This window comes from Python bivittatus, unplaced genomic scaffold (assembly GCF_059951505.1).
Source record: "Python bivittatus isolate LINGU-HERP-01145 unplaced genomic scaffold, Pbiv_v1 ctg000590_np1212, whole genome shotgun sequence".
In the NCBI taxonomy this organism is placed as follows: Eukaryota; Metazoa; Chordata; class Lepidosauria; order Squamata; family Pythonidae; genus Python; species Python bivittatus.
This window is the reverse complement of record NW_028277086.1, coordinates 27,393,444-27,970,159: the sequence shown is the minus strand read 5'-3', so window position 1 is coordinate 27,970,159 and position 576,716 is coordinate 27,393,444. Positions and strand designations below refer to the sequence as shown.

At 36.2% G+C, this 576,716-nt stretch overlaps 2 protein-coding genes, 2 long non-coding RNA genes and 1 pseudogene across 11 annotated transcripts in view; 2 read left to right on the top strand and 3 right to left on the bottom strand.

Moving 5' to 3' along the window:
* The window catches only part of LOC148214769 (uncharacterized), a 10,124-nt gene extending 1,914 nt beyond the window's left edge, over positions 1-8,210 (top strand). The window contains exon 3 of the long non-coding RNA XR_015797610.1: positions 8,141-8,210. This is a non-coding gene — a long non-coding RNA (uncharacterized LOC148214769). The remainder of the gene's footprint in view (positions 1-8,140) is intronic.
* A 145,643-nt stretch (positions 8,211-153,853) lies between these two features.
* LOC112541858 (U6 spliceosomal RNA) lies at positions 153,854-153,950 on the bottom strand (annotated as a pseudogene).
* Positions 153,951-192,989: 39,039 nt separating this feature from the next.
* Positions 192,990-314,754, bottom strand: LOC148214768 (uncharacterized). Its single transcript, XR_015797597.1, has 3 exons — positions 314,613-314,754; positions 247,939-248,081; positions 192,990-193,581 (listed from the first exon to the last, which is right to left on the bottom strand). It is a non-coding gene; the product is annotated as an uncharacterized LOC148214768 (long non-coding RNA).
* RALYL (RALY RNA binding protein like) lies at positions 314,602-546,845 on the top strand. 8 transcript variants are annotated; one of them, XM_088149161.1, is made up of 12 exons: positions 314,848-314,986; positions 315,842-315,935; positions 369,733-369,825; positions 408,465-408,553; positions 422,685-422,963; positions 501,101-501,176; positions 505,147-505,179; positions 520,180-520,227; positions 521,424-521,587; positions 526,923-527,036; positions 532,778-532,950; positions 543,588-546,845. In XM_088149161.1, exons 5-12 carry the CDS (start codon positions 422,708-422,710, stop codon positions 543,603-543,605), a joined length of 882 nt encoding a protein of 293 aa, XP_088005287.1. In that variant the 5' UTR covers positions 314,848-314,986; positions 315,842-315,935; positions 369,733-369,825; positions 408,465-408,553; positions 422,685-422,707; the 3' UTR covers positions 543,606-546,845. The 8 variants fall into 8 exon arrangements, with proteins under 8 accessions (XP_088005291.1, XP_088005286.1, XP_088005288.1 ...); XM_088149160.1 differs by lacking the exon at positions 369,733-369,825 and adding an exon at positions 356,114-356,185 and having other exon boundaries at positions 314,844-315,935; XM_088149158.1 differs by lacking the exon at positions 369,733-369,825.
* Positions 546,846-567,907: 21,062 nt separating this feature from the next.
* The window catches only part of SLC7A13 (solute carrier family 7 member 13), a 12,967-nt gene continuing 4,158 nt past the window's right edge, over positions 567,908-576,716 (bottom strand). The window contains exons 2-4 of the mRNA XM_007432738.4: positions 576,581-576,712; positions 574,099-574,463; positions 567,908-570,006 (exon numbers count right to left, since the gene is read on the bottom strand). Of these exons, the coding sequence (XP_007432800.2) occupies positions 569,773-570,006; positions 574,099-574,463; positions 576,581-576,712 (731 nt within the window). The 3' untranslated portion in view covers positions 567,908-569,772. The remainder of the gene's footprint in view (positions 570,007-574,098; positions 574,464-576,580; positions 576,713-576,716) is intronic.

Below are 576,716 nucleotides of genomic sequence, written 5' to 3'. Positions count from 1 at the left end.
TCAGTGTTTCAAAAAGTCAGTTGTTGAACAAAAAAAAATTAGGTTGTGTGCCAAGCAAAACACTTTGTCTTTTGACTGCTGCAAGCTTTTAAAAAAGTAAAACTATTTATAAAATAAAAAAATAATGTCTCTAATACTTTTTTTTAACAAAAGCTTTAGTCATGCGAATCTCAATATAATCAATATCATCATCTAATTACTGCAAATTAATGTAGTTTTATCATTGCAGTGTGATATATTTATACAGAATAAGCAGTTTGTCTCATAAAAACATTAACAGTTTAATAAGGAAAAAGTAGATAGCTATATATAATTGCAAAAGAGTTTCATAAACTATTTAGGTCATTATAATATTCCTCACAGAAAGTAAATGAAATCAAGTTATTCAGGAATTTGCAACCTGATAGAAAAAAATGCAGAGCTGCCAAACTGTCATTGAATCCAAACTATAATGTTAGCTTTATATTTTAGCTCTGTATGTATTAGAAACAGTAATGAAATGAAGCATCTGCAACAATATTCAAGGGCAATAAAATGATTGATCAGCATTTCCAGCTTGCGTTCCTCCTGGTAGGTGGGCCTCAACTCTCAGCATTCTGTAGATAACACAAGCATTGCTGAAATGAATGTAGCTTGGATTTAACACATGTGTATCTACCCCATCCAAAATCTTAGCTCAATTATGGTTAAGCATACTCACTGGGCAAGTAATGGTGATTACTGTGGAAGAATATACACAAACAGGGAAAAAAAATTAAAGTAAATGAGAGGAAGGAAGGAAGGAAGGAAGGAAGGAAGGAAGGAAGGAAGGAAGGAAGGAAGGAAGGGAGGGAGGGAGGGAGGGAGGGAGGGAGGGAGGGAGGGAGGGAGGGAGGGAGGGAGGGAAAGATAAGCATTCCATACTACAATACTTTGTTTCAAGACCCCACTTGGGTATAATAATCTCTTCCACATTTCTTTGGTTGTAGTGCTCAGATTAGCACAGACAGGGTTCTCAGACAATTTCCCATGAAATGTCCCTGTTTAGGAGAGAGGTTTCTTCATTCATTTTGACGTACACTTCTGTCCATAGTACATGTTATACAATATTTGATTCCTAATACTAATTTGAATACTACAGTGCCACATGGTTCTATTAGTAACCAGTGACTGCTGATAAGTTTAATATGTAAGATAGGTTTTTCTTTCTTTTTTTTCTTTGTTCATTTGGTTTTTTTTTTATTGTTCCCCCTTTTTTTTTGGTTTCTGTTTTTTTTTTTTTTTAAGTTTAAAGATTGTTCCATTTAATTGTGTTTTTCAAGTGTATATTGCCTAAATTTTGTATTTTTTCCTAAATGTAAGTAAAAAAACCCAATACTAATTTAGAAAAGGAGTGATTAAAAGCTTGGCTGTGGCACAATCTCATAAGAACATATTGTACAATAGAAAAGCTGACAGAACCCTGTAATCTTGTTACACATTTCGAATGTATTAAGCAAATACCTTTAATCAACAGATGAATTATATCATGCTGGGTTAATTATTTCAAGTAGATAATGAGAATACTGATTGCAATTTCCTAATCAATTGGTTCAGTAAGTAACTTGTCATTTGCATATTTCATTCTTGGGACAATTATTATGCTTTAGTTCTCCTTCGGTGGTTTTAGGTCATGAAAGTCGTGAAATTGTTAAATGGCATTTAAGGAATAAGAGCGATGATTCAGAAGAGCAATGTGTAGTAGGGATGTGGCAGATCAGTAGCATCCATTCCATTTGATGGTCCACTAATTAAGATGGTATTCACTCCCATAGATATCTATTAGATGTAATAAAAAGAAACCATGGAACAAAGCACAGGCAGTTACTATACTGAGCTTAAACTTCATATGATTTGTGGAGCAAACTTCTAATTTCCTATTTTGCAATGATTGTTTGATAGATCATGTGCATCAAGTTGGTGCTGACTTTTAGTGACCACAAAGACAGATCTTCTCCAAGATGATCCATCCCTAACCTGGCCCTTCACCTCAAGTCCATCCATCTTGCTCATGGTCATCCTGTTCTCTTTATTTCCACCTTAGGGACATCTCAAGAGAGCTGAGTCTTTGCATAATAATTCCAAACTATGATAATTTGAGCCTGGTCATTGGTGCCTGGTGTGAAAACTCTGGATTGATTCTTCTTTTTTTTTTTAATAATATTTTATTGAAATTTTAAAGTTAGAAATGAAAAAGAAAATTGAAAATACAAATTATAGAGAAAAGGAAAAGAAAAAGTGAGATAAAGTAAAAGAAAAAGAAAAAAGATATGAAAAATAGATAACTTCCAATCTATCTCTGGTCTTAGGATTAGTAAGACTATCATAAGTGCTAGTTTTTAATACATTAAGTAGGAGTAATTCTTTGTCAAAACATATCCCATTACATTTATAATCTAATCTCCAAATCCCCATATAAGCTTCACCCCACCTGCATTTTGCAAATAGTCCATCAATGGTTTCCATTCTTTAAGGTAATAGTTATTTGAGTTTTCCTTTAATAAGCAAGTCAACTTATCATTTTCTGCCATTTCCATCAGTTTTAACAACCCTTCTTATATTGTTGGTAGTATCTGGATTCTTCTTTAAAAATAACTAAGTGAAAATGTATGAACATTTATCCTGAGGATTATTTATAACAGAAGCCAAAAGAATAATTACGAATTCTATACTGAAAGCTTTTCTCCAATTTCCTATTTTTTTCTTACACAGGAAAAGAGGTATCTATTTCTCTTCCTCATGTTTTTAATTTGGGTGTGTGTTGTATATATTCTGTTTTAAGAAGGTGGTGTTGGGGTTCTTGATTCTTATTCCAGCAATAAATGGGACTCCTTAAGAGGCAAAATAAGCCCCATTCAGGCAATATAAACAAGCACAAAATTCACCATGAATTTTGAAAGCCAGGTCAGTGAAGAGCTGGTTACGAAACCCTTAAGTTTATAGCAAGTCTTCCATTCTGTACCCTCTTACCCTAAAACTTCATGTTATTATTATTTTTTTTTTACAATACAAAATATTGACAAAATACCTAAATATACAAAAAAACACACCCCATAATTAAGCAATCCTTAACTTTTTTCCTTTAACTTTAAAAAAATAAGAGAAAAGGATAAAAAACTCCAAACAAACTAAAAAAGAAAGAAAAAATCTACCATACATTAAACTAATCAATAGTCATTAATAAGTACCACAGCCTACTATAATATAATCAATACAAAACATTATTGTAAGATAACACAAAGTCTCTGCCAAAGTAGTACAGATTGCTTCATCCTTTGATTAGCAGAAAATACTGCCTTTTCCAAAACAGATAGGTCACACATTGCCAAAAGCCATTCCTTAACATCTGAAATAATATATAACTTTTCCAATTTCTCAATATAATTCTTTTAACTCCCCTTCCCTCTCCCCCAGCTTGATACAACCACAATTCCTGATAAATAATCACATTCCAAAGCTTTGGTATATAATTCAATTTCACAGCGACATCTTTAACATTTAAAGATTCTCCTATAAATCTATTTATATACATTAAAATACCATTCCAAAAAGATACGATATGATCAGATGACCATATCATATGGGTCAATGAACCCCCAAAGTTTTTATACCTCTAACAAAGAAAAGCTGTTGTCCATCATTTTGAGTACATTCTTTAGGGAGTTCAATATACCCTGAATACAATTTTTTGATGAATCAATTTTAATTTCAAATCTGTTGAAATATAAAGACATGAAGCCATTGATAGGGCATTATCAAAGATTCTAGTTCTTTAGTCTATATTTGGACCCTCCCAGAAGTGTCCACTTTAAAAATATTGCTGAGCATTTGATAATAATATGTTACGGGTTTTACTTCTATCATGGATTCCTTCCAATAAAAGAAAATCTCAGGTGTCTTTGAAGCAGCCAAAGCTGCTGGCCCATATTGGTCCATTAAAACATGCTCAAGTTGAAGATACCACTGCTGGGGAAGCCAAATTCAATTTGAAGTCAGCAGAAATTCTTAAAGCAGTCATTACATAATAATTGAAGTCATAATCATGGCTTCTGCCCAGTAGAACATTTTGCCACCTATTTTCAAAGTAGAATTATTCCAAACAGTTAAATATTCATGAGTGTCATTATCAAATCCCAATCTACACCCCAATATGGCCCAAAGATTTCTCACTGCACACACTCCTGGAAATAAAACACCATTTGTACTATATGTTAGTCAAAGAACTTGCCATGATCACAAGGGAAATAGATAAAATTTTCCAACATAGCCTATAAAGGATAATATTCCACTATATTTTCATTCCACATTCTGGTGGCTGATAAAAATAAGCCCAATGATATTTTTGCAGATCAGATAGATTAAGACCACCCTCTTCAAATGTTAATCTCAATTTTGACTAAGGAAAACCTTGATGGTTTACTATCCCAAATTAGTAACCTATCGATCTGAAGAAAATATTTATTTGGTATTAATGTAGGAATACTCTACAGCTTCATTTTATAACCTCTTATGACTGTTGATGGCATTTTAAAGTGGAATAAATATTTTATTGAAATGTTAATAGGTACAATAAAAAATTAAATGAACCAGCATAAAAATAGGATTAGTAGCCACAAACATTCCACCCGTGACTACAGAGAGGTCATTAATTTTGAGAACAAGGTTCATTCAGACTGTCTAACAAAATCAGAAACTTTTTCTAACAAATCAGGTATTTACTAATGCTAGTTGTTTTGTGATATAAGAAGGCTTGCAAATAGCACTGCTTGGTTTTTATGCTCAGTAAGTATATTCATCCACTGAATATGTGTCATATAAATAAGTCAACACAACTTTATAGTTTTCTTTATGGTTCAGAAATTCCTTCATAGCTCTAATTATCACAGAGATGAAATATTTTAGCTTTGTTAAAATAGATTTTAGATTGCACAGTATAATGAGATCGCAGCTGAAAGAATGAGGCTGTGAAAAGTATTTTCTGTACTTCAGGAAGTGGAGAATCATATACACTTTGTACTTTCTTCCAGTAATACATTAGCATTGTCTCTTACCACAATGAGACAATACAATTCAATTCATAAGTCTCATATCTAAGGTTTAGACCTAAATCCTTCTAGGAATGAGCAAGGTCCATTTTAAATCCCTGTTGAAGGCTAAACTCAGTGGTAAGCAGGGGCATTCAGAGGGAGTCAAAAGAGTCAAGATAAGAGTCATGACTTTTTTGACCCCCTGGTGGGTGCCTCTGATGGTTAGGAAACAGATATTTTGATTTACAACTCCTAATAGCTTTAGACAGCATAACACTTTTAAGAATGTGAATGGCAGCTTCACATATGAGTAGCAGCAGAATTGTGGAAAGAAGGTTTAACCATTTTCCTTTCAGAATCCTGAAGAAAAATTGCTTATAGAACTTTGCATGCTAAATGTATTATTATTATTATTATTATTATTATTATTAATAATAATAATAATAATAATAATAATAATAATAATAATAATTTTATTATGTAACTAAATGCATTTCCTGAACTGCTGCAGTCCTACAATTAGTTATAATAGGTAATAGTAACTGGTAATTTTTGTGTGTGTATATATAATTTATAATTCTGTTTTTCACAGTCATTCAGAATCTGTTGTGGCTAATTTTGCTCTACTCACAGCATGACCCATTTCAAATCAAAACTAAATCTGCTATTGCCACCCCAGAGAACAATGACAAATCTGTCTTGTTTAGGTACTTTAAACTGTTTTTATTAAATCTCAGACACCAGAAAACCCCCATCAATTCACAATTCAATTAAATTCATTCCCTACTGCTTATGATCTTCAAATAAAATCATAACATATTTAAAACTCCAATTTATAAGCCCAATCAGTTGCAGTCGAATGACTAAATATCTGTAGGGCATAAAGCCATATTTTTGAGCAGAGGCTGGTGCCTAATAAAGTGAGTTATTTTAAGCAAAAATGCTACCGACTGGTTGTTTTAGGATGATAGATGAGTTGTTGCTCCAAGATATCAGAAGTCTCAAAATAATCATGCTCCTTGGGGAACAGACTCTTTTGTTAGGCCATTCCTCAGTGATGAAATGAAGCATGCAACACCTCTTCTTTTTCTGAATTAGAAGAAAAATAAGAATTCTCCATGACTCTGTGCATTATGTTCTAGTGCACATAAGAATATATGCTCTAAGTGGCTTTTCCGCATGCTGAATAATTGAATATTTTTACTGTTTATTGGATAATGGAAAATTATTTATTTATTGGATTGACTGGTACACTGCTTTTGTTCCGTAGTCATTACTCAAAGCAGTTTCGCAAACCAATATTTTTTTGTATTTTTGAGATATTTGTATTTGTTTCGTTTTTTTCATATATACCACTTTTCTATTGCAGAACACAAAGACTGACAATAGATTCCTATGAAAATAAAGTTTACTCCAAATGTTCTATAGAACAGAATAACCCAAATCTATGTAAGATGACTTTTCTATTTGTAATTTTATGGACAGCAACATTAAGGACTGGATGCTAGTGGAAGAGTCTTCGTACCAATAAAAGTAAAATGTTAATGAAGAAGAATAAAACTAAATCTAAAGATGATTTTTATCACCCTTCTTCAAAATATGAAACATGCAGCCATGAGTTGCAAAGGTTAAGTGTAGCTGTTTTGTGGGCTTTCCCACGTTGTTTTTGTCTGCATGTGTCTGCATGGTTGTTGCTTGTGTTGATACTGTCAGAGAAGCAGAAGAGCAGGGCATGTACAGATGTATGGAGTCCATCTGTGAAAGCCCTCAAAACAGCCATGCTGACTCTTCTGAAAGACATGGCTATCTCAAGACTTCAAGGAAGGTGCTTGCACCAACATGCTTCATAAGATACCCCTTCAACGTCTTTTCCCAATCCTAATATTGACCCAGTAGAAGACTATGTGCTGGAGCAAACTATTTTTGAAGCATTTGTGGATCAGCACCAGTGGTTACTTTCTTCTTATATGCCTTGGTCTAAGTCATGAACTGGATCCAAAGTGGTACAGACCAAAATTGTGCAAGTTGGATGTTGCTATGGGCAAAAGGGTGATTGTTGCCTCTTCTTACATCCCCTTCAACCTCCTATTCTTCCTATAATCTGCTTGATGGAGTTTGGCTTTTTTGGAACAAAGATAGCATTGGGAACCACAGGAAAGTAGGAAATCAGCAAAAAATGATTTTTCTCTAAAATTTGGAATTTCTATTGTATCCAACTTAGTTTGGAGATGGAAAGAGCCTTTTGATTCTCATATGTATCTAAAATATATGTATGAAAGTTTATGTAACAGTTTCAATAAATGATGACTATATTTCATAGTAATCATCAGAAGTACAGGATCCAACCAATTGTGCATTTTTTAAAAAATGTCCATAAAAAGCTTGGAACAGATGAAAATCTGATCACACAGTTATTATATTGGAATTAACTTTAATACTGTTAATTATGTTAATAGTAAAAATCATTGCAAATGGCATGGAACATAGTGGCCTCAGTGCAATGGAGCACATTATACCCATTAATTTCAAAGGATTGAGCAGACCTATCTCAGTTGTTAGATTATGTTCAGTAAATATTACTGATTGTTATTTCTAAAATAAGATGATATACACATTCTTTTGAACTACATACTTACTACATGGAAATTGATGGACAATGGAAATGGATTCTTTATGCCTTGTTCATTGCCAAGAGATTAGTACTTCAACATTGGAAAGACAAATTTATGACCTTAATTACCTAGTGGACCAAAGACCTGATGTTACTTGTGACTTATGAACAAGTTGCCTATACATGAAGTTTATACAGTATATGGATGATTACTATGAAATACAGTCATCATTTATTGAAAACTGTTACATAAACTTTCATACATATATTTTAGATACATATGAGAATTCCTTATATATACAATTTATGTTATTTCATTTTTTTCTCTTTTTCTCTTTTTCTTTTTTTCTCTAGTTCTATTTTATTAAATAAATATAGCAAAATATTCAAAAAGATGATATAAGAAATTATGAAATAATAAATCACAGATTCAGTTATGGTGCCTGAATCATTAAAAGCCTCTTTTAATGATTTTGTTTCACAGGTTCATCTGCACTGATTCTCCAACCAACCTCAGTATGATTTTTTCCAATAGCTGGCACAACTTATAAACTAAACAGTGAGTCCCAAGAACCATATTAAAACTGAGGAAAGTGGGATATAATTCTTGGTTCATATGTAACAAGGCTTCATTGCATCATCAGCCATTGTATTATGGTTTAATTACCTTACAACCAACTAAATCTGAAGTCTGACATCTATAAATGTATTGTGCTTGTCTTAAGAAAGATGGAAGTTAGGTCAGAGAGTCTTTAAATATACTGTACGTTCTATGTAGAAACCATCATATTAATCTGTCAGTTCATATAACCAATACTTATACATTCCAGATGAAAATATTTGTTAATGATACCTGAAAGTTTCTTTTTCTTTTTTTTTCTTTTTTTTACATAGCCAATATGTGCTAAGAAGAATTAGACATGGGATAGAGACTCTCTAAAAATCACCATTGTAAACTGCATTCTGGTTCTATACTAAGTGCTGGATGGCTGTGCTATGTTTCACAATATACGGACTCTGCCATAAAGGACTGCTTGCTTCATTTCTGCAGAGACACAATAAGTGGGAACCAATATTATTCCAGCAGATGGGGGCTGCAGAACTTTTCTCCTGCTATAATTTATCATGAGTAATTACTTTGGACAACAAAAAAGTAGAAATAATATGACACTATCCAAACTTTGAAAAGCAGCTTTAGCAAAAATTTTCTAAAATTGTCCATTTCGTTTCATTTAATAAAATTACATCTACTATTGCATTAGAGATATATTAATCTCCAAAGAGCACTTACTTGCTTTAATGATCAGCCAGTGACTATAATAAACAATGAATCAATTTATCATTGTACCTGTACTTTATTTTATTTTATTACTCATTCCCAGATGAAACAAATCTAATTTATATTTACAAATTATTTCGCAATACAAAAAGAAACCTGGCTGAATGCCCACATTTAGTAATAGTCAGAGTTACATAAGAAGTTCATTTCAGGGCCAGATTAAAAATCACACCCAATACATATGGCATGGTAATTCCAGATAAGATGTGAATGTATATCTAGGCCTCATCCATATGATTTTTTTTTTATCTGAGCATCCTGATTAACACTACCATTCTGCACAGACCTAAATAGTGAAACACGCTTATGATACAGTTAGCATAGTATATTTCCTTTTTGAACTTTGAATACCATAGTATACCATTCTTAAATAACCTATTACACTTGATGACTGGAGCTACAACCATTCAATTTTTTCTAGTCAGGGCCAAACTAAATATTACTTTAAAAATACCCAGAGAAAGCCTTACTATAAAGGTTAGAGATTTTTAGTATATATTTCTTTGCCATGCCCCAATCTGAATCTCCCTCTAACTTTATAGATAGGGGAACAATAAAAATTCTAAGTGCAGGAAGCTTAATACCCGTTAAAATATCCTATTCTGTTCTTATTTTGAAAAGGGAAAAAATAGCTTCTAGTGCCATCTTTAAAACAACATAGGTTGCCTTCATTCGGCCACATTTCATATCTCATCCAGTTTATATGACCATGGTGGGTTCACACATAAGAATTGGCTGTGTCTTTTCTCCATATACATAGGAGGTTTGTGGGCAAAACAATCCTTCAATATGATTAATGTATCTATGGCGATTACCTAAAAGCATTTTCTAAAACTGTAGCCTATGGGCTTCCATTCAGTCCCCCTCTCCATAAGTAATATGCCTATCTTAAATTGTTGAGAGTTCCTGAAGTTCCTTAAAGTCTTGAAATGTGCCGTGGAAATTATTATGAAATAAATCAGAGATAAACTTAGAGGAACTGCAATTCAGTGACTTCTTGGGAGATCAGCAATTACATAGCTATGATCAAGACTGTAACATGACTTTAGCTTTCTTTAAAACAAAAGAATGGATTCAATGATAGAAGTTGTTGGACTGCTAGGTACCTTAAATTTATGCTTTAGAATTCAGCAAGGCTTTTGATGCTAAAGAAAAGTGCTACTAAACTTCCAAAAGATTGAAGGGCTGCACAGTAGGAACTCTTACTTTATCACAAGGAACAACAATACACTACTGATTATACAGATTGTGTCATAGTATATCATCAGCAGTGTTAATGAATGCACTGCCCTACAACTAATTCTTGCCTGTCTGAAATTACACAGGATTATTATGTAACTTTGTAATATTCTCTATGACCAGGCAAATAACAATTTATTTTTGTTCAAAATTTTACAAGAATGGATGTAGTTATACTTTACTGAAAGGAAGATTTTGGTTCTTCAGAACCAATTTAAAAACTTTTGGACATTGATATCAATCAGAAAACTTACAAATGTCATTACTGAATTGTTCATGTTTTGCATAATCTATCATATCAAGAGAAGAACCAGATAAGACCTTTTGGCATAATGTTGTCAATTTGTGGAGGTCTTCACTGCACTTTCCAATGCTAGTCTCATCTTACTGGATATTTTTTATTCATTTTATTGGATAGTCTCAGTCAGTGTGGAGTCAAATCGTGGATCAGATATTTGATTATATTTGATTATATCTGTGCATTAGATCCTGGTCCACTATGGCTAAATACAACTAGCAATGATAGGGTAACCAACTGAACCCAGGACATTTTGATTACTACATTGCTTAGAGGGCTAAGTTAATAAACTGACCAGCATTGAATATAAAGATAACTGATCATCAGTGTCTCAGAAGAGATAACAGTAGTGTTAATGTTATGAAGATACCTTTAATTAAATATTTCTTTATAGGACACCATCTTTCCAAACAGTTTTGCTCAAATGAGAACAAAAATCGATCATCCTAAAAAAAACTATAATAACAAATATAGCACTATTCACATGGCTAAATAAAATAAAGCAAAAGAAAACATAGCTTACTAATCATTGCCATCAGCCTCTCCTTAGGGAGTGCTAGTTAAAATATGGCAGTCTAGGAAGTATATACATACCCTGTATTTTAGTAATGTATCCTAGCGTAGGACCTGGTCATTCTGAATATATGATAGTTTGCAAGCCATATATGACCCAGAATTTAACATGAGAACTTGATATAACAGAATTGTGAGAAATTTGTATATATTTAAATGATTTGAATAATATTAAGATAAATCCAGTGACTATGCCTATGTATAATTTTGATTAACAAGATTTCTGTTAGCTTGCATGCATACACACAAAAATCACATTTGTCCTGAACAATCAATTAATCATTGCATTTGTTGACACAATACACAGCCGCTTATCTGCACAGGATGAAGCAGAGGGAATTAAGCAATAAATAAATATGGTTTTCATCTCACTTAAACAAAGCATGTTGTCCTGCTATTTCTCTCATTTAATTTATCATGTTTGATTTCAGTTAATATTTGCATCACATGCTCTAAAGAAATACTTCTGGAAGAACGTTAAAAACATTTGACCCACATAAAATGTTTTTTAGAAAAATGAAAAAGATTTAAAAATAACGTGGGCTACTTTATTCAGAGCAGAGCTGTACAAATGCTTTGAAAGAGGTGTTGTGTAAATGTGAAAGAACTGATAAAGCAGATCTTTTTTAATCATTAAGGGAATCATGTCTTTTTTTATGCTGTTGTGGGATCTTCAGAAGCTGCTCCTGGCTGCCTCTGCATGCATGTGCGTGCACAATAATTTCACTTCATTTGAAAGAAAGCGATTGTGCATACACATACATGCAGAAACAGTGAGGAATAGCTGCACAAGAAATAAAGCAAACTGGCTGTGAGTGTACATACATATGGAAACAGCTGGAAACAGCTTATGAAGCACCTGCATGAGCCTGAAAAAAGATGCAGCTGCTTTAATGATTCAAAGAAAGACATTTCACAAGTGTTCCTGTGCATTGCGAAACAGGTCTTCTGAATCAGTTGCACAATCCAAATACAAAGCAAGCAAGATCTGACTTCTAGGTCACCTTATAAAATTTGAGAAAAAAGAGCAATATAAAGCCTGTGCAGTATATATAACATAAATTGCACAGAGTTTTCAGATAAGTATCACAATTTTCTCCTATTACATGAAGAGCAAAAGATCACAGGAGAGGTCTGTGGGGAGTTTGTAATATGGCAAGGATAATTAATTGATTGTAGAAGTAGAGAAATAACACTAAAAAGAATTAATTTGTTTTTCTTTCCCAGCCCCTAGAGGACTAAGAAAGAGCAGACACCAAAGCACTCTGCTAAAGAGCCTGTTTTAAGGGGAAAAAGAATGAGGTTGGTAATGAGAATCATGGAGATGATTAATGAATAAGGTAGCTGAAGAGCAAAGCCTACTTTTTAAAGAACAGAATGATGGCCACAAGACATGGCATATCCCCTCTGTATCATCTCTGTTCTCTGCCTCCTTCAGGTAGCATATGCATTTTAATGCAGAATGTCTGGGAGGAAAATGTGCTTCAGGGAAGAACGGATGATTGGGTCATTAATTGGGGGCTAGTGCTTTGGCCCGGTTCCTCCCAGAAGACAGGCTGTCTGTCGCTAGTCTATACATCTGGCTCAGAAATTAGCATGGCTGCCGAACAGGAGCCCAATTTTGGTATAGAGAGATGAACACCCCACTGAGATTCTTGAGTGGAAAAGCAGAGCCAAGATTTAGTAGCCTTAGTGTTGATTAAAAATCAAAAAGGAAAATATCACCTCACACTTTGAACATGATTTAAGCAAAGGGAGCAAAATGAATGGGAACAGAGGAATACCAATAAGTCAGGCATATGTGTGACTGTGGAATGGAAGAGAAAAGGCAGAATGAAACAGGAGAAATGAAAGGCAGTAAGACAAAAGATCATAAAAGAGGAAAATGGCCATTTAATGCCACTTTTTAAAGTTCTACTGTACTGAGAATAGTCCTAATAATTCAGTTTGCTTGCTGAACAACCCAGATGGGGACAGTCTCTATTCAGGAAACCTCACTTATGCCTCCCAGACACTCTACAGATATAAATGTACCACTGATAGTTCATGACAATGATAGGAACAGTGATAGCTCCTCAAATAATGACAGGTCTTCCCCCAAAAAACTTTCTATAGATGTCTGTTGAATTCAGGTTTCTTTATGCCTCTGGAAAGTCCTTTGCCTGCAGCACATTCAGGGCATATTAATATTTTCCATTCCTTTGGAAACAATTGAAAGGAAAGAGGGTAAAAATAGAAATACTTTTCAAAACAACTAATAGAAAGTAATATAGGGAAAGAGATGGAGATGAGACATTGCTGTAACCAGGACACTCATTCTAGCATATGGACAGATTCAATCTCCTAATTGTGTTTGGTTTGACTCTGCAATGACAATCCTGAACACATTTATGTGGAACTAAACTCTACTGAATTCAATGGAATTTATTTTGCTGAAACATGCAGGTTACTAATAATGTAGGTTACTAAAATTCTGCTTTTTTTTTTTTCCTAATCAGTTTCAAAACTGAATCTCAAAGAAGGCAACAGACTGATTTCCAATGTTGTCTCAGAGAATGAAAAGCAGTCCCCATAAAACAAGACTCAGGTTGGGTTGAATGAGAACATCTGGCCCAAAGACAGTCAGTGAATTTTATGGGTCTGGGTCTCTCAGTCCAAGTCCAACACCTTAATCAAGTCTAACACCTTACAGCACACTAGCTTATTACCACAGAGTTTCCTATAAAGGTTTAATTTCTGATGACTTACTAAAACCTTATTCAGCTGTTGTATTGAAAAGGAGCTTACTAGAGCTTGGATGTATGGATGTGGTTCTGCTTAGAAGGGCTAACCTGACAAAGTGCATGTGATACCATTTTCCATTGTTATAGGTGTTGTAAACACAAAGAATGGAGGAAAGTCAAGGTCAACCGTAGAACAATTTTGCTCACAAACAGGCTCATCAGAATGATCAGATGATAAGAAGGGCCCAAAAACAGAGGGCCAGTAGCTCAGTGCAGTCCCATTTTTGCTGGTATCATATAATAGATCCATTTAAAAATAATATGAGAAGAGGGTTCAGATCACCTATGGAGTATTTTCTCCTACACTCAACAGTGGAGAAAGTTTGTGAACTTTAAAAGAGCTGTTTTTCTGCTAAACCATTCTTACTGTCTAAACTCTCTGGAATGTTTTCATGGACACAGCCTGTTTAGGATTCAGTTGATCAAATGAGTGTCTTGTCTATATTGTTTGGAGTATTGGCTGATTAAATGCTTGAGACCTTGCATAAATGACAAGAAAGTCAAACTCCTATTGCATGGCAAAAAGGCTGGTTTTGATATATCTATAGTCATTCCCAAATTATCTCCATCTTACTTCATTTTGATTCTTTGACCTCATAATTCATCAGAAGACCTGGTGGAATCTCTTTTAAGACAGACCCGATCCTGCTCTCAGAAAGGGCATTTGAAAAATTTTATAGTTCCTGAAATGCCTAGGGATAGGGGAAAATGTTATTTGTTTCTCTTTTTTTAAAGCATATATCAACATTTATGTTGTTTTCATAAATGGGAAATTTGAAAACTGATATCATTTTTTTAAGGAATGTGGTTGAAAGAGAAATTAACAGAAACATCTCTCTAGGCAGATGGCTTTGAGGGCCTAACTCAAAGTTCTGAATCTGAAACTCTAGCACATAGTAGCATGAGTTACAGGCCTTTTAAGGACTGTGTTAAAAACTCAACTATGGAATTGAGACTTTCAAGACATGATATCTAACTTCCATTCCTCCTATGGCTGAAGGTTACCTTATATTAGCTCATAGATTATACACCCACTCTTTTATGCCAAGCTCATATCTACAAGATACGTATTCCCTAAATGTTATGTTTATTTCCATTTTTCTAGCATTTAGCAGCAAGCACCTAAATGAATTAGGAATGCACAAACTCTAGAAAAGACTTAGTCTAAATATCAGCAATACCACAGAATTTTAATTTCCAAGGTAAAAATAGGAAAGTGGGTGAATGTAATATTCATGTCACGCTGGATTTGACATTTATATAGCTCATAGGCAACTGCAGTGGTGTGTATTCTTATCTGAAGCTTATATTACTTACTGAGAGCATAACTATAGCCTTTGCTGAAATAATAGGTATGGTTAGCCAAGTATGGCTTCAAAAAATGGGATTAAATCAAACCTGACATTTTGCCCACAACAATAAGGGGCATTTTTTGGTCTTTGATTACAAAATAATGAATCTAAGACCTATAAATTTGTAAAGCAGAAGGATATTAAATGTTCAGAAAAAAATTGAGTGAGGCATATCAGATCTTTCCATCACCTTGAACTATTGCAGTTCAGCATTCAGCATTTCCCATTGCAGCAAAGCCAGTCATAATGTAAAAGCTGGATTCCATATGCAGGAAGCTTTTGTATGTATGATCCTTACATTGCTCATTGAAAAATCCTTTGTGCAGGACCTGGAGAGGTTCAGGCTCTGGGTCCATGCCATGACTGTAATACATGATTGGCATTATCAGATTTTACACCAATTATTGCTAGTTCTTCTGTATTTTTCCCCTGACTTTGTCCCTTAATTTCATGGAAAAGAAGTGAAGGTGAGATCTGTACATGGAAAAGGTGTGGGGTGTGTGGGGTGTGGGGGGATTCAACAGCAGCACTCTGCTACCTCATAACAATAAGGTAAGCATAAAAGGCAGCACCACTGAGTGAGACAGAAAAACAGAAGCCTATTTTATAGGGGAAGAAAACTTCAGGAAAATTGTAGGCTTTTATATGCTACTACTTATATGTATTGAGCTTAATGATTGATTTTACACAGCTCCATCTATCAAAGATAACCAGAGATGCTAAAGCCAATTACACAGACCAAAGAGACAGACCAAGGCTAGTGTCATGTCTTCTCTTAATTCATTCTAAGCATTGCCCTAAATAACTAAAATATATAAAAAACAGATTTGTTACAAAATGTCCTTGTGTGTATGTATGACTCTTGCTGCCTCTAATTTGAAACACATAAATCCCACTATATTTTATGACCTCCTGTTCCAATACCTTTTATTATCATCAGAAGGGTGCTCAACCACACACCAACTTTTAATTAGCATTCCATCATGAGAAAAGAATTTCCATCTTAGAATGTGATCTCATATAATGTGCTCAGAAAGAAAAAAAATAGTTCATCTAAATGGGCAACTTTGTTGCTTAGCAGATTACTTCTATTGCCATAGCCAGCCTTCTCTGTTACTGTTGAAATTGAGATTGAAGAATGTGTATCAAGCTGGCATATTTACCTTGTATAAGGCCTTGAACACAGTTTGGTTTCTCTTTTGCAAGATCTCTCTGTCTGCAAATTTGGTGCAGAACGTAGAAGGCCATTTGGGTCCATTTCAGATGTTCTGGACTAGAGAAGGGTAGATTGCTTATCTTGACAAGATGATTTAGCTCATCCTCACTCTGCCTCAAAGAAGTGTTACACTTCAGTAAAAAAGTAAAGGTGGAATCAAGTCAGCCTCAACCAGCCATTTTGCTTCTCTAATAGAGTTTTTGTGCATGTGAGATGCTGCTATTCCTATGTGAAGAGAAGCAGCTTTGGCAAAGAGAAGCAGGATTCTACTTCATGACTTTTCATTCTAGGGATCAAAGCTTCATGTTGTGGAAAAAATGACCCATTATAATATGAACTAAAGCAATGGAGATCCAAAACCAAGTTTCTTTATTGAAGTACCCTCAAACAATGATCACAGGTTCCCAGCCAATCAGACCAGGAGCCGCAAATACTGATCTGTAAAAGATATATCAATCGTGAATAATTAATTACCTTTACATAGGCAGGAAAAGCCCCTAACTCTATGTCAACAATTGAAGTAATAATCTAAGACCAGTCCTTGAGGCTGATGCTGCAGTCTTGCTTTCACCCATGATCTACATTCCTTCCCCATTATTAGTATTATAAAATGACTCCTTTTACACTACATTTTTACATCTTATTGTCTGGCTTCTGTTCCCTTCTTCTGGGTCACACCAAATCAAAGTATAGTGCCAAAGGCTACCTGGGGTCCTCATAGCTTCCTTATTTTTTACATAGTTATATTTCTACTGGTAGCACAGGAATATGATTTTAAACAGAAAAATAAATTCTTAACTAAAAAAACTAAAATCTGCCCTTACAAATATTTTTTTCAACTTTCAAACAGCACACCTTCAAAGTGAATACCCCTTTAAACATCTGCACAGGGCAGATGCTGGATTTTAATGCTGAGATAATGTGATCATATTTCTCTCATTCATGACACTTAGTATATCCTATTTAACTTAGAGGAGTTAGTTGAAAGTTAAAATCATCCCATTCTCCTCTCAACTGATTTGTTTCCATCTGTGGGCAGCATATGAGCTAGGATAACTCCATGGTCATGTATCAGTCCATTTTTTAGACCTCTGAACTGGCATAAAACTGGCTTAGGTTTTTTTTAAAAAAGTTTTTGCCAGATAATTTAAAATGTCAATTAAACTTAATGCCATGCATTTATGCTCTTCTTCTGATGTTGTTATGGAAGATGAAAATCAAAGCAGAGTGAACTTATGTAATCATTTGCTACATTTCCTACCTTAAATACTATAATCTGTAATCTTCTGTGATCTCTGGCCTTATCCAAGGTTTTTAGGGGATGTATGCAATCCTCAGGCCTCAGACTGTACATCATTTTAAGAATTTGCATTGGTTAGTTGCTCTTCAGTAAAATATTTAGCCAACTTTAATGCTACAATTGATTTATTAAGTGTGACTTCAAATACAAATGCGTGAAGCATGAAAACCCATGATGTCTTGTAATTTCAATGTAATGCACCAGGATTTCACATATGTGCATAACAACAAGGATTCAAATTTGAGTGAGCAATGAAAAAACTAATAGATGAGAGAAGTTCTGCACAGCCAAGTTACAAATTTAGGGGCTGTGAATGTAGGAAATGGATTTTCAAAGGAAACCATAAAAGGGATATTTGTAGAGAAGGAAGGCAGAAAGAGAAAAATCAGTTCTATGGAAATCTTCAAGAAGTTTTGCTCATCCATAAGTAGAGTCCTACTGTACCAAATAGCCACAAGCTAGTTAATGTTGATAAAGAAATGAGGGCTTCCCTGTCTTTAGGTAAAAGATAGCTGTTGGTTTAGATGATTAATTTTACAAAGTCTCAAAAATGTAATTAAATACAAGAAACTTGGGTATACAAATTAAGATGGGCATTCATGCACATCAGCATTTGCTAATATACAGTTTTACAGAGTAACGCATCTGCTGATTTTTCTGTCAAATGAACTGAAAACTGTTTAATTAAAATAATGTCCTTTATCTTTCATAATTGTTATTTCCAATAAAGAAACATCTTTTTTTTTTTTTTTTATAATGAAGACCACCTCATCTGCAGTACCAGCTGGACAGTCTTGATTTTCATTTGGGGCTTCATTTCTCATTTCCTTGGTGCAGAATTTTAGATTCAAAGATAAAAAAGACAGCACAGGGACACAGGCGTGGCACCTATCTGCAACTTTTTAAAGCAGCTGCATTTTTTCTCAGATTGTGTGGCTGCCTGTATGGGAATGTGGGAATGAGCTTGGGAGAGGGGGGAAGAGCCACAGCCAGGGGAACAGTTGGATAAGAGGCAGCTGAGCTCATAGAAGCAATGTTGGTGGGACAAACATCTCAGAAGGGACCCTTCCTAATTTCCTGGGCTGTAAAGGCAATGGAGGAGGAATGTACTTTCAGACTTGCAAGATTCTGTTAATATAACCTTACAATAAAGTAGAATTAATTCATCTGGGCCTGCTTCCTGTCTGGACTACCTCACAAGGCTAACATCAATCTTGCAATCTGACCATTCCCTTGGCTGTGGCTCTTCCCCCTGTCTCCCGAGCTCATTCCCACATACCATTACACTGCTTTTGCAGTTGCAATTAAATTCTGGGAAAATACACATTTGGTTAAGAAATTGCAGACAGATTCTGCATCCATGTCCCTGTACACTCCAAAGCACCTTTTTGCCCTTGAATCCAAAGTACTGCATGGCCCTAGTATTTTATTGATTTTATTCCATACGTTAATGACTCCCCAAGCACAGATCTTGAGATCTTTCATATAATTGACTACCCCATTCTTCTGATTGAAGACACCAGGATTGAATCTACCATCAAGTTATTGTAGCCAACATAAAGTATCTGCCAGCTCAGTTTATTGATTTTTTAAAAATGCATTTGCTGCTATATTAATCTGCATCTTTTAGTTGATTAAAAATGTATAGTCTAAAATTGTGTACAGACTTTGCTAAGTCACAAGGCTGACTGAATACAATGGTATAAATTTCTGTTTCAAGTGAATATACACAGGATTGTGTTGTACTGCATTTAATCTGATGAACGAATTAATAAATTATTGCTGGCCTTGTTGGAAGTCCCTCTTAAGTTAACACTTTTGTAACATTGCTGCTAAGGAATATATTTCCTCCCAGACAAGCCATCACCAAAAAAAAAAAAAAAAAGAGTCATCTAATGCTCATTCTCAATTTTCAGCTCTACAAGTTAATGCACACAATAATGAGCATAATGGCAGCATGCTAGATTACTTTTGAAAGAACTCTTTGATGCCACTTCCCAGGGAAATTATGGGTTTCTTACTCAGTAGATGCCTGTTACAGATTTCACAGGCACTATTAGAATCAAACTAGCAAGTGTGGTTTATCCCAAATGCTGTTGGAAATCTCTTTTCACCTGACAAAATTAAACAGCTGCAAATTGGTCTGCAAAGCTTCTGCTGAACTTTTGCTACTCCTAAGAAACATGAACAATGTACAGCCATGAACAATTTGCATACCTTTGCCTGCATGTAGTGTTTTGATTCCACATCAGTGATCAAAACATCCTGGACTGACGTTGCTCAGTTGGACTTACCTTGGTAAGATGCCAAATAGATCAAAAATGTAATTCATTCATTCATTCATTCATTCATTCATTCATTCATTCATTCATATTTATAAACTGCTTTCAGTCTTAACAAGTCCTACAATGTGATCTACAAAGGTGGGTATGTATGCCTTCTGGTCAGTCTTGACTCCTGGCAACTGCCTGGACAAGTCCATGCAGTTTTCTTAGCACCATTTTGAGAAGTGGTTTGCCTGCCTTCTTCCTAGAGCTGAGAGAGAGAGCAATCGGTCCAAAGTCATCCAGCTGGCTTTGTGCATATAGCAGAACTGGAATTCACAGTCTTCTAGTTTCTGGTCTGGTGCCTTTAACGGCTACATCAAACTAGCTCTAAAATATAAGGTAGAACACTTAATTTCAAGGAATAATAAATATCAGAGTTTTGTTTATATACCAAAAGAGTCGAATCAAATCAATCATGTCTAAAAACTGTTATAAAGTAAAAGGTTTAATTCCTTACCTAAAGCTAAGCAATGACGGATTTAGTCTAACCGCATCAAAGGAGGGAATTTCACTACTATGGACTACCTCACAAAATATCCTGTCTTCAGTCACACCAACATAACCTGTTCTGATGGTAGCACATAGAACAAGGTATCAACTTTGCAAGCTGTGGAAAGATTTATGTCATTTAAATAACCTGACTCTTTGTCATTTAGGGTGTTATACGTTAAAACTAAAATTTGCAGTTGGGCCAGATCAAATGAGACACCAATGGATTTGAGGTAAGGTTAGTATAATGTGCTAAATTAACATTATACTAATCTTACATGAACAGCAGCTGCTATTTAAAAGCATCCTTCAGGTGCCATGATAAATAATCATCTGTAAAAAAAAATGAACATGTTCTTGAGCTAAACAAAACTCCTGTGACTACTTGAGTAAGTCTGTGTAGTTTTCTTTGGCAACCGTATGGAAGTGGTTTGTCAGTACCTTCTTCCAGGATGTTGTGGGAATTTTTTTCTTCCCTGTCTAACCAACAGTTCTGGGATCTCCTGGAACTCTCCATTCTAATACTAATCAGAACCAACCTTGCTTAATTTTTTTGAGATTAGCCAAGGACAGCTAGATACTGTGATGGTAGAACCTGGTGTACCCATCCTCTATTCTTGATGAAAGTGACTGTCCACATGAGTCCATTGAATAGCAAAAAGAAAGAAGAGCAGAATAACTCATGGCTTACGTAAGACTCATATACTTTCCAGGACTCCAGTAGCTATATATTTTACATCAGGGAGAATATTTGGAATGTGCAGATCCATCACAGTAAATGTGCAGCTGTTCAGCAGTGCATTTGTGTGGCAGTAATTCTCCTGGAAGCAGAAATAGCAAAGTACACTAACCCAAGAGTTTGTGGCTCAGGGGCACATTGCTGCTTCCATGTTTACATATAACACTACTTATAGATATGACTTGAGTAAATTAGAACAGAGTTGGAATCCATTTCAATGTCTGTAATCTTGTAATGAGTTTTTCAGTGTTACCCATTTTCAGTCTGCTAAACAGTTGAATGGTAAGGCTACTTGTGTCCTTGCTGCTTCCCAATCCACAGCTGGATGGCAGCATAGTGCATTTTGGAATTATTGAAGGCAAGAGTCAAATCCCTGAGTCTTTTTGTTCAAAGGTTGTGCCTAACATACGTTTCTGATCGTTGTGAATACTTAAAAAAGATAAAGTGGTTGCAATATGCTATTCTGCCAACATATATCAAGGATAATAACATTCTACTAGAAGAAGAATATGGTTCTTATTCTAGATAATAGAAGAGATGGATGGATGGATGGATGGACAGACAGACAGACTTCAACAAGACATGCATACCCATCCCGTTAATTTAAAGTTTCCCCCACTCAAAATGCCAAAGGAAACGTTGCAAAATAACCAGAATATCAGTACAGATATTATTTTTAATTACTTAAGGTTTGCAGATACCCTAAATATCAAAGTATCTTGGCAGAGCAAATCTATGCTAACTTTATAACAGAATGAAAGATTGGCTGCATCTTTCCTGGCAGAATATATGTTGATTCCAATAGATACCCAACCTGGAAAGAAAAAGGGTGGCTGGTTCTTTGACACATTGCAAGGTTTTTGTTTGTGTGTTTTTAAAGCCTAACAATGTCTCTGGAGGTACTGCAAGTGCACTTCAACTAGAAATTTTGCCGCTTTGTGGTGACAGCTTGTTCTGTTCCATGAACTAAGAAGCATGTCAAGACTCCGGGCCAACTGGTCTTCTTACACTGACACAAAATGACATGCAAAGTTACCAGGAAGCCATCAGCAAATACATTAGAAGCATCTCTCTTGGAAGTCATTGTTGGGGAATGTAGAAAGCAAATGCTGTCAACCACAGAAAAAAGAAGTGATGGACCTTAGGATCCATGGCCTTGGAGTTTTGGCTGCCTGAGTTCCAGCCAAGCTACGTGCATCAGTAGTGAAAGTATTGTAGCCAGCACAGACTGAATTAATGTGGAAAATCTCTTCAGGATGTTGGGTTTTTTTTTTTTTTTTGGTTCTTTTACAAAAAAGAGGGCTTTAAAAAAAAATAAATTAAGTTTGTTGAAAGGAAATTTGCTTTGAAATTTCTTTCACAGAAGAAGAGAATTTTGGTGAAATTCTCATGGATATTGTATGGTGTTCTTGTACTTACTAAATTATATGGTGATCAAGGTGTCTGTGTGTGTAAGTTTATGTATGTGAGCATTGTACAATCATCTAGTATATCCCAAGGGCAAACATTATAAAGAAACTCCTCCCATGAGACCTTTCCAGATTGGTAAGTGTGAGCAACCAGGGAGGCTATCATAGAAAACAACATCTGCAGTAGCAATCTTTGTCACCACCAGTAATAAAATAAGCTCAGATATACAACCAAGAGAAAATTGAAATAAATTCTCAGGCACCCTGAGTGTAAGTGAGAATAAGGTAAAAAAAAACCCAAGTCCTCTATTACAAGAGGGAAAAAATATAAATAAAACTCTTAGATTTTCACACATTGTACTGAAGATAATGTGAATGGACCACAACAACAGCTTCATTGCATCAGGTCACAAAAGTCAACAGTGACTGGATAGGTCACTGAAAAGTTCACAGTTCAGTTTAAAAACCACTGAAATCAAGGGTCCAGTCCTACTTGCACAAGATTGTTCACAATAATGCATAGTGGGGCATATAATTATTGAGAATCTATATAGCAATGGATGGCTTTTTAACCATGTTTCATTATAGTTGCCTTTGCAGGATTCTGAGCTCAACTTTAAGTGCATCATTTGTTAAAATACCATTCCTTGTTCTCATCAGATACTGATATATTGTGCATCATGGTAAGACATTACTACAATACCTTTGACAAATATTGAAACATATTTTCCTGGAGGAAACATCTAATATACAGAAAATATCATTGAACGCTTTCTATCCTTAAAGGTGCATTTGGACAAGTAATAAATATACCTAGTGGTGGTGGAGAGCATAAATCACTTGAAAAAATAAAGTAAGCCAACATATAGTAAAACAATCTCTATTAACCTAATGTTTTATTATTTGTATATCTTCATTGTATATAAATGAATTGCTTGATTCCTATATGTAGGAGTGAGGGTGTTTTTTCAGATAGCAGGTGTACTATGGAACATGCTTACCTAGCCTATGCTCACCAACATTTAACCTGATACTACTTAAAGTTGATGGGTCGGATCCTGACTTGGTTGTGTCTAGAGTATATTCATTTAAAGCATTTGGATAAGGTAGTCATGGCTATCTTAATTATCACTGATTTCGGTGAGAGTATTCAAAGCATAATTAAATCAGGATCCAACCTTACAATTACAAGCTTTTATCAGAAATGGAATATCTCCATTAACAGAAATATCTTTAGGAGCTTCCATCAGCATAATGAGAAAGAAGGCAGTTTTTAGCAATTCCTTTTCTGTTTGCTCATGGTAACTCATGCCTTAGTCACCTCCCGTTTTGATTACTGCAATGCCCTGTATATGGGGCTGCACTTGAATACCATCCAGAAGCTGCAACTGCTCCAGAATGCAGTGATACATGCAGTTTTGGGTGCTCCAAGGTTCCCCTGAGTTACATCACTGCTGCGTGAGCTGCACTGGCTCCCAGTTGCTTTCCAGGTGCAATTCAAGGTGCTAGTTATCATCTTTAAAGCCCTACATGGCACAGGGACAGGTTATTTGCAGGCCTATCTCTCCCTGAGGGTATCTGCACATCCTACTAGGTTAGATAATGTGGGCATGCTCCAGGTCTCCTCTCTTAAATGTTGTCACCTGATGGGACCTCAAAGATGAGTCTACTTGGTGGCCACCCCAGCCCTTTGAAATAGTCTCCCTTATGAGATATGAGCAATCCCTACCCTGGGATTCCCTACTTCTGGAAGGCCATGAAGATCTGGCTGTTCCCCCAAGCATTGGGCTAGGATGGGGGTTGAGCTGGGATGCTGTTGGTCTGGGGTCTGGGTGGTTTTGTTTTTATCCTGTTTTTAACTGCTTGTTGTGTGTCACCTAGAATCATTGTATAAGATGGGTGGCCATATAAGTTCCGTAAATAAGTAAAGACTCTGCAAAGCAAGTTTGGAGATGGGAGCATTGTTAGAGCCAATCATTCAAAGTAATCTTCCCCAATGTTCTGCTGAGGGAAACCAAATTCCAAAGGACTTTTTGTCAAGGATTAAGAATGGTAGTTTCACAGGTTAGCCATCTATGATAAGATGCCCTGGAAGACTGAAATATTCTGATTCTGACCACTGCTTTTTCTGATTTTCTATTTGTGTCCATTTGTTGTTTTGCAGAATACAGAAGAACTGCTGCCATGTTACTATATATCAGGAAATTCAATTCTGTTGAATAAGAAGGGATTATTGTTCCCTTGGATGAAGGTGATAAGGCTCTAGCAACCCTATGATATTTTGATTTCTGTGAATGAATGGAGCAATTAAAAGGTTGACTAACATATTACAGTGATTATGGATGCTGATCTGAATGCATTTTACTACCAGCTTTGCACTGTAGATTTCAGGTCTTAAGAAAGATCCCAAAATAAAGCTAGCCAGTTCTTTCAAGTATGTCCTAAGGCTAACCTCCACATGGTCAACATAAAGTTATATGCAAAGGTTCTGTAACCACAGTCAGGAATCTTGACTGCTCTCTAATCATACATACAGAGCCATTCTTCAGGGCTTCTTTGAGTGGGGACAATTCTTTCATTCATCCCCCCAACATATTTCAGCAAATAGGAACAAATCAGGATGAATTCTAGTTCTTTTCAACTGCAGACAGGAATATGGCATGGAAAGAGGCAAGAAGTGAAACCTCTGCAATCTTATTTATGCACACTGAGAAAGCATTTCAATAGAGCTTTCTCTGCTCCATGCTGCAGAAAAGGAAGTTTAAATGAAGCAAAATATGTTGAGATAGACATTGAGCTGGCAGTGCAGAAGGGACTTATAATCAGTGACAAGCCCTGAAAGAATTCTGTGCAAAGTGCCAGATTATAAATGGACCAAGAATAACTTCATACGCTGCTAGTAAATGAAGATGCCATTCTAGCTAAGCCAGTGCACTATATACGTATTAGGTTCTGATCAGAATGTAAAAAAAGAATTGCATCAGCAGTTTCCAATGCATATTTTCTCTTCCTGGTCCATGTTCCTCCAAAGAACTATTTCTGTTGTCCATTTGTTTCCACTGCCATCAAATGTCACCTGATTTAGAAATCTGAGTCATTCTGTTTGTACTAGGCTGCTTATATCAGGTTGGCCCTTCTTCAGATAGACATCTTTCTTTTAAAAATATTTGTTATGTATCCATGATTCATAGTGACTTTTTTTTTTGACGTCTTTACCTCTAACAATATTTGGGAAATCAATCTTCCTTCAAGTTATTATTTTAGCCAAAATTTGCCATTTCCAGATGTTCTCATTGGACAGTTACAGATTGAGGAAGGGGGGCTGGGGAGAAAATTGTTCTGAGGACATTCGAGACGGCCATCAGGAAAAAGGAGTAAGTCCACAATTTCTTGGAAGCTGGCCAGTGATTCATCTATAATTTTTTTGTTTCCCTAACTGCTGAGGTTGCTGTGCATAAAACAAAATTAGAGAAATATTACAAATAGACCCGCAAATAGAAGTAGGATGACTGTGGCAAAAGGAAGCAAAGATAATACCAGTAGCAATAGGCACTTTAGGTGCAATCCCAAAACGTCTGGAGCACCACTTGAAGACCATTGGCATTGACAAAATCAGCATCAGTCAATTGCAAAAGGCAGCTTTACTTGGAACAGCTTATATCCTGCTGTTTAACACCATCAAACAACATCTGCCTATCCCAGGTCCTTGGGAAGGACTTGATAGGTGGATAAAAATGCCAAATTCAGTCTAAACAACAAGCATGGAAAAAGGGGATAACTAATCTATGCCAGCCTTCCTCATTTAGATGCCTCCAACTGGGCTGAACTACAGTTCCTATCATCCCCCCAGCCAACATAAATTACAGATGAATAAAGAGAATGTATTTATTTAGCCTTACTGCTTAATGATTGAGGAAGCCTTGAAAAAGGCAGATCTGTCTCATGCTGCATGTCTAACCCTATTAACGCTGGGAGATGGCTAGGGCAAGGGATGGGGCAGCCTTTTCATCTGAGATTGGGGTCAGCTGCTTGCAAAGAGGAGGCGTGGGTGTGATTTAGAGCCTTCATCAGCCTGGTAATCCTTCCCTCAGTCAGTGGGTGGCCAGTGATCTTGCTGGCCAACGACTCCTGATATTTATCATTAATTCTGTGAACCTTCTTGGCAATAGTTCAGTGTAAAATGCAGTAAACAAATAGTGGTACATTATAAGCAGGATCCATTCAAATTTCATCAGATTTAAGTTAAATGTATTTTAACAACAATGCTTAACTTGCTTCTTTTTATGCACAAATGCTGGGATGATGTCACCCGTAATATTATTGTCCTTGTTATTTATGAAAAGCAGAAATTCAGTGTTTCCTCAAAACAGAAATCTCAAGGTACTGGATTATTTAAATTCTTTTCATAAGGATTCTTCAGTATTGTACTTCCAACACACAACAACCTGACCTGCAATGAGGTGTTGATCTGTCAACATAACAATAAACTTATTCCCCAAAGAGACAAGGAAGCACTTCTGTTTGACAGAGGATTTAAAAATGAAGCTGATATTGTGGACACTTCACTTTGTTTTAGTGGAGTGTGATTAACTCATTCATAGGAGGAGACACATAACACTGGACGTTTTTATTCATTTTGGTTCTCAGTGTATATCTTAAAAGCAGGATATATTCATAAGGAGCCCAATCCTAAATCACTTGGAACTTTAAGAATTATATAATCTTTTGAAGTGAACTCAGAAACAATTTGAAAACCCAGTGCAGATGTAAGACTGATATGGTTTACAATAAAGTGTGCCAGATAGCACATGTTCTTCTGGCTGCAATTCTGAAATCTCTGTAAATTCTGCACCTTAAAAAGGAACAATATTTTAAGTAACTCTCAAGCCATGTTTACCTGGTATGTTATTATTATTTTTAATGGAAAGGTTATGGAGAAGAGAGAATAAAGCAATTGTATATTCCCATCTAAGCATAAAATATATTTGGAATATTGCTTTACTGCATTATTGAAAAGATTTCTAACTTTTTAAAAACTATCCACTATTTTTTTTATTTTTTTAAATCTTTATTTACTTATTTATAGTCAAGGCCCAAACAGCAAGTTACAAATATAATCTAAAATTTGGAATTAGATAAAACAGTTTAACAAGTAAAACATTTGATAAATATTATTTAAAACACTCATCCACAATTAAGCCTATAAAAAGTGCTTTACATCTGAAAAAAAATATCAAGAAACAAGTACATCAGGGCTATAATTTATAGTCACTTAACTGGGAATAAGTCACACTAAATTTACTGGTACGCATTCTGAATAGATACCATTAATAAGATACCATCTGTTAGGACTAGCAAATCTGGGCTGCAAAATCCTGGATGAGCCCTAGAAGCAGCAAAGAATTTTCTGGATCTGTTTGCTGTGGTCAAGTGTCCACCAGGACTTTTGCATCTGAGATCTGGTAGTCCTAATTATGTGCAGTGACAAGATTTGTTTCATAGGCTGAGATGGAGAAGCTGCTGAACATAAAAATGTGTCCAGAGAGTGGCAGAAATAAACCTCCTCTCCACTTTTTTTTTTTTTTATTGTAGGTTTTAAAATTATTGAATCTATCTAATTCTGGAAACAGCAGACTTCACTGGGTAAAGATGGCAAGTTTCTCCTGTTTTTCAACTTCTTCTTTAAAAGGGCTACAATAATTTCAGTCCAAAGTGACCCTCCTACAAGGTTTCAGCTGCCATCCACCTGCCTTGTTTTTATGGAACAGAGGAGAAAAGAGCCTCAAGCAGGAAATCTCAAATCAGTCCTGAGGATGAAGTAATCTCAATCTAGAAGAAAAGCAGGCAAACTGGTATCTTCCAGATGTTCGGCCTTCTTCTCCAAACTGGAGTTCACCCATTGAGTAAACAGGTTTGGCAGAGAAGTTCAACTGAGGGGAGGGAAGGGCAGAAGATAGTGGAAGAAAGGATTGGAAGGCCAATGAAATGGAAACTCCTGACTTGTTGCTGCGGGCTATTTCCTGACTGCTGCTGATTGCCAGTTGTGTGTGCCTGGACTATTGCTTTCTACTGATTTACTTGAGGCAGTACAGGGGGCATATAAGGAGGCCAGTTCTCCAGAGAGCAGGCTCATTCAGCAAACTGACAGAGAAAATTTAGAGAAATATGTCTTTAGAGGCACATGGAGATGGAGAGAACTCTTCTTCTGACCTGCAGGGGATGTGTCATGTTTGTTTTTGTCAAGAACTATAAAGGTGAAGGGTCTAAAAGAAAAACTGCCTATCAGGGAAGTTGGGGTATTCTTACATCAGAGATAGGAAGACTTTACAGTGAGACAGCAGCACCAAGAATTTTGCCAGGAGCCAGAAGAGAGCCAAGAGGAGATGTTGTGGAATGTCTGGGAATGTGAAAGAGGAAAAGGGATCATTGCAAAAAAGACACTTTAGCCCAGGGGAAAGGGGAAGTATGAGAAATACACTCAGATCAACTCTGACTTAATCATGCTAGGTATAAGTTGAGCAAGATAATTGTTCTGACAGGCTTTCAAATTTCTGTTACATTACCCCCCCCCCCCCCCCACTAGCAAAACATCTTTCCAGAAATCCAAGGAACTCTTGTTTCCTGAGCTGCCAGCCTTGGATGAAGACCAGTTGCAACTAACCTCAAGGACTGAGGAAGATCATAGAGGCAAAGGGAAGAATTCCTGCTTGTGCAATGAAGAAAAGGAAGCAATGGTGGGGGGGTAATGATTGGATGCTCCCTACTGAGTGGGATTCATGAGCAATCTATCATCCATAGAGCCTATTAAGAGAAATGCACTGCCTTCCTGAAGAAAATTTTAAGAAGAGACTTCCAGAACTCCTTAAGTCCACTGGCAAATACTTCTGCCTACCAATTCACATGAGAACAAACAACACAGAGAGGGCCTTGAACACTGTAAGGGACTATGAAGTGTAGGGCAAGAGTGTCATTGAGCTGGTGAACAGATAGTGTTTCTTCACTCCTTCCTGTCAAAGGTTGTGGCCCAAAAATAGAGAGAATACTATTGGAACTGAACAACTGGCTATACAGATTGTGCCAAATGGAGGACAATATCAAGATTCCAGAGGATCTTGAATATCTGGCAAAACCAGCAAAATGAATTTCAACAGAGACAAATACAAAGTCTTATTTAAAAAGTCATGTAAGTAAGCAATAGTATGGGCAGAAGTAGATGTGAAAAGAATGTGAGCATCTTGCAGGAGCTCAGGCTGAACATAAGCCAACAATTTAATGATGCAACTGCAAAAACACACATGTAGTCTTAGGCTGTACCAACAAAAGTATAATGTCAGGATGAAAATAAGTCTTTATTCTTCTCTCCAGTATTGTTCAGCCTGCATCTAAAATATTGTGCCCCATTCTAGGCACATTTTAGGAAGGACATTGACCAACTGGCACATATCCAGTAACCAAGATGATAAGAGGCCTGGAGGGAAAAACTTAGGAGGAACAGTTGGAGATGTTCAGAGAAAGAGAAGACTGCAAAGAGATAAGATAGTTATATTCCAGTATATGAGAGCTATCATGGGGCAGAATTTTTCTTTGTCCTTCCAGAAGACAGGAAAAGAAATAATTGGTTTAAATTATAAGGAAGTAGATTTTGGTTGAACATCATAACAAATACTAAAGGTAAATGCTGCTAACTATTGCTGCTGGATATTAATCTGTCTGGAATGCCCACTGTAGCCAGAGGGCAGGCTAAATGTTCTCCAAGGTCACTTTCAACCCTTTCATTTTATTAGTCTCACTTAGCATGGACTTCATCAAGAGACTGTTGGACTTTTAAAGGAAAACTATTTGAGGGCATTAGGCTATCTTTCCCTCTATTATTTTAATATGGCAAATAATGTATGGCTTAGCATTTCCTTTTTCAATGAGGTTAAATGCTGATTGCTCCTCATTATTCTTTATATCATGAGTACTAAACAGTCACTCAAACAGTGATGTGGCATTGTATGAAAGGGAAATAGAGGCTAATAAATTCTAATCCTGGTATCAAAGATGGATTACCTCCTCACAGGAGCTTCTGGTTTGCCATTGCGAAAACAGTATAATCAATTAGATCAAACTTTATTTCACTGTGGAACAGGAACTCTTTTATGTTCTTACATTCATAACTGGTGCAAGAAACTCCTGAAATATCTCAGTCTAATGTGATTTTATAAATTTTCTAAGTGAGATCAGGATAGAGAGTTCATCCTTTTTCAGCTTTTTTTTTGCTGGCAAATTAATGCTTTACTTATCTGTGTCATGGGAAGATAGCTTTAGAGTAAGTCCATGTTGTCAGTTTACACTATTAACAACATCTAGTTTGAATAGCTATGATTGTATTTTTAAAGATTCTATGTGTGGGCTCAGGAACAAATACCTTTCAAGTGACAGAAGACGTATTTGAAATGGAATTCACAAAAGGTTCCTAAAGTTTCTACCTGCTCAGCAACCAGTTACGATACAGAAAAAAGAATTTAAGATTTTAGACAATATTACTAATGTATTTCTTCCTATTCATTTGTTATTCAACTGATAAGTCTTTGTCAGTGTGCATTTCTGTCTGTCTGTCAATCTATATGCATACGATATATCTGCTTTTCACATCTTTTCTTGAATTCTGAATCTTTGAAATATTTCATACAATTCCTAATCCCACCTCAGATTTTTACTATGGTGCCCTGTAACTGAGAATAAATCTTTTGGTATTAATCCTGTCTTTGCTCTGGCATCAAATTCAAGTCTGACTGTTAATGTAAGCTTTTAGCTCTTGTTGAGTATAGTTTAGCAGTGATTTTGTTTATCAGTATTGATTTTATATTGATGATTATGTTGGTTGTGGATTTTCCTGTGTGTTGTTGTTCTGAATCATGTCATTGATTGGAACCCCTACTGAGATGTATTGATATAAGGCTGGTCAGAAATATTTTAACAAATAACATTAGTTCAGAACATATCTTCTTGTGTGGGAAATATCCATAGAAATGCATTCTGAACACAATTCAATAGGCCTGTCCAAATCAGCCCTAATTAAAATTCATATGGAGGTTTGAGGTGCAAAGAGAGTATTATTTGATCAAAGTCTGTGACTTGAAATTCAAGGGCAAACCTATTTGATTTATCTCAAAATTCAAGATGAAGAATTAAGATGCCTGTAGCTGCTTCATTTTTGTTTTTCAACAAAATGGGATGAAAATCTCAGGGTTGTAGGTCCATTAGAGGTCATTAACTCTTCAAAAGTTCAGCTGAATATCAAGTTTCCACAAATACACACACATTCAAATTTTTGAAATATTCCGTCTGTACTTTTTTAAAAAGAAAACCTAGATCAGGGATGTGGAAAGGATGGCAGAGCAGCTTCTAAGTGTCCAGCAAAAAGCTAATTTCTGCTGCTTATCCAAGGCAAGAGGTAGTCTATTCCAACGTAAAATTGCATTTTCTGAGGTGCCAGGAATATTGGCATTGTTGGATGTCAAGCTAGACGTTTTATCTATGGGGAAATGTGGTTGTGTCAGGGTTGTGAATTACCAGCTATATTCTAGGCTAGTTAATTATTTAGCAGAGGCACAGAAACTGGCTGGCATACTGAGATACAGTATCTCAGAAATAGACAGGAAATAGAGAAAGAAGCAGACCCATAAAAATGGCATTCGTAACCTTGTTGTCCTGTTCTTAAAAACAGAAATGTTTCAGTCAGAAGCTGCAGGTATTTGTCTGGTACCCATTCACTTCGGTGAATGACCTGTCCCAGTCATGTACAGTGTAAAAGTAAGGTTTGACCCAGGAGTTGTTGAGCCTTGAGCCTACATTCAGAGCCCAAAGAACTAAGTGGAAGTTTCAGCTGATCTCCTGGAACAAGTTCAAAGAAGTGTATCATTCCATTAGCAGGAGGGACAACCAAGTTAAAATTTGTGGCTGGCTATGTTAAAGAAGCTGAGAAACCAAATAAAGTCAGACCAATGTTAGTTTTGCTTTTCTAAAAGAACACTAACGGGAATTGACTTTAACAAGATGATCAAACTCATTGGGCAGCTTCTCAACTGATCAAAGTAGCCCTTCAAAATTTTGCACAACCCTAAATTTCAGCACTGAAGTGATATAAAAGTATTTTTCGGAGATAATTTTCCTAGTGTGACCTACTAATGCATAAACTGGAATCCATAAATACTGCAAGTGTGTTTTCTTTACAGCTCTAGAAATACATTAAATTGGAAACCTAGGCTGGTATGTTAGTCTGATCTTTCCCATATACTGAAGCAACTAATTACTGGGACAATAATAAGTCAATATCTGAATTATCTAGGATTTGAGACAACCCTACTTGGAGATGCTGGGAATGAATTCTTAGAGCATGTTCTCCACAATAGTTATAAGGTAAAATCAAAGGAATTTGAATTTGGCAGCCTTAGAGCAAGATAGGCCACTTCTGTCAAACACGGTTCAAAGAGCCCAAAAGACCTCTCTTTTCAACAGGATCTCATTTACACTTCCTTGTTTCAATTCAGACTTTCTCATGTTTACCATAGACTCACCCAATGGGATTTCAGTTAGTACTAGTTTAGGTTTCATTGGCTTTAAAAATTTGACTGAGTTTGGATCCATCCACTTATGTGTAATATTCCCTTGAGTAACTGGGCAGACAATATGTAGCTGCTGGAAGCCTGAAGCATTCCTTCTTTCAGCAAAGTAATATGATTTACATAATATCATCCTATACATATGTACTCTGAAAGAAGCTCACTCAGTTTAATCATTTTATTTCTAAAATAGTATTGGTTTTCGCTTGAGCCAAGGAAACATATGTTAGACTGTGGGGACATTAAATCCTAATCTCATGGCATTCATTGTTTACATCTTTATTTTCTGAGATCACCTTTTCATGAATATGGCAATCTTGACAACAGATACATTTTCCTCTTGTGTATAATGTGTTAAATCAAACACACTATCTGTGAGTTTCAAATGGAGGCATTGTGTAAATACAAGATATGCCATCTGTCCCATGCTATAAATAAAAGCTACATTTTTAGCATGCTGTGCAGATGACTCATTTCTTATTACTTCTATGGAATAACACTGCATAACTTCATAAGTATGGTACACAGGCATCTGTTTTGTGTATACAAGTCAATATTATGTGCTCGGGTTGGAAGAGGAGAGTATAGATAAGGTTTATCATACCTCAGCTAATGAAGTCATAATCCTTGTGGCCCATTTTAAAAAGTCTGCTGGACTTAAAGATGGAGATCAGTTTTCTAATCCTACTTCAGCTCTGCCATCTGTAATAGCCTTGGTGAGTTATTAGCTTACTTTTCATTTCTCTACATGACCTATCTGACAGGGTGTCTGTGCAGATTGTAAAGGCATTCACATAATAAAACAATTTAATAAGCCTTATCAGTAATAAATCTTATCAAAGAAAAGGTAATTAACTAAAGTAGCTGCACCTAGGAAAACCAAGATTAGAATAGAAGTAGGGGGGAAAATCGGCAGTTGTCATAAATAGGCTGTCCTTACAAGGGAAGTGGGAGAGAAATTAATGGTTGAGATAAAATTAGTTTGATAAAAGGTTTGACATTGTCCTTTTAAAATGTCTGGGAAGTTACTATGCAAAGTAGTTGTGTTCCAACCAATTATTTCCAAACAACATTTTAATTTATGTAACCGATTACGTTACTTGTTCTCCATTAAAGGATAACAAATAAACAGAAACAATAGGGAGAACGGGTAGAAAGTCTAAGAAATTTCTTGGAATTTGTAAGTATTGTTCACTAACCATTTATCAAGGTAGGAGCACAAGATTAATCATCTTAATCATCTCAGCAACCTCTTCCTATTTCTTCCTTTTCTGCATAAAAAGTAGAGTTTTCTGTCATGTGCTGCTCTCCAGTTCATTTGCTGCACTTCATTTTATTATAAGCAAGTCCCTCTACTCCAGTTGGCTACTGTGTGCTGTAGCAGGATCACACACATACACACAGACACACCCATCCCAAATGCAGTCACTGCCCTCCATGACCTGGACTGCTGGACTAGTGAAATGCTTTTTTTTTTTTTATAAACAGGAATTGTGAAGGGAATAGGCTACAAGTTCACTGTAGCAGTGAAATACTGCATTAAAAAGGGAGGAAAGGACCAGGTTCACTGGTGGAATAGTAAAATGGTGGTACTTTCTTTTTTAACCCAGGTAAAACTGGCTAGAATCCTGCCAGCTTCTCCTTCAAACCCAAGTGAGAGGAATAATGAGAACATTTTGTTTTCTTTCTTTTGTCATTTTCTGTCCACTGGTGGATGGGGAAGATGTCAAATTACAAGTGAGATTCAATAGGGAAGGGAGGGAATGCATACAAAAGGTATGGAATCAGGAACCATATGTCCTTAAAGACCCAGCCATGGAAAGGAAAGCAAATTGCTTTTCCAGCATGTTGGGAAGAGTAAAGCAGCAGGAGAATCCACAGATTTGGCCCCTGGTAAGCCTAGTCTGGATAAAACATCAGTCCATCTACATGGACAAAGCAGAGGAAATCAGGAAAAGGATTTCTTAAGCCACCTTCATTTCCAGCCAGTTTATGCATGGGAATCAAGCAGCTTAAGGTTGCAGTATGGAAAAGATCTGAGGCCTGGCCTGCACCTAGCTTCAGAGTTTCAGGTCGTACATAATCCTTACATTGCATAGCATCTGTACAAGGGCCATTGAATAGAAAAATGGTTATTTTCTCCATGGACAGATGTTAGGTCTCCCTAGAGACCTTTTCTGTGCCAACGCTTTACTTTTTTTTTTTTTTTTTTAAAGGCCAGTCTGCCACTCTGAAGGAATAACAAGTATGGAATTTGACAGCTTTTGGATTCTTCAGTGATTTTTCTAAAGGAGAATTCAGTACTGTGGAGTCCACTGAAAAATGCAAGAGATATGATTTGTTGCACAGTTCTGCATAAACCATTCATTTCAGTAGAAAGCCTGTCTATATCAAGCATACCTTCAGTAAATATACCATGAATAAATCAATCCAAGCCAGAAAGGCTGATCATCTATCTGTAATAGTTTACTAGGTCTGTGGAATCTGAGCAACATGGAAAGGGAGTGATTAAGGTATTAGAGTGGAACCAAGGAAAGACAGCTTCAAATTCCCGGCATCACTGAGCTTTCTGGGAGACTTTGGATCAGATACTACTTTGGTGAGTTACTTCAGTGAGGGAAGATCCCCATATACTATTCAAGATGGATAGACAGAGTTTATTATGGTCACAGATCAGAGTCACTGTTCAAGAACCTATGTATGTGAGAATATGAAAATGTTGTCAATGTGCTATGTGGAACGGAGCACAAATTGCCTTTCAAAATTTTCCATCTTATTTGTACACAGCAAAATTCCTTTAGGGGGGAAAATCTTTCCAAATTCCATGGGCAAATTGGGTAAAATTATCTATCTATCTATCTATCTATCTATCTATCTATCTATCTATCTATCTATCTATCTATCTATCTATCATTTATTTGAATTTATAAGTTGCCCACCTCCAATTACTATTACTAGCACGACTTCTTTTTTCCTCCCTCTGTTTAATTTGTTGTTTTTGTTGTTTTATTGCTGCTTCATGTGGCAGGGATATTACAGATTAACCACCATTTTGTAATATCTATGTCACCAGGAAAGACAGTAAAGGTAAATAAAAGAAAGAAAAATAGATACATTGTGCATTAATGAAGCTAAGAAGAAGGATGTTACAGTTCTATATGAGCTAATGAATGCATGCATGGAAGTGAATTTATAGGTTTAATTATCATTCAAAGATCTATTGTGTATCTCAGAAAGTGAATTGGTGTCATCTAGGTTGTTGTGGCTGAAAGCAAAAGTAGAAATCCATAGATTGGTGATAGTTGCATGTAACAGTCGAATGAATGGTGATAAGGGATAACCAGGGTTTGCCAAAAATTATGCAACATTATGAATGAGAAAAAAATATGTTAGATAACAGAAATGGATGGATGGGAACATGATAAGACAGTACAAAAAGTCATTAGGACATTCCAAGACTCTAGAATAAATAAGAATGGGTAACTGTTTAGTTAGCATCTACTTACAAAAAGTCTGTTTCAAACAAGTGGTTTAAACATAAGTCTATTCGTATATACACTTGTGAAAGGAATAGATAAAAAAAATGGTTGATTGGATTTTTTATCATAAAAGGGTGAGAGGTTCTGAATATTAGATAGACCATTATTTGGTAGTATTAAAAATGGATCTTATGTTAAAATGCGGATGGAAGAAAAGAAAAGAAGTGACAAAAATCTATAGTAAAAATACAAGAAATGCAGGAAGATGGACTAGTTTCTGTCTCTCTCTCTTGCATAATTTTTATTAAAGATTTTAATTATAGCAGTAAAATGAATATAAACTAAACTCAGAAAAAAAAATAAAAAGAAATAGAAAGAAAGAATAAAAAGCACAAAGAAAGAAAAAGGAGAAAGTTAGACAAAGAAAAGAAAGAATATAAAGATGTGACTTCCAATCTTCATCACAACAAGTAAAAACAAATCTGATAACACTTCACCCTCTATAAGGTTACAAACAAATACCTCTTCTTCCCATAGCCCATCCCTTATCTATATGCAAATCCATAAATCATCAACTTTTCAGTCCTGGTGTCAGCAGGAAATCCGTAAAGGGCTACCAGAGCTTTATAAAAGACATGTCTTACTTTAATCTTGATCAAACAAACCAACTCTGTATTCTTTCCTTTTACTTCTAATAATCTTGATCTTTACTTCATTCAGAAGTTGTCATAGGATTTGGTCTTTGAAAATTTCCTGAAATATTTCTAATGTTATAGCATTTTGTGTCATTTTGTAAATCCCCACAATAACCAAAATCCAAAGGCATTTACACTTTTTTCCCTTTCCCTTTCCCTTTTCTGCCTGGAAACTTTAGTCCCCTCTAGTGTCCAATTTCTGACTTCATAAAGTCTCCAATTTCTGTTTTGATATAAAATAGACAAAAATGCTGTTTATTTTATTTAATTATTTCCAAAATCATATAGTAAAAGTCTTAATGTTCCAAAGTTGTCTGGATTCTTAATTCATTTATAACTTTCTTAGATCAAAATCTTATTTAGCTTTTTCCATTTATTTCCAATTCTTTAAATTCTTAAAACTTATAGTTAATTTCTTTTGTTCAAGAAGAAAGGTAAACTCACCAGGTGACTTTTCAAACTTGTTGTTCCAAAGATCTCTAATAGCCTTAGAATAGTAAATAAAAGAGCCAGTTTGGTTTAGTGGTTAAGGCTCCAGGCTAGAAACCAGGAGACTGTGAGTTCTAATCCCACCTTGGGCATAAAAGCTGGCTGGGTGACTTTGGGCCAGTCACTCTCTCAGCCTAACTCACCTCACAGGGTTGTTGTTGTGAGGAAAATAGGAGAAGGAAGGAGTATTATATATGTTCACTGCCTTATGTTATTTATAAAAATAATAAAGGCAGAATTAAAAAATCTAAAAAAAATAAGCAATTTCCAAAAGTGATTAAAAAGTGATATTGGTGAACTCAGTGTCCTTTGAAAGGCTCTTCTGTGGCTATGAGCATGATGGCTGATACCTATCTCCTGGCTCTCAGACCCGATACTGCTGTCTTGTGTCTCCTGTTCAGAGGCAGCCATCCAGAGCACATGTAGGTGATCTCCTGTCCATTCCTTATTCAGAGTGGTCCAAAGAGCTGGTCTACTCACCAGTTATTTGGACTTTGTTGCAGTCATCATCCTCATCTTTGTCGGAGACGTATTTTGTTTGCTATTCCACTGGAAATCTAAGCTGGATTAATTTCTCAACAAAATTAATGGGAACTATATATAGGGAAAGAGAATAGGGCAGCTCTTTGGAACAAAGTAAAAGAATTATGTTAGAATGCCAGGGATGTGTTTGAAGTTACAGTATGCTTATAGGAAGTATGAAAAGTAATATAATTTTTCATTAAAATTAACATAATTTTTAGAATAACTACTGTTAAAAAGAAAGATGAGAGAAACATCATGTATAAAGTATATACAGTATAAGGAAAATAGTTGCAAAGAATGCAGTCAATGAGAGAAAGGAATAGTTAACATTCAAAGAGTCAGAGGAAATGCAATGGAATTTCAATGATTTCTTTTTTAAATGATTTTTTAAGTGGGTAAAAACTGCTAAAGAACTTCCAGCAGAGTGACAGAAATTAAAAAGAAATGTGATGAAATGATTTGGGATGAAACTGAAGTGAAAGAATGCTGGAAGGAGTATTTCAGAGATTCTGTGGGAAAACTAGTGATTCACTAACTAGTTGTCTATTATTTTCTTATCACTGATCCCATATGGGCAGGGACATTGTTCCATTGTATTCTGATATCTGCCCATCATTAGGACCAAGGGCAGGGCATTAAACTGAGCTATCATAATAAATTCTATGATGTTTCAGCACCACGATATGGAAAGCTAGGTTACACAGGCAAGGCTGTTAATAATATATAGTACATTCAATTTCCAGCAACTGGAAATCGAACTTCTATCCCTTTATAAATCTGAGTTCTTTGGCTGATAATTCTTTTAGCCTTTTGAAAACCCAATTGTGGTAACAAATCCAGAACAAAAATCATAGTACTGGAGTTTTAGCTCCAGGATTGCTTTTCAAGTAGATTGAAACTATATTCTAGAATTAATGAAGTCAAGCTGGCTACTACAAAGTCAGGTTTTAACCAAAGATTAAAGATTTTGCTTCCACCAAAATTGGTCCTCTGTTTAAGCACAACTCTGCATTTGACACACCTCTGGAAATAGAATAGAATGCAGGGATTTCCAGTTACTCACACTATCTTCAAGAATATATTTGGACTTCTGAAATTTTGCCAAGAAAACTGCAGGGACTTGTCCAGGCAGTTGCCAGGAGTCAAAAACTGACTTGAAGGCTCTCTCTCACACACACAAAATAGAATGATTCTTTTCCAGGTACTCACACTATCTTCAAGAATATATCTGGATTCAGTAGAGCAACTGAGAAAGCATCTTTGTATGTACAGGGACACAGTAACCTCCTCAAAATAAATAAATAAATACATACATACATATCTAACAGCAGCCTTGTTTCTCTGGGTCTATCCTCTGCCTGTTGATGATTGGAAAACCAGTCCAAGTTTTTGATCAAGGCCAATACAAAACCAATCCAAGTATTTCAAGCAGTTTGTTTAATTTGATTCTATCTAATTACCACTTAGAGGGATTCGTCTTCTTCTTCTTCTTCTTCTTCTTCTTCTTTTTTTTTGCCAAAATCATAATTTTGGTTGGCTAAGTAATTTATACCTTGCTGTTCAGTTTTGCAATAGTTGGCTAAATCATATAGTGTTCTTCTCATGTCTACTAGTATCATAGAAGGAATGGCTGTAATATCTGCTTATAATAAAAAAGCATACAGTTCTCATGGCCAGCATGAGGGCGTGGTGAGCAGGATATGCGAAAATTTTAACCAATGAGTTAATGCAAAATATATAAAATATGAGTGCTAAAATACACCCTCTGTATCACCCTTTCTATGTGGTAACTGCTTCTCTGAAACGTTCTCCTGAAGGTTGCATGTGATTTTGAAGTACCAGTTTTCCTTCAGCCAATGAATGAGCAGTAATAGGTGGCTCTTAACAGAAGTTTTTTCCAGAGCTTATGTCTATGAATCATACTGAAAGCTGATTTTAAATCTACAAAAGCCAGAAAAAACTCCCACATGAGAAAGGAGGATACTCTTCAGCAAGATAGTGCAGAATTAATCATTGATTGAAGGTCATTCAACCTACCTGAAGACATTCTTTCTGTCCACTAAAATGTTTTTACTATTTTGGCAATAAAGAACTGACAATAAAGATGCTGGGATAACACCAATAATTACCATTAAGTCATCAACATGTGTAATATATAGCCAGAGGAATCTTGCTGTTCATTGTTTTTAAGTTATTCTTCTTACAGAAAGACTGCCTTTAAAAGGTAACAAAGTTTATGGGTTGAATCCAGACAATCATAAGTCCTAATTATTTCAGTGGGTCTCTTCTGACTATGATCAAGTCTGGTTCCAAACCATTGCTAACTGAGGTCCAAAGCATTGCCGCACTGACCATGTGTCTAAACAAAATGTATTCAGATATTCCTGAATAGTAAACTAATTTATACCATTATAAATAATAGCAACATCAGCCACTTCTGGCTACTCCAGTAAAAATCACAAAACACCACAGCAAGTTTGCTTTCAGTTAACAAAGGAGTAAGAAGTGTCTGTTTGTAGAATTTTAATTGAAAATGGTATTTTGTTTCTCCTATCCATTCTGAAAGTTGCAATTACTATGCAGGTTAATATGGGGTTATGGTGACCCTTAAGAAATAATGACCTGCTTTGCAGCTCTATATTTAATCATTAAAAAGAGGTCACTAGAAACCTGTCATTATGCTACAGTCTCGGTTACTCACTTCATGTTTTGCTTGCTTTGCCCCACTAATATGCATGAACAAAAGGCTGAACTGACTTACTAGTCAGAAGGTGGCAATATTATTACTAAAGCACTCAGAAAGCTAGAGGAACTTCATGCAAAAAAGGTTTTAGATTATATCAGAAGCTAATCTACTTGTACTCAGTAGTGTAATCTGACCTTCATTTTAATGCCAGTGCTGCTGAAATTTACTAAAGTAGTACTAATGAAGCCAGTGATGTCTGCAGGTTGAGGTTAAAATTGATAAGAGGGTGTGGAACATTGAAGCGAGTCCCGCCCCTTTTAAACATGGTTGCAACACCAAAGCTTGTACAAAAGTGCTTGTATCAACATTCCATCCATCATTTTGCCGATTTTGAAAAACCCCTGACACACCCACTTAAAGGCTGCTGGATGAAGCTGGGTGTAGCCTCCACACCCCCTCAAATGCATTAGGTGTGGAATTTTGAGAATTTGTTATGGGTGCTCTTGCAGAAAGGCTGCTGCAAAGTTTGGCTATACACAAAATGATTCCAATGAAGAACATAAGCAATTACAAAGTACTGATTCATCAAAATACCAGGCCATCTAACTTCCCCTTGCAGAGTGTTCCTTCTAACCCTTCTTACATGGGCACAAACAAAGCACGGGGCTGCTGCTATTTTTCTTTTTTGTTTTCTAGTTTAACTCAAATGCCCCACAGAAACTAAAGGAACTCTCTCTAGGTAAGCTGGCTGGGGAATTCTGGGAGTTGAATTCCACTCATCTTAAAGTGGCCAAGTTTGGTTAACACTGCTCTAGGTAGAGGAACTCTCTCTAGTATAAAGGAACTCTCTCTAGGTATACTGGAGAGTCCTGATGTAGCAAAAATGTAGAGATGTATATCCATGGCTGTATGTGCTATGCGTGGGATTCTCAAGCTCAACAGAGGTCATATCATTAGGAATAGCTGTGATTAATTTTAGTCTGCTTCAAAGGAAAGAAATGTTTCTGTTATAATCTTCACTGGACAGATACTCACCTTAAATATTGTACGTATGTACTGACAATTACTAGGCATCACATTTTAAGAAAAATCAAGATAAATTAAAAGAGGTAGAGATCAAGCATACTCAACCAAGATGATCATGGGAGTGGAATTTCTATTTTCTGTTGCAAAATTGAGGGACCATATATGTTTAGCCTTGAGAAAAATAGCCAAGATTGGGGGGAAAGGGATATAGAATAGCCCTCTTCAAATTCCTTAAGAATATTAGAAAAACAAATTAAACAAATTGTGTTCTGTATTGTTCTAGAATTCAGGATATGGAATAATTGTCTTAAATTACAAGAAAGAAGATTTCGGGGGGGGGGGAATATTAGGAAACATTTCCTAATAACAGAACAAATTGACAATGACCAAGAATATTGATGAACTAGATGTGCTCAGGCAGAAGCTGTTGAGGATGCTTTAATTTTAATCTCTTGTTAAACAGGGGCATGGGCTAGGGTAACCTCTATGATTCTATGAAAACATCCAAATTCATAAATTTCTTGAAAAACAGAATATCGTACAATTGAGTTTTTAAAAATGTTAGAAAGCAAAACTGATTTTTTTTTCTAATCATGCACTGTATATTGTCCAAAATATATGTTACATTCTGCTTCATGATACTCATTTATGAATTCCTGTGTAAATAAAGGAAATAAATATATTGCTGGGCTCAAGTGTATTTTCTTTCATCATCACATGTGTTCTCTAGTGAAACATCCTAATGTTCAAACATAAATATAAATTATTAGTAGTTTCCATTGTTGCAACAGGAAAAGAAAAACAGGCTTTCCAATGGATTCTTTGAAAATGTAATCAGGTATTAAATCTGTTTCGAACGGCTTACTATAGCTCTTGGATTAATTCCTACACACACAACCCACACTGTAACCTTTTTCTTCTGATTCTCTCTGTATGTCTAATTATCTAAATAGCTATGGGTTATTAATTATATGTTTGGGATAATTTAATTTTTAAAAAGATATTGCATATTCTGAAGGACATTTTCCATACGGCTCTGCAGCAGAGTTTATACCACTGTGTATGCATCTAACAAGAATGTTAGCTAAATGTTAGCACTCTTGAAAGATGTGGAACAACACTTATGAGAACTGTTTCTCATTGTCAGCTCTACGAGGTTCTCCAGATCAGGAAACAGTCCATAAGAAGACTAGAACTAAGCTTTATTTAGATAGACCATAGCAACAGAATCTTGCATATCTGATTGTGCTTCCCCTCCCCTCCCTCTTATACCCCTATGAGTCAGCCAATCTGAATTCCTTCCTAATACTATCTCCTTTCTCAGGACTCAGGGACTGCTTCTACGCTTTTTCTTTTTGTAATGGCTTCTGAATATTTCCTTCAAGGCCATCTCTGCGGCTCTCTACACTCATAGTTTCTCAGGGCTTTTATCATTCCTTCATTCCTTCATTCATTTTCCCAAGCTAATTGCCTTGTGTTCAGAATGGACAGGAAAGCATTTCTAGAGGCAACTCCAATACAGATTGGAGTAATAATAACTGATGGAAGTAACTAGATTCTGAAGTAGAATACCAGTTGCTGGGAAGAGGCATGGCCTTAACTTGATGGCTCAGTTTCCAGCTTCTCCAAAACATCTGGCTGGCCACTTCTGAAAACAGAGTTCAAGACAGAATGGAACTTTTGTGTGGTAGAACAGGTATCTCGTGATTTTTAAAAATATTCTATTTCAGAAGAACTAGTTTATTTCTATACCCAGTTCCTCAGCACTCATTTCAAAAATCAATGTTTACACATGGTGGTGTTGAAGGAGGAGCCAACAGTCAACAGTTGGTTGACTTTTTCTGTAGCAATGAGTAAAACAGAACAATAAGTGAGAATCCAGCAACCAGAATGGCGCACATAAACATCCCATACAAAAAATGCACTCTAAGCATTGTTTCTATGATATGATTGTAGAGGGAGCAAAATAGTGGACTTAATATCTTACTTCTAAGCATTATCTCCATGTACAAAAAGTTCAGTTTAAACCTGGTATTCTACAAACCTCGTAAAAGAAGTTTTGCTAACCTTCTCAAAATTAAGTTCTTTAAAAAATTAGATGCTTCTCCCAAGAAGGAATCTCCAAAAGAAGAAAACAATGCTGCAGATTGACAACAAAGAGCTGTCTTATATTAACAAGGCAGATTTACTTGTTTTCTTCAAAAACAGACAGACTGTTAAATTCATACCATGCAAAGCTGTGACATGTGTTGAAGCAGGAGCAAACCAGCAAATCATATTTGTGGTTTTATCCATATTTCAGCGCCTGCTGATCCCCTCACAAAATATAAGGAGTTGAAATTAAGACCAAAGCTGGAATTATAAACCATTCTTGTGGGTTTCTATAGGCTCTTCTATATAACCTTGACCAATTTTGCCAAATAGAGGATCCTTTATCATATAAATCCTCAGAGGAGTAGCAAGAGTACCATGATATCATGGCACAAATACACATTTACATCAGACATGCAAATACTTCCCTTTGCAAGTATGCCAAGGCAGGATTTGCACCACAAGATCACTGTGCACAAGTCATCATTTTTGAAACATCATGATTTGCTGCAGATCCCCTCCTGTCTTGAATATGTCCTTGCTTCAAAGGTTAAACAATGTCTGGCAACCTTTTGTTTTTGTATTTTGTATCCATTAGTTTTTTAAAGGTTTAGAAAAAGATGCCAACGGACTGGAACTGTGCTCTCCCAAAATGGTCAGATAAATGATTGTCACATGATGCACTCATTCTTAACACTGAGGATAATTTAATGAAAGATTGGCTAATGTAATTAAAAAATGTATCTTGAAATGAACAAGCTTTCAGGCTATGCATATTTTATAAAAGGTAAGTATGAAGTATTGCTACATTCCCTTAATATTCCTAACATGCTCATCATACTTTTGAGGATGAAATTAATTGTACACTACACAAATGTGCATCTAATTAGAATTGCTAACTGCATTATAATTCAACTCCCTTCTAGGTGAATTGCTGACATGAACCAAATCTATTTATTTGAAATATGAATATTCCAAAAATTATCTGGTACAGTAATGCTTGCATCTAACTTTATTTTTTTTTTAATCACCTATACAGAGTAATTAAGCTTCACTTTATTAATTTGTTATTTTCCCAGTTGGAAATGGAACAAATGATAGGAGTAGTTTTGCACTGAATGCATCTCCTAATTTGAGTCCATAAAGCAGGGACTGGCTAAAGAGCACTCAAAGCATCCTCTGGCTCAGTTGCCGAGGAATGTTAAAGCTATCTTAATATTTCATTTAGTTCCATCAGAGAAAGAAATCCCATTTGCTATTCTATCTCAGCAAAAAGAATCCTAAAACTGGTTAGGTCAATAAGCAAATAAAATATATTCCAAGTTAATTTTGTATTAACTTTGTGATTTAAACACAACTTTGTGATTTTTTAAAAAGCATTGTCTTAACTGTTTCAAATAATATACACACTTTTCTGAAAGAAAATTCCACTGTTCAAGCTTTGCATATCTATGTCCAAATAGAATATCATTTTAAGCAATTGGTTAAAAATACCTATGGGACTGGTGCCTTAACTCCACAAAATGCTCAAATCCAACTGCATATTCAGGCCTGACATATTGCACAATATACATAAAATAAAAATATAGAAAGAAAAATAGTCTCCTGTTTCCTAATATACTACCTCATTACAGAAACATTTTGAGGACTATCAATAAGCCAGGCATTGGTATGATATCTACAGGTACAATGGCACATCTTCTTTCACTGACACCTACAGGCGCCCTAATCTAAAATAGCCAAAAATCTCATGACATAAGCAAATTTCTTGAGATTTTGGTATTTCTATTCAATAGAATGTGATTTCATGATCTCCCAGGATTCAAGCATTTAAAAAAAAAGTATTTTGATATCCATATCATGAACTTTTGTGATATATAGTGATATGATGAGAATTACTGTGCTAAGCCATGGTTTATTTAACAATTGTTTATTGACTCAACCACAGTTGGGTGTTTACACATTACACATAGCCATAAAGAATGGTTCACAAATGACTCATATACAAAAAGGAACAATGCTTTGTGTGATTACAGCTGCTGTCTTGATTTTTTTGGCACCCTCCCTGTGGTCACCACTGAAACATCCAAGCATAATACTGTAGTTTGCCATCTTAGATTTATCAGTGACCTTGTGATTTAGATTCTCTGTAATTTTCTGGACACAGTGACTTCTAATAAGCTTCTTGGCTTATGCCAATGACCTTAGTAGGTTCCAAGTTTCTGGAAGGTATTAAACTCACTTGTTTACTCTTGATTAGAAAAGATATCACCTGGCAGATTAAAAAATGATTGCAATATGATACAAATCAAAATATAATAATCTCTAGTTTCCATCATTAAGGCTGTCTATTGAGGATTGAAAATCCCCTACAAAGTTCAGCAAGAAATGCTTCTCAGATAAAGAATGAGACTTTAGTTAATGTGCAAAATCAACAGATGGATCACGGTAATGTTCCACTCCAAGCCAAACATGATTAGTGTCTGAGGTATTGCTCTTTTAAAATCCAATAAACTATCAAATGAAAGTAACATGATAAATATACCATTCTTATGCTGAAGCTTCTTCTAGACTGGGTCTGATATGACAGCAAGCCCTAGCTTTTATTTTAGTACAGGAAACTGGTATTATTTGTGGCCAAGAGTCACTGCCATATTCCAAAGAATAAACACTAAATTGCACAAATGCAATTCCCACTCTCAATTAATTGCAGATTTTCTTTAAAAAAGAACTCTAAATGTTAACATTTCAATCAATCATGATAATAATAGCCAAATACACTGATGGAAAGTCAAATTAAAGAATCACAATGGTGATTAATGACCAAGCTGAAAATTGCTCTTGGTTGATTCTTGAGTCTGCCAGGCCATCAAGGGAAATTCTGTGGGTTAGCCTGACTGCATTTTAGCTTTTCATTAATTAACTAATATGATATGCCTTGCTGTGTGTCTGTGTTGGAGAAAAGAAATGCAAATAACTCCAAAGCAAACATTTTAGCTAAAAGTTGAAATGTTACTAATTTCTAGCAATTTCTTGCTAGTAATTAGCTGATGGGAATGATACATCTTTGGAAGGAAATTGATTTCATTAATACACATGTGCTTCTCCAGCAATACCAACATAGGAAAGCATATCACATAAGGAATTCATACTGAATCCAAGAAGTGGAAATTGGGCTTCTGTGCATCCTATGCTCCACTATGCAACCTCACATCAAAGAAATATACTGACATTCTCATGAGCCAGACCAGTCAGAAGTTAGGTGTATTCATTTATTTATTCAATTTCTATGCATTGCAATTAAAAGACAGTTGGGATCTACTGTATGACCCTGTTAGAATTTTGGAGAGTTTTGCAGGAGTTCTGAATTTCAGAATTTACTTGGTTCACACCAAGGTAAACTGACCCAAAGGGGAGGGGAGGGGAGGGGAGGGGAGGAGAGGAGAGGAGAGGAGAGGAGAGGAGAGGAGAGGAGAGGAGAGGAGAGGAGAGGAGAGGAAAGGAAAGGAAAGGAAAGGAAAGGAAAGGAAAGGAAAGGAAAGGAAAGGAAAGGAAAGGAAAGGAAAGGAAAGGAAAGGAAAGGAAAGGAAAGGAAAGGAAAGGAAAGGAAAGGAAAGGAAAGGAAAGCTGATTCAGTTTATAGGTGAATCTCAGCTTGCAGATTCTGTAATACCATGTGAAAACAAACTGCATTAGTGTAATAGCTGCAATGTAAAATCCTTAAATCTCTGAAAATGGAAAATCTGATATGTGTTGAAATATGACATTTTCTATGAACTTGTAACAGTGAGACAGTGTTTCTGTAATGAAAGAACCTCCCTTTCTAACATTCAGTGTGTATTCCTCCATGGAGAAAAGAAATTCCATCTGCCATCCTGTCATGTAACTTTCCCGTATACCAGCTATACTTGTGGGTGATAACTTGATTTTGGTAAAACAACAAAGTAGACAGTTTTCAGAGAGGGATAAAGTTTAATGGAGGGTTAGAGAGTTGAGAATGGACTAAGAAGCTAACAGAAGGTTGATTATAGAAAAAGTTGCAGACAAAGAGAAAGATGGCTAGCAAGAAAACTAGGAATAAGTAGATTGTTGAAAGGATGTAGGTATCAGGATCACTCAAGACGACAGATGAGGAATTGCTTTGAGGTTGCGATGCAAGAAGGATGACACAGCATGGAATCTCTCTCTCTCCTGCACAGATATTCAGATGGAAAAGAAGTTTAAATCTTGTCTTCTGTTTACCAGAGGTAAAAGAAGATACAAAGGAACAAGAAAGAAGTTTCAGGTTTTGCTAGCCATGAGAAGCAGCCACCTAAGTTTTAACTAGGGACCTTGATTAGCTCTTTTGGGAATTTAGGATGGGCATGCAGTTCATTTTAGCAGAGATATAACTGTTGTCAGCAGGAAGATAATCACAAAATGATAGAGCAATTACACCATAAAGTAACTGGCTATACTTCATCCTCCTTTAAAGGCATATACTAGAGGGAAATGAAGAGTGGTTGATGGTGGAAACTATAGGTCTTCCTGTATTCATTAGTTGTATTCTGCTTTCTTAGTTAGCTGACTGGAAAACTTGATCTTTCAAAGAAATAGATGTCTTTGTATGCTTGTTATGCAAACAATAAAGGAAAAATAAAGGAAAAAGTTGATATGCTCTTTTGAGAGACCTCAAAATAGTGGATTGCCTTAAGGAAGAGATGTCCAGAAATAGATCTTAGTCTATTGATGTATGTGTGTGTGTACCTTCAAAACCATTTTTGACTCCTGGCAAGGTGGTTTTCAGAAGTGGTTTGCCCTTGCCTCCTTCCTAGGGCTGAGAGAAAGCGATTGGCCCAGGTTCACCCAGCTGGCTTTGTGCCTAAGGAGGGACTAGAACTCATGGTCTCTTGGTTTCTAGCTTGATGCCTTAACCACTACACCATACTGGCTCTCTCCAGTCTATTGATATATCTATGAATAATTTACTGTGTCAGCATAGTGGTGCTTGAAAAAGTTATTTTATATAGTTATGAAACTATTAAATACATCCTCAGCCTTGGGAGTGCTATTGTAGAAGCACTAAGAAACCCTCTGAGAAGGACTTGCCAAATTTTTAAAATAAACTTGTTTGAATAACAATTTTGACTTAATGTCAAGTTATATTATGTGTCCAACATGCAGATCCTCTGTTTTATTATTATTATTATTATTATTATTATTATTATTATTATTATTATTATTTTAATGGGGGAATGTGAAATCTTGATTCGTATTAGAACTACTGCATGGTAGAAAATTAAATCTTTTTTATCCCACTTGCTTGAAATTGATCCATGAATAATTGTACATAAGTCTTCAGGCATATTCTGATAAAACAACAAAACAAGAAAGGAGGTCAACTCACAATAAAAATCTTGTTGAACATTCACAAAATATGTAATTGTGAAATATTTATTAATGGTTAACTTTGAAACCAAACTATTTGTACATTTTTAACTTAGAATATTTTAAAGTTATAGGCTTTATTCAACATGTTCTCTTATTTTCATTTTTAAAATATTAGAAATAAATTCAAGTTCTATTTTTAAACTAAACTATGAAATCAATAAATTGTTTTTTATAAAAATGTATTACTCATTAACAGGTTTATTAGTTTATTATTATTATTGATTAGCCATTAGGCCATATCAGGATACAGAATATAAAACATAAGACATTAATAAGACCATATATTAAAAATAAGATAACAAATAAATTAAAATTTAAAAAGAAAGAAAAAAGGTGAAAATCATATTTTTGTATATTCCATAGAATTTACTCCAATCAGATCCACATAAGCAGATCTCAACTGTACTCTTTTGTTCAAATAAAAGGCCATATTACATATAATTTTTGAATTCTGACTGCACATGAAATATGTTGTCTTAATATAAGGATCCCAATAGGTCATTCGTCTAATGTGTGGTCCAAGATACTGATCCCTCTCTTTTCTTATACAACTGACATTCACATAATATATGTGTTATGTCTTCTATCTCTGGAGCTCCATAAATACAAAGTGTGTTCATTATAAGCGACTTGGTTAAATCTGCCATATTTAACCATTGTGTCCAACTGCTCAAATCTTGCTTGAGTAAATACAGCGCTAAGATCTTTGGGCATTTCTGTGTTTAAATGCTTGGCAATTTGGAAGGTATGTTTGTAACGGCTCGTCCATTTCAGTGTGCCTACCTTACTAAGGGTGGCTATATCTTTCTGGGCTTCTACAGTATATCCAAGATTCTTTGTGTGGCAATCTTTTTAGCTTGTTCTCCAGAAACAATTGGACATGTGACAGGGAGACCACAGCTCCTAACATAATTTGTCAACTGTATTATCCAAGAAGTCTGTAATTGAGATTTTGTCTGTTCTAACAGACACAATTTTGGGAGTCTGACAGTTTCCATAGCATTACTTTTGCACCAATAATCATAAGCTCTGATTTTAGACAAAGAACAAATTGTATGGATTCCCAGTTTGGCTCTAGCTGCAGTAGCTGAAGTTCTTTTATCCACACCCAAGATACTTCTCAGATGCTGTGATTGCATTTGTTCTAATAGTGATACATGTTTTAACCCCCAAACTTCAGCGCCATGTAAGAGCGTAGGAGTAACCTTGGCCTTGTATACTTTGATAATTGGGGCTAAGGAGCCTGGATAGCTATGATTTATTTGAGCAGTACGTTCATACATACCCTAGCTTTAAGTGAGCTCCTTTGATAATGAGGAAGCCAAGATCCAGTCTCAGAGAAGATTACCCCTAGATAAGGGAAAGTATTAACCTGCTCTACTGTCTCACCTTCTAATAGTCATTTATAGTTATGATGTCATTTTCCAAAGACCATAATCTTTGACTTTGATTTTTTAATGATTAGAGAATTATTATGACAGTAGGAGCCAAGTCTTCTTAACAACCTACACAACCCAACTTGCAAATATAATAGTAAAATCATATTGTCAGCATATAGCAAGGTGTTACAATACATGTTTAACACCTTGGGCATATGTACCTCAGGATCCTGGTAAATTGTTAATGTATAGGCTAAATAACAATGGTGCAAATATGCATTCTTGTCTTACCCCTTTGTAAATATCAATCCTTCTTGTCATGGCTCCGTTAATACCAAACCGCACTCTTAAACTAGTGCTTGCATAAAGGGCTTTGATCAATGCCAGCAGTCTGGGTTCCATTTTGAGGACAATTTCCTCCATAATATTTCTCTATTTACTGTGTCAAATGCTGCACTACAGTCTATAAAGGCAACAAACAGTTGTTTCCCCTTACTGACGTATTTTGTAACTAGACGGTTCAAGACAAAGCAGTTATCAATAGCGGATTGACTCTGTCTAAAACTGGCTTGTTCTTCCGTGAGAATACACTTTTCATCTACACAACTTTTGACTCTACTCAAAAGGAACCTAGTATATATTAATAGGTATTTATGTATATGTATATGTATATGTATATGTATATGTATATGTATATGTATATGTATATGTATATGTATATGTATATGTATATATATGCACACACACACATATATATTAACACACACACACACACACACATATATTATATTTATATTTATATTTATATATATATATATATATATATATATATATATATATATATAAAATCTGTATCAGATTATCAGCACTGAACATATGCCTACTTGAATTAATACATTTGGCTGAATCACATGTTTTGCTATCAGTATCAAACACAATATTTTAATATTCAGAGTGAACTGCATCATTATTTTAAAGTAATAGGTTTTAAAGTATGCCAGTGTTCATGATTTTAACTAGGCACCTTTACTGAATTTAAATTTTGCAAGATTAATTTTATATGAAAGTATGCAAATAAATAACTAGATGAAAGTTGTAAAAGGGAAATTAGAAGATACACTGCAGTGCAGTATCATGACAATATTTATGGTTATCCTGATGAGTTTACTTAAAATCTTTTTGAGCTTTTAAAATATAAACCTATTCATATATTAGCTGCAGAACATGAAGGACTAGATCAAATGTTATTCAAGGAGATTTTTATGTGCACAATAGAACTTCCTGTAACCTTCTTCTTTCTGTGAGCCATGTTCCTAGTGTGCATCCCCTTTCTCTCCTTAAGAACCAGAAAAGCACCTGCATGGTCCACACCCTCTGGTACCTGGGTTAGAGATTCCACAGGTAAGACGTAATTGCCAGAATCCTCATGAGTGGCCGTGCTGGCTAGAAAATTTGAGGAGGTTGCAGAATGTTATATCTCATTTAGGTAGGAAAAGGAATTCAAACTTTTGAACCAATATTTGAACTAAAATTCAGTCATCCTTTGCATTTTTCAGGTTTATTCCATCATCTATCCTGTGTAAGCTATTCACAGAGCTTTTTATTTGGTGTGTTTATTACTGAATGCAGAATTCCATTTCTTTAGTCACACATTGAACCTTTCTAACTTTCCACAAGGCCTTGGGCACAGATATCATACACAAACACCTATTTGGATATTGGCTTCATTTCTTATCTAGGTTGCTTTAAAAATAGATCAGCACTTTGTATGGCTTCAAGTCTCAAACCTTAAATCATTGTTCTCCCTTCTCTTCCTTTTTTCACTCCTTCTTCATTATGCTTACAGTTTCATCCAGTGTAATAATACCTATCTTCCACAGCTCTTGGTCATTGTTCATCAGTTGCACACAACAGTGGCCTTATCTCACAGGCCACCACTAATATCTCTTAATATCTTTTTTAAAATCCAGTATGTTTATTCAGATAATTTATCAGGTGGTTACACAATCAATGGTTACTTTGTTCAATAATTTATCCAAGAAGGTATATCTATAAATGTATTTCAATAAATCTGAAATCTTTTTAATTGTATTGTCTTTCAGCTTGACTTAGAATGATTTCAGTGTTAAGGCATACTTGCAACCATACCCAATTTATATAAGAGACATGGCTTAGATCTAGGAGCATCCACAGGGGGGTGGTGTCAAACAAGTCAGGAAGGTGTCTGCAACTTCACAATTGAAGCCCCACAGCTTTTTATGTGTGATGCATGTAAAAAAGGAGCAGAGCTTCAACTGCAACATCATGGATATGATTTTGACTTTTTTGATCCCACCATGGATGCTCCAGCTCACATCCTAAAATAACTGAGCAGAAGGAAAAACACAACACAGTCTTCCAACTTCAATATTCATTTATTCCTTTCTCTGCTTATTTTAAAGTACATGCCTCAGTTATGCTACCAAGTTTATTTTCCATAATTTCTAAGCAGATATAAATCTTGCTTTAGTTCTCTTTGAACAACATATATCTTCAAATTACCCTGTACCAGTCCTGGGAATTTTCCCACCAGGTTACTGTTATACCTATTACATCATGTTTGCCCTAAGCTCATAGTGTTTATTTTCTATACTCTGAGTCTTATCCAGAGTTGTGATGCAGTTTAGCTGCTTTGGTGGAAAGAAAGGATACATGGCAGTGGATGTGATATGCTGTGTCTGCTCTATTTATCATTCAGAAATATTTTTTGTGAGTGGTTCCTCTCAACTGCTTATGTCCCAACCAGTCCAGTTGTGTGGGATCTTTTGAAAATTGGAAATTGTTTTAGGAGTTGTTACTGAAGCACCCAAGCGTCCATTATTCAGCACAAAGATGAAAAGAGGCTTCGTCTGTCAATTTGCTTGCTTGAACTTCTCTCTCTCTCTCTTTCATTTTTCACACTTATAATACTTGGAGAAGGATACAATTTTCACATATGTGTAACCACAAACTGTCCCTCTTCATATGAACCTTTACATCTTATATTACATATTAACAACTTGTCAGTGCCAGCAACTTTCAGGGCTCAGCTAGTATTTGGAATATTTCAGCTAACTTAATAGACTTATCTGAACAGGATAGCAAGAACACAGATAATGTAAACAAGCATCTATCATCAACAGACACCATGAGGGCTAGAGATAAGACGAAATCCAAATCTTTCTTTGTGAGAGGACATGGCTGCAAGAGAGCACAAAGGATTTACGATCTGACCCAGCTTAAATTCTTAACTACCTTTCCCACTTGCTCAAGTAACTATCAGCTATCTGATATGGTTATAATAAAGAGATAGTTTCTAGCCATGTTCATTCTTGTCTCTGTGGGAGCTTGACAGCGACTCCTGTTTGTTCAGAATATGAGATCATTTCATTGCATTGTCTCCGGAGTCATGAATTTTAGAATGATTGCAAGTTTTCTGATAAAACCAAACAAATCCGCATTCTTCCTATGAGAAACAAATACTTTTCTAAGGTTGAGTCGTGGTTGCTAGGATTTGTGTCAGTGATTGCTTTGTAAAGATTCACTATCAGAGCTTAAATGTCTACCTTGAGCTGAAAAGCTTCACCCTGAGTGCAATTCAGAAGGAAAAAAAAAGTCATGATTGTGTGAAAACAGGGAGATATAGTCTACAACTTGGAGGAAAATTCATTCAGTTCATTTTTGAATGCAAAATGTATGTCATTTCACATTTTAAAATCAATACATAAAGCAGAATTCAGTTATGTTTAGAAGTTTATATTTTTAAAAAATTTAACATGCTGTTCATAAAAAAATACTCTACATTACACAAAATTCTGTACAAAAATGCTCATATTCGTGATAATGTAGAAAAGCATTATATCAGGAGAAATTATTTGCAGAAATTGCATATTAGGCAACATTACAAACAAAATTCTTATATTTGCAGAAATTTATGCATGTCTATATACATTTTGATGTGTACTTTTCTAAAAAATAAACCCATAGTACTATGGAGATATGACAAGCTAAAAATTGTGAATGGAACATAAGAAACTAAGAAACAAAATTAGTGAATCCTGCATATACTTCTCAGGACTTGTACTGAACTATTTCAGGTGTTTGTGTTTTTATAAACATTTTTGGTTCAAGAAAAAGAGATCCATTCTGCTAAAGGATTTTCATAGTAGGTAGAGATGTCACTGGAACAGTTGAATTTGTAGATGCAGTAACAGTATATACTGTATTCTAGAGCAGAAAGAAGGTAAACTCTACATAATATGGAGTTTCTATTAGGAAGCTACTGTATGTAACATCCCTTTGTCTATAATTTTCTGTTTCACTTGGGTTTTTTTATATTTTTTAATGTATTTATTGTTTTTTTTTAACCTTGTACACTGCCTAGAGTTGCTTGGAGAAAGGGAGATGGGTGGTTAATAAATCGAGTAAATAAATAAATAAACCTAAATAATTGAAATACAATAAAAACAGACAAAGCAAACATATAAAAATACAAAATTCAAAACAATATTAAATACTAAATATCTAATTTTTATTATTACTAAATTATTACTACATTATTATGGTGGGTCACACAGTCAACCAGATGTTTAGACTGGATTTGGCATTTTTATCCACCTATCGAGTCTTTCCCAAGGACCTGGGATGGGCAGATGTTTTTGTTTGATGGTGTTAAAGGTATCATTGCAGGATGCAAGCTGTTGCAAGTAAAGCTGCCTTTTGCAATTGACTGATGGTGATTTTGTCAGTGCCGATGGTCTTCAAGTGGTGCTCCAGATGTTTTGGGATTGCACCCAAAGCACCTATTGCTAATGGCACTATCTTTGGTTTCTTTTGCCACAGTTGTTCTACTTCTATTTGCAGTGTTTTGTGTTTTCTCCAGTTCTTTCTCTTCTCTTCTCTTCTGCTATCTCCAGGTATTGCAATGTCCACTTTCCAGACTTTTTTGTCTTTCTTATCAACAATTGTTAAGTCTGGGGTGTCGTGCTGTTGTTGTTGTTGTTATGTTAATTTAGTAATACTATTAAATGTGAAATGTCTCTTCCAGCTCTTTAACTCTGAAACAAATTGATGAAAAGGTTTAATAATACTAAGTGAGAGAGAACTGGATGATCCAATCAGCAATGAGGTTCCTCACCTCTAGGACAGAAACAAAGATTTATAGAATGGAAAAGGACCTTTGAAATGATCTAGTTATTCCCATTCTCCATGCATGATCTGAGGTACAGGATGCAGCTACTGCATTTGTGATAGTTACTTGTCCAGATACCATTTAAATATGTTGAGCAAGAAAAAAAAATTATTTCAATAGTATATTCCATTGCAACAGGCCTTATTTAGGTTGTCTATTCTAATGTTTTGCTAAATTCTGCTTCCCTACCATTTTCATATATTGGTTCTAGATCAATAAAGAACAACCCTGAACTGTATTTTGCCTTTGCTTGGTAAAACAAATCCATATCTTTCAAGTATTTTTTAGAAAACGTTGTTTTAAGATCTGTCACTGTGTTTGTACCTTTAGATGTACTCAGTTTGTCCAGGTTATGACCAGGGAACTTCCCTCTCAATTCAATGTACCACAGGGTTGATGTTATAGAGATAAAATTAAGGAAGATATTGATATAAACCACTGTAAGCTCTGGAAGAAAAGGCCATATATAAATCTAAGAAATAAACAAATACATTTTACAGCTACCAGTTTAAGTGTAAAATCTGTAAAAATATTCAGTTTAAGGTGAACATAAGGAGCAAGAACTATAGCAGAATACTCTGTCAAGTTCTAATGGTATAACACATATATGCTGATAAAATAAATATTATCATGCATAACTTTCTTCTTTTGACAGTTATGATGCATTTCTTGAATGGAAATAAAAATGTGTTGCATAGTCCTCCGGTGATTATTGTTAAGTGTTTCTCTGGTAAAGATTAAATCTAAGTAACCATATTGATCTTATTTTAAAATGAAAGAAGTGCTTTTGATATCGCCACAATATTCTGCCATCACATCTTTCCCAAAAATTAACATATATTAAAAATGACAAAGACTTGAATTTTAAATATACTTTTTTATTTGTTTTCAGTAATGCTAAAACATAAAACAATAGTTTTTATATATATAATAGATGGGTAAATTTGTGTCTAAAACTATTCTCACAATTATTGTTAGATCAGCAACTGATGAATGACATAAATTATCATACACTATTGAGGGACTACTTATTTTTTAAAGATTTTAGACAGGATAGGAAGCAGGTACGTAAGCTTAAGTTGGCCAAGTGGTATCGATCTTTGAAAGATGGACAAGGAATGTCATATTATTTATAGCCTCTTACATCCCATTCCCCGAGACAAGCTTTCACAGAACTCCATTTTCAAACAATGCCAACAGCCTATTTATATGGAAGATATAAAGGATTACCAACTACGTACCATTTATGTATTTGCAATAACTCACAGGTGGAAGATCTGATCCATTACTTATTACATTGCAAATTATATCAGGAACCTAGAACTAGATTTATCATGTCTCTGTTAACCCAACTGAATCAGTCTAGTTTAGAAGTAAAAATCTATTTTCTGTTGACTGATGTAGATGAACATGTAACAAAACAAGTTGCATTGTTTGCAACAGCTTCAAGGAAGATACAAAGCAAATGTTGACAAATAGTGCTCTTAATATTAGAAGGGATGTATTGAACTGATACAGATTGTTGTAATTTTAAACAAATTTTGTTAAAACGTACGGTTGCATCTAAATGTATGTATGTGTCTGTATATATATGCTTTTATTGAAAACTTTAAACACAAGAATAAGACTAATACAAACTAAAATAGAGCAAAAGAGAAAAAGGAAAAAAAAACAACAATAAAACTATAGTGTTCAAATGTAAAGTAAAATATAGCAGGGCTGTCCCAAGTTTGGTAGTTTTTAATAGACTCAATTCCAAGCATCAAGACTATTAAAAGGAGTTTGGTGGGACTGGGAGTTTACTTGAAAAATGCTGAATGTTGAGGTCTGTTTGATGGATAGTTAATTGACTAATGAAATGTCTCCACACAAAATAGGTTTGCCTCAAAACATTTATGTGTGTGAGCATTTGTGTTATAAGTTAAACATTGCAAATAAGTGTTGGCATGTACATATGGTGTATGCATGCATGTTTTCTGTTAAAATTTGCCAAATTATATGTCTTAAACTTTTACAACTTTTAGAAAAGATAAAGCAGATTGTGGTTTAAAAAGTTATTTTTTCCCACAATACACCCAAGGGAATGATTTTAAAAATTCCACAAAAATAAAACCTTTTAGAAAAGACAAAAACCAGACTGTGGCTTTAAAAGAGTTTTGTTTTTGTTTTTCTGGATTTAAGGTGCTGATTTAAAAAATTCCCCCCAAATTTAAACATCATTAGGCTTTTATTTATTTCATAATGCACAAAATAGGGTTTGCTTCCAAACCTCAATGAAGCCTAGGATTCTGTTAATTATTTACTTTAGTTACTATTTATTTGAATCCATATAGGAGTAGGGCTAGAGTTACAGTAGGTTAATGGGGTTGATTAGCAGCTTTTTTTCTTCTTGAAGGGATTAGTTTGCGATCTCTGGTAGGAAACATGATCTGGTGGGTCTTGTTTGTTTAGTGGAGTCCTTGGGGTTCTCTGAGCTTGGTTTTTTTCTTGCAGACGTTTCATTACCCAGCTAGGTGACATCTGAAAAGAACAACCAAGATCAGAGAACCCCAAGGACTCCACAATGCAACCCTGAGCTACATATATTCTCTAGTCTTGTTTATTTACTTTGATGTCACTGATTAAACAAACAGATAAGCCCCTGTTAACATTAGTATACAACATAACTATTTATTTATTTATTTATTTATTTATTTATTTATTTTGGTTCCTTCAAGTCAGTTTTTTTTAATTCCTGTTAACTGCTTGGACAAGTCCCTGCAGTTTTCTTGGCAAGGTTTTTCAGAAGTGGTTTGTCATGGCCTGCTTCCTAGGGCTGAGAGGAAGTGACTGGCCCAAGATCACTCAGCTGATTTCATGCCTAAGGCAGGGCTAGATCTCACAGTCTCCAGGCTTCTAGCCTGATGCCTTAACCAAACTGGCTCTCATAACTACTAATGCTATGGGTTTATTTTATAGGACCTCTATATTTGGAGACATATACAAATTTTAACTTTGCAATGGGTGGAAAATGTGTATCACATCAGGAATGCAAATCTTCATGGACGTTTGGCCTGTTACTTTTCTATGTAAGAATGCAGGTATCCCAGAATGGATTTATGAGTATACGATACAGTATATACTTTAAAATGTAAAAACAAACAAAGAAAGCTGGATTAAGGATGTCAGCAATGTTCACTTATTCAGAGTAAATATAGTTCTATATTTATTTTGTAGCCCAGAACAATAGTATATAGTTAATTTGTACCTCAGAAAAACATGAGATGTGGCAAAGTTCTAAACATTCATATTCATGAGTTAAAGTACATTATTGTTCACTGCTTGTACCACTGCTTAGCACTGTGAGATATTATCAAGCTTCCTTTATCATTTCCAAGCAAGCTTTACCAGGGAGAGATATTTATGCAAAATAAACCATCCTGTGCAGTCTCTCTCTCTTTTTTTTCTCTCTCTGAAAAAATCAGGAAATTAATAGCATTAGATTGTTGAATATCCAATCACAGCCAGGATTACTCAGGTCTTTAAAAGAATGACATTTCATTATAACATAGGAGAAAAATATGTTAAATTTTATTTATTTACTTATGCAATTTCGGTAGCTGCCCATCTCAGTCCAGGTGACTCTGGGTGGCAAACAATTTCAATAATTAAAACCATTAAAACAATTACAAATTATACATATAGGCAGCCAACAGTTATAAAAATTACATAAAAATCAACAGTGCAACCAGGTAACAGGGCCCTTAACACATTTGGGACCCAAGGCTCCATAGTTCCATAAAATAAGATCTTGAAATGAATTTTATTTTTTTTAATCTCATCTACTCCGCATCACCCATGAAATATTGCATCACCCATGAAATAAATGTCTGCAGTTTTAACTTTTTGTCATTAAAAGTTATTTTATTTTATCATTTTCTCTATTTACTAAAGACTATACATATCTGCATAACTGTCACTAAAAATATGCTAAACTATTGTGTCTTTATATAAAATACAGGAAGTCCTCACTTAACGACTGTCCTGTTTAGCAACCATTCAAAGTTACAGTGGTGCTGAAAAAGTAACTTTGCTACTGGTCTTCACACTTAGGATTGTTGCAGCATCCCCGTGGTCCCATGATCAAGATTAAGGCACTTTGCAGCCAGTGGGCATTTAGAACTGTCACAGGGTCCTGCAGTCATGCGATCACCATTTGCATGCTTCACAGCCGGCTTCCGAGAAACAGAGTGAATGGAGAACCCAGCAGTAAAATCGCAAGTCATGGTCATACGATGTCTTACCTGATATCAGCCTTCCCAGGTAGACCAGACAGAAATCACAACCAGAAGAGCTAATTCTACTTTATTGTATGGCTACATTAACAGAATCTTGTAAGTCTGAAAGTACAAATCTCCCGCTATCTCCTTTACAGCCTGAAAAGACACGGAGGGTCCCTTCTGAGCCTCTTACTCTGCCAATTGTGCAGCTGTGGGCTATGCCCTCTCATATCTATCTGTTCCCTAGGCAGCATCTCTTCACCTGATCTCTCAAGGTCTTTTTCATATACCATTCCATTTAACAACCATGGACATATGACCACAGTGGAAGTGAGGTTGTTTGTCTGTTGCAGTCATGCGATGTCTCGGTTAATGACCACATCGCTTAGCAATGGAGTTGCTGATCCCAATTTTGGTCATTTAAGTGAGGATTACCTGTATAAACTGTTCAATGCAATTACAGGTAGTTCTCAGTTAACAATAGCAATTGGAACTGGAACTGTCATCGCTAAGCAATGCAGTCATAAAGTGCAACATCATATGACTGCGCTGCTTAGCAATGGCAATTCTGGTTACTGTTGTTAAGTGAATCACCATGGGTCATTAAGCGAGGACATCACATGATCACCATTTGTGACTTCCTGCCAGCTTCTCCATTGACTTTGCTTGTTGAAAGCTGGCAAAGAAGGTCACAAATGGTGACCATGTGACTGCAGGATGCTTCAATGTCATAATCACATGCCAGGTGCCAAGCACCCAGATCATGATCACATGGCCACAAGGACACTGCAACAGCCAGAACTCTGAGGACCAGTCATAAGTACCACTTGTTCAGCACCATTGCAAGTTTGAACAGTCACTGAATGAGTGGTTGTTAAGCAAGGACCACCTGTATACTGCATTATGAATATTATGAGTAAAAGATGCAATAAATCTAGCTTGATGGCACAAAGACTTGTGCAAAACAACAGCAACCTTCTACTTTATTTAACTTTGAGGTGTCTTGAATAGCTAAACCTTGACAGTTTCCCAAAACAGTAACAAAAATTAATAAATTATTAAAAAATTAATAAGACATCTCCATCAGTTTGGTTTCTTTTAAAGAAAACAAAAGACTATAGACAAATTAGGAAGAGTGCATAATCAAATGACAGCCACTAGGAAGAAAAGAATACAGACAGTGTCCAGATAAAATTGGGCCTGTGGCTGATTTATTTCTTTCTAAAGATATGTGCTTGGAATCACAGACATCCAATAAATCAACTCCAGACACATATATAAAGAACTTATATCTTAGGTTGGATGAGGGAGGAGAGAAAAGAATAGAACATTTTTCTTGATTCAGGAAACTCTGTGTAGGCAATTTAAAACAGTATTTCTATATACTTTTCAATCAAGACTGTAGGTCTGTTTATGCTTGCACTTAAATGTAAAAAAAAAAAAAGTAGCATTATAAAGGAACGTCTAACCTGCACAGTTGTCCTTCAGCCAAACAAGTAATATTATAGAATTAACTATACTTTAAAAATGTACTTAATTACTCTAATAGAACAAGCTTTGTGACTTCTAAAAGAGGTCCATGTTTAACTTCAACGTAAAAATAAAAATTGCTTAATCCAAGAAAAAAAGAAACACAACAAATTTCTGCAAAAGTATTGAAAAACTTGGCATATAAGGACCATTGTAAATCCCCATCAGCTTCTTCACCATTTTCATTCCTACAATTAAGAGATTTTCATCTTTGTGTATTGTTTTTAACAAAAGAGTGGCATAGAATCTCATTGTAGAACAAGGCCAAGACTAATCAAAACCCCATAACATTTGAAGGCTTTCTGGCCATCAATATATCATCAGGAGAAATATTTTCCTTCCTGAAAAAATTGTTTCATTACTCTTAAAAATAGTGATGAGAAAATAATACAATTTTCAAACATTTTCTAGGACCATTACTCTTAGCTCTGTGTTGTAGTTATGCCACTGTTCTGTCATCCAACCCAACTGAAATTTGTCCTTCTATGGAAGCGTCTCCCAATTGTTTGCCATTTTCCTTTTTTAAAATTCCCTTCAAAACCATTGATTTTGAATCAATGAGGCATGTTATGAAATATTACTTAGTCAGATTTAGATTGGGTGATATGATGGTGGAATAGTGTTGATCACACTTCATAATGAGTTTTTTTTTTATTGCTTTCTACCATCTGCTATCTTGATTTGGCTAGACATATCCTCTCCCTTTTAAGATTACTGAGCATGGCTTTCTGTAATAGCTTCTTTTAAACATATGGTCATATTGACAGGAGCAGTATTTTAGCAGCTTATTTTGTTTTCATTTGTGAGCTCAGATGGTTGCTGCAACTCACAGTGTTCTCCAGTCTTAGAGTTTGATTAGAGAAACCATTTGCTTTAGTACCTATCTGACATAGTTAACTAGCTTGGTTCATCACCATAGTTAGAATTACAACACTATGGTTATGAATAACTTATATTTGAACAAAGGAGGTCTGATAGTCAAGGCTCTAGCGGACAAATACGAACTTGGGCATTTTAGCAAACATGCTGAATTTTTTTGGCATGACACAAAACCTGCTTGATTAAAACAGTGCATCGCATGGGGTGTGCATTTATGAACCCTGCTTACTGCTTTTCTATGGCAAAATAAAATATGAGGAGGCAATTTTCAAGGAAGAATAATATTAGCACAGATGCATGCACTTTTCATATTTGTTGATTCTATGTTAAAAGTTCTGTTCTAAATTTTCCTCTTGATCTTTTTTGACTCTCCAGTTCCATTTTCATATTGCAAATATAATTAATAATAATAACAACAACAACAATTGTATAGATAATGGACACTGCAGTAACTAGGTTTAGAGGGGTCAATAAGAGAGAGAGAGATTGAGCAGATGTGGAAAAGGAAAGTAGTGGTGGTACCAGTAGTAGATGGTACACTTGGCAAAAGATCTGGAAAAGCAATAGGAATAGACAGAATCTCAGTTCAGTTACAAAAAATTGGGACAGATTCAACAGTCAAAAGTACCAAATTCAAACAGAATTATCTGGTACACTGTGTGCAAATAACAATCATCATCATCATCATCACAGTAACAACAGAAAGTAAGCGTCCTTTTTTAGTAACAGATTTTAGTAAGTTTGCTAAACTTCCGGCTTACCAGTCTATTTTTAATTATGTGGATTTAGAATATGTCACTATTTTTATCACTAATATATATTCAAGTATATCCTAAGTAAATACATTGAAATATTTATTTTTCCCAGCAGAAATTTTGAACAAGCTACTGTGGTTTTGGAAGTTTTCAGCGACATCATTAAATGTTATCTGTATATTCAGTTAGTTGGTTCTAGGCTAAGTAAGTCTTTCTTTAATGTTGTTGAATTAATTATCAGGGCTAAGGAAAATGTTTGAAAAGAGCTTCTCCCTGAAGTGTTGAAGCAGCCTTTCTTTCTTCTGGGACTGTCAGGGAAAGGAAGTTGCTGTACATGCTCTTGCAAGTGAAGACCTTGGAAAGCCTTCAGATCAGAATTGCTGAACTTTCCAGAGGACATGGCTGCTTCAGCACATCAAAGAGAGCACTTTCTGAAGTGTAGTGACATGAGCAAAATTGAGTGAAGGTAGTTAAAATTAATGGTTGTATACTATTGGTCATAAGTAATATGGCTGGGCAAAGCATTCATAGGGACATTTTGTGGAAGTGCATTGACACAAATGAAGCACCCTTTGGGCAGCTGTATTAATAGAATCCAATCAAGTCCAAGGTATAGAGGTCAAAATCTGCAAGATGGCAGGGTTACTTTTCTTTCAGTAAAACAGATTTTAGTAAATTTGCTTAGGGCTAAAGCCTTAACTAACTGACTGGTGGGCCAATGTATTATTCCTTGCTAGGGCAAGATTTAGCTATATTGATTTAAAAGCAGATTTCTTATTTAAGAAGAGTAGACCTGAACTGAAGCCTCCTCCCCTGCTCCTTACATGTCACACTCATCATCTTGAAGTTCTTGAGCCTCCTGCCTCTGCATTCAAACTCAAATTTTCATATTGTCACTAGAAATATTAGCGTTAGCATTTCTGTTTGCCAAAATCATCATTAAGATCCCAATGCTCAAATTCCAACATCTGTAGGAAATCTGAAGATGTCTACCATCATATGAAATGGTATTATTATGAAACTGTTTCTTTTTTTCAAGAGGCCTTTGATACTTGCATTAAATTCCATTCAATGTTAGGTCATAGGAGCACCAAACAGTGAAGTCATGACTGATGAAAAATTGTAACAAGCTTAGACAGAGGTATGAAGAGATGCATGCGTCCTTTTAAAATATAGCTATAAATTGCTAAAATAACATGTCAGAGAATTGGGAGAGTTGTGACACACACCCCTCCCAAGTCCTGTTGCCCTGTCTCATTGTAGCAGAGGGGCAGGGAACTGGAGAACTACACAGTGGCCAATAGATTGGAAAAGCTCAGTTTATATATCAATACCAAAGAAAGGAGACTTAATGAAGTGTGCAAACTATTGCAGAATATCTTTAATTTCACATATTAGCAAAATAATGCTTAGGATCATCCAAAGCAAATTAGAACTCTACATGGAAAGGCAAATGTCAAATATTTAAGGTCATTTTAGAAAAGTCCAAGGAGCAAGAGGCTGATGCAGGCTGCATAATTGAGAAAGCTAAAGAATACATACCAAAAAGAAGCCAATATGTGCTTCACGATTATAGAAAAGCCTTCAATTGTATTGATCATATCGAGCTGTAGAATGTCCTTAGGAAAGTGGGAATCCCAAAATATATCAATATCCTCATGCAATATCTACATATGCAACAGGAAACCACAGTCTGGACAGAATATGGCAGAACAGACTGGCTCCAGGTTGGAAAGACGCCATGTATGGTCACTAAGAGGTAATAACCACTTGATGGCATATAATATTTTTAAAAATCAAATCACTTTCTAGTTATAAAGTGTTTCTCTTAACCCTTGTGCTCTGCCTTTTTCACGGACATGATGGCACATAATTATAACCAAAGAACTGTGAACACAGTTATGATCATAATAATGCCAAGTTTCCACCCAATATTCAGTTTTCAAGAGAGATATTTCAGGCCATGTGTTTTATAGCTTTCCTTAGACTTTGAAAATGTCTTTATGTTCCACCTGTGTTTAAACTCAGAATTATATCAAGAATATACACATCATTTTCATCACAAGTTTTGTTTTAGCTTTTAGTCATTTAGAAAATAATGAATTATACATACATACAATATGTATGTACTTGTATACAGAGATGGACAGAGCTTGGAAATTAAAACACAGATATTACAAAAGGGTATGAAAGGGAAACTGCCAACTAAGTATACCTTGCTTCATTCCAACATTACTGAAGCCAGGTAACTGCTAGATAGAATGCTAATTTTCATTTAATGCCTTTGGACATTCAAAATCTCTCTGTAGGTTGAGCCATTCAGGTGATTGAGCCATAATGATGTCAGAGAGTGCCATTTAAATCCTAGTAGTATCTCCATTCATGCTTAATATTAAACAAAAGCTATCCTTTTGTCTCACTTGACTGAAAAGATTATTCAGCACAAAGACTTCACTAAAGCATACTGCTTCTGATTGTGGTCATATATATTTCACTACATGAATGTATGTTTATTTCTTGTGAAGTAAAACTTCACACGCGTGTGCACACACACGCACCGTTACTGGGCAGAGTTACAGCTGAGCATGGTAGTTCATACATCTTAATTTATTGCTAGAGAGTGCCTGCCAAGAAGATTTGCAATTAGGGAATGATAAGTTTAATTAAAAAAAACCACAAGAACAAAATAATTATCTTCTGATAAAACATCCAGCTTGAGAAATGAAAAAAAATGGGAAAGTTGTTCATGCTCAACAGTCTTTAGTTTCAATATCTTAATTCCAAAAATGACTGAATTTCCTTAGGCTATGATGTGAAGAATATGGTCTGGTGAGGAAATTGATCATAATATTCATGGTCCAGGACAGACTTACCCATGGCCTACCCAGTTTCTCAACCTTGGGAACTTTAAGATGTGTGGACTTCAACTCCCAGAATTCCCCAGCCAGCCATGCTGGCTGGGGAATTCTGGGAGTTGAAGTCCACATATTTTTAAAGTTGTCAAGGTTGAGAAACACTGAAACAGCTTGTTTCGCCTTCTGAGTTAATCAACAGGAGCTGCAGAAAGACACAAGAGAGTAAGCAGGATTTAAGTCATTCTGTCTGCCATGAAGAAATATTTATTTTCTTTAAGAAATAAGGACAATAAAATAACCAATAATTTTTTTTTAAATCACATTCAGAAAACTGGAGGGATTGGCAATTCTGCTCTTCCCAGAATTACCTAATCAGATTGGCTTTTCCACTGTCCACAGTTGTCTTTCATCCATATGAATATGATTAAGGCCAGATAAAAGTTAAATTTTATGGCTCATAACTTCCTGGGCTCTCTGCATAATTTGGGAGACTGTGAACTGTATCAGGAGTGGATTTACCCCTTCTAAAAAAAAATCACATTACGTTCTAGTAAGAAGATTAATTTTATATCTGGCCAGTGAAAATGAATAGGTGATTTAGAAGGTTGCTCTTTCTGCCATTTCTACTAATTCTATTAGATTCAAATAGAAAATAATTAACCCTGAAGCATATGGTGAAATAAGATTTTTTAAACTCTTAACTGGTTTTAAAGTTGTATAAAGTCTGTTACATTCCACTAATGCTTTAGATGACATCTTGCGTTAGATTGTTAATACACAAAGGGCAAGTAAATCATCACTAGATGAGATATTGTACAATTTGCATTTTAGTGCAAACATATACTTCATTATCAAACCTATATGGAAACAAGAATGTATCTGTCTGTCTGTCTGTCTCTGTCTCTGTCTCTCTCTGTCTATCATCTATCTATTATACACACACACATAGCAAAACATATATATGTGCAAATTTTGCTATGCAGTGTGCAATTCATAAAATGTGTACAAAAATATGAATATTAGGGAAAGTGTTTGTAAAATGCAGATAAGATATGTAAGCTGATAAGAACTTGGGTAAAATAAATTAAAATATGATTACATTTGGAAAAAATAAGGAACTGAATCAAATGAAATATGATATATTTACTCATTCCTAATCCTATTTTCTAGTTTATATAAATTACATATTTTGTCTTCCTTCTGGTGGTGAAGATTTTGGCACTTATAAGACAAGTAGCTAAAGTGGCGTAAAAAAACAGATTTACAGCCATTCTTAACCAGGGGCCTTTTAGGTAGCTTTAGTCCACCCTCTGTAGATTGTTTTGTGGGAATAAAATTATGGAAGATCCATATGTGCGACACCTTGAGTCCTCCAAGAAAAGGCAGGATAAACCTAGAATAAATAATTTATATGTTTGTGGGTGGATGGGTGGATAGAGAGAGAGAGAGATAAATAGAATGTTAGCATGAAATGTATTGATTTGAAAATTCAGTTTGAATTTAAGATTCAAGATTTTAAAGCAAAAAAATATTTTTTTTTTCTAAACCAATTTGAGATTCAAGATTTTTAAGTTTGGTAAAAGTGGCAGGGGTGGGGGAAGCTGAGGAGAAGGAAGGAGAATGAGGTGGAAGAAGAGAAACATGGAGGGTAAAAAAAATGGAGGAAATACAGACAAACAGAACACAAATAGAAAATTAAGAAAGGATACGGATAAAGAAATGTGGGGAAAGATAGAGGCTCACATCAAGCAAGCTAAATCAGAATCTCTAACTTTCTCTCCTCCTCTCTTCTCTAGCTCACGCTTTTTAATGAAAGCTGCTTAAATTCCAGCAGAAGAGTGCATCCCAAACAGCAGAGCGCCACTCTCCCATGGGCTGTGATACTTTTCATAAGTGAAAACTTACTGGCCAGTTACTTGTGTCAATATCAGAAAGCATCAGACTACTCAATCCCACCCAACATCTGAAATGCCGTAATGCCAGTAAATCCATCCAATCTCCAAACTGCATACAGATCTCTCCAAAATGACTCAGAGGCACCTGATTTGATTTGACACTTTAAATCACTTTGGCAGTTGAATCTGAGGATGCAATTCAAAGGGGTGATTTGATTAAGTCTCATTAGAATTAAACCAGCACTTCAAGGCTACCTATAATGCTATTATATCTTGAATAAAAAAATTAATTTTCTGTATTAACGGGATGAAACTATTTTGCATCTTGCTCTGTGTAAATTTTGAATGAAGGCCTATAAACAAAAGAAGCAATATGTGTATCTGAATCTTCAGGATTCCAAATGAAATCACTATTATGCAAAGAAAGAAATGTAACTGGCTGAACAAGAATCAGAATAGATTACAAAAGAATTGGGAGGAAAAAAAATAAAAAGGGCAGCATTACTAAGGAGGCCCATGTGGAAAATATAAGATAATATTGGTCAGAGTAATAAGGCATATTAAAAGGTCAGAAGTTATTTAATATCGACAGAATATGAAGGCAAATAGCAAAAAATATATAATTATGTAAATCAGTTCTGTGACTATGGGATATTGAAAGAAAGGTCAAACAGGTGGAATAGAAATGTTTAGAATTACTACTACATGTCTTAACCCAATCATGTTCTCACCTTAAAAGAAGCTTAAGATGTACAAGATTTTCAAATACTTGTATGTTAAATGTTCATGTAACTAAAATAATCCTTTAAGGAGATGACATATTCACTGAATGATTGTATTGCCCAGGTTTAATTTTAACAAAATGTCAATGTTTGACTGAAAGTTTTGGGGGCATCTTTCAGGACTCACAATATTTTCTTATTCTCTGCCAATGATGAGCATTTTGTCTTAACGATGAATTAGGTTTGCATGGTTATATAGACAAAACCAAAAAGCAGGTTCAGTTTTGTATTTGCTTGAAAGTCTAAACATCATGTTTGTGATGCACAGCTTGTGCTTGGCACATTTGCTCAGAAGGAGCAGGCCATTGCTATTTAGTTTTCCCACCCCATGTCTCCCAAGGACTCCGTCTGAGTTGTTGCTGTCTGTCCCCACCCCAGTGTTGAAGTCACCCAGAATGAGTTTGTCACTGGTGGGAGTTGCTCAAATAATGTGGTCCAGGTCCTTGTAGGTTCACTTTCCTTGTCGGGACTCATGAGAGTTGGTGTGTAGGCTCTGACAGTGGTGATATACCGGGACGTGCTGAGAGGAAAGCAGAATGTCATAATAAGTTTATTTGTTCCAGTGGGTAGAGTAGAGATGTTCTTCAGCAAAGCAATTTTGATTGCAAAACCTACTCTGTGAGTCCTGTTGTCAGTCTGTGGTTTCCCTTTCCAAAAGAATGTATATCCACTTGCTGGTTCCTGTAATGAACCCTTGTCTGCCAGCCTGGTCTCACTCAGTGCTATAACGGTCAATGCTATAATGGTAAAGTTCAGCTGCTATGAGTGTTGCTCATCTTTCAGACCTTGACACCTTGTTTCTATCCATTAAAGTGTGGACATTCCAGGCTTCAAAAATTATTATTTCAGAATACTTTTTTGTACAGTATACTGAAATAATCCAGGTGGTACGTGGTCACAACAAGGGCACAAGTCACTGTAGCAAGGTCCTCCTGCTCCAGGTGAGGCTGCAGCTGGCAAACCAGCAGGGCAAGACCATCCTGGACACAGCCTCCACCTGCATTTCTAGCAGGAGCTGGGAGTCCAGAAGGACCCCCAAGTCATGAATTGACTTCCTCAGTGGCAGTGCTGCTCACTTAAGAGACACCATTGGAGTTTGCAGAGAGCCATGATGGACAAAGAGAAATCCTATTCATCTAGGGTTCAATTTAACCTGGTTTTTCCAACCACATTGTGACAGTCTCCAGGGACTAAGGCAAGACATCCATAGTATCTCCAGCAAGGCCTGAGGTGGTGATATACTATTATCATCAGCATACTGGGATTAAGTTTCAGTATACACATCACCCTAAACTTCTGGAGGGAAAAAAGGACTGATCTCTGTGACATTCTACATAGGAATGTCCAATAACAACTGGAATCACCCAATGAGAAAAGGATGGGAGCACTGTAAAACAGTGGCTTTGACCTCCAATTGCTGGAGAAGGATACCTGTGTGAGTGGGATCAAAGGCCACTGAGAAGTCTACAAGGAAGAGTTCAACTATACCCATTGAGGCTCTGACAAACATCATCAAGTGAAATGACCGATGCCATCTCAGTCATGCGCTCTGGTCCAAAGACCAGACTTGAAAGGGGTCCAATAACCTGTGTCCTCTAGGGTGCTTTGCAATTAAAATCCCACCATGGGCTAAAAAGGGAAGACAGGAGACTGGGCAATAATTATGAAATACTATTAAATGCTAGAGAGTACCATATCTGCTCTCTCACAGTCTACAGGTCCAGCCACCCCCATGATTCCACTCAGGAAGATTCAAGACCTTGGCAAATCTGGGCATTTATAAATTTATAATCAAAGTATTATCCAAAATGGTAACATTCACCAGATGGGAAATCTATTAATTACTTCTCTAAAAGGGTGAAAACCCATCAGTGCAGTGAAGAAGGAGAAATAATGACAGTTTCCCTCCCTTTTTACCACTGTGTAGGTGACAAGCTGAGTTCATATCCATGTTCAGTATATGCTGAGCAGATCCATCATCTATGTATCTATCTATCATCTATCTATCATCTATTATCTTGCTCGCTCGCTCACTCTCACTCTTGCTCTCACTCTTGCTCTCACTCCCACTATCTATCCATCCATATATAGATATAGAAATAGAAATACATATTCTCTGATATTTGTATTTTGAGTTGTTTTCTTGAACATCTTATGGTTGGAGAAACAACAACATTGGAAACCTACAAAAGGGAACATAAGTTAATTATAATAATCACTTCCCCACACTTTACCATAATCCTATACACACACACACACTCTCAAGGCTGGTTACATTTTTCTTTTTTTAGAAAAATAAGGTGGAAGTGGAAATTGAGAGGCAGCACCTAGATCTCTTCATTCCTGTCCTGTCCACTGGCAACTGGTAGGGCACTGAAAATAATCTGATATCAGATACTCCGATGGCACATTTGGATTAGACTGCCTTAGTGCTTTAACTAAGGTTTAGATAAGAGCTGTACATAAGCAATGATTTTGTAAATCTGATTACAGCCCATGATTGATAATAGTAACTGTGCTACCAAGAGGGCACAATAGAGGAAAACAAAGGAGAAAAATCAGCGAACAAAAACATCACTTCATCATGGAGATAATTCAGATTCTCTCCCCCGGCCCCCCACCCCCCCGCACTTTTCTTTTCCTTCATTTGTATTAATGCATTTAAAAAAAAAAAGTCCTTGAACAAGAACATTGCAAGGTTCTATTTAGCTAAAAAATTATTCATGCCCAATAGAAATGACATTTTCGTTTCAGACTGCCAAAGTGAGCTTTATTAGTATGTCATTAATCATTGTCTTGGAGGTGACACCTGGGAAAAATGATTTAGTAGAGATTAGAGCACTCAAATGTAGCACTGAAAATATCACATTTATTTCCAGCATCAGTCAAGGAAATACATTTTAGCCGAGAATGACATTTATGTACGTTCAAATCTGTGGACAATACAAAGACTGACTTTCTCTTTGGGATCTTTTTTCTGCACTTCGGTTTACTGCTTAATAAGCAGCAGAATGCCCAGTTTAGAAAACCTCATTTGCAGTGAAAGTGAGTTCAGGGTCAGAAAGGTTAAATAAAGTATTTGAAAGGGGATTAAAAAAAAAAGTGATTATTCGAATAACAACAAAACAGCAACCTGTTTTGGATTTTCATTAAACACAATCTACAACTTTTTTCTTATTGCCAAGGATTTTAAATACATTTATTCCTAAATATATCAATATCTAGCTTACATTTTGCACAAACTGGTTCCACTTAAACAAATAACTCCAATTAGAAATCATTTAGTAGAACAATAGCTACCAACATTTCAGAAGGTGGATGTCTGTGATAAATGAAACTACAACATGGTTATAGAAAGCCAGTTGACTCGTTCTCTAGCAGTTAAGAATCATTGTCAAATAAACCAGCAGAGAAGCTTAATTAAAAATAACTTTGAAAAATCATAAATGATTAAGAAATATATGACACCAAGTATAAAAAATCAGTAGACTTTTCTCTCAGGAACCCTTCCCACTTTTAAAAATTATGGAGGACCCCAAAAGAACTTTTGTTTCTATGGATTATATTTCTTAATATTTACCATATTAAAAAATTAAAAATTTAAATTGATGCTTTTGCTGCTGCTACCACTTCTCACAATTGTGTGATGGGGTTTTAATATTGTATTATTTTTCAGTATAGGCTGGCAAATAATTTTGATTTTGCAGATCCCTAAGACGGTCTTGGGAGACCCCCAGGGGTCCTAAGACCACACTTTAAGAAACACTGTCCTAGAAATTAAATATATATATATATTTAAAATGTACAGAGAAGGGAAAAAATAACGAACACTTTTTCCAGGAAATAAAAATAATCCAAAGCAATATAATTTTAAAAAGATTTTTAAAAACTATTTCTGCATCATTCTTCATTCAGGATTTGTTGTTGTTGGCTTCAGTTATCCTTCTCCAATCCTACCAAATCTATCAAACTACAATTCTTGTCATTCTCTTGGCTCACTTTTTTTTTTTTGTTTTTGCACCTCTACTCTAAAATTTCCACTTCAGTACTTTAAGCCCTAATTATTAGGCAAGAAAAGAACCAATTTACTCTCTAGGGAGAAAATCATTTGGACAATTCATATGTCAAGAGCTTCAGGTATTTGATATAATTGCGGATCCCAAGTTGAAAGAAAATAACCTTAAAATACAGGATGGCCCTATTTTTCCTAGCAGCAGGACTGATCATTAGGCTCAGACAATAACACTGGATGAGAAGTAACCACAGTCAAGTAATAGATTTCATCCGTTTTGCTTCTGCTAATTTGTGTTGCTGTTGTATGATTAAGGATGGCTGACCTGAGATAGCCAGTCAATAAAAACAGGTCCCCCAAAGTGATGATATCCTGGGCATTCATATGCTTTTACTTAACTGAATAGCAAGATAGGGCTTTAAAAAAGTCAAGGAAAGCATGCCAAAATGCAGAATTTAAAGAATTGTGGCAATAATTGCCTAAAAATGCACTTTCAGTTCTGGAAACTTTGGCCTTCCATCTCAGCATGCTATCCTCGTTGGCATTCAGCAGGCTTGGCATAAATTGAATGTACTCTTTATATAGATGGGAGGGAAAATAGTTCTCTGGATGAGCCAGATAACACAACATTGTAATATCCATTGGAGAGTAAGACCCTGCATTTTGGGCTTTATGAAAGGTAAAACCAGTGCAATACTTTGGTTTCTGAAAGCAAAAGCAACAATTTTAAATTCCAGTGAAAAATCTTGAAACCAGGAGTTTAATATTTTGTTGAAGAGAAACAAGTTATAGCAACCCTCTAGAACAAATATCATCTCTATTAAAAAGGATATATCAAGTTCTGCCATTCTGAATATTGCTCAGAACCTATTTTGCTTGAGATAAAGGTCAGGAGTCCATTTACCATGGCATTATCTCACAAATGTGAAAACTTACTTGGGGCAGGCTCAAACGTCAGATGGCTGCTACAGGTTGCTACAGCAACCTGAAAAGGTTGCCAGTGAGGTAGGCAAAAAAAAAAAAAAAATTAGACTGAAATTAAATTGCCTAGCTTGCTCAAAATGGCAAGATATCTGTAGAATCTTTAAAAACCCAAACATTTGTGCATTGCATTCATGTCATATCTGAAGTAAGTACATCCTTGTCTAAGACTGAAGAAGCAAAGAAAAAAAACCTTCCTATTTCCGGTAAAACTGGCTTTGATTGCACAATATACTAACCTGGGTTTAACTGAGCCAAGGTCTATTACAATAACCCTATTGCCTACATTTGCCTGACAATTGAGCAAGCAAGCAGAGGGGCTGGGTTCACATGCCATAGAGACCCACAGCCACATTTTCTTGCTTTTGTGTTGTGTGAGCTTGATGACTGAAAGACTGGGCTCCCTCCAGATAAAATAAAGAAAATTGAGGGTCACAAATGTGAAAATAAGCATAATAGTGCTCTCCTTGCAGACCTACTCAGAGGTTCTTCCCAGAAAATAATCCCAAATAAACGTGTATAGTTTACTTGGGATTGTTATGTTTAGAACAACTTAATTTGGGGATAGGGATGAATTAATATAATAGAAGAATGTGCCACATCTGGGGGCTGCATATAGATGCAAAGGAAATTGAGCAAGTCACTCACATGGGGTTCTGGGATGTAAGTTTTAAGGTATTAGATATTTCCTGCTTTTTAAAAGGTACGATACTAAGGTTTACACAACCAGTCAGAGGATGCTCCAGGAGCCACCAAATAGAAACTCAGGGGTCCCCTGTATCCCAAGGTCCGTGCATTGCCAGCTTCTGGCTTATATATAAGCATGTATGTATGCCTGTATGTATGTATGTAATTTGTGTCATTGTTTCCGACCACTGATTATCATAGTCTAATGTGACTACAAGAAAGACAGGGAGGGAGGGAGCTAAATAAATTTTTAAAAAATGAAATATTTATTGCATGCCTCCTCCTCCTCAGGCTGGGCAGTCATCCATTCTCCACCAGTTTTACAGTGGTCTGAACAATTCACCTCTCTTTCTATATTTAAACAAATACGGAATAAAATGATAGGAGATCTCTTAATTTGAATTTGCATATAATATCTTACATGTTTCCCATCTTTCCCTACTATTAAATAACCTTAAAGGTTACTAATTTAATTCTATAATGTGACATGTATTTATATATACTTTTGATTTGCATATCATATGTTTTGTGGGCTAATCCAGGTTTATGATGTGACATTCTCATATACTTTGGAAATTCTTTTTAAAGTTTGTTAGCGCTACCAGAACCAGGTTGTAAAAATCCTGAAGATGAATAGATGGCAGCAAAGATATAGAATTATTTGTCCAGATCCAGTAATCCTAATATTTGTGATCTTTCTGTAATATAACAGGCAGGGGAGAATAAGGATTCTTTCTAATTCTTACACGTTAAATTGACTCCTTTGAATGAGACTTTCCAGGAGTAGCTCAATTTGGACACTCTTGAAGCTTGTTATACATAAATAAACTGTTTTCTCCTTATAGGAAGTGAAACCCTTGCTGAGACATGTGAGTCATCCTAGCTACTTCCTTAAGGGCATTCATCATTCCATCCTATTTCCCTCATGTTTTAGGTAAAAAATGGATGGATTGGCAGGCATTTTTTTTACTGATTTATTAATTAGACATCTCTTTGAACCCACCTAGTAGGGGTAAAGAATCAAAATTAACATTTCTCTTTTTTCAATTATTTTTGGCCCCTCTCCTCACCTACTTTTAAATTGTTATTAGTACTATGTCATGTTCTTTTGCTACCCCATGTCAAATGGCAGAATCTGATTTTAAGGATTAGCTTCACTTTACTCTACCTTAGAAATAGTGGGATGAATTCTTCTCCCACTGAAATATTGGTAGACTGTGTCCTGATTTCAGTGGCTTGAAAAATATTCCCTTTGTTCCTTGGAAACTGAATAGCTAAAAGTTCACATGGAACACTATGATCATTGTTCTGTAGCAAGAACTATTGTGATAGAAACTTTTAAGATATTAGGTATTAGAGCTATAAAAGTCCTCAGATGTACAGATTGGCTCCTATTATACAAAATTGTTATAATATACAGTATGAAACCCTTTGTCTTTATTAAGTAAAATCTCCATTGAGTCAGGGAGTCTTTGTTACTCATGGCGTTTATGGGGGAGAGTCAAAAAAGTCAAGATGGCCATTGTCGAAGCTTCACCCTTTATTTGTCCATATAATGATACCGCTGTGGTCTAAGCTACATCCACTGTATTCCTTGGTGGTCTCCCATCCAAGTTCTAACCAGTTTCAACCATGCTTACTGTCTGAGCCCAAACAAGCTTGGCCAGGAGCTTCCACTTACTGATTTCACAGGATCCCTCAGGAAGGACCTTCAGGTAGAACCATAAGACTGTTAGCATTTGTAAGATAAATTACTTATGCCATATTTGGTATAAAATTACCGGTATTACCTGATACTATACTCACTTTACTTACTAATATACTCTAATGTCCTATTTTTATTCTAATAGGGCTATCCACATTTACTCATAAGTCACTGTCCTATTAATAGGAATATATATCAATCATACATGAAGTATCAGTTATTAAACACAAGTCATATTCATAAAATGTTAGTACCAGAACATCTGCTTATATTTTTATGGCACATTTGAAAAATTAAATGAGTATGTTGTTTACATTTTCATACTGAAATTTAACAAGCCAATCTGCAGCCTTATTAATGCAATGAACTTATGATGACTTAGTCCAGCTTAATACCTTTGGGTGTAATTGGGATAAACATTTTCTAAATCATACTGGTTATTACAATTGTACTAATTGTTCAGCACACTCTGAATTTAAAAGTAAATCCACTTGGTTTCACTTTTAGATCAGAGGAAGAAATGTGGCCCATTCTGCAGCACAGAAAAACTGGCATAAAACAATGACATTTGTTTCAAAAGTACAGAAGACTGGAGGTGGATCTATCTGTTAACATAATTCTGGAATTTTATCCATGATCAATCTTTCTTCTAGGTGGGTCAGAACAGTATACACAGGATCCTGCATTTTATTTATTATGGATTCATGTTACTCTTTATCCTTAAAAGGTAAAATCTTAGACCATGATACAGTAACTTGCCAATGTCAGTCAATAACCTTCCCTGTCCAGAGGAGATTTCAATCCAAATTTCACTAATCTGAGGCCAAGATTCTCCCATTCTCAACTTTCCCTTTCTCATCAGTGGAGTTTGGCCCAATATCAAGAAAAGAATGCAAACTATTGATTCACACTGAATGAAAGCAGAATTTCAGAACTTAATTTTACTTTATAGTTCACTGATGGAAAAAGAACTGTGCAAATATTTAAGGAGTCTAGAATGGAAAGCTGTATTTGCCTTGTTAAAAAGAATGATATGGCATGTTGAAATTCATGCTTAATGATTGATTAAAAGGTTCCTAAAACAGAATTTCCTGCTCTCTTGAACGCCAGTAAAAATCTGAACTCCTTGTATATAAAAGTATCAGTTTTGAAGGGGGGAACTTGTCCAGAATGTGGGATCAAAAATTAGTCTCCTGGAATTCTCCACTCTGCTTGCATGTAGAGAAACTGAGGCACATTTCATAAATTTTTTACTGGCGAGGAAAAAAAGTTCTCCAACACTTTCTTGGAAGAGGATTTCTTTTGGAGTACAGTTTCTCCTTTCCTAAATGGTTACTTTTGGGGAAGGGTTCCTTCATCAGCAGTTGCCAACATTTCATATTCCAATGCATTTTGAAGTGTGTGTGTGTGTGTGAGAGAGAGAGAGAGAGAGAGAGAGAGAGAGGATGAGGAGTAGAAGTAGCAGTAGTAATCAGAACAAAAATCTACTGGGGAAGTTTTAGAGAACATTCTGCAAAATGCATTTCTTTTTGCAGTAGAGTAGAACATTATTAAGAAAAATATCAGATCCTCCCTCTCCCCCCAATATCTCTGGTAGATTTTGTCTGCTTTTCTTAAAAAATTAAACAACCCAACCAATCTCAAGTTGGAATATTGTTCCTAGGGGGGAATATTTTATGTAAAGATAGTAACCAGAAGCAATTCGAGTATTTATAAATAATTTTATGTAATCCCCAGTTGGGTACAATGGAAGGGAATCCAGAAAATAATGTTTTTTAATTGATTTTAGTATTGATTTTTCTTTTTTTCTTCATAAGATCATGTGCATTTATTTTAGATAATGATAAATAGTGGTGTAATTAATATAAATATTAATGTTTAGAATTCTGCATGATTTACAATTATTTCTCAGGATGATATAATGAATCTATTTTATATATTCAATTATTAATCAATGAAATAATGAATTTTAAATTTTATGACAATTGTAAATTCTCTGGTTATTTACTGATATTTTATTTTCCATCCACTGTGTTCTTTCTCACTTTCTTCTTGGTTTTTTTATGTAGTTATTTATTTTATTCCTTAAATGTTTTAAAATAAAATTTTAAAAAATATTTGTTAAATGGAATATTGTTCTTGATTCTCATATTTACTTTGTACAACACAGAAGCTTAAATAACACTTTGTCCATCCATACAATAACTTTTCAGAACAAAATACAGAAAAAGGTTATAAATTATTTCAGTTTTCTGAGCAAAAACCTCTCCCACCACTTCAACCATTTGGTCAACCTAGTCTTAAATGTTTTAAATGGTTTTTTAAAAAAATCACTGTACCTATATCATTTTCAGCCAACCAGGCTTACAGTAGTTCGGTGTCTTTTGAAGCTATTTGCTTAGATGCATAATTCCTTTTCATCACACATTTTCAGTTCCGCTAACTTTGGAATGCTAGAGAGTAGGCAGATAAAGGGTGTGCTGAAGGAGAGTACAAAAAAGAATAAAAGAGGGGGGAAAGTGGCCTGCAGTAGAAAGATAACAGGACAGAAAGAATCCAAATGAATATAGCAATAGAAATATTTCCTAACTATCTGCTACATACTTTTTAAAGACCAGAACAAAGAAAGCCAAGGTCAGCCTGTAGGAGACAATTTACAAATCCTTTCATAGATTACAGTAACTGATTCTTTGAGTGAAGTTGGTTAATAGAGAAATATCAAGCCAGAGAATATAACAGAAGGTGGAATTACTAACAGCAGATGGGAAATGAATTTATGGAAGATCAATGAATCAGTGATAGGTGGGATAGAAAGAAGAGCTGAGAAGCATGAAGAAAATACTTATTTAAAAGCTCCAAAAACTTTTAGATTAGGCAGAGATGTTATTACATTTTAGTGAAGAAAGTAAGGAGTCCCTTCCTGTTTTTTCAAACCCGTGACATGGTGATTCCACAGTATCTTAATCTATGTCTGGTTAAATACACAGCTTTTGAAACAAAATCACTTTGAATATATTCAAGAGTAGGCTGTTGAACCTTTTTGTACAACTCAGTTTGAAATTACGTCCCTGAAAAATAAGGCCAAACTTCTACAATCTGAACACCTAAAAATATCTGATACTGATTCTCCATCTCACAAAAATGTTGGGAGTTACTCCAGTGAGTGGAATCACTGAAGATGATGGAAGGATGTATTTGGTGTAAGGTGTTGAAAGTTCATCTGAAGACATGTCCTTACAAGATATCGCTTCCCAGTCAGCATCAAAGTGGAAAGAAAGAGCCAGTGGGTCCAGTTCAGATTGTGTAATAATAGTGCTAGAAGGATTCATTCTGAAGGTTGACCTTTACTATCAGCAAGCCCCTGAATCCATCCACATATATTTTGCCTTGGTAACAGAGACAATATGGAACCTGGACCATAATATCAGCAACAAGTTACCAGAAGATAATGCATATACATGAGTATCTATTATACTGTTATATACTGTTATGCAAATATGCATGTGCTATGCATATGCACACACACACACACACACACACACACAAACACACACACATATATGATGAGGAGGCAAGGAAGGCAGCAACATCCAAGTATCACCAAAGGATAAGACAGGTCCTGAAGATCCAACTCAATGGGAAGAACAAGATCCATGCCATCAACATGTACACCCTGACAGTCATCAGATACCTGCCGGTATAGTGAGCTGGCCAAACGAGGACATGGAGGCTGCCGATGTGAAGACCTGGAGGCTCCTCACAATGTACAGAGGTTTCCACCCCAAGTCCAACACCCAGAGACTATACACCAGCCGGAAAGAGGATGACCAGGGTCTTGTGAATGTCAAAGCCACTATCTTGTGCAAAACCCAGAGCATCCAGGAAGTACATCAGTAAGATGGCACCCAAAGATGACCTGCTGAGAAAATGCCTGAGGCAGCAGCAGACATGGGAGGAAGTGAGCAGAGGAAGTGCTATGGCCAGAGAAGACTCTGCATGGGATGTACCAACCAGCTGAGGTGGCTGACATTGGGAAATCTTTCCAGTGGCTGAAAAGGGCTATACTAAAACACAGCACTGAGGTACTGATCATAGCAGCACAAGAACAGGCACTAAGCACCAGATCCATAGAAGCAGGCCTCCACCACACTAGACAGGACCCAAGGTGCAGACTGCAGAGAGATCTCAGAGACAATTCAACACATAGTGGCAGGGTATAAGATGCAGGCAGGAACAGCATACACTGAATGGCATAATCAAGTAGCTGGCATTGTGTACAAGAACATCTGTACAATGTATGGGCTGGACCCTCCCAGGTCCAGAAGGTCATGGAGAATAACAGGGCTAAGGTCCTGTGGGACTTCCAGATCCAGATGGACAGGCAGATACTGGCCAATCAACCAGACATCGTGGTAGTAAACAAGGACCAGAAGACAGTGGTGGTGATAGATGTAGTGGTGCCAAGTGACAAGAGCATCAGGAATGTATGAGAAGCTGGAGAAGTACCAGGGCCTGAAGGAAGAACTAGAGAAGATGTGGAAAGTAAAGGCCAAAGTGGTCCTAGTCATGGTTGGAGCACGCGGGGCTGTGACTCCTAAGCTGGGAAAGTGGCTCTAACAGATCCCAGGAACAACATCAGAGCTCTCTGTCCAGAAGAGTGCAGTGGTAGGAACAGCTAAGATACTGTGCAGAACCCTCAAACTCCCAGGCTTCTGGTAGAAGACTCGAGATTGAGGAAGACATCTATCACCCATAGGGGCGACAGGGGATTTTTATCTATCTATGTATCTATGTATCTATGTATCTATGTATCTATGTATCTATGTATCTATGTATCTATGTATCTATGTATCTATGTATCTATCTATCTATCTATCTATCTATCTATCTATCTATCTATCTATCTATCTATCTATCATCTATCTATCTAATGTGCTAGATAGCAGTGCTATCTATACTGTGCTATTTGATGTTTTACAGCTGAAACTGATGAGTGAGGTATATATACTGGGATGGTTTCAGAGGTTATCTACTTTGAATAGAAGGTTTCTATAAACATAAAACAAGTTCCTTTCATGAGAAAACTGAGTGGTGTTCTTCTGTTAGCAGAAGGCATTGTTCGCTCTTATATACAAGATATTGAAAATCATGTCAATATATTCAGAAGTGTTATACAAATTCTTTTACAAGCTGTTTCCATTATGGAAGCAAAGAAATATATAGGCTGGCATATTCACTTTAATTATTTCTACCTCACTTTTGGACTGCATGGTCCCTAAGACCACTCAGTAACCAACCTTGAACACATCTACACAAGATAGCCAAGAACTTTATATAGTTTTCTGCAATGAAAATAGACAGCCTGCCCAAGAAGACAGAAGAAAAAGTCTGTAGTTCTCTATCTGTATGTAGATTAGGTTGAAATTACTAGGTGCTTTATTCAGTTATCAGAACTGTTTCACTCAGAAAGCATGAAAGGGTGATCCCTGAACAGTTCTGAATCTGATTAGCCTGGGCACTTGAAGGGGAAAAAATCTCCACAATTTAACTTTCAGATTAAAATCCATCTGCCTCTCTCTATTGTTTCAAGGTCAACAACATTATGCAATGTACTATAGTCAGCTGAGAACCAACAACTGGTTTTCTTTTGAGGTTATTTTTTACATTTTTCATTTTTTCCCCTCTTCCAATATTGCAAAAACATAGAAATCATTATTAATATCTATAAATTACCCAGAGTCACTTCCAGTGAGATGAGTGGTGACAAATGTGAAAAGGAAAGAAGAAAGAAAGAAAGAAAGAAAGAAAGAAAGAAAGAAAGAAAGAAAGAAAGAAAGAAAGAGGGAGGGAGGGAGGGAGGGAGGGAGGACATGAAGGGCACCCCAAATATCAGAATCATTATGCATTTAAACCTGAATAGTAATTTTGACACTTCCACAAGGCAATATGAAATATAATCAGAAAGCACAGCAACAGTATCAGACTATCCATTGACTTCATGCATAACACCCTTTTGTCAATGCAATCTGCCTCTCCCAATTATTTTCCCTAGTTCTATCTTTATTCCAAATTCATAGTTCACTGAATCAGGCCAATATAGCTTGATTCCCATGTAAGAAAAGGAAATTTCACACAAATAATTGAGATCAATAGAATTTACTTTCAGATAAATGCTTGTAACACTAATTTGGACTCCTATTATATTGAATAATGAAGATCCAGGGGGAAACAGCAAGAAAAAAATCTTTCCCAAACCAAAAACATGTAACCAAAACATGTTTTTAAACTGTTTCTTTACTGAACCCACTAAGAATGTCAACCCACTAAGACAATATTCTGTCTTCCAGAATATTCTTCGGCACTATGAAGATAAGGGCAGGTTTGAATAAACTGAGTAGCAGAAACAGAACCACAGAAGTAATATCATTTTTATAATAAGGAATCTTACAGAAAAGATTTTTGTAAGATGATTACTCTCAAACAAATGATTAATAGTTGTTAAATAAAGTAGCTACAAACTTGACATCTACGTAGGAATTAAGCTGTATTACCGTTTTTCTGCCATGATCACTGTACGGATGAAAACTTACAGATATTTATATGGGAATCTTTTATCTCATGTTCAAATTTTCATTAACAGGAATTTAATGAAAGTTTGTGATGTTCACTAACCAACCTAATGATAATTTGACTATAATTAGTTATTAGCATGTGGTGTATGATGTGTCATTTCATTTCTTTAAGATGAAACTGGGCAGTCTTGCCAGAAACTTGGCCAGCATTTCATTTCTTTCTAAAAGAGAATCTCACTGAAACAAAACTGAATTTGCAACAGCAGCAATGGATTCATTTGTAATTTCTGCTCACCCTTCATAAAACACTACATCAGAGCAATAAGAAGTATGGAACTGTTATTTTAATATTTTACCAGTGTAGTCAAAATGGAATGTAAATACATCACTTTCCTTTCAGTGAAGCTTTCTTCAAAGAAAGCCAAGATGACACATGATTATATTAATGCCCTTGTACCTCAGCACATCATCAATGTATTATTCCCAGGACTGACATAACCCTTTATGATAGCCTTTTCTGCTACAATGTTGAAAAAAATGGGTACGTGAGCTATCACAGCAAGAAAATAATGGAAAAAAGGCAACCATACAGCTGTCCGAAAAGCAGAAAGGAACAAATATTTTAAATTCAGCTTGAGTTTCTAATTTTAAAAAGCCAATATGAAAGTTTATCTTAATGCATAAGTCTATCGCATTTTACCCGATGTGCATATCTTTACAAGCAATTGTCTATAATATTATTGTTTTTGTGTATTTCTTTCACAAATACATTTTGTGCATGTGCTCTCTCTCTTTCTCAGTTTTCACAATAGCAATTCTGAAGGAAGAAGACATCACAAAATTGAAAAAGAACATGACTGACAAAATATGGCCGTATTTTGGTTTGTGCATTAATTCAAGTCGATGCAAATTATATGAATTTACATTAAAATCCAATCTGATGGAGTTCTTACTCATCCCTCCTGTAATGGCACATAATTTCCCCATGACAATAGCTCCTTGTCAAAGAGCATCCTTCAGTCAGGGAGCAAAAAAGCCAGAATTTATTAAAGTTGAACCCCATACTAATACATCAAAGCTAAATGTATATTAAAAATATTGCTTTACTCATCACCCTTTAAATGTTGAGTACACCTATATAATATATACAATATGTACTGATGCCACTGATTTGGGGCATTGATACAGAGTTAATATTTCAAATTTCTGTATAACTCTGATCAAAGTGCATTTGTATTACAATGTACAATGGATGCTCCTTACAGCTCCTGAAGGAAAGGATGGAAACACATGTGGCAACTAAGTATAATTTTGGGTTGTGATTTTGATTTCTACAAGCTTTACCAAGGGATTTTAAACTGTTAAACTGTAGAGTGCCAGTTTGGTGTAGTGGTTAAGGCATCAGGCTAGAAACCGGGAGACTGTGAATTCCACTCCTGCCTTAGGCACAAAGCCAGCTGGGTGACCTTGGGCCAGTCACTCTCTCAGCCCTAGAAAAAGAAAGGGTGAGCCACTTCTGGAAATCTTGCCAAGAAAACTGCAGAGACTTGGCCAGGCAGTCACCAGGCAGTCACCAACACTGATTTAAAAGCACGAAATATATAAAAATATAATAAAAGGCATTATGATTTGGTTTTCTAACTGGGGATCAAATGAAGCTGTTAGTTCCACGTTTTGTACCCTAAGCTATTGTTGTGGGGAAATGCCCACTTATATTAGGAACCAAAGTGATTGGAGATAGCTGCAACATAATATATTTTATTGTCATGCACAAATTACAGTGATCACCAGGCTCCTGCAGAAAGCTCTGAACAAAACAAGGTTATAGATTATATATGTTTGGTTTATTATGCTACATAAGAAAGATAAAGAAAATATTGTAAATCACAGTCCAGCCCTTACACTGGAATGCCTTTGATAAGAGATTGGGAGGTGACCTTACTATGACTCTCCAGCATTCCTTCACTTTATAAACATTCTGTCCACCAGATACCATCAACATGTCCTATAAACAATAGAGTTTCTTGTATCTGCATACTTCTTCCTTTCAAACCATTCCATTCCCACTCTAAGGAAGGGCGGTGGTCTGATTTCCGTTATCTGCCTTCACTCTAGGTCACAGCACTAGCCTTTATTTCAAAATACAATCCCAGTGCCGTTCTCCTTGAAATCATGAATGGCTTGTTTCTAAAATAGAATAAATGAAGTATAAATGATTTAAACCTTCACACTATAAGAAGACTAAGTAAGGTGTGGATGTATATCAGCGAACAGCTCTGGATACAGTCAGAGAATCCTTCCCACTGCTATTTTTAGGAAAGAAAATGGCTTCGTGTACTGAGTGATCTCACCCTCCAATTGCTGGCAGTTGAAACAGACCAACTCTCCTGGGTTCTGGATTATGGATTAATAATGGTGACTAGTATTTGAAATTGTAAGACTCAGCACACCATCTTATAAGAAAACTGCTGGAACAGCTGCACCATCCGTTAACGGGGTGAAATAAACACACACTTTCAAAATAATGGATCCAGAAAGAATTACAATTTAGTTTTGTAAACTTATACACTGATCCTAAAAGGATTATTATGCCTGCTGAACCTGATGTCATTTGCCTCATCTGTGAGAGCAGATGCTTTATTTCAGTGTGAATATTAAATCCAGGCTGAGAGCAATTTCCATAATTGTAAGGAGCAGTCATGAATAGAAAGGGAGAAGATACACTTTTTTGTTTAGTTTTTTTAGAGGATTGTAGTATGACAGCCTACTAGAAAGAACTAAAATGCATTACACAAAAATCAAATCATTTTTAACATTACACGTTGTTGTAGGGACTAAAGGTTCTGGGCTAGAACCCAAGAGACCAGGAGTTCTAATTCTGCATGGGGCCTGCTGGATACGCTGGGTCAGTATCTCTGTCTCGGTCCTAGGAAGAAAGCAAGAACAAACCATTTCTGAACATACTGACAAAGAAAACTGCAAGGATAAGTCCACGTAGTTACCAAGAGCCAAGACTGATTCGAAAGCATGCATGCACACGCCCACACCCACAACCATAGGTAATATAAAAGATGATTATTGCCATTGCTACAGGTCTACAATTACATTATGCATAAGTAAACTAAATAAACGTAAGTGAAGCAGGAGCTGTGGTGTGATTATTCTGCATAATTTATAGTAAGATTTTATTGCTACAAGCTCATGTTTTTCAGCATGGTATTTCAGCATGGCCTAAATTACACCAATGCGCCCCCCCCCCATTCCAATCCAAAGGTAGATAGGAACCCAAATGGTCACTTAAGGGAGCGCACAGAGTCTTCTTAGTTATGTTACAAATGTATCATGTTAGCTTTGCCTATCAAGATACAGAGAGCCAGTTTGGTGTAGCAGTTGAGGCATCAGGCTGGAAACCAGGAGACCATAAGTTCTAGTCCTGCCTAAGCACAAAGACAGCTGGGTGATCTTGGGCCAGTCCCTGTCTCTCAGCCCCAGGAATGAGGCAATGGCAAGTCACTTCTGAAATTTTGCCGAGAAAACTGCAGGGACTAGTCCAGGCAGTTGCAAGGAGTCAAGACTGACGTGAAGGCACCAAAAATCGATCCGTCAGTCAATCCCTCAATCAAGATACAGTAGGGCTATAAGAAAATAAGCTATTCCAAGTAAAGGTATAAATGTAAGCTGACATATATTTCTATGGGAGCAGCTTTGTGAGATCAGCTGAAAACATTTTCCATTGTAAGGTACCATTCAGCAGCATGGAGGGTGGGGGTGGCAAGGGAGGGGCTCAGTCTGACAAAAGCAATTTGCAGTGAAAGCCCTCCCCCTTTTCAATATACATGTAAAGGATTATGGAGATAGTCTTGAGAAAGTATTCAATAGATGTTACATAAACATCAGCTGAGCCCTGGAAGGAAGGATTGAGTGAAAAAGAAACTCAAGAAACTCAAGATTGATTCTCTTGGGTATCAGAATGGGGAAAGAGAAACTACCAGGCTTTCAAGATCTGTTATTATACCCTGCAACAATAAGTTCTAGTAGTCCTTGGGGAGTCTGTTGATCTGATCTGGCTTGAAGGGGTGACAGTTGCAACATCACACACACACACGCACATGAAAGGGGTTACAGCAATTTATGCATGAAAGCTGTACTTGAAAAAGAATATATGTTTCTGAAAATTAAATATAAAATGTGTAGGAGCATTAAAAAAAATAAACATATTCTAGGAAGAGTTATATTCAAAAATCTGCATTGGAGAAAGTTACATAATTTAAAAAATGACATTAGGGAAACTTGCGTTAGAAAGTTGGGTGGGATTTATTTTGATGTCTGCATATAATAGAGGAAGTTCAAGGCAAATATTATGGGAAGTTGTAAAATGAATCTTTTAAATTGCTTTTTTAAAACAAAATTGTAACTGATTTTTTTAAAAAAGAAAACAAGTATACTAAATAAAAATCCATGGGACTTAAATACTGTGTTGATAACCTAATCATTCAAATGGGCTAGATTCATTGTATTCATTCATAGTTCTATATGTTTCCAGAGTAGATGTGGAACAGATACTTATTCCTGGGTACTCAGTGGCCTTGCCCAACAAGATAGCTCCACCTAGTCAACATGGCTGAATTTGAAAAGTTAACATAGCTGGAGCTGGTTAGGAGAGCTGTACACACCTATACAAAGATGTGGACCTTGGATTACACCGCTACAGCCATCATCTTGCTTCTTTAATAACATCTCCTTACACAATGTTGCTGCTATGAATTGTGATACTGGAGAAACTTCTTGAAAATACTTTGGACCTCAAGAAGAAGAAAGTCAAACAGTAATGAAGAAGATAAAACTGAAATATTTTGGATGCAAAGTGTGAAAGCAGATTCTGATGCTTGGAAAAATCAAATGCAATTAAAAAAAAATACAAGGCCAATTTTCACTGATCGTAAGCATGAGTTACAAGAATAAGAAACAGTTTCTGACAGACAACCCTTTGAAATAGGTGTATTGGGTCATGAAGAATTGGAAACAACTGAATGACTGATAACAATAACAAATCTATGAATATGGAACTATACAAACATCAGGAAAACTTTAAGACTGATTTAGATAAACCCATGAAGGATGATGATGATGATGATGATGATGATGATGATGATGATGATGATAGAAGAAGAAGAGGAAGAGGAAGGAGAAGGAGAAGGAGAAGGAGAAGGAGAAGGAGAAGGAGAAGGAGAAGGAGAAGGAGAAGGAGAAGGAGAGGAAGGAGAATTATTATTTATTAGCTGCCCAACTCCAATGGACTCTGGGTGGCATACAAAATTAGAAAAACATAAAAACAGCTAATAGCATCAAATCAGACAGACAGCCCAGACTAAAATAAACAGCAAAACCAACAAAACAAAACAAAATTATAGAGCAATCTATGATAACTAGTAACACTAGCTATATATTACTGCAGCTTTCCACACATAAGCTCCTTCCAGTTGTGCAGAGATAGAATTTTCACTAATGTTCATATTAGTCAGAGAATGTGACTAGCTGAACTCCACATATCGGAATGGTTCCCAAACTGGAGAAAGCTGTATTGAAGGGACAATAGTTAAAACAGCAGCAAAATCCTACATTTGGGCTTCCCATAACCATCTTTTGACCCCCAAAGGAAACAAGTTGTCTTTCTTATCAGAACCAGTGCAGCTTTTCAGCAGATACACATTTTCTCAGTTTCACAGTGCAATATTAAAAGTTCTTGTAGCATCTGTCTGGTTTTTCTTTTTTAAGAAAAGGTAATTTTCAGGCCTACATTTCTATAATCTCTGAAGATCTTCCTAATTTTCATAGTTCTGCTTATCTTTGAACTATGGAACTAACCTGGAAAATAAATAATCTAAAATATACGGGAAACTAACCTGGAAAATAAACAAATCTCTAAAATATAAAAAACACTGCTTTCTTCTCATATTTTCCAAAACAAATATTTTGCAGAAGCAGCCCCCTTTAAAAAAAAAAAAAATCTCTTTGCATTCTTCCATCCAATGTTCTTGCTTTTCTCTTAACTGCAGATTCTTAAAAGGATTAGATAACTGAAACAAGGGGTGTGGGGAGAGTTTGCCAATATGTACACTTTTCCAGTTGTCTTTAATTGCTTTTTGACATCCCAATTTACAGATAATATGTGTATCTTCTATCTAAATAACCCAATCTTTTAATTCACAGGGTAAGAAAATGAGCCAGTGCTATTTGCACTGAAAAGGAAGAATTATCAGTAATTAGAGCCACTTGTTTGGGTTCATCTGAAGCCAGTTGGTTTGTGGAATTCAGTGGAATTCAGCCATAAAAGGAGATGCACCATATACTTCTCTTAGATCACCAGAAGTCCTTTGTAGTCAACTGATGGTTCTTTAAATCAGTGTTTCTCAACCTCAGCAACTTTAAGATGTATGGACTTCAACTTCCTGGCTGGCAAATTCTGGGAGTTGAAGTCCACCCATCTTAAAGTTGACAAGGTTGAGAAACACTGCTTTAAGTGAAGTCTATTTAAGGGAGTGTAAGAAGCAGCTAACACCATTAATATTTACATTCATTAATTTTTCCTTTCATATCTATTCAACCCAGGGTTGTGTTTAGAACCCTTGGAAGATTTAGAGGAACAATATTATTTTTAAGCTATAGATATGTAATTGTTTTCATTTAACTTTTAATCTTTATGCAAATTCTGGAGACAAATCCTGTCACATAAAAATATGAGCAACAGCTAAGGCAGTGTTTCTCAACCTTATCACTGGCTGGCTGGGACGTTCTGGGAGTTGAAGTCCAGAAATCTTAAAGTTGTTGAGGTTGAGAAACATTGAGCTAAGGTATTGTGATTCCCTCCTCTCAACTACCTAATTCCACATCAAGCTCTTTCAGACTTAAGAGAAATCTTGAGCTCCATTTGTTTACTGCTCACCTTGCAGGGGAGTAGATTAAATATACCTGTGCTAGTTAGTTTACAAAGAACAAAACAAACCTGAACTATGATGAAGGTACTTTCCTGTGATATTTATATAGATGTTTATGTGATGGTGTGTATATGTTTGTACACACATATATATACATGCATATACATACACACACACAGACAAGGACAGAAGACAGCAGTGGTAATAGATGTAGCAGTGCCAAGTGACAGCAGCATCAGGAAGAGGGAGTATGAGAAGCTGGAGAAGTACCAGGGCCTGAAGAAGGAACTAGAGAGGATGTGGAAAGTCAAGGCCAAAGTGGTCCCAGTGGTTGTAGGAGCACTCGGGGCCATGACTCCTAAGCTGGGAGAATGGCTACCACAGATCCCAGGAACAACATCAGAGCTCTCTGTCCAGAAGGGTGCAGTGCTAGGAACAGCTAAGATACTGTGCAGAACCCTCAAACTCCCAGGCCTCTGGCAGCGGACCCAAGATTGAGGAAGACACATATCACCCATAGGGGTGAGAGGTTTTTTTTTTTTTTTTTTTATGGCTAACTGTACCATATTTGGGGCATGAAAGTTTGGGGGATGAAAGCTAAGGCTGCAAAAATCTGGGCTGTGAAAATCTACTCCCATCTAGTAGTCTCTAGTTTTTTGCAGCCTACAGTACAAGTAATGAAGATAAGCCAGCTAAAGGCATCTTGTAGTTGATTTGTTTATTTATCTATGTCCACCAAGGGCCACAGGACATAGAGCAATGACCTGATCACATCACCTGAGGCAGTGCTAAACATTTTGACCTCCTTGGGGTGGAACTGAAGGGAGTGTTACTCAAAACAGCTACATTAAACATACCAGATATTTAATACACTTATTTTAGGGTATACTTAAGAAAAAAAAAATCAATGGGATGTTCTGGAAAGTTCCAGGGACTGCAAAAATAGGCTTGAGAGGTCAAGCAATTGGATTGTGTGTGTGTGTGTCTATTCACATGCACAATACATCGTTTACTACTTCATATCCTCTGGCAATGATTACCAACTGTTCCCAAACCATGGTTACAACCATTAGGCGGTGATATTTTAGTGCAAGTTTATGATTTAGCTTGGAAGAAATTCTAGATTAACATTGGGAAGAGTAATCATTATGCACATCTGCAGTGTGAACCCTCCAATTAAGTATATCCATAATACTTTCTGATGATTAGCAGAAATAAAACCAAACAAAAAACACTGTAAGACTTGCATCCAAATAATCAAGATGTGCCAGATTCATTGGTGACTCACACTGTTCTCTAAATTGGCAATATAAATGGATTAGGCTGCTGAGAACTCCAAACTGCTTTTGACTCCAAACGAGCTATAAGAGTTTGCCTGAACCCATATTATATCAGCATTTAGGCATATAAAGCCATAATGCTGCAAAGCTATTTGCTCTATGCCATTCCCACGCAAAGATGGGCTTTGACAAGCTTGGCTGTAATTACAATTCTTAGTGCTTAAATATTAATTGTACTGAAAGTTTGATTCTATGTCTTTAAAATAATTAAATTGCTAATTATATGTGTAAGAGCCTGAGGATTTTTGTCTGATTAATACTTGTCTAGATAATGCTATATATATATAGCTCCATTTTAAAATATTATCTAAGCTTATAAGCAAGCCTCTTATGAGAATAGTACAGACGAACAGAACGTCTCATCCCATTCTCATTTAAAAAAAATAGCTTCTTTGTTCTGCATCATCAGAGATAGAATTGCTGTAAAATATCTGTACAGTTTGGAGTAAAGCCCTAATTCTATTATTTCATCTAACCTGAAAAGTGCCGCAAATACTGGAAGAAGAGGATGGGATCACCAAGTGCTACTGCTAAGCTCCAGGCAATTCTATGGGTTAACTTATGGCTCATTTGCAAAATTCTACCATGTTGAAAGCCAGCTATGAAACCCAAGGATGGGAAGCAAGAACCCAGGAGGAAAAGGAAGAATTTTTATTCCTATTTTGTAAAAGGTATGAGGAGCCTGCAAATTTCCAGATGTTGCTGACTTACAGATTCAAGCACACTTCATGGTTCACAATGTTGACTGTGACTAGAATTCAGATATGCTCCTTTTCAGGTCAACAAGAGTAGGACCATCAGTTTATGATTATCCTTTGATATAAAAAGAGAGCTTGGGTCAAGAATGTCATTGATTATTGGCATGTGAAGCCAACAGACAATGAGAAGTTGGCAATCTCAGAATTTCACAGGCATGTTCTTCCTGTTTCAGTAGTCTGCAAAGCAAATGTTCCAGAAATTCTCAGTGTCAGTCCTTATGTAACCAAAATGGTATCCTTCAGAGAGAAAATGGAGATATCAGTTGGTTTGGAGAGAATATAAAAAAAAATTGTTTAGGAAATATCTTGGGATTGCAGAAAACAAAGGATTAGTACAGTTGCTGTGGAATGCTAATTAACTAGTTAATGAGGAATACAATGATGTATTCTAAAAAAGGACTGGGTTCCAGTCACAAATGCAGAATTTGTTACAAATAACCTAATGAAATTGAGTATTCTTGGTGGGTTCCAGTCCTTTATTTTTTTGGAAATGAATGGCTTTTGCCGGCTAAGTACAGGGTGGAAATAGGGGATATGATCAACATAGTTAGACATTTTGCATATATATCATATCTTGTGTTAAATGCAAGTCTGAATCAATTAAAATATAAATTCCTCATTCTAGAAATCTAATAAAGCAGACTATGATACATAAAAGTTTATGTAATAATGAGTTATTCTTCATGGGCCACAAGTCTGTTGATTGTTTTTAATTATCACCAATGTATATAGATTCTTTTATTACTATATAAACACTACTGTATTTTTTTCTGTTGGTGTTATAGCTTCACTATTAAAAGCAATAAAAAAGTTTAAAAGTCTGCTGGTTGTTTTTGCTGCAAAAAATGAACATAACTCCATTTTGGGGAATTAGTTTAGATTGTAAATTTCGAGCATTTCACAAAAGTAGAGAAAATCATCTTGCACTGCAGAGCAGATTGTTCAATTCATACATCTACAAGAGTTTCCAGTTTAAAAAGCAATGTTTCTGTTTCAAATGCTCCTGTGCAAAATAATTTTTGGGCTATATGGCTGTTATGTCTCACCAGAGAAGCTTACTTCCACATAGAAAATCCATATTTTTATACAGTGATGACACGATTCTAACTCAAAAGTACAATATATTATTTGAAACCTCAACAAAATCAGCATATCACTTCAATAAAAACAGAAAACAATATTCTAGCATTAGGTACCTTTAGCTACAAAAGTAGAAAGCAGATACTACACCTATTAAAGACTCACAGTGTGTATGAATTCAATATGTAGAACCTGAAAGCATTAACATCTGGCCCAGCTATACTCCACAAAATTGGCTGACATGTCTATAAAATGAAAAAAAAAAGGCTTATTGTTTTAATTCACATTCAAATAGAAATAGTTACAATTTAATATAACCTCAGATTTATCCTTCTATTGTGTATCTAACCTTTTTAGAGCTTGCATTCTAATTTGCATTAATTTGGTCTATGAGACATAACAGATAATTAGAGTTACAGAAAATGAATAGTCTAATGTTGGTGTATAAGTTGCAGGATGGCTCTAAAACCAAACATTTCAACTGCACTTAAATACTTTCATACCACAAGGCCATTATAAAAATCTGGTGAAAAATGCTATTTCTTCTCCAGCCTCAGTCCACCACTTTCTGACTGCTTGGAGTTAGATATCCTTCAGGCAAATGGTTGTTTTGATAGAAAAAAGATGGGAAACAGAACTCATCTCCTCATCTCATCTCCAAGCCATCCACTGTTCTTTTCAGGGACAGTTGGTCAGGCTCTCACATTTCAAACCACCTTTTTAGACAAAGTAGCCTTGTTTAAAAGCACAATTTAAGACACAGACAGACACAGATAACTTGGTAATGTAGTTTAAAATGCAGATGAAAAATGTTCCAGTATGTAGCGTCCATACTCTTATCCCTTTTTTTCACTTGATCTCCCCCATTTTTTCTATATGTATCCCCTGTTCCTACCACGCCATTTCCTTTTATTTCTGTGCTACCTCCTACTCATTCCTTCAGTCCTTTTCTCCCTTCCCAGCACTCTGTCAAGCAATGGACAGATCATTCTTATCAGAAATTTAAACCAAGCACCAAATCTGCATACTGTATTTGCCAAAATTCCCATCGCGGCAAATATGCAGATCCATCAAGAGGTTCACCACCCTTGACATTGCAAACATCTTTGCTTTGCACAAAGTTCTAGAGTCAGTTTTAATTTAACCTAATTCTGGATCTGAAAGTCCAGCCTCTTTTGCTACTCAAGTGCGGTGACAGAGAAGGCTTCCCATCTTGGATTCTGCAAAGCTGAAAATTGATTGTTTACAGAGAGCTTGTGGATGTTGGGTGAAAAGACTGCCTGTGGGTTACACATAAAACTTTTCCCTTCTGTGTTTTATGTTTTCTTTGGACACTAAATAAGCACTATTATATAGGACAGATATATTTTCCCATTGCACACTGTATATTAATAGGATAACAAATTTCTATCATTTTAACAACAGTTAAAAGTGCAGAGCCCTAAATCTCATTCCATTAAGTAATGCACCTTTATTCTAAGTGGAAATGGGATCTTAATTTGATCATTTGGGAATCTCCTTAAATCTGGATCCATAAAATGGATTAAGAGTCCAATTACGATTTATCTGTATTGATTTTTATTGAATATTTTGGGGACTTTATTTTGTTCCTGATATGAATAAGGAGCCAATAATGATTAAAAGAAATTTATATATTTCAGTGTGACAGTGCATGGGAAGGGGAAATGTTTGCCAAATCGAATTGTAAGTTTTTAATTTCCATTTTAATTGCAGAAAGCTAAGAAAAAGCTAAGAATTAATCAATATTTAATATTGCTGAAAATGAAGTAGCAATTTTTTTGTTCACACATCCATAAAGTTAATTACTCTTAATTGCAATATGTCACTTAAATCTCCTGCAATTCTGATTTTATAGCAATACTAATTAAAACAAAGAAATTGGTGTGGTTTTTTTAAACTAAACTTTTCTATATGAGAATGTTAAAGCTGTAATTTCTGAATCTGTGTCTGTATCTAATTCACTTCCTTCAGCAAGCAGAGAATGATTGTCTCATCCGCCATATTCCATTTGGAATTCACTCTCTAAAATTCAGTATTTACATACCCACTATTGCCTATAACTGACATAGATCTTGCAGATGGCATTGCTACTAGGTAGTTTGCCATTTAGGGGCAATGAGATGGCATTTATTGGGGGGTGGGTTCAATTCATATCCTGCTTTTTTGTGAACAGCACTCAAGATTGTAAAATTGGCAGAAGAGCTTTGGGGACAAAATACTGGGGCTGATAATCAAGGATAATTACTAGTCAAAATGATGTAGCCTGCACAGTAAGATTAAGACATATGTCCTACTGAAGGCCTTGGGAGCCATTTATATCAGCTGATTTCATTCATAAAATTTGGAAGGCTTCTTGTGCACTGTTAAAAAAAAGGTTTACTGATTTTATAGGAAGGCTGTGCACATTTTTGTGATGTGCTATTTTTCCACGAAGTTTTAATACAGCAGACCCTCAGAGCTGCTTCACAAAGCCTCACAGCCCTCTTACTTCTAAGAGCAGAACGTTGCAATGTTTTGTTCACTTTGCTGTTCTTGAAATTTCTTCCACAACCTACTTCTGAACAACCCCTAATGGGTATAAAAGAGATACTGACAATTCCAATTCTTTGCTGCCATTCTATGGTGTCAGGATTTGGGCAGCCAACATCTAATAGTCCAACAATGGAAAGGAGAGAGAACAGAGAAAGAGAAAGAGATATGTGGAAAGCAAAGCCGTGGTAAAGATTTTCATATTGTTGTCATGACAGTAATATGGAACATAGTCCTCAGTAGTATAGCTCAATGTTTCTTATACTACTCAGGAGGAGATATAAGATTGTGGTACTACTATTGTTTATTTACATGTTTTTATTTTCCAAGCATACATACAGTAACTGCATACCTACAGCATGCAGGTCTTTGAAGGAATATGCTTTCTGTTTTTAGACTATTCAAATGCTTACTAATTCTTGATTATATCAGAAACTTCAGAAGCCTAATTTAAGACTTTACTCTGAAAACTTTGCTAGATTTTGCAGAGGGATATAAACTAAAAACTAGTTTATGTAACATGCTCCAAAAGTATTCACTGAAATCATGTTAATTCATAGTGCCTATCTTTATTTACATTTCTAAGAGGTATTTCAAAATTAAATTTTGTGTACATTTAACTGTGAATCTAAAATGTATTACAAAACTTGGAGCTGTGTTACTTTGGATAAAATTGAATAAAATTAGCTATTCGTTATTCAGAGATATGAGAATTGAATGAAAAGTAATCTCTCCAATGTTGTCAGTCATCAACATGTGGCCATATTGATGTACAAGAAGCTCTGATGTGTTCTTTATTAGGTATCCTTTCACTTCAGTTGACAGAAAGTTGCTGTGAGAAAACTCGGTGTTGCTATTGTTCATGAAATGGAAGTCATCAATGCACTTTAAACAAAATGCCAAAATTGAATGTTTGACAGCCAGAGTCCCTCCAGTGAATTCCAGTGAAATTCACCCCTGAATGCAGGTTGTTTGTGGTGATAATTGTGTTGGTATGGGTACTGGGCATCTCTGAGTTAAAAAATGTAAAGATAGTGAACCAGGAAAACCAAAATCAAAGTAGATGACCTGTGGCAGCAACTGCTGAGTCAAATATGAAATGATTAAGGACAATTGGTGGGCCACTCAAAGAGAAATTATTCTTAAGCTTGGTATTTCACAGAAGTGTGTGGGTCTGGGTCAGATTATTGATGTTCTTCAGTATCAGAAGGTTTGTGCAAGATGAGTTCCTCACATGCTAATGACAGAGATGAAAGCTTCAAGAGTTGAAATTTGCCAGCAACGATCACACTATGAGAATAATGGTGAAGAATTTATTTAGGCCATCTTGACAACTGATGATACATGGGGTCATCATTATGACTCAGAAACAGAGCATCAATCCATGGAATATCATCACAAAGCTTCACTGGCAAAACAAACAAGCAAACAAACAAACATCCAGGCTTCAGAAGGAAAAGTCATGGTTACAGATTTTTGTGATACAGATGGTGTTATTCACATGGGTTTCCTTAAACCTGGCACCACTGTCAACTCAGGGTGCTATACTGCAACACTCAAAACTTTGAAACAATGATTAAGCAGAATTTGGAGGCACAAGAAGGAAATATTGCTGCAACCTGACAACACTAGGCCTCACACCTCACAGAACAGCCAAGAGCAATTGTGAAGTTGGATCTCACTGTCTCATCCCATCTACCATGCTGTCCACAACTGGTGTCAAGCAAATTTTTCCAACATCAAAGGACTTTCTTCATGGATATCTGCTTGACTCAAATGGAGAGATGGGCAAGACTGTGAGTACCTGATAGAAGAAACAAAGTATGAAGTTCTTTTGTGATAGTTTTAAATAGCTTGTTTATTCTGATAGAAGCATGTAGCAAATGGTGGTGATTATGTGGAGGAGTAAATATAGTAATGTTAAGGACAAATCTAGACTGAACAGATTTCCAAACCCCTTGCTTTTGGCCAGGATCTGATACCTGTGTCTGGCCAGGAGAGTCAAAGAACCAGACCAAATGGCTACAGCAGAGTTTATTTTCTTAGCGCAAAGAAAATAATATTCTCAGAGGAAGTTCAAAAGAAAAGGAAAAAAAAAAAAACATTGTATATATGTAGTACAGGGAACAAAAGCAACCAACTGGAAATTAACACATTACTTATAGTCTGCTGACTTCAGACTTTTAACAATCCCTGCCCATGTACAGCACATTCCTCAACAACCCCTCCCCCCCACTTTATCACATCCCCTGGCTTTCTTCTCATCACCTGTATCACATCCTAGCCAGAACATCCTTTCATATCCTTCCCTGCCCTTGCATCCCTGATCTTTTAAATTCGCTAACTACGAGGGTCAAGCATAGTAACACGATGGTAGCTGTCTTGCTCCCCTATTCCATACATCACTTACAATTACAAAAGAGGTCATTTCAATGGTTGCTTCATTTATTATTATTTAAACAAAAGTTATGGAGGTGTAAGAACTACTTTTCACTCAACCCTTGTATACTTTCATTTAAAGAACCATGTAAGAACACTGACATAAAATTATATGTAATCACATCTATGTGGGATATGACTCTAATCATATCACTGTCACATATATTTAGTTTTTAGCTTAAGCTTATTCAATCAAAATAGTGGTCATCATATTGTCATTTAACACATAAATACACAACAGTACTGTTTTTATATGCAAACCTTTCTAACATACACATATTTGGGGGGCACGTTTCCTTAAAACATACATACATTTTTAATGTAGTTTTTTTAAATAATGTATGCATTTTTGTATACACATTCCTTAAATACATGTATTTATGTATGGAACTTTGCCAAATACAATCATTTGACATATAGCTTTTTACAATGCCTGTACTGTATGTTGCACAGAATTTATCTAACTTTGTATATTTTATGTGTAATATCTGAGCCAATAAAAATTTCAAGGCAGACACTAATGGATTCTGTAAATTATGTACTTCCTTGTGCTGCAACAGATGCCATTTTCATACTCATTCACTTTAGAAGAAATCTGTGATAGATTTATCTATTTAGTCTTATATCCAGGAATTTGCATTTCCAAACTGAAAACAATCTGAATTCGACAGAGTCATTTTTAGTATCCTGAGCTCAGAAAAAAACACTATTCTCCTGGAGTTTTAACCTGAAGAAAAACCTTAGAAAAAAACTTTCCATTTTCAAATGTTCCAATATCCAGTAATTGGTTTGCTTTTTCTTTTAAATTCATCCTGGCATGGGAACTGTGAGACAACATTAGCCAAGAAAACTGGTTTTTATCCTGCTGCCATTGTCTGGAGCTAGCTGAGAGACAAATGGAGTGTGGGTGAAAGACAATTTAAGCACAGGTACAAAAACAGAGAATCATTTTTGCCATTGGAAAAAAGATACTACCTATCTGATAAGTAAGTTCACTGCTGTTTGAAATTTGTTGCTATTGGAAAGTTAAAGTTTAGTGGCTGTAAGGTAATTATATTGTCTCTTTATATATTGTGCTTTCTGTTTCAGGCAGGTTGACAACTTCAAAAGTGTGGTTAAAGTTGTTTCTTAAGAGCTGGGATTTTATTCTTTTTCTTTGTTTTTGCAGGCAAGTTGTAGGTAGGTTGACAAATCTGCATTAGGAAGATATCCCAAGGCATCATCAGGTCAAATACATTTTTGCTGTTTTTATTTTGTTCAAGGACAGTGTTGTTGAAGTGAATCCATTGCTATTGTTTCTTTGCTGGGCTCAATTCTTTGCGTAACTTGATTTTTTTTTAATTAAATATTCTTTATTAAACTTTTTAAAAACTTTTTTCAACACTTTTTAAAAAAATATCATCTTAGCTAATTTTTTTGTAGATTGGGTAGTAGACAGCACTTACATGGATTTTTTCCCCACATGTTTTTGTTGATAAACTGTAGATAAGGTACTTGTTTTAAATTTCATTTATTCCCTATGGATGAATATTCATTTCTTTTTAAAAGATAATTCTCTTAAGACATAGAAAACTCAAAGGTTTTCTAAGTTTGTCCTGTCAGAATACCAAACTTCTAACCATTGCAGTAGGGAAACAGTGGAGCATGAATAAAACAAAGAAATGCAAGTGACAAACTGAGCAAGCAAAATGGTTATAGAAAAAATAAGTTATACATATTTATGGCAGATAAGTAATTTTTCAACAGGGGTACAGTTTAATACTATATTTAATAGCAGCAATCAAAAGACCATTTTATTTTTATTAATTTAAACCTAACAAGCATTGTGTGTAGTTGAGGAAAAAGATAGTTCACATTCTGAAGATAATAAAAGCTTAATTTCAGAATGAGCATGACATTTTTTATATGACATCCCTGCAAAGGTCAATAAACTCAAAGATCAGCTTCTCATATTAATTTTTTTTCTGCAGGGTATATAACTTGAATTGACTTTCTTCAGTCTTTCATATAATATAGGTGGTCATATACATTTTTCAAATAAATAATGAATAAATAAACTTAAGACCAATGGTTTAGACCTTAGCTTGTAGCTAAGATTTCCATGGAGAAAATCTATCTATGTGTTCACTAGGAGTTGAAAATGATTTAATAGCACATATCAACCAATCAATGCGGCAAGAAATAGGTAAGTATATGGTTTGGATATTTGGCAAATGGAAGACTGGATTTTATTTTCTTATTTAAAACTCTCTAATTTCTGTGTTCGTTCTTAAATTCTGAAGACTTACATGGGCGAGAAGTTGCATGGATAGATGATGGGCTGTGATGGGGGGAATGCTCTATCACATTTACCCTTAGCCTGTGTGAATATCCATGCCTTTAAAGTTATATAATGATGGTATTTGCTTCTGCTTGACATTGCATTAATTTATTAAAGTTTTATCTACAAGGAACTCAGGATGGCACATCTATTTCTTCCTCACTGTAACCTCATAAAACTCTTGAGGGGATTCTGGGTTAGGGTTAGGTTGTGTCTTATTATGGTGCCTCTGGGTATTATTGTGCTCACAGATATCTCCTTTAAGTGCCATCAAGTTCCATGCCCCACCTCATTTTATTTTCTTTAAAACATTATTTTAACTTAAAAAAATAATACAGCAAAGTGCCAATCTCAACCACAATTTTTATTACCAAGAATGTTTATTGGCCATGAATATAACTTAGAGCAGAAGGATGCAATCCAATACTCTGGAAGTGTGCTGACAAGAAGGAAGAGGAGGAGGAAAAGGAAGGATAGAGGTAAGTGTGATAGTAGAGGAGTGTCCCAATTTGCGAGAACATAATAACATGCTCTTAATATTCCAAAAGGGTCCATTATCCAAAAAGATTGCAGAAACTGGTTTACATTGAGACAGTAAAATTTAAAAGGGGTGATGGAAGTAGGCATGGATACAGAAGCTTTATCCTCAAGTGTTTCTTTACAGATGACCTATTCTTCTTGTTCTCAATCTTGCCAGAATGAATTGCTACAGTATGTCTGAAAATAGCAGCTGCCCAGCTTTGCTTAAATGTGAACAGAAGAGAAGGTCCTACTTGTGTTCAGATAGTCATAAACATAAATCCCCTTAAGGGCATGCTGTAGGATCAAGAATTGAGCATATTGGCAATGAAACATGTATGGCTTGTCTTTTCTCCCCTTTTAGGTGGGTCCTGCAGTCATTCGTAACTGTCTTACAGGTAGGCCATGCAAGGTCAAGCATGATCATTATGATTGAACGCAGTTTATCCCTGGAACTTTTTGTTGCATTCATATATTCTAATCACCACAAAACTCCTTGGGGCAAATATGCTGTTTGTGGAGGGAAAGTCCTACTACTTTTAAAAATAAAATGTGATAATACTTAAATACTTAAGTTAACTACATGCTTCATTAATACAGATGTTTGCTTTCCATTATTTTATTGAAGCAAACTTGTTTCATGGTCTTACTTGCTTAGAAACATTTTAGACATGCTTTCATTCTCTATACATTTGAAAGGTGCAAGTGAATAACAATGGGGAATTTATGGCATAATTTCAGATATATGCATATTTTATTCAGCATTCACATTTTATCAAGAAAAAAGTCACTCATTAGAAGCTCATAGAATGTAGTTAGAGACCAGAAATAATGAACTTTTCCACCTAATAATACTGATACTGTTGGGTAGGGCAAATGGCAACTCTTTATCATCTTGGTCAGGACCTGAACTGGCAATTTGCATAAACTGGTTAATAATGTGTGCCAGGAATTACTTGCCAAGAACATGATAGGAAATCCTGGAGGCAAAGCTGTATAAAATATAATTGACTTCATCATTGTTCTGAAAACAGTTGCTTTTTAGTTGATAATAAGTGTACCATCTGAAAATGGCTACAGATTCTCCATCTGTTTTCCTCAAATTATTGAAAAATGGTTTAAGTGAAAGGTATCATGGACTCTTGACACCTGTAAAGAAGTAGACTAGGCAATTGGCTAACCTAATACTCAGTACCAGATAAATGCATCAGCACTCCTTGGTAGTCTTGATATGTTCCAAAATATTGGAGGGAGGGTATTATTTGATAGACTTTCCTGGTGATAGAAGGAGGGAAATTGTTTCGTTGAATTGATTAACCAATAGCTTACATTCATTAATTCAATTCTGCAATCTTATTATAGGTGATAGTTGAAAGCTTGCTACATCAGAGGAGCCACCTGAGATGCATAAAGCTACCTCTGGACTTCTTTAGTGTATTCAAAGTAATTTGTATAAGAGGTAATTTATGGCACTTAGTGCTAGCTTTATTTTGTTTTTCATTTCATTTTAAAAATCAAAATAATAATTTAACATTCAGAACTGGAACCAACCTTCCTTCCTTCCTTCCTTCCTTCCTTCCTTCCTTCCTTCCTTCCTTCCTTCCTTCCTTCCTTCCTTCCTTTGTGTGTATGTGAGAGAGACACAGAGACAGATAAAGTGTAACTGGGAAAACAATAGCATACATATTTCAACAATTTGATATATCTGGCTTTTCAACAAAGCTTATATCCATCCCTTTGAGTATTTTTGATGCTTTTAGTTTTTAATTGAAATCTATTCAATTATTTTTTTCTCTCTTGCTCTCATCTGAATTAATTATTGCACTACCACCAAGCATTGTTCATGAATTGTTGAAAGCAACAGGAAGATCCCAAAGTAGAAACTATGATTACCACCAGAGATTGCCTTCTGAAATTATTCGGCTCAGCAATCATTTCCTTATAAGGTCACTTAGTGATGAGATGGAGAACAGAGTGGGCTGGAAAATATAGTCTGGAGAACATTGTGTGATTGAACCTGAAAAGTGCTGAGCAGTGTTAAGAGCAAGAATGTGTCCTTTAATCCAATTGCAATTGATATGCAATATGATATTTGTAAATTACTCAGTACTATGATTGGTTTAGATCCTGGAAGCCGCAGCCAAGATTTAATTTTCTTTTCATTGCCAGTCTGAAAGTGCCATTGTTTGCTATTCTGTTTTGCAACTTTTGAAAATACCTTAAAGATAATTTAATTCCATTAAGCAAATCACCTTATTTCAAACTAAATGATTCAGTTATCTAAAGAACCTTTCAGAAAATGTAGGAGAGTGATAAAATAGATGAGAATTTGAAACCAAAATGCAAATGTAACTAGTGATTGTCATAATCTTCTGTGGAACAGTCCAGCGTTAGATTCTACTTCAAAATCAAGACAAACCCTTATCTGTTAACAATTGCTAATGTATTTGGGCAAACCAAATTTCCATCTTTGAGCTAAATTAGTATCTGTGATCCATGTCCTAGCCTCTATTATTTTTTTTATAATTTTTATTGAACATTTTAACAGCAATAATAAGAACTAATACAAACTAAAATAGAACAGAGAAAACAAAAAGGAAAGAGAGAGATAAAAGAATAAGCTAAAAGTGCAATAAGAAAAAAAAGTAGAAGAAAATAGAAAAAAAGAGAAAGATATAAGGAAAGATATAAAGATAAAAAGAAGTGACTTCCAATATTCCTCACAGCAGTTATAAGTACAATTATATTTTAACCTCTCTCTCTAAAGTTACATCATGACTCTCTTCTTTCAATAATCTATCCTGTCTAATAATCAAAACCATAAATTACAAGTTCATTTTTTTTTATTTTTACCCAAAAAGTTCATAAGGGATTTCCACTCACCAGTAAATATAGATATTGTCCTTTCTCTATCAAATAAATCAGTCTGTCCATCTCAGCAAGCTCTGTCAATTTCACCAACCATGGTGGGTAATGCTGAATCTTTCCAACTTTGTGTATATAGTAATCTCGCCACAGTAATCATATATTGAAATAATCTTCCATGGCTTTTTTGTAACAGTTTATCCATCAATCCTAAAAGGAAAAGTTCTGACTTCAGTTGAATATTGATCTTTAAAATCCTCTGTATCAATGTATGTACTTGAATCCAAATTGTTTTAGCTTTTTTACATGTCCACCAAGCATGATAAAATGTCCCTTCATGTTGTTCACATTTCCACCATACATTTGAAATGCCTTTATACATTCTAGATAATTTCCCTGGTGTCATCTACCAATACATCATGTTATAAAAATTATCTGTAAGATCATAACATAATGTGAATTTTAACCCTTTTAGCCACATATATTCCCACTGATCCATCTTTATATTGTAACCAAAATTCTTAGACCATTTTATCAAACATTCTTTAACTTGTTCTTCCTCTGTTTCCAATTTCAACAAAAGTTTATACAATTTAGTAATTACATCTCCACATTGGTACACAGTTGTTCTTCAAATTGTCTTACTTTGCTGAATACCTTAAGTCTTTTTATCCATTTTGGATCTTTCTGATAAATGTAAGTGGAAAAACTATGACAACTATATCCTTCTGCCATTAGCTGCTCTCTTGATTTAATTTTATATTCCCCTTGATGATTTTCCAATGATTCCTGGTACATTAACCATTTCTCTTTGCCCGCTGTTTCTTTTTTATAGAATGCTTCTTGTGCTGAGATCCACAGAAGTGTTTTTGGGTACAGCCTATCTATTCCATATTCTAAATATATCACATCTAATCAAATGATTTGTAAAATCCACATTAATTTTAACTCTATCACACCATAAGTATCCATGCCATCCAAACAGGTTGTGGCTTCTAACTCTAAAAGTCTCTTGTTTCGCAGCAACATCCATTCTTTTATCCAGATCAAACAACAAGCTGCAAAATGCAATTTCAAATCTCATAAAACCAAACTTCCTCTTTCCTTTGCATCTTGTAACACTTTGCATTTAACTTGTGGTTTTTTCCCTTGCCATACAAATTTAGATATATCTTTTTGCCATTGCTTGAATGGTACATCAGTTGTCAAAACAGGTATTGTCTGAAACGAAAACATCTTTCTAGGCAAAACATTCATTTTTATCACAAAAATTCTCTCTAACAGTGACAATTTTAATTTCTCTCATCTCAACATGCCTTTCTTAATTTCATTCAGTGACTTAACATAATTATTTTAAAATAACATGCAACTCATATTTGTCATAATACCCAAGTATTTTACTTTTTTCTCAATCTTAAAACCAGTTTTCTCCATCAGTTCTATTTGATCTTCTAATTTCATATTTTTTGTTAACATCCTTGTCTAAAAACTGCTAGCATACCAAACTCCTTTAATTTTTCCATTAATGTTTCTACTCCCTCTAGCAGATCTTTCAAAACTAACACCAAATCATCTGCAAATGCCCTTAACTTATAGGTTTCTTTTTTAATCTTAACTCCTGCAATTGTCTCATCTTGTCTTATGTTTCTATTCAGTACCTCAAGAACTAAAATGAACAAGAGTGGAGACAGCGGGCATCATTGTCTTGCCCCTTTTTTAATCTCACAAGGTTTTGTTAGCTCTCCATTAACAATTATTTGTGCTTTCTGTGAAGTATAAATTGATCATACCCATTTATAAAATTATCTCCAAGATTCATATGTTCCAGAACTCTAAACAAGAAAATCCAACTCATATTGTCAAAGGCTTTTTTGCATCTAAGAAAATCAATGCAGCTTGTTTTTCATTGTGTTGCTCCAAATACTCCTGAATATCCAAAATATTTCTAATATTATCTTGTAATTGTTGTTTAGGTAAAAACCCACATTGATCTTAATGAATAAAGTCCTGTAAAATTATTTTCAACCTTTCAGCCAAAATCATGATAAACAATTTATAATCATTATTCAATAAAGATATTGGTCAATAATTTCTTGTTAAAGTCAGGTGTTGGGCCTCTTTAGTTTAATGCTATATTAGCTTCTTTCCAGCTATCAGGAATCTTTCCATTTTGTAAAATAATATTCATTGTTTGTTGTAAAGGTTGTAAAGGTTCATCCTCAAATCATTTAAGGTAAGAGGCCAGCAGCCCATCTGGACCAGGTACCTTTCCTGTCTTTTTAATAGCTTCACAATTTCTCTTATTGTTATAGGTCCATTCAAAATTTGTCTCTGATTCTCTGTTATCTTTGGTAAATTCTGTTTATGTAATTATTCATCCACTTTTTCTGAGAAAATTTATTGACCTTTATATAAAGTAGAATAGTACTGATGAAACACTTTTTGCATATTTGCATTATGTATTATTACAGTATTTCCTTCTTGTAACTTTAGTATCAGTTTATTTTCTTTTCTCTTTTTTTGCAACTTATATGCCAACCATTTTCCCAGTTTATATGCAAATTCAAAATTTCTTTATTTTGCATAATCCATCTCTATCTCCACCTCTCTCTCAATTAACATAGATAGTCACCTCTGTAGAAGTTTAATTTGGTAGGTAATAGTTGTCATCCCTGGGGACTTTTTAAATTATTCTTCCTTTTTTTTATCTCATCCAAAATCATTTGTATTTTCTCTTGCCTTTTCTTTTTAAGCTCACTATTACATTGTATAAAATATCCTTTTACAAATGCTTTAGTTGCATCCCAAACTGTTCTTACTACTATGCCTTTGTTAAGAACATTCTCAAAAAATTCTTTTAACTTCTTTTATGCAATCCTCCACTATCATTTCATTCCATAACAACATCTCATTCAATCTCCACCTAAAAGAGCCATTTTTCATTTTAAAAGTTAAAGTCACTGGATTGTGATCTGAGAAAATTTTTGGTAATGTCTCAACTTTATGAATATTAATAGCCAATGCCTTAGAGATCCAAACCATATCTATTCTTGAAAAAGTTCTGTCTTTCAGAAAAATAAGTATATTCTTTTGAGTCACCATTTTTATATCTCCATACATCAACAAGTTCCAAATTATCCATTAAATTAAAAACAAATGGTAGTTTATCTTGTGTACTTTTAATATTTCTTTCAGAAGTTCTGCCTTTTTGTGGGGAAAGCACCCTATTCCAATCTCCCAAGAGACACCAGTTTTCATACAGAAAGTCCAACAATTGATCTATAAGTCCTTTATAAAATGCTATTTTATCTTAATTCTGGGCATAAATTCTAAATTCTTCATCCAAATTTTTGTGACTCAAATATTTAATGTCTTTTTTCCCTAATATGTGTTTCTTGTAAGCAAATCACATCTTGTTTTAACTTTTTCAAATAATTAAGTATTATTTTTTTCTCTTTTGAGGAGCATTTGCTCCATTTATATTCCACGTTAAGCATTTGTAATCCATAGCTATGCCAAAATTTTAGAAAAGTCAATGCCTGTAGTGCCCAACATGGTATCATCTTCAGTGTCTTGTTGTGTCTGTTGTGGCATTTGTTTAGTCACATCTGTCTTTGTCACTTCCATTTGCATGTCTTCCAATTCTTCTTTAATTTTTCCTAAAAAATCTCTTGCTTTTTGCACAGAGTTCCATTTGAATCTCTGCTATTTAAAAGTGAAAATCACCCCTTCCAATAATCTTTTTTCTTATGCAGTATTCTAATTGGAATTTCCTTAAGTATAATTATATCTATATTATCAATCCTCAATCTAGTATTAAAATGCTGCTGCAAAACTAGTCTTCTTGACAAAGTACACAAGGACATCCCTTGGAATATTTCTTAAATTTGCAACCATGTATTAATCCTATAAACATTATCAATCTCTGAAGCAGTAACATTTTCATCCCAATCCAGGAAATTAGACAGAGATTTAACAAACTTTTCTCTGTTATCTTCTCCACATTCTTCTGGAATTGCTCCAAATCTTAAACAAAATTCTTTTTCTCTCAGTTCCAGTAATGCCAAATTGTCCAAATCTTTTTCCATCTCTCTATTTATAACTTTTATCTTACTTTCCAAAACTTCCACTTTGTCATTAATTTGACTTAGATCTCCAGCCCATTGTTCTACAGATTCTTCAATCTTCTAAACTTCTTTCATATCCTCTTTATCTCTGCAAATCTTTCTTCCATTTCCTTTTCAAAAGCATCCAAACTATTGGCAACTATTTCAGTCATCTTCTTGCCAAATTCCTCAAACATTTTCTGCAAAAAATCTGGTAAAATGCCCTTATCTGTAAGTTGTTCTAGTGAACTTCTTCCTTCTCCTAATTCAGTTGCTTTTCTTGTGGTTGCCATCATGAGAAAGTGAAAATATATCAGTTACTAGGGTGAAAGTAAAAGGCAGGCTTCTCCTTTTTTTCTGTTTTGCTTTTCTCTATTTTTAACATTTCAGTCCCAATTACCTGTCCATAGATACAGTCACACAGCCTAGCTCACATTATCCTTATCTTCTTATTTTGTAAAATCCACCAATTATCTACTTTTCTTAATAATAAACAATCAGCATTCCCATGAAGGTCTGGTATGTTTGTCTGGTTAATTTTACAATTTTCAAAGGCGCTTTCATCAGGGAAAAAAAAATGTCTGTTTTCTAAAATTACTGTCCCCTTTATCTATTTAAAACTTTATTTAATCACAATCTTGTTAAGCTTTTTGCTTTTAAATTAAAATCCTTTAAGATAGCATTTTTTTTCCTCTTCTTAATTCCAAAAAGAAGGCAACTCATCAAGTGTCTTTGTTCTTTCCTGCCTTTTGGAATCTAACCTTTTCTTAGGTTGTAAATTAATTATATCCAAAGGTATTTGAGAAAGTGAGGATTTTACTGGTCATGTGTCCATAAAGGCTGCACAGCCGTTTTGGGCATGTTGATATTCCCCCAGCTCCCAAGCTGCTCGACTCACGATCGACCACAAGAAACTCAGGTCCTCTAGTCTTCTTATGAGGAGTGGCTATCCAGACCACAAGTGAGCAATCTTCCAATCTCTCCTTCTTCTGGAGAGATTTTCATCAGCCAGAACCTGTCTCCTGGCTGCTAATTTCACCATCGTGCTGTCCCCACTCATGAAGCTACTCGCAAGGATATCTAACCCACCATAGGTCCTCACCTGGAAGCCCATGTCCTAGCCTTTAGAGTGAAAAGGATGATGGGAAAGAGCTAGTAGCTACCAGTGACCCAACCCAGTGTTGAGGCAAAACAGAGAAGGTTTATGATACCCAGCACATTGTCAATAGCATAAGTATCTGTGATAATTGTGTAGGGCCCCCAACACCTTCATTAGACTGTTGTGCTTCTAGGTATAACTGCTTAAATTATTATTCATGAAATTAGCAATTTTGTGAAAAGCTGTTTAAAAAATAAATCAAGGCAGTAGCAAATAAGGACCATAGTCTCTTTTACTTTTACTCTCACAGATTTTTTCCTTAACCTGCAAATAAAAAATAACAATTTTAAATTGGGTGCAAAAGTAGGAATATTGTTCCTATGCAGTTTTCCCAATGCAAACGTACCATGTGTAAAGCATGTTTTTCCTAAAAGTGAGGGGGGAATAAAAGAATACAGAATTGAGATTTTTAGCTCAAACACTGAGAAAGTAGCCAAGTTCCAGTTCTGAGAAACAATGTGTTATTTTAAAACATGTTAATTAAATGATCCAGCAATTTTATATTTTATATAGGCTTTTAATTGTATACTTGTTTATTGTTTTTAATGAGTTGTGAGCCATCCAGAGTCCCCCATTGAGGGAAGATGGGCGGGGACAAGTTAAATAAATAAATAAATTTTAAATAAATTTATTTATTTCTCTATGAAGATATTCCTTCTATTAGATCAGCTAAGTTAGGAAGTAAACTGAAATAAAGTTTCAGTAACTTAGCAGAAAGAAAGTAGCATCAATATAAATATGAATGACAAAATATTAATTTCCTTGTGAATTTCAGTACTATTTGATGAATATTTTACTGACATTGTGCATTATGTCACATGCTTTTTCTTTTGAAAGACTCTTTTCCTCCTTTAGCTCAATAGGCAAAGGTCTGCAAAATAAAAGTAAGTGAACATCTTGCTTCTAGTATCCAAATAATTTACAGCCGTTTTGACAAAGGATTTTATTTTGAATGTATGCTATGACTGCTAGAAATGAAAGAATCATACTTTAACAGTTTTCAGTCATAAAGTCTTCATTTGCAAGTTTTTTTGTTAGAGAAGAGGTTGAGGGAGAAGAGATTTGGGGTGGGTGCCTCTGAGTCAGTCTTGCCCTTGTCTTCTTTCTAGGGCTGAAAGACATCTGGCTTCGTGCCTAAGGTAGGATTACAACTCACAGTCTCCTGGTTTCTAGCCTGTTGCCTTAACCACTACACCAACTGTCTCTCTTAATGTAACTTAGTCCTGTTAAAATGAGAATGAGTGAGTGAATGAGTGACAGAGTGAGAGAGGTGGTGTCCCCATTCCCTTTTAACTCTGACCCATATAGTCATATCTTCATCCCAACCCACATTGTTGCATTTAATAATTTTGAAAAAAGGTTCCCACCCTGCATCAACCTATCCTAAGAGAATTTCCACTATGCCAACATATTGCATGTAGTTGCATACTTAATGCTGTACACTTGCATATTTGAAATGGGTGAGGGAATACAATCTGAAAGGCTTTTCCATGCAAGGAAAAGAAACTAATCTATCAGCCTAAATAAGCAGAAGGAAAGTTATGTGCTTTAGGCAAGAACATCATGAAGAAATATTATGTTCATGATACAGTAAAACAGCAATGGCTTTCTCCCTGGTCAAGGCCATCAGCATCTCTTCTACTGTTGCTTGATAGGAACTACGTTTAATAGGAAAAAATTCTTCAGCCAGTGCAATGGTTCCCTACCCATTTCCATTAAACTCTAATAAAAGGTCAGTCTTCAATCAGTGTCCCCTTCTAAAGGAAATATGGAGTATGGGAAGAAATATTCATGGCTTAAAAGTAATCATATATTTTTATCATATGTTTTCCATTTCTAAGAAAATGACTACTGATCAATCTTTTATAGTAAGATTGAAAAGCAAATGGAATTGCAATACATTGCTTCCAGCATTTACCAGCTAAAACTGAGGAGGTACCCAATAACTTTTATTGAATATATTGTATGACTTTTTTATGAATATGTGATCAATTAGAATTTCTTAGGCAAATTATTAAACAATAGGTGGCATTCTTCCATATTACAACTCTAAATCTTTCATCATTTTATTTTTTATTTTATTTTAGTCTGTTTTATCTTCCAACACAGCTACTTGTCTTCTTGGATTTCCTCCTTTCATAAATAATCTATGATTTCCCCAGCCTTTCCCTCCCTCCCTCCCTCCCTCCCTCCCTCCCTCCCTCCCTCCCTCCCTCCCTCCCTCTTTCTTTCTTTCTTTCTTTCTTTCTTTCTTTCTTTCTTTCTTTCTTTCTTTCTTTCTTTCTTTCTTTCTTTCTCTTTCTTTTCCTAGAATCATCTCTGGAAATCAAAGAATGGCTTTTGTATTGTATAAATATTGCTTCCTTTGTCTTAGAAGTAATTAACATGAAACAAAGAAATTGACATCTCCTAGGAAGAATTTAACAATCTTGTATACAAATGAGATTTGCAATTCAAATCTGGTATTATGCAGAGCTTTTTAAAAAATTTTTAAGTAGGCATATGAGAAACTACCTTTTATTTTGAAGGAGTCCTTAGATAGTTACATTTTTGAAAAATACTTTTCTATTTAGAAAACCATATACATTCTGCATAAAACACTGACCAAAATTAAGTGCATGTTTATAAACTTTGAATAGCAATGCATTAAAAGTAGAAAGACAGGATTCTGAGGTTAGCATTCCTTTATTTAGTAAACTAAGAGTATGTTAGTATATATTGTATAGTCTGTGGATTTTAATTGTTTCATATTGAACTGTTCTAGTGATCTACATAAAACTGTAAATGTTTCCTCTGTATTAATATAGTAATTACTTAAGATACTGTCAGGATTTTCATTCTCATGGGAAAGGATTCATCCCGTTATCTTTACAACAATAACAAATAATATTTTGGCTACAGAGATCATGTGAAAAACACCTGTTATTGTGTGTTGTGTATTGTGCTATTTACTGCCACCTATTGGCGTGTACAGTGGTACCTCGGGTTACGAACGCCTCCGCTTACGAACTTTTCGGGTTACGACCAGCTCTGGCTGCAAAAATTTACCTTGGTTTGCGAACTCCACCTCGGGGTACGAACCGGATCCGCGGCCATTTTCCACCATGACACGTGGTCCGCAGCCATTTTCCGCCCATGCCACGTGGTCTGTGGCCATTTTTCCGCCCGTGACACGTGGTCCGCGGCCATTTTTCCGCCCTGCTGCACGGTCCGCAGCCGTTTTTCCGCCCGTGCCACGTGGCCCGCGGCCGTTTTTCCGCCCTGCCGCGCAGTCCGCGGCCGTTTTTCTGCCCTGCCGCGTGGTCCGCAGCCGTTTTTCCACCCTTAACGCGTGGTCCGCGGACGCCAGAACGGATTAACGGTAATTACATTGAACCTTATGGGAAATTTTGCTTCGGGTTACGAACAAATCGGGTTGCGACCAGAGTCACGGAACGGATTAAATTCGTAACCCGAGGTACCACTGTATATGCTAGTTACCCAGTGGGGGTGGCATAGAGCTATAATACAAGGAGAGAAAAATGTGAAGCCTCTCTGAGTAGTTGTTAGTTGTTTTAGTGTTAGCCACTATGTAGGTTTTATGGGCTACGTAGTTGTAACAAAGTACCAAGTAGTGTACCTCTTCTCTAAGAGTTTGTAGCTAGAGATTTTGTTAAGCTTGTGTTGCTCATAAGTCTTGGATGCTACATTACATGGGAAGATGTGTTTTTCTTTATATTTTGTATATTTGCATTTTATGGATTTTTGCATTTTTATCAATAAACACCAGTTAGTATATATTTTCTGACTGGATTTCTTTGGGAAACAAGAAATTTACATTGCATTGTGTTTGCTTTCATGGCTAATATTTTCCTGGAGTTTTTGCTGCGCTCTGCACAAACAGGAGTGTTTGTGATTATCACTCTGCCCGACAGATACATAATTCTATAATTCTAAGAATGCTATCTTAAATGCCACAAATAGAAAAACAAATTAATTCCTGATACTTTCACAGGGATAGCTAGTATGGGTGAGAAATTATACCAAAGACCCAATTGCTCCATGAAGTGATACACACACACATTCAATCATTTACCCATTCATTCATCATGTTTAACCCATATATTCCTCCTCAACGTTCACCTCTGCGATGAGAGTTAAGCCTGCTTTTTATTAAATGAGCAAAAAGGCCCACAACTTTATTAAAAACCATGGAACTAATCCAGGTAACTTTAATAAATTGTGTATCAGGCTAAGAGAAAACACCAACTTGCTTGAAGAAAACAAAAGAAAATGCTGCAATGCATTGGGGGAAAAGAATTTATAAAGGAGGAATTTAAGTGTTGTGAAGTCTTCCTCAAGAAAATTTAATTTAAAATAGGCCACTGGTAATCAGGATTGCAATTCAAGTCAGAAAGTCTGGTAGGACTGTGGGAAAGGTCTGTCCCCTGGGAAAAAACAAACAAATAAAAACCAGGTGCATTTTTTAACCATTTCATGACACTAAAATTAGTAGTAGAACCTCACTAAAACTTACAGTACTTCACAACACGGAAACAAAACAGGCATCTTTTTCAGTAAATTGCATGATGGATTTCAGCACAGAAAAGCCACGCTAGAGCAGACTAGATCACTATGGTTGAGTCTGTCCATGTGTGGTATGGGATTAAGTAGTTTCAACTGGGAAACTGTGAGCATCCTAAACAGGGACTAACACCAGGCAAACAATCAAGCAGAAAACTATGCCCTAATCAAGGAACTACCAAGGAGAAAACCACTCCCCCACCAACTCTGGCAGGGCAAGATACTGTATATAAACAGGGAGCAAAGCCCACACTCATTAGCACTGATGATGTTACCTAGTTGGGTAATGAAACATCTGCAAGCAAACAACCAAGCTCAGAGAACCCCAAGGACTCTACAGTTCAACCCTGAGCTACATGGGTTCTCTTCTACTGGAATGCAGTATGAGCATAACATTATTCTACATTTTTAAATTATTTAGACTTCTCCAAGCATCAGGCTCCTTTCCTTCAGTTAAAATAATGAAAGTAGTAGCTGGGACTGGAAGTGAAACCCTGCCAAATGAAGGGAAAGCAAACTAATCAAGCAGTCTGAATGGGAAGATAGACTGTAAGAAGATCACTTTCCTTCTACTGTCACCATGAAATGGGCTTGCTATTAGTTACTGAGTGGTTGAAATATGCCTTTCCACATCCTCCAAACAGTAATGAACAAGGCAGGGAAGGCAAATTCATTGATTTTGTCATATCATATGATATTATCATAAAATATATTTTATAAAAACAGAATGATGGTCTCCCTAAGGATTCCTCTGAAGCCAATGAAAACCTCATCACGCTGGCACCAGGCTCTATTACCACTGTCATTTGACCTCTTATTAACTGAATGAAATTATGTATATAGAATCTGACAAGACTCATCAAAGAGATGAGATATGACTCATCAAAGCGATATGTTGGCTTACTGCCAAAAAGAATATGGTTGGTTCAATTTCATGCCAATATTACACATACTGTGTACCTGACTCTACAAGGAGAACACAGACCTACAAAGACAAGGGTTCCTGAACCTTATTTTGGATTAAACTTGAATCAATACGGGGCCCTTGAAATTGATCCCATTCAAATTGGACTGCTTTCTGATCTACTAGATCAAGTCCCAAAACTAAATCTTTTCCTCAGTGAACATTATAGTTTGCAGTGCTTGTTTCAAGACCTGCTTCAAACCTCTCCATTTGAAATGAAATAATTCTCATTGAAGATATTGCACTTAGATATTTGTTCTCAGGATTACAAGAAAATGTATTAGATGAACTGAAAATATTAAAGAAAAAAAGAGGTCATCTACTGTTAGAGAACTACTACTTATTAATCTTGTCCCTACATAGGGAGCATGAACTGTTGTTTAATCTAGTATTTGTGAGCACATGAGTGGAACAGAACTATTAAACAGCAAATCATCCAGATTCTGAAATACAGATTATCCTCAGAGACAGATGTGTTTAAGTATCTCATTTCAATTTATTTAAACTCCAGTACCAGTTAATAAAGAGCAAATAAAATAAGAAATTCCCTCCAAATAAGATGAAATTCAATAAGCATAAAAAGAATATTATTTTCCCATAAGAGAAATATTGAAGCCTGGTAGTATCTACATACTACTAAAACTCTCATGTCTGTAACCTTCAACTGGGTGAAACAGTGAGTCATAAGACAACAATATTTGAACCAAGGAACCTCAAATGGGCTAACTTACAGAATGCATCCAAAATCTGGGACCCATTACTCCTGTGGCATTGAAATTTGGGAAATTTGTGGCCACTTCAGCACTGCTGCACTGCCATGGTCAGCCCAGGTCATGTGATCATCATGGGCATATCCCTAACCTCCCTGCCTCCCTCTGTCCCCTGCACCCTATTGGCTGGTGGCAAGGCCTGATGGACAAGTGGCAATTGGCTGCTTTGGAAACGAGGCAGAAATTTGAAATCTCTCAACAGTGGTGGGCATTGAGGGAAGGACAAGGGAGCAACTCAGATGTCTGCTGGCAAGGTAGGGCTGGCTGGGGGGTTCCAGTGGTCGATGGGTGAGCCCTCTTCCTTCCTCAAGGGAGGGGTCCCTTGGGGACATGCCAGAATGAGTAGCAGGGATGCAGTTTTCATGGTCTGCAACTCCCTTTGTTCCACCTCCCCCCAGCAAAATGGCAAATACAGTGGAACCTTGGGTTACGAATGCTTCTGTTAACTAACTTTTCGGGTTACGACCAGCTCCAGCCGCAAAATTTTGCTTCGGTTTGCAAATTCCGCCTCGGGGTACGAACAGGATACACGGCCATTTTCCCTCCCATGACGTGGTCCGCGACCATTTTCCGCCCCTGACACGTGGTCCGCAGCCATTTTTCCGCCCCTGACACGTGGTCCGCGGCCATTTTTCCGCCCCTGACACGTGGTCCGTGGCCATTTTCCAGCCCTGACACGTGGTCGTAGGGAGGGGGACTCTCCCTCCAAGCAATAGCCGCCTCCCTGTCCTCCACGCCAGAACAGATTAACAGTAATTACATTGAACCTTATGGGGAAATTTGCTTCGGGTTGTGACCAATTCGGGGTGCAACCAGAGTCATGAATGAATTAAGTTCGTAACCCGAGGTACCACTGTAGTTCTGCAGGTCAGCTGAGGAGAAGGAGGCTTCACTGGGCTCTCCTGAGGGTCATAAGGGAGGGCAAACAGTGCGAGCTTATATTATATGTGGGAGGAAGGGAGGGAGGGAAGGAAAGAAGGAAAGAAGGGGAGAGAGGGAGCAAGGGAAGCAGGCGGGAGCAAGGGAGGGAGGGAGGGAGGGAGGAAGGAAGGAAGGAAGGAAGGAAGGAAGGAAGGAAGGAAGGAAGGAAGGAAGGAAGGAAGGAAGGAAGGAAGGAAGGAAGATTTCTGGTTCTCCCTGCCAGCTTCCCACAAGCAAAGTCAGTGGGGAAGCTGGCAGCAAGTCATAAGTCACTCCCACTCCCACTGCTTTTTTGCCCTTGGTCATTCTGTTTCTCTGTTTAGATAAGGAAATATCTCTGAAACAATGACCCAGCGGATCACAGGTTGTCTAGTTTGGGTATAAAATTTCAGCATTACAAAAAAAAAAATGCATAAATGTCATCAATATTGATCATCTGCACAAAACTGAATAAATTATATCTCAATTAAAGTTATACTATCTATATGCTATAGTCTTTCTGAGACGTGATAACAAAAAAGAAAATCATAATCATTTGGCTCAATATTTTCCAAGACATTTTTTCTAATTTTTCAAAAATTTGGTTCTATTTGATATGACAGCAACTCCTTGGAAGTCTGCCAATCTTGAATTGATTATAATTGCTATAATTGGCTATTTCAAACATCAGGAAGTAAGGTCTCGCTTGGGTTTTTGTTTGTGTGACAGATTAAAAGTAGAAGCCATTTTTTTAAATCTGTGCCTAGAGGGCTTTAAAAAAAAAGCAAAATGCCAATATTTGATGCTACTTGTCTTACACCACCAGTTGTTTTCTATTTGCATAAATTAGCATGGTGACACAGACTAAGCCTTGAGATTCTTCCCTTTCCTGTAGAAAGATATAATGCAACAGAAACCCAAAACTTTTAGCAAATCTGCAATTTTCTGGAGAAGTCATGAAACTATTATGAGTGATTTGGAACATTCCCATAGCATTTTAAAATGATTTGACCATCTAAATAAGATCAGTAGGTTTATATATATATATCTGTTGGGAGGATGGCTCCAACAGATCCCAGGAACAACATCCGAGCTCTCTGTCCAGAAGGGTGCAGTGCTAGGAACAGCTAAGATACTGCGCAGAACCCTCAAAATCCAGGCTGAGATTGAGGAAGACACATACCACCCATAGAGGTGAGAGGGGAATTTTTTTATATATATAGTTAATTTTTTATAAATGTATTTTAAGTAACATTTAAAGATGAACAGTTTAACTGTCATCAAACTATTACAGCTGTCTTGGAAGCTGGATTCATTTGCTTCTCACTAGGCAAGAAAAGTTGCTGCAAAAATTTTATGCTCATCCTACTTCTACAGTGGAGGATTCCAGGACAGCTTGATTGACTTTATTAATGGGCATAGTCTCAGTGGTTGTAGCCAACAGAGTCGAGCATGCCTGAACCACAAGTTTCAGTCAGTCCAACTCAGTGTTTTTCAAATTTGGCAACTTTAATATATGTGGACTTCAACTCCCAGAATTCCCCAAGCTGGCTGGCTGGGGAATTCTGGGAGTTGAAGTCCACACATCTTAAAGTTGCCAAGTGTCAAAAGCCCTGGTCTAACTCTCTGTATCAGATTTTAGCTGATTTTGTGATGAAGACAGCAAGCAAGTTCAATGGAACAATGGAGCATGATGGGAACTATAGACCTTGTTAGCAAGCTATGAAAGCAGGAAATAATGGTCTGTTACTTAGTTTGCCATGCCCTTTTTAGGGTTCACCTTTGGTCCCCGCCTGGTGCTCAGCTCTCAACTGTGGCTCCAAATAGCTGTAACACACACAGCAGCCACACCCCAGTAAACTGTCTCAGCAAACAGGCCAATCCAAGTGAGGGTAGCTGACGGGTCTTCAAAATTGACTCTTGGTGAAATAGGGCATTTGCCTATCTCAGCTTGTGGAGTCTGGCCCTGGCAGATTGAGCAAAGGAGACTGAGGGTCCAGTGGTCAAGAAGGCAGGCCCAGCCAGTGTTGTGGAGCATTAAGAGCATGACAAGACACTTAGATATCCTGGTCATCCACTGCAGCAGAAGAGGTCTCCAGCCATAATGGCTGTTTGTGACACTGGATTAAGGTCTCTTCTGCCAAGAGAGTGGGACTGCCCCTGTGCAATGGCTGCTTCATTTAAAACTCCATCATGCACAGGTTTCTGTTGTGCAATTCATCTTCATCTACAATTCATCTGCAATTCATCTCAGCCCAAACCTAATTCGCTGAGCCCAGCGGTGACATGGGAGAGGTGAAGCAACAGGTAGAGATGACTACTGGCAGTTGTAGTCACAAACCTGCACATAGGCAGCCCTTGGACCAGTGGTCATTTGTCTCAGTACCTAGGGCAGCAGAGATGTCCCACAGCATCCAGGGTGACTGGGCAGTCCTATCTAGGGTAGTACTGCCCACCCTCACATGAGGGAGGGGGTTAGAAAAGGTACTCTAAATGTTGCCTGCCCCACAACAACTGGCTAGCTAACTATGGCTGGCAGATCATCTCCTTAGTGGTTGAACATCAAGAAAAACATAAAGAGTCACTTTGTGTTAGATGGCTATATAAATAGGATAAACAAACAAATAAATAAATAAATAAACAAATCAAAGAAAACTTATTTTTTAGAGCCTGGAACATCCTCATCTTGCTGGATAAAGACAAGGTGTCAAGGCTTGAAAGACGAACAGCACTCATAGCAGCTGAACTTCACCATTATAGCATTGATATTGCTGCACTCAGTCAGACCAGGCTAGCAGATAAGGGTTCATTACAGGAACCAGCAAGTGGATATACATTCTTTTCGAAAGGGAAACCACAGACTGATAACAGGACTCACAGAGTAGGTTTTCCAATCAAAACTGCTCTGCTGAAGAACATCTCTACTCTACCCACTGGAATAAATGAACATATTATGAAGTTCCGCTTTCCTTTCAGCAAGTCCCAGTGTATATCACCACTGTCAGTGCCTATGCACCAACTCTCATGAGTCCAGACAAAGACAAGGAAGCTTTCTACTAGGACCTGGACTAGATGTTCAGACAACCCCCACCAATGACAAACTCATCATTCTGGGTGACTTCAACACTAGGATGGGGACAGACAGCAACAACTGGAATGGAGTCCTTGGGAAACATGGAGTAGGAAAACTAAATAATAATGGCCTGCTGCTTCTGAGCAAATGTACCAAGCACAACCTGTGCATCACTAACATTAAGACTTGCAAACAAATAGAAAAATACCTAAATGCATCCAGGTCCAAACACTGGCACCTACTTGACTATGTCATAGTACATCAGTGTGACCTGAAAGACATCACCATCACCTGAGCCATGTGAGGTGCTGAGTGCTGGACAGATCACAGGTGGGTCCAGTCGGACCTCAATGTGCACATAGCCCCTGTACATTGTAAGCAACCAAGGACTGTCAGAAAGTCATTCAACATTGGCAGACTGCAAGACCCAGGCCAAGTCCAACATTTCCAAGATGTACTTAATGAAAAACTCTCTGGCAATTTACTGCTTGTAGGAACCTGTTCTGAAAAGTGGATGCAGTTTAAAGATGTCATCATGCAGGCTGCAACAACTGTACTTGGATTGAAATCCTGGGTGCATCAAGACTGGTTTGATGAAAACCATGACACCATTTCAGCAGCCCTTCAGGTGAAGAACAAGGCCTTGACTGGCAGAATGATCCATCATCTGTCTCAAAGAAAGACAATTTTAAACACCTACAGTCCAAAATACAGGCAGAATTGCGAGAAATGCAAGATGAGTGGTGGCAGAGAAAGGCTGAGCAGGTGGAATGCTATGCAGACCTGCATGCCACCAGGGAGCTCTTCAGTGCCATAAAGTCAGTTTCTGGTCTTTCTAAATCAGGATGCTCCCCCTTGCTGTCATCTGATGGGTCAAGCCTTATCAAAGACCAGGAAGGACTAAAAAACCACTAGGCTGAACACTTTTCCAACCTACTCAATGGGCCACAATGGATCTTGATGCCTTACAGCAGATTCCTCAGCTGCCAGTCTTGGATGCTGTAGACCTGCCTCTCTGTACTGATGAGATCAAGAAAGCAATCTCACAGATGAACTCAAATAAAGCAACAGGGCAGGACTACATTCCTGCTGAGAGATACAAAGCACTAGACCCAAATGCCTTACTGGCATTCCAAGACATCTTGGAAGACATTTGGTGCACAGAGGAGATGCCTGATGACTTCTGCAATGCCCTCATCATAGCTCTCTATAAAAATAAGGGAAGCAAGTCAGACTGCAAAAATTACAGGGGTATTTATTTATTTATTTACTCAATTTATTAGCTGCCTATCTCCCTTTATCAAGACCTTTGCCTGGATTCTCCTGAACAGACTTGTCACCATCTTGGGAGGAACCTCCCAGAGGTGCAGTGTGGCTTTCAGCCAGAACAGAGTACAGCAGACATGATATTTGCCATGAGGCAAATCCAGGAGAAGGGCATTGAGTAGAACAAGCCTCTACTCTGCCTTCATTGACCTAACAAAGGCATTTGACACTGTAAACAGGGAGGCTCTGTGGGCCATCCTGAGACGTTATGGATGCCTGACAAAATTTGTAAAGTTGATTCAGCTACTCCATGACAGTACAACAGGACAGGTCCTTTACAACAGTGATACATCAGCTGCATTTGACATTTCCAATGGGTTAAAACAGGGTTGTGTGTTAACTGAAGTCCTGTCAAATCTGTTCTTCACTTGTATGTTGTCACATGCTGTCAGGGTCTGAAGGAGGGAGTGTACATCAGGTACCAACTGGACAGCTCTCTCTTTGACCTTTGCCACCTGAAACACAGACAAAGTGCCTCCGTACAGTCATTCAAGAAACCCTCTTTGCTGCTGACTGTGTGCTTCTGGTGCACAAAGACAATGATCTACAACTGATGCTGAACAAATTCTCAGATGCTGCTATGTTCTTTGGCCTGACTATCAGCCTGAACAAGACTGGAGTATTTTACCAGCCCATGCCAAATACCAACCCTGTAGAACCAAAAACCTCACCTCACCCAGGCTCTAAGTTTACAAAAGCAAATGCTAAGACAGAGTGGGGAGGTGTGTGTAGGAGGAAAGGTGATAAGCTTATGGCATACAGACAGGGAAGCGGAGGCAACATGTGAAGATTGGCAGCTATTACAAGCAGGCAAGAGGACTATCATTCAACTTTCAGGACCACAAGTTATGGTGAGCAGCATATCCAGGTGGGAGTCCTGCCTGGAGCTTGGAGCTTTTCCTGGAGTTGAGTAGCAACTAGAAGAAGAACAAGCACACTGAAGCAGCTCCTCATTCCAACTAGAGTAGAATGTTTGGAAGGAGGCAAAGGTTGTGTGCCACCTTACAGACTCATAGACTTTTGTTTGAATTAAGTATTAAAGGACTGAGTATTAAAGACATATTTACATGGCAACATCACTTTGCAAATCCTAGATGGTGGAGAGTAGTAGTCTGTTGTTGGGGAAGATGTGTGCTGCAATAAATAAAATAATTCGGTACGGATTTGCTATGCTGAGGCGTACCCAGTCCTTGGAAAGCAAAGAACCCTCAAAACAGTTTCTCCAAGATTCAATTTTTTAAAAAATCATCTTCTTTTTTACTTGACAAGTTCTTATAAAAAATATAATCAAAACTGTTCGACCATAAACCAAATGTTACAGGTATAGCCAGGGCTGGCTCTAGACATTTTGGCGTCCTAGGCAAAGCCATATTCTGGTGCCCCCTATGGCTTGGTCATCTTTCAATTTTGTTAGGAATTTCAAAACGGTGCCTTCTTGTTTCTTTTTTCTTTGAGTTTTTGAGCTTTACACTATGATTTTCAGCCCTGGACAATTTTTTTTTTCTTTTCTTGGAAATTTTCACCCCATTTACATAGTAAGTAATTATAATGACATCAGCGCTGATGGTTGTCATGCGGCAACAATTCTGTAAAATTATATTTAACCCTCAAGTAGGTGCGCTAGCTCACAGAATGTATCGTTACTGCTTTTGGTTTTTTTATTGTGTTTTTCAGAAGTCTTTTCAAGTCTTTTGCCCCCCCAAAAGTTGGTACCCCTAGCCCAGTGCCTACTCTGACTTAGCCTAGAGCCAGCCCTGGGTATAGCTGTTCTCAGCTTGGAGAGAACTTGGCTGAACTTGGCTCAAAGTAGCTGCTAAAAAGAAAATCCTGTTAGAAAAAGGGGGTGGTAGTTCTAACACAGCAGCACAAAATATAACTGAGTGTACAGGGATTTCATACTCACATTCAAAAGTGAACCACTCCAAAAAGTCTTTTACTCATATACATTTCTTAAAACAACAGCAACAATTTCTACTTGCTTTTTTTTTTTTTTTAAACTTAAATTCTATGCTTTCAGCATGTGAATAAATTTGCACATTTTGGCAGGAAAATATTTTTTTTGGTTTTTTGTTTTGGTCAACTCTCCACTGATCTGCAGACAATAGTGTTGTGGGAACTGACGTTGCTTGGCTGGTTTGGTTTTTATTTCCTTCTCTGTTTCCTTCATTTTCTCTCCCATCTCCTTCAAGGCTACTGTCAGGTTTCCCTGACCAGGAATCGGCAATAAATCACAGATCTTACTTCTTGGCTAGCTGAGCTCCACTGGTAGAGTAGCAGAAGTGTCACAGGCAGAGTTTGGCTAGATAAAAATATTTTCTGGTGACAAGAATGAAGGCTTACAAACAGTTGATCACCCATTGCAACTGAGATGGTGCAAATGACTTATAACTGGTTTGAATTCATTTATTTCTCCTATCATGCCTGCAAATAAACAGACCCTTGGCACAGTTGGTGGCCTTGAAGCTGAGTGATGGTTCTGTGTTCACATAATTACCATATCTGGCTTAAGAACCATTGGCTCCCACTCAATATTCATTGCTATCTTTTCTTTCTATGCTGCATGTATTTATTTTTAGTTGTTGTGGGAATAATGGGATCTTAGTAGATGATTCCTTCCTATCCATTTATTTCTTATCTTTTTTTTGTACTCTGTATAGTTGCTGTTTGACTAATGTTAATAGACATTTTGCAACCTTCTGCTAGCTGGCAATAAAATATATTATTGTCTAGCTGCTAATAAATATATTAGCAGGTTTTACTGGGAAAATTCTGGTTTTCCAACATGGAAAGATACTGTGCATGCTTGCAAGTAGTCTGTCTCACTGCTGAATTGAAGTTTTTAGTAGCTGATTAAGTGCAAACTTGCTCTCATCATCATATTTCTTTGTAATCAATAAAGTATCATCTGCTTCCAGCTGCCAAAGTGCTTCAGTGATGTCATTGTCTTTAAGTGATGTCATTAAGAATCTGGCTGCATTCCTGTGTATGACAAATATCTCTCATCTTTGAATAGCTGGTCAGATTTCAGTGGTCAGGCACTTTGAGCCCCATCAAGCCATAGAACCTTCTTCTGAATTCCTCACAGTCGTTCTGGCACTGAAATGGTGGCCAACATGACACTAGAACTAGTATTATATACAAAATGTGACAGAAAATGAGTAGGCCTTTGGGGCCTTAATATAACTTTTATTACTTTACTTGGATTCCAAAATTATCATTATTTTGTTCTGCATATATTATTCTTCCCTTATTGTACTGAATTACTGCTATATAGTAGTAGTAGCAGCAGTAGTAGAAATACTGCTGTATATGCTAGGAAGAGACTGTCTGAAGAGAGCTAAGAGGAAAACAACTCATTTTGAGACCAAATAAAACTATCATTGGGTTAAATGTGAAGTGTGACCTAAGAGTTGTGACTGCGGAAAGTCCATTCTCAGGATATACCTTGTTGTTTAGTCGTTAAGTCGTGTCCGACTCTTCGTGACCCCATGAACCATATTGCACCAGGCCTTCCTGTCCTTCACTGCCTCCCTGAGTTTGCTCAGTTTCATGCTCATTGCTTCAGTGATGCTATCTAACTATCTCATCCTCTGCCGTCCTCTTCTCCTTTTGCCTTCAATCTTTCCCAGCATCAGGGTCTTCTCCAAAGAGATCTCTCTTCGCATTAGGTGACCAAAGTATCTGAGCTTGAGCTTGATTACCTACAGTACTATATCTAAACTTAGGTGCATCCATTAGGTACACATTTAGGCCATGGTCTGATGGTGCCAGGAAAAAGAGAGGGAGAGGTAGGGGGAGGGAGGGGGAGGAAGGAAGGAAGGAAGGAAGGAAGGAAGGAAGGAAGGAAGGAAGGAAGGAAGGAAGGAAGGAAGGAAGGAAGGAAGGAAGGAAGGAGGATTTTACACATCCATATCAATCATTAACTGACACTGAATGGCTTTCAATCCTACGATGCATAAACAGGATTAAAACAACTATGAAATCAGATAAATGAACATTACATAATAAAATATTCCTCTAAAAAGAACTGTAAAACTATATCATCATATAAAGTATGTATTTCGTGAGTGCTGGGCCTAATCACACATCAGCCCACATATACTGTATTAATCAGAAACAGGGACATGTTTTGTTCAGTTGATTTATTTCTATTTATTTATTTTTGTTTCACTCAGTATGTGCTCCATCTGTCTCTCAGTCCATAAAGAAATGATTCTAAACTAAACATTAGGAACTGGAGCTCAAACGGTATTTGGGGCTATGAAAACAGTTTCACCCTAAGCCAAACCTATATGTATATGTATATGTATGTGTATGTGTATGTGTATGTGTATGTGTATGTGTATGTGTATGTGTGTGTGTGTGTGTGTGTGTGTGTGTGTCTATCTATCTATCTATCTATCTATCTATCTATCTATCTATCTATCTATCTATCTATCTATCCGTCCAAATCCTGGCTGGGGCTGAAGCATAACTTACAATTAAGTTAAGAACTTGATCAACCTGTTCAAGTTCTTTAGAAAAAGTTTTTTTCCTTGTCTGGGAAAAAAAAATGACTTGTTTTGCCTAACATTTTAAACAGATAACATTTTAAAACTCACCAAATCAATCTTACTTTTCATTCAGTAGGATTTAATATTATGTGTGTGTGTGTGTGTATGTATGTTTGTGTGTGTGTGTACATACACACACACAAACACAAATAAGCAGCTTAAGGGAAAAAGTGCCTTACCATCAGAAAAAGAGAGACCAAGAACCCATATTTGCAGAGAAGCAATGATGGGACCTCACCATACTTTTCCCAGCACCACACCTTGTTGTTTGTATGTTCTAGGAGACTCCCATTAACCAGATCCCTGTATGTCTTTGTAGCCCATCACTTGCTTTATTGAAGCAAGCACCCATATCTTCTATGCAGGTTTAGGCAAAGAAAAACACATGGGACAGAACTGTCTTGAGTGAAAGACTTGTGGCTGCAGGATGTGGGTGTCTTAGGACCATTTAATGAGAAGCTCCATTCTTTTTACACTGTTTTTTCTTTTTAAAGACACCCCCACACTGGTGGGTTTTTTCAGGCCCAAGATAACTGCCTCTGAGCTATGACTGTCCAAACCCATCTAGAACAGTGGTCAGTGTAACAAGGGTGAAAAGAACTTCACCAAATCACATTTTTCTCTAAAATCTTGAAAATTTTATATAATCTCAGGTTTTGTGAGATTTTATCTCTCCACTTTGAAATAACAAGAATGATTTTGATCCCTTTGTCATCCAATAATCTGATACGTTTTGGTTGACCAGAAGCCAGGAACAACCGTGCCTAACAAATCATCCCATTCTGCAGAAAGTGGCTTCTGAATCTGGTCTAATCCACAATGAAAATTCCAGGACTGCATTTCTGGGATACAGTTGATAGAATCATTAACATGTGATATACCATCATAACATTTCCAATTAGAAAATGTTTTCATGTCTTAAAAGCTGCTTTCTTTTGTGGAGTTTTACAGTAATCTTGCTCTTTTTTCTCATATATTCTTTTTTATGGTTAAATTCTCTCTTGGTAAAGGATTCAAAGTCAAGTTATTCTTGCAACTTCAAAGTCTCTGGCTGAAACGAAAAGATATGGTTACATTGTTTGTATACAAATATGCAGCAATTAAGAAGAAATAAAATTGTTCCCAACTTCTTTGGTTACCATGGTAACTTTCCTCTGCTCTACTCATTTAGATAAATAAATTCAGAAGCTAATAAGAATAAACTTTAACTATTTTGTGCCAAACAGAATGCTTAGAGCAGCCAGTGTTTGCTGAATTAGAATTATATAAATGAAATAATGTTATATTATTTCTTCAGTAAAGGAAATCTGTACACTGAATTGTTTTGTGTTAAATTCATATTCATTTACTGACTGATATGCAGTGGGATCCAAAGAGTCAAGCTACTACACTATTTATCTGAAAGGAAGATTAGTTTTTTTCATTCATGTAATTTGTCAGAGACTCGTCTTAGATTCACTGAAATTTAAGGTGGCATTTTTTTCCCTATCTAAACTTTTTTTGGACTGGGTGGTTCAGGGTCACCTTTTCAACAAATCAGAGTAATTTTATTACTCTAAGGGTAGAAAGGCACAGTTAGAGTTGTCCTGGGTTTCTGTTTTACGTGACAAATTTCTGCTAAAAATGAAGACCCCCCCCCCCATTTGTGTTTAGACACAGGGACTTTCTATGTAAAGAAAATAAGGCAAAATTTAGAGATTTGCTGCCATTCATATAACTTTGGTTAGGAGTGAACTCTTGATAACTTTTAATATTACAGAGAGAGTAGAGGTGAGAAAAGGATGACATTAAACAAGTGGGCCCTTTTTTTTTTTCACATTGTCTTCGCCAGCTGCAAATTTCAGATGCTTTCAGAATGATTTTGTCTATATACTTGAGAGTCTAGAGCTTGCAAAGAGCACTTTTGGCTAATTATTGCTCATCTGAGACAGCCAATAAATGAGCATGTCAACTTATCAGTGCTTACTATTTTTATTTCAAAATGCACAGTCACTTAGCATATTTCCCTCCAGAATTTCCATGAATCAACTAACAGGGCTTTTACAGGAGGAGGAGGTGGTGGTGGTGGTGGAGGAGAAGGAATCTGTGATTTGAATCAATATTTAAGGTGGTTCACCAATAATACTATAATAAGGAAATCTACTATTTCAATTTTGCAGTAATAGTCTCCGAAATTGTCGAAATAGCACAAAGTTATTAAATTTTGTCTGATTTAATTCTCTTTTCAGTGTTTATGGAAAGCAATATTGTTTTAGTGGATAAACACTTCATCAATATTTCCTTATATGCATCTCAGATGGAGATAGCAACAAAAAAGCTACAAGGAAGGTTGCTGTTTGACTATTATTGCCTAGATAGTTCGCTCTTGTATGGAATATAGCTGTGTCAAAGAAGTTGACAGACAACTTCAAGAAGCTTAAGGGTCTAGAACAGTGCAAACATATCTGCAGAAATCAGATTCCCTTATCTTATGCTTCCTGTGAACCAAGCATATCCTTTTGGCCGCCAAGGGTCAGTTGCCTTCTGAACAGATACATTCTAGGAGTGAAGTGTTGTAAAAAGAGCGATACCAGAATGATTCATTATTTAAGCAAAGATGCTTTATGCAAAAGCAGATGTAATAAACACACAAAGTAATTGGATGAAAAATAACATCAAGATTAGTGTTCATTGTCTGGTTGCTATGTTATGCTTTTGAATAATAAAGATACTAATTTTTCCTACATTTCTACATCAATTTTAGATACTTCCATTGGATGCAAAAAAAAAAAAAAAAAAATTAGGTGTGCCCAAAATGTGCCTTTGCATCTGATCACATGTCAAAATCACTTATTCTTTATTTGATTGCTTGTTAATGTTTATGTTTGATCTGTTTTACTCTATTCGAACAACTCTAGGAAATGCCTCAAGAATTTTGCTAGTACTTCAACTGCTCATTTAGCATTCTAGATTAAGATCATGATATTAATGAATAAGAAGCCTGTCATTGGCTACAAATATTGGCAGATCACATTCTATTTAATAAAACCTATGCATTATAGGATCACTGGGTACAGTTAAATTAATAACCATAGCATGTAACAATTCCAGATGCCAAGTGTTTATATATACATTCATTTATCATTCTTTCTAGGCACAAGGAAGGATCAGTAGAGAATCCATGTAACTGATTTCCAAAACATAGCTGCCTAATTTTTATACTAAGAAGAGAAATGGCAGGTTATGTGCTGCAGAGTAGACTTTATTTTAATTATCTTGAATGCTGGCACACACAACCATCTGTCTTTGACTAAAGAAGAAACAACATTTTTTTTTCCCTGTGTACCAAATGCAAATGGACAAGAACATTCTGATGACAAGATAACTTAATAGGAATTTCATGAGGTTATCAGCAGCTAATTGAGTCTTCTAAATAGAAAACTGCAGTCTCTGTGAAATGGGAAAAAAAACGTAGATGTAAAAGCAATTTGGCTCCAAGAAGACCAGCTTCAAGCTCTGATGCTGACATGTTGTAGCATTATTTTCTCTTTTTTCACTTCCATGTGAACTGCACAAAAAATTACAGTAGGTGCAGAACAAGTGAAAATGAAAACAGGGATTGCTGGCCACAGCAACCACTGGGGAATGCTCTAACAAACTGAGAAGTACCTCAAGCTATAGGTGTATTCATTCAAGGGTATATAATTACATCTTTTTTTTAAAAAAAACAAGCATCAAATACTGCGCCCTTATGTTGTTGGACTGGATTTCAAGTACTATCTTCCCGGGCAGGGGGATTCCATTGGCTTGATGGGACTGAAGAATTAGGAATGATATAATTGAATAGTATCATCCTACTAATGCCACTGAGCTTCACATCCTCTGATCATGTAGATATTACAAAGAACAGGATGCAAGACAGGTGCACATCTCTATCAGCTGCAGCAAGCCAAATCAGATGTTGATGAATAAAGTTGGGTTGTCATGCAACCTCAGGACAGTGAAACAAAAAGGGGAAAGAGCAATCCTTCACTTCCATCACTCGCTCTCCCTTGTGCTTCAGTTCTCACATTGCCACAGTAATAGTGTTCAGAGGATGATGTCTGCCTTGAACATCCAAGCATTTAAAAAAAAAAACTCAGCACCATTAGGAAATAGAAGGACATTGCCATTCCTGGCATTTGGGCATTTCACATTTTGTGTCTTCTTTCCTCAATGAGAATGTAGCTGAATGTTGTGGACATAGGTACTATGTACAGAGCTAGATCTGATGCATGCTTCTAGCACAGCATCTGAGCTAGATCTCACCTAGGAAAACAACAATTTTGTGTACTGGCTGTGGGCTGAGGCAGGAGTGACGCTTAGTCTGTGATTGCCCCTTGTACACTTGGGTGGTGTTGTTCCCCTTTCTTTCTAAATGTTGGATGTTGTTGTTCCCCTTTCTTTCTAAATGTTAGGCAAAGTTAAGGATGCAGATTAGGACCATGGCCAGGACAGGTGGGTAAGACATCTGTGCCCATAAGAATGGACATTACAAAAACAAGCCAGAATGGTCCCAATATTCATTCTTATAATATATGTTTCAGTCTAGACTATATTATCTCTGGTCAGATATTTTGGCAGGATTTTTTTTTCTTGCAATAACTTAAGCTCTTATAATTAGTTTTCCCAGGATGTTATGGTATTCTATTATTTTCAGTTACAAAATGAAAAAGCAGCCATTTCAGCTGTGTAGCACATGAATACTTAATTCATGGCTGATGACAGCAAAATCCCCTGAAGACTGGTTTAAAAAAAAGAAGGTTTATTTCTTTTAATACATTAAAAAGGTCTGGATTTACAGTGAGAAAGAACAGTGCCAGATGACTAACTGCTGCTAAAGTAGGTAAAATTGCTAATGTATCTTTCTCTAATCAAAGATCTACTAAAGATATTTGCGATATCTGTAACACTCCAGAACACCACCAGATTTGTCCACTTATGAGAATAAAGACAAGGAACCTATTTCACATTCTGGATCAATTTCAGTAGACTGAAAATGATCTCAATTCTCTAATGTATCAAAAAAGATCAATAGCTATGACAACAAATCTTCACAGAGTAAAGAGGCATATATCAGCACTATTCCTCACAGTACATAACCCATGTAAGCATGCAGAAAATATAAATTAATTTGGCTTCAGGAATCATTTTATAGGCATATTTTTAAATAGGGATACACATCTGTGGCCACATCCCAGCGCTGTCTTCAACACCTTCAAGCCTTGAATATGGCCCCACTCAGTAAAGGTTTAATGAGACAGAAGGGAAAAATTATTAAATTTATGATAAGTAGCTATACTGGCTGATTAACTTAATGAGATATTAATTAAATTAAAAATAAGTATTTTTTTTAATCCTCACCCCAAACATTTTTAAGTATAATTCCAGTCTACTAAATGAGAACCTGAATATGGCCTATTGGATGCAAAGGTCATGCATTAATGGTTCAGAGCTTAAGACACTTATGAAATTAATGATAACAATTTTTTAAACATGATAAGCCCTAATTTCTTGTCTTGTTTCAGTTCAGTACAAGCTTATATCTGTGGTCATGTGATAAAAAGTCAAGCACAACAACAGAGGAAGATTTCACAATGCATAAAGAAGTTATCTTGTGGACATCTCCCTCACAAAGTATAGGAGGCATAAAAAACCTGGGAGGTTGATCTTCCAGCTGCTAGATGCAAAAACTGATGTGATGATCTCAGATGGACTGAGGTGGACTACACAGAGGTTAATATTCCTATAGTTTTCATAATGGTAGAATATGAGTGGAACTATTATTTAGAAAGGGATTTTTGGTGACATTTTAAATCAAGTACCTTCTCAAGATCAAGTTTCTTTTTTACACTGAGTAACTTATCAGTATGATCCATGATCAATGCTGTATAAGCTGAAATTATTTCCAGTCGAAACAAATAGGTCATAACATAACCATGATAACATGCTCTAGTAAATTCTATGGGACCCAAATTCATTTTAGTTGGAGCCTTATCCATTGCAGCTTAATTGGTATAAAATTATTTGGGCTTTTGCATAGGCAGAGTGGCACAAAGAACCCTGCCCAAAAGATTTCAGTGCTGTCATAGTCAAACAGCCAGTTGGCTCTCTGATAAGGTGTTTGAATATAGATTACTCCTTCCTTGTTTGTATTCAAGCAGAAAGAAAAAAGGAGGCTAATACAGAACTGCTTTCCATCCAAAACTGATCATCTTTAGTATACGCCTCCACTAACTGAAAGCCTCCAAAACGATGAACTTTAACATACAGACTTCTCTGTCAGCATGACTGGGAATTCTATGTAAAATGCCTTTTTCCAAGAATACACCTACTGATCCATGTCAGGAATGTACATTGTTTCTATGCATGTGTTCACGGGTTGGGGCCAAATGATATTGGATGCTTTCTGCTTATATTCTGGTGGTTTTAAAAGTGTGTGTGTGTGTGTTTAATGGTTTAAAACAAAGTAGGAAAGAAACTTAAAGCAATCAGATTAAGTGATGTGGTCTATGGGCATTCCACGTTGAGCCCTTAAGTTGCTTCTGTGCCATGTTCACGCCAGCCTGAATCTAAGCCAGCTTAAGAAAATCCCATCTGGACTGAGACAGTGTGGCAATAGTTTGCAAGAGATTCAATCCAGATAACAGGCTATCATGTCCTTCCACTGGAAAACAGCTCTGCTGCTGTGCTGTGCTACCTTTCTCTTCTCGGAATGGAATGGCTAATCACTTTCTTTTCTGTGGTCAAGTCCTGCTACATAGACAGACAGATAGATAGACAGACAGACACTTCTGTGTCTCTCTGTGTGGTATCTGTATATGTGTATACAGCATGGATACATGTTATATACATGCACAAACACACATTATATATACACATACATGCAAATTAAATTGAATTTATATATACACTAGTTAAAGCATCAAAATGCTTTAATTTTAATTTTAATTTTTTAATTTTAACCTGTACATGCAGGTACAACAAGCATTTGTAAAATAAAAAAAAATCTTATTTTTTTTTTTAAAAAAAGCCTTGAGCCTTGGTCATAATCAATGGATGGAAACCAGAAACTCTATGAACAAGTATAAAAGAATGCAGTGTGAAGTCCTTGGTGCTCCCTGAGCTTGGTGGTTTGCTTGCAGATGTTTCATTACCCAACTAGGTAACATTATCAGTGCTAGTGAGTGTGGGGTTTGCTGCCTGTTTATATGCAGTGGCTTGCCCTGCCAGTGTTGGTGGAAATGTGGTTTTCTCCTTGGTAGTTCCTTGATTAGAGTAGAGTTTTCTGCTTGATGGTTTGCCTGGTGTTAATCCCTGTTTAGGATGGTTTTCCAGTTGAAACTATGTTTGAGTCTGTCCATGTGTGATGTGGTGTGTGATGTGAGATTAAGTAGTTTCTTAATTTTTCTTTTTTTCTTTTTCCCCTCCATTGGACTCTAATGTCTTCTTTTCCTGACCTACTATTCTACCTCAAGTGACTGGAAAAATGATGAAATGGTGTACTCTGGACTTATTAAAATAAACGTTAGAACAAGCCCAAGGAAAAGTAGGTAACTCAGGAAAAAAAAGTAATTAAAAATGTTTCTGCCAGGTTTCCAACCAGCAACCTTCTATTTACAAACAAGTGTTATAAACATTGTGTTATTATAGTACTTCTGGTAAAAGTAGACACTGGAGACCATTTCTGCCTCTGCAAAGTAGCCAATGAACTGCTGAGGTTAGTCTGTTATGAAATAAGGCACATAGTACAAAATGGACCAAGAAGGGGGAAAAATACTTCAAAACTACAGCAGAAAAACACACCTGGAAGTCACATTTGTACTGGGGTAAGTAAAAAATGATGCTGTCTATTCCTGCTGTTCAAAAATGATTGCCCAAGTGTTCTTACAACAGGGCAACTGAATAGTATGGATGAATTTTATATTCAAAAAACGGATGCACCTGCAGATTTCTCTGTAGTCGATGCACTCCTAAAAGATATGGAAGAGGAAGACTTGGGGCTGCAGAGGAGGGGAATCAGGTTTTATTAAAGCTACTATTATAGCTACTTTCCCAGTTGGTGAGTCAAGCTGTATAGTAAACTGTTTGCCTCTTCAGCAATATAAGCAGCTGAGATGAAAAGTTCAAAGAAAACCATTAACCCAAAAATTGATCTTGTTTATTCGGACCAAATTATATCTTAAAACAACATAAACTAAAGAAAAGCTATAAATGCAATACGTGAGCAGAAGGGAATCAGTTAACCTCAATGTATTCTGGAAAGCAAAATTCTCCAAGGCCATCAGAATATGTAAAAGTGAACTTCATGGTTCAGTCATTACAGAATCCGAAAATTTATTCTTACCAGTTATCAATGACCATCAAGAGAGACTTCACATTCCAAAACATGTTGGGCTTCAATAAATTTTGGCTTCAATAAATATTCTAACATACTGAACTTGAAAAAATATTTTTCTTTGTAAATTTGTCAAAGTTCACTTAGTCTGCTGCAGCCAAGCTAGTCAACCTTATCGAGGGCTTACTGTATAAGCCTATCACTTTGGGGAGTCTATTCTCTCTCTCAAAGGAAGAATAATTAAATAGTGAGTATTTTATTAATTCTAAATATTGCCATGTACAAACCATAAACACAGATATAAGCAATATAAGCAGATATCCAACTTAAAGTATCACCAACAGCTAGTTCTCCAACTCCTTGAACACAGCCATGAAAGAGGAGCCTACCACCTTCTTCAGTAATGGGAATTCAATATGATTTTACATCCTTGCTTAGCTTAACTGAGATCAGCTAGGTACTGCTATCTGCCACTATAGAAATCTTAATTCTTCTCTTTTCCTTACATACCTTGAAACAGCTACTCAGTACTGTATGTTTAGTTAAAAGAATCCTTTGGGAGCTCTATCTAGGGGCCCTCTACTATTAATTCTTTAAATAGATAATATAAAGGTTCTGTGAGATAATACATTCTAATTCTGCTAGATAGCATGATATCAATTAATCAATAAGCTCACAGCCCTTCAGACATTAAATCGAGCCATTTTATCTAAATAAATTGTTATTAGCTCTGTACCACCACAGTATATCTAGAGAATGTTATGCTATGTAAATGGATAGAAAAACAGGATAGAAAAAAAATTTCATTCTTTCCTTCCCATCTCCATCATCACTGATGTCTCCATCTAGAAATTCTTTCTGAAGGATCACTGACTTCCTCATGAACAATATGACATAGAGTGTTGGAAGAAGGGAAGAGTGGACATGATAGTTCTGTGAACTAACTAAAATAGCTTACCTTAGAATAAAACCTCAATGATGTGGATTTTTTTCACCCTGTTCAAGGAAACTGTCCCCCTAACTAGCTAGAGGCCACTTAAAGGGCTCTCAATTGCTTGTAGGATGGATGAAAAGACAGAAAAGAATCATGCCAAACATTTAATTTGATGTATCTTAGGGGCTAAACTAGATTCAGGAAAACTAATTTTTTTGAGCTTACATATATTATAATGCATTTATATAATTTTATAGAGTTTATATTGGTTAATTCTGTAAACCTCAAACAGCATCTTGACAACTGGGGCTTAAAGTGGCAATAGAATGGGGTTTAAAGTGGCAATATATTAGACTTCAGTATGTGTCAGTCTAATATATTGAAAAACTATATTGTATTTGGTCTGTGCTATACTAAAACTGAAGGTTGGTGTTTTTCCCCAAGATTATCAATTACCTTTTTATGGCAGTTGATTGAAAAAGCAAAGAGAACACAAAATCTAATAGATGTCATTTTATAGACATAATTAGAGTTCTCAGACTTTGAGAATTTCCCAACACTTGGAAAAGGAACAACTGAGATAACTCACTACAATCTAATTAGAGTTCTCTGAAAGACATGAAACAAAATGAACAGAGTATACTGACATTTAAAGTTCATAGCCTAAATACATAGGTTCAGATATATAAGAATATAAAAGCAGTTCCCAAACTGAGGAGGGCAAATGTAATAGTTTAGCAAGGAAAAGGCTTTTTTTAAGACTATAGATCTGTTTGGTGGCATCTAATCCATTTGAAATTATGTTTCCCTCACTCTGAATGGCCATGCAGAATTGTGGATTGTCCTAAGCAGTATTCAGGTTTTCAGACAATAACTATGTACACATCTTCACAAATTTATATACAGTTTACCTCCCAAGACTTTGAGTGGTTTGCAATAATATGATTTAAAAACATAATAAGACGACCGATTCAAAGGCATAAAGGAATCCCGAAAAAAGCAGCCGTGCTTGTCACCGTAAAATCTGATATAAACAGTGCACAAATCAAACAGGACAGACAAATCAAATTCCAGACACCTGTTTAAATAAAACAATCTTCACAGCTCCTCCAAAAATTAATAAGGAAGGTAACAGACAAGCCTCCAGCAACAAGGTATTCCAGAGTGTATAGTCCATCATCAAGGACTGACTTCAGGCCCTTGAATTCTGACAGGGATAGTACCTTAAGCATCCACTTCCTGCAGGCAGATTCCATATGGAGGGGGCAATGTCTCTAACATGCTGGCTGGGGAATTTAGACAGTTGAAGTCCACACATCTTAAAGTTGCTGAGATTGAGAAACACTGGTCTCTAAGATATCCTAGAGGCAAACCTTACAGGGTTAACAATTCAGTGGGTGATTCTAGCCAGTATTAGTGGGGGAAGAGCAATCAAGGTTGTGCTATTGTGGGTGCCACAGGGTTCAGCTTTGTCTCCACTGCTATTTAACAACTATATGAAGTTACTAGAAGAGGCCATCCACTGGTCTGGACACAGGTATCGTAAGTATCCTACAGAATGACCGCAGCAAGAAATCTAAAAGGAAAGGAGGGGGACTCTCCCACCTTCCAGGTCCCAACAAATATCATTTACCAAAATGACCAATGTTGTTTTGGTGTGATGTCTGGCCTTGAATCCTAACTGGGAGGGATCTAGATAATCTCCATCTAGGATCCTCTGTAGCTCATTCCATATCACCTTCTCCAAAACCTTTCCCAGAAAGAAGAAACCTAGAGACAAGGAGGAGTTATCTTATGCACTGAAATTTCTATGTTTTTAGCTATTCCAATTTGTTTTTAGCATGATTTTTTTTTCCAAAGCAGCTGAAGAATGTGGATAAATTTCCATGGATAATGTATACAAAATACAAAGGATTTTTAATTATGAGGTGGCTAAGGGGAACGTATGAACATCCTGTATTTCTGGTTCTGTAACATAAATTGGGAAACAAGTCCTCTTCTCTCTGAGAGGATTCTCCTTGTATCATTTATTATTAATATTATGGTTGGTCACACAGTTAGCCAGATGTTTAGACTGGTTTTGGCATTTTTATCCACCTATTGAGTCCTTCCCAAGGATCTGGGATAGGAAGATGTTGTTGTTTGATGGTGTTAAAAGTATTGTCACAGGATATAAGCTGTTCCATGTAAAGCTGCCTTTTGCAATTGACTGATGGTCTTCAAGTGGTGCTCCAGATGTTCTGCTATCGCACCGAAGGTGCCTATTACCATTGCTGCTATCTTTGCTTTCTTTTGCCATAATCGTTCTACTTCTATTTGCAGGTCTTTATATTTTGTGATTTTTCTCCAGTTCTTTCTCTTCTATTCTGCTGTCTCCAGGTATTGCAGTGTCCACTATCCAGATTTTTTGTTTTTCTTATCAACAATTGTTAAGTCTGGGGTGTTGTGTGGTGCTTGTCTGTGTGAATTCTAAAGTTCCAGAGCACTTTAGCTTCTTCGTTTTCTATTACTTTGTCTATTTTGTGGTCCCACCAGTTCTTGCTTGCAGGCAAGTGGCATTTTTGTAGATATTCCAATGCATCATTGTTACTACTTTGTCATGCTGTTGTTTGTACTCAGTCTGTGTGATCTTCTTGCAGCAGCCAACTAGGTAGTCCACTGTTTCTTCAGCTTCTTTGCAGAGGTGGCATTTCTTGTCTGTTGCTGTCTTCTCAATTCTGGATTTATATGCATTTGTTCTTAAGGCTTGGTCTTGTGCAGCCAGAATTAGCTCCTCTGTCTCTTTTTTCAGCTGTCCTGCTGTTAGCCATTGCCAGGTCTTGTTGTTATCTGCTTTTCCTGCTAGTATTTTTGTATACTGGCCATATAATACTTTGCTTTGCCATGTCTCTTTTCCATTCTTCTTTTGGTCTTTCTTATAGGCCAGTTTGGTTTCTTTGGTATTCAGTAAGCCTTCATGGTGTACTATTTCAGTGCATCTTCTTCACTGTCCTTCAGATATTCTTCCAATGCCCTTTTTCCTTCTTCAACTGCCTGGTGTACTTGCAGCATTCCATGCCCACCTAAGTAGTAGGTAAGTAGAGTCTGTCAATGTCACTGTGTGGATGAAGGGCTTTTAGTTCAGCTTGAGTCCAGTCCACTATTCCAGCTGTATATCTAATGACTGAAATTGCCCAGATGTTAATTGCCTTGATCGTATGTCCACCACTGAGTTTGGACTTTAATATTTTCTTCACTCTTCTGATGTATTCACTACTAACCTTGCTCTTGACTTCAGTGCACTTGATGTGTCAGCCTGAAGGATGCCCAGGTATTTGTAGTGATCTTATTCATCCAGATTCTTGATGTTATTTCTACAGGGCATCTTGATTCCTTCAGTTTTCACTATTTTTCCCTGTTGATGGTAAGGGTGGCACATTTGTCCAGTCCAAACTCCATTGCAATATCTTAGTTGTATATTTGGACAGTGTTGAGCAGCAATTCCATTTCAGGTGGTGTTTTTCCATACAGCTTCAGATCATCCATGTAAAGGAGGTGGGATAGCCTGGCTGATATTTTTGATGTTTGATAGCCCTGGCCTGACTTGTTCAGTATTGCTGACAGAGGAATCAATGCAAAGACAAACAGTAGTGATGATAATGAGTCTCCTTGAAAGATTCCTCTCTTGATGTTAACCTCTTCCAGTCTATCACCATTGACCAGCAACTGTGTCTTCCATTGTGCCACTGATCTTTGCACAACGCTTCTGATGTTTCTATTGACTCCTGTTATTTCTAGGCGCTTGATTATCCAGTCATGTGGCAGGGAGTCAAATGCCTTCTTTTAATCAATCCAAGCTACATTCAAGTTGGTTTTCCTTCTCTTACAGTTTTCCAAAATCATCTTGTCAGTTAGGAGCTGATCTTTTGTCCTTCTGCTGTTTGGGCATTTTCCTTTCTGCTCAGATGGAAAGAGCTTGTTTTCAACTAGGTGCTGTTGGACTGCATCAGCTACTACACCACTTAGCAATCTGAAAGTTGTGGGCAAGTGGGTAATTGGCCTGTAGTTGCCTGGTTATTATTATTCCTCTTCAGTGGTGTGTTTATTTTTAATTTTAATACTTTGAGCATAGAACCACCATCCTATCAGGACTGAGTTCACTATATTGGGCCAGATTCTTCATTGCTTTACCTGAATATGATGGAAAAGATTGAGAAAGGATGCTGAGTGCATTTATACCAAGATCTGATATGAACTTTCTATCTTTCTGATTAACAGAAGCTGCACCAATTTCATGAGAATAATCATAAAAAGGGCAAACTTTTTTTTGCATTCTCCCCCCCCCCCGCAAAAAAAGGAGGGGAGGAGAGTTCCAGTGAAATGTTCATGACTGCAGGTGTTTAAAGTGCTACTTATTTATCAATGTTTTGAGTTGACTTAAAAAATTCTATGTTCCATCATTACATTTTAAAATTTAAAATATTTGTTTGTTGCTCCATGGCATTTCCCAGAATGTATTGGCTAGGGAAGGACCACTGAAGGGCTGGAGAGGCTATTTTCAAAGCTGTAGAGAGCCACCACCACCACTATCAACAAAATAACACAGTTCTCCCACCTAGATACTCTTACTAACAAGCAATGTACAGGATTATTTCTCTGATATAGAATGGTGCTTCACCAGTAAAACTTTTAACTATTGCTACTAAAATAATTCTTCCATTACTTGGAAAAAGTTATTCAGTTGGTTCATATAATATAGCTATTGGGATAAAACTGCCACTAGGGACAAGTCTATTGGATGAACGAAAGTGTTACTTTTATGGTGCAATAAAATTGCTGAAAAAATGCATTTCTTAGTTATCCAGTTTTAAGAATACTTAGCTGCTATTTTTCATATTTAAGAAACTATGCCCCAGATCAAGAAACCATGAATTCTTCCCCAAGAGGAGATTTCATTATCCTTCGGTGCAGCCAAGCACTGTTATTGAACCTGACCAAACAGCAAACAGATGTGAACTGGCACTAAAAAGGCAGAGCTTGGAGTATCGTGAACCTTGGAATGTCCATTTTATCAGCCAAAAAATTCTTTTAGCAATTGGCCGAGTCATAATTTTATTTCAAAAGTACTGTAGTGACTTTTACTGTACTACTGTACAGTAGTACAGTAAACAAAACATTAATAAACTGGTTTTCAGTTTATTAGACTGATCTTCCTATGTTCTTTTAGTAATCACAGAGACTACCCCTGGGCTAGATATAAAGTCTTCCTTCTGAAATCTCACATTCTCTTTTTAAATAAAATAACCTGGAAACTAATGCCTTTTTATGTGTATTTCTTTTTTCCAGCAAGTAGAGTAATTTTGTTCCATGAGTCTTATTTGCCAAAGGACATAAATGACTCAAGAATAGTATTACTTGAGCTATTTAAAAACCTCTGGAAAAAAAATTGGAAAATTAATGCACTAATAAGTCAGATTTGACCTAATAGCTACAAATCTTTATCATGAAATCCATTTAGTGCTGTTAGTTTGGCTATTCCTACAGCTTTGCTATGAAAAAAGACAAAAATATAATTCAAGTTCTGTCAATGTATAATTAGATGAGATTTATTAATCATAAATATGACCCTTTGATTTTTTTTTTCTTTTTAACCCGGCCACAATTAAATTAGTTAGCATGACATCTTTAAATTTAACAGCTCTTATCTGTTGTTACAGTAATGTTCTGTTCCTAAATGGGAGGATAAGAATCATGTAATTCAGGGAAAAATGGTGAATATACATACTGCCATTATCCTACTATTAGTGCAAAATACCAGCTGGGAAGTAGAAGGGCAAATATGCAGGTGTTCTTCATGTTTCATAGTGCCATTATTAATATACAAACACATTTAATCTGTTGTTAATTACAAGTTGCAAAGAAAGTTTTCATTGTTCAGAATCTGAAGTGGAGAACCTCTGGACCATAAACAGGATCTGGCCTATTACTCAATTACATGAAACTGGCTAATTAAAAAACAAAACAAAACCTAGACTTATAAAAGGGCCAACTAGTATCAGAACCTTTGATTTCCTGGTACTGAAATATTTGGGGCTGGGCAGACTGTCCCCTCATCTCCCTGATCTCCCTGAGTAACACTGGAATTACTGAAAGGTGCCATATTTCAGATCACAAACTTGATCACCCCAGAAGCTGGTTCACAGGAAGTGAGATGTAGCAAAGAAGAATGGAACGACTTCTCTTCTTTTTGTTGCCTCAACAAATATCCACCCTCCAATCCTACGTACTTCAATTGTTGGGAAATTGGAACTAACTCCACTGGCACTAACAATAGCTAACCCTGAAATGCAGATAGAAGCTGAGGAAGCTCTTCAGAATAAAGCAAAGGAAAAAAGATGACATTTTTGGCTCTTCTGTGGCAGAAATAGACAATGTTTGAAGGATTAGGTGCCAGAAATCTCTGTGTCTTGACCTTCAAAGGGCTGAAGATGGCTATCTGGTAATGTGATGATATCACTAGAATGACAAAGTTGATGTTGGGTGGGAGGTGTTTTCATGTGCTTTGGAGGAAACGGCTTTCATTCCTGCCCGTAAAGCCTTTAAACCCACAATCCTTAAGCCCTAAATCTTTTGGCCCTCCAAGTTTCAGGGCCAAAATGGTGCACTGCAATTTGGGGCAGATTAGTGGAAATGATTGCCCACAGCAACTTCCTATTTCCTTTTCTACCTTAATTTGCAAAAGCAAGAAACAGCTCCCTCTCCCACTGAAAATCTGGCATTCTCTAGTCAAACTTTCTTGGTGCATAGTCTCATGTGGCTGGAATTCAAGGAGCTATGTGCAATTTCCCACTCCTGCTCTGTGATTTCTGAAGTTGGTCAGCTAATATTTACCTCAGCAGAAACATTCTTCCCATGCAATTAATTTCCTATGTTATTCACTTAGGGAAGGCACACTCCTTTATTTAACTAATCTTGCTCCCACACAACACGGTTGTTCCCCTACTTTAGGATTAATAGAAATGGATTTTGTGCACGCCACAATGTTAAAATATAATACAGCTTGATTTTATTGTTATAAGATGTTGGGAAGATGGTTTAATACAAATTATTACTTAATATAAGTGCAATACTGATGTTGCAGAGATAATTTGAGATAGATTTATTACTGTAGTTATGTTCCTTATTCATACTTAGATGACTTTAGAAGAAGGAGAAAGTGGGATCCTTGCTATGCCCAGCTGCCTCAAGATTATATTCCCTTATGTTGGCCAGATCCAAAAGCTGTTGTTTACCTGTCTTTTTTGTACTCTTACACCATTACAGCTACAAAGATGCTGTTATGGCTGTACTGGTTACCTGAAACAAATTATTACTTTTATGAGAACTCTGCCAGCTTGAGCATCACTGTTGCCTTCTCCCACAATATGCTAAAACAGTGGAATATTGCTTATTTTTCATTCCATTGTGATATTTTGCCCACTTTTTAGGATGGCATCTTGTTAACAAGGCCATTCATACTACATCCATTAAGGCTTTCTTATTCTGATATATTCCTTTTGCTTGCCTTTAATTGGTTGGCATATTTCTAAATAGTGTTCATTTCAGCAGCTTTCCACAATAGTTTACATTTCAAATGGCTTCTCATTCATAATGATAGGCTTCTCTTAGCTTTTGCCTAACATTTTGGTCCTTGCTGTTGTTATTTGCATGTGTTATTTTGTATATTTTCAGCATTTTCCCAATTTCTCAATTTCACTTTGGCCATCTTAAAATTTCCACTTATTTCTTATTTGTACATAAAATAGCTGCCTATAGCTTAGTGCTATAGTGCTGTAGACAGCTAACATATAGCCTGAATTTATGCATGCCAGTAAAGCTGTGAGGAGCATTTGAAAAAGGCACTTCATAAAGTATGTTGACATGAGCAAAAGACCACTTTTCAAAACATTAAAGCAGCCACAATTTTAATCTACTTCAAATAAACATGATGACTCTGCATGATCTCTGGAAATACTAACATTGGCACATCAAAAGATGAAAACAATACATTAGATTTATAGTTTTGATGATCGTTAGATGCTGAAGCATTGTTCCAGTCTCACATTAATTTGGTGATCTAATAGATTAATCCAATACCTTCAAACATTTTATTCTTTATATATGGCCCATTTAAAGTGCACTGTCTATTCCTTACAATGATTAATAGCAGAGGATAAAATGGGTTAAACATTATTCTTGGTCTTTTCCTTCATCTTTATGCATTAAAAGGGTACTTCTTTGCACAAAGATTTACACACAGTGTCAGTATTTATAACTATGAGTATTCAAAACTTTTGTAGATCGTTAAATTTTAAAAATGGGAATAATTATATCAAAAGTAAACCTTCATGGTATTCAAGTTATCTTTTCTTTAAGAAAACTGTCAAAATATTTTAAGTATACATGCAACCATTATATTTTATCTCAGATGTTTTGTAGTTTTTGAATTCTTTGTTATCACTAATGATAGCTGATATATCAATTAGCAAAAGAGTTTGATCATCTGCCTCACTTTACTGAAACAGTAACAAAGTAATCTAATGAATGATAAATGAATTGGTAAAAGTATTTTACCCTAACTTCAAACAGCATGAAGGTAATAAATATACTAATTCAGATGTCCAAAATGTAAGCTGAATATAATTTTCTTTTCTTTTCTTTTCTTTTCTTTTCTTTTCTTTTCTTTTCTGATTTATTCTGTGCGCACACTTCATCTGCAGAGACAGTATGAAGCTCAAAGGAATGGATGAACAGATCTGGGAAATAAGATCTCTATATGTGCTGAAAGAGGTAAAATCTATGGGACATGTATTATTTTAATGTCTTATTCTAATCAGTATTTTGACCAATTCATATACAGTAGTTCCTTTTAAAAAGAACTTGGAAGAATAGACAAACCATATTAGCAATCTCCTAGGAGATCATTGTGGCTAGGTTTTGTCTACTGGATCTACATATGCAGCCTCAAAATGCATTAGAAGTATAAATATTGTTCTATTGTTTAAATTAACCTACATATTTCTATCTAATATTTTATTGTAATAATTTTAATCTTTCTATCTACACCCACCCAGCCACACAGCACAACACAACACAAATTGGAGTATCAGCCTATCTATCCTACAATTGTCTTTCTCAAATCTGCTGTTCAAGGTAATGGATTATTTATGTCCTCACCTGCACAGATACATTGAAATGAAAAAAACGAAGTGTGGAGGTGAAGGATTTCCAATTAGGAAACATTTATTCAGTCGAAACTTCTGATTCATCCAAACAAATGTTGTTCAGTGAAAGGTACCTGACCTTTATTTTTGTTCTTTTCCTTTTTGGAACAATAGATTAGTTGAATAATAGAGAAGCTTAATAAGAAAAGAACTGTCCAAAATACCGTATGCTTAAAAGTGCACTAGGTTCTGAGATTTTGGAAACAGAGTCAACACAGTGGAATTCTTTCCATGTTAGAAGAAAAAAAAACCTGACATTCTCTGGAACATGTAACCTGGTAAAGATATCTAGAATCACATTAATGTCTAGAATTTCATTATATTTCATGAGCAGAATAATGAAAGACATATCTGATATTAAATAACCCTTAATATAAACCTATACATTAGTGGTTATATAACTCCTGTGATTAAAAAGATAGCTTTCCTGCACTTCTCTTACATACGCCAGCAGATCTTAATTTATCAGTATAAATTGGCTAAGCATACCAGCCTGTAGCATTTGTTGCTATCATGTGGAACAAGCAGTAATTGTGCACATTTATAAGCAGCAAATTTGGTTTTTCATATAGTTTAGGATTCAACATTTCATGAAATCTTGCAACAATCAGATTTTTTTTTTTAAGTAGAAGGAGCATGCTCAAAAATATACAATTATACCCATATCACATATGTCATAATCATGCCATTAAAAAAAACCATCCTTGTGCAGATAGACATCTTAAACATCATGTATCAAAAGCCTGATGTACATGTATTCAATCAATAAATAGGATTGATATCTGTAACTATATGTATGTGTATGTTTTCAAAATTAGCAAAATTTTACAATCTTCCTTCTGCTGATAGTTGAATGGACATGGATGAAATAAAATATTGGCAAATCAATCTCTTCTCAGTTTTTCAACTAGTGCTTATTTATACAGTAAGTCCAACCCCTTTATATATTAATCTATTTTAAGTCATTTAATGTATCTGTAGGTTACTGTTAAGACAGAAAACTGTCCCAATACCTATTTTAAGTAAGTATTCTTCCATTTTATTATTTTATACTATTATTGACCAAAATCAAAATTTCAACTAATTTCAACTTCCCATTTTTGTATGAATATAGCTGCCCAAAAAGCTGGAATTGTAGGTAATCCTGACTTACCAGTAATGAGCAATTCTTTCTTTGTCTTCTAACAAGCCAAGATATGGAAGCCAACCATGAACCTGGCTTCAATTTCTGGCTGCTTAGAGGGTTTCCAAGATGCCAGGTTTCGTCACTAAGCTTTTTAAGCCCATTACATTCTTGACAGGAGGTGCAAAGCAAGACCAACTGGAAAGTGCACAAGCATACATGCAGTCATTGTTGATAAGCCAGAATTTTCATCAGTTCTGGCTTACTATCTTACGCAGACTTGGCTGGTGCAGAAATAAATCCTGATCCACACATTAGTCTGAGACCCACACATAGCCGCCTCTTATGGGATTGAGTGCTGGGAGATGAAGGGATCAATCATCAAGCCATGATGGAGCCTTTTAAAGGACACTAAGTTTGCTAGCCTTGCTTCTAATCACTATAGTAAATTGTTTATCTAACCATCTTAAAGCTATTAGAGATCTTCAGAATGATAAGTTTTAAAAGTCACCTGGCTTCAATTTCTGGCTGCTTAGAGGGTTTCCAAGATGCCACGTTTCATCACTAAGCTTTTTGTGTGACTCTATCTTCATTTCTGAACAAAAGAAAAATTAACTCTAAGTTTAAGAACTTAAAGAATTTGAACTAAATGGCAAAAAGCTAAATAAGATTTTGAACCAAGAAAGCTATAAACAAATTAAGGGTCCAGATAAATTTGGAATATTGAAACTTTTACTATAAGATTTTGGAACTAACTATATAAAATAAACAGCTTTCCATTAACCAGAATTATTTTGTCTACTGTAAGTCATAAACAAGATTAGAAACCTTATGATTTAAACTGGACACTAGAGGACACTAAAGATTCCAGGCAAAAACAAAAAAAACTGCCATTGTTTTTGATTAGGATTGGGATTTACAAAGTGAAACAAAACATCATAACATTTGAAATATTAAAGGAGATCTTCGAAGAATGGGCCCAGAAAATGGTAGCCAAAATATTAACAGTATTAGTAACGATTTCCACTTCTATGGATAGATTATGTTTAAGGGATGTTAATGAAGGAATGACAGGTGTAAAACAAATCTTGCTTGATGAAGAAATAATGGTATTGGAAATATTAGATTAAAAAAAAGTGTGGATTACAAGATAGAGAAGGTATTTATATTTAAAGCCGAAATAAAGTGACAGGAGACAAGAGAATGTCCCAGATAAGGACTTTTTACTGGATATGCAAAAGAAATTGGCTGATGTCTTAATAATTAAAAGGGAAATGCAAATGATAAAGCAAGAGAATGACATGGATAATGTCTTCTCACTGGATTTACAAAAGAAGAAGCCTATGCAATGGGACAAACAAGAATTGAAGAGAAATCAAATCCTACGACAATATTTGAATGAATTAAAGATTAAGATTTTCAGAGGTAAAAGGAAGGAATATAAAGTTGGTTTATTTGATCAAGGTTAAAATAAGGCACATTTTAATGAAATTCTGGCAAATCTTTATGCACTTTTTGCTGACCCCAGGATTGAAAAGTTTTTTTTTATATAATATTTTATTGAGATTTTAAAAATACATATTTAAAAGTTAGAAATGAAAAGGAAAATTTGAAATGCAAAATATAAAGAAAAGGAAAAGAAAAAGTGAGGTAAAGTAAAAAAAGAAAAGATATGAAAAATAGAGAACTTCCAATCTATCTCTGGTCTTAGAAATAATAAGGCTATCATAAGTGCTAGTTTTTAATACATTAAATAGGAATAATTCTTTGTCTAAACATATCCCATTACATTTATAATCTAATCTTCAAATCCTCATGTAGCTTCACCCCACCTGCATTTTGCAAATAGTCCATCAATGGTTTCCATTCTTTAAGGGAGTAGTTGTTTGAGTTTTCTTTTAATAGGCAAGTCAGTTTATCATTTTCTGCCATATCCATCAGTCAGGATTAAAAAGTTAATGTCTTATGGGTTTACTTATAGATAAGGGTTGGGTTATAGGAAGAAGAGATATCTTTTTGTAGTCTTATACTGTAGGGGATTTGTATACTTTTTTATACTTCCTGTGATGAGGATTAGAAATCACTTCTTTACAGTCACTCATACCCTAGTCACCTCCAGATTGGACTGCTGTAATGTGCTCTATATGGGGCTGCCTTTGAAGAGAATCCAGAAGCTTCAACTGGTACAGAATGCAATGGCGTGGGCAGTTATATGTGCTCAGAGAACAGCACATGTTACACCCCTGCTCTGCGAGCTGCATTAGCTGCCAGTTGGCTTCCAGGTCCAATTCAAGGTGCTAGTTTTAACCTTTAATGTCTTTCATGTCATGGGACCAGGTTATCTTCAAGACCACCACTCCCCAATTACATCAGCCAGTCCCATTAGATCTGGCAGAGAAGGCATGCTGCAAGTACTTTCTGCCAGGTACTTACATTTGGTGGGTCCCAGGAGGCAGACCTTCTCCACTGTGGCACCAGCCTTAGGGAACAATCTCCCCCCCCCCCCATGTCAGGTTAGCTCCATCCCTGTTAATGTTCCAGAAGTCCCTCAAGACCTGGTTATGTCACCAGGCTTAGGGGTCCCAGGGAAGCAATAACATCTTAAGATGGCTCCACTATTGATATATTCACTCTCTCCATGCCTCTGTTTTGTATATTTTACTTTTTAATATTTTAATTTTTAATAATGATTGTTTTATATTTTATAATGATTGTATTTATATAATTATTGTTTTTATTTGATTGATGTATGCCGCCCAGAATTATTTCTTGTGAGATAGGCAGCTATATAAATTTGATCAATAAATAAATAAACTATTTTCCTTTTTCTTTATTTCATTCTTTCCTTTTTCTTTCCTTTTTCTTTCTTTGTACCTTTTATTCTCCCTTTTTACTTTCTTTTCTTTCTCTGAGTTTAGTGTGTATTATTTTTTATTACTGCAATTAAAATCTTCAATAAAAATTATATACACATATAAAAGAGATCAGTGAAATTTGCAAAATGGATAACCTCTGTCTTTCCTTCTGTCTCTCTTTCTCACTCTCTCAGTGTGGATGTAATCTGTTATAACAAGAAAGTCCTTTAATTCTGAGAACTGGGCTCCTTGGTGTCCTGATTCAAATGATCAACTGGTATGTGAGTAAATGGACTTGATAAGTACATTATTAATATCAGTGAAATATATTGCTATGTTTTAGATAGGGTCAGTGTTTAAATTATTATAAAAAATGAGAAGTTAGATTTCCAAATATGCCCAGTTTGGTAACAAAGAAGTAATAGCATTTCTTTATACAAATGTGAAATGTGAAAGGTGGTTCACGTTTAATATTAATTGTCATGTTAACTGCTCCAGGATGTTATAGAATATTTTTTTATGGTTTGGCAGCGTTAGATCAAAATCCATTTCTAGAATTCTGATGGTTTTCTTATATTTTAAGTTATTTCTATCTGTTATATGATGTAATACACATTCTGCTCCTTCCAAGGGTAATTTGTAATGTATGAAAATCTACTTATTATTCTAAAGACATGCAGTTATGGGACTTTTAATCTAAATGTATTAAATGCCCATTTTTTGTTAGCAGAGTTAAGTTAAATAAAGGCTGCTGAAGTTGCAGACAAAACGTTCTGCATGTATCTCATAACTTCAAGCAAAAATGGGCATTTAATACATTTAGATTAAAAGTCCTGTACTTGGGAAGATTCCCAGTGAACTCAGTGGAGTTTATTTCTGATTTGATATGCGTATGAATGATTTGCAGAGCAGGACTGAATTCTTTCCATTTATATGGCACTGAGTCCCATATACCAGTACAGATTACATTGAGCAGAATTTTCAGTTTGGCTCTAGGGCCTAACTCCAAACTCAACTTCTAATGGTTCTAAATCTCTCTCTTCTTTTCATACTATGTACAAACCATTGCCTTAATGCCTTAATAATAACACTGTAACAGGGAAACTGGCTTTTGAAAAACAGCTAGCTTATGATTAGGAAGGCTGAGTCAAATAGGAAAGAATGAAGATAGAGATACATTTGCCCTCTCCCCACCATGTTGACCTTGTTCACTTTGGCTGCTCAAGAGTCTTGTTAAAGAGAGCATAAAGATTTGAAATAGCAAAAAATCCCAAACCAAACCAAAACAAAGCCAGCCTCTGGCTAAACCTTTCAGGACCCCATTGGAAAGAGCAGAGAGAAGAGAACTCTTGGGTTTAAACTATCAGAGCAGCACTTTCTGGCAGGTATAAATATTTAATTCTCCACATTTAGTTATGAAATGCTAATGGTAAAACACCCAGAGGCAATTAACATATATTCGAACCTTTCAGAATGACGAGTACAATAATTATGTTAAGGTTGATTTTGCTAAGCCTTTTCTCATTTTACAGTTGCATGTAAAAGTTTTGGCACCCCTGGTTAAATTGTATTTTCAATAAAACCCTAAGTGAACAGAAGCTCATAACCTTTACATTCAACATGATGTCTTTATGCAAATTTGAATCCATACTTATTATTTATGTTTAGTCATTTACAGATTCAAAATAAAACAGTATATATGCCTACAAATTTGCCACGTACTCAGTAGAGAAAAGGTAAATTACTAGTGGTGACTTGAAGAAACAAGAATTTGATTGGGAACATCTGATGAACCAATAATCTCTTTTTATTCTTTTCTTTTTAAATCACCTACTGTTAGCCAAAAACTCTCACAGCTAGAATAAATATTGTTTCTATTTATTTGTATTTAACATACTGTCCTGGATTATATGGATGAATATGTGCAGTTCTTGGGTCAAATAAAAGAGTGATAAAGGCCATCTAAAGAGGAATGTATTGTTTGTCATTAGCTGGGTAGGTAAAAAGTAAGAGGAGGTGAGCATAATACCTTCAGTTTTCCTTACTCTTTGCTGTTTTGAAAGTTTCTTCTGACATTATTTTTTTACAAAATGGTGGCAGGAATTATATCCCAATGGGACTGCTATATCTGGCTGCAAATATCTGGACAGCTGGCAAATGGAAGCAAAGCAATTCAGAAGTCTAATTATCTGTCCTTCCAGTGGTCATCTGGATTTTTGCCGTTTGGATATGGTAGTCTCTATCTTTCCATGGTACTTATGTAGTGGAAGATTCAGAAGGAAGGAAAGAAGGAATTTGTTTCTACAAAAGGTGATGATATAGTCATGATCACCCACTTGAATAATTCTAAAAGGGATCAGGCAAATCCACAGTGATTAGGCTGTTAATTGCCCATTTGATGGCCATATTTTATATCTAGTTTTGGAGGCAATAAGCTTCTCAGTGGCCATGTTCACACAACATGCTGAAAAAGAAAGTACAGGTATAGATGCTATGTATGCTCAGTGATACTGTGGTTTGTTTGGTTTTAACTTAGTTTGTTGCATCAACCCAGACACATCAAATAAACTATTAAATAAACTATGGTTAAACATCTGTCATATTGCTTTCTTATTGTGAATCTGTCAACAACTGCATGTAAATATTAAATATACATTTAAATTTACTTTGTACCATGTAGAGATTTTATCAGCTTCTCTTCACTTAGGGTTGCTTTGAAACATACAATTTGACCAGGAATGTCTAAAATCTGTGCAATTGTGCATGGAAGAATTCCAAAACCTTTTGTTTGCTACTATGTACTTTGTAAAGATTGCATGTAAAATGTGAACTTTCCTGACACTTCCTTGAAAATCATTTTTTTCTGAACATAGCCGTTACAGTTTGAAAACTATAGTTTTTGATATAAAACACTATATGAATCTAACCAATCATGGCTTACTCATTTGTGCATGATTAAGCACATCATCGTTTAGCACTACATAAGTACACATAAGTGGAGATACACAGCCACCTTGCCAACTGGGATATTTCACGTTCATTGGTAGTACCCAGTCAGGAGTAGTCTGGTGCTAAAGCCAAGATTAGGCTTATATTTCTAAAGATCTCAAGGAAGCCTGTTAAGGTGACCAGTTTATTGATTGATTGGTTATAATTTCATATTATAATTGATCATAATCATTATAACTGATTATAATTTCAGAAATTTATCTCAAAGCTGCATTCCTATTTCACTAGCCAAAGATAGGACACCATAACAGAATATAACACTGAATTATCATAACTCATTAGTAGCATTCTCTTCTTTTGTGGATAACATTGGCTAGATGAGGTCAAAGGAATTATAGATAATCCTCTAGTCCCTAGGCAGTGCAAAGCATCTGATTCTAATTGTAAATTTGAAGTGCTCAAGTGAGACAACTTTATTTTCATGATCCTGAACTGAGCCTAAGGCTTTTCATCCTGAGCATGTAACATAATTGAACAGTAAGGTGCTAACAAGACTTACACCTTAAAATGTTGTAAGTTCCCCATTTCCTTTGACTGCATTTGTTATGTCTGAGTGATAATGAAGTCAGTAATTATAACAAGCTTCTTTACATTAGCACTCCAGTAGATTGCCTTAGTTGCTGAGAAAGTCACTTCTAATATTCCCAATTCCAGGGTGGGAGTTTGATAGAGAATGTAATATAACATTTGTTATTTTATATGATACACAGTCAGTGCCAACCTTTCTTTAATCCTATATCTGGGAGCTGTTATATTATGAAAATGGACAGGGCAAGCCAAGGAAGAAGAAAAGTCTGAATAGAGAGAATTGTTCTCCTTATGGACATATGAACAGTTTTATACACAGACTGTTTTGTCTAAATCATTTAGTCTTCAAAAGACAGTTCAAACATTTATCCCACCTTTGCACCCTGGAACTCAAGCAGCATCCATTCAAGTTATAACTTGGCAAACACCTGCTTAGCATTGATGCATTGCCCAATGATAATAAAATGCTAAAAACAAAATAACCATGAATTATGAATAATATCACAGAATTCCTAGTGTTGCAGGAGCAGAGTTAACCATAATAAATTAATACAGATTGAAGTGATACAGTAACCTAATCCATGGCATAGTATGTCATTGTGAATTTAGTCACAAAGGTACATAAACCAGTCGGACCTAGTCTCAGAGCGCAGTCAAAATTTAGAACAGTCCTGATATTAGTGAATTCAAAAGTGAAATTTAAGTCTGGGGAAATCAAAATACTTTGATTTAGCACAAAAAAGACTACAAAGCTGCCAAATAAGCTTCCCTAAGGAAAGGCCTCCAGAACAGAGAGATCATTAATGAAGCCCTTTCCCCAGTTCTTACTTGCTGTGCTTCATTTGAATGATATCCCCCTAGAACGTTGTGTGGCTCCTACCCCAATACATCACAGAGGTCTTTAAAAACATGGAGGTTCTCCTGGGCTTCGAGATAAGGTGAGTGTGAAGCCCTTCCAGTGTTTTTTGTTAATTTGTTTGTTTGTTTTTCAGTGGGATATTGTTGCCCATTTTCTTTATGATTCTTCTTTATTGGTTTTTTTTTTCTGTTTTCAAACTGTAATCTGCCCAGATTCATTTTGGAATCAGGTGGCCTCCAAATCAAATCAAATCAAATCAATGGGACACTTGAAGATAATGCTTTACTGCTTCTCTGTGTCATGATATGGACATGTTGAAAGTAAGTGATATTTCACCTCTCAAACCATTTATTGGTTAAAGTTTACAACTAATCCATTAAATTATACTTAGAAATGGATCAAAACCAGTGATCCATCTAAGCTCTGGTGTAATATAGCCAAACTGTCTATACTCCAGTAACAGTCTCAACTACTCTACTACTGGGCCGTTTTCAAACTCCATCCCATAGACAATATTTTGTTTGCTTGCTTGTTTTTGAATTTCTAGGTTGCCCAATTTCAAAATTATTCCAGGGGGCTTCACAAGTTAAAAGGAAAACAATATATAATTACAACCATCATCTAAGAGAAAACATACCATTCAAACACATCAATATATTGCAGAAAACCAACTGAATAGTCTGAAATAAGACTATTCACTAGGTTTATGACTCACATCACAATCAGCTACTGGACTAAATATTGGGATCAACTAACAGATGGCAATGGGCAGGAAAATAAAATTGACTTCTTGATTTCTTAATCATGAGATTTGTTCTAGCAGTAACTAGAAAGGTTTCCTACATAAATAGCCAAGGACATGGACTTCTGTTGGGGATGAGGGCAAGTGACATGTGTATATGATATCGTCATGCAAATGATGTGAATTACATCCTGTATGTCTTTTGTGTCCTGCTCTCATGATGCATAATTTTCACAATGTCATCATGAAGCACATGATGTCATCATGGCTTCTACTGTATATGGAGGAGGAGATAGGAAACATACAGTTCTGGAGGTACAGAACAACATGAGAAATTAACATGCATCATTACCTTTAAGAAACAGCGAGGGTCACATGATACAACAGACTAATTGGAAAACCTGAATCCATACTATCCAATGAGCACTGATATACATTATTTTGTATAAGACAAATTTAATTCCTGGTGATTGCATCTTATTTATTTATTTGGATTTATATGGCCCCTTTCTTACCACAGTGGCTCATAGTGAATAAAATTTAAAAATAAAAATACCAATATAAACAACTCTTAAAACATAATATGGAAGGAAGGAAGGAAGGAAGGAAGGAAGGAAGGAAGGAAGGAAGGAAGGAAGGAAGGAAGGAAGGAAGGCAGGCAGGCAGGCAGGCAGGCAGGCAGGCAGGCAGGGCAGGTGAGAACAAAAACACCCACATATAATTCCCCATTCCCCCCCAAAATGTCATGAATTTGCATGTTATCCTTATGCCGGGGCCATGCTAACCTTCTTTGTATTTTTCCAGTTTCAGTACATGTGTTGCCAAAGCTAGCATCCGTGTAGTTTTCTTGTCACTATTATGCAAGGAGTTTACCATTTTGTATGTAAGAATGTCTTGGGAGACAGGAGGAAGAGCCACATAAGCAGCACATAAAAGCAGCACATAAAAGATATCTCAGTCCACAGAAAGAGGGAGGGTGTGGGAAGCATTTCAGAAGGGACCTTCCCTAGTTTTCTGGAGAGTAAAAGGGGAGGAGGGGAGAAATACTTTTAGACTTGCAAGATTCTATAATCTTACAATAAAGATAGAGCTAGTATTCATTGTTGTGCTTCTTGTCTGGACTACCATGAAGGGCTGACACATTTCCATTTTCTATGATATGTTGGTTATGTATTTATTAATATTTCCAGCCAACAGATCTGGAAAACTTACATTGTCACTCATTCATGTACTAACCATGACCAAACCTGCTTTGTTTCTAAGATCACCCAGGGCCTACTAGCTGTTCCACCTATTGAGGCATATTTAAAATGGTAACTCTTAGCAACTTGTGTAGTTGCTAAGAAGAATTAGTTCCTTTAGATCAAATTTGTGTATGTGTCTATATGTATATGTATGTATATATACATGTATGTATGCATATATACATATATATACAGTATGTACATGCACACAGAGAGACTTGCTGAAAGTGTAAACAGGAAAATTTAGAATCCTTTCCCAATTCTAAGAACATTTTTTTCTAAATACTATACTTCATAAATTAACTTCATTTTAATTTACATTCCTATCCTTTTTGGGAAAAAGGAACAATTAAATTAAATGTGTTGATTATAGCATCCTTCAAATGATATTGCTGTTCTAAGTATACACAGTTTATTCAACTGGCCTTGAATAAAAACAGAAAAATTACATTTTGTATATGTTGCAATCAAAAATAAATAATATTAAAACAAAAATGTTAGAGTTTTACAACTCAGAGGATTTCCTTTGTTTTTGCAGAAATAAAAATAAGCATAATTTAAAAGGTTTGGAAGGGGACATTATGATCAAAATATTTTCTTTGAAATCAATAACTCTGCCTCCTTTGCTCTGGCAAGGCTTGGTTATGGGAGAAATTAGTCTGGGTTGGGAGGAAAACAAGATTATTTGGTAGAACGTTCTGTTAATCCCTGCCTCATTTGGCTACGTGTCCAAAACCAAAATTCAGAACCAGTCTGAGTTGACTAAAATGCACTATTTTCGATTGTAAAGAATTACACAAAGGAATGCGTACATAATTTCCCTCGACCCTATCATTCAGTAAGGATCTCCAAAAAGTGACTTTCAACAAAGATGTCTTCAGGGTTTCCATAAAACTCAACTAATCTTATAAAAGCAAAGCAGCAGAACGGTTTGTTTTACAGAACTTTCACGAAAGGAGATATTATCAACCTTTCCAGTTTGAGCACTGCTCACTTTCCTTAAATGTTGCAGCCCAGCATAATGCCTCAGCCAACCACAGAGACAAGGATAAAGTCTGAAAGCATTTGAAAGAACAAGCAGAATCATTTTCCTTATATTTCCATTTAACATTCATTGACATTGAAGGTTAAGACAGGTACAGTAAAAACCAATTCCATAGTCAGTTCAACCCCGGTACTTGATTTTCAGCTAATTCAGTTCCATTGCCTCTAATGCCTCCACCATTGGATATCTAAATCTTTTTAAAAATAATTTATTTTATTTTTAAATACAAAAAGGGGGGGGGGACACATAAAAAGTGCTTTAACAATACAATACGATAAAGAGAAAAAAGTGTTAATATGTCATTATAACAATAAACAATTACAATTCTATATATGCTTATCTGGTGTAAATATTATTCAAGTACATATATATTTCTAATAGATTTATAAGACTATCATTTTTTTCACCTACTGTATTTTGTATAAATGAGTCCCATATTTCATTATATTTGTCCATACAAAGTCTACATATATAGGCAATCCGCTCATAGGTGGCAAGAATAGTCAGGTCTTCAATCCATTGAGCGAAGGGGGCCATACATTTATTTTTCCAGTGCTCCAGGAACAGTCTTTTGGACATAGTAAGGGCACAGAGAATCCATTTACACTGTCCATTTGTCAATTTCCATGTAATAGGTATGTAATTCAAAAGAATATTATCCTCTGAAAATTTTAATTTTTGTCACACAGTCATTTATACAGTCCACTGATTTCTCCCAAAATTTAGTAAGTATAGGTCATTGTAAATACATGGGTTTTAAAGAGGCATTATCTTTATTACATCTCCAACAAAATGCTGTTTTTGATCATCCTTTTGTATACAGACGTAGTGGAGTCCAATACTAAATATTATTTTTTGTTGTATAAGTCGTAGTTTAAGGTCCACTGACACTCTTGCTGTAGAAGTTAAGACAGTCTCCCATTGTCTAGGCAATATAGAATCCTCTAATTTTTTATTCCACTCATGCCTTAACATCTGCATATCAAACTGATGTATTGATAACAAATATCGATACAAACTAATATAGGGTTTTTTTAGTTTTAAAGGATTTAACAAATTGTTCAGTATCTCAGGTGTCTGAAAAGCTGAAAATGCTGCTGGTCCAAACAATGTGGTTAACAAATGTTTTTACTGTAAATATTGCCATTGAGTTACATCTGAGAGATGATATTTATCTCTTAACACAGAGTATGTTAAAAATTTGGGTATCTAAATCTTAATACTGCAGTCAAACTAGGTTAGTGAACAGCTAACACTGTAATCTAACTGGGTTGGACCATGAATTCTAAAAGAACAATGGCAGGATGACTGTGGCATAAGCCTTTAAATGACTATAAATAACAATTTACAAGAAATTGATTTCTTATTTCCCTTTAAAATTAAGTCTGGCTGCAGTTTTTCAGCTGAATTGGCACTCCTGCTTAAAGCAACATTGCTTTCAAGTACATCTTTAAAGAAAATTAATGCTCTTAGTTCTGTGTTCCCTTCTTTTTGAGGACTCAGCACAACTGATGCTGAACTGATCACATCTTATCTACCTGAAGGAGTTGAAATCTGGCACTTAATGAAGGCTTTCTTAATCTCTTGGTAATTGAAAGGGGAGCAAGGAATTTTTCAGCATTACTGATATGAGAAAGCCCCAAAGAGATGCTTATTATCCTCTGCTGAAATCTGTGCAAGTGTTAAGCCTGGCTCTACAGCTCTGCTTGTTTTCAAAGATTTATTACAATTATGAATATTACTTCTAGGCTAAACTTTTCTAAGTACAATGTCAGCCAAGTACACCCTTCTTACTGAACATGTTTCAAAAGCTGAAGTGAGTACCTAGAGGCATTTTCTATCTTCTGCTTCTTCTGGCTGGTTGTAAAGACCAATTCAGTAATCTTTTAAAGAGAAGGAAAAAGAATGGCAGAGAAATAAAAGAAGAAGCCTCATGTAAGAACATAAAATAAGCCCTGAGAAATTGAACAAAAAGGTCCATCTATCTGAAAGTCCTGCTATTTACATTGGCCACCAATGGTTGCCTTCAGACATGTGTTCATCCCATCATTACAGTGATCACAGTGGTTTTTGGAACCACTGGAAAATCAGTGGAAAATCAGACTTTTCATGCAGCAACAGGCTGCTTAAAGCAGCAGAACTGGAAACAAGCTTTGCATGGTGACTTAACCTTACTCCAACAGAAATATATTGTCTTAGTCATGCTGGGACCTATGCAAAATTTCTCTTCCAATCCTACCACTTATTTAATAGTGATACATGGATTCCTGGATCTAGGAACTTCCTTGCTGGAGCAATCCAAATGACCTTTTAATGTAGCCTCTTATTTCTAGTCATTACTGTGCCAACACCATAAGCCAGGCAAGAGATAATGGCTCAAGCACCCTCCTATAGTCAACAGAGATTTGGTGACTGAGATCTCTAAGCATTCAGCTGCCATGGCTTGGCCAACAGACATCCACAAGTCTATCCTCGTGAGTTTAACTTATGCCACTTGAAAGTTATGTCTTTATGCTAGTAGTCATTATAAATTGTTGAAGAATTATCTCTATGCTCAAATGTCCCCTTTCTTTTTTCTACTAGCATTCTTTTTTTAGTTTGGAGAAAAAGAGCTTCTGCTTTTCAAAGGAAAAGAAAAAAAATGATGCAATTCTTATGAGTGCAGTGCTGTGTTTTTCTTATTATAAAATCATCTCTCTAGTGGGCTGCAGTTTCCTCAGCTTTCCGAGGAAATTTCTCCAAGGGAATATATGATGAAGGACCTCCTCCCACTGGCCTCTTTCAGATCAAGAGAAAGGAAAAACATAACAAAAATGATAGGAAAAATTTTCCTCTCATCTCAGCCACCTTGTAACATAAATTCAAATGCCACCTAAAGGAATTCTAAAGCATCCTGAGAAAAAGTAGAAAAACAAAAGCCTCCTACAAAGAGAGTGAAAACATTCAGAAAAGTGGAAGATGAATTTCAGCATAATTTTAGGGCTGAAAGTTGGGCTGTAAGTTGTTTTTCTGAACTTTCTGGTACTTCATTTCAAAGCCTCCCTCTGAGGGCTCAGACCTAAGAATTAAAGTAGTGACAGAGTAAGGGAGAAATCATCCTACGGATACTACTTCCTTGCTACGAATGAACATCAGCCTGCACAGATGTCTTAAAGCTTAGCTTTGGGGCTTTTTTTTTTAATGGATATTTCATTTGGTGTACAGCAGACAAGGAAGAAATGAAGTCCATATGAGGATTTAAAAAAAAAAAAAAAGCATTTGAAATAAAAGTGTCACATTTAATATGAAACCTGATAGAAAAATGCAACTTGATCATGGTATTTTATAAAAACATTACATGTCATATCACATTAAAGTGACATTATGGTTGCTACATATTTCAAAACAAAACAAAAGAGAGAGAAGTAAAGTATATGGTATAGTTTAAAGGTTATATCAAAACCTTTAAAAAGAGAGAGAAATAATTTGGTGAGCAATATATTTTCCTGGTCAGGTTAATTTTTACAGTATTGTATCTTATTATTTTGGGTTGAATTCAAGCCTGTAATCAACTCCCAGACTTTTAAGTGGACTGTTTTTAATTTTGCTGGCATATGCAATGGAGGGGCATGGAATAACAACAACAAAAAGTAATAGAAAATAAAGAAGCTAAAGTGCTCTGGGACCTTAGAATTCACACAGACAAGCATCTGCCACACAACACCCCACACTTAATCATTGTTGATAAGACAGACAAAAAAATCTGGATAGTGGACATTGCAATACCTGGAGACAGCAGAATACAAGAGAAATAAAAATAGGGCCAAAATATAGCTTAGCTGCAAGTTGACCTTGTGGCTCATAGGAGCGTTTCCATTCTTCTCTGGATCCATTCTTCTCTGGATCCATTTTCATCCAGCTATTATGATCACAAGTATAGCATTTTGATTTAAAGGATATTGAATTGTCCCTTCCCATAGCAATCAGAGATTTGACTGATATCAATAAAGGGTTTTTAAAGCTGAATTGTAGTCTGGAAGAGGGATGTGCAATGTTAGAGAGGGGATGGCTCTCTGTCCCACAATTAGGCTCTAAAACCATCTTCATCAATGTCAAGAGAGGATAATTTAAATCTTGACTGAAGATTGGTAGAGATTTTTCAAAGGATAAATAATGCGTTACTCTTTTTTTGGCCCAAACAGTATCTCTTTAAAACACACACACACACATGCTGGACTGTAAAACAGCCTCCACTGATATTATGTGAAGAGTGAAGGTGTTTCCACACTTGTGGAGGTAGGAAAAGCACTTATCTTTGATCCTGAACAAGAATGTTGGTAAAGAGGTTCACCTGTAAAACCCTTGCATTCTTAGGGGGAAACTCCTCTAAGCCATATTTAGCCCATAAGTATTTTGCATCCATTTCTGACTTAAATCCTCATAGGGTGATTGTGATCATCTTAGTTTTGGTACCTTGCTGGAGATTTGGATGGACTACTAGAACCATCTGCCATATTTTTTACTACAGGGCTTAAAATAACTGATATTTTTTAAGATGAAGACTGGTATATCACAAATTTAAAAGCAAATCATGCTCTGCAGTGGTCTAGAACTAGTAATGCATTTACTGGCTGCAACTTGTTACAAGGTGAAGAAGAAGAAATATACTTTCAGAATTGCAAGGTTATGTTAATGTAACCTTACAATAAAGTAAAATTAGTTCATCTGATCCTATTTCCTGTCTGGACTACCTTGTTAGCTGACATCAATCTTGCAAGTCTGAAAGTTTGCCATACCACATTCCTTTTGTGGGCTCAGCTGCTTCTTGTCTGACTGTTCCCCTGGCTGTGGCTCTTCCCTCTGTCTCCCAAGGTCACTCCCACATACCATTACGCACTGGCACACATCCACAGGGGGAGCAATGGCCACAAGAAGGAAAAAGAAAGTGATTAATCTAGTAGGATGCAACCTGGGGACATAGAATATGGAACAAAGCTTTCAAATTAATGGAGAGAAAGACGACTTGTGAATAAGAAGTAAAAGGGAGAAAGCATAAGGCTTTCTTCCCAACAACACCGTATTCTGCTATGACACCAATAATAGACACCATAGAGGGGAGGGGCAGCTTGGAGGCTGCAAGGGATTCAGACTGCTTGGCAGCTCAGTCAACATGAATACAGAGGCTGGGAAGTTTCTCCAATAAGGGAATCGCCCAGAGAATTCTGCTTGGGGAAATATGGCTTACAGAGCCAAAAGAAGAAGACTGGATTCAGACTGACCAAGATGGAGGAGTTTGGGCATCCAAGAGTAAAGTGAAACAAACTGCTACATGAGACTTTTACAAAAGCATCTGCAACTATAACTTTCTCCATGGTGCGGAAGTGGGGAGACTTGGTTTGTTTTAATCTGTGCTGTGATTTTGGAATGTCCTGCACCTTTAAGGAACAGCTCGGTCTGTTGGGTACAAACTTCTAGATCTAAGCAGTCTCCCTGCAGGATTCTGGGAGAATAATTCCATTAAGTTCAATAGCTTACTTTTGTTTAAAGTACCCAGGTAATACTGCCTATAGATCTGCATGGTTATTATTTTGCTAATGCAAGTAATAAAGTCAAACATTTTACTTATTGGATATCTCATGAGGAAGGAAAAAAATGGCCTCTTAGATTCTCTCCTCCCCACACTTATTGGAGACTTGGCAGTGGTTTAATTTAGAATGAATTATATAGGAGATGAAGGAATCCAACAGGGGAGGTTGATTTTAATATTATGCCATCAACACAACCAATGAAGAGCGATATCAAATATCATTTCCTACTATGCTCCTATTTTTATGCCTTTATGCCTTAAGAATTATAATTCCTGCTTTCCACAGCTATAAGAAAAACAAAACATGCATTATGAGAGGACCACTGATAGGAAAAAAAATACAACAGAAGCCTCTGAAAGTTCCACTAAAATCCTTTATCACTAGAACTCTTTCTCAATCTCCTGCTTACACAGTTCTTTTCCTAATAAACACTATATCAGCAGGATTTAAATTTAGTTTTGGCAATTCTATTTTTTCCTTAAGAGATAAGTCCTACTTTTCCCTCCATAGGCAATTTAATAGTAAATCCAGTAGCATCAAGGGAATGAAGGGCACTATAATTATTTACTTCTGAGCAGCAGCTCCTATCATGCAAGTCTTCAGGGCTCAATAGGCTAAGATGCTGGACTCAGAGAACCTGTGACAATAGAACTGTGAGCACGTATAAGGATAAAAGCAACAAAATACTTAACAGAATAGAGATGAAATTGTAGTCAGGCTGCTGTTAGAAGCCTGTACAGCAGACAAGCATTAAGTATTGTCCATATTAGCAGGCTAAGTAATAAGGATGAATAACAAGGGCTCAAGAAAAATTGTCCATGATAGAACTCAGAACCCAGGAAAGTAATCCATCAAGCAAAGGAGCAAAGACTCATTGTTGTTGTTGTTTAGTCGTTAAGTCGTGTCCGACTCTTCGTGACCCCATGAACCATATTGCGCCAGGCCTTCCTGTCCTTCACTGCCTCCCTGAGTTTGCTCAGTTTCATGCTCATTGCTTCAGTGATGCTATCTAACCATCTCATCCTCTGTCGTCCTCTTCTCCTTTTGCCTTCAATCTTTCCCAGCATCAGGGTCTTCTCCAAAGAGATCTCTCTTCGCATTAGGTGGCCAAAATATCTGAGCTTGAGCTTCATTATCGATCCTTCCAATGAGCAATCAGGGTTGATTTCCTTTAAGATTGACTGGTTTGACCTCCTAGCAGTCCAGGGGACTCTCAAGAGTCTTCTCCAGCACCACAGTTCAAAGGCATCAATTCTTCGGCACTCGGCCTTTTTATGGTCCAGCTCTCACAGCCATACATTACTACTGGAAAAACCATAGCTTTGACTATGCGGATCTTTGTCGGCAAGGTGACGTCTCTGCTTTTTAATATGCTATCTAGGCTTGCCATAGCTTTCCTCCCAAGGAGCAAGCGTCTTTTAATTTCATGGCTGCAGTCTCCGTCTGCGGTGATCTTGGAGCCCAAATAAATGAAGTCTGTTACTGCTTCCATTTCTACCCCTTCTATTTGCCAGGAATTGATGGGTCCAGATGCCATGATCTTAGTTTTTTTAATGTTGAGTTTCAAGCCAGCTTTTGCACTCTCCTCTTTCACCCTCATCAAGAGGCTCTTTAGTTCTTCTTCACTTTCTGCCATTAGGGTGGTATCGTCCGCATATCTGAGGTTGTTGATGATTCTCCCTGCAATCTTAATTCCGGCTTGTGATTCTTCCAGCCTGGCATTTCTCATGATGTACTCTGCATATAGGTTAAATAAGCAGGGTGACAGTATACAGCCTTGTCGTACACCTTTCCCTATTTTGAACCAATCGGTTGTTCCATGACCGGTTCTAACTGTTGCTTCTTGGCCCGCATACAGATTTCTCAGGAGACAGGTAAGGTGGTCTGGTATTCCCATCTCTTTAAGAATTTGCCACAGTTTGTTGTGATCCACACAATCAAAGGCTTTTGCATAGTCAATGAAGCAGAAGTAGATATTTTTCTGGAACTCTCGTGCTTTCTCCATGATCCAGCGAATGTTGGCGATTTGATCTCTAGTTCCTCTGCCTCTTCGAAACCCAGCTTGTACATCCGGTAGTTCTCGGTTCATATATTGCTGAAGCCTAGCTTGTAGGATTTTGAGCATAACCTTGCTAGCATGTGAAATGAGTGCAATTGTGCGATAGTTTGAGCATTCTTTGGCGTTGCCCTTCTTTGGAATTGGAACGTAAACTGACCTTTTCCAATCCCGTGGCCACTGTTGCGTTTTCCAAACTTGCTGGCATATTGAGTGCAGCACTTTAACACCATCATCTTTTAGTATTTTAAATAACTCAGCTGGAATCCTGTCATCTCCACTAGTTTTGTTGTTAGCAATGCTTCCTAAGGCCCACTTGACTTCACTCTCTAGGATGTCTGGCTCAAGGTCAGTGATCACACCAGCGTGGACATCAGGGACATTAAGATCTTTCTTGTATAGTTCTTCTGTGTATTCTTGCCACCTCTTCTTAATCTCTTCTGCTTCTGTTAGGTCCCTGCCTTTTTTGTCCTTTATCATGCCCATCTTTGCACTAAATGTTCCTTTCATATCTCCAATTTTCTTGAAGAGATCTCTAGTCTTCCCCATTCTATTGTTTTCCTCAATTTCTTTGCATTGTTCATTTAAGAAGGCCTTCTTATCTCTCCTGGCTATTCTCTGGAAATCTGCATTCAGTTGCTTATATCTATCCCTTTCACCCTTGCTTTTCGCATTCCTTCTTTCCACAGCTATTTGTAAAGCCTCATCAGACAGCCATTTTGCTTTCTTGCATTTCTTTTCTTTGGGATGGTTTTAGTTGCTGCCTCCTGTACAATGTTACGGACCTCCGTCCATAGTTCTTCAGGCACTCTGTCTACCAAATCTAATCCTCTAAATCTATTCATCACCTTCACTGTGTACTCACAAGGAATATGATCTAAGTCATACCTGAGTGGTCTAGTGGTTTTCCTACATTCTTCAATTTAAGCCTAAATTTTGCAGTAAGAAGCTCATGATCTGAGCCACAGTCAGCTCCTGGTCTTGTTTTTGCTGTCTGTATAGAGCTTCTCCATCTTTGGCTGCAAAGTATATAATCAATCTGGTTTCGGTATTGACCATCTGGTGATGTCCATGTGTAGAGTCGTCTCTTGTGTTGTTGGAAAAGAGTGTTTGCTATGACTAGCTTGTTCTCTTGACAGAACTCTATTAGCCTTTGCCCTGCTTCATTTTGTACTCCAAGGCCAAATTTGCCTGTTATTCCGATTACTCCTTGACTTCCTACTTTAGCATTCCAATCCCCTATGATGAAAAGGACATCTTTTTTTGGTGCTAGTTCTAGAAGGTGTTGTAGGTCTTCATAGAAGCGGTCAACTTCAGCTTCTTCAGCATCAGTGGTTGGGGCATAGACTTGCATGACTGTGATATTGAATGGTTTGCCTTGGATACGCATACAACCATGTTACTTCATCACAGGAGAGCAAAACGAGCTCTTAAATACAAGAGCTACCAGTGCGGACATATCCAAAGTATGGAACTTTTGAAATATAACAGGGCCAAACTTTTTCTTTTAAGAGGGCTACCACATCTAAGTTGCAAAAATCCAGATGGCTTTTCTTTATCTCTTTGCATCTAGTGGCTGTCTGCCTTTTTACAGTCTAGCTCTCTAAAAGTTTAGCTTTGATTGCCCTACTTCAAAGGCCACCTTTCCTTTATATTTTGCATGGAATTCCTATAAACATATCTGGAAAATGTTTTCAACAACTCAGTACACTGTTTCATAGATTTCTATGGGGTTCTTCAATTCCCAAGTTATCTTTGAAAAAGATGCAATTGTCAATTAAAGATGGTGGGTTTGGTTTTCCAAATTTTAAGTAACAGATATCCACTATGCATATTTTGCATACATTTTGATGAGTATCTAATTCTGAGCATCTTCACTTAATGTAAATTCTCCTTTCTGGACCCTGTTGGAATATTTGTACATAACAACCTGAGTTAATTAGACCATCTGGGGTTCAGAATATAATAGATTTTCTATATCTCCTATTGCTATTATGTCAATTTGAAAATCAGTTTTATGGAAAAATTGGATGGATGTTGGGATTTTTACATTAGATCAACTAATAAGTGATAACAATGAATTGTTATCATTTCCTATGTTAAAAGATAAGTACCATTTTTGGTAGTATTTACAAATACAACAATTATTGACATCACCATTTGGATCAGTGACATTTTCAGCCACAGAGATGCCTAAGTTATTAAAAGGGATCATTAAATTCTTCAGAATGAAAAAGCCCACAACCAGTCTTTATAAATGTTTATTATCAATAAATCAACTTGACATGCAAATTTTAAAGAATGAATGGAATAAGGAACTGGAGATCCCCCATTTGCCTAAACAACTAGAAAATGTCTTCACCTTAACACCAAAAACCACACTCTATATGCACCTGGAGGACCAGGATAAGGAAGGATGAGCAACTCTGATCTTAAGCTCTTAAGCTCTTAAGCATTTAAGCTTTTAACTATTTTACTTGTTTTATCATCTTCATTTTATTCTCTTTTCACTTTTAATCACTATATTTAAACTGCCTTATGCAGTTTATCTTTTGTTTATTTTTTTAAATTTTGAAATCTTTTCTCCCCTTGCCTCTTATTCTTGTCCACCTGAACTCTCTGCTGCTTTGAGTGACTACTGGAAAGATTCTCACCTACCAACCTTTTTTTGCCTGAAACCCTGAACTAAACTTTCAGGCAAAACAAAAATAAAGAAGCACCAAAAGACAAGCCCTAGATCATCAAAGAGCATCTCAAGTCCTAGCCAGCTGACAACTGAGAATCTGCTATATCTCAATAGTAACAATAACGACAATTTACAAGACCAGTCAATTGCCTACTCCACCAACAATCACACCTTGCTAGATTAGGAGAGTAAGGAGTTGACAATTTTGGAAGATAAATTGCAAATTACAGATGGAGGGCAAGTTAGAACTTGAGCTGAAAAATGAAGCTAGATCCCAAACACCAGATATGGACCTAGTGGCCAAGAACTGCCTCCTAACTGTGCAAAATTTATTAATTTTGTATGTATACATTCTTTTGAATACATACGTACTATGTGCAAATTGGGAGCTAGAAGAGATAAGGCTTCTCTGCCCTTATTACTACAAAATTATTAGTTCTTCGGAAAGGTAAATTTATTTTCCCAATTACCTAGTAGACTGAAGACTTGATCTTACCTGCAACTTATGAACAAGTTGCCTGTAGATGTAGATTAAGCATGGGATATTACAATTAAATATGGTTATCTTTTACTGAAACTGTTAAGTTAAATATATATGTGTGTGTGATGGAATGGAATTATGAAGGCCAGGCTCAGGGAGATAAGCATTTTCTTAGCTCACCGAAAGAGCGTGGGAACCACAAGAGGATGAGGCTGGCACCTCCCTGAGGAATTCACGGTGTTGTGGCTGCCTGGCTTGGGAGCTGGGGTTTGAGTCTGGGAAGATTCTTGCTAGAGGTTGTAGCTAATAAACATAGCTGAACTGATCTTGCACTGTCTCTTGGAGTTCTTTGGGCTAAACCCAACATCAATCTTCCCAGACTCAAACCCCAGCTCCCAAGCCAGGCAGCCACAACACCGTGAATTCCTCAGGGAGGTGCCAGCCTCATCCTTTTGTGGTTCCCATGCTCTTTTGGTGAGCTAAGAAAATGCTTATCTCCCCTGGCCTTCATAATTCCATTCCATCACAGTGTGTGTGTGCATGTGTGCATCTCTATGCATGACAATCACTTATATACAATTTCTCTTGCTATCATTGCATTGTTTATTTCTATTTTTGTTATTTTTTGTATATTCTCTCTCTCCCTCTTGATAGAATCTGAAGACAGAATTTGTTTTCGGCTCCTAATTTCTAGTTTGTTTGGCAACAAATCAAAGATCCTAGTTTCTACATAATTTTGAAGAAACCGGGAACAGGTTTATTGGTTAATTTAGTTGGTTCTGAAGATTTTGAAATGTGTGTGTTCCATCACCAATGAAAATAATTAACTAACAAAAATAGCAACAAAAAAGAATCATGATTTTAATGCAATTTGCTGGCTGGCAGGCAATACCTGTAAACACAAGTCTGGAATTGAAGTTATAAACTAATACATATACAGATGTGAGCAACTCCTGCCACATGAGCAGTATTTTTCCCCCTCTAGAACTCCCACAGTGCATTGCCAAAATGACCAGATTTTGCATCTGTGACTTTGGTACATGTTGGGATTTTCCAGAGTAAGGAGAGAGAAGGGAGCAGTTTGTCACCCAGAATGCTATTGCTTCTATTTTTAACTTAACCCCCTGCAAATTAAAAAAAAAAAAATTATGCTGAACAATTCATCCCTGGACTTTCCTGTGACAGAGGATCACTGGATAACCTCCTGCAGCCCTCCAGAAGGTCAGGAGAATAAGTTGTGGCCCAGCACCTCAAATATTGTCCATCCCTTACATAAAGAATATTCCTACTGGCCCAACTTCCATGGAGTCTGCTTTTACAGTGATTAGCTTGATGCAGCAAACAGAATATAGCATTGTCAACAAATATTGATTCAATCAAAATGACAGCCCTTTTTATCTATCTCCATTCTCAGGATCTAGTAGCACTTCAGATAAAGATACTGCCTACTGTATAATCCTTTGAAGTGTGCTTTATGCCGATCTTAGATTTTGATCATCATTATTGTTATTCTATGCCTTGTTCTGGTCCTGGATTCTTGCAGCACAAGCATGGTAATCTTTTCTTTTTTTATAGCAGCATAAGAGTGTGCATAAATCTTCCTTTTATCACAACCACAGTTATTTCTGTTTTCTCCAAAGGACCAAGTTAACGTCTTCCATATCTCCACGTGTATGTGCTTCCTCCTCTTTAATTTTGCACCTCTCAACATTGCAGGGGGGAGGGGATGCTGAAGATCTGTGTCATGTATCAGGACGACTAATAAGTGTACATAGCTTATAGGAAGGGTCATAGCTCAATGGTGGAGCACATGCTTTGCCTACAAAAGTGACATTTCCAGGCCGTTTAGGATAAACCTCTTGTTGGAAATTCAGGTGAGGTGCTGCCAAGTGACTGGAGACAATACTGAGCTAGAAAAACTAATAGCCTTTTAAAAGATAGAGGGTTTTGTGAGCTTCCCTAATGTAGTTCTTCATCTTGATTGCAAATTATATTGCTTTTTTAAAAGGAACTGGATAAGGACCTTTAGTACAGGTGGGAAACCCATAGCCCTACAGGCACATCCATCCATCCATCCATCCATCCATCCATCCATCCATCCATTCAATTTATATAGCTGCCCATTCCATGGCAATGACTACAAGGATTAAAACCAACAACAACAAAATCAACAATCCAAATAATAGATGTCTGAGATTGCATAACAAATTCCATTTACAGAAAACAATAAAAACCAATTGCTGCCCTCAACTGAATTTCTTGTGGCCATTCAACCTACTTTTTACAAGTGTTTTGCAAGGAATCCAGGTTTGTCACACAGAGCGGCCCCATCTACCATGAGTAAGCAGGTCCCAATCTATTGACCTGAGGGCATGCTATCCTTGACAGAAACACTTATACATGTACAGTCACACACACACACACAGACAAGCACATATATACATATATTCCCCAGCTGTATTATTGGAAGGTATTCTGTAGCCATTGATAGGTTTAAACCCCATTACTGTGACTAAGCCCTTTCCTAAGCCATCTACTTCAGTAGCCACCACTGCATCTTGTGATGCAATGAAGATCTTTAAAGATCATGAAATCATGTAGTTTTAAACAAAATCAGGTATTAGTTTGTTTCATGTTTTTATTTTTAAAAGCTTAAAATTAAAGAAAAAACTAAGAAAAAACTGTCACAGGAAATTACTAAAACATACACACACACCTGAACTTGGCTGATCTGTTTTTCAGCAGCTAAAAGTACAGCATTATCAAAATTATCACTTCAACTCTTCCAAATTGCTCATATAGTCATTAAAAAAAACAACAACACCTCATGTTAAAATTCTTGACGTAGCACTAACAAGGGATTCCAATCTCAGATGTGCATCAATAAATAAACATATGATTTAACCTTCCATAAAACATTTTTTTCTTCCGACAGACTGGAGTGATGGGGGGAAGGGGTTGTCTGAGTTTGTTTTAAATTTACCACTCACAGACTTCTGATTTCCTTGTTGCATTCAAGTGTTAGCTCTAGTCGATAGACTGTACAATTAAATTGTTCTCCTTTAGGTCAAAGGCACCTTGAAACATTAAACAATGAAGAACTGTCAGACTGGAAGCCATGATTTTGTTGCTTACCTGTTATGTGTCTGTTTTGACATCTTGCAGTATGGTGGTTTAAGCCATCATCCCTGCTAATCATGTGTTATGCTATACTAAGAGCACTTAACAACAATTTCCACTAAGATAAACAAGAAGCAATTTCAATGGGTAGCCTAGGCATGTGGGCATTTATTTTCTTTCCTATTTTCCTCTTTCAGTGGATTTGTTCTAGGAATATTAAATTATTGGGCTTAAAACAAATGCATTAAATCGCTTTGCATAGGGGGATTGGCTTAATTGCTTGATTCTTGTTTTCCCTTGTTGCTTCATTATTACATTTAGTCTTAGTTGCTGTAACAACATAGTGTGCTTTATTAATGTTCTATCTTATCCAAAAGATTCAAGCAGGAGGTGTATTGCACCAAATGCATCTCCAGAATCTAACCATTTTGTCAGAATGATGAAGCACATACACAAGGGGTAGGCATGGGGAGCCTGCAATGCAATGTTGTGATGCTCCTCTTAAGAGGAATGCCATTTTTTTTACTCTCTTTTACTTTCTGGTTTGTGCCTTTAAATTTTTATTTTTTAAAAAAAATGAGTTTGTAAGTTGCCTTGTTGACCCCATTGACCAGGCTTGTAAAAGCTTATAAATCTGTTATAAATCCGCTGGGCCACATTAAAAAAAAAAAAAGAATAGATATTGGTGTATTGTTGATCACTTAGTATTTGTCTGATTTCTTACATAATCTGATTTTCCTTCTATTTTGCACAAATGGTGCTTTGTTAAATTGTCACAGTCATAATGGAAAACATAGTAATATTGACAAGACAAAATGTTGCTTTGTGACAATAACATATTATCTTACCTTTATTTCCACTAGTGCAGCCTCTTTTCATAGCATCTAATTTAATTAATTTCTCTACTTACATTTGCAAATTCTAGTGTTTTCCCCAGTACACAATTACCAAGATACAACAAAATTAATATTGATAATGGGAGATTAAGCTGAACTTTGCAATGTATGGTATAAAGTTTTAGGTTCTAATCCTTTACCTGAAAACCTGGAAGCTGTCGTGTTCCATTATTTCTTTGAATAATGTTATGAAATTCTGCAAACAAAATTTCTATTATGGCATTATTCATTTAATTAATTACTTTAATTTTGTAGTTATTCCGAACTAGTTATTATTAACTAGTTTGCACTGTATACAAAATGAAAACAATGGAATTAGTGGAGCACAGCCAATTTGTTCATATTTTTATGTTAAGAGAGAGCTTTGAAGGTCATGATTATTTTAGTTTGTTGAATATATTACAAACCTGTAACGACATGTAGCAGTATGGATTTAGTTTGTGGCAAAAGATTCTCAGACTGGGAATGTGGAGAGTGTAAAAATGCAGCGGTCAACAGTGAATGAGCATGAGAAAAGAAAGGTCAGAACTTTGCTGTAAAGGAGAAGATGTCAAAGAAACAGTATTCTGGATTTGAAATAGGAGGGGCATATATTCCTTATCAACCTCAAGTTACTGACTTACTGTCAACTATTTACAACAGTTCCTTATTGTACCAACCCATTGTCCAAATATTGCATGCATTTATTGGTTTTGATATTTACGCATACAGTTATGACACTTCTTTTTCTTAGTAATGTTAACTGATATCTTAAACTAATAATATAAACTACACTATGTAGGTACACCAGCCCTTAAACTTTTTACTCATAGAGATTCATCACATTTCTCCTACATTCAACAGTTCTTTGCTAGATGGACCAACAGCCAAACTAAGTATAAAGTAACTTTATATGCCACTGTACTCCTAATTATATCTCTATTAATTATCTGACAGTTCTGTGGTTAGTCTCTGGCATCCATGACATCCATGGTGTTTACAAAAAAGGAATGAATGAGAGGAGGAATCTATTCCTGCATTTAGTCTACATAATGTTAACATCTTGCCATTTCCTAGTTCTGTTCAATCCAATATGTATATCCCCAGACAAAGCAAGCAGCTTGAATTGTGATGGTTTCATAGCAATGAACTTAAGCCTTGTGTGTCATCTACACAAAATAAGTAGGGTAGAATATGGCCTCTTACATGCCAGGACACATTACTTTACTGTAAATTTTCCAGATTCCCAAAGAAAGGTGAGGAACTAATAGTTGTTTTTGCAGGAACAAACACTAATATCGACGGATGATATAACATGATCTGGAGTCATTTCACAAAACAAAATATAGCACTAAGCTCAGGGTAGGCAATAGTTGATTTGAAAGAGGTGAAAGTTGGCAGTGCCATCTATATGCATGATTCCCAGCTGAGTGCTAAAGACTTTACAGTCTTGAGTATAGGATTTGAAGTTCTATTACACATGGATCAAAAATTCATTTTGGAGTTAGTACAAATGTTAAAGAAAATTCCTGACTTTGAAAATCAGCTTAGAAAGGTCAGTAATTCTTTACTTATATGTGTTATCATAAGACAAACTGAAGCTACTCTAGTCAAAGACAGTGAGAAAATGGTATTTTAATAGTTTGTTTCTATTTTTCAAGATGTGAAAAAATAATTTTCCTCTCCTGCCTACAAACATTTAATGAAGCTTTCTGTCTGCAAAACTTTTGTTACAAAGATTGCAATAATATACCATCCCTGGGGGAATACAAGCAAGAAAACACAATTAAGGTGCTATTTCCAAAAGTTGGGACTAATAAAAAAAGAAACAAGATGTTTCAGCAGCCAATTACATGACTGTAGCATTTATACTAGGGTTTTTTTTTTTATAATTAACTCAAACCAGAAGTTGAAGTAATTGTATTTTATGTTCTTTTCTATTTGTGGTTTGTGGTTGCCCATATATAACATGCAAAATAGCAGATCTGGAATTAATTATATAAAAAGGTTTCCTTTTACCTTAAAGAGCCCTCATTTACATAGCGGCTTCCTCCATGGCACAGAGGGCAGCCTGCATAGAAGAAGTACACAACTATTTAAGGGATGTTATCCTCCAAATCACACACAACTCTACTTTATTCTTACTCTCCCTTTCTCTACAGTATGTATCATGAATCAACTGGTACAAAATATGGACCATGGCTAAAGTTTAATATGAAATGGTACTCAGTCAAATCATCAACCATACTTGTGTCTTCACATTTTGGAAGCTACCCAAAGTAAAGATGATGCAGGATAGAGAAGATAGTTTGGGATACAATTATCCTCTAGCTAAAAGGATAACATCCTCAAAAGATATTCTTGATCATTTCAGATGGCACCAGTTTCTCATAACAGTTCTTGAGAAAGTGCTCTCATTCTTCCATTAGCCATTTCTGAAAGTTTCTATTAATTCCTTCCTTCCTTCACAAATGCTGCAGCTTATAGATCAGTGCCATTCTTAGTTATAGTGCACACAAGTTGCCTACCAATGTAGGTTGCCTAAATCCTAGCAAAGGGGAAAAGTATATTGGGACTAAACATATATCTTGTAGGTTGATGAAGATTCTCAGTCATCCAGGTGGAATTATCTGGAGGTTGAATCATGGCAACTGGACTTCTTTTCTTTTGGTTTGATATGTTTTGCTGCTTGTCCAAGCAGTTTCTTCAGTCTAGACATGGCAACTGAAGTAGAAGTAGAACTAGAGTGAAGAAGCTGCTTGGACAAGCAGCGAAATGTATCAAACCAAAAGAGAAGAAGTCCAGTTGCCATGACTCAACCTCCACACGCATCTTGTAGAGAAAAGTATCTACATTGCAAAAAGATGTATCTAAATTCCTGATGATAGTATAACACCTACAGGTTTTCCAGATGTTTAAACTGATTCATGGAGAGGGAAGAGAATCATTTATTAGACTACTGAACAGGAAAACATGGTGTTTTCAAGTTCTTAAACCCTTTTTAGCATGATTTCTGTCAAGGGTCTTCTTTAGGGTAATGTCCTTTATCTGATTTCTTTCATTAGCTTGATGTGAGAATAAATAAAATAAAAATTTGGTAAGAAAGAATGATCTAGAAACAACAGAAATCCTTTATAGACTTTTTATAAAACTTTTTTTGTAGCAGGGGACGGGGCAATTGAAGTATTCTGTGTGCAAGTATATATGCATGAGGGCGAGAATTTAACCTGAGCAAAGATGAGTGAAGGCAGTTTTTAAAACTATTAACAGAAAGCAGGTTTATTTAGAGGAAATACATCCTTAACTCTGTATCTACACCACACTGCCCATTTGTGGTCCATAGAACATGACGTGCTGAAGAGTCAATGCTCCTGAATTTTAAAAACTGAATATACTATATTTATACTGTATGATATAATTTTAACGAATGTTTGCATTTGGTATTTTAATCGATTATAAATCATTTGAGAATTGTAATAATGGGAAGTTATTTGCAACTATGTTTAATCAGTCAATCAATGAAAAGGAAATAAATAAGCATGATTAATAGTTAATCTCATTATGACCTATATTAGTAAATTTTGCAGAACACCGCAAAAGATCGAAAAGAAACTTATACAAACTTTAAGGATACTGTTCTCATCAAAACGTGATTCCAGATTTTATATATCAGCAAACTGAACTAAATATATTTAAGCAAATGTAGAAGAAAGCTTTGGATAAGATCAAATGAGAAAAATAACATTGAATGCTAATTCAAAAATAGATTTTTTTCTTCAATTAGGATAGAATAACAAATGGAAAAGTTGTGATTTGTGATGCCTATCTGATATTAATGCAGTATTAGTATGCAAGGAGTATGCTCTTAGTTAAACCATGTGAATGGAAGGTGAATATATTTAGCTGCATATTCTGATTGTTATTTATTGCAGCTGCAAGATCTGTCAGAGGCTTTTAGAGCATGAAACAGCACAGAGATATGACAATAATTATTGATAAAGAAACCGTTCTTAAAATATTCCAAAGCAGAACATTTGTAGAAGGGATTCTATAAGGGGCAACAGTATTTGGTATAGCCACTTTCATTTACCCATCTTGCCTTCTGTACAGGCAGTATATGGGTCCTATAACTTACTTAACTCTGTCTAGAGAATATCAAACTTGAGCCATCCATGAAAAGGAGCGTACAGTGGATTGTAAATATGTAAAATGTGATGGTTTGGTATAAACATTTTGATTATTCCAATCACAAGGTTATACTACCCCATATGAGTTCTATTTAGATTTTGTGCACGTCCAATCTAAAATTAATGTGATGCGTTGCTAATTTAAGGACATTTTCTTTATTTTTGTTGTTGACACCCATGTATTCTCTTAGTACTGTAAGACCTGCTGTTGTTTATGTTTCAGAAGGAAAGAGGCATGATTTATCTGTGTCCTTGTAGCTTTTAGTGCATTTTGAAATCTATTTGGTAGCTGGCACGACTGACTTTAACTGAGCATACCTGAGAATAAATCCCAGTTCAATCAGATTCATTTCTGAAACATGAACTATATCTTAAGACTGGTCCTATCTACAGAATTTGGGACTGCCTATTTTGCCTAATTTTGATTTCCTCACTTTTTAACCTTTTAATTTTACCTTTGGTTATTAGTTTTAGATAATGCTGCAATAATAAAACTGTTACTGCCACAGACTAGTGATAAAAATTGGACAATCATCAGCTCAGTAATGATATTCATATTTTTCCTCTCCTTCTAAATTGCAACATGATCCTGCTCATTTCAACTAATGAAAAGAATAAAATGATTGACAGTTTTATTATGGCACAAACTCGCCATGCTCCCAATCACAAAATTGGGGAAGCAGTCATAGTCCTGTGAAGTGCATGATTAAGATTATAGATATATAATTAATATACTAGTTGGGGTGGGCTTATTCAGGATCCTCAATTCTATGTTCATCTTAGGAAATCAAAATGAAGCATGTTCGTACATATTTTAAAAATCAAGTTTTTAAATACGTTGTCATTTTATCTGGAAAATAGTGGAAGAACAGAAAACAAAGAAGACTGGGCCTGGCGTTGGAAAAATGGAGAAACAAGGACCCTGAAACTTCACCTCTTGATAAAATAATATACTTCATGGTTTATACATTCTAATCTCCTTGCTGGTTTCCAAGCTGATTTTTCCAAAGCACAATTGATGGAATAGCCAGCATGTACTGCCAGTAACAGACATGGCATCTAATTGGACTTAGAAAAAAAATGATTTCAGCAGTTGTGACCAGAGGAAGCTGTCATATACTGTACAATTACATTTATATGTAGCATTAAGAGAAATCTTATTTTTGAGAGTCCTATTGGACAATTATTCTCAAAATACAGCTATTGTGCTCTCCAATGAGAGGCAGGGAGTGGGATTCAGGTGGACAGAAGGGGTCTTATTGTTGTCCTCAGCTGGAGGCTGCTACATGAAGCAAGGACCGGGGCAAAGCAGATTTCAGATGATGGCTTTGAAACACCAAAAGCCTAGAAAATCCTGGGAGAACTAGAACCAATAAGGTACTCAGGGAGCAGTGTTTAGCAGCACTTTATTTCTTAGTGCTGCTGGCTCAATTTTTGGCTAGTTCTATATCTGCTTAAATTCTCTTTCTCTCTGTTTGCTCAGACTATTTACAGGTTACCAAGCACTAGTTTGGGTCTGCAGATCTCAGCCTTGTGTAACTTGTTGCAGTTAAACTATTTGCTCAAATCTTTACTCTGATGACTACTAAAATAAACAACTTTTTTTCCCCTTGAATACTCCAGTGTTCTTATAATCTAGCTACAGCTACCAGAACTGGGCTGCAAAGATCTGTATCTCTTTGCTGCCCTCTAATAGGTGTATGGATTTTGGTAGCCCAAATTTAGCTTCACAGTCCAAAATTGCTTGGGCCTGATTAAAAGTTGCTTCTCACTGTAAGCATTGTAGGAGAGAACTCTTTTAATATGTGGTGGCCAAAATGACAAGTCTGGTAGCATCTTTTCAGGTTAAAAAAAATTATTAAAAGGCATAAGCATTCATGAACTACAGCTTACTTCATCAGACGCATGTCAGTGCTTAACCGTTGAACTATGCTGCCTTTCTAGAGATACTTTCATAGCCAGGAGAGGTGGTAAATTCATTCCTAAACTCACAGAATTCATGATGTGTTTCTAAGAATCAGTTTTACCAAATATTAATGAAAGAAAATAATTGACTTTCTTTCATACATTTGAACAAGGTCAGTATGTCCTTCCACCAAATTCTCTAAGAATTTCCTTTATATTTCAGAGTGTAGTGTTAAAGAAATGTATTTGTTGATTTAGCCTCCTTTTCTTTCCTCATGTTAGTAATACATGTCAGGAGCTGTTGTGTGAACTGTTTTGAATGTTTGTTTTCCTATTACAGTAGTTTTGCCTATTTCACAGATAGCTGTAAATTGTCTTCCTGTCAGGTAAATACTGACAAGTAAATACTGATACACAGATTTGTTGCAGTTAAATTTTCATACACTGGAAATTACTTTTAATGTGTCCAGATTTCACATTAATGTTTAACTATGATTTATTAAATAAACCCTAATTGCCTAACTATTAATCTGCAATGGCTGCTTTCACACAATGTACTAAGCCAAGACCAAGCACACCATATAGATTAGAGTAGGGTTTTTAGACTGGAGGAGTTAAAAGTTTTCTGTATCAATTTGCTGCCATCTAGTGGCTGTCTGGACTTTTGCCCTATATCTGATAGCCCTAAGTCTTTAAACCAGTGTTCCTCAACCTTGACCACTTGAAGATGTGTGAACTTCAACTCCCAGAATTTCCCAACCAGCATGGCTGGCTAGGGAATTCTGGGAGTTGAAGTCCACACATCTTCAAGTGGCCAAGGTTGAGGAACCCTGCTTTAAACAATGCCTGGTGAAAAGTTATACTCCTATCTGGCTACATGCTAAATAGAAAAAGTTGAGTACAAAACTACGGACACAAATGTAAATTGTGGACATTAAAAACCTTTGTATATTAGTGATTTTTACAATACCTAAATCAATTAACTTCTTGAACATGACACTGATATTGAACATTTTACATGACCCCTTCCATCCAGCTTTAATATGCTTCTCCTCCAAATAAAACAAAAACTATTTTGCTTGTAGGTAACCTTAAAATAGAAGAACAAGTGCTTTCATCCCTTTCATTATGCTAATGAGAGGATGAAACAAACAACTCTTGGAGCAAAACCAGCTATTAATATTTATTTACTGAAGTTTTGCTTTAATATTTGTCATTAGATAAAAAGAATGTATTGCAAGAGTTCATTGCAAACAGAAATGCTTATTATCCATTTTTATCCATGTCCAAGATATGTTTGAGGGTCCTACTTACAATATTTAGCAAGTTTATAGGATACATCTCTGTTTATACTTTTCCTGTTAATTAGGTAGTTTGTGACAGTTACAATGAATACAATGGCATCTTTGTGGCTAAATTATTTGTAAAATTGCACTTTGAAACACTTCTGATATATTGGAGGACAATAAATTCTACATACTAAGCATTATTAATCCCAGGATAGATATCACACCATTTGTTAAACCGTTTGATTTTGAAAGTTCTTACTGCTTAATATTTACTAACCCTTTACACAAAAACATGACAGAGCAAAGTGTGTAGGTTATGAAACTGTATCATGCATAAAAGAGCCAAACTGATGGGTGACTTCAATATGATTACTAGATTCAGGATTCAACTTCCAGGCTATCTAGACAGGTGGGCCAATCAATCTGGCAACAGATGTTATGGCCTAAGTTTGGCTCACAGGGTGGTATCTTACATAGCTCTCTGAATCTCCCTTCAAGCCTTTGAAGATTTCCCACTAGAATCTTGCAACACTTGTTAAAAACTCATCAGAGGTAGGGCAATATTTCAGGAGCTCTTACATTAAAAAAAAAAAAAAATGCCAGCAACAGACACCTATGTGCAAGGTGCACCTCCCTTGTTGCCTATCAGGCTCTGTGCCCCAACTATTTTTTTCCCCAGCTTCTTTTAATTAAAAATAAATAAATGGGTTGCAGAGCAAAGTGAAAGCATTCATATCTACAGTTTTTCTGAGAATGCTTCTTGATCCCCTAGAGACGCAAGAATTCCTTAGAAACTAAGAATGGCACATAGTTACAGCCTAATACTTTGTTTGGAAATGTTTCCACCTACACAGAATTCAGTAATCGGAAAAGCTGTAAATCTAGTATGCATTATTTCAGAATCACCTGCCATCCTCATGACACTCTGCTAACCTCAGACTTCCTCAATTGCTATGGTAGTTGCAGTTCAGTGTTAGGGGGTGGAGGGGGAGGAGATTGGAAAATCTAGTTAGATTATTATGAAAACCCTGAAATGTATGCTTTTTAAAAATATAGTTAAAGAACTTTCTAAGTAGCACTACTTTGTGTCACTGAAAGACTTCAACTAATAGATACAAAAGCATGCATGACTAGATTTACTTACTTGCACTAAAGTCAGGATCCTCAATCATGCAAGCATACTATCTGGGATGGAAAATTCAGAAGTATAGAGCACAACGCTGAGGAGAAGAACCATGTTTATTGCAATGATTGTTGGTTGCCTGCTCTACAAGAAAGACGGACCCTGAACAATGAGAAAGCAAAGATTTGTATAGATCTTTGAACTACAAGGTGGGAAATCCTAGGGATCTGATTTGCTGGCTACTTTTGGGGAGGTCCTTGTTGCTGTGCCTGGGGTTATTTCCCTTGTTAGGCAAAGCAACCTTTTCAAGAGGGCAACACAGCTGGGGGAGTCTATCGTTTAAGGAAGGGTTCCTCAACCTTGGCAACTTTTAGACGGGTGGACTTCAACTTCCAGAATTCCCCAGCCAGCAAGGGCTGGGGAATTCTGGGAGTTGAAGTCCACCCATCTTAAAGTTGCCAAGGTTGAGGAACCCTTGTTTAGGGAGACTGAATGTTGAGATGACGAGCCTGATGAATGATGGAAGGTTGGGGTTTCTCAGCTCCTTGTTATGTTGCAAGTCCCTTATTAGGGCTGCCCTCTACTGTGAGCTGGTGAGGAGGCATCTATTCTTTGTCTTAGATGGGATTGTATGGGGGCTTTGTCTGGGGACCTATCAATTTAGTTTGGATAGGATTTAGCAAAAAGAGGAACTGGGTTTGACCCTGGTGATTCTAAAAGACAAGGAAGAAAAGGGTCCAGCTTCCAAATTTATTTTCACTTGCTGCAATCATAGTCAAATAAATGTCTGAATTGGGTAATATTTCCTTGAAATTTATGTCTGTGTGAGTTTGGGATTCATGTCTAGTTTGTCACTTCAACAAAGGACTACCCAAAAAATGATATAGCAGACACTGAAATTAACCCTAATAGTTCATACACTTGTGAATACCACTTAAAAAGTTGTTATTGACAAATTTGTCAATCCCTTGATGTCTCATCGTTTCTTTGGGAATATGTACTCTCTGCCATTTTGTAATTCTTCATCAAATCTAGATATTTTCAGTATCACCAAATAAGTATTAATTTTTATAGGTCACAGGATTCATTAGCCTTATAAAACCTAGGTAACAGAGAAGTGTTCTGATCTCTGTTTCTCTGTCCCGTGGGCATCACGTGGCATTTTACAAATGCTGTATTTCAATTTCTTACAGATCTATTTTCTTATTTCTCATTAATATTTCCCATGCCAATATGTGACCATTTCTCTTTTCTGCCTTTTTTGTTTCATTCTACATCACTTTCACTTCTACTGTTCATTTGTTTTCACACTGCTCCCACCCTTCACAGCTTGCTAATACAGTATGTATTTATTTCATATTTGACTACAAAGGAAACATTTATTTCTAAATCCGTTTCTTTGAAAATGGATGCTTTTTTAAAAAATTAATAAGAAGCATTCCCAGTTCTCTTCAAGTTGTAACCCTCTTTTGGAGAGCTAGATCCTTCTATGTATCATTCTATGATTTAAGAAATGATTATCAGTAGAAATATAATTTTTTAGGGTGGTGTAGGGAGAAACTTTCAGCTGTCTTCAATAAATTGCAACCATGTACCTGTATAGATTTTTAAAATAATATTGAATGTGGGCAAGCAATTTTAATTTCCCTCTGAGAAATAGGGTATCATATTGTTCATTTACTTGAAATAGCAAAATTAAAAATTGTACTCATTAATGTACATTGTACTGAGAGCCAGTTTGCTGTAGTGGTTAAGGCCCTAGGTTAGAAACCCGGAAACCATGAGTTGTAGTTCCGCCTTAGGCACAAAGCCAGCTGGGTGACCTTGGGCCAGTCACTCTCTCTCAGCCCTTCAGAAGAAGGCAAGGACAAGCTACTTTTGAAAATCTTGCCAAGAAAACTGCAGGGACTAGTCCAGACAGTTGCCAGGAGTCAAGACTAACTCAAAGGCACAAAACAGAAACAACCCCCGCCCCCCAAACATGGTATTTCTCAGTAGCCAGCTTTCCACAACATAGTGCCTCCATATGCAATGAACTCATCTTTTTTACTCAGCCAACAAGTCAGGTAGTTGAATGTTCTGTTATCTGCTGTCTTTGTAACAAATCAAGGGATGCAGAGTTTATTCCTCTTGCAGTGGTCACCTTGTTTGCTGCCTTACTTTCCAATTACATCAGCTACCTAAACCAGGGGTTTTCAAACCTTTTCAGGGTGTGAAATCTGTTTAAAAAAACCCCACAGTCTGTAATAAGAGGCAAAGTGATGAGTTGTCAGGAGCACAAACGACCCTTGGAAACCTGGGCTTCTGAATGACAGTGGACAAACCCCACCCTTTCCACTGTATCATAAGAAAATTGTGATGAATATCTCTGGCTGGTTTTGACTGAACCTTTTTTTCACTGTTAGCCTCTCATGGAACCCTGTCCAGTTCTTGCAGAACCCCAGGCTTCTGTGGAACACAGTTTGAAAAACCCTGAGTTGACATCTACAATTTTGAAGGGATATTCTGCTTTCCATACCATATATTGTAGATAGCCATACAGGTAAACCTTCTCTGATTTGGTATCTATTTTGTAGAATTTCTTACTGCCTTCAGGATGCCAGGCCCCAATTCTGGCAAGTTTTAGAGGTCTTTTAAAGATGTTCCTTTATCTCCTGCCCTTTCCCAGCTGAAACTCCTTTTTATACCTTTTTAATAGAGTGGCTTTGTCTTGCAATATTGGTTTTGAACAGTTTGCACCCTCACTGGAATTCACAGAGATCAAATACTTTATACACTACATCTCCATCTAGTACCACCAAATGAGGTTGTCTTCTGCATATGACAATGGCATAAAATAATCTAAAGAATAAGCAAGTGTCAGGCAGACCCGCAATGTGCCAGGACCCAGGATTTTATGTTAAGATAAAAACCTTGTATCTCCTCCCAATAACACTACGATTTCATCTTATTTTGGAGTTGCATGTCCTAGGCTCAGGCAAGGGTACAATAAATTATGGCAGTAATCTTATACTGCAGAAGCAGTACGAAACTGCCAACACAGAATTTTTTAAAAAATAATAGAACATACTAAAAATAAACAAGCAAGCAGAGTCTGATTAATTACACTGCACCAAAGATGGTGTAGGCAGCCATCTTTCCATACTTTTGCTGATAAATAATATGAGCACTTTTGCTGATAAATAATATGATGGAGACCTCTTAATTTAAAAAGGAAACATCCTAATTCCTTCATATTTTGTTTGCTAAGGCAAGATAATCCCTAATTCTTATTTCTGCTTCTTTCACATGTTGACTCAGATGACATGATTTTTTAAAGAATCCTAATTGAGTCTAATGCCAGGACAGTGATACTTATAGAAAAATATATGTTATTACTTACATTTTGTCCTGCCTTTCCTCCAAAAAGCAACAACAAATACTTTCTTCTTGAATTCTTAGAGCAAACCATTGAATCTGAATGCTATTGACTAGTCTATGATTCTCCAGGAATTTCATAGCTGAAAGGGATTTCCCCCTACAACCCAGTTGCCAAGCCCAACATCCAGTCCATTATACTATTGTTAAGTGATCCTAACAAAACTATACGCAGACCCAAATATCAGTATCCGGTGTTTATTGACTGTACTATCGATCATGTTAAAAGGTTATGCTGTAGAACTAGAAATGAAAGGAATTTGAAATTTTCCTAGGCACGCTGTGAAATTTCTAAATTCCATAAAGATGCTTGCAAATTTATAATAGATGAGGATAAATAAGATCCAAATGCTTGAATAACCAAAAGCATTTGGTTTGGTAATGCTTAGGCCTCATCAGCTCAGCTAGTTTTCTGTGAAACAGGTGCTGGAGCAAAAAAAAGTGATGTTCACTAAAATGGCCTTATGTTTGGATTCAAATTCCATCTGTGATTTCTAGCTAAAATCAGACAAATTACTTTTCTCTGGATTGCTTCTGGGAAGCAACCAGTTTGTAATTTTCCACACACATTGTGGCAGCTATTTTGTGAATGAGCAAGCTCTTCCCTAGAAACCATTTTTTGAGAGCTTCCGTGAAGCACTCTCAGTTAGGGGTGGTCTGTATAAACTCCCATGATTTAAAATAATCTTCAAAGGCTCTAACATACTTCTCCCTTAGTAAGATCAGTAAGACATTTAATCTCTTGGCTTTTATCTTAAGGGCCATATTTCTGTGGAATGAGAATTTCTTTGAATATCATCCTTTTTGGGCTAATTTAAGGAACCAATGTGTGATTCCTTTGAAGCATTGGCAAGTCCTAGGATCAATTTATAGAAAATAAGGGCTGTCTTTCCCAGCCTTTTAAGCCATTAGACATATTTGGACATTAATAGGAAAACAGGTAAATTTTGACCCAGAATCACATGAAAAATTGGCATTGTGGAATAACCCCAATTTGAAGATAGCAGGGAAGCCTTATTAGAAGTCTTGGGCTGAGCAAGGGATTAATATCTTGAATCAACTGATTATAAAGGTTATTTATAGTATTTTGAGAGGCTATATGTTTTGAATATAACTTACCAGAATCATCTGCTTGGGAGAATTTACAATCAAAACATGCATTAATAAAACAATATAGCCTGAATACTTTAGCAGTTTCAGAGCTACTCAGAACAACTTGGATGTTTAAGAGATTCTGCATTTGAAGTAAAACCATTTATATTAAACTAAAAAAACAGGATGAATATTAATACTGGTAATATATGTGATATATGGAATGAGGAACTGGAATATCCAGTTTTGAAAAAGCATTGCATCCAAGTTTAAGAAATGTGGAATAAACTTCTTATGATCCTAGGATGAAGACAAACATCAGAAAATATTGTTCCGTGCTTACTAGACTCATCAAAGAATATTTAAAAATAGTTGGAAATCAGATTCCTTGTCTTGGGATTGTAAGTCATTTAAAGGCTGCCTGACTCAAATGATTTGATCATGTGCATCCATGGCTGTTTCTTGGCTTCAGGTTATTGCATATGTTAACATAACTATCGGAGGAACTACAGCAGTTAATATGATGTTGAATTATACTCCAAAAATATCGACTTGGACATTTCGAAAAGAATTCTAGCTCTATTGAGGCTTGGGATTCTGGGTAGGTGTAAATAAATTTACATTCTTGATGTTAAAGAGTAGGTTAAAAAGAAGGGTTCCTCATCCATTTCTGAAATGTCTTTGTGTTGTAAAAATGAGAAGATGGAATTATGTGTCTAGTGGATCTAGATCAGCCTCCTGGCTGGGGAATTCTGGGAGTTGAAGTCCACACATCTTCAGGCTGCCAAGGTTGAGAAACACTGGTCTAGATTTAATAATATGTTGAAGAACTGAACTAGTTCTGTATTAATATTCTATGAGTCTATTTTTCTTTTTTCTTTTCACTTAAATCACTATTATGTATTTTTACTGCATAATCACTGTATGATAGTGATGATGATTTTCTGTTCATTATATTTTGTTTGTTATATTTGACAGAGTTGCTTTGTGTGAGATGGGGAGCTATATAAATTTGATAGATGGGTAGACAGAAAGACAGACAGACAGACAGACAGACAGATAGATAGTTTCACCAAAAATTTAAAAAATAAAGTAAGAAACATTTTTTTGGTGATGACCCCTTCCTATGGAATTCAAGTGGCTATTTTAAAAAAAAAGTAGACTGTGCCTGGTTTTTAATTGTATAATTATCTTGATAATTAATTCTCTCAAATATTTAAAATTACATTTATTTTAGCCAGATAAAATGTTTTTTTCTGTATTGTAACGCACTTTGGGTAAAACACAACCTTGAAAGGTGCCTAAGAATGAACAAATGACTGGCTGAATAAACAAAAAATATATTTATTTAGTAATTAAATGTATTTAATCACTTCCAAAGGAAAACATTCTTTGCTGAATTTGATAGTCAAGCCGAGTGAAAATTAAATAAGATGAATTAAATTGCTGTAACTAATTTGATTTCCAAAATTAGGCTTTATCTCACAGTTTACATGGTAGATCTGAACAATTTAGTTACAGGCTTAAATTGGCTACACATTAACTATATTCACTGTTAATGACATCCTAATGTTAGCCGGAAACTTTTCATACAAGATGATGTCTTACTCCTTCCTCTACTTTATTTCTTTGAATCCTTCTTTTAATACCCAAAAACCCCCACATTTCTTTACTGTCACTGGAAGAGGAGGGCTAATCACACTGCTTTTGACCCTCCCATTAAACAGAGCAGCTCTGTCAGGCAACCAGTGATAAATGGAGACCAAGTCTTGGAAAACCCAACAGGATGTACCTACTTCCTAATTTAATCCCATTATCTGCCTGCTTCCCTCATTTGCGGTGAACCTTTCTGTCCCACTGATCACCCAGAAATAAGACTGATCTACCATTCCATTTTACTTCTGTGCATGAAATGAAGAAACTCCTTTTTATACTTTGGCAGCTACAATATATACAGCTCTGCATATATTTCAAGGATTTCTATTTGTGGTAACAGTGTCCTGTCACCAAAGAGTTTGGAAATGCCACAGTCTGGATCAGATTGTCCTTTTGTGGGGAACTGAATGAGGCAACTGCCTTTTTTTTCTCACTCCAAGAATTGATATGGCAACATCACCATAGAATTATTTTACAAGCTAACAACAACCAAATCGGAGAGTGTTCAGTAGGAAACAGCAGGTTCCTGCTGTTTCAATATTTTGTTAGGATAGTCTGGTGAAAAGCTGCATTAAAGAGATTGATGATCTTAAACAACTCTCTGCCTTTCTTGAAGTAACCATTCATCACCAGGTCTGCTGTCAGTCATTTATTTAATATATAACAAGCAAAACTCAAATATTAATGGAAAATTGTAACAAAATGATCAGTGACCAAACAGAAATCAATAATAAATTACATCAACAAATACAGCCAAAAGGAAATAAAAATAATAGTTTTTAAAAAAATTCTGCTAATTTTCAAACCAGCAACATTCTGTATGCTAGGGAAATATTACAACCACTGTGTTATTGCAGGACTACTGATAATAAGAGTAGCACTTTTACATATTAGAGGCCACGGAAGAGTAAGAATTTTTTTTTTTTAATTTTAAAGTTGGTTGTTGTGCTTTGTATATGCATTTTGTTTCATTAACTTTCCATATATTCATTCAATTTAATTTTGTATATGCTCATGTGTGTACTCATATACACACACAATAAGCCCATATACATATAGATATAAGGGGGGGGGGTGGCTAGCCACTGATGAGGATGGTGTGCTGAGCTCTCAGCTCTTCCCTTGATCTAGATATTTTCTCTAATATAGCTAGTTTACCTTATTAAATATCTTATCAAATAGTAAAACAATTTAAGCAGGATGTTAAGGAAGAAGCCTCTGCACAAAGGAAAGGGGGTCAAAGCTTATTTGGAAGACCTGAAGGAGGCTGAGGAGGTACCCCTTCCCAGCAATGAAGAAGAAGCAATGGAGGAAGAAAGCACTGCCCACAGACACTGACAGACATCTGAAATAGAGGTGATCGGACAATTAATAAAACAGCTTAAAAAAGAATTGAAGACAGAATGGGATAAACATGCTGTGTGAGTAACTGAAGGGCAGGTATGTCTGAGCAAATGAATAAACAATTTAAGGAAATTTCACAGCAAATAGCAGATATAGCTCAGGTATCATGTAGCAAAGCTTATGATGTGGCTACAAACAATACTTTAGAGATAGGCAAGGCTCAGAAGAGTATTTCTGAAATAAAGATTGAGTTGGCAGATGTACAGGATTGTAGCAGGAGAAATAACTTAAGGATCAAAGGAGTGTCAGAGGAAACTGGAGCAACCAATCGGACTACTTATCTCATCTCTAAAATTAATGACCTGAGCTTTGATTTGAACTTAACGCTAAAGATATTGAACATGCTCACTGGGTTTAGTCTCCCAGGAACACACAGAAGCCTAGAGACATTTTGGTCAGATTTGTAAATTCAAGTATGAAAGATAAAATTGTAAGAAAATCATATGAACTGGAGGAGATCAAATGGGATGGTGAGAGAATATTCTTCCAAGAATCAGCATAGGTACATTGCAGCGAAGAAAGGAATTCAAATCACTGACAGAAGAACTTATGCAGAATCAGATTCAATACAAGTGAGGATTCCCTTTCAGGTTAATTGTTTTTATGTCACAAGGACGAAAAGTTATTTCTACTTTGACTGAGATGCACAACTTGTTGGCAGAGCTCTCTAACAAAGGATGAAGGAAGAAATTTATGACTTGTCCTTGGAACTGTGGAAAGCAGGCTCAACCACAAGCTGAAGATTAGATAAGAATGCTATACGGAGCTGCAGAGTAAAGAATATATTCACTGTACTGCTTTTTTTGAATTTTTAGGCTTAGAGGAAGGGGAAAAAGGAGGGAGTTAAATAAATTAGAGTAAAGAATTGAATAAAATAATAATGTAGGTAAAACTATGGCTAAGGAACGATTGTAATTAAATTTGGGAGTTTATTCGCTGGTGAGGGGGAGAAGGAATCTCAGTAGGTCACCCCATCCCCAATCCTCTGTGAATTTTTTCTCTATCAGTCTAAGTGAAATTGGAGGGTAGGGAAGTTGGATATGGAGGTGGGGGGTACAGTGTGTGGGATGGGGTGGGGGGCGAGACAAGGGAGGAGGGTGATTTTTCAAAAGGGGAGGGAGAAGGGGAGGTGGGTATTAATGCAGGCAAAAAAACACTAATGTTATACAGGCTATACATAATATCAGGCAACTTATTGATAGATTTTGTGAGCAATAAGCTTTCAATAAAATTCTGGATGCAAATTAATCTTAACTGCATAGAGAAATTAGACAGAGATGTTCTAAAAATGTACTGTCGGTAATGGGAGAACAGTGTAAAATTATTTCTTTAAATGTTAGAGGTCTGGGAGATCCTATTAAAAGGAAAAGGACTGTTAATTGTGTCAAATCATTTCAACCTCATGTGGTTATGTTAGGGAAACATATACAACAAATAGGTTGAATGATAGGTATCTTGGTAAACAATTTTTTGCACAGTTATTTAATAAATCAACGGGAGTAGCTATTCTTTTCAAAGCTGGCATAAATTTAAACATTAACTCTAACATCTATTTATTTTCCTAATTAGGGTCAGATTGGCTAGTTACAAAAGATTATAAACCGTAAAAAAAAGTAATACAGGTAATTTTATAATAAGAGGGGCTTCAATATTGATGCCTTAAAACCTCAGATTGGAATGCACAAGAAATTTCAAAATTTAATGCATAGTCTTGGACTCACAGATACATGGACAATTATGAACTCTGCAACAAAAGCACATATATTTAAATCTCATTCTAGGATAGACTATATTGTATATGGATATCTAAAACTTTTTCAATTTTTCTGCAGCTAGTTGAAATTGTACCGATATTTATATCACACACACTCCAGTGATTATTACTCTCATATTAAAAATAATAATTCCATTTCCTTATCATTGGTGTTTTAATCCTATAGTGCTATGCAATGTAGCAGCAAAGCAAACTCAAACTTTGAGAAACATTTTTCAAGAAAATCATACAAATGAAACATCAGTAAGAACAAGATGGGATGCTGTGAAGGCAGTATTAAGTGGAGGGTGTATAAACTAGATGAGTGTGATTAAAAAAACATCAGCACAAAAGGCAAGTCGGCTTTATTCAGAAATTAACAATTTATTAGCAAACTATAATAGAACCAGATTAGATAATATTTATGAACAGATAGTAAATAAAAGAAGTATGATTTGTAGACAGATAAAAATCTTCTCTCAGATTATTTTTGCCAAGATACTATGAACATGATAATAAAAATTCTAGAATATTGACAAACAAATTGAAAAAAGCAATTTAATTTAATTTAATTAGTGCAATTAAAAATAGCAATGGTCAAATCGTGAGCAAAACTAAAGGTATAACTGAACAATTCCAACTTTTTTTTTCAACAATCATATTCCTCAAATAATCAAACACAAAAATTAATCAGTATTTAAATAGATTGACATTCCCAGTATTGGCTCCAGAAGATATACAATTTATGGAATCTCCTTTTTCTATTTTAGAAATCACTGAAGTCTTTAATACTATTCAAAGTGGAAAATCTCCTGGCCCTGATAGATTGTCAGAGGAATTTTTAAAAGAATTTAGAGAGAACTTAATACCTGAATTTTTATTATTATGCAATACTTTGCACCAAGGGGAACCTTTACCAGAATCTTGGAAACTGCCTAAGAAAATTTTGATCCTTGAATTGGGTAAAAATTCACAGGATTTGGCATTTTATAGGCCAATCTCATTTCTCAATGCAGATTATAAACTGTACACTAAACTGTTAGCTAACTGATTAAAAGTGATTATAGGTAAAATTATTCATATGGCTCAGTCTGGCTTTATTCCAAACTGAAATACTATCTACTCCATCAGGAAATTATTAAATATTATACAAATTAGTAAAATTAATAAATTTTCTTTAGCCATATGTTCTTTAGTTATATTTAAAGTCTTTGATTCTCTGGAGTTTTTAAAACAAAGATTAACTAAATTTAAATTTGTGGCTAGCTTTTATAAGACGATTGAACATATTTATGGACCAACTAAAGCCCTTCACTTAAAAAATAACTAAAGATAACTTTAATAGTTATGATTCAGATCCCATCATGATTTTAATAGGTATCAAGCAAGGTTGTCCTTTATCACTTTTACTATTTAATCTAGCTATAGAAGCATTGGCACTAGCGTTTAGATCCAATAATTAGATTAATGGAATAAAAATGGGAAATAAGACATATCTTTTAAATCTATTTGCAGATGATATGACTTTCTCAAACACTTCTCATTCAGCTAGCTGTATTAAGAAGGAGTTAGAGGAATTTGCAGAAGGGTCAGGACTGTCAGTTAATTTTCATAAATCACATCTGATGTTTTTTCATACATCCCAAAAATTTCAAAAGGAAATTTCCACAGTTTTAGGGTTTCCAATAGTATATAAATCTTTAAAATATTTAGGCATCACTATTACTAAAAATATTAATAAAATCTTTAGTAATAATTTTGTACCAACATGGAAGAAATTAAACAAGGAAATGAAAAATTAGGCTTTAAAACATTCCAATATTTTAGAGCGAATTGCAGTAGTAAAAATGAAAATTCTGGCACAGCTTAACTTTTCATTTCAATGCCTCCCAGTGGTAATTCCAGAACAGACTTTAAGACATTGGCAAAAAAAAAAAAAAAAAGCTTTTGCTTTCAAGCACAACAAATGAAAGTGAATAAAATGATTTTATGTAGAACTCAGAAACAGGGAGGCTGGGGCATGTCAAATTTGTTAATATACTCTCAAGCAGCACAGTTAGAACACATGATTCCATTTATTTTGGAAGACTCTTCTAAACAATGGATTCAAGTCAAAACTGTTAGAGCCAGATAATTTTATAAATCAATGGTTTTCTTCACCCAAAATATTTTTCTAAAATAAAACAGATTGAAAATGTTTTTATTAAAATAATGCTTCAAATCTGGAAGAGTAAATACACAGTTTTGATAAAGGATACTTCCTCTCTAACCCCTTTAATAACATATATCAAAGGATAATTATTATGGTTTGCTAAAATGAAATCTTTGAGAGCATATAATCTTTATAGACTAAAAGATTTTTATAGTAATAGGGAAGCTCTCAATAAAGATCAGATTGAGCAACGAATAGGTGATAAGCTACCATTGAGCAATGAATAGGTGATAAGCTCTTTTGGTATCAACTAAAATCTCTCTTGGGCGATAGAAATATTAGAGCTTCAACAACACAGCCCTATATCATTTTCAAGAACTTAATACTTCATTATTTAGAACAACTAAAAGGAACAATTTCAAAAACGTATATATTGTTATTGCAATCAGAAATAGGAGATTCACCATGTGGTTTAAAAGAAGCTTGGGATAGAGATCTTGGTAATCCCATACAGGAGACAAATTGGCAGAAGTTATGGAAACCGGGTGGATTCACTTCAGCTTCAATTCAAGAACTGCAGTAGAAGATTATGCATCACTGGCACTTGACTCCTGTTAGATTGGTACATGTATATCAAAATTATTCTTCCAAATGTTGAAGAGGTTGTCAAACAAAAGGGTCATTTTTTCATTTGTGGTGGTCATGCAATAAAATTATACCTTCTTGGCATAAAATCTTTGGGGAGATAAGTACTATCACTAATCAAAGAATTAAATGCTCCCAGAGCTAGGCTTACTGCATTTATTTATAGGACCAAACCATAAGCTTAAAAATAAAGAATGTATTATTTAATCTTAGCAGCCAAAATAATAATTGCGCAACATTGGAAAACTCTAGATAACAATTGAGTTGTGGATTAACAAGCCCTCCTTGAATGCTACATTATAAAAAAAAATCACAAAGTTAAATTAATGAGACATCAGAGGCAGGAACCACAATTCTATCAAATTTGGATGGATTTTATGGTTTATCTCAATAGCAATAAATTATAATCTAGTATTCTTTATATATACAGGTAGTCCCTGGGTTAAGAATGCCCAGTTTAAGGATGACCCATAGTTAAGAATGAAGCCTCTTGTAGCAAACTTTGAGTTAAATACACAATGATTCAAATTAAATACACAATGGTTCAAGTTAATTACACAATGCTACTTGTGTAGTTGTATAATACTACAGTATTATACAACAGTACCATTCTGGATTACATACAAATTCAGTTTAAGGACAGACCTTGGGAATGGAACTTGTTCTTAAACTGGGGACTACCTGTATGGCAAATTTTCACATGTACAGTACCTGTCTCTTTTTTCATATTGCAATAGATCTCTCTTATATTTTCTATACTTTTTCTTTTTTTAACTTTTTTTCTCTATATGTATCTTGGATTTACATTAATGTAGCTACCTAATATTGTTTGTTAAAAAACTAATAAAAATATATTTTAAAAAAATACATATGGATATAGCCAATCCATAGAATTAAATGCTACTGCTTTCCTGGAGCAGAAAGTTGGGAGGGAAATGCAGCAGAGGAATTTTCCAGTAAGAGAATGTGGTAACCTGCAGTATGGACAAAATACTTTGGAAGTTATTGCCAAAGTCTGTAAAATTTGACAGGGTTTTATTAAGCTGGTTTAGAACAGTGTTTTTCAACCTTGACAGCTTTAAGATGCATGGACTTCAACTCCCAGGATTCCTCAGCCAGCTATGCTGGCTGGGGGATCCTGGGAGTTGAAGTCCACACATCTTAAAGTTGCTAAAGTTGAGAAACTCTGATTTAGAATCAGGCCAGCATGAGCAGAGGCCAGGAACAGGTAACAGTGCAGTATGGAGATGCCCTTTAAGTGCAACAGTGTTTAATAACATACAGTTTTATAGTAACAAACAAAACTGTAACAAGATACAGTTATCTACTGGGGCTATTGCAAAGCATTCAAAAGGGTTTGTTTGTTTTTTTTCCAAAATGTAAAATATTAAATATTAAAGACACATTCTTTGGAAAGCTTAAATGTTTGCTTTGAAGGCTGTCCCCAGTTGTCTGTGGGTGCTTATGCACATACAACACTTCCACTTGAAGCACCAGTAAAATACTTGCGCATACATACATACATACATACATATATATATATAGTTGAGGACAGCCTTCAGAGCAGCAGATGAACCTTCTCAAATATATATCTGCTTTACTGCTTCGAGGATGGGTGCTCTGCCTGTGTTAACATGGTTTGCAAAACACTCACTCTTTGCCCAGCACTAGTAGCAATATATGATTGCACATATACTGCAAGTAATGCATGAATAATATCTAAATGTGAATGTGCATTTGGATTGTGTCATCCATTCATACTATATTAATTTCAACAGTAAATTGCATCCATATCCACACTCTGCTCAACTATATAATGTGACAGTAAGCTGCTCTGAATATCTTGTCTAGCATACAGGAGTAAAAATGAAACAAGATAAATATATCAATAATCTTTTTGATATGCATGTTTTCAGTGGGGAATTTCCATATGTTTTCAATGTTATTTGCTTCATACATAAGGAAGTTCATGTGTGTTCCTTACCCTTTTTGAGATAAACCATCTTGGTGTTTAACAGCTTATTTAATATTCACTGTATGTGTTATTTAAGTCACAAATACAGTACTATGGCTTATTAACTTAAAGTAAATTAAAAGGTTTAACTTAATTAAAGAAAATTAGAATATTAGCAAGATGAATATGTTCTTTAATATCTCTTTTTGTCCTGATATTAGTTTTAAATTAGTCTTTTGGTTTTATTCTTCTCCCCAATCAATATACCTTGCATTTCTATAAGCAATGTATCCCTTCTCTTTGTTAAGCCATTGAAAAAATGTCAGTGACAGATTTCACCAGATTCTTGATTATATTTTCCAGTAGTTGGGTTGTCACAGAATCTTCAATAAGAAGTGGTCTGAAATTATTGGAGACCATTGTAAATAGAAGACTGATATTCTTAAATGATTTTAATATCATTCTGTGGCTACTGCAAAGAAACAGCATTAAAAATCCTAACTGAAACACAGATGCTGGCAGAAAAACCTGGTAAGAGGACTTAAGGCAGTCAGATAATAAAACTCTATTTCACTTCAGTACGTTGATTTAAGCTCCTCTTAACTCTGGTTTCAACTCTGGTTTAATAATAGCAATAATACCAAATATTTATACTTATCTGAATAATGTTCTTACATAGCTCCTCTTGTGGGAGGTTGGGTTGTTACTTTGGTAATGGAGCACTTGGTTAGCGTGGGTTGTTTTTCAATAGACTTGCATTTCTAATTTGCTGTTGTTTCCTCTGCTGATGAGGATATCCAGGAAAGGTAGCGTGCTGTTAGAAATTAGAAAAAGGAGCTGTGTAAGAATATTATTCAGATGAGTACAAATACACTACAGCAACCCAGAACACCAGAAAAAGGAAACAGACTGCCTATATAACATATTCCAAAAAAATGGATACCCACACAACTTTATCAAAAAGTGCCTGACCACTTTTTTCTTTCTTGCACTTTTAGCTTTCTCTTTGATTTCTTTCTTTTCTTTTTTCTTGCTTTATATTAGTTTGTATTAGTTTTTATTTTATTTTTAAAATCTTTAATAAAAAATTATATATTAAAAAAAATGCCTGACCATCAACCCACTACAGCACAACTAACACAAGCTATGAAAAGGGTAACACTACCATACATCAAAAACATCTCAGAAACAACCAACAGACTATTACAACCACATGGCACCAACATAGCACACAAACCAACTAAAGCCCTCCAAAACATCTTAAGTGAACCAAAAGACCCAGTAGCCCAAGAAGAAAAAACAGGAGTCATCTACAACATACAGTGTAAGGACTGTAACAACCATTATAAAGGACAGACAGGCAGAAGACTAGCAGAGCACATCTGTGAACATCAACTAGCAGTCAGAAGACATAATGAGAACTCCTTAATCTCACAACACATGGGCTCAAATGGGAAACTGTGAGCATCCAAGCCAAATCCAAAAACACTAGGGAATTCCTGGAAGCTTGGCATTCAGACAAATCAACCATCAATAGACACCATTCAAAGAGACAACAAAAAGCTAAGAAGGAAACAACAAGACCAGAACACATCCCCTCCAGCAGCCAACACCCAGATAAACAGGGATTAATACCAGTCAAACAATCAAGCAGAAAACAATACCCTAATCAAGGTACTACCATGGAGAAAACCACACACCCACCAACACTGGCAGGGAAAGCTACTGTATATAAACAGGGAGCAAACCCCACACTTACTAGCACTGATGATGTTACCTAGTTGGGTAATGAAACATCTGCAAGCAAACAACTAAGCTCAGAGAACACCAAGGACTCCACATTTCATTGTCCATAATCCAGAATGTTAGTTTAGATACAATTGGTGGGTTTTAACATGTATATATTTGGAGGAAATTGTTATAACCAATAAACAAATGACTATACTTAGTCTTCAAAAGTATTCTAGAGGACAATACTGGAGCAACTGGTGAAAAGCTCCCATTAGGGTTAAATAGATGAGCAGGAAAATCATTATTCAGTATGGACTATTTGATCCTGAGCTCAGTACAATTTCATCTGGAATTGTAGAAATTCCAGACAAATGATATATATAATGACATGCATTTTAGAAAGCAGAGACTTATTTAAAGTGATGCTTTGTGACAGCTGATTTCTTGTGAGATATCTAATGACATGGCAGACCTTGAGAAAGTGAATGAAATGAGCTCAGAACAGTTTCAATTTGATACCATCTATTTTCATGCTACCCTTCCATAATGAATGCAAAGTTGTTCTACGTTTCTCAGTCACCGTGCAAAGCTGTTCATGCTTGGAGTAGGGGCTGGGATCTCAGTATCTGCTATTCCCCTGAAAAGCTTGGAAAGGAAAACTTCTGAGAAAAAACTTTAAACTGAACCTGAGAGATACATTCATCCAAATCTAAAATTATTCAGGGACAGATGTAGGAAACCTAGAATTTCCATTTCTAAATTCCTACTCACTATTAGGAATATTTTGCAATTAGTAGACTTGTGCTGGCTATTTTCAATTAGGTTTATGGGAAATAATTTTCATTCATTCATTCATTCATTCATTCATTCATTCATTCATTCATTCATTCATTCATAGGAGAAACACTACCAGGTAACATTTTCAGAGGACAAGGGATACATGGTTTTGCCTTTATCTTAGTTTACAAGATGACCAAAAGATATGTGTGAATGCCTGCCTTTCATTGTACAGTCATTTCCCCTGCAGCCTCCATCACTTTCTATGTTTCAGTTAATTCCCCGGGAAGGACATCATAGGGGACATCCATCCAAGGGGCCTTCTTCAGACTGTGACTAGGAAAGTGAAACTGGCAGCTGAATGTGGAGAGATGCATAACAGAAGAAAAACAACAATAGTGGCTCCTTCACCAAAATGAACTAATAAAATAAGAGGGAACTGTTACCCAAATAAGTTCAAAAGAAATTGAAAGCACTTGAGAATATGGCAGCAAAACAAACAAAAAGCTTCTTTCACTGGGAAACTAAACAGCAATTTCAGGTATGTTATTAGCAGTTTGTGTGCAATGGATTTGCAGTAAAAGTAAATTATATGAAATCCCTTTTAAGATGATAGCATTCTGGCTGAAATTTAGATTATTTTTCAGATCCTGTAACTACCACTATAATATAATTAGCCATTAATCTGCAGGAATGCATGAGAAGGCAAAAATTTAGATTGCATTACAGGTGTTTCAGGAGTTGCTAGCCATATTTATACAACTGTGAATCTAAAGGGCTGAGAGAGCTTTGTTTACCTGTATCTCTTTTACCAGAAAATCTTATTATGTATATGCACAGCAGAAATATCAATTGTTTTATTTCCATGTTCATTTGAAAACTAGTGCACAGCTTCCATTATTTTAGTTTTTAGCCTCTCTCTCGCTCGCTTGCTCGCTTTAATGCATGCATCTGAACTATCTTCCTGCAGCTCCATCAGTGATCTATGAGCCAAGTGATTCTGTCTGTCACTTTACAGAATTTCAGACCCACTAAAAATGAACTCATCCAAGGCTGAGCTTAAACAGCCCACACCTGATTGGTTCCTTTTATGCACCACACTGTTTCTTTTTTCTTAGAGCAGGTAATGACATCATATGACCCAATAAAACTCTATGCCACATTTAAATGTGCTGTTGCTGTATATTATGTAGTGCTGCAAATAAGGAATATAACAGCCAAAATAGCTTCCGTATGGAAGCAATGCTATAGGAAACCAGAAGGTAAGAACCCAGGATAGAGAGAGAGAGAGAGAGAGAGAGATGGACGGATGGACAGACAGACAGACACACATGTATACATATGTACGTACATATATATATACAAAATCATGTTTTGGAAAATTGTCTGGATCCAACCAAAAAATACACAACTAGAACAGTATGCCAAAGAATTAACGATAAGAATATTTAGCATAAGCCTGCAATAAACTACCAATAATTTAAAGACTTTGAGGGATGTATATACTAAATACCTGCTAGTTATTTCCCAGAAAGCAAATGTGGAGGAGAAGTATTACTGGAAAGTGTATGTCCAATCATCCAATAATGACTAAACTACTTTAGTCAGTGAATGATAAATACATCAAGAATGTATGGCAAGCTGTAATACAACTTCTGCTAAATGTCAGTATAAATCTATGTATGGCAATGGATTTTAGTCACCTAACTTAACTCAAACACAAACAGGAAATGAAATCTCTAATTTATAAAATCATCCATGGACAATATTAAAGTATTAAAATGATGTATATTCACATCTGGATTCATCAGTCTGATGTGCTTCCCATCATGTCTTGAAATACTGTTAGCATCCCAGTCTGGAGAAGGCTGCTATAAATATTTGATCCAGTTAGGTAAGTTATTTATTTCAAGGCCCTTGTGATTCTGTTTAGAGATGTCTAGGAAAGGTATGCCATATATGAGCACAGGGCATAACTTCTATGAGCACTAAATTTAAAAAGCTAGTAGGATATAAATGATGTGTTGACAAATTCTAATAGTAAGATAAAATAAAGCTCATTTGCATATTTGAGCAAATGAACACGTGCTAGAGACAATGCCACTGGGTGAGGTCAGGTATCATCAATATGTAATCCCATACTGACCAAGTGATGCTGTTGAAATTTTGTCCCAGTGCCCTAAGGCTATTGGAGTCTGGATGGGGAGGAACAGGCTTAAACTCAACCCTTGACAAGACTAAGTAGCTGTTTGTTTTTGGTTCTCCTACTATCATGGACTTTCCATCTTTAATTCTGAGTGAGAAACACTCCCCTGGACAAAACTAGTGCACAATTTGGGGGTCTTCCTGGACTCACAACTTGAGTTCAAAGACAGGTGGCAGCTGTGGCTGGGGAACTTTTTACAGATTCATCTGGTGTGCCAATTCTGTGCTTTCCTGGGCTGTGATTGCATTCTCAAGCACTCCTGCCTAGTCACCTCACATGTGAACTATTACAATGCAGTCAAAATGAGGCTGTCCTTGAAGGCCAGTCAGAAGCTGTAGCTGGTCCAGAATGCAATGGTACAGGCAAGTGACACCTTGATATGTCAATGTAACATCTGTACTATATTAGCTCTGCTGGTTATCAGTAAGTCTCCATGTACAATTCAAGGTGCTGGTTGTGATCTACAAAGTTCTTCGTGGCATAAGGCCTGGCTATTTGAGGGACTGCTTTTTTCCCATTGTTTCAGTAAGATCTGATAGGGTGGACAACCTCCAGATCCCATCCTTCAAACAGGGTCATCTGTCATAGCATCTGCTATCTGGAATGGCATCCTACTAGAGGTTCAGGTTGCCCTAACTATACCATTCTTGAAATAGGTCTTGGCTGTTTCCCCAGGTGTGGGGTTAGGGAAGTATGTGCCTTCTGTGGGAATTCTGTTAACATGCTGAGTGTATTATTCTCCAGTTATAAATGTATATTTAACTCACACATCACCCAGAGCCATTGGGAGTCTTATAAATCTGATTTATAAATATATAAATGCAAATGTTCAGGTATTTACTATTGCAAAGTAGAAAAGTTGTATTCATTACAGACCAGGTTTTGCTTAACTATTATACTGTATTTAAATTACACAGCTGGATTATAACTGACATTATAGGCTCTAGGGAAATACTTTTAGAAGATTTTGTTTTAAATAAATAAATTGTACAGTCTAGTATATTTTGCCATGATGTATTGATAAGCAATGTATTAAAACAAATTTAATGATGGAGAATGAAAAATAATATAACAATAATCTTCTCAAGATTATAAGATAAATATTGTTGTTCTTCTCAGAACTCCCTATAGTTGAGCTCCAACAGTGAAGAAGGAGCAAGTTCCCACTGCTCACTTCAGCAAACTATTACTGATGAAAAGTGAGGTTCCCTGAGAGTGAACTGAAACGTTCATTTGTGGTCTGATGCCAGTTCATGTTGGCATGTTGCCAGTTCAACATTCTCTGATGGTGGTACCTTAGCCCAATGCCTTAACTAATTCCTTCCCCACATAATTTCCAGACAACTTTCAACATTTGCCAGTGTGATGGGTCTCTGAATCAGTGGAAATAGGATAGTTATATCTGGCCTGCATACAATAAGTGCCTCTGAGGATACACATGTGTAGCCCAGCAGTGAAGCTGCGACTAGGAAAAACAGGGGCAGTGAAAGAAGGAAGCAGATAAAACCCATTCTCCTCTTTTCCTTTTCCCCAAGGTGCTTAGAGATATTTACATTTGATCTCAGACCTCATATTAAGGGTATTCTCCACTTAAATTCATAAATGCTTACTTCAAAACTTTATTAGTCTATGACTTTGGCCTTCCTATATTTTCTTGCATAATTTAATTAATGTTTGAATTTTTTGTAAAAAAGGGAAAAAAAGAACAATTACTATGGCATTTCATGTATAGATAATCTAATGTTCTGTGAATGCTCCTTAATGAGAAATATAATAGATGAGACATGCAAGCTTTAATCATCTTTACACCAGCAACAAGACAGGTGCAAGATGAATTCTTAGAGGAACACAGAGAGTTACTAAAATCTAACCAATTTACACATTTCTTCCAACCTATTCAGTTGAAGATGATGTCTGCTGTAGCCCCTTAATGCCTCTGCTTTTAAAGACTGAAGACTTGGTTTATTTGAATAAGAAATTACAGTATATATTGTCAAGCAACTCTGCTAGCTGTGGTGACAAGATCCAAAGCTCATATGCTTGGGATAGAATAAGGAAGGATATTAAAAGAAAACATTGTTATCTTTAAATTAGATTATATATGCTGCTTGACCTGGATCCTATTCACATAGTGAGGAACTCAGATAGTGATGTTCATGAGCAGAGCTGGGCACAAATGGCCTTTCCAAATTCTCTGCCAAATTTATGGGCCCAGAAATTGAGGAGACAATTTCTCCTGCTTCTTTTGGGGATGAAGATTCACCTTTAGAGGTGCTAGGTGCCACTAATGAAAAAATGTTTCTTATTTTTTTCTTTGGGGATTGCACTGAAACCTAGGAAGCGAGAAGGCCTACAGCCTGGCTTTAGAAATGATTGTGAAACAAAGGACCAGATATTCACTCACACACACACACACACATACATACCATGACCACCTTGTAACCAAATGCAAGAACACCACACTCCAAACAAAATTCTCTTCTCCTTTGAAATAATTTCTGAAGCATATTTTGTTTCACCAAATTAAATGAGAATTGATAAGAGGAAAAAAGCTGGTGAATTTCTCTACCCAGCACTAACAAGGAGCTTCAGAAGATTCACTGCTGCAAGCAATACAGATTTTTCTTTATTTGTGTCACAGAGCAACTGAACTGCATTTCCAGTGCCTTAAAAATGCTTCTTTCTTATGTGCTTTTTTTTTTCTTTGTGGGTACAATTCTCTGAGCATTTCCTTTCCTTTCCTTTCCTTTCCTTTCCTTTCCTTTCCTTTCCTTTCCTTTCCTTTCCTTTCCTTTCCTTTCCTTTCCTTTCCTTTCCTTTCCTTTCCTTTCCTTTCCTTCCCTTCCCTTCCCTTCCCTTCCCTTCCCTTCCCTTCCCCTCCCTTCCCTTCCCTTCCCCTCTAAGTAGGCTTTCTCTTTCCATACACTTTCACAGCTGTGCAATCAGATCAAAAAGTCTGAGCAGCTGAACAAAACAAATTGTGTTTGTGCTGACTTACCTGCTAGGACATTTTTCTGTAAGGACTGAAACTGGTAACATTTATTTTTGTGATGATTACCAGAGTATAAAAAAGAGATGGATTATTTTCCACAGAAAATCACTCAGTAATAATGGGGGCTTTCTGATGTGTGCATATCAGAATACATCCACCAAGAAATCAGTAATTTTTTGTTTCCGGATTTCTAAAAAGCTGTTTCTTATATTCTGTGTTCCAAGTTACCTACCTGAACACCATTTTGAGCTGCAGAGGAATAGCAATTTGCCCTTTAGTTCTCCCTGCTATCCTGAGCTTTCATATTTTGTTTTCACACTTAGGCACAGTGCACTATGTTTATGTCAAAACTGAATATATTTATGAAAATCCCAGTGTTGGCAATTGTATTATTGGATGAGTTGTTCAAAGGAATGAAAGCTTGAAACCTGTAAGAAGTCAATCTGGATAACAGTTTTCATTCCACTCCGATGTAATCTCTAGTCAGGGAGGGGAAAAAAAAATGAAGGCAGACATATTTCAACTCTTTACCCATATTTATAGCTTAATTTTTATTAATCACAATATTGAGGGCTTGGAATTGGATTTAGTTTTTGCTTTATAGGTTGATATATAAATGCAATGCAGAAAGAAAGGAAGGAAGGAAGGAAGGAAGGAAGGAAGGAAGGAAGGAAGGAAGGAAGGAAGGAAGGAAGGAAGGAAGGAAGGAAGAAAGATTGCAGGGGACTATTTTACTATTTGGGAGTAGTAAAAGTAAAGGTCTACACCATAAACCATTTTGAGCACTCTATGAATGGGAAAGTGGAACTTAACAGAAAGAAATAAAAGTAATTTGAAAGAGATCAATTAATCTTCTGGGAAATTTTATGTGTTTTGATATTTTTGCTTGGTTAAAAAGACCACATAGCCAGCCCAGTGTATGTTACTAGATAAGGAGCAGTGTGACTGAAAGACTATATTCTCTCAAACAAATCTGCTTGGGTTCTCAAACATATTAAAGAAGCCCATCTTTTATCCTACTAATATTTGAACCCAAGATAGAGCCTTCTTAATGATGTCCTCAATATGAAGAGATCATTACTATGGAAGGCTCTTTTAGCACTGTTCTTGATAACTTCTCCATCTGGAGTTGAGTGGCCTTAAATTGTATGTATGTATGTATGAATGAATGAATGAATGGCTTTTCTTGCTACAACATGTGTTGCAATTTGATCAACTGTTTTTAACACTTTCATTAATCTTGTTTTCTGAAGGCTATCTGTTAGTGACTATCTTGAGCATCACTTGGTAGAAAGATGTTTAACAAATAAACACTATGTTATCTTCCACATATAGCTGCTTAAATATGAAAATCTTCATTAGAGACGTCCAGCAGCTCTTCTCAAAGTGCCATGTTCAAGGAGGCAGGTGGCATTGGGGGAATAACCTTTTATTGGGCAGCTTCATTCATTCCGTGCTTCCTTCAGGATATTCAACTGTGGCTCTACTGGTATCTTCTGCGTACTAGAACAGCTTTCCAGTTTGATGCCTTCCAGATATGTTAGCATAAAGCTTTGAAAGGCAGTAGGTGTGAAAGGCTGGTATAAGTATTATCTTTTTAGTTATGCTGTGATTGCTTATCATTTGCCTTGTATTATTATCCAATTATGTTTAATTAGTTATTGGAAACTTCTATGTATTTTAATAGAACTGCAATATTGAAATGTTTTAAATGCATTTACATGCCCAAGATACAACATGTATTCTCTAAAGTATATAAAATTCATTGTATCTATCCCATAGATATGTTCATTTAAAACATGTATATACAATCCTTTCATTAAAAACAGCATAAATACAGAATTAAACTTGTTTCAGTCATTGTCTAATAGGTATATGACAGCTGGAATTCAACACAGCAAATTTCAAGATGGATGTCTGGCTTATATAAATGCCAAGTTCTTTAACAGATCATAAAGTTATTGGTATTCACATCTATAGGAAGTTTCTTCATTCAGCAAATCTTTTTTCTGAAAATTACAAGAAAGAACAATAAAAGAATATTGCTGTCAGAAGTATTTGTAATATTATTTCTATCAGAAGGAACCAAAAGTTATGTTTCACTATAGATAAAGATGTGATATAGCAGATAATGAAGATGGATCTCTGTGTATTGGGACACTGGGCAGAAAACTGTTTATTTATCCAGGAAGGACTATGGCTAGGGCAAGAAGAGTTGTGGTAGGTGAGCCATCAGGTAAGACCCACTTTGAGGCCCAAGGGAAAGCTACTGAAAATCAAATTAGACAATCAAGACAAGCGTTTATCTAGGTCACTTTAATTTCTCCGAAGCAAATAAATACAAAATAATGAACTTTTCCATAAATTAAAATTAAGAAGAATATGTAAGTCTAATTTAGGACTTTTATAGTCAGGGTCTTTTTTCCCTATTTGTATGTAAATTTATGCAAGGAAATGATTGTTGCGTTTAGCCAGCACTGATTATTTCAGCAAGACATGGCTATTACTGACTCAAGAAATGTTAATTATATTCTATGATCCATTAGCTTGCATGGGTTTCTAAAGTGCACTTTACAAGAATTGAATTTACCAATATTTCTGATATTGTGCAATATAAAATAAAACACACACAAAGGACTGCAATAACATACAAACAAGTCTAAATATAAAATGTGTTAAATATCAAATGCAGGATAAAATACCATTTCCAATCTTCTTTACAAAATATGTCCAAGACACATGCTTTGGTAGTACTAATTGATTGGGGAGAAGATAAAATGTCGGATGAGATAGAAAAAACTTTCTGTATAAATTCTAAATACGCAATTGCACATGGTAAGCCAAGAGAAGTGTTGGTACAGTTTTCTAGGAGAAAAACAAGGGACAATTTTGCAAGCACATTTTGATTCTAAACTTAATATCGAAAATGTGGATATAATGGTCAAAGAAATACCAGTAAGGATTTTAAGGAAGAGAAAAGAATATGCCTTCTTGACAAATGTTTTGAAAAAGAATAAAATCCCCTTTCATTGGGAAAAACTGGAAGGGATAAGTTTCTCCTATCATCAACAAAGATTTAAATTAACTTCGATCCCTAAGGCTGAGGAATTTTTAGCTAGATTTGGAACTAACTTGGAACAGGACACATCTGGAATTAAGCAAATGGATGTTGTTACATATGGGGAAGAGATGGCTGTCATTTCCAAAGACTGTGGTGAATTATCTGCATAAAGATGACTTTGAAGTGTCTTACATGGAATATAAATGGGGCAAATGCTCCACAGAAAAGAAAAAAAGTTTTTCACTATTTGAACAAATTGAAATATGATGTAATTTACTTACAAGAAACACATATAGAGAAGATAGATATAAAGTATTTGATAAATAAGAATTTGGGACAAGAATTTGTTTCAGCTAATTCAAAGAAGATAAATGGACTTGTATTATATGTTAAAAATTACTTGAAACCATATTTGTTGTTAATAGATGACCATGGTAGATATGTAGCAGTTGAAGTGGAGATATATGGACTTAAAATGATTGTTGTGGGAATATATGCTCCAAACAATGATAAGAACAAATTTTTAATGCAACTTTTAAATGAATTGTCATCTTTCTTGTACCAAAGTTGGTGTCTGATGGGAGGTTGGAATGGAGTTGCTTCACCATTGATTGATAGAACATCTGGAAAGCAAATTAAAACTAAGCAAGGAAAATTACCAAAGTATTTTTTTTATTTAATGGATAATTTGGCATTGGTGGATTCAAGGAGATATAAAAATGGATTGGCAAAAGACTACTTTTTATTCAGAGAGACAAAAATCTTTTCCAAGAATTGATATGGTATGGGTTTCAACAGACTTGGTAAATAAAATTTCTACAGTGGATATTTTACCAAAGACTTTCTGATCATAATCCTGTAAGTATGATAATTAAAAAAATTTCTAGGTCCTTTAGGTAGAGATTAAAGGAATCTATTTTGCAGAAAGAAAAGGTTGCGGAGGACTGTAAAAGGAAACTAAAGGACTTTTTTGAGATTAATTTAGATAAAGATATAGACTTAAAAACAGTGTGGGATACTAGTAAAGTGGTTATGAGGGGAAATTTTATTTACCATAATTGTAATCTTAAGAAAAAATCTCAACCAAAATTACAAATGGTTTTGGGTCAGATTAAGTTAAAGGAGAAGGAGTTGCAGAAAAAACCATCTGATAATATTGTTTACCAACTTAAGTTACTATACCAACAAGTTTCAATGTTGATGGTGAAAGAAATTGAAATGAAATTAAGATATGCTAAACAAAGACATTTTGAATTTGCTAATAAACCAGGAAGATGGCTAGCATACAAATTAAGGAAAGAGAGAGAGAAGAAAATGATTTTTAAAATTCAAGAAGGAAATGTGGAACTATTGGATAATGAAAAGATGAAAAAAGCATTTCATAACCTCTTTTCGAATTTATATAAAAAACAAGAAAGCTCTTTGGAAACAGTTGATGAATATTTGAACAAGCAAAATTTACCAAAACTTTCACAGTCACAGAAATCAATATTGGACAGTCCTATAACTACTTTTGAAATAGCTGAAGTTATAAAGAGAACTAAATTGGAAAAAGCACCAGGACCTGATGGATTACCTGCAATATATTATAAATGTTTTGAAGATGAGATTCTTTTACCTTTTAAAAGATTGATGAACTCTATTTTGCTGGGTGAGGCAATGCCAGATTCATGGAAGGAAGCCAACATTGCACTTTTACCTAAAGGACAGGATCCTCTCCTAATTAAGAATTTTACACCAATTTCATTGTTGAGTAATGATTATAAAATATTTGCTTCAGTGTTGGCAGAAAGGTTAAAAAAAAATATTACAGGAATTTATTCATCATGATCAATGTGGATTTATGCCTAAAAGACAATTAAAAGATAATGTCAGAGTTGTGCTGGATATTATAGAACATTCATAATGAATGTCAGACGGCTTTTATTTTTTTGGATGCAGAGAAAGCTTTTGACAATTTGAATTGGGTGTTTATGTTTAAAGTTTTGGAAAGCATGGAGTTTGGACAACATTTTATACAGGGAATAAAGTCAATTTACAGGCCTCAAAAAGCTAGTATTATTATGAATGAAGAATTAACTGAACCATGTCATATATAAAAAGGAACAAGACAAGGTTGCCCTTTATCACCTTTGCTCTTTATCTTGGTTCTTGAAGTTTTTAACAGAGATATTAGAAGGGACAAACAAATAAAGGGCTTAAAGATCAAACAAGAGGTTTTTAAACTGAGGGCTTTTGCTGATGACTTAGTTTTGATACTACAGGATTATTGCTAAAATGTATAAGATGTTGTTACAGATGAACTAGAAGATGAACAAGTCAAGGAATGTATGATCAAATGGGCTAAAAATTTTGGATACAATATTATGTTGGAACAATGGGAAAATATGTGGAACAAAGGTTTGAAATTTATGTTGAATTATAATTTAAAAGAAAAAATTTATAAAATGATGTATCGTTGGTACTTAACTCCTATCAAAAATGTATGCTGGTGTAACAAATGTTTGTTGGAAATGTTTGCAGGGTGAAGGAACCTTTTATCATCTTTGGTTGACCTGTGAAAAGGACTAAAAAATTGGGATCAGATATGTATTGCTATTCAAAAGATTCTTAAAGTGAGCATTCAAAAAAAATCAGAACTGTTTTTATTGGGTTTGATAGAGAAAGGACTGGAGAAACAACACGGAACTTTGCTTTTGTATATGATCACAGCTGCAAGACTGTTATATGCACAAAGATGGAAGGATCCACAAATACCTACAGTGGAAGAATAGATCATTACATTAATGGACTTGGCTCAAATGGTGAAATTAACAGCGTTAATAAGAGATAATACTGCTTCTAAATTTGTCTTGTCATGGCAACCCTTCTTAGATTACGTGCTTTTGTGGGAAAAAAATGAGGCTTTGATTGTGGGTTTTAATGATTAGATGGTTTGTGTTGATAGAAATAATGTGAATTTGGATTAATTAGTGATAAGAGACTAACTTTGTTTTAATTTGTATCTATATCTGCATTGGAGACAGTCGGAAGTCACTTTCTGTTTCATCTTTCTATCTATTCTCACTATTTTAATTTTTTTCTTTTTTCTTTTAGTTCTATTGCCTTTCTTTGCCATACTCTCTGTTTCGTATTTTAATTGTACTTTCTATATATTATAATAAAAGTTTTATGAAAAAACCAAAATCTGTCCAAAAAGCTCTAGGTTATTATTATCATAATAAATGCCTCCATTATGTAATGTTTGTATGTATATCAGAATTCCTATTCTAAATGTTAATGCATTGTATAAAATGTATGACACAGATGGAATACAATTATTTAAGGAAGTTGTTCAGATACTTCTTTTTTGTATCCTGTGTATATGAAAGCATACTGTAGGTGCTTCCTAACTGATGGGATGCAGGTAATGGTTTGATGGCTTGTGAAGCAGATTAGAGATCCTAGCTTTTATTAAATAGCATGAACATGCTTGGAGGAAACCTTGCTTTGGTTGCACTTGTGTGTAATGGCCAAAGTGTGCCCAAATTGACTGGTATTGTTAGTACTGTTAGTAGGGAATGTGTCATGTGGTGTGAAAACTAAGGATGGTAATCTAGTCTATTCCTTCTGTATCTTCTAAGAACATTATTTGAAAGCCTCAATTAATCAAAGCCAGGATGAGTGGTAGAAGTCAATATGTTCCTTACAATTAGCACTTTACAACTGCCTTTTGCAAAACTGATAAATCACACCTTTCCAACAACAATTCCTTGACATCTGGATAATATCACTTTCCCAATTTCTTAATATAATTCTTCTAGCCATACCCCACCCCCTGTGCTTAATACAACCCTAATTTCTGATAAACAGTCAAATTCTAAAACTTTGGTATATAATTCAACATTACATTAACAACTTTAACATTTAAAGATTTTCCCATTAACCTGTTTATATACTTTAATACACTATCACCCCAAAAACTAAATGATCACATGACCATATCATATGGGTTAGTGAGCTCTCAAATTTTTGACACCTCCATCATAAAAAAACTGATGTCCATCCTTTCAAATTCTCTGGGGAGTCCAATACACCCTAAACACAATTTTTTCATGAATCAACCTTAATCTCAAATCTATAGATACCATTTTAACATTTTAAAGGACATGAAGCCATTGATGGGGGTTTATCAGAAATTCCATTTCTTTAGTCCATGTTTGAAATATCCCAGAAATGCCCACTTTAAAAATATTCTTGAACTTTTGATAGAGATATAGTATAAATAAAGTGACTGCAAAGCTTGTTTAGTATGTGAAAGAAGAGCGTGACTGTGCTTGGAAATTGGAAGAATGCTGTTTTTGTCCCCCTACACAAACGGACAAGTCACAAGAATGAATGCAAAAACCACAGGGGAATTAGTTCCTTAAGCATACCTGGAAAGGTATTCGGCAGAATTCTGTTTGAAGGGTACAAGAGCTGACAACAGGAAGTACAGTATCACTGTGTATCAGGAAGAAAGAGTGTAGACCAGATAGTTGCTCAGCAGCGGTTGACTGAGAAAGGTATGAAACTGAGAAAGTAAGTTTATTATTTATTGATTTAGAGAAAACACATGACAAAGCGAGCAGACTTGAATTATGGAATATTCTGTGTGAACATGAAGTTGAAGGCTGGTGTGGAAGGGGATAGGAGTGATTCACTGGTGTGCTGGAGCCAATTTTTAAATTTTCTGGCATTTTGTGAGCCAGTTGAGAGCAGAGCAGAGCCTCAACACGTAGCACACCAGTCAGCTGTTTGGTGGATGGTGGCACAACGTGGTGGTGGCAATGAAGCTGGCAGAGGCACTCATTCATTCTACATTTATCAGCAGACCACTGGAGTGATACATAATGGAAATAAAGCATACATGAAGGTAAATGGAATGCTTAGTGAACAGTTCAAAATTGAGCAAAGAGGAAGACAACAGTGTGTGATGTCTCCTTGGTTCTTTAAGGTATTTATGGATAAACATATAACAAATGCTTTAGGTAATACTACAGGAGTCTTGGCTGGGATGCTGTATTGTTGACTGAGAAGCCAGATGATTTGCGCTGAATAGCTAGATTGTATGATGCCATGAGAGTATGAATCTGAAAATTAATGTAGAGAAAATGACAAAACACTGCAGCAAGTAGATGAATTTGTGGACCTTGATAGAATGTACATCACACAGAATTAAAGATGGGGAAATGGATGGAAAATTTTAAGATGTGCAAATGCTGGTAGAAATATGTGGCCAGTTGTGAAGAATGAATGTTAAAATAAGCAAACAAGTCTGTGCATAACAGTATGTTTCTGTCCACTCTGTTAAATGGAGATGAGATTTAGGAATGCCAGAAGAAACATAAAACTTGAAAAGTCTTATCATTTTCATGAATTTCACTGACATCCACAATTGTCAGGATGCAGATTAATAGAGTTCTGCCAAGAAAATTCAATGTTAATAGCAAATACCTTTTTTCAACAACCTAAAAGACAACACTATACATGGACATCACAAGATCAAAGGTAGAGAAACTCTATTCAGTCATCAAAAACAAGACTTGGTACATCGGTAGCAAATATTTTTGAACTATTTAATAAGATGTCCACTGCCTACTCCAGTATGTCTCTGTTTCTAGGTACCATATTTTAACAAGATTGAAAGTATGTCAATGATACTTTAATCTGATTCCTACATGGAGCAGTGGCCCCTTCCAATTCTATGGTTCTATGAATAGGAACTGGAATTAAAAAGGAAAATCTATATACACTACTATGACCAATGTATAAAGTATGTTATTATGGTCCCATGCATATTACATGTCTAATTGTTTATGATGTTCAGTTTATACTATTGTATGAGCATGCTTTCTTTGGGTATTTGGAATCTATATTTTTAATCTTAAAAGCAATAAACTTTTCTCAGTAGAGAAAGGAATCTATATACTAGAATCTATAATTATAATCTAAAAAGCAATAAACTTTTCTCAGGAGAAAAAAAAGAACGTGAAAAGTAGAGTATCCACATCAGGAAGATACCTGACTTGCTTTGGTTTAGAATCTTTCGACAAGGTTTATATATCCCACTAAACTATAGGGTGCTTTGTGTGGTGTTAGTCTAGGGTGTTGTGTGAACCAGACATTGTGGTTTGAAAATCATGGTACAAAGCTTGTTATGATATGGAATTCCAGCCATATTCCACAAACTAAAAAAAAAAAAAAAGGCTTACCATGGTATGCAAAACTCTAGCCTTAATCTTTCTATGATTTTCTAGTACAACATAAATGATATTTAGGAAAGCTGCTCCCAAACCAATAATTGATAATTTAAGATGATGCTGTCAATTGTTTCAGCCCAGTTTTGTATTGTCATGCCATTCTTTTGCAGCAGATTTTTCTGGGAGGAAATACTCCCTCCCACATTTTGAATAAATGTTGAAAATGATTATGTAATGCAACCCAATTCTAATTAAGATGTGGCAAAGCTCTCTGAGCCAGAAGAAGGCCAATATTTAATAAGTGGGAACTGTGTTGCCATTGGTAGGCCTGGCAGATGTGGACAGGGGTACTTAACTGTCTGCCAGCTTCACAATTCTTTTTGCAAAGGTCAAGTGAGACTGGAGGGGAAAGGCAACAACATGAAGCCATGGTGGTTACAAGAGTTCCCCCTCCCAAGGTGTCACACTAAACCATTTCAAAAGAAGGATGAAAAGGCACACAACTAGAAAAGGCCAGGTTTGCCTTTTAATATTATTCAGTTTAGGTTTTTATACTTGAATGGATATCTCTCAACCAGCCAAAGCAGGAGAAAACAGACACATCCCACAGCTATTAGGAAAGAATGAACAGACTTGTTAAGGATCTCAGGGTGTTTCAGCTGAAGCCTTTTCAAAGTGTGCATTGTCAATCAAGCTGGCTGCAAAGGCAATTGTGTGCTCAAAGTGTTGAGGGTTTTTTTAAACCTGTATATTTCTGACTTTCTGGGTATAATATCTATCTATATGCATTTGAGTAACTATTGCATGCACACAGAGAGGTTTTTGATATCAAATAAAATGTATGAAACTAGGCAAGCTATGGCAGCTACTATTACTATTAAAACCTTTTGGCCCTCTCAAATGTTACAAGTATACCCATAAGCCCAAAAGGGAAAGTGATGCCCAAATTTTAACAATGCATGGAAACTTATTATCATGATGTTCTAATATGCTTTTTCATTGCTGGAAATTTCATCCGTTACTCAAGTATGCTAAGTATGTGTATAAAGCTGCGGCTGCCTCTTTTGTTCATGGGAAAGCATCTCTTAATGATCATATTTAAGAAAAAGGTATAATCTGTCACTGGATCATGTAGAAACTGCTATTCAGAAGGATTCTCAGAGCTAACCCTTCGGGTTATGTGAGTCCTGGAGTAAGGAGAGGTTCCCAGTCCATAAAGACATTGCTTTTCCATGAACAGAAGAGGCAGCCTCAGCTTTATATGCATACTTAGCACACTTGAGTAATGGATAAAATTTCCAGCAATAAAAAAGCATATTAGAACATCATGATAATAAGTTTCCATTCAGTGGTATATGAAGTAATCAGCACTTTGGGTTTCATTCCAAAATGATGCTTCAAAATGGACAGGAAAGCAATGTAGCCCCCACTGCCTGCAACTTTTCAAAGTAGCTGTGGGATCATGTGGTTGCCCTCTGGTCTCTGATCCTGAGAAAAACTAGACCTTCCCAACTTCAGTCTAATAATATAATCATTACATATACTATTTAGCTCTCTGCATGACTGAGATTTCATCTTCCTGGGAATCTATATGCATAGAGATTGGTGTTTGCAGGCTTTCCTCAACCCCAAGAAAACTATGTTGGTGTGACCCCATTATTTCTCCATCCTTTTATCTTGAAAAATCCTATGAAAGGCCACTGAAACAATGCACTACAATTACATAGTATTCCACCATTTAGTTAAACACTATCATATTCATAATGATTCAGAAGGATTGCATGCTTTATTAATTATATAAAGTTGTATTTCTATGAAAATCTTTAAAACAAAATCTAATTATAGTCTTAAATGCCAGATTAGAAGCTTTCCTGTTGTGAAACTGATTAAGAAAACAAATGATTTTTTTTTTTTACTCTGAATTGTCTTTAAACATATGATTACCCCCTCTGCACTGTTAAATGGCCTAGTATGAACTGTATGATCAGATTTATCCTCTTTGGAATGTTTCTTTCTATAAGGTATACCTTTAGAATTAGGCAATTCATGTTATAGTACTACTACTACTACTACTACTACTACTAACAACAACAATAATAATTTATTACACTTGTATGCCACCCATCTCTCAATGACTTTGGGCAGCTCACAACAATCAAAGAAATTACAATAAAATCAATAAAAGATAAAGATAAAAGATGGGAAACATGATGAAAAGCCAGGTCTTCATGGCTCTTGTAAACAACAGCAGAATGGGGGACATCCAAATTTCAGGGGGAACCTCATTCCAGAGAGCCAGTGCTGCTACAGAGAAGGTGCACTTCTGGGGTCCCGATAGATGACATTGTTTAATTGAAAGAACCCAGACTGTGCCAACCTGCCGGGCAGATGTTATGGGAGACAGGCAGTCCCTCAAGTAACCAGGACCTATGCCATGTAGGGCTTTATAGGCAACAACCAGCACGTTGAATCGCACCTGGAAGCAAGCAGGTAACTAGTGCAGCTTGCGAAGCAGAGGTGTTACACTTTTTTCTTCAGTTTTTGTTTGACATGTACTGTGAAGTTTATTTCTAAATATGGGTTATGCTCCTCTCTTAGAGAAGGGCTGTGCAATGCTTTTGCTGATATGGGGCACAGGAAGCATGCTTAGTCACATGACTGTTTACATTATTAGACTGCACAAGGTCAAATATTCAACCTATTCTTTTTTTATGTGTGTCTGCGTATGGAGGGAGGAGTTAAGTGGAAAATTTTTAGATGCTTTGAGTTTTCACTCCACCATCTTCCCAATACTTTCGTTCTGTGTATTGTTAGATGCTTAGATAAAAATGGGTGCTGATTTGCACACTGCATGAATTGTTCGGATTGTTCTAGAGCAGTCTTAATACAAGTTGCCTAGTAATGTGCCAAAGCAAGCAAACAAACCTATTTCAAATCATGGGGGGAGAGATTTACCAATAAAGTTAGAGGAAAGTATTTTAAAATGTTTTTGCTGGCCGCTTCAAGGAGACCACTATGTTCTGCCCTTGGGCATTGTTGGAACATAGTGCTATGTCATGACATGTTCTGATGTGGAATTCTGTATTATAACACAGAATCATTCCATACTGCTAGTAATGACTATGGTGCCCACCAGGGTTTTTCCAGCAGTGCTTCTGGAACCATGCTACTGTACATCATGATCATTTCCACATTGTTAAAGAAATTGGTGATCTGGATGGCTGGTGATTATTGCTGGTCTGTGTGTAATTATAAAAAAGAGAAAGATGCTGCTTTAATCCTCTGTGCAGGCAATTATTATTTCTTTTATTTGAAGAAGCATTCAGCCATTTACAGTCTGAACTTGAAATGATGCAGCCTAAGAAATTTAGCCTCTTAGCTTCTCTTATGGGAAACTTGAGCTAATAACTGCTTGCATATGAATTCAGTAGGCAATCAAGGGAGATCAGGACCTGGACAAAAACTAGATTTGCACCCTTGAGCAAAGCAGTGTTTCTTTTTGCTATTACAAGTGACATAACTACAGGGATGCAAATAAGGAACAGTCATATATACATATTCTCAATTCTCTTGGTTGTGTGTGCCTGAATAATTTATTCCTATAATCCTTATTCCCATCCCTTAGGGGGCATAATTGGAAAAAGGGTCATTTGGTTTTTTTAGAGGCTAATCGATTTTACCCAACAACCAGAAATAGAAAAAATGCTATGATCAAGCGGGCAGCGGGGAGGGGAATGCATAAATCTCTGCAGTGCACAATATCTTTCTGATTTATTATTTCCTTAAAGAAGTTCACCATGAATTCTTTTCATAAGTCATCAGTTCTTGCAGTATATTTAATGTTGTACTCACAATGCTGGGGAAGCTAAGCCATTACATTGTCATCAATTGATCCTTGCGCTGCGATATGATTTGATCTTCCGTGTAAATTTTTTGTATTTTATATATAATATTATATGTAATATCAGCAGGATTATTCTCACTTTATGTAATAAAGCAAATAAAGAGATGATTGTATCTTCTTTGCCTCCTCCCCTCCCCCCTCTTACTCTGTAAAACTTTCAAACACTGAATTGGAACAAGGCTTTCTAAGACTACTCTGGACTTTGTGATTTCAGAGGAAAATAAATGTATGTTCCTATCACTTTCTTTGACTTTATTAATCATGAAAACAGTTATAACTTTGCAAGTAGACTAAAATATGAGATTTCAAAAGGGATCAGTCTGCACTAAATATATGCAAGGTATAAAACCTGATAATTCCCTGAGTTAGTGGCTTATTCCACTCATAGGACACTTGATATGAATTGGATTTTCCTGAATGGTTAAGACTACCCTCTTCACTTTCATCTTGGGGATAGTTCCCATAAATGTAAATTAGCTCTTATTGGATTAAGATTATATTAGGCATGTTTGTATTTCTCATTTTATTAAGTATGAAAATTGATTCTTTTTTTAAAAAAAGACATAGGCTATAGATAGACTAAATAAGTTCAATTAACACTGTGCAGAAACCCTTCACATTTTCTTCCTGGCAGAACCAACTTATTTTTTCTACTATATCTTGTTTTGCTAGTATGTTTGTGTCTACCAAAAAACAAAACAAAACAAAACACCTTCTGCAAAATGCAAAAGTGCTGTTTTCTACTTCTTTTTCTTCTCTTCCTCTTCTTCCATTACAAATCGTTCTGAAACTTGGCATCCTGAACTTGATATGTAAAAGCTCATGGGAGGACAATATTGTGTTGTTTTTCCTGAGATTTAATTGAAGTATGGGAAGACAGAAAGACTTCAAACCACTAGAGACATGATTTTACACTGATAGACAAGACACTAGTGCAAACCACTGACCACTTTATAACTGAACTTATAGCAAGACTACCACTCTGTAACCATAACATTGTATTGAAACTGATTGCTGCTGACTACATTAACGTATCCATGTAGCTATTTTGGAAACAACACAGAAGCATTTGGAAGTTGATTTTTTTCCCCAAGTTTCTAATGTAGCCTATAGCCCTAGTGGACTCCCATCAAAGTATAACTAAGTTTGATCCTCTTCAGTTTTAAGTAAGATAAGTCAATGTCAACTAAGTGCTACCACTAGAATTGGCATAAACTCATAAAAACTGACATAGCACAATTAATTATTATTAATGCATATATTGTACTCTATGCACAAGTTTAAATTTCACAGCTCAGTTCATCTGAGCAATTATTCTATTGCATATATTTTATATATTCTTAGATTAAAAAGTATACAAAATAGGCTAATAGAAACTGGATCTACCATGGTATAGAATTTAATTAAATTAAATATTAAAACAAGTGCAAAGTATAATCATCATCCATATATACCATAAAGAGTTTAAGAATCAAATAATACACTCCTCTCAACCAGTGGATAGTTGTTAGTTATTAATAGCATGTGATTATCCTTGGGATGTTTAATAATAGCATGTAACTATCCTTGGGATGTTTAATTAAATGTGGGTTGAATGGTTATCAATTTACGAAGAAAGCCCAAAAATTGTGTTTAAAGACTACTCATCAATGGTTTATTATGAAATAGGAAAGAGTCATTGAGGTGCCACATGGATCTGTCCTGGATCCTCTTCTCTTTAATCCTTTTAGTAATGACTTGGATGAAGAGGCAGAGGGAATGCTAACCAACTGTAGATGATACACAATTGGGTGAGATAGCTAATACCATAGAATATGGAAATAAATTCAAAATCATCTAGATAAGTTGGAGAAATGGGCTGGAAGTAACAATCAAATTTAACCAAACCAATTGCAAATGTCCTCAAATTTGAAACAGAAAAAGAATATACAATATATGATTGGAAGTTCATGTTCTGATAATAGTATTTGTCAAAGAGATCTTGAAATAGTAATTCATCCCCTAGTTTACTCATATTAAGTTTGCAAAGGGCTGCACAAAAGCCAAATGAAATTTTGGACTGAATCAACAAAAGCATTATTTTCAAATCACAGAAAGTAATTGTTCCATGTAATTCTGTTTTAACTAAGCATTACTGAGTATAACATGTCCAGTCTGGACACCACATTTTATGAAGGATTCAAAGACAATGAGAATGATCAGGAGACCAAAACCTTGGTTATATGAACAGAGTTTAAACCAATTGGGTATGGTTAGTTTTGAGAAAAATATGAGAGGGTATAGTATAGAATTCTAGAAAGATTCTCACATAGATGGTCAAGACCTGTACTTTTTGTTCTAGAGTGCATAATACAGAATAATGAATGTATGTTATCAGCACCGAACTACCCTTACAGAAGCATCCGTCTGGGATACTTTAATTTGTGTTAATGCACTAAGCTGTGGGTTGGACCTGATGGTCTAAATGATCCCTTCCACAGTTCTATGATTTATACTTGTATTATGCTGAATTATTTTACATAGAATAGACATGTTTTTTATGTCAGTTGACATCTCACCATGGCTAAAAGGACCATTTTGCCCCAGAAAGCCAAACAGAGTAGATGGTTGGAGGCTGCTAAGAATGAGCCCTGAATGCTATAACAATGGCTAGAGAGACAATTGAACAAAAAGAATATAATACCCTAATAATCCACATAAGAGCCTGGTTTTCTTTGTGTGGCTTAGAACTTAGTTCAGGCGCATTTAGTAACTGCATAGTGTAACAAGCTACAAAGGAAACCCTTTCCACCCAGTTTGGATAATTACAAGACTACACATACATTTAAATAAGAGGCAAATCCTTACCTCTTTTGTGTGGCAGGGGAGATCCGGGTTATTTGCCAAAGGGAGCTGCACAGACTTGGTTCTCAACTCTAGAATCCACGCCTTGAGTTTCAGCATCCCATCATTTAAGTTTTAAACATATTAAGTCTACTGTACATGATCCAACACCATTGGTCATTTACATCACCGTTTAGAAGACATGATCATTCATCTTGCACCAGTAAATGCTGTAATGGCCACTCATTCTTTGGGCCAGGATGATTTAATAACTTGCTCCATTCAACCCGGAATTTCCCTATCCTGATAATCCAAGCCCATGTTTAATCCTAAATGGCATCAAAATCACTGCCTGACATTCATGTGACAACGTCTTATGGCAAATTTCCTCAGGGTACAAATGGGACTCTATCAGGAAGTCCCATAAATGTAGGCTAGACCTAGTAGTATCCCTGAAGGCACTAACCATCCACTTCATATTGCTGCCAGAAAATCTACATGGATGCATCCATCAAGTCATCAGGAGTCAAGCTCAACTTGAAAGGAACTTTACCTTTAATACCCATATCCTGTCTGCCTATATTTTAAGACATGTCAGCATAGCAAGGACATGTGGAGTCCTTGGGGTTCTCTGAGCTTGGTTCTTTTCTTGCAAACATTTCATTACCCGGCTAGGTAACATCTTCAGTGCTAAAATGGGATGAGGTTTGCTCTCTATTTATCTGCTGTGGCCTGCTTTGCCAGTGATGGTGGGGGTGGGGGTTCTGTTTTGCTCTTCTGATAGTTCATTGATTAGCATATGTTGACTGCTTGATTGTGTGCCTGGTGGTGACCTTTGCTAATCTGGGTGATGATTGCTGGAGATGATTGCTGGTGATTGAATGCTGGTGAGGCGATCTTCTGGTCTTTTGTCTCTTTTGAATAGTATGTAGATGCTGTTTATCTCTATGTGTCTGTTCATTGCTGCCTTGTCTGAATACCAAACTTCCAAGAATTCTCTTGCATGTTTGGATTTGGCTTGGTCTAAAATGCTGACGGTTTCCCAGTTAAAACTGTGGTTGAGTCTGTCCATGTGTTGTGCAATTAAGGAATTTTCATCATGTCTTCTGACTGCTAGTTGGTGCTCATGGATGCGCTCTGCTAGTCTTCTGCCTGTCTCTCCTACATAGTGTTTGTTACAGTCCTTACACTATATGTTATAGATGACTCCTGTTTTTTCTTCTTGGGCAACTGGGTCTTTTGGTTTACTTAGGATATTTTGGAGTGATTTTGTTGGTTTGTGTGCTACAGAGATGCCACATGGTTGTAATAATCTGTTGGTGGTTTCTGAGATGTTTCTGATGTATGGCAGTGTGATCCTTTTCATGGCTTGTGTAGGTTGTGTTGTAGTAGGTTGAGTGATCAGGCACTTTTTGATAAAATTACATGGGTATCCATTTTGTTGGAAGATGTTGTATACTTTTCCTTTTTCTGCTGTTCTGGGTTGCTGCAATGCGTTTGAGCTCGCTTGAATAATGTTCTTACACAGCTCCTCTTGTGGGAGGTCGGGTTGTTGCTTTGGTAGTGGAGTACTTGATTGGTGTGGGTTGTCTTCCAATAGACTTGGGTTTCTAATTTCCTGTTGTTTGCTGATGAGGATATCCAGGAAGGGTAGTGTGTTGTTTTCTTCTTCTCTGATGAATTTTATTCCTTTAAAGATGTTATTAATGGTTTCATGTGTCTTCTCTAGTTGTTTTTTTTTTATTATAACAAATGTGTCATCTACATACCGGATCCATATTTTAGGCTGTATGTGTGGCAGTGCTATAGCTTCTAGGCGTTGCATTACAATCTCTGCAATGAGTCCTGACAGTGGTGATCCCATGGGTGTGCCTCTGATTTGTTGGTATATTTGTCCATTGAATTGAAAATAGGTAGTGAGGCAGAGGTTGATGAGGTCCATGATTCTGGGTATTTCAATCTGGGTGTATTTGGTTAAGTCGGGTGTGTTGTATAGTACAGCTGATACGGATTCTTTCGCTAGTTCTGGGTTTATGGACGTGAAGAGTGCTGTGACATATTCGCCTCCATTGATAGCAAGAACATGTCAACCCAGCCAGCTTCTGAACCTAAAGGAGGAGTAGAACCTGGGTTTCTCCACTCCAAGTCTAGTACCTTAACCACCATGTGACACTGGGTCTCACTGTGGAAATAACAGGCCTTAAACTAACAATTGTGCAATGCTGTGGCCTAAAAAAAAAATCTTTCTGACACAAACATAACATCCAAGCTTCAGAAGTTGGAAGGCTTTAACTTTAAACTTGTTAAGACTTCAGTTAGACCCATCTCTTTGTCTATTATGCGCTTCATACTGCCAGAGGAACTGCAGGAAGCTGCATAGAATGGTATGCTTTGAGTTTGGACAGGGAATATGATGTTATAGTTCAGCTGCCTCTGTGACTCAGTTCCTTCAAACTTGCACGCCTTGGTCCTGTTGGCACTAGATCACAGCAAATCAGCTACAATTCCTACCTCATAGGGTTCATGTGAGTTAATTACTGGAATGTTTGTACAGCACTTTGAAAATGTAAAGGTCTAGATTAATGCCAAGTTTTATTATTATGAAACCCATTAAAACAAAATGCATTGATCAATGAGCCCAAATCAAAGAACAAGTAACTGCAAAGGACCTAATTAAAATTAGAAAAATAGAATTATTGAGAGCTACTGAAATTCTGCACCACCTCTCATTTCAAATTAGCAGAGATCTATTACCCAGTGCCTTGCCCTATATTTCTCATGTCACAGGCCAAGCAGCTGGAGGTTTGCAGAAAGCCAATATTTTCCTTTATTTGTTTAAGAGCTCATTAAGCTGACTGAAAGAAAGATCTGCAAAATCAAATGGCTTTGATATAAAGTGCTATGCAGTTGCAGCCCAGCGTAAAACAGACAAGTGGGAAGGGCAGGCACATCTAGGTGCAAAGATCTTACCAATCACTAAATGACAGTAAAGAGCTGGAATTTTCAAGATCTGCATGTTGCCCTCTAATGGTCATATGGAGTTTTGCAGCCTAAATCTGGTAGCCCTGCTTCTGCAGTTCATTAAAAAAGATTGCAGCTGATAGTTGCAACTCGTCCCAAGTTTGTTTCAATTAAAATAAACAAGTAAAAGGCAATAGCACACCCATGGAAGATTATGACGTACCAGCAGTAAGCAAATATCCACATTAAATGTGGCTTTAGGTTTATTCAAGACAAGTTTTTTGATACTTGCAAGCTACTTTAAGGACAGCAGCATCTGCGGGGTCCTGCTGCTTTCAGCAGAATGATGAAAGCAGGGACACAGTGTCACACTGCAAGCTCTATCGCTTTGGGGCACCCTTGTGATGTCATAATGCACATAGAAAAGGAGCGGCACTTGCATTACCAGACACCTCCTTCAGTCTGAGCCCCTTGCCCCACCCCTGCTGCTGCCGCTTCTGCTGATGAAGGGTCCTCTAAATTAGGGAGCAGTGCAGAATGAATGCTTTAATTAACTAATGAGGCTGCTTCACTTGTTCTTTACAGGTGGATATACTTTTTTCTCCTTTGGTAAGTAAAGGCCCATCTTTAAACTGTGTGATCTGCTTCTTGTAAGCTTTCCATGAATGTACAGTGGTACCTCTACTTACGAACGCCCCTACTTACGAATTTTTCGAGATACGATCAGCTCCGGCCCCAAAAATTTACCTCTACTTACGAACTCACCTCGACTTACGAACCAGATCCGCGGCCATTTTCCGCTCGTTCCACGTGGTCTGCGGCCATTTTCCGCCTGTTCCACGTGGTCCACGGCAATTTTTCCGCCCGTTCCACGTGGTCCGCGGCCATTTTCTGCCCCTGACCGTGGTCCACGGCCATTTTTCCGCCCCTGACACGTGGTCTGTGGCCATTTTTCCGCCCTGCCGCGTGGTCAGCGGCCGTTTTTCCGCCCCTGACGTGTGGTCCGCGGACGCCGGAATGGATTAACGGTAATTACATTGAACCTTATGGGAAAATTTACTGCGACTTGCGACCAACTCGACTTCCGATCAGAGTCACGGAATGGATTAAGTTTGTAAGTAGAGGTACCACTGTATTACTGTTATACTGAGATACTGTTAGATTCTGTTACTGAATGTCTTTGGTCACTCTTTTTTGTACAACCTGCCTCACAGGGTGGTGGCTGTAGGGAAAAATAGGAGGGGAGGGTGTTTGGTACATTGCCTTGAGCTCTGAAAGGAAAGGTGGGGTATAAATTTAATAAATAAATGTGCCTATCGCTCTATTAAATTCCATAGAATGTCTGTGCATTGAACTGTAGGCCGTATGATGATGTTCCCCCCCCCCCCATATTGTTCAGAATTTTCTCATTTGGTCTGACTGAACCCTATCAAATGGGAAACAACTTAGATATAGCAGAGATGTTACTGGATCACATTTTGTCACAGCAATGCATTAGAAGGTATGGGCGAGCTATTATATCCCACACCAGCCCACACATGTAAAAACATAGGCACATCTGGCTATTGCTATGTGGGTATATTAATTTTTACCTAATTCATGGGGATATTGGAAAAATTATTCCCATAATAAATGGGAAGTTCTTAAACAGTCAAAAAGCACTATATCATGGGTAAATATTATCTAAGCTAGGTGACAGAAATACAATAAGAAATGTGATTTAATTTATAAATAATTCACAAGTAAATCAGGTGATTGCAGCACAGCAGTGAAAGAGACTTTTGAAAAAAACAATCTATTTTCTTCAGTCACTGGGAAATATTCATAACGAATCAGTAAGGCAGAGGAAAGCCTATGACGTCCCAAGGGGGTGGGAGTTGGGGATCAGAAGTTGTCAGGGATTGTAGACTAAAGGTAATATTTATTTATTTATTTATTTATTTATAAATCAAATTCATAATCAAATTTATATGCCACCCATCTCACTATCAGTGACTCTAGGCGGCTCACAAATAAAAAAGATAAAAAGATTTAAAAGCTCCACAGCACATTAAAAAGAATTCAAACAAAGTTAAAAGATGGAGAGGGCATCCTCAAGGCACCAGCCACCCTCAGTGTTGGGAGCCCCCATTAGATCTGCAAGCCAGTCAGCAGAGCCAAGTCTTAAGACTCTTCCGGAAGGCCAGAAGAGTGGGGGCCAGCCTCACCTCAGGGGGCAAGATATTCCACAGGGCGGGGGCAACGGCAGAAAAGGCTCTCCTCCTAGACCCCGTCAGTTGAAATGCTGGGCCAGGTGGGAAGGGCTGATGTGACCGGGTTGAGGTGGTTCCTCAGATAACCTGGGCCCATGCCATGAGGTAATCACACAGCTGTTTCTTCCTCTAGTTACCTCTTTCATCCAGAATATAGCTATGCATTCTCACAGCAGTTAATCTCTCCTCTCAGAAGATCTCCCTTTGCTGCCACCTAGTGGTCAGTCAGAGTTTTGCAGCCTAAGAAAAGAAGAGACACAGAGAAGAGAGAGTGGCCAGCAGTCATCTCAGTGCTCTATTTCCAGTACTTGCTGCAGCTGCTGAGCTGATGGCAAACTCAGCAGCAGACAAGGAGTTGGCAGCAGCGGTAGTGGCTCCTCCCTCATTTGCTTCCTCCTTCCTTCCACACTGCTCTTCCAGTAAGGCTCTTGCTCCAGCATGGTGCTTGAACTACCATCTCTGGGCTGCAAAACTCCAGACAACCACAGTCTGTGAAACTCTAGACAATCACCAGACACTGCAGCCAGTAAGTTCAGAAAACTCTCATTCATTGGTACCACTTAGTGGTCATTTGGATTTTTCCAATCCAGATATAGTGTAATGGTATGTGGGAATGACCTTGGGAGACAGGACGAAAAGCCACAGACTAGACAACTGTCATGCAAAAGGTGTCTCAGCCCACAGAAACAGAGGGACGTGGGAAGTGCTTCAGAAGGTACTCTCCCTAGTTTCCTGTAGAGTAAAAGGAAATGAGGGGAGAAATACTTTCACACTTGCAAGAGTCTGTTAATATTACCTTACAATGAAGATAGAGCTAGTATTGTTGTGCTCCTTGTCTGGACTACCTCGAAGGGCTAACATATAGTAGCCCTCATCATGCAGTCAGGTTTCTAGACAACATGATACAAAGAGTAGAGAGCAAGGGGAAGCCTCAGTGGGTCTCTGTGTGACTGTGGGCCCCAAGCCACCTGTATCCCCTGCCTTCACTAAATTTATACCACTGTTTGTAAGTATTATTGTTTCATAACTTAGGTACTTTTCTTAAATGCAAATTATCCTGCTTTTGTTCTGACACTGTGATGGAATGGAATTATGAAGGCCAGACTCAGGGAGAAAAACATTTCCTTTCATCTCCTGAGGCGTGAGGGAAAGATAAGAGGATGAGACTGGCACCTCCCTGAGGAATTCACAATGTTGTGGCTGGCATTACTTGGGAGCTGGGGTTTCAGTCTGGGAAGATTCTTGCTAGAGGTTGTAGCTAATGAACATTGCTGGACTGAATTTACATGGTCTCTTGGAGTTCCTTGGGCTAGGCCTGACATCAATCTTCCCAGACTGAAACCCCAGCTCCCAAGTAATGCCAGCCACAACATTGTGAATTCCTCAGGGAGGTGCCAGTCTCATCCTCTTATCTTTCCCTCATGCCTCAGGAGATGAAAGGAAACGTTTTTCTCCCTGAGTCTGGCCTTCATAATTCCATTCCATCACAGATACATCTATTTCCTTGATTTTCTCTGATGCAAGCTTTTAATATTACTTTAGGTATTATCCCACCACTACCCCTTTGTTGAATATACATGGTGTTTGGAGCAAACATGGTGGATGCAAGAGGTGAGGATCATCAACGTCACTTCTTCCCTCTTTCATTGATGGAGGCTGTCCACGTACAAAGACAGACACTAATTGGATACGATCAATGTCTCTGAGGTTATTCTTGCTTTCACTTCTTTATTCTTCATATATTATTCTAAATGGTTTTATATGAAACTCTGAACATGAATTTGAACCAAAGAGCAATAGCTACTACTTTGATTTATGTTCTATTTCTCTGCCAGTAAAGCAGAACATTATGTTTTCTTCCTTTTCTACAGCTGCATATACAACTAAAAAATATTGGATACAGTATTTCAGCAATAAATCCATAATCCCTCTTATGCTAGGCATCCTGAAGCTTGCTTTTATTTAACAGTGTGTTTAGTTTAAGATGAACTATTGCACTTACAACTTACATACACTACATTTATCATTTGTTTGCCTTTAAGCTGTTCAACTGTACTTTGTACCTTTATTCCTATTCATGTCTAAATGAAGCCAAGACAGTTGTATTTCTTACCACTGCCAACAAAATGAATGGATCATGTTCATTCTGTATATTTCTATTACATTTGTGCAACCAATCTGCTGAGCCACTTCAACTTTTCAGCAAAACACCTCTCTACATCTGCTCTTAATGCAGCTGCAGCCCATTGAAGATTTGGTAGTTCCTCTGCAGCCCTCCCTAGATATTTTCTGCATCCACAGAGGAAAGTTCCTGCTAGGAAAATAAATGCATATTTATTTGTGTGCATGTTTTATTTTTCCCATTAAAAACTATAACTAATGTATATTTTGGCAGCATATTTACATATGCCTATGTACCTGTTCTTTCTGCTTGCCTAAGAAAAAATAAGTTGTGCTCTCTTACAAACATTTTGTGGGGAGCTTATTTTTAAGTGTAACATTGGTTCATATAAATAAAAGTAATAGCCCTAGCTCAGGAAAGCATTCAGTTCTTTGATTTGCAATAATACTAATTTCACTGATTTTCTTCAACCCAAAAGATGCTACTTTATCACATGATCATCACATAGCACACTCATTCTTCAAAAAGTTGGCAGGCTGTAAACAAAAGGGATAATTTGAAGAATGAATGTGGCACACACACACACACGCATATATATACACACACACATATAGTGTGTATTAGTGCTAGCAATGTAACACCTTCACTGCAGCTCTTGGACAGAGGCAAAAAGGACTCTCCTAATTGCTATAGTGATTGCCATTTTGATTCAACTGTTGGTTTGCCTAAACCAGTATCCAAGCATCTTTTAGACCAATAAAGGGATCTTATTTCTCACTTTGCAATAACAATTATCATTGACTTTATTCCTTTTGGTTGCTCCAAACAATTCAATGTTAATTTATTGAAGATAGTATATGGATAAGAGTTTCTCACTCTTACAAAATACAATGTTAAGCTGGTGCCAGAAGAACAAGGTTAACTGTTCCTGTCATTGTTGAATCTCATATTTCTTATGTGGCCTGGTATTACTATAAAAGTAATTTATCCTATAGAAGTTATAATTCTTGATACTTTTTAATTGAGTTCATCCATATTGATTCTCTATTCAAAAAGGTACTTAGAAGTGCTAAACAGGAGCATTTATCAGTACTGGATACCTTTTTTTCTCAGATATGAACCACTGATAAAGACATTAATTTTGCTTCTTTTTGAAAAAATACTGGGCTGAAAGAGGATATAATTTAGAAAATTATTGGGCTCTGATATACCTCTATGTAAGTCTACTGCTTAGTTAGATCTTTTAATATAAATGGAATCATTGTGCTGCTTGACAATAAATTTTTAAAATTGGGACCCCCAAGCCAATATAAAACTCTCTTATTGATTCTTGATTTCTTAGACTTGAAGCAAAAGCCTTCAATCTTCTTCTGCCATATGATTAACATTTTATCTAGAATTTCCAATAGGAGGAAATGGAGTAAGAAATTAAGGACCTTCATTTTAAGAGCCACCATGCAGCCTAAACTATTCAAATGTCATTTAAGTCTAGCTTTTCATTTCTTTTCTTTTTTTTTCAGTTTTGGTTAAAATTTTTATTAACTTATTTGTTAATATTCTTGGTAATGTTGATTCCTATGTATTTCAAGGATTTGTATGTAACTGGAATTCTTTCAACATTAGGTACATCTTTCTGAGTTGTGGGGGGAATACAGAAAAATGTCAAATGTGATTTTTGAAAATTCACTGTTAGGCCCTATACCTCTGCAAATTCATCAAGTTCCTCAATATATTTGGGTGCAAAAATATAGTTTGCCACTGTAAATACCATGTTATCTGCAAATAAGCTTAGCAGATATGAGTTATCCCCAAATTTAATCGTTTGAATTTGAGTATTGGTAAACAATGCAATTGCTAGAGTAAAAGAGGTGACAGTGGGCATTCTTGTTTGACTGATTACGTGCCATCAGGTTGTTTATTTATTTATTTATCATATTTATATGCCACCCATCTCACAGATATGTGACTCTGGGCAACATACAATAAAACCATAAAAAAACTAATAATTACAAAAATACTCTAAAATTAAAACATAAATATTATTATAAAGTCATTGTCAACTCTTAGCAACCACATGGATAGATTTTCTCCATAATAATCTGTCTGTAACCTGGTCTTTTAGCTCTTCTAATGGTGCCCCCATCGGCACTGTAACTGAGTCTATCTACCTTTGAGCTGGTCATCCTCTTCTCTTTCTTTCTACCTTTCCCAATATTAGAGCCTTCTCCAGAGCCTTTGCTTAATATGTCCAAAGTAGAATAATTTGACCCTCATGATTTGTGCCTCATGCAAGAACTCTGGGTTGACTTGTTTGATGATCCATTTGTTTGTTTGTTAGGTGTTCACAGTATTCTCAGGAGACATCTCCAACACCAAAATTTCAAAGCCATCAATGTTCTTTCTATCTTGCTTCTTCAAAGTCCAACTTTCACTTCCATAGTGTGGCATAGGGAACACCATGTCTTGCACATTTCTGATCTTTGTAGGTATAGACACATCATGGCATTTGAATATCTTTTCCAAGGACTGCATGCCTGTTCTACCAAGTGCTAGTCTGCAGTGTATTTCCTGACTGGTTGTTCCTTTACTGTTGATGGTTGATCCTAAAAGGCAGAAGCTATCCACCACTGTAATATCTTCAGTGTCAATTCTAAAGCTGGTTGTTTTTCCTGTTGTCATTCGTTTGGTTTATTAGTTTAGTCTTTATATTTAATTTTAGTTTAATGACTTTCAAAATAAAAATAGGATCTGAATTATAATTGTTAAAGCTTATATGTGGTTTAGTGGGAGTACAGATCTGTTCAATCATATTGAGAAAGTAGGGCCCAATTTTAAATTTCATTAATACCTGCTTTATAAAGATCCCTTCCAAACAGTTAAATGTCTTAAATATATCAAACAAACATGTAGCTGAAGGAATCATATTAGCCCTGGAAAATGTATAGTAGTTTCCATTCTACTTATAGGAGTAAATATATTTCTTTGAGGAATAAAACCAGATTAATCTAAATGAATAATCATATTTACAGGTGATTCAAAACTGTTTGCCAATATTTTTGTATATAATTTATATCTACATTAAGAAGTGAAATGAGTCAATAAGATGTTAGCTTCTGTAGTGTCCTTGACCATCTTAGGAATTACATCTTGGAACCTTTCCAGGAACTGGGGAGAAAACCTCCATGGTGTGAAGTATTACAAAGTAATGAAAATTAAGCTATAATATCATCTTTAAATCCTTTATAAACATCTTATGTCAGTCCATATGGCTCTGGAGAATTCCCAGTCTTAATGCTTTGAAAGAGTCTATAATATTTAAATTAGAGACAGGAAAGTCCATATATTGAATATCTTCTGGAAATAATTCTGGAAAATTTAAATATTGATTAATTTTACAGAATGTTGGATCCACTGATCTATATAATTGTTTAAAAACTTTGGTTAATTCTTTACTATTATCAATTCTCTTAGTGGCAACCTGACTTTTGTTATTAAAGTGATTAAGTATAACAAAACTCAGGCTGCCACTAAGTCTATCTTTCGCTTTCTTTAGCTTATTTGCCAAGATTCTTCAGTTTTTGTTATCAAAGTTATAGTACTTCTGCTTTAAAAATAACAGGTGAGTAGAGATCTTATCCATCTCTAAGACATCATGTTTTCTCCTTTTACTTTCTGTTTATGAATATGAGGTTATCCAGTTCTATTATATTCCATCAGTAATTTTAATATCTGAATGTAATACATTTATAATTTGTGACAATCTTTTTTTATCCTACTCCTCTGATTTATGTATTCCTCTCTTATGACTGCTTTCATGGTATCACCTTGTTATTTTAGAAGTTTATGTTATGTTATGTTACTTTTGGTGGGGGGGCAATCTTAAATTTTGATCTGTTGCTTTGCTACAAAGCAGTGCAGAGAATATATGCCAATTATAAATAAATTTGGTTTTATTATCTATTTTAAAAGCACAGGTATTTGAGGTAACAGGTAAAGTTGTAATCTCCCCTCATGGCAAAATATTTTTAAAAGCTTTAGATGCCCAAATATAATCTATTATTGAATTATATATAAATAGAAAAGTAAATCCATTTATTAAAAAGTTCATAATTTCCCAAATGTCTGTAAGATCACATCTGTGCATTACATTCTGAAATTTCTTAAAAATTCCAGGTTATTTTTTATTTTTTAAAAGGAGTAGGTTAGTTCCTGTAGATCCTTTACTGTACAATGTTAAAGTCACTTCCCAAAACTATTTTTTCTGTTGCAAATGTATATATTTCGTAACCTTTTGTACAAATCCAGTCTGGTTCTGATTGGGAGCTTATATTGAAGCCAGAGTTATGATTTTGTGATCTGTCTTCTCCTTTATAAAAATGAATCACCCATCTCTATCTTTTAAGATATTTTCAGATATAATTTGCATTACCTTTGAACAAAATAACTACTCCTCTTGATTTACTGGAGCCAGATGCAAAAAAAAAGAAAAAAAGAAAAATGTTTACCAAAGTATTTATTGTTCAGTATATCTAGTGCTTATGTATCTTGCAGCACACCTATGCATGGATTAAAAGATTTTGCATACTTAATAATTCTTGCACGTTTAAGAAGGCCCTACAAGCTTCTAACATTTAAAGAGATAACTATACACTGATTACTTGTTGATTATCTTAACTCTGTAACAATTTTCTACTTACATAGAAAGGATTTCAACAGAGATACAAGAAATGAACAACCAACATAGAGCTATGTAAATTACTCCCTGTGTTAATAAATGCCTCTAAAGTAACATATGAGACTACAGTTCTTTTTCCAAATAAATCACTCCTATTCCTCATCCCTCCCCAGGCCAACCCCCCCACAACAATACCAACCATTTCTAACCTTCTACCGCTCTAATTTACTTAGATTGATATAAAAAGAAACACAGAGGATTCTGTAATAAATCTTCTCCATGGCCTAAGGGAGGAATAACCCACTGAGATCCTTCCCCACCCCCACTTTCCCAGCCCATAAGCTCACAATGTTATTTTCTATCACTGTTACCAAAACCTAGATTTTTTTTCTCGCTCTCTATGGCATGACAATTTATATAGAAAGTTCAAAAATTAAATTCAAAGTCTACTCTTAATAGCCCATTATCAAATTGGAGAGAGGCACTGAGTGGGGCACCACACCAATCTATCCTGTATTCTCTTCTCTTCAATATTTTTAATAATTACTTGGATAAAGAGGAGGAAAGTATGTAGATGATATCCAGTTGGGTGAGATAACTACTACCCTAAAAGATGGAAATAAATTCAAAGAAACCTAAATAAGTTGGAGAAATGCTAACAATCAAATTTAACCAAACTAACTGAAAATGTCCTCAATTTTGAAACAGAAATAAAAATGCACTATATACAATTGTTTTGGTAATAGCATTTGTGAAAAAGATCTTTTAATAGTAATTGATCCCCTAGTTTATTCATATTAAGTTTGGAAAAGGGTTGCACAAAATCCAAATGAAATTTTGGACTGTATCAACAAAAGCATTATTTTCAAATCACCCAAACCAACTAAAGCCCTCCAAAACATCTTAAGCAAACCAAAAGACGCAATAGCTCAAGAAGAAAAAACTTGAGTCATCTACAACATACATTGTAAGTACTGTAACAGCTACTATGTAGGACAGACAAGCAGAAGACTAGCAGAGCGCAGAGTCCGTTATCTGACACTCTCTCTTAGCTCTTTCATGATATTATTTTTTTGTACTTTTTGTATGTTTTTAAAATTGTTTTTATGATCTATCTGCATGCTGCCCGGGGTCACTTCATTTGAGATGGGCAGCCATCTAAATATGACAAACAAACAAACAAATAAATATTATCTCCTTCCTAGCTGCATCATCAGAAAGGACTTCTGGATGAGGGGAGATGCCTGACTGAGCACGTCTTTAGAATTAGACATTAATCGTCCTCTAATTCTACAACCAACATAGGCACTCTTTCATTTCTCACCCTACTCTGGGTGAGCGGTACTGATGTGAACAAACCACTTAGCCAGGATGTTGGACTGTCAGAAGACACACACACGCACACACACACACCACCACCATCATCATCACTGCCTGGGAATGCTTCTCAGAAAGGGAATTTTTCTTTTTCCTAACTTGCTTTTATTTGTCTACCTTGTCTATTTATCCACATACACATTTCTATCTGAAAGTAGAGTACTTCTGTGGTTACTTTAAACTTCCTAATGAATTGTATTAATCAGAGCTCTGAGAGACTTCTTTGTTTCCAGTCCTGGTTGCCGCAAGAAAAGTCTGACAGAATGCTATAAAGCAAGTCTGAGCTTTTTAAATGAAGAGCTTCATCCTTATGCCTGCAAATTAAAGACTGATTTCCCAAGGTCCATACTTAACAAGTGTTGCATTAAGAGACCTCTAGTTGTGTTTAATACAGAATCATCACTGATAGCAGCTACACTGTGTAACCTAATGCAGTATGAAAAGCATATTATTCCTAATGGTTAAAACTTTACAGAGATTTTTCATAGCATTTACAAAATGAAATATTGATAGAAGGTACTAATCTCACTGAAATTGATATAGGCCTACTCAGAAATAGGTCCCACTGCATTAAATAAAACAAATTCCCACTGCTGAATATATGTAAGATTGCAACTAAAATCCCCTATCAGTTTTAATTTTGTAACATATAGTTACTTTCTCACAGTAACATTGGTATTTAACAGCTGAATTAATACAAATATATTTGGACTATTCTGTCATCACATGATTGTTATGTTACCTAGTTTTTTTAAAGAATTACATAGAAAAGAATATGACTGTGGATAGGAAGCAGCAGGACATTTCACTTGGTATTTTGTTTGGTAAATATAAGGTAAACACAGTGGATTGGATTCAGTGGTACTCTCTTTCTCTAGGAGAAGATCTGTTCCTCTGACTTTTTTTTAAGCTTCTTGTCTTTCTTGCTACTGAACCGATATAAGCATGTACAAACATTTATAGATTTGGCAGCTAAAATGAGGGAATAACCAGGAGACTGACTTTTCTGTAGCAATAAAAATAAGGATAAACAGATTATCCTATTTTTCATCTGCATCTTTTCCTCAGGTGATCATTCATAAATCCATTCTCTCCTGTTTCTGAATTGGCCTGCAATTTTTTAAAGTCAAAAAATCTATATCAATATGCATTTTAAATGTAATTTGTTACAAATCATATGTCTATCTGTACAAAATGTATAAATGCATTTATATTTTATGCTTTTTGTTATGCAGCTTAGTCAAAGAGGTACAGATCTTAAAACTTTACTTTGAGATATGTATCCCAAATTAAATCTAAAGTTTTCTATTAGGCTTTTAAAAATGTATTTCATAAGCAAGTTCGAGAAAGATAAACCTTTTCCATTATATTTCTTGCTAGTTTCAAACATACATCGTTATCTCTATTTGTAATATATATGGGACTATTAATAACTGTCCAAAGCAGGTCTTTTGATTATTGAATGATGTCAGAATATGTACATTCCTATTTCCCCAAAATGTATAGAAGTCTAGACTTTGCCTTTTTTTACGTTATATGTTCTAGGACCAAAATCCCCCATGTTATTACAATGCAGTTCCTGTAATTGTTTTTCTTGGCTCCTGTTGATTGATCATGGGAAGAATTTTAAAAGCAAATCTTTTAACATTTTCTTAGAAAACCCATGAAAGAAAGGTAATAAAAACAACTTGGCATGTTACATGCTTTTACACTAATAGGGATATATTTTGCAATGGAGTTTGACATTCCTATAAGCAAACAAAACCAAGGTATAAATTCCAAGTAAACCAAATCTGACTTGAAAATGCTTTAGTTTTATTGGGAAAAATGAAAGCCAGGAGCAAATTTATGTTTAGGATGTTAAATTTATTTGCTGTGTAAAGCTTAGAGATGTAAAAGCATCCACTTGAATCTTTTTGATACCCTTCTTGCCTTCCTCTAATATCTGTGTAAGATATCCACATTTATCAAAGAATTTTGCTTTAGGGCAGGAGACATTCAGTGGTAAAGTTTTCTTGAACTCAAGCACTCTGCAGTTATCCAGCAAGGTGAGTCCTGTGGCAGTATTTTGCCTGTTTTGATATGCAGGACATCACTATAATAAAGTATAATTTCTTACCTTTCGTTTAATTGTTAGATTTATATCCTACTTCTCATTCTGAAGCTCAAAACAGTTTATGGAGATTTCCCTTCATTTTATTCTCACACAAAAACATGTTTGTGAGATAGATTAAGCTAAGAGAATGGCCCAAAGTCACCCAGTGTTTTTCTATTTTAACTTAAGTCTTATTAGTACAACAGCCTAACTACTACACAACATTACTTTTTAAGATGAAAACAAGATATATTTGATTCTGTAGGGAAGAGTCAGAGGCTTATAATAAAACATGTAACTTTCTACAACATGAGGATAAGTATCTAATCTCTCTCCTTACTAATTGGTTCAGCTCATTAAATTTGGTTGTGGAAATTAAAGTGGAGGATTTTGAAAAAGTTCCATCAAATACTTGGCTGATGAGTAAAGAAAGGTGATTTTCTTAAAGATGTAATTGCCAGATTTCACACATTTTCAGTGAAGATGAAAGTACTAAGGGCTGTTCATCAAATTAAACAAAGAAAGGAAAGTTCGTTACTGCTTTTTTCTGTTTTTAATTTTTTGTTTCTTTTCATTTTTGTGTATGTAATTTTTTATTTTTTTTAACTTAACATTTTTTTTTAAAAAAGAGCTCTGCATCCATCCATTTTAGATGAAATCGCTTGCTAAATTTGTATTTGAGATCCTTGATACCTCAACAGAATTCAGCGCAGGAAACTCTTCAAATTGTACATAGAAGCATTCTGAAAAAGAGGAATGTATTAAAACTGGGGCTTCCATTTAAACTCATAATAAATCACATTATTTGATGCACTCAAGTTATTGTGCACACTAAATAACATGTTTAAATATATTCATAGCATATTAAAAAGCAGAGACGTCACCTTGCTGACAAAGATCCGCATAGTCAAAGCTATGGTTTTTCCAGTAGTAATGTATGGCTGTGAGAGCTGGACCATAAAAAAGGCCGAGCGCCGAAGAATTGATGCCTTTGAACTGTGGTGCTGGAGAAGACTCTTGAGAGTCCCCTGGACTGCTAGGAGGTCAAACCAGTCAATCTTAAAGGAAATCAACCCTGATTGCTCATTGGAAGGATCGATAATGAAGCTCAAGCTCAGATATTTTGGTCACCTAATGCGAAGAGAGATCTCTTTGGAGAAGACCCTGATGCTGGGAAAGATTGAAGGCAAAAGGAGAAGAGGACGGCAGAGGATGAGATGGTTAGATAGCATCACTGAAGCAATGAGCATGAAACTGAGCAAACTCAGGGAGGCAGTGAAGGACAGGAAGGCCTGGCGCAATATGGTTCATGGGGTCACGAAGAGTCGGACACGACTTAACGACTAAACAACAACAACAAATATATTCAAGCAATTATAATTAAACCATCCAGCTGATTTATATGAATCCTCAGATAAGATGGAAATGAAGGACAAATACCAGAGAAAAATATACAAGCAAGCTCTAGTATGGAATGTTAAGGCTCAGAGAATGAAGGATGAAAAAGGTCCCAAGAATTGCCCTCCAGATTGAAAAATGCCTTAAAGTAAACACTTCGAAAGCCCTGAAGGTGATTTTTATTTCCTTTCAACCATTATCTATTGCAGTATTTCTCAACCTCAGCAACTCGAAAATGTATGGATTTCAACTCCCAGCTGGGGAATTCTGCGACTTGAAGTCCACACATCTTCAAGTTGCTGAAGCTGAGAAACACTGATCTATTACCTTAGCTTTTAAACATCAAGGTAGTCATAAGTGTTATTACGTCATGGAATGCAAAAAATGGAGCACATCTCTGAGGAGGAAGATAACACATTTTATTTGGACAGCAATCAGGGGATTCCAACATACAGAAGAAAAGGAGCAATAGAAAAGTAAGGTCCTTCATAAGAATTTGAATTCTAGAGGAAGAAATTCTAGAACTCTGGTTTCGGTCAGGGTCTTGGGACCATATAGGCAAAAACAGATAGGTTTGTGGAGTCCTTGGAGTTCTCTAAACTTGGTTGTTTTCTTGCAGATGTTTCATTACCCAGCTGTTCAGTGTTGAAGGTGTTACCTAGCCAGGTAATGAAATGTCTACAAGAAAACAGCCAAGCTCAGAGAACCTCAAGGACTCCACAGTTCAACCCTGAGCTACATATATTCTCTTCTATAAATTTGATTGTGTAAGGAGATCTATACTATTGTTAAGAAAAACTGTGCTTTTTAAAGGTAGCAGCAGTTTTGGAAAACGATCAAAGCAAAGTTTAGATGGGTGACCATAAATGAGGTGGAATGTCTGCACTTTTGCCTCTTCCTTATTAGATTGCCTTAGACCATTTAGATTGGCCTTAAGCAATTGGTCAGGGCTGGATCTCTGCTGCCTTTAGCCAATTTCATTCTGCCTTTGTTAAAGTGAGCTCTACTTTCTCCTTTTCAGCAAGGATTATGCAAATGAGGACATTGGACCTGGTCTCTGTCACATCCACAGGGGCAGAAGGTGATCTTCTAAAAATAAGTTTGCTTTTTATTTCAGCCAATGACAATTAGTTATACTGATAATGATCAGTTTAAATAGACAAGTTATCAGAGGTTTATCTTATTATTGGCTTTATTAATGATATTCAGTAATCTCTAGATATGGTCTTTAAAGAATGGAGGTATAAGCATATACCAACACACACACGCATACGCACGCACACATAAACAAAGTACTTGACAAATTTGGCTTGTGAAATGTTTTTACTTCTTTATTTTTTAAGCCAAGGAGATAGAATCTGAAATCTAAGATCCCGTAGGCTGTTCTCAGTGTAGGGCCTCTCTTTTAATGTTCCTTTTTGCCTGCAAGTTTACCTTTTTGTTCTATTAAAAGTTATGGTAAAATTATTAATTGTAAGGGATGTAAATATACTTTTCTGAAAACCATATCAAATGAAGAGAATAAACTATCACTTAAAGTAATTGACATTAAGCCAAGCATCTGTGATGAGTAATTTGAGAATTGTATCATTAAACATAATGGCTTGGGTAATCCAATTAAGCAATCAAGAGTCTTCACTTATTGTAAGTGAAGCTTGCATTATCTGTCTCCAGGAAACACATCATTCCTGAAAAATAAAAATTTATTTAAGGATTTCTGAATTAGAGATCAATTTTTAGCTCCAGTGCTTCTAACTTTATAGTAACTGTAATATCTGAAAACTTCCAGATTTAATTAATTCCAAAGGACAATATATATTTACTAAAGATATTTCAGGCAGTATATCTCTTACTTTGTGATAAATATATAGTTCTAATGAGTGAAAATTTATTTTTTTTATTTTTGCAATATCTTATAGAAGCTTGAAGAATTTAGAAAAGATGAGGTTATATTAGACGGAGATTGGAACTGGGTTCTTCATGAGCATTAGACCAAAGAAAATGAAAAACCCCTCCTCAAAACAATGCAATTTCTCAAAGTTTATCAGAATATTAATGCTTGGAGGACAAGCAATCCATTATCGAGATTAATTACCCAACTAAACAAACATCTTATTCAAGAACAGACAGCATTCTAATATTATATCATAATAGGTAGCATTCTAAGACTGGATTCATGTATCAATAATTGTAAAAAGGAACAATAACAGTTCTAACTATATTCAAGTTTTCTAGAATTTCATAACCTGATGTCTGCATCTCATTCTAGTTTTAAATGGAAAATGATTCTCTTTTAACTCTGCAACAATTTGGGCTACTGATATAATTTCAAATGAATTACAAAATGATTTTCAAGTTAATAATCAAGTAGAACTTGAGCCTTATATGATATGGGAGACTATAAAACTGTTACCAGAGGGCATTTCACAAGTCTGGCAACTTGTCTTAAAAAGAAGAAAAGATTTAAAAACAAAAAATAATACAGGAAATAAATAAATTGGAGATTATGCATAAATTATGAATCCTGCAGTTTTTGACACTTTAAATATAAAATATAAACAATACATAACACTGGAAAAATATAAAAATGAATTTAATTTATATGAAACACAGATACTATGAATTTGGAAATTGTTCATCAAAATGATTAGCCTTTGCTGTTAGTTCATTTCTAATATTATTGACAACATCCTGGCCCTTTTGACCTGATGATGATCCAGTTAGACAGTTAATTGCAAACAGAAACCCTATGGCTTCTGAATAGATTTTGCAAAAGGAATGGACTTAGTTACCAGCTAGTTTGAAATGAGACAATCAATTCTTCATACAGGCTGCATTAATAAATACCATTTCTACATCCATTTAAATAAGGAATCTTATAAATGTTAAATAAAATTCTTATATTAAGTACAGTAGGTTCTCTTGAAAATCAAAACAAATCTTGGAGGGATGATTTTGGCACTGAACCTGATGAATCTTATTGGAATTCTTTATAGCACAAATTTCCTTTTAAATGTATTTTAGCAAGCCATTAAGAATTGGGTATAAAGATCATTGAAAAATAGCATTATAGTCTAATAATATTATACTGTATCAACTTCAGCTCTTCTAGATTATGTTGGCAGGATGTAAAGAGATGAGTAGATGTTATCCTATTGTTGGAAGCTTCTACAGAGTCAGTATTTTTATTGAAAATTTTGAAGAAATTGAAACAAGTACCCAGCAGTCTTTTATTATGTTTCTTGAAGTTGGATTATTCCATGGTCTGGCACAAGAAATTGCTTCAGTTTTTACTGTTACCTAGTAGGTCAGTTCTTTCAAAACAGTGAAAAACTAAAGAATCTTGTTGGTACTAAAAGAGGGAAATTTCCTTGACTGAAAAACACACACACTACCACCATCATCACCACTACCAATACCACCATAAAGCTTTTTTTAAATGTACAGTGAAGAAGAAATTCAATCAAATTTGGTCATCATATATAACTTAACTAAAAAGTTTTTTTTTTTTTTAATAATAGATCACCTTTCTACAAGTGTTATTGAGGACATAGCGAATGAATATGGATATATAAAATGTCTGTTTTTCTCAAGATTACACTTATTTTCACACACACACACACACAGACACAAATAAAATTATTATTATCATTATCCCAATTGTTTTTTTCCAATATAACCGTGGGGTTTGTTGGTTGTTTTACTTTTTAAATTCAATATTATTATTGATATTTTTTGTTTTAGTTTTTTTTCCTTTTTTCACAAAAGGAAAACTATTTTTTTTAAAAAAAATATATAAAGCTGAATGGTAGGAAGTTCCTCATTATGGATTCCCTTTGGATTTAATTGAAATAAAAAACCAGGAAGGATGAAAATTAATGGAAAATTGTACAATGAAAAGACACACATTCATTGGCCACCTTGGAACTAACTAGTGCAAAAACACTGACATTGTCTTCTCTTCTGAAAGACATTTTGGAATCAGATAAAAAGAACTGGTAGAAAAACAATGAGACAAATTAGTAAAAGGGATGGAATAACCTGGAAGCCTTAGAAATATAGAACAGGCACATTCCAGCAGAATATTTTATACAAGATCCCTTTTTTAGCAGATTATATGATTTTATCTCTACTTTCCCTAAATTATCAGCTGTACTTCTGATTGGTGATTTTGCCCCCTCACACCACTACACAATGAGATATTAATATAATACAATGTACAGAAGAGGAGAAACTTTTGAAAGTTTTGAAAAACTTTGGGAAATGTCTTTGGCCAGGATCTCTAAGAATATAAACATTAGATTTAAACTTGGATAACTTCCCCCTAGACTTCCATCAAAGGATGAAAAGTGGTCAAGAAAATCATTTTGTCAAGGATATACCACATCAGGCTACACATAAAAGTGGATCCTTATCAGGTATTGTAATACCTGCAACAGAAACTGAGGGCATAATGCTAGTTAGAGTATCCATTGTAATCCACTGGATTCTGATAGCGCTTCATGTACATGCTATGGCCTCTCCTGCTGCAATTAGTATGATTAAAGCTTTATATCTCAACCAGGAAGTAAGCCCCACTTAGCTCAAGAAAATGTGTTAAGTGTCCAGATCAAAGCTCTGCCTGCTTTTTATGTGCATTACATGTGTCACGCACATAAAAATGAGCCCAGCTTAATTCTTGGTGGTGGCTGCTTTCTTGACGTTTTTGATCCCACTCTGTGGACACCCCTGTAAGAGGTTAAAGGATTGCAGTTATAAACACAAAATAAAATTATTTTAAACAGCTCTGTTCCTTCTGAGTTAAACGTATAATGCAATTTAAATATTTTGTCTTACTGTGACCTTAAGTGTTTGTTTTCTATTATCTCTTTTCCTGAGACTTTAGGTAATCCTTTCCTTGACAGCTCTATTTAAACTGATTTTACAAATAATTAATGAAGAAATTGTCTTTGCTACATTTAGTAACTTCAAATTCCATTTTCCCTGAAAAGATAGAAACGTATAATTGGAAGATATGGCTCCACTCATTTGTGTCACTCAATACTTTTTCAGCTTTCACTGTGAAACAGTAGAATACTCTGTGTTCCAGGCCATAACATTTAATGGCGTCTGGCTACAGACATAAACCTTTCTCTCATCAGATCAGAGACTTGGCTCAAAATTGATTCTGCTGTTCTGTTCTAAAGTTGTCTACAACTGATGGCCTTGTGAATAGAATCAATTTGTCCACATTATTTCAAAAAATACAAAGATGGCTATTTTTAAAAGAAGCTTTCTGAAAGCATTTCTGCTTTTCCTGATGTTCTCTGAACTATATTTTCAGAAACTGTTAAAAAAAAAAAAACAAGAACACAAAATTGTCAGACAGTTAAAATTCCATCATTTTTAAAAAAATAATGAATTACAGCTTCAATTCTAATATTTCAGCTTTTTTCTCTCTCTCTCTCTCATTCTCTCACAATCCACATTAATCCCATACCCCAAATAAATCACTAGTGATTTCCCATTGATATGAAACCTGGCCCAACTTAGAATGTTACCACATTAGAAGGAAAATTATTGCAGAAAGAAAATCAGCTAAAATAAAATCACACACTACTGAAACCTGTATTTAACAGTGTTTGTAACTATTGTTTTTCTCCTTCCATTTAACAGTTTTGCTAAATGTTATAGTCCTGTTATAATGGTTCAAAAAGTAAGTGAGCCCAGAATATCTGATGTGGCCTTACATTTTTAAAACAAAGAGGGCTACAAGTTTTAATAGTTAATTAATCAAAATGTGTATTGATTGATAAAAGTCAATTAAAGAAATGGAATTAATTTAAGGCATTTTCTGGGAGATAATAGTAAGTTGTGTTACTATTATGGAATTAGATAGGCAATTTTTTTTCTACTAATGAATGATATATTTTGCTTATTTAATAGCAAGTAATGTTACATTCTCTGTATCTTAGTGCAGACAAGGACTTTCTACATCAGATGACCAGTTATTCAAAGAGGCATGTAATAGTGATAATGGAGTCCAAGTCCAAGAAGACTGAAAAACAAATGTGTTCACTATCTTCAAAAGGGAGAAGAAGGAGGATCTGTGAAACTACCTGAGAAATATTCTGAATATATTTTTATACTGGGCAAGATCTTCAAACAGATAAGCATGTTTGTCAGCACTTGAATAGGCAGGCTACAGTTAACAGGAGCCATCATAGGTTTTCTATAAATAAATCAGACCAAATTAATCTTATCTTCTTTTTTAATAGAGTCCCTAGCTTAGTAGTTCAGGAAAATGCCATATAGATAATGCACCTTGATTTCAGCAAAACCTTCAACAGAGTGCCTCCTTCATAAAGATTTGTAAATAGCTTCTAGATTGTGCTATTAGGTAGACTCATAGCTGGCTAAAGGACTGTATTCTAACAATATTCATTATGTTTCTACTACAGGTTGGAGGCAAGTATTGAGGAAGTGCCACATGATTCTGTCATGGGGCCCTGTGCTATTCAACATTTTTATCAATGACTTGGATGAGGGAGTTGATGAAGTTTATTTCTGAAGTTTACAGATGACACAAAAGTAGGAATGGCTAATACAGATAGCTTAGCAATCTTAGTTCTTGCTTAGCAATCACAACTGGGATTGGCAACTCCATTGCTAAACATAAAATCATGTGACCACAATATGCTTACGACATCACTTCCCATTCAGTGGTTAAGCAAATCACCGCAATCATTAAGTGAGACATGACGTGACCACAATTTGCAATTTTACTTCCACATTTTCCATTAACTCTGCTTGTCAGAAGCCAGTTGTGAAGGACGCGAATGAAGATTACGAGACCACAGGACACTGCAATAGTCATAAATGCATGCCAGTTGCAAAGCACCCGAATGGCGATCATGTGACCGTGGGATGCTGTGATTATCGTAAATACAAGGATTGGTCACAAAAGTATCCAAAAGGTTTGGACAGTGGCTGAAATAATTAGAATGGAATGTAACAGAGAGAATTCTGAAGTTCTACATCTGGGTAAGAAAAATGTAAGCACACAACTGTACAATGAGTTGGCAATAGTACATGTTAAAGGGATCAGGTAGTCCTGCTTGTTTATGTGAATTAGGTTACATGTTCATCAGTCTTAAAACACAATGTAATCTTATATATTTATTTGCACATTGTTGACATAGTATTTAGTTATATGTTTCTCACTAATGAAAATTCTTACTATAGCTTACAATAAATATAGGAACATTAAAATATAAGAATGAAAACCATAAAATTTAATCCAGCGTAAAAGCAACAATGAAAAGAAGTCAGATCAGGACTACACACAGCAATAATTTCACAGATCTTAACATTTCAAAATTTCAAGGATCTATAAATTGCTAGCCACACAATTCTACACAGGTTTACTTAAAAATAACTCAGAATATTCAGCAGAGATTACTCTCTAGTCACCTGTCTTTTGGATAACAACCTAAAACCTGTTTAAGAATTAAAGACATGGGAAAAGACCTTAGGGAAGAGAAGAGGTAAAACCCCTAGGACAGTGTTGTCCAAACATGGCCACTTTAAGATGAGTGGACTTCAACTCCCAGAATTCTGCTGGCTGGGGAATTCTGGGAGTTGAAGTCCACTCATCTTAAAGTGGCCAAGTTTGGACAACACTGCCCTAGGAAGAATATTCCATAGGAAGTGTGCCACCACTGAAAAAGTCCCTTCTTCTCTAGCTACTGCTGCACCTCTCCTGATGGGGGACAGTTAGAGAAGACTTGGTGCATCTGCTTCTGATAACCTGCCCCCAGCTAGCATAAAAAATATCATGCAAAAAATATGAGTTATGAGCACAGATTTCTTTTAAGCAGCTGAAAACCCTACTGAAAGTGTATCAAGGTAATTATCAGTAAGCACTCCCTATGTATTGTTTGCTAACACAGCACTTCTTAGATTGAAGTACTTAGTATCCCACTGGCATTAAGATATTAATAAAGACACATAAAATTATAACTATGAGTGAGTGTGGATGATAATATAGCAGAAGCCCCAATTTATACTCACATTTAATTATGCATAAATAAAACATTACCACAGACTTAATAGTCTGTAAAAATTCATCAGGCTACAGTTTACAACTTTTGCCTAGCAATTTGCTTCCTGTCTTGAAAGCTGTTTTCTTTGTTATTCCTTCATTGGTCATGCAGTAACTTTTCTTGCATTTGTTAGGAAAGGTAAATACTACATCATCTAGACAGCAATTTGCATGATTCTACCTGGTGAAGCAATACATGGCCCAGAGGATAATTAAGCTATAAACATGTCAACATAATTTTAGCCATTGCAGCCCCCAGACAAATGGTTAGTTTTCAGAAGAGGAAAGAAAATATTGCACAGAAACAGATATAGATGAAACAAAATAATGCTATTCCTGGGTCAGAAAGGAGCCTACAGCTAGGTAGGAGGAAATACAGTTATTTAATCATGTGACTATATTATAAAATGTTGCCATTATTGGTCATTAGTTGTACTGAAGAGTCACTTTGGGAAAGTCAAATGTTTTTGTATTATTTTATTTGAGAATATTACCCTTGATCTTCTGTTAGATCTAACAGATCCAACCTAAAATGTATAATTTAGTGCAAAAATCAGCCAAAACAAGCATGCATCCTGCATAAGGTAGAAAATCATCAACAATATAACCAAAACTTTTAGGTGAGATGAACCATTTTATTTGCCATCTAAAGTAAAATCAAGGCATGTAAAGAGGGTGGTATTACAGAAATGAAGTGTCACCACAAAAAATTTCTCATCCCTGGTATCTATTGTGACCACCCAAGGTTCATCATTAGCACCCAAGTAATGAATTCCACTTTCTTTTGACTGCTCTAAATCTCCTTCCAGTCAGCTTCACTGAATAATTCTTCATTGGATAACTTTGGGTCTTGAAGTTTTGAGGGGGAAAAAAAATTCTCCCTGTCCATTTGTTCCATGCCATGCACAATTTGATACATCTGAATTGTGTCTTTCCCTCAGTCTAAATCAGTGTTTCCCAACCTTGGCCACTTGAAGATGTGTGGACTTCAATTCCCAGAATTCCCCAGCCAGCTGGCTAGGGAATTCCGGGAGTTGAAGTCCACACATCTTCAAGTGGCCAAGGTTGAAAAACACTGGTCTAAATGAAAGAGTCTCATATATTCTAGTCCTTTCTAATAAGAAAAGCGTTCAAACTGCCTGTTCATTTTTGCTACCTTCATCTACACTTTCTAGCTTTATTACGTCCTTTTTCAATGTGCAAATCAGAACTGAACAAACTATTCCAGAGAAGTATTTGTATAAGATTGTTACAATACTGGCAGTTTTATTTTCATTCTTTTTTCTAATAGATCCCTAGGATTAAATTTGTCTTTTTTTCTCAGCTGTTATCACCAAGTCAACATTTTCATTGAATTATGCACTATGGCTCCAGTGTCTTTTCCTTGAATAATTACAGAAAGCTCAAACCCCATCAGAGCATACTTAGAATTCACTTTACACTTACTTCAATTGAACTGCATTTGCCACTTGGTGCACCTAGTTTAAGGAGACCCTTCTGGAGTTCTTTTGATTTTCATCACCCTGAATATTCTGGTAACATTCCCAAATTGGGCAGCTCACTCCTTACTCCTAAGTCAAGATCAGCTACAAATAGGTTAAAAAAAAAAAAAAAAAAACCACTTGTCCCGGCATAGCTCCTTAAGTGACTTTGTCTCCTACTTCCCTCTACTGAGAGAATTACCCATTTATCTTTAGCCTTTGCTTTCTATTCTTAACCATTTATTTTTCTACAAAAAGGTAGATTCATGTTTGTTAAGCAAATTTTGAATGGGCTTTAACTATTGTAGCCTCAAACTGTGCACCAAATAAATTTAACTTCTTACAATTGTTTGTAAAACTTATAAATATTTCAGAAGGTGACATTATTTCAGAAGGTTATTTGAATTGGATCAATATAAGCACAGGCCAACCAAAAGCATACATTTTAGATAGCAATGTTAGGAAACTGTTAATTTAGTTTTTTTTTGTAGGGAAAAAATGGTAATAATTATAGTGTCACATATTATCAGGTCCATAATGTGTTCTCAGATAAATCATATATAAATCATATATTTCAGCTGGTTTATAGCAAAAAATATCTTGAGTAGATAAATAGAGTAAGTTTAATAAAAATTACAGCTCATACATCACTTAAATATAAGTTTCAGGGGGGACACATTGCACAATGGAAATTTAATGTTGTCTTATTAGCAAATTCATCCAATGGAGATTGAATTGGAAATAAAAATGCTTCATAGTGGATATAGAAACAGGTTCATAGTGGATACAGAAACAGATTCAAAATATCATCCAATATTTGGAGAAAAGGGGATTTAATAGAAATGCATAGGACTATAACTTCATTTTATTCTGAAACAGGGCTTTTATGAATGAAATGCAAAAATTCAAAATGCCTTATTCATAAACAAAAACCTAAGAGATAGAAAAACATACTCATCCTTCCAAAAGACAATGGTGAAATTGCCAGATTCAGTTCAAATAAAGAATTAGTTAATTTTTCTACTGAAGTACATATTACGTCCAAATTAGCAGTTAAGGCTTCGGGCTAGAAACCAAGAGACCCTGAGTTCTAGTCCCACCTTAGGCATGAAGCCAACTGGGTGATCTTGGGCCAGTCACTCTCTCTCAGCCCTAGGAGGCAAGTAACGGCAAACCACTTCTGAAATCTTGCCCAGAAAACTGCAGGGACTTGTCCAGGCAGTTGCCAGGAGTCAAGACTGACAACAACAACAACAACAACAACAATAACAGAAAGTGCATATGGCACAAATGTGGTTGAAACTGCTATCAGCAGAGATACAGTTGGGATGTAATAACCAACAGAGATGGAAGCATCAGGAAGCATCATGCAAACTATGAAATTCTGTAAGTTGCCAAGGCCTGATGATGTCAACACAAAGTTTTATCAATTTTATATAGCCCCACCATATCAAACATGTCAAGATATTGGGAAAGGAGTTATCTTCCAAAGATATGGAGAGAGTCATTATTGATGGTAATCCCAAACTCTCAGTTTGAAAGTGGATTCTTACCATCCAATGCAGATGTTAAGATATTTGGTACTACTATTATAATTAAAGTTAAAACTGTTATTCTGCATATGACACATATGGATGAAGTTGACTTTGTTCCTAAACAGAGTAAATGAAGTAGTTTATAAGTTACTTAATGCTCTATAAAAAAGTAAATGTAAGTTTGTGCATTGGAAATACTGAAGGCATTTGATTAATTTAACTGGACTTTTTAAACCTTTAAAACAATACCAAAGTTTGAAAGATGAATTGATCTGTTAGATCAGCTAACTACAAAAATAATAAGAACATATGATTTGAATTCAAATCCTACTGAGCTGTATTATGGTACAAGACAAGGATGCCCAGTGCCTTTTGTCTCATTAATAAGAAAGGAGTCATAAATTCAGAGAAGGTTTTAAGACAAATTTTGTTAACAAAATTGATACTGTGGAGTCCTTGGGGTTCTCTGAGCTTGGTTGTTTTCTTGCAAAAGTTTTGTTACCCAGCTAGGTAACATCTTTAGTGCTAGAATTTTTTCTTCTTGGGCTGCTGGGTCTTTTGGTTTACTTAAGATGTTTTGGAGGGCTTTAGTGGTCTTTGTGCTACAGAGATGCCATGTGGTTGTAATAATCTGTTGGTTGTTTCTGAGACATTTCTGATGTATGACAGTATTATCCTTTTCATAGCTTGTGTTGGTTGTGTTGTAGTAGGTTGAGTGGTCAGGCACTTTTTGATAAAGTGTGGATATCCAGGAAGGGTAGCGTGTTGTTGTTTTCTTCCTCTCTAGAGAATTTTATTCCTTTGAGGATGTTGTTGATAGTAAAGAGGGCTGTGACATCAAATGAGACCACAATTTCATCTTCGTCTATTTATACATCTTTGATTTTCTGGAGGCACTGTAGTGGGATGCTGATAGAAATTCACTCCTCTCTGTGAGATGTCCAAGCTTTTTTGTCAGTTCTTTTGCTATGTTGTTGCTATGTTGCTATGTTGTTGTTGTTTTTTTTAATCTGCGCTCAGTCGTTACCGACTCTGCAGTGACTGCTTGGATGAGTCCTTTTGCAGTTTTCAAGGCAAGGTGTTTCGGAAGTGGTTTGCCAGAGCCTCCTTCCTAGAGCAGAGCCCAGCTGGCGAGTGCAGGAGGCGGGGTTTCCGTTGCTTCGTGGCCTTTTCGGGTGCGCGCGATTTTTCACGCTTACCGGCAACTGCTCTCAACTCCTTTTTTTTTGCAAGGCGCTGCCAGCATTTTTCCTCCCACCCGAGTGAGAGTACCCATTTATCTACTCACGTGAGTTTTCGAACTGTTGGGTTTACAGGAACTGGGGAGGAAACAGGAGCTCACCCTGCTAACACGAAGGCTGGACTCGAACCGCTGAAGCGTCGACCATTTCTGGCCGGCAACTTTCAGCGTCATTAAGCCGCTGTGCCACCACGTCCCCACTGCTATGTTGTATGTTGATACTAATACAAAAATACTCAAATCCTAGCTTGGATATGACATAAAAGACAATCTTAACTTTCCCCCTTTCTGTATCTTGATTTCAGTATAGAGAGGGACTCAGAAAAAATGGATAGAAGATGTTTATTTCATTCGCAGGGCTTTTACAGAGATAAAAACTCTATGAGACAAAAGGGCTTTTGTCTTTGTTTTGTCCACCCTGAAAGAAATTACTGTTTCTTGCTTGGACAGGTATAGAATCAGAGTCTCTTTGGAGTCAAATGGTATCTACCTCTAATGAAACAAATAAATATATACATATACATATATCTTTTAAAAAGTGAAACAGGAGAAGGAAGAACTTCAACTGAGTTTGAAAGTATAATTAAAAAGGGGCAGACAAGAATCAAAGTGAATGTAATAAAATACCTTGTAAATTGTATTTATTTTTCAGCCCTTGATATTGATATGGATATGGGGAACTTTAATATCTTAAGTGAAACATGGGAGATAGATGTAGTGATAAATTTTAGAAGTGGAGGAGAGGAACAAATTGGGGCAATAATTTCCTTATAAATCTATTTCATCATATCCCAAAGAAATGTTACTGAAAATAATTCATATATAATTTAATACTCCTATGTGCCTTATCTGGCCAAAACCTCCCATTGTCTCTCTTTTTACTAGAGTACTGCCTGGAACTGAGCTATTAATTGAAAGATGCATCTCCACTCATGAGCTCATCACTTAACCAATGCAGCAGCTGCAGTTATAAGCCTCTCCTCTTCAAACTTTGCACTAAGCAAAGAAATATCTGCCCCTCCCCCCAAATAGTAGCCAATCAGCCCACTATCTCTCCTTGAACATAGCCAATCAAAAACTTCCAGCTCCCTTGCAAGATTTCTCTTTTCACTCTGGTCATAAGCTCCCAACTATGTTCTCCTCTTTCTAAAGAGAACAAATTGGGATAAATATCAACAAATATCAAAAGTAAAAATATTAACAAATAACTATTTTATTTTCTGCGTAGGTTTAAAAGCGTGGGGGGGAAAATCCAAATTAATGGATATTTTCTAAATTGCTTTAGTATATTAAGCCTCATAAAACTGAATTCTGTTACCCAACTAAGTCTTAGCAATAGCGTCTACATTTTCAGGATTTACTCCATCTCAATTATTACCAAAAGCAGGAGGTGGCAGGTGAGTGTAAAGATTAATCCATTAGACGGAACATGCTTCTATTTCAAAGTTTGTTATTTTTTCCCCTACTTTGTCAGTTCTAATTTATCACTCCAAACTGAAATACAGTAATTACGTTAGTATTTAAGTTCTGTGATCCAGCCAAGGTTGTATTATAGTTATGAAATCACTCATGAATTCTAGTGACATTTGTTAATATGTTACAAGGAAACACATGTTGAGATCAGGCACCTGACATTTCGAATTAAATCAAAAGAAAAATTAATGAAGACACAGCTCAACAGATTTTCACAATTATATAGTGTAACTGTACACAGGATTTAAAATAACTTTCATTTTTTTTAGTTTTTACCGGGGAGCTTATAATGCTGGTAAAAAAATTAATTCTAACACTATTTGAATTTCATATTTTTAATGATACGCTACTTTGAAAGGTTGTGTTGGATGTACATGTCATGCATATCTTTTGTTCCACTGAAATTACCAAAGTAATTCAGACAAAGTTATTCTAATCTGTCCTGGTAGTTTTCTCCATGATTCATAGGAGCACAAAGGGCTATTCACATTCAACAATTTAGAACAATTAAAGCAAAGCAGGATAGATAAATCAAACTTTGACATTTTCTGGAACAAAAAACTGTAGTACATAATGATACATCTAGCTCTTGCTAGGAGGTCATCAGATAAATCAGATAAATTCAAACACATATGAATAGACATAGCTCCTGCAAAAAAATTATAAAGGATGAAACAATGAATTTTGTTCCACAGCTATAACAGCAAAATTTTCCTAGGCAATATTTCAAGGTGTAAGCTTATGATTCATGCAGTATCACCTACCATTGTCTTCTTCAGGCATTTATCTGAATGTATGGTGGTTGTAGAGAGTCAAAGATGGGGCTCCACATCCAGATTTCCTCCCTCCACTTTCTAGTTTCCACATGTTGAGCTGTAGGTCTGAAGAGGCTCAACATACATCCCACCTGAATGAATAAAGGTTGGAAAGAAATGAGAACAGAACCAGCATGTGCGCCCTGTCCTCTACCCCTTCACCCTTCAGATGAACACCTGAACAGGAGACATGAACAAGGACCTACCCCTGCCATCAGTATTTTAAGCATAACAAGGTGGTTGATTTGATGTGTGAATAACTATATTACAGATAGATATACAATGCCATTCAGTATACACTCTACTCCTATTAATTAAGCCTCCCATAACTGAATAATCTGGCCCTTACTTCTGATAACAATTATATCTTCTAAGGGCTGATCCACAGCTCTGACATGGGATATAATGGAACTTTTTCTCCTAGTTCAGGAGTAGGCAATTATTTGCCACTGAAGGAGGAAAGATCATTTAAATTCAAGCTGAAATATAACACACAATATATCTTTCAACAAAACTTATCCTAGAAAACTCAGTTGATTTTGCTTAGAGGAAGAAAGTACATTTACCCTAATGAGGTCAATAATCTCAACTACAATTAAAATTATCACTATTTTCCAAATGGTTTGTGTCATTGGTTATCATATCCAGAGTCCTCTTTAGAGAAAAAGGAGGAGCGGAAGGGATCAGGTCAAAGGATCAGGTCAAAAACCAGGCCCGCTGTTCCTGGCCTGGACTCAGCAGACTTGACCCAGAGTAGAAGCCTCTTTCATCCCTTCTTTAAGAATGATGGTACATGAAGAGCAAAATCAAATGACAGAGCAATAGGACTGCTCAGCTTCAGCAGGAAACAGCTGGATCAAGCAAGGCTGCTCAAAACTAATCTGCTGAAGGAAGCCAGACCAAATCAGAGTCAGCTTTGTGTGAGGACTGTTAGAGGCTGCTGGTATTTAGTGGACAACTGGGGACAAGAAAGATCACCGGAAGGGTTCCATGGATTCCTGTACTAGAGCTCATTATAATCTTTCTTTGAAATTTGATTCATTTTGTCTTTGAACTTCTCTCCCTCTTGCTTTCTCTTTGGATGCTATCTGCCCAATGAATTTCCTTAGGAAGATACGAAACTTGGAATGATTTCACAACTTTGAGATAAGCTTGAGAGATTTATGATAACCTTGAATGAGTAAGCCCTGCTAGTTCATGAGGCCAGGACATATGCATGGCCAAGATTCTGCACAATGTTATCTAATATTAGGCTAAATTCTATACCTCAATCTGGAGTATTTTAAGGTTCCTTTAACATTTTTTTGACTGACTGTATAGTTGAAAAGTGGCAAAAGATAATGATTTCATTTTATTCTTAATATATCCCACCATCCCTTCTCAGTCACCCTGTTTGCCCATATTTCCTGAAGTGGCTAGACCAGGAGAAGGCGTTCTCTTATAATGTCTTGTGATTTAAAGTGTGAGAAGCCAGGGAGACTGTGCAGTGGAAGATGGGTTTCTCGCACACAATCTTTGGATGGTTTGCAGCTAAGGTAAGTTCAAGAGCTCCTGACCCACCCATGGGAATAGCATTATTTTTTTTTTCCTTGAGGAAGGAAAGCCTGTACTCTTCCATCTAATGAAATGCCTAGAGAAAAAATGGTCAGTAAAGCACCAATGTCACAATAGCACATTTTTCCTTTAATTCCTCCATAGTGAGTCATTTGCTATTTTTTTTTTAACCCAACTTCCTGAATGATTTCAGCTAATATAACTAGCTTCTGAGAAGATAAAACTCATTTGTTGTTTGGCGACATTTTCTTTAACATCACACAGCCCATTATTTCAATTGCATTAGGGAATGAAATAGAAAAACATAACCTGTTTTTCTCTGATAGCAAAAATATTCTGACCTATATGCGTACTGCTGTATCCTCAAACTGCAGAAAACAAAAGGAACAAACTTACAAATTCTATGAAGTCCTTTAATGAAACCATTTAGCTATCTCATACGTTTCCTTTTTTATATATAAATGTTATTAAATTTCAGAAAGATTAAAATACAAAAAAGTCAAAAAGAAAGGAAACATCAGAAAAGAAAAAGCATAGAAAAAGAAAAGTAACTTCCGACTTTCTTTGGTACAGGTATAAACGTAAAATATGTTCACCTCTTACTCTAATATCTGAAGATTTACTTAATAAAAAATAATTTTTAGTCTAACATTCGAAAAGGTCATACAATCAATCTATTTCAACAATACATATGATTGGTACAAGATATTTCTATAGGTATAAAATAAATCAGTCATCAAATCCCAAAATCAAAATTGCATTTTTTTTGAGCATCAGGCAAAGTCCAAGACTGATTTCCAATTAGAAACAAAGCTAGACAGTATCCTTTCTTTAAGCAAAGTAGTCAATTTCACCATCTCAGCCAGTTCCATTAATTTCAATAACCATTCTTTGGCTGTAAGAGCTATCTTATACATTTCAAACCTGTATCATTTCCCCCAGGGAATTCTATATCCTGCTGCAGGGAGATACATTCCTTGCACTACTTTTGTCCTTATTCTTGCAATGTTGTGCCTTGTGTGACTTAACTATAGGTGCTCTTATAACACTCGCGAGTTCCTTTTATTGTCATTGGAAAAGCCCTATTATCACAGTCTGCAAACCAAGTGTAAATTCAGTTAAAATCAATTATATACAAATGGCGAGCTAATTTAGAGTCTGGCAATGTACTGGTTAGAGTGTTGGGCTGGGGAGAATAAGTTTAAGCTTCCCCTTCATCATGCAAGTCACTGGGTGGCTTTAGGACAGTCATTCTCAGCAGGTCGTATCCCATAGTTGCCAAGGAGGCAAAATAGCAATCAACACCTATGTGTGCCACCTTAAGCTCTTAAGAGAAAACTGGATTAAATGGAGCCATTTGGTGTTGGTGATGCTGAGATTCATAAAGTTAAGTGCTGCAAGATAAAGCTTAGTACCAGGACACATAGGCATTCATTACAAGCCACAATGGTGTCATGTGCATCATGACATCATTGCACAAATGATATTACATCACGTATAAGTCCCTTGCTCCCCTTACCCCCTCCCCAGTAGATGCCTATGGCAAGTTATGATTTGTAAAATAAATAAGTTAAAATGGCAAATCAGCTGTCAATATAACTCTACAAACAGCTATTCTGGATTTAATAAACAGTGCTTTCTGGCATCATATTACAAATAATATTATTCATATCATAAAACAGCTGTGTTCTAACATTAAGAATGGGAGAATTAAAATCTGACTTTTGTGATGAAAATTGAAGTGACTAGTAGAAAAGTTTAGAAACAAGTAAACTCTCCCATCCAATGTGTATTCTGAAAACATAATATGGGCATGGCAGATGAGCTGTTTTGATTAAGTTAATATATACTGCAACTTGATAGAAAAACAGGAGGAACATTTAAGAGGTCACTTTTGAAAAGTAACATGACCTAGCATTAAGAAGGCTGTACATACACATACATATCTTGTTTCAAAGATGAGTGCCTAGGTATCTCTAATGTGCACCACTATGTGTGACTTCCTTTTGCGTGGTACTCTTATTTGCCATAAAATTCCCCAAGTAAGAAACTTTTAAAAACTTTTTAAAAAGAAAAATAGAGTGTTGAAAAATTATAGAAGAATAGCAAGAATTTTAAAATCAAGTACTTATGTAACAACTGGATATTACATATAGCAGGAAAAAAAATAAACAAAATGTTTTTCTTTTTTCATTTTCTTCCCTACTCAGAAACCAATTTATTAAGTCAATCGTACTTATTCGCTTACTACTAGAGTTATAGAAGTTGCTGCACTATATACAGTGCTTATCTTAAATGCATGTCAATCTTAAATCAGATAGTTGGTTTTAAAGAATCGTAACTTACATACAAATTAAGGTAATGCCATATTTCCCCTAGGGCCCACTACAGTCTGTTCAGGGACCAAGCAATTGGAAAATGAGAACATTGGAACATTAAACATTCCAGGAAGCAGTGACTAAACTGATTGGTTTTAACAACCTACACTAATTTAAAGCATGCCATCCGGTACAAGCAATCTTGGGCTAATTTTGATTAGAGCCTACACTGGCTCTTTCTAACTACTTGGCAAGTGTGCTGATGTAGAGCTATTTGTTCACCGTGCAGAACACTGTCTTTCATATAGCTGGCTTGTTTAGCTGCTGAAAAGGAAATCATGAGAAACATACTGTGAACTGCCCATTAAACAGTTATCATACAATATTCATTAATGCATGCACTAGATACTAGCCAGGATATTTGAAATGTTTCTAAAAGATTTCCATTTTCTTTCAGACGACTGATGTACGATTAAAGGATGCCAATTGTTGTTCTTAACAACGCACCTCCTTCCTTGTTCATATAATTGTTTATATGATCATATAATTGCTTAAGGTGACTGTAAGAAAAAGCTTCAGCCTGTGTTGTTGCATGGACTGAATGATAGCATCCTTTGGAATACTCATAACCTTTATAAGGGACCATATTCAGGCAAAAATCCATCATAGCAAATCTTGTGTGTGTTTCTTTCCTCTTTTTATCTAGTGTCTCCATAGGAATGGATAATATTTAAGGTTATATTTTCATACACAATTTAGAAGAGAGTGAATTTTGAAACATCTCATTTTCACCCCTGAATGGCCCTTACAAGTTCTGTGCAATCTGATTTGCTAACCCTGTGGAGTAGTGTAACTACGTTCACCCAAGTGTGGTTTCAAGCCTGCTATAAGGTATTCCCATCAATATAGGAAAATTGGAGACTATTCAAAGCTTACTTTGCCATCACCCTCCAGAATATTCTTTTTATGAATATTGAAAGGGGGCTGTGGAGAACCCTGTGTCTATATATGTGTTCTGTAATTAGATCAGGATGACAGATGCAGAAGATAAGGTCAATTTCACACAATTAAGAGACCCAGAATATACTTACTGAACTGCATTTGATTTTAAAATGTATCATTCAATTGAAAACTGTCAGGGCTAATTTTACTGTATTATTTAATAATTCCAAGTCTTTGTAACAAATTGTATAAATAGAATTATAAATAACTTGTCATGCTTGATCATAAAAGCCATAAAGCCCTGTGAAACGCATTGCTATTTTATATTCTTAACACTTAATAGATTTGATTGGATGGAGAAAAATTAATACTTTTTCATGAGGTTATCTATTGGGATGTAAAGATTTAGTGGGATATTCATTTGATAAACTTATCTTGATTGTGTTTTTCATTAAGACAAATTACAAATAAAATGCAATGATCTTATATTTGTGCATAGTTAAAAAAAGTTTTTGCCTTTGAATCAATTAAGTAGCCTACACGGTTAATATACTATATTGTATTGGATATGTTTATTTCCTTCTGACGCTGTGCTTACACTCCAGAGACAGATGATATTCAAGTATCAGCCTTCACTTTCACACTACCATTACAGCCAAATCACCCTAGTGTCAGGGTGATTCATGTGACTTATTTCTCTTACATGTTGCAGCAATATTTGTGATTTCTCCATTATCAGATCAACTGAACTTGAACATGCAAACAGGTATGTGTTTAGCATGCTAGATTATGCCTATGCAGTTTTCTTCTGTACGGTATCACTAATATAGCAGATCTCCAGCAAGGAAAAACACCCTTTTTATACTTTATTCTGATTCAGTCCTGATATTCTCATCAGAAGAACTTCTAAAATTTCAATAGCTACTTTGTATGTACTTTATAATTAGAAGGAATAAAACTAAAATTAAGAGATATATTGAGATAAATAGCCTAAACTGAGAATTAAGTAAGAAATTTAGCAGTAGCTGTTAAGTTGAAATGCCTTTTAAACAGTCATTGAAGTCTATTAATTAGCTGTTCAACAGAGTAAGAAATATAGAGGGATGGATTTAGTACCCTTATCTGTTTTTCCCTAAAAAGCAGCAATTCAGTGGATTAATTTTATTAAAAGGGCAAGGATATATGGATACTTTCATTCAGGATTCAGACCTGGGTATGGGATGGAAATGGCATTGTTTGTGCATTTGGATGATCTCTGGCTGGGGTGGGATGGGGTTTGTACATCCATCCTTGCCCTATTTGACTTCTCTGAGGCTTTCTATACCATTGACCATGGTATCCTTCTGGATCGACTCAGAGGATTGGGGGTGAGTAGCAAAGTGTTATGCTGATTCACCTCCTTTCTCCACGGTCAATTCCAGTCAGTGGTGATTGGGAGGAGAGATCTGCCCTTGGCCCCTACTTTGGGGCGTGCCACTGGGTTTGGTGCTCTCTCTGCTCCTATTCAACATCTACATGAGGCCACTGGGTGAGCTCATCCGGTGCCACGGGGTGAAGTATCATCAGTACACTGATATCCAATTATACATTTTTGCGCCTGGCAAATTAAGTGATGCTGTGGTGTCTTATCTCAGTGCTTGGAGGCTGTGAGAGTCTAGATGGGGAACAACAGGCTTCAACTGAACCCTGGCAAAACTGAGTGGCTTTGGGTTTTGGGGCCTGTCGGTTCTAGGACTATGCCATCCTTGGTGTTGGATGGGGTTGTACTGCCCCAAACAGACCTGTGCACAATCTGGGGGTCCTCCTGGACTCACAACTCCTGCTCAAAGTGCAGGTGGTAATCATGGCTAGGTGGGCCTTTGCACAACTTCATATTGCACACCGGTTGCGCCTGTTTCCAGATCAGAAGGCTCTGCTCATGGTCACTTGTGCCTTCATCACCTCCTGACTGGACTACTGTAAGGCACTGTACATGGGATTGCCCTTGAAGAATATCCGGAAACTTCAGCTGGTACAAAATGTTATGTGTGTCTCTAGAACAACGCGCGTTACACCTTTGCTCCATGAGCTGCACTGGTTACCAGTTTGCTTCCAGATCTAGTTCAGGGTGCTGGTGATAACCTATGAAGCCCTACATGGCATGGGGTCAGGTTATTTGAGGGACCACCTCTCCCCGATTATATCTGCCCATCTTATCAGATCTGGCAGAAGAGGCATGCTATGGGTCCTGTCGGCTAGGGAGCTAAATTATTTGGCGGATGCCAGGAGGCAGGTCTTCTCTGCCATGGTGCCTGCTTTATGGAACATCCTCCCACCTCCAGCCCCAAAGTGAGGCTGACTCCATCCCTGTAGATTTTCTGGAAGTCCCTCAAAACCTGGTTATGTCATCTGAGGTGGCTTCATTGTTAGTAACATCTGCTGTTCTCTCTTAGGCTTGTTTTTTTAATTTTTATTTAACAATAATTGTTTTATTTATTAATTGGTTTTTAAACTTATTGTACACTGCCCAGAATCACTTTTTCATAGATGGGCAGCCATATAAATTTGATGAGTGAATGAATGAATGAATGAATGAATGAATGAATGAATGAATGAATGAATACTTCATATGAACTGAGGATTGAAAAATCAGCAAATTTTAGCTTCTGCTAGTTTCTAGCTATGGCCAAAATAGCCTATTTTTATTTATATAACCTTCCAGCAGTATATTGGGTCCTCCCTATGTATGCATCTATCAGATTCTCCCTATTAGACTCTTTGCACTGCTAGCATAAAAACACATTTACTCTGACATTCCATGACTGTATTTCATTTTTGCCCCATGTCTCTAAAAACATGAAAAACTCAATTAAAAATATAACTAAAAGATATATATTGTCTCTTAGTTTTGCTCAAAGAGACAGTACTTGGTAAATCAGAAGTTATTAATCTACTAGTTGCATTTAGTTCCAGTGCTTTCTATTCCCTCAGTTCAAATAGTTGCCTCAATTATTGTGAAGTAGGAACTGCTTCTCAAATAGTGAGTCAGAAATATCACACCTTTGGAAAAACAAATTATTCTTTAATTGCACTAAATTGAGGCTATAACAAAGTCGGTAGATCAGACTTCCAAAAGTTGGTATCATTCACCTAATTCCCAGCCAATATGGGTCAGAGGGTTCCATTTTTTTTTTTTTAAATCCAGCCTAGGCTTTGCTATAAAACACAATTAAATCACTGCAGTTACTGGTAAACTGTGTTATAAAAACAGATGTAAATTCCTTTTGGGAAGAGGGAGGCTGAGATACTTCAGAGTTAGTTATTTTAGATGGATAGACTTGTTCCTTTATATTATGTATCTGAAGGCCATTTGATGTTGAAAGGTGAATCTACTTAAATGTTTAGTCCCAATAGATCTAGCTTTAAATCATCTAGTGGATAATGCCTGCTTGATCTTTCTTTGGCAGTTGATTAAATGCATTTTTCACTGAGGCTCCTTCCATCATCTCTGCTAATGAGGAGATTGTTGGTTTGGTGCAGGTAGCTTTGCTTTCTCTGTTCAAGGCCTCTTAACATTGCTATGGTTTGCTTCATAATTAACTTCTTTGGGCCCATGCCCAGCTTTCCTTTCAGATAATAATAGTCTTACAAGAAGTTCCTTGAACATTCATCTTAGGCAGATTTCTTAAAACTTCAAATATTCTCTTGCTTTATTTAGCATTAATGGAATAGTTGGGCTATTAAATTTAATTAAAATTCTCTGTCCATCAAAGTTCTTAGGAAGCCACTCAATCTTCCTCGTGTCAATTTGTGACATGGAAATATAAAGTAGTTGGTTTAGTAAGAGAATAGCAGCCTTGTGTGAAAGCCAGCTATATTGTTAATTTTATTATTTATAACTGAAAGCATTATTTGGATTGCTTGAAAAATGTGAATAAAAGGAGAGCCTGTGTGACTGTTTTGAGAGAGAGAAGTACTGACATTTTTTGTTGACTTAAGTTCTCTTTCTGCAACAGTCTGAGATATGATTTTCTTCTTGACTAGTGTCTCAACTTTTTATTTTGATGGGGATTTCATTGCAACATTTGTTGTAACTTATCTATTTTCTCATTAAGCACTGTAAATTCTGGAGTATCAGAACCACTGTATCTGCAGTGAAGAGGCAATGTCTTTCCATAAGCTCTCTTGAAATGTTAGAAGTATTAACTTGTTCATATACATTAATTATCTCCAAACTCTTAGCTAAGATGGAGTTTATGATCGAGGGGTGAGGGCAGCTTCTATTATCCTCCTCCCAAGAATCTAACATCATTAGTGGTTCAAATTGATTACTTAATGAAAATGATTCATCATCACTTACTGTAATATGTTCCTTGGATAAGAGTAAGTCCTCAATTTTCTGTTGCTCTGAAGCTTTTTTCAGGCTTCTCGGAGTTAAGGTCCCCCCCCCCTTCTTCCCATCTGCATTGGAAAGCTTAAAAAACACCAGTTATTAAAATATACTGGTAGCTCAGACTTCCCACAGTCAAGGAAGTTTATTAAGTAGATAGACAGACAAATATGTGAGCCAATGAATCAAAGACTTTGTTGCAGCGTCAGTGCCATAACAGGTAGGTAGGTACAGTAGGTAGGTAGGTAAATAAATAAACAAATAAATAAATAAATAATCCCTTAACATCCTTTACCATCAGAAAATTCCTCCTACTATCTAACATGAATCTACGTCTTTGCAGTTTCAACCCACTGGAACTTATCCTGTCTTCCTCAGAATTTGCTTCAGTTTGTCTATGCTGCTCATTGGCTGCAATGGCCAGAACTGGACTTAGTATTCCAACAGGATCTAAACAAGGCAGATTACTTGGGCCACTTACTTCCAAGGATCTGGACTCTATAATTCTGTGAATATATCCCAAAATTTCATTATGACATTGGCCAATGTTCAAACTTGATCTACTGGAACACTCAGATCCTTCTCATATCTACTGTCAACTCAGGTTCCCATCATTCTACAGTTGCATCTTTCATTTTTTTTCATCCCCAGATGTAGGAATTTACATTTCTTCCTGTTAAATTTGATTCTGTTCATTTGGCTTGTTGTTCAGGGCTATCTAAAACTTTTGAATCTTCTCTCTCTCTCTTTACATTTTTTATCCTGCCTTTATTATTTTTATAAATAACTCAAGGCAGCGAACATACCTAACACTCCTTCCTCCTCTTGTTTCCCCCACAACAACCCTGAGGTGAGTTGGGCTGAGAGACTGCCTAAGGTGGGACTAGAACTCACAGTCTTCTGCTTTCTAGCCTGGGGCCTTAACCACTAGACCAAACTAGCTCTTTTAAATGTTAGCTACTCCCACTAGTCAACCCTAATTGCTCATTGGAAGGATCGATAATGAAGCTCAAGCTCAGATACTTTGGTCACCTAATGCGAAGAGAGATCTCTTTGGAGAAGACCCTGATGCTGGGAAAGATTGAAGGCAAAAGGAGAAGAGGACGGCAGAGGATGAGATGGTTAGATAGCATCACTGAAGCAATGAGCATGAAACTGAGCAAACTCAGGGAGGCAGTGAAGGACCGGAAGGCCTGGCGCAATATGGTTCATGGGGTCACGAAGAGTCGGACACGACTTAACGACTAAACAACAACAACAACTCCCACTAGTTTTGTGCCATATGCAAATCTGATAATCATTTTTTCAACCTCTTCAACCAGGCCATCAATAAAAAATATTGAATAGCACAGGGCTTGGAAAAGCATTCCACATGATACTATTCTCCCAGTGATGTGTAGCTATTTTAAGTATGCTCTGGAATTGGTCATTCAGCCAGTAATGAATCCATATAATTACCATATTTTACCAATTTATTAATGAGAATTTCATGAGTTTGTCAAACGCTTTGGTTAGATCAAAGTATACTATGTCCACTATATTTCCCTGATTTATTAAACTAGGAAGTTCAGATAATTCTGGTATGACTTCTCTGTGACTTGCTGGCTTCTATTAATTATTGCATTCAAACATCCTGTTTAATAATTAGCTTGAGGATCTTACCCAATATATAGATGTCATGCTGACAGGTCTGTAATTCCTCAGTCTGCCTGTCTTTCCCCTTTAAAATGAGAGGAACAACATTTGCTCTCCTCCAGACCTCTGAGATAGTGAGACAAGAGTTCTCAGATTACAGTTAGTGGTTCTAAAATCACCCCTACTGTAACTCATCTAGCCCTGGAGACACATTCATTTAAATTGGCTAAGGGTTCCTTTCTTATCTCTGCTACAGCTGTCTCTTTGCACTAGTGGCACAATAGTGGCAGCCAGAGCTTTGTTTTCCTAATGAGAGGAGAGATGGATGTTCTGCCTTCTTACCATCACATTACCAATTCACCCTTTTCTTTTCACAACAGACCTAAGGTCTTTTTATCTTCCCTTTTGTTTCTGAAATGTTGTTTTGGGTGGCATTTTTGCAAGCCTTGGCTTATTCAGAACTCTCTGACACAATCCGTACAGTTTCTGGCAACTGCCTTGTATCATCCTTTACTTATACCCCCCTTTTTACATTATATTCATATAAGTGTGTGTGTGTTTGTGTGTGTGCACATATTCAGCATTTTACAAATGCTCTATGTGTATTCACACTGGTCTCTTTAGATGTCTCCCATTTTGTTTCTAGTAGGAATAGTTAGCATCTCATTCTGCAGGATTTGTCATCCTTTTTTGCACAATTATCTTCTTCAAGTGTGGGCCTCTGTCGGTTGTTTGTGTATTGGGAGCTGTTTGTGTTTGTGTATTAGGGATTTCCTGTGTCATTCTAGCTTGTTCTGGCTTGATTTGATACGTGACTAGTTAAAAGTTGAATTATAGTTCCCTTTGCCTCATTATAATAGTAAAAAACACATCTTTAAAATGAGATGCTAATGAGCCCCCCTCATGGCTTATTATGGAGTACATAGTTGTAGTATGCATGTACATGATGTAATACACCCATGGATTTCTTTTTGCCAATAAGAATTGTGATGAATGTTACCTGCTTATTGAAATATATAAAAACCTTTGGACAATGCCCCTTTGCACGCTTGATTTGGATTTTGGTCCTGAGTGCGCCTTCTGTACAAAAATAAAATGTGAAACCCTTCCCTCTACTCTGTGCCTAATTTGACTTTCTCTTGCACTGGGTAAAAATGTGCCCCAATCAGTTGGTCACCCCATGGCCAACACAAGATTTCAAGCCATTGGAGCTGACTGTGCATCCGAGTTCATCAAAACACATTATTCTGAAATCCAGCATACAAGCATGACTCTTCTCTATTACTTATCTCCTTGATGTCATGAATTCAAGGATAACATGGTCATTTTTTCTTCAGGTTCCATTCTTCTTCATTTCTTCAATCAGTTCTTCTCTTTTGGTGTGGCTTAAGTTCAGGATAGCATACCTTTTTGTTCCTCCTTCTAGCTTCTGACAAATGAAGTTGTCACACGACATTTCAACAATTGGTTGGATCTCCAACTTTTGACAGGGTTAAATTACCAGCAGATGCCAAGCTGAACTCTCCCATTATCACTATTGCACGCCTCTTTGAAAGTTTAGTTATCTGACAGAGAAAGCCCTAATCCATATCTTCTGCCTGTTCAGGTGGTCTATAATAAGTACCCATTATGATATCACTTTTGTTTCTCTCTCCTTTTATTTTTACTCAAATGCTCTCAACAGGATTTCCATGCCCCCATTTGTGAGTTTCTGTGCAGGCATATGCTTTCTTTATATACAAAGGGGTGTTGTGTTCTGTTTCCTTTTGATTAAGTCATAGCCTTCCAGACCTATAGTTCAATCATGTGTGTCATCCCACCAGGTTTCAGTGATGCCTATAAAGTTATACTTGTGTTAAAATTTCAAATTCTCCCTGGTTGTGTGTTCCTCTACATTCATATAAAGTGGTACATCCTATTGGTTTCACTATTGTAATTCCCAACCCATCTCTTAAGTCACCCTCCACTCTTGCATCTCTCCATTTATCTCCTATAAATAGGGGTTGTTAGGGCATTTGTTGTTTCTTTTGTTGTTACTGCTTATCATTGCATGGTGGCTCATGTGATTGTAGTGCCAGATGAGAGTAAGATGGCTGTATTTAATAGGGGCACATCAAATGAGTTTGCTTACCTCAGCCCTTGGTGATATAATTGGTTCTGGGCTTTTACCACCCTCCCCTCTTTTTTTTTCTAGTTTAACACTTTCATGATTAGATTGGCAAAGTACCTGTCAAACATATCCTGCAATGGGAGATGTAGCCCTTCTCTTGCCAGGAGTGCTTCATGTACATAGCATAGTCCATAACTGAGGAATCTAAACCTTTCTTGATGGCACCATCTCAATACCATGATCCTGTTCTATCTTCTTATGCCATAACTCTCACCTGGAAAGACTGATGAAAAAACTACTTGGGCTCCTAGTTCATTTACCTTCCTGCCCAGGGTCTTATAGTCTCTAGAAAGTCTTCTGGCAGGAGATTCAATAGAGATGGACAATTATCAAGAGTGTCTCCATCACATCCTGGATACAAGCAACTGGAAAACAATACACTTCCTGCAACTTCATATTATATGTATATGTTGAGGCCTCTGTTCCCCTCAGCAGGAAATCGCCCATCAACATTGTCTACCTCTTTTTCCTCAAAAATAGCTCTTAGGTTTCTTTGATCTATTGGCCGAGGAGAGGGGCAGAGTGAATATCTTCTTCTTTTCCATAAAGCTGGAACTGGCTCAGATGGCTATGGATTGTCTGCTAGACAGCCTGATGTCAATTGCTGAGTTGACAGCCTATCAATTGCTGAGTTCCATTGGCATTAAAAAATCCTATTCCTCTTGCTTCTCTGTTTCACATGCTTCCACTTTATGTCCACTGGCATTCACGTTCCTTCCTTCTTTTCCAAGGAACTTCATGTGTTCTGTCTTTTCCCTTCTTTGATGTGTAACAGTGTAGAAAAGCCCTATGGCCTATACCCTTCCATCTTCTGTTCCAGGGTGGCAATCAGCTTGTACTTGCAGCATGTATAGTTCTTGTTATCTTCATGGAGAAAAACCAACATAGTACATCCCTGCTGGTCACAGAAGCGGTCCCCTTTGTCCCCATGTTCCCGATGAACAAGAAAAAGCAGTGTCTCCCCTGCCAACACTAGTTTGCTCTCCCTATACTCCCCACAACTGTTGTAAACATATTTAGTATTTCTTAAGCTATGCATTTTATTGCAAGCTCACACCCTGCAGTTAGCTTCCTTCTATGACTGCTGAAACTGACATTGTGTCATGAATATTGAGGAAACTGATTCCCTGAGTACCGTCTTCACAATTGTATGTAGCCTTAGGTATGTATCTAAAAGAGATAGTGATCAAATCTGCACCCAAAAGCAACTGAAAGCTTTTAACATTGCCCTGAAATAAGAATAAGCTCTTACAAAAGCAGTGAGTTTCTCTTTGTCACCATTGAAGACAAAAATACAAACCCCTCCCTCCAGCTTTATATACAGTGGAACCTCGGTTCACGAACTTAATTCGTTCCGCGACTCTGGCCGCGACCCGAATTGGTCGCGACCCGAAGCAAATTTTCCCATAAGGTTCAATGTAATTACTGTTAATCCGTTCTGGCGTGGAGGACAGGGAGGCGGCTACTGCTTGGAGGGAGAGTCCCCCTCCCTACGACCATGTGTCAGGGGCGGAAAAATGGCGCGGACCACGTGTCAGGGCGGAAAATGGCCACGGACCACATGTCAGGGGCAGAAAATGGCCGCGGACCACGTGTCAGGGGCAGAAAAATGGCTGCGGACGTGTCAGGGGCAGAAAAATGGCCGCGGACCGTGTCACGGGAGGGAAAATGGCCGCGTATCCTGTTCATAACCCGATCCGGCATTCGCGAACGGAGGCAAAATTTTGTGGCCGGAGCTGGTCGTCACCCAAAAAGTTCGTGAACAGAAGCGTTCGTAACCCGAGGTTCCACTGTACTTCACTTTTTATTTGTCTTTCATGAGAAACTATCATACAGAACTTTATCTCCATAGCAGAGGCAGTTGGTTGTTTGGTTGAACTGAACTTTGCCTCTGCTAAAAACTTTTCACGGTTATCTTTGGGTGGAAATCAAAGAATGAGGCCTCTGCCCTTTATTAAGTTCCTATGATCTAGAGTGCGTAGTTGAGAAAATGAAAAGAACGTTCCTATTTGTAAGAGATAGATTTGGTTGTAAATCTTTCTCTTGATACATCTATCTCAGGAAAATAGGGAGAAAGTGATTTTCACACCTCTTGCTGCATTATAATTAAGTACCAAAGGTACACCTAACTTGCAAGTGTTTTTGAAGGTAGAAATAACATTTTCACCAAGTACAGGATAAAGAAGGTGAGCGAGAGTGGACTTTTAATATTCAAAGCAAAACAAGCTTGGTGGCAACATTATAAAGAATACCTTTGAAATCTGCAAAGATGAAAACAAAATGAGAGACTTTCAACATCAACCTTTTCTATGAAAATGTTCACATTTTCTCTTCTACTCCCCACAACTGTTGTAAACATATTTAGTATTTCTTAAGCTATGCATTTTATTTTTTGGATAGATCTCTACATTTATAAAGAAGATGTTAAATATTTTGGCCAACAAGGTATAAAAAAAAATAGTTTAGTTCATTAGCTTACCAAATATATAAGGTTCTAAAATTTTAGTAAATTATTGATAATAGAAAGATTAGACTGGCATTGAAGTAGACCAAGGACCAAAACTACTCTTGAAATTATTTGGTATTGCTTGAAATGAAAATAGGCAGCCAGCTAGACATAGATGGATGATTTCCAATTTTACAGTCTTAAGATTATGTTTTTTATTGATGAAAAGCAGATTAAAAATTTATAAATAAATAATAATTCAAGTCAAGTTATTATACTACCTCGCAGCTAGAAATAGACAAATTACATGTAATATTGAAACATACAGTGTTGGAGTGCTTCAAGTCTTTCCTCACAGAAATGGTGCTGGGGTCTTCTTATTTGCTCCATTTTCCTATAAGATTGACTATGTATATACAACAGTGGAAGACTCCATATTTTTCAACATTTATTTATTTATTTACTTACTTACTTTCTGAATCTACATGGCCACCCATCTTAACTGAATAACCTTGGGTGGCTACAACAGCATAGATAAAACCACAATATAAAACACCATAAGTAAACAACCAGTTTAAAAAGAAATAACCAAGACTCCTTACAAATTATCCACCATAAAACAAAACATATATATACTGGGCTCCACTACCATCCTGGCCTCAGAGCTTATGGGGAAAACATGGTCTTCAAGGCCTTCCAGAAGGCCAGCAGAGTTGGGGCCATCTGAATCTCAGGGGGAGGCTGTTCCATAGGCCAGGTGCTGCTATAGAAAGGCATGCTTCCTGGGACATACTAAATGACATTATTTCACAGAAGGGACCCAAGGTATGCCTACCCTGCCAGATCTGGTGGGATGAACCAAAACCACTGGAGATAGGCAGTCCCACAAGCAACGTGGCCTTGTGCCATGTCTGGCTTTAAAAGTGACAACCAACACACTGAATTGCATCTGAAAGCCTACTGAGAGCCGGTGCAGTTCATGTAGCAGTGGTGTTATGTGAGTATACCATGATGGGTCCAAAATTGCATTTGCCTCTGCATTTTGGACTAGTACAGCTTCTGAATGCTTTTCAAGAACAGCTCCATGTAGAGATGGATTTGTACAAAGGCATCTTGGCCATAGCTGCCACCTGTTCTACGATAGTACAGAGTTAATTATGGAACATCTCAGACCAGGTGGCCCTAAAACTACAACCACTCAAATTTGCTAGAGTTGAGTTTAAGCCTATTCTTCCCCTTCCAGATCCCCACAGCCTCCAGGTGCTGGGAAAGTACCTCAATGACATCACTTGGATGACTCAGGGAAGAGATATATAATTACAGCTTCATGTAGATGTTAAATAGCAGTGGGGAGAGAATTGAGCTCTGTAGCACCCTGCAAAGTACAGGCTTATGGCTAGACCGCTGCTCCCTACCATCCCCAGAAGATTGGCCTCAGAAGGAAAACCTACCCTTGTCTTCCAACCCTCTAAGCCAGTCCAGAAGGGTACCATGGATGATGGTATGGAAGGCTTCCAAAGATCAAGGAAGGATAGGATAGATACATTTGCCCAGTCCTGATTCTTCCAGGGATCATTCACAAGCACAATCTATGCTATCTCAGGCATAGTAGCCACCTGGCATAGTATGGTTTATTGATATATGTTGTTTCCAGTGGCTTCTACGTAAAGTAAATTATTATTCATCCATACATACATCTTATGCTTGCTTAACAAAATAATCTTCTACCTGCAGAGCTAATTTCTGCTTTAAATTCAGAATGAAATCTACATTATACATTATTTGTTTTTTCACATCTGTTCTGTGATTTGAAAATAGAACTAATCCTTTTATGAAAGCATGCTTTAGTTTTGATGCTCTGCCATGGGTTTTTTTCTGAATTATATCACACAGTAGTTTATTTTAATTTAAGGATATAAAGTAGCAAGTCAGAGACCCCAGCTAATGAAGAACAAGTGATACTTAAATATGATAGATTTTGGGGTTTGTTAAGCAATTTAGTTTGCCATAGCTCTATATTGATAGTTACAGGCTTCTGAATAAGCTGTTTAGATGAATACAGAAAAGGTGAAATCTAGTTTTTAAGTTTTGCTTTAGAGCACTACAATTTTTTTAAAGCATAACTACAAGCTGGAGTGGTGTAGTTTAGTTAAATATAAAATTCTGGTGACTAGATTCTTTTTGAGACTCTGGGCTAATATTAAAAAATGCATAGGATTCTACACAGAAAATGAGTATGGTACCGAAAATTGCTGTATTTCATGAATTCCTTCAAATTATGTTCAAAAAATAGAATGATTTCACACATACGTAGTCTCTCTCTCTCTCTCTCTCTTATACACACACACACAATAAAAAGGAGCTATCTTGAGGGATAGCCTAATATTGTTAAAACTTCACTTTTCCTCAGCCACCCAGAATGGAGGAGGGAGATTTTTTTGTGTCATAACCTGCGATATGATAAAAAGCAGACTGGAATGCACAGTACCAGTCTAGTATTCAACCATGGTACAGTATAGAACAATCTCTAGACCCTAGACCTGGGGCCGTGCAGTATTTTTCTTCTTCTAAGATCCAGGTTGTCGGAGAGACCTTTTCACTTTTATAGTGGAAAGGCTAGAACAGAAGTAATGGCACTTTATTTATTTATTTCAAAGATTTATACGGCCGCCATCTTAAACAACTCTGGGAAGCTCACAACGATATAACCAATAAATAAAACAATCATAAACAGTAACAACAATAAAACAATAAAACAAAAACCATGCACCTTAATCATCTTCTTGAGATGCCCACAGCAGGCTCAGTTACTGTCCACCTATGCAGTCCTATCCCAGTGCCTCAGTAAAAACCAGGTCTTAACAGCCTTCTGAAAGGGTACAAGGGTGAGGGCCTGTCGAATCACTGGTGGGAGGGTGTTCCACAAGGTAGGGTCAGCCACGGAAAAGGCACACTTCTGAGGTCCCACTAGATGGCAAGATTTCAGGGAGGGTACCTGCAGCATTCCCACTCTATGGGAATGGGACAGGCAGATATTCTTAGGAGAGTCAGTCCCCCAAAATAATCAGGTCTCGTGCCATGTAGGGCTTTAATTAATTAATTAATTAATATAGGTGATAACCAGCACCTTGAATTGCACCAGAAGAAAACTGGGAGCCAGTGCAGCTCGTGCAATAAAGGTATAAAATGGGCACCCAATACTGTGTGTGCTGCTGCCTTCTAGACCAGTTGTAACTTCTGAGAGGTCTTCAAGAGCAGCCCCATGTAAAGCATATTGCAATAATCCAACCAGGAGGTGATTAAGGTGTGAGTCACCATAAGCAAGGCCTCCCGGTCCAGGAAAGGGTGCAATAAGATGGATCTGTGCAAAGGCCCCCTTAGCCAAAGCTGCCACCTGTCACCTGCTCATCAAGCAGGAGCTGTGAGTCCAGAAGGACTCCCAAAGTGCAACCCCAACCAGAGTAAAAGACAACAAATCACCAGACCCTGGAGGGCCATAAACCCAGAGCCACTCCGTCCTGCCAAGGAGAACCCAAAATTAATCCATCCCTGTCCAGACCTTTATACCCTCAATACACTCAGACAGCACCTCAATAGCATCACCTGCTGGGCCAGGGGTAGAGATGCATAGCTGGGTATCATGAGCATAATTTATTAATTAGGTCATGGTTGGGGTAAGAATATTTTACAAACTCCAAAAGTGAGTCATTTGACTCAGCAATTAACCCAGAGCAATTAGTTTTGTCCTCTAAAAGACCTGAGTTTGTGTGGGACTAAAGTAAATCTTCTAGTCAACAAACTCCCTCCAGGGTCATGCAGCCTATTTATCAGTGGATTAGCCATTGCTTCAAATGTCCGTGACAGAGATGCATTCCTAGAAAGGACTGTGAAAAGGGCACTGTCTCCATCATTGTTTCAGTTTTGACCCTCCTTCCAGGCCAGATGAGGCTGAAGAAGAGACAGGATAGGAATGAAAGGCAGCAACCGTGGCCTTTTTAATTATTTCCCCAGGAAGTAGGTAAGGAACTGGCAGTATATAGCCTGATACAAGTATAAATCTAATCTCTTCAGAATCTCAACTCCTTATTCTAGAATTGGTTTAATTGACAGTAGACTCTCAGACATGACTTGGCTAGTGTAGATTCTGTATTGCAGAAAAGACTGAAGCCAACTATAAGAGATCTAACCACAGTTGTATACAGCAATCAGAGCCACATATATGTCTAGGGATATGCTGTATGATACAAAATGATACAAAACCAAAAATACACGTCAAAACAGATAGGTTGTACAGTATGTGTTGGTGTCTCTTTAAAGAAGTTGTCTCTATTCTGGGGCTTGCGTGGTAGCCATGACATCCCAAATAAAATGTGTTGCAGTTAAGGAGGCACCAATGTGCTATTAGCAGTTAATTTTCCTTTGTTAATTAACTCAAGTATATATTTTCCTGGGATGTACAACTACAATTTGAGCCCAGGTAAGATGCATCTTCTTTAAATAGGCACTAATAGGTGTGGCATATGTGTCCACACCTGGTCTAAAGCATTATTTTATCTTTTGATCTGTTCATACCTTAATGGTAGCGCTGTTAAGTAGGTTAGGTTGAGAGTTAATGACTGCTCAAAGTCAGCCAGGGACCTCTATAGTCATGGGAGTAATTGAAGCTAGATGCCCGCCATCTCTAATCCAACACTAACAGTTGCAACCTCTATAATAGACCTGTCAGTTGGAATATTTTCTCATTCTCTGACCCTGGTTTTTTTTTTTTTACTTGTTGCCAAGACTACCCTGCTGAACTAGAGCCTGTGAAACACCCATGTAAATAGGACAATCATTGCTAAATTAAATTGCTATGATGAGATTACAGTATTTGCGTAATTAATTTGTACCTTAATTATTGAACAATATACATAAAAGAAATATTTACTTCTATTATTATAGCTCTTTGGGGAATTAATGAAGATTAATTAATAACACTTCTATTCTATTGTATTATAAATTAGGATTATTCTTTGATCATTGTCTCCATAGTAATACAAAAGGAAAAATGAATGATATAAAAGTGTCAGGTTCAGCCCATGAAAGCAATGAGGCAATCCAGTACAATTCAGTTTCTTTATTAGCATGCACCTAATAGACAAAATCTCACCAGACTAAACCTATGCTATAGGAACTAGTGGGTATAACCTGTGAGACAAGGGAGGGGCCAATCTCATCCTCTTCTTCCCACACTCTTGTTGTGGGCTGAGGAGGCGCTTGCCCTGGAATGTCTCCGCCCCCTCCTGACAACCTTGAACTTCCATTCCAGAATCTTCCTGGCTCATGCCATCCATTACAAAAAGATATGTATTTATCTGCTAAATGTGCAGCTAGAGTCTTTATACTAATAAGTGTCAGATAATAAGTATTTAAAAAATCCTAAATTCTATCTGTACTAGCGCTTAATTTTAAATCCTGGAATCAATACTGCGAAAGTCAATTGCTTTTGTTTGGAGTATTCATTCTGCATATGTAACATAGCTATGTAAGCACATTATTAATAAATAAGTTCTCTAGGAAACAGAATTATATTTAAATGTATTACATTAATAACAATAAATGCTCAGGTTGACATAGAATACTATCAGAAGTATCTTAAGGGTTATTAGGTGATGATATATACTCCAATCTCCACATGTTCAGAGAAGCATTGGAGGGGAGCATCTTCAGCCATGCATCTGCACAGGAACAGCTTTCCACTGTTCTTGGATGACTAAGGAAGTCCAGCGTCTCCTGTGTGACAGGAAAAATGCCTTCAGGTCTGGTGATGAGGCAAAATACAGTGCTGCTAGAGCCAATCTGAAGAGAGGCATTCGGCAGACCAAGACAGATTATAAGAGGAAGATTGAGGATCATTTTCATAGCAACAACACGAGGCAGGTGTGGCAGGGGATTCAACAAATTACCAACTATAGACCGAATAATGTCATTTCTGCTGACCGGGATGCTTCATTGATAGAGAAGCTGAATCATTTTTTTGCCCCTTTTGAAGTGGAGCCACCAGAGGCAGCTAGAGTACAGCCATTAGTCCAATATAGCCCCTACCTCACCGTGGAGGAGCACGAGGTGAGGAGTATTTTGAGGGCTGTGGACCCTAGAAAGGCTGCCGGACCTGATGGCATCTCTGGCTGAGTGCTTAAAGACTGTGCTGACCAGTTGGCTGGGGTTTTCACCAAGATCTTTAATCAGTCTTTATCCCAGTCCACCATTCCATCCTGTCTGAAGGCTTCCATCATTGTTCTGCTGCCAAAGAAGTTCCCTATTAACAACCTCAGCGACTACAGACCAGTGGCACTCACACCTATCATCATGAAGTGCTTTGAAAAATTGGTCTGCAGGCACATCATTTCCTGCCTTCCGCATACATTTGATAAACATCAGTTTGCATATAGAACTAATAGATCCACAGAGGACGCTATAGCCATCACTCTCCACACTGCTCTGACTCATCTGGAACAGCGGGGGACCTATGTGAGGATGCTTTTCGTAGACTTTAGTTCTGTATTCAATACAATCCTTCCACATAGACTGGTGTCTAAACTTATGGATCTTGAGCTTCCATATTCAATCTGTTCTTGGATTTTGGCCTTCCTGTCTGGCCGCTCCCAGAGGGTTAGATTAGGCAATTATATCTCCTCAGCTCTTACTCTCAACACTGGTTCACCACAGGGCTGCATGTTGAGTCCCTTACTTTACACTCTTTATACATATGACTGTACCCCCACTCACTTCAGCAATATTATCATTAAATTTGCAGATGATACAACAGTGGTGGGGCTTATCTCTGAAGGAGATGAGTCTGCCTACCGGGATGAGGTGGACCGGCTGCTTTCATGGTGCGGAGACAATAATTTGGCTCTTAATATCAATAAGACCGAGGAGCTTATAGTGGACTATAGAAGGAATAGATTAGATGTCCAGCCCCTGGTTATCAATGGAGACCGAGTGGAGCGGGTGGCCAGTTTTAAGTTACCATAAAGGAGGACCTGACCTGGGGTGCTCATATTGCAGCCTTGGTTAAGAGGGCCCAGCAGAGATTATACTACCTGAGACTTCTCAGGAAACAACAACTGAATGAAAAACTGCTGGTGACCTTCTACCGCTGTACTATAGAGAGCATTTTAACCTACTGCACCTGTGTATGGTTTGCTAGCTGCACAGTGGCAGATAGGAAAGCGCTCCTGAGGGTTACCACCACTGCCCAGAGGATCATTGGTTGTCCTCTCCCCTCTTTGGAAGAACTTTATAGTTCCCGCTGCCTTAAGAAGGCTCAAAACATTCTTAAGGATCCATCCTACCGGGGCCTTCTTTTTTTGAACTATTACCATCTGGCAGACGGTACAGGATAATGAAAACAAGGACAAATAGGCTGAAGAATAGCTTTTATCTTAGAGCTGTAACTATACTGAACTCTACTATATAGTGCAGTATTAATGCAGCATCAGGGGTTGTGCAATATGGAATGTGAAAGTTGTGTTTTATGTGTTTTATGTGTATTATGTGTTTTATGCATTCTATGGTTTTTATATTTTTAAAGCTGCACTGGGATGGCATTTAATTTCGTTGTATGAGAAGTACAATGACAATAAAGATGACTTTGACTTTGACTTGGCAGAGGATACTCCAATGTCAATATGGGGCCAGTAGACCCAATCCAATTCAATTCCATATGTTTAGGTATGAAGAAAATATCTGAACAGTATTATACAATCTTTTTTTCAAGTTTCTCAGACCCACATATAAACATTTTGGGAAGATTTTCCTGATGTTGCATTATTTCTGTGCATAACATGTATGCATGTGAATTAACTCAATAACCTAGTAATTGTTCCTAAAAGAAATAAGGGGACCAAAAAAAACAAACAAACAAGAGGAAGATTGCTATCCCCACCTTAGTACATAATTCTATGTGATTATTTAGTTTTCCTCTTGTGGACATTTATTATAAGATACATGCTGCTTAAGAAGAAACCTCCAAATAGTCACAAAGAAATATCAATAATGTGTATTCCACAGTTATGATATAACTCGCCTGATGTGGAGAAACTTAGACCAGGCATTAAAAAAAGCTATTGAAAGTTAAGAATGGTTAATGTGGTTGTATTATCTTCCCTAATCTAAATGCCCTCCAGATGTGTGGAGTTCTTAATAAACATGCCCATTGCTGAGAATAATAGGAATTGAAATATTCACAACTGAATGGCATCGGGGGTGGGGTGGGGGGGTGGCCTATATGTATTTTTGTCCAGCTGTGCTTATCTTCTCAGAAGAGACCAAATGCATTGTAATGATTAAATGCTCAAGCAATGGACTGTTTTAAATTGTTCTTGGTTTAAATTTGGTTCTGTTATAAATTTAGCCACTCTTTATGCACCTTTTACAAGATGGCTTGAATGTTGTTAAAAAGACAAAGGCCATTTATATGTTCCCAATTGTCCTTCCCCATAGACTTTTGTTTCAAGAAATATTTGTTAGAATTTGATACTCCTGTTCATAGTTGAATCTGAAAGTCTGAGTGAAGGCACTCTTTGTCCAGATGGAGGTGCAGCAGAAAAAATCAGGCATCATGGGGCGATCAGTTGGGGAGCAAATGACAAAAGCAACATTGTGCTAAAATAACATAATCACCACCCCTTTGTACATGTGTCATGACATCACATACGCATATAAAAGGTACAAAGCTTGCATAGCAACAGCATGTTTGGATCCTGCAGACACCTGGAAAAGATTCATGAATTTGGAAGATAAGGATTTTACATACAGGGTAAGAGTGGTTTTGTTATTATTGCTTTTAATCATATCCAAATGCAAATAGAAAGTGAGAAAAGTAGTAGTCAAGCTCACGTAGCAATTATGCTCTTCTTATCCTTGAAACATGCAAGTGGGAACAAATTAGACATCTAAGGGCATGTGAGAATATGACACATATGTCTAGTTCTGATTCTGAACACACCTAATGCAGAATATACGAAGGAAACCCAAGAGATGGGATTAAGCTTAACTGAAGGAAAGCAAATAATATGGGACAGATGGTCTTTTTCCTCCTTAAAAAAAGTCTTATTATAATAAGACACACCAGGCACTGTAATTCCTGGCAGTTCCAGCAACATTTCACATGGCAGTTGGAAGGCATCAGGCTGCGGGCCAAGAAAACCTAACCACCCAGGAAGTGAAATAATCATTATAAAATGTATGACTAGAAAGATTTTCTTTCACAGAATACTATAGAGAATGTATACCAAAAAAAAGGGGGGGTTACATATGGGCTTTGCACTCATAGGAACAGATGCTCTGCTGCTGACAATCTTGAGGAATATAAACTAGAATGAATAAGAATTAAAGTCTTCCATTTCAGAAGCAGAAATGCATTGTTGAAAGGAAGCCGAGGTGACTTAGTATAAATGGGTTAACTTCAGTTAGGAAAGGGGGCTTCGTGTAAAGTTTTAATGCTTGCCTCAAACATGCAGTGGTGGTTTGAGCAAATCATGGATTATGTTATATCATTTCAGACTGAGCAACAATTTGTAAAGATGGAGATTTTCCATCTTGAACTCTGAGTGGTGCTGCACTCCTTGACTCAGACTTGGTATGCACTTTGGGAGTCCTCCTGGCAGTGGGGCTAGGAGGCCTTCGTATAGGTTCATCTTGTGCACCAAATTGCGCCTGTTTGGACTAGAGACTTACTCATAGTCACTCATACCTTACTGATCCTTCCTTTGGACTACTGTAATATGTCTTGCCTGAGGGTTGCTCTTGAAGAGCATTTGGAAGTTGCAGCTGGCCAGAATCCACTGATATGGGCAGTATCATGTTATGCTCATGTAGCACAGCTGCACTGGCCCCAGTGGGCTTCTGGGTGTGATTGAAGGTGCTGCTTATTACCTATAAAGCCTTACATGACATAGGGCCAGGCTATTTCAGGGATTTGCTGTCTGTTTCTGCTCTCTCCATCAGATCTAAGAGGGAGGGTATGCTCCAGACCCCTTCTATTAAGCAATGTCATCCTGTTGGACTTGGGAATCATGCTGCCAAGTTGCAGTACCTGCCCTGTGGAACAACATATCCCCCAGAAATTCAGATAGCCCCCCACTCCGTTAGTCTTCCATAAGTGCTTAAAACCTGGCTGTTCCTACAGGCATTTGGGCTGGGATGTTAACAAGCTCTGCCAATTGGTTAGTTGATGAGTTTTATTGCTTCTCTTTGTGGTAAATCAGGAATTTTTTTTTTCTTGATCTCAGACTTTATTTATGTGGACTATTGGTTGAGTATTACTGTTTGGTTTTAACTTTTTGTATGCTGCCCAGAGTCATCACTATAAGATGAGCAGCCATATAAATTGCTTAAATAAACAAACAAACAAACACACACACCCCACATAGTTTCCTATTAGCCTATGTACTTATCTAGAGAACTTCTCAACATTTTGCTTAGCTTTGTGAACTGAGTTCATAATCTCTGCCAATATTTCCTTGAAGTGCTGCAGAAATTTCTTCAATCCCACTAACCTGCTTTCCCTTTCAGTCTTAGCTTTTAGCACACTCTTTTTCTGCTAATGGCTCTCACCTATTCTGTTTCTCTCTCTTGAAGATTCCAGACAGGGAAGGACACTTCACAGCAGTTTCACCTCTGTCTCAAATTATGGCTTCTGCTTTTGTTACTTCTTTCGCAGAAAGAGTGGTTCTTTTTTTCCTGAAGGGTGTTCTGATTTGTTTCAGCTTATCTTCTTTGTCCCAGAATGATTCAGCTGCTCTTCCTGGCTTTCCCATGTCATCGTTCTTCTTTCTGACAAAACTCTAGACAAGAATGCATGCATGCGATATCCAGCAATAATTTCTAATTTCTCCTTCACTTCCCCTCACTACTGTAGGATCCTATTTATCAAAGAAGCTGGCAGGGAGTCAGAGAAAGTTCAGAAATTATTGTCCTTTCTAGAACAGCTGTGAATCTATTGTAGAAGAAAGAACTTGCCTTAGTTCTGCCTAGCTTCCAATCAAAATACTGGGGGGTTGGGACAAAGGATTGCTGTTTCTCAGCTTATCATAGCTATATTTCTCTACAGACATACTGGGGAAAGAAGAGTTCATGTTTTCAAGACTCTTTTATGTGGACTTCCTTCCATATTTTCAATTTAAGAAACAACTGCTCTTGGAGGCTAGTGGAGTTACTGGAGAAGGATTTGATGTTGTACCTCCACCTCCCCAAAGTTAACAACTTATCTACAATTTCAGAGGGCAACTTGAGAAATTATATTAGACGATAATATTGGATTATAAACTACATTAACCGTTATCTATCTCAGTAATTTTTATACAGTGGACTTTAAGTATCTTAGAGTTTAACTGAATTCAGAGGTGGTGTTCCATAATAGAACACTAAAATTAGATCTGAAAGTTCAGTTTCCTTTACTGAAAAGAGGAAAATATTACTTATCATTCTCAGTTTTTTTCTATCGCTGCATGCTCGAAAGAGTAACCTACTTTTTTCAGATATATTTACACATTTTATTTGTTTAATTTGTGAAATTGAAAAACTGTGACAAGTAGCTATTCAAGCATGAGGAAAAAAACAAAGACCATAAAATAATTAGCTTCAGGCTAGTCTAATTAATATATTCACAGTCCAGAGTCATTAAGTGGATCAATATAAAAGTCCATGCTAAATCTCACTAGTTAACTTATATGCTGTTGAAGTGAATATATTTTGGGGGTTTGAAAAGACAGGTGCATCTAAACACAATACACCTAATTATTCCTTCCCTGAACAGCCAGTGAGGTGCAACAGATATTTTCATCTCCCAAACCATGAAGAAACAGTTTGCAAGACAAAGTATAAACATCTAATAAATCAATCACATTAGGCTAAGTGCAGCAAAGACAACAACATAAGGACAAAACAAACAAGAATTGTCTACATCCAGCACAATATGCTAACTAGAGGTTATAATTCTGGAAGTAATTCCCTTCTTGGAAGTATCATGAACATTTAAGTTTAGGGGTTGGCAAAACCCTTGATTCCTGTTATGCTCGGAACTCCTTTATAGATACTCTTTTGTAAATAAGCCATCTTAGAATAAGACAGAGCCCCGATGGATTTCATCTATGGGCCATACAGTCCAACGTTTTGTTCCAACAATGACCAGTCAAATAAATCTGGAAAGTGCACCTGGCAGCAGTCAAGGAGTAGACATACCTTTCAGTCAAGGAATGTACAGACGTTTGGATATGTTGTTTCTCTGGGGAAAAAACAATAACACATATACCCAGAATGGAGAAGGACTGAATTTTCAGATCCATTCCACTCTGATTTCTAGTCTGGCCTCAGTTCTCTCTCTAAATTATAGAAGATCCCTCTAGGGCCTGGCCCTCTCAGCTTTTGTTATAATTGTTCACTCTATATTTCTTGGCAATCTCTTTAGAATATGATATGAAGACACGGTGTTAGGATAGTGCCAGTCCTCCTTAGGAAGATGGACCTAGAAGGTTGTACACAAGGACTCTTTTGTTTCACTTCTCAGCTATTTGCATTGGAAATGTCTCAAGATTTTCTCTTATTGGCTGTGCACCTTTTATGGAAAACATTAGAATAATTATTTTGAGAATCCGATGCTTTGATCTTGTTTTTCCTTACAATCTAATTCCAAGGAGGAGTTGAACTCCAACACAGGTATAGGTAAAGGAAGCAATACTGGATTGGGTAAGGGGCAATGGATAATCTACAGAAGTTTAATCCAGGGGGAAAAAAAAAAAAAAAAAAAGTAATGCGACTTGGTAAATTTGCAGAAGTCCTATTCAGAGAGAGAAATATATCCATGCATTATTTTTCATGGTATCTCTTACATTTCAATTCCAAAGAAACCTCAGCTGTTGCCTAAAAAGAATAAAGTTATTTCTCTCCTTTTGACTTTTTGTTTCACTCTGTTATGTTTCGCCTGTTTCCGACTGGAATATAATTGATCATTATGAAAATCCTATTAAATCTCATGCCCTAAATGACATTTAGCCATCCTTGTCTGGACCAAACAAACAAGGCTTCCTTATCACTATGCTTCACCTAAGTTTGAAGCTCTACTTCATCCCATTAAAGAATGCTGAGCTGAAACTAACAGCGTACTTTTCTCTAGTTGGTCCATTGTTCCTTTAGTTAAATTTCTTCATAGTGAAAATAGTTCTAAAGTGATCCTTAGGAATAAAAACCAGACGTGAATGTTCTAAGAATTGATTGTAACATAGCAAGAAATGTTAGCCTGCTGATAAAACAAAAACAAAAACAAAGAACTACCAAAAAAAGCAACTTGTGGCACCTTATTAAAAAACAGATTTATTATGGCATATGCTTCTGTGCACTAGGACTCATTTCAGGAGCTGCATACGATAACATAGGCTCCAGGCCATAAAACATATGTCACAATAAATCTCTTTCTTCTAAGTTGCTCAAAATACCATATGGTGCAGTTGAAAATGAAAACTCTCCAGTTTTTAATTGGATTTTTATATTTTTTCACATTTTCAAAACTGCCAAAAGTTCCTCAGGTAGGCTCAGATTGTGTTCAATCACAGACAATTTCTCCTTGGTTTTTTGTTATACTGAAAACCATTGAAAGACCTCAGTAGTTAACAGTAGGAGTTGTCATACAATATAAATCATAGAATCATAGAATTAAAAGGGGTTATTTAGGTGAGTCCACCCACCCGACTCATTGCAGGAACCCAAATTAAAGTATACCTGAATAGTAAATATCTAGCCATCAGTTGAAATCAGTCAAAGGGAAGCTTCAAGGTTTTTTCTTTTCTAATAGTAAATACACTTTATGTAACTTAAACCATTGTTCCATGACCTGCAATCTTTATGAGAGCCTCTTGGATATTTGAAGAGTATTATTATATTCCTTCCTACCCACTCTTATTTTCTCAAGGCAAAACATTCCAGTGCGTTCAACTTCAGTTCATAACACCTAGTTTCTAAAGTCTGACCATCCATGCTATCTTTCTCTATCCCAGTTTCTCTGAATTCTTCTTAAATTTTGATACTCAAAATTGGACACAGTGCTTGATATGGAGTCTTTCCAACTGTAGTGTCATTGTACAAGATTGGTGAGGAAATAGTGGGTGGACCCATTTTTTCCCTTTGCGCATATAAGATATACTTCTGGAGAAAGGGTTACTTAGCCAGCCAAGGCAATATTAGTAAGCTTTGCATTGTAACTTCCTCCACATGCTTGCGTAGAGAAAAGCTGGTGATTGTATCACTGTATTGCTAATCATTCTCACCTTTGAGCCTTTTATTTACCTTATTTAAACTGGAACAATATGGATGGCCCTACCACCAGATAGAATTTCAGTTTACTGAACAACCATAGCCAACATATGGTCTTTAATGGGGCTATGTCCAATGGAGGAAGATATGCATGGGGTACCTCAGGATTCTGTCCTGAGTTCAGTATTCTACAACATAAATGACTTAGATGAGGTAGTAGAAGGAATGCTTATAAAAGTTGGAGGGTGATACAAAGATGCAGATGATACAAAGCTGGAGGGAATTGCTAATGTTTCAGAAGACAGGCTCATGGTTCCAAAGAACCTTAACAGACTCGAACCTTGGGCCCTATCCAATGAAATATGTTTCAGTGGTGAGAAATGTAAGGTTCAGCCCTTAAGCAGGAAAACCAGATTCACAGGTACAAGATAGGTGGCACCTGGCTCAGCAGTAGTACTTGCAGGAAGGATCTGGGTGTCCTAATAGATCACAGAGTAAGCATGGTCCAGCAGAGTGCCACAGCCAAAAGAGACAATGCAGTTTGGTGCTGCATCAACAGAGATATAGTGTCAGATCACAGCAGTGATAGTACCGCTCTGTGCTTCACTGGTTAGACTGCACCTGGAATAGTACATCAGTTCTGTAAACCGCAATTCAAAAAGGATGCTGATGAAAGAGCACAAAGATAGTAAGGGTCTTAGCCTTACTGTCTCCTTAGCCTTCTCTTCTTCCGGATAAACATACCTTTAAGTGCTCTTCATGGGATTTAGCCTCTGAGCTCTTAGTATCTTGTCACTTGGAGGCTAAATCCCACAAAGAGCCCTTAACGGACCTTGGTATGTTTAGCCTAAAGAAGAGAAGGCTAAGGACAGACATGATAGCAGGCTTGACAGGAATGTCAAGGGCAGAGGGTGAGGATGTATTCTCCATGGCACCCAAAGGTAAGACAACAACTAGTGGGTGGAAGCTTTACAGAGAGAGATCCAAACTGAAAATAAGGAGGATTTCCCTGACTGTGAAAGCTATTGAGCAGTGAAACAGCCTGCCTCCTGAAGTCACAGGTGCTTCATCAGTGGAGGTTTTCAAAAATGGTTTGGACAGCCATACCTTCCAACCCCACGCTTTTATGATTTGTATTTGTACATGTAACGATTAAAATAAAAAAGACAGCATGTTCTCCCTAATGAGATACCTGCTGAGGGAAGGAGGCACAGTAGCTGCATACTAAAAACAAGGTTTCCCATAAAAATATATTTAGTGAAAGGGCAACTGTCTGAGTTCCAAATTATTGACAAGAGATATCTATGGACCATTCCCAGGTGTTGTCTGCTGGAGACTCTGTTTTCCTTAAAAATATCCTTGACAGTGGTCAGCTGTCTGAGATGTAACTGGTAAGATGTGCTACCAAGCTATTATCATATGTTAATTGCTTATTAGTTAGTTGCTTATTAGGGGGACGCAGTGGCGCAGCGGCTTAATGATGCTGAAAGTTGCTGGCCAGAAATGGTCGACACTTTAGCGGTTTGAGCCCAGCTTTTGTGCAGCAGAGTGAGCTCCTGCCTCCTCCCCCCAGCTCCTGTCAACCCAGCAGATCGAAAATTTACGTGAGTAGATAAATGGGGACTCTCACTCCGGTGAGAGGAAAAATGCTGGCGGCATCTTGGAAAAGGAGTCGGGAGCAGTTGCCGGTAGCGCGGAAGCCACGCTCGCCTGAAAGAGGCGCGAAGCAATGGAAACCCTGCCTCCTGTGCTCGCCAGCTGGGCTCTGCTCTAGGAAGGAGGCACTGGCAAACCACTTCCGAAACACCTTGCCTTGAAAACTGCAAGGACTCGTCCAGGCAGTCACCGCAGAGTCGGTAATGACTGAGTGCGGAAAAAAAAAAAAAATTGCTTATACTGCCTGTGACTTAAAAAGAGTACAAAAAGTGGCAAATGTCCCAGACAATTTGAACCTTAGTATAGATCTGAAGTCCCAGGATGAAAAGGTGTTGCACAATGGCTTGCTCCAGCCCTACCATTTTTGAGGATCCTGATGAGAGAAGGGACATACATTGGTATATATTTCTTTCTCTGTAGCTCTCTTTATTCAATACAATCCTTTTTGGCATTTCACCCTGGTTTGAGTCTATTGCCTCTGAATCCTAAAGAACCAATTGGCTCCTAGCTGGCCACTACGTGGCAACACAGGAAGGCAGGATAAAGTGGTATTACTACTTTCTACAACATGGAAACTATTTCTGTTGACGCAGCCTAAAATTACATTTGCCTTCTTTGCTAGAAATCACACTGCTAATTTCAGTTTGCAATTATTCCAACAATTATTTTGTACTAAGACAGATTACGTCTTTTCCGATACCAGTGCATTTGATTTGTCTCTTCAGTGGAGGGTTTCAAAAATGGTTTCATTCTGTTGTTTTCAGCCCATTTCTCTGACTTATCAATATCATTTGAACTGTGCCATCTGTGAATCTAATAAGCATTCCTTTCATGCCAGCTTTGAAAGCCTACTCCAATATATTCCTTTCATCCCTTTACCCAAGTTAAATACAGGGCCCAGGGCTGGACCTTGTAGCCCCCCTTTCATTAGACAGGTTTAATCAGGAATTAGTCATGGTAATTCTTTGAAGGTGATTTTCAAAGAAGCTACATATCCACTTAATTGTTATGCCATCCAATCCACGCCTAACTAGCTTGCTAATCAGTCAGAGACCTATCTGCTCAGTATTAAGTCTCACTGAATGCAAAAGGACTAACTCTCAAGTAAGTGTATAAATGATTCCAGGCTAAGAATCAATACAAACACCTTGCTGATGCAGACAAAGGCCTATTACCATCCTGCTTTCAAAGGATCCAAAGTTTGAACTAGGACTGAAGGGGTCCAAAATTCATTTACTAGTAAATTCTACATGTTTAGTATAAACATAAAGTATATGGTATTGACTTTGCTCATAGCTACCCATGTTCCCAGCCTGGCACTCACTTAGCTGTTGTATATTCTAGGCATATTTTGCCTCTACTGCACATACAACTGAATCAGGATGCATTTACATCTTTATAGTAGATTGTTAGAACTAAAACATTGTGCTAGTTATCTTATGAGATCACTTCATTTATTTCTAAGCTCTCTGAACAGATACATCATAAATTTCTATTAAAGGAAGGTAAATTATATTGCTCTGTAACCTTGCAGTTTACATTATGCATGCAGTCTCTAGTCATCAGATCAATACCATTACAGAATTCTACACTATGGCTTTTCACACACCAGATAATCAATTAATTATTTTGTTTTACATTTTAGCTACACATATGAAGTACAGAAAGGGAAACACACACACAATGTAAAGTTGTTGCAATTAGCCTCAAGTAATTTGCTGCTTAAGGAGCAGTCATTTATAGGATTACACTTAGAGGATAAAATTTATGTTATCAAGGATTTTAATAGTTACTTTTTACTTTTTTATTTATTTTAACTTATTTATTCAATGTATATCTGCCACAATCATCACACTCTTGGTGGTTTACAGTAATTACACATTTAAAGCAAAACATGTATGGCGTAGTTAAAATAAAATTAAAAACATGAAAACAAAAATCATAAATAACTCAATTAAGCAACCTAATGCTCACCATAGGCCTTCCTGAATAATTTCATTTTAAAAGCTTCTGATAGGTCACAGTAGTGGGGGGAGATCTGATTTCTAGGGGGAGGTTATTCCCATGAGTAGACATTTCTATTCAGAAAGTAGCACTTCAAGCTTCTGTTCCTGTACTTGGCTGAATGGGGGACCACCAACAGTTTTTTCCAGGATATACGAGTTGGACAGGTGAATTCTGTTGGGAGAAAGCAATCCTGCAGGCTTCTTGGCTACAAGCCATAGAGAGCTTTATAGGTGATTATTAGCATTTTGAATTGCACCCAGACACAACTTTCCCAACTTTATGTAGCTAAGCTGGCAATCTCACTTGCTGTCACTGTTCCAGCTGAATCAGTTCACAATACTGATATTTAACAACTGGGCAACTCCTCTGTTGCTCCATCCCAGTGAGCTGTTCCCAGTTAAAACCATCCAACCATCATTCTTTGGGGTCACTTCAAACACTATTTATTTATTTGTTTGTTTGTTCATTCATTCATTCATTCATTTACAGGACTTATATGACCATCCACGAGAGCCAATTGGTCTAGTGGTTAAAGTTCCAGGCTAGAAACCAGGAGACTGTGAATTCTAGTCTGGCCTTAGGCATGAAAGCTGGTTGGGTGACTTTAAGCCAGTCACTCTCTCTCAGCTCCCAATGTCAGGCTCAGGCAACAAGCTGGTCAGTCAATTCCTGTTGCAACCAATGGATCAACATTTGATTGACCTGAAAAAAAAGCAGACCCTGCACATGCAGGAAAAAGGAGAAGAAAGAAGAAAAAAAGAAAAAAAATCTTATATGGCACCCATCTCACAAGGTGACTCTCAGCAGCTCAAAACAATCCATCATTGTAGTTAAAAACAAAAGTACCTTTGCCCTCAGGCACCAGATGAATCGTCCTCACAGCTCAACCCCCATCCTAGCCACATATCCACTAACTTTATCTTCATTTCCTGCCAGCCACAAGATGCTAAAATCAAATTCAAATCACAGACCCACGGGGAAAGCAACTGTCACCAGATGCAATCTTAAAAAATAACTAAATTTAAACTGCATCAGGATGCTGATTATGAAATGAGTACTGCTATAACTCATTAGGGAAAAATAAAAAAAAATACAAAAAGATTACATTTCTATATAATAAACCAACCCTATTATTATTAAATAATGGAAGGATTATATTTTAGAAAAAGTAAAACTGGACCTAGGTGTTTTTTAAATCTATAATTTAGTTTTATAATTCCACGCAACTCAACATTAACTCTGGGCAGTGTACACATTAAAAACAGATTCAATGCCCCCAAACAAAACAAAAAGTAACATAAAAATAAATATAATGAGAGGAATAGACATACTGTAATTGAAACATATATTTGTTCACATATGCTTACGGAAGTATTTTATTACAAAATGTGAGATGACAGCATTCATTTATCTACTTATTTATAATTCACATTTCCACTCTTCCTTTTTATTTATTTCTATTCCTGTTTACTTATTTCTGTTGGGCTTTTCAACTTCAAGCCAAATAATCAAAATGGGTAACTTATTTGGATTTTTTTTAAAAAATGAAGAACTGAAATTAATTTAAAACATCACAAAAACAATTGTACAGAAGTAACTCATAAGACACTTTAACACTTTAACACTTTTCAACTTTATTGATTAGTCTTACAACCATATCAACAACTCATAAAACCAAATCATCCAGAATGTACTGGAATTCTCTGAGCCTGGAAACAACGGTGGATATTTATAAAACATTACAACAAGAACAAATGGACATTGTGTTTGTATCTCATCTAGTTCCCCTTAAAGCAAAGGATAGTTAGAAAGAGAGTTAAAGGTATCACGGAGGACTCACCTTAATATACTTGCTTATAAGAAAAGAGAGGCAAAAGTATACATTTATCCAGTTTCCAAGATTCAGTATCCTATTGCTTTTTTACTTGCAATAAACCTAGCTAATAAGAATCTAGTTTTCTTATGTGCTGTTAGGGGCTTACCACAAAGAGAAAATTCAACAAAGGCCTCTCAAAACTAAAACAGCACAAGGTTTTTTTTCTTCCCCTCCAAGGGAAGTCTACATCTTAGGCAATATAACAGAAAGGCACATCCCTTCTTCCCTTAAACTTCATTTAAGTGAAGTTAGGATAGCCAAAGATTCTCTTCAGTCGCACCAGAGTACAGGAACAATTCAAAAGTCAAGATGATTCTTGATTTATTCTGTTTCCATACTATCCAAAGCTTAAAAGCCCATTGACATAGAAGTTGACTATCCAAATATAGTCATGCTGCCTCAATCCAGGTAGAACATCCCACTAATTTCAGAGTAACTTATTTCCAAATATAGGTATCTAAAATTGTAGGCTTATGTCCAAATCTTAAGTATATTAATTGAAAACTGTGGGACATAATTTGAAGAAAATGTATTTATGACTGGACTGCTTGCAACATATCACAGAAGAACATAATTTCTATTTCAACCACGTATGGATCCACCACCCTTGCATGTGTCCTTTTCTCTTAAAAATAACAACACATTACTATTTTGTGCTCTTTGCATTAACTTTTCTTAGAACACGATGGGTGCAGAAAAGAACAGGAGTATCCAAGGGTTTATTTAAGACCTTCAAAAAAAGAAAATAAGATGAATAGTCATTCTCATCACAGTGAAGCAAAATGGTGGATATGCTGTAAAGCTGTAACTTCGGTGGTAGCTCACCTGTTTTCCCCAAGAGCTCAGCTCTTTATCTTACAGCATAAAATTCTTCTGCATTGAATAGATGGTTGTTCAGGTCAAAAGGATGAATGCAGACAGTAATCGCACTCTGTTGGTGTTCCGATAATTATAGTATCTCTTATGTGTTATCCTTTCATACAGAAATGTCAAAATCCTGACTGGAAAGTTATTGAATTATACTTTGTTCATTAAAACTGAATTTCTGACTGTCAGATGAAAGCCTCCTAAAGTTATTCTGAAATTGATTTTTCTAATAGCTAAAGCATCTCCATATAGCTGGCATTATAAAAGTACAAAATAAAGTTCTCCCTTTACCTTTATTCCAGAGACATTTATAGGGGATGCCATTCCATTTCATTACTCCTTCCTAAAAATGTCACAGCTCAAAACAGAAATTTGCATTTGACCACTAGTAGTCTTGAAATAATAGATTGAAAAATCTAGAATGAACTTAAAATGCCATTCCAAAATGTGGCAGATGTAAGATTGTGTGTGTGTGTATATATAAATATAAATATATACATATATACATATACACACACATGTATATACAGTATATGCAATTTTTGCCTGCAGACCTAAGAAGTCCATTTGCAACCTCCCAGTAAACCAAGATTCTGTAGACTAAATTCAGCAGCGAGATTACTGAAATTGGGTAGCATTATTTCCTTTCACAATCCCAGCAATATAATGGTAGAAATGGGGACAGGCAGCCTCTGAAAGGCAAAATATATTTACTTCCACCACCACCTCCCTGTAAATACTTTCCAGACAAAGAAAAATGAGCCAACTATTTCTGTCCCTATCCTATCTGGTGACGAGATGTTGCCACTAGTCAGCTTCCTCTGGCCTTCCAGCAGGTCAGAAGCTTGAATTGTGGCCATGACGGTTTAGAAGCAATCCTTCTCAACAATACAGCTTGACCATGCTTCCTTAACCCTCCAGAGTTGTCAGACTAACTCCCATAATTCTGAGCCTGAATTGCCATTAGTTGGAGAAGACTAGAATAGCTTCAAGGAACCATGAGGCAACAGAATGAATAATTGATATTGATATTATTGGGACAAATGAACAGACAGAAAAGACATGGCTGCTTTAACAAACTACATAATGAATTGCATGTTCGGAAACACTTCTTTCAAAGGATTTGCATAATCCTAATAAAGAACCTTTTAATTTTATATCGTCATTTGTATGGGATATCAAAACTTACTAGGATGTTTCAGAAGAGTGTGCAAATCTGTGTCCTGCAGAACTCACAACATGGAATTGAGGTCAGAATAACTGCTAGTACCTAAGCAATGCATGAGTTGAGTCATACATTTAAAAGGAGAGAAAAGGTACAGCCTTTTTTTTCTTTCATTGCAAAGTTCAAACCGCTTCAGATTATAAATGGAGCCAAGAATATAATTCCTGAAATCAAGCAATTGTAGGAATGTCCTCTTCACTCATTTTAACCATAAAAGACTGAAAGATTTCCACTGGCATTCATTGGACCCTTTAATGTTTATTTAATAAAGCACTCTGTTGCCATCAATAACGACTCTAGCATCTGGTACTTAGAAAAGGAAGACTAGCTGAGTTTAAAGGAAGACCAAACTGAAAATTGGGAAAATTTTATATGAACCATTTATTTCAATATATGATCTTAGCAATGCTTTGGGCTAAAGATGTTCCTGTTTAAAGTTGTTATAAGTGTTCCTTCAAGTCTATTTTTCAATTCTACTATTTGTTAAAGTATATATGGAAAACCCGTGGGTCTCCATACTTTGCTGAACATGGCCAGTAGTGCTGGGACCTTCTAGAGTCTGCAGGGGAGGGACAAAAAAGAAGATGGAGGTCACAACTGCATAATGGGGGTCCTATTTCTTTGTACATGCATGTGATATCAACACATATACAAAGTGGCAGAGTCTCAACTGTGTAGTCACAAGCATCATCTTGCCTTTTTTTATGCTATCTTGCTGCTCAGAGGTGAAGTTCAGCAATTTTTATGGGGCACAGATTCCCAATCCTTGCATTAGAAGAATTCTACCAGGGTCTCTACTGCCTTTTTATTAAACATAGTCCCAAACTACGATATCCAACTTTAGAAGTATTATTTGTTTAAATGTCTTCACTAACAGCTTTGTTCTATGTTGCTAGCTACTTTTGGAAATATAAATGGTACTGTAGGCAGCAAAGCTTTTCACTCAACAGGGGCCTAGTAAATCAAACAAAATGGTTTTGTTGTAAATAGCCACCTTATTTGCCAACCATCGAAAACTCCAGTAATGCTTTGATTAAACACATAACATAATGGAAGGAAACAAACCAGGTTGAAGATGCTGAGGAAAATGCAGAACTGCATATGGTATAATATCATTACAATTCCAACTTTAATGAAATGTGAAGTCTTACATTTCATATCACAGTTGGTACTGATATGCATTTTACTGTCATTTCTGTTCATTTGCCAAGAGCAGATAATTGATAGCTTTTGTTCGTGAACATCCTCATTTTATCTTCTCTTAAATGCAATGTCTATTCCTTTCTCTGCATGGGTTTCTGCTTTTAGTTTCTCAAATTGTACATGACGTCAAATAATGTCTGATTGGTCCTGAATCATGAAAGCTGCAAAGGTTGGAAAGCCTTTTTTCTCCATTTTAGTTTATAATTAATTATATGCTCTTACTTTCTTTGTTGTCTGTGAAATCAGCTGTAGGAAAGAAGCCTATGACTCTGTGCAAAAAGAGTATCAATTCACTCTCATTTGTCACTGCATTATCTGGCATATTTCAATGGAATAAGAGTACATATTCACCTCAGAAATGGCATGAAGAAAACTGATACTGCAATCAACCGATTACAATTACAAACCTTTAATGTTATTTATTCCTCTTATTTATTTGTTGAGTTTTTTTTCAAGTCTTGTTTTCTCTTATCCATCAATCTGAATCCATCTGTCTTGCAAACCAATATCCTTATGGATACCTCCTATACCGGGAGATGGAAATCCTCAAAACCTTTGTGAAAGGCTTTCCCATCTCTGCTATCCCATCTGAGAACTGTTCAAAAAGTTTCTCTACCCTCTAGACAGCTATTGAGATAGCAAGGATGACTACAGGGAAAACAATAGCTCTAGAAATATTTATTTCATTAACTTTGGATCTTCAAGATGTAAGCAAGTGAATCTGTCAAGGTCATGTATCCTTTTAAATTAAAATGTTAATATCCTTCTATGCTAGGCCCAAATGTATTCATTTATGTAATGCATTTAGAGAAATGCTCCATGTCTGTGTGGATTCCTAGGATTTCTCCTACACCACTACCTCTTTAATTTACGCAAGCTTTGGGCAGTGGGAAGCAGTGGCAAGGGTTGTCCACAATCTCTTTCAAAGGATTGGATCACATATTTTTAAAAAGCAGGTTATCATTTGGCAGGAAGAATGGCTAAAGATGGAATGGAACATAAAAAGTGGGGGCGCACACATTATCTCTGTCCAGGCATTTCAGCTTGCTGAATGAGCAACCAATGTATTTTATATGAATACAATTTTGGACTTTTAAAAGTTCACGGCTCTGATCAATCAACAGCATCATTAGAACTGAGCCTATCAGCAATTGTTGCTATGTCATACCTTTGCTGAAAGCAATTTAGAAAACTGCTCTGGGGAAAAAATAGCTATGAAGGTACTAATTCTTGGGAAATCACAGAAAAGCTGTCAAACATATTTCAGTGAGCAGTAAATGAATCCTGCTTGCACCATAAATCATTAATGTTTAATCACCAGCCACTGCCTCCATAAGCTCACTGGCATGGAAAATCTCAGATACTCAAAGGATAATTCTAGCAAATCTGGCATGCATGGCTGCCTTGTGTGCTTAATTATTGTTTATGCACCAGTAGTATCCAAGCATTTGTACGTAATAAATAGAACACTGTCATAGTGTCCAGATGGTTTTAGATTCAAGGCTCAGGGAGTGTGTTAGAAGATTACAGGCCTGATTTATCAACAGTTCACACCAGCTTGATTGCTAAAAACTCACAGTAATACTGAAATTAAGAATTACAACATTTCTTAACTAAATGTGCCATTAATTGTTATTTTTAGGCTGTAGCCCTATATATGCTTTTCCTGGAAGTAAGCCTAGTTGAGCTGAAGTGTTTTACTTCTAAAAACACGCCCGGGATTGTGCAGTAACACTCTTCAATATTTAGCTTCTACACTTTGAATCAGGTATCAAGATTTCTTCTTGGAATAAATAAAAGGTTGGTGTTAAAATATGTGTTTGTGATGTTGACCTCTGAAACATTTTGACTGCTTTTAAAAAATACTCTGTTTCCTAGGAATTCTGATGAGTTTTATGGATATTTTAATGTTTTATGTATATAGTTGGACCCACAATTGCTTATTCTCCTAGATTTCCTAAATCTGGGCTATTTCAATTCAGATTACAGATGGCTTTGATATGAATAAATGTTCCTCTCTTTATTTTTTTAAAAAATTCTTCTGAACATTTACAACAATATGCTTGTTGCCTAGCTTCTTCACTGTCCATTTTCTAAAGGACTCAAGAGAGTTTACAATCCCATGCAATAAAAACACAAGAATTTAAAATATTAGAAACCTAACTAATTAAGACTGCCCATATATCAGCACCAAAATGCTTTGTGGAATAAAGAAGTTTTAAGGTCTTCTTGAAAAAAAAAGGAGGTTGGGGCATTCCATATCTTGGGAGTCAGGGTGCTCCAACGGGCAAGGACAGTCAATAAGAAAATACATAATTGAGTCCCACCCCTTCACCTCCCAAGGGGTGCGAAATTCCAGAATTCTTTTCTTAAAGATTGCACGAAGTGGACCAGGTCTGAGCAGAACAAACCGTCTTGTAAGTGTCAGCACTTTGAACTGGATTGGAACACAAACCAATAGCCAATGCAACAGCTGCAATGTAGGTACTAAATTGCTAAATCTGTTGCATCTAAGTGCCCCAGTTAGCAGATGAGTTGCCATATTTGGCTGTCTGAAACTTCTGGGACATCTTCCAAGGCAGCCCAAGTAAAGCATGTTACAATAGTTTAATTGCAAAGGAATGGGTCACTCTTGCCAAGGCATTCTGGTCCCCAAAGACTCAGAATTGGTACCAGAAGGAGCTGGACAAAAGCCTGACCTCCACCCCAATATTTTCAATAGGTATAGAATGCAGTAATTTAGTAAGGAAGAATGTTCTAATAGGTGAGTCTTCACTCCATATTTACTCTGGAATATAAAATCTCACCCAAAGGGAATGGAATTCCTGCTGTACTACTGTATACAATTCTTTGGATTTTTGGCATGCTTCCTGAAATACTAGCAATTACTGTTGTACAGAAACTTAACTGGACTTTAGATTTCTACTGTCCTTCTATGCAGGTTCTAAACATAATTAGAAGCACAACCTTTTTTAGAGCTCAATCAGACGTCCCTGTATTATTCATAAGTGCTCATGATGTACCCATAAAAGCAGCATCCCAAAAATATATTTCAAATCTTTGGAAATAAACATATCTTTAGGTTGTCATTCTCTACATTACGGTATTTGCTTTTTTGATAAGGTATATCAGAAGAAGACCAATGTATCTTGTTTTTTTGCATAAGGCTTTTATATTCATATAAAACCTGGAGACAGTTGTAGAAATATTGACAGGAAGATTTATTGGGAAGGAAAAAATAATCTTGTTGTCTGCTTTTTGAATTTTTGTAAGCAGAACTTAAATTATCCACATTGGCATGGGGTTATTTCAATTTTCTATTTGAGTACACAATGTCAGCTTCACCAGGAAGTTATTGAATAATTCTTGGTTTCTATAATAGCAAAGAATAAATGCTTCAACAAAATTAAGCAAAATGTATCTTATTTCACACTTAGGTTCCAACGAAGCTATATAGTAGGAGCATCCAAACAGGTATCAAGCTATGAATGTTACAATAACAAAGTTAATAGAATAATTCTAAACTGCTGTACTGAATACTGCTTTAAAAAATTGTTAAGTTAGAATTGATCTTCTTGCTTATAAACTATGAATCTTCAGACCATTACTAAAAATTGCTTTTCTGCACCAATTCTAAAAATGACAAGAAATTAGAAGGTAGTATGATTATGTACCCGCAGTTAATATAAGTAACCTAATTATTTTTATCAATTCACCACCACTAGTTGTCTATTTTGTTTTTAGTTTTTGCCTGCATGTATGGATGTTTAATATGTCTACATCCCTACAAAAAAGTTTCCATCTTAAGAACTAAATCATATGGTTATAATTACTTTCTGACTGTCACTTATTTGTTCCTGAAGGCACAATATCCAGGAATACTTTCTTGGAAGAAAGATATCAGATACAGTCAAGTTGAAAGAATAATTCTATATTAGCTGAGTAAGTGGTATAAACTAATCAGCTGAGATTAGTCATTAATTAGTAATTAATCTCTTCAGTAATCCTTGAGAGTAATGATTATATCTTATGTTAAAATAATTAACAAAGTACAACAGATAACCCTGGGGTTTAAGAGCGCTGCATTCATTCATTCTTACAAATACAAGAGCCATGCTTTTGGATCGCTCCAGGATCTGTCTCAGTCCTCTAGGGTGCAGGCAGAAGATAGATAGACTTTTCTCCTACCAGTGTTCCCTTGCATATGGTATCTGGAGCCAGGTACTTCCAACCCAGAGGCAATATTGAGTTTTCAAGACTAATAGCCCTTGAGACCTGTCCTCCATGAACTTAACCAATTCCCTTTTAAAGCCATCTAAATTAGGGGTCACCAGTATGTCAGATTAACTGTTCCACAGATTAATTATCCTTTTCAGTTTTGGGGAAGGAGGGGTATTGATGTGCTTTGAATCCTTTGATTTGCAGTTAGGTAGCCTGATTTTTCATTATAGTCAGACATGACAATATCATTTTCATTTATATTATATACAAGTGTTACAAAAAAATAAAGAATGGGTTTAGACCTTATTTCACGTTCCCAAGATCTAAGGTAATTTAAAATAGACTATAGAAATACACTTGTATACATTTGTGCTGCATCCTTGGACTATGTTTGTGCACCTACAGTATATTGTCAGCCTGTCAATTGTATCAACAACTTGGATTTTACTGGTGCTATCACTGATTTTTATGGCAGTTATTTTTATTTCCTTCTGAAAATTACTGCACAGCATTGGCTTCTCTGCCTGTGCTCAATAGTGCCAGCAAGAACTGCAGATCTCTTAGATTTGTAATTCTTCAGAGTTTGTGTATTTTTTTTTTCCTACTGTAAGCTCTAGAGTTTCTTCCTGCACAAATTCTCTGCCTCACTCATGGAGTTTCTAAGGAAGCAGTTTATCTTTCAGGGTTTTGAGGTGTTTTTTTCATCTTCTGATTTTGCTTTTTATTGGTCTAAAAAAAATACTGACAAGAGAAAAAGTCTTGTATAAATCCTCTTGAAGGAGGGGGGGGAAGGCTTGTATAAATGTATTTAAGCATAAGCTGAAATTTGCAGAATTGAGTTTTGTCTTATAGCAATGGAGTCATGTGACCTCCAGACTTTTAGCCCTGCTTTACACCCTTCCTAACCCCTATCCTAACATAAGCACCAAGATCCTTTAACTTATTTCCTAGTGGCTGCATCTCCAGTTGTATAGGGAACTGAAGTTACCCATTATTTGGAACATTATTAAGGAATGTATATTAATTTAAGCGTGATAGTAGGCTTATTCAAACATTCAGATACCTAACACATGAAGACAACCAGCCTTGTCTCTGGATGTCAATATATGCACTTATCACAAAACCCAGCCAAGGTAGACCTGATATCAATCTAAAGATACGTATATATATGCCTGTCTGCTTATGGTGATAGAACTGTAGTCAATCAAAATCCTTTCTTCATGAACCAAATTCTGTACTTCTATTTGCTGTTTTCTTCTAGTTAATGCCATGTATAGGCTAGAAGCATGATCCGCATGCACCTTTGCATATATAAAACAGACTAGCCTATACTGTCTCAATATTTATCACATAAAAACTTGAATCAAAATCAACGTATTAATTCTGCAGTGCAAATAGTCAACAGCAAATCGGCAATGCTTATATATCTGGGTAAAATAGCAAGGTTGAAAAGCCATTAAATATTATGACTTTGGTACACAAGAAGCTATTTAATGCTAAGGAACCATTTTAGTACATATTTCTTCTGCTGACTCAATTTGCTCAAGTAGAATTCAAGAGGAAATAACATATTAGTTAATCATTGTTCAATAATCTGATCTTCTAGGCTGACTGATGCATCCCTCTTCTCCCCCCCCCCCACCCACTTGAATGAACCAGGATTTTCTGGGATTAAGACAAGAACAGAAACACATGGATGCTGACATTTTTTCTGCTTGCCTGTTATGAGGCATTTGCTGATAGGAAAGCCGATCTGTATTCCTGATGCAGAACACAGCAAGAGGTCCTGGTTAGCCACCATTCACTTGCACTTATTTAACTGGAAAAACTAGTATATTTGTACTGTTCTGGATCATGATTGATATGTGATATAAAATATATAACATATATTTCATGTATAAAATATTATATTCTATACAGGTGAAAACTTGATCTTCATATATAATTACATAAAATACTACATGCAGGAATCTAGTAAAGTCCTAGCCATTATTTTATGTACAGATAAAATAGCACAACAAAATGGAGTCCAAGAAAGATGTCATTATAGAAAAGTAAGTTTAATTAGGGAAATCATGAACTGTTAACAGATCAGAGTGCTCAAATTACCAAGAATACAATAATTTATGGTTATTTTCCTGTCTCTATGGCTGAATTTTCAGAATCTATATCAAAGCTGTTTTATGTTTTGCAGAAAAATATTTTATGTTTTGCAGAAAAATATTCATTGAAATGCAAATATCATTTATTTTGAATATTTTCAAACAAGGTAAATAAATTAGCATAATTATTAAATGTTTCAAATTTACAAAAATCTTATAATTACAAACAAGGTAATTATATTCTAAAGCAACATGTTAGCAACACTGTGAAATATGAAAATATAAAGAGGCCAAATGTAAGTATACATTTGGGAGTCTTTTGGTTGGGTAACTATGAGTACAACATCATCAGCATATAATTTCAATTTGTGGTCAGGAGTTATACTGATTTATAATTTTATTTTCTTGGCATATTTTCACTGCCAATGGCTCTAAGACCAATAAGAATAAAGAAGGTCAGAGGGGACAATAATTCATTATAGTGCATTATCATAATGGAGAATCAATTTGTATTAGCTTGGCTTCTTGTTCTTTACAAATATTCTGTATCCATGTGAAAAAATTAGAACCAAAATTTATTTTTCTCAGATCTGCAAGCATAAATGATTATTCCAAATTGTCAAAAGCTTTTTCTGTATCAATAAAAATCATAGCCACTTTTTTGCTTTTCTGATTTATCTTGCTGATAACATTAAAAATATATATAATACTGTCTCTCATGTGCCGCTTTAATCCAATCTGAACAGGGTGTATCATTTCAGTTGAAACAAAACAACATTTATTCTCTTTGCAATTATTGCTGTGAAAAGCTTATAATCTGCATTCAGTAAAGAAATAGATCTATATGACTCTGGGTGAGTTATTTCTTTTTTATAAATCAAAATGATAAAGGCTTCTTTCCATGACCGAGTTCTTCACATTCCTGAATCTAATTCATTACTTGAATTGAAGGTTTAACCATAAAACTCTTATAATATATTGCAGAGATACCATCAGGTTTGTTCAATTTCGAGGTTTTTTTTTTTAATTGCCTCCTTAGTTTTGCATTCATTTATAGGTTGATTAAGGTCTTCTTTTATTGATCTGTAAATTCGTGAGGAATTTTTTATTCAGATATTCTTCAGTCTTTTCCAAATCAGATATCTGTTTACTATATAATCTGGAATAATAAATTAAACAAATTGCTTTTTCATCGCTTTCACTGTAGGAACACATTTGGTTCTATTTCAGATAGGAGTATAGTTCTTTTGTCCTGTTCCTTATGCTAAACAATTAGACCAACAATTTATCTGAATTGTCACCTTTTTCAAAATATTTCTGTTTAACAAAATTGAACTTCTTGTAAGTCTCATTCATTTCCATTAAATTTAGTTGGTACTGGATTGCTGTCATCAATTCTGGTGATCATGGCTCAGTTTATGTCCTGATATTTTGTCAGTTTATGTCCTAAATTTGATATTTATTGTAACAAGTTTTCTGTTGTTAGGGTTTTAAAATAACACAAACTATGTGGATACCATTTCACAAAACAACTTAAAGTTCTTCGTATATGCTATGATACTATTATTAGTGAATGAATGGAGAGGGCTGTAGAGTATGGGCATGACAGTGAATGCCAAAGAGAGCCCAGGCTTCTCAGGTAAGGCTGGAGAAATATCTTGTCTGAAATGTTGGAGGACCACTGCCAACCACAATCAACAGTACTGGACTAAATGGTCCAGTAATGTCATTTAGAATAAGGCAACTTTCTATATGCCTAAGTAATGTGTATTTATCCAACATAATGGTTCTCTTAACAGCTCAGTCCTAAGAATGCTACAGCACTTGGAATTTCCATTGATAAGTGTTTAGAATTACATTCTTACTCCAATCTTCTTTTTATTAGTAAATCCTCTTATTGTTTAACTAATTTGAAGCATAAGATTGTACCAAACCTCCGAAGGAAAAGCAGAACCATTTAGCCAATTAAAGGACATTTAGCCAATTAAAGAATATTCAACCACATTTCAGGAGGGCTTTGATTATCATTTATGCAAACTCAATTTCTGGGAGCTTGCAATGTTCTTGAGAAGTGCTCTATAAAACAAATGAAAATTACTTGTCTTTAGAAAGAAAGATTGAAATTCTCAGTTCTTTGTGAAATCATTAGATAATTGTTGAAGTGTTAAAATACTAAGATGATGAGAAAGATATAGGAAAGACAATTTTGATAAATTAAATATCTAGACATTTTTATCTGTGAAATCATTCCTAGTTCCCAGTTTTTGAGATTCACCTTAATTTCACTAGCAACCAATATATGAACTAAAACAAATTGTTGAGAAAAGTTGAAATAAAATCTATGATCCAATTATGCGGCTTATTATCTTACCGCTATTTTTGAAAATCTATTGGATCCATTAAAAAAATTTTTTTTTGCATACCTGCCTCTATTCTCATGTTTTCTATCTTTTTAAGAAACTTTTTAAAAATTTCATTTCTCATAGCTTATAGTGGAACTGCCTCCACTTAGTTTAAATTGTGCAGTATAATCAACACTTTTATTTTAATACTAAGTCTCCTTCAATTTTGCTTTAAAAATATGTAAGTAGTTTTAAATTTAAGAATAAGATCACTGAAATTTATATGCCAACATAATGTAGTGGTTATGATACTGGATTGAAGTTGGGGAGATCCATGTTAAAATCTCCACCCAGCTATGGAATTTATTCCTTACCTGCCTGATAGTTACTATCTCTCAGCCTGGTGTACCTTAAGAAGTCTACTGAAAGGAGGTGAAATGAAGGGAGATTACTATATATAACAGTCTTTAGTTTGTTTCTTTCATGACTACTATATACTTTATACAAATGTTTTAGAAATGGTCACCAACTGATTCTATAATGAAATAGCTACTAATACATAATTTTTATCTCTATCTTTTGTAACAGTAATAAAGAAATTTTAGTTCTTTTTAGAAGTGTCTTTTTGAACTGCTGTCAGGGTCTTGGTAGCCAAAAGCATGATTTTTACTGTTTATCTCTTAAACAAGATTTATTGAAAGGGTAAGGGATAATGTTACAGAAATTTCAACAACTGGAATGTTACCATTTCAGGTCCCTCTTTATCTGTCAATTCATTAGGGTGGGGACTTCTTCAATTTCTTTCTACTGCCCCTTCTCTGAACTGGTGGGCTGCCTGCCCATTTTCTTTCTTTTTTAATAATATTTTCATTGAAGTTTTACATATATAAAAGATAATATGAAACTAAAGATGTACAAACAAAAAAGAAACACAGAAATATTAGGAGAAAGAAAAAGAAAAAAGAAAGAGAAAGACATATAAAAAGCGACTTTCCCCTCTTTCCAAACAAGTACAGGTATAAGCATTTACAGTAACTTAACACCTTCTCTAATATTACAGAAAAAACCCTCTTCTTCCCATTTCTCATCCCTAAACAATAGCCAAGTTATAAAAAAATATTCATCAATCATTCTTATTCAGAAAAAGCATTGAGAGTACCAGTAATAGTAAGCTGTGTATTTTAAGCTTAGACAAATAAATCTATTTTGCATTTTAACTTATAACTTTTTCTAATAAGTAAAACATAAATGATCTATCCCCATAGGCATAAGGAATATCAATCATAGCAACATGTATATTTTAAACTAAGTCAGATAGATCTCTTTTACATCTGTAAATCAACTTCTTACAAACCTGGTCAGGAAAAAAAAAAGATTCCAATAATAACAACCCAAAATCAGAACTTTTACAGTTTAACCCTGATCCAGTAAATCTACTTTGAACTCTTTTGTCTTCTTTTTAAGAGGCTCAATCTTCAGTCACTTCCTCAAATAAGGTCCCAGATAATAATTTCTTATCATTTTCTCCCTGTCTGTTTTCAGAAAAAAATTCAGAGATTTAGTGTTTCCCTTCTATGGATCCAAAGTAAAATAATTCTCAAAGTCACTCTTCTGATTTATGGTTATCCCCTTTAATTGTTAAAAGATCAACCAGGAAGGTTGTATATCCATTACAGATTACAAGATTTTTCCTTGTAGTCAAGCATTTTTAAATCAATTTTTACATCCACAGCATCTTTTTCATATCTTCCATATCTCTTTTATAGTCTGGCAATTTTTTAAAGTCCATTTTAAAATCCTTATTCAAATCATCATCAGCTTCTGTTTTATCCGGTGGAATCTTTTCTTCTTCAAAAACCTCTGTTAGATCCAGTTTTAGGAATACGTCCTGAACACATTGTTCCCAAACAGACTTAAATTCTTCTGTAGTAAGACAATATTCCTCCATTATGTTAACAAGTATCTTTCTCTTTAATTGCTCTCTGGTTCCCTCTAATTAACCTTTAAAGCCCAGTCTTATCTTTTGCTTTTTTCAGAATGGAGACTTTCCCACCATAAAATTTCTTGCAGTTAGTTCCAAAATCATGAGTTATATTTTTATAAAATTCAGAACAGTCCATAGAAACTATTATTTCAGATCCATCTGGCCCCTTAACTGTCCACAGTCAATATTCTTAGCTCACTTTCATTGTTTTCTAAAAGTTAAAGTTTTTCTTTTTAATCTTAAGACTTACTTAAATCTTCTTTCTTCCAGGATAAAAGGAAGTTCTCCTGGTTTACAGCAACTTGCCTTTCAGAAGGTTTTTAATTTCCAAATAAAGCCCAAATAAGTAGATTACGATAGTAATTACAAGAGGAAGTGAAAGCAAATCTGGTGTCATTTTGAAGGCTCTACACAGCGGCTTGGGCTCGATGTTTCCCACAACTCCCAGAGCACTCAACCCACTGGGGATCACAAATTTGCAATCTCTTCACAGGGAGCTTCTCTAAGGAGTGCTTGTGGGTGATCCAGACATTCCCTTTATCTGGAGATGGTTCCAAAGAGCCAGACATTTTGTCGGCTCCTCTTAACTGCCGTGGCAGTCAGGTCTGCAAAAACGGAGCTGTCCTCAATCTGTTATTACTTCCCTCGGAAGCCTGGCTGCTTGCCCATTTTCCAGACAAGTGAGGAATGTGCAAATGTATTTTCCAAGCCTCTCTTGAATTCTTACCAGGCCAGAAACAGTTCATTACATCACTTCCCCTCTCATGTCTTTTTCCCATCGCATTACTGATGCCTGCAAAGTCTATACCTCTCTTCTCCCTCCTGAGACCCAAAGTTAAATAACATCCAATATTCCTGCCAAAGGGTCTGGAGACAGACAAATCCCCTTCGATCATGTGATGGCCCAGGTTATTCTTCCAAATCAGGACTCCTCTCATCAGAGTATGGTAGGGGTAGCTGGAAGTAGTGTCTCCCACCTCAGTGGAAGGAAGAAGGTGATATTCAACTCAGAGGCAGAGAGCAGCATCCCCTCTCCTCACAGTCCCCTGGTTCAGAAATTACAGACCGGAATGAAAGGAGGTTTTTTTTTTTTTTGTCTGCGCTCAGTCATTGCTGACCCTGCAGTGACTGCTTGGACGAGTCCTTGCAGTTTTCAAGGCAACTGTTTTTCGGAAGTGGTTTCCCAGAGCCTCCTTCCTAGGGCAGAGCCCAGCTGGAGAGCGCAGGAGGCGGGGTTTCTGTTGCTTCGCGCCCTTTTCGGGCGCGCGTGGTTTTTCGCGCTTACCGGCAACTGCTCCCAACTCCTTTTTTTGCAAGGCGCCGCCAGCATTTTTCCTCCCACCGGAGTGAGAGTCCCCATTTATCTACTCACGTAAGTTTTCGAACTGTTGGGTTGACAGGAACTGGGGAGGAAACAGGAGCTCACCCTGTTTAATGGAAGGCTGGACTCGAACCATTTCTGGCCAGCAACTTTCAGCGTCATTAAGCCGCTGCGCCACCGCGTCAACAATCCCTTCCCTCCCTTATCCCTGAATTCCAATTCATTGTCATCCTCCTCAGAATTCAAATGACTTTGTATACACCAATCATACTTAGGGTGGCTTTGGCTTGAATGCATATTGCAATAAGATGGTGCAGAAGTCAGGATGCATGAACATTATCTCCAAATTCCCAGGACATTTCAGGGTCAGAACCACCTTTCCAGTTAATCAAATATTCTGCATCTGGAATCCAAAATCTCTTCCATCTTGAATTTGTCCTCACCTACTAAAAAAAATGCAGAAGGGAGGTTTGCAGAACACAAGGGGTCTAGGAAGCATTCCAAAATCAGTAGAGAGTAATGGAACAATGGGTGTACTGAGGCTGGTAGATGCAAGTAAATTGCCATCAGGCTGTGGGGTTTAGAAGTTTGAATTTTATTCTCAGCTAGCACAGCAAAGCAAAGCAAACAAGAAATTGATCCTTTCTGTTTTAATATTAATATAGTATATTTACCCATGTAACACAAGTAACAAGCAAGGAATGCAGAATGCTTTCTGATGCTACAATTAACTATATTTGACCCTGAGGCAAGAAGCGAGATTAAATCTGCCAAGCTAGGGGAAGCATGAAGCAGGGCCATATTATAAACTGAAATGTTTAGCCAGGAACAAATAGAATGTCCAGCTTCCTTCTCAATGGGGCAGATTAGGGAAACACAAAACCAAGCATCAGCTTCAAGGTTTGGGTTCAAGTATTTGCTTCATTTAGTGAGGTAAGATTGGGGACTATACTATATAAGTAATTACACACTATAGATTAGCACATTTTCTTTCTGTTTCTATACAATTCTCACTGATCTAAACTTGAGGTTCACTTTGGTTGAGGCCCAGTGATTACTGCATAGGTATCTTAATAAAAAAAATCAAACTCAGATCTCCATTACCCTGGTTCTCATTTTACTGGAGCAGGATTTTCCTCATGACAAGGCTGATCTGAATAAAGGGACGAATAAATTCTAAATCCAATTTCTTGAAAGGGGCATGAGGAGAGTAAGATCTTAATAGAAAGCCAAACACAATCCCCAATTGCAATAGGAGACTTTTCCTGTCAATGATCAGCAACATGCTTGTAAGTATTCTTGGAAAGTTCCAATTGTTTTTTGATAATTTGACAATTACTGGCTATAGTTCTTGAAAAAAAAAATTAGAAGCCTCAGGAACAGGAGAGGGATGGATAGTCTCAGGTAAGTGATGGGACTGAAATCCAAAAGAAACCTGAAAGGATGACATACTACAAAAAGAATGCACTGAAAGTTTATAAGCAACTTCAGCCAGAGGCAACTTATCAGCCAGTTGATATAGCAAGAAAGGTATTACCCTAAAGTCACATTTGTCTGGAAATGTCTTTCATCACATGCATTAGCTATTTATTCATCTGAGTGGGTATTGCCTTGTTAATGAAGTTAGCCACTGTTCCTGAGTCCAATAACACAGAAGAGTGTGTATCAGAGCTGGCTTGAGAACATGACATAATAAGCAGGATAAAGTGCTGATCCCTTGCATCATATTACTAAGTTTGGTTGTTGCCTGATGGATCCCCTTCTAAGTTCTTGAAAGGAAGGTTTTCTCATTTCCAAACTCTCAGGCTTGGGATAGTTGAACCACTTAATAACAATGTGACCCTTTATTCCACAGGTATGTCATTTCATAGCTGATACAGGAAGAAAAAATTTAGGAGAGGCAAGTGCAAACTGTCCTGAAGTGCAGCAATAAAGACATAAACCCAGGGTGCTTCTGTGTGGTTTCTGTGCGGCTGATAGAATAGGGATGGTCTAACTGCATAGGTTCAACTCTGAAAGAGTCCAAGGTGTTAGAAAGAAACAGGGACTGGACATTTGATGTAAAATTTCCTCTCTTTCCCATCCCTATTGTGTCTTAGCTCTTCTATCTATAGTCATGCAATGCTGAAGCAACTTCTCTAAAGTATCTAGTATGCCCTAGCAAACTAGCTCATCTTGCAGTTCATTAGATTAGCCTTTTTAAAATTGAGCAATCAGCGCTAATTCATTCCACCCCACATCTCTTAAATGAAATTAAGTCTTCTGTATACTCTTGCACAGTGTGCTTACTTTACATAATGTTATCTGTAACTTTACAACAGAGTTATTAAAGGCAGTTGTCAGTTTCTGCATAAAATTGACATAGCTATCCATAATCTACGGGAAATGCCCATCATACTTGTCCAGAAACCAGCCTGAACAGCAAGGTAATATGATCAGGGGATTAGGAATAGTAGGATTAGCAACCGTGGCAGCCACAGCTAGTTGCTGTGTTTAACCAAATTGCAGCATTAGCAGTTTGGTTAAACACAGTAATGGCATTAGCAATTGATTGATCTGTACCATCTACCAGATTTTGGTGCTGAAATAAGGCACTGGCAACCTATTCAGCTGTCATTGTTTTTCCCTGAGGTCAGTTGCCATAGTCAAAGTTACAAACAAAAAGCCAGGTAACTTTCCTTGTAATGGGAACAAAGAGTTATAGAAATTATTGTTAGGCTCCTTGTAGTCAAAGGCAAGATTTCCGCGGAGATTTTAAAAAGATTTATTGAAAGGATAAAGGAAAAGGTAAAAGATTTACTCAAAGGGTTTTATTGTTTTACTGTTTTATGATTGTTTTATAGTTATTCGTTTTATTGTTGTAAGCCACCCAGAGTTGCTTAAGATGGGCGGCCATATAAATCTTTTAAATACAAAAAATACATAAAGGATAATGTTACAGAAATTTCAACAACTAGACTAGTTGCATTTTGAAGCCAATTTATCTTTCATGTCATGAAGGTAGAAATGTCTTCAATTTCTTTCTTTCACCCCTTCTCTCAACTGGCAGGCTGCCTGTTTCTTAAACAACTGAGGAAAATGCAGGTGTTTTCCCCAAACATCTGTTGAATTAAGACTGGAAGGATCAGGCTGGAAACAGGTAAATGCAACTGCCTTAGCCTACAAAAAGCAACTGGGGGTATAAAACCAATTATTTGTTATAGCATAATTCTAGAAAATATGTTCTATTATAGTGTATGTTTGATATTTTAAACTCATATTTTCTTGGACCGTTTTGGACCAAATATTCTTCTTTTCTCCTGGATTCCTTCTTGACTTCAAAATAGGGAAGACCTGAATTCTTAAGACAGGAGGACAAATAAGATATCATAAACATCATTGAGAACTGGCAGGATGACACAAATGATTGGAAGAGGAGGGGGTGTTATGCTGTACATAAATAAAACCTATATTTGCAGAGAAGTTCATGAATTAGAACATGGAAATCCTGTTGAAAGTGTTTAAGAAAGAATAAAAGGAGAGAAGAAAAAAGTGTTGCCCTTATATATCATTAAAGAGCACCTGAACAGGCAGGAGATATGAATGAGAACTTTCTGTGTCAGATCACCAAACTGTCAAAGAGATATGCAATAGTGACAATGGTAGATTTCAGATATCCTGATATCTGGTGGACAACTAACTTTGCCAAGAGTCAGAGGTCCAACAAAATGACCTCTTTTGACAATTTTATATATCATTGGGTATAGTATGGAACAAGGAGGTCTACTATTCTTAATAGCAGGGAAAAACTGATTGAAGAAATGAGTGACTGGAATATTGGGAGAAAAAGTCCATGTTATCTTTGAGTTTATGATATTAAGGTGAGAAGGAACAGCAAAGACTCAGACTTGTATACTGGATTTCAAAAGAACAGATAGACCCTCCAAGTCTATGATTCTATGAAATTCATTAATCCTGCTTTAAACAGATCATTCTTCAAATAAATATTCCTACTACTTAAAAGCCCAACTGACTATTAGTATGTTTGAGCTCAATGAAATCAATGTACTTAAGCAAACTTAACTTTTTGCAACAGTTTTCACTACAGTTTTTTCCATCAATTATTAAGCACAATCTATATATTTACTGTCAATAAAAGACAACTTTACTTTAGGACAATTATTGGATGATCAATTATCAATCAGTGTACATCCTCAAAATGAAATAAAAATAAAATACAAGTCACATGGGATTAAACCTTGTCAAAATCTCAGTGTTTCCTGTGACAGTAAAAAAACAAACAGTAAAAAACAAACAGTAAAAAAAACAGTAAAAAAGCAACATGCAAATTGCTATTGATTACATAATTGTGAAAAAAGGTTATTATCCTGGTGACACTGAACCTTGAGTGTTGGAGTCAAAATAGGTTTTTTCCATGCTTCCTGAAATTAAAGGCATAACAAAAGTTAGAGCCCTGTCATTCTAGTTGCTTATTTTAGGTCAAAACTGTTCAGAAACACTATACTGATGTCTTACAAACACTGCTCTCTGTATAACCAAGATGGGTTACAAGCATTGAACATGAATAACAGGATGCATAATTTTTGCATTATTTAATCCCAACTATTGATTAGACAGCTTGGTGGTGTACTTCCATTTGGGACTGCAGGATATTTTATATTTTCCTCAGTTTGGCCTCAAAATGAACACATTTTACTTTTTAATCCCTTTCCTGGGGGTGCTCCTGGACTTGCAGCTCCTGCTGGAACAACAGGTAGAAGCGGTGCCCAGGACAGCCTTTGCCCACTTGGAGCAGAAGATACTGGCTACAGTTACTCATGCCCTTGTGATATCATGAGTGGACTACTGCAATGAGCTCTACATGGGATTGCCCTTGAAGACCACCTAGAAACTGCAACCCTTTTGGGGTCATCATTTGGTATGTTTTCTATTCAATTACCTGCCCCTGTCCAAAAAGTAGCTGCAGAGTAGCTTACAAAGAAGAAAAAAGTGGCACGAAATAATGGGAAAAAAAAAATCAGTAACAATTTCAAAAGCAACAAAAAGTCAAAGTAACATTCACACTAAAAAACAAAAACAAAATGTGAGAAGAGACAGACTGGCAAACTAAGCTGAACAAAAATGGAACACTTAATGGAAAAGTTTTTAAATGAGAATGGGACACCAGCTACTTGGGCCTAGTTATTTGAATGGGGATTAGGTGATAATTGAAAAGCTTCCTAAAAATGTGAATTATGGACAGGAAGGTGGCTACATGCTGTGATTCTGAGAGATGTTATCTTCTTTCTCAGCATCTGCAGATTCCAATATATGTGGGGTAGCCATATTTTTAGGCAAAGGTTCAAGAAACTACTAGTAGCAGTAGTTCCCTTTCCACATAAACAACAGAAACTCCAAACCCCGTCACCAAGTCCAATGAGTTTCAAGGTGTAATTCAAGGTGTAATTTTAGGCTAGGGCTCCTGAAGAACCATCTATCCCACATTGTTTCTTCCCACAACTTAGTCTTTGGTAAATTGCATCCTGCAAGGATCTTGCTAAAATGAAGTGTGTGACTTCCAAACAGCTGGTGTTTTCAAATCAGCCAGCCCAAACATGAAATGTTTTCCTGGAAAGATAACCCCGATCTTGTGTTTTTAGTGAAAGCAACACCCTTTTATTTTTATGTTCTCAGTTACCATTTTGATCCTGGTTATTATTTTTAAAGGTCAGCTGCCTTAGGAACACGATTGACTAAATTGTGTTATAAATAAGTATATTTTTGTGTCTATTCCTTGAATCAAAAATATACCAGAGGATAAATGAGCACCCACCCATAATTTCTAATGCAGATTTTCCTTAACTTAATAATATTTTTCAAAGTAGCACCTTACTGCCCTTAAGCAATCTGCCATATGTAAATGCACACCACCAAAGTAGCTTCGGATTTCTCCCTCAGAATCACTTGTTTGTAAGAGCTCAGTGCCCTTTTAATATCACTCTGAGCTAGAGTGAATATCTAGCAGGATGTCTTCCATAAGACCAATGGATGGAGTCTGGAGCGACTATTGAATATACTTAAGATTATTTGAGAAGCTACTGCAGAGGAAGGTAACCAGATTCCAACAGATATCAAACAGCCTGTGAAAACTCCCTTTCGCTGTCAGGATTTTGACTCCAGTTGATGTTTTGCTATTCTTTTAATTACAAACACTGTAACTGGGAAGCTGACATACTGCAAAACAAAGAACCAATCTTCATCTTTATTTGCAAGAATGCTTTTCAGCCCTACGATGACCCAAAAAGCATACTTTAAAAATAAAGGTGAAAAGTATTTTGCTTAACAATCTACATGGAAAATAAAGACAAAGATAATATAGGATGGCACTCAATCTATTGGGCAGTGTTGTCCAAACTTGGCCACTTTAAGATGAGTGGACTTCAATTCCCAGAATTCCCCAGCCAGCCATGCTGGCTGGGGAATTCTGGGAGTTGAAGTCCACTCATCTTAAAGTGGCCAAGTTTGGACAACACTGCTATTGGGGAACTACAGAAGGTAAAAGGAAGCAAGCTCATCTTTTGGAAAATAGGAATGTTGTGATTGGCTACACCCAAAGTACACCCATTCTAGGGAGAAACAGTAATTTAACATCGCTATTTCCACAGTGACCAATTTATGAGCCCATTTAAAAAGCATTCTCTCAAACAGAGACATTGTCTCAAATAGGCTGCCTCTTCTTATATTGAATTTGCCCTATGTTGGTGTCTTTGCCAAGCAGGACTCTATAGGTCGAACAAGAATGAAAATTATTTTGTATTTATAGTCACTGCTCATGGTAGAGACAGAATCTTAAATGGTAATTGAAATTCAAATATTCATTTATTGGTGGTTGTAAAATGTTGCCTGCTAAATAGCTTTTAACTTAATTTTTATCATAAAATTACAGATTGTGATTTTCATTTTATGGTGCACAGGCTTTTCCTATCAACAATTATCCACCTTATATGTGATAATAATGACAGTATCTTGACAAAAGGTGGGAAATATTATCTTCTTATCAATGAGTGTCATATTTACAGGATATCAGTAGGTACAAAGTATACCACAAAGTATGCTCCAGTCAGAGTTTAAGATCTTCAGTAAGTGAATTTCTAACATTTTCAATACTTCTTCCATATCAATGTGCAAAGGCATGTGCGCGTGCACACACACACACACACACACACACACCCATCATGCTATTCCCTTTCAGGGTAAGCACAGAAAAGAATTAAGAAATATCTCAAATAAATTAAGATATTAAGTAAGAATAAATAAAGTAAATATAGCTGAAGCTGATTTTCATCATTCACCTTTCCATATTACTCTAATATTAATAGTATTTAATTAAATCACATATTTGTTTTAATCAAATTTGCCTGCAAATTGATTACCAATTTTACACCCAGAGTCATTGAGAGTTGGGCGTCATACAACTTTAATAATAATTATTAAATTATTATTTACTAAGGGAAAATTACATGTCATATACTTGTTAGTGTAAAATGGATTTGTCAAAAACATTCTTCATTTTATCTTTGTTCCTCTTAGTAAGTTCTTTTTGTACTTATTGTTACCGCTTGTTGTGGGAGCAGAACTGTACAAGGTGATAAACAACACCATGAAATACAGTCCTTCTCCCAGTTTTTAGCAGAAATGTTTTTTTTTTGTCACAGCATTTTTTATTTATTTTTATCATAGCAACCTTCTTGCTGTTCTGTTGATTACCTATGATCCCACCCCTAATTCATCTTCAGAACCATTTCTTTTCTCCTAGTCTCAGTCAAACATTGCTTAAATATCTTCAGAATGCTTGTCTTGAATATTTAAGGTCATGTGTCTTAAATACCTACACTGTGCAAGTTTTGCTGAGATCTAGAGTTTCCCATGGCAGGAATGCTGGTTGTATCAACAACCTGCCACCCAATACCAAGTTTGAAAAATGCAAAACACAAGTCCACTGAGCTGTGGTAAAGATGGAGAAAAGCAGTGCTGCATTAAAACTGACCTGGGTATAAGAAGGAACAGCACTTCATACTGAGAGTGGGCAGTCAACTGCATTCAAGGTTCTTATCTAGCTGTGCTGGGTTGGATAGCTTCTGTCAAGTTTGAGCTGGGGAACCTGACAAATACTGGTTTCCTGTTGATAGTGTGTGATACAAGCTTATCTATCTTTAAACCCTTGCTAGCTGTCAGAAATTGCTGATTAGTGCCCTGTGCAATTAATTGCTGAACTGTAAGTGACACTTTCTTCACAAAGCATCTTCTAGGTTTGCACTGAGTCTGCTTCCAAGAGATCCTTTGGGAAAGAATAACTATCATCAGCTTCTCATACAGTGGAGGCTTTCTTAGCAATTGTTTTACATTCTGGTTTCCCTCTTCTGTTCTAATGTCTAGCTTATTTTTTGGTCCTGCCTTCTTATCCTGTTTTCCAATCTTCAGCTCACTTCTGGTTCCCAGCTCCCGACTATCCCTTATGGCTCACTCTTCAAAATGTCTTGGTCCTTACATCTAGCAATATACCTGCTTTGTTATTTTTCCAACATCTGAAAACTGGGAAATACTTTCTTAAATACTTGAATACTTACCTGAGGAACCATCTTGTCCTGTTCATCCGCCCATCCCACCTGGTCTTTCAGGAAGGGCATGTTGTGGACCCTGTTGGCTAAAGAATTCTGACTGGTGGGGTCGAGGAAAGCCTTCTCCGCCATTGCCCCCGCCCTGTGGAACATCTTGCCCCCTGAGGTGAGACTGGCCCCCACTCTCCTGGCTTTCTGGAAAAGCATGAAGACCTGGCTTTGCCACCTAGCATGAGGATCTAATGAGGGCTCACAGTACTGGGGGTGGTTGGTGGTTTGATGACGCTTCCGTCATCTTTTAACCCTGTATTTTGTAAATATTTTTTATTGTTTTTATCATTTTTATGTGTAAACTGCCTAGTCAACTTGTATAGTGATATGGGCAGTGTATAAATTTGATAAATACATAAATAATAAAGTACAAATACAGAGACTCTATGTTTGTGATTGACACATATGTACAATATACTTACCGCCTCTGTTAAGTGAAATCTTTGATTCCTAGTTCCTATTATAACCTTTCTGCAGTTATTTTGTGATGACTTCATCACAGTGCTTTCCTCTGAAAAACACCCATGAAAAAAATATCCTAAAATCTAAACATTCATGCAGATTTTAAATAAAAAACCTCTTGGTTTTAAAAAAACTTGGAGAGGCATTAATCTGTTTTAGATGTTTCCTGTACAATTCACATGGATTCAGCATCTGTAAAGGGGATACTGATTTGAATTATCATTTCTTATTCACAGAGGTGGGAGGGGGGAGAAATAGCTAAGTTCAACGTGCCCGAAATTTCCTTTAATCAAAAGCCCTGTAAATATTTATGTTGTATTGTCCTATTGCACGTTGAGCTGTTCCACTCTCATACACAAACATCTTTGACTTTCAAGCTCGTCACAATTATAATTAAAACTCATTGTTTTTGATCTCTGCTTAAGCATGATGCTAGCTAATTATTTTGAAAGCTAATCTGAAGGCTAGCAAAGAACATATTTTGAAGCAATTGAGAAAAGGGCATATATCCCTAAATGATGCATAGACGTGATCATCAATATAACTGGCAAATATTTTATTCTATTACTTTTGAACTATACTTTCTGACACAGAAATATTTGGTTCTTTTTTTCATCACACAATGAATAGTTTTTCTTTGCTTCTGCTGGTTTTACATTTCTTCTTAGCCCTCTTCTTCATCTCTACCCTTCCACAAAAGTGTGGACAGTGTGTTCCTTCCTCCTCTATTAGATATGCACATTTCTTCTGCTCATAAAAGAAAGGCAGAGAGTGTTATAAAGGCACGTCTATTGCAAAATATAGAAATAGTGCAAATTCCTTATTAACTTCTGTTTTTTATATTCTTTGGAGGCACATTTGAAAGAATGGTTTGATCATCCCATCTACAAACATAAATTATTATTCTCCTTTAGAAACCAATATACTGAGTGGAAACTTTGAAAGATAAAACCTACTTTCATCAGATGCCCCTACTGAATATGGAAGTATACCAGGAATAAACACATTTCAAGAGTAAGCATTTATTATCTGAAACAAATATAGAAATATATATTTACTGTATTTTTAATATCACATTTCATCCTGGACAAAATCTATGTGGTTGTTAAAAGTATGTGGAACACAAGCCTTTTGGTTGGAAAAGACTATACCAATAGCTAAGTCATTTTGTCTTTTCTGTTTACTGTTATCATTTTGCTGTTTTCACTGAGCAGCTGGTATAGTGACTCTTTTCTTTTCCTCTTATTTTGAACATCATCTTAAAAAGCCCATTATATTGGGTAAGCATCCTTTCCTAACCTCGACTCGTTCTGAGCTTTTTCTGTCTTGACACCAGCTCTACAGTTCTGGGCTACCTTTCTGTACTCTCCCTTTGTGACCTTCCATTTCCTATGTGTTCTTTTTTCTTTTCAGATGTTCACTCAGCTTTTCCTTGAGCCAGAGGGGTATTTTGTGAGAATCCTTTATTTTTTTCTTCACTGAAATTGTTTATATCTATGCTTTTAGTATTTCTTTTTCTCCATCTTGAGCACTTCTTTCATTAGCTTCTTCTGCCATGGGATTTCTCTGAGTTTATTAAAACCTCTTATTTTAAAGTCTAAGGTACATGCTTAACCATACTCAGCTTTCATTTCCTTTAAAATCAAAAACTACAGTATTACATGGTCACTTTCCCCCAATGACCCTACTTCCAGTTTTTTATCTAAGAGTTCCTAATTAATTAATTAATATCAAGTCAAGAAATCCTGATCTTATCCAGTCTCTGCCAGAGAAAATTACTAAAGGCAAGTGAGGAATTTCCTCTAAGAGTTATGACTTGACAACATTTGCTTTCAAAAGCTTTTGGGGTAAAATCTCTTATCGTTGCAACTTTGTGCTTCTTTAAAAGATTTGCAAGTTGCTTTTGGGCATCATCCATATCTTCTTAGTTAGTTGGGCTGTAGTAGACACCAATAATAGCATTGCTTTTATATGTTATTCCACTTATTTTTACCCACAATGTGATACAGTCTAATATTAAACCTATGAAAAGTATTTACGGACACCAATGTTATATTGCAATTATTACACAGTTGGGTCTCCACTTCTTCTTTTACTGACCAACTGCTCTGCCAATGCCTGTTGGTTTATTAGTTTCTTTTATTATTATCCTCGCTTAAGATTTTGGTTCCTCACATAAGCTTTTCATCTAGGTCCAGTCTTGTGCACAGCATTCTTTTAAAGCAGACTTTCTCAAATTTTAACCCTGGAGGAACCCTGGAAATAATTTTCTGATCTCAGGGAACCCCTGCATAAAAATTATTGTATCTACAGCTACAGGATGTTAGCAGGATCAGTAAGTTATAGATATGATATTCCAATAATAATTATCAATGCTCTTTTGAATAATAAATAACTAAATGAGAAAATCGCAAAAAATACAAAAACTTCACAGTAAAATTGACTTCTAACCTGCACAATTTATGTTTTATGAAGTTTACAAAAAACAGCAAAGCACCAGGCCAACAGCTGAACTGCTGCACATAAAACTTCCCACAATGTGTGCGCTAGCATTGCGTGGTGTGCAAAATTAAAAAAAAGATGCTTTTTCAATCATGTTCTCTTGTGGAACCCTAGTTGATAAGGCCTTTTTAGAGGGTGAAATACCTGAAATAGTTCTCTCTGCGTGTATATTTGTGTGTGTGTGTGCACATATATACAAACATACATGGTGTATTAATTTTCTTCATTTCCAGTAACAGAAAACATCCAATAGCATCAGCTTAAAAAAATTGCAGCTGACATTCAAGTAGTAAAACAAGGTCAAAACATAATGCTTCTTGCCGACTTTTCTGTGGCTTTGGAAATAAACTTCTATCAGTAACTTTAGTGATGGTTGTGAAAAACTGAAAATGTTTTTCCTCTTCAAGTAAACATTAGGATCACCTTTATCAGACTTTGTTTGCCATCAGCACAGAACCAGTCCTGATTGGCTATGGAACATAACAATACCAATCTATTTCAGTGTATATGATGGTTAACCCATGACCACAGGACTGTGCAAATTGTTTTAGTGGAAGTTTTTGACATGGCTGCTGCAAGATCCTCTTCTGGGCATGCATATACATACATATACACATACAAACACAGATACAAAATCACATGTACACACACACACACACACAAATATCCATCCAAAAGAGTTTTCCACTAGGATAGCTGGCAAAGCAGACTAACTTCGTTGAATAATTTATACAGCCCAACATGTGCATCTCCAGTAATGATGATGATAATAATGATGTGGTACAGAAATAGTAGCCTATAGATAAAACCATATTAATAAAAGCAAATATTGGAACATGTTACGTCCTGCCAAAGCATTCCTTTCAATATTAAAATATAAATAGATAATATTTGGCTTGCACAAATTTAAATCTTTTTGTCAAACAGCCATAAAAAAAAGAAAATCAATATTAGTGTATTTGTTCACTATTTTTATGCTTGGCAATAATTATGGAGAGGAAATCATATGTGTTCTACAAGTAATGATTTTATACATTGGTTTTCAATATTAGCCATCTTCTTTTTCTTAAGAAATTGTATGCAAGTTTTATAATAGAGCTATAAATTAAGTGCCAAATCTATCAATCATCCATCCATCCATCCATCCATCCATCCATCCATCCATCCATCTATCTATCTCCAGTTGTTAAGATGGAAAAAAAACAAAACAAAACAGAGAGCAATGGGGGTTACTTATTCTATCAACTCTCTGTGAACAGTGATTAAAGTGCAGTGTTAGAACCAGTTTATTGGTAGCATATTCTTCATATGAAAACAAAGCTTTTCTGGCAGGGTTTTGCCATCTACTGTGTTGGTTTTTGTTTTATGTCTATCATTTATACTCCATTGTACATTCTTACTTTGTGGGCCTTCAAAGTCCTGTGATTGCAGAGGATATAAGTTGAATGAATAAATGAATGAATGAATGAATGAATGAATGAATGAATGACACAGAATATTCAGAAATGCCAAAGTATGCCAGAAAATCTGGAGAACGATAGAATGGAAGCAGTCCACCTGCCAATACCAAAGAAAGGAAAGAAGAGTGTGCAAGTTACCACACAATGCCCTCAATTTCACATCCTAGCAAAATAATGTTTAGACTCATGCAACAGAGTTAAGCACCTTACGTAGAAAAGGAAATGTTCCAACGAGTTTTAGATGTTCAAGCTGGTTTTAGAAAAGGCCAGGGAACAAGAGATACATTCTTCATTGACTACAGAAAGGGTTTTGATCACATTGACATTACAGTGTTCAGTGCTCATTAAGGTTTATTTCTTCTGATCTTAAGAAAATATTATTCTTTCCAGCCATTGAAGAGTTTATGACCTAGGAGTTATAATCTATGTTGAACCAACACATAGCACTGAATCTAAACTGTATACTTTACCTTTTGAATAATGAAAAAGCCAAACTACTATCCTTTGTTGGATATATTTTTGATCTCATAACTTTCTCATAATTAATTTCTCATAAGTTCTGAATTCGATCAACTCAACAGAGATTTGAAGATTAAATTCTTCATTGTGCCCAGCCCTCACCAAGTTTCAAAACTGTATACATCTTATTTATTTATTTATTAAATGTGTATTCTTCCCAAATCCCAACAACTCTGGGTGGCTACTTGGATTGGGAACCTTCAAAAAACATTAGTGCAGAACACTAAACTGGGAAGTTGAAAACAACATCTCAGAAGAAGGCACTGGCAAATCCCTTCCATACAGCTATTAAAAAATTACCTGGAATGGTCATTAGGGGTCAAGCTTGATTTGAAAGAGACTTGACTTGATTTTGACTGTTATAAGACCATTTTCTTTAAACACATGCATTTCAAAACAACACAATCCTTTATGCAAATATATGCCATTGCCTCTTTCTTTTTTAAAAAAATAAATTTTAAAATATTTAAATTGATATATTCTTCCACTGATTCAAGCTGTTAACATATTGAAAAGATATAGTCAGTGCTGGCTGAAGGGTATATGGCGCTCCTAGGCCACATGACTGATCATGCCACTTCCCGCCATAAAAGCTTTTTTTAAATAAAAAGAACTATTTTTATTATTATGCATTTTCAACTTTATTCATAAAGAAAGCATTGGGCAACATACACTGTATAGATGAAGTTGATATTATTTACTATAGTTCTCTATAGAGAACTGTGATTTAAAAAATGATGGGAAAACAATAACACTTACGTACAATGCTTACACTCCTGAAGTGTGAGATATAAATTTAATAAATGAATACAATTATAAAAGTCTGCAGTTTATTTGTTAGATTTATAAACCTCCTTTCCTGAGGAGCTCAGGAAGGAGCTCTTTATAAGGACTAAAAAGGCATTAGAATATGATAAAGACAAACTAATCCAGCCATTATTCAGCATCAGTGACTGATTTTTTTGTTTCATAGAAGCTAATTATGTAACACTGTTATTTTATTGAATAATGATTTTAATGGTATGTTTCATGTATAATCATCCTTCTGGAGGCAGCATGTTTATCAATGAAGAAAAGAGGGGTGTAGAATTAACAGACGAGCAAGCTGGCACTATGATTCACCAAAGATCTAATAACCTGAATAGAATTTACTTTCAGGTAAATCCTCTAAAACTGCAGCTTAACAGTTTTACAATTTAACTCTAAGCACAGGTACACATTTAGTTACACAATGACTTCAAAGTGAAATTTACTTTCTAGTAGATTCAAGATACTGCACTAGTTTTTGTCCCCGGGACTGGTGAAACATAGGTAATGAGATCCTGTTACAGAATTTTTACATATTATTTATATGTCATTTCCAAACACCTTCAACTTGTGGACACTAATGAGAAGAAAACTGACAGTCAGGAAAGGAATGCATCTGAATTTTCAACCACACCAATAGTTTCCCAGCTCTGAAAATGACGATCACTCTCAAAACAAAGGTGGAACTGTCAAAGAAAATAGTCTGAATCCCTAGATTTTATAAATATTAATGGGTTGTATAGTTAGAGGAGCCATTTACAGACTAGAATATTCTTTGGTATCCATTTCACTGGAGAGACATGATGAACTAAAGGGTGTTGATTCTTACTACGGTGCAGATCAATCTAAATCTCACCTACATTTTAGAAAACGCTTTCCTTCTATGAGGCTAGATCTGGGTGCTAGTAACAGAGCACCTCCAATTCTGATCCCGCCTAAGACCATTTCTTCTTCAAAACGGGAAGAAAACCTTTCCTTCTGAGAGGGAAACGGAATTAATCTTGGAAAGAGAAGAAGTCCGGGCGGGCAAGGATCCTGACGGCCCAAAGGGACCCCCGGACACCTGAATAGTAACAGAGGCGCTGTGGAAGCAGATTTTCTGGACTGCAGCCGAATTCGTGTCTCGCAGGCAGGAAAGCCCGCACCTAGCGAAGGGGCGCTTTGGTCGACCGAAGCTTTTGCCATCCTAAGTCCGTTAGTCCTGCAGGTGCCAAAGGAGGACTCCTTTTCCTTTGCATTGCAACGCCAAACGCCGTACCGGAATTCGCCACCCGCAGCCAAGCGCAAGGGGAAGGAGTAACTTTGATCCGCGATGGCCATGAAATCGCGGCGTCTGCCCAATCTCTCTCTCTCTCTCACACACACACACACACATGCTGATGCACAGATACGGCAAGCAGCACCAACTTGCGGCCACCGCACCTCGAAATGCGTGCCTTCCATCCGCTCCCCCACGTGCGCGCGCGCACACACACACACACACACACACACAGAGCAGCTGCTCCGACGATGTGAGGGAGCGCGGGAAGGGGCCTCTCCTCTTCTCCCCCCACCGCCCGCCCCGCCACTTCGCGCCCTCCTCGCGCTGGCTTTCGCCCCCGCCTCTCCCCGCTCCTCTTCGCGCGCCCTCCGCCTGGCTGCTCTTCCAGCGAGCGCGCGCGCGCCCGCATTTGTCTAGTGCTGCGCGCGGGGCACCTGCTCGTCTGGCTGCTGCTGTTTGCTGCTGTCGCCAGCGCCACCCATTGCTGCCGAGGCTAAAGTCTGCCGCTGCCGCTGCCGCTGCTGCTTAGAGCGGTTCCAGCCTCCTTCGCCGCTGCCGCCACGGGCGCCACTCTTCCAGCTGCCGCCGCCGAGCTGTTGCGAGCGAGTCGGGCTCCTCCGGTGGGGTTTACCCCTTCCCCGCCTGCTCCTTCCCCCTGCCTGCGAGTCAGCCTGGCTCAGAATCACGTGGCAATTGCCTGAGGCAGAGACTAAAGAGGGGGAAAAAAAAGCGCTTCATTCCTTCTTCCACCGCCATACTGTATTTTATAGTAACTCGCGTTTTTATTCCTCCCTTTTACTCCCGCTCGGTGAGTACCTTTCCGCTGAAATTCTTGTCCTCCTTTTTTTGTCCTGTTTTCTTCTTCCTTTTTTGTTTTTGCTGCTTTTTTATTTTTACCTCTTTGTTTTCATGGATTTGATCCTTTTTCTGATGACAAGTTTTTTTTTTCTTAGCATGCGATGGTTTACTAAACTGGGAGCAAAAGGTGTTGCTGGGACTGGAAGTCACTAGGAATCTAGAGAGCAAAGAAACGGCGAAAAAAACAGACTTGCCAGTCCAGCAACAATGTAAATGCATATACATTATTTACCTATATATACACACATGCAACTGGTTTTGTACTGAGAAAAAAGCGATGTAAATTATTATGCATTTTTTTTAAAGAAAGCAAAGAGATGAGAAGTGGGCATGTTGCTTAACTAACTCTCTTTTGCAGAGATTTTTGACGCTGTTTTCTTTTTTTGGTTTTTGTGTATATATATGGGATTTAAAAATGCATTTTACAGCAACGTTTACAAACAGTTTGTGATCTTGCAATACTAGTGCAAGCCACCGAGCAAGATATTAATTTTGTTAATTTTTTTTATTATTATTGTTTTGTTTCTTTTTCTTTTTTTGGACAACCGGTTGGAATCAACCGTTTTTCTTCTTTTTCTGATTTTATAATGTGAAACTTTTCTTGCAGCTTGGTCCTGTTGAGCATTTTTAAATTCTTCCTCCCCATCCAAAAATGCTGTGTAGTAAAAGAGAGAGAGAGAGAGCCAAAAAATATTTCCTTTCCAGAATTTCACTTTTTAATTTTTTTATACAGAGATAATTTTATTATGATTATCATAATGTTGGTAGCTATGCACATATATACAAATAAATATATTTTCAAAAGATGGCAGTGGAAGGTTTTCCTGGAGAATGAAGTGCCGTTTGGTTTCCTTGTCAACCGAAGATGAAGTGAACAACTGAACATCTCCCCAGTGCAGGTACTTCAGCTCCTTGTAGGCGTTTCCACTCTTTGTAAATTACATTATGAGATACATATTTTCTCTCTCTCAGATAAGTTCTCTTGCGCTTTATCTGCAGAACTGTAAGTGATGAAAGAGATGATACTAGGTGTCTTTCGCTGTTTAGATGGATGCAAAATATTTTACTAATTGTATGCAGGTCACTGAAACAGCATGGGTTGTGTCTATGAAGGAAGTTTACCTGAATAGAGATATATCTCACAGGAACTCTGATGATCTTACGAAATTGACAGTGACAGAACTTAATTGTTGTAAGAAGAAAGATGTTGGGGTTTTGTTATTGCCCACAGTATCAGTACAATAACAGGTGTCTGCGACAGACCCAGCAGCATTTCCCCCAAACCTGTTCCCTTGTGAGCTTGAAATATTTTTTCCTCAAATACACCCCCCACACACTTTTTTCTCTTTATTCCTAAATTCATTTTTTGTTATATTAATTTAGTAAAGAGTAAAGCAATTTATTGACTCCTGCCTTTGTTTCCAATTACAAGGCTGAAGACTGTTAGCAAATTGTTGATTTTTATTTTAATTTTGGTTTTAATAATTGTTAATGCTACTGTCCAGTCATTAAATATGAAAAATAACTTTTTCCATAGTACTTAGTCATTGGACCAGAGATGAATAACTTGCATGTGAAACTCTGCAAATGCTTTGTATTGAAGTTTGAAGGGACAGAACAATTAATAAATGAATGTGAACTATATTGTTCCTCCACATCATATAGCCTTTTTGAGCAAAGAAGTATAGGGTAAGAATTAGAGCACTAAAGTCTGCATATTTGCAGGTTTTGTGGCATTAAGGCAGTAATGTTTGAATTAGTATAATAAAAAAGGAAATTCATAGTTTGTCTAATAGAACAAGTGTGCAGCCAGTAGCATTTTGTAATTTTAACCATATACACAATAATTTGATTTGCACAACTTCATAAATGTCTACAATTTGAAATACTTTGTGCGTGCATTTATAATGATGTAAAAGTTTATACATGTTACCTGCAATAACTGATAATATTGATGGCCATGAGAAGAACATGTAAATTATGTTGGATAGAAAAGCAGAAACTGGCATGACAACATAATAGAAAAGCAGAGGCTTGTATGCTTTTCACAGATTCATGGAATAAACCTGCGTAGCAAACTTGAGGAAATATGTAATTCATATGTCACTGACCCAACAAGACTGCTTGAGAATAAATTATTTGGGGGCTGCAGTTTTAATCCCATTTACCTTCATTACTTCTCAAACATAAAGATATTTAAGTGGGAGAAAGTCCCATTTGTTTATCTTGATCCAGCATTAATAAATTGAAAGATAAAATTGAGAATACAAACTTAGTAGGCAGAGAAAGCCCTACTGAGCTGGTTAAAATCTTTTTCTGTATAAAGATGCTTGCAATCAGGCTGTATGACTGGTACATCAATATAGTAACACATCCTTTACATATTTTAAATAAATACCAAAAGTATTAAGAATATCAGCTCAGTACGAATTCGTTTATTTGCAAATTATTTTCAGGAAATTGAAGATATTGGCTGCATGCTTTGCTGGCTTTGTTAGTCCATTATACATATTTTTAAATACTTAGGTTTCTAAAATAATTAGTCAAAATATGACAAATAGCTATACTATATGTAGTAATCATATTTATAAAATTCTTTCAAGTCATAATATTTTTAAGATGCTATGCTAAAACAAGCAGACTTGCATTCTCTTGTTGCATAGAGTGATGCAGGTGTCATACCTCACTGATTTTATAGAATGACACCTGATTTTATGCCATATTCTATGTATGTTCTGGCACTGAATTGATTGGACAAAGTTTTTGATCCATATGGGTACAAATAAAACTGTATCAAATGTAACTTTTTAAGTAGAAAAACAAAACAAAAAACCCTGAGAGCTTTTATATCAACGGAATTCACTAAAGTACACTGGAATGTTATACATTTAATGAAAGTGCATATATTTGTTTCTTAAAAACTTGGGGCAAATGTTACAGCATTGCAGTTTTGATAAGACATAGTTGTTCAGAAGAGTCTGGCAGATAAAGATACAGCCTGAATCTAACTCTTTTTATGTAGAAACAAATCTCTATCTTTCAAAGAGACACGCTTCTAAGAAACAACTAAATCAAATATAAAGTTAGGTATGGTGTAGCCTAGGATTGGCTTGCAAGTGTATTTCAGAATGCAATCTTGATGTTTATCTTATTTTTCAGTGTACATGTTTTTTTAGTTGAATTTAAACAAAGTTATTAAGAACAGAGTTATGTGTACTAATGAAGTAGAACTTTGAATATTTAAAGGTAGCAGAACTGTGATTAAAATTTGTTACTTTTTAATACAGAAAATGAGAAGTTTGCAGATGTAAATGAATAGCATGTTGTAATTGATGCAGAATTCATATAACATGTTCAGGTTGAAAAATGGAGCATGAGCTATAAAGTCATGAAACTGTTTGTGCGTTTTTGTTTAAAAAAACCTGCAATTGTTCAGTATTACAAATAAATAACTAGAGTGTGTTTGCTGAGAAGTCAGACTTCCCTTCTAAATGGAAATAAATCTGACCACTTGAGGGATAAGATCAACAATATGTTTTCAAGTATACTTCATTTAGTAAGAGCTTTACCACTAATAGGAATTGCACTACATGGATTTATATATCTATCTCAGTACTTTTATATTAAATGGTTATTTTTGGTTATTATTGCAACTTTATATTTGAATTTATATATAATTGCTGCAACTTGCACCAACGTACCTGTCTGAAAATAATACTTCATTGTGAGATTTTCTTCCAAGTACTTAAGTCAGGGTATGTCTGTATGTCAGCAACTTGTATCGGGATGTTGGAATGGTAAAGCTTACCCTCCTAGTGTGGTACAAAGTAGGTTTGCCCTGAAATAAACATGCACATACAAGGAAGTAAACATAAACTGCATCCTTAGTACAAAAGGGCATTAAGTTATACCACTGGAATTTGTTAGAATTTCATGTCACTACTAATACAAGGGATTGTTAATTTTGATTTGGGCAGGTGGGTTTCTTTGTGCATATCTATGAGGAAAAGAAGTAATTTTTTATATTAGAGGTTTCCAGATTTTAATGGTAATGCCTTGTCTCCATATATTTTAATCTATATTTTAGGATATATAAAATATAACAAATATAAATACTATAAATATAATCTATTCATTAACTTGGAACTAGACCAAAACATATTGGCAGGTCACATTGGAATATCAGTATCCATTAATGATACTTATTTGAGGAACTGGGTAGTTTTAGATGTACCCATTAAAGATGCACATTAAAGTTGGATTGGATTCCAAAAAGGTGCTTCAGAGCATACAGGGACATAAATGAAGTTTGTGTTTGCAACTGTTTAAAACAGGTGTATTTTCCCAAGATCATGTGGCTTCTAAAAAAAGAAAAGAAACTGTTTTAAAGAATGGCAGACAGATGTTGTGTTAATCATGCTCATGTACTCCTTTGGAAAAGTACCTTTTCCAAATTATTACATTTACTTAATGTGTATGATCTAAATTGTTCCCTTAATGTCTGCAAAATCAGATATTTAGTAATGGTGTTTATGTATCTAGGCTTTATATGTGTGTACATGCACACACACACACACACACACTAGGGCTATGCAGAAATTTCATTTTGAAAGGGGGAATGTGTTTCAGACTGCACATGGGTGCTAAATGCAACTTTTGGCATGTGGGTGATGAAGGGCAAATGCATATGCCCAGGAAAAGATGTGTTCCTTCAGGGTTTATATTTGTGCCAGTAGTGCCAGAAAGTTTGGCAGATCCTTGTTGACATTTATTTAAGTCAATATCTAAGTTATTTGGAAAAACTTAGAATTTCAAACTATTAGTACCTAGAGGTGCTAAATGTCAACAAGGATCTGCCAAATCACTTTTTGCCTTCCAAATCTACATTTCTACACAAGTCTAATGATTACTATGAAGTAACTAAAAAAATGGCAAAATCTATTTCAGAAACCAAAGTTCATTAGCATTACTTACATACCTGCATCCAAAGGGATACTTACTACTGCACCTAGATAGCTAATATGGTGTAGTGGTTAAGGAGTGGGGAGGCCCAGGCTCTAATTCTCCCTTAGGCATGGTGGCCACCTGGGTGACCTTGGGCCAGTCACTCCCTCTTAGCCTTAATCAATGTTAGCTTTTGCAACAAATCAGCTGAAAAACAAAACACTTTATTGCATCATGCATTGATAAGCTTTACTGTAAGAACTAGGTGAGCGCACTGCAAAACAAGTGGATCCTGCAAGTAGGTGGGACAAATAAGAATGACAATATACGACTGTATTCTAGTCTGGTTACTTACAGTAGTATGTGAAGAGAACTTCCCAGAAAATGTAGAATTAAAAAATGTTCTACTGCTCCAAAGATCTGATTTGCAGTGCATTTAATAAAGAAATTTTTAAAAGTATATCATGTTAAGTTTACATGCTATATAAATAACTGGAAAGTATTCCCTAAAGTCAAAGATAATTGAAAATTTAATTTTCATTTTCAGAACAGCATTATCCAGAGCGTATATGTTCAGTCCTTAACAGAAAAGGAGTAAAATAGAAACAATAAAAAGTAAAATTGAATAAAGGGATAACACTCTTGACAACCAGTGACTGTTATGTGGTCATTAACCTTTGAAGGTAACATTTCTGTCTGCTAACATAAAATACATAAAATTTGTCAGTGCATCCCAGGAGTTCAGCAACTAGGTGGACAGTAAATATGGTGTCATTGTAGTAAGAGCAATGTAGAAAAGCTTAAACTAAACATTTCACCTGATCAAAAGTGCAGAAGCAGGCATGATTTTTCATTTGTATTTTCTGGAATATAGTTAAACTTAAATATTTGATTACAAAAATAGTTCAATAAAACGCACATGGAACACAAACGAATATATATTATTTGGAAAAACTTAGAATTTCAAACTATTAGTACCTAGAAGTGCTAATGTCAACAAGGATCTGCCAAGCTTTCTGGCACACCTGATTTATATATTTATTTGTTTATTTCAATGTGTTTTTTTACATTTATTTATGCAATTTATCCCTGTCACAATCTGGTGGGGTATTTTTTAAATCATAAAAAAACCCAGCAATAAATATAATCAATAACACATAATTTCATTAATTCATTAACATAATATAATTGACAGTGGTTCCACAGCTAATCTCCAAGGCCATCTGGAAAAGCCAGTTTTTCCCACCTTTTAGAAAGCCTCAAGCAAGCTGTTCCATAAAAGGAGAGCTCCCACAAAGAATGCCTGCTGTCTGGTCCTGTCTTGCTGGACCACTAGTAGGGCACTCCATGCCTGTCTGGATCAGGTGTGGAATATATCTGGGAAAAGAAGTCTCTCATATAACCATATAAGGCTTTAAAGGTCTGACCAACATCTTGGATTGCACTCAAGCACACCAGTAATGAATGCTGGTCCTGCAACAACAGTGGCAGCACCTAGATTGATCGGTAAGCATATGGGCTGCTGTATTGTAGACTAGATGAAAGAGCAAATTACAGTAATATAAGTGAGGATGGCAAGGGGATGGGTGACCATCTTAGAGCATCCTATTCCAGATAAGACTGCAATTGGAGCAGAAAGTGAAGCTGGACAAAGACCCTCTTGGCCACAACTTCCACCTGTTCCTTCAATGGGAGCCATGAGTCCAGAAAGATCTCCAAGTTGTCATCCTGCTCTTTATGGGGAAGAACAAGCCATTGAGAGTCAAAGTTAGTGTAATGGGCTTCTGAATTAACAGCTACCCCGTCTTGCTTGGGTTAATCTTGAGCATGTTTTTCCTCATCCGGTCCATGACAGCCTCCAAGTCTGAACTTGTCAGCCCTACAAGGTTGACCAGATCAAGAAACAGATGCCACATAGGTCTAAAACTACTTTGATTGGAATGGCTATATTAACAGAATCTTGCCAGTCTGAATGTACTTAGCCTCCTCCCTCTTTTATCTTCTTGAGAATTTACCCATCTGAGTATGTTTTTTGTAAGTTTCTCTCTTCATATAGGCTTAAGTCACATTTATCTGTTTGTTGCCTTGGTAACAGATCATCCCTCTCTCTGTCAAGTTTATCCTGTATACTGTACAGAACTCATACTGCATCTCCCATCAGCACAAGGGTGAAAAACTGAATATCATGAAGATAGTTAACCTTTCTCAGTGGCTTCATATAGATACAGAACAGGATAGGGAAAAAGACTTTGCCCTTGGAGACTCTATATCAAAACACTCATAGGCCCAACTTTTCCTCCTATACAGTTTGAGCCTACCCACTCAGGTAACAGTGCAACTAGCATAAAGTGATGTTTCCACTCCCAGGTCTCAGAAATTACAGAAGATTTCAGTAATCATCAGTATCAAAGGCCCTGAGAAATCTCCGAAGGCAAGGACAGTTCCCTCTTGATCTAAGTGCCACCACAAGCCATCCATGAGAGTGACCAATGTAGTTTCTGTCCCATGCCCAAGCCTTAAACTGGACTGCCATTCCAGGTAATCCATGTTCTCTAGAGTTGTCTGTAATTGCAGTCCCAACATTTTCTTAACAACCTCCCCTTAAGAAGAGAGGTTGGAGGTTGGACAGAAGTCCAGTTCCATTGGATCCGTACTAGATTTCTTGAGTAGTGGTGGGCCAAGGCCTCTTTCAAGACTCCTGGAATCTCCCCTTCCTTCAGAGAAGTGTTGACTATTGCATGAATCCAACTCCCAGTTTCTTGGCTGCATTAACCAGGTGACAGTGGTGCAACCCACAAGTGTTGGAGTTAAGGTCACAAAGAACTGTGTCCATGTCCTTGAGATCCATGGGCTCAAAAACCTCCCAGGTAATATCACAAGATATCACCTCTCAGTAGATTCTGTCCACTTGACTACTTTACCCACTAATTGCTCAGCCTGCCTATGACATTTCACACTAATTTGTTCTTATGGCCTATCCCTTAAAGTCTAGTACACTAAATAGTGCAGCTGCAATGTTGCAGATGCAATAAGGACAGAGAAGTAGTTATATTTTGCTTATCTGATCAGAATAGAATATGCTCAGATTTGAACTTGAACTCATATCTAGTCACAGTTGCATCTTTTTTTCCCACCAGCATTGTTCCAGGTGTCTCTTTACTCACTTTACTTCCTGGAGTTCCTGGAGAATAAAGAAGTCCAGAATTGCCAGGGGGGAGAGGCCACTGAGAAGCAGTACGAGTTCTCTGGTCACTCATATTCCAGAGGCTAGTGAGGTGTCTGCCAGAGCTACTTTCCAAATTTCTGGGAAAATCCTCAAGCCTTGTCTGGAAACCCACAGAACCTCTCAGGCATCTGGGAGGACATTTTTAACTTACTCCATTTTATTTTAACAGATACTTAAAAGCACAATCAGAGAGAGAGGGAGGAGGAAGGAAAAAAAAAAGACAGGCTGTGTAAAACTGAATAGGAATTTTCAAAGTGATGTTAGATTAACACTATGTATAAAGATTATCTTGTATCAATTTAAATATTGAAATCAAATCAATAATCAGTAATTAGCAAAGTTAACCTATATAATAAGAATAATCAATCAGAATAAAAAATAGAAGTTTTCATCTAATTTAAGAAGATCAATCCTTATAATGAATCAGGCAAGATCTAGTACTTCAAAGCCTTACATAGAGAAAAACCCAGAGCTCAGATGATGTACAAGTTTATGTGCAGAATTATACTTATTTCTGACATTGATTCACAATTTAATCTGTCATTCATCTAAAGAAGGAATTGTGTGTAATATAGTTTGAAATAATAATAGTATTTTATCCCAACTTTTTTGTATGTGTGTGGGATAAATATTTCTTAAAATTAATTTAAGAAATATTAAAAGGATGAAGTAGAATTTCCATCCTGTATAAGAAGTTACTTTTGTTTCCAGTTTTCAGATGGAAAGTTTACACTTTGTAGAGACATACTGTTGTTTTACTTCAGATTAAAATGACAATTTAATTTCTTGAATCTCTTTGAAGCAATTGGACTTTGATGTGGGATTATCTACTGTATCTATGAAGCATTATTATTTTCACAATTGTCTGTGATTTTGTAACTCAGTCACTCATTTACCAACAATTAAAATAAATGATCAAACTTATCTTGTAAAGGCTCAGCAAATTCTAAATGGCTAGGCAAGCACAATTAATTACTTTTATTAGTTAAGGGGTAACTTTTTGTTTAACAACTAGAACAATGTATCTGAATCTTCATGGGATAATTGTTACTTGATTCTATATACCTGCTTCTGCAATTCATTCATTCATTTTTCAGTACTACTTGAAAATTCTGTAGCATTTCTGCGAATGTCTGAAAGGTGGGTTTCTTTTATCTTCCTGTACAGCCCCTCATTTTTTTTTTATTTTTTTGGAATCCCCCCTCACACACCCCTGTTTCCATTGCATGGTGTTGGAAAGTATTTTATTATAATGAGTACAGTACAGGGATTCGTTGGGGAATTGAACATAGAAGTGTTTTTCAGTTTGGATTTTGAATCGTTTATACGTAAATGGGAAGATTATTTTAATTTCTTCAAGTTTGGGAATTACTAAAATAATATGTTAGCACTTGTTGCTTTCTTGCAAAGTATTATTTTTCCATTCTATTCATTTTATTAAGAAGAGTAGTTTAGCTCCTGAATGGATGAATTAATGTAAAACCTTCTTCGTAGAAATTTGAAGCAATGCACGAAATACATTGGTATTTCAAGCAGATTGTTCCTTTACCATCATTAATATGATTAAAGGTAGAGAAATCTTTTCATATGAGAGAGATTCAAATATATATTGGAGAGGGAGAGGGTCTTGTGCAACTCCAAACATCAGAAATGATGGGAGTTGAAATACCACAGCCCACCCTCATTTTGGGGAAAATGCATTAGCTCAGTATTAAAACACAAGAATTGTGTGCAGAAACTCTCAGCTCCAATCCCCAACATTTCCAGAGAGGGCTGGGGAATGTCTTTGTCTAATCATAGAGAGCTGCTGTCGTTCCATATGAATAACAGTGTGTTAAATGGACTAGTGTTTTGACTTGGTAAAGTATTTTCTGTGTTATTCCAGGATTCCCTTCATTGACATCAGTTGTACTTAAGTTCATTGCAATTACCATTAATTTCACTAGAACTAAGATATAACCAACAATCTGGATTCAATTCCACAGTATATCTTTAACCTTACATAAAATATTTCTTTTATTGTGTCCTGCCTTTGTTACAGGATTAGCAGGTAAAATTACGTATGTATGAATTTTAAGTGACCTATATTTTCATATTACTCTGACTTAATTGAGACACAAACAGTAATGTCTGAATTAGATGCCTCCAAATAATAGTTAGAAGGGAACACTTAGAAAACATTTGCACTTTTCTCTCATTGTCTTCTGTATGTGAATATGTCAATTCCTTAGGGATCTGTAGGGCGAAGTTGCACATTTGTAGGGTGAAGTTGCATGTCTTCTTGCACATAATTTTCTCTCACCCTCCCCTTTATTTTTGTGAGTAAAAACCAGATTTTGCAAGTTTAATCCTAAGTGATGGTGTTGCTGCTTCTCTGTTCAATTTTAGCTCTATGGAGATTAAGGTCCCCATATCTTTTTCACTGTGGGGGCAAAAAACACCAAGAGAGACCATACAAACGGCACAGGGGAATTAATTATCCACCTCTTCCTTGTTGCTGGCTCCCTATACCATTTTTTACTTACTCCAGTTACTTTCCTTTAAAACAAAAAACACAGAAGCTGTGTTATATATAACTTCATATAACATGAATGTGGTGCTTATTATATGTAACCTTTCATAGAATAATGTTAACAGATTAAGAAAAATGGATAAATGCTTTAAAAAAAAACCTTTGATATTGTGGATTGAACTAGCCAAGCTAGTTATTTGTTTGTTTATTTATTTACTATTCAGTTTAGGCAAAAATTCTAAACTGACTAGGTAGTTTGATCACAACATAACAATAGAATTCTGTGTATATGACATAACACTTTATATAATAAAGAGTGATACCTTACTGAGAGTATCTTCATATTCAACCAACCAAGTGATGCATTATTATGTGCATTACAGGCTAGCAGTTTGCACCTGAAAGCAAGAGGTAAGATTAATAGACTAACAATAATGTTCACTTTTCATTTGGCAGAGCTACTTTGAATTCCTGTTAATCTAGATGTTTATTATATGTCATGCATTTATGTGGTAATGGGACTATATAGTTTAATCCTATTTAAATTTGCTTTAAAAGAGTCAACAGTGTTAGTTGTAGAACAGACTGTCATGAATGCATTGTCAGTCAAGGCCAGGACTATCTTTGCTATTATCTTTACCAAAATATTAAGCTTTGATAAGCCAAAGAAAACAGAGTTGGAAAATGCCAATATAGTAAAGATGTTATTGCTTATGTTTCTTTAAAGCAATTAAAATGTATTTTTATAGTTGTCATTTCCTTACTACATTGTTTCATGGTAGGACATTTCATATTTATGTTTTACTCTGAATGAATTTACTCATAAGTCAGCTCTCTCTTAAACAAAAAGGACATTACTTTATTGTAAATAAATACAGAATTGCATTCCAGTAGAAGAGAATATATGTAATTCAGGGTTTAACTTTCTTGATGCTCTCTGAGCTTTTCTTGCAGACGTTTCATTACTTGGCTAGATAACATCACCAAAGGAAAGTGGAATTGGCTGGCACCATAAACTAAATAGAATTGCATTGTTAGAATAACAAAAACCCTTTCTGAACATTTTCCTGTTTTATGAATATATATATATAGAGAGAGAATATATTTTGAAAATAAGTTATAATTTGGATATTTATAAATGCCTTTATATTCGAACATGGGTGATCTCTAAGTACACAGTGTCTGTATTTTTTTTTTCAAACTTATTTAGTATTATGGCTAATGATCACTGAAGAAATTACTCTAAAGAAGTGGCAAGGTGCAATTTAAACAGAATGTGTGAGTGATGTAAAAATGCCCAGATTCATACCTAATTAAATTGCCCAATAGCTCACTCTCATTTAAATGGGCTCAAAATATGAGAATGACTACAGTATGGAGGAGAAAATTGCTTGGAGGCACTCTGATTCTATGGTATTCATGTACAGGCCACATTTAATTCTTCATTGGCTTAAGGAAGATGGCTGAATTTTTCCCTCCTATGCATTTAACAATATCTAGGCCAAAGCTTGTCCCATTTAGAATAAACTCATTAAATTCACTGCTCATAATCTGAGTCTCATTGATTATAAAGGGGTTTTCTTAGTATGACTTCTGTCTGGGTCCACCCACTGCCAAAGAAACAAGCAATTTGTTATATTGATTTCCTACATATATTGAGAATCAGAATATCCCCCTCACCCCTCTAAAAATGAAGTTGCCTGGCGCATAATTATGACTTAAAAAAGAAAATAAGGAGTCTTAACTTGTGCCTAGATACTCAAAGGATGTTGTGTTGGTCAAGCTGGTGCCATTATAGGAGGCCTTGGTTCTGCTCCTGTGCACATGCCATAAATGTGCCATGAGTTCAGTGCAGTAAAGTGACCTTGGTAACTGAGCCAAAGTCAGATGTTCTATCAGCACACCCAAATTGTGATAACTGTAAGGTATTTCTGACAGATACTATATGCTGCCCATGTGTGCTCCATAACACATAACTCCATAACTCTCCCTTTGTATGCAAAGCCCTACTAGAACCCCCTATTAGGTGAATGTGTTTGTCTTTGGAAAGCTGGTGGAGAATAAAGGCCAGGTTCTGCTCTGGAGCTCTAAGGAACCATGCTATAAGTGTAACTGAAGATAAAGGTTCCTGATAGATTTAGAGAACTAGCCTGATAAGTTTACTTAATAAATTGTATGTTGTTTTATTTTAAACTACAGCTGATCACTTGTGATTCCTTTCTTCTGGATTCTTTAATAAATGCATAGAAAATGGGAATACAGGTAGCCCCCAATTTAAGAACGAGTTCCATTCCCAAGGTCTGTCCTTAAGCCGAATTTGTATGTAAGCTGGAATAGTATTATTGTATAATTGTATAAGTAGCATTGTGTAATTAACTCAAACCATTGTGTATTTAACTTGAATTTTGCTACAGTAGGCTCTGTTCTTAACTATGGGTCATCTGTAAATTGGATGTTCTTAACCCAGGGACTACCTGTACAGCAAGGCAAATACTGTTGATACATAAAATGTTTTATCATGCTCTGGTTTTTTTGTTTTTGTTTTGTTTTGTTTTGTTTTGTTTTTTAGCAACTATGGATACTTGAAATTACAGATAATGGAATCACAGATTTATTGTATTAATAAAACTATCATTTTATTTTAGCATTAGTTCTATATTGCAAACTTTCTTGCAGTCCTTCAGCTGTATACAATATAAATATAAGCTGGGCAGGGGCACTTCAAGCTACTATTCTACAAGACTGTGTTATATATGATTTAGTATATTTGATGAGCAGGAAGTTAAATTGTGAAAAGTAATGGGCTTTTGTTCATTGATTATATACATAGCACTCTGGGATAGGTGATGTTTAGTTATTGCTTTGTAGGGGGCGGAGCAAGATGGCCACCAAGTGACAGCTTTTTCGTGAGCTCCTAATCCTCTTATTGCTTTGTATGTACTTGCAACATTCTGTACTGATTTATGAAGATGTATTATAGTTTGAGAATAGTTTTATGTATTAGGGAAGTCAAATATATTTTTAAGCCAAAACAAACTACGAGATCTTTTTGACATATGAGATTGGCAGACTTCTCAACTGACAATGCTGCTGTTTAATGTTAAGCTGAAGGTTCATGCTGACCAAAGTGTTTTCAGCAGATATGATAATGAGTGCCAGTAAGATATGGCACAATCTAATGTGTCTAATAGAATGCACTGAATAGAGTGAACTGCTTCTCAATAAAGCACTGTCCGGTTCAGATCCTAAACTAAAATGCAGTCATCATGCTGTAATAACCATATTGAAAGAGCCCACATTAACAGACTAGAAAGTGTAATGATTGAGTAATGTTAAATACTTGAAAGATTTTATAGTGCAAAGCACAGTTAACCGTTGCACAGCTGCAAGCTGATTAGCTGCAATAAATGCATATTTTATTATGCATGTATTAGACTGTTAGCCAGTCCTGAGGAACTGAATTTGACTCTTCTCACAGTTTTTTTCCCCCCACTGTTAAGAAACTTCCAGTGTTATCCAGTTGAGGAGAAGGAGCCAAGTAGGAGAGACTGAATAACTTGCCTCATGATACTGCTTGTTCACAGTTAAACCAACATTCTAAAAAAGTCTACTTTTATTTATTTATTTTATTTATTAATTTTTTTACTGAGAAATCTGTGACATAGTTTTGAAGTTAAAATATAATCGTGATTTTAATAGGGAAATTGTAACAATACTAAAAGTTGAGACTTCCTCAGGTTTGGAAAAAAATAATGTAGATTATAATTAGTAATTAGCAATTATTAATAATTGCCAGATTTTTTACAGGCAAGGCAATAAATCTATCTCACTCCAGAAACTCAGTCCACCTTCGCTAACTAGCTAATAGCAGAAGCTTCACCGACTCAATATGACTAGATAAGTTGCTTTATTACACAGAAAAAAAAAATGCGTAGGAGATAAGTTAACTACTTACACTGGACCTGATCCATTCCAGCTGGTTTTTACAGGACATACTTCTGGATGTGTGTTTGTGTGATGAGTTAACATGTTTCTGGAATGAATGTTATTTTCTTGATGCCTTTGATCCTCAAAATTTCCCACCTCCTCCATTCCTGGATTGACCCTGGGACAAATGAATTCTGATCTGGAAAGCACATCTGTCCAGGAGGTTGTGATATTAGAATCCCTATCCCATGCCTGCTGTCTCTGTTATGAAGGAGATGTAAAATTCCTTGCCCTTCAGCTCTTTGTGAAGGTAGAGAAATTAAGTTTCATCCAGATTTCTTTGGATGAGGGAAGGAAAGATAAGACAAGCTTTATAGGCTCAACAGACACACAAAATGAATCAGTGGAAGTTTCCTGGACTCTTCTTGGACTCTCTCCATGGTGGACTTGTCAGCATGGAGTGAGGGAAGAGATAAGGACCAGGCTCCTCTCAGTATGAGAGAAGAGGCAGAAAAGGTCTTGAAAAAGGAGGTGTGTAAGAAGTACTTTTCATATAATCAAAAGCAAACAGACCGATACCAGAATTGGTGGTTACTAAAAGAAGGAACAGATTGAAACTGTCGCTTTCACCAAAAGATTCACTTCTAGCTTTTTACATAGAGCAGGTGGGAGAAAGAATTAAATATCAATTGTAGTATAAATAGAACTTGCATATGATACATAGCAGTTCCTGGAAATCTTCCTTTATGGCTTCCGTTCTTAGATATCCTACAATAAATGAGAAGTTTTTGTATCCTTGTGCTATCTATCTCTATGGTCCAGCTGCCCCTCCTACATCAGGAGTCTACAATATGAGCATTAATCATCTATTGTTCCTCCTCCCCACCATGATTGTAGAGCGACCGGGAGGATAAGGTGGAAGACCAGATTTATCTTTAGTATGGCAGGAGGTTGCACAGAAAAGGCCATAGGATTGATCTGTTGCAAGTGCAGGAAGTGGCTCTATAAACATGACATACAGCTTCTTAAATGGTCTGGTGGAAGAAGAAATTTTGTAGAAAGTCAGACAAGGTCTCCAGTAGCAGTGGAGAGAGCATTCTGGTGATACCCATCCACACAATCCAGTTGATGCTAACCTTAACCCTTGCAGAGAATCACCTTTTTCAAATTATTGCTGGTAGTTTATGTGGAAGAAAGTTTGATTGGATTGATGGTTGAAAATTGCTTGAGAACTGAAAGATTTTTGTTACTGTTATTGTATTGCTTTTTTTTCTTTTTTACTGTTTTATTCTTTTGCTATTTGTTCTTTTTTAATAATTAAAAAATAAATTTAAAAAGATAGAGGGACTGTGACTTAGTTTTTTGGAGTATCAGCCACTCATTACTATCAATCATGATACCTTTCTTGCTATCTGAGAGATTTTCTGTTATGATATATCAGTTGCAAACTTTTAAAGAATAAATATGGCAAAAAAATCACAAGGACAACAAATGTCATCTCCAAATCACCTCATTTAAAAAAGAGGCAGGGAAATTCTTAATATTATCATTAATTTGGGGGCCACTTATTCCTAATCTCTGTAGTATATAGCAATTTACAATGTTGAGAAAGAGAAGAAAAATTACAAAATAATAAGATTTTTCTAATCTCAGCTATCATATAAACATCTTTCATCTTTCCCCCTAAATACTACTTATTTGTGAAATGGTGACCCAGTATTACTCTCTACTCTTGGGGTAGTTCTCCAGACAGGCATAATCTCTAGTTATTTTATTATTGTGTCAAAATGAAGAGGAAAGGTATATTGTATATCAAAAAGCTAAGTTTTGTTTGCACCATGCTGTTTTAAAATATTATTTTGTTTTCATTTACAGTAGAAGCATCACAAAGAATCCTGCCTATAAAAATAATCCCCAACTTTTTGGTGGGGTTCAGTGGCCTGTTTCATTTGGAGTGAATAAATGTATCTTTGCCAAATGACAGCTGTAAATTGATAAAAAGTTGAAGATTTCTTAGGGTATAATTCCAAATTTCAACCCAAAATCAATACTGCAAATCAATGCAATATATGTGCAGTACTTACATAGTTATATTTTTTTCTTAGATTATTGCAATGACACACAGTTATCCTTAGAGGCAATCATTGTGTTCACATCAATGGGTATGCAAAATTACACCCTCTATTGGTCTTGCTGGGATGTTCACTGATACTATAATGAAATAAAATATAACTTCCATTGTGGATATAATTTATTGGCACTCAGTGTTATTCTGATCTGTAATGCTCAAACATGGTGAGTTTTAATTTAAACTGAATCCTGTGGGTGTTGAAAATTAAAAAAAGACCTTGAGTAAAGACCTCAAATAAAGAGTGTTGCTCTGAGGGTGCCTGTTAATCCACTCAATGAAAAATCAAAAAGAAAATTGGCTAATAAAGTTCATGGCCTTTCCTATACACTAATTAATGCTTAAAATATGGAAAATAAGATGAACAAGTTGAAAAAGAAGGATCCCCTCAAATCTAGCTGGACTTTTGGTGAGTAGTTGGATGCAACCTTCTGTAACCAACCTACAGCTTTGGTTTTTGCTGTTATTCTCCCAGCTGCTGCCGCCTTCTGAGATTAACCTCTTAGCATGGAAACACAAATATGATATAATAGAGGTAATAGAGACCTAGTAGGTTGAGCGAGGTATGGATTCTCTTTTATTGATGTCTTGAAGCAACAACTTCAGTTTTGCCTTAATTTGGATTCCTGCACTGAGTAGCAGGTTGGACTTAATGGCCAAAATGGTCCTGTACAGCTCTGTGACCCTGAGAAAGCAGAACAATAAAAACTTCTAATAATTGTGCCATTGAATTTTGTGCTGTACAAATTATTACCTCATTTATTGTTGCAGAAATTCTATGAAGTATTTTGAAGAAGATGTTATATGGTCTATTCAGATCAAGGAAAATATTTTAGGCAAAAAAAAAATGTCCAGTTGTGCAAAGAAATAAGGTTTTATTTTGTACATCTTGTAAAGGAAAATGAATACATTGTCTTCAATGATGAAGGAATAAACATTAGGTTGACCAAAGTAATATGGGGATATATATATGCCACATATAAAGAGATAGAAAATGTTCTACTATGCCAACACTTCAGTCTACACTTTCTAAGGGGAGTTAGGAAAATAACCACATAAACAGAAATTCAGTACAGTGATTGCAACAAATTTAATACAGTATTTGAAATTTTATTTTCTGAGCTGCCAAGTTCAGTTGTTTGAAATACTTCACTAGTGTACTCTTTAACAGAAATAAAGTTTAAATTGCCTCTTTAATATTATTCAAGGGAAATCCTCATTAAAATTAATGCTAGTTTTGACTTTGTCAAAGGGCAGAATTTTAATAAGTGGTAATACTGAATGCACTAAAATTATGTGAATTAAGCAAAGTGGTTTGCTAGAATTTTAATCATTTTTATTTGCATTAAATAACTGCTTTGCATTATTTAAATAATTGAAAATGTTCAGTATATACACTTGCTACAGTTTTTTGTCAGTTGTTAGATGGAATAAACTGATTTTTCACCTCTGGGTGAAAAAAGTAACATCATTAGTAAAATTTGGGGGACTTCCATAAAACAAACATAGGTTCACTTTAAGTGTATATGCTGCAAATCTTTGTGAGCATTCACAAAGTTTACCACGTTTCAAAGGCATTCCAGGGGTAGGTTTAGGGTGGCCCTGGGACTTGCTGAATATCTTTTCCTATTAGAAATCAGTATTTCTAATGGAAAGCTGATGTTCATCATGAGCTAGCTGAGAAGCAGCTTAGTGTCCCTTTTTCATTTTAAAGGTTTTCATTGTATTAACAATTAACAAAATAAAATTAATCAGAGTCTTCAAATAATTACCATATTTTTCCGACTATAAGATGATACTTTTTTCTAAAATCCTTACGCTAAAAATTGAAGGGCGTCTTATTCAAGGAGAGAACCGCGCGGTTGCAAAACTGCCCATACTTTGTCTCTGCAAAGAGGCTTCCTCCTATTGCTAGCCTCCAATCACAAGTGAAATAGCTTGAGTCTGCAAACAGACTTCCTCCAATAATGAGCCTTATGTAACTGACATCAGCTGATGCTGAACAAACTAATTGGAGGAAGTCTGTTTGCAGAGACAAGCTATTGGCAGTTTCACTCGTGATTGAATGTAATCAGTTATGCAAAAGAGCGTGGAAATAGAGCTGCAGAGAGACCTTCTCCCACCGAGTGTATCAGGTAAATGGTAACTAATTACTAAATAAAAATGTGTTCTGCACTATCCTTAAAATATTGATTTCTTAATTTTGGGTTGGAAAAGTGGAGGTCGTCTTGTACATGGGGGCGTCTTATTGACGGAAAAATATGGTATATATGATTTGAGACACCCTTTTTAATTGATTATTCATCTTCATCTTCAACATGTATGCCCTGCCAGTCATCAGATACCCTGCCTGTATAGTGAGCAGACCAAAGGAGGACATGGAGGCTGCCAACGTGAAGACCTGGAAGCTGCTCACAATGCATGGAGGCTTCCACCCCAAGTCTAACACCCAGAGACTGTACACCAGCTGGAAAGAGGGTGGGTGGGGTCTGGTGAGGGTCAAAGCCACTATCCTGGATCCAGGAGTATATCAGTAAGATGGCACCCAGAGATGAGCTGCTGAGAGAATGCCTGAGGCAACAGCAGACATGGACAGAGTTCAAGCAGAGGAAATGCCACGGCAATACAAGATCCTGCATGGGATGTAACATGGACAGCTGAAGGGGCTGACATTGGGAAATCCTGCCAGTGGCTGGAAAGGGCTGGACTAAAAGACACCACTGAGGCACTGATCATAGCAGCACAAGAACAGGCACTAAGCACCAGATCCATAGAAGCAGGGGTCTACCACATTAGACAGGACCCAAGGTGCAGACTGTGCAGTGGCCTCAGAGACAGTCCAACACATAATGGAAGGGTGTACGATGCAGGCATGAACAGCATATACTGAACGTCACAGCCAAGTACCTGGCATTGTGTACAGGAACATCTGCACAGTGTATGGGCTAGACCCTCCCAAGTCCAGATGGGAGATTCCACAGAAGATCATAGAGAATAACAGGGCTCAGATCCTGTGGGACTTCCAGATCTGGAAGGACAGGCAGGTACTGGCCAGTCATCCAGACATTGTGGTAGTAGACAAGGACCAGAAGACAGTGGTGGTGATAGATGTAAAGTGACAGCAACATCAGGAAAGAGTTTGAGAAGCTGGAGAAGTACCAGGGCGTGAAGGAGGAACTAGAGAGGATGTGGAAAGTCAAAGCCAAAGTGGTCCCAGTGGTGGTAGGAGCACTTGGGGCCGTGACTCCTAAGCTGGGAGGATGGCTCCCACAGATCCCAGGAACAACAACAGAGCTGTCTGTCCAGAAGGGTGCAGTGCTAGGAACAGCTAAGATACTGCGCAGAACCCTGAAACTCCCAGGCTTCTGATAGAGGACCCGAGATTGAGGAAGACACATAGCACACTTATGGGTGAGAGGAGATTTATATATATGATTTGAGACACCCTTTTTAACTCATTTATTCATCATCACACCAATTCAGAAATACTCCTAATTTCAACTGCTCTGATGAACGACCTGCAGTTACTCTGCACATTGGCCTAGCTAGTCACTTCATATGTAGTGACTTATGTAGCTTAGAGCACGTAGGTGGATCCTTCTCTGTGAAGAAATTCCATACTGTCTAAGTTAAGATTTTAGTAAAATGTATTAAGGAGGTCTAAAGTAACAGCACAATAATTCCAGAAAGTATTCTACTTTTCACTGTAATACAGTAGGTTCACAAATGAGGGCTGGAGGTTCTGCTTTATTTTTTCCTCATATTTTTTTGGTAAAAGGAAGAGGCTTGTTGGATTTGTGAAGGAGGAAGAGTTTGTGCCCGTTGATTGCTTTGGAAATCTTCTAGACTTTTTATCAGGCCTGAGGCCTGGCTCTCACGTTAATGCTACAGTCTGCCGGTCATGATGCCAGCCTTCAGTGTATTTTTCTGTATCTTTTTGCTGCCATCTGGTAATCATCTGGATTACTGCAGCCTAAATATAGCAGTTGCTGGACAGGCCTTTAACTTACAATTCTCCAGTAGATGAAAAGTGTTGAACCTGAAATGTTTTTCTGGGGTACTTGGGAAGTAATCTCGTAGGTGCATGTTTAGAGAGCTAGCAATCTTTCCTTCCCCCAGGACAACAGAGGCTTTTAAAAGAAAACAGGACCTTTTTCCAAATGGGAAATAGGACGCACTAAAAATGTTTCCAGTTGGGATCTGAGCAATGTATTCAGCTGCATGTAACTATAATATATTTTACATAAGCAACCTGTATTGTGAAACTGACAAAGATTCCAGTGGTTGTCTTTGCAGGTGGATGAACAGAAGGAAGAAAGTTCCAATTCCAGAGAATGAGATGCTGCCTATCAACCTTAAACACCAACCTACTGTTGCTATGTTGTCGTTTTGTTGTATTGTTTATCAGTCCCCAAAATCTCAGCCCCACAGAAGTACATGTATAGAGGTTCTTTTGAAAATGGCTTTGTTGTATAAGGTCATTTTTATTGATAAGAGGGCTAGTTAATTAGTATATATTTTATACTAGCTTGTTGCGATATTTTAATTTCCGACCACAATAATGGAAATCTTTAATTTAATGGACAAAATTCTATTCTACTGTGTATTATTAGGTAAAGTTTTCTAGTTCCAGTAGTTCTAAAGATTACTGTTGACCTGTCTTTTTGTTTTTGTTTTTGTTTTAATAATATAAACGCTATCTTCAGTATTTCAGAACTAGTGGTGTTTTTTTTTTTATTTGCTTACAAACATTAAAAGCAGGTTCATAGTCACATCAGTTATACAAAGATATACAAGTTAAAATTGAATTGTCACTTTTTTCTGAATCCCTAATATTTGTTATGTATTATTTTTCAGGTTATATTTTAAAGTGTGTTTGAAACAAACTTAAGTTCAAGATCAACCAATATGTGTAACAGTAAAATAAAAAAAGTCAGAAAAATACAATTGCATACATCGTTCCACTAAAATTAATTTGTAAAAGCTAGTCCCAGCATACTTCTCTCTTTCTCACTCACGCGTACACCTACAGACACCCCCCCCCACACACACATATAGAACTCACTGTTGTTGTTTTTAATGCTCCAGTAGATGTTGCTTCAAGCCTAGGACTTCACTTCTGGAATATGATCTATATGTACTTCTTCATCCACATGATTCCCATTTCTGCTTCATTAAAATTATTCATATGGTAATCTTTCTAGATAAAAGTGAAATTTCTTTTGACATAACATTTTGGTTTCCATTTTAAACAAGTTCACACATATGACCCTTAAAAGGTATGGCATTGGTTTTTTTTGGTTTTTTTGGGGTGATGTACTTTTTAATGTTTAACTATAATCTACCTTTCTTGATAGTGTATCTGATAAGTAAGGTTTGAATTCACTAAATACTTTAGCTTTGCTTCAGCTATTAATCTCAGCAATCATTTATTGGTTTGTGTGCTTGGAAGCAAAGGAGATTATCCTTTAAATCTCTGAGGGGTTCAGCTGCTGTCATCAAGCACAGTATAGTTTCATGAATTAATGTTGCATAGAAATGCCTAATAAAATTTAAGTTACAATTCTAACACTAAAAACAATAAGCAAGAAATTTGGATATGTCATATAAAATGCACCAAACATAATTATTAAAGAATATGGACACAATTTTTGTAAGTACTTAAAAACTCTTTAAAATAATTTTAATTGTAAAGATGTTGAGAATATCAAAATAGGATTTATTCTGAACTGCAGTTGGAAATGAGGCAATGTTTATAATACTAAAACAGCAGTTCAATGACAAGGAACATTTCCATACTTTCTGTCCAGTTACTGAATGGCAATGCTATGATGAATTATATGAAACAATTATTGTAATATTCATTATGAAAAAAATGAGGTTCTGCGTGTACCAAAATGAGGAACATCTTTGCCATTCAGTCTGTTTAGTTGGTACTTACTCCAACTTGGGCACTTGAAAGAAAGACACATACTAGGAGATCATTATTGGGTAAAGTACCCTTTAATTTTCTTTGGCTGTTGATTTTAAATGCTATTTGGAGTAAATTAGGACAGTGCACAGAAGGACACATCAAGCTTTTATTTTTTACACAATAATACACCTATTTTGTCAATAGTACCAGTCTTTCTCAGTATTTAGTCCAATAGTTCAATTAACAGCAAACTTTTCATTCATAAGATAATGGTTTATGATTTTTCATTGCAGATTTTTCGTTGCTTAGCTAATATATGTATAATCAAAGAAGGTTATACTAGATCTCTGCTACAAAAATCTGGATGACCACTAAATGGCAGCAAAATAGTATAGACCATTATAATCTTATGTGCCATACAGTGGTCATCTGGTAGATCAGACTGAAGTATTTCTTTAAAGAGCTAATCTGTTAAATCAGTTTCATTCATTACTGTTATCAGACAGCAGAGATAATTAGCTCAGGTGAAACTAGTACCATTTGATTGAGGATTCCTAATTCAAACTCTTAGCAGGTCTTGGAGATAAGGACAGAAAATGTCCTATCAACAGTTTTCTTAATGAAAGTCTCAGATGCAACTTCAGATATTTATTCTATTATCAAATTATACTTTTTGTAAATTCTGGGTTTTGATTGAAGAACTCCTAAAATGGGTATCTATCTATTTATCTATCTATCTATCTATCTATCTATCTATCTATCTATCTATCTATCTATCTATCTATCTATCTATCTATCTATGTATCTATCTGTCCGTCCGTCCGTCCATCCATCCATCCATCCATCCCCCTCCCTCCCTCCCTCCCTCCCTCCCCTCTCACCCCTATGGGTGGTATGTGTTTTCCTCAATCTCAGGTCCTCCAGCAGAGGCCTGGGAGTTTGAGGGTTCTGCACAGTATCTTAGCTGTTCCTAGCACTGCACTCTTCTGGAAGAGAGCTCTGATGTTGTTCCTGGGATCTGTGGGAGCCACTCTCCCAGCTTAGGAGTCACGGCCCTGAGTGCTCCTACCACCACTGGGACCACTTTGGCCTTGACTTTCCACAGTCTCTCTAGTTCCTTCTTCAGGCCCTGGTACTTCTCCAGCTTCTCATACTCCTTGTTCCTGATGCTGCTGTCACTTGGCACTGATATGTCTATCACCACTGCTATCTTCTGGTCCTTGTCTACTACCACAATGTCTGGTTGATTGGCTGGTACCTGCCTATCCATCTGGATCTGGAAGTCCCACAGGATCTTAGCCCTGTTATTCTCCACAACCTTCTGTGGAATCTCCCATCTGGACTTGGGAGGGTCTAGCCCATACACTGCAGATGTTCCTGTACACAATGCCAGGTACTTGGTTGTACCATTCAGTGTATGCTGTTCATGCCTACATCTTACACCCTGCCACTATGTGTTGCACGTTCTCTGAGGCCTCTGCATAGTCTGCACCTTAGATCCTGTCTAGTGTGGTAGACTGTGCATCTAGTGCTTACCGCCTGTTCTTGTGCTGCTATGATCAGTGCCTCAGGGCTGTCTTTCAGTCCAGCTGTTTTTAGGACACTGGTAGGATTTCCCAGTGTTAGTCCCCTCAGCTATCTGTCAGTGGTACATATTGTCTTACTATGGCACTTCCTGTGCTTGAACTTCCTCCCATGTCTGCTGCTGCCTCGGGCATTTTCTCAGCAGTTCATCTTTGGGTGCCTTCTTACTGATGTACTCCTTGATGCTCTGGGTTTTGCCAGGATAGTGGCTTTGAGACTCACCAGGCACTGCCCACCCCCTTTCCAGCTGGTGTACAGTTTCTGGTTGTTGGACTTGGGGTGGAAACCTCCATACATTGTGAGCAGCTTCCAGGTCTTCACATAGGCAGCCTCCATGTCCTCCTTTGGCCAGCTCATTATCCTGGCAGGATATCTGATGATTGACAGGGTGTACATGTTGATGGTGTAGATCTTGTTCTTCCCATTGAGCTGGCTCTTCAGGACCTGTCTTATCCTTTGGTGGTACTTGGATGTTGCTGTCTTCTTTGCCTCCTCATTGTGGTTCCCATGTGACTGGGATACCAAAGTACTTGTAGCTGGTCTGTATGTCTGCTATGTGGCCTGCTGGTAGTTCAGCCCCATCAGTCTTAACTTTGTTCCCTCTCTTTACTACCATCCAGCCACACTTCTCCAGTCCAAATGACATCCCAATATCCTCACTGTAGATCTGTGTCAGTGGTGTATGCTGCACTTGATGGTCACTTGTGTGAGCTGTCTTGAGTTGACTTCCAGTGTTGTTTTCCATACTCCCATTGAGTTCTTGAGGAAGATCCTTAGTGTCCTGTTGACTTTGTATGGTGCCAGGCATTCATAGATCCATGTGTGTGGCATTGAGTTATCGGCTTTCCTGTAGTCAAGCCAGGCTGTGCTCAAATTGGTCTGTCTAGACCTTGAGTCTTGGGTGACTGCTCTATCTATGAGCAACTGGAGTTTTGAGCCTGTGGTGTTGTTCCCAATCCCCTTCTGAGCTGCGCTCATGTACTGGAGCATATGGTCCTGTAGCTTGGCAGCTGTGATGCCTGATAGGACTTTCCATGTTGTGGGAAGGCAGGTTATTGGCTGGTAGTTGGATGATGCTGTTCCCTTGTGGGGGTCTTTCATGATGAGCACTGTCCTTCCTTGTGTTAGCCAGTTTGGGAGCCTGCTGGTAGCAGCTGGTTCATCTATGCTGCTAGGCGTTCATGCACTGCAGTTAGTTTCTTTAGGCAGAAGGTGTGGATCATATCCAGACCAGTTGCTGTCCAGCTGTTCATGTTCTTGACCTGCTGTTGGATGTCTGCTAATGTTATGGTGACTGGTTCCTGTTCTGGGAGATTGCTGTGGTCTGCTCTCAGGTCCTGCAGCCACTTTGCACTAGTGTTATGTGTCTTCTCTTTTTCCCATATGTTCTTCCAGTACTGTTCAGTTTCTGCTGTTGGTGGCTCTGCTGTTACTGTGTTGTTGCACTGCAGTTGGGAGTACACCTTGGATGGGTCTTTGGAGAACAGGGCATTTATCTTCTTGGCCTCTACTTCTCTAGTGTATCTCCTCAGCCTGGTAGCCAGTGCTATGAGCCTTTGTTTAGCAGTCTCTAGGGCTTCAGATGGAGTCAAGCCCTTGTATTTTTTCAATAGCCGAGTCTTATCTTTAATGTCTACACCTTTCTGTAGTTCCACCAGCTGACTAACCTACCTCCAAAGTAGGTTGGAGGCTAAAGTTGCCTTGACTTTAGCCTCCAACCTCATATTCCACAGGGGTTATGTACTGCTATTCTTCTTGATCATGTAGCCAAGCATTTCCAGGATTACAGCGGCTGTAGTGTATACCAGCTCATCGGTTTGAGTTATGGTGGTAGTAGGGATTGTTTTGAGGTTCTGTTGGCATCTTCTAGCATACTATCTGATGGTACTTCTCCACTGAGGCTTGGTATTGGGTCTTGAGGGACTGAGGATAGTTAATCCATGATCTTATGCCTCATATCAGCTGCTGTGCTCTGTAATGAAGTGGGTGGCAGTGACGTTCCAGTTTTAGATGCTGGCTGCACATCCAGTTCTTCCAGGTCTTGAGTCCAGGATATAATGTCTAATTGGTCTATCTGATGTTGTGAGAGCAGTTTCTCTTCACTATGTTGAAGTGTTGGGTGACTAGCTGTTTCTCAGTTAGTGTGGATGTAGGTCTTCTAGCAGTGACGTTCCAGTTTTAGATGCTGGCTGCACATCCAGTTCTTCCAGATGTTGAGTCCAGGATATAATGTCTAATTGATCTATCTGATGTTGTGAGAGCAGTTTCCTCTTCACTGTGGTAAAGTGTTGGGTGACTAGCTGTTTCTCAGTTAGTGTGGATGTAGGTCTTCTGCCCATCCATAGTTCCCTCATACATTTCTTATATTCCCCTCATTATGTCTAGTCTTGTAGTAGCATTCCATCAATTCCAGGTTCTCTTTCTCATCCATGTACGGTTTGTTCCAGTAGGCCATTTATCTTCAGATTGTCCTGGTTCCCCAACATCTGGCATGGACCTTGTTAATCTAGGTGACATCATGACTCTCTTAGTTTGTATCACTCTCATATCTGAGGTAGGCAGGTGAAGCGTTAGGGGGGTCTTTGCCCAAGGACACATACTGGTAAGGTAGTACCAGCCGGGATTTGAACCCCAGTCTCCTGCATCAAAGGGCGGTGCTCTAGCCACTATACTATCCAGCCGTTATATGCATTGAAAGTATATAGGGGTGCAGATGATGCTAAGATGGAAGTAAAATGTTAGTATGGTATTTGAAATGTCAAACCACTTAATTAGGAAGTTTCATTTACAAAATTTAGGGTCAGTCCAATGTGGATATAAAACATAAATTGTTTACAGCTAGGAGAAAGATTGAAGTATTTCCATAGTATTTCATTCTAATGAATCATAAAAAGATTCTACTTTTCTATAAATCTGTCCTTTTATTATATCCTTTTCTAATTCTTATTGTGTTAATTTGTTTAATCATAAAAGTTATATTTCAAAATGTAAATTGCTTATTGTCAATTCAAGAAAAATCAATCATTTTTCATCTGAGATTTCTGGCCTTTCAGACTGCAATTAAATGGTAAATCATCATTTTAACATCCTGTGAAGTAACTATACCATTAAGATATCCAAAAGATTAGATGTACAGTATTGAGGAGTTATATAATTAAAATTGATTTAATCATATTTTTCATTAAAGTTCCAAACATTACAATTTTAGGCTAAGTCAAAAATATGAAAAATATTTTTTCTATCTTCTGTTTTTAATGGCATCAATAGAGTTTATATTTAAAGAGAGGATATTTTAAGTCATTTTCATGTAGTGCGGTTCTTAATCAGCAACCCTTAGAATCATGATCCCACTGAGCCTTTAATACAGTGTTTAATAAAGATATCTGTTCTCCTGTGTGAGATGAATAATACCATTTAGAAAATCAGTTTATAAAACTGAGCTTCTTAATGCGGAACTTTTCTTGTATTAATTCTTAATTTGTCCTGATACAGTTTTCTTATATCTAAAATTGGTCAGAATTCTAATTCAGAAAAACAGAATAGGGGAAATTAATCTTGAAAAATGAAAATATAATTAAATACTGAAGAGGAATTAGAAGGACAGGATTAGTGGCCTTTTCTGAAAACTGTTAAACAACTTTGCTTCAGGAGGTGTGTGTTTGTGTGTGTTTGTGTTTATATAGATATAGATACACAGACACACCCACCAGTTTTTAATGTGTTGCTTTGACAGTGGACTTGGTTTACGTAGAAATTGCTTTGAATTTCTTTTTGGGTGAAAGTTATAGTTCAACGCTAAGATAAGAGTTTTTCAGAAGTGAAACAAAACTGTAGAACCCTTCTTTATTGCTAAAGGGGAAGTGGAGAGCAGATGTGTTGACCCACTGTTCATTCATATTGTTCTAGGCTTTTCCACATAGTGTTTTTATTACACAGAGGCTCATACACGTAGACTCAGAACAGCCCTAAATCATGTCAAAATTTGAGAGCAAAAGTTCCATCCTGTGGAGAGCAGCATTCAGCCCCCCAACTTTTTTTTTTTAAAACAAATACAAAAAACAAAATGGATGCCTTAAACTCAAGGGCAGGGGGTGGAGGGAGGTTTAATGCCATTAAAACCACCCAAATTTCCCAAAGATTCACAATATTTCAGATGGAATATTTTGACTCTGATGATTCTGATGATATCCTTACATAATCAACAATATCCCCTGCAGACTTCAGAGTTCCAAAACATTTAAAAATTGCAGGTAGTTCTTGTTTAGTGACTGCCTTGTATAGTGACCACTTGAAGTTACAGTGGTGATGAAAAAGTAACTTTGCGACCAAGCCTCACATTTGCTACCTTTGCAGGTCTGTAAAGCAAAGGAAAACTGAAGTAACATCATAAGCACAGTTGCGGTTTCACTTAGTGATTGCTTTGCTTAACAACAGAGTGGCTGGTCCCTAAATGAGGACTAAAATATTCCCAAACTGCAAAAATAAATAATATTACATAACATAAAATTTAAAAAAAAATTAAAAATGCTAAACCCATTACATGATTTTCTTCAACTTCACATTGGACTATAGAAGTTGCTTGTACTTCCACAGTGATATTTTTTTGTTATATACTTTTTTGATTTGGACAAAGACTGAGGACGTAAATATGTATAATTCTAAAATTACTACAAAGTATGATACTTAGAAATTAAATGTAACAGTATGATCCAAAAATGCTACTTACATCTTATTGTGCTGGATTTATCATCACATCTTTGTAATAACTTATTCTGCTTTTATGAGCAATGAAGACGAGATGAAAAAAACATTTCTAAGAAATAGTGTTAATTTGGTAATATCTTACGAAATGTTCTTGCATTAACAAAATTTGTCCAATATAGAGCCAGATAATGCAATCACATTATGCAGTCAGATAATATATTCATTTAAAAGAAACAAGTAGAACTTATTAAAGCATTTGCATTATTAATATTTTTCAAGAAATATTCATGCCCTTTTCCAGGATATATGTTGCTTTTACATTGTTTCACAGTCTCAAGGAAAGACTCAGCTGTTTACGGAGTTGCACAGAAGTGCTATGTTTGTGCTCTCACATGCTCCAATATACCTTTTGGAGTCCAAGTCTGAAGCACTTCACAGACCGGTTTTGTATTTGGGTTATATAACCAGAATGTTTGCTATCAGTACGTAAGATCATGATAATGGCATGGGTTACTTAAAAGAATATTGAACTCCCTGTAATTTTTGTACTTCTAATATTTAAACCAACTTTGTCAAAAAAACACTGAAGGAGACTTTTGAAGAATGAAATCAGAAAATAGTAGCCATTATATGAACAATGTCAATAATGATATCTGCTTCTATGGATGGACTATGTCCAAAAAATGTTATTGAAGAAATGTCAGATGTAGAACAAATTTTATCTGACAAGATAGAGAAGGTATTGAAAGTGGATTTACAACTGACAGGTCAAGAGAATGATTTAGAAAAGGATGTTTCACTAGATCTACAAAAGAAATTGGCTGAGGTTTTAAAATTTAAAAGGAAATACAAATGACAAGCCAAGGGAGTGACCTGGACAATTTTTTCCTACTGGATTTACAAAAGAAGCTTGTTAAAGTCTTAAAGAACTCTGTGCGATGGGACAAAGAAGAAGAGAAGAGAAATTAACTATATTTGAATGAACTAAAGATTAAGACTGTTAGAAGTAAAAGGAAGGAATATAAAGTTGGTTTATTTGATTAAGGTTAAAATAACATGTTATTACTTCTGGCTACTCTTTATGGACTTTGTGCTGACTACCAGGACTGAAAAGATGATGCTTTATGGATTTGTTTATAGATAAGAGATGGGATATGGGTGAAGACATAAATGTTTGTAACTTTAGAGAGGGTGAAGAGTTACGAAGTTTGTTTATACTTGTGATGAAAATTGGAAGTCACTTCTTTATGTATTTCTTTTCTCTTTCTTTATTCTTAGTTTTCTTCTCCTTTTCTTTCTCTTTGCACTTTTTCTTTTTTTATTATTAGTTAAAATATTTCTCTTCTGATATGCAGGTGTGATATGCAGTACAAGGAGCTGTCTTAACTATCTTGATCAGTTTTAAATGAAAGCATCATGGCTTCACCCACAATATGTTGGAGAAAAGGCTGGTATTTGAGTAATATGATTGAGCCATACAAGTTACAGAAATAATTATAAAAAATAATATCTTGCCTTAATGTTGGAATGTCAAATCAATGGGTGAATATCTCAAGTTTTTATTATTAAAATAAACATTATTTCAAGCATTTAATTATTAAACATTTAATTAGGTAATTTACATTGGAGCCCTATTTCAAAGATGTGTCTGCTGGCAGAGAAACTCTTCTTCTAAATGGAAGCAATGTCTGTCAGGTGACTCCAGAGATCTGCCAACAGATAGATCTGCAAGTAGAAATGTCTTGATGGAGCCTATGCTAGCAGAGAAGCTGGGAAAAGGAATGCAGATAAGGAAGGGAAGAACCCAGACCAGCATCATGTCTGCGGTACTGTCATTTGGTTATGTTGAATCCAGTGAAAATTCTCTCCACTCAACCTGTCCCCTCAATCCCTTTATGAGTCATGCTCACCCCCATAAAACTGGCATTCTGGCTAGTTATCATTAGGCTGTGAATAGGAAGGGTGGAGCAAGTGACAAAACTTGCATCATGTCAGAAAAGCTGATTTTCATACTTACGTCAAATGTTGAGACCCAAGTAGGTAAGGGCAGATTTTGAATCATGATGCCATGAGGTTTATCTTCTCAGTTTGACACAATCTCAGTTTGCTCTGAATGGCAAAGAAAGGATAAAATCGGCGTGCAAGTATTTAATGAGACTTGGAAAGCCTTTAAAAAAAATAAAGCAGTACTGTAATTATTTGGTCTGCATTCAGTGTCTGCTGTTAAACAGTAGCATCTTTAGGTAATTGTAGACTCTTAACTTCAATGATTTCCTTTAGTATGAATAAAGCCAGAGAACCATTCTCCATACATATATTTCTTGAAAAAAATTATTGTCTTTCAATATAATAAATACTAAAAACAGGTCAATGATACTTTAAAAATTACATTATCCCAAATCCTCAAGATATTTTAGGCTAAGAGGTAGCTGGTAGTTGAAGATCACCTAGACAGGATCTTAATATTTACAATATGGAAGAGATCAGTATCTTCCTTGCTGTTTTTAAGATAATTCTCTGAAATTGTTCTGCGTTTACAGATGTCTATACAAATGCACATAGCATAGCTGAATTTTTATTTTCACATAAATTGCTATTTTATCATTACATTGTATTTTATATTTCACAACTACTAGTATTACTAGAGAACACAATTTAATCAAGGTTATGCATTTTAAGTTATTCTAATTTAAACTAAGATATTTCACTTTTGTTTACATTGTGCCCAGAGTTAGACAGGAAATTCTGATCTCCTCTTTCAGCAAATCTGATTAATAAGAAATGTATATTCAAATTTTACTGCTGCATAAAAGCAAGCTGTAAAAATTACAGTGCTGTTTTGTACCTCTTACCCTACGTTTTCAGTGGGCATGCTGTTATGCTAAACACAGAATTTGCAGCAGAACAAACTATAAGGAAGTAGGATTTCATGAAGTAATTTGTTTCATAGTTAATATTTGGTATTTATTGACTGCATGAAAAAAACTAGTCATGTTTCTCAACTCATACTGATCTAAAATTTATGTACAGTTAAGTCAGGAAGGTAGGACAGTAATTTCTGTAGGATTACTTATTAAAAGTGTAGAGTTTTTAAGTGGTTCTTTTTTAGGTCTGGGCACTGCTTCAGACTGATTCCAAAGAGTGAACATAGCTCTTGTCTATAGCTCTTTAAAGTAGCTTCACCTGGGATCATAATCCAGTTATGGAGGTCTACACAGAGCCATTCTTTTTATGGCTCATAATAGTAATAATCAGATGGTGTTCAGATAGGGATTTTGATATGCTTACATATGATTTGATTGAAATGGTTCATATCAGCAAAAACCGAGTGGCATGATTCTGATATAAGTTTCTAGAATGGTGGAGATACAGTCTCCTGTTACTTTCAGAGATAACACAGCACATTTCTACCAATGTACTTTTTTCTTCATGACAGTGGTTTTGACTTCCTAACATGTATATCTGTCTAATTCTTGATGATGCCATTAATGGCACCTCATCTTCCCCCACTTAGTATATTAAGAATGTAAAAATCTTTTTTTCACCAAATTATTGTGTCAAAATAGTAATTTTTCCAAATATAAAATTAACATATTAGAAAAAACATTCAAGGCTAATCTGAATCCCTGAAATGGAATGTTGTACAGTTCAGTAACAATGAATGAATATCTGTGTCTTCTCTTCGTCAGTTGTGCTAATCCACTGATGCACACAACAGAAGATTATCTGGAATAACAATTCTGCATTCAGAAAATCCAGCATGTCCTGCTATGTATGTAAAAACAAGATTCATTGCCTTCTTATTGCATGCTTCTTATAATGGAATGTCACATAGTTTGAGACTTTGGAGGGAGAGCAATCCCTCTTATGGTCCTGTAGCAAGATAACAAAATAGTATTATAAATATTTTAGGGATAAAATATTAGCGATAAAAAATATAATTTTCTAGGAATTGTTTCCTGACACATAAATTTGGATAAACATGGTATGTGGTAATTTTATAAAAACAAAAAGGACTAAATATTTTACTTTATATTACTACTATTTTCTTGCAATTAGTCTTGTCTATCATTTGTCACGTCAAGATTTATTTTTTCATCTTACTGCTGTACAATTTTGAATATTTAATTGAAATGAATTAAGTATCAGAACTGAGTAAGTTAACTGCCAAAACAAACTTAATCTAGGAATGTAGATGAAAGCCCTATTTTCGTTGGAAAAAAATAAGAATAGACATAGCACAGATAGCAAGGTATTTTGTTAACGAGTTATATTGCACTGATTTAGCATTTTGGTGTAATTACTGGTTAGATAAGCATAGAAACATTTCTATAACTATTACCAAGATATAATATGGATTTTATGTATATATGATGGGTTCATACATCATATATGTATGTGTGTATGTATGTATGTGGCCTCTAATTTTTTCAGATTATTTTTAAATGCAGGAGAGAAAGTTTCTGTGGCACCAAAAAAGGTTATTTTTCTTTTTAACTCATGAAGGAGTAGGGAATTAAGAATTGGAGCAACTTGGTAGAACAGTTCAAGTCCTTTAAATTTGACTCAGGACTCTGGATGTTTCCCATAATTAAAATTAACAGGTTCAGCTCTTCTTCTCTGCAATTTATAGGCAAAATACATAATTGAAATTATGTATCCAGCTTCCTTGCAGAGTTTCATACCTTATTATGGAACTGAAATATCATAAATGCTCTTGTAGACAAACTTGTCACCTTTGAAGTACACTTTATTTAAAACCTCTCACTTTGATTCATTCCTTATCAGGTTTTTTTTTAACGTGCAGTCATGCAAATATACTTCAGCATTGCCTGTGGTATTAGATTCCATGTTTTTTAGTTATACATTTTTTAACTGAGAAGAACATGCTTCTGATAAGCAGCCCCAGATTAAATTATTTTAAAAAAAAGATTTTAAAAAATGAGAATATGTAAGGATACTTCATGAAATGTTATAACCTCAAAACGGCTGTTCTGGAAATGGTTTATCCTCAAAATATATTGTTCTGAGTTTGAAATCATAAAACAGCCCATTTGGGAATAAGAATGTTCTATGACAAGAATATGTTATGCACCTATCATAATAAATCTACCAGTGGTAAGTAGTTAGGATAATGGTAGTAGTTACTATAAATGCTTGCCATTTGTAGACTTATTCCCACAGTGTGGTGCAAGACAAGATGGATTTATATTCTTACGTGAACAGGTTACTGATTTAAAGGATCCCATAATGTTTACTTTTAATTATGTATTTCATAATGAAATTATTTACTTAGTTGTGAGATGCTAGGCCAATGAATAAAATCCATCTCATCTGAGATATCTATGAACTTGCTTTGCCAGGAGTATGCAGTACATAAATTTGATAAATAAGTAAACAGTGTTTAGAAGTAGGGTTAAGGGTAAATCTGTTCCTGTGGCTGAACAGGCTGAGAAAGGTCTGCATTTGAAAAAGCAGGCCACAGGGTAGGATAAAAGGAAAAAGAGAATTATAAGCAAAGAAGGATCGGATTGCAGAGGAGAGAAAGAAACTGTTGTACTACTATCTATATCAGATCATTCTATAAGTTAAAATAACATGGCATTAAGAATTTATATTGGCCATTATGTTTAGCCTATTAGATTGAGAAAAAGAAAACATTAAAAAGTGTTAATTATCCAGGTTAGAAAGTTATTATAAGCCTTTAGGCAGCATGACAGAGACATCTGTCACCATAAATGAGGGGGAAATGTCTTTTTCTGTGTTGAACAAGCCTTTTTTACCATTCAAAATTTCATGAGCTTTCATGAACATACTAAAAGCTTGACACATGCAGTTAAAAACCCACAAACACAAAATCTCTTTTGTAAACATGTTTTACCTTACATTGGAATTATTTTAAGAGGCATTAACATTAAAAAGTAAGATTTCTATTTAATTTAATGTGGATCTTGAGCAATACAATTTATGCTTTCATATTTTTATATATTCTATATATGTATTTGTTTTTTACAATTAAATATCCTTAAAGCAAATATTAATTCCACCATCAGTAATTATGAGAAAGTAATTTAAATCAGACAGTAATAGCAGATATGCTAAATAGGAAGCATATAATGTAGATCCTAGATTCATAATGTGGCACCTATGGGCAACAGTGTGCTTTATAGACATGTACCTTAGTTTTCATCAAGTTCCTTGCTCTACCAGATTCTTTTAATTTTAAAAAATTGTGAGCTAGTATTCTGTAAAGTAAATAATTACCCTTAACCATAATAGTGTATTTCCAATATTCATTAATTCATTGCATTTACATGGATGTCCACTACTAGGTGACTCTACCGCAGAAGCATTCTTAGAAAGTAAAACAGTTTTTGCATACAATTCACCAACAAAGTTCCACCCTTATGTTCCAGTAGCAAAAAAAACTGTACATATTTTTTGATATCGAATCTCACCTATTCAGTCCTGCTCCTTATTTTCATGCTACTATCTCATCTATTATGAGAATTAGTTTGGGGCAGTGGTTAAGGCGCCAGGCTAGAAACCAGCAGATTGTGAGTTCTGGTCCTGCCTTAGATAGAAGGCCAGCCGGCTGACTTTGGACCAATCAGTCACTCTCAGCCCTAGGAAGAAGGCAATGGCAAACCATCTCCAAAAACTGCAGAGACTAATCCAAAGTCCACATTGACTTGAAGGTGCATGTATATACGTCATATATATTTCAAAATTGAACCTGGTTCTTCCTTTTTAAATGAAAATACTGATATTATCATTTTGCTATAACCCCAAATGTATAATTACTTTAGGCATCCATGCACATATAAGTATTACTTTCTGATATTTTAAATAATGTAAACTTCATGTTGTTTTTGCATTCTCACATAAACACTTTTTACATATCTGAAATTATAAGGTCATGTGCTAAACCAAGATTTGTTTAAAACATAGTTTGTGAAACAAGCTTTAGTGACTTGGATTACATAATGTTTCATCATAAATCACAGTTTACAAATCACAGTGTCTAAGTGGAGAGAAGGAATCTATTCTAACTGATTGTAGTAGTCTTGGATCAGTTTTATCCTACTGATGCATAAAAGAATGTGGAAATTTTATTAAACTTCTGCAGATGAGAGAATCACATTATTCCATTATAAATCTGTTTCCAGTGATGGCAGTGTAATTCATTTTGTTCTTTAAAAAATCTGTACTAGGTCACTTTAAATAGTATAAAGATTATACTTCAGGCACAGGAAATTGTATCAGGCTGTTTTATTTCTTTCAAAAAAGTTTCCTTAAAAGTATATTTAATAATGTCAGACATTGTGTTGTATTGGAGCACTTATTAATTGAGTTTACATTCCAACTTCAGTCAGGTCATTTACACGGGAGATAGTGAATCACGACAAGTAAATACAAGGGGTGATGTATGGGCTTTAAGCTCATTGTCATTACCACCACTCCACTAAATTGTAACTCTTGAGAATATGTGATTGCAAATTTATATACTTACATTTTAGTATCCAGACAATGAGATTTGCAATCAGAAGTATAATTTACAGAGGAATGCCTGTGTTGTTCTATATGGCATTAACAACAAAGGGGCTATATGAAAAACCCTGCTAGATTGGACAATGTTCTATGTGTCTGTCATCTCAGCACAAAGCCAAACAACTGATGTAGTAGAAGTGCTGACCCAATGCTTGGCAGCAGTTAGAATCTGGATGGGGAGGAACAGAGTCAAACTGAATATATCTTTAACTTGGAGTGGTGTTATACTCCCCGGCTAAGAGGTGGTTCACAATTTTTGAACCCTCCTAGACTCATAGTTCCTGCTTAATGAGCAGGTGGCCACTCTGGCTTTTTGATTTGGTATTTTATGTATATTGAAATTAAAAGCAGATAGAAAAGCATGTTATGGATGCTTTTATAATGAGATTGTCAACTACCCAGAGCCTTCAGGATTGGGCAGCATACAAATGAGGTAAGCAAATGAATAAATCATTCTGGGTTTCAGAGTATCTGTCAAATACATTCAGAAATTTTTGAAGGTATCTCTTCCATTGTTGCTCCCTGGCAGTAGGTATTAAATTAAGCTATCTTTGATTCAGATACTGTAGAAAGAATGATAGATACTGTAATCGTATCCTCCATAAAATTGTCTAATCCCATCTAAACTGTCTAAATTGGACTTAATTTCTTCTAGCAAACAGTTAAATTGTACAATGTGTAAGTAGATGCTGTACTACCTTTGGTCAATGGTGAATCATAGTTTTTAAAGAAATTCTTCTATATTTAAAGAAATTCTTCTATATTTTGACAAGTTTCTTGAGCTTGGACACCATAAGTTATTTGTTAGTTTGTAATGCATCTGATATAATGGAAGATTGCAGCCACACAGGACATAACAAAGGAAAATTGTATAAAAGGCTAACTAAAATAGGGCTATTACAGCTATTGCACAATTCTGGCTACTAGATGGCAGCAAAAAAAAAAACAAAAAACCAGAAAACTTTCACCCATCAAGAAATTGTCTGGATTTTTGCAGCAAGGTCTGGTTTGATATACCACCACTTTTGCTGGGATGATGGACCTTTTTTTTAAATGCAGTTGCTGGAGTTAGGCATTGTAGGGCTTTAGTATTTTTATACCTTTTAATAGAATTCCTTTGATATTTGGAAATTTATGTAATGGGAGAAAATTCTCCTTCCCATTTGTGGGCTCTTAGGCAGCTTCTGATGTTACTCAACTACAACTGCTAATTATACCTTAATTGCTGGCCACACTACTGTTTTTTTCTTCCATTATCAGATGGACTTTTAAAATTGGATGTGATGTATTCAGAGAGGAAAAAAAGCACAGCTCCTATTTGTCACAATAGCTGCAAGATATGCTGCTTTTTCATATAATAATACATTAATCCTAGACAATCCTAGAACTAAAAGATTTCTTTTTGTTGTTGTTGTTATTCTTTTTCAGCCATTTAGCTCCATGAATATAGAATAAATGTAGTGTTAGAGACAGATAATAGCTACAAATGTTCCACAACTATATAGTATAGTTTGCCTTCTGTGAGATGGAAACAGTGTGGTTGTGTGTTTTAGATCGTGCTTACTTATCAGTGAAGCTATTGACTTATTGATTACTTAATTACTTTTTTAACGTGCCTAATCAAGAAGAGATGTAGGTGTCTGTTACACATCTGCTCCTACCGATTCAACCCTTAGGAGAGCTGGGAGGGTCTCATAAAATAATGATTATTTCAATACAGTATGATGTATAACTTGGATACTATATCAACAGATCAACCGTATATATATTTTGTTGAGTTCAATGGGTTTGCTCCCAAGTAAGAACAGATTGTCTCTTAAATTAGCAGGCCAGTGCATTCATCTCAGCATGAACAGAAAATGTACGCTGTGAGGTCTTTCATTTATTTTCCATTTAAGGATTTATGCCTTGCCTTCAAACATTTATTTTCTGTCGTCATGCTGCTTCTCTCTCTCTCTTTTGCTACTACTTTTAAATGCCTATGGCTTTGCTAGCTGGGTCCAATCCATCGGATAATTTCCTGTTATGTGCAATTAGATACAGATATTTTTTAAAAAAAACGCAGCATGGAGAATAAAATTCAAGGATATTTTAATGCTTTCTTTCCCATTGTACTCTTCTGCTTTAGGAAAAAAGAAAGCTCTTCTATCGAGTTGGACCAGTGAGTCCATTTAACAGCAGCTTTCTTGGAATTTAGACAAGATTTTTCACCCCAGGTTTACCTGGACATGCCTTATGTGAAGCAGGAGTTTTACCACTGAACTGTAGCTGCATTCAGCTTTCCCACTCTACTGAGCTAAACATGTAGCATTTTGAAGTTGGAGGGGAGATAGAAAACTACATGTGGGAATACACATTGGATAAATAATGGATTTAGAAAGGGTTAAATATTTTTCTCCTACTTTTCTGCAGAGAATGCTGTTATCAATATTATGTGAGTGCCTTTAGGCTTATAATGAAGTTTCTATCATGTTACACTGTTGTACATTGCAGTCCTATAAACTAACAGAAATTAATTCTACTAATTTCAGTAGGGTTTTTTACAAGATAAAATAGGTATCCCAAGAGTGAGACTTTAAAAGCATTTGCTGCCTAATCAGGGTTGTTTTTATAAATGTTTTCTCAGTGAACTTTTAAAAAAGTTATTTAAAGTAAGTTATTTGTTATATGTTTTTTAAATGTTTTGAATGGGAAAAGGATAAGAAATGTGGGTAAGGAATAGATAGAGGATATAAACAGCAGGTTTGTAGCAAAATTAGTTGAAAAGTAATGATTGTGTGAATAAAATTAAAAGTATGAGGATGTAAATCTTTACTAAAGTTTCTCATTTGTCTTTATCTCAGAATTGTGATTCATGATGAAATAGTCTTATGAAAGCTTAGCTAAAGTAGTTGATGGGACATTAACTGATTTAACTTATTTTGACTGTTTTATGATGTCCCATATTGTTATTTAAGTATTAAGTATTAAAAATGTTCAAAACCTTTCTCAATTCTGCTACAGCTATAGTAGACTTATAGCAGCCTTGCCCTACATGGTACCATTCTGATGTGTTACCTTTCCCATCATCCACGACTCTTCTCCATTATGGCTGGGAACAGTAACGAGTTTTACCATGCTGGGTGGACATTGCATGTAGGGAGACATAACTAGAATAAAATTCAAAATATGTCACTTAAATTATTAATTATTTTACATGATTTATATGTTTATTTGTCACCCTTTTAAAATCTTGGATACTAATTTGTTTAGAGATAAACCAGGAATAAGTGTTTCAGGAAGTCTAGATTCAGATCAAGACAGATAAATCACATATTCTATTTTATCCCTGACATTTTTGTTAAATCATTGATATTTAATTTACTATCAGTGTTCCTGTAACAATTTTGCCTTAGTGATATCAAGGTGAGTTGAAATAATTTTCTTTAAGGTTGTTTCTATAAGATTCATAGCAAAGTATTATAAATGATGTCCTCTCATCTTTGCTAGCTGGGTCCAATTAAGGTTTTTTGTTTTTCTTTTTCATGACAAAATACATGCTGATGTGAACAATTTATGACTACCTTGCTATACAAAACTGTTATAATTTAAATCCTCTTATATATCAGACATAAATAACCTATCTGTGATTTCAGGTTGGTTCCTTGTATCAACTCCTATCAATCTACATTTTGACTTTGAAGCTATAGGACTTATAGAACAAGAAATGTAATAAAAATGTAATTCAGAATCTTTGACTGTAATGAGTTGAGATTACAACAAAAAATTATACCCAACATGATTTATTATAGTCATTTTTTATAGGTGTACAATGCATTCATACAATGATTTTCATTATGAAAAGGATTCCAGTGTTACCCTTGGCAGAGAGAACCATTTGCATAATGCACAAATATGTTTCATAATATTTCTAAAAGCTGTAAAGGTCTTAAATTTCAAAGGATTAATTTAACAATTTAGATATATTTGAAGTATAAGCCCCATGCCACCAGCTTAATAAAGGAAATCTGGAAACAATACAAGGAGAAACACATTTAAAATAACAAGTAAAATGTGGATAAGCTCTTAAGCACTTCTTGTCGTGGTTTGTGAATATTTTTTAAAAATAATGCACCTTATGTATTGCAACAGTATTCTTTGTTTTATATATTAATGCAATGTGATCACACAGGAAAGATAATTATGTACAGACTAATTGTACTTCTCATGTCAATTATTGCTACTTCTTTTTGTTAATTTTAAAATAGTGTACATTTGAAGAAACTCTTATATCTGGAAATATTGTATAATGTTTGATTATTCTTGTGCCTTTCCTAGATTTCTTGACACAGTGATATCCTGATGTGAGATTAGTCCTATGTTTTTAGACTCGGATGAAAAGTCTTTCATATTTGACTTAGTTCTAGCATAAACACCAAACCGTGAATTGCCACTGTAAAAATTAACTTTATTTCTCATATGCTCCACAACTATCATTTCATCCACAGAAAGGGTGGAGGGGCAAATGATAAACTATGTATTGCAACATCACAGCACAAACTACATGCCCAGTGACTTCACAACTCATGTTTCGCTTTTTCATCATAGTTGGTACCTTTCACTAAAGAAGACGACAGTTCACTTAATTGGAACATTTCACAAGAGTATATCAGTTTATCAGTAAGTCATTTTTGTTATTTATAGAAATTTTTGTACAAAATTCTAAAAGCCAAGTATTTTATTAGAAAATGTGAGGTTTTTGTACCCCACCTTTCTTTCAATAACATTCATGTAAAAGGGAGAGGCTAAAAGATGAAAGTCATGATAATTTCTGATGTGACCTTTAGGTGGCCAAGAATACAATCCCAGTTGATTAGCCATTATTGCTTTTTTATGTGCTGAGTTCTATAAGTGTCAACATGTAGTTAAAGCCTAAAGTGGTCCTAAGGATTTGGATCAAGATGATGATTGTATTCATTATTATTATATATGTAGCTAATGGGTTACAATCAATTCTAAATATAAGCTACATGGATATACTGGGCCAGTATATATCCAGTGTATACATCTAAGAGTACAAGCTAGCTATAATTCTCAAAATGAGCAGGCTTGTCTAATTTTGTGGGTAACAAAACCATGCTATTATTGTGACCAAAATGTTCAGAGTAACCTTCAGTTAGAAGAAAGGCTACTACAAAAAATTATGAAAACACTAATTATTGTTTTCATAATTAAAAGAATAAGGTAAACACAGCAAAATACATAAGGATCACATCACTATGTGAGTAAGCATTGCTTTTATATAGAGCCATACAAGGATGTCAGTATTTACACTGATAGCCTTTATAAACATTTCTGTTTCCCCCCCCCCACAGATTCTTAAGACCTCTGCATGTAGTTATGTAATGTTTAAAATACAATGAGCAGTCATTATGCCAACATTAATCTGCAGACATTGCTGTCTGCTTTAATTCCTGGTTTGTCCTTTTGTAAGCATTAATTACACATGTCAACAGCACTTAGTTTAGAGGAAGATAATTGCAGGTATAGCAGAGGGTTATTCTTGGCAAATATATACTTGAAAGATAATGTCTTCATATTATTAAACTTTATTCAACATTTTTTGCTGAATTGAATAATTTGTCTGGTTTTAATCCTTTAAGCTTCAGTACATATTAATAAAATATGCTCTCTCATTAAATGTTTTAAAATTTATAATGCTAATTTGTAATCCAGATGTACAGGCACCATTTAAACTAGCGTATTCTGATTTAAAGAGTACAGAACGTAGGTTATCACCTAGCATGGCAGAAGTAGTTCATTGCTTATTAATAATTGGTTCTGTTAGAACTACATTTGAAATATGAACCTGTTGTATGTAGGCTGACTCACTTTCTTCCATTTACCAGCTGTTGGATCAGTTTGGTATTTAAAATCACAATGGAAACTGAAAAGCCTTTCTTGTAATAACATGCGAACAAGTATACATACAGATATGTATAATATAAAACTTTGGCAATGTTACAAAATTGGTGAACAATTTAAAAAATGAGTTATATATTTGGTGTTATATAGCACACTTTTTAAAAGACTGACCATGAGTTGGTAGAACATATTTTCTCCTACATTTATTCAGATTATATATATCAACTATCATATGTCAACTATCATTACCAATTATGAGTAATTTTAGTACTAATTTTGTACTGTCTATCTTTGCTGTCAAATAAGTTTGTTTGTTTGTTTATGTTAAAAGAACCCCAATTACTATTTACCTTGTCAGTCCAGGTAGAAGAATTGAAGGAATTCTTGAATAGGATGGGGTAATAATTATCATTCTGCTTACTCTAAACCATGCGTTATTCTATAAAATACATGTAATTTATTTTCTAAATTAAAACTCTTTAATGCTTTAGTTTATTCTCATACAAGTGAGGAGGATGTTGATAACTTTTTTTTTTCTGTGTCATTTTTACTGATACATTATTTATTTTAAGCTGGGACAAGCAGAAAAATATACATTCTTCTTCATAAAGCCGTAGCATAGTTTTAAGAACCCACTATAATAACCAGAATGTAGTTATGGTTATTGCATTAGCTTCTGTTGAATGGGCTGAAAAGATGCACTTTTGTATTATTCTTATAAGTAAGAAAATTTGTCAGTTTCTTGATATGAGATCAACTTAGAACATTAGCATCTTTGTTTGATTTCTGTATAAGAAAATACTTCTGAGTACAGGACATAACAGAAATGTCTGGTTTGTATTAAAGTATATGATTACTTCTTCCTTAAAATTAAACAAGTATTTAATCAGAGAAAGACATGCATCTCTGCTTTCCTAGAAGCACAAAAACAACAATAACATGGATTGTATTTTTGAACTTCAGAATGATTATTCATTCATGTAGTTATTAGACTTGGATACATAACAGATTGGTGTTATTTTTTTCACCTCTTCAGACCCTGCCTTAGATGGTACCAAAGCTATACTATAATTTTTCAGTATGTTGAAGGAAAACAGAGTATGGCAACTGAGAGCATCTGATAAATTAAATTTGACATATTTTTTATCTATATAAGATGGGTTCTGAACAGCTGGTAATTGTTAATATTTTAGCAATTCTATTTTGTGTGGAATTATGCTTCTGTGTTCAATACTAATGAGATGAATTGCACTTCATCAAACTGACAGTTCTTCTTTTGATGAGTGTATGATATGATATATTTTTCAAAGTGTTCCTTAATGGATATACTTACTTTTTGAAAGAAGGACTCATTTCTTAGATTTCTGTTACTAAGCAGATGGTGAAACTTTATCCTGATGTAAACTTATTAAAGCAAATAATGAAAGGATATAAAAATACCAAAGTAATTTGTATGAAATTTAAAACTGACCAATGACTAACTTAGAAAAAGGGTAAAAACCTTCATAAAATCTATTAAAAATCATTCTGATATCATTTAATTAAATATAAGACTGAATTGCTTTCATTTTTATTTCCAAAGAAGAAAGCGTCAGTGAAATTTTCAGTTTGTTGAGAAGCTATTGCACTTTTCTTACATGGGGTGTCTGAAGTATGTGTGAACATGTCCTATTTTTCATTGTACAAGGATCTCTCTACTCTGTACCCAGAAGTCTAAAGGAATATGGTAGCACTTTCCAACTAATAAATTTTATTAAAAGACAAACACTTTTGTAAGTTGTAGGTGACTTCATCACGTGCATCTGATGAAGTCAGCTGTAACTCATGAAAGCTTATGTATTTTAATAAAATGCATTAGTCGGAAAAGGTGCTACCAGAATCCTTCCAATTTTTTCCTACCATAGGCTAATGTAGCTCTCCTTTTACAATCTGTACTCTGCAGTATATCTAGCTTACCACACTTCAGTTAAATCCCAGAACAAATTCCCTTCACAGCTGCTGTCCAGTGTCAGGAAAGAAACACATTTAAGGTGATCATCGCAGGTGTTATGTGTGCGTTCATGTGTGCTCTGAATTACATTGTGCCCTTCAAATCTGGATCTTCGTGCAGCCTTAATAAATTTCATAGACAGTTGTAAAAAATAATTGTGTTTTTCAATCAAACAGTGGACAATGACAAGAAAATCCAAATACTAACCCTAAAGATTTTACTGGTGGTCAAGGCATATATGCGTAACATTTATACCAAGAAAAACTTTTTCTTAAGGTACATTTAAATTATGGCTGAGAATGTACTCAATTTTCCTATAATAATTGCCTTTCTAGTTGTAAGATTAGGCATTTAATTAAAAGTTTCTGCAACAGGAGCAAGATGGTTTTCATGTTGTAACATATTCCTTATATATTCTATCCACATTCATGTGTGAAAAGGCAATAAAATTGTATTGAATAGATTTCTAGAATCCTTACTTGTGCTCAAAGTGTGAATACTAACACCATATCTTACACCGAGACCTTATTTAATAATTGAATCTGGATTTAACAAAGTATCAGATAAGTTTACAAAAAAGTAGCTCACACCTATGTATTTTGATTTTCAGTGCAAATTAGCTTAGCATTTCACTTATTGCGCAAGATAGAATTTCAAGCTCCAAGTAGAAACACATATACTTTTCAGATTAGCAGGTATTTCAATAAGACATACTCACAGAAACAGCTTTCATAAAAGAAAATATGATGGACTTTAAAAAAAAAATTCAATAGAACTATAATATATTGATTCAGCAGTATTCGTGGGATCATGTAGGTCTTAAGCTCACAGGAAATATTTTGTGCTAGCCTGCCTGTTTTGTGGTGTTACTTTTCTGAATAGGTCTTGGGCCCCTGTGAAATAATGCTCTTTGGTTATTGGCTGTATCCAGGAACATTCCAGTAAATACATCATTAGCATGCACTTAATGATACCCTTGACTATAACCTCTTAAATTACTCTGGAAGTTCATAAGTTTCAACTTATGAGCCCATGATGAATCTGCCCATGATGTTTCAAGAACTGGTGAGTAAGTAGCCGGCATCTCTGGGCTATTGTTATCTTTAAAGACAGCCTTCTTGTGCCAAAGGCTCTTCCAGTGACATAATCACTAAGAAATCCTGCGCTAAACAGTTCTATTATGCTCATATTTTGTCTCCATGTTCTCACTGATCACTCTTCAAGCATGCGCTAAATAGAAATGCCATGGGTTCTGTTACCATCTGTTCCAGTTTTCTCTCTACTCTACACAGCTGCTGCATACTTATGCTCTCTCTCTGGAGTATTTCATAAGGAATCCTTACGCATTGTTGCCCTTCTGCTCAGCGTCCTTGGAGGAGCCAGATTTCCTTGTAAATCAGGAAAAATTAAATAAAGATGAAAACATAGGATTAAAAGTTTGTCTTTTCTAAAAACATTTTTCCAATGAACAATACAGAAAGCTAGTATGTCTGCACCTTCCAATTGAAGACACACTTAGGGTGATTATATATGAGTTTATGGCTAAACTCATATATTAATCTGAACTTGTAATTCATGGTTTTAATTATTACTCAAAGATCTTTTTAAAGCAATTAATTATCTGACTTCTGATATCTTAAAGTTATCTGTCATTTTGGCAATCATGATCCTGTTCTGTATTGCTGTTTCTATTATGTCTCTTCACTCATATTTATTGCTTAGATCTTGTCCCAGGATGGTCATGGATATCCTTGAAGCAGGATGCTGTTTGCTATGTAGCTATTTACATTTGGCTATATGATTGAGGGTAAATGAAGACAAGTAAAAATAAAGAAAATACTTATTAGATTCCTATTTTTAATCCCTGCTAATTTGTAGAAAAGGTGAGATCACTACAATAAGTATTGAATGTATATATGATATGTTTAAGTGGCTGAACAATTTAAAATGAAAACAGCAATAATAAATTTTAATGTATAAAAATATGCAGATTACAACAAGAGGAGTCAGTTTTCCTAAAACTCAAAACATGTCTTATAATTACATAGCCATAGTAATAGATTAATCTTTAAAAAATCTTCAAGAAGTGTAGAGGTCAACTCCTCTAAACTATTGTATAGACTAAACTATTATATAAAGTGCCCTTTATATAATAATAATATATTATTTGTGAATATTTCATTATTGTCCAAAAGTAAATATTTGTGCTTCATGCAACAATATTCCAGTAAATAAAGTGTCATCAGTGTCACTGTAAATGAACTAAATTATGGTGTCTTTTGGTATGTTAGTGACAGCTTGGACTAGAATATCAAATAATGGAAAACCAATTTTTCCTTCTGGGTCTTCAAAATTTTATTTTGGCTGCTTAGCCATGCTTAATCACTATCATAATTGAGGTTAATTTATAAGATCTTCAGCACCCCTATCAATTAATAAACAGGAAGCCAATTAAACCAATTAGAACATATTGGAAGTTATCTACTACCATCTGGAAATTTCTGTTATCAGAATGCATGATGGTGGCAATCTCTTCATTTTTTTCAAAAAATAAACTCCTTTCTTATCCGACGATAAATATGGAAAAAATGTTTCTTAATTTTAATTCGTGTTCAAAAAGTTTTCCTCCAAACTTCTATATTCATTCTATACTATGCAACAAATTTATTTACTTTCCAGTCAAAATTGGAGTATTAACAGTGTATTTTAATATAACAGCTATTCGGGAGAATTCTCCAAATAGCTAAATTTCAATATTTTTGATAAAAATACCCATATTTTTATATTTTTATTTATTTTGGGAATATTTTTCTCTGGTGGCAGACATGGTTTACATGTTAAACTCTGTCTGAAAGCCTGGATAGCAGCTGCTTGTCAAAACAAGTATTACTGAGCTAGATGGACTTATGATTTAACTTGATATATCTTCTTTGCAATCATGTGAAAGCAAAAGTAAAATGCTGATTTCACAGAGTAGGCAGTGCTGGCATGTTTATTCAACAGTGCCCTTTCCCATAGTCATATATATCTCAAATGTTCACTCACAACTAAATCCCATTTCACAAAGATCCTTTGCAACCATAATTAATAGTTTCCTTTTTGCAGATTCTGCATCTTGTATTGCTTCCAGCTTAGCATAGCAGGGGGGGTTAATGATTAATTGCCCATTAGTTCTCATTTATTTAATCAGTTTTATTATATACAATGATATGAAATTTTACAATCATTGTTTTTTCTCCAATAAGAAACAGAAGCCAGCTAATTAAAACTGCAATACTAATGTACCTAGAAAGGTTTCCCTAGGGCGATAAAGTACTTGGGAGCTTCATCTATACATTTTTCTACAAGGTCTAATTTCAGAGGAGTAGCTTTTCTATCATCAGAAACCCCAATGTTAGAAAGAAAGGGAAAGATTGGACAGTAGGGCATCCCAGGGCTTGCTGTAGGTCCATTGGTCAAAGCCCCTGGTCTTCTACCAAATCCACAGGTCAGGGAAGGAAAAAAATAGGAAGAAATGCAAGTATATGGGGGAAGGTAGAAGGATAGAAATCCCTTTTCTTTTCTTTTATAATCAGTAAGGAAATCTTTGAAAATCAGAGACCCTAATCTAGGAGCTTTCTAAAAGAGGAACTAGGATCTTGCTGCCTGTAGTGATATTGGAAGAAGCTTGTAGAAGAAAGTTTTTAATAAACACACAGAAATACTTAGAAGCTTCAGCAGTGCTTTGCATGTTCACTGAATATAGGCTTGTTCCAACCTATATTTGATATTTAAAAATTATAGACCTCACAATGTTTGGAAAAAATAGGAAACATGAGAATGGTAATTTAGCAATAAATCAACAATATTTTATTCTATTAAAATCTGGCAATTCTGAAGAAAAAATAGTCTTGTAGGAGCAATCTTTTAGTTTATAACTGTTTAATGAGAACACTAAGACACTGGTAAATTGTTAGTTGACCCAATAGCAGCTGATATTTTAACATCATTCTAATAATTCTCTGGGTGTTAGGCCCTTGGTTCTGGAGATTTTCCATCTTTTGTTCTGGATGGTGCTGCACTTTCCCAAGCAGAACCAGGATGCAATCAGGGTATCTTCCTGGACTCATGGCTCCTGTGTGATGAACAGGTGGCAGCCATGGGCAGGAGGACCTTTGAACAGCTTCATATTGCGCCTGTTCCTGGACCGGGAGACCCTATTCATGGTCACTCATGCCTTAGTCATGAAATGCACTCTACATGGGGCTGCCCTTGAAGAGCATCCAGAAGCTACAGCTGATACAGAATGTGGAGGGGTGGGCAATTATGTGCATCCTTGATCAGCACATGTTATATCTCTGCTTCACAAACTGCATTGGTTGCCAGTTTGCTTCTGGGTTCAATTCAAGGCTCTGGTTATAACCTATAAAACCCTTTATAACATGGGGCTGGGTTATATGAGGAGGTGCCTGTCTGCCCATTCATTAGGTCCACAGAAGAGGCATGCTCTGGGTTCCGTCTGCTAAGGAATGCCATCTGGCAGGGGTAAGGAAGAGAGCCTTTTCTGTTGTGGTGCCCAACCTCTGGAATATCATTTTCCCAGAAATTAAATTGGCCGTAACCCTGTTGGTGTTTGTAAGTCCTTAAGGACTTGATTTTGTCACTGGACCTGAGGGTCAGGAGGTGTGACTGAGCCCATACGTTGGTTACATTGGTTATGTTGCTTTGGGATTGATCAGTCTACTTTACCCCAGCTGCATGTTGCTTTTTATGTTTTTCTATTCTTTATGTTTTTCTGTTTTCTTATAATGTTAGCCCCCCAGTGTCATGAATTTGAGATGGGCAGCCATATAAATTGAAATAAATAAAGTTCTGAATGTTTAATTTAATTTAATAGATTTGTTATGGCCGCCCATTCCAGAAGACTCAGGGTAGCTTACAAAATCCAAAAACAAACAGTTAAAACTCACATAAGCAGGCAGCCCAGACTAAAACAACTAGGATAATGAACAGTACAAATATGACAGGGGTTCCACAAATGCATAACAAACACATTAACCCCAGGCCTGGGAACAGAGCCAGGTCTTAAGGGCTTTTTGGAACTCCAGGAGAATGAGTGTCGTCTGTATCTCTGGGGGGAATGATGTTCCAGAGGGCGGGGGTAGTGACAGGGAAGGCATGCTTCTTTGGTCCCACAAGATGCCAAGGTTTAAGTGAAGGGATTTCGAGCGTACCCCCTCTGCCCAAACATACTGGGCAGGCAGAAACAATTAGAGAGAGGTGATCTCTCAGATAAACAGGCCCTGTGTCATAAGGATAGGTGATGACAAGCACCTTGAATTCTGAAATGAGTTGTTGTCAAGCGCCAGTAGTATTTTATGAGAGTGCATAGACTTGTACTCCACATGAAGAATCAAATAACAATTCATTATGAAAGTTGTCTTTCAGCTGAGCTTAACTCATGGTGCCTTGGCGACCTTGGCAAATTAAGAAAAGCTAAGCTAGAAAATACCATGGATGAAGGCTAGACTGAGAAGTTGAGAATACATCTTGGAAGAAGCAATCGAAAACCACTCCTATCTTGCTAATATGAAATGGCCATGGTCTTGAAAGCCCTGCAGTATCGTTCAAGATGAAAAAGAAAAAAATTGTGTTAAACTCTTGCTGCATATGATATTAATCTTTTTCACATCTATGATGAAATAGTGATTGATATCACATCTATGATGCAAAAGTAATGAAATTACTTTGTTGGTAGCAAATTACTTATTTACCTTTCCTTGGATGGTTGTTCATCAAGGTCCAACTTTGGGTTTTGAAAGGAGTGTAAAAAAGTACATGTTTATGATTGAATAGTCTTGCTATCCTGAATGCAGCATTAATAACTGCAGATAGCAAAAACCACAAAGTATCCTGATGTGATTTAAATTTTCAGAATGGGGCTGATCCAAATATCTCATTGGCAGGCATTCTTAAGGAGCAGAGAAGTTAAAGCTGATCCAAAATAAACAGGGCTGAAATATTGATATTCTTTGCTTTAGTTCTTCTGTTAATCTGCTTACCAATTGAAGTCATTTTCATAGGCCCTACTCTGTCTTCTTCCATTAAAAGAAGTGCAGTGACCTACTATATTTTTCATAGCAGAAATATTAGACTTACATATTTTTAGTATCTTTTTTTAAAAAGTTCCAAATATTCAAGGATCAAATATATTACAGTTATAGCAATATTATTTTATCACCACCTTATACATTTATGGGTGGATTTGTTTGCTACTTTGGGCTTTGTGGCTTTGTAATGTTCTATATCATTTAAATCTTTTTGGGGGGGAAGGTACAGTTTTTATGCATATATATAAATGAATCTGGATTCATTTTGGTAATAGTATGTCAGCCAAGTCTCTTCCTGTTTGTTCACACAGCTGGAAACCCATGGTTTCTCTGTGAATCTGAACCTGACGGTGTGAGCTTAGAAAGAAAACCTTTGCGTGTGCTTCACATATGAAATGCTTGAATTTTATGGAGAAATTATTGAAAAGAAAATCCATAATCTTGTGGTATATTTTTCAGGCAGCTTCTTTATTAGCATAAAAGCTAGTTATTATTTCCTTGTTAACCAACATATAAGGCACATGAAAAGTTAGCTTTCTTTTTAAAAGATTTATGCTTAGCTTTAGAAATGTACTGTACTAAAAAGGAAGCCTGAACTTTTTTTTATTAAGGAATGGCCATGAACTTATAAATTCTTAATGTAATTAACTTTGGATGTTTTGTCATTCCTCTTAGTTTCATACTGTATGTATCTAGTTCATTGTAGGATTCACTGCATTAATAGCTATTTTTCTGGGTTTTAAAGAAAAAAATAAGCCAGGAGAAATCTGTATAGAAAATATACATGTTATGGACAGTATACTTGTAATTAACATTTAATAATACTGAATGTAAATGATGACTTTCAGTCTTGTATATGCATTTCAGGTGTTTTAGCATGGTACAAATGTGATATCTTCCAAGATTTCTACTTCCCAAAGATTTTGAATTCTGCAGGTGCATACATAAGTATAGGTTACTTTATCTGAATGCAACTGAACAAGGTGAAATCTGAATTTTAATCCCCATGGTAGCAATAAAATATTTATGTATTTAAAATATTTATACTGCTTTTCATGCATACAGTGATCAGGTAACATACAAACAATAGTGATATAAAATTCTATGGTAATAAAGCAAGCATTAGTTAATAACATCAAAATAAATAATCATATGTCAACACAATTAGTTTTCATGAGGAAAGTGTTGCCTCTTCAGTCTTTCTTTCAGAGATGCATAGTGCAAATTAATTCCACAATTAATGTGGGGCAATGCCAAAGCCTTATAAGCGATTTTACTTTATTTCATTTTTTTTATACTCATAAAAACTCTGTATGCTCCATGGTAACAAGCATCTTTCAGAACAAAGCTGTATAAAGTCCGTTCTTGTTATTAGAAAGAAGAGTAGTGATAATTGAGGAAACTTTAATGGATACAGTTGAGTGGTACATTGTCCACTGTAAGTATTGAAGTGGCGATTTAACACAATGGGATATACTGTATGGCATGCAGCCTATATACTTACTGTTTTAATCATCCTTTTGCTGTTTATTCCAGAAAAAAAGTCTTTAAACTTATGTTTAAAACTTTTTTTGCTAAGGATTGAGGGGAAACTCACCCACTACTGTCAGTCTTGTTAAGCCAAAGGTTCCTAAAAGCTGAAAAGCAGTTAACAAGCAATTTTTGAAAGTGATTCAAAAGGAAGTGTGCGAACCCAGTGTCCTTTTAAAACCACTGACTGTGGTCTAAGCAAGATGGTTATTCCCTCGTCTCTCAGACCTGTCTTGTGGTCTCCTCACAAGGAGCATCTGTATGGAGCACTTATGGGCAATCTCAAGTCATCTCCTTGTCCAGAGGGGAATTATGAAGAGCTGGTCTACTTGCTGGCTCTTCATTCTGCCATGGTCATTGATTCAGCCTTTTATAGACATCTGTATCTTAGTGACATAGATACGACATCTCATGCTCTGGTTTTCCATTATGCATCTGTTTTTATCCCCAATTTTGTTGGATATGGCTCTTTGGATTCTTGCTGAGTATTGTTTATATTCTGTGGCCTAACAATTAAATTAACACTAGATTGATTGATTACTAGGCCAAACATGCCATTTTCTTTGAACCTGTGCTCCTTAATTGACTTTCCCGCATCTGGATTCTGCTATCAGGAACTTTGTTCTTGTCACTAGCCTTCCCTTCCCCACCTTAATTGGCTTGCTTAGGCCAGACTGTTATTTTCAACTCGAATCTCAGAAACTCTCTTGTAAAAGCAAAACTTAGAAATAAACTGAGTCATTGAAAGTTTCAATTTTTGCGTGAAACAGAAAAAAACAAAATTATGATCTTTAGATTTGATGATTAGAAATAATAGTGGACAGTATAAAAAATGAAAGTTATATTGTAAACTTAGAGTAAAATGTACTGTAAATTGATACTTATATCTGTTGTGAAGAAAGTCAGAAGTCATTTTTTTGTTCCCTCACTCCCTCCCTTCCTTCCTTTCTTTCTGCACTTTTGACTTTGTTCTTTCTCTTCTTTTTCATTCTTTCTTTCCTTTCTCATTCTTTATCTTTAATATTAGTTTTTGTTAGTTTTTACTGTTCTTATCTTAAAATCGAATAAAGTTATTTTTAAAAAAATCAAGTGGCATACAAATTTAATATATTATTATTAAACATGTTTCTAAAATATAGCAATCTACTAAATAAAGTAAAATGTAAGACTGTTGAAAGTTGAGATATTTTCATTTTACAGTAGTCCTTACTTAACAATCACAACTGGGACTGGCAACTCCATCGCTAAGCGAGGCAGTTGTAAAGTGGAACATCACATGACTGTGCCAGACTTCCAATGTTAGTTCCACTGCAGTCGTTAAGCGAATCACATGGTTGTTAAGTGAGATATCATGTGACTGCAACTTGTGATTTTACTGTTGGCTTCTCCATTGACTTTGCTTGTCGGAAGCCGGCTGTGAAGCACACAAATGGTGATCACATGACTGTGGGTTGTTGCAATGGTCATAAATGCATGCTGATTGCAAAGCACCTGAATCGCAATCATGTGACCGTGGAGACGGTGAAATGGTCATAAGTTTGAGGACTGGTTGTAAAGTTACTTTTTCAGTGCCGTTGTAACTTCAGTCGCTAAACAGGGCATTCATTAATTGAGGACTACTATAACTGAAACTTCAGTATAACTTTTAGCATTTTTGAAGCTAGATTAAACCACATTTGTTTTATGTTAAAATTTCTTTCTCTGAACATTATTTATTTCTCTGTATTAGACCTGTACATTAGAACAGAGTTACTGTATATGAGACCAATAATAATTTCATAATTGTGCCATAAAATTATATGTATTTAAGTAACAGCAATGTAAATTCCTTTTAGCATTATTTCTATTTCTTAGTCCTGTAAGCTTCAGTAAGTTCTAACAAATTCAGTATTTCCCCATAGTGGGATGAGGTTGCTATGAACAAAGATAAATGCCATGTTTTAAAATGCTGATTTTAATTATGAGGAGCCACAAGTGCATTACTGTATCTATGCTCCTTCAGACATCAGTGCAGCTTCTAAATAATATCCCTGTGAATTATTGTCTTCTTATTTCTAAAAAGTTGCATGCCAACTTTTATACTTGCAATTCTGAATCTTTCTATCACTAGAAAGAAAGGACCATTATGGATTTTTTAAACCAAACTTTTGTTCAAATTATGGTTCCAGCTACTCCTTTCTAATCTAGACCTAGTCTGGGTCAGCTTTATTTAATTCAGATAGTGACAGCAGACAACAGTATTTTGTTCAATGCATCCAGATTAAATTTCTTTCGCCTTTAACTTAAGTCAAATTTCAATAAGCCTGACTGTCCTATTTTCCTTTATCACAAAGCATCATAGAATGATTGGGTTAATAGAAAGTATTTCATTATTATAGGCATTTATATTTGTAACTGATGTTCTGTATATCATATTTCATACATATTAATAGTTTAGTCTTACCTAGATAATTGTATTTTTAAAATTGCAATAGCAGTTCTATACCTAGAAGTAATTATTTAATTCCTTGGGACTTACTTTTAAATAAATAAATATAATTATGTTGTACAGGTAAACAAAAAAGCACTTCATTCTTCAAAGATTAAGCCTCTGTGTTGCCCTTTTTTTGTAACTCAGAATAAAGAAAATTTTTAAAGTCTAAATTGGATGTTATATTTAATCTCTTTTTCTCTATTCTGTTTATTGCTGATAGATGGCAGAGTAAGTGCTGTTTCATCACAATTAAAATAACCGTTACATTCCAAAGATGGCTCAGGTGCTGGATCGCTTAATAAAGTTACCCTGAGTGAGTAAAATAGATAAAATGTCACTGAATTATTAGGGATTTCACATTGAAGGTTTTTTTTTGTTGTTCTTGTTTTTTGTTTTTTTTTGCAAATTTGGTTTCTAGGTTCAGTCTAAAAGCTGGCAGGACATTCTGGCATCGTTCCATAAAATAAGCTACAGTCATGCAGATAAACTGTTTCACAGGAAGGATAACAGGAGTAACTAGATCTGGGCCTCTGCTCTACCTCTTGAATCGGTGATCAAAATCTTATTTAAAGGTCTGTTTATATTTACAGAGCCATTTTGCATATAAGCCAGCTAGCTGTACTGAGAAGATGCTAATGATGAACACATACAATTTTATATCCAGTGTGGAAGCATGCTTCCAAAGAACATGGTATTCTGTTTTTTGGTTAATTTTTAGCATGAGGACTTTTCACATGTTCTTTATTCTACATATGTGGAAGAGAAACAAGATTATGAAAACTAGGCTGAAATGCTAGGTATTTAGAAGTGTCAAATGGTTTTATTCTTTCTCATCCATATGCAAATAAAGCTTCTTTCAAAGCTTTATTTGAAGTAAACAATGAAAGTTTTGGTTTTGGCTTGCAGATAAGATTTGCCCTGCCCCTCCTATTCTTTCAGTGCAAGCATGCAGTAAACATGTGGGAAAAGCTCAGGATTTGTGTATATGTAGGAGACCACTAATTAACCATTAATGTTTTATCAATAACAGCTCTATAGAGATAGAAAGCTGTATTGACAACTTCATTCTTTGAATATATAAATTAGTTCTGATTGTAAGAGGCAAAAGAGTTCTATGTCATATCACCATTTAGCACTTCAAAAGAAATTTGTAGAGCTCTGTATGTAATGCATACTCACGCACTCAGTAAATGCGTTAATTAGGCAGACGACTCTGAAATGGTTTGAGTTCAACATTTGCAAGTTAAATTTGGTATCATGGCGCATATTTGAAGAAGTATTTAAAATCTGAATGGTTTATTTCTTGTTTTAATGAATAACGAATACCTGGATAAACTGACACTAAATACCAATTTATTTACTGAATAGCTGATTACATTGAAATATATACTTTTTTTGTGTCAGAATCTGCAATCAGAATTTTCAAAAATATGAATTATTGCAATATTCCACTGTATATTTTCATATTAGTCTGTAGCTTAAACATAGAAATTTCGAATGCAAGACCCCAAAGTAGCAGAGATAAACCTATGTCAGTTTTCTGAGTACCCTCCATAGATGTGGATAGCGTTTCCCAGAATTCTTAATAATACCCATGCTGGCTTGGAAATTCTGACAGTTGAAGTGTCATTAATTAATTTTGCTGGTATGCCACCCATTCCCCAAAGGAGCATCAGATTTAGTAGCATTACACCAATGCTCCAGCCCATTCAGTGGTCTGGGACCAAGGTATTGATTTTATACTAGACAAATACATGGGGTAGCAGCTGTATGCTTAGAGGACTCTTCCGACGAGACTAGTCTACCTTCTGTGTACATCCCTGAAGTCCCTAATCTTTGTGAAGTGAAAGAAACAGGGATGCAGAGGTATACATTCTTGGTGGCAGCCCTAACGTTGCAGAACACCTTGCCTTGCTCATCTTTTGCAAGGGACTACAATCAGTCCTGTTCTGGTAAAATTTCAGTACAGATGGTGCTCTTGGACTGCCTTTTCTCTACTAAGCAGCCATATGCAAAAATAGTATTTCAGATAGCTAAAAGCAAAATAACTTGGTCCAAGAGTAGTAGGTCAACTATTACGTAGCAAAAAAATACTGAAGCTATTTTGAATATGCATATGAAGGTTGTATATAGTGGTTGATAGCAAATCGTTTCATTGTATCTTTCTTTAACTCCACAAGAAAAATCATAGAAACTGATATTCATTCATTCATTCATTCATTCATTCATTCATTCATTCATTCATGTAATAAAATGTGGAGGCTTACAATACCTATTACCTGGTCTATTACTTTTGTCTGATTTTTATAATAAGTAAATTACTATAATATAGTAGATACTGCTATATTTTTTATTAAAGAAATTATCCTTGCTTATATCCACAAACAAGAAATCTGAAGGAAAGCAGCAGGAGCTCAAGGAGTAATAACCTTTATGGATAGTTAATCTAAAGCAAGAGTCCCTAGCTCTTCTGGAATTTTAGAAAATACATTCTAAAATTCCATAGTGGACATATTGGTGTTATGAGATGGGAAGGCAAATTGTAGTGCACAAATGGCTGCTCTGATGGCATGGTCAGTCACAAAACCAAAATGTGAAGTGGTGGTCTTGATCCTGTAGGACTACAAAAGAGAAATCAATGAGCACAGCTAAGGAAATTATGTGGGGATCCCTGATAATGGAGTTCAGAGTAGAGTGCTATTGAAAACGTTATATTAATCTAGTTGTTTTGACAAAGACTGTAGCAATATTTGAAAAATCCAGCAGATGTCTAAAGGTAAAGGAATTGAGAAACTGATAATAAATAATACATCTAAGATACTCTGGGGCAAGGGGGAGTCTACAATATGTTAGATCTCAGGAATGTTTTAATAAATGTGTTTTATCAGTGGACTGTCCTTGTTGTTTACATTTGCTGTTGGTTCCTGTTCAACCTGAGGTTTAAATTTGAGAACTATAATGCTTCTTAATTATTTAAGTTGTTCCAGATTGTCTGGAGCATCACTGTTTAAGCTGTTATTCCCCTGGTTATAAAGATAACCATAATTCTTTATAGCAGTACAGGAATTAGTCAGAAGCCATTGGTTTGGTTTGCTGATTGCTGTTGTCAGTTTGTCACTAGGTCCAATATGCTGTTTCTTTCACTGATTTTGTCCTCATCACATCATTCTTGCATTGTGATCTTGACTTTTCCCTTTGTATTCATCTTAATGTTCATAGATGCATATCTGGTTTCTGTCTTTGCCTTGACACAGACTGCTGGAAATCACATATGAGCTCATGTATTCAGTCTCTTTGCAACTAATAGTTTTTTTCTGATATTACAGTTTTCATCTTCCAAAATATACAGAAATCTCTGTTCTTATGTTCCTGCCCTCATTGTAGCTACTAATTGTATGAAAGTGACAGTGCTCCCAGTTTCTAAGAATTTGCACATGGAAAAATGCCCAGTGGACTTTGCTCATGGAGATTGTTAATTGGAACTTGGTATTGCATTCTGCATAGCTAGACCTACACTTTTCAAATAAATGTTTGGTTCACATGTTGTCTAAGCCATAATGTGGCTTGATTATTTTTGGCTTAATCTGTGGTGTGAACGGAGTCAGAATTTTGAATAACTGAACAACTTTCAGGGAACTGAAACTATCCTCGCTGACCCAATTTTGATCATATTTTGAAAATATATAGAAGCATCTTTTTTCTTAATTCAAAGTGAGTGTGGAAGAAATGTAATACTGCTTTATAATGAGCTGAATCTTCTTGTCGAGAGACAGAGAGAGTTCCCATGAGCGATGATACTGACACAGTATAAAGTATCATGAGGAGCTTGGGATGTGGATGCAGGCAGATGGAAGCAATGTGTTCTGTTTCCAAGACAACTTTAAACAAGTTTCTACTAGCCACTTGTTGTTCAGTGTCTAGGCCAGTGTTTCTCAACCTTGGCAGCTTGAAGTTATGTGGACTTCAACTCCCAGAATTCCCAGCCAGCATGGACTCCCAGGGAACTCTGGGAGTTGAAGTCCACACATCTTCAAGTTGCCAAGGTTGAGAATCACTGGTCTAGGCCATGGCCGTAATAGTCTTCTTTGCCCTCTGCATCGAGGGAAATGCAGTGCAGCAGGGAACATGCTTACAACCCTTTCATTCAACTAACAACTGCCATAGTTGTACAGATGCTAAAGATCTAAAAAGATGTTAAATCACTGAATTTCCTTTTGTTTGGGTTTTTTTTTAGATTTTTAGAAGTAACAGCCCTGACTGGCCCAAAGTCACTTAGCTGGCTTCGTGCTTAAAGCAGGACTTGAACCCACAGTCTCCTGGTTTCTAACTTGGTGCCTTAAACACTACACCAAACTGGCTCTTCATATGTACCATAGGCCTTTCTAAAAAGAAAGGTTTTAATAACAAGGCATGTATTTTGTTTGATTGTTCATTTGCTTATTAAATTTATATCCTACCAATATCAATTGTATTAGAAAATAGATCTCCTTTGAGAATGAATTCCAGATCCTGGACACAGTCATTGGAAAGATATTTTCATTAGTCTCAGCCAAAGATAGTGTTTGCTTTCCTAGGGCAAATGGGAGACTTCTGTTGAATATGTCAGCAAGAAGCCAAGAAATATCAAATAACATGGACCTGAAGCTTTATGCACTTTAAATATCATCTAACCTAAGACTAGAAAAAAGCTAGTTCACTTGCTTTAACAAGGAAGTCATAGGTTCTGTATAACTAATACCCATTCTTTGCTTGGCCACCACAATCTAATAGCATTGTGCTAACACTTTTCAAAGATAGAATGCATTTCAATAATGCAGACATCGTTTAATTTAAAGCATATATCAACATGGCCTCAACAGTAAAGGAACAAGCAGTCAAGAAATACACCACACTAACACTTGGTAAAGCAGCCATGAAGGCCTTGGAAAATATATTCAAATGTTATGATGTGTCTATACCGATGAAGATCAGAATCACACAAGCTGTGGCCTTCCTTGTGACACTCTATGGAAGTGAAAGTTGGATTTGAAGAAGCAGCTTAGGAAGAATATTGATGCTTTTGAACTTTGGTGTTGGAGAAAGCGTCTGGGAATACTGTGAACAGCCAAGAAAACAAACCAATGGATCATCAAACAAATCTACCTAGAGTTCTCACTCAAGGCATAAATGATCAGGCTCAAATTATCCTACTTTAGAACATTATGCGAAGACCAGGCTTTCTGGAGCAGGCTCTAATGCTGGGAAAGGTGGAAGGAAAGAGAAGAAGAGGATGACCAGCAGCAAGGTGGATGGACTCAGTTACTGTACAGTGGCAATAGGTGTACTGTTGGAAGACTTGAAAGGGATAGATTGTCATAGAGAAAATCTATCTATGGGGTTGTTAGGAGTCAAACACAACTTGATGGCACATAATCATTGAATCAGTCAGTCAAGCACCATTTGATTGCAACCTCAGTTGGAAAATGGGAGTTTAGCAGTAGCTGGTATTTGGTCATCCAGATTATAGCAGTCAATACTCCTTTATCATGATTTTTATCAGGGTTTGTAGTTTTAACCTTAATCTCTATTTCTCATTTGCTATATTACATTCTGTATAGTTTTCCTTGCTTGTTATTTGGGAATTTCTTCTCCATTCCTTGTTCCAAAATCTTTTGTGCCTTTTTATGTGGTCTTTATGCCATTGTTTTGAAACTCAAGGCTTCATTTTAAAATAAAATGGTCCTGTTTTTTCTTACTTCCCTGTTGCTTTGTGCTTTGTGAATTATTCAAGGCTGGTTTCACTTGAGGTAAATAGTTTGATTTGAAGGTTTTTGTATCTGGATTTGGATGCAACAAGAAGTGTTAACTGCTTTGAATGTTAAGTGAACAGAATCGCAGAAGCTGTATTATTAAGATGGAACACATTAGTGGCTAGTGCTCTGAGGCTGCCATTGCAATTTCAATGTTGTGCTATTTGTCATTCCTGAGTACGGAGGCATTATAATGCCTGGAATATAAATCAGACTTTCCATGGTGTCGAGTCCTGAAGCACTTTGAACATTCTAATCCACTTCAGAGTTAACAGAATTTTTTTTCTTTTTTGGTATCTCAAGCTTTAAAGTTTTCTTTTTAATATTTAACCCTGTTGTTATAAAGTTAAACATAATACATTTTTCCAAGGTGGGGTGGTTTGTTTGTTTGTTTTTTGCAGTCCCTGTAAGCAAATACCCTTTTCACTGCTCACTTCATAACCACAGTGATAATAGTGATGTGAAGATAACACGTAGATTACTCTTTCCATTATTTAGCACAAACTGGTCTGATCGGGAGACAGAGGGAATGCCAACTTTTTATAGTACGTTTTGCTGAATGCAGTTACTGTATATGAATCACGGTTGGCAAATGTTTGTTTTTCTTAAGCATTTAGACCAGCTAGGTTTTATTTTTTTTCTAGGAAGTAAAAATATAAATCTTGAGGCATGTTTTTTTTTTAAAAAAAAGCTTTTGTGAATAAGATTCATTTTTACATCTGATGAAGTAGCTCTACTCTATAAGGCTTGCATCACGATAAACTTTTTTTTAAAATAGACTTGCACGACTAATGAATAACTCAGGTTATCACCAGACCTACTGTTTCTGTAATCAATGAATTGACTCAATGAATGTCCTGTAGCCATACGATCCTGCCCTGAGGCCAAGAGATGTCCCCTAATTTTCCAAAGATCATCTAATCTTTAAACTTTATTCTTAAGTATTTCACAGCTGGGCAATAGATACTGAAATTTTTTATTGGGGGTGGGGGATTGTCTTGGGTTTCTAGCATTCTGCCAGAATCTTCAAGGGAATACATTCAGTCAGAAGATTTGCCATATTTCCAAATGGTAGCTACCTGAAGACAAAACATGGCAGTTATATGTGACCAGAATTGCCTTATGTTGGACTTGTACAGCCTGGAAGCTATTCATGGGCAATCAGCAGTTAAATGTGGAGATAGGTGCTCCTGTTCTGAAGAGTTGTATACCATATTTTTTCAGCATGAAGACACTGGCTGTCATACAGGTATGAAGAACTACCATAAATTGAATTTTGTTCAGTTTGTGTGGGCCATTTTGGTGGATTAGGAAAGGCCCAAGAAGGCTCAGGTACATTGAACAAAATTTTTGTCCACACTAGATGGTCCATTATATATGGATGGGGCGAATTTCATGCATTTCCCTGCCCCTGCTGTTTAGAGATAGGGTATGCTGGAACATGGTGTCCTGCAAAAGAAAAGTTAGCACACAGGCATTCTAGTACAAGCTGCCTAACTAGTCTCGATGGCAATGAGTAAGTATATTTCTAAGTATAAGGTCTGACACTTCATGATTCTGATAAGATCCAGATTATCCTTTCAAAAGAGCACTTATTTATTCTATATGAATGGTTTCTGTAAGTGAACTGCCAAAAGTATAAGGAAAATGTGAACTCAAAGTGATATTTGAAAACAATGTTGCACAAACCAATGGCCTTGGAAAGAACCCTGAGCCCCACCCAATTGTCTAAGCGCACCTTGAAATAAATGCTACATTTTAGTTATTTTTGCCAGATACCATTCAAATACCATTGAAATCTTCCAAGAATATTAGCCATAGCTTTCCTTCACTACCCTGTTGATTAGGGGTTGGTAATAAGATGCCAGAATGCGTGAATTTGCTCTGGTCTACCTGTCACATAGTACTACCCCATGCATACCATGCATAGGAAAGTCAAGGAGTAGTCACTCTGGTTGATGATCTTATTCAGTAACATCTGCAATGTTGCCAGCCAGCTTGTCTCCAACACTGTCAAATGGGGGAAAAGTACCAAATTTTTTTAAGGCCACATATGCCAATGAGAATACTCCCACTGGCAGTGGTTTGTCAAGATGCTAGGCCCAAATAAGTTTAAAACATAGGATGTGAATCCTATTACTAGGCAGCAGCAGGAACAGTGTCTGGATGTCATATTTTGCTAGAATGCCCCAGTGCCGTACACATATAATTACGCTTAATAGTATAATCCAGTGAGGTACATTTAACTTAACAGTTCAAAGGGAACTTACTGAATTTATTAAAGTGTGAAAAAGAGGTGGTAAATCAACCTAAATTTTCCTGGGTTTTTTTTTTTTTTTTTGCAATGACCCCAAAAGTAGGATTCATCCAATCCACCGACAAGCCCAGTCCAGTTCACTGCCAGCCAATTTAAGCATATGAAATTAATTAAGACTCCAGAGAAACCACCTAGGAGCTGCTGTGGTTCCCAGCATCAGTGACTGGGGTACTTGTGTCACTCTGCCTGTACTGAGATAATGTACTAGGAAGTGTGATTTCTATTGGGGCTAAATAAGACTGAGGTTACAAAGACATATTAGAATTATTACTTCACATGCGCTGTAAACCTACCATATATTACTCAATGTCATTGCTGAGTGATTTTATGCAACCTTTTATGGAAAGGGTAAGCTTTGAGTGCTATATCAATTCATAGAAGCTGTGGCCATTCTTTGCATTAACACACACAAAAAATCAGACACTAGTATTGTTGGAGGGAGAGTAGAAATCTGAGTGAGATGGGTCAGGAAGAAATGTAAAATCTTGGTAGGCTGGAAAAGTAAGGCTGGGCCAGAAACATCATTTAAGGGATGGCCGGAAAGGTTACATATTCAAAATGGGAGGATATTATAGTATTTTAGTAAATGAAGAAAAATTCATTAAGGTCCTGTTGCAGCCAAAAACAATTATCTTGAGTTGGACTAGAAAATAGTTGCTATGGATCATTTAAGCCAGTGTTTATTTCCCCTTTTGTTAATCGGGACTATTAGAGGAACTGAGTAGGAAAAAAATCTAATCTTCATTCTTAGCCTCCTATAGACATTAACATGATTTGTGTATTTTACAGGGGCAAAATAATGGCAGTGTAGTACCTGCCCAAAACGCTTTTTTAAAACCTGCACTCTTAAGTGCTTAATATTCTGTAAAGTGTACAAATACTGCTATTTGCTAAGTTCACTCTGGTTAAATTAGCTTACGCACTTTTAACAGTGCAAAATGGATTTCAGCATTTTTGTTTGCTAAAGTTCTTTGAAAACAGTTTATAATATTTTCAGCATTGAAATGGATCTTTTTTTCTTTAAAAAAAGAAAGTGGTTTTGAATTCCAAAAGCCCATATATTTTTTTTAAAGACATGTTAAAAATCAGGAAAATAATTACAACTTAATAAAAGTGTGCTTCCGCAATAGTTCTGAATTTGCAGTAATATAATTATACCAGAAAATTTATCTCCATGATTTTAGTACCTTTTTTATGTTTCCCACGTAGATAATATTTTATACTTTGTCCCAGTCTAACCAGTTAATCCAGCTAAATTAGTTATATCTGATCCTAACCAATTGGATATCACTGTTTGAAAAGGTAAAAGTAGTGGGAATGTTGGGAGGATGTGACTCATCTTGGAGTTCAAGATACTGCAGAAAAAGAAATGGGAGGATGAAAGATAGAAGATGGAGGGACATACTTCATAACAATTACATGTGAAGAAGATCCCAAACCATTGAAAATAAATACATTGATAAACTAAAGTATATCTAGCAACCAAGATGATAAGGGGACTGCAAGGAAAAATGCAAGAACATTTGGAGGTTTGGGGTCTATTTAGCCCAGAGCAGAGAAAACCGGGGAAACATAATAGTTGTCTTCAAGTATCTGTAAGTGATGCCATGTAGAAGATATGGCAGAATTGTTCAGCATTGTTCCAGAAGACAAGACATGAAACCAGGGCTATATATATATAAGATAAAGGTTTCATCTGGATATCAGGAAAAAAAATTAACAGTAACAGCTGGCCAACACCTTGGCAACAAAATAGCTGTTGCATCAAGAAGTGGTGGACTCTTTTTTGCTGGAAGCTTTTAAGCAGAGGCTGAATGGCCATTTGTTGGGAATGCTGTAGCACTGGGCATAATTTCTACAGTGTAATACAGGTAGTCCTCGTTTAGCAACTGCCTTGTTTAGTGACTGTTTGACATTATGACAGTGATGAAAAAGTAACTTTACAACCAATTCTTGTGTTTACGACCTTTGCAAGTCTGTAAAGCAAAGGAAAGCTGATGTAAGATCATAAACACAATCACGGTTTCACTTAGTGACCACTTCACTTAATGACTAAGTTGCTGGTCCCAACTGTGGTTGCTAAACGAGGTTAATCTGTAATCTTGTTACATACATGTTTCACTGTAATTATTGTCAAGCTACCAGATCTGGTTTGCAGTGATCTGGGCTCTCTCGTCATCCAGATTTTTATAGCCCAGTTCTGGTCCTCTAATTTGCATATAGTTTATCTAGGCCCTTTTCTCTATACAAATAGGTTTGCATAACTTAGGGAACACAGAAAAACAAGGAGTACACATTAATTATTTTTATTGCCTAAAAGAGATTACACAGTGATTATTTAGTTTGCAATCATATGCACATTGATTTGGTAGTAAGCCTAATTCAAATCAGTGAGATTTCTTTCTGTGAAGATATGTATGAGATGATACAGAATTTGTGAAAAATAGCCAGAGAAGGCACATTTTTCATAAAGTAAAGATGCGTCTGGATTTTCTGCCTATGGTACAAGGTAATTCTCTGATTCATGATTTGTGCAATGATTTTCTAATGATTTGTGACACAAGTCTTCTGCTTCCATCAATATAGTTTAAATTTATAAATAATGTAAATAATTTACCTGAGTTCTCATGAATTTCATTAAACAAATGCTATCCACTGTAACTACAAAAAGAAGTAATAAGAAGGGCTACTATGTCATATAAATTGAAATAGACTACATGGAGTAAATATTAATATTTATTTCTGTTCTGGATAATTTATTCTGGTATTTTATACTGAGTAGAATGTACATAGTAGGTGATAGACGTGTCAGATATAAAGTCAGCAATGTTGTCCTGGAGCTCTACCTGATAATTATGTTTAGTGGGAAAGGATTTCTAAAATTATTCCCATGTCTGACACTTCCGTGGGGAGGATGATCTAGTCAGTTAGTGCTGAAGTGTTTTTATGGTCTGTCAAGCTGAATATTTACATAGTTTGTCATCATACCCAACAGCTAGTAATTGGATTTTTATCATCTGTGCTTTCTGTCAAATTGAATTATAGCATATCATGTTTTTCATAAGAAACTATAGCATTGTCATGTTAACAAATTGATATTGCAATGTTACCTTGAAGTAGTCAACCCACTTCCTTGTAGGTGTTGATAAAACTGAAATAAACCAAGTTCTACAGGTGACATTTAAGATGCATTTCCTCTTCCTGTTTCTAAAGCAGCTTATCCTAACAGTCATGTTGGCTGAAAATTCTAAAAGTTGTTATTCAACATATCTGGAAGACACATCGAAACTATCAAAAACCAGTTGCAAAAAAAGGTATCAAAATTTCATAATCATCATATTTTCATTAATCCAGTTAGTGCCATCCTTGTGATACATAGGCAGAGTATACCAAGAAGCCTTTGGAGTTAGATAAAAACCTATTTGTAAAGACAACATTGTTAGCAAATACAGCATAAGAAACATGGAATAATAATCTGCTGTTTGATTTTGCTTACAGAGACATGGCAGGCCCATAACAGCAGAGTGGGAGCTAGTCTTGAAACAAGCGCTTTGAAGTATAAGCTCTGTTCCTTATTTAATGACCATGGAATAATATACGCATATAAGTTGGCTTGCAGCTCAGTTTATTTATTTGTCTGTTTGTCTGCCTGAGTCCATTTTATCTTGTCCTATAACCCCCCAAACCTTTCTTCCCCTACTAGCTAGAACTTATAATCAGTTTCTAAGATTTTAAATTTGGGGGCAGAAAAAGCATACCACTTTTTTCCATTAAAACCAATGTAGCTTTACACTATACCTTCTAGAAAGTAAAAAGGATGAAAAGTGTGACACGAGAGAAGTTTGAAGAAAGATCTTCACAGTCCTGCAACCCCTTATGATCCTTTGGCCAAGGCTTTTATCTTGGCTACTATTTCATGTCTATTCATCATAAATTCCAAATTATAGGTTTTTTTCACTCATTTATTTATTGCAACTACTTTTTTGTCACTTCAGTCAAGTGAATCTAAGTGACAAAACAAGTGACCTACAAGTGGAAAAAAAAACATATGAAAGAGAGTTCTTCTTAAACCACCTTAAAATAACACACAACAAATATAAATAACATCTTAATAGACATTAAAGGATAACTCAATTATCCACAGAGTATAATCTTTTCAAACCCAAAATAAATAGTGCCATATGTATCAAAGGTACCTGTATTCTTCTTGTGTGACTAATTAGGTTGCAATTCATTATGACCTGAAATACATGGAAGTTGTTGTTTCCTTCAGTTCTTCAGTTTGCTTTTTTCTGATCTGAAAGGTCACTTTCCCTTTTGAACCCTCAGCCAAGGTTTTATGTTCTTTTGTTCTGTATGCTTTGTTTTGCTTTTGGGGATTGACCATATGAATACTTCCAGGCAATAATTATGGCTTCATTTATAAATAATGGGTTGATACATTATCAAGAGAACCTCTGTAGACACTGCAGGTTTAATACAGTATGACTTCTTTCTTTGTTTAAAAACAGGTCGTTCTGTAATAGGAGGACCAAGCCATCTGACTCTTCAACTAAGTGATTCAATAATCTTATTTGATAAAATGTATTTAGTGAAAATTAATTTCAGAGAGTGTCATGATTATGCAAATCTGTTTTGTTGTTGTTGTTATGTTGTTCCAAAGGTGGGATTATGTTATATTTCTAAGTGTCATATTTATTAGATAAGTGTGATAAATTAACCCAAAGCATTTTTAGAAATACATTTTTAGGAACATAGTTTATTGCCCATTTTTTTCTTTGGAAAATCATGACTACTCAACTTGATTGTAAATATTAACCTTTTGATCATGCACTTAATAGTTTTACATTGAAAGAGGCCTTATACTATATGTCTCTTTTTAAACTACACTTACATAGATTGTTTGATTAGAGCAGCCTTCCCCAAACTAGCATTTTTCACATTATTTGAACTCTAACTTCCAGAATTCCTAGTCTAGTATGGCCAAGGAACAGTAAACTAATCTATCTCCTAAATATTTCTCTTTGGCTGAGAATAGTACATAACTGTCAATTTAAAATCATGTTATTTAACACTGCTAAATGTTTAAAATCATGCTATTTAACACTGCCACATTTTGCCAAATCTGAAATCTAAAATTTAGCTTCCGTTTTTATGCATCTAGCTAGTATTCACAAACTGGAATTCTATCCTCTGGTGTGGAGGAAAGAAATTAAGAGAAGCATTAAGAAGTGCAATGAAAGGCTTACTTATTCATTAGTAGAAATGATAGTGATCTTTTTACAAATCAGGCAGTCAAAAAATGTCCTGCAAGAAAGGAATGGACAAACTTTGCTAAGAAAACTGCATGGATGTTCTCACCAAGAATCAGTATCTTTATTTTTACAAATAATGTCATTTTGCCAATATGATCAGAGCTGTATCATCTGACATTTCCACAAAACAAGAAAGTTAATATATAAAAAAGGAGCTACGTAAGAAAAGAACCCCCAAAAACAATGGAATCTGTTTTCAAGTTAGGGAGCCAGAGGCTTCCAAAATATATTGTTCATTGAAGCTTCATGCATTTTTCCAATCTGTATTTTGTAAGTGATGAGTCATGAATTGATAGAGAGGTGGAAGCAGCTTTTTTTAAGCTTGCATATTTGCTAATAATTTTAGAAGGTAGTTAGCAGAGGAGAATAGTTTCAAAGCTGTTGAAAACAAATAGAAATGGGAAAATGAATGAAAGGTTGCAAGTGATATTAAGCAATGTTGCATAATTTGGATCTTACAGTTGCTATTGTCTGGAAAAATGCTCTAGTCTGTCATTCCAATTGGTTTTTTTTTTCTATAGAAGCTGAATAGATTTTCTAAAGACTAGTATATTTTTGTATCTCCTATAATTGGAACAAACGTTTAAAAATAAGTTCAGCATAACCATCTGCTGAAACTATGAATGGTATGCTATGTATGTTTAGCATGTTCAGAGGTGGTTTGAAGGTTAGATGTGAGTCACAAATGGTTTATTTCAGGGAGATTTTTAAAGTTTATCCAGCTACACTAAGAAGCCACTATGAATGCAGAGGAATCATATGAAGTAGGTCAATTTGTTTTTCCCTCTAGTGACTATTGGTGGCAGTCAATTCTCTGATGGGGAATCAGAGCTCTAATGTTAATTAATTTTTAGCTGGGAAAAAACACTCTTCATAAAAATCAATATTGGCAATTTCTCTTTTAAAAAGTCAGTGTTTTGAGAAAGCAAGAGAGGAAAGGCTTGCTTGAATCTAATCAAATAAAAGTATGACATAGAAGCACAAGAGGAAAGAGAAGAAAATGTTATGCTCTTTAGAGCAGCTGAAGCTGCCTCTGCCTCATTAGGTGGCCCAGTTGAATATAACAGAAAATCATATATTTCTTTTTATGCGAATATGCCTCTTGATACCCTTTTTTCCTTTGTGTTCAACCAGATTAAATTAAAAGATTCCATTCTGGCTTTGAATGAATATAGTTTTGCATTATACTCCCTCCAAGTCCCCTCCAAGTCTTCCAGTGCATACAAAAGCGGAAGGTGTGAAACTGATTACTCTTGTCAGTTTCGAGCCAGAAAGCACAGTTGTGGTCATAATTTCCCACTTAGCAACTACTTTGCTTAGCGACCGAATTGCCAGTCCCAATTGTGGTTGCTAAACAAGGACTACCTGTACTCATGTGCAAGTTCTGACTCACGCTAAAACAGAAGAAGAAAGCCAACCACTTTCTACAATATGATCTTGGGTGTATAGCTACCATTTTCAAAGAGAACTTAAGGAATCACCTTGAAGTCGTGAAACTCATTGATAGGTCAACCCCATTGTTAACTAAGAAAATAAGATATTGTACTTTAATAGTTTTTCCTGTATTTTATTCTGTTAAACAATTTGATATACAAGCAAAATGTTAACTATTATCGAACAGTGAAATGATGACAATTAAGTAAAATGTAAAAATGTTAAAAAATGTTAAAAAAAGTAAAATGTAAGACATTTGTAGTTATAAATTTAATAAGACAGTACAATTTAAGATATTTTTGTGCTTCATTCATAGCACTATAACTGAAACCAAGATTCCTCTGTGATTTGTGAGCATGACTCTCAGTGTAACCCTGCTCCCTTAATGTACTGGGTAGATTGTATGGTAAGCAATAGAAAAGTCTTGTGTAGGACCATTGAGTTCTATCTTTTTGAAGGTTACTGTAACCCCACTTGGCATGATAAATAGTGTGCAGATATGGAAGTGATTGGGTTGCACTTGGGAAACTACCAAGAAATCCCAGAGCTTTAGACTAGACTAGAAAGTTGAAAAAAATATCCCAGAAGGCATTGGCAAACCACTTTCATACTGTTACCAAGAAAACTACGTGGATATGTCCATATACCAGGGATTGAACATGACTTGAAGTAGCCTTTACTTTCTTTAGTCCAAAATATCTGAAAGGCACTGGATTTATACCACTAATTTTGTAGATGCTGGGTTGATCATGAAGTAGCAAAGAGTTATTGGTCTCTCATAACAAAATTTAATCTGGATTTTAGCTTATACTTTTTCATGCACACAAAGGAGCACGTATAAGATGGTTATCCCAAACCTGAGCCTTTTTCCCCCATTCAAATTTTGGAGGTGTTTTTTTGCAACCATATTTACTTCAAAGTTAGAAGACTTTATGGGAATCAGTGGGATTTACTCTTGCATAAATGTATAAACTGCAGGCCATCTGCTGTCAAATACTGCTCATGTTTACTTGGATATAAGCTCACTTTGCAACTTACTGAACAGAATTTTATAGGTTTGTTCATGGATATTCAGTAGAATGGATCTTGGTTTCAAAGATACGTATAAAATTGCCGGACAGTTGCAATTTTGCATGCCATTTATTAGGAGTAAGATTGAACTTAATTGGAATATTATAAACAAATATTTCTTGGCCTATGCAATTTATTGGACTTATTAAGCTTTAGGAAACATTTCTGAGTGTTAATGGTTTGGATTTATATGGTTCTTTCTGTCTTCTTTGTTCAACACCATTGTCTGACTACTTTTGACTGTAGCCCTCGAAGCTTTCACCTAAACATGGAAGGATTTGAACTAGGTAGAGAATAAGCCTGCACACACAGTCTTGTCCTGCTCCTGTTCTCCCCAATATCTTTACATTCTGAAGGGAGGTCTAGTGGGAAGCTGTATAATAGTCTTAAATAGGTGTATAGCTTTACACGTGATCTGGAACTGTAATAAGACAGTGACTGAAGAGGGTTTCTGTCAACTTTCATTCTGACTTTTCTCTACTGTGTGTTTGAGAAAAAGTTGCCCTTTAACCCATTAAAATTGTGTGTCTCCAGGGAACTAAACAAAACCAAAAAAGCATACTTTAAGGCATTATTCAGATATAGTCACAATGCTAAAACGAATGTCTTTCTAAATCAAAGTTCATTATATGATTATTTTCTTCACTAAGAGCATGAAAAAGAAACCTTTTAATTATTAGGTTCAGCTGTTCAGATTGTATGTACGTGTCCCTTTCATTTACTGCAGACACAGGCTGTCAATATAAGGGGAGACTGGATAAAGTACTGAAATAGTTCCATCAACTGTTAAATGGATATTAATGCCTATGTCTGATTCACTGCAATAGTAAAACACCATTGGAAAGAACTACTCATTAAACAATTGTTATCTTAAAATGTTGACATAGAATTAAATTGATATTTTAACTTGCCTATGATTCTTTCTACTTGGAAGGTTTTAAAAAAAAATGTTATGAGCAAAAATAAAAACATTTCTGACTATTATGTCTATTCAGTACTACTGATGTGATTATACAATAATTAATTCTGATTGACAGTTTGGATTGACAGTTTGTATAAATCAGTATCCTTCCTGAACTTGCATGATAACCTTAAGGGTTATTTCCCCACTTTTTTGGCCAGGAAAAAGAATTCTTGACCAATTCATTCTGGCTTAGTTTTGCCATCTGCTTATATAATAATCAATTCATATAATGTGTGTTTTTTCATTCATAGTTAGAATCAAATACATTTATCAAGGAATCAGCATTTTTTTAAACTTTGCTACCTTTATTGTTACATTAAGGGTGTGTGTCTGTCATGATATCAGATGATTTCATCACATAACCCAATCCTGTTAGTTCCACTTGCTTTTTATTTAACAGTTTTTCAGAAAGTATATCTGTCTGAAAACTTCCTCTTCCTACACCTGAGTTCTGCAGTCCACATCACTCAGCATTGTCTGTTAACTCACTGAGAAACATTTTCTGGAAGCTCTGAGGACTGGCACCCAAAGAGGAATATAAGAACTCAACTTACATAATCTTGTTCTACTGGTGGGTACCTGGATCCATGTCCATTGGAGAATCACAGAGAAGTGCTATGTCAAAAACTGAGAAATATTACTTAAAAATAATGCTGCATTTGCTTTTACCTGCAGCATTAAGAAAGATTTTAATTGCTGCAAGTCCCTAAATAATTTGATTAATACTGCAGGGAGTTAGCTATTTCTGTAAATTACAAGATTGCTGTATCTACTTTTTATCCAACTCATGCTTGATTAAGTGGATTCAGCATTTCTGAAAGCTAGAATATTTGGAGTTGCCTTAGGTACAGCTAGGAGAAAACAGAACAGATAAATTCTTTTCAGCAGGGACAGAATACAACTAGAACTGTTTTTCCCCTTATATTTTAAAAATCAGAAGGCTAGTGTAATGAAACTTTGAAGTCAGCATTTTTTTTTAAAAGTTGGGATCTCAAGTGAATGCTGTATTATACAATAACAGTTCTATAAATATGTATTACATGATCTGATTTGAAGACCTTGGGATATTCAAGATGCCTGCATTGTACTCTGCAATATTTAGCTTGTTAAAGGCATCCTACAAAACCCTGTAAAGAAACGTGCAAGCACTTTACCTCATAAAACTGCCTTTAATTAAGCATATAAAAGACAGCCCTAAAAATTCTTTAAAAAAACAACTGCATTTTTATGCATACCTCTTTCACACTCAGTCAATTTAGCCTTGGTGAGCTTGCAGAAGATTGGCTGCATTTAGGGTATTCTGAATTTTGAATCAATACATTAATATTGCAAAGAATATCAATCACCTAATTATAAGATACAACTACAAGTGGACTTACGACAAAGGTGGACTTAGACCAAATGATGCCTTTGTAGTTGAAGATGTATAATACCCTCACGCTAAGGTTAGCATGTCCTTCCCATGATTAAATCTCATGTTATCATGGTTGATTCCTTGTTTACCAACATCCAGTTCCTCACTGCCTACTAGCAACATTTTAGGACTTCAGCAGTGTCATTTGCATCAGTTGAAAAAGAATCAATGTTTTGTTAATTCACGGAAGGAATATTGTTGGTTTTACTGTTTCCATTTTGAAGTTGCAGATAGTTTTTGCTCCTAAAGATTGTATTCACAAATACCCATTTAAATGTGTTCTGTTTACCAGAAACATGATGAATTTAAGACATGATACCTTGAGTGGGGGAATTGGTAAGATCATTCAAGCTGAGCTCCTTCCAGAAAAATGCTTTAAAATGAAATAAATAAGAATAGCTTGCCATGTTAGAAATTATAATGATTTAGCCATATTATTAGTAAAGTCATACAGCCCTTTGGATACTCTCCTTGAAGACAAGAAGCAGCCATTTGAAGAGCTGATGCAGTTGCTTCAAGTTCCTCCTGAAGTGTTTTGGTCATACGTACTGTATGTATGGAAAACCATAGAGATGACCTTGGAAAAGGAATGCAAATACCATTAGCAAAACATGAATTAAACCTGGGAAAACAAGATAATGTGAGAAGAAACTTACTCCACCTTGACTCTCTTTGGTATAAGAGGGAGGGTAAACATTCTTAGGCATTCAAGATTCTGTTATTATAGCCTATATTAATAAAGTAGAGTTCCAGGATAACTTGTGGAAGCTGTTTGCTAATCTGATCTACCTTGAGGGGCTGACAGTATGCTTGGAAGATACGTCTGCAGCTTTTGGAAGACTTGCACATAACTAATAGCTTAACACAAAACTTAATGCAATTCCAGTAAGCATATCAAGACTTTCTTGTGCCAATCTGTACACCAAGAATATAAGCCATAGGATTGGGCAATATACTGTCACTCTGTCTCATTTTTGACCATGACATCCAGTCCAGTTAATTAATTCTAAAATGAACATTATGTTTTTATCAAATCAGTTTTAATATCAGCCTTTACTTTTGAAAGGGAATAGTGAAACTGTTGAACAATGTAGGCTTTTAGAAGATGGTAAAAGTGTTGGGGGTTTTTTTTCCTGCAGATACTCAAGAACTGTTTATTATAATGGTGCTCTTCTCCCTTTAATAAGAGGCAAGGAGTGACCCATTTTTATGGTGGCAGCAATTTTAAATTTCCTTGAATTAAGGGGGGAAAAGACCCTTACAATAAGACTTTATGGGGGGGGGGGACAAGCAATGAGCAATCTGTTTCTCCCCCAGAAAGAAATTTGATTTTCCCTAGATATATATCCAGAACAAAATTGCTGAATTTCAGATAAGTAAAATACCTTGAAAAAGGTCCTTGTCAATTCAGTACATTTTTTATCCTGGACGCTTGTTTGTATGTTGAGACTGGGTGTCCTAGATTACAGTGCTATATGTTTGTGAAGATAACCAATTAAGTGTAGAGAATGAAACAATCACAATACATAAAATACCACTGCCCCCCCAAGATACAAGTAATAATGTTTTGAATAATTAGTTTATAACTACGTATTTTGCTGAGAGTTCCAGAAAGGCTGTAACTGTAGTCTGTGCACAGTAGGTATATCTTCTTAAACACATTAGATGGAAATTCCACAACTCTCCCTGGAATGAATCCAGTCCAAATTCTTCAGGGTGGTGTTTCAGGGGCCTTTTGGTGTCTCTTATGATTTGAATCAGGTATGGTTAGGGAAGAGGCCAGAGCTTGGCTCCTAATTTTCACCTATTGATAAGGCAGTGTCACTCATCAAACAACATATTATAGATGTGGAGCACCAAACTGATCTAGGCATTGTTCCTAAACTGCCAGTGGATTAGCACATAAGGTACCTTCAAAAACCTGCCTTGTATTTGATGGAATTGGTTTATTCAGGGCATAGAAGTGCTTTTCTTCCATGGTGCTAGAGGGGAGTTATGAAAAAAAAATCCCCTATCCAAAACAATAAGAGGTGAAGACACATCAGCTGACTCCCTCAACTAATTTTAATTTCATTCTTTGATTTATATTTTAAATTTTATTTTTCTGATCTATGGTCACAATGTAAGGTTTTGATTTGATTTACTGTATTCTATGGTGCTGTTAGGCCATAATCAAGTTTAAGTTTTAAGTTTCACAACCTCACAAAGACTGTAAATTCAAAGGCACTGGGAAGAAATTCACAATACTAGGTCTTGATAGACATGGATTCTCCTACAAAAAGAAAAAAAATGTAGGAACTAAAACCTTATGGAGAGAAACACAAATGCAAACCTTTATGGACAACTAAAACACGTACTAGGAATGTGTGTGAGAGCAGGGCTTATGCGGTATTTTAAAGAGTACTTACTAAGCAGTTTTTTATAGGAATTGTGCACATAATCTAGGCAGTATGGATAGATTTAGGATGGAGTAGGAAATGTGGATATATCACATTTACATATATTCAGTGATATTGAATATATCTATTATTCCCAGCCTGATAAAAATCAGCATAATAAATAGAATGACCTTTATGAAAATTGTGTATTCATCCATACCAGTTAACAAATAAATTCAGGCACTGTAACAACAATAACTACCCAAGGAATTAATCATAGTCATATGACTGAAAGAATCTCTCAGCCTATTAACTAGTTGCCCCAGATGCTATATTTATACTTGTAGCCTTCCCTGTTCCTGCTTCCTCCCTTCCCCTCTACAGAACAGTTTGCCTTTAAAACGCATGGCAGTTTTAATCACAAATGAATTATGATGTGGGCTGGTAAGATGAAAACCAGGGAATCACTGCCTCTAATAGTGAACTCTTACGTTGCATAGCAATGTAGAAAAAACAAAGCAATTGAAAAACAAAACGCAGATGTGGGAATCCTTGAGAATTCTTGAATTTTTGTAGAAATACAAAAAAGGGCTTCTAAGATAAACTCACTCACTCACCCATCCCAAAAATAAAGATCAGGGAGAATTAGTCATTATCAATATCCACAGAATATTGAATATCAGTTTGGCAGGGAGAGTGGAATGATATATCCAAAAGGTAAACATGGTTGGCTAGCCAGGACCCTAAACAGAAGCACTGATCAGGGTTATGTCACAATATTTTTGTTAAACATCACGTCTCTAAGAGACATACTATTTGCCTTGTATATTTTTGGATGAAAAAAGACATCCAAATAGGGTTATTTGAAACATGATCTGGGGTTACATGCATCAGTTTATGGTTTAATATTCAAAGTCCTAATCAGAAGAAGAGTTACATTGGTGGGTGTTTGAGATAAGGTCTCCATTATGGACCTTACCCTAAAGCTGACGTCCAGTTGAAATGTTTAAAAAGACTGTTAAACGCTGCTATTCGTATAGATTTTTTCAGATAAGGGGGTTTTTGGGTTTTTTTCATTTGTTTTACTGTTTTACTTCTATGGCTGTGGAAACACTTTTATACTGGCACAGTTTTATCCTGGTAAGCTGTATATGTAGCATATCTTTATTTCAGCAAAGCGTTTGACAAGCTAGCCCATGACATTCTGGGTAGCAAGTCAATTATATGTGGGCTAGATGAGCTGACCATTAAACTGGAGTATATTGCTGGTTTGAAAATACTGCTCAAAAAATGTTTATTGATAGTTCCTCATCAAACTGGAGAGTGGTGCTCAGTGAGCTGCCATAAACATCAGCCCTGAGTTCTGTACTCTTCAATATTTTTATTAATCACTTGAAAAAGAGGTAGAAGACATGCTTATCAAATCTGCAGGTAACACAGAAAGTTAATATCCTACAAGATACAAAACTCTCTAAAGAACTAGGCTGAAAATAGCAGACTGAAATTTCACAGAGGCAAATGTAAAGTTCCTTACTTAAGAAACAGATATCAAATGTGCATTTATAAAATGGGGAAAACCTGGCTTGGTAATAATATTTTTGAAAAAAAAAACCCTCTTCAAATAGTAATTGATTGTTAACTGAATATGTATCATCATTATATGTGGCTGCAAAAAGGGACAAAATTAATTTTAGGTTGCACTAGCAGAGGTACAATTTCCATGACACATGTCCCATTCTGCACATTACAAATTTAAGAGATTGAAGGAAGAGGGAATATTTAATCTCAAGAAGATTGATATCTTCAAACACCAGGAAGTCCCAAGAAACAAAGATGAAGCTCTGTTCTTCCCTTATCAAAAGTGGAAGACACAGGATAATGGATTTAAATTACAGGAAGGTAGATTCCACTTGAATGTTGGGGAAAGAAGAGAGAGAAAGATCAGTTTGAACTAATTAGAAAGGGGGTGATAGATTAACTGCAGTGGATGTATTCAAGCAATGGCTGAACAACTATATTTTGGCAAAGTTTTAACTCAGATTGCTATATGGGTGCTGGGGGGTGAGCAGTTGGATTTGTTAGCTAAAATGGGCCAATATAACTCTGATTCTATGAATTATATTTGTTTTTGTTATTGAATTTTCCCACATTGCATTGTTTTTCAATATACACAATGTTATATTATATTTTTATGTTCCTGTTCACTGCTTTATAGACATAGTCCTGAAGGGTTATTTATAAATATTTTAAAAACATTGGTTACATCTTTTAATTATTTGCTGAAATGTGCTGTATGGCTTGCTACTGACTTCAACTGGATATGGATTTCACACAACATTGAAGTGGGTTTAATAAAAGTTATAACATTTCGCTATCTGGCAAATCATATTTACACTCAAGGAAAGTAGGCTTTTGTTGTTGTTTTAAGGATGATACATGTTTAAAGGGACTCCAGAGACCTGAAGAGTCTTTGACAGAAGAAATCAGGAGTGTGCAGTCCAGTGAAGAATTAATCTGCTGGGAGTAATAATATGGGCTGATGCACTCAATATAGCAGTAATGCCTTTAGAGAAAGAGAGGAAATAATTCAGATCCTCCAGGCTGCACTGAAGCTAAATACAGTATGACAAGAAATTGGAGCAGTACTCATTATGTCTGATTGCTAATTACTCCTTTGAATGATTCAGTTATGCCTGCTACTAGATAATTAGTTTAGTAATTTATGGCTGCAGCACAAACTAGTACTTTAATTTTCACAGCACAATTTTCACAACACCTACCATTCAGATAATATCACCTGTGTCTTTCCTTTTTTATTCAATTTTAAATTGCTTTTTTGATAGCCTGTACAGGAAAAAAAATATTTTCCCTCTCCAATTTTTTGTTGTCAGGGTTTTAATGTGAAATTAGGCTCTTCTGCAGACTCTTAATTCAAAGTTCAGCTATACAAGAGATATCACAGGTATTTATTTATTTATTTGCTCAATAGATGGCTATCTTTTTTTTTAAAAAAAGCAGTTTGCTATTCTCAAAGGTTTAAGGGATAGATGTGAACACACGAAATCTATTATAAAACAATGGATCATAAAATATTAAAGGGTACATCTGACAGTGTGCTGACTCATTTGACCACGTAGTGGAATGAAGCGGGCTCTCTATTAAGTCCATGGATATCAAGGAACTCCTCCAAGTTACTGGCTGATAACAAATGTAAACAAAATTCTTGAGTAAAGTCTACTATTAACACTCAGAGTTACTTAAAGTAATTAAAAACATAGTATATATTAATTAAAAAGAATAAGACAGAAATAATAAATCAAATTCATCATAAAAAAGCAAGCAGTAAAACTATTTTTGTATTACAATTCCTGGGGAAGTTGGGGGAAGGAGAACTTGTGACGTTCTGTGGGTTGATTTATTTTCTGTGATTTCACTGCAGTCTTTCTCATTAGAATGACCTAGATTTCTTAGGAAGAAGATCAGGAGATGCCTAGCTCTCAGTCAGTGGTATGGTGATAAACTTTGACATGTATATGATAGCAACTCAAAAGAGCAGCACTACATACACACACACACACACGCACACAGAGAGAGTATACATTTTTACTGGTGTTTTTATTCCACTCTACTCCAGAATGGTTCTGCACAACATCCAATTCATTAACATCTGCATCACTGTGAACATATGCCTATGCCTCTCTTCACATCTATTGAATTCTGTGGTATTCACTTCTAATTGCATACTTAGAAAATGCACTGTCAATTTCTCTCTCATTCTCTCTCATTCTCTCTCTCTCTCTCAAATACAAATGAAAAAGTACTCAAAATTATAAAAGAAGAAAAAAAACTATAAAAGCTATAAAAAACATCTAAACATACAAAACCTATATTTACAGACATATGTTATATCAGTCAGTTGAAGCCATGATTCATTACAGTCATCCATGGTTCGTCTATATTAATCAATTCTGCAAACATGTGAGTAGTTGGAACCATATATTTGTGTTTCCAAGGCAGAACAATACGTCTTTTGATTATAAGTCCATCTTTTTTGTCCAGAAGTCTCTGGTTTATTCTGATGGTCCGACAGAATGTTTGCACATGTTGCAAAAGTGATAACCAAGTTGGGGAGTGGGGGGAGAGAGAAAATTCAGAGAAAAAACCTCTGAATTGACCATGCTGGTTGGGCTGCTACCGTATGATAATGGGAACACCAACGCTTCTGGAACCTGAATCTTATATTTAAATTGTAAGGCAACTTTCTGGTCAGACATGAAATATTGCAGTCCAAAATAGACTTGGGTTTTCAGAACAAATATAATTTGGGATTAATGCGCATGGGTTAATTATGACATGATGATAATCAAGATTATTCTTGGTGTCTGGTATGAATACAACTATTGCAAAGCAAAAGCCACACGAGTATTTTTACTATACCAATACAATTTATGTTTTTTTATGCAAACTATAAATATGAAGTGACGTTGGTACATGCCTATCCATGTGTATTTTATAATGGCTGTGTTGCTATTTATTAGCCCAAGTGCAATAAATACAACTATTCTCCCTTTTCATAAACTTTTAGAATTTTGATTTTGCATGAGACTTCCTGCAGTGAGCCTGATATTGGAAGCTAAAGGTCACTGCCTGTGCTGCACTAGTGGCTTTTTAGGCTGAAAAGTTGAAATGACTTGTGACGGAGTAAAATGTAAGAGTCTAAGTTATTACTGCAGTGATGGGTCGTACAAGCCATAGAAATTCATGTTGGGAAGTTGGAGCAGTTGGTACTAAGTGTGTGAAAAAAACATTTCATTAAAACATGGAAGCAAAATATGCATAAAAGTACTGCCGCGTTGTGCCGCCTCAACCCCCCGTCCCCCCCATGAGATTTCTGTTTTGGATTGTTACCACACAAACTTGGTCTTTCAGATCTTATGATTAGAAGAAGAACAGGTATAAATCGAATATTGGATTATGACAAACCTCTTTGCAGAAGTAATTATGTAATTTTATTGTTCAGGGACAGCAGCTGAAGCGCCTGAAATATTGAAGTGAGAATAAAAGCTTTCTCAAAATCAATGCATTAGTATTCCTAGCACATTAACAGAGCTGCTGACAAATCAGTTGGGACTAGCAGGCAAATATTTAGATTATCAAAATGAGTTTTTTCCTTATGGGCAGTAGTGCAGATTATGTTTGCAGGTACTATATTATTCTGAAAAACTGTTTGCCATTATGAATTTATTAGGCTTAGTCTTTCCTTTCAGTTTTATTTTTATTGCAATCCTGTAACTTAATGTGTGTTCACCTGGACCTGTAGCAGGCTGCATCGGCTGTTATCTGGATGTTGACTGATGTTTGAAAGGGTAGCCCTGATCATCTCAGGTTGGTGGGGTTCTTTGTTCCTGTAGCTATTATGACTGGGTGAAAGAACAATTTCTTTCTTTGGCAAAGTAGATGGGCAAGTTCTTTTGTTGTGTAGATATACAAGTTGACTTGTATATCTACACAAAAGCACACACTTCTTTTTTCCTTCCCTTGTCCAGTCATTCCCTCTTCTACTTCCCCAAATAACTGCTGATCTTTATGGTTTTGTTATAAATGATAGTCTGTATCTTTGTTCCCATAGTAAAGGAGTCATTTGCTTACTGTGTGAGTGACACTAGCCAAAGTTTAATATTATATTTTATCTGATTTTTTTTTTCTTGGCAAATAAGAAAAATGATATTGTAAATTTACCAAACACTATGGGTGATTGTTTTGATCAGATGATTTTGCAGTGTGCATATATTTCTGAAAAGAAACACCGGGTATATGGTGGAAACATAAACTACAGGGTTTTTTAGTACTGCACCCTAGTAGCAAGTGCTTTATTTGAAAAGAATTAAAAATACCCCATAACTTTTTTTATAAGTAACAACTCAAAACAAAAATGCATATTTAAAGTATAGCTATAAAATGTAGCTGGGCCCTACATGGCATAGGGCCAGGCTACTTGAAGAACCACCATTTCCCATAGTATCTGCCTAACCAATTTGATTTGGCAGGGCTGGTGCACTCCAGGTTCCTTCCATTAAACCTATATTTTTCAACCTTGGCAACTTTAAGAATTTTGGGAGTTGAAGTCCATACCTCCTAAAGTTGCCAAGGTTGAGAAACATTGCATTAAACAATGCCATCAGTTGGGATCCCAGAAGTGCACCTTCTCTATAGCAGGGCCTGCCCTCTGAAAAAAGCTTCCCCTGAGATCTGAACAGCCCCCATCCTGCTGATGTTTTGAAGGGCCTTGAAGACCTAGTTCTTCCCCCAGGCGTAAAAGATGTGAGGGTGAGTAAAACCCTCCTTTGGAATTTGTAGGTTTGTTTCTTTTGTTCCCGTCAAGTTTTTTTTTTTCACTCTTCCCATCTTCACTCTTTGTTTTTGTCTATTGTATTTTTTATTGTTTTTAACTTTTTTATCTGTAACCACCCAGAGTTGTTAGGAGTAAGGCAGCGTATAAATTTATTTGCAGTTTACTGGAACATCTGCACAGTGTATGGGCTAGACCCTCCCAAGTCCAGATGGGAGATTCCACAGAAGGTCGTGGAGAATAACAGGGCTAAGATCTTGTGGGACTTCCAAATCCAGATGGACAGGCAGATACTGGCCAATCAAATTAGACATTATGGTAGTAGACAAGGACCAGAAGACAGCGATGGTGATAGATGTAGCAGTGCCAAGTGACAGCAACATTAGGAAGAGGAGTATGAGAAGTTGGAGAAGTACCAGGGCCTGAAGGAAGAACTAGAGAGGATGTGGAAAGTCAAGGCCAAAGTGGTCACAGTGGTGGTAGGAGCACTCAGGGCTGTGACTCCTAAGCTGGGAGAGTGGCTCCCACAGATCCCAGGAACAACATCAGAGCTCTCTGTGCAGAAGAGGGCAGTGCTAGGAACAGCTAAGATACTGTGCTGAACCCTCAAACTCCCAGGCCTCTGGTAGAGGACCCGAGATTGAGGAAGACACATACCACCCATAGGGGTAAGAGGGGATTTGGGGGGGGAGGGTTGGATAGAAATCAACAAGTTGGTAATTCTAGCAGTATATAGGGCACAGCCCATCATGCCTAGGATATTGCTATTTGAGCAACTGATATTTTGGATTACATCCTACAAAATCTGAGGGAAACCTCAAAGAAGAAATTAACACTGGATTTCTTTTTCACATTTCCACAATCCTCCAAGGACCATTCTTTTGAAAGCCTCAAAAGAAAGGCCAGTGGGAATGCTGGATATAAGCCCACATCCCTGTGCCATCCCAACAAACAATGAGTAATTTTTAAGATGTGGTCTAACTCAGAGACATATTTTGTGGGATTTTTTCCAAGTAATAGGAAATAAATAAATAAAGCAAAATAAATAACATTTAAAAGTGCACAAATGACTATTTAACATTCTCTGGCTTCCTTCTGTGCTGCAGGATGGATATCAAAGGGCTTTTTGGATCACTGGAGCTTTGTGACCAAGACTTGTTTGGGTTTTTCAAGAGAAGGGGAGAAGGGGAAAAAAGCAGAGGTTGAGAACAGGGAAAGAAAAACAAATTTGGATCATGAAGGTATACCTAGAGCAGTCCAAAGTCAAGACAGGATGCAAAGTGTCCAAGAATACAGATCCCTATCTAAACAAGCTGGGCTAAATGATGGAAGTAAGGTTTCAGCTGTCTGTAGTGTTGGGTAAGTGGAAAAGCAACCTATATATATGTACACACATACATACTACTGAGACTTAAGGTAGCTTCTGCCCTGTTAATAATTTATGAATCTCTAGGAATATCCTCTAGTCCCATGATTCTTCTGTTATAAATTAGCTCTTTGAGTCTTCAGTCTCAGGAGCCTTTTGCCTTTAGGATGCTATTTCACTGATAGTTGCATCTGCAGGTGCCTCCTGGGCCTGATTTTCTGTTTTCAGTTCTCCTGAGAGAAGGAATATGCCAAAAGAAGCATGGCACAATAGAAACCTTGCAGTGTTTTATGAGAAAGCTTGTTTGTTTCCAACAGAATAGCAATATGGGTACAGGTAGTTCTCAGGTTATGACGGCAGTTGGGAATGGAATTTCTATCATAAAGAACCCGGTCATAAAGCACAACATCACATCTCCACATCACTAAGCAATGACATTCCGGTAGTCCTGGCTGCTGTTGTAACTTAAGGATTGTGCAGGTTGTTAAGTGAGGACCTCATGATCGCAACTTCAGACTTCCTGCCAACTTCCCCATTGACTTTGCTTGTGGTAAGCCAGCAGGAAACATCAGTAATCACGATCAGGTGACTTTAGCTCACTGCGACATTGTAATTATGAACCAAGCATCCAGATCATGATCATGTGACCACAGGGACACTGCAATGGCCGGAACTCCAAGAACCAGTCATAAGTACCATTCATTCAGTGCCATCATAACTTTGAACAGTTACTGAACAAATGGTCGTAACCCAAGACAAGAGAGCCATTATGAAATCCACTTCCCAAGAAGGTTTGCCAAGTGTACCATAACCACCTTCGTGATGCCAGTCAATAAACCTACACTTTCCTAGCTATTTTAGATTTTAACAGTTTAATTTTGAAAATTATTAATGTTGTTAGAATGGTGTAATAATAGTAAATTACTATTAAATAATAGTAAATTATTTAATATTTACTATATTTTACAGGGGGGAGGTAATTGAGTTGATTCTGTACGTGTGGGTGTAATCAACTTAAAAATCATTTATTTGGGCAAAGATTAAAACTATAATTAATTGAATCCTTGAGGATTGCTTGTTGAGTATTGTTTTGATTTGTTTTGCCTGATTCTCTGATACAAATCTCCTACATCTATCCTAGTATAATTGTGGATGACTGGAAATTTTTCATCCTCAAAACTATGCCTGTGAAAATGTAACCTTGCAGGGATCCCGTTATTACTGTATTTATTATTAGACATTTATTTCTGTACAGTATTGGAAAGCTAATGCCTAGCTTTTCTAGTATCCATCTTGTCGTGTATGGATTTCTGTGTGCTTGTTCCCAGGGCAACATGGATCTCTGTAGGGAGCAATGTAAGGCAAATGACAAAATGAGTATTGCAATAATGCAATACAAGCTCTATCCCTTTTGACTGTGTGGTGACATCCCATGCATATATGTAAGAAGCAGAGTGTGTCACAATGCTCATTTCATTATCCTTATCCCTTATCTATTACCTCTTTGCAATACTAAAAAACTACATTACACTGTCCTCATAATGATATGGTTTCAGGACACATTATGTAGACATCTTGCAGAAAGCTAAGCAGGTCTCAGTCTGCTTTCTTTCTAGTTGCAGATAGTTTCAGAAAACCATCTGAAAAACCCATATACAGTACATCCCCTTCAGTTCCACTGTATAAGAAAATTGGTCTGCAAATATTCTGTTTGAGTCCTATCTTTACAGTGTAGTAGCGGAACAGTAGATGGGTATTGAAATGCAATCTCTGAAATTAAACTGGGCAAAAATAGCTTCTTTTTTGTAGTAGAACTGAACAAATCCTTCCAAAAAAAAAAAAAAATTCCCCCCAAAGTAGCAGTACATTTTCTGAAGCAGCCAAGTGAACCTGTAAAAGACATGGCTACTTTAAGATTTGAAAAGAGATGCTTCATATATGTTCTCATGCATTTTGAAGCATTTGTTTCAAAGGATTTGCACATTCCTCTTCTGGGGCTTCAAAAAAGGATTAAAGTAATTAATATAGAACTTCTAACTTCCAGTATTAAATTAAATATACTTGTAGTGCCATGAATATTAGAAAGATATTTTGCCCTACATACAGTATTATTCATTATGTTGTATTTCCAAATCTATCAGTGCAGTATTCTTGCAATTTAAATCAGCGAATGTGTATTATTTATGGCTTTGAATAAAAATTCTGAGTAAGTCAGTCTGTCAGCAAGTTGACTAGAAGAGTGAAAGGAGAAATAGAGAGAAGAAACTCCATTTATCTTTATAGCACCTTTATTGCCCACAACTTATAGTTCAGAATAGATTGAACAAGGCAAGTCAAACTATGCATCATTTTATTAAAAGTGCTTGATCACAAATGTTCAAAACATAGCCTATAATTTTTACTGAAAGTTATTTTAGATACTAACGTTTTATTCATTTTTTAAGTTTTCTTTAAATAATTTAAATGGCCGCCCATCTCACAACAGTGACTCTGGGCGGCATATAAAATTTAAAACCAATCTTATTAAATATATTAGGGCTATTCAGGAGGGTGCTTTGAAAAGAGACAAAGCACATCTCCAAATATGTTGCTCAAAGTATTGAGGTACAGCCTTAAATGAAAAGCTCAAGGAAGTTGCTTTGATGTCCTGCTCATCTTACTTTAGCAAGTTGTTCTTTACTTTAGAAGTGATCCCACTTCTGAAGCAGTTGCACGTGCCAGGAAAACACACAGCTGCTTGAACAATTCAATGGGAGATATTTTTTGCCCATATCCCTGATTAATGTTGTGCTGAAATTTGGTTTAGATGTTCCCAGATGTTTCTTTCCCCTGCAAAACAGGTTTCCATTTTCTACTTTCTTTTCAGAGGATTTGAGAATTTCATTTGAAATATTTTGGGAATGTGTTGGAGATGGTGCATTATTTGAGGGGTCGCTTCTTCCCAATCTCGTCTACCCATTCCATCAGGTCCATCAGGTCCAGCAGGAAGGGTATGTTGTAGGTCCTGTCCACAAAGGTATGTCATCTGACGGGACCCTGGGGAAGAGCCTTTTCTGCTGCAGCACCTGGCTTCTGGAACATCATTCCTCCTGAGGTCAGATTGGCCCTGAACTTGCTGATCTTCCAGAAGGGCCTGAAAACATGGATTTGCCATCTAGGCTGGGGATCTGGTAATGTGGGTATGGAGTCTGCAAAGTGGCTGTATTGCTAGGGAAATAGAGTACGCTCTTCCGTAGATTATTTTTTTATGGTTTTTATGGTTTTTAATTTTTTAATGATTTTTGTTGGGTGTTTTTTGTTGGGTTTTTTTTTGCTTATTTTGTTGTATTGTTTTGTGTTTTTTAACTTTGTGTACCACTCAGAGTCACATATGTGAGATGGGTGGCTGTATAAATTTACCAAATAAATAAATTGCTATTGATTATTGGAATATTTTCTGATAATTCTTATATTCAGAGTTTTATCTGGTTAATAACTGAGGCTGCTGCAAATGTTTATATGTGATAAAAGATTGATCATTTGTATGTGGACCTTTGTGTGTTTAGAGTTGTGCAAAGTTCCCTGTTTCAGACTGAGCACACAAACACGAGGCGATTTACAAGGGATTTTATTTATTTATTTAGCATATTTATATAGCCGCCCATCTCACAAACATGTGACTCTGAGCGGCATACAATAGAACAGTTAAAAACTCCAGAACAATATAAAAACAATCTAAAATAAATAAAATAAACAGATAGAGTCAACAGATAAAATAAACAGATAAAACCCAAGAAAGTGGGATTTACTTGTAAGTGGCAATCAGGTCAATACAAAGGGAGGCGGTGCAAGTGAAAGCACATCCCAGAAAAGAGATAAAAGATTGAGATCTTGCCTGAGTATTCAGTCAAGAGTCTGAAGCTGCTGACGCATCCTGGGACTAGGTGCTCTGCCAGGACTGGGCCCCTTATCATCTGCCTCCTCCTGCACCTGCTCCTGTTAATCTTATGCTGAGTCAGCCCCAGATGGCTGATTTTCTACCAAGTCCTGAGGCTGGCGACTTCCCAGATCTGGTTCCTCAGGAGGTGGAGGAACCTTCCTCACCTTAGCTGAGTAGAAGCTGTCCACAAAATGAACCAGTGCCTAGTATTGGTTGAAGTTGTGTCAGCCCTTTGAGGTAGATTATGAATACTAATACTTCTTTTACTACAGAGTTACAGTAACACAATCTTGCAAGTCTGAAAGTGCCTCCCCTCCTTGCTTTTTTCTACAAGAGGATAGGGAGGATCAATTATGAGAAGTTTTCTCAAATTACATTTCTGCTTTGGACTCAGATTTACGTTACCTGACCTTTGTCTTGGTTGTGGCTCTTCCTCCTGTTCCTCAAGGTTATTCTCATAACCTGTAATAAGTTGTGACTTTTTAGGTCTCTGATGGTCTGTGATGGTCTTCTGCTCACAAGTACCCAGTTGAGACTTCCACCAGCATCTCAGTGAAACAAAGCAACCTATAGAAACAAAGCAGCCTGTCTTGACATCTCAAGTGGAATAATTGAGGCAGACCTCAAACTTCACTTTCTGAGCTGTGGCACTACTTTGAAGCAAATCACTCTAGCAAATGATTGTCAATTCAGCTCTACAAAACATAGCAATGCCACTTCACACAAGCCTATTGGTCACACCTAATTCAAGTCTCATTGACTTTAGTGATTAAATGTGATTAAATCAGGCCCAACCTTAGAGGTTTCCTGTTAATTTACAAGGAAATGAGGAAAGAAAAGTAAAGTGTGGAAACAGAATTAAGATGATGTCAGAACTGTACTCTTATCTTAAAATGCCCCAAAGACTAGAATTCTGCATTATGCAGCTGTCTCCCAAATGTCATTATTATCACACTTTTGCCTTATGTCTCAATCTTGAAAGAATCTAAATCAGCCATAGATTTATATTCTATTTTGTTTTTCTTTCACATTTACTTTGTATATTTATTTTCTGGGATTTTTTTAGCTATTACCCATTAAAACACCATACTCTTAGTTTGGTCTTAATCACAGTTTCTGAGTGTTGCTAGTTTAGAGTAATTTCTAAACCACAAACAAAAAATAGTGCTACAAAATGTCTAAGGGGAGGCAAAGGCAACACTAGGAATGGGGCAATGGCGCTATGTTTCTGCAATGGAAAATGAACTGAAAATAAAATAATTAAACAGGTGTATTTTTATACCAGCTTTTAAATGTAAGTGGCAGCGTAATGATACTGTAGTAGCCTTGCACCCTGCCGATGTGTAGTGCATGAGTGACAAAATGCAATGTATATTTCCTGATAAGCTTTCTTTTTCTTTGGTCTTTTATAGCCTTACATATAGTATCTACCATATTAATGCTTCTTAGCACTCATACTGCCTTTAGCACATAGTCCTCAATCCATAGTCTGTTTCTCTGAGTATAAATGTTAATTTAAGCCCTTTTTTGCCATTGCCTCTAACTCAGCATTCACAGTTATAATTGTAGAGTCGTGAAATGATTACCCTCCAAAGAACTACAATCAAACTTGGTTGTTAATCAAAATCATTTAAGCAAAAACTAGCCCCCGCTAAAACACAGATGGTTTATTATTATCTCTTAGAATTCCTCAGATCACACATTGTTGATATAGCCCAGATAAGACAATGCTATGCATTTTTTTTCAGAAAAATCTCTCTTCTCAACTGTTCTCAGCGATGCACAATATAGCTGCAATTATCTCATTGGAAAAAGATGGTGTAAGTTTTCTCTTTCCCTCACAACAAAAAGAATGTCATTTTTCTTACACCATCGAAATATGTGAATAAAAGAAATTGCACAGTAGATCTTGAGCCATTCCTTGCTAGAAGTTAGCACACAACTGCTACCATTTGGTCAAGCACAATTCACTTCAAACAACAGAATGAAATAGAACTCAGATACTATTAAGAAACATACATGCCACTTTTCGATATTAATTTGAAGCATAGTTCACAAACTAAAAATAGCAAAGTAATACCATATAATTTCACTGAAGAAACAAACTGAAAGCATGTTTGTGCATGCTTAGGAAAGTGAAGTAGCATGGAAATCAAATCTTTATGCAAGAAAGAAAGCAGTTAATTTTCAGAAAGTTAGCAAGAAGGACAGGGTAGCATACATAAACAGTAGAACAATAAAAATCATAGAATTGCTGCAGAGATGTTCCTATTCCTTGTTTCCTTATTGGATGGAATGAGTAATGGTGTTATCAGAAAAAAAGGCTTAAGTGCAGGTTTGAATTTATAGAGAGAAGGTGTTAGCTAGGTGTGTCAAGTCTCAAGAACTGTGACAAATACAGCCAGTTATTCTTCCGGCACATATACAGCCCACTTCTGTTTATACAGAGAGTGATTTTTGCTCTTGGAGCCTAAGTGATAATTGTAACTGAACTGTCCTCTATTTTTAAAAAAATGTAGATGACATACTTTTCAGCATATTAGCTTAGCATAATGGTATGAAGAGGCCCTTCAGCTGTCTTTAAGAATATGTATGTGACCAAAGATTAACCTAACGATCCTGTCCAGAATGATATGGTTATGCAGTGGTTTAGAAGTGGTGCTTCAAAATGCATGGGAGCGTAAACAAAATACATGGGAGCGCAAACTCTAAAAAAGTTCCTTTTTCTTTTTGCAGGCTTCCACACGAACCTAAAAAAATACATGGTTGCTTTAATGAGTCACATTAAAGGGACAAATCCTTTAATGAATTGACTCATTTGAAGCAGTTGCATCTTTTATTAGGTTCGATTGGAAGCCTTCGTAAATTGTAAATGTTATTTGTGGGATAGTTATGAAAACAAACTGCCTTGATTAAAAGTATATTACAAATATGCATGTTTGACTCAGGTCTTCCAAGTATGGTAAAATAAATGAAAGGATCCCTATATCGCTAGTGAAAGATGAACAGTAGGTCATGAAAGAATGAAATAAGTAGCTTGTGTCTTTTCTGTATTAGTGTCCCAAATAAAAGCAACCTTCTGTACATCAAATGCATCAGCATGAAGCCTCTGGGCAAAGTTTGTTAAAAAGTATGAGGAAATACACAGTACTTCACCATAATCTGCTATAATTTTGCATGGTAAGGAAAGAGATAAACATATATGGATGGATTGTTGCACCTAAAGATGAATGATAGATAGACAACATTGTTCTTTGGGAATCATTTGAGTCCTAATCCTAGAATTGTTTGAGTGTGATCCAGAGCCTAGCCTTGAGGTTTTTGTACTCTTCATGTGTCCCAATTTTCTTTAATTAAGCCTTTGTTTGCTTGGGATTGGCTGTCATCTAAGTGTTGTTAGCGACTGTTGTTAATTTGCACTGACATTTTTCTTCCCTTGTGGCTAGGTGGCCAATTTCATTAATGCCAAAGTATAAGGCTGTTATCCACAAGGCCATGAGTGGAATTCATCCGACAAGTCTAAAGTTTTCATTGTGTCAAGAGGCTTTATGCAGCATTCTTTTCACCCCGGTTTTTGCGTGTATCCCAAGTCTGACTAGAGGCAAATGTGGAAATCACAGTTGTAAATATGAAAACATCTGATTCTAACATTGCTCCATACTTTTTAAGTATAATGCTCCAAGTAAATGTCATTCACAAGTGCAAATTCATGGACTTGCAGTAGTTTTGTAATGAATGGTTAACATAATGAAAACACTACCGCTAATATGTACATCTATCCCTGAAAGGTTATAAAGGGGAAACATAATATTGCAAGTCCTGGCTAGCGTGCCCTATTCTGCCCAGAATGGAAGATAATTCACTGCTTTGTTTTTAAAGAAGACACACGTGTGGGGTTATTTCTAAGGATCTTATTAAATGTATATGGATGTAACCTGATAATAAAACGGGGGACGATAAATTTGAACAAGCCCCTTGCCCCCGGCTCTCCCTCTCCAAAATCTAATTAGGAGAATAGGTGGACTTTCCAAACAGTGTGGAATATAGCAAAGGAGGCTTGAGGTTGAAAAAAAAGAATTTCAGATGGAAGTACATGTGGGTTAGAGCCAGACCCAGTTTTAAACCAAACAATGAACCATATTAAACATAATAATTTCTCTTATGGATTCCAGTGGGTCTTCTCTAAGCATTATGAAAAATGCTTTGAGCTGGAGCATATGAAAAAGACAATAATGTGTGATTTCAAATGCAGATTGAATTAGTTTATTTCTTTCATATAATTGGCCTTCTTTGAATTAATTTTCATACTTTACATGTCTGCTTTCTGTTAAACTGATTTATTCATGACATTCTTTTCTTTTGTGTTTGAGATATTCTGTTTATTCAAGTATTTTCAGTGAGATAAAATTAAGTTTTAATGAAGCTTCTGCTTCATTATTTTTTTTAAAAAGGATTTTTTTAAAAAACAGGGGACTGTGTAGTCCATTGGGTATTTTAGAGTGTTAGGGGAAATAAGTCTCTACCAAAATGTCATTAGTTGAAGAGCCCAGTGGAATCTATGAATTCAATAAAATTTCAAAAAAAACTAAGTTTACAAGTGGTGCTTTATTTACTAGTAATGCTGATTTGTCTGTTTTGACATTTATTATAAATCTCAAATAACTCAGATAATTTCCACATTATGTAAATAGCCCTCCTCCTAAACTTTTTTTTTTTTTTGTATTTTTCTTTCTTAGTTGTATTAAGATGAAAATTTAATGCCAGGGCAGAGTGTCAATTGGAATTAAGAAACATTGAATCTTATCACAGAGTTCTTATTGCTGTCATTATGGGTGTTTCCCTGGTTTCAATTTAAGAGTTCTGATGCATATTGACAAGAATATACTTTACTGTGAGTGACTTCAACAGAATGAAGAATGGCTCTATTTGCTAGGATTTGTTTTTTCTTTATTAGTTAATAAAACAAGAAAGAGAAAAAATTAACAAATAACAAAAAGAAAAAGAAAAAATGCAGTTATAACAAAAATGGATAAATGGTATATATACGGGTTCTCCCCCACATGTAAATGTGTGTGTGTGTGAGAGAGAGAGAAAGAATTTTAACAGCAATTTCAATAAAATATAATATTGAATTGTAATTGTCCTTGCATAAATTATGTCTATTGTTCATAGGATGCAATTTATTCATAGATGCAAGTAACATTAGATCTTCACTGGGTAATTGGACCCATACATTTGTCTTTCCAATGTTGAAGAATTAATCTTTTAGCAATAATAAGGACATGGGGAATCCATTTCTGTTGTCTGACTATATGTAGTAAGTTAGTCCAGCTATCAGTTTACATGTAGTTCAAAAGAATGTGTGCTTCTAAAAATATTAAACATTGCTTCAAAGTCAAACTAATGTATACAGTTACTTCTCCCAGGAGCATAGTAACTTTAGGACACTGCAAAAATGTAAGTTTTGATGAAAAATTATTCTGGTTGCATCTCCAACCAGAATATGATTTATTCATTGCTTTTCTGTACAAATATCATGTGTCCAATAAGTCTGAAATATTATTTCTTGTCATTTAAATTCTAATATTACTTTTGGTATTTAGGATAAAGCATTTTTCCATTGTTTAGACAAAATGGAGGTCTTCACTTCATTATTCCATTCAGTCTTTAAAGATTGCGTATCACTTTTTTTTTATTGATATTAAGTTGGTGATAACAGGTATTTATTGTGGACTATTATGATCCTACCTATTTTGATCCCATCTATAACTTAGGCATCTCTGAGGCTGAAAACACTGCTGATACAAATGAAATATTGTATCATTGTATCATTGAAATACTGATGCTGATACATCAGTAAATATTGCAATGGTAAATGCTATCAGTGGGTGGAAACTGACAAATTTTATTTATTAACTTAGGAAATGATAAAAACACATTATATCATTCTTTAGTGATATAATGTGAAGATTCTAGCATCCATCCAGATATTCCATAATTTTTTAAATCAAGTATAAAATCTGGATTACAAATACTGTCAATTTAGCATGAGAAAGATGATGAAACCACAATTTTCCAGAAATAATACACCACAAGTTTTGAACTAATTTGATATAGCAAATCTGTTATACTGTATGTTGATCTCCAAGCAGTCCAATTAAGGTGTCATACAGAAATATTTCAAAACAGCTCAGGATGTAGAATTTACACTAAGTGAAGGTGTCCAGCATTTGATATTAGCTAAAATATATGTAATATATCTTTTATATTACAAAGTAATATAATTCAAGACTCAGAAAACTGAAACTCCCATCTTAAATGACAGTTGCATCTCTTTCAAAGATATTTTCAAAATTAAAGAACCCTATAGAAATGTATGAAACAGAATACTGATTTTTTGAAAAATGTTTTTGGATATCTATATAGGAATTCCATGCAGAATACATTCCTTTTTGAGAGTGTTTATCCTACTGCAAAGGATAGGGGTAGGATTTTAAAGATATTTTTAAGATATAAAAATCTCTGTTTATATCTCAGTGTAATTATTTGAGAAATATTACTTGTAGTAAGAATGCCTAAATAGTGGATAAATATGATAATCATTTAATGTATGAATAAACAAATCTTTACCTTTAGGCATCAGTTCCAGTTTATACCAGTTAACAGACTCTGTGACCTGAGGTGTTTATCAGATTCATCAAAGCCAGAAAAAAAGAGTTTCAGAGGTAAACAATAAAATATCATCATCATATAATACTGCTTTATATTCTAATGGATTATGCAAAAACCCATGTTTATTTTCATCTTGTTTAATAACACAATATTATTCTAGACAAAGATCAAAGAAGAAAGTTTACAACTCTTAGTCTTACTCTTACTCTATAGTTCTGTTATAAAGTGTAACAGTAAGTTTAAAAAAAAACACAAAATCCTTCACTTCGGATTTAGAGAATCCAAACCCACTTTATAAATTCTGCAGGAAATCCACATTTGCTAAGGTAATATACATATATTGCCTGTAGATTTTATTGAAGGCTTTTTCTACAACCAGCAATAGAACTGCAGCTTTGTCTTTATTTTTATTCAAATCAATCAAATCTAGTACCATCCATGTCTAGTTTTGATAAAGCCCACTCAATCACTGAAAAAAATTACTCGTTGAATCCTGTTAGCTAAAACAGCAATTAAAATGTACATTAATAAATGAAGTAATGGCTCTGTTGCTAATTAACTAATTGCATTACTGCTCACAGTCTGCCAATGTAACTTTAGAATTTAGAAATACTAAAGCTGGCTAAAATGCTAATTTTTTATTAAATACGATTGTAACATATTATTTCAAGGGTGAAAGGTTAAATTATTTGGGAACGTATTATTAGCAAAACATACAGCTTCAGTCGTTTTAGCCATATTAGTTCTTATTTGCATGATGCTTTTTTCAGAATAATTAAAAATTTAACATTTGGGGTAGAAGTCACAAAATAATAATACTAACTGGTGATAGAAAATGGCAAGGTTACATGTGTTTTCTGGAATACTCATAATGTATTAGAATATAGGAAGAATTAAAATGTTTGGATTAAACTTTATATGTTGGATTGTTTTCTTTGCTATCATATTTAACCTAATATAACTGTGCTTTTTTAGACATTCTGCCTTATACGTCTTTGGAACCTAGATACCTGCATGCTCACTTTCGAGTGCAATCCAAGTACAATCAGAAGTTAATGGAAGAGATTCATTCATAAATTAATATTATTTAAACTATGAAATCAGAAATTTGTGAAGTTCAAACATCATATACTAACATAGCACATCCTAAACTTGCAGAACACAGGAGAAGTTACACTATATGTGATTTAATCCACCTTGTAACTGTAGGTCTATAGGAACTGCATCTAGGCCACTGATGTCCACTGTTTTCGGCAAGAGCTGTCCAAGTGCTCATGGAGTGATCTTTCATGTCATCTGCAAACTGGGGATCAGTGGGATTAAACTGAGGATCTTCTGCATACTAACAATTTTGGAACATATGTTTCATCTTAAATATTAAAACATGGGCCTAAATAGTAATATATTCCTATAGTGGTATTTGTCCACTTAGTGCTACATTATCTAGCACAATTAGTACCAGTTTGCCATCATTTCTGGAGAGTTCCTCTTTCTTTTAACTGGAAATACCAAGAATTGAATCTGGGGCTTGCTGCATGAAAAGCACCTGCTCTGACAGTAATAATATATCATAACCGATAGTGACTTTGGAACAGCAGTTTATTGCATGGAATCCAATGAAAAGACAAAACAGAATGTAGCAAATTATTAAAAAGCAGACGTAAAACAATATATCATATTATTAAACTAATTAAACCAAGGAAGCATCCATATTTTAAGGAATGATGGCCAAGTACCTGTCAGCTTAGCTTAGTAATTATGTGCTTTGTTGGCAATTATTCAGAAAAAAGGACTTTTTAAAGTTCTATTCCTGTTTGTAATGCTAGCGCCATCGTGTTAATGGTGCCGTATGCATGTATTTTTTTTTACAATCACCCTTGGTCATTGTAATTCCCAACAGAATTAGATTTTATACTGAACAAGAGGTAGGTTTATATTTGTATGTGAGATTGCACCCATAAAAATAGTTGCATCAGATAACAAACAGTATGTATGAAAATATACATGTTAAAAAAACTACTCAGTTGTATGTGTATTTGTATCATTCACAGCATTCAGTGAGAGCTTAATCAAAAGCAAAAGGTAAGAATGAAAGAAGCAGAGTCAATGCGCAGATTGCCCAGACAAAATTGGAATGCCTGTGCATGAGCAGAATTTTGCAAAATCTAATTTTATATACCCAGGCAGAGAATCTGTGTGGGAGATAATACAGTTAAACATTTAGAAGCTGCAGAAATTCATATTCTCAGTCAGATGGTTTCCAATTTTGGCAACAGGATTAGCATTGCCAGTTTTTTTTTCCCCCCAAAGCCAAATATTCTCTGATATTTCACAAACCCAATAAATACACTTAAGTTGGTGGCAGTCCATTTTTAATTGTATTAGTCCTCAGAAGCTTTACCTAACAACTCTTTCCTATTCAGAGTTTCCACATTTGGAATATATACATTGGGTTGGTTTTCATAGTCACAGACCAGTATCATACTGTGATGGCCATATTTCAGATGCAATGATATGAGGCCAGGAGAGGTTTTTAGTCTGTTGGTTTGTTTGTTTAGTTCCCACTTTATTCAGTATGGTGGATATTACTTTAGACAACCCTCAGATGGCATCTGTGTGTCTCTTTAGTCCTTGTTCGTTTTGGATTGCATTTTTTTTCTTTTCTAATACTTATGATTTATTTAACTTCATGGAATCCTATGATTTATGCCTCCTTTTTTAAGAGAGGGCTTTCTGTGGGCATATCTCTACATTTTTTTGGCAGACCTTGACAGCCAACTGAAAGTGCTTTCAACTTGAAGAAAATGATTTTAGCTTGTAGAATTGTTTTGTCTCAAGTGACTCCCATCTTTTTTAAGGTAGGAGCGAAACTCTTTGAAATTAATGATATATTAGTAGCTATTCTTTAATGTTGAGTTGGATTATAGTTGCACTTCTGCTTGTGCTATGATTAACCCAATAGTTAAAGTTGTTGCTGGTAGCAGTTAAAGCAAGCAAACTTATTAAGTGTTGTGCTGTTTTCTAAAGAGAGCGAAATAATGTGTGTGATCAGCCCTTCAGTCAATGATCAGCATTATAAGAATAGGGTTATTCATAGCATCCCACTGTATGCATAAAAACAATAATTCATTGTAAAATCGGTTCTGCGCAGCTGCAGTGAAGATCTGTCAGATTATGACTGGGAAATTGCAGTAATGTACCCTTTGTAATAACTCTTAGTTGTACATATCTCATATTTTACATATTATATTTACTTTTATTCTTATATATGTTTATACTGTATCTAACAAAATGCTAGTCATTATAATATAAATTATTAAGATTGTATTTAATTTTGATTAAGGAGCTCATTTAATTTGTGATAGAAATGTATTTTAATACTAATTGGAACTTGTAACTTCAAACCTATGTTATTTTAGGTGGTTCATCACTTTTGAGACTCAGTGTGTATACTTTTATAGAATTGCCGCTTGTACTGAACATTGTGAAATGCTGTTTCTTTTTCTCTCTAAATCTGAGAAGGTCCCATAGCACATATTTTATTCTTGAATAGTCTATATATAAAACAGAGAAGATGAAACTGGTAACTGTGAAATAGGGTTAGTGCTCTTTTTCTTTTGAGTTAAAGTGCAAAATGTGGTATTTCATATGTACTGAACATAATGTTGAATTATATATAACTCTAGATAACTAAAATAAAAACTAAAACAGTTTTGTTTTAAACACTAAGTGAAATACTAGAATCCTAGCCACATAGTATTATTATATTGCATCATCATCAAAGAGAAAGTAAAGATGCATTAAACAAAGCACAGCATACCACTTGAAGCTACCCAATTATAATTAGGATTTCAGGCTAAATTGTAATGTTGCTAAATTTGGAATAAGGATATATTATGTCTTCTTTAGTTGCTGTTCATAGGAATAATATGAACATTAATTGCATTCTGTTATCCACAAATTCAGTACAACTTGTATGTACTGGTAGAGCTGCTAGATTTAAAAGACATCGTATAGATTTAAAATTTGTGCAGTTTAATCCAATGGTCCTCTTGTTACAGAATGCTACATCATATTTACTGGCTTTATACTGATGCAATATGGATTCAGTGCTATGCACTTTCTTGCAAAGTCAAAAACACAGGCATTCCCATAGAAAAAACAGGAGATATAGCAATACTGGAAAGGCTGGAGCATCCATTCCTATCCACTTGCCTTTATTGTACCCTCAGAGTTGTCCTTGTCAATGTTACTATTGGTCTTGTCAACAATGCTGTACAGTAGTTGCAAGTAGCTATGTAGCCAGCTATACCTAGGGATTACACACCCTCATTTCCAATGATCAGTAGCAGTCCTTTTGAAATAGTATTTGCCTATGATTGGACATTGCTTTTAAGAAATGAAAAAGAATATCTGTTCCCCACTCTACCGTGTTAAATGGTCACCTTCCTTCCCAAAGTACCGCTGCTTACTACTGGAGTGATGTGGCAATCATACTACTAAGGAGGTAAGTACATCTTGGGAGATAAATATGTCTGCAATTGGCAACCCCATATCATAGTCACACTTCAGCCTGATTCCATGGTGTTAATAGATAATTAGGATGATATTTATTTGCATCTTATATGGATTTACAATAGATCTCTTAGCCTGTTAATATATGCCCAATTTCTTGCTTTGGCTCTGATCTTCCAACATGCTTCCTGGCAATACTGATCAGTGAAATACACAATACTGTAGTGTCTTTGTATGCCAATTCAGCCATTTTCCTTACTGGGGTCATGGATAATGCTGGTAGATCATTAATATTTGAGAATTTCCCTTAATAAAAAATATAAATAGTCCATCTTTATCTTAGTGTTGATGATTGGCTGCAGAATTAATTAGAATCATACAGCATTATGAAATTTTAGACATGGTTGTATGTGTCTTTAAGTTCAGAAATAGTATGCTATTACATGCTGACTAATGAAAATATAATGCCAGGCTAATACCAGGAAAAGTTGTTGCCTTCATGTCTGCTCTCAGCCTACTAGAAGCACCTGTTTGGCTGCAATAGAAATCAGGATTCTGAATTAGGTCAACATTGAGCCTTGTAGTTAAGATGGTGAATGCAGAAAACTGACATAGTCATTTGAGGGATCTCCATTTATGAACTCCCACTTTAAAAACAGTAACATGGCAGCATTGATATATTGACCTCATTCAGGCCTAACAGCATTGGCACTTGCTCTCCCCCACATCCAAAAAAACCCACTTGAATTGCATTATGTGCAAGTGACTATGTTTTCATTGAATTGATTAGGTGCTGATTGCAGATGTTCTTCTGAGTAGCTTACTCTTGATTATAACTAACATTTGCCAGATGTTGTGAAGTTAGGAAAAAAGCGTTGGAGCCAAGTGTCGATGCCAGGCATTTCAAACAAATTGAAATGCACCCACTTACCAATTTCAGAAATTAAGTCTTTTATGCTGCTAAGCATTCCATTAATGCTTAGAGGATTATTCTTGGATGATTATTCTACTCCTCTTTGCTGCTCTTGTTTTGCAGCTTACAAAATGCTAGGCCCTTCTCTACCTCTGTGCACTTATTAAATCAAATACCATTCATGCTTCTTTGATTTAATTCATTGTCATTACTCCATGAACGAAGACAAGTAGACTAGTTTCTTTCAAAATCAGAAAGTATAACCTCATTAGGCATTCTAAAATAATGAATAATGGAATGATTGTATTCGTTTTAAATTAGGACGTTATTTGTGATAATTTAAAAAAAAAAAAACTTCCTAAAAAATCACTGGAGATTCACATTTGTTGCTCAGTGGAGAGGAAATTCAGGGATATTTCACTATGAACTAAGTGATCAGACCTTTCCAATTAGTCATGACAAATAAACATAAGCAAAATCAATTGCAGAATTATCCATTGTAAATAATACTCTCCTCTCTTCTAAAAATATTCATGTTCTCTTCAAAAAATGGGTGCTATATTGTATCCTCTATAAGGACTCAAGGACCCACCTTATAACTCCTTACCTGGTAAAATGCCCAGGAAATTTATCTACAGTTGTTGTTATCAGATCAGTATGGTTCAGTCTCCTTGAATGTAGCTACATTTTGGTATACTATCTGTAACGTTAGGCAGCCTTTGTTTTGTCCACTGACGAACCCATCACCAATTGCAGTATTTTATCTTGTTTTATTTTTACTTTATTTTTAATGTTTTTGTCTGCAATTCTGGTTAGTGACCATAATAAAAACATTCATTCATTGGTGGGATCCCAAATTTGTTCTATTGTTTGGAGTTCTTGCGGAAGAGCTAAAATTATATACATATATTCAGGCACAGGGCATTTTTATGACAGCACAGAGATGTAGGCTCAAGGGTTTCTTGTTTTGTTGGTATGTTGATGAGGATAGAAATAGTACGGCTAGGAAAAGCTGGAAAAAATGTCAATAACAAAAGCATGTTGGTTGTTTCTGTTTTCTTACCTCCACGCATAATTGAATTAAGGAGAGGTGTTGACACATCACTGCTGATTAGGTTGAGGGGAATTTCCCAGAGAGATATCAGAATCGTGCACTACATATCTAATGAAGAGTTGCTATCTTACTGGTACATGGCCAGTGTAAATCTTCTCAGAAATAATAGCCCAGATATTACTGTTTTATTTGTACAATCCTGGGAATTATGCTTTCGGAAACTTGACTTCAGATGTCTTTTTTCCCTGATTTACTTTCTGCCTCACTCCTAGTCTTCGGACATTGATTTAGTTTAAGAACTTGACCCCAAAGATCCTACATAATATAATCTACTTGTATTCTTTTATCTAAGCCCTGTTTGAGGAGTCTCTTCTTGCCCAATTTGATTGCCTTGCTACACACTGAGATCCTTTCAGGAATATCTTATCCCCTAATAAAGGACTCACTGAGTTTAGTGTCAGGTCCCATTTGTGTCCTGACTTGCTTTGCTAGTCTTCTGCTGCCGAGACAAATGTTTTTAACTATGACATTAAAAATTACTATGAGTTATTGTTTCTTGAAATGTTAAGTTAATTATGATTACTGAATTTGTTAATGTCACTATCTTCAGCCTTGTTGTTACTGTTTTCTTGGCTGTTTTGAGACCAGAGCATTCTGGATCAAGCACATACAAGGAGTTAAGGCTCAAATACAATTTGGCTCAAAGCTCATGACTGTAGAAGAGGATGGTCTGTTTACAGTGAGCAATCGACACATGATGTTCTCCTACGCTATTCTTCCTTTTACTCTTTCTATAAAGACTTTGTGTTATATCGTATTGGCAAATGAGCTTTCCTTGATTTATATAGCCATTTAACTGATTATTGTTCCCCTAGCCTTTACTCTCCTTATTTTCTCATTTCTGTTCTCTTTCTATCTTTATTTGGTGTCCTTTACTTTGAATATTTAGAATTTGTCTGATAGTTACTGTGACCATATGTCCTTTGTTATAAAGGATCGGCCTTTATTTCAGAAAGCTGTCCTTTTAATTAATTAATTAATTAATTTTCCAAGACCTCACTTTTGTCCTTTATTTTGATCATTTAACTTTTACCATACAAATGATATCACTTAATACACAGTCTTTCACATTCATGTGAAAAATATGGAAATGGAATTGTCTTTTTAAAATAAATTTACATATACTATTTGAGTTCAGATATTTTTATTAGAATATGCATTTTGGTAAAGTTTTTCTTGGTTTGCTGTTGAATTTTCCTTTATAAAACAAAGTTGTAAACATAAACATTAAATTGAACCTTATGAACCTGTTTCAGATTTGCCCCTTTTTTGGGTTTATTTTTTCCAAGAAAATATGGTCACCATACTGACAGAGGACGAGCATAATAGCAGAACCATGGTTTTATCTGTAAAAGTAAATAGTCACAGTTACTGTAAATCAGTTTCACACTTTATATAAATTTGAGATGGTTCTTTCCCATTGTTTCTGAACTTGAGTGTGCTGGCAATATTATTTCCTATCCTTTAAATTATGAGTGAAAGTTTAAGATAATTTCCTCAGAATTAATGGAGCACAGTATTTCCCCTTTCAGGAGGGCGGGGGGGGAAGACCCAGCAACTGTATAGGTCCATTATGAACATGGACACTTCAGTTCGTGTGGAAAGCACATGTATACACAAATTTGCATAAACTTAGGGGCAGACTATCTCTGGCAACAGAATATCCTCCAATTTTCCTTCCACCCAAACCCCACTCCCAAATCTATCATAGAAGGCTGGGGAAACCTGTTGAACGTTTGTGTACTTTAGGAGAATTCAATTTCTTAAAAAATACTCCCTGCTTTTGGCGCTGTCCATGATCTTTGGTGCCACCCTGTCTATAAAAATTAGGCTCCCAGTTCTTTCAAATGAAGGAAACCATGTTTATGGTTGTCTCCTCTGTGACTGTAATGGGGTATGTATACTTTGGTTCCAGGATCTGACTGAAACAGGCAGGGCCACACAGGTTTCAATGTTACTCCTCCCATTTTGGGGGTGGGGGATTAAAGGAGACAGAAAGAAGCAGTTTGGGTATCAGCCAAGCCTTATCAGAGCAGACAAGCACTTTTACTTTTCCAGTTTCAGCCTTGCCATTTGCATCCTTTGGTGTGATCGGTTTCTTCCTGATGTCTGACAAAACATGGGTAGTTTGTACTTTACCATTTTCTCCTATACAGTAGCTTTTGACACTAATGGGGAAGTACATGCAGTACCCAGGATGCCTGGGAAAAAAATGATGGAAAAAGTGGAAGGAAAAGACCGGAAGGCTAAAAATGGAAAACACTTTGTAAAATTCCATGAATAAGGTAGGGTAATTGGGTATAGAAAAAAGCTTCATTCGAAAGCATTCTAGAAGAAAGTGATCAGAAGCAATTGCCACAGATGTTTATTGAGAGAACTTTATTATAGTTCTATTATAGACTATATTATAGTCAAGGACATTTCAATATCAGCTTTCATTTCTTGCTGTCTCTTTGAACTGCATGTTTGAGATTTAAGCAGATGTCTACTGTTTAGACTTCTACACTTGTGTTTTAATTCACATTTGGTTTTGTATTCTGTATATTTTAAAGTTGTTTCAAAGAAAGTGTCTATTTTGGCATATAAGTCTCATAAATCAATAAAATAAACTGACTTGGGTAACTTTTGCTTTTGATGTTTGTACTCAAAGGAAACCACTTTGAAACAACAGTAACTCTTTAATTATGTAACTTTTCTAAGGTGTTTATTTCTTTTTCAAAGCTGAATGTGGTTGCCTCCATTTATTTCAGCCATTTTTAATAGGTCATATCTAGATCTCAGTTTAACTGAGATGAAATCATTTGAGATGGCTAATTGTTGAGTGACTTAACATGTACACTGAAAATATGAATAGAAAGCATGCACAGCCAGGTAACTAAAAAGTTACCATAGTATCTTCCCCATATACAGTACCAAAGTTCTTAAATAGATAAATTCAATATTTTGGGAATATAATTCAACAACACTATGACATCTTTAAATCTTAGTTAGACAAATAGCTAGAGAAAGACACAGAAGCCATCCGGCAGGACTAGCCATCTCCAAAGCCTTTCCCACCCAGACACTTACTCAATCAGCCCAGCCCAGCTTCAGGTTTTATATCAAAGGAGGGTCATTGGACCAAGAAGAAATTACAGTAAAAATCAAGTGTAGGATCTTTAGTAGATAGGTAGATGCTAGACAACAGTATGTTCAGAGCTTGAGAGAGAGTCATATCTGGCTACATGCACATTTCTCAGCTCTCAGGAAAGCAATTTGTTTCTTTGCTCATTAAGTAAAAAACAGAAAAAAGCTGTGTCTTAGCAAGCTGAGCTAAACTCATTTCTGCAGTGAAAGCAATCCAATTGCTGAGGTTTCTGTAATCTTATTCCATTTGTTGTCAATAAATCTTGTTGAAGGAAACTGGCAAAACCTTTTTTTTTGGTTGGAATCTACTGCCAAGAACTCAACATGCTGAAACTGGCGTGGGATATAGCTTTATTTGAATTACCCTGTCAACCACAGCTATCTGAGATGCAGAGATAGAATAAGGGCATCTGGCCCTTAAAAAAAATTAATGGGGAGAAATACTGGATGTTCATCCGGAATAAAACTACCCTGTCTGGACTGCAGTGTTCCAGATAACCAACAGGTAGAAGCAAAAAGCTAGGTTTTCTGTTTCTTTTTTTTAACTGAGGACAATTACTATGTTTACATATCATTAGATATGATTTCTTTAATCGTGCCATATTGAACAAACCACAATGGGTGGGATCATACGTGCATTGAGCCAAAAATAACCAAGACATATGATGGTTAAATTATTATGTAAAGTAGGTCCCTATGTACTATATACACTATGCTTTGCTTTGCTTAGAATGCTTGGAATGAAGGGAAAAAAGGTGTTTGTGAGAGTTGCCCTGATCTGTCTTAGTTATAAAGGGCCATTTTTCTGTCTTCCGGTATCCTGGGAATTTTCTGAAAGTCAAATCTTACAAATGGGCCCCTGAATAACTGTGATACAGCCCAAGTGTGTGCACACAAACCCTAGCACTGTAAGGATTATATGTATAACACAAACACATTTCATATTGCTGATTCTGTAGGTAAGGCAGTTAGTAACTCCAGGGTGAAAAGTAGTATGTGAGGTTTTTTTCTTATTCATTGCTATGGAAATTCTTGACTTCTTTTCTTATATGGAAATTTAAACAATGGGGATTATACTTTCACACTCCAGGCAATCAAATTTTAATTATGCAAACATTAATATTATTCTTACTTTACCAAATTTCCACAATACATATTTTAATAATATGAGAATAACCATTGGAGAAATCCTTTCCTTTCGGATGGAAAATGTTCTGCACTTTGCTATTCTAATCCTTGTTTATAGCACAGAGCCCTATTCATGCTTGTTGAAGCCTTCATAAACAACACTGAATTTAAAATGTGACATTGTTGTGACATAAAATAAAGAAAGTGCTCTATAAATCCCTAATGTGTATGACTCACAACATTGTGCAAGATTTAAATCAAGGATTATCTTCAATTTTTGATAGTGTATGAAAAAAAAAAACCTTGAATTCTCTGTGGTTCATTTATTTATGTTAAACTGAATCTTATCTACCTATCTTCAGGTAAGCTCCATTTAATTCAACAAGACTTATATGTCAGTGGAAGTTTGTAGAATTATGCTGTAAATTTCTTAAGGCTACTTAAATGATCCTGAGTATGAATCCATTTTTAAGAATTTATTATGGATGAAATTAAGTCAGGGGTGGCAACAAAGGATTCCATATGGCCCTCCAGAGTTCAGTTTTTCTACTTAATCTGAGTGTGCTGAGGTAATTGAATTTGTTTTGGGAATTTTTTGTTTTTTCATTTTTAAAAAATTTCTCAATCCTGTTTGGGTCATTGCCCTGTCTACCATGCTAAGAAGTATGGTTTCTCACTTGGTTATGGAATGGAAACAGGAACAGATGGGAAAATGCTACCCTGTTAGTTCTTCCAGATCACTTATGAGAATTGGGTTTAAGGGAAACTCTATTACAATCTTTATGGTTTCTTCCAAATTAAAAAGCTGATGCTGGGGAATTTCTGCTTCATGGTATATTGTTAATGTAAAGGGTGTTGAAGTTTCCATCTTGCTTTTATGCCTTTTCATATCTATATGAAATGACTTTTTTGGGGGGGGGTACCTTCGAGTCATTGTTGACTCCTGGCGACTGCCTGGCAAGTCCCTGCAGTTTTCTTGGCAAGGTTTTGGAAGTGGTTTGCCATTGCCTCCTTCCTAGGGCTGAAAGGGTGTGAGTGACCCAAAGAGACCCAGCTGGCTTTGTACCTGAGGCAGGACTAGAACTCACGGTTTCCTGATTTCTAGCCCAGTGCCTTAACCATTGCACCAAACTAGCTCTCCATATGAAATGCCTGGGGAATCTAATATAATTGGGCTGGAGACAACAGTATCATTATACAGCATTTCAGTACATTTAAGTACTTCTCACTGATATCCATCCATAATCAACTATTATGAAAAGTACTGGAATCAGATCAATTCTGTGGCTGATTCTTGTTAAAAAGTTACATTGCCCCTTTGATTTACCCTACCTGAAACTATGTGAAACTAGACCACATCCTTAAATTCCACAAGGAAAGAAAGGTAAAATATAAATGCACTAATTAAATCAAACAGTAATGCTAGATGCCTTCCTCTATGCTGCCACAAAACATCCTAGATCATGTGATGTCAGCCTATCTGTATGGGAACTTTCTGCACACATTAATAATTTTCTTGGTGGAGCAGACACCAGCAGATTTAATCTCCCAACTGAGCCTTCCATACTACTTGATATGAAATGGATCAAAACTTGAACCAATCTTTTAGTTAACATTTCACAAATGCCATTATTCCTTTTTTCCACTTGAGAAATGAACAAGTAACATCTCAGATTTAAATCTCACATCAGACTGATCATGATAAGTTCTGAAATATGACCACAATAATGGCCATATCTTATAACAAATGTTATGTACTTAATTGCTCAATAAATGTCCCCTTCTTCACCAGGACAGTTTTTCAGAACACACACACACACACAGACAGACACACAGACACATTATGTTATGGGTATATAGTAAAATATATATCAAGTAATATGGCTGGCTAGCAAATTCAGAAGCTGTATGATTTGCTTGAAAAATACTGTTGATTTCTAATTAAATGACAAGCAGAAAATAATGTATCTACAGCTTGAATTGCATGTCACACTTGAAAGTCCTGTAGTATTAAAATAACTAAATAAATGTGACAAAAATAGAATATCATATACTGATGTGTCCATAAGCACTCAGAAGTATTTTCAAATTGTCAGAATGTGTTCAACAACCTTAGGATAATAGCTTAAGAAGTAACAATTGTTCCGTTTATTGCAAGAAAATATATGACACCCTGGCTAGTTTTCTAAGAAATAAGATGATAAAGATGAGATCAACATAGGATATATCTTGAATATTAATTTCATGATAAGTTACACAATGAACTGAATCTTTCTCTTGTGATCTAACCACACCATCACAGAGTAGCTGTGCCGTGTACATTTTTATTTATTTACAAGGCTTATAAGTCACTCCAGTCAGGTCCAATTCTAAACAAGAGACTACTTTGTCATCTGATGAGAATTAGCTTTTATTCCAATAACTAACACTTTTGTTTATTTAATGTCCAAAGGTATTCTGTGAAGAAACCTTATGGTAATATTGTTTGAGCATCTATTTTTAACATGATCTAAATTTCTTACAGTGGTCTATAGTATTTAGATAGTATTTACTCTATAATATAAATTGAAAAGATAATGTGTTCTAGTGGCAGGAACCACATAAAGAAAGGGTTGCCTTTCATCATTGTTCAGATTTGCTCCAAGACTAGCCTTACATGTTCATTTCATCAATACGTAGTACAGGTAGTCCTCACTTAATGACTGCCCTGTTTAGCAACTGTTCAAGACAGAGCTGAAAAAGTAACTTTATAACTGGTCCTTGCACTTACAACTATTGCAGCATCCTTGTGATCACGTGATGGAGATTTAGGCACCAATTTGCACATTTCACAACAGAGTCAATGGAGAAGCTGGCAGTAAAATTGCAAGTCGTGATCATGTGATGTCTCAATGACCGTGGGTGATTCACTTAACAACTGTGGCGGAAGTGAGGTTGTAAGTCCATTGCAATCACATGATTGCTTGCTTAATGACCACATCATTTAGTGACAGAGTTGCTGGTCCCAATTGTGGTTGTTAAGTGAGGTCTACCTGTAGTATCTAAACCTCTTATTTTACATGATGAAGATAGATGGATATTTAATAAACCAATATTAATAAGGGTTGAACATTCAAGCTAAAATAAGTGAATGTTGCTGAAGTGCTGATTTTAGCAGACTGATTTATAAGTTTTAAATTCATAAAAAATAAAAAAAATATTTAAAATGGAGATTTAGTAATTCTACATTTTTCTTATTGTGGATCAGCATTATATGATAACTTTCTCATAATTTTGTCTTTATATTAATTTAATTGTTATTATTACCCTTTTTTATTATAACTCTAATACACTGAACTACACATGTATATATGTAACTAAATCAAATCCTTTGTCATCTTCTTTCAAGGGCTGAAGTCAAGTGAGCCAACCATGACCGGCAAAACACAGACCAGTAATGTCACCAATAAGAATGATCCCAAGTCCATCAACTCCAGAGTCTTCATTGGTAATCTTAATACAGCCATTGTCAAAAAAGGAGATATAGAAGCAATATTTGCAAAGTATGGAAAAATAGTTGGCTGTTCAGTACACAAAGGTTATGCATTTGTACAATACATGAGTGAGAGGCATGCAAGAGCTGCTGTGGCAGGGGAAAATGCCAGGATCATTGCAGGACAACCACTGGGTGAGTTTCTGCATGACTCCTCATATATTCATTTTATTACAGCTTTTTACTTTTACGGTTTTTTTGTTCAATTTTTTATACCCGCCTGTATCCATCTGAATGCAATTAACTGTGCTTTGTATGCATTCTAGTAGTGAGTAGAAATTAGAATGCACTTAGTATTCTTAAATGATCAAGGAAGTTTAGGACTACATAAATAAGGTGTTTGTTAAATAGACATGTACAGATAACTTGTGGGGGAACATAATATGTGCACTTCCAGCTATGGGTATTGCTTGGATCCACAAATCTAAAGGTCAGCCCTTCACCATGAATTATGAGCTTGTTTAGATGTACCATACTTAACATGAACCAGTGTTTATGATTTGGACAACAAGTGTAACTGCTTTAATTGGGAATGAAAACTTCCACACTCCTTATGTCTATAAAAAGAAGAGTGTGAGTCCAACATTGCTGTGTTTCATTCATGTAATTCTAAATGATGGCATCATGAAAGAATGGAACGCTTGTAGCCTTTCCAATACTGTTGTATTTCAGGGCTCACTATGCCTTTTGAAATGCAGGTAGGAGCTTCTTGTTAATTATAACCAAATTTGGCTTTTGACAGGAGTGCCAGTAGACTGGAGGTCGTACCCATTATAAGCTTTCCTAACTTATATGTGATTCTGTGCACTTATAAGTTGCTGACATACAGCATTCATTTTAATATTTAAGGGGGCATTCAGTAGCTAGCAAATAATATGCAAGACACAGTGTAATTATGGAAAATGAAATAAGGCCATCAATAACTTGGTTCAAGAAAAGCTTTATCCAGTCTGCTGCCCTGCAGAAATCATTGAGGAATTTTGAAGTACTGCAGTCATTAGTGTGCTGGTTTGCTGCCCAGAAACTATAAATTTTATGAAATGTCTCTCACAGCAATTGTATAGAAGCCAATAAGAGATGTTTCGTTACTTGTCTATAGATGTATAGAAACTTGTTTGGAGTAATCTTTAAAATAAATGGGAGAAAACCATAAGCCAGCATGGTTCAATTAGATTTTCTGGAGAAGGATTATGAACATGCACTAGAAACTCTTCTCATGTAGGAATTTACTGCCACCTTACTTAAGCCATTATTTTCCTGCTACCATCTTTAATTTGTTTATTTATATACACATACATAAACACACATTCATATGGGTTTATATACTTCTACTTCAAAGGACTCGGTGGTTTTAAAAAAAATATGAACCATAAATAACAAAACATCATTTCCAAGAAGAGAATGTTTTAACAGTAGCCCAGGTCCACCATCTGTACTGAAGGTCCATTAAGAACAGAAAAGGTTTCACCATCTTACAGTTTCTGGCACTAATCCTGAAGATAAAATTTGCAGGATAATTGTATCAAATACAATGAAGGAAGAAAATATTGTGTAGGATTCATTCCAAAGATTTTGTCAGATCAAGTTTCAGTGGCATAAGTAATTATTCAAAATGCCCATTTTTACTCTGTTCTTCTGAAATTTGCTTGTCCTATTTTCTTTCCCTTCCCTCACATGAGCTGGTTCATTTATTTCAGAACATGCATTTATTTATTTATTTCCATTTATTTCCATTTATGTATATATTTGCTTTCTTCCACTAAAATAATTGGAGGATTCCCCTTTAGGTGCATTAGTACATCTTTGTGTTGAATTGTTTTAATAACAGTTTAGGTTATTAAGTAATGTTATTTAGTTACTTGATTTAATGATAAGAGAACAATAAGATTGGGGGAGCCAATTTGTCAGTATCCTGGAATCAAACGTACTTGTGTTCATGTGTGTTTTTAAGGAAATGAAACAGCCATTAAAACAAGATTTGATCTAGCTCTTGAGCTGTATAACTTTTAGATTTTTGTCAACCAACTAATGATCAATTATACCAATGCAAGACCAGCATGAAATAAAATTTAGCTTTGATTGCCAAAGGTAGCATTTCAAGATTTCTCCTCCCTCCCTCCACCCCCCCCCCCGTCTTTCTGGAGTGTAGTGGTTAAAATGTTGGATTAGGTATGGAGAGACTCAGGTTCTAGTCTAGCTAGGGCCATTGACTACAAACAGGGACACCCAGGTTCTGGTTCTAGTCTACCCTTGGCCATGGAAGCTGACTAGGTAACTTTGGGCCAGTCAGTCTCTCAGCCCAATATCTCACAGGAATATTGTTGTGGGGAAAAATAGGAGGGAGGACTATATATGCTGCTTTGAGCTCCAGAATGAAAGGCAGGATATAACTCTAATTAATAATAAAATAATTACATATATTCATAATCATTGCTAAAAGAATCATAATCATTCCTAAACAAAAGATTAGGAAATCTGACACAAACATCATTTATTAACGTGAATAACAAAAGACTAAGTACAACTTCTTTGGTAAGTAAATTTCCATTCTATTTAGTCTCTTTAAATATTATTAATGTGTGCCTCACTTCAGATCTAAATTAGACACTGTCTCCACCAGAAACACAGACAGATTTCCTGGCACAGAGTGACATATAGCTTCAAGTAAACTAGTGGGTACAGGTAATTATTTTGGACAACACGCTCTCTTTCCTGTCTTTGGAAGTATAGTAGCCCTCCAGGAGGTTTCTAAATCACAACAACCCTAAAAAACATACAACATGTGGTACAGGCAATAAATAATATCTTTTAACAAAACAGTCTCTGTATATCTCTGTTGTACATTAGATTGATGTGGCAATTGGTAATACAGTCTTTTTTTTTTCTTTTTCATCACATATGCCCTGGCCATGAAATGTCTTCGAGTCTCATTGCTTGTCGTGACTTATAGATATGTAACATTCCAACATTCAGAGCTTGTAATCTTCAGGGCAAATGAGTTAATCACAACAAATGGAGTCTTCTAGACTATGAGTGATGTCATGTTTATGACTACTGTGTTCTGATTTCTAAAAGGGAAAAAAAAAGATAACCCTTTAATGCAAAACAGTTTCCATACTATCAAGAGGACCTAATATTTGTATTTTATTTTTTAGATAATTCAGAATATACTTAAAGAATCTGAGAAAAACAATCTTAAATGTTTCAAGTTTTTTACAAAGCTGAGATAATACAGCTACTGAGTATTCATACACTTGTTCGTTTGTCTGTTTACCAGTATCAAAATCACACCTAGTTCTAGAGACTCTGGCCCCCTAACATCCGAATAAAACTCATTAAAAAGCTACAGCCATCATAACATAAATATAAAGCAAGAAATAACAATTCACACTACAACTCTAATGCTCCAAATGCTCTTTTAATGATCCAGAACTTCACTGTTCTGTGAAAAGGTAGGACTGTGGAAACAGATACTCTACAGTGATGGGGCAGCCCTTGAAAAGGCCTCCTTTTGAGTTCACCTCCCTGCCACCACCACCCAATTTATCAGGTGGAAGAATGGTATGGATTGATTGAATGGGGTAGCTAGATTCTGTCTGGAACAGATGGCTTTATATGTACCCTGAACCTAAGCCATGTAGGTTGAATTTCACTAAAAAGAAACTAATAAGTGCAGTTCCAGTAACATTGTTATAGCAGTCCTCAGCCATCAGGATATGAGTCCCTGCATTTTTCACCAGTTGAAGTTCCCAAGTAGTCTTCAAGGGCAGCTCCAAGAACAACATGTTGCAGTAGTCCAGTTTCAAAATAATAAGGGCAACGACTGTCACTAAAGCCTCCCAGTCTAAAAAAAAAAAAAAAAAGTTGCTACTGGTGCATCAACTAAAACTGGGCAAAAGCATCCTAGCCATCTGCTGCTCTAGCAGGAATCATTAGACCAGGAGACCCAAGTCATGGACATCTCTTTAGAAGAGTGCAACCCTGTCCAGAGTAGGCATGGGGTTCACAGAGACTACTGGTTTGGGGACAAAAAGCACTCTATCTTACTGGGACTCAGTTCAGCCTTTTCAGTCTCATCCAGATCCTTATAGCCTCAAGACACCAGATCAGAATGGAGGTAGCGGCCATATTTTGTCACCCTATCATGGCCTCTTTAACCTTCTTTAACTCAAATGCCTACTTTCCTGAGCCCATGCCACTCTAGTATAATCTCAGGAAAAGGTGCAAGTCTTTTAAGAAGGGTTAATAATGAAAACAAGGTTGCCTCTCTCCAATCCAAATAACCTCTGCCCATTTGGGATCTGAATGCCCTCTACCTCTACTCTTGAGATCTATGGCATTTATAATAATTAATCATAATTTTGCCTACACAGATGCTAATATCACCACATTTCCAGCAAGACTTCACCACATCCACCTTTTACCTAATATGTGTTTTCAGTTCTGCTTTGGGGCTACTAGAGATATGTTTTCTTACCTTGAGCTTTATTTCCCTATTTACTTCACTATGCATCTTAGCCAGTGTTTAGGTAACATAGAAATTATGTATGATCTGACAGTGAGAGCCAGTATAATCCCATAGTCTGCATGGCATGTATTACATTAGGTTAGTCCCCTATATATGTAGCTAAGCATGCAAACATTGCTGTGTAAAATCTTTTAGAATAGTTTGCCTTAAGTAAAAATAAATTTAGTTTCCATTATAAGGTGGTTTTCTCTTTATCCTCTTGACAAAAATTTCTGATTGTAGCAAAGAGAGGTGTGTAGATTTAAGCCAGCTTTGAAGCTTACCATCTGCTCTGCTTCCCCCCAAACTTAGTTAATTGACCTTGGGCTCATCCCTAGAAAAATACTGTTGATCTAGCTGCAGAAAAGGGATATGGTGAGGATTTCATCTGTTCATATTTTGGTCTTCAAAATGCTACTCAAGCTGCCTGCCATGTGCAGGGCGGGGGCGTCCAAAATAACATAATACTGCCTGCCTGCCTTACAGCCCCAATAAACAGTTGGGGAAGGCAGCTTTAGTCTAATCACAGTCTTCTAAATCACTATATTGATTAATGGTTGCTTACATATTATTAGGGTAATAAAATATTTGATATCAAATGTCAAAAATAAAGCAGCAAACATAAATCAGCAAAAAAAAATATCGAAAGATAAAGATAGTAAAACAAAAACTGCAATATTGTATAACCCAGAGTATTAGATGATGAAGTAAATACTTGTGCAATAGCTTTAAAAACATCCTTCCTATCCTTTTAGCCCAATTCCCCATCTCTGAATATGGGCCTTGAGAATTTAGGGCTATCACTAAGTTGTCTGGCCCATGTTGCAGGAAGCCGTAAAGGGAATTTGTGGGAAATCTAATAGACCATTTGTTCCCTTAGGTTCTCTTACATCCTATTGCTGCACCACCATTATTTTGGGAAGAAATGTACTGGTTGCATGAATTATGGCAATAATTATGATGAATGTTTAATTTATTTATTTTCAGAATTTATATCCCAGTCCTGATGGACTCTGGGTGAAGAGTAAGGTAAAATGTTCAATTTAAAAAAGAGAACATAAATAACATAAGAACATATTGAGAGGGGCAGAAAGTAGGCAGTAGAGGTTTGCCTTCTCATTAGTGCTCAGTACAGGAGTGTCTGGGGAGGTTGTCAAAAGTCAAGATGGCAGGTGTAAAAGTGCAATTGAAGCTCCACCCATTTTTTAATGTGGGTTGCACCTTAAAAACAGGCAGAGTTTGATCACAATGTCATAGTCACCATGTTGACTTTTTTGACTACCTCCTGCAAACACCCCTGAATCAGTATAAACTACTTGCTCAGTATTGTCCCAGAATCTTCTGTAGTGTGCAGTATTTTCAGGGCAAACAATTGATGTGGAACATATTTCCTGAGATTAGAAGATTTTAAAGCCACATGTGATGGAATGGAATTATGAAGGCCAGGCTCAGGGAGATAAGTGTTTTCTTAGTTCACTGAAAGAGCGTGGGAACTACAAGAGGATGAGGCTGGCACCTCCCTGAGGAATTCACGGTGTTGTGGCTGGCTGGGGTTTGAGTCTGGGAAGATTGATGTCAGGTTTAGCCCAAGGAACTCCAAGAGACAGTGCAAAATCAGTTCAGCTATGTTTATTAGCTACAACCTCTAGCAAGAATCTTCCCAAACTGAAACCCCAGCTCCCAAGCCAGCCAGCCATAACACCGTGAATTCCTCAGGGAGGTGCCAGCCTCATCCTCTTGTAGTTCCCACGCTCTTACGGTGAACAAAGAAAACGCTTATCTCCCTGAGCCTGGCCTTCATAATTCCATTCCATCACACCACAGCTCTTTTTTTAAAAAAAGAACAAGCTTAGTCTATAATATAAAAGATAATATAATACTTTATGAGTAATGATTTCATCTAAAAAAAGATATAAAATTCAAATAAATAATGGGGAAAGGTTAAATAATATTCAAATATTGAAAAACAAATTGTGAAATATGGATCAATTCATCACCGCTTTTGTAGTATTGAAAGAAAGAAAAGTCAGGGTAAAATCAGGCCTTTTATGTAGCTTCAAATTTTGACCTTTCCCATTTAAGAAATGCTTATTTGAATTTACTTGAGTATATTCTTTGTCAAACTAGATGAAGTAGAAGCTATTTTGAGAACATTTTACTGATAGAGAGGGTTTGCAAAAACTTAACTCCTACATAATTTTATTCAGGTAAACATCCCATTGACGTCAATAAGACTTTCCACAGATAGATTAAAGTGCTGGCTTCACCTGACTGTTTAGCTTTTGATCTGGCATTTTATATTTGTATTCCTTCCCACACTGTGTGCAATTTCAGAGGGAACAAGCATGAAATTACAATAAAAAAAGATGCTGCATTTTCCTAAACTTCGGCACTGCTCCAATTAATTGAATATGAGTTATAACAGAAAGAGACTTCAATTTAAGCTCTGTGCTAAGTATAGCTTCCCCATGAATGTGATTTCTAACTCTTCTTCCAACACAGTCATTAATTTAGTTAACGTTCTGGCATTATGAAGCCATTCCTCTTTTGATATGCTTTTGGTGCTAAGTTTCATTACTGTCTTTCATTTGGTGTTGTAATGATGGCAGAGAAAGTGCAGGCTTCTGGATAAAAGATTAATTAACTTTCCTCCCCACCTGTCAAAGCTAAAACCAAAAAGTTTTAAGTCAACACAATATATCATGCCATACTGGATGGTTTTTCAAATACTTTAGAAATGTGAAAGTACCCAATTTGGATGATCCTAAAAGCTGACTAAGAATTATTATATATACACAACAACATGAAATCACAGCTGCCAATTCTTTAGCTGATGTTAGTCTTCATTCGCATCAAGTTCTTCCTAAGAAGCTAGCATATTATAATATATCGGTGTAGTATATGTGCCTTTTGTAATTGATAGATGGAAATTTTGTCAATGCACGGATTTTCTAAGCGCTGTCCACGTTTTTTTGGTATGACACCCACTGTGCCGATAACCATAATGCCATAATCTTTCACCTTTGGGTTTTAGATCTTGATACTTTGTGATCTTCTCCAATTCTTTGTCTTCTATTCTACTATCCCCTGGTATTGCCACATCAATTATCCACACTTTCTTCTTTTCAACCACAGTTAAATCTGGTGTGTTATGTCCCAAGACTTTATCCATTTATATTCGGAAATCCCACAATATTTTAACCTGCTGATTAATATTTTACAATATTTTACCTGCTCCTGCACTAAGAATTATTATTGGTTGGTCACACAGTCAGCCAGTTGCTTAGCATGGATTTGGCATTTTTATCCACCTATCGAGTCCTTCCCAAGGACCTGGGATAGGCAGACATTGTTGTTTGATGGTGTTAAAGGTATCATCACAGGATTGAAGCTGTTCCAAGTAAAGCTACCTTTTGCAATCGACTGATGGTGATCCTGTCAATGCTGATGGTCTTCAAGTGCTGCTCCAGATGTTTTGGGCTTGCATCTAAGGCACCTATAACTGTTGGTACTATCTTTCCTTTCTTTTGCCACAGTCGTTCTATTTCTATTTGCAAGTCTTTGTATTTTGTGATTTTCCTCCAGTTCTTTCTCTTCTATTCTGCTGTCTCCAATGTCCACTATCCAGACTTTTTTGTCTTTCTTATCAACAATTGTTAAGTCTGGGGTGTTATGTTGTTGTTGTTGTTGTTGTTGTTGTTATTCCCTCCAAAGAATTAATAGCTTTGCTTATAGGTCTGTAATGTTGTATTAAATGGTAGCATAGTTCTAGATCACTTTTATGGTTATGTGCAAGAACAGAGTAGAAGTAAAAATGTAGAGCAGAACCAAGGAAGATACTACAGATTGTCTGAAATCTGAAAGCAATTTGGGATAACTACTGTAATACAATGATAATAATAAACTGAAATAGGGAAACTCTAGTCCAGACAAGATTCATTAATTGAATAACTGTGCCAGCTCCATCCAGTCCTAGATTGGGAGGCACTGATCATGATCACTCATGTCATAGTCATCTTCCGCTTGGACTACTGTAATGCCCTCTACGTGGGGCTGTCCTTGAAAAGCATCCAGAAACATCTGCTGTTCCAGAATGCAGTGGTTCATGTAGTTTGGGGCATACCACAGTATGCCCATGTAACACCACTGCTGTGTGAGCTGCACTGGTTCCCAGTAAGCTTCTGGAAATAATTCAAGGTATTGTCATCTTTTAAACTTACATGGCATAAGACCAGGTTACATGTGGGACCTGTCCCTGGTGGTTTCTGCCCATCCCACCAGATTTGGCAGAGTGGGCATGCTTTGGGTCCCCTCAGTGAAACAGTGGCACCTGGTGGGCTCTAAGAAGCATGCCTTCTCTGTCATGGTGCTTGCCTCTTGGACTAGCCTCCCACAGAGATACAGATGGTCCACATTCTGTTAGCCTTTCATAAGGCTGTGAAGACCTCGGTCTTCCCCCAGGTATTGTCCAGGGTGTTAATTTACTGAAGCTGTGGTGTGTGTATGTAGGTTGTATAGGAGGATTGATGTTGTTATAGGGACATCAACTTGGAGTTTGTTGGGTTTTTAATGATTAATTTGTTTTATATTTGCCACCAAGTTTCCTTGGATAGATTGGCAACCATAGAAATTTGATAAATAAACAAACTGTAATATCGTATCCAACAATATAATCCATTCTGATGACAGTTGCTTTGACCTTTTTCCATGCACCCCAAAGCCTGCTCTAGAAAGTTGGAGGAACCCTCAGAGCAGATTTTGAGGTATGTATTGAGGAAAAGAAGATGGTGGGGATAGAAGTGCTAAAGGAGAAATGTGCTTGCAGGAAACTCAGTTTAATCAGGTTGATACACTACACATCCCTCATTGATGTTCCGTATAAGGACAATTATCAGACCAGAAATATGAAATACCGATCTTCTTTGTAATAGTTTCGGATGAAAATCATTGAAATCTCTTTCCAAAAAAGTATATTGAATCTGGAAGGATTTAGCTTATTCCATGTTAAATTTCCTTCTGAATTATAGCCAGCTTTGTAGCTGAAATTTAATATATGTGTATCCTACTTAACAAGTTACCTTCCAAAATTTAGCATGGTTTGGAATTTGGACTGAAGTAATGTTTCTGATTAACCAAGTTAGTTGAAGTCTATTATTGTTATCCTTACTGACTTGTATGGATTAGGCTTTAACAACACCAAAAAATAGTATAACATTAGGAAAATGAAGTTGTTGACAAGCCGTCATCTATTTCAAAGAATAATAATTCAAAATTACCTTTTTTATATAATAAGAAAAGCAACCTTTTGTTTGCAAAATTTGTAGCTGAGTCATGCTGCCTGATATAGTCATTCCTCACTTTGTCCACCCCTGTGTTGAAGCAACTTTGGAACATGCTGTTCTCTATTGAATAAAGATAGGAACGTCATAAACTTTGTGGGTCAGGAGAGACATGATTACAAGAAAATAATGACAATCCTTAGGGTTCCAGAAGATAATATTCTAGTGTAATTCTTCCAGGAAATGCTTAATCCAGCTGAACGACCATATAACTTGTCCCTTGATTGTGGTTGATTCAGATCTTTATTTATTTAGGTAAAAACAGCTTTACTATTTTCCCATTCCTCATGACCTTTCTGTCTCATTTAGCCTGGAAATTGACTGCTGCTCAGCATTTTCCTTCCATACTAAAAGCCGTTACTCTGCAGGGCTTATATTTAAAGCATGCCAAGCAGCTATTTGCCAGTCTGGATGGAGAAAAATGCTTCCTGAAATGCCACTTATGGGCTTTATTTATTTCTTGCATTTGCTTGGGAAATAGTCATCGTTTGATTTCAATACTGTGAGCAAGGGAAACACACACACACATGCACCACCCCAGTCAGGACTTAAGGTTTTACATTTAAAGTATTGGTTGTGCTTTGCAACTTCTGTGTTGTACTTCCAACTAAGAAACATCCCACAGTGCTGGGCAATAAAGGTGAACCCAGATAGTCATGGGCAGAGGGGACGCAAGTGCTGCGTAGTACCGTCCCTTGAAACCAATTCTGCAGAATTTTCTTGATAAGCTCATCTGAGAGGTTAGTGTTATGAAAAAGTATTCAATGCTTCAACCCTCATAACTGTATATAGGCTTACCTCAAAATGGCTTGTCAGGGTTTGCTTCAGAATAGACACCTGTATAATTGCATTGTTGTCTGTATTTTTAAGATGTGATTTTGTTTCTTTTACAGGGGCATACACTTCCTTAAAGCAGAAATAGGATTTCTTGTGGGGGTACTTTATATATTTTGTGCAAAGAAAGATTTTATATGGACATGTTTTTCATATTTTATGCATGGGCAGAAGCATTCAGAAATGGACATTTTTGTCCTTTGCCCCAAAGTCTGTGAGTCCAAGGTCTACTAAATTGAGATTTACAGTACCTGAAAATTTCTGGAAACTTTTCAAAGACAGCTTACTGTAAAGTGTATTATCATATTCAAAGTAAAATGGAATGAAGTTTTGTATCACCCTGGACTGATATGACATCTCCAGAAGAGACAGAGTTGACACACTATTTCTAATAGTAAAAACAGCCACTGCCAAAACCTGGACATCCAGTTTCATGGGTAAATCTGATGATATTTTCAAACCATGAATCTGATTTCTCAGTTGTTATGTAACTATCTAAAAGAACTATCACTTACCTTTGTCCTGAAGGAGCATAAGAAGATCCCTGCTAGATCAGATTAAAAGCCTAACTAATCCAGCATTCTGAGCTATACAGAGGGCAGTTAATTGTTAGGGACCTTTTTTGGATTACTAACACGTCTCCGTTAAGAAAACGCCCACCCAACTTGTAGGGATTTGTAAGTAGTTTCCCTGTGTTTCACCATATATATATTCTGGTTGTTTATCTTGCAAGGTATCAAGTACCAGTATTTTAATAGAGTATCTGATGTTCTACCAACATATAGGTTTTCATTAGCCCTTCTTTATGTATAGCATGGGTGATTTGGCCCATTGGACCTCTTTGTGCCACCCCCCATCCCCCCCACACACACACACACTGCTTTTCCTTTCCCAATGAATCGAAATCCAACCAAAACCAAACAAATGCTATGAAGGATACTGCTGCATTTTGTAGGCCAGGATAATGACCATGGTAGAAGTCATCATAGAGTTTGAAGCAATGGTGGAGGAAGTGGGAATTTTGTTAGGTGACAAAGGGCATTCAGTTCTGCTTACTCACTCTTAGTATTAGCTTAGCAAACAACAGTTTGTCATCTAAAACTGGAAGCACTGGCCAAAGTTTAGAGAGTGAACAAAAGGCATAGTTGTTGTTTTTTTAATTTATATTCTATTGCTTTTTAATTAATAACAAAAAAGAAAAAGAGCAAAACACAGTGATAATAATGATGAAGATACGCACATTCTCAAAGAGAAAAAAAAACATTAAAAAGCGCTTTACAAAAAAGTGAGAGAAGTACGACAAAAAAAATAGTATGATATGTCATTATAACAGGAAACAGTTACAATTCTATGTATACTTATCTAAAGCAAATATTATTCAAGTACATTTATATGACTATAGTGTTTTTTTTAACTTCCTTTATTTTGTATAAATGAGTCCCATATTTCATTTTACTTGTCCATACAAAGTCTACGTCTATAGGCAATCAGTGGCAAGTACAATCGGGTCTTCAATCCATTGAGTAAAGGGGGCCATACATTTATGTTTCCAGTGCTGCAATATCAGTCTTTTAGCCATAGTAAGGGCACGGAGAATCCATTTACGTTATCCAGTTGTCAAGTTCCATGTACTGCGTATGTAATTAAGAGAATGTCACCCTCTGAAAGTGTTAGGGGTTTTTTTTCCGCACAGTCACATTTATATAATCCACTACTTTTTCCCAAAACTTAATAAGTATAGGATATTGTAAAAACATGTGTTTTAAAGAAGCGTTGTCCTTATTACATCTCCAACAAAATGCTGTCTTAGACAATCCTTTTCTATACAAACATAATGGAGTCCAATAAATTCTAAAATGTTGCTGTTGAAAGTCCATTGACACTCTTCCTTTAGAAGTTAAGACACTCTCCCATTGTCTAGGCAATATAGAAACCTCTAACTCTTTATTCCACTCATCTCTTAGGATCTACATATTAAATTGATTTATTGATAACAAATATCTGTAAAAACTAATAGTAGGGGCTTTTTTATTTTAAGGGATTTAACAAGTTGTTCTAGTATCTCAGGTGTCTCAGAAGCTGAAAAAAAGGCACAGTTCTGTGAGTCAAGTGCATTCTTGTTGAAATCATAGAAACAAAAAGAAATGTATCTTGGCAGAACCCACCTTGCTACAGTACTGTTACCTTCATTATCCACTGTGGATTGTTTCAAAAGTTGTACAGACTATGCCCTTACAATGTAACATCCATTAATCACATGTGTTTCTACAAATTCTGTTTAAGGAAATAACCTGAAATTAATTGTACAAGACTTCATGCACTTTTGAGAAACAGTTTGGGTAATTGTAGAAAGTAGAATGTCACCCACCCAATAGTTACTGAATCCTAAACAACCTGTTTCTGCTTGCACACCTTTCTAGTGTCAGTGGCAGAACACTGATTGCTTCCTGTGTATTTGACACTTGAGCTTTTCCATATGGACTATTTACATAAGAAATAAATACCTGGATAGATTGTCCTTGGATTTCCTCTAAGTCAGTGTTGTCCAAACTTGGCCACTTTAAGATGAGTGCTGGCTGGGGAATTCTGGGAGTTGAAGTCCACTCATCTTAAAGTTGGACAACACTGCTCTAAGTCATACTCAAAGTAAAAGCAATGTAGATAACACTGTGAAACTAAAATGTTTGAACTTAGACAACTGTCCAGTTTTTACAGTATGTTCAGTTTCTGTAACATTTGGACAAATTATACAAGGCACTTTCTTTCTCTTCTAGATTTTCTAGAACATCAGAAACAGCAATACTTTATTCCTACTGTACAAAGTTTTGCTGAAGTTATATAGAATCTACCTCTTCCTAATTTTTTGTCCTTACAACTGTTAGTTTTGTGCAGCTGAAATAAGAAATAATTTATTTCAGATACCAGCAGCCTCTACATAATCATTCATGTTTATGGATTTATCAAGGTTTTCATACATACATACATACGTACATTCATAGCCTAGGAAAGCTCATTCAAATAGTACTGATTTAACACTGATGCTTGTGACTGCAAGCTTTATACAGAACAAAACAGATTTCCAATTGTGTAGCATTAGTTAACAATTCATGTTTCACAATGAGCAACAGTTCTTTAGCGATCTCTTTGACATTCTGTGTGGGAGAACATTGCTTCACTTGAAAAGATCTTGATCACAATCTCAAGTTTCTTTCATTTGATTTTTTTCTTGAGACTGTGCTTTGCAATTCACTGTTTATTTCATTGTTATTTATCAGCCCAAATGTTTTACAATGATTGCTCACAGATTGCCTGATATTGTGGAAAAATTATTTGCATTCTTAGCTGACAAATAAGTGCATCATGGTAATAAGGAACAATACAGAGTCTAGCTTTGGAAATAGGTCTTAGTCTACACCCTTGGCAAAATATGCATAGATATATGAGAATTTACATGATGTTGAATCAGGCTCTTTGTATAACCCAGTTTTGTCAATGCTAACTGACAGGGCTTCAGGCAAGAGCCTTTCCAGCTAAACCTGGTGATGTCAGGGACTGAGCCTGTACTGTGGAGTCCTTGGGGTTCTCTGAGCTTGGTTGTTTTCTTGCAAACGTTTCATTACCTGGCTAGGTAACATCTTCAGCGCTAGAATGGAATGGGATTTGCTCTCTGTTTATATATTGTGGCATGCCCTGCCAGTATTGGTGGGATGGGGGTTTTGTTTTGTTCTATTTTTTTCCTCTGGTAGTTCCTTGATTAAGGTATTGTTTACTGCTTGTATGTCTGCAGAGATGTGCTGGTCTTTTGTTTTCCTTTCTTTTGTCTCTTTTGAATAGTGTGTAGATGTTGTTTATCTCTATATGCCTGTTGATTGCTGCCTTGTCTGAATACCAAGCTTCCAAGAATTCTCTTGCATTCTGGATTTAGCTTGGTCTAAGATGCTGACACTTTCCCAGTTAAAACTATGGTTAAGTCTGTCCAGGTGTTGTGAGTTTAAGGAGTTCTCATCATGTCTTCTGACTGCTAGTTGGTGCTCGTGGATGCGCTCTGCTAGTCTTCTGCCTGTCTGTCCTACATAGTGTTTGTTACAGTCCTTACACTGTATGTTGTAGATGACTCCTGTTTTTTCTTCTTGTGCTACTGGGTCTTTTGGTTTGCTTAAGATGTTTTGGAGGGCTTTAGTTGGTTTGTGTGCTACGGAGATGCCATGTGGTTGTAATAGTCTTTTGGTAGTTTCTGAGACGTTTCTGATGTATGGCAGTGTGATCCTTTTCATAGCTTGTGTTGGTTGTGTTGTAGTAGGTTGAGTGGTCAGGCACTTTTTGATAAAGTTGTGTGGTATCCATTTTGTTGAAAGATGTTGTATAGGTGGTCTCTTTCCTTTTTCTGCTGTTCTGGATTGCTGCAATGCATTTGTGCTTGTTTGAATAATGTTCTTACACAGCTCCTCTTGTGGGAGGTAGGGTTGTTACTTTGGTAATGGAGCACTTGATTAGTGTGGGTTGTCTTCCGATAGACTTGGGTTTCTAATTTGCTGTTGTTTCCTCTGCTGATGAGGATATCCAGGAAGGGTAGCGTGACCCAGTAGCCCAAGAAGAAAAAACAGGAGTCTCCTCACCAGCAATCATCACCCAGATAAACAGAGATTAACACCAAGATTACCACCAGACATACAAGCAGTAAACAATACCTTAATCAAGTAACTACCAGAGGAAAAAAATAGAACAAAACAAAACCCCACCCCACCAACACTGGCAGGGCATGCCACAATATATAAACAGCGAGCAAATCCCATTCCATTCTAGCACTGACGATGTTACCTAGCCGGGCAATGAAAAGTTTGCAAGAAAACAACCAAGCTCAGAGAACCCCAAGGACTCCACAGTTCAACCCTGAGCTACACATATTCGCTTCCATTGAGCCTGTACTTTCTGCATGCAGACAGTGCTTTGCTAATGTGACAACTTTAGCATTCATAAAGACATACAAAATAGAATATGTGACAGTAGGACCATATTTCAATAGGAGAACACATGTTTTGCATATAAAAGGTTCCAGGTTCAATTACTAGGATTCAGGTAATAGGAGACATGAAAAACCTCTGCCTGAGACCCCAAAAAATTGCTAACTAGAATCCTAGACTCATACATGCATATAGTTATTGTCTGCATCTGCATGGGTTATGCTTACAGATATTGTGATGGGAATAGTCTGTGACAAGAAAAAGTTTGTAATGGAACAGACTAAAAATATTGGCTTAACATAAATTAAAATTTAATGCCTACAGATGTCTTTAGGTTGCCTTTAATTTACTACCATTTGTATAATCTGAGTTCAGTTGTTATTTTATTTCTGTTGGAGAAAAACTGAAGACTGTCACCTTCCAAGAGAGGTATGCAAGAGATACATTGGCACATTGGTGATGTGGATTAGTAACTTTCATGTGTTCTTACTGCTTACAGCTTCAGTACTGACATAAGTTTGTTTGAATTTTTTTATGAAACATACAGTTCCCTAGAAACTAATTAACATTTCTTTATACTTCTACTTACATAGTGTTTTTGAACTAAGAATGTTGCTAATCTCTATAATTTATGCTAAAATGACATAAGTAATGGAAAAATAGAATTAGGTGGTTGGGAACATTTTAAGATAATTGTATTTTAATTGCAAAATTAGAAAGTAATTCCTATAAATTGCACATCATACCCACTAACTATAATGTGCTTTAATTCATGACAATTATTGTAACTCTAAAACTCACATGAGCGAATTATGATTGTCCACTTATATCATAGGATTTCTAGATGAGGTTACAACTTTGTTTATTATTTTATTAATTATCATATTATTTTATTAACTAATGAACAGCTGAAAAACAGATTCTCATAATTGGAACCTGCCTGCAATTCATGTTGTTTTAAACTACTTGTAAATGGATGAAGATTATTGGGGGTTGTCATGGCAAATAAAAGCAGAAATCTCTGTTCTCTTATATTCCTCTCAGTGGTTGATTGTTTAGATAAGAGAGCACTACTTCAGGCTACAAAGCACCCTGTAGCCAGAGATAGACCTTCGAAATTACCCATTTTAATTTTGAAAACAATAGAAAAGGGAACATGATTAAATACATATCCGGGGAATAATCATATTGACAATATTTAAATTAATTAAATTCTACATAAAATATAGTCTTTTTTAAAAAAAAAAAAAAAAAAGCACACACTCCTGCATCTGCTGTTGTTTAACCTACAGCCCCTGGCTTGCCACTCAAAGACCAAATGCAGTTCTTGGCCTAGGAAAAGGTAATTGGGCAGAAAAAGTGCCATTGCTGAAACAAATTATAGGTTCTGCTTTGTAGAACTGATATATTACATGTACTACAATTCTAAATCTGTGGCTTCTTTGGCCAGGCTAATAATCAACCCATCACTAGTGGAAGCTTTATATTTCCAACTGGGGATTCCAGTAAGTGAATGGAAAATCAGTGATGTCCTATTTCCAGTTAAAATGGCTATGTGTTTATGAATTTCTGAAAAAAAATACAGCTTGACCCAGGGGAGATTTTGATTGGCCCAGAAGGGTCAGATAGTGTTTAGAGCACTTCTGCTCCCATTTCCCACAGCCTGTGAAATGACCTATAGAGCAACAGGGACCTGAGCATGAAGAAAGAATGATTCACAACTACAGTGATACTTTTAGGATGAAAATGTATTACTATCTGAGCCACAGTAATTGTTGTACATTTAAATATGCATATGCAATTTTTATAAGCTGCTTTCTACATACTTTCAAAAAGGCAAGCTATAAAAAACAACTGCTTCAGGCCTACATATTTAATGGTTTTACTCATCTGGAGACACCTGTTGCTGGTTCTCTGAAGTAAAGCAAGGAAAACATTTCAGAGGAAAGGTACTTAAACTTTCTGCCCAATTGGCCACTGTTTTGTCCAGCAACCTAGCTCCTTTTCTTTATTCCTAGTTAGTATTTTTGCATTATAGATGAAGGTCAAATTCATGTAAGAAATCAAAACATTAGAATAACTGGCATTTGGGAAGTACAGCATAATTAATGCTAAAAATATAAATATGTGTTGCTGTGATTGTCTTAGATTTGGGTTTCCGAAAGGGTCAATGGGACTATCTTTTTGTTGTTGTTGTTGTTGTTGTTGTTGTTATTTGTAGTACTATTAGTTAAAATAGTATTTATTAAATTATTTTAATATAAATGTTTGGGTGTTGAATAAATCTGAAACTTCATGAAGGGGTTGATGAGCTGAAGAGTTTGGGGGCCTGTCTCTTAGATAGCTGGCTTAACAGATTTACCTGAATTGTGTTGTTCAATGCATTCCTATGTTTATTTTCCATATCACTGCTACTCCCTATCTCACACATGGCCATGCCTCTCCTCCCCCTGCCTACACACATTCATATATTTGTAAATGCAAATAAATCTCCACCCCCCGCCCCCGCCCCGCCAACATGCAGCATTCACCATTCACCATCCTTTCATATTACAGAAATCTTATCTGGGATTCTTCTGAAGTCTTATGAACTTGATGAAAATTTCCAACTTTGTATATTTTCAGACACGAGTATCAATCTGTTAGTAGATTCTAAATCACATCTGTTGTTCTGATGCTGAGTTGTCTGTGCACAGATGTAAGTGGGCAGCTTAGTCAATAAAGAGCCATTCTTTCCCATCTTCGCTCTCTAACATAAGGAGGCTTGTTCCTAACATGCAGGTAAATCACAGTGTGACTTCTCTGACATGGCAAATATGGCAGAGATCCTCAAACTTGCAGGTTTAGGGAACAGACAGGGGAGAAAAATCTGTGGTTCTTAAACTTTATATAAGGTAGAATTAAATGGCCTCTGCATATTGTCTTAAAAGCATATATTTATTTATGTAGTAATTTAAGTTGTGTTTAAGGTTTCAGAACCTATAGAAATGGGAAACAAAGTAAAATAGTAATCAGGATCAGTAATATCTACCTAATGCCACAAGATATCTTGTGTTATTTGCTTAAAAATTACCTAAAGAGTTACAGGTGTTATTATAATTAAATTAATATCATTCCACTGAACGCAATATTTCCAAGCAAAGACCCCTACAGTAATACAGAATTTAAATAATAAAAGCACTGAAAGCAGAGCAGATCCAGCAGATAAAAGTATCCGCTGGAATAAAGTCACTGAAGCCTCAGGATGGCTGGTGAAGTGCCTGCCTAAATAAAAAAGTTTTGGTCAGGAAGAAGACAGAAAAAGATGGGTCCAACCTGACCTCCTGAAATACCAACTTGCATAGTTTTCAGTATGTGCATTAAAAACTAAGGACATATACCTAGGAAAGCTAAAATGGCAACAAATCTCATGAAGGTCACCACTAATATTAAAGTAGTTTCATTACTAATGGCATTACTACCTAGAATAAATCTTATCAAATAGAAATGTTGTATATGGATAAGCTATTCCTGTCTCAGAACAATGTATTTTAAATACTAAAATCTCCTTGAATTTAGTTGGAAAACAAATTAGCAACCAATAAAATGTGCAGAATGAATTTTGCATACTCCCTGTGGTTAATGCTAATTGAATGGCCAAATTCCAGATCAACTTACATTTCAGAAGTAAGCCTATTTAGTACTTTCTGTGCCTGAATCAAGAAGTTACTAGAGTAGCCATAATACTGTCCCTTCTTTGCTAGAAGAAGTTCACATAGTACATCAGATAAACCTGATAAAATGCATGTAAGGCTGTAGTATAAAACTAATTATCCATGAGGAAATCCATAAGATCCAGGGTCCTGTATCTGATGCTGGTGCAATCTTATCTAGAGCTAGCATATTCAGGATTTCTTAGCATTAAGATATGATATGACATTGTTAAAGAATCTATTCTTTTAAATGAGACTCAGTATATTTGCAATTTTAGTCTTTATCAATGGAAGTATATTTTCCAAATTTCAGGAAAAATAAAATAGCACTCAAGTATTGTGCCCATTTGAGGCACTACACATTGAGAGATACTCTAACAAACTGTTCAGAGAAGAATAAGAATAATGTGGGGATTAGAAACTATGCCCTGAGAAGAGAGATTTAAGTATCTGGGAATGTTTAACCTTGAGAAAAGAAGACTGATGGAGGACATGATAGCATTCTTCAAATTTCTGGAAGGGTATTGCACAAAGGAAAAGCAAGCTCCAATTGTCATATCATTCCAGGGTATAAGATGCAGAAAATGGTTTTATGTTACAGGAAGGTTAATTCTGGTTGGATGATAGAAGAAACTATTAACAAGAATAGTTTGATAATTGAAATGATTATTGAGAGGTTTGGTGCACTCCTCTTCATTGGATGGTTCAAGTGGAAGATTAGGCAGAGATGATTTAATCTGGATTCTGGCATGGAAGCAGATTTGGACATATTGGTCTAAATGGCCCTTCCCATCCTGATTCTATGAAAGATAAATTATGGCTGCTAAGACATATCACTTTTCTCTGATAGCACGGAAGGGAACAGCCTGCAGCTGAGCCAAAGACTTTGGCTGTTATCACTATTCTTCAGTGCTCATATAACATAAATGTCTATACCCTCTTTCAAAAATCCTTCCTGAATCACAAGTTTTTAATAGCACTGTTAGCAAAATTTCCTCCAGCCAAAGCCTACCTCATGGAAACCTCCATTATTTCAAATTTCTGCTGGGCACCTGACTATCACACCATCAAACCAAGATGCAATCAGCATGAAAGATATTACCAGTTGGAATCCATAACTTGTGTACATAAGGGTAGTAGTGTTCATGTATTGCAGTAAGGCCATTCACAACATCAAATTAATAGAGTACTGCCCTATATTACATATAGATATGGATATCATAGATATACAAATATGGATGCACAGCAATTGTTGAGGAGAAAAGAAGAGGGAAGAGTAAGGGGAAAGTAAACAGTAGTGAGAATTACGCATATAAGTAGTGGCCATTAACAAAAGCAGTTGTTAGATGTGAAAGTCATGCATTTGTAATCTAATTAATGTGAGAATAGTTCTCCTGTTTCACTCTAAAATCAGTCTTTTTAGTTCCCTGGTTTAAAAAAATGATTTAGTGATTCATCTCCCTTGAGAAGAGTATTGGGGGTATTATAAGCTACTAGGTAGGTTGCATTATTCTATCATAAACAGTTTCTAAAATCTCCAGAGTTTCACTAGAGAAGTGTTTCTCAACCTGAGTGACTTTAAGACTAGGAGTTGACTGCTGGCTGGGGAATTCTGGGAGTTGAAGTCCACACGTCTTAAAGTTGCCAAGGTTGAGAAACACTGCACTAGAGTTTAGCTCTTCAGATAGACCAAGAAGGCAAAGATACATATTTACAGTAGTTTTGCATAATGATTAGCTCCCATTTGGCAAAGACAAGGTGCTGCTCATTGCAAAGTAACACTAAAACTGAGGCTAGGCGATGTGCTTGCTTTACTTGTTGGTTCAGTCTGTTCTTATTCATTGTTAATGGGTAACTGTGAAAACAAAGGTCTATTCTTACACAGAAGTTATTACAAAGCAACACAAAAAATGCATGGGTGTGCATACATCTAACAAGAACGAAAGAAATATCTAATGCCGCTTCATCTCTCTCTCTCTCCTCTCTCTCTCTCTCTCTCTCTCTCTCTCTCTCTCGGCTGTTCTCCAAATCCATGCGTTTTATTTTTTCATTAATCAATTCTATTATTAGATGCTTAATATGCCACAAAATGCCTGTTTTTAAATATATTTTAAAATATTAAAATATGCACTGCATTTCCAGACAATGTATACAATTAAAATACATTAAAATACATCAATATTAAAGTAGTTTAAAATATGCCGTCTACTCAGTTACTCTGTTCTCTATTTTTTTTCCAATTTGGTGCCTTCTCAATGTGTTACACATTATAGTTTCCAGAACTCTTAGGCAATATAGCCATGGTAGGTTGGGGCATTGTAATCAAACACATCTGTATATTCCCTATTCTATCCATATCCAATTTGTGCATGAAGGAAGCAAATCAAAAATTAAATGAATTAACAAATAAGTTTATGGCTGATACTAACTAAATTAAACCCTTTTCTTCAGAAATAACATATTTCTAATATGAGATGATGAAAAACATATCTAATCTCATATTTGTGATCTTCCAGCAGCACCTAACTTTCCTGATTATATAATCAGGTTGTTCTACCCATTAATTTTAATATACAGTATACCACATTTTGGGAAGAGATTATGCCAAAGTCATCATAAAAAATCAAAATGTCAGTGCAATAGCTTACATGTGAAACTTTTTAGCATCAGTGTAGCATGTTCTCTGAGTTGCTGTTTCCTCAAAATTAATTGGTGGTTGTTACATTGTCAATGCTTCTTCGAGCTTTGTCAAGCTGCCCATGCCATAATGCCATAGAAGTCATGAGGGGGAAAGGTATCTTAAGCAAGCACATTTCCCTGCTTGTGTAATAAATAGAACAGAACATAACACGAGCAGTAACTCTATTTTCACTGCTATTAATATTAATCATATGTATATGCCACTCTGAAGTAAGAGGAGAGAAAACACTCCTAGAAGTTCAGATATGAAAGCGTTAATCAACCGATCGCTTTCAATAGTTAGTAGAGTCCAGCAGAGCACAGGGGAACTTAAATTCTGAGCAATCAGCGTGTTTTCTCTTCTCTTTGGTGGGGGTAAATCTAAAAGGCAAGGGGGTCACCTTCATTTTGCCTTTATTCTTTTGCCTTTATCCACTGCCAAGAAATGGCATCACTATCTAACTTGCCAGGTAAGAAATGCATCCCAACCTGGAGATGGCCTGGAAAATCAGAAGGAAATAACAATCTAAGAAAATAAAGGATTGGATGTGTATTATGATTGTTTTATGTGTATATTATGCATTGATCTGAGCTATTGGTTTCTTATTTCTTTAGTCCTATTTTGTCTGTGTGCGTGTTTATGCCAGAAAGAGAAAGGTGAATTAAGATCTGCAGGATCCATGAGATTTTTCTTTTCCTTTCTTGCTTCCTTTCATCTTCAATTCTCAATTAACTCCTTAATTTTCATCTATATAAAAGATAAGATGAAATCTGTAGTCTCATTCTGACAGACATTCTGCCCATTCTGTTAGCTACAGAAGCACCAGAAGAGAGAATGAAAGTTCCCTTGTCATCTTCCTTTATAAAGGTGCCAAGAGGAAAACTCTCTAAAAAGCCTTTATAAACCACATAGAAACACACACACACACACACACACACACCAGGATTGTAGGAAGTTGCAAGAGTAAAGGATTGTGGGGAAAGGTTTTAGGGACTCCTATCAACAAGAGGACTTTAACTGGGCCAGATAACAGTTTCAAATAGCCAATATCTTCAACAATACTGCCTGCTTTCTCCAGTTTGGAATAGGATGGATATCATGATCCCAGGCACAAGATTGTGATATGCTCTCATTTTAGATTGTAACTCTTAGATTTAAACATTTATTGACATTTATCAAAGCGTTACAGGAGGATAAGTGGAAATGGTTTACAGGTTCAATTTTCAAAGCTAGTCAGTTCACTATTGCTACTTGTCTGATTTCCTGATGTTTATACTGCCAGTTTTTCTTGCTTGGGATTCTACCGCCTGTTTTCAGTCATGAAATCTTTGTTCATTGTAAAACATTGTCACGCAGAATTTGTTCCCTAATGAAAAAAAAAAGTAACGTTTTGGAGATAAAGCATTAATACAGTTCTTATTTTATTTTATGTTTTACATTGCACAAATGCATTTTTCAGGTCAGGTAAGTACATGTGATTCTTATGGACAGGTTCACCAAATTTACTTTTCTATACTTGTTCAACAACAGTTTTCTGAATGTTGAGTCTCATAGCATTTCTAACTACAACAATTATCTCCTGCAATTGGTTTGATGCTTCAGTGCCAAACTGGTCATTTGAGAGAGATCCTCGAAAAAGCATGCTTGGTGTAAATACTGTAATGTTTCTTTATTCCTGCTTTCTTGGGTGTGTTTGCCCATTGCAAGACATAGATTAGAACAAACGGTCTCCGTGTTTTCTTACCTTGGAGAATAACCATTCCCTTTGCCCTGAAATTCTCATACATACGTAGAATATTAACTCTGGAACATAAGCCAATGATGAAATGTACACAGTTGTGGAATTAATCCATTAGGAAAATAGGAGTGTTATATAAGGATGTATGTTTTCAATTAACTCTGGAATGTTTGGTTTCTTAATAGCCTTTGGAGAAAAACATTTTTCTTTAACTTTGTATTGCTTACAGATGAAAGTCAATATTCCAGGTCAGATCTACTCACTATCCACTATTTTGCAAAAGAAAGTAGGGTCGTATTTAAAATATATCTGTTTTCATACCAAGACCACCTTATCTATGTCTATTCTGTTCTTTTACTCTGCAATATTCTCTCGTACACTGTTCTACACAAAGAGTTTGTTTTTTTCTAATTATGCTGGAAAAACCAATATCATGAATTTTACAGGATAATTTCAGTTAAGATGTGAAACTCACCAGGTTGTCACCTACATGATTCTTTAATCTTCATTACCTGCATATCTGTCAGCTCCTCTAGGTAGACCAGACCAAGCAATCAACCCCATAGGACTGCTAAAACTACTTTTATTGAGATTGGCTATAATAACCGAATCTTGCAAATCTGATTGTGCTATACCTCCTCTCTTTTCTTATACTCTTGTGAATTAGGGAGGTCTCTGTCTAAGCCCTTTACAAACACTGTCTTCCTGATATGGAGTTATGTTTTACCCTTTGTTGCTTTGTTAACAAAACTCGCATATCATCATCAAGGTAATCTTCCTTACTGTCTACAATATCCATCAGAATCAAGAAGCATCTGCCCCTTGATATAGAGACATAAATATGAACCCTGAAAAGTAGCCAGTGTAACAACTCACATTATGCTGGGTAAATAGTGATAGCTCAAGGATTTGCTCTAGTCAGACCAAATATGGGTGTTCTAAATTATTTCTCCTTGGGTTTGCATTGGTCAATTTCATAGGCTTCTTCTAAATGCATAATTTCCAAATGCTTACTTTAAAATGTTATTAAAAGTTACGGTAATGGTTTTCTAAGAAAGCATTATTCCCTTATTTGATTAATATGCTCTTAATGGATGTCCATGTCCTTATTGCTCAGATGAATAAACTGTTTATCATGTAGGTTAATATGTCACATCACCCTTAATCATAAAGGTAAACCACTATGAAAATGTCTAGGGTTGTATCTAAATTTAGTAATACTTAGAATCAACAAATCATTCAATACTAGGTAAAGTAAAACTAGACTAGTTACTGGAAGCAATAATAATGAACCTGAAACTTAAATATGTGAAAACAAGAGTCATTGTAAAAGCCTCTGATAGCTGGAAAAATTGAAGGTCATCAAAAAAACCCACCAGCAATTAATTAATCTCCGTAGGATTTTATTGTACATGGTGGCTGGCCATGTTGTGTAATAGAGAGAACCCCCAGCTCCATTTCAAATGAATGTCTGCAGGCTAATCAGGAAGATAACAAAGCATCATGAAACATTAGGTAGGCCTTTATGTAACTAAATGGTTCTTCAGAAAACCTGGTCCTGAGCTGTTTGGGGAACTTCCAATTCTTAAACAAATTATCAGCAACATTATGAAAATGGCTCAATTTTCAGAAGTTAGAATAGTACATATATTGACCAAAAACATGTCATTCTGTAAAAACTTACTAGAGCATGTCAAGATTTATCTGAGCAATGCAGACTCGATGTTGCCAATCGGCTAAGATACTGATTGACACAGATAATGATTATATTTTACCAATCATCTTCAAAATAGTCAGAATGCAGTTCTCTTGTTTGAATTCTTTCTCTTTAGCTGTAGTTTTTATGTTTTTATTTTGGGGTTGTACCTTGTGGGTGACAGGCCTTTTTCTCGAAGGAGGTACAGACTGCATCACACAGCTATTATCTGACAGTGTTAAGGTTCCCCCCTACAGAGCGTATGATGGAAAGGCTGTCAGACAAGCCAGCAAAACAGTTGCGCTTGCCACATCATTTCATTTCCTAGAGGGAAAAGGAACAGTTTCAAAACGGTGATCTGACTGACACTATCCAACTATTTTGCAAAATGTACTCAAAAGTTCAGACAGGAATGTGCTGATTGACTACTGCTGAGGAAAGGCTAAATGTCAGCCTTTCAGGCCTAAACTTGTGTCCCCCGCCAATGGCTGACAGGTGAAGTAGCATCCAGAATGAAGACTGACATAAGAACTAAAGGTGGGGAAAATGGAGGGCTGCATTATATATTTAATAAGGTTAGTTTTTGTATCTGTAATATTTATAATTATGGTGTATAAAATCAAGATATAATTATTAAAGGGAAAAAGTGATAGTATTCACTTATTGAATAAGTAACAATACATTGACAGATTACTCTATCAAAGCAAATAAATTATTTCAGTTATCCTTGCCATGTATCAGTATTGACAATTGTCTCTGCTACAGTTAGATTTTATTTTATTTTATTTTATTTTATTTTATTTTATTTTATTTTATTTTATTTTATTTTATTTTTGTTCCTTTGAGTCAGTGTTGACTCTTGGAGACTGCCTGAACAAGTCCCTGCAGTTTTCTTGGCAAAATTTCAAAAGTGGCTTGCCATTGCCTCCTTCCTAGGGCTGAGAGAGAGTGACTGGCCTAGGTTACCCCACTGGTTTTGTCCCTAAGATGGAACTTGACCTCACAGTCTCCCAGTTTCTGCCTTAACCACCACAGGTAAACCTCGCTTAACAACTGCCCTGTTTAGTGACTGTTTGAAGTTACAAAGGCGCTGAAAAGTTACTTTACAACCAGTCCTTGCATTTAGAACTGTTGCAGCATCCTGCGGTCACGTGATTGACATTCACAAACACCAGCAGATGTTTAAAGTTGTCACAGCATCCTGCGGTCACATGATCGCTATTTGTACACTTCACAATCGGCTTCCGACAAGTAGAGTCATGGGAGAGGTCGGCAGTAAAATCACAAGCTGCGGTCATGTGATGTCTCACTTAACGACATGCAGTGACTTGCTTAACGACTGAGTGAGAAGTGACATTGTAAGTTCGTTGCAGTCACATTATGTTTTGCTTAGTGACCATGTCGCTTAGTGATGGAGTTGCCAGTCCCGATTGTGGTCACTAAGCAAGGACTACCTGTACACCAAACTGGGTCACAGATTATTTGTACAGTATTCCACTTGCTGCTTAGCTAGGTTTATTTGGATAACCATTACAGTTTCATCTATTTTTGCCTTTTTGAAAGATATAAACATGAAGCTTATAGCTATGTAGAATTCATGACACCAGACTATATTAATTATGCTGTAAAATTGGCATTGGTGAATAAAACAGGGTTTATGGTGATATTTCTATCATGTATTAGATAAACACCTTATAGATTTGTTCTCTTAAAAGAGTCCAAAGGCAGTTAGTGAATAGTTTTGACATGTCTGCAGAATGAAGGTCAGCAGTAAGTTTATTATTCTTACAAGCATTTACTTGCTGAAAAAATGGGAATGTCCTCCTGAAGTAATTCATCTTGCACAAAGAGATAGGGCATTGTGACTGTTTTTTTTTTTAAGTCATTCTAGGTTTGTAAAATATGCAATAATAAAGTCTAAGGAAGCCTCCCAGCTATTTAGAGCAAGCCTCTGTGGATTGTGCAGGGGGAAGAAGGTCATTATCAAGTACCCATCAAAAAACAGTACCTGCTGGGTTTTCTTCTGGTTGTTAGGTCACAAATAGTGGGGTGTTAATTTCACATTAACATTCCTTGGGAACAAAAATATAGTATCAGCATTTTAATAATTTTTATTCCATCAGACTTTTCTTGTTTGTAAAATGTGGTGCTGTTACACAAAAGAAGGACGAACAAGGATCAGCACATTCGCTCTACCTCTCCTCATTTCATAATCCTTCTAAACTCTTGCTCTTGGAAGAGGATAACTGTCTGCAGGGGAGTGCCCACTCTATTTGTGGAGTCTCTCCAAACTGGAGTCCTGAATTGCCCATCCCCACTTCCACCTCCTGTATATACTTTCCAAAAGGCTGAAGAAAGCTTCAGATGCTTTCAGTTTTCAATATTTCAGTTATAAATGAAGACAGTATTTGTATTCAGATAGCATTAAAAAGCCAAGCGATTTTGTTGGTGCATAAATTTAATCTAGCAATGCTAGCTCAGCTTAATAGCTATTAAATCCTAAGTTTTTTGTTGCTGTTTAAGGGGCAGGTCAAAGGAAGTTCAAGCCCTGTAGTATCATATTCCATAAGAAACTTAACATATTCCTATTTAAGGGGATTTAAAAATGAAAGAATAATGTTTTGCTAAAGAAAAAGCAGAAGGCTATATTTGCATATTATACAGTTGGATGCAAAGCCATCAATCATCATATTATCTGTACATTGAGAATGATAAATGGCCTTCATTGTGATGAGAGAATTTAATCACACGGAGAACTGAAGAGGGCACATAACACAAATGCTTCCTCTGCAGAAGCAACTTAGTTATTATGAATACATCTAACCATCCTTCTAGAACAACACCATTCATTTGCATGTACACACAGGTAGCTTTAGGAAAGGTCAAAACCAAGACAATTTTTCTGAAAGCACTCAAGTTTAACAGAGGGGATACATTTTAGGATTCTATTTTAAAATGGTAATGCCTTGTGATAAAACCCAGTTCTGCTTATCCTGCCCTGTATAAAATCACCTCACAGTTGACTAAGATGATTGCTTCATGTTGTGCCTCATGTTAAGCCCATCCCAGCCAGCATCTCTTTGTAATTGTGGAAGATTATCTTAGAGGAGGATTGTTGCTTCCTTACTCATTCTTGCCTATTTAGGTAAATTCTAAATTTACCTAGGTAAATTCTAGTAATGTTTGCCCTGTTGATGGTTCTGCCTATTATTGAAGTCACTCACCTGAGTAAATTCAGAGTAAAACCAAGATATAAGGTGCTGTTGAATTAAGATCTCTGAGTAAATCTATTGGGCTAGAGTAGCTTGTTTCAATCCATAGAATCTTTTAGTTCAGAGACTAATTTCATAATTGTGCACCTTACTTCTCTATCTTCTCTATCCTGTTAAAGTATTTTCTTCAGTAAATCTTTACTTATAATTGGACTGGCAGGCTAATATGGATTTTTCTGCACCATTAAATGTTCCTCCCACATGCAAAGTCATTCAGAAACACTTACAGGGTTTATCTAGTAAGCCTAAAGTATAATGTTTTTTTTAGTATGATAGAGAAGGTGTAGACTAGGTTACCAACCTTAATTGTGCACATGCTACATGTGACATTCCCTGCTAATGGCAAGGGCAGCAAAGGTCACTTTTGGTACATTCTGTGCAACCAAAGCCCAGTTTTCTCCCAACCATACTCACATTATTCTATGCAACTTAGGACCTCTAATCTAGAGACTTTCTTGCAAGCCAACATACACTTCCACATCCCACAAACTAGGAGGTTTATGCATTACATGGAAATGCCAAAAAACTAAATGAAGTAGATGAAATTGTGTAGCTTGATAGACTGTTTACTAAAGGTGAGGAAATGAAATAATTTTTAACATGCAAATGCTGATAAAAATGTAGTACCTATTATGTGGTTTATTGCAAGGAATGAATTGTTTGCTGAAGAAAGCAGAAATTGCTGAATATAAGAGCATGTTTTTGCCCACTTCATTATATGGAAATAAGAATTGAGTATATCATGCAGTGGAAATGTGTAAGGTTAAGAATGAAGAGGTGCTGGATGAATATAGATTGAATACAAAAGATGTGTGTTGAGGTAGTTTAGTTATATAAAGGGAAGTATATGAAGAAAGAATAAATGGGTTAGGGAATGGGAAGACTGAGAAAGTTGTATAGACAATCCTCTACTTATGAACAGGTTACATTCCAAGAGGCTGTTCATAAGTCCATTTTGTTTGTAAGTCCAACCAAGTATATAAAACATGTCTCCCAATGTGCAATATGCTGCCAAGTGTACAGTATGTGGTGTGCTGTAAACTAATCCTTTCCCACCTTCTCCTGCCTTCTAGGGCCTTCTGGAGTGGAGTTGCAGACAGGTTTGTTCGTATCGGTGAAAGTTCATAACTTGAACGTTCATAAGTAGAGGACTGTAGTTGGATAATTGATCAAATCCTCAAAAAGCTAAACTTTAGAAGTTTAAAGAAGCAGTTGTAGTTGTGGAAGCAAGGAAGGCCTGAAAGATAGAAAGGTATAGTGGTGGCATAAACTAGTTTTAGCTATATTTCTTTTTCTTTTCTCAGACTTTTAATTTCTTTGGCTTACTATCTCTTATTACTTATTACTCTGCATAATGTTGCTTATCCCAAAAGGGAACAGAGTGATTTGTATGCATGAATGGAATGCCTAAGGAAATGTGAGTGGAAGTAGACTAGATTGTCTAAATACTCTTGGGCAGCTTAGTATCTTATAAAAGATGATTTATAAGATCTGAAGAGACACCTGAGTGTCTAGTAACTTTAGAGATTTTCCTACTCCACTATCAGCAGAAAAGAGAAGATAAATTTCATGTCCACTGACCTACTTTGCAAAAACATTAGCGTCTGGATAAAGAAAGGGGGTCCTACCATTCCATTATCCATGTGCTATAACTAGGTCTTTCCCAACACCTATGTTTCTGTATGATTCCAGATGCTGAGCCTGGGCAGTGAATGATGGTTTACCGAATTATGGTTTCTTCCTCTTCTCAGTCCTGTAACTGGGAATTTTGCCTCTGAAGAATGGGCTATAACTCAGTGCCCAATAAAAATTAAGAACTATCCGGTAAATGAAAAAGGGCAAAAAAAGAAAGGCTAGTTACTGATGGTGTCAAGTCACTTATGTGGGTAAGTGAGAGCAGTCTTTGACATTATTGAGAAGTATCAGCAGCAATTTAAATAGCATAATTGAAAGTGCCCAGTGAATTTGTATGTTTCTTTCTGTGATCAATAGTTGGAACATAACTTTTCCCATGCCATTCTTAACTGCATGAATCAATAAAAAAAATATCAGGTTAGAGAAGGCTGCAGTATTCTGTGTGGGAAAAGATAATGCATCGTAGGTTCAGGATGTCATAAGCCTTTGAGCTAGTCCTGGGGTAAGAAACTCATAGGCTTGGATTCTCAAGTCATACCAGTAGCTTTGAGGGACTTGGCTTTCATGAGTATGCCCTAATAAATGGCACATTTTGATCTTGCTGCTTATAATGAAGCACTTTATTTCCAAGCTAGAAGATGTATCTTCCATAACAATAAATAAGTAAGAATAAATAAGAAACTTATGCTTGTAAAATATACAGGAGACAACCCCAGTTTACTCTGAGTCATGTCGACAACATACAGTGAAAATAAGTGAGCTTTTTAATGATAAATGAGAGTGTACAAAGTAATAAATCATTTGACTTAGTTCGAGCTGTGAGTGAAAGCCATAGAGAATTTGTCTTGGACAGACCTTAAGAAAAGAAGGCCATATTAGGTGCAATGTTACCAAAAAAACAAAATCTTTGTTAAATTAAATTGATGTTTTTCCAAGCTAACATGATTAGAATTGGGGTTATTGTTTGTATTACTAGTGATAAGCATTTAGCACATGGCTTTTTTGGAAAGATAATGAAACCACTTTAGTGTGATTGGTGAATGTGGAAAGCTAAGCTAATACTATTGTCCACTGCACAGGTACGTGGAGCACTTTGATGAAAAAACAGTTCATCCAGTATCAGATAAATGCCTCCTTAGTATAAGATGCTAATAACTGGGAATTAATGCAAATTTGGAACTAACAGATAATAAAGTACCATTGGTTATTTTACCAATGTTACAGGTGTAGTTCTGACCATGGATCTCTAGACACATCTACTTAGAAGGAAGTCATGTTATTCCATGCAAACTAGCCGGCAGGAAAGGTTGCAAGCCACTGCCACCTGCTGAGAGGACTCCCTCCTGTTTCCGAGGGCTGCCTGAAAAACCTCGGTGCTGAAATCCAATTTTCAGGCAGCCGCCAAAATCCTGCTTCGATTTGATCATGAAGCTGTTACTGATAGCCTGTAACAGCTTTGCATGGGGCTTTGGGGGCTGCCTGAAAAACCTTCGGGCCAAAAATCCAAGTTGGGTGTGCAGGATTACAGTGCGGGTCAGGTGCACAAGGAGGCCCTCGCGCACCCAACTCGCACCGCACTCCCATGCACCCAACCCTCCCATGCACCCCCTCACTCCCTCCCCCACCTGGCAGTGCCTGGGGCTTGCAACTTCCTGCCGGCTGCCCCACTGACTTGATTGTGGGAAGCCGGCAGGAAATTGCCTCACCTAACAACCATGGCATTCACTTAACCATGGCAACCGGGACTGCCGTAATTGCGGTTGCTAAGTGATGCAGTCATGTGATATTTCACCTAACGACCACATTGTTTAGCAGCCAAAGTTCCAGTCCCAATTGTGGTCAGATAGCAAAGACTACCTGTACTTGCATAGTAGTCACTACAACATGCTATGCAACTTATTGTTGTATATATTGTATGCAACAATAACAACATCAAAATTACTTGAAATATTCCTGAAAATAGCACTAATAATTTGTTATGCCAACAATATGTGGACTTTTTAAATTTGCAAACATTTTACTTCCTGGTCTGAATATTGTAGAAAGCAAGGTGATTATTTCAATGATGTAGTTTTTATACTGAATGCTACAACTTTTAGCTAATTTTATTGCATAATTTATTTCACTCTTCATCACTATTTATAGCCATGGAAGATGACAGCCATTTTCTCAAGAGAGAGATGTCAGTTATGTCAACAACTAAAAGTAACCCAGCCCAGCATTAAGATCAAGTAGAGCAGGGCAAAAGGTGCATTAAATCATGAGAAGGGTGGGAGAAAGAAGCATGGGACTCAGATTATACTGCATAGAAAGAGGGAGTTCCACTTTCATGTTGACAGAGGGCAGTCAACTATTTTGATGTTTTCTTCTTAGCATATCATAAAGATGCTTACCTAATGGTGCCATGGCATGTGTTGGAAAGGCTTCAGCCAAATACAAACCAAAGACCCAGTTAAGCTAAGTGACAGGGAAATTCTACTGTCAGACTACAGGGCATCTGACAGCAGCTATACTGATGATAGCTGAAACTAATTTGTCAGAGTTTGAAGATAAAAATAATAATACTGTGAACTAAAGCCACGTGTCTCTAGTGTTGCCATATATAGTAATTCAATTATGGAATTTGACATTAATGAGATGTCTGGGTCACTAGGACGAATTAACCTTATGACTTGTCTTAGTTGCTCACATAACCTTTTTATATGAACATTCATCTTTAGATTCAACCTCATTCAAATAAATCAGTACATCTAACTGAACTGTAGATCATCTAAATTAGTCGTCCATATCCATTCACCCCAATATGGTTTGTAACAACTACCAATATAAACCTTTGTCAAGAAACAAAACTATTGAATGCTATAGATAGTGCCTCATAAGTACAGTTCTGTTCAAGCAACACTTCCTTTCCACTGTCTGCATTCCCATGAGTTTCTTTCTATTCTGCTGAGTCCCACCTGTAGTCAGATATCATTTGATATAATTCTCATTGGCCCAAAAGTAAAAAGAAGTATGGGAAGATATGTACTCCATTTATGGTTTATGGAATGTTACTTTCATTCAAGAGTGGGAAGCTTCCTTCAGCTAATAAACTGGGGGACCAAATATTATTTGCATTTCCTGTTTACAGCTTGCATATCAGTTGAACTGATAGTGTAGAATTCATATAGCTGAAAATAGGGATATATATTTATGCATTGCAGTCATTCCTATTAGCAGTCTAAAACTGACAATATGTAGAAAAGTTCATAAGGAATCACTGAATAGTTGGAAACTCAAAATATGTTAAGAGTCAGCAATGAATCTGTTAGGTTTTAAATTGCATTTCACTGTTTCAGACTAACACATTTTATTAAAAGGCGTAAGTGTAATAAAAATGTGTTAGTTTGAAAAGGTGCTACCAGACTCCTCCTGATTTTCATCTATTCCATTTTTCTTCCTTGGCAGCTTTCTGATGTGTGGACAATCTGAACTTTGGCAAGAAAATTCCTTCCCCAATTCTAGCACATATTGGGATTGCATCTTGCATGCCTGTTCATTACAGTTAAAATAACCCTAAACATTTATGCAGTTGCTAATTACATGTTTCATCTCTTAAACCATTGATCCATTTAACCCAGTATTATCTACTCTGCTTGCTGTTTTCATGCTCCATCCACAGAATAACTGGAGCCCCACAATAGAGAGGTCAAGTTGAATCAAGCAGTGGGTGGTCAGATAAACAGAGACATCCATCATTCTCTATCACGATCATACCACTTTTTAATTTTACTGATATTGGTGTTTTCCAAATAGAAGGTAGGAAAGGGCAAATATCCTTGTGACCTGAATGGATCTTTTTTTATAAGGGGATTAGAGTGCATGAAATTAGCCTGAGGGCTGCATTAGGTCCAAAGGATGTATATTGCCCACCTCTGGTCAGTAGTGTAATAACGGTGTCCTTTTTCTATTTAGTATATCAAGCCAAAAGTTACTGAAACTTATCCTAAAAAAGAGAAAGGGATGAAATAATACATCAGATTTAAGATACACAAAATTTTAAACTGATGTTCTGTAAAATATTAAGAGAGTGGCCTATAATAAGTAATTAATTTGGACTTGCACCAATATCGTATTTTAGCCTCTTCTGTTTATTTTCAGATGAAGTGTTTTGAAAGAAAACATAAGTCTAAACTTTAGATATCTCCAATAATTTTTCTTTTAAAAATACTTTTTATTAAAGAGTTTTACAATGCTAAAATATAATACAAACTGAAATCAGAAAAAAAGAAAAGAATAGGAAAAAAAGAAATGTAAAGTGCAAAAGAGAAAAGAAAAAGAAGAGAAAAGGAGATAGAAAAAAAAAGAATATTTAAAGAAGTAACTCCTAGACTTCATTTCTGTCCAAATGTCAGCAAAAAGTCCATAAAGGGTTTCCGGAATTTTATAAAAATATTCCATATTTTAACCTTGATCAAACAAGTCACCTTTAAATCCCTTTCTTTCACTTCTAACAATCTTAATCTTTAGTTCATCATGTTGCTGTCGTATGACTGAATCTCCAGGCAGACTTTGTTTCACTCATTTCAAAGATTTTTTTCAAAGTTTTAGAAACCTTCTTTCGTTAATCCAAAAATAAGTCCTTGCCCACATCTTTTTTCACGTCTTGATTTGTCATTTGTGTTTCCACTCTTACTGTCATCTCTGTCTTATAATCCTCCATTTCTTTATTTTCTAATATTTCTTCATCAGCTAGAATTTGGGTCCCTTGTTCATCCTGTCTATCCATAAATTCTTCCGTATTTTTGTCTGCCACATCTTTCACTTCTTCTTTATAATCTTCTTCAAAAAGTGCATTTACAGGTGCAGAGATTATTGCTGTCAGATTGGATATAAGTTTCTAAGGTCTTCAAAAATCCTTTGAAATGTCTGAAGTGTCATACCTTTATTTGTCATTTTGCAGAGTTCACTTTTCTTTTTCTTGTCTGGAACTTTAGTCCTCTCTAGTGGCCCATTTCTATATTCACAAAGTCTCAGGTTTCATTATTACTTTGCTTTCAACTTTCAGCCAATGATCTGTTTCCTGGTAGACTAAACAATTTGTCTTCCCACAGAAATGTTGTTTTGCTTACTCAATTTTTCAAAAATCTTAGCAAAAGTCCTAATATTCCAAATTTGTCTGATCCCTTAATCTGTTTAAAACTTTCTTAAATTAATTCTTATTCAGCTTTTTGCCATTTGTTTTATATTCTTTTAAGTTCTTTAAATTGCTAATTAACTTTTCTTTCTTCTATTTTGGGATTAAATTTTACTCACCAGGTAGTTTTTCAAACTTGCTGTTTGAAAGACCTCTTTTCACTGTAAAATAATTGTAAATCCAAAGGTGATTAGAAAATGAGGTGGTTGACACCAGTGTCCTTAAAAGCTCCCCCACAGTTGAAAGCTTGATGAGTTCCATTGTCTCCTGGCTATCCTGTGGTCTCCTCACGAGGAGCAGCCATGTGGAACACAAGTGAGCAGCCTCTTGTCCTCTCCTTATCCAGAGAGGTTGCATTGGACTGAGCTTGCCACCACTCTGTTGGTTGACACTGCAGTGTTGTCTACACTCTTTCAGAGACATCCAGTTTGCCATTTTTTTTCATCTGGAAGTCAGATACTTCCAACAACTTTTCAAGAGTTGGCATCACGCACACTTATTAAATAACAAGGACACTTAATGTAAGCTTCTCTTGAAGGAACAAGAAAAATACTCATGGATTCTAGTGCCCATTTATTTTAATACTATATATTAAATATGTTCCCCATTAAGATGTACATGTATCCTTCACATTGCTTGTATTGCAGTGCTAAATAAATGACAGGATGCATAAATTGTAAATCAGTGCACCAGGTATTTATGGAAGAGAATCTGGGATTAAAGCCAGTTGAGTCCTGTTCAACTAAACTGGATGAAATCCAACTCTTCATCATGTGTTCAGTTACTGGAGTTCTGGCCATTTGGCTGTGAGCAGGATTTATCATACTTAGTCAGACATGGTTCAGCACCTTTTACCTCTGTGACAATCTACTATATATCACTTGTAGCCTGATTGGGTAAATTTCTCTATGTAAGTGTATTGTATCAGGTTCTAATGTAGCCCAGCATTTGGTTAAATGTTTCTCTACTGGCTGCAACCATCATTAGCAGATACAGGGTGAAATTAACATGATATAGCAAAAAAAAAAAAAAAAGACTGCAATTATAGGTGGAGTAGATTTTGAGTGGGAAGAATTTGAATTTGAACTCTTGTAATCTGCCCCTGATCTAAGACAGATCCAAATCTTTTTGAGATGACATTTTATCTACCTCCTTACCCCTCAGTCATATTGGGGCAATAGCTATAAGCTAGGGTATAAAAATAGGAAGAAATTGGATAGATGTTAATTTTTATGCAAAATTAATCAGTTCTCATTTCTATATATGAGTCTTCACAGTTATGCCCTGAGGTGTGCACTTTGATGAATATTATATAATCTGCAACTGATAAATGTATGTATTGTGGAAAAAGTGCTCAAAGCATATGTTAGAAGGACATTGGCTTAAATTTATCTATACAGGGAACTGTGTGTGCATGTGTGTGTATGTGTGGAACATGGATACAAACATGTATTTTAGCAGAAACTAACAATGAATATAGAAAGCATTTTTAATACTTGCTAATTGATGCAAAATGGGATGGAATGAATTTAACCTTGAAGAAATGAGAAACTAAATGAAGGCAAACTTTATATTGGTGCCACCCTACTTAAGAATATTAAACATCTTCTGGAGTCCTAAGCATCTTTGCTTTAAGAGAGCTAGATTTTTTTTTTCTAATACAAGTTGCTATGAGAACTATGTGAACTGGTATATATGTAAAGTTCTTAGATGTTATTCAAAACATCATCTGACTCTTCCAAGAGGTCTGTGAAAGGTTCGATATTCTCAGGTTACAATGCTTTGTATTCTCAGGAACAAATAAATCTTTCCATTCCTATCAAATCACTTTAGTATTGATTCAGCAAGAGTGTTCAGAGGGCTTAGAAACAAGAGTCATTCAGACTTGAGCAGATGGCTTTTTTCTTGAAACTCTTAACTGTACTTTTACAAAAGGAAGGCTTTTTCCCTCTCACTTTTCTTTCCTTATTTTGGGTTGTATTTGGTCCTACCTGCTGTCTGCAAAACCTTTTAGCAGACAGACAAACTTTAATGATCTGATCAATCTCTAGTAAAATTTAATATTTGTCTTGCAAAATTTTGCAGATTTCCCTCCCCACCCCCCCCCACCCCCATGTATGTATTTGTATATCTCTCTTTCTCTCTGGAGTGATCACATCATACAGCAGACATCTCACAGAGATGAAACTTGAACTCCTAAGTGATATCCTTGCCCATGGTATCTCATTTATACTAGTTTTATTCAAGTTTATTATACTTCTGACCTGTAATTTGAAGTATACTTACTTATACTTGAAAGTATACTTACTGAATGTAACATATTTTACTGAAGCCTAGCTTTCTCTCTGTGTGGATCATGAGATCCTCCATAGTTTGGTGAAGTGTCTGGCTACTAGCAGTACCTCTCCAGTGTTGTGTGCTTTTTAAAGGGAGGTTTTCCTGGTGAGTGGTTTGTGGTCTTTTGATCTTAAGCAAAGGCATTTTGTATTCCCTTGGTTTCCTAAGCCAAGGGAGGATCTTTTATAATTTAGGCAGAGTAATTCTAGGCTAAGAGCCACTTTGGTATAGTGGTTAGAGCATCAGGCTAGAAACCAGAAGACTATGAATTCTAGTCCTGCCTTAGGAACAAAGCCAGCTGGGTGACCTTGGGCCAGCCACTCCCTCTCAGCCCTAGGAATAGGCATAATCATCCCCGCGTAATCTACATTGGTGAGCAAATTGTTCGGAAGTGGCAAGTAACATCAGTCCAGTATTGGGGCCATGAATTTATCTTTCCAGTATGGAAGGACAAATTTGCAAGCAACAGGAAGGATTTGAAGAATCCCGTTCCATTTCCATTTGTTTCCATTGTTCAATTTCCACGCTGTATACACATTGTTCAAAAGAATATGGACATCCAAAAATGTTAAACTATATCTCAGAATTAAAATAATGTGTAATTTCTTTCCAAAACATAACACCTTTGTGATAATGCAAAAGCCTGTTTTAATGAAACATTATTCTGAATGTATCTCCAATCATATGTTGATTTATTCATAACTTTTCTATACAAACAAGTGGGATCCAGTAAATTCAATTTGTTTTTTCAATCAAATCCCCTATCAGCCAAACACTATCTGATTCATCTGTAGTTTGATAAATCCAACACTATCATTTCTGACCACTGAAGAAACTGGTTGCTAAAGTTTGTTGGCTGAAACAGCAGTTAAGATTTTAATATCTACAGTAATCCATGCAATAAGGCAATCGCTAGCACATAATATATGATATTTAACAGGGTTTGGTATAGCTGTGATATCTGTTTAATTAAAGAAGAATCTTAGATAGTTGATAGAGTTAGGAAAAAGTATTTCAACCAATGTTTTATACTGTTCTACAGGAAATCCATCAAATCCTGATAGTTTACTATAACTCATAGTCAAAATCACTTTTTTGATCTCATTTACAGCAAGTCAAAGGAGTGACTAATAATTATAAGAAATCTAATTGTGGAAGGTGTCTTTCAGCTTTAAAGGCTTCTCTATCTTCCACAGACAGATTTTCAGATTTGTTATACAAATTAAACATTTCAAAATTGAAAATTTATAACTTCAAGAGTACTGCATACCTTAACATAGTTGATGGCTAAGTCTCCTCCCTCCACCCCCCCCCCCCCCCGCTTCAGGCAGTTTGCCAGGATCTGGTCAGATCTTTCACTATTTTCTCAGTATTTTTGACATAAGCATGTCAATGCAAAATCACATCATTGTGATATTATTCAACTCAGATTGAATTTACAGTATCTCCTTATATAGGCTGGCAATAAGAACTCTAATCATCTTTGTGTTGTTGGTTTTTTTAATTGTCTCATACATAAGTTTCTTCTTATATGATACATATGCAATAATGTGACCATGGATATAAGATTTATAAGCCTCCCATTCAGAGATTAAGAAACTAGCTGTTCCTGCATTTAATTCAAAGCATTACAATGACTCAGAATTCATCTGTTTTATGAATTCATTACAATTCAATGGAGCATCATTAAAATACCAACTTCCAGACAGTGTAGTGGCTGTTGAAGTTGTAAATTAAAACTGTTTGGCTTTGATCTGATGTATACATGAGATGTCAATCACACATAATGGATATGTTGAGATAATGCTAAGGAGACCAAAAAAAAGTCTAAAAAGTTCTGGTGCATAGCTGAGTAAAAAATATAAATCTCTTGTTTAGGATGTAATAAATACTAAGAATCAATCAATTTTAATTCATCCCTGTATGTTTGATTAATAGTTCTCACTTAATGTTTATAGGTGGGAATATTCCTATCTATTTCAGGATCTAAAATCTCATTGGCATCTCCCTCATAATAATATAATTACAGGATGTGTAATCTAAATAAGGAGAACACTCATGAAACATAGCTGTTGTTGTTCAGTCGTTAAATCCTGTCCGACTCTTCATGACCCCATGAACCATATTGCGCCAGGCCTTCCTGTCCTTCACTGCCTCCCTGAGTTTGCTCAGTTTCATGCTCAAGCTACATTACATAGGTATAGTAATTTCTTCTTAAGTATTGATATGGATTCTCTCTTGGGTTATGTATGTTTTCAGCATGATTATCTGGATCATTCTATGATAAATATGTTTCGAAAGAACTGAAATGTCAACTATACCATTTGTTTCTTGCTGCAGAAAAAAAATAAGTGTGTTAAGCCATAATCATGGTTTCATGTTTTAAAGGAAAACATGGTGTGACTGGTAAAAAAGTAGAACGTTCAGCAAAATCCTTTGGTGCCACCATGTGGCTTATGAAATGTACTGCCTGAGATTATGTACAGAAGTGTTAATTACATCACAGTCTTTTTCCTTTAAAGAAAAATCCACTGAGTTCAGTGGAACTTATTTATAAGCAAGCATGCGCAGGAACACAAGATCTTAGAACATGATTACTGGTAGCATTTATTTATTTATTTATATTTATTTATATTTCAAATTGGGTCACTGCCCATCTCACTAGGAAGTGACTCTGGGCAGTTTACAGTAACAACAAAAATAAATATTAATTAATATACAATAAAAGGCATTATTACTAGTATATAGTCTGTTATAAGAAGGTGCACTGTTATTAATCCCCTTATATGTTCTTTCACTTCTACTTTATGACCAGTTATGTCATTATAATTGAACCAGGCGAAAATAAAAGAAACATGGAAGATCTAGAAGTCCTGTTTACTTTTAAGAAATTAGTCTTATCAACAGACTTTTTATTCCCAAGGGAAGTACATAATGGAGTAACAAGAAAAGGTAAAACTACAATCTCTGATTCATATTTTGAGATGAGATCTGAAACTTCTTGTTGAACACAGTCTGAGGCTGCAGCTTCCAGCCATAGATCATTTTGACAAACTTGTAAAAAACATTCTGAGAGCCGTTCACACTTTTAAATACATTTTACAGGTTTTTGCAGTCCTATTCTTGTTTTAATTGCTTTTTAATTGATTGTAACCTATTTTTATTGATTTTAAGATTGTGTTTTTAGCAATAAAGGGTAAGTTTTTTTAAAAAAAAAACGAAAGACAATATGTAAATCATGCCAATTGTGGAATATCTCGAAATAGGGCAAGATCTGATTAATGTTTGTATCAGGAAATTCCAGAGTTTCTTATGGGTTTGATGATTAGAAAGGTTAGACTATGGAAAGAAGGAGATTGTGCACCTTACAGAGAGAGGGTAAAATATAAATATACTTGTAACTGCTGTTAAGATTGGAAGCCTCTTCTTTATAACTTTTTCTTTTCTTTCTTTTTCTTCTCTCTTTCTTTCTTTGCACCTTTTTGACCTATTTATTACTTTACTTTTTTCTCTCAAAATTTGTATGGTTTTTATTCATTTAAAAATTTCTTTAATAAAATTTTTTATATATATACATATATATAAAAGGAAATCCCAGAATCTCTATTATAGACTGAGAAGTTTAAGAAAAAAATCCTGAAAGAAGGCAGTTGCAAACCGGTACATGTAGTCTTCACTTGACAACCACAATTGGGACCTGCAACTCCATCGCTAAGTGACTTGGTTGTTAAGCAAAATATCACGTGACCATGACAGACTTACAATGTCACTTCTGCTGCAGTCATTAAGTGAATCACTGTAGTCATTAAGTGAGACATCATGTGACTGTGATTTGCAATTTTACTGCCAGTTTCTCCATTGACTCTACTTGTCAAAAGCTGGCTGTGAAGCACCTGAATGTTGATTACGTAACTGTGTGGATGCGGCCACGGTCATAAGTGCAAGGACTGGTTGTAAAATTACTTTTTCAGCATCATCATAACTTCAAACAGTCGCTAAACAGGGCAGTCATTAAATGAGGACTACCTGTATTGCTGACAATAACACTCCTTGCATGTTTTGATGTGGTTACTGGGGGTCAGGTTTGACTTGATGGAGTCTTTATCTTACAAAATATAAAATATTCTTGTCATCCATTCTTCATCTGATCAGACATAAGGAATTGCCCCTCCTGTCAAACTTGAGTTGGGGAGTGACAGGTTTCTAGCCCAAGACCCTTTCTAAATGGGCTGCAGATTCTCAGAAAGAAAAGGGAGTTGGTAGGTGTTCCTACAGTCATCACTGTCATTGAAGAGTCAAGTGACTCTGTGGCCAGGAGCACTAATTAGCAGGCTCAGTTGATAACTGATATCATAGTTAATATGCCAACTATGCCTTTCCTGGACAGAGGCAGCTGTTGTTCTACAATATCTTAGATGTTGCACATTGTAAGGCTATTCTTGCATTGAGTCCAGAAGCAGCAGCTGGTCCAGACTGCAACAGCTAGCTTGCTGGGTAGGCATCTGGTCATGCACGTGCTGCATCTTGGCCAAACATCTGTACAGCTATCCAGTTAATACCACGCTTGATTCAAGGCTTTGCCTGTGACATGTAAGGCCCTAAACAATTTAGGATATCTGAAAGACCACATTGGCTGATTGCTGTGGTACAATTGCCAACCACAGTTCCTGTTGCCTATGCCAAAAAGCACAGAAGGTCATCTGGTGGCTACCTTTGAATGGGCTTTCTCTATGATGCTGCCTGTGCTCTGGAACACTGTTCCCCCTGAAAATCATAAATCTTTACACATTTATGTGCCTGTTGAAGACCTATCTTTTAACCCAGGCTTCCCCTGAATAAATCTCGGACAAATGGTTCTATCTTGTCTCGTTTTTCTTCCTCCCACCCTTTAAATTATTTTTAAATGGTTTATATCTGTTATGAGTCTGTGTAAATAAATATAGTAAATATAGTAAATACGTGAAGCAAAATAAAACTGTCAGAAAATTGTACTTTGTTAACACAACCTCAGCAGACTCTGGGGATCTCAAAAACATTTGGGGGCTGCATAGGGCATATTAGCCATGATTTGCTCACTGTTTCTATAAAGCAATCTTACAACAGGATAAATATTAGGATATGAATTTGTTCCTTCCTTACAGCATTGCATACCCGAGATGGAACAGCTTCTCAGAAATATTTTCAAGAGCTGGGTAACTTGAAAACGAAACCAGTCTTTTTTTCATGTGGAAATCTTTCACAATGAAACCACCTTCTTTTCAGCTGTGTAATTCCAACCATGCTAACATCTCACATGAATATCAAAATTCCACTGCACCCATCTGTTTTAATGCCACAAAAAGATCCATTCAGACAAGGAAGTCAGAATAGTGGAACGATGTCTGTTGATTGGTAGTGCTAGGAGTTGGGTGCCTGGAAACACCAATTAGCAATTGTCTTCTCTTTGAGTATCTCTACTGCTTGTTACTTTCTCTGTCAAACAACATTCCATCTATTTTACTGGGATTCAGATTGCTATGACTATTATCAACACACTTTACTGGCTTGGAACCAAAAATGTCTAACTCTAAATTAGAACATATTCAGAGATAAGTATTTATGTTGCAATATACAGTGGAACCTCGAGTTACGAATTTAATCCGTTCTGTGCTTCTCGTTGCAACTCGAATTGGTCGCAACATGAGGCAAATTTTCCCATAAGGTTCAATGTAATTACCGTTAATCCATTCCGGCGTCCGCGGACCACGCATCAGGGGCGGAAAAATGGCCACGGACCACGTGTCAGGGGCGGAAAAATGGCCACGGACCACGTGTCAGGGGCGGAAAAATGGCCACGGACCACGTGTCAGGGGCGGAAAAATGGCCACGGACCACGCGGCAGAGCGGAAAAACGGCCGCGGACCACGTGGAACAGGCGGAAAAATGGCCGCGGACCACGTGGAATGGGTGGAAAATGGCCGTGGACCACGTAGCACAGGCAGAAAAATGGCCGCGGACTACGTGGAACGGGCGGAAAATGGCCGCAGACCACGTGGAATGGGTGGAAAATGGCCACAGATCCGGTTCGTAAGTCGAGGCGAGTTCGCAAGTCAAGGTAAATTTTTGGGGCCGGAGCTGGTCGTATCTTGAAAAATTCGTAAGTAGGGGCGTCCGTAACTAGAGGTACCACTGTAATTGGAAAAAAAATAGGATCCTTACAAGTTACAAATTTGAATGCATTCCTCTCTTAATGAGGAAACCAGGTGGTCAATTAAATGTTTGTCCCAATTTCTGTGATCTCCAGCATCATATACTGTAAGCACAATCCTATCCATCTCTATTCGGAAGCAAACCCCACTGAATTAAATGACACTGTCAGGTGGGCAGGATGTAACCTTACTTACTCTTGCCTGGTCCTTCCTGTTCAGCTCTGACTTGCATCTTTCTGAAGCTGGCTTTGCCTGTAAAACTAAACAAACAAGATCAAGGGGAAAAGTAATTTTAATAATCTCAAATATATTTTCAAAGAACAAATTTAGGCTTAACTTGTTGTTTTAATATAACCATATTTATAATTACCTGTGAACCAGGTCCCTATAGCTTGCTCAGCAAATCCAGATTTGCATAAACTATGGCTTAGTACAGTTGTAAAGCAGTCACTAAAACAATTCAGTACTGGGATAAATGTATTACATTAAATGCAATTTGGGATAACAATGTTTTAATATATTCATACATTAAATATATCAATTTATAGATATATATGAAGTATACTATTTTTAATAGTAATTTTATTAAAACATTACGATCACAACCAAAAAACCTAATACAAACTTTAAAAAGAAAAGAAAAAAATAGAAGGTACAGAAAAGAAAATGAAAATAGAAAATAAAGAAAAATAAGAATATAGAAAAAAAAAAGAAAATAAATATATAAAGAAACCCTTCATCACAAGTATAAACAATTTTAGTAACTTATCACCTTCTCCTAAAATACAACAAATTATCTTCCCATATCCCATCTCTTATCTATAAACAGATCCTTAAAACCTCATCATTTCAGCAAAAGTCCATTAAGGATTATCAGCATTAATAACATATCTATTTTAATCTTGAGCAAATAAACCAACTGTATATTCATATTCCTTTCTTTTAACAATCTTGATCTTTAGTCCCTTCAAATAACATCCTAGAATTTGATTTCTTTTCATTTTTTTTCTTTGGCCCTTCTCACAAAATTCTTCAAAGTTTTAACAAGCCTCTTTTGTAAATCCAGTATAGGAAAATTATCCAGGTTATGCTCTTGATTTGCTTTTTGTATATCCCTTTTAATTATTAAGACATCAGCCCGTTTCTTTTATATGTCCAGTATAGCATCTTTTTTCATATCATTCTTGTAGCCTGTCATTTTTAAATCCACTTTAAGATCAGTTTCAGTCTTGTCTGGTAAAACTTGTTCCTCTTCCATAACATCTTTTAGACACAGTCTATCTATAGAGGCAGACACTCTTCAAATTAACTTCTGGGTCCATTGTTTAAAAATATCATTCAATATGTCCAATGTTAAAATATTTTGCTCCATTCTGTGTTAGTAAGTCAAATGTAAGTGTTCTTCTCCTTTAATTGTAATCTTTAGTTCCTTCTACTTCCCTCTGGTGTCCAACCTTCAAAATTCCATCCTATCATGTTTTTTTTTTTAAAGAATTCAAAACAAAAGTATTTTCCCATAGGAAGGATTCTTATAATTAATTCCAAAATCTTGTTCAAATCATCTGGATCCTTAGTCTGTTTGTTATTTTCCAAAATCAAAATTATAATCACCCTTTTGCTGCATATATATATATATATATATATATATATATATATATATATTCCTTAAACTTGTATTTATAACTTTTTTGGCTAAGAATTGAAGGAAACTACCCGTTGTTTTCAGACTTGTCAATCCAAAGGTTCCTAATAGCTGAAAAGCAGTTAACAAGCAATTTTTGAAAGTATTAGAAAAAGTAATATGTGAACCCAGTGTCCTTTTAAAAGGTGCCAAACATGGGTTGAGCAAGATGGCTATTCCCTTGTGTCCCAGAGCTCTAAACCTGCTGAAGACCACTCCTCATGAGGAGCAGCTGTCTGGAGCACTTGTGGGCGATCTCAAGTCCTCTCCTTATCTGGAGAGGAATTACAAAGAGCTGGTCTACTCGCCAGCTCTTCATTCCATTGTGGTTGACATCTTCAGTTTGCCATTCCTGCCCTGGAATTCCTAAAGTATATTATTTTTCAAACAAATAGAAGTTTGTTATTTTACCCAAACATATTTAAAAACCAAAAAAAAAACCCTCTTCAATAAATATATGTGCAAATATAAAAGAATAGCTTCTAATAATAATGAAAGTGTATATGAATATTCTAGATTAGTTTAAATGTAAATATAATTAAAAATAAGCAAGTATTAGATTCTAAGGGAGGTTTGAAACACTGCTAGAAATTAGATATTGGTCCTGATTTCTTGTGTTGCTGTCCATTAGCTGAAATAATGTGGCGATGGATTCTTTGAACAGGAAGATTCTGGGATAAAATCTATCATTATGGATAGAGGGGCCATTCTGTTGGCATGCTTCTGGTTGGTTTAAGGACAAGGGCAGAGGTGTACAGTATTAGATACAAATACATTTGGGGACCAGGAAGATATATCACTGCTAGATTCCTGGCTATTGGAGATACAACCAGAGACATTGAATCACCCAAGGTCAATTTAAAAAAAAATAGTAAAGTTTCATTCTTATGATTCAGAGTGAATTGCTGCTCAACCACAGCTTCTATTGATATTAAATTGTTAAAAAGTCTAAAGTGTAAGTGGGTGATCTTAGTGCAATTACAGAAGTTATAACATTATTAGTAAAGTCTCCATTTTTTTAATTAGATTCCTGATTTATAATGTAACATCTTCATTGGCCCACTAGGTGGCAGTTTCTCCATACTTATATCAAGCAAGCAGCACTATTTTAGAGAAAATTGTGTGTGTGGAGAGATAATCAGTAAATCAACAATGAAAATGTATTAATACTAGCAAATATGATACAATGTAATACTTAGTTACAGTCATTTTGACATTTACAGTTATTTTATAGATAAGTTTCAGCGGCTCAGTATGGTTGTGCAAGTCCTGTGGGAACTTCTTATGAGAAACCTCGTCTTTTCTTTACAGCTAGCTACCATAAAGCGTTTGTTGACTATCTGTGTATCCATGTGAACATCCAGGAGGAAGCTGGGGAAGGGGAAATGCAGACACACGCACACCCACATATATTACACACACTGTGTGTGTTTATACTGCATGTGTATATGTATATGTGTGTGTTTATTGTGTATGCGTGTATATTCTGTGTGTGTATGTGTGCGTGTATATATGTATGTATATTTGTGTGTGTGTGTGTGTGTGTGTGTGTATGAAGGGAAAGTGATATCACAGCATGGGAGAAAAGGTAAATTAACTCTTTCCTCCTGCCATTTTTCCTGTAGAGAAACATGTGAATCAGAAGTTGCCCTGCCCCCCTCACCCTTGAGGTGCCCATTTTCATCATTATAGACATTGCAGGATAAGATGATTTAAACTAGTGCCATGCATAAATATTGCCTTGTGCACTTTTTCCTCAGACTGATGAAAAAGAACTGGCTTTCAAGATTACTTTCAAAGTGGGACAATGCGTACATCCATCCACCCATCCATACCATACTATTCTCTTCGGGGCAAGCAATGTTATACCAACCACAGTAAAGGTCAATAAGAACAGTGTGGAGTCTTCAATGATGGGATGCGGTTTCAAGATGAAAGGCTCCTAGCAAGAGACAAGCTGTACCTTGCAAGAAATTGGAAGAACGTTCTTAGAAGGTGCCTTTCAAATCTAACCCAGAGGGCTGAATCCTGTGAAGGAGACAGAAGATAGCCCAGAATGTAGTATGATGCCAAGGACTGGGTTTGGGAGGGGAATGCAGGACATGAGGCACCCAATAGCTCATAGATCTAGAAAAGAATAGGTTAAATTATGGAACCCAAGGGTTCCAGTGGTTCTATAAATGTACATAGTATGGGGAGAAAACAGGAAAAACTAGAAGTCTTAATGCAGAAAGGTAGATATTTCATAGGTATTACTGGAACTTGTGGGATGGGGTGACGGCCAACAGTATAGAGGATAGTAGCAAGATGCAGGAGGACCTTGATATACTGGAACAATAAGATGCATTTCAACAGAAAGAAATGCAAAATCCTATATTTTGGCAGGAAAAATCAAAGGCATGAGTATAAGATAGGGGAGATCATGTTGGGCCGCATCACATCTTTGATTCTGTGACCTCCAAAAGAAAACATCCTTGTCATATTGGACCTTTTTTAGATTGGGAAGCATAGGCCAGGTAGGCTTTAGAGCAGTGTTTCTCAACCTTGGCAACTTTAAGATGAGTGGACTTCAACTCCCAGAATTCCCCAGCCAGCCATGCTGGCTGGGGAGTTCTGGGAGTTGAAGTCCACTCATCTTAAAGTTGCCAAGGTTGAGAAACACTGCTTTAGTGTGACAGAAAGATGTGTTACAGAAGATAACAAACCAACAGTACCATTGGCTACTAAATTTTACTTACCCTAAAAGTAAAATAAATCTATTTTATTTTAAAACTTTAAAATAACTTTAAATGAATTTAAATAAAAATTTAAAGTAACTTTAAATCTCCAGCCAAAAAAAAAAAAATCTAAAGAAATGATAAAGTATCTAGAGTTTAAGGTAGAAAAACAGAAGTCTATTCTTCAGGGAAAAGAAACTTCTGAAAATTTGTAAAGTCATTTTCAGCACTACAGTTTTTTAAACCAAACTCTTCACTGTGACCTTAATTCATTTAGAGTCTCTTACTGCTTTTTAAAGAAATGGACATGGCCAATTCTATGAATGATGACCCATTCAACACAATGTGTAGTTTGGTTTTCACTTAGATTTTCTTGAGCTTTTAATGACTAATAGGTGGGATTTGATTGCTAGTAATACAAGCCAACATGTTTTATTATTGGTATTAGGTACTGCTGGTTTTCGTTTCTGTTCTTGGTTTTCAGAGATAAGTTTAGTGTTGATGTAGATTTTTATTTCATTCTGGTTTTTTACCTCAGATTTTATTGTAGTTGAACGTTATTATAATATGCATACTATATTATTATAATATAATACTATATTATAAATAAAATAGATAAAAATAGTCACATAACAAGAATCTAAAGTGTTAGAAACATGCCTCATTGGTAGATGAGGCAAGAAACTTCACATTTAAAAATGTGTTCTAGTGTGACTGAGTTTAACAATTGTTGCTGAAAAGAGCTGGAATGAGAAGCAGTCTGCAGAAATGAAAGCTTCCCCCCCCCCCCGCCCCCCATCGCAGTTACATCCACTTACAAATACTTTAAACGTTTGCAATGGTTTGAAAATGGAGTAGTATCCCCACTAGATGGCAGACAAGATTTAAGCATGATAGAAAATAGTTCTTGATTCTGGACATACAATCATTTAGGATAGTTATCAGCACATAATTGATCTTCATGCAAAGTTGGTGTGTCATGGTTGGAGCCCTCAAACATCATATCCTTTGCATTTGGTGTTAAAGTGATGAATAAGGGCTGGAAAGACCAATTCAGTTCTGGAGGAAGCATGCTAGGTGACTTAAGGCCAAATACACTGGCTAGGTTCATGCATTGCAGTAGGCCATTGTTTGTTTAACCATGGTCTGTTGAATAAGCTGCAATGGTTATATCATGCTAAACCATAAATCATTATTATTAGTAGAATGGCTGGGTTTATACATTGCACTAAACTAAAGTTAAGCAAATAAAACTATCTGCTGCCACAGACCTACTATAGGAACAGAAGAGAGGAAAGAAGATCATATGTTATCACTTTGAATAGTGGAACAGCAGGATAATAATATGATAAAAGTATAATGATGACATGTACAGGGTGACATCACAATGCAAACCCTGCCCTTTCATACAGTACTTTTGTCTCAGCAACAGGTGCAAGAAATCAGGGTTTCATCACTTGCCCCTTTCTTGCCCCCCTCTTTGTTACCATACAGACACATATATGGTAGTAATATGGAAGTAGCATTTCCTGTTAGTGTCCTATCCAAGTACTGGACCTCACTTAGCGTCTGAGCCCAAGCAAAGTTGACCAGATGTGGCCACCTGGTAAAAGGCATCAAATGTAAATTGCATGCTAAAATGATTTCTGCTATATAGAGTATCAGATTTACTAAACAATTATTTATGAATGTTTTCTCTGAAACAGAAACATGACAGTAAGCATCTCTTACATACTTGAAAAGTCCTTTCCCAATGAAAGTGTGGTAAGAATTAAGAGACATTTAATTTAAAATGTCTATTAAAGTGTGTATGCTGAGCATGTAGGCAAATTACATGGAAGCAGTTACAGCTTTCCTGACACACAAAATAGGGTAAATCAGAAGATGAAATTTTTAAACTCCTAGTGAGGACTAAAACAATCATTTACAAGAAGTGTTGCTTCTTCTAACAGTCACTTGAAAACCAAATTTCTATAGGAATTTTTTAAATGCAGTTTTAATGAATGCAGCTTATCAGAGTATTTAATTTCACCCTTCTGAAACCTAAACAAGTCCTGGAAGTTTGTTCAGTTAGGAATGTAAAAAACGTTCTATGCATAGAGTGTTCCATGCACAGAACAGCTGATTTAAGGTGTCCATGTGCAATCAAAACATGAATGTTTCAGAAGGTTTGATCTATACATTGAATGAACTGTGGCTGTTTTGTTATGGACACAGATGAAAATACTGTTGTTCCAGGAAGAAATAGTTTGGAAGGGGGAACAATGGGGAAAAGGCAAGGGTGTTAATTATCCCACCCAGTCCTGTGTCATCTGAAATTTGATAAGCATTCTCTCTGTCTTAGATGGACCATCAGCTAGTTCCATCAGTATCATAGGATGCAATTCTTGTGACTCTGGAGATTTAAACTCAGTCGCAATATGATACTTGATATAACCTGCCATATTTCTGTCAACTCAAGTTTCAATTACCCTTTTCATTCTGTTCTTCATAACTGCCTGGTCAAACTCATTCCTTCTTGTTGAAGAAGACTGAACCAAAATAGTTAAGTTGCTCTGTGTTTTCTTTGTTACCTGCTAGCATTCTGCCATCTTCACTGAGCAGCTGATCTCCTGATTCTTTTCTCTTCTTCTTAGTCTGAATTTGTCCAAAGAAGACTTTTTTGTTGTTGTTGTTGCATCTGAGCCTCTTATGAATTCATTCTGAGCTTTAGCTTTCCTGACACACTCTGTATAGCTCCAGGTTACATGTCTGATGATTTGTCCATCTTTCCACCTCCTATTAGGGTCCTACATAGTTCCATCTTTCCAGCTTAGAGCTACAGTAAGATAGAGAACCCTGGTTTAGCTTTGTTATTTTTAGGAACAGAGCTACAATAAATCTCACATTTCTTTCCACATTTTGGGCTAGAGGGTGAATGGAATTCATCTGCTAAGTCCTTATAATGAGGAAGATGTCCCTCATACTTGCCAGAGTTTGGCTGAACAAGTGAGGGGAATAAGATAGTTTCATAATTTTAATAAAGTTGTGTTCACATTTATGACTGCAGAAATACTTTCACTTTAATTACTGATGCTTTCATTATTTACCATGAATTGCAGAGGGTTCTCAGACGTGCATAGGCTATGAAGTCAGTTCATCCCTTGCACTGGCCTGCCAGATGGGGTTCATATTAGTCCTGCTTGAATTGGATATGTGGCTTAGGACAAAAGCACATCCCGTTCTTCTGACTGTGCACTGATAGAAAAATACTAATGAAAAAAAATAAGTATATAAAGTACACACATGCACACACACATATACTGTATATATATTTCTCTCTCATTCTTGTATGCCTTTAGGGTTGTTTGTCTTTCATTACTGTCTTCTGATTAATTCATAAGATTTCAAGGTAATGCAGATGTCCTCAAAGAGCCTTGTTTGAGCAATGGGTGAATTGTATAAACTGGACTTAAATAATTATTTTAGGGGAAAAAACTTTAAATAATTTCTTATTTTTAGATTTCGAATGATGCCAAGAGAAAACGTAGTAATATTTGCATCAAATATTGGCAGAATAATTGAGGTATTTATTTCAAATCTCTCTAATTTAAAATAGGATGTTTATAAACTCTGGTTGAGACATTAAGAATTAAAAAAAAAATTCTTCTGGAATGAAATAATTTTGACATATACTCAAGTGTCTTGTGTTTTACATTTTGTCCATTAAAAAACAATCTTTTTCTAATCTCTAGGCCAGTGTTGTCCAAACTTGGCCACTTTAAGATGAGTGGACTTCATGGCTGGCTGGGGAATTCTGGGAGTTAAAGTCCACTCATCTTAAAGTTTGGGCAACACTGCTCATATTCCTGTTCCATGGGTGTTTGCTTAGAGTTGTTAATACTTTAACTGCTTTTCATCCTTAGCTTTAAACAGTTCAATGGGCATTTCATCTGTGCATGGTATTTTTGTATTTGATACTTGTACTACTTTCTGTTGTACTTTACTTTCTAGAGTAGTAGATTTCTGAACAAATTCTGTCTCTGTAAATGTTTCTGTCATTCTGTAATGCTGTTTTTCTATCTTCCTTTAATTCGTTTCTTTTCCATGATTACTCTTGAGTTATCTTTAGCTGGAAATTTTTCTGGGATTTCTCTGATATTGTTAAAAATATTTCTTATTGTCTATTCTTTTTATTTTTCTTTATCTGTTGATATTCTTGAGGTGGCTTTTCATATCCTTTCTTACTTGACTTCAGTATTCATATGACCATCTTGTTGCTCAAAGCTTTCACATCCTTCTTCGCTATCATTGTAGCTTGTTCTGAAAACCACTTAGAGTTTTTCTCCCTTAAAATTTTGAGGCCATTCTTTTTCCACTTTATTTCTACATTTTCTCTTATTTATTCCCATAGCTCCTTAGGTTCTCTTTTACGTAAGTTAAACATACTGAACCTATTCCTTTCATTGTCCTTATATTTTGACACCATGTCTCCAGGTAAAATCTTGATGGCTCATCTATTCCCTTTAATTGTTTAAACCATATATTTGAGACCAATAATTCATGGTTCTCTCCACAGTCTCCACTTGAAAGTTTTTTGCCTGACTGGCATTTTTCCAGCTTCTATTTTCTCCTATGTAGTCAGTTTGATTCCATCTGATGTGCACCTGCATTTGAAGCAGGCATTAGAAATAAAAAGAATTATCTTTGCAAAATTCTTTCTAACTGATCCAAATCTATCCAACTTATCCAACCCTGCCAAATCCAAATCTTCCTGTAATTCCATATTCCTTCGTTCCTCTAAATCTTGTATTCCAATCATCTGTTAGCTGTAGTATGTCCTTTCTTGAAGTCGCAATTGGTGCATCTTGCAGTCTGCCACGCAATTTCTTGATGTCTTCCACTGTTTAATCTATAGTAAGTGCATGCACATATATTATAAATGTTCACTGGATATATATTCATTCTAATAGATATTATCTTGTAATTTATTGAGTTCTAGCCAAGCTATGTCCTTGTTGAGTATCATTGGTACTCCATTCCTTTCTGCGATCTTATGGTATATCATGTAATCATCTGATTTAAAGTGTCCCATTCTGGTCTACTTAAGTTCATTTATTTCTAAAACATCCCATACAGAATACCTCATTTCCAATGTGACAATTTCATATTTTCCATGTTAATGCTTCCACATTCTATGATTCAGTTATGGGTATCCTTGGAAAACGAACTCCTCTTTCAGTACTGGCACCATTGTGATCACAGTTTCTTGCAGCTTTGGTCTTGCCATATCATTACCTCTTATTTATAATTCCTTATAAAATGTGGTGTGGAAATCTGGCTATCAGATAAAAGTCATGTTATTGTTTCAACCAATACATATAAGAGAGAGGGAAAGAAACTAAGACTATAAAAGTTCAACCATGTGGGCATGTGTGTATGTCACAGTGACCCAGCATCTAATATTTGGAGGCACATCTAAATTGGTAGCCATTGCAATGTATCATGGAAGAAAATTCCATAGGTTATTTATACTCTGGATAAAGGTTTAAAAAGTACATCAATTTTTTGTCAGGTTTCACTGGCTATGGACCCTGAGTTGTAATACTAACAGAAAAAAGCATATCTCCTTATTCATACATTACAGTAAAGATTTACAGTAATAAATCTTACAAAATTTTATGATATCCCCATTGTTTATTAGTTTCAATCTTTAGTATTTATTTAATCTGAATGCCTTTCTTTGATACATAGTAGTGTGATAAAATGAATGGTTGTCCATTCTTTGCTTTAAGAAACCTCCTCATTTAAGAAACCTCCTCATTTAAGCAGCCATATATTTTCATAGTGTTGGTTGCATGTGTTCATTTTGTCTAATGCATAAAGTCTATTTGATTTTATGGGCTCACACTGTAATTGATAAGTACAATTAGAGTTTAAATAATTGGGGAAAGTAATTTAACACATGTGAAGGTTAATAGCCTTCCTGGATGCAAAGATGTAGTGTATTTTTAATATTTAATTTGAATGCTGAAGGTATTCATACACTAATAATCTACCCTAAGCAATGAAGCATCTGACTAAATGTTCTGTTATAGCAGTTAGCGTGCAAGAGAACAGCTGACTACATCACAGTGGATTTTAACATTACTTTGCTTTTCCTCCTAAATACCACTTTCTGTGGCCTATGTTTGCACATCCTTAAATACATGGTCCATAGGATGCTGCATAAGGAACAGCTGGTTGATATTACCATACCTTCAAAGGCCCATGTTCATGGGCCTTCCGAATCTCTATGAAAAGTAGAGGATCAGAATAGAACATAAAACCAGATTCTCCATTTAAAGAAATACTTTGCAGGAAGCAAACCAATCAGGAACAAGTGGAAAATCAAAATGTTTTGCACATTGAGTTCATGTTGAAGCCTATTCTTTAAAATTGCTTCAGAATTTCCCCATCACTCATGTCAAACTAGATTGCTCACTTTTCTAATTAGAAGCCAACTGCAGAATTGGTCATTAATTCTAAGTGTCAGAATCAAGCTCTTGAAAATGGTACATTTGATTGGCCTTCACGCTTTGGTTGTCAAGTAGAGGGTGTTTTGGAGTTTCACATGTATATATGCATTATGGGCTCTCTAGGAAACTTCAGTTGATGAAAGGAGCCTATTTTTATCTCATAGGTTTGTTCTTGTGAGGGAAAATTAGTGAAGGGAGTGCTGGGTATACCACTTTGAGACCTTGGAGTAAAGGTAGAGTATAAATTTAATAAATTAATTAATGGTTAGCAGCTTTAGTAGTTTTGATGCATGGGACTGTGAAAAAATGTATTCCTGCCTGCCATATAATGCCCCCCACTTTGATCATTACCTTTACTGTCTGAACTGTGTTTATCTATTTTGAAAACGCGTTTCTGTCTTGTTCTTTTCTTCTGTCTTTTTACGACATAAAATCCCTGTTTCTGGTCAGTTACCATCATTGAAAAGTTGAACTTGAATTTCAAATTAGACAAGAACTATGGGCAAATGGCATGATGCAAGGCAATGTAGTAGCCTTCAGCAGCTATTTTCTTGAAAATATGTAATTCAACTTGAACGTACTGCTTAGTGATGTAAAACAGTAATTACTTCCAAAAGTGTTTTTCACCAATATGAGAAATTAAATCTCAAAACACAGAGTGCTTGCACTCTAGAGGTTTTCAGAGTTCTAATATTTTGATTTCAGTTTTCAATCATCAATTGGGTCTTTTTAGGAGTCACATTATTAAAGGATTGTTTTGAAAGAGACATAGGAACCACGTTATAATGCAGAAGTGAAATCCAGCTGTGTTACTGAACAAGATAGAAGATGAAAAATAAGAATTTTAAATCAATCAGTAGCATATCAGTAATTATATTTTATTTTTATTGGTATATCCTACTTGGTTCCAAAGCCTGCTTAAATGTGTAATGAAGCAAACCCTCACATGGATACTTGTACAAATGTATTTCCAAACTCAGGTCAAACCTTATGTTAGAATATTGGAGGGAGAAGAGGGAAAGAGTATAACAACATCTTCCCTTCCCATGCTTTGCTACAGTTCTTCAGATGTTCCATCAGTTTCTAAGCAGACCTGGATCAATGCTGTCATAGCCCCTGGGATGCCTTGACAAATGAGTTCATCCCATATTTCATCTGATAGTCCTGCTTTGAAATGGTCATTAAGCCTTTTTCATTCCAGCCCGCATTCTGAGCTAATAGCTGAAAGACAGCAGTATACGTCTGCACCAGTCAGTTACCCTCTTGTAGGCAATGGATTTCACAGTTGGCAGTCCCTTGCTTGATCAGATCCTTGAAGTTAGGCATGCCACACAATTTGCATAATTGCCCAAACCTGGGCTGTTCTGAATCAGTAGGGGGATTGCTCATTTTACAGCTCCTTTTATCATTAGGGCAATTGGACATCTTACTCAGGTTCAGTCAGTCAGGAAGTCATCTGGTCTCAGGGAGATGTATAGTTCACATTGAATGAGGGAGGCAGTACATTTGTAGGATATGTGTCGTATTTGTCAGACAGGGTTTTGAATCAGTATTTGTACAGGAACCGCTGGGTGTTTTAGATTCTGTCCCACCCGCTGGCCTAGCTAATTTATTGTCTGAGCTACCTGGATCACCTGGGTTTCTCTTTGGGTGTGATACTGGAGCAAGACATTGGCAATCTGATCAGTGGTTAGTGGGTTTGCTAGAGGTCTGTAGGCAAAGGTTGTCTTCCTAGACCAATGGGAGTAGGAGGGTGCAATCAAACTGTCAGACTTTATACAAGGGCTCTGCAGTAAATCATATCTGTCCCAAAACTTATCCCCTTATTCAGTGCTTGGTTTGTCTTGGATAGGTCAGAATGTTTATTGCTAACAAGAATGAAGCCTCAACACAACCATTGGTTACCTGCTGTAGTGTTAAGAAGTCAGAGCCTTTATGTATCTCTACTCCACAGTTTGAACTTTAGATTTCTTCTTCCTACGTTTCCAAATTAAAAAAATACCTGCTGGTTTGCTTGATGGCCTTGGGCAGCTGCAATATGTTTACTTAATCATTCTATGTAGCCTGGGAACCACTGCCTTGCCAATTTCATCCCTTACTGATAGGGCTGTTTGCAGATATCCTAGCAGGTTTGATAGGATTCTGTGAACTGAAGATTGACCTATATGATATATAAAGCTGTGATCAAGGTAGTCATCAGCGGAGCTTTCAATTCAATTTAGAAATCGGAATGCAGTGAAGTAAATTAATTTTTCTCAGTTCAACTGTTACTCTGCAGCATGTGGAAAATAAGACTGCACTGTTTCCTGAATTTATTGTAAGAATTTCTAAGAGTAATGTGTGTTATTTTGAACATGCTAAAGTTATTAATGTTTTTTATAGAATACTAATCTTTTTTAAGATTACAATTTTAAAAAATTCTACAAAAAGGTGATTATCTGAATCTTCTCAAAGAGAACATCCAAGTAGATCCTAATCTAACTTTAGTAATCTAATAATTACTATTATTTTTCTATTAAGGAAGGCCTATAACAGTGATTGCATATAGAAGATTCTAGATTCAATCTCTAGTATATTCAAGAAGGACAGTGAAAGTCAAGTTACTATATTCCAACTTATCTTGAATCAGCATTTTCTGATTTGATTAACCTGGAAGTTACTTGCTGTTTCATTATGAGCTCAATATTCTGTTTAAATGCCTGGAATCTCCAGTTCCATTATAAGCTGAAATGTCTTTTAAAGGATTAATTTAGAAATGAATAGACTGAGAGGAGAAAAGAATTTTTCAGTGGGCCAATTGATAATCCAACACTGTTTGTAAACCAAAAAAGCTTTAAATATGCAAGTGAATAGAGAGATAGAATGCAAATTAAATAAAATAAATAATCAGAAACTCTGTTAAATTCCAATACTGCTGCATGCTAATCAAAATGCTGGGTGAAGATTTAGTAAATTAGCAGATGTGATAAACTCCTAGCAAGTAAGGACACTCTACTTCAAATCATTTTAAATCTGGTTTCATGTTTTAAACAGTTGTTTGCAGTGCAAACCAACTCTTTTCAATTTATAACAGTTTTGATTGTTTCCATTTTTTAAGCTTAAAACAGTGTTTTGAATTTAAAGTAACTGTTGAAGGTTAAAATGGGGCATTTCAAATTCAAAATTTGATTTTGAAGTTTGAGTTTGAAACATTTTGACCAAAAAAAAAAAACCCTCCCAGAGTGCCACCAACGTTATGCGGAATGATTTTGTGATAATTTTTCCTGCCACCAGGTAACTATGGATGGAACGGAAAGGAAGCCAGGGAACTGTTGTAGAATGAATCAGTGGACAGAAACAGAAGGGTTAATAAGAGATTAAGGTTCTGGACACAGAACTTGAATGGTATCAATGGTATATCAAGTTCCAAGGTGTTGCAAGGCAAGATATGAAGAGAGAGAGAATTTTGAGAACATTTCTCTGATAAAATTCTTGTAATCCCTATGATCATGGGAGGAACATTTTAACCAGGTGGACATCTGTCACACTTTGATAAATGATTGTGACCCATCAATCAACTGAAGTAATCCAGCATTGCTTGTAAAAGACAACTGGAGGGAAGAGAAGTTCAAAGCCCCAACTTCCATTCCATCAAGTTTCATCTTGAAGAGCACTCTGGCCAACCACAACAAGGTTGTGATGTATGATCGGAATAAGTGAACGCATAAATGTGAGATGCATATATTGCCAAAATAAAGCTTTTAAAATCTACCAATAGTCTCTGGGTATTGTTGAGCAGTATTCACTGGCTTTACTCTGGTGCTACATAAAAGATTCCTAATTCTATAACAAAAGGCAAACCTCTTGTAACAGAATTCACCAGCCACTGCCTTGGAACTATCCCATATTTAATTTGTAAAAATGCATCATTCACTAGCATCATTGCTGAGGCACATTAAAGCTCAGCTATGGGGACAATACAATCTCAACTTCAACATGGGTTTTCTCAAGTACAGGAAAACTGCCGTTAATGCAGCACTAAAGATATCCTAGAGAAAATGCAATATGGTCTCCATGCTGGTAGGATTTTGTGCCAAATGATGCTGTTAACAGTGCTGTCTGAATGGAGAACATTTTTGTTGCATGGATTATAGAACTAAACATCTATTCTCAGTGCTGAATACTAGTGCTTAAGGTGGCTAGAGCCAGTATGGTGTAGTGGTTAAAGCACGAGGTTAGAAACTGAGAGACTGTGAGTTCTAGTTCCGCCTTGGGCACAAAGCCAGCTGGGTGACCTTGGGCCAGTCACTTTCTCTCAGCCCTAGGAAGGAGGCAATGGTAAGCTGCTTCTGAAATTTTGCCAAAAAAATTGCAGGCAGCCACTAGGAGTCAACACAGACTCAAAAGTACACACACACACACACACACAATGCCAGTCTAAATGTAACATGCCCAGCAGTCTGAAGAAGTGCGAAGCCCATTAATTAATCAGTTTGGAAATGGTAACTAGGAAAAATTGAGCAAATTGCCTTTCAGGAATTATACTACACAGGACACAAACCACTTGTGGAAAAGGCTGAAGATGCTGAATATTTCAGGTATTTTAGACATATTCAGACCCCATCAGACATATATACTCAGTTTCCTGAAAGCATTATGAACCAAATCCTATCTTCTGGTACAATATATATTAATTTTTCTAAAGCAATCAAGGGGGAGAAAATCCTATAAAATACACCACGTTCTATGGGTTTAGAATGTTTCAATATTCTTAAAGATATATTTACAAAAACTGTTTGTATTTTTTCAGTATAGAAGAACTAGAAAATGCATGACTCCTCCAAATTGTTAAGGAAGAACCATCACAAAAGAGTTAAGGAATAATATGCTGATCATTGATTGATTCCACTCTGTTGTAGACAGTACTGAATGTGTCTGTTGAAGAAGAATGTGAAGGAACAGCTGGGATTCTGTCCATTTGGGAGCAGAGAAAACAACAATAAAGGCTAGCAAAATACTTCAGGGATTCATCTGTCCTCCGGTGGTACCAGTTGGAAGTGACTTTCTCATTTTTTTCAAGATTTCAAACAGGCCAAAAAGAATTTAGCTTACTTAAGTTATAAAACTACTGCACTCAACCAAAGTAGATACTGTAGTTCAGGAAAGGTCTGTGACAGAATATATTGAGTTTTTTACTTTATCCTCCTTTGGCTAGCAGATATTTGTTCCTGCAGTGCCATCATCAACAGAAGTGACCAATGGGATCCACAAATTCAGTGTATATGGATGAAAAGGTACATAGGTTTGCACTCTGTGCATCAGTGTTAGAATAAAAAAAAGTTAAGTAAATTTCCAAATACATGCTTCGGCTACAGTCTCGATTTGGAAAAGACTAAAAAAATTAATTGTAACTCTAGCTTGCAGGGCAATAACATGTTCATATAGACATCCACTGGGCAGCAAAGGGGACAAGGAGACAAAATATGTGTTGCAATGCAAATTCCACCCCTTATATACTTGCTACAATGTCACAATGCATGTACGAAAGGGTGGAGCTTGTCATGATGTCATGACACCCATTTTGGCATCATCAGGCTAGCTGCAAACTCCTCATTAAGTCTGTCAGAGCCTGTGATGCTGATCCTTGGTGTGGCTGTATTGGTTTTTGATACAAGCAATATTTGTTTGTTGATACTAGCATCTTTGTTGATACTAGCATCTTTGTTGATACTAGCATCTCTACCTTCATAGTACCATGGGTAAAATAAAAAAAAAAGTGACCTTTAAAAAACCTACTTCACTGTATTTGGAGGGTATACTAAATGTACATGGTTTTCTCCAAAACGTTGTTAGCATTCTTGATAAATTTTCTCCAGTTGAGTTTAAGACACTGCTTCAGCTACCAAGTGCATACCATCCCTTTGTAGTAGATCCAATATTTTGGAGCTAGTTGGAGATGAGAGTTGACATAAATATGTGAACAAGGGCAAACTGAAAAGACGCTAAGATGCTCAGGTCTCTGATAAAAAAAGAGACTTTCCTAGCAATCAGATGCAATCACGGTTAGCTGCTGGATCCTCACAGCTGTAAACAGACAAAATGGATTTATAGAGACAAAATTGCCATTGTAGACTTAGTAATCAGCTGAAGATCTAGCTAAAGGCACAAAATGTCTATTAATACTTTTCATGAACTATTGGTTCTTTCACAATTAATTAGTTGATAACAGGAGCAAAAATATAAAATATAAATTATTATTATTAATATGCTTTAACTTCAGGAATTATCTGAAAAAAAATATATCACAGACAAAAGTGACTAGAAAGACTTGCTTTTTTAACGTATGTTTCTGATTCTTTATACTCAATCATACATCCCTAGGCTTTTATTTTCTTCGATTTCATTTGAGCAACAATATTTTTATATTACTGATATTTCAAGAAAAACCTAGTTTTGAATATGATTGTGAGACAGTAGTCTTTCCAAGGTAGGTACTTAGTTAATCTCATATGTTTTTCTTTTGAGAGGTTTATATTTTTCTCCTACTGTGAAAAAAGACTTTGTCTCCATGATCAAGTCAGCTATTAATTAGATGTGTATTTATTTACTTTATATCTCTTCCTTTTACAATTGTGACTTCCAAGAAGAAAGCACTGAAGTCACCCTACGCATTGCCAGTATTGCATTATTAAAGCAGTACAGCTTAATGTGTGTTTCTTTACATTACATGGGCTTTCAAATGAAGCACTAAATTTACAGGAACAGGGGTGGGTAGGAGAAGGTTCCGTTTACCCCACGTTGCGTGCAAGGTAGCATAACAGCAATATCTCCCCAAGCTTTGACGAGAATGGTATTACCCTGGCGTTCAGTAAGAGATGCTGGTTACCTTGTCTCATTGAGCTGTAACAGCCTCACTGCAAAGCACAGTGTGTCTCTTTTGTCTCAGTGTTGGAGAGAATTGCTCCTTGGATAGCAGCCTTTTTTCAGAATGACTATGTACAAGAACAAGCGAAGACACCAAAGATGTAAGTAGCCTGGATCTGTGTGTGTGTGTGTGTGTGTGTGAATGCGCATGAACAGAGGGAAAACATTTCCTAATTTGATTGAAAACTATGCCTTACTTTCTTCTGCACTGACACAAGCGGGATTTTCAGAGCTTTCAGACTCTGTAGTACCAATATTGTTAGGTGAAGGAGAAATGCTAAGAATAATAATAATAAAAAAAATAAGCTCACGTTACTATGGAAACCATCAGCAAGTGATTGCTTTATAAAATCCACAAGGAAATAGAGATCAAATGCAAGTTCACACTAGTTCAGCATTCGTTATTCAAAACATAATGATTTGGTAGGAGTTTTGCTCTTTAAAAAAGGGGGATATTTTTTCTTCCATCTGTTCTCTTAGGCAAATTGACTTAAGGAACCTAGAGATGGTAGAAGTTCATTTTTATGCATTACTTCTGAAGGAAAGGCACTGATACAAGGAAAAAGTTGAACTGAATGTACAAATGTAAATAGAGACTGATATAAGTAATTCATTTCATTATCAGTTTGGCTTGTTCTGAGATTTTCTTTTTCAAGAAAATACTGCCACAACGAAAGAGCAGGCTATCTCCGGCTAGTTTTGCACATCTGAGTCAAATGCCAAGGCTGAAACTAGTATTGGTAAGATCAAAGTCAGCAATGCAATCAATTAGAGTTTTCCATTGGGTTCAGTAGGATGTCCGTTCACTTACTCTCACAGAAATGATATAACTAAAGGGGGGTTGTTTTGTAAATCTTTGGAAAGTAAACAGAAATGTAAGACTGAAGGACAAACAGATGCCAACGCATGATTCATATCAATATAAGGGAGCATTCTTCAGTCCAGAAATTGTTTACTGCCTTTAATCATCATTTATTTTAATAAATGCTTCTCCAGGTAGCAGAAAGTGGTTCTGATGGTGAAAAAAAAAGCATTTTATGCTCCATTCAACAACAACAAAAGAACTCTTGTGGGGAAAATATGCACTTTTAAAAAACATTAATCTTTTTCACATTGCCAGCAGCAGCTTAAACGTGGAGATTGGCTACAGTGCTGATCCATGTCTTTGCACTGAATAATACCAAGCTGTTCTGCAGCATCTACTCTAAAATTTTATGGTACCATATAATGAGAACCTAGATGCTGAAAGTGGAATGGAATGAGAATTCCTACAAAGACGATCATGACTTATGTAAAAATTTATTAGGTTACAAGAGCTTTTTCAAACATTCTTCATTTCTTAACTCCAAAGGTTTGCTTTGTAAAGTAATTATGAGACTATTGGAAGGAAGCTGTTTAAGGACTTTAGACTCTTTTTGGTATCATTGTATCATAATGGTAGAGCAACCTTGACAGAATCATGGCTAGTAGGATAGAAACTTTAGCAGGAGTATATCTGACAAAAAGCTATATACCAAAATCAGTCTCACAGTCAGGCTTCAAGCAAGAGAGGATCAGAGCTAGAAATTCAAACTGGGATTAAGATGAGGCCAAAAAAACTTCACTGGAGCTGACATGCTGATTTAGGACCAGGGCACAAATGAAAGATAAAATGAAAGACAGATGTTAGGAATATAGAGCCAACAAGTTGTATAGTATCAGACCATCAGACAGCAGGTTGCATAGATGGGAATGCAAGAACATCCAGTATGGATTCATGTTTCCTTAGATGAGGACCAGGTAAGGACTACAAACTCTTAAACAGATTGCTATTGAAACTTCATTGGTTACTGAAGCTGATCCCAGTAGACTTGGGTCAAAGATCTCTGGCATCTGATAGTTGCAGGAGAAATTAAAATGTAAAAATTACTCTTCAGTAATATGAACATTAGGTGTGCTTTTCATCAAAATTCCATTTCTAGTTCTCAAACAGAAATATATAGCCTACTAAAATGTTCAGAAATGGGTAACAGATGCAAGATAGTACGTAGATACATAACTGCTGAGCCTCTCTATTGTTTAGTTCATTGTTATTGACATTCATGGGTTGTATTAGGAGGGCAAATCAACATGTTAGTTTAGTTGAATGTCTTAGTAATCGTAATTAATTTTTCTCTTGAATTCACTGTTCTGGTTCAACTTTTCTTTCCAGTTGACATTCCTGCTAACCCCACACAATGTAAGCTTACAATTCATTGTTTCTTGGTCTCATCATGCATCTTGATGCCCACATATGTTTTGGACTGCGATTCATATAATACTTGACAATGCTGGCCATTATGACTAGGTTTATTGGAGCTATATTCTAAAATAACTGGAGGGCTACCCTTGGGCAAGTTGTGTGTATGTGTGTAAATGGAAAGCATATAGGAACTTTTACTAATCAATACTTTCCCTAAATCTCTTTTATGTTATCTGATAACTTCCTGGTTATTATTTTCTATTAAAAATGGCTATTAACCCTAACCTTTTAATATTTCTTCAGATGCTGTCTGCATATCTGATAAGATGTGCTTAAAATAATGCAATAGTTATCTGTCATAGAAATTTCCAAATGTGCATTTTCTTCACAGCACATAATGGGAAACATTTTGGGAAATGTAGCAGTATTTGTCATAGTAGATAATCTGAAGAGATTTGCCCAGTAGCTTCTTTAAGTAACTGGAAATTAGTACATTTTTGAAATACATAATTCAGTTAAAAATAGCTGCAAGAATTAAGAAAATTTGAAATGATGATATAATTTTGTTAGACCTATTCTTTAATTTTCTTTGCCACCTATCAATGTAAAATGTTCTCACTGCAGTTTATTCAACAAAAATAGCAAATATAACAACATGCTGAAAAATGAACAGATAAAATAGTGGGAATGATAGCAATAAAATTATCACTAAGCATTCTTTTCTGGCATTCAAAAGCAAATTTTAATTCTGGAAATGGATTTAAATGGGGATTTGTCATTGGTAAGATTCTCCTCACAGTCATGTTTCAAATTAGTTAGGGGGTCTGTTATAAGTATGAATAAGTCTGGATCCAGCCCATAGTTTACAAGGGAAATGTGCCTTAATGTAGATTCTGTTCAATGGCCATAAAAATGAGTGGTATGTCTGCCCTGTGGATATTCTTAGCATTTTTCACAGTGATGGGAAGACAGTTGTTTTCTTACAGAAATTGTAAGAACTGAGAGATAATGGCACTGAAAGTAATAAGATATAGCCTATTTGTACACCTGCCACAACATGGGGGAGATAAGATTATGATCAGACTATTCTTTATTTCTTTGTCATTGAAAATGACCTTCTTAAATTTAATTCACCCAGCTTCAGATTAATTAGCCTTTTACTTTTTTTTTTCCAATTAAAAATAGCTTTTTGGATGGTAGTATAGTTTTCCCTCTGAAGAAGATGGAGGAAGAAGATGATGGCATATGATGATGGTGGATAAAAGCAGACATCACACAAGTCTCTTGGATATATGTGTTTTAAAATCTTTAATGACATCTGGAAGGTACCAGTGTATGCTGTTAGAGATCTGCCTAGTTAGAGCCAATTCTAGAGATGTGGCACCTATTGGGCGGGAAAAAAATAAGTGGGCATCTCACTTACAGACTGGTCACTAGAGGGCATTTGAGGGAAGACCTTCCAACATTTGGAAGATTTACTGCTTTGTAGAAGGGAAGATATTTCTTTACATCTCCTGATTGCAACTCATAATGTTTTTTATCAAAAACATTACCTCAAATTGTGCTCTGACAAATTTTGGTAATCACAAATACATACATACATACATACATACATACATACAGAGAGAGAGAGAGAGAGAGAGAGAGAGAGAGAGAGAGAGAATTTGTTTGCATCACAGTTTTCCAGCTGATCACCTTTCTCCCATATTCTTAATCAACTGAAGTTTGCAAACCATCTTCAGGCAGCTCATGTATCATTGTGGCAGCCTCGTCTGTTTATGTCCACTTGTCTCTCATTCTCTTTTCCCTCCCCTTATGATTTCCCTTGTCTTCAAGTAACCGTAATAGTCAATCTTTCACTTCCACAATTCATCTGAAATTTGGGTGTGGCCACTTTGGGAAATCCAAGTTTCCTGTTTTGAAGAGCAATGGATTACAGCTAAATGCTAGATATTTTGTGCTCAGGCAACTTCTATTTCCATAGGTTGGTTTGCTGAAGTAGGTTCTAGGATCAAAATTTCCTGTACCACCCAGAGTTGTTTTGTGAGATGCGCAGCTATATAAATAAATAAATAAATAAAAATACTTTCCTAGTATTTAAGATTAAACAGGGCCAGATGCTTCCCATTATTTGCACATTCTGTGAGATTTTCTCCTGCATTTATTCTTTTGAAAAATACAATTTCACTAAAGAACACATTTCCTGTTTGTTTATCCTAACCTTAATCCTAAATCCCTTTAGATTATTCCCTGGGTTGCTGGACCACTTTTTTTTTTTTAATTTCCTAAAACATTGAATGCTTCTGATTTTTCCTCCCAAGCATTAAGGACATTCTACAGATTTTCTTTAAACGTCATGATTTGTGTTTCACCAAAGGTGAAAATGATGCAGCCGATTTCATTTGCTAATTTGCTTCCATATTGTTATTCAGGAGAGAGGGGTATCTGTGATTTATTTTCATATAAAACAGTTGACCTTTGGGGGATTATTTGCCTCACTTTCAGGACAGTCATAGTACTGTTATAATAAATACATGTACCCCCTTATCTCACACACAGTCACCCATGTAAATCCTTCTGGTGTAGTTTTTACTTCAGGTCAGTTTTACCCATACTGAGTAAGTTCCTGATAGTGGATTTCTGTTCCCAGAATTCCTCAGCCAGCATGGCCATTTCTGCAAATTCTGGGAGTTGAACTCCACACTTCTGGAAGTCGCCCAGGTTCAGAAGAATTCCTCCAGGCAGTTGAGCTGGGAAACGTAGTGAAGTTCTGCCCTGAAACTCTACCAAGGCTAGGCTGATAAGCCATTCTTAAATTGTCCAAGAACATTATAATGTACGCTGCAGATTGGAACTTGTCAACTGGAGATTAGAAAGGGTTAAAGAGGGAAGGGAAAGAGTAAGTTGGAAATTATTCAATAGAAAGAAGGGCGAAAATCAAAATTACGTTTTCTTTCTTTTTTCACTTCTTTTTTCTTATTTCCTATATTTTTTTCTTTTTTTTCTTTTTCTTTTCATTTTTATACTTTTATTGTATTGTAAAATTCTAATTAAAAATATTTTTTAAAAAAATGAATTTCTTTGTCAATGACTAACGTGAGATGCAGTCCAGATAATATGGAATACTAAATCCCGATATTATGCCAGTTGCTTGAACGCTAGACCCACTGAGTTTCAATACTATTGATTGTTTCTAATCTAATTTCTACTCTGCCTGATCAGCCCAACATGCTTTTGCCATGCAGCTGAAAATTAGGGGTTTAAAAAATGTAAAAAATCAATAAAAACAATCAGAAGCCAAAGCGCACTGGTGAAGTTAAAGTAGAAAATGCAGCATTCTGAATCCAGAGTAAAAATTCACCAATAAACCAAGTAATCCCATAAATAAAAATATCATATATTTTAATATATATATATATATATATATATATTAAGGTCCAGGACAACAAAACTAAAATTTTAATGCACAGCTTTCCAAAAGGAGTGAACAGTCTATCAAAGTCATAAGAGTTTCCTGTATTTTGTACTTCTCCTGATGGCCATCTTTCCTGAAGAAAAGGCAACTTGAAGTAAGAGACAAGCAATATAGCCAGTTATGGTTAGATTTAGGTGCAAAGAAAAGAGAGAGAAACTAGCATTTGACATGATTTGACACCTCCGGCAGTTATTCCCCAATTTGCTACCCTATTTCCCAATCCACATAAAAGACAGCTCCAGTCTTTCATGCAAATTGGAATTCAGTACTTCAGATTTCATCTATGTCCAAGGGAATTCCTGAATATTGGAAAGTGCTAAAATTTTCCAAGATATTTACAAGAGATGAGAAATGCCAGAAGCTGTCATTGTGGCTCTATGTATTACATTAACTACAATTTTCTTTTTCCCAGAATAACATTTTAAAGCCATACATACATACATACATACATACATACATACATACATACACAAATATTCAATAAAGGCATATTTTAACCATCCAAAAGTGGAGAACTGTGAAAGCATTCAGTTATTAGAAGTAAGAGTTTCAACATTTCTTTCTCCTCATGTGAAAAACCATACTGTATGTCAGACCACTTTTATGTTTTCAAACTGTATCAGGTTTCAGCCCAACTCATACATGCTTCCCGACTGCATTACATTGGATTTTTCATCAGAACATATAAGGCAAGAATGGAAAAATGTGTGGCCCTCCAGATATTGGGAAGATCCATCAGTCTTACAAGAGTAATTAATAGTGAGGAATGATGGATCAAGCTGCATCTATAGGATTACATATTGACCTCCCCAATGCAGGGCATCAGAAGCATCTGAACAGATTCTGGTTCAGCATTCTTTATACATAGCTTAGTATTTATTCAGTGTGGTACAGTGTGCAGTGCTGGATATTAATTTCCCAATTTGCTGCCCACTAGGTGTTTTGGACTATTATTTCTTATTTATTAGATTCATATCTCACCAAGAACACAAAGCAGCTTATACAAAGATCTTCATTCTACTCCCACAACATCAACCCTGTGAGCTAGGTTGCACTGAGAGTGAGTGACTAGCCAAATGTAATCCAGCGAGTTTCCATAGGTGAGGATGAATGTGAACCTGAGGTTCCTTAGTCTTAATTCAACACCTTAATCACTACATTACATTGCTTCTCGTGCTCTGTAGGCTCTCAAGACTATTGATACCCAGTTAGCTTGTTAGAAATTGAAGTTCAACACATCTGTAGGGCTGAGGAGAGAAAGTTCATTTGAACTCCCATCATCATGTTTTATTTTATGTTATGTCCATATTTTTTTGCTCAGAAGGAGAGAGAGGGAGGGAGGGAGAAATAATACATTGAAATCAATGATTTCATAAATTGGAGAGAGTAAGGAAACCAAAAATATTAGCATAAATCTTGGGTTAAAAATCATAGAGTGGGAAGGAATTATTTAGGCCATTGGGTCCAAATCTCTGCTAGTACAGGAATTAATTTTATGTTAATTAATTATATCTATATATTGATCAGTATACTCATTTCAGGTACTGAATCATAATTTGAATGGGGGCCCCTCCATGTGTGGCCCCATTGCTCTCTCCTGAAAAAAGAACCTGAGCCAATCTTGACCTGTTTCATTTCTGGGACCATGTGCTTTTCCCTGAAGCTGAGTTCACACAGCATGCTTAATCTGGTTACTGAATTAATCCATTTGCTGAAATCACATGTTAGATTGACCCATAAGCTAACCAAATGGATTGGGTTACAGAATGTGCAAAGCTACCCCTTTTCCTCCTCTCAAATCCCACAAGGTTAATTCTAGCCAAACCTAGTGTGTTATATAAATACAGCTGCTTTGTATTTCACTACAATTTTGATCAATAGTTTTAACCAAAACTATTAAGTCTTGCAGGTACACAGAGGAAAGAATGTCTTCTGCTTACCTGCTATCAGAGTTTCTGCTGAGGTGTTAAACATCAGTTTCACCAAAATACCATATTTATCGGCGTATAACACACACAGGTGTATAACACACACCTTAATTTTAAGAAGGAAGTTTGAGTAAAGAAACTTAAATTTAAAATAAATGACTTGGAAGCAAAATAAAGGGAGCTCTGAACTTTTTGTTTATTAATTATTTATACCTCTTATAAGGTAAATATGAAAGAAAATACCTCTTTTAACAAAGAAAATCAGTGCTCCCCATTGCTCACACGAGCACCTGAGCTCCACAGAGCAGGAGGTGAGTGGCAGGCGAGCAAGCTCAGGCACTCGTGTGAGCAATGGGGAGCACCAGTTTTTGCTCATGAGATATGGGGAGCACTGGTTTTCGCTCACTCGCCCGCCACTTACCTCCCGCTTTGTGGAGCTGCCCCGGTTACAGCCCTGGCTCAAATGAAGGCTCCAGTCTCCCAGCCCTGCTGCTTGAGTATTCAGCTAGGATTTCAGCCCCAAATTTTAAGGAAAAAAGTGCATGTTATACACCGATAAATATAGTATGTCTACTGCTTGAAGATATGGTGTTTGGGAGAGAAGGTGCGTATGTCAATCGTTTCCACTGATCATTACTTTAGGACTGCCCTATTTGGGCTCCAAAAATCCAGATGACCAGAAAACTCTTAACTTTTGCCTGCCATCTAGTAGTTCAGTTTTTTGGCTGCACAGATATGGTAGCTCTGATAATGGTTGCATATTTACACATCCTAAGGCTCTTTCCATACTCTCTGAGCAGTAGCACAGGAAGTTCCTTTATGGAGACATAAATAATTTGAAGTTTTCTGTATCAAGTATCCAGTCTTGATTTACTTTCATCTGCTGAGGATTTCTCAAACAAAAATTGTTGCCTCCTTCACCAGAAGAAATTAAGTTGTACTTAGTTCATTCATAGATATCTCATATAACCTGGTTTAAAGCTATCCTGTCAGTAATCAGAGAAATAACATCCTTAAATTTCAACTACGATAAGTATGAATTATTGCAGCTGTATGCAAATAGATAGTGAGAGCTAAAATAAAGCACTCAGGATAATTGGCTTTTCCAAAACAATTGCCTTTAATAAACTGACACCTGTGTGACTGAAAATGGTTAAGCTTTGAATCTAAGTTCCTAAGAGCTGAAGCTGTGCTTCTAAATAATTTCCCATATCTGAATAACATTTCCCATTTAAGTGACACTTGAAAAAGGAAGAGTCCTAGTTGCTAACTCATGGAAATATAAAGTGCTCATGCCTATTTTTAACTTCAGCTCCACAGATCCACTGTTTAAGTGAGCTATAGAATCCTGTTTCTTGAAAATCTCTCACAAAAAGGAGGCTAGACATCTGTGGAGAAGGGTTTTGGACTCAGTGATAAACTGCTTTGTATTTTTCTAGTTTACATGATTTAATATTGCCTATCCATTGCTGGTTTTCTCCCAAATAGAAATCTAGAATAGAATAAATTGGCCCAATGTGGTATGAATAAATGCATTTCAGGACTGTTTAAGGCTCTATATCCAGGCATTATATTGGAAACATGGGTTTTTGCTGCCTGGAAGATTAATAAATCAATAGGAGGTAGCAACAGTTATTAAGGATAGAGAAGACAGCATATTGGCAGCAGGAAAAAAATGAAGAGGGTAATGGCTGTAGCCGGGTGGATTAGTGCCAACCATATTTAGTTACCGAAACTCTGGGATTGTTGGGCTGCGCTTGAACCCCATCAAGCCATGTTCATGTGTACTCATCAACTGGATTCTTCTCCAGGGAGGATCAGCATTAGGGTTAAAGGCATGGGCCAGTTGCCTCCCAAGCTGTCTTTTGCAGCTGGAAGAAAAGGACTGAACCAGAGAGTGTCTGCACTTGTGTTGGGCTCCCACAAAGTTTAGAATTGGAACCCAGCATGTTTAGGATTCTAAATCAGGTGAGGAGTTTATACGCATAGGGTAGGGTCCCACTTCAGATTTTCCTCCTGTAGGTGGAGGGCAACAGGGATGTTATGGAGAAAAAGAGACTAGTTAGCACATACCTGTTCTCCCTCATAAAAGGATGATAAAGCCCAATAGCCATGAGTTGGGAGAGAAGGTTGGAAATCCCACCGGAAATATATTAAAAGGTGCAACAAGAATCTTTATTGATGCTCCATTTCTTATATTAATTAACACTGCCTCAAGATTTTCTACCCCAAACAAACTCTAACTTCAGAAAAGTAACTTCCCTTGAAATGAGTCAGGGTGACCGTTTTAAATTTCCTATCATCATCACTGGAAACCCATCCACCAGTTGATGCAATTTTATCTAAGAAAATTCTTTCTGTTTTTATTGTCTTTTATTTTATAACATAAGCTGCCCAGAGTCATCTGGAGTTGTGTGACCTCTAAATTCAATAAAATAAAATAAATCTGCACTTTCTATCATTAGTGGTGCAATTCAGCAGGGCCTCAAGGTCATAGCCGCGGACCCTATAGCCAAGAGAAGCTAAATAACTGTTCAGAAATCTACAAGTAATAGTCTTATGGCCGATAGACTTTCTGTTTTACACGGGCAGACATGGGCATGTTGGGACTGGCACTCCTTTCTTTTTTATTGTTTAAAATATGTTATAATCAGGTTGGGTATGCATTTATGGACTAGAACCTGGCTTTGACCACTACAAAATACTGGTATAACTGACAGTACTTTGATTGTATAATTCATAACAGTACCAGAACGATAAAAGTTTTTCCAAGATGTAATCTTATAACCCCTTATCAAGCAAGGAAATTGGAACTCTTAAATAATAGAAATAATATTATATCTCAGGTTTTTTTTCATCAGAAATTGTTCCTCAGAGAGTTAAGATAATTGTAACCTTTGCAGAAAATGATAATTGCACTTAATGCCTGCTGTGGTTGTGGAGCATAGTGGTCAAGCGCTACTAAGTTCTCTTGACAATTTAGAATGAGAGTAAGACTACCCTAACTACAAATAAATGTGACTTTAGGATTAATAGTGTCTGTATTCTTCAGACAATGCCCTAAAGACTTAGACTGACAGGATTGTAAATTACTTCGGGCAGAGATTTGTCATTACAGGACTTGGGTAAGATTTCCTCCTTCACACATAAGCACTTTTTTTATTTGAGACTCTCCCATCCTGGCCTATAAGCAGAACATTATCACTGAATATATTTGGAAGGACATAAGCTAGCCTCTCCACTAGATCTACTGCTTCAATTATATTTATAGAAAGAGGGCTACTCATAATTAAAAGAGTAATGAGAATGAATAACGTGTTTTAGAGAAAATCTTCAAATCTTCATTCTTTTCAAGTTCCTTGCATAATACATGTTCTCTGGTTGAGCACACACAGTAGTTAGGGACTAGGGCGAGGTGGTACAGGTGTTTGCTAAGGGTGAGCAGAACTTAGAGATAGCCTTGTGGATACAGTACTGGTATGATCTGCTGTGGATCACTAAGACTTAACACTTCTAAAGGTTTAACAATAGCAGCATGAATTATTCCCACCCTGCCTTTCTCTAATGGGGGAAAGCAGGCATGAATCTTCCATGTGAAAGTACAATTCTGGTGATGAAAACAATGTTCTTGAGCTAAGCATATGCTCAGAGAATTCCTGGCCCCTCATGTCTCCATTCCTTGAGCTAGTACTTTGCATCTGACTTTAAATAGTGCATATTTAAGGTCTAACAAAAGCAATCCTTTTCTTAGGTGTAGCAATAAATAGTAAAAAGAACTCTTACCACAGTGCCCATCTGGTCTTCCGGTATTGCCAGCCATTTACATTGGGTCAGAAAGATTCAAATACAATATATAAATCAATGTCTTATGATTCATAAAATGATTGTTGATTATTATGGGTTTCTAACTGAATATATCCATAAATCTTTCTATTTTCTAAACTGAGGTTATATTTCAAATTGGAACCAGTTAGATTAAATTGTAATAACAATTTCAATTTAAACTCTTCAGGTTCCTGAGGAAAGTCCATGCAGTTCTGTTATACTATACCGTTATCAGAAATACTGTGGAAGGTAATAGGCAATAATCTGATGTTTTATTATTCAGTCTTTCAAAAACAAGTATCTGTTTTGCCCCCCCAAAAATTGAATTAAATGGTGCAAAAAATTGAAGTTAGAAGTCCCAAAGGCAGGCCATCTGCAGTAATCCCAAAATAGAGTTGTGGACGAAATATAGAGACATAGCTGGGTATTGTTTCTGTCTGATTACATCCAATCTTCATGGAGAAAGGAAAAGATTCTTCTCTTCATCAGAAAACACAAGGACCATTAACTCTCAGTACCTTTCTTGCTATAGGCAATGCAGAAGAGAGAGAGAGAAAGAAGAGGAAGAGGAGGAGGAGGAGGAGGAGATGATGAAGTAGTTAAACCAAATTCTGTAGTATGACCTAATGCTTGGTAGGAATTGGACCCTCAAATTACTTTAGTTTCAGTATGGTGAGAACTTCCATATCAGTTATAAAGAATGTCCACAATGAAGGGTTTATGTATGACTAGACAACCCTGTGACCCACTGGGTCATCCTTTGAGAGAAAGATAGTACAGTCTGATGTAACCAGAATGAACATTAATTTGTTTTTACCCCAATGCTAGATGGTCCCATAATCATCTCAGAAGAGTATATATCATAAATAGAAAAATAATTGTAATAACAAACTTCAGTAATAAGTCAATATTTACTTACCTAAACAGATAAACAGAATGACCATGGGCAGGCAAAAAAGCAGTGGGAGCGGGAGCAACTTCCAACTTCCTGCCAGCTTCCCCATTGACTTTGCTTGTGGGAAGCTGGCAGGGAACATCAAAAATCACAATCACATGACTGTGGGGACATTGCACAACTTTGCGAATAAAAATGGTCTGAACATCATGGAAATTTCAGTTCTAAAGGACTAATGGGTCCTGGATTTTTTTATTTTTTATTTTTTTTTGCATTCTTTAAGTTAGCGGATTTTAGGTGCCTTGATTCAAAAATTGTTGTGGTATAATGCACCGTTTGGGCTAACTTGAGGGTACAGACAAACAGATAAACACAGTGAGAGTCTTAGCAGTATATAGATTAGATGTTTTGTATGTATACTGCACTAGAGTCATATCCTCCAGCTGAATGAGGAATTTCTTGATGTTTGTATTGTTTGTTTTGGGTTTTTGTTGTTACTGAAATATATTTTAATATTGTTTCTGAGAATGTTTGGAAAGATAGCAATAATTACAGAAATAAATACATAAACATTTGGCCAAATAGTCCAATGGTATTTTTGTATAATCTGCTTAGCCAGATTATTTTCCAGAACTGATTTATGTCCCAGTCGGTAAGGCATTAATTCCTTGGAGTGGACAAAGAACTCGTATCAGCCAAAATCAGAAGCATGTTTCACATAATGGTCGGTCATTACTTTGGGAAACTTTCAATAGAATAAGTGTACAGATTATGTCCTATGCAATTCAAACTAGGGTTTCTTTCCCCAGGTAGTCCTCGACTTACGATCATTCATTCAGTGACCATTCAAAGTTACAGCAGCGCTTAACGAAGGGACTTATGACCCGTGCCCAAAGTTACAGCTGTTGAAGCGTCCCCACGGTCACGTGATCAAAATTCAGGTGCTTGGCAACCTGTCCATACTTATGACTGCAGGGATGCTTCAACAGCTGTCACCTGCCTATTTCCCCCCATCTTTGCCCTTTTGGGCCTCTGCTGCCCTGTGCTCCGCCACCCTAGCTAACCTTCACCGTCTTCTTGCTCCTGCTGCTGACAAAGTGTGCCCGGTCTGGCTGCTGGGCCAGGCTGGGGCTGGGCTTCACACTGCGGGGAAAAAAAAAAAGCAGAAAGCAGCCCCTGAGCCACAGCATGCCAAAAAGCCCCTTTGCATTGCGCTCCGAATCAATTTTATTATCTGACTAATTCAGGAACAAATCAAAGATATTATGGAGTCTGTTAACAGTTTTTGCCTCCAGCGGAGCCATCAAAAGGGGGAGGGGGACACCAGGTTTTCATGCTTCTCAGAAGATAAAAATTCCGCAAAACTGTTTCATGTTAAAATGCCTAAGAATATAGAAATATAATAAACATCTACTGAAAAAGTGATTGATATGAGGAAAAAATATAGAGATTAATGCTATGACTAAAGGAGTTTTCCTTCCAATTTCATAAATATTGCATTTTTTCCAACATATTACTGAGCGTTAGAAGTTTGTATGCTGGGAATCAGTGACCTTAAAACTGCCATATTAAAAGTCTGTAGAAGAGCCCAATTATAATAAAAGGTCACCGGATGAAATTTCCATTGTAATTATAGTACACAATCTCCAAACTCCAGATAGATGCCCTGCACAGGTAATAACATTCTGCTATCATTTCTTGTAATACTGAGAGAATTATTAGTTATTTTTATATTCTTTTAAAAATACAGTTTTAAAAGCATCTCAGATACATCTGAGGAGAAGCTTTAACCTTTTTTTAACCTTTAAGATAACACGTTTATCTTAAAAATGCATAGTATCATATAGCTAATTAAAATCACCCTGCAAAAATCTCATAACTGTGTGGCTTTATTCAACTAAATTACCCACATAATTTTAAAAAAAAGCACATTTTTGCTGAGGCAGATTTGTCTTTAAGGAAGTCAGGATTGCAGAAGTGTTACTTCTGTATTTAGAAATCATATCTACATTCTTCTTATGCCCAACCCTTTCATTCACACATCAGAATATACATGGAAAATACAAAATACAAAATTCTACTTTACTTATTTATTTATTCAACTTGTATGCCAACCCATCTCACAGGTGACCTTGGGCAGCTTGCAACCAACTTAATAATACAGTATAAATAGGGCATATCATAGACAAACAAAACAAATTGGCAACAGAGGATGTCAATCAATAGACAATAAAATCAATCAATATCTTATATAATGTAGTGCGAACTAGGACATTGCCCTAGTCTAACAGAAGGGGACAAGCCTCTTATTTCAGTGATAACAATAGCTAATATGCAAAGCAGTCATATATCTCAGCAATGACCGGCATAGAAATGTGAACATTTGGAACCAGTTAAAGGGGGGGGCGTATGTGTTTGTTTTCTACGTTTTTTTTTCTTAAAAAATTAAATAAAAATTGGGAAAGCTCAGAAAGAGGAAATTCAAATGAAATACTTTCTTTTAGAACAATGAATGCAAGAACAAATGTGTAGATGGCTATCTCTTATTGCCCACCAATGGTTTTTAGTGACTTATAATGAGAATCAGAACATTATAGTTCCTATACGTAGAGAACAAATCTACATAGAGATTTGTTCAATCTCTACAAGTCTGAATAAGGAAGTTTTCAGAATCTTATGTCTATCAGAGAATGTAAATGAAGTCTCAGTCCCATAAGGCCCAGAAACTGCAGATAGAAAGGATCACTCCGAAAATGAGATTGAAAAGCCCTCATCCACTATTGAGTTAAGATGCTATCTGACCTATTCTTGAGCTGACCTAAAACCATGCCAGCATTAAATATATTGTCCTAACTGACTTCAATCTGCTACTTAAATCTCTTCCAAGTTACTGCTGTATGGGATTGTAGCATGGATGAGAAGGTTTCTTAGAGTTCTGCAGTGTAAAGTTCCATTTGTAACAATATTTTTTTAATTAAAGTGAATTCAGTTAGTAAATATAAAGATTATCAACTAAATTTCACTCTTCACATGGTAAGGCCTATGGGTATTATAACTTATTAACAAAGCTTGTGTGAAATCACAAACTGTACCAAGTTCTAAAGGAATCAGAGAAGGCAATCACAAACTCAACAAATATCAGACTTGACTTTTATACTTCATTAAGCCTTTTTGAAAACCAAGTAATAAGAAATAGAACAGTGTTTCTGAAAGGGCAGGAAGTTATGCACCATCTCCATCTCTTTATTTTTTTTATTCTTCCCCTTTACTTCTTTGTTTTTTTTTAATAAATACAGGAATTACAGTAATTTATGGTTAAAAAAAATATCAAAGTAACCATGATAACAATTTGGTCCTCCATTTGTTAATTTTGGGAAGGGAATCAGCAGAACTCCCCTTAAAAGATCCTGCTCATAAGAGAATTATTGTGTGTGATTTATTATGCTGTGACTTTTTATAAGCAGATTTCATAAGCAAGTGGACAGTGTTTATTTTCTCTTGTCTGGTTCCCTATCTTTCTCCCCATTTGAGGACAATATTTTCTCTTTGCCAAAAAGTTTTGCCTGAACAGAACTATTGGAAGTAAACAGGATAATAGTTTGTACCTCTGAATTTATAACACAAGTCAAAATGATTGACAGGTAAAATTACAATTCAAAGTTTATGATATATGAGCTGTTTATAGAAATGAAAAATAGGGACCCTATATCTATTAAGTTTCTCCCTCTGAATGTTTTATCAAAGATATTTCTAGCAGTGGATTTTGTGTGCACTTCTGGGAAAGATGACAATGGTGGCAGTCAGATGAAATTATCTATAGCACCGCTTTCTCTGGGAAACCAAAAAACTTGTTCTGTTTTTTAGGCCTGAGGATCTAGATTGTGAGATCTGATCTACACAAAAATCAAAATATAGAATGTGAGACCGAAGTAATAATCTGCTGGCAAAGAGCCAACTTGTTTCTATAATACTCCCTCCAATCATAATGTTGTATATTATTATGCATGATCTGTCCATCTCTCTCCCTCTCTCAATGCTGCATTTTAATTAAGGTATGCAACATGCTTATTTTCAGACATTAACATGGCAGGGGAGCCAAAACCATACAGACCTAAACTGGGAAATAAGCGACCACTTTCTGCTCTCTACAGGTAAGCTGACCAGTTGATTAAAGAACCTTTGAAGAGTTTTTGAAGTTTTTAGTGAATGTTTCTTGGTAAAATATTCTCTCTTGCTTCAACATCTGACTGTTCAGCAGCCCCTTGGCATAGGAGCCTTGCTAGAAATAAATGGTGGCAACTCTTAGCATTCATTTCTTTAGAAGCTGCAGCTTGGTTTCAGTCCAAAACCTCTGTCTCCATGTTTCTTTCATCCCCTTTAGGTATCCACCTAAAGAGTCATTCAGTCACATATATAAGAAAGGGATATACATCGGCACCATGTCCTCAGTCCCTTATTAAGCAATAAGGTTTGACATTTCTGTAAGCTGCCTAAAGTCTGGCTGGTTTCAGGCAGTAAGATAACTTTGACTAAATCAGTCAATCAATCAAGCTTCAACTTCTTGTCCCCTGAGTGAGAACTCTATGTGTGATTGGACCTTGCTTTATCAGAGTTTCCGGCCACATATACAGTTCTTTGGATATTGAATTCAATGCACATTCAGTGAATTATTCTGCACTCAGAATATCTTATCTATTTTACGTAGGTTTGAATTACCTGATAGCAGACGATTATCTACTTTACTCCACCCATAAGTAGGCAGGGCTCAGTGGTGTGGGACAACTTACTAACTAAGCAAGAGATAGTGACTGACTGCCAGCAGCCTTCTTTTATCTTTCATCCTCTAGACCTCTCCTTTGCATTTTTAATTTTAGAAGAAAGATTATTTGGCCTCACGTGAATTATTTGAGTCTCTAGACAACTGCTTTTAGTACAGGTACTATTTGCTTAAAGCTCCCAGGGTTACTGAGTCTCAGAGACAATTTACTTCAGTGAAATTTTAGATAGAAAATGTTCCACAGTTTAGAACAATATACAAAGAGGACCTTTGCCGACCAATGGGCCTCTGTGACCAGGAGAATTTCAGAAGAATCCTCAAAGCAGCTATTCTATTAAACTTTCATAGAGTACCTCTCTTAGCATCAGATTATTTCTTCAACTCCCACATGACTTTTTGTATTTTAAGTGACCCCATCTTTTACAGTGAAGTAATAGAGAAGGTGCTTGAGCAGATGTTTACCACATCACCTCAGACACATTGAATACCTAGATCCATTTCCATCTGATTTACAGATTGGATTTGGCACTGGTAACTTAAATAACCTGATGGGTTGCCTATTCATCCATTGAGGAAAACAGAGTAAGACATTTGTGTAATTCTCCTGATTTTTTTTTTTAAATATAGTCTTCTCATATAACCTAAACAACTGCTGGGATGCTGGCCAGTATAATTATGTTTATGGTTACAATTATTACTGAAATGTCTATTCTTGAATTAAATGAGTTATTACTGTTCCAAAAATGAAAGTGTGGCAGAGAATTGCATGATAAAGATGAATTGTGACTTGTCAGCACAATATATAATCAGCTGACTTGATAGTAATATTAGCAAATAAACAAGAAATAAGAGCATGAAGCTTCTTCTTTGGAGATGCAAAGGGGCATTCTACTATTTATTACAAACTGGTTTGGAGAAAGTGCTACTGGTCGTTTGCATTAGAACAATTAACATCATTTTGCTAAGCTAAGTGTTAGACTTATAGCTGGTTGATGTATAAGGACTTTGAAAAGATCAGCTGTCATCAATTTTATCCAAATAATTATTAGTGTTTCATAAAGAGCAGACAGATGACAGCTAGTCATATACTTCCACCCAACATCTTTGTTAATTTCAGTGCTTTATCCATATTAATCTGATGAAATGTGTTACATAGGTAAAGGAGAGGAGAAGAAACCAGGGAAAGGAACTACAAGTTAAATATAGTGATGGGGTAATAGTTAAGTTCCAGTTCACCTAGTTTCTTCCCAAGACTGCTGTGCTACAGATCATCTTCTGATGCTGTCAGAGCCCTGCAAGTTCATGCCTGAAGGGAAGATCAGAGGTCAGGTCTGTGTCAGGCCAAACTAAAACAGCAAATGAATGTTAGAAAACAAGAATCAAATGTGTTATGAGGCCAGAGGCAGCTATAGATAATCAGGTTCCAAAAGAAGGAACAAAAGAAATCTGAACGAGGGCTCTAGCAATCAATATTTTAGTGCGGTGTTTCTCAATCCAACTTTAATGCTGGCTGGGGAATTCTGGGAATTGAAGTGCACACAGCTTAAAGTTGCTAAGGTTGAGAAACACTGGTCTAGATTAAAAAGGGGATGGGCAGCAGCATGAAAACTATGAAGTATTGCTCTTCATGAAGAATCATTCTGAGAAAGTTGGGTTGCTGAATTGCCATGGGAGGATAGCTGCATAAACATCATCCTAAGGGTATATTCCCTTCCATGTAGTAGTTTGATTTTAACATTTTTATTTTAGTTTCATAGCACTGAGTTACTAATGTAAAGATCAATTTAAATGAAAGGCCAACAGATAATTGCTTTCCTCTCTTGCCTGAAATGTTTTGAAGTAATTTACTCTATCACTACAAATCTCTTGAAACCATTTACACTAAAAGAGGATCAAACTGAGAGCAGCCATTTTTTGAGCAAATTCAATCTCAGTTCATGAGAATGGATTTCAAACAGGTTTTTAATTATAGTGTTTTATCCACAGGCCATCACACACGAAGTATCTCTTCTTTCTTTCAGGGAAGCACATACCCAGTTGCATTTATTAAGAACCTAGTGAAGTCCTATCACTTAGACTTATTACACATCGCTAAAAGTATTGGTTTGATTGTCTTCTGGAAAATGTATTTCTTTCATTTGGGTTTTCCACCAAGATCTCTCCAACCCATTTGATCCCCACAATAGCCAAATGAAGTAACCTTCAATATTAATGGCAGGATTGAGATTTCATCCTGGATTTTCTTGGTAACCAGAGATGGAATCAACAGGAAAGGTTAATTCTATCTCTGCTAGCAAGAAGATAGGGCTGAAGTTGTTTTCCTGTACTGTGAAAGAAAGCACTGCCCTCCCGTATTATGCACTGCCACCTCTACTTTGGGAAGGAAGGAAGGGCTTCACAGGTTGCAACTGAGATGACAACATGGACGAGCCAGGAGAGTGTGCTAGAAGAGTGTTCAGAGAAGATCCAATCAGCCAATCAGATAAGCTGATCTGGGAAGTGACAGCTCCCAAATCTAGCAGTGGTAATTGAGACAATAACTTTATGGAAAAAACAATGCCTCAATGAAAAGAGTATCAGAGAGAGGGGAGACTGAAAGCATGAGGAGAAGCTCTGCTGTCACATTCAGGGTCTCAAGCCCCAGGAGCTCTAAGCATTGCAGAAGATCCTTTTTCTCTTGTGAGGGAGCAAGACACAAGCTGTGCCTGAGATATGGTCAAGAGTTTCAAGCTGGGAAAAGAATTAGCCCTTGGATAATGTTTTCCTGCATTCAATACATTCACATGAGAAGCAACTCAGCACTGACCTTTTTTTTTTTAGGGATGCTTAGCAAAGCAGCTAAAGGCACAGAACCTGGAGTTGGGCCATAACAGTCTAGCATCTAAGGTCTGTATAGGATCCCAAGGACCAGTAAGGAGTTTTCCCTACTATTCCACCCAGAGATTTCAGAGCCCCTTCCTGGACTTCCTTACCAAAATAGCTAAGGGAGAGAAAGTGGTACCAGCCAAGCCCAAGGCACCTCCAGCAACAGCAAACAAATTATATCTCCTATGCAAAACAAATTTCAAAGGACTAGCTATATCTAGGATTGATTAACCAGTGACAACGCAAATTTTCAAAATCATGGTTCTGAAATGAGGAAACGCACTCTCACACTCCAGAGTGTTAATACAAATTGAAACCAGCTTGGATTGTTGGGATAGTGAGCCTCTGTGAGACCTTGAATCCTGGGAAATATTCAGGTCCTTATCTTGTGTAGCTAGAGCATACAGTGTAAATCTTGTGCCATGCATTATTATTTTTCAACACTTTTAACTATTTTTGTCTGTTATTTGATTTAACAGACTTGAATCAAAGGAACCTTTCCTCTCTGTTGGGTGAGTAAGAACATTTTGGTTTAACTTTAACAAAAATTAACTGCGTAATGGCATCTTCCAGTAGCTTTCACCTACTCAAAGGAAGAGTGGCAGTATTTCACTTACTTTTGGAAGTCTTCAGTATGGGCTAGATATATATAAGGAGCACTTAGGCTGAATATCTTTCTCAGAAGTTGTTCAGTTACATGTAATCAGTATAGTATCATTTCCAGTTGCTTTCTTGTCTAAAGAATGGTCTTATCACAGAAGCAACAGACATCCTGATTAATTTGTCAGAGCTGTTGTCACAACCTAAATAACATTAATACCTATTAGAAATGGCATTCATTCTTTTCCCTTCTAATTTCAGTAATTTCTATTAGCCAGAAACATCTCAGGTGCTTTCTCTTTTTCCTTTTCTCCCATTTTTGTGACCTTAAAACATTAACATCTTTACAGTAAGAAAAAATAATCTGAGCATGGGATAATTTTATCTTCTTTTTGTTTATATAATATTGCCTGTTTTCTGCTTTTTCTCTTTTCCATATATCTAAAGCAATGTATCTGCTCTTTTATGGAATGGAAAGTAATATGCCATCACTATTTTGTATGAGTGCAAGAACAACAGGGTTTCCATGACAGAAACAATAAGTCATCTCTTTGGTTATGATTCAGTTCTTGCATGTGAGGATTGCCCCTTACAAAAAATAGACATGCATCTGACAAAATCCACTTGGTGATTAATATTACAGATATTGCAGCAAATAAATTGGAATCAATTTTTGCTAGTTTTGCTGGACACTGAAAAGGCCTTTGATATGGTTCAGTTTGAATTTATGAAAAATAAGATTTGAGTGTCCATTATCTTTCATTTGTTATCTCCATCAGTGACTAGAATTATTTCAAATGGATACATTTCTCAACCTATCAAGTTTTATCATGGCACCTGACAAAGATGCCCCATTTCTTCCAAATCTTCAGTTTGGCTCTTGAACCATGAGCTTCTTCTGTTAGTCAGTCTCAGGATAATATGGGTGTGATGGCCCTCAACACTGAACTTAGATTGTTCTTATTTGCTGATGATATTATGGCTATTTCTGATATTACTGGTGCAGTGTCATTACCAAGCTTATTAAAGTCATACAGCAGTATGGTTTATATTTAGGATGTATAATTAACTGGAACAAGTCTAACTTGCTACCTTTGGGATCTGTAGATTGCTGTAAGAGATTAAGATTTACAATACTCTATAAAATAATTGGGTTTATGTGTTTCCCAAAGTGTATCACAATATATTGAATGAAATTTGTCTAACTCTGTAGATACAATTCTAGTAGATATAACTTGGTAGTTAAAACTCTTATTAAGTCTTTGGGGCAAAATTAATGTTATCAGAATGAATATTATGTTGAGATTAATATTCTAAGAGGGATTCCAATGTTAATTCCTCAGTAAGTTAATGAGAAAAAAATTGTGGCAGGCTGAAACCCCTTAAATATTTTTGGTCAAATTTACTTTATGATGATAGTGCCTTCAAATTATCAGATTTTCAATTATATCATTGGGCTTTTATCGTAACATCTCTATTTTTTGGAATGAGACTTTTTATCATATCCCCTCCTTCAAACTATTTAGACAGCAAATGTGTAACACCTCTGAAATCTTGACAAGTTTTAGGGTCCAAGTATACTAAACAGAGATCTTCATTTCTAGTCTTAAAAGCTGCCAGGCATATTTGTTTTGTTTTGCTTTTTCTTCCTAGCCTTTTTCCCACAGGTGCAGGGTCTGCTTTTTTTCAGATCAACTGAATGTTGATCCATTGGTTGTGACAGGAATTGACTGACCAGCTTGTCTCCTGAGCTTGATGTCATGGGCTGAGAGAGAGTGACTAGCTCAAAGTCACCCAGCTGACTTTCATGCCTAAGGCGGGACTAGAACTCACAATCTCCTGGTTTCTAGCCTGGAGCCTTAACCACTAGACCAAACGGGCTCTCTGACTGGCATATTTCATTGTTAATACATAAATGGTTACATTTTAATCCCAAATCAAAACGAGAAATTGAAGCTGTAGAATAATCCAAATTTGAAAATAGGAAGGAAGACATTTTACTAGAATGCTTTGGCTAAACAATGGATCCATGCCTGCAAGATTGATGTTGACCCCACTAGGTAGATCAGACCAAAAAATTAACTCTACAAGAAGGCTAAAACTACTTTTATTGAAGATTGGCTATAATAACAGAATCTTGGAAGTTTGATTATGTTGTACTGTATCCTACTATTTATCGTTCAGTGAATTAGGGAAGTATCTCACTGAGTGTCTTCCAAATATTATCTGCCTGTTGTGGACTTAAAATACATTTTACCCTTCATTATCTTGGCAATGGTGCTTACACATCTGTCAGTCCAACCAGGTAGATCAGACCAGGAATCAAAAATTCACAGGAAGGCCAAAACTACTTTTGCTGAGAATGGCTATAATAACAGAAACTTGCACATCTGATTGTGTTATACTGCTTCCCCTTCTTATAACCATGTGAATTAAGGAGGTGTCTGAGCCTCTTCCACATATTTTCTGCTTGTTGTGGACTTAAAGTAAGCTTTTCCCTTCATCGTCAACACTGACTGGAACTGGCCTTGGAGGAAGAAGGAAAAGCACCAAAGAACTGTGCCTCTCTCCAACTCTCTCAGCAAGCCTAAAAGGATACCATGATCAATGGTATTGAAAGCTGCTGAGAAATCAAGTAGGACCAAGATAGATTCACCACCCCCATACCAGGCCCACCAGAGGTCACCCATAAGTGCAGTAAATGCCATGTCAGTACAATATCCCAGCCTGAAACCCAACTGTAATCAGTTCAGATAATCCATTTTCTCCAGAGCCCTTGGAAGCTGTAGGCTTACTGCCTTCTCAACAATCTTCCCCAAAAAGTGAAGGTTGGGAACTAGATGAAAATTGTCCAGTACTGCTGGGTCCAGTGATCTCTGGACTGGTGAGAATTGTAGTTTTCAGTCAGATGTTTGCTGATGTCCAGTTGCACCACCTATGATAAGGCACTCATATATGTGCACTGATTAACTTCAACCTATAGACTTCTACAAGATGAAGTAGAGGAAAAAGCTATCTGCGTAGGTGGCTTGGACAATTTAGCATCTTGCTACCTCTCGTCAGTTTGTGGATTACCATTCCCAAGAGATTCCTCACACCATAGAGACAGAACCTTTTCTCAGAACTGAGTCCTTGAGTCCTTGCCTCAAGTAGAGGCCAGCTACACAGACTCCATCAGCCTCCTGGGGTGGGGACCTAAAAAAAAGCTACCTTATGGCAGTAAAACAACTACCAGCAGGCATTGCCAAAGCAACAATTTCAAAGGAGATACCTTCAGGGAGGGTTTGGAGCAAAGGACTTCCCACACTAGCCTATTTGATGTACAGATGGGTATCAGGAAGGCGGTATTTTTTCATAGGGAATGGCAGGGCAAATGGGACTTCAGGTTGTTGTGGGGCCCAGTGTTAAGCAGTACATGGAAGAATGGGAAATGAGCTTGAAGCAAACACTGAAGTAATAACTGGCCAGTTGAGATGTAAAAGTGATTGGCCATTGCAGGAAAGATTTCAAGAAGGCCTGAGGTAATGAATAAATGTTTGAAGGAAGCAGTAGAACAACCCAGCAGAGGAAAGGAAAAAACAAGAAGAGCAGGACTGTGTAGTTGAAGTAGGCTTTCGGGGTAAAAGTAGCAAGTGAGGAGATGGAGTTAGCATGGAGAAGACTTTTAAGTGAAAAAGCTGACCAAAACTCACTACAAATAATCCTCCAGTTTAGTTTTCTAAAAACCAGATTGTCATACCAGTTAATGGTACAGGAAATCCATAATTACCAGTAGAGGTAGAGTGGGTAGTTTTTAGGGTTTTCTTTTACACTTATATTTTAGCTGCTTCTGATGTAAACCTCAAAATAACTATGTTTAAGAATGAACAAACAACAGACAGATAAAAATACACAAACAGATGCAGTAGAAAAATATTAAATTGAAGTGAGCTAAAATACAAGTTAAAAATGTTTTTCCCCAGCTCCAATTTTACTCTTTCCTTTCCTTAACAATATAATTGTGATCAAATGGACACTTTAACTTTTAAAATGAAATTATTCTAGAAGAGTCTGCAACTTAGGTATGTATACCATTTAATCTTGACTATGTAAATCAGCCTTCTCCAGGTTGACATCGTTATCGTCTTGTAAGTAAAAAATACCCTGTTAAGGATTAAGTTATAAATAAAGTGTACATAGTCAGGACAAGACTAGACCAGCTTTGTGTATTTGAAAATCAGTGTTGCATTTTGAACAGGCTTTAGCTATAATCCTCTACCACCAGAGAATTGAATAGTCATTTTAGAGTAGCCTTTTCTAATCAAGTGCTATCCAGATATAATGGATTTCAGCTCCCAAAGGCCAGGCTAGCTAACTAAGATTTATGGGATTTGAAATTCAACACATCTGGAAGACACAAAGTTGGAAGGCTGTAACAGGAAAGAATATGACAAGTTTTCACAAGAGAACTGTGCCTCTATCTTGCTTAAAAATCTCATATAGCAATAGAGTTATATATGGCGCTGAATTGCAGATTTGCAGGCCTGCATCAAGCTAGCATACAAAATTTACAATAACCCTGCCCTATGGGAATTCATAGCTCTCTCCACTAGAAGCACAGCTGTCCCATCCACCAACCTACTAACCCTTTCTAGTGCTCCATGCCCTCCTTTATAATACACAATATGATTAACTCCTCTCTCAGCGAAGTATCTTTCAGCAGGAGAGTACTACAGAAAAATAGTGCCCAGCAAGAACAGTCCCACCTCCAAGATAGGCATCCACCCCCATGGACTGCTCTAGTATATACCAACCACTTCAGGATACCCAGGCTCCGCTGCAGGAAATGGTACAAAACATTCACCGCTCTTGTTAATTCTGGGGTCTATGAATAGCCTGATCATTTTTCTGTACTCTGACATCTTGATCCCATTTATGGACTCATGTCACCTACCAGACTAATTTTTCCTTGAATTGCACTCATTATTACACTCTTAATTTCTGCCCCCCTCCATTTCTGATTCTTCCATTCCCACCATTTACTGGAGTCAGAGGTATCCACCACAGGGGTTAAGGGGCAGGGGCATATGACAAAAGCCGCAATGCACCTTCATGACACAAGTTCCACCCCTTTTGTACATGTGATATAACAACATAAGCATATACAAAGGGGCAGAGCCTGCATCATGATAAAGCAACACTAGGTGAATAAGAATATTTTAGGGCATTCTGTAAATTGGACACCACTGCCATAAACACACTGACACTCTCATATGAATAAGTTTTTCTTTCTTACTAAGTGTCCACCTTAAAACGAATTATCTTTTAAAAGGATCATCTTGAATCATGGAGAAATGGATATGGGAAAGCTTTTCCTGCTGGTATTTGAACTCAGAAGACAAGTGAGAGCCAATTTATTTATTTTAAAAATAAGTATGATATGCATAGGCTTTGCTATGTCAGACAGAATTTTGGCAGCAGTATTCTGTTTCAGTTGAAGCTTTTAGATAGCATAAATATACAGGTAATTCAGAGAGAGATAGGATTTAGTTAACTATTTGTATCTGGCACTTGTTTTGATTTGTCCACTCTATCATTGTCCAAAATTAGAGAATTCCAAATTATATTGAAAGCTTCATTAGATTAAGGAAAACAAATTAAGAGAAACATGAACTTCACAAGATCCAGAAGTAGCTACATGGGTTAGTTTGCTGAATCAAATGTAGCTGGAGGGCTTAGTTTGCTGAATCAAATCAAATGCTAATTTGTGTTGAGACATGATTTATAAAAGCAAGTTTTTTGTGACTGATGTATATTTTATCTCTATATGTTCCATTATTGTAAAGAGGGCTGCTACACACATTTTTCTTTGTTGCATAATACATTTCTCAGCAGACAGGCAGCTGCATACTGCAGACTTTAAAGGGGCCACCCCATGTAGAGTGAATTGCAGTAGTCCAAGTGTAAGATGTCATGAGTTACCTTAGCCCACACATCCCATTTCTGGACTGGTTATAATCAACATATAAGCTGAAGCTGGCCAAGAGACATCCTGGCTGTGGCTTCTACTTGCTGCTCTAGCAGGAACCACAATTCCACGCAGACTCCCAGATTAGGAACCTGCTCCTTCAAAGATTGTGCAGCTCTGTCTGCAGCCCAAAATGGAGCTATCCTGAAATCAGGTGTCTTCTGGATCAACTTTTATTCCATCTTGCAGGGATTATGGTTAAGCCTGTTTCTTCCCATCTACTCACTGGATCCGGGCTTGGGCAGAAGCTCCTACTCAGTCTATCATAGAGATGTACAGCTGGCTATCATCAGTATATTGATGATACCCACCCTACACTAAGCTCGGGAACATCCTGCTCTGGAGTGATCCCACCTAATGATTGGAAGCAACTATTCAGCAAAGAGCAGTACCAAATATTATCCATATTTGCTGGGTGACCTTGTGAATGCTGCCTCTCCCAATGAAGCCCAAATTAAGTTCCTTACCCTCTCCCTGGCCACACAAATGAGGCAGGGTAAGCAAGGATGCAGCCTACACAGATTGTGGAGCTCATACCACAGAAGGTTGTGTCCATTCCATTAGAATCAGCAGGCTCAAAACCATCCCAAGGAGTATTCCAAATTGTCATTCCTACTGTATCTATTTGGTGAACTCCACTTTCTAAGAGCATCTTAAGTTCATCAGGTGACCTTAGACTTGAATTTAAGTAAAGCTGTGGTACATTGTAGATGGCTAGCTTTGCTTCTTCCAAGGACAGCTGTTCAGTTATAGCCCTAGTCTGCTTGACAGTCAGTGAATCTGACAGAATAGGGGAACGCTGTAGTTTTTCTAAGGCTTCTAGACTAGAATCATAGAGTTGGAAAGGATCTTAGAGGTCACCTGGTTGAACCTCCTGCTTAGTTTTATTAGGCAAAATGAGCGCTAGCCAAAGCTTTAAGGCAAGCATTTCGTTCCATAAAAGTCCTGAAATCTTTTTGCAAAATGTGCCCTGGCCCCACTCATCTTTGCAATATGGACTTACAACTGTGGTACGTGAGCTATTGGAAGCTGTACACACCTGAGATAGTGCAACACAGCTCAAGTCATTGGTTTTGCTTGAGGAGCCAGAGCATAACAAAGTGTAACAGAAAAAGGTGAAATGTCAGGCACATACTTTTTATATCAGGACTGCTGTATTCAACAGCTTCATAAATCATTACAGTTGATGTTGCACGTTTATATACTGTCTGTCTCTCTAGATTGTAACAGGCTTTATTCTGGTTTCATATTCAAGAAATTCCAATTATAATTTTGATGGGTTCCATTTGATGGCAGTCCATTTTCTCCAGATGCAAAGTTTTTCTAAATGTGTGCGTTTTTTTGTTTTTGTTTTTTGTTATTGTTTGGCCCCTAGTAGAATGAGAATATTATCTTTTCTCTGCTTGGAATAGAAATGAACAACTCTGCAATATTGAATCTAGGCTAATTGCAGCCCTTTGTCATGGGTAAAGTAATACAGTGAGCAGTGCGTTGTGTGATTGTAAATGAATTAATACTTTTCATGTCTTTGATCCTCATGGAATCCTTTATGTGAATGCTTAATGTACGAGAACTAAATAGTGCAAAACAAATGAGACTGTACTTACGTTTGGACAGAATCATTATGTCTTTCTTTATAATGTGTTAATTCATTACAACTACTATTAGCTTGTTGCAGATTAAGTACCACTGTTCTTTTGCAGCAAAAACAACCAAGACTCTTGTGGCTTTGAACAAATTCATCAAGAAATATATTTTGGTTGACTTATGTAGGATTTTATCCAATTAATCCTCCTCCCTAAGAGAACATTTTTCATTAGGATGATTTGTTCATCTCCCTGTAGTCCTTTGCATGCAGAGAATTAAATTGGGGGACTCTCCAGAGCAGATTGGGTAGGGACAGGAAATGGCACAAGGAAAGAAAGGAAAGAAAAGTTCTATTATATAAAGGGAAGTCTGCTTGCACATTATTGGATTTTATTTGTCACATTTCCCCCTTCCCCCATTGCAGCTCCATGCCAACTGTCTTCTCCCCAACCCCAAAGGCTGAGGGTAGAAATCCACCAGCACAGAGACCCTGGGAGTTACCAGTTGCCAAGCACAAGTCAAAAAACTCAGGAAGGGAGCTAGCTAAGCAGCAGGGGGTTGCTGCACCAGCAAAATTGCTAGCTTGCCTGTGCCTCCCAACTCCACACAGAGGACCTCACATCCAGCCACATTCAGAACGACAGCTGTAGACACCATCAGTTTCTCACAGAATTCTCTATGAATTTTGTCCACAGTTAACAAAAATAATTCAGCAGAGTTCAGTTAAAAAAAAAAAAAGACAGCATTTTCTAAGATATACAGCTGAAGACAGTTCTGTGTATATATTGAGACAGAGTGAAATTTGTCATCCTAGTGTAAAAATACAACAAAAGAAGTTTGGGCTTCAGTGGTACCTGACTGTGTCCATGCTAAAATGCTCAACAGGGTCAGGACTAGTTAATACTTGGGTGGACAGCTCCAGGAAATCTAGGAGTATGAGTTAGACTAGGAAGACAGAGAACATCCTAGAAGAAGGCAGTAACAAAGCACTTTAGTGCATGGATGTGATCCTGAAGTCACCAGGAGGTGAGCCCAACTCAAGGGAGACTTTACTAAATATTATTACATTATCTTGCTTTACAGTAATAATAGGAGAAAAGACTCATATGTTAAGCAAATACTGGCTGTATTAGAACTTTTTTTCTATTCTTGTTTGTCTATGCTTATGTTATTTCTGGTTTTATAATTTAAAAAATGCCAGAGTTTAGGAAAGGAAAATTAGCAGCTAAAAAGAGAGAGCTGCTTTGGGTGAAGTGGGATAAATACCATTTTCTGGTACTATAGAGAAGACAAAATATTGTCATTATATTTGTGAGCTTACTGTACGTGTATTTACCAGACTTATTCTATGTAACTTATTCTGTGTCCAGGGAAACTTCCACTTGAATCTGCATGTGAGGAATGTCTTTTTTAAAAAAGACTATTCCATATTTAAAAAAATAATAATAGTCTGGGCAAATAAAAAAAAAGAGGTTTTAATCCAGTCAGGTGGTTCTTGTACAGGTTTTCTACTTGGGCAAAATTGGTATTAAAGACGACAGTTAAAAATTCTAATTCCTACTGCATGAGCAGATCAAGGCTGAAACAAAATGTATGGAAAATTCAGCAACCAATTTGTTTGGCACTGAAGCATGAACATCCATAGGGGTTGAGGGTGTGGAGACAAAGGACAAACTGTGTGTCACAATACAAATGCCATGACTTGCATACTCATGTCAGATGTCAAGGTGCAAGCATATAATTGTGGCATTTGTGTGTTGATGTCACCAGGTGCATCATTTTGGTAACATAGTGATTTGCTGTAGATGTTGCTGCTGTGAAGCCTGCCTACAAATAAACTGGGCAATTCCATATAGCCTGAGGAACTCAGCATTTTGTAATTTAAAATAATTCAGTGTAGTATTCACTCCATAAGAAATAAGGCAGTTGTGTGTGTGTGTGTGTTATTATTCCAGGGAATATAGATTGTAAATTAAATATGGACATGAATTGGGTAAAGAATGCATCATATTATGCTCTTCGGTAACTGCCAGTGGGACAGTCGTTTTCTATTATGATTCAGAATGTTTTCCAAAAGTTACCATCTTTAGTTTTCAACTGTATGTTTTTATCTACTCCTTCCCTATGTTTCTTATTTTCTATTTTCATTATCATAGAAAGGGAGGGGGGATGTGAGCAATTCAACAGGATTTTTCAGAAGAAAATAAAATTATTCATTTTGGAGGCCCATACTATTGGCTTGTTTTTGTTATTAATTTGTTTATGGTGGAGTCCCTGGGGTTCTCTGAGCTCGGTTGTTTTCTTGCAGACCTTTCATTACCTGGCTAAGTAACATCTTCAGTGCTAGAGAGGAGTAGGGTTTGCTCTCTGTTTATATGCAGCAACTTGCCCTGTCAGGGTTGGTGGGGGGAGGGGGTGTTGTTTTTTCCCTGGTAGTTCCTAAATTAGTCTGTTTTATACTGCTTGCTTGTCTGTCTGAGGTCATAGTTCCTTGATTAGGGTATTGTTTACTGCTTGTTTGTTTGTCTGGTGTACTTGTGTTAATCCCTGCTTATCTGGATGTTGATTGCTGGCGAGGAGGTGTTCTGGTCTCTTTGCTTCTTTTTTTAGCTTTTTATTGTCTCTTTTGAATAGTGTGTAAATGTTGTCTATCTCTATGTGCCTGTTGATGGCTGACTTGTCTGAATACCAAGCTTCCAGGAATTCCCTCACATTTTTGGATTTAGCTTAGGGTCTAAGCTAAGCTAAGTCTAAGATGCTAACAGTTTCCCAGTTGAAATTATGGTTGAATCTCTCCATGTGTTGTGAGATTAAGGAGTTTTTTATTTGTTTACTATCTGGCTTTTATAGCAAAGCCACACAACAAATATTTTTTTAGTTCAGTATTAAAGCATGGAGATTATCTGATGCATAGACACTCATAAAAAGCAAAATACCCTGGCCTCTGCTCCCCACTGTCACTCCTGTGAACTTCTGAAACCTTTCCTGATATTTGGCAGGCTTTCACAAAAACAACTTGAAATGTAGTATGAGGCTGCAATAGGGGAGGGGGACAATGGAGCAAATACTTTTGTGTGAGTCAGAAATTTTGTTTGCATGGGGTTTCCTTTCAATACAATTCAAGCTTACAATAGCCATGCACCTTAACTTCAGTTTGAATTGCGCAACATTTATTTGATTATATTATTGGGTTCTGTCTAACAAAGAGTGTAAAGAAAATCAAATCCAGAAAGTTTCATGTCTGAAGGCCCTTATTCATAGAGTGGTCATGTACATATAGCAAAAAGCAGGAACTGCTCCACTCAAATAAGTACAGTTTTGTGTAAAGATTATACAGGCTATTTGACATGTATAGATGAAATTTAGAAACAATTACTACAAATACTAATACAGTACACTTCACCATGGTGAGGAAAATTGTGATCGGGTGGACCTTATAGCCTGTTTTTCCCTCTCTTCTGAGGTTCTTATCCTTTTTTTTTTTTTTTTTTGAGATGATGATAGTTTCAGTTCAGCACATCTGATTGAAGTTGACTCTTAGTGACCACATAAACTTTATCCAGGATGATCTGTCCCCAGCCTGGCCCTTCAGTGTTCCAGCGATGGACCCATCGCTGCTGTAAGAAAGTCCACCCACCTTGGTACTGGGTGTACTTCTTCTCTTTCCTTCCATCTTTGCCAGAATTAGAGCCTCCTACAGAGATCTAGGTCTTCGTGTGCTGTGTCCAAAATAGGATAATTTGAGCCTAGTAATTTGTGCCTCGAGCGAAAACTCTGGAATATGTTCTATGATTCATTTGTTTGTTTCCTTGACTATGCATGGTATTCTCAGGAATCTTCTCCAATACCAGAATTCAGAAGCATCTTTCTATCCTGCCTCTTCCAACTTTTGCTTCCATAAAGTGTCACAGCAAAAACAATTGCCTACATGATTCTGATCTTTGTAGGTCAAGGGTTATCTCAATTTTTTCCCATGTCCTTCGTGCTGCCCTACCAAGTGGTAGTCTGCGCTATGTTTCTTGACTGCTGATTCCTTTACTGCTGATACTAAAAGACAGAAGCTAATTCATCACTTCGATATCTTCATTTTCAGTTCTAAGGCTGGTGGCTGTACCTGTTTGGTCTTCTTTATATCTATCTGTAATCCCATTTTTTTCATTGTGTTCCTTACTAAAGCTTCCAGATCCTTTGCATTTTCAGCTATCAGAATAGTGTTATCAGCATTGTGCAGGCAATTTATATTTATTGTGCAGGCTATTTATATTTCTTCCTCCAATTTTAAAATTGTGTTTGCCTTCTTTCAGTCCAGCCACAGTCAATATTATTCAGCATATAGATTGAATAAATAAGAGAGTATGCAGTCTTGTCTCACTCCTTTGCCGACCTGGAGCCAGTCTGTTTTGCCATGTTCTGTCCAGGCTGTGGCTTCCTGACCTATGTATAGGTTTCACATGAGGACAATGAAATGTTTTGGAATTCCCATTTTCCTAAGGCTACAGTCAGTGCATCAAAAGACTTACTATAATCAAGGAAGTACATATTGACTTTTTGGTATTTGGCTTCCTCAGTTATCCAGCACACATTAATAATAATGTCTCCTCCTCCTGCTCCTCCTCCTCCTCCTCCTTTTCAAAAACCAGTTTGAATATTTGGCATCTCTCTTTCTATGTACAACTCTCATCTGCAGTGGATAATTCTAAGCATTATTTTGCTAGCATGTGAAATTAAGGATGTGGTACAATCGTTTGCATGTTGTATTAATCTCCTTTCTTTGGTATTGGTATATAGACTGACCTCTTCCAATCTCTTGGCCACTGTGTTTTCTTCAGATCTGCTGGCATAGTTTGATTAGAACTTTGATTTTTCTTCTTCCATTGCTTGCCATATTTCTGTAGATATTCCATCAGTTACTGTAGCCTTCTGCCTTGGTAATGACTGGAGGGCTTCTTCTACTAATGGTTCTTGCAAATAAGGAATGTTTCCTGAGGTATCTTGGATGTTGACATCTCTACTGTACAGAATTTCAATATACTCCTTCCATTTTTGTTTGATCTTCTTTAAATCAGTTACTATCTATCCATTGGCATCCTTTAGCAAACCAGTTCAAGGGTGGAACCTCTGTCTGCATTCAGAGACCTTTCAGAAGACCTTCCTTGTTTTTCCATGTCTGTTTCTATCATTGATGTATTTATAGATGTTGTTCTAGTACTGTTTCTTGTCTCTTCTAAAAGCTCTCTGAAATTCTTTGTTAAGTTCCTTTTTGAAATCTTTGTCTTTCTTGGCTTTGTTTTTTCTTCTTGGCAGTTTTCATCATTTGTTCTGGCATCAAGTTGGTTTCTTCTATTTCTTGGTCTTTGGCAGTCTCTTTTCATGTTCATCCTTAACAGGTTCCTTGATTTCAATCCACTGATTCCCTATTAATGAAGTTCAAGATCTCAAAGTGATTCCTGATGTTCTCCTTGAAAACGGTGGGTATATGCTCAAGATCATATTGTGGAAACTGATTGGATCTGATCTTCTGCTTTAGCTTGACTAGAAATTTGCATATGAGCAGTTTGTGATCTGTTCCACAGTCAGCCCCTGGCCACATCTTCGCTCTTATAACTGAGTTCTTCACCTCACTGTAACATGTATAGGTCTATAGGTATTGTTTTCATTGTCTGAAGACTAAGTTGGCAATGAAAAAAATCATTATAATGGGAAAAACTGTAGTAGTTCACTTGTGTAATTTCTGTTTCCTGGTTCAACTACAATTTATTCATTATTATTTCCAACATGACTATATTCCATAGATTTAGGCTGAACTTGGATCATAAACCTCATCAACTTCTTCTACTGATTGGAGCTTAAACTTCTATAACCATCACTTTAAAGGATGGTCCACAAAATCTAATTATTATTATTTAGCATTGACTGCACTGTACTCATGTACTGTCTTTGCTATATCCTTCCTGACTATAAAAGCCACACTCTCCATCCTTTGTTTTTCATGTCCCGAGTAGTAAACATTATGATCTTCTGACAGAAAGTGTCCAATTCCAGTCTATTCAAATCTCTGATCCCTAAGATGTGAATATGGAGTTGTTTCATTTCATATTTCACTGTGTTGAGCTTTCCCGTGTTCATGCTTCTTATGTTCCATGTTCCCACTTTAACTCTGCCTCTGCAGCTTCAGATTTTTATGGCAACATCAGCAACTAGGTGTCTTGAAGGCTTTAATCTAGCTACATCATACTATTTGTACTCCAAATGATCATCACGCTTCCTCAGTATTGTCATCAGACCTGAAGAGCCCATCATCCAGCATTATATCATGAATCATTTTACATTGTATATCCATATTATTTTCTTGATAAAATATGAGAGTGATTTATTTTTTTATTTAGAAAATATATATGGCCATCTATCTTGCATATGAGTTTGGGGTGACTGACAGCAAATAACAGAAATAATATTATAAAAACATTACAAATCAAACAGAATAAACTGAATTAAAATAAACGTAATACAGTATACTTAGCAATAATCCAATAACAAACCATTTACGATTGCCTTCTCCTGTGCAGTGTGAAATGAAGTCTTTGCCATTGTCACTGAAATGATCTTCTTCCTCCAGCACCCAATATAGGTTCCTACTTGGTTTAGCTGGGCAGCCAAGATGACCTTAACCCCTTGGGTGACCCTGATGGGGGTATATACTCTTGGTGTACACTCATAGCCTTCTTCATTCATCTTCCTAAGAACACCCCACCACCAAAATGAGGTGGTACAGCAGGATTTGAGGGGATCCCTGTAACATATCCTCTGTGAACGTTTGTGCTAAGTAGAAGACCAGAATGGCTCTAGGAATGAATTGTTATTTTCTTTATCACATTCTTACCCTCTTTTCTCCAAAAAACTCAAAATTGTGCTTCATGGTTCTTCCAATTTTTTCTTCATAATAGGTCAGTGAGGTAGATTAGATAGAGAATTATTGGCCCAAATTATCCAGTGACTTCATAACTGGTTTCCTAAGTTTCAGCCCAATATGCTGACCACACTGACTTTTTATAGCATTAAAGAAAACTTGAATAAATATGTATTTATTCTTTAAATTATATCTCAATCAGTAATTCTGTTGTGTTTGGCATGGAAAAGATATGTGCAACTGTAGTACCAAAGATTCAGTTGTCAATTTTTGCGAATAATGTTTAATATAATAAAGTAGAGCAGATATTGGATATATAAATCCTTATTGTAATTCATATTTGACAAATTATTCTCAACTAATATAGTTTGCCTCATCGCTTCATGGGACTTTTCTCTGTTCTTCTTGCAGTGGTTATGTCTTTGATTATGATTATTACAGAGATGATTTCTACAATCGGTATGTGTACCTTTGTTTCTGCCTTTGGGTGTATGAACTGCATTTTTTATTTATTATAAGAGGATGGGAAAAGTACATTAATTTCCCCATGAAATCATGAGGGAATTGTGAGAGTTGAACTGGGACAATGGGAAAAGCTTTTTTGCTAAAAGGATAAGCTTGCTTCAATATACATTTTGATGTATATTTCTTAGTAGCCTTCATTACAGTTAAGATTAAATATCCATATTTACAGTTACTGATATGTAAGAGAGTTTTTCTCAGTTTAATAAGCTGTCACATGTTGTTGTTTTTCCCTTTGGACAAGGTTTTTCTAAACTTTCACTCTGCCAGTCTCTCCCAGCCACGAACAGAGCTACAGAGCTTTGCTGGTTGTTGTGGTGGGAACTCTGTGTGCCTCTTAAGTTTTAGTATGGAAGAACCTTTCCAGAAAAAGACAAGCCAGGTTACTTAGTTGTATTAAAAAGTTTTCCAAATACATAAACTACAAATCAGAAAAAGTACGGTATTTCTTGGCATCTCCTGTTTAGACCATTTGGGAGCATGTTTACCCAAAAGCAATTCCCACTTATTCCAGGTAAGCATGCAAAGAATTATGCGTAAACATGACAACCATATATTTAAAACAAATAAATGTTGAAATTGCTGTTTGATTTGAAGTTGATGGGATGGTATCAAGGGAGGACATTCATTGTTCTCAGAAATACTTGAAGTACTTTTTATACATCATTCTCTTTTCTTACTGAATAAGAAGTACTCCAACTTATTCGTGGAGATGTTTCAGCTTAGCCATATGCTCTTTATATGTGTAGGGATTATGAAAGGCCACAATGTCTGAGAGTTCTGGGAATTGCAGTCTCAACACATCTGGAAGGGAAGGTTGGAGTTGATCTTAATCGTTTCATAATTACTTAGGTGAAATAAAATTATGTGGAGCAAAATGTTCATACTACAGTAAAGGCAGCCTAATAATGGTGCTCTTCATGGAAAAAGGAACAACACACTGATTGTATATGAAATATAAATATGCTTGTTAATGAACAGAGGTCCTTGAAATCTAATTTAACTCTGATTAAAACTCTTGAGATATTGGAGGGCAGTTTTCTCATAAGAAAGAGCAGAATTTACTTTGCAAAATCTACCTAACATGAAATTACAGTTAAACTCTCTGAAGCCTCTATTTCTATTTCTCTAAGGTTGTTTGACTACCATAGCCGGGTCCCTGCCCCACCTCGTGCTGTGATTCCATTGAAACGCCCACGGGTAACAGTCACAGCAACTCGCAGAGGAAAAGGGGTGTTCTCCATGAAAGGAACATCAAGGTCTACATCGAGTGGAACTTCATCATCAGGATCAAAATGTGAGTTCATACATAGGGGTCCTCTCTCTCTCTCTCTCTCTCTCTCTTATATATATGTGTGTGTGTGTGTGTGTGTGTGTGTTACTCATGCAATGTGTGTGGTTTTCGTGTGTGTGTGTGTGTGTGTGTGTGTGTATAATTAGTTTAGTGAAATGTTTTGTCTCATTTTTATCAGAGTGATTCTTAATTATTTATGTTCCTAATGTTTCATTAAATGTTGATTTAAAATTGCATATCTAGCAGTTCTCAAGAATAGCGGCCACTATGGCAAGAAACTAAACAGTATTATCATTTCTTGACTGTAGATGTAACGAATATCTTCTGAGTTTTTTCAGCCTGTCAATATATAACATAGGCACACATGAAAAAGTCAAGTGGGAGTAACAGAGAAACCTTCAAAGAAGGCTTCAAAGTTGCAGTAACCAAGTCAGGATGGCTGCTCGATCATCTGAATATATCTGGAATTGTAACCATAAAATGAGCTGCACTAGTGAATCCCTTCTTTGTGATTCTCCATCTTTTCAGAACCTCTTTGATTATCTATCTATACACTTATTGCTTTTTTTCTTCATATACTCAGTAATACATCACTAGTGTCTGCTTTTACAGGATACCTCTGTAGGGTGGGAATTGCATGAAAGCAGAACAAAGCAGAATTAGTTTCTCTGCTTCCTGTTCTCCAATCCTTTTGTAGAGACTCCTTTATCATAGCCTGGGATTGTCGTTCACTTCTTTTTCAAAACAGAAGACTACGTCGTCTCTCTGTTCCTTTGCTTCCAGATATATTAATTAAGTATGCAAAGGATGTAGCAAAACTTTCGGAAAGAGGTTGCAGATAAGTAAGGTAGCCTGAATTCACCTGGATTAATGCAACCTCAATATACTGCACTGCTTTATTCCCTGTTGTATCTATAACCAGACACTTACAGCTGGTAATTAAAAGGATTACATGGTATTAATCCTTTTCCCCATGGTTCATTGGGAGAGTTTGGGATGAGATGAATATTCTCAAGGCTGAAGAATGTTTTCTGTCCCTAAAATATACAGAAGTTCCACCATTCCTTTCCTTATTTCCACTATACTGAGAAATGTGTGCCTGGACAAAGGTTTTCTACAGTGAGTTTTCTTTTTCTCAGCAGTCACTTTTGGTGAGATCATTACATATAAGTTGTATTCAAATTAGTGGTGAAAAGATGCCCAGGTGATTTGGATGTCTTGTTCTTCCTCTGTGTAATATGTGAACTATCTCCCAGACTCAGAGTTAATGCAAAATTAAGCCTAGACGTGAGGTGAAATTTTCAAAGGATTTTCATTTTTCTTTCCTTCCTAGAAAATAAGGCACATTTCAGATATTTCTTTGTGGCAGCCATGACCCACTTCTTTGCACATTTCTGAGAGATTCCTGGAAAAATGGTTTCTTCCCCCAAAGAAATTTGGTGAAATGTCCCCTCCTCAGTCCTTTGTCCACAAATAAATTGAACATGTCATAGTGGCCCACAACTCTAAGTTGAAATATTACCAGGGACATCTATGGGAAAGTCAGGCTGTTAGGTGGGACCATGCAGTGAAAACCCCATTCCCTCTTTATATGTGTCATATAAGGGTCAGTGCTTTTAATTCACTGTCATAGCCGACATCTTTATTTTTTTTAACCACCCCCTGCAGATACCCTGAATATAATAGAACAGCATGAATAAAATGTCACAATAGGAGAGCCAGTAATGATAACGCCTTAACATCAAATGGTTTATAACATATGTTTGATTCTCTTGAATTGGGTTCAGAAATTAGACTCATGCAGTGCATTTTGATTCCAATAGCAAAAGCACTTCTCAGAATTACACAAAAATATGTTTGACATCTAGAAAAACTAAAAATATTTAGCAAAGAATAAAGTTTTCAAAAATGAATGAAGAAGAGGGAAAGACTTTATGCCTGATTTTTTTTTATATTTTCCTCTTTGGTCTCTACTGGTAGATCTTAAATGTGGGGCTGGAATACATGCTCTGAACAAGTGGGTATCCATTTTGCTTTAGTAAAAGGATAAAGATCTTCCTAGAGTATTATACATATGAAGAACAGGAAGAATATGTTTAACAAGTTTATATCAACAGAAATAAATGTTAGTTAATATTTTATTGTGCCATTCTATCATTTTTGAAAATTAAAATGTGGATCCTTAAAAGAATAGTCTATCTTACAAATAAGAAAAAAATTCTGAACTTCATAAAAAGACCTTCATCCAAAAGGTCTTTGGATAGTCTTGAGTCAGTCACTCTCTCTCAATTTAATTTCCTCCATTTATGAAAAGATATATTACAGCTGGAACTGCAAAGCCTAGCATACAGGTAGTCCTCACTTACTGACCGCAATAGCTATAAGTGACATCATAAAATGAAATGTCATGTGACTGCGCCCAACTTATGACATCAGTTCCAGCTGTGATCATGAAGTGAATCACCATGGGTTGTTAAGTATGACATCACGTGACTCTGACTTGTGACTTCCTGCCAGCTTTCCCATTGACTTTGCTTTTTGGAAGCTAGCTGTGAAGATCGCAGATGGAGATCATGTGACTGTGGGACGTTGCAACCGTCATAAATGTGTGCCGGTTGCCAAGTCCCTGAATAACAATCACATGACCAGGGGGACACTGCGACAGCCACAACTTTGAAGACCCATTATAAGTCTCCTTTTTCAGTGCCGTTGTAACTTTGGTCGCTGAGCGAATGGTCAGTAAGCAAGGACTACCTGTATTAGGAACAGTACCATTGCAAACAGTTTGAATAATTTTTAGCATTTTTGAAGAAAGTTTCCTCTAAAACATATGTAATTGTTTACATGAGCTGACATGTGATCCTCTGGATAAACTCAAGTTAAAATGATAGAATTTTGTTTGCTAATGTATCAATCTAAAATCTGTATCTGTCAATACAGACTATGCTGATAGAATATTATACAAACATACAATAAAATAAAACCAACCTCTATTTATCATAATAATTATCCAGGATATTATCAAACTATTATTGAATATCACCAGGAACAAACATCTGAATTTGGACTCAATATGATTGGGGAAGAAAATAGGTATTCCTAAAATAATGGTAGTACTCTGAGTATATTTTTGGGAAAAACAGAGCAATGTAAATATTGCATTTTGTCTTCGATTCCTTTTTTCCCCTCTGATGAGGGGAACTATCCTCAGAAAAGTAGGTATCTCCTTTCTGCATTGATCAGAAGCCAAATAGCAGCATTATACTTCACAGATTATACCTCACATTATGTATGCATTCAAAAATACTCAAGTTTTAAATACAGTAAATTACCTGCAAAAATGTGAATATTTCTATTTTTCCTTTCAAGAAGCTTGAGGGAGTTTCTTTATTTGTGGAATCTGAATAAGTGCTGATTAATGTTAATCTTGAGTCATCAAACATTTTTTAAAAAATCTTTCTACTCTGTGTCAGATATTCTAGTTTAAATCACCATGCAACAGCTCACTTCCATCTAAAATGTCGGTAGTTGTACATTTTCTGCAAGGAAAAAGAAAAAGATGTTCCTACACAATCTGTATCTGTAACTCTTCAATTGGGAAAATACTGAACATTTTTCTTCTTATTCTGTTTATGGATCTAGAGTAGCTAGAGGAACAAAATGTTAATTTCATGAATTGGTTTTGATTTAATTACTAATAGTCTCTTTTCACATGAGAGTGTAAGACAATTGAATATTATTTGTTTTTATTCATGAAGGAATAACACAATACAAACTACAAACAAAAAATAATCACATATTTGACCAGTCTTTAGAAACTAAAGTTCCAGCCTGCAACCCAGGAATTATCCAGTAACATAATAAAATCTAACATGTGCCCAGCAAAGTGATGTTCTGCAAAGCTGCAGTTGATATAGCCAAAATTTTTCATTGTTGTAAAAATGTGTTTAAGCTATTTGTTATTCTGCCTAATGTGCCAATAACTTAGGGAGGACTTTACAAGGTCTTTTCTATAATTAATATATAATCAATATAATCAATTCTATAATTGATCGTTAGATCTTTATATTTTTTTTCCTATTCTTTTTTCCTCAGTTCTGTTGTCCCCAGCAACTGCTACATCTACAAAAATTATTGTTTCCTTTTCAATTATTGTTGTATTGTGTTATGTTCTAGATGGCAATCAGTTTGTAAGTGAAAATTCCATAAAATTTTAACATCATCATTTTAAACAACTTTTTCAATTTTGTGATCATACCACATTTGGGAAATTTGGAAATTATAATTTTTGTACAGATGCCAATGAATCATGACATTGTTGTATCCATTAATTACATGATCTAGAGTTTCATATTATTAATTAGGCTCAAAATCAAGGTGAGTTACATTAAAAGCTTCATAAAAAATGAAATTGCAAAAAGTACAACGAAATTAAATAATGCTATGAGGAAGTACATCAGTTGGCAGAATCATGAGGCACCTCAACCCATGGCCTGTTCAGAAATGCAGGTTTCCAATACCTTTCTAAAGCAGAGCAGAGATGGGGCCGAACAGCCTTCCTGAGGAATGGTATTTCAGAGAGCAGGAGTGATGACAGAGAAAACATACCTCTGGGGTCTCACAAGATGGCACTGTTTAACTGAAGGGATCCAGAGCTTATAGGATGGGTAGAAATAACTGGAAAAGATGGTCTCATAATTAATCAGTCCTCAAGCCATACACAGTTTTATAGATCATAACTAATGCCTTGAATCACGCCATTTTACTATTTTAACTACTATTTTATCCCCACAACAAACTTGTGGGGTTAGTTTGACTGAAGGAGAATAATTGACCCAAAGTCAACCAGTGAGCTTTCATAGTTGAGGTGGATAAACTTGATCATCCCCATCCTAGCCCACCTCCCTAACCATTCCACTTCGCAAGTGTGAATTTTGTGTGCACATTGCAAAGGAAAGATAACTGCTAAGCATGTTGTGTGGTGTGTGTCTATGTATATGTGTGTGTGTGTGTATACATATATACACACACATACATACATACATATATATATATATAGTTAAAGTCTCTTTCAAGGTAACTCCTGGTTATTTGACTTCCCTGTTTAGCCTAACGTCCTAGGATTTTTTTGGTTTGTATCTCAAGTATTAATGAGAACTGACTAGCTTAGTTTTTAAAAACCACCAAGGTTGATTAGATGTTTAAGTGACTACCCACCCCCAAAAAATGTTTGTTTAGTAGTGGGGGATTCTTTATATTCTAAAGGATGTGTTCCTCCTAAAAGAAATAGTATTATGCCATTTTTATTATTGCTGTTCTATTCTTTTTTCACTTTCAGTGAAATCAGATGAGTTACAGACAATCAAGAAGGAATTAACTCAAATCAAAACAAAAATTGATTCTTTGCTAGGGAGACTGGAGAAGATTGAAAAGCAGCAGAAAGCTCAATCAGGTAGAAGAAAATTGTCTATAACTCTTGGTAACTCATTAAAACATGAACTCAACCACTGTAAAAATATCAATCATATTGTCATTTGAGGTTGGAGGTGGGTGCCAGTGAACATTTTGAGGTGTTTTCTGTTTAAACCTAAGATCAAATAAAGTTTAAACATTCTATCATGCTACACCCATTAAAGTGCTGATTCATTCCTAAAAACTGTATCTTTTTCAAAGGCAATTTATTTTGGAGCTTGGGTATCTGAAACCTTTTAGCATGTTTTAAAGCAGTGTTCCTCAACCTTCGCAACTTTAAGATCTGTGGACTTCAACTCCCAGAATTCCCCAGCCAGACATCTTAAAGTTGTCAAGGTTGAGAAACACTGGAATAGATAGAGGTGAGCCCAGAAAGTCAAGGAAGGATCTAATTATGGCTGGCTGGGGAATTCTGGGAGTTGAAGTCCACAGATCTTAAAGTTGCTAAGGTTGAGGAACACTATTTTAAAGTTTGTAAGAAATATGCCAAGGGAGTGGAGGGAAAGGGTAGACTTACCTTTCACAGCATGTCATGATGTCCTTATAATCTGCATCATAGGAAAACTGCTTTTATTGAGTGTTACTGCTGGATAGCGGAGACAATGTTTAAACCAAAAGGTCATGATAACTGTAAAGAAGAAAAGATGGCATGAAATGGCTAGTCCTTCCACATGGTTTTTCTAAAACATTTGGCTGTTTCTTCAGCATGCTTATTTGAGAGTAAAACTTGAGTCATTGGAGTTCACATCTATCTAGGCATGCATGCAATGTTAATCTAATTCCCCTCTTTACCAAAAAATGACATAAGATGTCTTGTACATTTTTGAATTAACCACTATTGGGCTTTTTGCAAGAAAGTGCAAAAAGGAAAATAGGAAATGTTGTTCAGTGTTCCAGTTGAAAAAAAAGTTGGGAACAAACTGACTAAATAATTCAACAGACTAAAATAAAATGGAAATAGAGAAGGAATGAAAGAGAAATATCCAAAAATGAAACAATTTACATTTTAAAATAAATGGGATATCTTTATGCATCATTTACTGGAATCTGTAACTCAGTATCTCTTGAATAATCAATGCCACCAATAGCAACAGCAACAGCTGTAATGGACAACAAGGGAGTTTTTTTTGCAATGGCTATTCAAATATTTTGAATTACTCCAAAATCAAAAAGAACTTTAAAACAAAGATTTCTGAGGAAACAAAATGGCAACTTTTCCAATCCTATTTTATAAAATAAAAAATGTAATTTGTCCAAGGTATAACTGTAAGTGTGAGGAAATGGAGCTGGGATTGCTGTCTGCACTTGGGAAAAACAGCTGCAGCCAGGCAGAAATGCTTCCCACCCCACTTCCCCAAGGCTCAGCACAGCTCATGCTTTTTTCCCCAGAAACCTGAGAGATGGGTGCATGCATGCATGCATGCATGCATGCATGCATGCATTCATTCATTCATTCATTCATTCATTCATTCATTCATTCATTCATTCATTCATTCATTCATCCCTTCACTCACAAGTTTACTTACAAGCATCCACAGCAGCCTGGCTAATTGAGCCACCCCCTGGTGTTTTCAAGGATGTGCCTCACCCCACCCAGGCCCTTAATTTAAAAAGCAAACATTGAGACAAAGTGTGTGTGGGTTGTAGAAGAAAAGGAGATCAGAAAACAGTAAGCAAGCAGACGGGGAAGCGGGAGGCAACGTTTGGAGACTGACAACTATTATAGGCAGGCAAGAGGGCTGTCAGTCAACTGCCAGGACCACATACTACAGTAAGCAGCATATCCTGGTGGGATTCCTGCCTGGAGCTTGGCTTGGGAGCTCAGCTGGAGTGCTCAAAAGCAACACTGTGTAAGAGCAGAGCTTGGCGCTTAGCCTGGAGCTCGGCAGCAATCAGAAAAAGAGCACCCACACTGAGGCACACCTCATCCCAATCAGTGCAAGAACTTTTGGAGGGAGGCAAAAGTTGATTGCCACTTTACAGACTTTGAGACTTTTGTTAGGACTGAGTATTAAAGGACTAAGCATAAAGGACTGAGTATTAAAGATGTATTTATGTAGCAACATCAACTTGCAAGGCCTAGAAGGGTGGAGTTAACCCAGAGGAATAGCCTGCTGTTGGGGAAGATGTGTGCCACAATAAAGCATTGTGTACAGATCTGCTACACTGGTGTGTCCAGTCCTTGGAAAGCAAAGAACCCTCACAGTAAGACAATAAGAAACAATAATTCAAGATGAATTAAAAGCTTTCAACTCAGTATTGCCCTATTTTTAGTACAGAACATTCATTGATTAATTGATTGATTGATTATGTGCCATCAAGTCAGCATTAGATCTTAGTGACCACATAGATAGATTTTCTCCATAACGATATGTCCCTAACCTGGTCCTTCAGATCTCCCAATGGCACATTAATCACTACTCACTTAAACACCTGGCTACAAAGACAGGTGCTCAATCAGTTCTTGCTCAGTTGCCTGTGGTCTGCATAGCAGACTACCTTGCCTCTGAAGATGACAGCCACAGTTGCCGGTGAAATTTCAGAAAATCTATTATCTAGACCGCAGTTACTAAACCCTAAAGCCCAACACTGCCCAACAGATACTGGCTGTGAAAGCCTACATCAGTGTACGCTCATCATCTTCCATTCCAGCTTCCCTTGTTATGTATTCAGCGTATAGGTTGAATAAATAAGGGGAGAGTACACAACCTTGTCTCACTCCTTTGCCAACCTGGAGCTACTCTGTTTCACCATGTTCTGTTCTGTGGCTTCCTGATTGTTATATACGTTTTGCATGAGAACAATGAGATGTTCTGGGATACCCATTTTTTTCTAAGCTCCGTGTGATATGTTCGACACAATCAAAGGTTTTTCTATAACCAATTAAGCACATACTGGCTTTTTTTGGGGGGGGGGTATTCTTTGGCTTTCTCAATTATCCAAAGTACATCAGTAATAATGTCTCCTGTTTCTCAGCCTTTTCTAAAGCCTGATTGAACATCTGGCAGCTCTATTTCCATGTAGGGGTCTAATCTGCATTGGATGATCTTAAGCATTATTTTGCTAGCATGTGAAATTAAGGATATTGTATAATAGTTTGTACACTCTTAAGACTCCTTTTTTGGTACTGGAATCTAGATTGACCTCTTCCAATCTGTTGGCCACTGTGTTGTTCTCCAGATTTGCAGGCACAGTTTGGTTAGAACCCTTACTGATTCTTCTTCTGTTGCTTGCAATGTTTCTATGGATATTCCATCAGTTTCTGTAACCTTCCAACTTAGCAATAACTGGAGTGCTAATCTAATTTTATCTTCTAGTACTATAGGTTTTTGTAAGTAGGGAATATCTTCAAGGGTATCTTGGATTTTGACATCTCTACTGCAAAGAATTTCAATATGCTCCTTCCATCTTTGTTTGATCTTCTTTGAATCAATCTGTCCATACTAATTCAACTTGGAAACTTCCTTCTGAGTTCAGAGATCTTTTGGGAGACTTTCATTGTCTTTCCATGTTTGTTTCCATCTTCAATATCTTTACAGATGTTGTAATACTGCTTCTTGTCTCTTCTAACAGCTCTCTGAAACTCTTTGTTAAGTTCCTTTCTGAGATTTTTGTTTATCTTGGCTTTGGCTTCTCTTCTCTCTTGGTAATGTCCATGGTTTGTTGTGACATCCAGTTTGGTTACTTCTTTCTCATATTCATATACCTATAGTATATGTCAGCCTTTCAAGGTTGTCCAGATCAGGAAAAAGACTCCACGAGAACACTAGAACCAAGCCTTATTGAAATAGGCTATCTGTAAGTCTGTTTATGCTTTTCCTACCTCCTCTCTTATACCCTTATGAATTGAAGAAGAGCCAGCCTGAGTCTCTTCCTAACACTACTTCCTTTCCCAGGTCTTAAGAAATGCTTCTGCCCTTTTTGTTTTTGTATCAGCTTCTGAATATTTATTTCAAAGCCATCTCCATGACACTCTACATTATCAGTGACCTGCTGAAGAGCAAAAATCTGGTCTGTACATCACCTGCCTGACACAAAACAGCACTATATTTTCAACATTTTCTTCATTTTTATTTCTTGTACTCTTTCAGTCATAATTCTGGCCAGCATCATCCTAGGCACATGTAACAAAGTAATCCCTCTGCAATTATAGTATTCTTGCTAACTTTGCCTTTATAGGGGAAAAGTAGCATTCTTTCAGTTGCCAGGCACAAGTGTGGTTTTCACACAATTTTATCAGCTACTCCATGAGCCAACCACATCCATATTTTAACATTTCTCTAGTTATACCATCAACACTAGCAGCCTTACCATTTCAACAGCCCATAACGTTTATGTCTTTCCATTATATTTTCTTGGATACTAGCTTTTACTGTATAGCATTCACTTCAATTCCAGTCTTCAATATATGCTGTCATTCCCACATAAATCCCTAAAATGCTCCTTTCAACATACCCTCTTTTGAGTTTTATCCCAAATAACTTCATAACTTTTGTTTTTTAATTTTAATTTTCATTCTAATTTTTTTTATTTAATTTTATTTTTATCCCCTCTGCTGGAGATTTCTTTGTTATCCTTTTAAACAATTTCTTTTCCATCAAATTGCTCTGTATTTCCCCTTTTTAATTTTTATCCATGATCTCTAAGACTACATTATTTGCTTCTGATTCCCCCACGCAGTATCATTCTCATGTTTCTGTTTCCATATCACATAGTATCATTCTTTCATAATCATTTATTGTAACAATTGTTCTCTTATATTCCTCTTTTCTCCTCCACAATCTCATTTTATCATTTCACCAAGGAGCCTTTTTCATACTCCACACACTTGGGTGGCACTCTGTAGCATAGCTCTTTTCATGCTGTTTCAAGTGAAATATATTTATTATCTTTCCTTACATTTACTTTCCATTCATTCCATTGGGAAATTAATCTTTTAATACCTTTTCATAAAGAACTTGTACTTACTCTTTCTGAAGTTATTTTGTTTTCACAGTAGTTTCTTTTAGTTCTTTCCTTTTGATCCAGTTGTATTTTTTCCCAAGATCCACTTTTCAGAATACAAAAACTTATTTGTCCCATATTCTGAAGCTTTCATCACTCTTGTATATTTCAGTGATTCTTTCAGTCTTTCCTCATAAAATCAAATCATTCATGCTTGTAGATTTATATTCCTTGGTTATGTATACAGAGGAATAGAGCTGTGCTTACAGAACATGTTTGAAATAGACCTTTTTCTAAGAAGTTACTCTTCAGTCACCATTCTCATTTATTCTTGAGGTCACCAAGTTGCTCAAGTACTTTTTTTGTACTCTCTTATTTTATTCCCATCCATTTATTCATGTCAGTCAACAAAATTATTTTCCCCTGCACTGGATTTATTCAGAACATTGCACTATTTTTCTCCCAAACTCATCTCTAGTTCTTCTATTATCACTGTTCATTGGCGTATAACATGCAACTATTATCCACCTGTTATCCCAACTTTCATTGTCTCCAGATGATAGAGAATGGACCTCTATGACTAACATATTGTCTACTCCCTTCTATTAAATCATCGTGTGTAAAGATAATTAACTGTGTGGTTGAATTCATAAATGCCATGCTATAAATTATATGGTTAGTCCTTTATTCCGATCCAACCAATAGTTTTGAATGATCCATAAATGTTAAGCGATATTGCCACGTAAGGGGAATCATATGCTAATTTGTATATTCCAGAAGTCCAGAAGAAACAAATAGAAGACAGTGTGGAGTTGATCCAAGAAGAATGCATATCAGAGAATGCTGACAACTCTGCAGAAGAGCCTATTGAAGGAGGGCTGGATGGGGATGGAGAAGAAATGACAGATGGGATAGAGGAAGATTTTGATGAGGATGGCAGTAATGAGCTGGTAAGGAATTAAAAGGGTTCTATATGGAAGTAGAGAAATGTTACAGTAAATAAAAGGGGGAACAGATAACAAGTGGTGACTACCAGGTTGCCTCTTCCAATTTAATCTACAGTAGCAGAGTGAGTGTAACCATTGTTAATAAACATTCTCTGGAATATCCAGAATACATAAAAGCACTGTTTTGTTGTTTTATAATCTCCATTTTAAGATTATAGGAAATGAATTTTACATTGTTTAATGCAACTCCTCACTCTTTACCAGGATATTCACGCATTATTCCAAAGGTCAAGTAAGTAACTAATATCAGCTTCCTTCAAAAAAGGTCACTGGTTTCAAAGCTATAGATAATTCCTATAAAACCTCTAACCTAACCCAGCAATTGCATCTGGTATAAATCAAATAACAAGTACGTACATTGACTATAATGTCATTTACTTTGGGGTAAATCAAACTAATTTTTAAATTCTGCCGGAGTATTAAAAATGGCTGTCTCAGAACTAAGTTAATCCAAAGTAACCTTGTAACAGGATTGGTTTACCAAAACACACATTTACAATGTATTTTTAAACTGGGATTATCCCATAACATGAGCTTTTCACAAGTAAACAATGAAAACACAATATTTCACATATATGTCCTGCAACATTAAAAGCAAGCATTGAACCTGATCCCTCTACCAACAAGGATTCAAATAATGGCCAGGATTTCAGTAGGATCAATAATATCTCTTAAACTGAGCCCAAAGAGAGCTGGATTCTAAGATTCTTATTCCAAAAATCACCAAAGGTAGCATAAACCACCCAGAGTCCCTGGGAGTTGGGCAGCATATTAATTTAAATTATTATTATTATTATTATTAGTGATAAATCTGAAAAATGTGGAAAATTAAATGCATGTTTCTCAGCAGATAGCTATAATTTATACAATAGAAATCTCTCAAGAAGAGTTCTCAAAGAACTTTGATCAATAACCTGTAAATCAATTTAAAATGATAATGATGGAATACATTTGGTAAACCTCTCAAAATATAAATTAACTTTGGAAATATATTCATCTCAATCACATATTTCTTACCCCAAATTCTCAGAGGAATTCTGAACCATCTGTCTAGATCTTCATTCATCTGCAACCAAAAGAAGGATTAAGTACAGAGCTTCTGATCAGGTGTTCCCTTAAGTAGAAAAAAGAGTTGCAATCACAAATTATTGCATTCCTCTCCCACCTCCTCCTTCTACTCCAGTGTTTTGTAGGCACAGCACTTTGTTAACTGAAGCATCCTGACATGCTGAATAATTGACAAAGCATTGAGATTTGATGTTATGCCATTTCCTGGGGATCCTGCTTTGCCTCATTAAACCACAGATTTGCCTCTACTCAGAATTTAGCCAAATCCAACACACACTGCCAAAATACTGTTGAGGAAAACTACATCCAGAGTTTTCTTGGAGGAGAGATGTGTGTGAGTGTGTGTGTGAGAGAGTAATGTGTTTAGTGACATCATGTTTATTACTTCTCATCGTGTTTGCATTTTTTTCTTTTAAACTGTCTTCTCCAATAAAGTGGTTTTATGGAGCTTCCCAAATTTGCAAACCTCTTTAACCAGAGAGGAAAGCAAGTTGGCTAAAAGGAAGTAATAAAGGAGATGATCCTTTTCTATCATACTGATCTCGCCTTCTAAATAATGTTCACCACTGTTGGAGGTGCTAACAGCTGGAGCAGGGCAGTGAGATGAGATGACAGAGTGAGCTGGACAAAGAACTGAATAAGGGAGCTCCTCACACCTGACCTAAGCAATCTTAGTTATTGATAATGTGATTTAGTGGTGCATGGAGTGCCATCAGCACTTAGTGGCAATGGTTGAGCCCAGAGGGAGATGGTGGAAGGTGGCCCCCGTTTGTGCATCTTGAATGTATAAGGCTTCCCTAGACGGAGCTATAATTAGCCTTGTGGAATGCAGACATATGGTTTCTGCTTCTGAATAAGGATAGGACTCTGTTCCTTTTCTCCTGTGAATTGCTGCTGACAGCAAAAATCAGGAGCATAACAGAGTTCAGCAGGGTCATCTCTTACCTCCATGAATAGCTGGAACTATTTTATTGCTGTAGAAATAAAACACAGAGTCATCAAATTTCATAACCTACGATGTGCACTATGCCTATGCATTATTAATGCGATTCTGAAAAAGCAAAAAGATTCTCTTTAAAGAGCTTTTCAAGAGCAAATTGTTACATGAAACAGATGTAAAGATCAACTGAACAGATGCAAACAACTATGCAAGGGAATTTTTCCAGGGGTGCAGTCAATGCTGCTGCTTTGAGGAGCATTCCGATTGCCCTGTAAAATGTGAAGACTGTATGGGGGTGGATGGACCTTCTGCTTTTACTCAGTTATCAGGGACAGAATCTGCAGCAAGGGACTGCTGCTATTAGCCTCATTGTCATTGTCCTGCCTAAAGTGCCTTTGTCTTTGCCCTGCATTATCTCTGATTTGCCATAGGCTAGAGGGCGGCAGTACTTTACAGCAACCACTATCTGAAGGCTTGCAATAGCCTTAATAGCAAAGTTAATGCCCATCATATCTGCACTACTAGAACTAGCTTGCGTTTCAGTTTCAGATGGGGCAAGTTAAAGTATGATGGCTTTATGTCAAGTCATCAAAACAAAGCAATCGATAAATCTACTTGGGCATAACTCTGCTGGATTGTGGCAAAATTCACTTTCAATTAATGCGTTAGGTTGACAGCTGTTTCAAGGGTTTATAGCCAGCTGGAATGTACAACAAATTATTTCCTGAAGATAATGGGATGAAATTTGAAATCAGTTTTGTGTTTGATTTAACATACATATTTTTGTAAGTGTCCCTGTGTTTCTGAAGCTAACCGTCAAGAAAATGTGTGGCCTTATTGTTATTTCTTTTGTCTTGCAGCCATTCTGGATTAAAATAGAGTTCACTTCCTTTCTCACTCTTCTCCATCCTGTACACAGACGTAAGCGGGGGGGGGGGAGGGGGAGATTTGGACTGACACCAGTGCAACATTGATATCATTCCATAGAAAGGGATGGGAAAAGGAGTGACACCCTCATTTCTCAGGGTCTCATTTAAAAAAAAAACCTACAATGAGAGAACTGGGTTCCTCTGCTATAGCAAGAGAGTGCACTGCCTGAAAAGATTTCTTTCCCTGTACTTATAAAATAAGAGGGCCAGCTCTATGAAACTAAGAAGCATAGCTGTAAAAGAAATTGCCATGCAAGTAGTTAATCTTTTTAAAAAAGGAAGAAAGCTGTCTACTTTTTCTTCGATTTGTTTTCTTCTCATTATTTAATTTTAAAAAAAACATTTTAAGAGATGTTTAAAGAGATCTCCCACACAAATCTCCTCTGTATTTTTTTTTTCAAAGAGGCATCTACTTGTTCTCCCTATGACAAGGTTAGTTATATTCTTTCTCAAGTATTGTGTAGTAACAGTTCTCTTCACAGCTTGGCATCTTCCAGATGTGTCTTTACTACAAATGCCTACTGGCTGGGAAATCTAGGAGCTGCAGTCCCAACACATCTGGAAAATGCAGGTTGTTAAAGACAATGCTGAGCTACATGGCCTTCAAAAAAGAGATCTATTTTTTAAATATGTAACTCAGGTTGAGATTGTCTAAATCCTTGGATATTAAAACAGATGTTTTCAAAATTCAGTAGTCATATGTACAAATAACTTCAGTAGGACACTCTGAGCTTCCTGTTATCTGGCTACTCCAAGTAGATTGTTTGTCATTATAGATATAGACTCTGTAACATATCAGAAGACATTTGGGAATAAGGCATATTCATGACTATAATAAAGCTCATAAGATGCACATTCTTTTAAAAGAGGTGCTTTGCAATGTATGGGAAACCATACAAAGCACTTTTCTTTGAATCGGGAAAGCAGCTGTGTTTTTTCCAAAGTTCCTATGGCTGATTTGGAAAAAAACTGCTCTTAGCTGTCTCTGCATCTGTGCACATACACCACTATTTTGCTTTACTTTTCTTGCATGCAGAGTCAGAAAGGAGAACTTGCAAAGCAGCTGGGTGAACCAGGGAAAAGAGGTGGCTGCTGTTTAGATTCAAAGATTTAAATGCTTCCTATGCCCTCCTGAACATTTTAAAGCACCTCTTTCTAAGGATTTGCATACTGGACAACTCTTTAGTTGAGCTCTTCAGAGCACAGAGGTCTGGGGCATCCTCAAATTGGAGTCAGAAAGCATTTAAAGGTCAGATGTCAGGTTCTTAACAGCTTCATATTAATATTGCAGATTGTATTATACCATACAGTATTCAAGAAAACATGGAAAAGTTACTGTTTCTGTAACAGAAGTTATTTCCAGGAAATATTTCTTGGAAAATGTTTTAGCTAAACTATAGTTTGTACAATGTTGTATGATGCAATTCTTCAGTTGTTTTGCCAAAAAAAAAAGGACCTTCCTTCCATGTATGTCTTGCTGCTGATTATTAGCCTTCCCTTAGCCTGGGTTCCCCCCAAAACAGGAGCATTTCTCCAGTTTCTGTCTTGCCCTGTGCTAAATAATGGAACGAAGCAAGCAAAATGAAGCTGGGTGAATTCTCTCATGGAATTCAGGAGTTTGCCTTTGTGACTAGAGGGTAGGAGGGTGTCACTACCCAATGTGAACAAAGCGTAGAAGGTAGTACCGTATAAAACTATCACATTAGCAATTTCTAAAGTGCCATTTCATTTTGTTCTTGCATAAACAGAAATGCAATTCTGTGATGTCAAAGAAAGGTTTGCAGGATAGTTAAAGTAATTGTTTGGAATGATATCCAACAGAATATTATTGATACTCTATTAATGTAGTATGTGTGACTATAGTCACATTTTTTTACGTGTCAGAGTGCCTGAGGTTTAGCAGATAATTGATGTCTTTGTGTAATATAAAAAGGACATTTGATGAATTATTCGACAGCATTAGGATATTTTCAATCAAAGGGAGAATCCTACTGAAAGGATCGATGTAATAGATAATATTCATGTACTATATGTAATAATTATGAGTTACATCTTTGTGGATATCAGTGCCTAAGTAAAATATTCATTATTCATTTATATACAAATACTACAGAGAAGTTCCATATTCTAAAATAAAAGTTTGAATAAAACAAAGATAATATAAACTAGAAGAAAAAAAGAAAAAGAAGAAATGCAAGAAAAAGAAAGAAAAAATGTGTAAAAATCCCTTCCCTCCCCCACCAAGAAAGCAACTTCCCATCCTCATCATGGCAAATATAAACAATTCCCTGATCTCTTCACTCCTTTTAGCTAACAAATATAAAATTCTTCATCCCGTAACCCATTTCTTAACAATAGGCAAATCAAATAAGTAACCTCTTCTTCATTCCAGTTACCAGCAAAAGATCCAAACAAAGCTCTAAGATTTTAACATTAATTAACATATATAAAACTTAACATTCCACATCTCAATTCTTAATTATAACAAAATCCCATTTAAAAGGCATAAAATGGTCCCAATATCCTAATATAAACAAAATTTTTAAAAACCCAAGTTTAACATGACAAAAAGAGACAATTTCTCCTTTACAAAAAACAAACTCCAATACACAACATTCCAAATAACAACTTATCCCTGTCCGCAACTCCAACAATGAAGGTCCCGGACATTTATGGCGTGCCACATACAAGCGCCCAGAAGTTTACGGCATGCAGCATACGTACACGTGGTTGGACTTATGAACAAAATGGACCTATGAACAGCCTCTTGGAACATAACCTGTTCATAAGTAGAGGGCTGTCTCTATTATAAAATTAGGATTACATAAAGTAAGTATAGGGGAAAAGACTTTTACATCATATTAAATGTAAGCAGATCTAGTACACCACATTTTTCTAATTAAGATATCAATAAATCCAGAAAGAACCAGCCAGAATAACATCCCATTTTATCCCTGGTTGAATAAACTGACTTGATAGTCCTTTTTATTTCTATACAGGGCAGTCTTTCTCTGTAATCCATTCAGATGACTGTTGATCCTTGTTACAATTTTTTTAGCATTTTAGTCTTTTTTGTAAATCCAACAAAAGGAAATTATTCCAATTGTTTGGAATTCCAATTCCAATTTGGGATTATCATCTTTATTTCCTTCTTGTTTTTTAAAACCTCATCCAGTTTTCTCTCTATATCTGGTGAAAGATTCTTATTCAAAATTTCATTCATATTTTCCTCAAGTAAATTTTGCTGCATATCTTGTTCTGTAACAACTTCATCTAGAAACAAACTGTTCTCAGAAAGGCACAACATAGCTGATGCAGGTCTCTACGCAGTTCTTCAAAGATGTCTCTAAATGCCATTATAAGTTGCTTGCCTTATAACTTCAATCTCAAAAACAATTTTTCTTTCCCAAAGAAATACATTCATTAAAAAAAAAAAATAGTAATTTCAGAGTCTTAATATTCTAAGTCCAAAGCTCCAACATTTTCTGAGCCCTTAAAACTTTCTGTAGCCAAAACCTTGTCTTACTTTTTGGTGTTTATTTTAAGTTCTTAAAGATTATAAAAAATAGATTTACATATTCTTATATTGAGGATTGAAAACACTCACTCACCCGGTATTTCCAGCCTTGTCACCCTGCAGGCTTCAGTTAATAGGCTATTAGAAGGTAGTTAGCAAGGGAAATGTATGAATTTAGTGTCCTTTGAAAAGGCTCCGTCTGCAGCTTGAGCAATTACAGAGAATTCCCCCATTTCCTGATTCCCCCCCCCTTTGATCACTGTCTTGTAGTCTCATGTCTCTCTCTTTGATCCAGAGAGGATCGTAGAAGCCAATCTGCTTCAGCTCCCTTGTAAAATGCTGTAAATGTCACTTGTTGGTAGAGCTGTCTTCAGTCCGCCATCTTCCCCTGGAAGCCCAGAAGTTCCATATTCTAAATGTAGTTCATCAGAAGGGAAATCACTTTTCTTTGAATAAGACATCAGCAACCCAATTCTTCTATTTCGGGTTCAATGTATGTAACTGACTAAGCCGCATTTCCAGCACTGTCAATAGTACCTTTTAAGGATGAATTAAACACTTGAAAGCTTGAGAGAGCTGTTTGATAAATACACTATCCAGCCCCAGTTGAAGGATTGTGTATTCTATGTTTAAAAAACAAAACAAAAATGAAAACATATGAGAGGAAAAGTTTTTAATTCGTTTTTTGAAAAGTGAAAAAAAAAAATGCTTGCTCTCATAACAGCCTGAGGTATTTCAGTTCCAAAGAAACTTTATCATATAATAATTCAAAACTCTTTAGGGTGGCTGGAGCTTGTGATCTCACCAGTATTTTGGATATGATGTTGTAAATAATAGCGTTGTTCAAGAATTTGAGAATAAGTGTTTCTGTCACTTTGAGTACACCTGAATTTTGAAAACTGTTGAAAAAATAGCACAGCAAAGGTGAAATGCTACATAGGAGTAACACCTACTGAATTCAATCAGATTTATGCCTGAATATCATGGAACTGCAGATGAGTATATTGTTTTCTCCCAGTTTTAATGGTTTTGTGCAGACCTTTTCTATATATGTATCAAATATATCTTTTCCCAGAACTGTATGGCAGGTGCAGGAAAAAATGCAGTTGCCATACACAATTTGTATAACCATAAAGGTGGAATGATTCTGTCTGCTTGTTGTTCTGAAAATGTGTTCAACTGTGAATTAAATGAATTCGCCTTCCTGTGTGGAACTATTGTTAGAGTAATTCAAACTCATGGTCTGAGACCCACTGCTGTAATTTTTTTTCACTGGGTAAATATCAATAGAACCAATTTTTTAAATCAATTTTTGAGCACTTGGAAAGTATTGTGGTGTTGGACTTTCTGAAGGTATCACATTTCTAATAAACTATAACTGCTAAAAAATTGTTACAAAAATGAAAATCAAACTTTCTGTGCTTGATATAGCCAGTATTGCACTCAACTACAGTAGAATATTGTCTCCATTTTGTATAAATGAACTGACAAACAAATTGTCAACTCATTTATTTCAGCTGTCCTTTACTCTGGAAAAGACTTTTCAGGCATAATGCTGGATTTAATTGCTTTCTTCTCATGTTCAAAACCCCTCTATTTTTTTTAATGAATATAATGAACTTGAAATCTTTCCCCACCATTCAGTACCTTTCTGTTATAAAATTTATTTGTTCTCATATGAATACTTAGCTTTTCACTCAGGAACAGCTTTTCCTGGATGAAAGAATTAGGCTACATCATATTTTGCATAAAAATTACAAGCAAAGCCCCAGTACATGGATTCATCAAAAACCCCTAGTCGGGTTTCAGTGGCCCAAGATTTGTGCAGTGGCCCACAACTATCAATATCTGTCAACTTTCATAGCTAACTGGAACTATTGTTTCTTCTGGGTGAATATCACAAGGCATCTCTCTAACTGCACATTGGCAAGAAATGGTTTGGACCTTTCATCCAGCTACGAACTCTCATCGTGACCAGAGTCTCAAGGAAAAACTAGGATTAATCCGCCTGAGACCATGTTCTGTCATTCATTCCTCTTAAATAAATTGTCAATTCTCCACACATTGGAGCGTTAAACTGCATGGTCTTCATGCAGTTCTGAATCCTGAAAAGTTAGGTTTTTCAGTTGTGAAAGAAGTTTACACAAGTAAAGTAGGGTGTCCACACAGACAGTTTCCATCTCATGAAGGGTTACTTGTGTGGTCATCTCTTTCTCTAACTTTACAAAGAGAGAATATCAAAATAGGACTAGAGTCTCATCTTCTTCAGATCTGCCTGAAGTGTCAGTAGAGTGATGGCACAGCTTAAACCAGCCTTGCTTCCTAAGTTATTTTATGTGATTGTCCCATCCAGTCAAGTTTGCCATATTGAGCAAAAGGTTCTGCCAAGGGTTCTTCTCATATTTTTTTGAACAGAACTTTTCCCCATGATTACAGATCCTGTAAATAAAACTGTATTCAGATTTTATCATTCCCAACTGCCAGAAAGCCAATAATTAATTTTAAACAGTTTAGATGAAAGGAATGAATTAAAAAATAGATGTTTCAAGTTTACCATGCCTTTAGAAAGTTGGAGGCTGGCATACAGTGATGAAACTTAAGCATAAATTTAATGAAGAAAATTTGTCTACTCTTAGGGCCTCCAGATGTGTTGGAGTCCTGCTTCTATCATTTGTATCGTTCATTTTGCTGTTTGAGATTGCTGGGAATGTTAGTATGAATTTACTGGAGAGCTTTAGACTGAGAATGTTGCTAATAATGGCATTACCAGTCATACTGTTTGTCATCTTTTGATACGAACTTCCTTTCCATTTCATTAAAATAAGTCTGAGACCATTGCAAATTGTCCTTTCTGCTTGTTATTGAGATTCTCATTGCCCATCTCAGTTCTTAAGTAACAGCAAAGCAGGAATCTTTCGACATAGATGATTTACAATGCTCTTAATCATAACACAAGGAAGCTTTTCAGTACTCATAATGAGCTAAGAACATATCTTCAGTAATCTCTGGCTTTTGATTTTTATATAATAGAAGAAAAGTCAAGCAAGAGAACAAGGAAAAACAAAAAATAAAAACTCTGCAAGATGAGAGAGTACACTGCTTTTATTCTCAGAAGAGCTATAGAGCTAATTAACCATCTTCTGGGCTGCCTCTGATGCAGGAGAGAAACTGAAGGAGGAGAAAATATGCCTCTTCTAGGCTATTCTGTCAGTCTGGTACTAAAAATAATGGAAAGGATTTGCAGATAAGAGTTTTCAAAGTGACCTTGTTTATAAGAATTGTATGAAAGTAGTTCTACAGACTTGTTGACCTTTACACAACATGTAGAAAATATTGATACCTCTAATGACATGACCCTATCACTACCCTTCAAAGATTACTTGGTCAGTCTGTGCCATGATTGAACAGGAACCTAATTTCTGCACTTCCATTTTGTTCTTCACAGAGTACTTTAAGAAACAGAGAGGTTTTGTATAGCTGTTGAACTTAAAGTACTTTGACATTGGTAATTAATGGTCAAGTGTTTATCACCCAGGCAATCCATTAGTGCAGTAGTTCCCAACCTTTTCTATGCCCCACACCCCTAGGAAATGTTTGATGAATGTTCACACCCCCTACAAAAGTAGTATCATATTTGAAGATGAAGAAGTCTAATTTCTAATGTGGGTGAACAAATTGAACTTAAAAAAAATAAGCTTTTAACTCAGTGCATAAAATTGTCACATCCCCTGAAACTCCATCTTGCATCTCCTGGGGCTGCAGGCACCCCAGGTTGGGAACCCCTGCATTAGTGTCACTGTGTAGATGAACCAGATTAGGAAAATGGGTCAAATTTCTATTTATTTTTAATTTGGAACAAGAATAAGAAACTTCACAGCTTTGCATCATTAAGAGCACTTGGCTATATAGTCAGTGCTGAAGAAAGACTGGAGAATTATAAGTTCTTGCATGGCTCATATCAATTCAGGTGAGTAAATTTGCATTGGAGAAAGGGTTAATATTTATCATGCCACAATACTGATCCAAGTGAACTGCTTTCTATAAAATAAAAATTGTCATATTAATTTCATCTGTCATTATATCTTCTTCAAAATGTTTTCAAACACAACTATATTTTATGTTATAGTTTTTACAGATCAAATGAACACAATCCTTTTGGAAGCTGAGAAGATAATTCATAGACTTCCCTGTGTGAAAATGTAAACTACAGTTTCTTGTCAGCTCAAAGCATCTTTGACTCAATTTGTATGAAGAGCTGAATTTCCTTTTGGAAATGGACATCACCATTCACAGCTTAGAAATTCCATTTCTTATGTGTTTAAAACTACACAATTGTCATATTTTTATGGTTTAGACTGTAAATGTGTTTCTCCTGGCTAATCACTGGTATTTTTTTTTTAAATTTTGATGTCAGATAGCCAATGACTTGTATGATAATATGAAGGACATATTTAAAATGAAAGAAATACTGTACACAAATGTATATTTGTAAAAGCTATTTTTATGATTAGCATGTTTTATGGTTCATCATATTTACAGTCAGGTGATATTGCACTTAAATGTTTACAGCATAATGAAAAGAGATCATCAAAGATTTATGAGCCAATATATATTTTAATTATTTTTATTCCTGTTTTAAAGCAAATACATACATTAGTGGGGTTATAGAAAAGGACAAATTAATAATTTGTCTTTGAAGTTTTTTCAGTGCATCATCACACTAAAATGGATATAATTTGCATATGTTCTGTGCACAGTTTCCAGTGATATCAATAGAAAACAATCATTAATGTCAATATACCCCAACCCTTATCTTGCTACTCTTAGCTTCAGATAAGCACATTTTGGATAGGATATAGATCAGTATGGTTCAAAACTCTCTTAATCCTTCTATGAGTGTTGCCATGTTGTAAAGTTGGCATGTTTGATGCATATCTGCTTTCTATTCCACTGAATTGCCTTTATTTGAGCTCTTCACTCACATGACTGGAGGTTCTGGTTTTAACCAATTTTAACCTGACAGACAGGCAGACAGACAGGTGCATCAATTTGTCTGGGGTTAATTTGCCAAATGATGGGAGTGCTGTCCCATACAGTAGCCCAACAGTGAAGTACCATAGATACATCATCTCTTTCCTCTCAATAACATACAAAAGGTATTCCAATTGCCCTTGTTTTTCACTCTTGCTCACAGAATGAGGTTTGAAACTGGATTGTTTCCACAAATGAGTCCACATTAATCAGTTTTATGATTCTAGGTAAGCTGATCCCCTCCCTCCTTCCCCCCCCCCTCAAAATACCCTTATGAATTTATCTACACTCAATCCTCGTTATACGCAGGGGTTACGTTCTTGAAAAATGGAAATGGAAACCATGGTTATTGAAGCATTGTTCCTAGTGCTGTCACGTGACCTGTTATCAGAACAATGTAGAGACTTTTTTCTCTACAGCGCATGGCCACATTGAGACCACATATGAAGAAAAATGGGTTACACTTTTATAGAAGTGTATAAGCAAATCCACAGAAGCAGAATGCATGGATAACGATTGAGTGTATATGAATAGCACATATGCACAAATACATTTACTTTCTTCAGCAGCTGCTGCTTCTGAAGTGGAAGAACTGATGTCTTGGCAATTCTGAAAACAAAAGTGGCTCGTAGTTTCTTAGTTCAGCTGTAAGTCACAGCAGAGACAAGATACCAAACTTTTATGTAAGGGTATTCTTCGGCAACTTAATTTGTAGAACAGCATTACCAAATTCAGGTGCCTTTCCGAGGGCCCAGAGGAATTGTCAGACCTTCAATAACATCTACATTTATAGTGAAATGGAAGATGCATATGGCTGTGGCAAGGCAAGGCAAACTGTGTGTGTTCACTGAATGGGTGCGTGCCCCTTCCCCAAAACCTCTTCAAAGGGCTTGAAGGCTATTGCTTAGTATTTTTACAAATACTTCTTCAGTCTTCATTTAGGAAGCACGGCTTTCATGAATTTATTGCTACATCATTTTACATGTACAATTCATGAATTATCCAGAGCGAGAGATCAATTGTACAGTGCCTCAGTTGCTTGCATGTGACTCCTACAATTTGCATCCATAAAGATTCAGGCAGGAATATGCAGTATGCTACCTGTAAAGCAGCTTTGAATACAGTATCCCCAGATTAAAAGGTGCAGGAAAAGAACAGCCTGTTGCTCAGTTAAATCTGTGAATAATATGTGAAGCTGCCATCTGCTAAATCAAAGCATCAGTTCATGTAACCAGGTATTGTCTGCCCTTACTGGCTGTGGCCTTGGGCAGAGGACTATTGCCTAAGATCCTTTTGACCACAGACGCCAGAAACTCAACTGGAACTTTCTGTATGCAAAGCACATGGTCTATTTGAACATATAGCTCCTTCATGTGTTCTCCTGTCTGTTGCATTATTACAATGTTTTCATAAAGGCAGTCTATTTTTAGTATAAATTCTTTTTTCCTAAGCCCATGCAGTGATTATAAAAAGTAATCAAGAGGAGGAGGAAAATATGCAGGGCTTGATTCAGCATCCTTTTGCTGGAAGCACTGCACCCACATATCTTTGCACACAAGACAAATTAATCCAGAAAGGAGATGGAATGTTGATATCTATTACAATAGGGACATTTCCCCCTCTTTTTGAATGTATGCATTAAGTGGTATTGCATTTTTGGTTTACAACAATTCTTCTAAGGAATGGGAACAGATTCTTAAGACCATGGAAAGTATTACTTGTATAAAATATACCATTGGGCAATTTGATTTGGAAGGAGTTCTTCAGAACATGAAACAGTGAAAACACAGCTGCTTTAATGAGTCACAGAGAGGTGCTGGTTTCAGCTCCCACAAATTCCACAATACTTCATTTGAACTAAGTCCGAAACATGGCACACCCATAAGGTAACTCTACAGCCATTTTTAAAAGCCATGGTGGTTTTAAATAATAGGACAGAATTTTTATTTGCATTCATCCTCTGAACATATTGGTTCTGTGTCAACATTCAATGCAATTTTGTTCCAAATGCTGTAACATAAATTTTACATTCCTGTAAATAAATATTTTCCTCTGATTAATGCATTAATTCTCTTTAGTGGTTCCTCCTGAAAAATATTAGTGGTGGAAGTTAACGAGGACCCGAAATAACTTCAGGCTGACTTCCAATACACATACTGACCAGGTGTAAACTCTGTTAAGTACAATGGCATTTATTCCTGAGTAAACATCCATAAGTATATGGATTTCTGAAACTGTTGATAAAAAATGATGCTAATGATCAAAATGATAGAATCTTCTCTAGGCTATAAATCAGTTGAAAAGTGACTGTAGATCTGTGCTGACATCTGGGGTGTTATCTAAGTTAGGAAACAACCTTTCTGATGATAATCTGTCATGATAGCCCTTCAATATCAGGAATACTGTATCAAAGTAATTAACAAGCAGGACATCTCAACACATCTTTTAGAAAGCTGTATTATTTCAACTAAGCTAAAAAAAACAGTGAGTGACAACAGCAGCAATAAGACAATTCTCATTTTTTTCAGCACTGTAAACCATTAACATTTCAAGTAAGATTTACCTTTCTTCTCACATTGATATGACAAATTCAGGAATGCGCTCTCTAAATAATACCATTTAACTGAAGTTAAATGAAACCAGGCATTTTGGAGTGTATGACTAACAAAAATAATCTTCCATATAAAAGATTCCTCTTAGGCGGGATGGCAATTCTTGATTAAAAAAGGGAAGCAAAGGGGGTCCTGGTTGCTGTACTCAGAGAACTGAAGATATAAGGAGAAATAACTTGATATATGTCTTGAGAAAGCAAGAGTGAATAGAGGTTTTTTTTAAAAAAATTATTTAACTTTTCCCTCTTTAATATTGCTGATAGGATGTCCAGTTAAGCAATTTTAAACAGTTTGAAAGGCTTTATTAGTGAAAAGACATGAGCCACAATCCTAAACTCTGGCCAAATTCTACTAGAACTACCCAGGAAAATCACAGCTGCTTTAAGAAGTTGCAGATAGATCCTACATTCATGTCTCCTGACCGGATTGCTCCAAAGTACCTTTTTGCCTTTGAATCCAAAGTACTGTACAGCTGTCCTGACTAGCACACATAATTTCTCAATTCGATATAATGCTTCAAATTGATTACACATTTTTCACGTTCTGCATAAGAAACAAATGATAATTTCCCAAGCTCATGAATAAAATGACTAGTGAATAATTCTTAAAAGGAAACAGCTGGGCTTAGAAGCCATGTTTCTGATTTGTAGCCCTGCTACTTTAAGAAACAGCCCCCCCTCCAAAAAGCAGTCATTTGTCATGAATGTGTGGCCTTCCAGATGTTGGATGACTATTACTACTTTTCACTGGCCAAGCTGACTAAGTCTATGAGGGATACAACAAGATCTGAGGGGAAGTTCATTGCCTACACAAGATATGGACATTTAGTACATGTCAGGATGTTCCATTCTATGCTGGAAACTGGTGTTTAATCAGAAATAGTTGGATTACAGTTGCAACATCTTTGATCACAATAAGCTTGGGGAAGCCAGTAAGTTTGGAGTCAGCATCTGGAAATCCACAGGTTCCCTAACCCTTAACTAGCACTGCGGCTGGTAAAATAATCTGAGATGAAAGACATAGAAGAAAGCTTCCTATGCTCTTGTAGCACTTGCCTGCAACCTTTAAAGCAGCTGCATTTTTTCTCCAGGACAAGGGCTCAGCAGTTTAAATCCTGTATAAATTAGGACTGTACAATGCTTTGGATTCAAAGGCCAAAAAAAATGCTTCAAGTGCATCTTTTTCCTGGGATCAATGCTGAAGCAAGCAGCTATACAATCCCAGGAAAAGTTATGGCTGCTTTAAGAAGTTGCATACAGATGCTCTCTGAAGTACATAAAGTGGTGAGAATGGATAGGATTTGTGTTTTGAGATCATAGCGTTTTTGTTCTTCGTAAAGCCTTGTTATGACATATTCTTTTTAACTGAATTTTTGTTATTGAGCTGGCTTTGTTTAACTTAGAATTCATTTTATATTTCTATCAAAGGCTATCTTAGGAAAATGAGCTCTTCTATTTTTTATATTAAGTATATATACAATGTTTGTGTAAACCCCAAAGGCATTCAAGGTTTGAAGAGAAATGTCCTGTTCCAAATCTGGCCCATAACTAGATTCTTTAGTCAGAGACCTAAATAGGTCACCCCCCAACTTTGTGATTACACTGTGATTTCATTAAAAAAATATTGGTTTTGGTTCTGGAACTGATTAAAATTTCACCATTAATTGTCCTGCATAACAAATATACTGTGATAGAAAATAAAAAAGTCACACTGAAAAAAAGATTGTTTTCATAATCAACAAAAAATACAAGAAATACTATACACCTTAAAATATTTATTTATTTATTTTTATTTATTTTATTTTATTTTATTATTCAATTTATATGCCACCCATCTCCCCCAGATGTTATCCCTAAATATTTTCTAGTATGACACATAGTTACTTACTTTTATGTTGGAACAGATGTAAGGATTGAGGAACATTTACTGATTTATGGTAGTTTTGTAACATAGTACAGAAATGTTGGTCAGAAATCCTAATAGAGATAGGACTGATAAGAAAACAACCTATAAAACAAATGCAACTACTGGGACTTCTAAAATTATTAGTGTACAGAATAAATATTTAAGATGCAAAACATTTTTATTATTATTAATAGCAGTAAGAGACATTATAGCCCAATACAGGAAGTATGTGAGGAAGGTTTCTTGAAAGATCTAGTTCAAGAGAATTTAGATGTTGGAAGGAAATTAAGACCATTAGAAAAATACAAGGGAAACAATGCAGATTTGTAAGATTTTATCCCTTTCTCAAAGAGCCCAAGTATAAGATATCTACCATCTAAGAATTTCAAAACTCTGGGAAAAGATCGAGATAGATTAGATAGTTAGACAGATACCAGATATTTCTCTTCTGAAACTATATGAGAAAAATGTATTATGAGCATATATCTATTAATGGATTAGAAAATAAAATGAAAAAATGTTTAAAAATGAAAAGATGACTTTAAAAATGAAATCTGATAGAAATGGAAAAAATGATGTACACAAAATGTTTGTGCCTCTACTTTTTGTTGTATATTGGAAGATGAGAGGTCAGAGGACACTCTGTGAGAGTGTAACACAGGGCCACAAAGTTTAGACCGGTCCTTGCTAACCCGTCAGATAGATCTATTCATGCTATCTGCACATTGAAGAAGCACAGAAAAAGTTCTGTATACATGCCAACCCTTGGAAGAATTTCTTCTATGTATATAAGGCAGTATACTCATGGTGCGCCATCCCCAAAGCACTGACAACAGAAAGTATGGCTACTGCAGGGAAGAAGACAAGTCCACATCCTGAACAGAAATAAAAGATAAGCAGCTGCAGAGACTACAGATAAAAGAAAGCTCATATTCCACAATAAAAAAAACTGTTGTCATGTAATTTCAACCCCACTGTCACCTGTATGAGGGGAGATTCTTATGTAAACCACCTGGAGCTCTTGGAAAAGAAGCTGAATATATGCTCAGTGCATGTTTGCTGTTTTCATTAAAGATAGAAAGACTGGATGCTAACTTACTCCAGTATCTTAAATCATCACTTTTTCTTCTGTAGGAACACGTAGGTACATGGTTTTCACCAGAACAGATTAAACTCTTCAGATCTTCAGCACTCTAACTTCTGCTTTGGGTTATGTGATGAAGTGTTCAAATAAAGACATATGTAATACGTTGAGAGAATTTTACATATCATTATATTCTTTGTGGAATAGCTTCATAATCACAGGTGAACTTCCATGTATAACTGCACATTTTCTAATTTCTTTATAGATAAATGTGGTTATTCACTTTATCCCAAGTGCAAGAAAGATAATGTGTTTGATTCAGAGTCATATTTAGAGAAGATCCAATGAAATCTATTTAAATTATTCCTTGACCCAAACTCCTAATAATCTGAGTGATTTTTCTCTCTTTCCCTTCATTCCACCATGTGTGTATGTGTATATATACACACACACACATACTGTACATTCCAAATTCATGAATCTTATAATCAATATATCATATCAAGAAGCATAGCATGTTGGGTCCAGCAAGCATTGTTACTTAAGGAAATAATTCAGAGGCCAAGGATTTGGGGAACCCAAAGTAGGTTTTGACAGCAAACTTGATAAAATCAATTGCACTGATTTCAAGCATGAGTAGCCTTTTAGAGCCTTTTAGAGCTGGCTATTTCTTCCTTTCTCTGCTTATCTGCACATTTATGTCAAATTTTCACTTTCTTTTTAAGTACAAAATCCACCAAGCAGAAAAATGGCACACTTCCCTTGTCACAAATTTGATACTGGTCTTGTGGCAAATTTATTAGGAGCTTTGCTTTTGGTGATTTGTAACATGGTATATAAGAGCAGCAGATCAATAGCTTTAGAAGAAATGAGGTGGAAGAAAAGGAGCCATGTAATTGCACATGGATCGTTTTGACAAGAAAATTCTATCCAATAGTTCTGTCAGATACAAAGTTCACCCGCTGTTGAACAGCAATTTCAAAAAAAAAAAAAATTGCAATCCACCAGGGCAGAAAGAATCATTCTACTGCAAAAGTGAAACAAAATTTTTGAAATGTCTATAATTGCCATTGGAGCAGGCCTGGAGGGCAGGATGAGGATTTATTTTCAAAACATAAAATATTGTTGCATGTTAATTAATTGCTTTGCTTCATCTAGTGAACCTTGAGATTAGTAAAAATTTGAGCTAGCACAGTATCACTGTAGCAGATGGGGGTTGCAGTCATGTGGTGCTACTCCTGAGCAAGACTTACTGTTGGAGCAATAAAATATCCAGTGCAGCATTTCAGTGGAAGAGACTGATCAAGAAAAAAATGGCTAGGTTCATATACAGCACTAAGCCAAGGGATCCCAACCTGTAGTCCAATAACCTTCACTGGTCCAGAGGAATAATACTGGTACTTCCTTGCACAGGTGCCAAATCAATTTTTTTAAATGTTAAACATTTTTTATCACTTGCATAATTTTAGTTGGTAAGAAAATCTTGTGATATTTGACAATGTTCTGTTATTCCTGACCATTTTTTTTTACATACATACATACATACATACATATATTTATAATTCATCTGTGCTATGGATCATACAAGTACTGCACTGTTGACCTCTGGCTTATGTGGGAATTGTTAAAAGCACTTCATGACAATGTAGTGGCCTGCATAAAATAAAACAAGGCAGGAACTGTTGTGCTAAACTGTACTTTGTTATAAGTATGTATCATTGAATTAACCACAATTTTCTAGGTTTACATATCCCATCATATCCCTACAGAATAGGCCTAGCTACTTGGGGTATGGCCTGTCTCCTACAGTATCTACTCATCCCGTGCCCTCCAACAAAGTTGGCTTGCTTTAGATCCCATTGATTAAGCAATGGGATCTAGGAGGCCCTGGGAGGTGGACTTCTCTGTTGCTACACTTGCCCTTTGGAATAGCATCCTTGCGGAGATTCACTTTGCCCATCTTCAGGTACTCCTTAAAAACCTGGCTCTTTCCCCAGGCTTTGGGTTAATACGGATGTGTCTCTTTAAGCTGGAGGCAGGTGTGGGTGAATACTTTTTTTCTCTCTTTGAAAGGTTGTTTTATAGATGTTTGGGGGAGTTTTTATGGAATTGCTGTTCTTTTACATTTGGGAAGCTGTCCAGAGTCATTTATCAATTCATAAACCATGGATTACAAAACAGTGTGCCTTGTTTAACACAACACATTAGGGCAACATTGAAAACACATTGTGACATAGTGAGATCTGCAAACCCAGCCAAGAAATACATGGTATGAATTTAGAGTGCCTTCTCCAACTAGCACCCTCAAGATGAGCCATGACTCCTATGATTTTTTGCTAGCATGACCTTTGTAATGATAGGCACTTGAGGAAGACTGGCTTAGAGCCATCACAGGCAAGAGAAGATCCAGGCCTGTTGAAAATTCTTTGAAACGATGTGCCATCTTTAGCAAGGCTTACCAGTTTCCAAGAGTTTAACAACTGAAAACAAAACAAAAAAAAAAAGGGGGGGGGGCTAGCCTTGTGCTATCATTTATCTGTCAGCCTGTACCTTTAATCTGTACCTTTCAAAAAAGGTTATTAAGTGATGCCTTTCTTTAGATCATTGTGCAGCTCTGTAGACTTTAGAGTTTCACAGAAATTGTAGAATCACAAGTGTCAATTTGCATTTAAGAGGCTGGTTGTTCCAGTGTGGCTCACTGAAACCATTTTCAGTGGAACCAGTAGAACCATTTTCCCTTGAACCAGTGGGCCTGGCCTAAGGTTTGATTAGTTATGGCATTTTTTATTTTTTTTTTTGTTCCTAGCATTTTTCATGCAGGTGCAGGGTCCGCTTTTTTTCAGATACACCAAATGTTGATCCATTGGTTGCAACAGGAATTGACCAACCAGCTTGTCACCCGAGCCTGACATTGTGGACTGAAAGAGAATGTCTGGTCCAAAGTCACCCAGCTGGTTTTTCATGCCTAAGGTGGGACTAGAACTCACAGTCTCCTGGTTTCTAGCCTGGAGTCTTAACCAATTAGTAATGGCATGTAACCTTTTAATTGTGTTAGGGTCTCAATATTTAACTTTCAGTTCACCAAACAGACAGAAACAATAGAAATGTTTAAAAGATTGGGTAACTTATTTTAAATAAAAATGTTAAACATGTAGGGACCCACACGATTACTTAAGCCACAGTAGGCTTCAACATCTTTCTAACTTTTTGTCTGTTTGGCTCACCTCTTGGCATGAGCTCTTCTTGATGAATTAAAGTCCGCATGAAATCACAATGTGAGGAAAAGAGTGAAATCTATGATGGAGAGCAGGCATGCAAGCTATACTTTGTAGTATATAAGCTCAGGGGCTTCACTTTTTTTTTTTTTTTTTTTTTGAGAATTCTGCCTGTGTATTTATAAGGTCTTTTTAGCTAAAAAAAAAAAAAAACCCTTTGAAAATTAAGGTGTAGTGGCTCCAGACTGTCCTAAAGTCCAGATTATGTACCATAAACTGTGCCCATTCCTGAAGATCAGTTTCTGAAGTGGGACATAGTTTTTAGTAGTCTTACTCAGAGAAGTAATACTTCTTCACTTAAATTGACAATGGAGGTCATTCCTAAAGATGGGAAATTAGAAAGGGCTGGTTAGGAGCTTCAGTCAGTAACAGCTGGGGTTGTTGCAATCACTGTCATCAAACAGGCTGAGAAAATTAATTGTCACTAATGGAACATTTGATGTTCTGATCAAAAGTGTTAAATTAGAGCTGACGTGCATTAAATTATATATCATTTTCATGATCTAAAGATAAATTTGTGTAAAGATCTAAAGTCTTGAAGGGCTTTAGATATTATCTGTTCTGGATGGTCTGAGGTACCAAGCAAAATTAATTAATTGCAGCTCTCTTTGCAGTGGCAATCATGTCAAAACTCCATCTTCAGAAATACTATTCTGCCCTGCAGGAATTTCAGTCTTAAAAGACATCTTTAAATTTTAGGCCTAATTTCTTGGTTTAAAAATTTAAATCAGAAAATTAATAAGATGTTAGATGCGGAATTGTGAAATCTGTGTGAAAAAAGAGAATCCCTACGCCTATCTTCTAAACCATTCATTCCGCCTAATGTGGTGTTTTCCAGAAATATTAAGAATGGATTCCCAGTCATTAATAACTAGGCTAGCTATAAAAGGTATCCATTATAGTCCTAACACTATAGGTACCAATTGGTGAAAACACTTATGCTGTTGGAAGGATACATGTTCACATTCCATAACACAAACTTGAATTTTGTGCTCCCATTTCTCTGCAGCTTTTGTAGCTGAAAATTAAAAGTTCATAAAATTATGTCCCTAAAGCATGGCAGTAATGCAACTCCTTTGCAGAAGGGATTTTAACTGAAAGCTTGAAAGTAAAATGGCAAAGCAACTAGCCCTGCTCAATGGTCTACTTCAAGGCATTTCAGCATACTGTATACACAGATCTGCTAGTAGCCTGCTTCAAACAGGACTACATTCACCATCACTCCGTAAGCCACCTGTCCTGCTGCCACCTGTGTCTTTTCTACTGAGCAATCAAAAGACCCTTGAGTAGGAGTAGAGTTTTCTGCTGTTAGCTTCAAGAACTCTAGTGAGTTTGCAAGAAGTCTAACCAATACAAGATCAGAATATGCTTAATAAATCAGTAATAACAAAAATTTATATGTAAGAATTATATATAATAATGCTCTGGGCAGGAAGGGGGTAGGTAGTGCTGCCAGGAGTATTTCCTTGACAAGAAATCTCACTTTTAGTATAAAGAAACAGCAGTAATGTTGTAAGAGTTTGAAAGTCCCTAGTCTTTCTTCCCAAACAAAATTTATCGTCAAAAGCAATATGAATGTCATACAGAACACAGGCCTAGTCCAAATGTGCTCCATGAACTTCAAATAAAATATTGAGTAATATTCCATTTGGCATTTGTATTTAATTTCTGATTATATACTTCTCATTAGCTATGCACTCATTAGAAGAAGTGCCAGAATTGCAGAGGTAACACCTTGAATTCTGTCAGGAATCTGGCAAGAGTTGAGACCTACAAAAGGTAACCTTGAAGTATTAATTAACTTGATTTCTTTCAATACGCACAGAAGCATAAAGTCTGGAAAACAAGCCCTATGTGCATGGAGATGGGGAGTTTTATTCTGCCTGATACTTTTGAAGGTTAACTGCTCACCTTGTTCAACAAATGTATGGATTGACATAATGTTTGTTAAATCCAAAATGCTAATGTTCAAATCTTGTTGGTAATTTAGGCAAGAAAATAATCAATTATAAAGTCTTGTTCTGAGATAGAATTTCCCTTCCCAATAAAACATACTGAATAGAAGTGGCAGGGAACAGATGTTATCTAATTTTAAGCACTTGCAAGCTCTTCAAATTCTGCAGAGAAAAAACAAGCAGAACTTCAGAATATATGCATCCACTTAAGTAAACTCTGTATGCACGTTTACATACATGTTCTAGGGTACACTGAGTCCCTGCTATTAATATAGTTCTTCAGCATTGGGTTAGAATGGGAAAGAGAGAGAAATCTGCAAGAACAGAAAAAAGGCTTTGACATGAACAATGTGTAGAAAGGCCTCAAGAAGAAGATACATAGAAGCACCAGTTCTCAATATCCCAGACTTCAGGTGAAAGTATATGCATCTTGCTAAGCTATTTGACCATTATTTATTTACTAAATCAAAGTTGATGAGTTTGTACAAGATACTACACCATAAATGGCAATTTGTGAGTCACAATGGCCAGATTAAACAATACTATAAGCCATTAACAAACAAACTGCATAGTTTCCCATGATGTGTGAACCCACTTATTTTCTAAAAATCTCAAAGGTGTTGTATGGGACCAACAGAAAAAAAACACAAAACTTTATTAAAGTGAGTTGCTACAACACAAATAAGGGAAAAATTTCCATATCAGGCTAAGACATAGGTTGCTTTGTTTAGTTTCAAGGTATTAAAGTATTCATTCATTCATTTATTCCACTTATATGGCTGCCCATCTCAAACATATGACTCTGGGTAGCTAATAGGGAATAAAAACGTAATTAAACAGTATGTTGTGCAAATACAGCTATAGCAATTAATAAACCAGACAACTATAGCTTACTCAAACCATGTTTTTAAAAAAATCATAATATCTCTTATCCTTCAGCCATTTTTATCAATGTTAAGCATTTAAAAAGGACTAGGATGATTCACATATCCTTATGCATTATTTGCTTATTGAGATTTAAATCAAAATGCAAAACAATTCAATTTACTGAAGAGATTATGATCAGGAGAGTTGGCCCTTACTAGTCCGCTTTCCAAGTAGATGGGATACTTAAAGTTTCTGTCCTTCTAGTAGACAAGAGTTTGCTGAAAATGGAAGACATGGGCAGTCTACAAACTGATCAAATGACTCACTCACATAAAACAGAACAGTCTCTGTACTTTATCTGACATTCAGTGATACAAAGACACACTTAATGATGTTAACTTACAAATGCCATAATGAGTTGTAATAGATTATCTCTTAATGTTGAAGGCATTTCTGTTCTTGGATTTTGGACTTCCTGTCTGGCCGCTCCCAGAGGGTTAGATTAGGCAATTATATCTCCTCAGCTCTTACTCTCAACACTGGTTCACCACAGGGCTGTTTGTTGAATCCCTTACTTTACACTCTTTATACATATGACTGTACCCCCACTCACTTCAGCAATATTATCATTAAATTTGCAGATGATACAACAGTGGTGGGGCTTATCTCCGAAGGAGATGAGTCTGCCTACCGGGATGAGGTGGACCGGCTGCTTTCGTGGTGCAGAGACAATAATTTGGCTCTTAATATCAATAAGACCAAAGAGCTTATAGTGGACTATAGAAGGAATAGATTAGATGTCCAGCCCCTGGTTATCAATGGAGACTGAGTGGAGCGGGTGGCCAGTTTTAAGTTTCTGGGTGTTACCATAAAGGAGGACCTGACCTGGGGCGCTCATATTGCAGCCTTGATTAAGAGGGCCCAGCAGAGATTATACTACCTGAGACTTCTCAGGAAACAACAACTGAATGAAAAACTGCTGGTGACCTTCTACCGCTGTACTATAGAGAGCATTTTAACCTACTGCACCTGTGTATGGTTTGCTAGCTGCACAGTGGCAGATAGGAAAGCGCTCCAGAGGGTTACCACCACTGCCCAGAGGATCATTGGTTGCCCTCTCCCCTCTTTGGAAGAACTTTATAGTTCCTGCTGCCTTAAGAAGGCTCAAAACATTCTTAAGGATCCATCCCACCCGGGACATTCTTTTTTTGAACTATTACCATCTGGCAGACGGCACAGGGTAATGAAAACAAGGACAAATAGGCTGAAGAATAGCTTCTATCTTAGAGCTGTAACTATACTGAATTCTATCGTATAGTGCAGTATTAATGCAGCACCAGGGCTTGTGCAATATGGAATGTGAAAGTTGTGTTTTATGTGTTTTATGTGTGTTACGTGTTTATGTGTTCTATGGTTTTTATATTTTTAAAGCTGCACTGGGGTGGCATTTAATTTCATTGTACAAGTAGTACAATGACAATAAAGATTTCTATTCTATTCAGTGGTAAAACAGAATCATCCATCTGTGGATTGATATCAGCAGCTAAGAAGCTGTCCATCATATATTTGATATTTCAACATTCTTGAATATTGGAGAAAAAAATCAAATGGAAAATCTCTTCCTAAACTCAGCTGATTCTGCCAGGAAAAGCTACTTCCAGGGCAAGCGATGGACATCTAGGCTAACTACCAGTATAATTTATTTATGTATATATTAAATTTATATCACCGCCCAAATACCCCACAAGGAGGGACTCTTTAATTCCCATAATAGGGAATCCATTCAATACCTTTTTTTGCTAGGAATTACATCAACCTGGAAACAACCTTACTAGTAGATCCCTTGGCTTAGTGCAGTATGTGAATCTAGCCACTTTTTTCTTTAAACAGTGTCTTCCACTTAAATAGGACACTGGAAGTTTAATTGCTCCAACATTTCAATAAGTCTTGCTCAGGAGTAGTACCTAGTTGTCCTTCAATACAGTTGGAATATTATAAGAAAATTAAAGTGACATTAAATTAGGTTCTCAGAAAGGTCAAATGGAGCTAGGACTATTTGCGGCGGGGGGGATAAAAAGTCAAGATAATGTCTGGGACTAAGCAATCAAAGCCACCATGTTGAGTATTCAACCCACCCACCTACCTATGGACTCTCTTGAGTGGGATGTTTTCACTGATACTAAATACTGTATATAACCTGTATTATCCTAATTCAAGAAGGAAAACTCAGATGTTGGGAAGGAGATGCAAATAGTAATATATATTTGGATCTGACAAAATTTGATGGAGGTATCTATTAATGCAGAAGGACATTCAAATCAAAGCTATCCTAATCATCAAGCTGTGTGGACAAGGTGGTCATTGCTTTGAAGGAAAGGGATCTGTTGCATTTCTCTACACATTTCTTAGTTTTTTACCCCATCTTTTTTCAAAGGAACTTGTAGTTTGTTCTGCTCTCTTTCTGCCCACAGACTTTTATCCTTACCATAACCTCATGAAATAGTTTGCATAAGTCTTTGTGTCTAAAAGATGTTGACTGGTCCAAAGTTATTGATGAGTTTTATGCCTCATTGGGAATCTCTCCAGTTTTATTCCAAAGTTTTGGTTATACAGTGATACCTCGGTTCACGAACTTAATTCGTTCCACGATTCTGGTTGCGAACCAAATTGATCGCGAACCGAATCAAATTTCCCCATAAGGTTCAATGTAAATAAGATTAATCCGTTCTGAACCATATGTATTTTTTTTTAAACCACAAAAATATGACACAAAGTACAGTACGAAGAGAGAGAATGCTAACCTTGCTTGAGGCGACTTCTGGTGTGGAGGACAGGAAGGCGGGTGGGGAGGCGGTTATTGTTTGGAGGGAAAGTCCCCCTCCCTCCCTACAGGAAGCCATGACCACGTATCACAGCAGGGAAAATGGCTGCGGATCCTGTTCGTCACCCGATGCAGAGTTTGTGAACGGAAGCAAAATTTTGTGAACAGTGCTGTTCATGAACCGAATTGTTTGTGAACAGAAGCGTTCGTGACCCGAAGTACCAGTATACTATCTTCAAAAGTGAATTCCTGAAAGGAAAATATTTTTTACAAAAATGCAACAGAAGCTATTTAGATCCACAAATGTTCATATGTGACAAATTCTACTGTTTTTAATAGGGTTTGCGTGTCTTCTTGAAAAGTTGAGACTTTTCAAATGAAAAACAAACAAACAAACTTTAATTTCATCATGGGCAGCTTTGTCTAGAAAAGCTCCGTATTGCCTTCTGTACAATTATTCGCTTCTGAAATTACCTGTTCCCAGCATTTGCTTTCCTTGAACCAGGGAACCATAGATTAGAAGGGAAAACGAAACCTTTCTCCATAAGCCTTCATCTGCAAGTTGCTGGGAATGATCGATCACATCTGTAGCAAATGCAGACTTGATAAGTAATCCTTAAATGAGTCCCACGGTCTTTGCCATCACAATCAAGATGCTTGGTTTGTTCTTAATACATTATGAAATACATTCTATAATAAACCTTTGGCCAATCCCTCATGTGTAATTTACACAACTTATAGGGTATTCAAGGAAAACACAAGAACTGCAGCTGTTTAGTGTAAATATAGCATAGGTTAAGAAACTGGGATCTTTTCCTATTTTCAGTTGCAAACAAACAGCAGAATAATATGTGTGCTTATAATCCCTGAAGACTCATTTTAAAAAAGGCCACCAGATTGTACAGATGTCTCAAAAAAAAACACAAAACAACAAATCAAGTAGGCATTTTTTTTTTTCCTGCTTTAACACCTCACCTATACAGAACAAACCAACTGATGTTCTGACATGCAAGCATGGATATTTTATTCCACCATAGCCTCAATTTGTGAGATTCTGAGAGTCAGGAGGCACATTCCTACTTTCACTGAGTGAATTTACAGGATCCTTATGTATGATCTTGGACAGAAGACTTTCAGGGGACACATCCCAATTCATCCTACTGCTTTCCCTGTGAACAGGAAGAATTGTGCTATATTGGCTGACTATACATTTCTCATTCCACAAGGGAATCGTCTTTACATGATTCTGCCATGACTCCACCCAGACCATGCACTGCCTGCGTTTGTGGCCTTTTGTCTTCCTGTCACTCCTGCTGCCGTACTAAGCCTTTAATCACCAGACTGACCAATCTGTTACACCTTCTCTCTTCACCACAGGGGTCTTGGGACTCAGTTTCCTTGTATTTTATTAATGACCCCACCATGTGACAAGGGCCTCGACACTAAACTAGTTGCCACTGACCTTTCTCAAGATGGTCCCTTTCATCCTGCATAGCAAGACTCCAAAGATGGCTCAGTTATTCAACTACCATATTTTCTGGCACTGATGGATGCCTAATCATCTTGTTTGGATCTTAAAGTCCAATTTTCCTTGGCATAACACTCTCAAGACAGTGGGGATGTTATTCTAGGACAATATGCAAACTACCAGTAAGATAACTGATTTGACCAACAGTCTATCATACAAGAACTTGCTCATTCCTCTACACACGTCAGCATTTCAGACATTGTGTGGCTACCACCCATGACAGTTTGCCTGACACACATCGCCTCCCCTATGTTTGAGGCCTCACATTTTCCACAGGACATTGAAAATTGTACATTGTAGGAGGAGATACTCTATGTTGACAAAAAAATCACAAAATGTTTGGTAGCACTTTTCCAACTATCAAATTTTCTTAAAAGGTATAAGTTTTTGTGAGCTGCAGTTCACTTTGTCAGATGCATGGAGTGGCTAAATATCAATTTAATTAGGATTTAATTAAGGAGGGGGCTGAAGAGAAGGAAGGAGAACACAGGTTGGTTATTCATATGCAGGTTGCAAGTGAGACAGATTACAAGTACCTTATTAGTTAACAATTCTAATATGTAAAAAACCCACTGTCTTTGTTGAAAGCTTTGAGAATGACTCACAAGCTAAGATCAATATGTTTTCTATCTTACCAGATTGCAAGACACAGAGTAATGGATTTAAGTTGCAGGAAAACAGATTCCAGTGTTAGAAATATTACTAAAACTTCCTAAGAGTAACACAGTTTGACAATGGAACGAATTATTCAGAGAGATAGCTTCACCTTCACTGGATCTGTTCAAGCAGAGACTGCACTGCTATCTATTGGTCATATTTTAATTACTGCACTTCAGAAATCAGATGACTAGTGCCTTGTGATCCTATGATTCTAGTCAAGGGTTTGCAATACTTAAATTTTCTTTGCTCTTGCATTATAGCTGGGCTGGAATTACAAGATTGGTGACTTACAAGAACAGCTGTTTCTTAGGCTCTTTTTGCTACAGTGACTCTCAGGTTGTTGATGGTTAACTCCCAACTAGTCCTGATTAGCATAACCAGTGGTAAGGAATGCTAGGAAGTATAGTTCAGCAATATTTGGAGGCTACAAGATCCTGTCTGATTATTTGTGTCTTCCCAAAACTAGGATATTCATCCATCTTTACAGGGAAGTAAGGAAATCTGAAAGTTGCTAACCCTTTGGCATCTGAAAAAAACCTTTCCTTTTAATGGTGTCACATCTGTGTCTGATGAGGCCCTCCCATTGTTTAGTTTAGAACAGTTTCCCCAATCTGGTACTCTCCAGATGTTTTGGAACTTCAATTTCTAAAATTTTCTGATCAGCCACTCTAATAGGTTTTTTGAAAATAGTTGACTACAGACATCTGGAAAGCATCACATTGGGAAAGACTTCATGTACCCAATCTTATCCTTTATCTTCTACCTAAATATGGTGGAGATGATGATGGGAAAATCCCCCTTTTTTCAACAAGAGTCACGTATTCCTTATGATAGTGTGTGGATATGTTCCAAATGGCAAGTTCAGTGCAGGATCTGTGAGATTTACCATCAAAGATTTTGAAGAAAAAAGGGTTGACAACTATTATTCATACAAGTTAATAAGTTCCAATAATCTTTGAAAAGCCTGAACAGAAATAATTATGAATATACATCCAGCCTTACTATGAGGGTTACAGCTTTGAAATCTTTCTTTCTAGGCTCCAAAAACTAACGGATATTTCAGAAAAAATGAAATTCTAATTTCTCCTTTGTATATTAGTCAGCAAGGATCTGTGCTTTTTAGAACAGATCAGAAAATTGCCAGTAACTATGGCTGCAATTTGCTACATAGACACACAAGCACACATTCTTTCAGTCACACATACTGTATTAGATAAAGAAAACAATGTCCCTTACTGTGACAGGAATGTTGCCAGATCTATAGTCAGTGAAACCAATCTAAATAATTACAAGAACCACAGATGTTTCTGACACAGATGAGCGAGACTGGCCCAAATTGCTGCTCATCGTTATACTGAAAATGTCTAAGGCTTGGTAGTTGTTGAGTCAGTTCTGTGCAACTGCAATTTCTGTAGCATGTCCAAAGGAAAATACACACACATACACCCATATTCAGTAATAGGTCCCTTCATAAAAAAGTTAAGTAAAGACTTCAATTAAATGCATCAGCTACTTTCTAGCCCATTTTATATGAGAAACAACATTATCAAGAAAGAACAGGACGTGTTGAAGGATAAGCCTGCAGGTCTGGAGCAATCAGGTAATCAGCCCCTTATTGCAGAACCACAGCAGCAGGTGGAGTCACCTGACCTAGACCACCAGTGGGAAAAGATCCTCAGTCCTCACACAACATAAACTTTAGAAAATAGGAATGCCTGAACCAGTGTTATTAAAAAAGGCTTAGGAGATAGATTTTTGTTGGCGAATGACTTTTGCATCTTAGGCCTGTCTTTCTGAATATGTCCTGCTTCCAGTTTCCTAACCAAGCTTTGGATTGGTGACTACAATAAGCTCTGATTCCTGGTTCTTGGAACTAGCTGCCCAGAACCTCAACTTCTAAAGTAAGTTTGCTTTTCCTGAGCTCTGTCAATCCTGCACTCACTGGGGTGAGATTTATTATGTAACCATGAGAGTTACCATGAAGAGACCTTCCTTATGTCTGACCTCCCACGTGTGTAATTGTTGGCACAGGATACCATCAAAGAATGTATTCTGTTAGATCAATAGCCCTAAGATGATCAGCTGACTCTATCTCCCTCCAAAAAGGACACATCAAGCTCTGATGACTAAAAACTGCTCAACATCTTCTCAAAATGTAATTGCCTGCTAGAATCACAAACTTCTAGGAGTGAGAAATAAATGGTTTTTCTTTTTTTACAGAAAGCGTGCATAGTTCTTGCCTGCTCAGGAAAAGGAAGAATAACTTATGAAAATAGCCAAATATGTGCATCCATTCTTTTTTCTTTGAAACTCCTAGTACAGTGTGTGCATTCTGTGCTTAGAACTGTTAGAAAACAGTGTTTCCCTTTTATAAAATGAAAAATAAATTTCACTGTGGTAGGATCCGCTTTATAGAACATTTACATTCACACTATAGAATAGCGTGATTGCTGTGCATAGCTGCATGGTAAATCTCCAGTTCTCAGATGCCTGTTGTTGATTTAAGGATGTCGCAGCTAAATAGCATTTTAATTGGAATTGAGAAAATATAATTAACAGTGATCCTGTTGTCATGAATGGGAAGGGAGTCACTCCCATCAGTTACTGGAAAGTGCTGGTTTAAGTGAACATTGGCTGCAAACCCTGTTTTATGGATGAGGAAAGAAGTATTTACTGACTTCTGTTTTGCTAATTATCTGAACTTGGGGTTAGTATACCTGGACTACAAGTATAGTCCATACTTTATTCATTCATTCGTTCATTCGTTCATTCGTTCATTCATTCATTCATCATAAAATACACTAGATGGGAGCAAAGAATTTTCTGAATCTGGAAATCATCTGGATTTTTGCAGCCCAGATCTGGTAATCTACCTGATCTATATTGATCGGTGAAGTGGTCAAATTTGAAATTTTCATTAAAATTATTCAGAAAGGTCTAAACAATTTTCCTGAAAGGGAAATGGGGCAAAAAATTAAATTCCAGGTAGCACCTCATGTTAAGTAAGCCCCACTATATTCTAAACAAGCATAGTAAGGAGCAAATTAAGAACTAGAAGAAATCATGGAAAATGAGGGAAATATTTTGTAGGGTTGTGCAGACCTTCAAGAGGGAGCTTTGTTTCATCAAATAAAGAGCCCCTGCAAAGTAAAGCCATAAAGTAATTCTCCATGTATAAAAAATGGAGCGAGGCAGCCATTCCACCTTTGTTCAGGAAGGGCAGCACGTCTCCATGAAGTGCCTCATTCCATGAGATCCTGGCTGATCTGCATGGACCTAATGTTTTGCTTATATTGTGATTGTCTCTTCATTTTTCTGTTTTGTGGTAACTGTGCATGGACATGGTTTGATTTGTCTTATGTTGTCATATTCTTACATGGTGTATGGATGTCTTGACTCTATACACGTGTGAATTTCTCCATCACTACTTTGCCTTCCATGAAACAGATATCTTGTTATGTCTTATGAGGGCATGTTACTAGTTTGTGTGAAATGGTCTCATAAAAGCATTTTCAAGTATGGACATCACCTTTGTCTTGCACTTATACTTTTGGGTAAGTTACTTTTCCTTTAGTCTCACCATTTGCTTTTCTTGTAATTAAATACTCTCTCATTTGTAGACAGACAGCCACATATCCTGAACGCTCTTTCAAATTCCAAATCTGGTCACAAAATTCTGGAGTATCTTTGCTATACCAGACAATTTGGCAAAACATTGCATGCCGATGCTACATTAAGCTATCCTGCTTGCAGGGAAGACTTTCAGTAGCCCTTGAACCTAGCAGCCATAGCTAATGAGCTGAAGGAAAGAATTAGTGTTGTGCACTTAAATCAGCCACTGAAGAATCCAAGCAATTGTGGCATTTTGTTCCTCCAAATTTGTACAGCTTTCTGCAGCTGAACCCTTTCTTTGGGTTCGGCTTATACAAAACACTTCTCAGTGTCACCTGTAATCTGCAATGCAAAGCCATCTGAAGTGGCATTGCTAATCCTTGTAGATTGGTTTCCCTGTTAGTCTTCAGGCCTTTTCCTGCTTGCACGTTGTCATGGTTACGAACATGTCCGAGCAACCTATTTTTCTCTGATGGGTCTTCATGACATTGCTTTCATCACAACCTCAATCCATGAGTAGACAGCTTCTGTCAACTTAGCTATATTGTTGCTAAAGTAGCACTTGACCTCTTAATCTGACAGCATCCAGTAGCAGTTGCAAAGCAGGTAAAATTGGATGTGTTATTGGCAGAGGTAAATTCACATGACCCAGAGTGGGAAGAATCAACTGGGTACTTACTGGATGTTTCAAGCTGATGCTGACATACCCCAGCCATATCTGGTCATCCTTTTTGGCTGTTGCTTCTCTCTGTGCCTCGCTTTCAATGGTCTCTGAGGGCACAATGAGCTGCCCTCCTATCTCAGCCAGTTCTCCACTGGAATAAGAGAAACTCATGCAGCGGACAGTTATTTACAGAGGGTGCAGGGCAGGTTGTAGTTTCATTCAGTAGTGCTCAGCAGAGGGGTGTGGCAAGGATATCAGGTGGGCGGGCAGGCAGGAAGATTTCTGACACTCCCTGCCAGCTGCCCACAAGGAAAGTCAATGGGGAAGCCGTCCAGAGGTTACTCCTGCTCTCACTGCTTTTTGCCCACCATAGTCATTCTCTTTCTGCTTTGGTAAGGAAATATCTCTGAAACGATGACCCAATGGGTCACAGGTTGTCTAGAACATAATTTAGAGTACACTTACTATGTTTCAATCAAGTTAGCTAGCAACATTTCCAGTTTTTAGCACAACCTTAACTATGTAAGTGCCCTAAATATACATTGTACACATTCACGAAGTATTCCTCTCCAAACAAATCTAGGATTCATTCTCAGCTTTCTCTGAGGGCAAATCTCCAATAGATTTCCTCATGTAAATCCCTAAGAAATCCATTTGTTAAATAACTAAAGGGGTTTTTTAAGCTTAATTTGTTGCTGTTCAAAAACAAGCAAAAAAGACAGGAGAAATATGCACAATATTTGGTGAAAAAAATAAATCAGAAAACAGCAATACACAGTACACTGCATTTTCAAATTTCTTTATCCTTGTATTTATCACAGCAAAGGGCACAGACTGCTCACCGGAACCCTGTGAGTGATCCATGCTGGGAGTTCTTGTCCACAAAGACCAAGGAGGAAACGTGGACATGTTCACTTATTCCTAACAGTTCTTCCCCACTGCCTGGGGAAAGAAGCTTCTACACTTTCAAATGCAGCAGCATGGGCACTTATGTGTGTCCCTAGAACTGCACGTTACATCTCTGCTTTGCAAGCTACATCGGTTGCCAGTCTACTTCCAGGTTCAATTCAAGGTGCTGGTTATGACCTTTCAAGCCCTACAAGGCATGGGGCCAGGTTATTGGAGGGACTGCTTTTCTCCAGTTATAGCTACCTGTCCCATCAGGTCTGGCAGGAGTAGGGTTAGCAGATATCTGAACAGGCAAAGGAGGACATGGATAATTGGAAAGGAGGAAAAATGGGGGGAAAAGCAGACACACCAACTGTTTTACTTCCTTGGCAAAACATTGGCAATTTCAGTGACAAAAATTACAGAGAAAAACTGCCAAAAAATAAAAATAAAAGTATTTAGGACTACATGTATATGAAATTACTTCTCCAGCATCAGAAAAACTGTTTTTTCAATTGCAATATTTTTCCAACAAATCTTTAATTTTAAGAACATGCTAGCGATAATAGAGAATTGATGGCAGCAACATGCTTTTCAAATTTCAGCATAGGAATGCATGATGAGTCAAGTGATCTGCAGAGTACAGTGATCATAGATTTGAAGGGGCTGGATTGAAGCCGATTGCTGGAATCAGGAAATAAATACTGTAAATCTAGGCTGTCAAGTCTGTCAAGGGATGAGGGAAAGAAAGCAGCAGACAATTTACATAATACATATTTCAAGGCTATGCCTGATGGACAGAGAACATGAGGACAAAAAGGAGGACATATCCTCCTGTTGCTTGACATCTGGTAACCCTAGGCAAGAGGGCATGTTGTGGGTCTTGTCTGCTAAGGAGCTTCACCTGCTGGGACCCAGGAGGAGAGCCTTTTCTGCTGTGACACCCACCTTTTGGAACATCAGTCCCAAGGTTAGATTGGTCCCAACCCGATTGACCTTCTGGAAGGTTCTTAAAACCTGCTTTTGAAATCAGGCCTGGGGATCCCATGAAAGTATGGAGTCTGTGAAATGGTTATACCTTTTGTAAGTTTTGGAGTGTACACTCCCGTGTTTTTGTTTTATTTAGTTTTAACTGTTTTAATTGTATTTTAACGGTTTTGTTTGGTTTTTGTTATTTTAATTGTGTGCGCAACCCAGAGTCACATAAGTGAGATGGGCAGCTTAAATAAATAAATAAATAAATAAATAAATAAATAAATAAATAAAATGTTATGGGTAAAATGTATAATTCTATTTCACTGAAATGCATAGGTTGGGTTTCTATAACACTTTACAGGGAGAATCCAGGGATTCTCAAACACAGTGGCACCATGACCTTCTAAAATGGTAAAATGAATTTATGTGACCCTCCCCACCTCCATGAATGAAACTTATTATTTCACTGAGGTTAGGATTGGGCAAGAAATAAAAATAACACTTAATTTTCATATTTACATTTTAATCTATATATTGAATAAAATGATTGAATCTTGTGACTTTATAAAACAAAACTATCATCAGAAGTAAAAGAAAAAAAATGTAAAATGTACAACTTTTGTTTTAATGGGAAGGATGAGCTTGGCTTACTTTGCATAATATCTGAAATCTGCTTTTTAGTTTGAAGACACCCATTCTTGTTCCACCAAAGTCAGGGGGATTAAAAAGTGTGTTTCCTTGTCTTAAATCAGCTTCTCTTAAAATAGCACAGCTTGTAAGATGTCTGTTGCTTCTGGAACTCTCAGTCCCAGTGCAGCCCCACTGAGTAAACAATCATAGTCCATTTTTTCCCCTTCATTGCCCTCCTCCCTTCCCCTCTCTTGTAATTCCTTCTGCAGAGGGAGCATTGGTTCAGATGGTCAGAGCTTTCCATGGAAGGCTCATGCTCTCTTGGCATGATAGCTCCTCCTTTGAAAGGCGTTAAAAACCCCAAACTTCATAGGTTCATACAGAGCTCTGGAAGCATCACCTTGGTTTGCATTCAGCATACTTTTGCATCCACCTGGTAAGCCTGCTCAGGAAGGAGTGTAACGAGGGGATCTCTGGTGACTCTTCATCCATTGTTTCATAAATCCTCTGAGAGTCATGGCCAACACTCTGATAAACAGTGGACTAAACTAAAACAGGATTGGGTTGCTTCTGATAATTAGTATGTTGCAGAAAGCCAGCTATAGTCTTAGCATGTTGTATGAACCTGACCATTACCTTAAGCCATGATAGGGCTTTTTACTTACGAATCCTACTTGGATTGTGTCAACTAGGCGACATGCTCGTTAGTGGCACATGAAAACTGCAGTTACCCAGATGGGAGAAAGACATAAAAGGCATTTGGGAAATAACTGAATGATGCTGATGGAGAAGTAACAACAGAAAACTCGGTGCCAAACCAAAGCCAGACATGATAACATCAAGGAAAAATACTACTGTGAATTGTGCATAGATCATCTTAGATTTTCAATTTTTAACAAAAGTTTGGATTTTCTCCTAAATTATGTTGCTGAGATGAATACCATAGTAGGTGACAGATTACATATGAAGGAACCAAGCTTTTAAAGATATTTTCACTTTTCTACTTGGCAGACAATACATTATACATATATTTTTATGTTTATCATAAGGAATGGGTAGAGAAGTAATATGTACAAAAGATTTTAGGAAATGTGCATTGTAAAATATATTTTGAGATAGCTAAATGTTCACTGGATCCCAATCTTTTATTTTACTACTGCAACATTTAACTCATAAGTAGATTAAATTAAAATAATGAAAACACACTGACAGACTAAGGAGGACACCCCCCCCCAAAAAAACCCCAGGGATCAAATTTTACACAAGTTCTCCTTCAAACAAGTATTTAAAAAAAATGGGAATTCTTTTTCTCCCATGGTACCTGATTTAACTGTGAATAATCTAATAAGCAATGTTAAAGACGATATATCTGTAGATTTAATTGGTCTTTTTCAAGTGACTAAGGTTTGTTTAACCAAGGGGAGCCAGATTACTGCTGACATAGAGATTTTTTTCATTCTTCTTCCACTGCAGTCCTCTAGGTCTCCCACTCTCCAAAAAGGTTTTTCAGAGGATATGGAAAAGGCTACAGCAGTGTTTTTCAAACTTGGCGACTTTAAGATGTCTTGTCTTCAATTCCCAGAATTCCCCAGCTAGCATGCTGGCTGGGGAATTGTGGGAGTTGAAGTCCACACATTCAGTCCACACAGTCAAGATCTTTTGACCATACAACCACTGGTGTGTGTGCATGTATAACAACATATAATATTTCACCAAAATGTATTTTTAAAAAAAGCAATGAGAGAGATGGCAGAAGCTGTTGCTGTGCTGCAAAAGCACATTTTGGTCCTATCAAACGTTAGCGTTACTCGGATTTATAATTAGCAGGTGAAACCTCGAGCAGCAGCTGCAGATAGCAAGTAATTTTATCCAGCAACTCAAAATGTATTTTAAAATGTATAAAAGGCAGGTAGAAAAGAAAACCACCAAGCATGAAAAGGGAAGCATATACATACTGCACTTTCGGGGACCAAATTACAGGAACCAAAACTAAGAACAAGGAAATGGCCACCATTCCAAAGGCAACTGGTAAACAAACCTGTAAAATATAAAGACAGAGTTAAGAGAACAGGAATCAAATAGACGAACAAGCAAGGAAGAAATGCAGACATACACACACTTCATATTCTGGACACGAATCAGCATTAGGCACAATCTTGCCAGAGTTGCATTACACCAACCATTTCTTATGGATTTTCTGAGTACATACAATCAGCTTACGGTCACTAGGGAAACCATAAATAACCATGGAGACACTTTTCTGAAATGTGAGGTTTAAGCAATCACCTTACAATAATTTGCCTGAACTCACTCAGTCTTGCATATAGCTACTATGTACAGGACTGCACTGTTAAAACTATTTTTTAAAAAAGTGAATTTCATGACTGCAAAATCAGCATTGCCTGTGAAGTTTTTCTTCCACATTCTCTACCACCTAAACAGAATTTACTCATTGTAGGACACACATTAGAGTAAGGCTGGATGTGCTTCTCAGAATCAGATGAGCTGTAGGGAACCACAAACAGGTTAAACACACATTTGTCCTATCAGCATACGTATAGGGCTGCAACAAGGATCTACTCGTGCCTAAGAAAGGAAGCAAAGCATTTTACTGCACTGAATTCTGCAGTTTTTAAGCCTCTGCCCTCCCAGTCAAAGGCACCAGAAAATTGCTTTAGGGAGCAAAGTGCAGTGAAGTAGGACAAGAACAGCATAGGTTTCCCTCCTCCATTCGTCTACACGCAGCATTTTGTGTACAGAACAGCCTTCCTTCGTCCTGATGGTCTGTGTTAAGAAGACAAATGTGTATTTTACCCAGAAACACACACTATAATCCATGTAGCACAGTGTTGTCCAAACTTGGCCACTTTAAGATGAGTGGACTTCAACTCCCAGAATTCCCCAGCCAGCATGTTCTGGGAGTTGAAGTCCACTCATCTTAAAGTGGCCAAGTTTGGACAACACTGATGTAGCAGGTCAGCTGTCACACTTTGTTTAAGGGACTCCACCAATTTGGTTTTCCATTCCAGGGCCCAGGAGCAGGAGCATAAGCACCCAACTATTCCAAGATAATATTTAGGTAGGGTTCACGCAACATGCTAAGCCTTTACCAAGTAAATCACATGTTGGCCCTGTGAGGTAGTTCAGGCAAGAAGTACAACCAGGAGTCCTAGCTGTATTTTTATTGTACGATTATATTAATAGAACCTTGCAAGACGGATAGTGTTTCTCCCCCTCTTTCCTCTTATTCTCGGAAAAACTAGGGAGGGTCCCTTCTGAAATGTTTCCCCTTCCCTGCCTCCTCTCCTTCTGTGGGTTGAGATATCTTTTATGTACCAGTTGTCCAGTCTGTGGCTCTCCTTCTGGTCTCCAAAGGTTATTCCCACATAGTATTCTACCCCATTACGGCTTTGCGTGTTGCATGAACTCTGCCACTCTGCTTTGCAAACCATGGTTTATAGATCGCATTTTGCAGAGAGAGAATAAATCATGGCTTTAAGTGACGCCTGAATCCAATCTATGTCTCACTACAAGCTGATCCTGCATAGATCAATTACAATGTCGTGGCTGGCTGGGATTGCTACTTCTGATCCGGTTGCCTAATAAAAGAGCTTCCCGAAGAGGACCCCTGCAGAACACCCACACCCTCCTCACACAGGGAGATTGAGTAGGAAGAGACACAACTCTGCAAGGATTAACTGTGGAGGATTCAGGACTACAGATGACGCATTTCTACTTCTGGACCATCTGCTTGTAACTGAACGGTATTTTGCCTATAGCACCCTCACTCCTTGTTCCTCTTGTAACTGAATTAAAAAGTAAGATCTATTTCTGTCTTAGCACTACAATGTTGTGGGATGGTCTCCATGTTTGCCTAGCACTGCTGTCTACGACCCACTGCTCTATACCTATTCTCTGTTGCCTCTCCATCAGCATTTCTACTGGAATGTTTTTCAGGATACATGGACAGGACTTCCACATCATCCCAGCTCATTCTTTCTGCACTTGATATGCCTGTTACTGTAATCTTGACAGTGGAGCAATGCAACAGAGACAATGTGAAAAGTTCGCTAGAAACCTTGGAATTCACAGGGGTGTCATATTGGCAAACATCAGACAGTGCTCTTGTGCCTCTCAGATCCCGTCACAGTTATAACATGTTTCCGGAGAAAGCATTGCTCAAAAGAGGGAAATCAGTACTACTTGGAATCTGACTTGCTTATATTTATTTCTGTTTCAAACAAGCCATGCTTAGGTATGTAGTCTTTCCACATACTGAGTTGTATGTATATCATTTTGCTTCAGACACAGAAACAAATGTATGTACAGTAGATCATGGCATAGGTTACTAGCACATGTCAGCTCCATATGTATTTTTCCTATCTAAGAAGGAATGCCTGAAACTGGGTTAGAAGTAGTCAGAATCAACCAAAAAATTAGTTATGGGGGCATAAGTATACAATTAGTTCTGTTCACCTGTCAAGACAGTTAATTGGTGGAATTTCTGCCTCGCTACAGTTTACATCAGTGTTTTTCAAACTTGGAAACTTCAACTCCCAGAATTCCCGAGCCAGTGTGGAATAGGAGAATAGGGAATAAGGAGACAAAGGGGAGTTACGGACAATCAAGCAGCTTGATAACACAAGTCAGAAAGTGGGAAATTATTGGCTACTCTCTCACTGACTACAGCTGACTTGAGTCTTGGTACAGCATAGGATCCAGATCCTGATTCCACGCATGGCCATCTTTTCTTGCTGACTGCTTAACTCTTCCCAGACAGTCAACTGAGCTGGCCATGTACTTCCCTGCCATCACAGAATAGGGAAAACAACTCTTGGTCCCTGTGCTTCTCTCTAGAAGTGCAGGCAGGTCACATACCTCCCTACTATGCACATGGATCTGGTCTAATGCTACAAATGGTAGGGAAAAGAGAATTGTACGAAAGTTATGTGCATTAACAGAAGTTCTGCAAGTGATGGAGGGACGCTTAGAGAAAAGCTCAATTTCAGACTAGTCAAATCCTTGGACAGATGCTTTTTTAAATAAATTGGGGACACACCTAAGTGAAACTTATGGGCTCAGGTCTCCCTACAGCTCCCCAATCTCACTCTCAAAGAGAGCTGATTGATCTCTGGATGTCTTCCCTCCAATGGAGTGGGCAACCATTCCATTTACACCTTAAGTGCCAGAAGCTAGAAAATGACATCCTCTATACCTGTTGCCATATTGCTGGCAAAGGGAGCCCCTGCAGTCACCTGGACTTGTGACTACATTTCTTTTGTCAGTTGCAGCAACCCTTCTCTCTTGACTTAATAAAGAATTCTGGTAATGTGAGTCTGGAACATAACTCAAACATGGCTTGCTTTTTGAGTGAGAGCGAGCCTCTAAGATCTCTCATCTCGCCTATCAAAATTGTGCTCCCCTCTCAGGCCATGAAGGAAGCAGAACTTTCCTCCTTCAACACATTACTCGGCTCTTCTCCATGCACGGGCTATTCTGTCTTCTTCTCCTTCATGGAATTGTTTAAAGAAAAAAGATGGATAATGAGGCCAATTTCAACCCAAAAGGAAGCCCCCATAAAATTCTTAAAACGAGGAAGGACAATTAAGGCATAAAAGCTTCAACTAGAAGCATCCATGATCTCTTGCTAACATTACAAATAACATTTACTCCCTGATAACTGCATGCATTTTCCTAGATAGGTCCATCTCTTATTTATAAATATTAGGATTATGCAAGCCATATCAGTTCAATTAATTTAGTACATATATACATTTGAAGATAGCAGGGTGAACTACAGTAGCTCAACAGAAGGACAAATGAGCTGTCTGCAGAGAATCACAGATTCAATTCCTGGCATTTCAGTCCAAAGGATCAGCTAATAGGGGATGGAAAATCCTGAGAACCTGGGGACTTGTAATTGCCAATATACACTGCTGGGATAAGACGGTTGTGTGATCTGATTCAATACAAAATAGCTTCCTTTGTTCATCTATTCCACTGGCAACAATGGAACTGGGTCTGCTTAGGTTGACTGACCAACTCTTCAAAGATTTCCAGACCCATACATTACGTATAACAGGATGCAATTAGAAAACCTAATTACACATTTCCATCTCTTTCTATGTACCTTGTACGGCCGGTGTAGATTAGGCTCTCGGAACCGGAGGACAATGAGGCTAGTGCATGTTAGTCCAGTCATGAGCCAAATGGAGAATCCAAAATAATTCATTAAAGCAATGAGATCTGATGAAATGAGAAAAGTAGTTGCAATAACAGTGGACAAAATCATGGCTGGTGCTGGAGTAGAATGGTGGACATTAAGCATGGATACTATAATGGGCAAGTGTCCGGATTGACTCGCAGCGTAGCTCAACCGTCCAAAAGTGAACGTGCTGCCATTGAGGGCACCAAATATAGAAATAGCCACAGATGCAGGAATTATCCAAGCAAATGAAGGGATCACTCTCTCAGCCCACGTGACTGCCACAACAACTGAAAGGAAATATCAGCATCATTAACAGATTATTTGTAAAGGCTAAACAGCTTTCCTTAATATATCACACACAGCTTGATATATTAATGAACCTTAATGGGCTTTAGTGAACTTTGGAGAACAAATAAGGTTTGGCTCCATAATACTGAGGCAACATTGTTTGGAATTCCAAGACTGCATATAGCTCAGTAATCCTTTGCCTTTTAACAGCTATACCAGTGTTGTCCAAACTTGACCACTTTAAGATGAGTGGACTTCAACTCCCAGAATTCCCCAGCCAGCATGTTCTGGGAGTTGAAGTCCACTCATCTTAAAGTGGCCAAGTTTGGACAACACTGAGCTATACCAAAAGTGGTGCCCACAGCAGGTAACCACTTTACAAGATTAGGTAATCTTGCTGTAAGGGAGACCACCAGGAAATTCCATGTCTGGTCATTAGATTGGCAAATTTTTAAAAAATCCATCCCAAAAGGAGGCAATGGTAAAGCATTTCCATACTGTTATCGACAAAATGATTTGTATGCAACCCTCTCTTCACCAAGAGTCATACGTGACTTATGGGAAAGTTTCATTACAGAATTGCTATCAGAAGTTGTCCTGGAGAAAGATGAAGCATCTGCTAGAATTCTGTATAGTTCAAGTCAATGGAATATGATGGCAAACAGAATGGTGGAACTAGAAAATATAAAACATATACATTACAGAAAAACTAGAAATCAAAAGCCTAGAACTATACCTTCAACTGGACTAATAAGTTCTTTAATAAAGCACCCCCAAATACAGGTTTTTTAAAATATACTACACTGGCCTGAAGTTTGCTGACCCCATTGCTGATCCCTAAACAGCCTCTCTTCTGGCTCATTATCAAACATGCACAGGACAGGCAAAGCAATTAGTTTAATCCTTTGGCTTTGCTGCCTTCCTCTTCAACATAACTCCAGTCAGTGGGCAAAGCATCTGCCAATTACATACATGCACCCCGCAGCAGGAATGGGGGCCTGGATCTCATCTCTAGGCTCCTTTCTGTGCCCTTTTCCATTCTTTCCATAAAGATCTACGTGTTGAATAAAGATCCAGGAAAACAGTTTGGAATCATCAAGGGAGCCCAAGGGAGCATAAGCAGCAGCTCTATATAGAATATACCGGCCCTGCCTTGCCTGTCTGTACATAGATAACAAATGTTAACTCGCAGATTCCTCTGGGTTCTGTTTGGGAAGCAATGAAGGAATGAAGTCTTGTTGTTTCAACATTCAGTCATTTCAGCCTTACACTGGACTGGTGAAAGCAATCAAGTTAAAGTGCTTATAGCAGGGTTCCTCAACCTTGGTGACTTGAAGATGTGTGGACTTCAACTCAAGCTGGGGAATTCTGGGAGTTGAAGTCCACACATCTTCAAGTCGCCAAGGTTGAGGAACCCTGACTTACAGCACCTCTGGCTGAACAGTTTAATGCTACAGTGCGATCCTGAAAGACCACCCTTTAAATTTACCCCCCACCATTTCATTGAGGATTCAAAATGGTGACAACCACAAGTCCTATTGTGGAGGGAGATGTGTGCCTGTGACAGGAAACCATCTACACCCAGCTGGACCAGGATTGGCAACAGAAGACCAAAGGAACCCCAGTGCTAACAACACACCCCTCTACCTTTCTTACTGGAATCTCAAGGGCCTCCAGGACAACCCTGTTCTACTCAGCTCCTCAGGGAGACGCCAGCAGAATGGTGGCAGGTCAGTCTGACTGAGACCGTAGGGGAGGAGGCATGTCCCCATCAGCGTGAAAGGACTTAATAAGCATCTCTCTGCTCCCACCGACAGCTGGTCATCTGACTTTACCTCCAGTGGAGTGGGTGGCCAAATGTAGCAGGCTTGATAACAGCTGTCATTGCATTGTTTTGTTATAGCCAAGAACAATTTAAGTCTGTCTCACGGGTTGGGAGACGGGTTGAAAGCAATGTGATAGGGGTGCAGCCAGAAGAATATTTGTGCCACAGTTGAGTGCAAGTGGGGACATTGCCTCTGATTTGTCTGAACTTGTCTAGTGAATTCTTTGTTATATCGATTGTAGGTATTATAATTACTCTTTTTGAATCAAGAATGCAGACCCCCAGCTGTACCTGAGGAAACAATTTCCTTTGGCGTGAGAACTGTCAGATATGAGATGTTTACCAGCAAATAGAAAACGATGACTAAAGGAAGTGCAGTCATCACAGTCCAAAGAATGTTTCTGCTGGGGTTTTTAATCTCCTCTGG

Bases quoted from the DNA above. Each gene is read 5' to 3' on its own strand.
- RALYL (XM_088149165.1), top strand. From the start codon at position 422,708: ATGACCGGCAAAACACAGACCAGTAATGTCACCAATAAGAATGATCCC. The intron at 422,964-501,100 runs GTGAGTTTCTGC...GCTTATTTTCAG, and splicing joins CATTGCAGGACAACCACTGG to ACATTAACATGGCAGGGGAG. The intron at 527,037-532,777 runs GTAGAAGAAAAT...TGTATATTCCAG, and splicing joins GCAGCAGAAAGCTCAATCAG to AAGTCCAGAAGAAACAAATA.